Source organism: Narcine bancroftii, chromosome 4 (assembly GCF_036971445.1).
Source record: "Narcine bancroftii isolate sNarBan1 chromosome 4, sNarBan1.hap1, whole genome shotgun sequence".
Taxonomy (NCBI): Eukaryota; Metazoa; Chordata; class Chondrichthyes; order Torpediniformes; family Narcinidae; genus Narcine; species Narcine bancroftii.
The window spans coordinates 43,025,868-43,602,583 of NC_091472.1; the positions used below are offsets into that span (position 1 = coordinate 43,025,868).

At 41.3% G+C, this 576,716-nt stretch overlaps 2 protein-coding genes, 5 long non-coding RNA genes and 1 other non-coding gene across 16 annotated transcripts; 4 read left to right on the forward strand and 4 right to left on the reverse strand.

Annotated features, from left to right (window-relative positions):
- Positions 1–22,617: 22,617 nt before the first annotated feature.
- Positions 22,618–62,467, reverse strand: LOC138759822 (uncharacterized). Of its 2 annotated transcripts, XM_069930376.1 has the most exons (3): positions 61,647–62,467; positions 28,353–28,603; positions 22,618–22,965 (listed from the first exon to the last, which is right to left on the reverse strand). In XM_069930376.1, exons 1-3 carry the CDS (start codon positions 62,199–62,201, stop codon positions 22,953–22,955), a joined length of 819 nt encoding a protein of 272 aa, XP_069786477.1. In that variant the 5' UTR covers positions 62,202–62,467; the 3' UTR covers positions 22,618–22,952. The 2 variants fall into 2 exon arrangements, 1 of the variants encoding a protein (XP_069786477.1); XR_011355121.1 differs by lacking the exons at positions 28,353–28,603; positions 61,647–62,467 and adding an exon at positions 23,191–23,432.
- LOC138759821 (uncharacterized) lies at positions 45,885–46,641 on the forward strand. The gene is made up of 2 exons (XR_011355120.1): positions 45,885–46,066; positions 46,461–46,641. It is a non-coding gene; the product is annotated as an uncharacterized lncRNA (long non-coding RNA).
- Positions 62,468–87,836: 25,369 nt separating the features above from the next.
- Positions 87,837–112,010, forward strand: LOC138760499 (uncharacterized). 2 transcript variants are annotated; one of them, XR_011355662.1, is made up of 3 exons: positions 87,837–87,937; positions 106,473–106,558; positions 108,049–112,010. It is a non-coding gene; the product is annotated as an uncharacterized lncRNA (long non-coding RNA). The 2 variants fall into 2 exon arrangements; XR_011355661.1 differs by lacking the exon at positions 87,837–87,937 and adding an exon at positions 102,614–102,755.
- A 17,742-nt stretch (positions 112,011–129,752) lies between these two features.
- LOC138760500 (uncharacterized) lies at positions 129,753–210,820 on the reverse strand. Of its 5 annotated transcripts, none has more exons than XR_011355665.1 (6): positions 210,527–210,820; positions 209,906–210,151; positions 135,477–135,793; positions 132,545–133,188; positions 131,434–131,609; positions 129,753–131,356 (listed from the first exon to the last, which is right to left on the reverse strand). It is a non-coding gene; the product is annotated as an uncharacterized lncRNA (long non-coding RNA). The 5 variants fall into 5 exon arrangements; XR_011355666.1 differs by having other exon boundaries at positions 129,753–129,998; positions 131,281–131,609; XR_011355663.1 differs by having other exon boundaries at positions 129,753–131,609; positions 210,527–210,819.
- Positions 210,821–221,018: 10,198 nt separating this feature from the next.
- LOC138760502 (uncharacterized) lies at positions 221,019–277,941 on the forward strand. The gene is made up of 6 exons (XR_011355668.1): positions 221,019–221,067; positions 221,338–221,486; positions 239,497–239,647; positions 240,956–240,998; positions 241,981–242,015; positions 275,970–277,941. It is a non-coding gene; the product is annotated as an uncharacterized lncRNA (long non-coding RNA).
- Positions 277,942–372,075: 94,134 nt separating this feature from the next.
- Positions 372,076–380,567, reverse strand: LOC138759823 (uncharacterized). The gene is made up of 3 exons (XR_011355122.1): positions 380,428–380,567; positions 372,733–372,839; positions 372,076–372,448 (listed from the first exon to the last, which is right to left on the reverse strand). It is a non-coding gene; the product is annotated as an uncharacterized lncRNA (long non-coding RNA).
- A 51,324-nt stretch (positions 380,568–431,891) lies between these two features.
- trnai-uau (transfer RNA isoleucine (anticodon UAU)) lies at positions 431,892–431,984 on the reverse strand. Its single transcript is given in 2 exon segments — positions 431,892–431,927; positions 431,947–431,984. It is a non-coding gene; the product is annotated as a tRNA-Ile (tRNA).
- A 6,880-nt stretch (positions 431,985–438,864) lies between these two features.
- On the forward strand, positions 438,865–519,023 carry haao (3-hydroxyanthranilate 3,4-dioxygenase). Of its 3 annotated transcripts, none has more exons than XM_069931133.1 (11): positions 438,865–439,069; positions 439,411–439,489; positions 450,097–450,180; positions 452,536–452,642; positions 460,662–460,751; positions 468,664–468,707; positions 469,157–469,305; positions 469,436–469,501; positions 473,978–474,010; positions 479,718–479,800; positions 518,975–519,023. In XM_069931133.1, the coding sequence occupies exons 1-11, from the start codon at positions 438,990–438,992 to the stop codon at positions 519,006–519,008; spliced, it is 849 nt and encodes a 282-aa protein (XP_069787234.1). In that variant the 5' UTR covers positions 438,865–438,989; the 3' UTR covers positions 519,009–519,023. The 3 variants fall into 3 exon arrangements, with proteins under 3 accessions (XP_069787234.1, XP_069787232.1, XP_069787233.1); XM_069931131.1 differs by lacking the exon at positions 518,975–519,023 and adding an exon at positions 496,473–496,869 and having other exon boundaries at positions 438,867–439,069; XM_069931132.1 differs by lacking the exons at positions 473,978–474,010; positions 518,975–519,023 and adding an exon at positions 496,473–496,869 and having other exon boundaries at positions 438,868–439,069.
- Positions 519,024–576,716: the final 57,693 nt, after the last annotated feature.

Genomic DNA, 576,716 nt, shown 5'->3' on the forward strand with positions numbered 1-576,716 from the left:
GGAAGCACATGAAAATATTTGGCTGGAATTGCAATACATCCTAACCCTAACTCCACTGTTAACCAAAAAGTAAAACAATTAAGTTAGGAACATAAAAGAGCAGAGAAGTAAACAAAACAAAAATTAGCCTTAAGTTGTTCTGATGTGGAATGCTCAGCCAAAGAGGCTGGCACAAAAATTCAATAATAACTTTGAAGGGGAAATATTGAATTAAGGGAAAAATGCAGAGCTATGGAAAAAAAAAATCAGGGGAGTGGGAATTAATTAATTGACAAATGTGGGCAAGATAACCTCTTTCAATAGTTTGATGTTTTTCTCAGATTCTTAATATTTCTATAATCCCAATGCTTTTTCTGTTTAATCAATGCCATTGCAGCATTTTATATCCCGACACACAATTGAACTTTGGCAGGCAGACATAAGATGCAAAATACGAGGAAGTATTGTCCAAATTTAACTTAAAACAAGTGGAATGAAATGTCATAATTCCATCTAATCATAGTGAAGAAACTTGAGAAGACATCAATGAGTTAAACATTGAGTTGCTCCAGATTCTTGTGACAAGCAGCACAGAAAGAAACTTGAGGAAGGTAGTAAAGTAATCCAAAGCACGGATATCCACAGGCTGACCATGCGAACATAATGGAAAGGAATGCTGTTGAGAGCATTATAATTGGGTCACATTGGGAATAGATGTTTTATTGCATCTAATTTAACAGTCTTCAGACAATGCTGGCCAGAATGAAGATGTTCAATGTCTGATTTTGGTTAGTTCTAGCCTTTTTTTTCTTGCATGGAATTTGCTTGATATCTGCATCTGTAACTTAACCCTGTTTAAAGCCTTTATTAACTTTCTCATTAATTTCCTCATCTTAGATGTGACTTTTAGCATGCAACATTTGCAGGCCTGTCATTTCTCCCTCATTTGTCTATTTGCATTTAAAGCTATGAACTACTTTTGTATATATCGTTTAAAAAAATAAACACAGTTCTGATAGGTTTCTGACCCATCCCACTCCTTTACATCATAAATCTCACTCTTACTATTTCCCTTATGTCAACAACCCAGCAAACGTAGCATTTTGTCTTCAAAATTTGACTTATAACTGGTCTGATGGGAGTGAAATTCTATATTTATCTGTGCTAGCAACGTACAGCAATGGAATTTGTAACAAAAATGAAAACCAGATTTGCTGAGGACATTCTTGAGGTCTTAGGAGTTGCAAAATGGGTTGATGGCACTCCATGGAACGATGAACAGTTGCCTCATATCTTTTTTTTTTGACATTCTCTCATTTCAAATTGAATGGCATTTAAAGTTGTGTTGGGGCAAAGTGAATTGTAAAGTTTAGGTTAATGAATCAGTTCTAAACCGGTGGGCTGATGCTGCTAGTCACACAATGTTCGGTGTTTATCATCAGTAATCACATTAGAATCAGTGAAGTGGAATCTCTCCTCGATGATTCTCAGACACGGTGCAAGGTTATTGATAAAAGAGAACCAAAGGTCTTGGTTCTCGATCATATTAAAAAAAATAGAAAGATCATCTCAATCTGTATTGTATTGAGAACTGGTTTTTTTCAAAGGGCACTGTGAAAGAATTTGGAAACATTATTAAAAAAATATTGGCTTATATTTAGAATTGTTTTGACAGTTTTATCATATTGAAAACATGCTGTGGAGTTAAAATTATTCCAAAATGATCTACGTAACATTTCAGTTTACGTGCCAATAATTCATGACAAGTAGATCTGGATATGCAAAAATATTTGTTTAATGCTGCACTTCTCACTTGTTATAATAGCACAAAGGATACAGATGAAACCATATCAGATTGAATTCCAGAGTTGATCACCGCTCTGTTCTTGGCTAACTGATCGGCTGAGGCAGTACACATAAAAACAGAACTGGCCATCAGTATATGCGGTTAAAGAAGGAAAAATCCAGCTTGGATTGGTGCTTCTGATTAAGACTGAGAGATGGGAGGAAAATATGCACATCCAAACATTGGTTGAAAATAAATAGAGCCCAAGCTATATTAGCTTCATTATCATACGTACAGAGACACAAGCAAATAGGAGCATGAACAACTCACAAGTTCCCTGAAGCTTGACCCAACATTCAACATGATCATGGCTGATCTAAACTGGCATTAACTCTTCAATCCGAATTCCCCATAATCCTCTATTCCTCAATCTTTTAAATATGCATTTATCTGCACCTTAAATATATATAATAATCAGACCTCCATCAATCTTTCTTTCTTTTAAAAATATTTTTATTGAATTTAACATATTAATCCTACATACAAAGTCTGCTATTATAGCAAAAAAGCATGTCATACATACATGCCACAAATTAATATGAATAGAATTCAAATTCATACATATTTGTTGATTAAAAATTATTTCTTAAAAATAATTCTTGATAGAAACTGAATGAGTTGCAATATAACAAGCCTTGGTCTGTCTTAAAGGCAGAGAATTTCAAAGATATAATCTGCTGTCCTGCACTGTAAAAGTCAACTTATTTAGACATTGGAAGTTGCAACAGCAGGATCATGGATCTCTTTCATTCTTTTTCAATCTTTTTATTAAACATATTGTAACAAACAATGCAGAATTGAATAGTAAAAGTAGAAACATCAATATATTGCAGAACACAAAACTACATATAACATTATAACATATTGAACACTAATGTCCCTTTTTCCTCAATTTGGAATATTCAAAAAGGAGGAAAAGAATTGTTAAAACCCCATCTAACCTACCAAGATTTTAAAAAAGCCAAAAAAAAAAGGCTGGGCAGCCTAAACTAAGAGTTCATTACAACAAATCAATACAAAATTTTTATCTGGTCTTTGCCAATTAAAAAAAAGTCTGAATTCCAGAACAGACTGGAAGGTAAGGTCAAAATATAAATTAACTCATACAAAAATAGTTTATAAAAGTATGCCAAGTCTCTTCAAACTTTAACAGAGGTATCAAAAATGCAGCTTCAATTTTTTTCTAAGCTTAAACATAACATAACTTGAGAGAGCCATTGCATCAAAGTAGGTGAATCATGGCTCTCAATTTGAAATACAAGTTCAACACTTTTGGAGAGAAAGAAGAAAACCATAAAAATTGCAAGTAAGAAAGAAATACCTATTACCTTAAGCAAAAACACAACGCAGGAGAAACACAATGATGGTCAAACAATAACTATACACAGCAAGGATACAGATACCGAACCAACAAATCGGGCTTGAGCATACAAGGCGTGAGCAAAATGTAGGCAGGCATCAAAACGAAATGGTGTAAGGAAGGGACAGAGGAAGGAACAGAGCCCTAGAGGCGGGAGGTAATAGGTGGATAAGCATGGGAGGGGACAACAGCATAGATGGGGAGGGGGAATGGCTCTGTGAATGGAGAAGGAAGGGGGTGGAAAGCTGGATGAAAGAAGACAGAGGGAAGAAGAAGAGAGGGAGAATGGGGAGTGGATTAGCAGACACCAGAGAGGTCAATATTCATGATTGGAGAGTTTCCAGGTGGAAAATTAAGTGTTGCTCCTCCAATTTACTGTTGGCCTTGGATTGACAGTACATGAGGGCATGGATAGATAGATATGTTAGCATGGGCATAGGGTGCATAATTAAAATAGTTTACCACTGGGAGATCCCTGTCATTGATGTGGACAGAGTGAAGGTTCTTAGTGAAGTGATCTCCCAGTCTGCGTCCATTCTCTTCGATGTACGGGAGCACCAGCTGCAGTAGATGATTTCTGCAGATTCACAAGTGAAGTGTTGCTTTTTCCTTGGTGTACAAGGAATCGAGATTAGCAAGTAAATATTCTAATATCCCAGGTTAAGGAACTAGAATAAGCCAAGAAAAATGAGAGTAAAACAATCTTTTATTTTGTCATGGCTGTCTGTAAATGCCTTTATATTTCTAATTTTTTCTCTCTTGTATTTTGGACTTGAGGAAGGAGCTTTTTATCATCCAAAGAGTGAAGACATTGCCAGTGAAGAGAGCTGAAGGCAAAGACATTGACAGTATTTTAAAAATGTCTAGATAAGCATTTAAATCACCTTAGCTTCAGTTAATTATGGAATCTGGTCCTCATATTGGGATTCTAAATTAGAGAAAGGCAATTTTTGTGAAAATGAGAAATTATCTAGGAAGAGTGGATTGGCATGTTGTTTCCTGGCAAAGGTGTAGTTAGGTAAGTGCAAGGCCTTCAAAGGCAAAATCTTGAGAGTCCAGAGTCTGCATGTTTCTGTTAGGATTAAAGGCAAAGTTACCAGACATAGGGAACCCTGGTTTTCAAGGGATATTGGTTAAGAAAAAGAGGGAGATGTATAGCAACTATAAACAACAAGGAGCTAATGAGGTACTGAAGAGTACAGATAATGCAAGAAAATAGGAAGGAAATCAGGAAGGCAAAAAGAAGACATGAGGTTGCTCTGGCTGATAATGTGAAGGTAAACTTGAATGGTTTCTATAAGTATATTAAGAGTAAAAGGAGAGTAAGGGACAAAATTGGTCCCTTCGAGGATCAGAGTAGTCAACCATGTGTCGAGCCTTATGTTGTGGGGAGATCTTTGCACCAGCATTTACTCAGGAAACTGACATAGTGCATAAGGAATGAAGGGAAACAATCAGAAGGGTCATGGAACAGATGGAGATTAAGGAGGAGGTGGTGCTTGCTGCCTTACAGTGAATAAAGTTAGATAAATCACCCAGGCCAGATATGATATTCCCTTGTACCTTGAAGGGGACTAATGTAGAAATTGCAAGGGCCTTGGCTGATATATTCAAAGTGTCCTTAGCTACGGGTGAGGTGCCAGAGGATTGAAGGGTGGCTCATGTTGTCCCATGTAAACTGTCCACCACCACTCTCTGTTTTCTTCCACGAAGCCAATTTCAAATCTAGTTTGCAACCTCTCTATGTGTCCTAACCTTCTGAACCAACCTCTCATGTCGAACCTTGTCAAACGCTTTATTAAAGTCTATATAGACTACATCCAAGGCCTTTCCCTCATCAATCTTCCTGGTAACTTGCTCAAAAAAACTCTACAAGATTTGTTAAACATGACCTACCATGCACAAATCCATGCTGACTTGTCCTTAATCAGCTGATGATGGTCCAAATAACTATACATCCTAACTCTCAGAAATCCTTCAAATAATTTATATACTATTGATGTCAGGCTCACTGGCCTATAATTGCCTGGTTTACTCTTAGAACCCTTCTTATACAGCGGGATAACACGAGCCATCCTCCAATCCTCCGGCACCTCCCCCGTGACTCAGGACATTTTGAATATATCCATCAGGGGCCCTGTAATTTCAGCACTTGTCTCCCTCAAGGTGCAGTGGAATATAATATCTGGTCCAGGAGATTTGTCTACCTTTATTCATTGCAAGGCAGCAAGTACCTCCTTCTCCTTAAACTCCATATATTTTATAACACTTCTATTTGTTTCCCTTCCATCCTTATTCACTATGTCATTTTTCTGCATAAATACCAATGCAACCCTAAGGTTCCATACTGATTGACCACTCTGATTTTCTAGGGGTCTACTTTTGTCCCTATCTATCCTTTTACGTTTAATATGCTTGAAGAAATCCTTTGGATTTTCCTTCACATTATCTGCCAAAGCATCATCATGTCTTCTTTTTGGTATACTAATTTTCCTTCTTAAGTATTTTCTTACCTTTCCTATTCTTTGAAAGCAGCACATTTCCTCTTTTTCTTAATCAGCTCTCCAATATCCCTTGAAAACCAAGATTCCCTATGTCCGTTAACTCTCCCGTTATTCCTGGTAGGAACATGTAATTTCTGTTCTCTCAAAATTTTGTCCCTGAAGGCTTTTTGCCTGCTGGATGCATCCTTGCCAGAAAATAACTTGTTCCAATGGGCTCTTCCAAGATCCTTCCTCATTTCCTCAAAATTGGGCTTTCTCCAACTCAGTACCTCAACTCCAGGACCAGATCTATCCTTCTCTGTAATTAACTTGAAACTAATGATATTATGGTCACTGGACCCAAAATGCTCACCTACACATACTTCTGCTACCTGACCTGCCTGACTCCCTAAAAGAAGATCAAGTATTGCATCTTCTCTTGTTGGTACCTCTACATCTGATTTTATAACTCTTTGATTCTATGTCTCTAAGTGTGTACTCTGTGTAATAGCTCTTTTAATTTTCCCAGCATTTCTTTTTATTTGCTATTTACATATCCAGTCATTCCTTAAGTCTGTATCTGAAAGCCAACATCAATAGAAGAATTAAAATTATTTTACTCCTGTCCTCACCTGATATCCACATCAACAATATCCAAAGGCATCAATGGAAAGGGAACAAAAGTAGAAACATTGGTGGCTTCATTTTGTCATCTTCTTTAGCATCCCCCACAGAAAACCAAACTGAAATCAGTTAATTTAGCACAAGTTATGACCAAACCTTAGAGTATTATGATATTTTTGAAATTTATTATTAAATAAAATATATTATTAATAAATTCATGCTCCTTCCAGAAAACTTCAAGACCATTCTTTTGGAAGTGGTGGAAATTAGACCAAGCTATAGGTACCTTACCTAACACTAAGATTCTGGTGCCTGTTCCACTGGGATTTCTCCTCTCTACAGTATCCCAGGGGAGATAGGTGTCAAGTCAACTGCAAAACGAATACAACATAGACTAGAAAGTAAACGTGTAACAGATTAATTATGAACCAGTACTAAGTAGTACTTTAATTTATACTTATTGTTTGTTTGTGTATTTTATGTTTCTCTGTAAAATTTTGCTTATGTACAATAAAGAGGATAAGGAATTTATTGTCATACTCATAATTACGGTGTACATATGCACCAAAATTCTTACTTGCTGAAGCCAAACAAGTACTTCTGTAGAACTCTAATCACATACATTAAATCATTAATATACCAAAGTATGGAAAGAGACAATAAATATAAAAGATAAATGGATAATAAATATTCACAGTAGAAACAATAGTGAAATAATTCTTTGTGGTGCTGGGATAGTTTATGATTAGGGTAGTAAGAGAAGGTTCAAAAGCCTTTGAAAAAAAAAAGTTCTTATAACCATATAATTATATAACAATTTACAGTACGGAAACAGGACATACCGGCCCTTCTAGTCCACTCCGATTTATGTGAAACTCCACTAGTTCCACCTACCCACTCCCTGCCCATAACCCTCCAACACCCTCACATCCACGTACTCATCCAACCTCCTCTTAAATTACAGAACTGACCCTGAAGCAACTACCTCTTGAACCTAGAGGAGCCAGATTTCAAGTTTCTCAAACTTCTTGGAAGTAGCAATGAGAAGTTGTGACAATGGTGATGGGGGCCCTTTATGATGTTTACATAAGATGCTCAGAGAGATGTCTTCAATGGATGAGAGATCGGAGCCCGTGATGAACTTGGGCATGTTAGCCACTTTCTGTAGCTTTCTGGACTTCTGGGCACTCGAATGACCAAGCCAGGTCATAATCCAACCAGGTAGTATTCTTACCACAATGCACCTGTAGAAGTTTGATAGAGCATGCAACAACTTGCTAAAACTCCTCAGACTTCTCAGAAAGTAGAGACGTTGGTGTACCTTACTCATAGTTGCCTCGATGTGCTGACTCTGGGAGATGTTCTCTGATATGTGGAGTCTCAGGAACTTGAAGGTACTAACTCCTGTCATGACAAGTATTCATTCTCACATCAGTTCATACATTGATTAAATTGGCATTAAGCTGCATTAGTGATAACTGAGCCTTCTTTATTGGCTTTGTACAAAGCCACAGCTCATTTTATTAACAATAGACTTCCATGATGTTCAGTAGGATTATAAACATAGAATTCATCAGAAAGTACACATGGAAATAGGTGGGAAATGTGATAAATATATACTTAACTTAGAAATAAAACAGGCAAAGTGCTGAAATGAATAAGGGAGGATGCTTAAGATTAGTAACAATCAGAACAAGGGCACATTAATATCATGATTTAATTTAATTTAATTCAGAGATAGAATACAGTAATAAGCCCTTCTGGCCATGAGACCATGCTGCCCAAACATACACATGTGACCAATTAACTTACTAACTCTGTTCATCTTTGGAATATAAGAGGAAATCAGGTCACCTGGAGGTAACCCAGGTGGTCACAGGGAGAACACACGAAGTTCTGAAAGACAGCACCAGATTCAAATGTGTGTCGCTGGCTTGACAAAGAGTGATCTGTAGACATGATTTCAAATCCTACTATGCTGACCAGTTGAATTAAGTTCAGTTAACTAGAAAATTAACAGCAGATCATGAACTTCCAAACTGTTGATTGTTGTATTTTAGGGAAGAAAATTGTGAATTTAGAATCACAGCAATGTAACTTAGACTCAGCTGCCTCTGAGTGAACCAAGCTTGTCATATAGTTCAGAGACAATTAGGAATGGAAGGTAAAAATTGATCTTGAAAGTGACTAAATGAATATAATATAAAAGCAGAAATGTGTGTGTGTGTGTGTGTGTGTGTGTGTGTGTGTGTGTGTGTGTGTGTGTGTGTGTGTGTGTGTGTGTGTGTGTGTGTGTGTGTGTGTGTGTGTGTGTGTGTGTGTGTGTGTGTGTGTGTGTGAGTGATAAAATCACAGAGCTATACAACAGAAACAAGCCCTTCAAACCAACTCCTCCATGCCAACCATGGTTCCTTCCTGAGCTAGTTCTATTTGCCTGCTTTTGGCCTTTATTCCTCTAAACCTTTCCTATCCACGAACTTGTCCAAATGTCCTTTAAATATTGTAATCATGCCCACCTCTACAATGGCATCTGGCATTTCGTTCCACAAACCATCAATGCTTTGTAAATCTTTTCCCTCACCTTAAACAAGCCTTCTGGTTCTATGCCTCATGATTGTTGCTTAGTCTTGTAGGAAAGGATATATGTTTTCTTCAGTAAGAGATTATTGGAGCCAGAAATCTTTTTTGTTGTTGATAGATGTTATATAAAAACAGGATTGTGTTTGTCAGTGATGAGTCCCATGATGAAATTGCTTATCAATGCTCATTTCCTTGGGTCACGTGTAATTAGTAGGCAATAGAACCAAAGACATGTCAGGCTGGAGCTTATGAAACTATACCCTAGCAGAAGTACTTATGCCCAGGAGAGGAAAAAAAGTAAAGCTAAGAAAATAATTGTAACCCCATACGTACTCCCATGAAGAACTACATGCCAAAAGAGATGGAGGAATGATTCTGACAAACATCACTGACAAACTCAAAACTGACATCACACGATTCCAAACACTGTTGTAGAAGCTTTTGAGTGGAGACAAGTTCCTGAGCACTTTTATTTATCTTTCTTTTTTCTTTGGCTTGGCTTCGCGGACGAAGATTTATGGAGGGGTAAAGGTCCACGTCAGCTGCAGGCTCGTTTGTGGCTGACAAGTCCGATGCGGGACAGGCAGACACGGATGCAGCGGTTGCAGGGGAAATTTGTTGGTTGGGGTTGGGTGTTGGGTTTTTCCAGGAGTAAATAAATATTAGCCACAGGTTGTATTATTTGCTTTTTGAAATTTGTTTTTGAATGACAATTAAATTACAAGTTACAAGTTACCATGGCAGTGCAATACAAATGGAAAACTTTATTAACCTCTAAAGCCCATTGGTACAGGTATGGTCTGTAGATTATCAGGGTTTAGGAACCTTCACATACAAAGAGAAATGTTTTTGTTACAGAAGATTAATCATTGCTTCAAGTCTCCTGAAGCATAACATGGCATGCCACAACTCAAGGTCCATCAACTCCTGTCAAGAAAGAATAGCCCATTGTTCTGAGGTAACCCAAGGCAATTCATGTTGAAGGGTGTGAAAGGAAACTTCTGCTGACTCAGGTATGAGGTAATCAAAACCTGGATGTTTTTCTGCTATAATCACTTAACACTGAATCACCAGTCATCCACAAAAAAAAACAGAATTAAGAACTTTGTTGTGAGACATTTTTTCAATTTCCTGATGCAAGTATCTGGGAATAACTAATATGTCAATGGAGTGAAATTGTTTAATTTTTAAAAATTCTTAAATTTAGACATACAACATTGCTACAGGCCAATTTTCCCCTATGAATCTGTGCCACCCGATTTACACCCCATTAACCTACACCCCAGTACTTTTTTTTGAAGGGTGGGAAGAAACTGGAGCCCCTGGAGAAAACCCACGCAGACATGGGGAGAAAATATAAACTCCTTGCAGACAGTGTGGGATTTGAAGGCCGGTCCGGTCTCGATCGTTGGTGCTGTATTGTTGTTGCACTAACCGCTACGCCAACCGTGCTGCCCACTGAGATAATAAAAAAATGAAATTCTTGTGAGATGTAACACTGTTTAAAAAAACATGGGCTTTATGCTGATGTTAATGACAATGAGATAGACAACAGACTCGCCAAGGCAAATAGCGCCTTTGGAAGACTACACAAAAGAGTCTGGAAAAACAACCAACTGAAAAACCTCACAAAGATAAGCGTATACAGAGCCGTTGTCATACCCAAACTCCTGTTCGGCTCCGAATCATGGGTCCTCTACCGGCACCACCTACGGCTCCTAGAACGCTTCCACCAGCGTTGTCTCCGCTCCATCCTCAACATCCATTGGAGCGCTTACATCCCTAACGTCGAAGTACTCGAGATGGCAGAGGTCGACAGCATCGAGTCCACGCTGCTGAAGATCCAGCTGCGCTGGATGGGTCACGTCTCCAGAATGGAGGACCATCGCCTTCCCAAGATCGTGTTATATGGCGAGCTCTCCACTGGCCACCGTGACAGAGGTGCACCAAAGAAAAGGTACAAGGATTGCCTAAAGAAATCTCTTGGTGCCTGCCACATTGACCACCGCCAGTGGGCTGATAACGCCTCAAACCGTGCATCTTGGCGCCTCACAGTTTGGCGGGCAGCAACCTCCTTTGAAGAAGACCGCAGAGCCCACCTCACTGACAAAAGGCAAAGGAGGAAAAACCCAACACCCAACCCCAACCAACCAATTTTCCCCTGCAACCGCTGCAATCGTGTCTGCCTCTCCCGCATCGGACTTGTCAGCCACAAACGAGCCTGCAGCTGACGTGGACTTTTTACCCCCTCCATAAATCTTCGTCCGCGAAGCCAAGCCAAAGAAGATACATGGATATACTTTCTGCATCTGTCAAAGTATTTACTTGTATTTTTCCCATCCGTTCTCAAGTGTGGGGAAGCAGGAATTTTCTGTCAAAATAATAAAAGCAATTAACTGTACTCACAGAGATTAGGTTTTTCTGGAACCATGTTGTGCTATTTGGACTGAAAGAAAACTGCAGATGCTGAAAGTCCAAAACAAAAACAGAAGAAGCGTTCAGCAGGTCTTACAGCATCAGTGGGGAGAGAAACTGAGTCAATGGTGAAGGACAAGACTCTTCATCCAAATAGGAAAAATAGAAAAAAAAACTAGTATGGAAAACTTGAAGCAGAACAGGAAAAGTGTAAAGCAAAGTGAGAGGGAAAGGTAAAGAGAATAGAGGCAGTGTCTGTAAAAATGCCATTCAAATATGTCAGGATAACATTTTCTCTTTAAAACAGAATTCTTGTCACTTTAATGCTTTGTTCCTCTCTCCTTCTGAGTTTTCAGCTTTTGATCTCCTACTAGGGTCCAATGATGCCCAAGCTTACGTCTTGAAGAACAGCTTTTGGCAGAGTACATAATAATCCTTGGGACACAATGTAGAAGTTGATCATTTTAAGAAACCTTGCTTTTTTTTTGGTACCTTCTTTTATTCCATTTGTTTCATATTTCTTTTGTGTCTCCAATTGCAGATTGTTAGGTGGTTGTTACTTGGGAAACTTTGGACCACAGTCTATTGCAGGTATCTCTTTCATTCTATTCACCACTCTCCTCTTCAACTTAAAACAGGCATGCTTCTCTGTTTTCCATTTCTAGTGAAGGGCCTTTGACCTGAAACATACATTCAGTTTCTCTCCCCATTGATGTTGCCTTGTCCTGCTGAGTGACACAGCGGTTATTATTACTTTCTAGATTATGCAGTGATTACTTCCTGGTGAAGTCACACCCAACACAGTGTTGTATTGTGTGCTATTCATATGAGTATGTCTAACACGCATCCAATGTCAGATACACCTGAAAATGTCATTACTCCTCTTATGAACTTGAATCACAATTTTCAAGCGCACTCTATGGCCGTCAGGGTACAATTACTGTGGGGCTCCATTGTTTTTTGTTTAAGAGGATACTTTACTAATGTTGGCAGACCTCAAGAACTCAAAGCAAATGGCTTAAAGTTGGATTGAAAATGCTAAAGATATCAGAAAATGTTTTTTTTACAGGATTGAACGATTGAAATACCAACTCAAATATCTTTGAAAATAATATAAGTGTCAGGGTTCCTCATCAGTGTGCCCTTGAATGGCTCATTGGTGTTGGTGGAGGTCCTTTAGCCAATAGAGAAAGACATGCTTTTTCAACATTTTGATAAACAGAGAGAATGTGGCCTGTACTTTGAGCTGCCTGAAAGTGGTGACATGGGTGATTAGAGTAGTGAGAAAGGCATTTAGTATGCTTGCCTTCATAGGCTGAGGCTTTGAATATAAGACCTGGGATGTCTTGTTGCAATTGTTGCAAATCAGGAGAACATGAACCAGTCCTCATTAAGGAGTCAGCAGTGGAAAGGGTTAAGTGCTTCAAGTACCTGGGTGTCAACATCTCTGAAGATCTGTCCTGCGGCCTCCATGATGATGCAATCACAAAGAAGGTCACCATTGGCTATACTTCATCAGGAGTTTGAGGAGATTTGGTATGTCACCAAAAACTCTTGAAAACTTCTACAGCTTTACTGTGGAGAGCATTCTGGCTGGTTGTATCACAGTCTGGTATGGAGGTGTCAATGCATAGGGTAAGAAAAAAAAAACTACAGAGTTGTGAACTCTCCCAGCACCATCAAAGGCATCAGTCTTCACTCCACCGAGGACATCAACAAGAGGCAGTGTCCCTAGAAAGCAGCCTTTATCCTCAAGGATCTTTCCCCACCCAGGCAATGCCCTCTTCACACTGCTACCATCGGGAAGGAGGTACAGGAGCCTGAAGACAAATACCCGGTGCCAGCTTTGTAAAAAATATTTAAATTTAAATTTAATTTTTTTAAATTTTAAATTTAGACATACAGGCCCTTTTGGCCCATGAGCCCATGCCGCCTAATTACACTCAATTGATCTACAGCCCCCGGTATGTTTTGAATGGTGGGAAGGAACCCAAGCAGCTGGTGGAAATCCATGGGGAGAACACACACACTCCTTTCTGACAGTGTGGGATTTGAACCCCACCCCCAGTTGCTCGCGCTGTCACAGCATTGTGCCAACTGCTATGCTATCCGTGCTGCCCTCTTTCCCCTCTGCCATCAGATTTCTAAATGGACAATGCACTAATTGATTTATTGTTAAATGGAATTTTATAGTAATATTTGCACTGAGATACTGCTGAGAAGCAACAAGTTTTGTGACATGTTCATGACAATAAATTCTGATTCTATTTATTGGTTAGACTGTATTTGGAAAAATATTGTGTACAGTTCTGGTTGCCACAAGAATGTTATCGCCATAGAAAGAGTGCAAAGGCGATTCACTAGGATGCGGCTTGGAATGGAGGATGGAGAACTGTAGTTATGAGGAGAGATTGATTAGGCAAGGTTTATTGTCACTGGAACAAAGGAGGCTGGGATGTGACCCGAGAGAGGTGTTTAAAAGTATGACAGGCAGAGATAGGAGAGAAAGTCAGACTGTTTCCCCCCCCCCCCCCCCCCCCACTTCAAGGTAGAGTAGTGTAAAACTAAAGGGCTTAGGTTTAAGGTGAGAGGGGAGAAATTTAAAGGATGTCTTAAGGGTAAGTTTTTCATACAAAGGATGGTGAATATTTAGAGGGAGCTGCCAGAGGAAGAAGTATAGGCATATACCATTACAAAGTTTAAAAGCAACTTGGACAGGTACTTGGATTGGAAAGATGTTCAAAGATCACCCAGTGCAGACACCTGGGATTAGCATAGATAGACATCCAACTCACCGAGTTTAAATGCCAAAATCCAGATACCTCCGCAAGTCTCTTTATGAACCATGTCCTCACCACTGAACTAATTGTCTCCCAGTCAGGAACTAACCTTAACTCCACTGGATATCACTCCTCATGCCTACCTTGTTCTACTCTCTCTTCAAGGTCTATTCACAAGAATCTACTGGTACATAGAACATGAAATATGGAATTATATAGCCCTGGTACAGGCCCTTTAGTCTGTGATGTATGCACTGAATACAAAATTAAATTAAATCTCTTCTGCCTGCCAATAATCCACATTCCTTCATCCCTGCACATTCATGCATCAATCTAAAAGCCTCTTGCTTAAATGATAAACCCATTGCCTCAGTCTGATCTTGCCGCAAAGAAAATATTCCTTTCTTGCTTGATTCTATTCTTTTCCTGCACTTCTGCAACACTACAAATCGCAAAATGTTGGTTTGAAGGAGCAGGCTGTAATGAAGGCAAATGGAATATTCAGAGGGATTGAATTTAGAAGCAGAGAGGTTATGCTGCAACTGTACAAGGTACGGGTGAGGCCACATTTGAAGAACTGCATGCAGTTCTGGTCTCCTTGCTTCAGGAAAGATGTACTGGCTTTAGAGGCGGTGCAGAGGAGGTTCACCAGGTTGATTCCAGAGGTTGAGTCATCTGTAATAGTGCTCGCTGCAAATTAGAAGAATGAGAGGAGATCATAGAGAATAAATTATGAACGGCATAGATAAGATAGAGGTAGATAAAATGTTTCCATTGGTAGAACTAGGGGTCATAGCCTGAAGATTCAGGGTAGTAGATTTAGCACTGCTTTTCCCAGAGGATGATGAATCTATGGAATTTGTTGCCCATTGAAGCAGTGGAGGTGACTTCAGTAAACATATTTAAGACAAGGTTGGATAGATGTTTACATAGTAGGGGAATTAAGGGATATGGGGAAGAAAAAGGGCAGGTAGCTGGAGATGAGCCTATAATCTCATCAGCTATGATCTCATTGAATTAAATAGTAGGCTCGACAGGCCACTCCTGCCACTCCTGCTCCCATTTTTTAATGTTCTTATGCTCTTACTTCTGCTGCCTTTCACCATTCAGTCAGTTTCCAGGTTTCAACCTGAATTCATGGGCATCCAAGTTGTATCCTGCACCAGGATGGCCTGAGGGTCCTTTCATGTGGCCCATTTCTGATACCTCCCTTCCCTTTCTTGACTTCTCTATATCCCAAGGGATGGATCAGACACCAATATTCATTGTTTTAATTACATTGCTTTCTATCCTGCTTCCTGCGAGAACTCCATTCCACTCTCTTAGTTTCTCATCTCCAGCGTTGATGATGGTGTTGTCTATACAAATCCTTGTGATGTTTTTATCCCTTTTACTTTATTAATTATTTTACCTCCATCGTTTTTGGCAGGGGTCCTGAAATTCTGCCCACTTCCCAAATCTCTACCCTCACCCTCTGTCCTCCTAGTTAGATCAAAAATAATCGAGTTTATTGTCATCTGATTGTACAAGTACAACCCGACAAAACAGTGTTCTTTGGTCCTTTGTGCAAAAAATATGCAGACACACAACCAGACTTAACACACACACACAGACAAGTATTATATCTATAAAAATAAGTAAATAAATATTTCTTTGTACAAATGAACATCTGAGATGTTTAGAGTGAGCAGTCCCTTTGGTTGTTCAGCATATTCAATGCACATAGAAAGAAGCTAATCCTCAGCCTGGTGGTGCTGACTCTAATACTCCTGTATCCCTTCCCCAAAAGGAGCAGCTGAAAGATGTTATGTTCAGGGTGGAAGGGGTCCTCAATGATTTTGCGCATTCTCTTTAGGCAATAATCCCAGTAGATCACATCAATGGGAGGGTGGAGGGAGGGGATGGAGACTCCATTGATCCTCTCTCCCACTCATGTTCATGTGGATTGACCTCTGATCCATTTCTCTGCATCAACTGTACCGTATTGTGATGCAGCCAGCCAGGACACTCTCGATAGTGCTCCTATAGAAAGTTAACATAATGGTGGCTGGTAGCCTTGTCCGTTTCAGTTTCTCAGGAAATGCAGTCGCTGTTGCACCTTCCTGACAAGTGAGGAGATGTTGAGTGACCATTATAAGTCACTAGTTAAGTGAACTCCAAGGAATAGAGTTGTTGATGTGTAGTGGAGGGTGGTCATTCCGAGTCCTCAATCACCTCCTTCATCTTGTCCTCGTTGAGACTCAGGTGGTTACTCTTGCACCATTTCATGAGATTTTCCATCTCTTCTCTATAATGCAACTCATCATTGAGTAAGCCCAATGAGGCTTACTGCCAATGCAATTGTTAGTCAGTAGCGTAACAGGAGCAGGCTGAGCACACAGTCCTGAGGAGTACCAGTTCTCAGCGAGATGTTGCTTGATGTTCTGCTATCATCACTTAACTACATTACTTCCAATAATCTTTGTTGGGTGGGTGTTTCACGAACTGGTTTATTTTTACCCTCTGTAAAATTTGGCACAGAAACAGTCCTGACTCCCAATGACTCCACAAAGGTAGCACACCTTGGCATTGTGGTGCACCTAGTTCACTCTGCACCAGTCCAAGCAATCAATAGGAATGCAAGCAGGAACAGCATGCTGGCATGTGAAGCCCAACCGTCCACAGCCAAGCAATAGGGTGCTCCTACGAGAATTACTAGTTCACCCATGATGTGTGCTTGCCATATCTATAAATGGCTTCCCAGGGGATGGTATGGTGGCAGCCATCTGGTATGTTTGCCTTAAAATGATGGAGGATTACCTGGATGAATGGCCATCATGATGGAAACATTGGCTAAAGAAAGGGCTGTGGTACTTCAGAGTAAGGGAAGGCCGGATGGATGACCTTGCACTACCTGCTTGCAGATGAAGGTGCTACCAGTGCTGTTGTCAGAGAGACGCGCTACACATACATTCTGAGCAAGCTGGCGAGTTCACATATGAGAATCAGTGACTGACAAAAAACAGATAGGAGGCCAGTTTCCAGAACACGATACTCTATGGGGAGAACAATGACTCTTTCGGTCTGTGGTGAGTTGGTAGGCCATTGTCATTTTCTGAAAACATACCTTCACCCTTCTATTGTTCTTATCCATTTACTTACCAGGTACTGTAACAATGAATTTACCTTTTATAATAATATATTAATTTATTTTTTTGTAATAATGTTTTTACTTATTTTAATGATTGGCATCAATAAGAGTGCAATAACCTGCCTTAATAACTATCGACCAGTAGTGATGAAGCAGATCAACTCCTCTCTGAGCAGTGACATGGATACATTCAAGTTCACCTATTGTAGAAACAGGTCTACAATAGATGCATCTCACTGGCTCTACACAATGCCCTGAAACACCTGGACAGCAAAGGATCATAGAATCAGGATGCTGTCTATTGACTACAGTTCGACATTTAACATCATCATCCCCTCAAAACTGATCAGCAAACTCCAAGATCTGGGAGTTAGCACCCAACTGTATAATTAGGTCATGGATTTCCTTACCTCAAGACCACAATCAGTGAAGATTGGTAAGAACTTCTCCTCCATAATCTCCATCAGTATCGGAGAACCACAGGGCTGTATTCTTAGCCCCCTGCTCTTCTCACTTTACACCTATGACTATGTAGCTTGGAATGACATTGACACCATCTACAAATTTGCCGATGATACCAAGGTAATGGGATGTATAAAGGAAGGCAATGGATCAGCACACAGGATGGAGATTAAAAAAGTGACTGAATGGTACCCCAACAACAATGGTGCACTCAATGTCACTAAAACTAAGGAGCTGATTGTTGACTTCAGGAAGGGAAAGCCAGTGATCACTGGGGGATCAGAAATGGAGATGGTGAGCAAATTTAGGTTCTTGGGAGTCACTATCTCGGAAGATCTTTCCTGGACCCACACGGCAATGGCATTGTGAAGGAAGTACATCCGCACCTCTACTTCCCCAGGTTTGGTATGACACCAGAAACCCTAACAAATTTCCACAGAGATGTGGTGGAAAGTATGTTGACCAGCTGTATCATGGTCTGCATAAAGTCCTCGAAAGGCAATGGACACAGCCCAGGGCATGATAAGCAAAACCCTCCCCACAATTAAGTACATCTACAGGGAATGGTGCTGTCAGAGGGCAGCAGCAATCATCAAAGACCCACACCACCCAGTTCTCACTGCTGCCATCAGGAAAGAGGTATAGATGCCACAAGACACACACCAGCAGGTTCAGGAACAGCTTCTACCCCTCCACTATCAGAATCTTCAATGATAAACTCAATCAGAGACTCATTTAAGGAGTCTTGCTTGTGTTCTTTATTGATTTTCTTTGTTCTCTCTTTATTGTACAGTCAGTTGGTTTACATTTATTATTTGTTTACTTGTTTACTCTGAGCACAGTTATTTTTTACACTACCAATTAGTGCTAATTCTGCTGTGCCTAAAGGAAAATTAATCTCAGGGTTGTAAGTGATGTCAAATATGTTAATGGTAAGAGGAAAGCTAGAGACAAAATTGGTCCCTTAGAAAATCAGAGCGGAAAACTGTGTGTGGAGCCTAGAGAAATGGGGGAGATATTGAACAGTTTCTTTTCTTCAGTATTCACTAAGGAGAAGGATATTGGGAGATGTGAGATAAAAAAAAGCAAATTGGGTAAATATGGGGAATATAGAGATTACAAAAGGTGTAGTTTTAAGGCTTTTGAAGAATATAAAGGTGGATAAGTCTCCGGGACCAGACGGGATCTTCCCCAGGACATTGAGAGAAGTGAAGGAGGAAATAGCAGAGGCTCTGGTGGTAATTTTTCAAATGTCATTAGATATGGGGATAGTGCCGGAGGATTGGCGCATTGCGCATGTGGTTCCGTTATTTAAAAAGGGTTCAAGGAGGAAGCCTGGCAACTATCGGCCTGTAAGTTTGACGTCTGTGGTAGGTAAATTAATGGAGAAAATTCTTAGAGATAGTACTTATAAACATCTGGATAGACAGGGTCTGATCAGGAGCACTCAACATGGATTTGTGGGAGGAAGGTCATGTTTGACCAATCTGATTGAATTTTTTGAAGAGGTGACTAGGAATGTGGATGAGGGTAGTGCAGTGGATGTTGTCTATATGGACTTCAGTAAGGCCTTCGATAAGGTACCACATGGAAGGTTAGTTAGGAAGGTGCAGTCTTTAGGTATAAATTTTGAGATAGTCAAATGGATTGAACATTGGCTGAAAGGGAGAGGCCAGAGAGTGGTAGTGGATAATTGTCTGTCAGGTTGGAGGCCGGCAACCAGTGGTGTGCCTCAAGGATCTGTAATGGGCCCATTGTTGTTCGTTATTTACATTAATGATCTAGATGATGGGGTGGTGAATTGGATTAGTAAATATGCAAACGATACTAAGATAGGTGGAATAGTGGATAATGAAGAAGGTTTTCAAGGATTGCAGAGGGATTTGGGCTGCTTAGAAAAGTGGGCTGAAAAATGGCAGATGGAATTTAATGCTGATAAGTGTGAGGTGCTTCATTTTGGTAAGAAGAATCAGAATAGGACATACGTGGTAAATGGGAGAGCATTGATGAATACAGAAGAGCAGAAAGATTTAGGAGTAACAGTACATCGTTCCCTGAAGGTAGAAACTCACGTGAATAGGGTGGTGAAGAAGGCTTTTAGTATGCTGGCCTTTATCAATCATTGCATGGAATATAGGAGTTGGGAGGTGATGTTGAGATTGTATAAGACGTTGGTGCGGCCTAATTTGGAGTTCTGTGTGCAGTTCTGGTCGCCTAATTATAGGAAGGATATAAACAGAGTGGAGAGAGTGCAGAGAAGGTTTACCAGAATGTTACCTGGGTTTAAGCATCTAGAGTATAGGGAGAGATTGGACAGATTAGGTCTTTATTCTTTGGAGCGTAGAAGGTTGAGAGGGGATTTGATAGAAGTATTTAAGATTATGAAAGGGATAGACAGAGTGGATGTGGATAGACTATTTCCGTTAAGAGGAGGAAAGATTAAAACAAGAGGACATGAGTTAAGAATTAAGGGGCAGAGGTTTAGAGGTAACATGAGGGGGAACTTCTTTACTCAGAGAGTGGTAGCCATGTGGAATGAGTTTCCGGGAGAAATAGTGGCGGCGGAGTCAATTGTATTATTTAAGAAAAGGTTGGACAGGTATATGGATGAGAAGAAGATGGAGGGTTATGGGCATTGTGCAGGGAGGTGGGACTAGAAAGGGGTGTTTGGTTCGGTGCGGAATAGAAAGGCCTAATGGCCTGTTTCCGTGCTGTAATTGTTATGTTATTATATGTTATGTATATTCTCTGACAATAAATCTGAAATCTGAAATGTGATTGGCGAGTGGTGTGACTTCTGATGGGTTGAATGTAGTGTTGATTGTGGAGGATCATGTGACCTCTCCATCTGGAACCTGGTAAGGAGTGTGGATTGTGGAGGGGCATGTGACCTCTCTGTCTGGAACCTGGTCGAAAGTTGCATCACCTGCCAATCAAAGTTGTACTCTGCCCACCCATTAGTGCACACCTGACCATTGGCCCCTTTACATCACCCAGTGATGATGAGGGCCAGATCCTTGAGCTCGCTGTATTATAAAGTCCACTACATGCTTTAGCTCTTCCTCTGTTGTTCTTTGGTCCTGAGATGAACCCTGCTTCACATCAGATCACAAAGTATGAGCAATGCTGAAGGAGTCGTTTATGTGTGCACTATATAAGGGATCGGGGCTGTTAGCATTGGACAAAGAATGGCGGGTAGCAGATTGTTAATCCTTAGTTGTTATAAGACTGTACACAGTTGCTATTATCGGTAATGTTAAGTCTGATGTGACTGGGTTTTACTGTGTTTGAGTGTAAGCAGTTGCTAGTATCGGTAATGTTAAGTCTGATGTGACTGGGTTTTACTGTGTTTGAGTGTAAGCGGTTGCTAGTATCGGTAATGTTAAGTCTGATGTGACTGGGTTTTACTGTGTTTGAGTGTAAGCAGTTGCTAGTATCGGTAATGTTAAGTCTGATGTGACTGGGTTTTACTGTGTTTGAGTGTAAGCAGTTGCTAGTATCGGTAATGTTAAGTCTGATGTGAGTGATGTGACTGGGTTTTGTGATTGAGAGTATTAGTGTATATTATGCCTGTTGCAATCCCCTTACACGTGTTTTAATAAAGATCCTTCCTGTGTTCAGTCTGTGTCCAGACTCATTGCTTTTTGAGCCCACCAAATTTTTCCCTTCCCATATAACAGACATACAACATGATAGCAGGCTCTTCCAGCTCATGACCCCATGCCACCCAAATGGTCCTTGTACATTTGGAAAGGAGGGAGGAAACCGGAGCAACTGGAGGAAACCCACACAGACATGGGGAGCAAGTACAAACTCCTACAGACATCACCGTTGTGCTATCCTCTATGCTAACCATGCAACCCTATTTCTGATTCTGATATAATAAGAAAGAATTCTCCTACATACACGTTGGCAACAAAATGATCAAATCCTTCAAATGTTAACCTGTGGCTCCATTGCATACATTGTTCCTTCATTGCATGCCTTTTTCCAGCTGGTCTGCATTGTCTAAAAAGGTGTTGCTAAAAAATCTCAATCAATGGAGAATAAATGTTGTCAGTCCTTTGTTAACCGAGCCCCTGTTCATTGATTTTTGGGGGAGCTTTCATTGAAAGTTGTGGCCAATTAATGAATGAAGATCACAGCATCCTCCTAAAAATTCTGGATTCAGCTCACATGCAGCAACACAACGATCTAATGACCATTAAAGAATCATTAATCAGCTGGAAAAGTAATGAGAGTCAAATCAGATACAAAGTAATTATTTTTTTAAAAATCTCACTTAAAAAAGTGGGTCAAAATAATTTGTGCAAAGCAAATTTTGACAATAATATAAAGATGAAGGGATAAGATTCTACATTTTCAGTGCCAGAAGATCACTGCAGAGTAAATAAATGTTCTCTCTCTCTCTTTGGCTTGGCTTCGCGGATGAAGATTTATGGAGGGGGTAAAAGTCCACGTCAGCTGCAGGCTCGTTTGTGGCTGACAAGTCCGATGCGGGACAGGCAGATGTATCACCCTGTGAAAAGGGCGAGGCTAAGCTTCAACATTTTTGATGTGGTTACTATGTGTTTACCAGGGATTTACCAGTGTTTACGGAAACTTGATGCCAACCTCATAGATTTTAGCAAAGATTCCCCAATATTATCAAGAAGATTCTGAGAGAGTAGAGTGAATCAGACGCTAGTTTTCTTCAGATGCTGTTAATTTGCACTTTAATAACAGTGCATGTTATCAATCTCAAGAATTATTTTAACCAGCTCAGTATCAAGGCTATTTAATTACAAATCTCAGTGGCAAATGTTTTTGTGGTACTCTTCTGTGAAATATGAGAGTTCCAGTACCAGAAGAAGATAACATTCAAGAATATGTTAAACTAGTCTGGCACAGTTATAAAGCAGAATTTCATCCTCATAACCATGAAATAAAGTAAGACAAGATAACTCAAGCTCCTGGTAATAATATTGAACAATCGTTTATTTTTTGGTATATTAGATAAATGCAACTTCAATAGAAAATTATTAATTACAGCAATTATTCATCAATCCATCATTTATAAGTAGAATTCCTCCTTTTCATTCCCACCACACAACCTCTGACATTAATTGAAAATTAATGTAATATAATAATTAATTTGACTGTATAGCTTAAAGTCCACACCAGATCTTTCAGTGGGACATCTCTTGTCCAAAGGGAACTGAAGTATTCCTTGAGTATTATGAATCAGTGGAAAAGTTTGTTGTCGTTTTCATTTGAAATCTTCCTTTGTGGTTCCCATCAATGTTACATATGTTCATGTTAATAGTCTGAAAAATAGGAAATAAAACAATCCAAAAATAGTCAGTGTGGTAATTTAATTTTAAATATTTATTTGCTGCAGTTGAGCAGACGTCATCAGCTTCTCATTCACCCAAACCTTATGCATGAGTTTACCCAGTGATTGTGAGGATGCTATGCTATTTTATGATGGGTTTACTGTATTTAACCTTGCCATCATCTGTTCACTCCCACTTCTCAGTAAAGAACCTTACCTCACAGTAGATTCTGTATTTGCTTGTGATTCCATGATCTTATCCACTGAAAAACTAGTCAAATATTATCAGGAAGCATTTTACTTAAGTGCTGGTCAACAAGCTCCAAAACTTGGGCCTCTGTACCTCTCTCTGAAGCTGGATCCTTGACTTCCTCATTGGAAGGCCACAGTCGTACAAATTGGAAACAATGTCTCCTCCTCACCAATGATCAGCACTTAAAGGATGTGTGCTTAGCTCACTGCTCTACACCCATGACTGTGTGGTTAGGCACAATTCAAATGCTATCTACAAATGTGCTAATGACACCACAGTTATTGGCAGAATCACAAACGGCAATAAAGAAGTGTAAAGGAGGGAGATAGATCAGCTCGTTGAGTGGTGTCACAACAACCCTGCACTCAACATCAGCAAAATCAAGGAGATGATTGTGGACCAGGAGGAAATCAGGAAACATGAACCAGTCCTCATCGAAGAGTCAACTGTTGAGAAGGCCAAGAACCTCAAATTCCTGGGTGTCAAGATTTGTGACCTTTATGTCAATGCAATCATGAAGAAAACTCCCCTGTGGCTATACTTTGTCAGGAGTTTGAGGAGATTTGTTATATCTCCGAAGACTCTCATAAAGTTATACAGGTGTACCGGGAAGAGCATTCTGGCTGGTTACATCACTGTATGGTATGGAAGTGCCAATGCTCAGGTCAAGAATAAACTCCATAGGGTTGTTAACACCATGGGCACCAGTCTTCACTCCATCAAGGATATCAATGGTAGGGTGGTATCTTAAGAAAGCAGCATCTATCCTCAGTGACCCCCACCACCCAGGCCATGCCCTCTTCACTTTTCTACCATCAGGAAAAAAGATACAGGAGCCTGAAGATGATCACTCAGTGACACAACTGCTTCTCCACCTCTGCCATCAGATTCCCAAATGAGCAATGAGCTACAGACACTATCGTACTTCAAATTTTTCTTTTTCTTGCACTATTTAAATTATTTTGTAAAGTGTTTCATAGAAATGCTTGCATTTTTATGCTGCCACAAAATAATAAATTTTGTGACATGTTCATGACAATAAATTCAGATTCTAAGTTCTGTTAACTGACCTCAGTTGGTGTGATGGTGCAACCTAATAATTCCTGTCAAGCATACCTACTTAGATGACAGGTGAAGGCAGAGCTGCAATTATTTATGGTCTTCTGTCACAGCATTTCCTAATCCCACGTCATTTGCAGCCCAGAAGAATAAAAGTGATATGTATCACTGTCGATGGGTTTGGGACTCCATTACTTTCAGAGCCTAAAGACAAGCAGTCAATAGCACAAGTGCAGCTTCTTCCCCGCTGCCATCAGATTCCTGAATAATCAAGGACCCAAAGACACTGCCTTATTTTTTGTGCTCTATTATTTTTACTTTTTTATAGTAATGTTGTAAGGAGGTTATAATATGAATGTTTGCTCTATGATGCTGCCCCAAAACACCAAATTTCATGACTTGTTCATGACAATAAATTCTGATTCTGATTCTGATTCTGAATCTGATTCTGATTCTGAATCTGACTCTTAATCTGATTCTAAATCTGATACTGACTCTAATTCTGATTCTGATTATGATTCTGATTCTGAATCTGACTCTGAATCTGATTCTAAATCTGATACTGACTCTAATTCTGATTCTGATTCTGAATCTGATTCCGATTCTGATTCTGATTCTGATTCTGATTCTGATTCTGAATCTGACTCTGAATCTGATTCTGAATCTGATTCTGAATCTGATACTGACTCTAATTCTGATTCTGCTTCTGATTCTGATTCTGATTCTGATTCTGATTCTGATTCTGAATCTGAATCTGATTCTGATTCTGATTCTGCTTCTGCTTCTGCTTCTGATTCTGATTCTGATTCTGATTCTGAATCTGATTCTGATTCTGATTCAGATTCTGAATCTGATTCTGCTTCTGATTCTGTTTCTGATTCTGATTCTGAATCTGATTCTGAATCTGATTCTGATTCTGATTCTGAATCTGATTCTGATTCTGATTCTGATTCTGAATCTGATTCTGATTCTGATTCTGAATCTGCTTCTGCTTCTGATTCTGATTCTGATTCTGAATCTGATTCTGATTCTGATTCTGATTCTGATTCTGATTCTGATTCTGAATCTGATTCTGCTTCTGATTCTGATTCTGAATCTGATTCTGAATCTTATTCTGCTTCTGCTTCTGATTCTGATTCTGATTCTGATTCTGATTCTGAATCTGATTTTGATTCTGATTCTGATTCTAAATCTGATTCTGCTTCTGATTCTGATTCTGATTCTGATTCTGAATCTGATTTTGATTCTGATTCTGATTCTGATTCTGATTCTGATTCTGCTTCTGATTCTGATTCTGATTCTGAATCTGATTCTGATTCTGAGTCTGATTCTGATTCTGATTCTGATTCTGATTCTGATTCTGATTCTGAATTTGATTCTGCTTCTGCTTCTGATTCTGATTCTGATTCTGATTCTGATTCTGATTCTGAATCTGATTCTGATTCTGATTCTGATTCTGAATCTGATTCTGCTTCTGCTTCTGATTCTGATTATGATTCTGAATCTGATTCTGATTCTGTTTCTGATTCTGATTCTGATTCTGATTCTGAATCTGATTCTGCTTCTGATTCAGATTCTGATTCTGATTCTGAATCTGATTCTGCTTCTGATTCTGATTCTGATTCTGATTCTGAATCTGATTCTGAATCTGAATCTGATTCTGATTCTGATTCTGATTCTGATTCTGATTCTGATTCTGATTCTGAATCTGATTCTGCTTCTGATTCTGATTCTGATTCTGATTCTGAATATGATTCTGCTTCTGATTCTGATTCTGATTCTGATTCTGAATCTGATTCTGCTTCTGATTCTGCTTCTGATTCTGATTCTGATTCTGATTCTGAATCTGATTCTGATTCTGATTCTGATTCTGAATCTGATTCTGATTCTGATTCTGATTCTGAATCTGATTCTGCTTCTGATTCTGATTCTGATTCTGATTCTGATTCTGATTCTGAATCTGATTCTGATTCTGATTCTGATTCTGAATCTGATTCTGATTCTGATTCTGATTCTGAATCTGATTCTGCTTCTGATTCTGATTCTGATTCTGTTTCTGCATACTCTGCAGAGGTTCAGCAAGGGCAACACAAGGGCAACTAGAGACAAATGACTAATATTGGCCTTGGTCATGATAAACATATAGTGATAATGATTTAAAAAAAAATGAACTATGTTCAGATATGGACGACAGACACCAGTGAAATACAGGAAGTTGAGTAAAGCATGGAAGTCTACAGACACCATGATTGAAGTAAAACCTCAATGCTGGAGAAAGCCAGCAGGTCAAACAGTGTACTTTATATAGCAATGATAAAGATGCACAACCAATGTTTCAGACTTGAGCCCTTCATCAAAGTTGCTTGTGCACCCAGGAACTGTCAAGGACCTTCATGTGGTCATTACAACGGCGTCCTGTGAACATCTCTGCTCAGGAATACAAAAAGGAAATCCTTGAGTTCAGGCAGAATGTATGAAGTTGTAGGCCCATGCCAGGTGGCCGGGATAGGTGCCAGTGTACCCACCTTCTTTCTTAAGCAAGTGAGTACCAAAGTCGGAGATTCTTGCTGCCCACGCGCTGCTGGAATTAAATCCCCTGGGACCATTAGCGGGACTCCACAAACCAATTCTGTGGAGGATGTAGCTAGATCATCCTTCAGTGCAGTACAGATATCTAAAAGTACGCAAGGCAGTTCATCTATCCAATCTGGTCGCTTAAGACATACCATGAGAGCCGTTTTCATATGACTGTGAAAATGTTCCACTAAGCCATTAGACTGGGGATGATAGGCCATTGAACGATGCAGTTGCATGCCCAGCAGCTGTGCGATGGTGGACCATAACCCAGACAGTGGAGATATGCACGGGTAGTCCGAAATGCACTATCCAATTGGCGATGAGGGCTCTCACACAAGCTGAGACAGAAGTGTCAGAGAGTGGGACAACATCTGGCCATTTTACAAACCTGTCTAATATTGTGAAGAAGTGAGTAGCGCCATTAGACAGGGGTAACAGGCCAATGATGTATATGTGGATGTGATCAAGTTTGTGCTGTGTGGGTGCAAAAACCTGCAGTGGAGCTTGGGTGTGGCACTGAACTTTTGCGGTCTGGCATTGGATGTGTGTCCTTCCCCAAGCACCAACTTGCTTGCACAGACTGTGCCACATGAATTTTCCCACCAGGAGACATGGTGTCTAATTGAAGGGTGAGCCAAACTGTGTATGGCATCAAACACCTAATGTCACCACGCAGCGGGTACAGTGGGCCTCGGTTGGCCGGTGGATACATCACAAAGTAGGAAAGTATTTGCTGGACCAAAATGTATGTCCTCCAGTTTCAGTCCCAATATGGGAGTGCGATACACGGCCATCTCTTCATCTCCCTCCTGAGCTGCTGCCAAAGCCGTGAACTCTATAATGGGAGCAGGCGAATGGAGGGAACCTATGATGATGCAGGATAACTTGTTGGCAACTAGATTTTTTTTTTCTCTCAGCGACATGTTTTATTGTAGTCCTAAACTCTGAAATGTAGGAGAGATGTCATTGTTGTCGTATAGACCATGGATCCGACATCTTGGTAAAAACGAAAGTCAAAGACTTGTGATCCCTGTTGACCATGAACCCGCTGCCCTCTAGCGAAATAGCGAAAGTGCCGTGTATCGCACTGCCATATTGGGACTGAAACTGGAGGACATACATTTTGGTCCAGCAAATACTTTCCTACTTTGTGACGTATCCACCGGCCAACCGAGGCCCACTGTACCCGCTGCGTGATGACATTAGGTGTTTGATGCCATACACAGTTTGGCTCACCCTTCGATTATGATGACACCAAGTCTCCTGGTGGAATCCTAGTGGAATTCCCCAGCATTGTCTTCTGGCATTTGTTTGAGAAAAAGTTCCTCAAAAAGCAGACAGGGCTTGTGTCTGTCTATGAGCACCAGCATCTCGTTCATTAATTGGGAGGAGTGCAGTCACACAGACCATCCATATGAAGAAGTCATGCTGCCCTGTTGCATCGGGCAAGGCAGAAAATATGTATAAGCAGGACTTTGATGGCTTCATACCTGTCGTTGGATGGAGGCTGGGGTAAGAAATCGACACTACGCCCTGTGGAGTCTTGGTCCAGTGATGCAACGACACAGTAGTACTTAGTTGCATCAGCAGTAATCTGGTGAAGATGGAACTGGGCCTGAGCCTGCTTGAACCAGTTCTGTGGCTGTGAGGTCCGAAGTACTGGAAGTTTGAGCGCAGTGGTGTTCTGTGCATCCTTAGTGAGGTCCAAAGTGTTGTTTGAACTGAAGCCATTGTCTGTGAGCTGAACAGACAAGTTATTTTATTTTAGAACTGTTTAATGGAATCTTCACAGAAGTTTAAACATTTAGCGCACAAACACAATCAGCCAATCTCTGAAGTCATGCAACTCCCAGAGTTCCTTGTGCCCCCCCCCCCACCCCCTGCCCACTGGGAACTCCCAAAGCTGTGGGGTCCCACAACTACGTACATTTGTTAATGGAGTGGTCCGCTTCACCATAATAACTTTGATTGTTTTTTTAGATAGAGATGGAGTGAGTCACACAGTATGGAAATAAGGCCTCTGGCTGACTGAGCTCATGCATTCACTCTTCCAAAGCAACTCTCCCAGACTGGAGCACTCATCTACATACAAAGCAATGTTTTAAGGCAATCATTCAACTGACCAACCTGCACACCTGAAGTCCTGGAGGGGACCTGCACAGTAAAAGGGAGAAAATGCAATGTTACTGAGCTGTAACCGGGGATCAGAGTTGAACCAGGATGCTGAAGTTGCATGGCAGCAGCCCCACCAGTTGCACCACTGTTTCCCTCTTCCAACTCAGGGGACTGTTGTACTCCCACAGCTTGGATATGATCAGCTAAACATGACTTGGATTTTAATTTAATTAACATTTTTTTGTATTTTATTTTAATTTAATTTAGAGCTAAGTCCCATCCAAATACACCAATTAACCTACAAACCCCATACATTCTTGGAGGTGGGAGGAAACCAGATCTTCCAGAGGAAACCCATGTGGACACGGGAGAATGTACTGACTCCTTACAGACAGTGCCGGGCATTGCTACAGCTTTGTGTTCACTGTTTTTGTAACAGTACTGTCTGATTGGTATGATTGTTTTGCATTGGTTCTTATTTAATTCAAACATTAGAAATTCAATATATATAAGAAAAAGTGACCTACAACTAAGCCACTGGAATAAGAAAATGTTACTTAGCAACATAAGCATGGCAAGTTTATGGAAAAAAAACATTTGTCTCCCATTGCTCAACATGAAACTGCTTAACTCAGCACAGACCTGGGATCAAATCTGAGATTTTCGATTCACTGGGCTCAGCTCAGAGCTGCCTTCACGACTAAGTCATGGGGGCAATTTCTTGTAAGGGTGATTATTTTAATAGCTTATATTTGATGTCCAGGTTATGAAACTTTCAACCGCACTAGTCTGCACTAATATCGAAGGATCCACCTCAAAGAATTGCTCTTGCCAGCAGCGGCAATTTGGAGGTAGTTAACATTAACCCTTTTCATGTGTTGGAAAACATTTTCCCACTGAGTTGTTTGGGACTTTTTGGGAAAAGTCATGTGTGCCTGGCATCCGCCTAATATTAGAGCTTTTAATTGCATACTTTCCAAAGCACATCATTAAATATTTGTGCACTATTTTATCAGACTTAAACATGCAAAAGGAACTGTCAAACCAAATGGAAGGGGTGTAGTGATTAAAGTTGATGAATAGCTATTGGGTGTAAGGAATATAAAGTATGTAGCATGAATTAGCTATCGGGTTACCTGATGCATACATTCCTATATATTATTCCAGAGAAAACAACTTCCTGCAGTCCTGCTGAACAAGTAACAAACAACAAATTCTGCATTTAAGTTGAGGTGCCGTGACCAGATGCAGTCCAGACAACAGCACAAGAATGAAAAAAGATGAGGCAACATTTGGTCCTGAAAGCAGCATGGAGTACGCCACAAAGGTTGTTTTCTTGAGCTGTCAATAGTAAAAGGATTGGTAATAGTGTAGATTACCACACTAACTTGATTCCTGGCAGCTTTAAGAGGTTCAGTGAAAAGCATGGCGTCATTTTGCTGAGCTGCCTGAATGTTTTGCAGCAATCAGAAAAGTCTGCCAGAGTTTTCTAAACAATCTCGCAGTATTTTAGGTGTCTCTGCTTGCGGTCTGAAACTTCTTCCCATGTTGAAGGTTAGAAGGTGTCTGATGCAGAAGACTGACAATAATTTTGTTGATTACAAATGTATCAAAAATTGAATGACATTTATCTGTTGATAATTACTGCATCATTCATTTTTTAAATGGTTCAACATGGACAAAAGGAATAATCCTTATAGGAACAGGGGTGGCTTGCGGCAAAAGTGTTTTAAATGGTTTCCTTTCCATGATGTAGTATTGCTGCCTGCAACTTCTCTTTGATCACATATTTCACCAGGGGTCATAAGATGAACAGAGGTTTTTACATAATTTTTACATTAAGAGCTAAAAAAAATTCATTTTCAAAAACATGAAATGTGATTTGCTTCCACCATTTGTTCTCTACTTCCTTCCTAGTGTTCGGCCACGTCACTGTTATTTCCCCATATTATTAAACCCAGCAGACAAAAGCGCCCCCATCATGGATACTGCCAATGTTTGAGTTCTGCTTGACAAGTGGCTCAGTCTCTGCAATACCCATGGGATGCACTCCCCAATCTGAATTGAGTTAGTGCATCTCAGCCAACAAAAGCTTCAATCGATGTAAGATTTTTCTTCTCAGTAACTCATTTTTAAAAATATTTAGGCATGCAACATGGTAACAGGGCCTATCCAGCCCACAAAGCCCATGTTGCTCAAATACACCCATTAAACTATACGCCCTGTACCATTTTGGAGAGTGTAAGGAAACCCCCACAAGTCAGAGGGAAAAGGTACAAACTCCTTAGGGACTTGCACCTGGATCACTGACGCCATTCCAGCATGGCGCTAATCATGCTGGAATTAAATCTTGGATGAGTAACTGAGAAGAAAATCCATAAATTGATCTCTTTCTTGATGGTTTCTCATTGGCCTCTACTGGAGAGTACAACTCAGGAAACTCTGATGACCCTGACTCAGTTGGACTCCAATGCCACCCACATAAAAAAAATGACATGACTCTTTCCAACCTGTCCTTGTGCAATGGTGCAATGAATGCAAATCAAATCTATTTTCTCCTAAATTTTATTTAACTGACTTCATGATTCATCTGATAAAAAAATTGAAATATGAAAAATTGCTGCATATTATCAGCCCATTTATCTCTCTTTGGCTTGGCTTCGCAGACGAAGATTTATGGAGGGGGTAAATGTCCATGTCAGCTGCAGGCTCGTTTGTGGCTGACAAGTCCGATGCCACACAAATAGACAATGATGAAGTGCTATGAAGAAAACAATAAGCATTGAATATGGACCAGCACATGATTGAAAGAAATTACCATTCTGTGCTTAAAAAACATTGAATGGGCCTTATGAGAAATTCAGCTGGGAAGGATTGACGGCCTAGAACAGTCAATGAGGTAAATGCTGCCTCTTTTGCCATTGTGTGTTATAAAATTGCCTGTCTCAAACATGTGGAAGCACACTGGTCAGTATTTCCCATCATGTTTTTATCCACTTCAAATTAATGGGTTGAAATTTCAGATACATCTGTAATTAATTTCTCATCCCTTCTATCCAGTTTTCTTCTTTCTTCAGCTGCTTTGAATAAACAAATAAAAAAAATACTGTACTATCGTTGACGAGGATCCCTGAAGGCGGAGAATTTTGAGCTGAGTGCCAATACTGCAAGCTTTATCCTTCGTGTCTTTACACAATCTTCAACTTGTGCACCTGTTGGCCAGGTTAGGAATTCAAGTTTAATCCAAAGAAACACCATCTCCTGGAAATCTGATCACTCGGTTATTATTTACAGTGAAATGATTGTTTGGCAACTCCACATTAAGCCTATATTTTCTGCATGAGTACAGCAACTAATGTATAGCCCACAATAACTAAAACATCAATTAAGCAATAATTATAATGCAGACTGGCAGTGTTTTAGATGCTAAATATGTGGGTCATATGTCACATTTCATAAAAGGTTTCATTCCTCACATCACTAAAGGAAATAGTTAGTCACACATCTGCCACATGCACAGTACCAAGAGAGTAACTGACGAGACTAAAAAAAGGATTTTTTTTAATGCAGCTTTCCAGAAACAATTGCTCTTAATATGGAAACAGCAAGGTTTTAAATAAAAGATTCAAGAAGACAAGGGGAGCAAAGTAGGAAAAACAGGAAGAATGGGTTTTAATAGATAACGTTAGTAAAGAACTGGTTTCAGTATAATGTTCATATTGCCTTGTAACTGTTGGAGTACGTGTCTATGGTGATAGTTAGAACTACTGTGGCTTTATTTGACCTCCCTATTAGAATGTCATCATTAGTTGTAGTACATGTCAGAGAACACAATTAAATTTAGATCACAATGGGTTATTAAATAATTGTAATTCTTATGAATAATTATTGGAGTGTAGTGGTGCTACCATTAAACGAACTAGGCAGTCACCTAGGGCACAGACCACAGAGGGGTGCTTAGGGTGATCAAGCTGTCCGGTGAGTGAGGATCTCATGGATGGCAATAGGGTAGTGGTTCCCCAAGGGAGGGGGTGGGGGGCACAAATACCCTCACTCGCCCCTGGCCACATTAGCTCAGTGCTGGGTCACTGCAGCCTAGCATGTCCTTCCCTCTCTCCCAACTCCCTCCACCTCCACAGTCTCTGCTCCCCACTCAAGGTCCCCGTTCTCCCTCCCCCATCCCAGTGTCCATTCCCTTTCCCACTTCCCACCTTGCTTATTCTCCCCCTCCCTCGCTTCTCCCTCGCTCGCCCCCGCTACCCCTCCCCCCCCAGAGCACTTGTTCAATGCTAAACCCTGGGAGATGAGGTATTATTCTGTCTTGACTACTCTCTATTAACTCTTAACATGGCTTCTTTTATCAGTGTAAAAGATAAGCCAGGGTTCTCAATCTAGGCCCAGTGATATATCTCTTCTATCTTTATAGAATTATATTGAAGTTACTGCAAAGATAGGGGGTATTCAGCCAAAATGCTTGGCAGCAAAGTTTCTGCACAAATCAAGTCCCTTACTGCTCTCTTAATTTCATTTTAACATCACCACCCTTCCTCGTTTCTTTTCTCGTTAACATGTTTTGCTAATTGATTCAACAAATTCATCTAGAACCAAGTTCTCTATTTTCATCACTGGAAAGGTGTGTGAAGTAAAAGGTTTTAATGTCGTGTTGCCCTCGGCAGAGGTATGTATTCTACTGAGTGCCCTTTAGTTCAAAATGATTTGTTTGCCAAAATACTTTCTTTTGTATTTGAGAAAGATAATCAAAGATCGATGTTTTACTTATTCTTGCAATTTAAAATAAATTCACCAGTTTTATGTTTTGTGCCTTTCATTTTTCTCCACAAAACATCTATTTTTTTGAAAATGGCATTTTTTTTGGGGGGGTGTGGGGTGCAAGTAGTTGGCCTTGCCTCGGGCACAAAATAGCTTGGCACCGGCCCTGGGTGTACTCCAACGCTTGCTGAAAATGACAATTGCCAGAGCTTGAATGGAAATTTCATTTTATCCAACCTTTATAGTGAGTGCTGTATTTTAAAGTTTGCCACAGGATGTAAATGTCACTTGGAATTTATTGTCCTTTGAAAATTTGAAGTCTTTGGAGAATAAAGTTGGATAAGATGTATAAACTGTCGTTAGAACTGAACATGGGCCCTCAATTGCAATTGAATGGACCAAGATTAAAATTGAGGCCTGAACTTTCTAAAGTCTCTTGATTCAAAATGTTAAAGCCCTGGAATGTGAGGGTCACCATTTTTGATCTAACCATGATGTCACTGTTTGTTGATTGCATAAAAAATGATAGACTCTTTGAAAATTCTCAACTTTCTTTTCAAATCCCCTTCATGGTCTCCCCCTCAGTAAATCCAACTCACTTAACTTCCAGGACAATAGTTACCTATCAAATTCTGGCCTCCTCTGGAACTCCCAATGCTAACTACTCCTTGACAGGACTCTAAACTTCGAAATTAGCCTAATCACCTCTACCATCCTCTTTCCAGTTTTTAAGAGGCCCCTTACAACCTTTCATGCTGACCAAACTTTTAGGCCTAATTTGTCCTTAAGTGATTTGCTTTCAAATTGTCTTTGATAATGTTACTGTGAAACATCTTGGGCAGGTTTTATAATGTTTATGGTGCAATATCAATTCAAACTGTCAATGCTGTGAACTAAATATCAGAATTGGCTACTCTTTAAAGTCAAACACAGAAATTCTGGAGGAACTCAGCCAGTTTTGAAGTGTCCATAGGAGGTAAAGATATAAACCAGTGTTTTGAGCCTGAACCCTTCCTCATTGTGAGTGAAATAGACAGGAGTCTGAATTCAAGGCTGGGGAAAGAAGGGGGGAAGAATAGGATGGGGAGGAGTACAGACCAACAGACTAAAGGTGCTATTTGAATATGATAGGAGGAAAGGTGAGAATTGATTTTTGTTTTGTGGAAGGTGACAGAGGGAATAGTGAAGAAAGAGCTTGAGGAAAGGAGGTATGGGGAATAAGATGGGGGTGGTGGTGGTGGGGGGGACAGGAAACCAGAGAAGTCAATGTTAATGCTATCTGGTTAGAGAGTGCCTAAATAGGTGTCGTTCCTCTCATTTGTAGGTGGTCTCAATTTGGTAGTACATGAGACCATGGACAGGAATATCTGAAAGGAAATGAGGCAGGAATTGAAATAGGCGACCAGTGGGAGATCCAACTATTGTGGGGAACAGAGCTGAGGTACTCAACAAAGCAATCTGCTAGTCTGCGTCCAGTCTCTTCGATGTAGTGGAGACCACAATAGCAGCACTAGATAACCACCTCTGACTCACAAGTTGTGTTGTTTCACTTGGAAGGACAATATGGGGCCTTGAATGGTGGAGAAGGAGGAGGTGTGGTCATATTTGGTGCATCTCCAGTGGTCACAGGGGTAGGTCCCAATGAGGCAGTTGGTGGGAAGCGAGGAGCAGATGAGGGTGTCATGGAGGGCACAGTCCCTATGGAAAGTGGAGAGGGAAATATGTGTTGTGATGGAATAATGTAGTAGGTGACAGAAATGGCAGAGGAGGATACGTTGAGTGTGGAGCCTGGTGGGGCGGTTGGCGAAGACAAGGGGAATCCTGTCATTGTTGCGTGTGAGAGTGGAGGGGGCCAGGGCTCATGTGCAGATAGTAGAGGATACTTAGGTGAGGGTAGAGTTGATGGTGGTAGATGAAGATGGAAAGCAATGTAGTTTGAAGAAAGAGGATATCGCTAATGAGTTGGTGTTGAAGACCTTGTCCTGGGAGCAGATGCGACAGACACGGCGGAATCGAGGGAAAGAAATTAAATCCTTACGGGGGACAGGGTTGCAGTGGGAGTTGGTGGGTTTGCAGAAGATGTCTGTCAAGAGTTAATCTCCTGAGATGGAAATAGAGAGAGATTGAGAATAAGGAGAATGTTGCTTGAGGTGGACTGAGTGAATTTGAGGTCAGGGAGGAAGTTGGCTCTTTAAGGTCAAAATTTAGTATTGTTTTAGTGCATACGACCCACTTTGGAAGCATGCATTAGGTTCATTTAATAATTTCCACAGAATTAATTGATTGCAGCCATAGATTGCAGTACAGTTGCTAGAGTTACCAGTCAGCCAAGATTCTCAGTTGACATCCCTCTCTAATAATCCATTCTGTGCTTGGATCCAGACTGAGGTCAGTCTTGAGTCATATCACATATAGGCGAACAGCTAATCACAGCTCATTGCCTAGATCATATGAAGAATGAGTCAGTAGTGGTGCTTTGCATAGCTGTAATGTGCACCTATCACAAGTAATGGGGTCATCACTGGAACAAAAAGAATGTCTGAGTAATGGCCACTGGACTTATTAACCTCCAAAGATTTGGATCTGTTGAAGTCAATGGAACCAGACAAATGGATGTGAATATCATAATTAACCTATACTTGCAGATGCTAAAATTGCTAGCGGCCAAGGTTTTCCCTTATGGTGGGCATAGGGGGTTCAAAGGGTACCGAGGTACACTGGGTGCAATGGATAAAGGGGTAGAAAAGTACAGAGGACATTGTCAGTATAGAGGTACACTTGAGTAAAGGGGGTACAGGGGTACAGTGGAAAATATAAGGGCATGGCATAAAGAGTACAATGTGTTAACTACTGGATTTTTTTAAATTGAGGTCTTAAACTTGCCAGGCCACCCCAGGTCTCCCGACTGGACGGCAGAGAAAGAAATTAGCATTGACTACTGTTCTCAGGCATTGCCTTGTGGTTACTTCAGAACAACACCAGCTGTGCCTGAAATACAAAAAAAATGTTTGCCCTCTCCACTTTAAATCAAAGAGTGACCTGTGGACTGAAATAGAAAAATATATAGTTCACAAAATGGAGGAGAGGAATTACAAAAATGGAAACGAGGCCAAGAATGAAATCACAGCAAAAAGTGCATCTATTGTAAGCTGGAATATGAAAAACATATGAAGGTCCCCATGGTCTGTAACATTTCCACTGAAGAATAGTATCTTTTCTTAGTGTGATCTATTTCCTCTTTAGTCCTGCCAAAAAAAAAGGAATTTACCCTTGAGCATTTACATTCTGCTCTGAAAATCTGACCAGACATCTGATTCATAAAAAAAAGGTTTAGGATATAGCAAAGATCACATTGCTGTAATTAAAACAAGACTGAAAACAGAGCATCAGATTTGTGGAAACCTTTGAGCATTAAGGCCTTGAATTTTAACCCTTTGTGTTTTACATTTTGCTATTCCATCTGTCTCACTGAGTCAAAAAGACAAAAACTGTGAGGGAGGATGTCTCAATGACCCATTGTAGCGCGAATAAAAGCTCTCACGACTGGAGGGATAACAAATGCTTTTATTAGCTTATAACTATGGGTAGGGTCTCACAGTAGTCTTCAGAAGGGTTCTGTGTTTATATGTGGGCTGATGGGAGCGGAGCTGGGAGGAGGCGCCATCAGCACAACACCCTACCAGTGAATCACAGTTCACTGCATTCACCCCTTCCTGCAGAATTTAGGGTCTGCGAATAAGACTGAGAAAATGGGTTCAGAAAGAAAAGTTGAAAAATATACAGTTATTTACAAATTTACAGATTTAAGTGGTCCGGGGTCTGGAGATCCTGGTGGAGCGCCTTAGCACTGGGGGACCTTGAACTCCTTGGATCGCCTGGTCCTCTTGTGAGGGACGAGAGGCGGGCTGGGTCACTGGCTCATTGATGGAGGGGGGGATGCACTTTCTTCCTGAACCGGATCCCCCGGGGCCCTGACTGGGGGGTGGCGAGAATGAGCTTTGTGGCTCGCTGGGCACTTGAGGTGATGGACCCTCTATTCCGGTGGGTGCCAGGTCTCTGAGAGAGACAGTGTCCTCTCTGCCATCCATGTACTCCACATAGATGCACTTGGGATTGGCGTGGAGCAGTTTCACTCTTTCCACGTGCTTCCTGAGAAGGACTGGATTAGGAATGGTGAGCCAGATTGGAAGTGTAGTTTCCGGTGCCAACCTTCTTTCGAAATTGAATAGGAGCTTATGAGGAGCAGCGTTGGTTGCGGTACATAGTAGTGATCAGATGGAATGGAGCACAATAAGGAGGACTTCCTGCCAGAGTGAGTCTGGAAGGCCTTTTGACTTCAGGGCCAGTTTGACAGCCTTCCAGACCGTGGTGTTCTACTTTTCAACCTGCCCATTCACCCAGGGGTTGTAGTCCTGCTGGACTACCCCGCACCAACAGGTACTGACGTCACTCATAAAGAACGAACTGTGGTCACTTTGAATATAGCTGGGATACCCGGAAAGAGTGAAAATGGAATCTAGGGCCTTTATGATTGATGAAATAGACATATCTGGGCATGGAATAGCGAATGGGAAGGGGCAGTACTTATCAATGACAGAGGGGAGAATGTGTTCCTGTTCATGGAGGGGAGGGGTCCCTTAAAATCGACGCTGATCCATTTGAAGGGGCTGGATGACTTGATCAGGTGCACCTTTGCGGGGTGGTAGAAGTGCACTCTGCGCAGACCTGGTAAGACCCGGTCATTTTCCTGACGTATTCCATGGTGTAGGGCAGATTGCACACCTTGACAAAATGAGCCATGGGGTTAACCCCTGGATGGCAGAGCTCATTATGTAGAGACCACAGTTGGCTGGTTGGTGTGTGCAGAGGCACAGTTTCCTCTGGATAAGGTATCTGGAGGGTCATTAAGGGCTCCTGGCCAATAAACAATGTCATAATTGTAGATGGGGAGCTCGATCCTCCACCTAGCAGTCTTGTCATTTTTGATTTTTCCCCTCTTAACATTATTAAACATGAATGCGGCAGAGCGCTGGTCAGTGAGGTGCATAAATTTCCTACCAGCCAGGTGTCTCCAGAGCCTCATGGCTTCTACAATGGCTTGAGTCTCCTTTTCCACAGATGGGTTCCGGAGCTTGCGGCCTTGCAATGTCCATGAAAAAAAATGCAATCTGCCTGCCCGTCTGGTTGAGGGTAGCGGCCAAGGCTATGTCTGAAGCATCATTTTCCACTTGGAAAGGTACATTTTCGTCCGTTGTGTGCATGGCAGCTTTCACAATGCAATTTCGGAGGTAGTTAAAAGCCGTTTGGGCTTCAGCTGAGAGGGGGAAAATGATGGCTTTTAAGAGAGGGTGAACCTTATCAGCGTATTGAGGGTGTAATATGAGAAAAGCCCCAGGCATCTCCTCAAAGCCTTTGTGGTCCTGGGAATGGGGAGCTCTAACAGGGGGTGCATCCTATCAGGATCTGGGCAAATGAAACCATTCTCCACCACGTAGCCAAGGATAGCCAGATGTTTAGTCCTGAACATGCACTTGTTCAGTACCTTCTACTCCATATAACTGTTTCATTTAAATTGGAATCTGAAATTGAGGTGCCACGATTGGTGTAACAATTAGCGCAATGCCTTCACTGCGCCAGCGATTTGGACTGGTGTTCGAATCCCATGCTGTCTGTAAGGAGTTTGTACATTCTCCCTGTGCCTGTGTGGGTTTTCTCCTGGGGCACCAGTTTCCTCTCACCATCTGAAACGTACTGCGGTTGGGGGGGGGGGGGGGGGTGTAGCTTATTTGGGTGTAATTTGCACGACACAGTCTCATGGGTCGAATTGGCCTGTTACCATGCTGTATGTCTAAATTTCAATTTAAAAATTTGAAAACTTGCCAGATCACCATCATTCCTCACTTTTCTTTGTTAATTTAAACTATAATTAGTTGACTCATTCATACTAGCCTGAAACCCCCCATCCTGCTGCCAAAACCTAATTCTGCCCTGCAGATTTAATGAGAGGTTCTGTAATTGTGGGAGAGTGGGGATGCAAAGCAAGGTGGTAGTGGTATCTAGATGTTCCTTGCAGTGTCCAGCACTTAGTTTGGCAGAAATTTCCATGGGGTTTTGGAAAAATGCCATAATCTATCTTGGGGGTCTCTTTACACAGAATTCAGCAACTCCATGCAATTCTAGCCCACAATAGCTTAGAAGTGTTTTGCCCTGTCTCCTCATGGTGGGAATTGGCCCTTGAGACTTGCCCGGATGGAATGGATGACAGCTTAGCAGTCTCCATGTTTTGTTCCGAATCCTGTCCTGCCATGATACCATCTACCCCTTAACACGTGAGGACTCTTCCTCCTGTAAAATGTGCATGTGTTTGTGAACATATGCTCACTGGGTCCCCAACAGTTAAAAAGGCCCATTCCAGAAGGTACAGAACCATTGAAGAAGGTACAAAACATGCTGAGCTAAAACAGTGTGAATGTTTACTCGAGAGCTCTTCACGGGCGACATTTCTGGAAATTTCAACAAATTACCGTTGCACCAGAGAGTAGTTAACCATATGACATAACCTTTAAAGGGATTACATCCTTGAAGTAACAATCTTTGCACACAACCAATATGATTCATGCTATTCCTCCGTTAACAAAAATGCTTCTGAAAGTTTATCTTCCTGTGTCAAATGCAGCCTGACATTATCGATGGAGCCTGGTCCAATCTTGATAAATACAATGAACCTCATCAAAAGAAATCTCATGTCTTTTGCATTCATTTTTAATAGTATTTGGAGGTTTTTTTTTCCCAAATAAGATATTTCTCTGCAAACAACTTTAGTATTGATCATAATTTTACTGTATTTACAACATAAACACAGTCAATGGATTTCCTGATACCTCAGGGAATTGTGGTCATTTTAAGAATGTGTCCAATGTGTCCAGTATTACCTAATGTTTAATGTCCCATGGGAAATAAATGGGAACATTCAGCCTACAACATGATGAGATGGTAAAGATTGGAACCACATGTCTTCACATTACACATTTGGTTTGTGTGTATTACTAGTAAGTAAATACAACCAGTAAGTCCAAGACTTTAATGTTCTTTTACACAAATATTGCCATTTCAAGGTATGCCAAGTGAAACATTATTCCCTCCATCAATAAAAGCATAAGAGCTGCTTGTCAAATGGATTTTTGATATTGAAAAACAAATTGGCTATTGCATTTCCATTTCAGTCAAAGAGAAAATTGCTCGAATATTTTAGAGACGTTCACTTACAGGTTATGGATCTGCAAAGAGCTTGAAATAGCAAACTCAAAACGGGTTCCCACTGATGGAAAGATTTGTATAACAATAAAATGGTAACATGAGTTTTCAAGTTGAAATATTTTTCAAAAATAAATTGCTTGTTCAGGCCATTTATGATGTTACTTTTGATGTTTCAAATTAATGTTGCAGGGAGAACGCATTTCAAATCGCATTAGCCCAATTATCCCATTGTTAACATGATTTCTTCTTTGGCTTGGCTTCGCGGACGAAGATTTATGGAGGGGGTAAGAAGTCCACGTCAGCTGCAGGCTCGTTTGTGGCTGACAAGTCCGATGCGGGACAGGCAGACACGGTTGCAGCGGTTGCAGGGGAAAATTGGTTGGTTGGGTTTTTCCTCCTTTGCCTTTTGTCAGTGAGGTGGGCTCTGCGGTCTTCTTCAAAGGAGGTTGCTGCCCGCCAAACTGTGAGGCGCCAAGATGCACGGTTTGAGGCGTTATCAGCCCACTGGCGGTGGTCAATGTGGCAGGCACCAAGAGATTTCTTTAGGCAGTCCTTGTACCTTTTCTTTGGTGCACCTCTGTCACGGTGGCCAGTGGAGAGCTCGCCATATAACACGATCTTGGGAAGGCGATGGTCCTCCATTCTGGAGACGAGACCCATCCAGCGCAGCTGGATCTTCAGCAGCGTGGACTCGATGCTGTCGACCTCTGCCATCTCGAGTACTTCGACGTTAGGGATGAAAGCGCTCCAATGGATGTTGAGGATGGAGCGGAGACAACGCTGGTGGAAGCGTTCTAGGAGCCGTAGGTGGTGCCGGTAGAGGACCCATGATTCGGAGCCGAACAGGAGTGTGGGTATGACAACGGCTCTGTATACGCTTATCTTTGTGAGGTTTTTCAGTTGGTTGTTTTTCCAGACTCTTTTGTGTAGTCTTCCAAAGGCGCTATTTGCCTTGGCGAGTCTGTTGTCTATCTCATTGTCGATCCTGCTCAGCTACAGGTTGAATTTATCAGCCTCGAGTAACAATAAGATAGTTTGTCGCTGATGTCAGTTGTTCTCTGATTCATCTAACCAACCATCGCGTTTTGGCTTTGTTAATGACTTGTCCCATATGGCCACCATCTTTTGACAGCACATCAGTCCAGTAGAGCCTGGTTGTGCCTCCCTATAATGTCTCTTTTCCTTGGAAAGTTAATCAAATATTTTTGTGTGGAAGAATATCTTGCTGACAAGAATCAACATTCTTGTTATTCCTTGGAAATTAGTTGCAGTAGCATCACGCAACATTCTGATTTAGATAATGGTCATCTTCCCTATATCTTCTTAGCCACTGCCTTTGGTCTTTACATCTGTTGGGGAAATATGAGATTACAATTTACCACAAGTACTATAGATACCAAATTAAAACAAGATGAAAATTTAATTATACTCAAGAATATAAATTCCCAAGATTTCTTGCATAGATGATACTGCAAATAAAAACCGAATGCCATCGGCGACAACTTCATGCTGGAGGATTCACAGTATGAAACATCCAGGGGCTTGAAATTTGTTCATTCTCAGCTGCAGGAACATGACAAGTACTTGAGACGAACACAGATGATATGAGGCCAAGGCATCATGATTAAAGAAAGAGAAAGGAAATTAATTTTCAAGCATAAATAGACAGACATTGCATTGTTGTCAGTTTGGTTACATCTCCACTCCCCCACTAAAATTGAAGGCCATTTCAAAGCAATCAATGCCTGAAATCTGAGAACATGTTGGACTCTGAAAACTGATATGATAAGAAAGGATACGAACTCACATCAGAAGAGGACGTTTGCTAAAACCTAGTTTGTGATGCAACATTCAAAACCCAGGCCAAGAGCAAAGGGAGGGAAACAAAGCCATAAAAAAAACCTGCTTGTACAGCTTCCTAAAGGCAATGTTTTTTTTGTGTGTAGGATTAATGATTTCAGATTCCTTCCTAGGTTTCACCCCACAATATTCTGCTCCTTGGAATATTCAATAAACATGTCACAGAGGTTGTGGAGCTATTTGGCATTTCTCACCATAAATTTGTCCGACTATTGATGAAGTTTCGTTGACGTTATAACACTGAAAGTTTGAAAAAAATAAAGTTTGCAGAGAATAAAGAAACCAGCTTCGGCATTTAATTGTTTACAAGCATTATGTCAGAAAAACATTCATGCTGTGGTCTTCCTCATGATATTATTGCAGTGAAAATGGTTCATAAATACTTTTTTTCTGCATAAACAGTGACAAGTATATTCCTAAGAAGACGACTCTGGTTACAACAGCCTCCTCAAATTCAGAAAGTTTAGCAAGTCACCCTTTTAATTAATCTCATGCCACACAGCACAAAATGGAGTCAAGCACAAGCATTTCAATGAAGTTGTTTTTGGCCTTCAGCTATTGATTTCTGCAGAACTGATCTTCTAGAAATGAAGATAATCTTAGGTGTACATTTTTTAGAGGTTGACAGCTCAAAGGAATGTTTGTCATGTATGATCCTCAGGCCAGTAATCGTGGATGACAATTTGAGGAGGCCAGTGACACAGCTAGTAAGACCATTGTTTCACACCGCTGGAGGCTCAGTTCAATCCTGACCTTCCATCTCATCTGTGAACAGTTTCCCTGCAATCAAAAGTTACTGAGACCTCCACATTTCAATGATAAACAGGTTGGATGGTAAATTGCCCCTGGTATGTAGGTGAATGATAGAATATGGGGAAAGTTGACTTAAATGTAGGAACCGTTTTAAAAAAAAAGGATTAATTAGGATTAGTGTTGATGCAAACTTGGCGTTTCTGTTCTGCGTCTCTCTACGACTCCACATCAGTAAGCACCTTCTGTCGCAAATTTATTTGGGGGTCAAGCAAAAGTATTCCACATCACTTCACATGTGCACTTTCAAAGGTCGACTTCAAATGGTACAAGGAGCCATTTCCACAAGAAGCTTTTTGGATAATTTCCAGCCCTTTACTCCAACTCTATGTAAGTTACAGCTTCCAATCGAAAGACAAAGGAAACTGAGGTCACTTAGAAGGTCAGAATCACTGGAATGTAAAGTCCTTGTAGGGCTGAAGAGGGTGAAAGGGGTAGGGAGACCATGAAGGAATTTAAATCAAATAAAAACTGTCAAAAATGTAGGTGATGAAATTTTGAGGTTATGAATGAATATGATGCCTCAAGTTTTGAAAGAAGTAGAAGAATTAAAACATGAAAATAAGCATTCTGCTCAAGTGATAAAAATATACTTATTGGCAGATTGGCAGTGATGCCACATCTCGATATCATCACATCTTCAGACACTTATTAGGTCTGTAAGGATGTCATGGTGCTACATTATGAAACCAATATTGCCCAAATTGTAATGGCTGGGTCTGCACACATGCAGAAATTTGAGTCAGCCTGCAGAGAGATATGTTGCGTTATCTGCTGGTTAATATGGAAAAGAATGCAACTGAGATGTGATCAAAATGTTTAGAAACATAATTTATAGCGGCATGAATGCATTTATACATAATGTTCATAATTTGAATTGCATCTCTGATTAACACAATATCCAAAAGACATCCCAGTATTTTACATTTGTAGTTGGTGCAAAGCAGAGGGGAATTCTACTGACAGAGTGGAGAGAGTGCAGAGAAGGTTTACCAGAATGTTACCTGGGTTTAAGCATCTAGAGTATAGGGAGAGATTGGACAGATTAGGTCTTTATTCTTTGGAGCGTAGAAGGTTGAGAGGGGATTTGATAGAAGTATTTAAGATTATGAAAGGGATAGACAGAGTGGATGTGGATAGACTATTTCCGTTAAGAGGAGGAAAGATTAAAACAAGAGGACATGAGTTAAGAATTAAGGGGCAGAGGTTTAGAGGTAACATGAGGGGGAACTTCTTTACTCAGAGAGTGGTAGCCGTGTGGAATGATCTTCCGGGAGAAATAGTGGCGGCGGAGTCAATTGTTTTATTTAAGAAAAGGTTGGACAGGTATATGGATGAGAAGAAGATGGAGGATTATGGGCATTGTGCAGGGAGGTGGGACTAGAAAGGGGTGTTTGGTTCGGTGCGGACTAGAAGGGCCTAATGGCCTGTTTCCGTGCTGTAATTGTTATGTTATGTTATATGTTATGTTATGAGAAATAGCTCACTAATCTGACCCTGAAACTGAAGACACACCCTGCATTGGCTTTGTATATTTTAAGGCTTTCATTTAACTCCTTGCTAGCAAGTCCACCTTCACCTCTGACTCACCGAGTATGTGACTGAGGAATACTTGGTCCCGACCCTGACCGAAAAATGAGAGAAAACTCATTTTTTTCTGCATTCCTTCCTTACGTAACAGCACTGTGTATATTTCAACCATCTGCCGAAAAGATTGCCATTTGGTTTTGCAGATAGTCTTGCATTTGAAGGTCAAAAGCAGGTCAAATTCTCACAGCATCTTTACTGGATATGAAATTAGCTTCATGGCAAGGTTATAAAAGTGTGAGGAATAAAACAGACTGTGTAGAGTTGTTTGACATGTTTAAAATAAAAATGGATTGAAATGCTTGAAGAGAAGGTAAAAAGTGAGATGTTGCGCGGAATATTAATACATTTCAGCTGTTAGGCAGTCCTTTGTCCAAGGGATGGACTGGGTCTGTAAGCATGTGGAAAACCATTCAGATGATGTTGGGCCTCACTTCATTTTGCAGATTAGCAGGAAATGGTTCAATCCTCATGGGAGTATTTGTAACCTTGGCCTTTGGAAATATAAATCACATTGCTTGTAAACCTATAATACTATATTGCTAATTTTAATGCAGCTGACTGCAATGTCAAACATCATAATCAACTGACAATGCTTCATTTGTGATGAGGATAAATCACAAGTCAGTACTGTGAGGAAATCAAGTTTTTTTTATGCTTGTGGGGGAAGAGATTGGGGAATACGAAGGGATAGTGGAGTGCAGTGATTATGGAAAAGGCATATTGAGATGTGGAACTCTTCCCAGATATGTGAACATCTCGAAGCTGCCACTTTGATCATCTTAAAACACAAATAACTAAAGCTGTAATTATCTTTCTTTTCTATTTCTTGTCAGTCGTAAGTCTATGGTTTTGCATGAAATACAAACTGATGTGCAATTGCAAGCAGATATTATGGTCTTGGCCACAATGACTCAGATATACAAACTTTGAAATCCAAAGAGCAGATTAAAGATAATTGATTTTGATCAGAATCAGGAAATGGGAAAACCCAAACTGTACAGTCTTTTACACAAACATAGAAAGAAGCAAAAATTCACATTCAAGCCTTGCTGACCTTCATTGGTGAAGGGATTATATTTAAAGAGCTACAATATTCTGCAATCTCTGGTGAGGCTACACCTGGAGTACTGCATGCAGTTGCTAAAGGCAATGGTTTTTTTTGTGTGTGGGATTAATGATTTCAGATTCCTTCCTAGGTTTCACCCCACAATATTCTGCTCCTTGGAATATTCAATAAACATGTCACAGAGGTTGTGGAGCTATTTGGCATTTCTCACCGTAAATTCGTCCGACTATTGATTCATCCGACTATTGATGAAGTTTAGTTGACATTAAAACACTGAAAGTTTGCAGAGAATAAAAAAACCAGCTTCGGCATTTAATTGTTTACAAGCATTATGTCAGAAAAACATTCATGCTATGGTCTTCCTCACGATATTATTGCAGTGAAAATGGTTCATAAATACTTTTTTTCTGCATAAACAGTGACAAGTACATTCCTAAGAAGACGACTCTGGTTACAACAGCCTCCTCAAATTCAGAGAGTTTAGCAAGTCACCCTTTTAATTAATCTCATGCCACACAGCACAAAATGGAGTCAAGCACAAGCATTTCAATGAAGTTGTCTTTGGCCTTCAGCTATTGATTTCTGCAGAACTGATCTAGAAATGAAGATAATCTTAGGTGTACATTTACTTGAGAAAGGATTATTGGTTTCAGAGGAAATGCAGAGGAGGTTCACTGGGCTGATGTTGGAAATGGGGTTTAATTTATAAGAAAAGTTTGAGCAGTCTGGGACTACACTCATTGGAGTTTAGAAGGGTATGGGGGGATCTTATAGAAATGTCTAAAATTATGAAAGGAGTAGATAAGATAGGAGCTAGGAAGGACTCTTTTTTCCCCACTGGCAGGTAAGACAAGAACAAGGTAACACAGCCTCAAGATTTGGAAAAGAAGATTTAGGACAGAGACAAGGGGACCTGCTTCTCCCAGAGCAGTGATCTGTGGAATTCTCTGCTCAAGGAAGCAACAGACTCTGCCTCGCGGAATGTGAATAAGACACAGATAGAGGGATATTTGAAGAGTAGGGGAATTAAGAATTATGGGATTGGGCAGGAATGTGAAGCCATCTACGAATTTGCCAATAACACTATGCAAAATCACAGACAGGAACATGAGGAAACATACAGGAGTGAGTTAGATTAGCTATTTAAGTGGAGTCACGACATCAACTTTATACTCAACTTTAGCAAAATGAAGGAACTGATTGGGGACTTCAGGAAGGGCAAACCAGGAGAATATAAACCAATCCTCATTGAGGGGTCAACAGTAGATAAGATAAAGAACTTCAAATTCCTGGGTGTCAATATCTCTGAAAATCTATGGCCTTCATGTTGATGCAATCATGAAGACGGCTTGACAGTGGCTATATTTCATTAGAATTTTGAGGAGATTTGGTTTGTCTCCAAAGACACTTGCACATTTCTACAGGTGTGGTGGAAATAATGTAATGGGAAAGCTGCTTCTGGTTGTACTGTTATTTACTACACAAAAGGTCTGCATGCACTTTTGTAACATCACTATTTTTCTCTTGCACTGGGGTAACTATGAATAATTATTATTATCTCTTTTGCGGCACTACCACTGTGTATAGATGTATGTCTGTGCTGTATGGGCTGGCCCACCTCCCTGAACCTGTGACTCCTCCCTCCCAGATATCCCCATAAAGGCTGTCATGCCCAAGCCCCTCCTTCAGTACCTGGCTTGGAACCGGGCCAGCAACATGCAAGCTGTGCTGACACTTTAAGGTGATTAAAGCCTATTAATCACGATTCTCTCTCTCTTTTTAATTAGTTTAATGCATACTATTGTGATTGTTTATTTTCTTTATAAAATATTTGTTCTGCTGCAGCAAGTAAAAAATTTGGTTCTGTACAATATATTCAGGATTCAATTTATTGTCCTTGTAATAAAACAGTGTCACATTACATGAAATTGCTTCTGCTTGCTGTAAGGCAGACAGATTCACCATTGGCAGAAATTGCCTGAAGCGCCTCTTACAGTCAGAGAAAGAGAAGCAAAAGGGAGTTCTCCCTCCCCCCCCCCCCCCCAACTCCCCGAGTCACCAAGTGTCCGTAGATTCGCATGGTTCTGTTTGGGCAATAAGGGATCCCTTGTTGTGAACTCAGCCAGTGCCATCATGGCAATTAGTCTTCACTCTATTAAGGACATCCACAAGAGGTGGAGTGTCAAGAAAGCAACCTTTATCATCAAGAACCCTCATCACCTTGGTCATGCCCTCACTCTTACCATCAGGAAGGAGGTATAGGAGCTGGAAGACAAGCACACAACATTACAAAAACAGTTTCTTCCCCTTTGGCATCAGATTTCTGATTGGACAATGAACCATAAGTGCTACCTCACACTTTTTTGTTCTTTTGCACTAATTTATTTACTTTTTAATATGGTATATTTACAGAAATGTATTTTACAGCAATTTTTGCCAATGGTGAATCTGTCTGCCTTACAGCAGGCAAAAGCAATTTCATGTAATATGACGCTATTTTATTACAATGACAATAAATTGAATCCTGAATATATTGTACAGAACCAAATTTTTAATTTGCTGCAGCAGAACAGATATTTTATAAAGAAAATAAACAACCACAATAGTATACATTAAATTAATTAAAAAGAGAGAGAGAATCGTGATTAATAGGCTTTAATCACCTTAAAGTGTCAACACAGCTTGCATGTTGCTGGCCCGGTTCCAAGCCAGGTACTGAAGGAGGCTTTTTTGGGATATCTGGGAGGGAGGAGTCACAGGTTCAGGGAGGTGAGCCAGCCCATACAGCACAGACATACATCTATACACTTAATGGTAGCGCCACAAAGGAGATAATAATTATTATTCATAGTTACCATAGTGCAAGAAAAAAATAGCGATGTTACAAAAGTGCACGCAGACCTTTTGTGTAGTCAATAACAGTACAACCAGAAGCAGCTTTCCCATTACATAAGTTTCAGTTACTCCCTCTAAATTATTTTGGCTTTGTCCTACTTTCACCATATCCTGACATGCCATTGCTTTCTATCCTCTGAGGTTCTGTTGTCTAACCCTTTCCTCTGTCATTGCCCACATCTTACCAAAAACGTTCAGGCATTTTCCCCCCTTTTCCACTCTTCTCCTGTAAATCCTCTACTTCCTTCTTTTTTTCTTCACTTGGAAGGTTCAATCCCTACAAACTCTGGTTAACTCATATGATTTATGATTATGTGTGGTAGTTCCCTGCCAAAACTGTTGCACCTCTCAATCAGTCCAGGACAATTTCTAACATTTTTTTCCTCAGTTTTTTTGCCGGTTGTTTGAGGATGCCGGTTGCTTAAATTTTGGATACCAGGATCTATATTGTGCATACCCACTGTTGTGACCACCACAGGGGTCTGTAACAATGAATTCCACAGATTCCACCTACTGGCTGAAGAAATTTATACATATCTATTCTAAAGGCAGATCCTGTTATTCTAAGGCTGTGTCCTCTGGCCCTTTTATATTATTGGCTCGCTTATCTCCATATGTCATTTTCTCCCCTTATTTTTTTTTTGGTTTTTAAAAGTTTCTTAATGCTCTGATTTTTACAAACCAATATGCCTGGTATGGAGGTACCAATTCTCAGAACTAGAATAAATTCCAGAGGGTTGTAAACTTGGCCTGCGACATCACAGGCACCAGACTTCACTCCATTAAGGATATCCTCATGAGGCGGTGTCTTTAAAAAGTGGCTTCTAGCCTCAAAGACCCCAACCACCTAGACCATGCCCTCTGCGCTCTGCTACCATCAGAAAAAAGATAAAGGAGCCTAAAGACGAGCACTCAGCAGCAAAAGGACAGCTTCTTCCCCGCTGCCATCAGATTCCTGAATAATCAATGAACCAAAGACCCTGCCTTACTTTTTGTGCACTTTTTGGATATAGTAATGTTGTAAGATGGTTATAATATGAATGATTGCACCATGATGCTGCCCCAAAACTCCGAATTTCTTGGTGTGCTCATGACAATAAATTCTGATTCTGATGCCTTTCTTTTGCTTTTGTGCTCTTTTGACTTCCCCTTGTCAGCCATGGTTGCCTCACCCTCTCTTTAAAATGCCTCTTCATTTTTGGCATGAAACGTTCCTGTGTCCTGTGAATTATTCCCAGATGGGGTCCCCTTCTAATTTTGATTAGAAAGGGCCCCATCATCCCTGTTGGGGGCCCCTTTCGAATAAAGATTGGCCAGCTCCTCTCTCACACCTTTGTAGTTACCTTTACTCATTGCAACACCAATACACCCAACTCTTAGTTCTCCTTGTCAAACTACAGAGTAAACTCTATCATAATGTGGTCATTTCCTCTTAAGGATTCCTTTACCTTAAGCTCCCTAATCAAATCCAGAATTTTTAATTTCTCAGTACTCTCCAACAAATATCATTTCACTAAGTACAATAAATGGATGAAATGATCAGAGCTTGGTTTGGAGATCCTTCTTCATGGTATTTTTGGTTTGTAATTGGAGATAAATGGATATAGACCCCGGTATGGTGATATCCTGATCAAATTCAATTGGTTGCTATGAATGCAGGATTACATTGACACAGGGACAGGAACTGTTGGTCATGATTTTCCCTGGCCCTTCTATACTGACTCTCGTTTGTGAGATTGATGTCTGTGCTTGTTTTCACAAAAGCTTATGAGAGGAAAAACTGAAGCAAATAAAAATGTCAGGCATAGCAATTTAAAAGAATCCGAAATTAAAATCTAGATATAAATATCATGCAAACAATATTAAGTGGAAATGTTGACACAACTCGCAAAGTGCAACTTACTCATAATGAACCATTGCTCCATTCTTGATTAAACTGTCCGTGAAGGGGTCTCGTGATTTGTCCACTCCCAAATGACTCAACTGAGTAGAAAGAATGAAGTGGAGTGAAAGTTTACATGAATGTTCCCTTGTAAGTTCATGGAGATTTGGATGACAATGAAAATTGTGGTTTGGATCAACGTGTTTCACTTTGAGCTGTCCCTGGTGTTCACAGCAGAACTTTGAATCCTATTCCAGATCTGAACACTCTGCCACTTATGGAAAGGGTAGAGCTCGCCGAGTGAGCAGATGGGTAGAGTGTAGGCTTGCTTGTTCTCCACGTGCTCTTGCCACAGAGACTATGGGTACTTGGTGCTTCATCGAGTGTTCCTTTTTCAGCTTTAGCATGTTTAGTCAAGGGTCTCCAGTCCTCATCAAAGTTATTAAAACATCCTAAAAGTTCTATCCCTGTTGTATCAGCAATCTCTTGTTATAATATAGCCCAGAACTAAAAGCTTGCTTCTAGAGGTTGGTATTGGTAATGCAGGAAGGACTGACTGCCCACGAACAATAGTTCAACATGATCAGACCCTCAATGTTCAGTGTGTTGATCTGGCTCCAATCTTGTCATTAACTGAAAGATTTTGAGGAACCGGCATCAAAGGTATACCTAAGGTGACTACTATAAGTTACCCCCCCCATGACTACATAGGAGGATGAGTATGAGTGTTTCTTGGTAGTCTTTGAAGTTGGTGCTGGCACTTTGGAGGAAGTGACTTCAATAACTGGATTTACTGAAAAATGACTCCTCAGATATGGAACATGATCCTCATCAACTTGGGTCTCGATGGATCTTGATTATCATGGGGCAATGGTATGAATGAAGTTAGTATTTTTGTCTTATTGATGCTTAAGCCAAACTCTCCTAGACTTGGATAAGGAATTAAAAACAGATATGATTTTGACCTCCCAGTGTACACATGAACCAATTTCATCAGTTCACTGTAACTTGATGACAGTGGTTGGTGTGGCCTTGTTTCTGGAATGGCTGTAATTAAATTTCCAATTCATCATGCAAATTAATTCCTCTTCTGCAGGGAACTTGCTGTAGGTAAGGTGCAGTGCTGCAGCAGAGATAATTGTGGTGCCAAGGTTAAGTCTGGCCACAAGTTGCCAATTGTGGTGAAATCTGTGGTCACAACATACACAACAAATGTACTAATTTAGCATCAGGGCAAAGGCATTTACACCATAGTGTCCTTAGCATGTCATGCTTTTCTATCCAAAAGGTTATGGGTCTAATTTTGCAAACCTGGTATTATTACATTTTACTTTCACAAGTTGCATCAGCAAACTGAACTCCAGTTGAAATGCTTTTGTTTTGGACATGAAAAACATTATTAGTGGAAATGGTGCACTGGCTTGAAGATGAAGATGCCAAAATCAGCATTAAGGAGCTTCAAGTTTAATTCTACAATTTAGCCTTCCAATGAACAAAAGTCAAAATGGAATCTTATAACTTCTGACTGGAGTTTTGTTGCAAAACTTTGGCCTGCCATTTCAATTGTACCATCTTTACAAGGCAAAACTTGTTTCTGACATAACACAAAGGTTGGAGGAGTTGGAGATAGTGTAGAAGGTTGTCATTACTTGCCACAGGATTGAGACAAGATGCAAATTTGGGTTCAGAAATGGCCGATGGATTTCAACTTGGATAAGTGTGAAGCGATGCATTTTTGAAGGTCAAACTTGAAAGCAGAGTACATGGTTAAGGGAAAGATTCTTAACAGTCTAGAAGAATAGAGGGATCTTGGGGTTCAAATCTATAGCTCTCTCAAGGTCACTGCACAGGTTGATAGGGTAGTAAGAAAGCTTATAGTTTGTGGGCCTTCATTAGTCGAGGGTTTGAGATCAAGAGTCATGAGGTAATGTTGCACCTCTATAAAACTCTGGTTTGGAATATTGTATTCATTTCTGGCTGCCTCATTACAGGAACGATGTGGAAGCTATATGCAGAAGAGATTTATCAGGATGCTGCCTGGATTGGAGAATCTATCTTATGAGGCAATGTTAACAGAGCTAAGGCTTTTATCTTTGAAGTGAATAAGGATGAGAAGTGACTTAATAGAAGTCTAAAAGATTATGAGAGGCATAGATAGGGTAGACAGCCAGCACCTTTTCCCCCAGGGCAAGAGTAACAAACACAAGAGGCCATTTGTACAAGGTGAGGGGAGGAAAGTTGAAGTGAGACATCAGGGATCTGTTTTTACACAGAGAGTAGTGGGTGTCTGGAATGCATTGCCAGAGGTGGTGGTGGATCCTGGCATAATAGGTAAATTGAAAAGATTCTTAGACAGGCACATGGATGTAAGAAAGATAGAGGGTTATGGGTGAGGTAGGAAAGGTTTTGTTTGTTCAGTAGGTTATATAGGGCGGCACACATTATGGGCCAAAGGGCCTATACTGTAATGTTCTATATCCAATGTAACACTAACACAGGCACTTTATTTTAAGGATATACATTATACTCCAACACCACAAAAAAAAACACCATCTGCACTATTGTGTAATACATTTTTATTTCTTGCTGTACGGTAACTTCCTGCAGCTTATTTTTCCCCCCATTACATAGCACTTATGGCTGCAACAAGAATTAATTTTGGTGCATTTATATATTGTACATGAGAATACATTCATTTTTTACTATTTTTGATTGATAGCAGCTCACAAATTTCTTCTATTCCCCTCTCCATCAAGAAAATGACAGCCTCCCCTACTTTGAAGCTGATTGATGAAGTGTTTAAAATCCCAAGACATTACTGTTACATGCTGAGAGACCTCCAATCACAGATTATAATACATATTAGCCATTTTAAACCCAAGTCTATAGCAAATAGAGGAGACACTGTTGAACTCTGTTTATTGTCCCCACTGGTCAGATGCCATAGTAATTAACAGCAACAAATGAAGCAGTAAATTTCTTGCTTCACTAATATGGAATCAGTACTTCTGCAGTGACCATGAGCTCCCAACACAACCCAATTCCTCTGAAGACTGAAAACACAGATTGACCTCTTGAGTTGAACTTTAAAGCAATCATTCTTGACAAGCCCTAATTTAAAAGAAAATCTCTAATAATAACACTAAAGAATTTGCTAATCTGATATTTGCTTCAATGGTTTAATTGAGGTCAGTCTTTGATCATTAACAGAAACAATGACCAGTTAATTAAACCAATCAACAGTAATTAATTACAAGAACAATGGTGAATGCCCTGTTGGGGAAGAAAGCTTGAAAAGATAATTGGAGTGGTATTTAGGCACATATTGGTTTGGTTTGTGATTCTAAATTTTAGCTCTACAATATGACATCACACCAAAGCAGAGCAGAATGAATGTAGCAAGGCTATTCTCGACCATCTGTGGGACTTCACTTAATCTGCTCTTCCATCAGCAGGCCAACAGTAGAGTAATGTCTGTTTTATATTGGGAAACTTAATTGATGACCCAGGCCTATTCTACTTGGCAGCTGGATGTTTAGAAAGTTGAGATAAATCAGTAGTAATGGTGAGTCCAAGTGATTGATTGTGAGAGTTTAAGAGTAACTTTTTAAAAACTTTTGTTTAAGAGCCTGAAAAAAATAGGTTTTTTTTTTAAAATATAATCTTTGAATATGTTATCCCAGAGTTGATTCCAATCAGTAATTTAGAGGTGCAAATGCAACTTCTGAATGTGAGAAACGAGTAAGAATAACTATTTAGTAGCTAACTTCTTTTTGTAGGACTTTCAGGCTCATGAGGGGTTACAGAGGATTGGCTATCATTTCTTTTATTTTTAAAATATTTTTATTGAGTTTAACATAATCCCATATACAAGATATATTGATAATGCAATGTGATTTTATAATATAAACAATACAACAAATTTCAACTTTTGTTCATATTTGTAAAATGTAATTGTTAGTTAAAATGATTGTGTACATATCAGTTAAATAATATTCCAATCCTCACTATACCTTTATATAATATCTAAAAAAATTAAATCTAGGAGCATTATAATTTGACCCCATGAATCCTAGAAATTAATATTCAGATTCATGCTTCACACATACAGTTTAATCTGCAAAGGTGCAAGACCTGAAACAATGCAAAATGATGCAATGCTCCCTCCCTTTGTGCACAACATTTTTGGTTATTGCAATTTAAAGTGGCCCATAGAGTACATAGATCTAAAATTAAATTATCTCATTTTTGTCTGATATAAATCATCTATGTAGCAAATGTAAAATTGCTTTGATTCACATGTTTTGGATCTGCCCTAGTTTAGAAACCTTTTGGAAAGAGGTTTTTCAAATGTTATTGGTGATTCTTAAGATTAAATTGGAACCTTGCCCTTTAATTGCTCTATCTGGATCATTTCAAGATACTGATGTTTTACTGACTTCAGCTCAAAACTGAATTTTATCTTTTACTTCACTATTAGCCAGACATGCGATTTTGATTAAATGGTAAGACAATACTCCACCTACACATACACAATGGTTAAGTGATGTCTTGTTTTAAAAAAAATAGATATGCCATTAAAGATTCAAATGCTAACTTCTTACAGCTATGGGGGCCATTTTATGGACCATTATCACAATCTAAAGTTTTAGGTTGTTATAAGCTTTGATGCTGCGTTGTCTATTTCCAAGTTGTCATCACTTTGTCCCCATGTTAGTTTTTTTTTTAACCCAAACTTGTATAGGGGTAGGGGTTTTGCATTAGTAGCAATTTTTTTTCTTGTATTGTTTAATTTTTGTATTATTGCAAACTTAATAAAAATACAGTTTAAAAAAATAACAAAAGGTTAAATTTATGAAAGCCAATTCATGAGAGGAGCTCATAAAAGTAGCTAAACTGAAGAGGTCATTCAGTTGCAACTGTGTTTTGGAGTAGACCTTTGAGGGTTTAAGGCCCTTGGTGCAATAGATTTTCCATCTCATTCACACTGTCTGAGCCAGACAAAAAAAAAAACCTATTCTCAATGGCTTACATTTGTTTCTCATTTGGAAATGCATTGGCACTTTGGGCCAACAATTTATATCCCATTTGTTAGGCAAGTTTATAAACAGATGGATCACATACTCTTTTATTTACTCCAAAAAAAAGATCAGGGTCCTGAGTTTGTTGCAGCCAGGACTACAGTCCACTAGAATGTCCAAATCAACTCCATTAAATTTAGGTCAAAAAACCTTATGCCCCATTTTGCTGATTTTGGAACATCATAATTACAGAAAAAAAATCTTTCAGTCTACTGATCATGATGTTGCCCAGCAGTGTACAAACACTTGGTCTAGGAGCCCCCCACATTACATCAAAGTCTAGTTACATCTAATCAGGCAATGTCTGACTGCATATACATCCATGGTCCCATAATTATTCAGTTGCCACCAGCAAGTATGCAACAATTTAGAAAAATTGATCGCTAGCTATAGGAAATTGGATACTGTATACCCAACCGATCCCATTACTCTGCTCTCTACACAGAGCCCTGTATCAGTCCCCACACTGATCCCACTGCTCCGCTCTCTCCCCACTGTCCTGTGTCAGCCCCCACACTAATCCCACTGCCCTGCTCTCTCCCCACAGCCCCATATTGACCCCGCACTGATCCCTAATTACAAATAAAATGTTTACAGACCTACAGGTACTACAGTATCCCATATAGCTTTGCTATGTACATAATATAGTGTTCACATAATGTCCAAATCGCATAACATCCTATTTCACAGAACATATTATGGATGTATATTTATAGTGATATTTCAGGAGGTGTTTCCAAAGGCTATGCTATTTATTCTGCAGTAAATGACTGACATTTTCAACCTCACTTTTCTTTTAAAATTGTTACTTTCTCTGGACATGGAAACTTTTAAGTGAGGTCTCTCTCACTGCTTAAAATATTATCTATTAGTTAAGGGGTTTGCTTACATTTATAAAGTATCAAGGAAATTTTCAATCTAATTGTCATTGTCAATCAGTCAAAGTGAGTAGCTTTCATAAACAGCAGGACTTCTTGATTTTCTATTCTATTTGAAAGTTTGTTGCATTTGAAAACTGATTTTAGGGAGAAACCTTTCATTAACTTAGAATTTAGATGTTAAACTCATTTTGTTCTCAGATAGCATTTTCCACTGAAAGGTAATTGAAACCAAAAACATTTACCATCTGCTGTAGGCTGTTGAAAAAAATTCCGATCAACAGGATTTGATCATGAAAATTTTATTCAAGATTCAAGAAGAATCAATTTATTATCATAGTAATAAAACAGTAATCTATTACATGAAATTCCTTTTTGCCTGCTGCAGACCAGATAGATTCACCACTGGCAGAAATCGCCTAAGCGCCTCCAACATTTCTTACAGTCAGAGAAAAAGAAGCAAAAGAGAATCCCCCAGAATCGCAGTGTCCATAGATTTGTTTCCCGTGCTTCCGCAGCTCGGCAGTCCAGACAAAGCCATTGGCAACCTGAGCTCCCGATCCGAACCTCCGACACCGTCAGGAAACCTTCAGCACCCTTGGCACCCCCTTGCATCCTGGTTCCAATACCTGTACTCTTCCAGCCAGTTCAAGCCAGTCTCAAGCAGTCCACAGGCCAGCACACATCTCCCGACAGCAGTCTCCATCAGCCCACGGCTTCCGTGGGTTCCTTGCCTCGAGTTGCCAGCAACCCACTGCCTGCACTGGTCCCTCAGCCTCAGAGCCCCCCCATTGATCTGCTGCTGTGGTCACCATCCTGTGGGTCGTCTCCTTCACTTCTTCTCAAATGGGGTGGGGGGGGGTGATCTTTCCATCTTCCAGTGCCTTGCTCCAGTCCTCTGCTTCCTCGGAGTCTCCATCACCTCGTGGCTGCTGCCGATTAATAGGCACCACCATTTTGGGTGCAGACGTTGTGGTTGCGGGATCTCAAATAAAGCTCAAAACCCGTGTGCAGCTGACGGCAGTCGATTGGGTGGCTGGCCCCACAGGAGTGCAGCACCTCTGCTCTCTTGCTCCCCATGGGTCTGCACCAGTGGCAGCACTACTGCTACAGCAGTCCCGGCAGTGCCACCTTTTTCTTTGTGAGCAGCTCTGTCTCATTATGTATCAAGATTCAAGATTCCTTAATTGTTATGTAATAAAGACAATGCAATATTACATGAATTTGCTTTTGTCTGCTGTCAGGAGGAGAAATTTGCCATTGGCAGAAATTGTCTGAAGTGCCTCTTACAATCAAAGAGAAGCAAAAGAGAGTTCCCCTGGATATAAGCAAGTTATAAAGACTTGAATCCAAAGAATTCATATTTACCAACTGTGTCATGAAGTGTAGACTGGCTTTGCAAAGTGAAACCTACTGTTGTGAACATATGTAAATATGGAGATCAGAATAACCAACAGTCTCAGATTATATATTTGACAAAAATTAAAATGTTGTTCATTGAACACTTTGGCTGATTCTCCTTCTTGTGATTCTCATTTGCTTTCATATAATTCTTCCATATTCCTTTATTTGTTTCTCTTCCTCTTCCAGCTCCTGGTAGGTGCAAGGGGCAACAAAAGATTGTGACGTAGGTCATTTTAAATGGGTCAGAATCAGGAAGGAGCTAAATCACTACTTCAAGATGCTGCAGCTATAAAATTGGAATACAAAGCCACCTTGACCATCCCTGATCAGCTTTGTTTTTGCAAAAGAATTTTAATCCTACCCCTCGGGTTTTCTCCAATAATTTTTGTTGCCCTGACAAAAGGCTCACCAACCTAAGTTGATCTATAGGACTAAGTGCTACAATCCCTGAAGTTTCAGTATTGGTTAGATTGATCCTCTCTCATAGAGCTAAGTACAGTCAGTTGCATCAATTACAATAATTGACAATGACCACTAGAGAATAATATTCAGTATCAGACACATCTTCAGTTTTATTCCTTGGTATTTCTGTCTTTTAAACTCAAGACACCCTCTGTCAAGGCAGGCTGACCACAGGCTGATCAGACTTGAGTGTGTGTTCAATATCCATTTCTTCTCGTAGTAATTTGGAGCCCAGATAGGATTCCTCCTTTACAGGCAGGGGCAGGGAAGGATTTAACTGGTGGTGGGATAAGTATGCCAACAAGAAGAAGCAACCGGTAATATCTCAACCAAAACAAGGACAATGGGCAAGATGGGAAGTCATTGAAAGGAGGAGACTAACCTGGAAGGACCTGTGGAATAAGGAGTCAAATAGAACAAGCTTTATCATCCGAGCCACATATGATTCCTGCCCTCCCCCACAAAACAAATCTGTGGTTGGGAGAGGACCCAGCATGTTCCCTCTGTACAGCTCTTGCTACTCTCAAGCACAACTTGGTTGGGTGCAAGTATTCTCTGTGTAAAAAAACTGACTCCTGATGTCTCTCCTAAACTTTCCTCCCTTCACTCATGTCCTCTGGAGTTTACTATCCCTGCCCTGGGAAACAGGCACTGCCGTCCAGCCTATCTATTCCTCTCATAATCTTGTCGACCTCTATTAAGTCTCCTCTCATCCTTCTAAGCTTCAAAGAAAAAGTCCCAGTTCTGCTAAACTTTCCACATATGACTTATTTTACAATCCAGGTAACATTCTGGTAAATCTCCTCTGCAACTTCTCCATAGCTCCCACATCCTTCCTGTAATGAGGTGACCAGAACTGAACACAATTCTCTAAGTATGGTCTCACCAGAGATTTGTTGAGTTGCAACATGACCTCGCTACTCTTGAACTCAATCCCCTATTAATGAAGCCCAGCACTGCATAGGTCTTCTTACTATCCTATTGTAGAGCTCGTCGAAAGAACCAAAGACTTGTTGATCCAAACCAAGGCTTTTATTAGCAAAACACCGGAGCTCTTCACAGGTGGCCGACCAGTCCGGAATGATCCGACCTGGCTAGGGACACAACCCTTTAAGGCCCAGACAATAGGAGTGGCTTAGCTCTCAGCCAATCGCTGTAAGCACAGTCTAGGTACAGTAACTATATACACTATGTACATTGGTGATAGACCTGTACTATCACATTCACCCCTTCTTGGAGAATTGACCCTGGAAAAAAAAAACAAAAACGAGGGAGAGAATGAAAGGAAGGGGTAGGTCAAGGACTGTAGCGGTCAGGGGGTCTGAACATCCGGCGTGACCGCCGTGGTGCCGGGATTGGGGTCACTGGAGTGGTGTTGCCAGCGGGCTCGTCGGGAGCGACTGCTCCGTCGCTCAATTCCCCAGTCGTTTTGTCGGCAGGGTGGCTCGGGTCATTGGGATGCTGTTGGTCCTTCTGTTGCGGCACGGGGCCTGGAGAAGGAGTTGGGGGGTTTGCTGGGTCTACCGCGTCCTGAGCTAGGTCCCGCACCGAAACAGTGTCCTCCCGCCCGTCTGGGAACTCCACGTATGCGTAATGTGGGTTCGCATGGAGTAGAGTCACTCGGTCGACCAAGGGGTCATTCTTTGAGTGCCGGACGTGACGTCGCAAAAGGACGGGGCCAGGGACGGTGAGCCATGCCGGTACAGTGGTTCCCGATTCGGATTTCCTCGGGAAAAGGAACATCCTTTCGTGGGGGCTGGCATTTGTTGCAGTACATAGGAGGGAGCGGATGGAGTGTAAAGCACTAGTGAGAACCTCCTGCCAGTGAGAGGTGGGGAGACCTTTAGACCGGAGAGCCAGTGTAACCGCTCTCCATATGGTGGCATTCTCCCTCTCGACCTGGCCATTACCGCGTGGGTTATAGCTCGTGGTCCTGCTTGAAGCAATACCACACTCCAGAAGGTACTGTTGCAGCTCTGCACTCATGAATGAGGACCCCCTATTACTGTGGATGGAATTGGGGTTTGTAGTTGCTCGCGATTGGCGGTGGGTAGGTCGTTGGTCACGGCGGTCGGGCCCTGGCGGTCGTCAGCGATGGACGCTAGGGCGAGCACCTGGTTGGCCGCGGGGGTGGCTGTGGCGGCGGCAGCAGCGGCGGTAGCGTCGGCCCCGGGGGTGGCTGTGGCGGCGGTAGCGTCGGCCCCGGGGGTGGCTGTGGCGGCGGCAGCAGCGGCGGTAGCGTTGGCCCCGGGGGTGGCTGTGGCGGCGGCAGCAGCAGCGGTAGCGTCGGCCCCGGGGGTGGCTGTGGCGGCGGCAGTGTCAAGTGTTCCGCACGGGGGCGAGAGACGGGCCATCACCATGGTTGCGACGGTGGGTTGCCCCTTCCGGGTTCGGCGTCTCCGTGACGTCAGGCGTTGCCGTGCAGGGGAGCCCTCGCTCTCATTGGACGAGAGCTCTGGGGAAGAAGAGTTTGAAAGGGAAAGCGGCGATTGGGCTTCACACGAGGCACTGTGTTTGCTGGCGGCCATTTTAGACCTACAGACTGCAGCAAAGTGGCCCTTTTTAAGGCACTTCTGGCACCTGGCTTTTCTTGCTGGGCACTGGGACCTGCTGTGCTTGTCCCTCCCGCAGAAATAACATTTCGGGTTCGCACGGGGCAGGGTAGCAGCAGCCGACAGGCCGTCAGGGGTAGGGTAGAAGGGCACTCTACTCACATCAGAATGTGGGGTCCAGTCCCTAGAGAGCTCGGTGGACTTTAAGGCTGCATCCTCCATTGTGATTGCAATCCGGGCCACGTCCTCTAGTTTTTCTACCCCTTGTTCGAGCAAGCGCAGCCTCACTTCATTCGATCGGAGCCCGGCAACATAGGCATCCCGGACAAGATCATTTGTGATCTCGACAGCAGTTTTGTCCACACAGTTACAGTCCTTGCCCAATGCCTTTAATACTTGTAAATATGCCCTGCTGGACTCACCGGGCTGTTGCTTCCTCGACGCAAGCACGAGCCGGGCATGAACTCTGTTCACCGGTTGATCATACAGTCCTTTCAGTACCTTTATGGCTGCGGTGTAAGTGGTCTCATCCTGGATGTTCTCGTAGACTCTCAAGGACACCATAGACAGCAATGCTGTTAGACGCTGGTTATCCTCCTCTACCTGAATGAATCTCAGGAAGTTTTCAAAGTTCAGCAGCCAGAAGTTAAAGGCTTTGAAGGCTGTAGCTGACTGTGGGTCGATATCAAGTTTTTCTGGCCGAGTTAAACGCTCCATCCCTTTCAAAAAAATTCTTTTGCTAATAAAATTGTAGAGCTCGTCGAAAGAACCAAAGACTTGTTGATCCAAACCAAGGCTTTTATTAGCAAAACACCGGAGCTCTTCACAGGTGGCCGACCAGTCCGGAATGATCCGACCTGGCTAGGGACACAACCCTTTAAGGCCCAGACAATAGGAGTGGCTTAGCTCTCAGCCAATCGCTGTAAGCACAGTCTAGGTACAGTAACTATATACACTATGTACATTGGTGATAGACCTGTACTATCACACCTATCAACGTGTGGCAACCTTGAAGGATGGATGGATCTAATCCCAAGGTCCCTCTGTTTCTTCATACTCTTAAGTACTCAGTCTTCTGGTTCGTCCTTTCAAAATGCGTCACCTCACATTTATCCATACTAAAATTCATCGGCCACTTTTCCATCCAACTCTGCATCCCGTCTCTACTCTTTTGTAACATTTGACAACCTTCAGCTCCATTCACAACTCCTCTAACCTTCGTATCATCTGCAAACTTACTAACCCATCCTTCTGCCTCTTCATCCAGTTAATTTATAAAAATCACAAAGAGCAGGGGTCCCAGAACAGATCCTTGAGGCACTCCACTATTCACTGACCTCCAGGCAGAATACTTTCCTTCCACTACTACTCTCTGCTTTCTATCTGCAAGTGAATTTGTTTTCCACACAGCCAAGGTTCCATGGATCCCATCCCTCAAGACTTTCTGAACAAGTCTCTCATAGGGGACCTTGACCAATGCCTTACTAAAATTCATGTCGACTACATCTACCACCCTACTCTCTCCAATTTCTTTTGTTAACTTTTCAAAAAACTCAATTAGGCCCTTGAGGCATGGCCTTCCCTTCACAAAGCCATGCTGACTATCCTTGAGTAGACTGTACTTGTCCACATGATCATAGATCTTATTCTTAAGAATCCTTTCCAATAGTTTGCACACCACAGATGTAAGACTCGCTGGTTTGTAAGTCTAAGGATTCTCCCTATTAGCTTTTTTATACAAGGGGACTATAGTCACCATTCTCCAATCCTCCAACCCTACCCTGCAGTCAAAAAGGACTCAAAGTTGGCGTAAATCTTGGAGTAAGGAGGAGTGGGTCCTGTGATCTATTCCATCCCAGGTATCTGGCATGGGAGGGTCTGGGTTTTTGATGACAGGGCATTTGAAGTTCTTCTCTTTTCTTCAAGATCAACTGCTAGACATCTCAGCACTTGATTGTGTCACCAGGTATATCGGCCTTGGGTGAGATTGACATTGCACCCAACCAAGTTGTGCTTGAGAGTAGCAAGAGCTGTACAGAGGGAACATGCTGGGTCCTCTCCCAACCACAGATTTTGTTTTGTGGGGGAGGGCAGGCATCATATGTGGCTCGGATGATAAAGCTTGTTCTATTTGACTCCTTATTCCACAGGTCCTTCCAGGTTAGCCTCCTCCTTTCAATGACTTCCCATCTTGCCCATTGTCCTTGTTTTGATTGAGGTATTACCGGTTACTTCTTCTTGTTGGCATACTTACCCCACCACCAGTTACCAGAATTCAGATGGAATTGCTTTCTACCAGGTGGGTTTCTTTGCTTATACGCCTAAGCCCCCTCCACCTTATTGCACATAGCCCACAATGAGTTGGAGTGCAGATTTTGCATTCTGTTCTGCTGCAGCTGGCATTCATTTTCTGCCTGTTGATAAGGCTGGGGCAGCACTGCTTACGCACAGGTCTCATGATTTTGAGGGTCATCTCCAGCCTAACTTTGGTACACTTGTATTCCTCCACTAGGCTACACAATGGCAATGACAAGATTCCATCCCCATAAAGCCTTCTTATACGCTGTACTAAGACATCTGGGTAGTCCAAGCCACTTCCTCTTTCGTGAACGAATCAGTCTCTCCAATTTCTCAACATACACTTGAGCCGCTTCATTTATTGTTTTTTTTTAAACTTTATTTATTCATTCAAAAAACAAATAATATATGACATATACAGCAATTAAACATGAACATGAATTTTTTTATATATATATAGAAAAAAAGAAAAAAGTAAAGAACCTCCCCCCTCAGCCAACTCTCCTAAGGAGAGCCATAAAAAAAGAAAAAAGAAAGAATAGTAAAGAAAAAGTTAAATATACATATTAAAATCTAATCAATATAAATTGAAATGTAAATATTCCAAGTATAACAGCCACTTATTAATAAAAAAATATAATTATCATGCAAAACATACATAATTTTTTCCATTATTAAACAATATTTCATCTCATTATGCCATCTATTAATATCAATCATATTTGTATCTTTCCACATACTAGCAATACATTTTTTCACTATGGATAAAGCTAAATATACAAAAGCAAGCTGGAACTTATCTAATCCCAAACCTTTCAGAGGTTGCAAACTACCCAATAAAAATACTGTTGGATTTCATTTATTGTTAATGGCCACATGAGTAGCAAGCTGATCTTGAGACACCACACCTTTAGATTCCTTGGGAGAGCAGTATTGTTAATTTGCTTAAGCTCTCTGAGTTGTTCAACCTGCTGAGGGTTGCATTATACCAATGTCCAAAGCTTTCGATTGGTTTTTCTAGGACATCTACAAGCCTGCCCTTGACTATGGAAATGCTACAAGGCTTGCTTGGTTTGATTTTCATTCATACAAATTTGTTGTCTCTGAGAAGCTTATAGAGGAGACTCTTAGTGCAAGCCTTTGTTGTTGTTAATGTGGTCATGTCATCCATATATGCTCTAATTGGAGGAAGATGTATTCCACTCTTCAGGCACTCCCCTCCTACCATCCAACGTGATACATAGATGATGAGTACGATTGGCATGTTGAAAGTAATACAAGAGATGGGGCACGCTATTATTATATTTATTTCCAGGTGCTGCCAAGCAGTGGTGTTTTGTAATGGAGAACTGGAGATCCTGAAAATACTCCTGGGTGAGATGTGTGATGGCCTCTGGAACCCTGAAGAAGTTGAAGGCTGTCCAGAGCATCTTATCCAAAGGTATTGGCTAGATCTAAAAATGTTACGTGCATGTCTTTGTTTTCCCACTTGGCTGTTTGTATCTAGTGTCAGATGATGGTAATGTGTTCTAAGCATCTTGAGAATCCCCACACTCCTGCCTTCTGCCCTAATGTATAAACAAACTTATTGCTCACCATATATGTATAAAGTTGTTGAGCCACGACACTGAAGAAAATCTTTCCTTCCAATTGGAATTGGCTGAAGGCTGAGGAGCTATTTTCATTAGAAAACGAGATCTCTCCTGCTCTCCTGCTCTCTGCCATGCCTTAGGTATGATTCCTTTCTCCCGTGCCACTCTCATCAGGTTCCAAAGGAACTTCAGGACACCAGGGGTGCTCTTATTGACCTGTATGAAATTCTGCAGGGCCCTGGGGCTTATGCTATTCTTGCCCACTGATCCGTGTTCTTCCTCTCTTTCCATGTACTAGGCCTCTCGTCCAGCTGATTTTCTGGTGGCTAAATGGGTGGCATGCCTGGTTAATTCCTCAGGCTGTCTGCATGTGTTTTCCTCAAGTGTTTTTCATATCTGGCATATCCTTGATATTTTCTTAAATTAAAGAATAACATTAACTGTCATCCTATCTTCTGTTACCTCTCTGACAAGGCTGCAGCTATCTCCTTCTTTATTTCCCATTGCAACTTAGGATAGATTTTTGAAAAAATTACGTACAATATGGTAGAAGCCGATTCATTCCTTTGAAACCCATGCACCTAATTACAGCTCTGAACATTTTGAAGGGTGTGAGAAAAGTGGAACACCCAGGGTCATGGGAAAATGTACCCACTCGTTACAGAGAGGTTCAGATTTGAACACGGATTGCTGTCGCAGAAATATCATTGCACTAATCCTAATGCTAATTGTGCCTACCTAATCTGGTCCTGGGATTTGCCAAATCTAATGTGGTCCATAACATCTAAAAACTCTTTTATCATAATACTGACCTACTACAAATTTTCCATATTCCTCTCAGGTTATCTAGATTCCGACATCTGCAGTTTCTCATGTGTATCGATATACCTCTCTTTGACCACATCCTTCTCATTGGTGAATAGAGATGAGAAGCATTCACTTCACATCACCTGCCTCCACACAGATTGTCTCTTCAGTCTCTAAAAATGACCAATCCTTTCCCTGATCACCCTCTTGCACCTGGCTTAGAATATCTTGGCATTCTCATTAATCTTACTTCCCACAGATATTTCATAGCTCTTTTGTACCTCTGAATTCCTTTCTTAAATTCACTCCTACATATTCTATATTCTTCAACCAACTACATGTACTTTGATTCCAGTTATACCTGCTGTTTCGGGCCCAGAGGACCCAAAAACCCAGCAGCAATAGAAATTCACCAAGATAAATGGTTACTTAAACAAAAGTTGCTCTTAATTTTCTTTAAACATATAAACAGGATCAAACTTTAACTTATTACTATTAACTTAACCTGACTTAACCCCCTTCTAATTCTAAGCACACATGTATATAATGTGTATAAGTTCAAAAAGGTTCTTTGATTCACAGTCCAATCTCACTTCTCACTCCTCCAAGTTCACCGGTATCAGGTAATCTTAATACCATGCAAAAAAAGTTAACTTTTATGAATTTTCACCAAGCTCTGGTGCTTAAAGGTAATTGGTTACCACTCAGGAAGGTTCTTGTTGGTTTCAGAGAGAGATTTGTTGCTCATTGTACACACACAAACTGATTCCTTCTGATCAGCTACTTCAGTGCCTCTAGCTAGCCATTTCCTCGTGTAGGGTTTTCAACAGGCTGAAATCAGAACTCACAACCCATCTTGAGTTTTAACAAGCTGCCAGCTTGCCATAACTGCAGAAACCAGTTCTCTCCCTCTCTCTTAGAGAAAGCCTGTTTGGTCTCCTCTCTCTCTCTCTCTCTCTCTTTCTGCTCGCAAAACCACATGACCTTCTTAGAACAGCAAACTTCAACCAGACAGATTGCGGCATCGGACCCAAACTTCTGAGCCTGTTCATTTGTTTCTTTCATTCCATTACTCCACAGGAGGTCTAATTAACACCAACTTGTGAAGTCTCTTGAGCTCAGGTTCTTCTATTTGCACCTCCTTAGGAAAACCTCTCACAAAGCAGTTTCCATTGTCCCTACAAAAGCCCTGGGCCCGGACTGTCTGGTTTAGGCAAAGCTCTGATATTTTAAATGAGATCAATTTTGTGAAATGCTTGAGTTTGTTTATGACCTATACTACTCCCACAATCTATCTCCTCCAAAATCATCTCTATATACAAAATAAAATATGATATAATCTGTCACACTGCCTTGTGCATCTTTTTATTTTACTGGTTAAATCTTATTTTGTGTCTTGTGCCCTAGCAGCCAGGGGTTTTGAAAAGGTTGAGAGGTGGTGGAGGGATTTATCAGGCCTAAGACAGATACTTTTATGAATCAATTGCATCAGTTTAACATGGAGTTCCAAATGTTTCCACACAGCTCAGTCCACCAGCAGGCTCCTGGATGGATTATTGCAGGAAATGTGTGCTATGCAGTTACTAGTTGACCACTGATGGAGTTGAAATCTTTTCCTGTTCCCATGTTCTCAATGACAGCATGGGGTGGGGGTTTACTGATGTTTATTGGTGCCCTGGCCACTACATTGGGCTGCTCTGCACAAGTGAATCTGTCTCGAACACCCTCAACCATCAGTTGATCATTTTGTGGACTCTCTCCTTTCTGGTGATTTTAGCATCTGTTGGCACAACTCAGGTGATTGGGATAGACAACGTCTTGCTTAAAGAGCCAGCAATCAGTCAGTAACAGTATGCTTATATGCACTGATCTCAAACCTATCCAAGATTCTGGTTTATACCCTATCGACCCACTCACCTGTATTGGTCTCTCAGTGGGTAAAGCATATATTGCTCCTCATTGACAGTGCCTGAACAACCCCATCATTTCTTGATTAGTTGGCCTGCTGTTAGTTCTCTTCCTCTTTCTGCTGATCAATGCAAAGAAAGAGCATCATCTGCTACAACCAATGAATGAAGTAAAGGAGAGGAGAAAACTCAGAACGGTGAAAGCTAGAAACTATGAGCAGGTCTCTGAGTTAAAAGGTTCCACATTCAAGCCATACCCCAGAAACCTCAGTAGAGACATCTAATCTGACACTCCAGAGCAGTTTTGAGGGAGAGCTGCATTGTTACAGCCACCATGTTTCAAAATGAGAGGCGAGCCTAAGATTTTGGTGTTATCTCCGGTGAACATCCAAGATCTGAAGGTTGTCAAGTCATCTGCAGGGGATTTCCCCTTTCCATCAGCTTTCAGTTCGATCAGTGGGAATCAGATCCAATCATGTTTGCTTCAGCTCAGCAAATTCCCTAACCACAAAGATGTTGGGGTCCAAATCAATGATAAGGATATTAGTTACATTTATATGCAATGTATTTGCCTTTCTCGAAGGGGTACACTTTGTCAACTGATTCACACCAGGGTCAAAAATGACATTCAACAGCATTCTGGTAGGAACTTGCTGAACGAGATTTTGCAATTTTAACCATTCACTCCCTCTGATCCTACCAGACGGGTTGAGTTAAAATCAAGGCCCCAGAATCTTTGATCTGTGAATAGTGGCTTACATTAAAACCAGCTGTGGGAATTCTGAGTCCATCGCAATTGATGGCAACAAGAGGATTACAGCTTCAGTGGCATGTCTGTGCTGACTAAGCTGATAGAGTCATAGAGTCATGGAAACTCATCCTTCAGCCCAACTTGCCAACACTGACCGAAATGTCCCACCCACTCTAGTCCTACATGTCTATGTTTGGACAGTATCACTATACCTATCATATGCATACATCTGTTAATTTATTTTCTTAAATATTGCAATAGTACCTGCCTCAACCACTTTCTCCAGCAGCCCATTTCATACACACACTCTATGTAAAAAGTTACTCCTCAGGTTCCTGTTACATCTCTCCCCTTCCATCTCAAACCTATCTTCTCTGGTTATTGATTTCGCTCCACTGGGTAAAAGACTGTGCATTCACCCAATCTATACCTCTCATGATTTTGTATGCCTCTATTAAATCACCCCTCATCTCCTGTGCTCCAAGGAATAAAGCCCTCGCCTGCTTAACCTCACCTTGTAGATCTCTGTTTGCATGGCAGTGGAGTCACTGTCAGTGGCTTTTTTGCTCCTGGTCTAGAAGAAGAAAAAAAACACCAAAATGCTGGAGGAACTCATTTGATCTATTCAGCATCTATAGAAAACAAAGAACATTTTGGGCCTGAGCCCTTCTTCAAGGAAAATTCAGAAAAGGCAGAATCAGAATATATCAGAAAGCCTCGGAATTCAAACAATGGGGAGGAATCCAGACCAACAAAAGGGTGTTAATTGGATGTGATAAAGGACTAGGTAGAATTTATCATGTCTGTGTGAAAGGAGACGAGGGAAGCAAGGGGCGGGGGCAGGGTTAACGAAAGAAGTTGACATTAATTCTACCCAGTCAGTGGGTGCCCAGTCAGAAGATGAGGTGCTGTTCTTCCAATTTATGGGGGTCTCAGTCTGGTAGCACATGAGACCATAGACAGACATGTCGACAAGGGAATGGGATGAAGAATTAAAATGGGTGGCCATTGGGAGATCCCCACTAATGCAGCGGACAGAGCCGAGTTGCTCAACAAAGCGATCTCCAAGTCTACGTCCAGTCTTTCCAATGTAGAGGAGTTCACAGTGGGAACACTGGATACTGTAGATAAACCCTACAGATTCACACGTGAAATGTTGATTCACATGGAAGGACTGTTTGGTGCCCTGAGGTGTTGGCGTAATTGGAACATCTCCTACAGTCACAGGGGGAGGTCCCAAAAGGATGATTGGTGGGGAGGGATGAGTGGACAAGGGCGTAACAGAGGGAGCGATCCCTGCAGAAAGTGGAAAGGGGAGGAGAGGGGAATATGTATTTAGTAGTGGGATCATGTAGTATTTGGCAGAAATAGTGGAGAAAGATGTGATGGATGTGAAGGCTGGTGGGGTGGTAGGTGAGGACAAGAAGGTATGGGGGTGGTGTTGGTGGGGGCCAGGGCAGATGTGTAGGTATTGGAGGTGTTATGAGCACAGAGGACCCCAAAACACAGCAGAAATAGATATTCACCAAGACAAATGGTTACTTAAACAAAAGTTACTTTTAATTATCTTTAAACATGAAAATAGAATTAAAATTTAACTTATCACTATTGACTTACTTAACCTAACTTAACCCCCTTCTAATTTTAAGCTCACATGTATATAATGTGTGTATAAGTTCAGAAAAGTTCTTTGGTTCACAATCCAATCTCACTTCTCATTTCTCCAAGTTCACTGCTTGCAGGCAATTCTTATACTGTGCACAGAATTTAACATTTATAAAGTTCACCAGGCTTTGGTGCTTGAAACGTAAATGGTTACCACTCAGGAAGGTTCTTTTTGGTTTTCAGAAAGAGATGTGTTGTTCCAAGTCATCCACAACTGATGTACTTCTTAATCAGCCACTCCAGTGTCTTGCTGACAAAACTTGCTCCTTCAGGGTTCTTGAGATGATAACCTCTTTCTTTTTCTTTCTCTTATTCTAAGTGAAATATTAGACAGCCAGCTCTCTTCTTGCATGAACCACAAGGGCTTTGACCAGGCCATCTTCTAAAATGGGGCTTTCCACAAGCTTGCTAGCTTGTTGTATTCCAGTCCAAGCTGCCTCTTCTGGCTGTAACACTGTAGAATGATTTCTCTCTTTCTCTCTGAGAGAAAACCTGTTTGACTCTCTCTGCTTGTAAAACCACATGACCTTCTTAGAACAGCAAGCTCTACTCCAGACAAATGGCGGCTCCAACAAGATCTTTCATCTGTTGCCTTTTGTAAACAACAATCCATTGGGGAAGCGTCTTGCCGAGTTGATGATGGGAGAGGGACACCATGTTGTTTGAAGAAGGAGGACATCTCTGATGATCTGGCATGGAAGTCCTTGTCCTGGGTGCAGATGTGACAGAGACTAAGGAATTGAGAGAATAGAATTGAATCCTTACAGGACACAGGATGGGAAGAGGTGTAGTTGAGGTAGTTGTGGGAATTGGTGGGTTTAAAGATGATGTCTGTCGAGAGTTTGTCTCCTGAGATGGAGACAGTGAGATCAAGGAAAGTGAGAGTGTTGCTAGAGTGTTGAATGTGAGGTTGGGTTGGAAATTGGCAGTAATGTGAATGCAGTCAACAAGCTCATACATGAGGCAGCACCAAAGTAGTCATCAATGTAGTGAAGGAAGAGTTGAGGGGCCTTAACTTTGTAGGCTTGTAGCATGGATTGCTCCACGTAGCTAAAAAAGGCATGCATACTGGGGGCTCATGGCTACCCCTTTAATCTGGCAAAAGAAAAATCACTGAGGGTGAGGACAAGTTCTACTAGCCAGAGGAGGGTGGTGGACTGGTTGGTTCTATTGTCCAGAAAGAAATGAAGGGCTTTGAGGCTTTCAGTATGGAGCATGGAGGTGTATAGGAATTGGATATCCATGGCAAATATTAAGTGATTGAGTTCAAGGAACTGGAATTTGTTGACATCACAGAGGGTGTGTGAAGTGTCCTGGATGTAGGCGGGAGGGACTGGACCCGTAAGGATAAAACAGAGTCAAGATAAGTGGAGACCATTTTGGTGGGGCAGGAGCACATGGACATGATGGGTCTGCTGGGACAATTGAGTAGGAGGTAGAAATGGGTGTTACAGGGTTGGGAAACAATAAGGTTGGAGGCTGTGCCAGGGAGGTGACTGGAAGTGGTGAGTTCAGAGGTGGTGTGTGATACAGTGATTTGAGGAGTCAACCAAGATCTCCAATCATGATAACAGTCCAATAGCTCGTTCTGAAAGGTGAGATTACTGAATGACAGGACTCATCTGTAGACAGTTGAATGGCTTGCTGACATTCACCATCTCGGCTCACACTTGAAGACTGCCACATATTCGTATCCCAGAAACTGTCCACGTCATCATAAAGGAAGGGAGGAGAAAGATCGGTGAGAGAAAAATGACATTTTATTGTCAAAGCATTTTATAATTTACATAACTTGATAAATCACTGTGGCATTCATGTCCAATTGGGATTACAGTTTTTTGATGCAAAGAAGATGCTTTAAACTTGATACTGACAGCCATGGCACGTAAACACTTAAATTGAATACATCTGTTTCCACTGGAACTCTTGTATGATTCCAGGATCGCTAAAAATAAATCTCTTTTTTTCCTTATAAATCATAGTGATCCTTGCCTGCTGTTTTTATTTTAAGTTGGGGTAATTTATATACACAATGATACATGCCTCTGACCTTCTAGAATTGATAACTCAACATGGAATTGGGCTTTTTAATATTCTGTCAAGGCATAAAATGGATCACGAATCAATTCCATCCACTGATATCCAGGTCAATTTTAACCCTGTCTGCTTTCTTAATGAGAAGAAATGTGCTTAAATTTGAGGTGGTGCACATCCGACAGTTGCTTGCCAGAAAAAAAGCAGGAAGCACTAGCTGGCACCTGGAGAGAATGGGAATATGAGATTCATACAATATTGGACAGCAGTCAGGAGAGTCAGGAGGTATTTTGTTAAGTTCATTAAGGAACCAAAGGGTTAAGGAGGGGAAACCTCAACATTCATAACAAGGCCTAGGGACAAACCTGCTCTTCCTTGCCTCACAAGGAAAGTTTCACACTTACCTTAAAGGGTCTCTTCAACTTTTGAGTAGTTGCTGATGTGCCCTCTCTTGACAAGAAAGCCACATGAGTATTTCTTTTCTCAGGCTTGAACTAAAATGTATTTCTTCCTCACATTATCCTGTGGTCCTCAACCATGCACAGCATTTATTTTAGCATTTACCCAGAATTTCTTTTTATTCTTTTGTTTAAAATAATACATGAGTCTGTGTTCAAAACAATTTGGAATTCTTAACCAATTAATATTGGAAAAAAAAATGAAAGAAAAAGCAAGCAACTTTAGGAGGGAATACTCATCCCTGTGTAGCTGAAAATGGGGCTATTAGTTTACTTGGAAATAATAGAAAAATGCACAAGGACTGGAGTCAGTGTACATAGAGAGGTCTGTGGATCTAGGAGAGGTTACATAGGAAGATAGGAAGAGAAAGAAAATGGAATTTTAAATTTGAAGGTTACAGGGTAGAGGAGGAAAGTTAGAGTTGAAGGAGATGTGGTACAGAAGACTAGTTGAAGGGAAGAATGGGATATCTTATGAGAGAACGTGGGACTATCTGAATCTGGAAGAGAAAAAAATGGTAAAAGATCTTTGTATCTATTGTTACAGAGTTCTGTGTTGTGTATTGGTATATGTGTTGTGTGGTTTTGTGTTGGAAAGTGACAGTTTGCCTTTAAGAGCCAAGGTGAAGGTGGACTGCTGAGAGAGTGGAAGATGGACTGGGCATGTGCAGAAAATGATCTAAAAATTTCTGGACTTGGAAGACAAACCACCAATGGGGGTGCTGTGGAGAGGAAGAAGGCCCAGAACATGAGTCATGGTCTGGAAGACAGTTTAGAATGTTGGGATTTCAAAAAGGATGAACATTCCGAAGGCAGCTAGAAGGATCCGGTCTAAGCCAGTTGTTCTTCTCTCTGCAAGTAACGCAAGACAACTTCGAATTTTGTGCTCTCTCTCTCTCTCTCTCTCTCTCTCTCTCTCTCTCTCTCTCTCTCTCTCTCTCTCTCTCTCTCTCTCTCTCTCTCTCTATCATTCTTAAAGATCTTTTGGCTTCAGTTTACCAAACAAACTGAATTTTGTTTATGATCTTTGCTTTGGTTGAGATCGAAGTTTTGTGAGTCTTGTGTGTTTTGTGTTTGTTTTGTGTCTAAGTTTTTCTGTGGGCTGGTTGGAAATATAACTTAGACTTTAATTGGATATGTTATATTTAGGCTGGGAAATTTATTAGTTTTACACTGTTATAGAAATTTGCATAGTAACCAGTGCGCATTGTTATAAAAGGGGGGATTTTGAATTAAAGTTTGAAGGTAAATTTTTGTTAATAAAGTAATTGTTCATCTTTACCCCTGTGTGATATGCCTACTTTGATCTATGCTTAAGGTTACATGTTCTGAGTACTATTCTAATTGATTGCAAAAAGGTTCATCATAACCTCATCTCTATTACTGCTGTTGGTTCGATGGGCCAAATGGCCTGCTCCTGCTCTTAGATCTTATCTATTGCAAAATAAGAAGCCCAAAAGTGACAAAAATAATGCTTCGATTCAAAGTTATGTTTTTCTTCATTTGATGGTATCCCATCAGCAGATTATCCTTGACTTGTAAGTTTAACATAGTCAATTGGAAGGATTAATGAAAACCAAACTATGTTGTCTTTACTGCAATATCCAAACTAAATATAGAAGATAGGACATTACAGAACAGTACAGGTCCTTTGGCCCGCAATGTTGAACAGACCGATAGAAGCCCTCTCTACAAGATAAACCTCCCCTATCTTACACTCATAACCTTCCATTTTATTTATCATATGCCTGTCCAAGACTCTTTTAAATATCCCTATTGTACCAGCCTCCACCACCAACCCTGGCAATGCATACCAAGCACCCACTACTCTCTCTGTAAAAACCGTACCTTTGATGTCACCCCTAAACTTTCCTCCCCTCACCTTGTCCTGATGTCCTCTGGTGTTTTCTACTCACCCCAGAAAGAATGTGCTGCCTATCCACCCTCATGTGCCTCTCATAACCTTGCAGACCTCAAGTAAGTCATATCTCATCATTCTTCATTCAAAAGAGAAAACCCCAAGTGTGATTGCTTGTGATAATGCATTTAACAAATGAATTCATTCTGATTACATTACTTCAAGATTTGTGATTCAATTGAAGCAAGTCCCACTTTCAGTTGATGTGGAGACACTTGGACAAAGCAAAAATGGAATAAAACAATATCTTAAATGGCTTAATATAATTGACATTTAGCTCAGCAAGAGAATTTGTCACTCATAAACTAGTTCTCTCCGACTCTCTCCACTCAAGAGTTACCACTGATATTCAACACAGCCATGCTGAATGTAACTGTAAATAGAGGAACTGAACGAACAATTAGCTAAAAGTATTTTAAGTTTACATTGGCAATAGCAAAGGGAAAAGTTCAACTATGATAGGAATGAGGATGCATTTTGTAAATACTAAAAGAATTTTGTCTAGTTAACATTTATTTTCATTCCAACTACTAAACAGAATATATTGAGATTAATTAAGAAGAAGTAACTGATCACTTACACTGGGCCTTTCAGAGATATTGATTTGAAGCTGGAGTGTAAACTAGATGATGAGCAGGTCAGCCTTACTAAAATTAGGGGGAGATGTTTTATACCATGGTTCCAAATCAAGATCTCAATGCAATAACATCTGGGGCTGCATGTAATTTTCTGCAGTGAATCCTAGACTTGACAATCGTGAGTTGACTGGTTATTCTGGTGATCAGAACATGAATCGAGATAAAGATAGAAAATTAGCTGCACAGGTATACAAGATATACCAACAATAATTGCATAAATTAATTACCACTACATGACTTATGTTGCATTTTCCCATTCCAAGGTGTCCTTCATGCACCCTTTTCAGCACGTCAGTGAATGAGGAATGACAAATCTGCTCTGTCTGAGTAGAAGCCCATTGACAACACTCAGCTCTGATGTTGGAGTATGGCTGACATTCGCCTCTTGGCCATCCTTGCTTCATATTCTTGATGAACTTCTGTGGAACTGTGCCCTTTTCTGTTTCAGCTGTGATCTGCTTGCATTTCATGTCAGATATAGGAAGAGATTCAGTGTTCAGTTTCACATGGAGATTCACATCTATCTCAGTGGAATTCTCATTGCGTGCTTCATTCTGCATTGTTGCCCTGGACAGCGCATCAGCCAACACAATAAGTTTCCCTGCAGTGTGCACCAATTCAAAGTCATAATGTTGTACCTTTATCATCAGTCTTTGGATTCTTGGCAACATTTTACTGAGATTTTTCTTGATTATCACTATTAATAGCTTATGGTCTGTCTCTGACACAAATATTGGTAGACCATACACATAACTATGGAATTTCTCAAGTCCATAGACCAGATCTAGACCTTTATCTATCTGCGCACATTGATATTGTTACAAGATCAAGCCAGCAACCAGAAAGAAGGCATATCACACAGGGGTAAATATGAACAATTACTTTATTAAAAAAAAATTCACCTTCAAACTTTAATTCAAAATCCCCCCTTTTATAACAATGCCCACTGGTTACTATGCAAATCTCTATAACAGTGTAAAACTAATAAATTCCCCAGCCTAAATATAACATACGTAATCAAAGTCTAAGCTACACTTCCAACCAACCCACAGAAAAACTTGGACACAAAACAAGCACAAAACACACAAGACTCACACAAAACTTCGATCTCAACTGAATCAAAGTTCATAAACAAAATTCAGTTTGTTTGGTAAACTGAAGCCAAAGATCTTTGAGAGAGAGCACAAAATTCGAAGTTGTCTTGTGTTGCTTGTAGAGAGAGGAACAACTGGCTTGGTCCTGATCCTTCTGGCTGCCTTTGGAATGTTCATCCTTTTTGGAATCCCAACATTCTAAACTGTCTTCCAGATCATGACTCATGCTCTGGGCCTTCTTCCATTCCACAGCACCCCCAGTGGTGGTTTATCATCCAAGTCCAGAAATTTTTAGATCATTTTCTGCACATGCTTAGTCCATCTCCCACTCTCTCAGTAGTCACCTTGGTTCTCTAAGACAAACTGTCACTTTTTAACATAAAACCACACAACACATAGGCCAATACACAACACAAAACTCTGTAACAATATTCAGATGTGATCAAGGTCCTTGATGCCTATGCAACTGGCCTCCAATCTTCTCCCACAGCCTGAAGTAATACAGTTCCTATTCCATCTTTTGAAGCATCTGTAGGTATTTTCGTCTTTATGGATGGGTCAATGAATGTCAAAAACACTGGTTCTGTCATTAGAATAGTCTTCAGTCATCTCCATTCTTCCTCAAGGTTGGCCGTCCACTTTAATTCACATTTTTCAGGTACGTTGTTTTAGAAGAGGCGTTTGGAATGAATTTACCAGTGAAATTGATCATTCCCAGCACTCTCAATATGCTCTTTTTGTCAAAGGGCCAGGGCATCTCTAGCATTGCTTTCACCTTGCTCTTGTTTGGCTCTACACCTGCCTCTGACAGCTTATTTACCAGAAAGGTGATTTCTTTCACACCAAACAGACATTTTGCTCTGTTAAGCTTTAATCCATACTTCTGGATGCATTGTAGCACTTTGATGAGCCTCTTGCTGTGTTGCTCCTGTATGGATCCCCATAGGATCATGTCATCCACGTACCTCAATTATGCCTTCTATAATGTACTCCATTGTCCTGCAGAATACTGAAGGAGCTGAGGAACTTCCAAAACACATCCTCAAACAGGAGTATCGGCTGAACATGCATTGAATGTATCGTATTTTGTGCTGTCTTCATTCAGTTTTAATTGCCAGAAGCCCTGGGATGCATCCAATTTAGTGAAAAACTTTGCACTTGTAATTTCATTCCTGGTGAAATCTGATAATGTTCGGTCTTTATATTGGCATTTAAGCCTTTTGGACCCATGCGCATGCATAGGTCACTCTTCTTCTTTTTGACACACACCATTGAAATCACCCATTCTGTGAGCTATGCCATTTTCTTTATGACCCCTAGTGACATTATTGGGTTGAGTTCCTGCTTGAGCTTTTCTTTTAGCGGTGCTGAAACCCACCTTGGCTGTATGTCCTCCTTTAATGTATCTTGTAGGTATATGGCAGAAATCCAAACCCTTTGATGAAGTCAGGAAATTGATCCAGTACAATCTTCTGTGCATCCAGTTTGGTATTGAGTCCAATGGCTTGCAGATACAGTGTCAATTGTTTGAACAACTGCCATGTGGTTGACATTCCCAGTCCAATTCACAGTATCAGGAACTTTCACACTCTCCATGTTTCTTGCTGATACCAACTGATACACACTCCTGATACCATGTGATGTTTCTATTAAATAATAAAAGTGGTTTCTTTCATATTAACAATATTTTATTAATAACTCAAGACCTTGTGGTGCAGCTTTTTTTGTATCTAACCCAAGGTGCAACATTCATCTCTGACTCCCTCTAGTGGTCAGGAGTATCACACACACTCTATCACCACAGGTACTTCTGGAGTAAATCACAAAATTCTATACACAGTGGTTGAAGTAAAAACACACAAAATGCTGGAAAAGTTCAGCAGGTCTGGATCTTTATTCCATAGAGTGTAGACCTGTTCCATACTAGGACTCTCATAGTAATTGGAGTCTCTTACATGGGAAAGGAGAACTAATAGGGCCAATTTGTAAGTGTAAACATCACATTATTCTCAGCAGTGTCCTTTATGTAGCAAAGGTAAAGATACATAACCGATGTTTTGGGCTTGAGCCCTTCATCGAAGTATGAGAAAATGCCGGCAAGCATCCAAACAAAAGAATGGGGAGGGAGAGGGATGGCAAAGGCAAGAGATGATAGGTGGAGAAAGGAAGGAGGTGACAGCAACATGAGGGGGAGGATGAATGGCTGGGTGGCTAGAGGAACTGCAAAGGCAGGAAAAGGGGGAGGGGAAAGAAAAGGCAAGCAGGTTTAGTGAAAGGCAGTAAAGTCATTATTAATGCCATCTGCTAGAGAATGCCCAGACGGAAAATAAGATGTTGTTTATCCAATCTGTGGGTGGTCAGGGTGGGATAGTACAGAAGGCCATGGACAGACATGTGAGTGTGGGAGTGTGACTCAGAATTGAAATGGGCTAATGGAAGGCTATTTTTCTGATAGGAGGCCTGTGACCAGAGGTCTACCTCAGGGGTCAGTGCTAGATCCACTGTTGTTTGTTATCTATGTTCATTGATTTGGATTGCAATATAGTTAACACAATCAGTATATTTTCAGATGACACTTAAATCGGTGGTGCTAAATATAGTGAACAGTGATCTATGTTTACAACAGGATCAGGATCTGCTGGGAAGGTGGGCCAAAGAGATGCAAATAGAATTTAACTCCAACAAGTGTGAGGTGCTACATTTTAGTAAGTCAAAACAGGGTAGGACTTGCACAGTAAGTAGCATGGCCCTGGGGAGTGTTATAAAACAAAGAGATCTAGGAATACAGATGCATAATTCCATGAAGTGGTGACTCAGATGAACAAAGTGATGAAGTAGGCTTTTGGTATGGTTCCTTTCATTGGACGGGGTATTGAATTCAAAATTTGGACTTCACGATACAGCTGTAATAGACATTGATGAGACTACATTTGGAATATTGAGTGCAGATCTGGTTTCTCAGCAGTAGGAGGAATACCAATACACTGAAAGGGGTGCAAAGGAGATTCACCAGCCTGCAGCTGGGACTGGAAGACTTTATAAGGAGACATTGGAGAGGCTGGATCTTCATTCCATAGAGTGTAGGCCTGTTCCATACTAGGACTCTTGTAGTAATTGGAGTCTCTTACATGGGAAAGGAGAACTAATAGGGCCAATTTGTAAGTGTAAACATCACATTATTCCACTATGTTCCTGATGCAAGTAAAAACATGTGGTCATGATAGAATGCTCCAGTTTTTAGACCATAGGTAGATATGGCTACTTGCCATATGTTTTTTTTGTGAAATCCAGATCACACAGCTATAGGAAATAAATGTTTTAATCTAATGATTGGACCATTTATTTAATGCTCTTTCATTGCTGAAAATGGAGACTTTGCAAATGATTAATGGAATGAATGTTACCACTGTTCTTTTCAAGGGTGAGTGTACAGTCAACAGCTTTCTATTTTGTGGTCACTTAACTTGGATGATGTACCTATTCGCACATGAAAACGTTTCTATTGTGCACTCAATTCAATACATTTAAGCACAGAGAATGATACTTTAATAGTTCACCACAAAAACTTCTTATGTTGCAACAGAGACCACACTTCTAAAATGTTAATAGCTATGAAGCACTTAATTACATCCTGAGGTCAAGAAATGTAGTCTATAAAATGGAAACCTTTTTTTCATGCGGTAGAAATAAAATAATTAAAATTATTATTGCCATGATGAAGATTCAACATCAAAAAAGGAAGAATGACTACAAACATCATCTACATTTTTTTAAAGTGCAGTTTCGTCCCCGACATCTGCCCCTGTCACTCTAAGGCAACCACTAGGAATAACACAATTGCAGACTGGGGCTGAGTCTGTCAAATTCCTCCTCCCATCTTTCATGCAGGATGGAGCCTGACTTTAGTTAAGCAAAGTCAAGATCAGGAATTCATCCACTGTGGCCTAAGTCTGCTGTGTCTCAGCTTGTTGGTATTCAAACATGCCATAACTTCTGAATATTGCTATTTTTAAACACAGGCTGAGAAAGAAAGCTCTGGCTAAAAGTTTGAACATGGGAGTCAATTCAAATTCAAATTCAAATCTGCAACAATTTCCCCATTTCAGAAGTTCAATCTGAAACAAATTTTAAAACAGGCCAGAAAATCAATCGTTGCCTTAATAGTTCCACCACTCACTATAGAGACTCTTGTCTGGTATCAGAAATAATCCTTTCATCACAGCTGTCAATATTTGTCTTGTGAGGTACTCTTGCACAATTAACAAAGCCTTCTTTAAAGTACGATGATCTTTCTATTTTCAGCTCCTGGGTCAACAGCAAGTGAACCCGTGGAACTGACCTGCTCTGCACTCATCTCCCATGAGTAGAAATGCTGGCATGTCTGTACCTGATTTTGCATAATACATGTTTACCCTGCACTGAATGGATGAATGAGAGGTGGTTACACTTTGAAATAGGCTTCATGTTTCAACAAGATTTTAACGTGCACTTTTTGATTAGCTATACTTTTAGAACAATGGTTCTCAACCTTTTTATTTCCACTCACATACCACTTTAGGTATTCACTATGCCATAGATGCTCTGTGATGAGTAAGGGATTGCTTAAGGTGGTATGTGGCTGGAACGAAAAAGTTTGAAAACACCTGTTTTAATCATACCTAATTGACTCGTTATGTGCATGGTTTCATAACTCCAAAGGAAATGGGCCAATGACAATTTTTCTCAAGCAAAATATTTCAGTAACATTTGGGCCTAGAGCATTGATTCTCAACCTTCTCTTCCCACTCACTTACCACCTTAAGCAATCCCTTACTCTCACAGAGCACCGACGTCATAGGAATTACTTAAAGTGAGTGGAAAGAAAAAGGTTGAGAACCACTGATTTAGAAGTAAAATAGTATGGCCCTGGAGCTGAAGCTTGTTTCTTTACACATTATTCGCTGGTGACCATGTTTTGTGAGAGGGGTAGGATTAGAATGTTTTATTTATTTTTCTTTTTTTTTCTATTTTCCTTTATAAGCATAAGAGATTAGTCCAATTAGATAACCAACAATGAATATGTCATAATATATGTATCCATATGAGGTGAAGTTTCAAACAGGAATTTTTATTTTATTCGACCACTGTGTACAAGACAATGTACAAATCACTTATGATCATATTCTGTATTGCATTTATATGAAAGTTTATATGACTAATATGTAGAAAATATATAACATAATATTTCTCTCTACCAAATCAATAAAAATATTTTAGAAAGAAAAGAAGTGAAATAGTGGTACCCAACATTGCATTTTCATTACCTTTAAAGTTATGAAGTTTATCAAGAAAGCAAAAATAAACCTTTCAGAAGGCTCTTTCAGGTGGCTCGAATACCCTGATGTAGAGCTGCATAGGGGTAGAATATGCGGGTACCCACCTGAAAGAGCAGGAGGCACCTCCGAGTCGCACTTTCTAAGCCTCCACCGGGAGGGATAATCGCCAGGGCACCGAAGTCCCCCTAGGCACCTGAATGCAGCTGCCTGAAAGCGGATGCTAAGGGGCGGGCTGATGACACTATCAGTTAGTCACCCAACTCCCCGCTGCCTGACAGCCCACCTCCCCGCCGCCACTGCCCTGATGTACCGCCGATCTCCCCTCCCCAGTAAGGCAGGGTCTGTCAGGCAGCAGGGCAGGGGGCTTCAGGCAGAGGGGAGGGGGGGCGGCTGTCAGGCAGTGGGGTGGGGGCAGCTATCGGGGAGGAGGGGCTTCAGGCAGCGTGGTTGGGGCAGCCAGCGGAGGATGTCGGGGAAGGGGCAGCCGGCGGGGATTCTTACAGCCCGGCTGGCTACTCCTGCACTGGGGCCGCTCTCTGTTGCTCAAAATGCAGCATAGTAATGGCGGTCTTCCCTACCCATAAACCCTCATGCAGCTGAAACTGTGTGGGAAACACAGAGTGCTTCCACCTGCATGGGGGATTATGGGTAGGGAAGACGGCCATTGCTATGCCACATATTTATGATGGGTGGCACCAGTTCCCCCGCCTCCTTCAGATGCGGAGGTGGTACGAGGTGCCTCTGGAAAAGCATGCCCTTTCAGGTGGGCTGTAGCAGCCTTTTAGGGCTGCCACCTGAAAGGTGAATCTTCAGGTTGGGATCTGCTCCCGCAGCCACGCTCAATGTGGAGGATACACCTGAAAGCGGCTAGAGTGATGACATTTCTTCAACTTTGGCTATTAAATGAACTGTGTCATTTGGCTATGTAATCCCGCAACATGAATATAGAGTGAATTTGGATTGCTCATTTACAGCTCACCTTCGAGAAAAGATACCAACATTGAAGTTGATTAAAGCTGACCCATTTAGGCCTCTTGAAGTTTGCATTCGGCATAATGATTCAGTTCTCACCCATTTAAATGCTTGAGTCTTTTGCTCATACAAGGGGGCAGCCAAAATGCACTGAACCACACCAGTTGGCCATGATGTCTGTGTGTTTTCCATTCTTTGCACTGCATTTTTTGAAAAGGTATCCACTGCTGACATACAATCACACTAGCAAGAAAGAGCTTAGAGGTATTGCAATTTGCAACTGGGGCTTTCTCTATTTGTGGAAGCTTGCATGGACATACATGAAGGATCAGAGAAAAGTAGTGGTGATATGCTAGCACCCTTGGGCAATTAGTAATTGGTTATAACTGGAAGTCAGCCTGAAGAAAACTGAGGTCCTCCATCAGCCAGCTCCCCACCATGACTACCAGCCCCCCCACATCTCCATCGGGCACACAAAACTCAAAACGGTCAACCAGTTTACCTATCTCGGCTGCACCATTTCATCGGATGCAAGGATCGACAACGAGATAGACAACAGACTCGCCAAGGCAAATAGCGCCTTTGAAAGACTACACAAAAGAGTCTGGAAAAACAACCAACTGAAAAACCTCACAAAGATAAGCGTATACAGAGCCGTTGTCATACCCACACTCCTGTTCGGCTCCGAATCATGGGTCCTCTACCGGCACCACCTACGGCTCCTAGAACGCTTCCACCAGCGTTGTCTCCGCTCCATCCTCAACATCCATTGGAGCGCTCACACCCCTAACGTCGAGGTACTCGAGATGGCAGAGGTCGACAGCATCGAGTCCACGCTGCTGAAGATCCAGCTGCGCTGGATGGGTCACGTCTCCAGAATGGAGGACCATCGCCTTCCCAAGATCGTATTATATGGCGAGCTCTCCACTGGCCACCGTGACAGAGGTGCACCAAAGAAAAGGTACAAGGACTGCCTAAAGAAATCTCTTGGTGCCTGCCACATTGACCACCGCCAGTGGGCTGATAACGCCTCAAACCGTGCATCTTGGCGCCTCACAGTTTGGCGGGCAGCAGCCTCCTTTGAAGAAGACCGCAGAGCCCACCTCACTGACAAAAGGCAAAGGAGGAAAAACCCAACACCCAACCCCAACCAACCAATTTTCCCTTGCAACCACTGCAATCGTGTCTGCCTGTCCCGCATCGGACTGGTCAGCCACAAACGAGCCTGCAGCTGACGTGGACTTTTTACCCCCTCCATAAATCTTCGTCCGCGAAGCCAAGCCAAAGAGAGAGAGATAACTGACTTGTTCAGTCATGGCTAAAGGAACTGATGGCATCAAGAGCTTGTTCGAACTGAATGGGGAAATATGGCAGAGAGCCTGGAATAACTCGCCAAGTGGAAAAAGCCTTTCTCACATTGACAGTATTTTTTTGGCTTAAGTGAGAATAACAATTTTTTGGGTGTAGTCAACAAAAAAAATCTCAAGTACATCGTGTCTTTTTATTCTTATTCCAAATCGATATACGCAGATAATTTCACTCCAGTGTAATTTATGAATCAATTCCTGAAAATTTTAACAGTATTGTCACATTTTAAATGAAGTCCAGATTGAGAAGATAGATTGTATGTTGGGAATTTGTCAGTGGACTAAATTGTCTTTTTTTAAATCAAATATGTGGTATTTGAAAAAGTTAACGACCTACACCATTTTTTTCCCCTACTGCCTACACATGGTGGGATGTTCCTTATTCTTACAACTAATCTAACCAGCACAAATCATATGATTAGCTATACAAGGCACAAGCATGCAATTTATAAAAGGTGCATGCCCCTTTAAGAGGGTTTCACCTCAATCTGCACACTGTTCCTGCAGTCCACTGTGCATATTTAGGGTTCCCCCATGTGGGCATCTTAAGCATTTTTAATGAGAAGAACAAGCAGGTAAAGTATTTCAATCTGTTTTTGTAGGGACGTGGCTTGTGCAGAAATAGAGCATTTTTTAAACGATTTAATAGAATAAATATTGTGAATGAATAATCCAGAAATTAAGCCTCAACTGTGGATTGTAGTTGCAGAGGAAACATCCTTTTAACTAATTTTAATAACCTTTCTTGTTTTTAAGACTAATGTCTTTCACTCTCATTCTCTAGTGGGAACTGCCATTTCATCCTCATGGGATTTATAAAATGTCCAGGTCAAACTTTTCTAAATTGTCAGATCTAAAATTTGTTCTGAGTTGCAAGTAATATTAAGCTAATAAGGAGTATTTCAATGCTAATTTTCACTGTTCAAAGCATTCAGAAGCCGCGTGGTTTTCAATAATCTAATCTGCTGGGAACAATGGAAAATATAATTGGCCAACATGTGAAGGCAATATAAAACCTCATCATGTCATTTTATGGAGCACAGTGGAGATGAATATTGGTCCCAATATTTTAGTACCCCTGTCGATGCAGCATCAAATTCAGATCATGCTGTCTGACTTCGATCTTTTTTTTTCTCCACAAAATACTGAAATAAGAAGTCACTGTGGCATTAAATAAAGTCATGAAAATAAACAAAAAACTGCAGATGTTGGAAGCTGAGAATGTTGGAAATAATTAACAAGGCAAGTGACGTCTGCAGAAAGAGAAAAAGAGAGTTAACATTTTCAATAGCATATTTTCTGTTTGTATTGCAACTGATCTTGAAAAACCATGCTTAATTCTCTATAAAATGTTTAATATGTTTAATAGTCTAAGGATAGAAGAATCCAGTAATGTAACTCGCCTCATACTTGGATTCAATGCTGCTCCTGTGGTCTTCCATATCACTCTGCTTACCCAATACCCCCAAAATAAATGGCTCCTATTCTTCTGTTCTCAATGGTCTGAGAGGATATCTCTTTAGGAAGATAACCAATTATCTCTGAATGAATTACTCTGCTGTATTGTGGTAATTACTTTTCACTTGTCAAGGCTTTGGACTCTGAACAGAGATGAGTGCTTATGTCTACAGTAGGCCTGAAAATCAGAAACCCTTCTTACTATTTCCCATCTCCACTGCCCACCTGACAATCCCTTTGACAGAAGAAAAAGATTGAAGGTGCATTCATGCCGTTCCTCCTCCCCAGCCCCCCCCCCCCCCCCCCACCACACTCGTCCACTTCTCTAAAGTAGCTATATGAAGATAGCTGGTCTGTACTCGTTGGACTTTAGGAGAATTAGAGAAAATCTCATTGAAACATTTCAAATGTTTGAAAGGCATGGGCAGAGTAGATGTAAAAATATTGTTTCCCATGGTGGGAGAGTTTCGAACAAGAGGGCACAAATTCAGGATCGAAGGGTGTCTGCTGAGAACAGAGATACAGAGGAATTTCTTAGCCAGAAGGTGGTGAATCAGTGGAATTTGTTGCTAAAGGCAGTTGTTGATATTTTTAAGGCAGAGATTGATATGTTATTGATTAGCCAGGCCATCAAAGGTTATGGGAAGAAGGCTGGGCACTGGGTCTGATTGGGAAAAAGGATCAGCTCATGATTGAATGGTGTGGCAGACTCAATGGGCTGAATAGCCTATTTTCACTCCACAATCTCATGGTCTTATTGACTCATTCCAGTCGGATCATTGAGATTCTTTTATTCCAATTTTTTCTTTGGACCTAAATTTCAAAGAAAAATATAGTTTTTTGCTAATTTTTTTAATTCAGAATTGTAATTGATTGGATAAGTGATGTTCTTTATATTTTCATGCTCAATTAACTGCAATAATCAGATTGTCAAGGAAAAGTATATTTTATTTGTTTGGATAAAGTCCAGTAAAAGCAGAATTTAAATAATATTTAATTGCCTTTGAAATGTCTTGAATTTCAAATTTGGCACAACATCCATAATTTTCACCTTCTGTAAATGCCTTCTTCACTCAAAGTAATTATGACCCCCATGCAAGTCTTTTGAAATCTCCTCTTTTAAAATTTGTAGAATGAGAATTCATTTAACTCGCTTTTCCAAGAATATTTAATGGAGAAGCATTTGCAAAACTGACTGTCAAATGGTTCTGAAGTAGTTTGCCAATGCAATCAGTATCAAAAAATGCAATACTGAAATAGTTGGGTAGAAGAGTAAGGTGGTCAATACCAAACAAAACCTAATTGGCAAGCGATTCTTTAAAGATATTTATGATGGAGGCTCTGGATTACTCTAGATCAGTGGTTTCCAAACTACCTCCTAAACTCACATTCCACCTTAAGCAATCCTTATGCCATCGATGCTCTGTGATTAGTAAGGGATTGCTTAAGGTGGTATGTGAGTGGGAAGGGAAGGTTGAGAATCACTGCCCAATTGTTACTGAAATATTTTGCTTGAGAAAAATTGTGACTGGCCCATTTCCTTTGGAGTTATGAAACGGTCCACATAATAAGTCACTTAGGTACAATTAGACCAGTGGTTTTAACCTTTTTCTTTCCACTCACACACCACCTTAAGCAATCCCTTACTAATCACAGAGCACTATAGCATAAAGATTGCTTAAGGTGGAAGGTAATGTGATAAACCACTGTTATGCTATGATTTGCTGCTGCTGGCTGGACACGCCTCCTGAGACCGATTCTACCCCTTGCATGCTACTCTTCCACTCTGCCTCAATCAGTCAATGAGGGTGACAGCTGTTCCAGTCTATAGTTAATAAAAGCTGGATAATTTCATAATTCTTGTCTTTTGTGATTATTGATGGTGCATCAGTGAGTTTAGGGTGTAGTTTGAAAACCATTGCTCTAGAACATAGTGCAATAGATCATTGGATGAGTTGGCAGGTATTGTACAAATACACCCTGGTGCAAATTGCAGAAGATATTACCTCAGCATGACATTTGCAATGTTTGTGCAAGATTGAGCAATGGTCCAGGCCCTGTTCAAATGAACATGATAATGGATTCAAGCTTACAGAAAATTTATCCCAGCATATGAGAAAAATACTGAGGCCAGCAAGTCATGAGCAGTAGACAAGCAAGCCTGCTGCTTGCTTGTGAGGTAAATATTGAAAACAGATCTTCGATCTTTGACTCACTTCGATCAGATATTCAATATCCTTTATAGAAAGAGAAATCATAGGAAAACTCAGCAGGTCTGGCAGCAAGGGCCAAAAGAAAACAGTCAACGCTTTGAGTCTGCAAGCCTTTAATTGAACAAGTCTGATCATTATCTCTCTCCTTCCATTACTACCCAGCAAAGTGCAGGAATCTAATGTTTCTGCTCCTTGACTCTCCCCAATATAACAAGGCAGTGCTCCCTTCTTCCAACCTAATTCCCCACCACAGCACAGTACAAGAAATTCACCCTCCTCCTCCTCCCTTCCTCCACCACCACTCTTGCTTTCCCCAGTGAATGTAGACCACAGCTTTTCAACTAACCCCTCCTCATCATATGACCAGCTGATTGGGCCTGTTGGCCACGCTTATTCCCAGCATGGCCTCAGGCCTATATTGGGTGGAACATTTTCAATTCTTTTCAGCTGTGTCTGAGTCTTTTCTAGGAATTTATAGGCCTTTGAATTAACACAGTGTGTTATGCTTACTGAATCCCTGAGACAGAGAGGGATTGACGTGTAATGACATAGCTCTCCTCATTGTTGTTTATGATGATCAGGCCTATTACTCCTTCTTCTTTCTTTGGCTTGGCTTCGCGGACGAAGATTTATGGAGGGGGTAAAAGCCCACGTCAGCTGCAGGCTCGATTGTGGCTGACAAGTCCGAGGCGGGACAGGCAGACACGGTTGCAGCGGTTGCAGGGGAAAATTACTCCAACTGCCTAATAATACCACTGTCCAAGTTAAGGGAGGTACTTTCTATTCATAAGATGTTTGTGATAATTTACATTCAAAGGAAATAGTGAGTGATGACGTGGCATGAGGTTTGATTAACAGATTACCAGTAATTTTTCAGTTGGATAAGGAGCTTAAGGTTCTGTTGTTCCAATTCTATTTAATATTTAGTGTTCTTAGGAACAGAAGGGCACCCAGCCCAATCGCAGAATGCAGAATGTACAAAATGCACGAACATCATATATGTTAAAACAAAGTACAAGTTATTCAAATAAAAATGATCGTGCTGCTAAGGCTCTATGCCCAATATGGCAACACTTGTGCTGAGCAGTGTACCACAATGGATTGCAGACTCTAGGGAACAGCAGACTGGTGGAGGGCACCAGAAATGGTGATGACGCCCATTGTTGAGAAGAAGTCTGGGATACAACCCTACAGGATGCATCAGACCATCTGAAAGACTCAGAGAGGCTGTGGGCTGCTGGAGACAGTCTCATGGGAACCAGGTATCTGAACCGGGCACTGAGGGCAAGAAGGGTCCTGAGAGCTTTGGGCACTGAAGGCTTCCTGATCGTATTGGAGGGTTGGATCTGGAGCTCAGGTTGCCAATGGTTTGAACTGGAGTCTGTGTGGCTGCAGAGGCTGTGGGAGCACTGGAGGCAAATCCACATGACACTCAATAGCCTCTTTTAAACTGTAGCACCTGGGTAGCTCTCCTGTGCTATAGGTGTGACTACTGTGGCAAAGGTGCTAGAAGGACCTTTTAAGTTGCGGGGGGATCTACCTATTAAATCACCAACCGGCAATTTAAGGGGGATCCCGACCCCACAATGATGCATCACGTACTCACTGGAAGTACCGCCGGATGTTTGGATGCATGCATGCAAGCACTGACGTCACCGGAAGAAGCAGGTCAGCCATTTTTATTTTCAAATCTCCTGTGGACGCGACCTAGGTAAGTTTAACTGGGTTCCCTGACTATCTCTGAGGTAGGTCAGGGACCTGGTTGGATTCGGACAGGGTTAACCAGGTCAGACCCTTTCTAACTGCCATATAACTGGGGTTCTAACCAGGAAACAGTTTGTAAGGGCCTATTGTCTCTGAAGGGACTCTCTTTTGCTTCTTTTTCTCCTGCTGTTAGTGATGCTAGGCAATGCTAGTGGCAACTCTTTTCTTGCCTTACGACAGACAAAAGTTAAAGTATATCAAGTAGATTACCTTTTTAATGAATTATTACACAACAATAAAATTCTCCCTGTAAAGTCCCTTTAGATGTTTTGCCCTGCCACAGGAAGCATTTAAAAATAGGTTGCTGTTGTCATTATTGTAAGGTACCTTTCTGCTACCTATAATTTATTCATGAGGAAGAAATTAAAGGTAATGGATTATCAGCAATTTTCTTCAATAGAAAATGACAAATGAAACAAGTAGCTTCAAGCATGAAGAAAGGGGTGGGCTCCCTCAGCTCACCACGCAGCTCCCTGACAAAGTCTGTCAATATCATTGCCATGCAGGATATCACAACTCCTATGTGGCATTCCATAAAACTCTCCACACTCTCCTTCCAAATATCGTAATACAGCTTTAAAATCTCAAAGAACTAATGAATTGTGTTTCCTGATCCTGCTATGAGATGAGGCATGAGTAGTGTCTGCTGAGGTACAAATATCTTTGCCGCTGTCCATTTCTTGGGGTTCTTCAAAGAGCAGAAATAAACATGATTATGTCAGAATTAAACCAACCCCTCCAAAAAAAAACTATACATTGTGGTGCAGTATCCATTAAGTAGCATTTGGTAATTTTTGGAAAAAAAATTCCCCTATTATATATGGCATGGAATTAATAATAGTGGCTCTTGAACCATCCCATACTACTTAACATTTAGAAAGTACTCCAAGGCCATCAAAGACCTGCCTGCACCACTAACACACCACATTTTCCATCACTGGCCAACAGTGAATGTCTATTATTGACTTTTCCTCTTTTGTTATCATATTTTTTTTCTCTTACTGTTTTAATTATGCATTAGTTGTTAGTGTGTTTTATGTACCTGGGAAGCTACGGCAAGTAAGACTATCATTGAATATGTACTTTGAACTTACTTAGGATGTCAATAAATCCTTCATTCACTCATTTAAGTCACCAATACCATGGGTCTCTTCAAAAATGTAGCTGCTTCCATTTGCCAATGGCCAGTGTAGGTTAATGTATCCATCCAGCGGTGTGGCAACACAATTTTTCACCCCCCCCCCCCTTAATGAAGTGTTGCAAAGTTATTCCCTGTCGGTGTCCAGAATGATCCAGTGTTACAAAACCAAAAGACTTAATCTTTATTTCCCTGCAGTCCATAAGGAATGATAAATTGTTCATGGGGATTTTTATCAATTGTAAGGTACAAATCATTCACAACTTCTTTTCTGAAGCTAAAACTATCCTTCATCATGCCTTGGTTAATTATGCTGTTCCTGCAAGCTGGAAGGATCACAAAAATGCTCCAGGAACTCAGCAGATGTTGCAGTGTGATTGTTCAGGCCTGAAACGTTGGTGATATGTTCAACCTCCACTCAAGTGCCCATTTTCAATTTTCGTGGCATAGTTTAGCATAGGACACTTGTGTTTTGAATTGAATGTTAAAATTTGTTTTTACTCAACATCCCAGCAATCGCAAAAGCAGTCTTTAACACAGTTGGTAGCTTCTACCAAAATTCACAAATATTGATCCCAGTGGCAAGAAATTATTACAAACATGTCAATGGATGGACTGCAGCTCCCTGAATAGTTTTCAACAATAATGAAAAAAGAGTGGATTTAAGACTGTTCATTTGATAACAAGATCATTCTGCTTATTTCCTGAACAGGCTATTGAGTAGAGCTTCTGCTTTTGTCCAAAGAATTTGGCAATAACATAGTTGAGAAATGTCTCATGGTATCTCTCTTTTATTCTAGATTTATTCATCAACAAATTAAAAGACAGCTTAATAGTACTTAAAGTGATATGGAATTCAGATTCTGCATTGGGTAGAAATTTAAGACACAATCTGTTTAGTTCTCTTTGACAAATAATATACATATTCTTCAGTGACAAGATTAATACCTCGATGCTTGAAATATTTTTGATGCATGAAACTAATTGCACATTTTACATGAACAATGTGAATATAACTCTCAGTGCTGCTCTCAAAGCAGTGCTGTTTTGAACTTTATTTGCCTTCAGAAAGGTTCTCAACTGATAGAGGTGACAAGCTCACAGCATATTATTTTGGTGTGTGTTGCCAAACTGCTTTAAACTTGGTGTGAGTCATTTCCAAACAAAATTCAGTCAGCATTTCCTACATGAAGTTTTAACCTAGTGCAGAGTAATCAACAAAATGAGAAATACAATCAACCTCACTTGATCTTAGACTTCGGAGACTGATTCTGATGCATCTAAGCTATATGAAAAAGTGAGCTCTGGGGATTTAAACAGGCTGACAATTTAGTTAAGTGAATGAGCAAGAATATGTCAAATGGATTATATTATGGATAAATATAGATTTATCCACTTGGGTGAGAAAAATGGAGAAGCAGAATATTCATTAAAAGATGGGATATTAGGGCATGTTGGATGGAGCCAAACTGCCCTTGTGCACAAAGGACAAAAAGTGAACAGTCAGATGCAGAAAATAATTAAGAAAGCAACTGGAATTTTTGACCTTTATGAGATAAAGATCACAGATGGTTCACCTCATGTGATGGTTCAAAATTTGAGTTACTTTTCCGCTGCTCCCAGCATTCCATTCTATGATTGCAATTACTTGAAAATAGTCACTTGATACATAATGCAGCACACTAACTTCAAATGTGGTGTAAATTATAGATTTGCTGTTATAAAACTAATTCAGGGTGTTTAAAATGTCAAAAATTAAGAAACCGCTGATGTGGGAAATAGGAAATGGTGGTTAGTTCAGATTAATCAATCAAATCAGTTTTGGTTGAAGATCATTTGTCAGAATTGAGGAAAAGAGAAAACAAAGTAATTTTGAGCTGCACAGAGGTTTGTGGGGGGTGGGGAGGAGGCAGAATGGATAGGATGAATGGAATATCTTGATAGTGTGAAGCCAGTGTGACCAATGGAATAAGATGTAGAAGTAATTTGTTTCATGCATTAATGGGAGGGGGAGGTAGTCCGTTAAAGAGGAAAAATGAATGAACAATATGAAATAAAGGCAGTTAGAGCATAAGATCTCAACAAAGAAATGTAGAAGATACAAAATGCAGGGCTACAGGACATACTGTGTGAATTAAACTGTGCTAATGCAGATAGAACAACCTCACTGCAAGTTAAACACTTCTCTCTGCCCAATTCTGATAAAGAGACTTCAATATGACATGTTAACATTTTTTACTCTTTTCGTAGTTGTTGGTTAACATGCGCTGAATATTTCCAACATTTTCTACTTTTATTTGAACATTATTTATTTGGGGCAGCACAGCTAGTGTACTGGTTAATGCAATGTTGTCACCACGCCAGCTATTGGGATCTGGGTTTGAATCTGGCACTGCCTGTAAGAAATGTGTACCTTCTCTCCATGTCTGTGTGGGTTTTCCCCGAGGGTTCGGGTTTCCTCCCACCATTTAAAATGTACTAGGGGTTGTAGTTTGATTGGGTGTAATTGGACAGCATGGGCTCGTGGGTCAAAATGGCCTGATACTGTGCTGTATGTCTAAAAAAGATATCAATAGCTTGATTTTTCAAGGTTTCCAAAGTCGATATATTGACCAGAGATAAATGTTGCAATATCAGTCAATACAGTATGAAGTTTAATGTGGCATATTTTCTCAGTGATACTCTATTCTGTTTCCACAACTTGTGTAAATGTTGAATTTTAAGTTGTTTACATATCAAATATTACTAAATTTAAAATTGTTCTTATTAAAATTAATCAAAAAGAAATATCAATACCAGAGTGGAGAGAGTGCAGAGAAGATTTACCAGAATGTTGCCTGGGTTTAAGCATCTGGAGTATGGGGAGAGATTGGACAGATTGGGTCTTTATTCTTTGGAGCGTAGAAGGTTGAGAGAGGACTTGATAGAAGTATTTAAGATTATGAAAGGGATAGACAGAATGGATGTGGATAGACTATTTCCATTAAGAGGAGGAAAGTTTAAAACAAGAGGACATGAGTTAAGAATTAAGGGGCAGAGGTTTAGAGGTAACATGAGGGGGAACTTCTTTACTCAGAGAGTGGTAGCTGTGTGGAATGATCTTCCGGGAGAAATAGTGGCGGCGGAGTCAATTGTATTATTTAAGAAAAGGTTGGACAGGTATATGGATGAGAAGAAGATGGAGGGTTATGGGCATTGTGCAGGGAGGTGGGACTAGAAAGGGGTGTTTGGTTCGGTGCGGACTAGAAGGGCTTAATGGCCTGTTTCCGTGCCGTAATTGTTATGTTATGTTTATGTTATGTTATTTGTCCCACCATTAATGGTGCTTGATCTGCTGAGTAGTTCCAGCAATTAGAGATTTATTTCAAATTCCCATCACCTGCAGTATACTCCTTCTGCACCATGGCCCTTGATGCTGAGTAAAAATGATGCCAACCTTCTTTTATTTGAGGTAACAAAATGCTTTGACTTTACACTCCTCAAGGAGTAGCGAGCCAGGCACATGCATAAAAAACAGCACAAGGAATTGAAGAAGTAAATAAGGAGTAATTGATCTCAATGGGACAAGGATTCTTTGAGGTCTGAAGTGCCATTTTGACGGAAGAGTAACAGAGATGGAGTGATGGCATGGCTTTGTTACTCTGCATGAAACCATTGCTCTGCAGCTCACTGTTTAAGTCAGCCTATCAATGTTTTTCTTAGTACCCCTAATCTTTACACTATGAAGATCAAAATTCAAATTTATATGACATCACATGCAACCCTGAGATTCTTTTATCTAGGCATAATTTCTAATTATTAAATGCAACAAAGAAAAACTGAGTGGAAAAGGTGACTAAAATCTTGCCCTGAAATCATGTCCCTGTAATGAGCTTCTCTTTGGAAAGTAGAATGCCTTATGCAAAAACATCACTCAGACTGCCATTAAGACCTTCATCTCATACTTTGGAAGCATTCCTCATTTTTGAAGGGTGGGGAATGAGGAGGAGAATATTATTTTCTCTCTCCTCTTCCAGTTAATGTCATAAACCTTCTGAGTGATTTGTAATATTTATGCCAGACCATATCAATTATTGTTTGGTTTGCTCAATCCGCTCCTTTCAACAGATAGGACGTTAGTTGAAAAGTGGGTGAGGCAAACTGCCAAATCTCTGCATTGCGTCCAAGTTGGCCCTCCCTCAGTCGCAGAGTGAATGAATGAGACGACAGGAGGGAAAGAAGAAAACAGTGTAGGGTTTCCATGAAGATGAATGAACAATGTAAATCAACCAAACTGGATCTATCATCAATCTTGAAAGGACCCAAAGAATCTGAAGAAAGAAAAAAATGCCTCTAGGTGATGTTGGCTATTGTCTAGATATAGACAAGGTAGTGAATGATCAGGAACAACATTGGTGGTGGAGCAAAAGGCTTTTTTCCCAAGCACACTCTTCATAAGTATGTCTGCCACAGTGATTGGAAAAGGACAATAATTTCCTTTACAATGCCCTGTTTAAATCTAAAGCAAAAAATCTCATGGTATTTAACAAAGGAGCCCACCTCACTGACTAAAGGCAAAGGAGGAAAAACCCAACACCCAACCCCAACCAACCAACTTTCCCCTGCAACCGCTGCAACCGTGTCTGCCTGTCCCGCATCGGACTTGTCAGCCACAAACGAGCCTGCAGCTGACGTGGACATTTACCTCCTCCATAAATCTTCGTCCGCGAAGCCAAGCCAAAGAAAGAAAGGGACAGAGGGAATAGTTAATTCAGATAAATAAAAACCTGATGGGCAGATGTTGAAACAAGTTTAGGAGGTAAGAAAAAAAGTTAAGAAGCCAAGGCATTTGATGAAAGAATTCCAAAGCATGGAGTCAAAGTGCTTGTCGATTCTGCAGTAGACCTGGGGATGGCTGTTGGAGAGAATGGATAGGAAACCAGAGTTAGAGGACAGGAGGTAACAAGCTCTCTGTACTACCCCGAACCCTAACTTGATTAAGTGAGAAATAGCTGCTGAGGTCATCTCAGAAAATGAAAGATTCAACACTTGTTGGAGGACAGGGAACTGATACATGATAATGACAGCAGACTGATGGGGGAAGCAAAGTGCAATGAGAGAGAGAATGTGGGCACCACAATTTGCTTTGAAGTCTCAAGAAAATGTCCAAAAGGGAGTTGGACAAATCAAATCTCGAATGGTCAATGTTGCTGGTTGCAGTTTTGAAGACAAGGCATGTAATTGTGTAGAAGTGGATATAGACATGTGAGATGCATGCTCATCCATAGATTGAACAGAATATCACAACTGTGTTCAATTTATTTTAAGCTTTGAGTGAGTAACCGTAAACCAAAATGGAGACAAGTACTAAAGAGGGCCATTTCAGAAAATGAAATTTAATGGAAGGACATCCACAATGGAATCTCAGTCTGATATCATAGAAAAACATGGGAGTCTGATGAGATGACGGAAAGATCCATGAAGGTCCTATCAAAATAAGCATGGATGCTGAATTCCTCCATGCTTAAAGAAGATGTCATTACTTGTGATTAGCATCAATTAAAAGGACAGAGTTTAAAAAAAAATATCCCAAGGGTGACTCTGGTGAAGAATCAAGTCTGGAGGTGAACAAGCCAAATGGGAACAGGCAAGTTTGGCAGCAATTGAAAGGGAATACATCTGTTGAGGAGAGTTGATCGGGAGGGCTGTCACAGACGTTATCAAAATACCTGTGGATGAGTGTGTCACCATCAAATCATTCAATATTTTCCCAAACCAGAAGCCGTGGATATACAATGAAATCCGAAACCTGCTGAGAGCCAGATCTCAGGATTTGAGGATCAAGATCAGTGCAGAAGGAGCAAGTATGATCTGAAAAAATCTATCTCCCAGGTGAAGTGGAGGTTCTGGATGAAAATAGAAACAACAAGAGACACCTGGCAGCTGTGGCAGGGCCTACATGCCATAACCTGCTACAAAACCAAAACCGGTGAAATAGCAGATGGAAAAGCTTCACTTCCTGAAGACCTTAATGCCTTCTATGCCAGATTTGATGACAGTAACAGCGAAGAACAACCCTTCGCACACTCATGTACCCTGATGATCCCATCCTGTCCGTATCTGAGGATGACGTGTGTTGTCTTCATGAGAGTGAATCCGAAGAAAGCATCCAGCCCGGACGGAGTACCTGGCCGAGAATTAAAAATTTGTACTGACTAATTTACCAATGTATTCACAGATATCTTCAATATCTCACTCCAGAAGGGTGCATATCTTCAATGTCTCACTCCAGCTCGTGTGGTAGCCATTTGTTTCAAATAGGCATCAATCATACCAGTGCCCTAGAAGAGTGTGATAACCTGCCTTAATGACTATCGACCAGTAGATCTTAGATCAAGTACTTTGGCAAGGCTGGGGTTAAAGCATATCAGTTTCTGTCTGAGCTGTGACATGGATATTTTCCAATTCACCTATTGTAGAAACAGGTCTATGGCAGATGCCATCTCATTGGCTCTACCCAAAGCCTTGAACACCAGGATGCTCTTTATTAGAATCAGAATTTTATTTTCATGAACAAATGATGAAATTTGGTATTTTCAGTGTTATTGATGAGAGTTCAGCATTTAATACCATTATCCCCTCAAAATTGATCAGCAAATTCCAAGACCTGGTACTCAACATCTCACTGTGTAATTGGATCATGGACTTCCTCACTTCCAGACCACAATCAGTGAAGATTGGTAAGAACATCTCTTTCACAATCTCCATCAGTACTGGAGCACCACAAGGCTGTGTTCTTAGCCCTCTGCTCTACTCACTTTACATATTCAACTATGTGGCTCAGTACAACACTAACACCAGCTACATATTTGCTGACGATACTATGGTAATGGTTTGTATAAAGAAAGGTGATGTGTCAACATACAGGATGGAGTTTTAAATCTTGGCTGAATGGTGCCCCAACAACAACCTTGCATTCAATGTCACCAAAACTAAGGAGCTGATTGTTGACTTCAGGAGGGGAAAGCCAGAGGTAGACAATGCAGTGATCATTGTGGGATCAGAGGTGGAGAGGGTGAGCAAGTTCAGGTTCTTTGGAGTCACTATCTTGGAGGATCATTCCTGGACCCAAGACCCTAATGGCATCATGAAGAAAACACATCAGCGCCTCTGTTTCCTCAGGAGTTTGTATGGCACCATAAATCCTGGCAGATGTGTGCTGGAGTGTACTGACTGGCTGCACCATGGTCTAATATGAGGACACTGATACCCTTGAGTATAAAGCCCTCCAAAAGATAGTGGACACACCCCAGGACATCACAGGCAAAACCCTCCCACTATTGAGAACGCTGCCCTTAGAGCACAGCAGCAATCATCAAGGATCCACCCCACTCAGCACACATTCTGTTCTCACTGCTATCATCAGGGAAGAGGTATAGGTGCCACAAGACTCACACCACCAGCTGCTACCCCTCCAACATCAGACTCCTTAATAACAAACTCAATCAGGGACTAAATAAGGACTCGTGCACTTTATTGATTTAAAAAAAAAATTCTCTCTGTATTGCAGTCATTTTGTTTACATTCATTTACATTAATTATCTGTTAGCAATTCTCTATTTATTTACATGTGTGCACCGTATATACTTTTTTTTGCATGACCAATATGTGGTAATTCTACCTTCACTGCAGAAAAAAGAATCTCAGGGTTGTATGTAATGTCATGTATGTACTCTGACAATAAATAAATCTGAAATCTGAAGATGAGCAATCACCTGTGTAATACTACAAAAAAAAAAGGTTAAGGTGGCATAAAGCATCGTGCTTTTGGTCATTAGTATCGCTGGTGACTTTGACGGAGTGTGATATGGTGAAAATCAGATGGAAACATATGATCCAGAAGGGAGCATGCAATTGGGAAGTAGTGGCCCATCACAGTACAAGGGTAAGATTGGATAATATAGAATACAGATGAATCAAGAGAAGGCATTTTGTAGATGATGTTTCTTGTTTTCTCTGATTAAAGTAATCCTTCATAATAAAACAAATGTTTATTTGGAATTGGCATTTCCTTTTACAGGATGTGGGCACCATTGTTAAGGCTCACATTTTCTACCCCTCTCTAGTTCCATTTGAGATACTGGTCATATGCCACTGTCTTAAGTTGTGCAGTCCTTCTACTGAAGGTGCTCCTGCAGAGCTGTTGACTGAGGAGTTCTATAATTTGAACACAGTGACAAAGAAGGGAAAGTGATATATTTCCAAATCAATACAATAACACAAAAGGAGGACATTTTGCTAATTTATTTCCCTGTAAGCTGCAACTTCTCTGTCACATGCCCACCAATTTTTCCTTGGTTCTTTCGCGACATACTAACAGTAGGCAATTGACCTACTAGTTCATTTTGGCATTATACAAGGGAAGCAAAACACCATCACCAATTGGCACGTTGATATAATCCAAAATCAGAATTGAATCTGGGTTCTTGGGCTTTGGGGTCAACTGCAGGTGGAAGTATTTACATTGATCGAGGTTGTGGGATGGGAAGGTGTGGTCATAAAAGTCTAAGCAAGTAACTGCAGTGCATTTTATAAATGGCACACACTGCAGTCATCATGCAGCCAGTGGTGGATGAAATTAATACTTAGTGTAATGAGTGGGGTGTGACTATAGTGGGATACTTTGTCTTAGATGGTCTTCTTTAAGGCTGTTGGAGTTGCATTCATCCAAGAAAGTGTATTACACTCTTGATGTGTTAATGTAGATAGTAGAAGGACATTGGGATGTCAAAAAGTGAACCATTCATCCTGGAATTCCTGCTCTGACTGCTCTTGCAGTGATTTTATTATCAGGACAGTCCATCTGAGCTTCTGGCCAATAGTGGCATCTCAGGATGTTGATTGTTGGAGACTCAATAACAGTAATGCCATTGAATGACAGGTGTAGGTCATTGGATCTTCTCTCTTTTGGAGAGTTGTTTCATCTCTCTCTTCAGAAGAAAGCCATTGTCAGGCACTTTTGAGGAACAAGGGTGACCTGCAACTGTAAAACAGGATGGCCAAACTATGGCCCATGGGCCAACTGCAGCCCATTGACCATTTAAAAGTGGCTCGTATGAAGAAGAAAGAAATGTCGGTTTTGCTGGAACTGCTGTAATGGCAACGCTGCTGCTAGTTTAGACCCTGGAGAGTGGGAAGCGAAGTCTCAGCACTCCTTCATGGGGTCCAACCACCCAGTCCAACTCCCATCTGCTCCATACAGACTTAAACAACCTGTTAAAGGAGCTGACAGTGGTTGAAAACTGCTGGGATTCATCTCCTTTGGCCTGTTACTCCTTATATTTTTCCGCATGTGGCCAACAACCAAAAAGATTTAGCCACCTTTGCTTAAGAATATTGTCTAGAGCTCATGGCATGCAGGCGTGGACTGCTTTATTTTGTGAGTTCTTGCAAACAGACTTAAACATGAGATCATTCCTAATTCTGACCCTGTGATGGAATTGGTGACATGATTGAAAATGGTTGGACTGAAGACCATATCCTGAGGAATTCTGCGGTGATACCTTAGGCTGTTCGACCTCCAAGAACCAAAACATCCTCCTTTGTGCAAGATGTGGTGGCAGCCTGTGAAGTGTTTTCCCCTGATGCCCATTGGTTTCAGTTTTGAAAGCAAAAATAGTAAGACTTTCTTTTGGATCCTCTGCTTTCTGCAGATTGGCCTTGAAGAGGGTCAGGAAATTTATTTTGCTTTGCTTATTTAAGTATTTTGCCAAACAGGAAGCATCTGTTTATAGGACAACTTGTTGATTCTGAGAGAATCAGTTCTTTAAAGACATCTAGACTCTGTCCAAATGAAATATGTGGGTTTTCCATGGAGGCTATGCTAAAGCCAAAGGTCTTTACCCCATCTATTCCCTAGATATGTTCCTCCACAGAAAAAAAATGACATCTGTTGTCAATGTGAAGAAATAAAATGGTTTATGGTGTAATATCCAGCAAAAAAGATTGGTTTTCCACGGTCTGAGGAATTTGTTGTGGTGGTTTGAAGTCATGCTAAACAAAATATATTATTATGTTTCTGGCAAAAAATGTTCACCACCTCATGTGCCTTGTGAGGGATTTAACTTTGCTTTGGAGGAATTATACCAGATGAAAGGCGTTCCCAAAGGAAGACAGTCAGAAAGTCTTGCAGCATGGAACAGGCCCTTCATCCCAACTTGTCCATATATAAAACTTTCTTTGAAACTTCAGGATGTCTACAGCTGATGGGATTCTGAAATGTGAGATGTGTAGAAAATCTTCTCATAAGCAGGAATACCCTATTTTAATGGTAGAAGTAATGGACTGAAAGAGTTCCAAACCCTTTTACCTTCTTTCTTCGATTTAAATGCAGGCAGAGAATAATTTCAAAATAAGTTTTTAAAAAAAGCTTCCATCCTTCTATGGCCTCACAATTGAATTCTTGAAGCTGAGTTAGCAATTGGGGCAGTCTTTGAAACTTTCGTTGCCTCCAAATGATGAAGATCAGTACAGTTGTGATGCACAGCAAATAACTCGAGAGGCTAAGAATGAGTCACTGATCTACAGGCTTTTATTCACATTGGACAGGGACTTCATCCTGTGCCATGACCAGCGGCTTTCTGGGGAAGGGGGTCAAGGTGTTAGACGCTTTATACAAGGTCAAAAGAGGGAGGAGCCACAGGTACAGTCACAAGATGGGGTAGAACCAGGTAATCAGTAAATCAGGAATACAACAATTTGCCACATTCACCCCTTTTTTTATTGTCTGGTGGAGTGACATGGGGCACAAAGTCTTACAGGTTAAGCCGGTCCAGTGGCTTGATCTTCCGTACTGACTGGCGGAACACTGGTTGTTGGGTTGCGGCCTGGGGCTGTCTTGTCCCAGACTTCCAGCGCTGTGTCAATCTGCTGGGGACATGATGGCTCGGCCAGAGTGACTGGGGTAGGGGGAAGGATGCAGCAGTACATATTATGTATCCGTGTAAGGAGGTGGGGTTGCTGCTTGGTGGGTATGCTCCTCAGGGGCCCCCGTATGCGTGGGGTCCCAGATGGAGTCTCCTTCCTCACGCCCATCTGGGTAGGCCATGTACGTGTGGAGGAGCTATACCCTTTCAACCGGGGGGGGGGGGTGGTCATTATTATGGCCCCTCACGTTTACATAGCAGGACTGGCCCTGGAGAAATCAGCTAGGAGGTGAGTTGGTGAGGGCTGTTCTGGTCCAGCACCACTGAGGCCAGGATCCATCCTTGGTCTGACCCACAATGACTTTCATCTGGGGACATTATTTCAGTGTCCACGCAGTAGCGTGGGTCTCCACGGAAGTTGGCAGCATCCAAGATGGCGGCCCCCATGTCACAGAGTGGTCATCCCCGAAAGATGCCGGCGCCCAAGATGGCAGCTGTTACACCATGCATTCGGCAGTGCTGGGGCTAGAGGGCTGTGATTGGCATACTCTTTCATAGTGGCCCTTCTTCCTGCACTTGGAGCATATCGCATCACTCGCCAAGCAGTGTTTTTGGGAGTGTTTTGCCTGACCACAAAAGCAGCACTTTTGGTGTTCCTGGCACACAGCAGCTGTGGTGGGCTCATTAATCAGGAGCAGTAATGGACTGGTGCCATGTAAACTGTGTCACAGGATGGTGAACCCTGTGTAGCCCCGTTCGCCGAGTCTGCTTCCGCGTTGCAGAGGGCGATTTCCTGCAATTGTCCCTTTTATTTCTAATTTACTCTGCTAGAGAAACCTCTGGCACAAATGCTCGGACCTGATGCCTGCAACATAGGTGTCCCGGATCATGTCCTCCGTATTTTGAGCAGCTGATACTGCCTGGTAGTTGCTCGCAAGGCCTGGAGGAACTGATCGACCGATTCGACCAATTTGTCAGGTCAGTATTGATGGGTGGCCAGCCTGTGCCTGGTGTTTACTTTGTTAACTTTCTCCAAGTATTGTCCCTTGAGTATATCCATTGTTTCCACGTATGTGGTGGCGTCACTGATCACTGGGAACACTCGGGGTCTGACCCGGGAGAAGAGTAGATGCAGACTGTTTGCGTCGGTGGCCACGATGCGGCTGAGTTTTGTAGGAAGACCTCGAAACAACGTAGCCAGAGTCTGAGGCATCAGGCAAGTGTGGGTCGATCTCCAGTTTGTCAGGTTTCAGGAGTTGGTCCATTATTGCCGATGAAATCAAAAGAAATTGTGAATAAAATTGACGCGCAGTAAATAACTCGAGAGGCTGAGATTGTCACCGATCTACAGGCTTTTATTCACAATGGACAAGAAACTCATCCTGTGCCGCGACCCAGGCTTTCTGGGGAAGGGTCAAGGTGTTAGAGGCTTTATACAAGGTCAAAAAAGGGAGGGGCCACAGGTACAGTCACAGGATGGAACAGAGCCAGGGAATTAGGAATTCAGCAGTTTATCACATGTTGCATATCACCCTGTGGTACCTCAGCAACGAAACTATGACAGGTTGAAAAGTTGTGGGAGTCATTACTGAATTCCTCCTACCAATTCAACTGGACCTATATCTCAGTAGGGAATGTACACTTACACAATAAGGAAAAAATTTAGGTTAATGGAATTATTCCTTTATCATTGCCATTCTGCATATATGATTGTATGTATTGTGTCTATATGTGTGAATTATATGTTAAAAATTCCCTCTTCTAGCCTTCTCTGATTCTCAAGTTCAAATTTAAGTTCAAGTTTATTATAATCTGATTACACAAGTACAACCTGACGAAACATTGTTTTCCAGTTCTTGGGCAAGGCACAACCAGATATAGCACACATACAGACAAGCAATACATATGCAGGACAAATATACAGCTATTCCCCGACATACGTCCAAGTTCCGTTTTGATCGACCGGTTATATCTCGAAATGGATGCAAGTCAAAAGTATGTTAGCATGGCACGTAGTAGTCATAAATCAAGTCATTTTCAATTCCAAATCAACTGTCTCCTTCAGCTTCTTACCAGATCTTTCGGAGTTTTTCCTCTTGCTCGCCATCTTCTTTGTTGGGCATATCACGCTTGCTAAATGGAAACTGAGAGACGGTCACAATCGTACACATGCAGCCATTAATTTTTTTTGGTTGTATGTACAGATACACGGTCATAAATCACATAGGTCATAGGTCGGGACACATATTAAAATGAATAAATAAATCTTCTTTAGTAAATATTAGAGTCCTGGATGGCTAGTGTAGATAATTTGAGAAGTAACTTGACAAGTAATCCTTGGATTTTTGAGACCATGGAGATATTTGTAATTCAAGCCATAGTTATTGATTTGAAGGTTTAGATTTGCGTTTTCAGCTATTGTTACCATAAAATCTAAAGGGTAATATGAGAAGTAACATCAATTATTCTGCAATTAATGTTATTCAGAGAGCAACATGTCCTCATTAGAGGATTTTTTTTTCTCCAGAATTATGACACACTGGTATATTAGGATTATGGTCATATTTCTATGCCGATTTCAATATTGTGGCAAAATGATTTCAGCTGCTGAGATCAAGACACGAGACCAAGAGTTCAGCAGATATGGCAGCAAGCTCAGCCTGGTCTCACATGGCTAAGTTGGAAGTCCTAGAATCTGAAGGCCTCAGACCTGAATTATTGGTACGAGACTGCATTTTGTGGGTTAACCGGAGACAATAACACAGTTATCGTTCTACTGACAAACCAGTAAGAGCTGAACAAAATCTCTAAACCATTGATCATCACATCCAGAGCTAATGGAGGAATTCCTCATTTTGCTTGCAAACATAACCAATTGACATTTTGTGGGTGTGTATGTTGTGGTGGTGATTCACCTATACCATGATTAAATATGTGAGGAGTTTCCACATCTAATTTCAGAGACTGAATTTATGGTCCTAAAGTTTACATGAAGGCAGAAAGATGTCAAGGTTGAAGTTAGTTAATGGGCTGCTGGAACACGTCAGATACAGCGACATGCATTGATCCTGAGTGATTCACCATCAGGATGACCTGCTGGCACCGATTTCTTCTATCATATTGCAGGTGGGCTTCCATCTGAGCAGTAATCAGGCCAATGTGTGCTTAGTTCCGAGATCAGACATGATTAAGAATTTCCAGGCTTATGCTGGAGCTCAGCTGGGTGCGCATGGGGAGGCTGAATGAGGCCACGTTAATCAGATGAGGTCTGGGATATGGAGGTCCTGATGAGTTTACCGGCAGGACTTTGTTATTGGTTTATTCTTTCATTCTCCACTCAGCAGCCAGCTGAGCTGACAGGTCGGCTCTCTGCCAGGTGAAAAAATCCAGCCTCATGTCAAACATCTGGGAGAAGAAGAAGAAGACAGAATGAAGCTCTTGAGCACTTTGCACAATATACACGAAGCTCCGTTTTTAAGATTGATTCTGGCCATAAGGACAATTTTCAGTGCTAGTGGCCATGCGTTCCTGTCTCATGTTGTTGAATTCAATGATATAACAGAACACCTCTATCTCCAGAACAGCTGCCTCAGCTGTGAGTGGTGTCAGAAGGTGAATCCCATCCTGCCTTGAGGAACCACTGACTGTGTTGTAGCTTCATGATGGAAGAAGCAGTTCTTGGCAATGGAACAGTGAACAGGCTGCAGGTCAGAACCTCAGCTGTGATCGTGGCAGTCAGCAGAAGGGAGGCTGAAGGAATGCCAAGCCAAGTGGACCACCTCTGCTCCTCCTAGCCAAGGAGGAGAATGTTAAAAGGTGTTAATCTTTCGGGGTTGGCTTGTCCTTCCTCCACTTCTCTGCTAGTTTCTTGAAGCTAAAGGACTGAGACATATTGAGGTAAATTTTAAAGCAGTCATGGAAACAGGACAGAGGCACTTTGTGAATACTAGGCAGTGTTATTAAGGCTAACCTCCCAACACCATATGCCCATAAATTGGCAGCTTACCCAAGATAGGTGGTAAGTCTGATGAATGTGTAACTTTTCGTCTAATAGCATTTATCCAAAAGGTAAATTTTCAATAATTTCCAAGGGGCAAAGAGGTTTTGGAATGCTCAGTTGTTTTCACTGATGTGAACTAATTAGCTGCACTGGACTCTGGGTTCATGTTCATGGGGTTCTGATCTCAGAATGCATGATGGGGCAATCTGTGATGGTCTGCTGGTTGGTCACTCCAGCTCTATTGGAGTGAGGAGAGTCAATGGGGGAAGCTTGAAAAACACAATTTCCTTCTGATGTGGCACTGTCTCAGTTCATGGCACTAGGGAACAGTGAGACTAAATTGCGGATCAGCCCAAGCTGATCATTTTTAGTTGAAGACATCACTCCCTTCTTGTTTGGGAACTAATGATTTGAAATGTTCTATAATTCACAGAAGACTGAAACTGCTTTCCAGCACCCATCCCTGTACATTACTTTACACAGAGCTTTGCCAGAGGTCGTCTCACTAAGTTGATTGTGGCCAATGCCTGGAATCTACACATAGTTCTCATAAAACCTTCACGGTCTCTCAGACTTATTAATTTCATGCACTGAGATGATATCAGCCCATTTGAAACACAGGAGGCCTCTGTTATAGATGTCTAAATTTGAAACATTCCCAGGATAGCAATGAACAAAGCTCTCCTTCCTTTCAGGAAAATCCTGGACACTCACTCCCAAAGGCCTGTTGCAGCACAGAACTCGCTGGAAAAACAGGAAACACATGTGAATGCCAGATACAGTTAAGTAATGTTAACTCTTGGAGATCACCGAGGATCTTAAATTCAAAAGAAAACAGGCGACTCATTTCCCTCCACACAAGGTGAATGAATCACAGGTGGCAAAAATCACTTTGCCTTTAGACAGTAAAAGTGAAAAGTAATTCTCAAATATATTATCTAAAATAATAAGAGAGAAAATGGCTATTTCAATCAATTATGATAAATCTCTCAAGCTATTTTGGCCTTTAAAGTCTCCAAACCTATGCGACTTCTGATGAGCGCAATAGGTCTGTAGTGAATCTTTCGGAAGATTCGACTGCAGTCCTTTGCCCAAGTTCAGCAACAGGAAAATGGAATTGAGCTCAGCATCACCAGTCAGCACCATTAACACTTGAGCAGATGCAAAGACCATCAAATGCTCTGGCTTCACAATTCCCAATTGCCATTAGAATTCAGCTGGAGAGTCCTCACAGGACTATAGGGTTGGGCTCCATAGGCACTCACTGACCAGCCAACAGAGGCTGAATGCCTGTGGCTCGGCAAAGATCAAATGCATGGGACAAGACTGCCGAACTGTTATGAAGTCATATTCTGACATGAATCAGTACCATGTGAAGAGAAAAGGGATAAAGTAACTTTATATTCCTTCTTATTAGTGTAATTTTATTCCTACATAAAATTTTTCATAGTCTCTGAGGAACTGTTTTTAGATTTACTGATGCTCGTAAAACACAATTAAACCAGCTTATGTTGAGAACTAAAATATGGATTTGATTTTCAATTAATCTTTCAAAAACTTAAATAAAACTCCTGGAAGAAATATGTACTAAATATTTCAATGCTAAATGGTAATGATAAAGGCTTCTGTGTAGCAGTCAGCTCTCAGCTGCACACAGGGGTTAAGTCTATGCCTCATTGTGACCTTGCATAGACCTCAGTCATAAGACCAAGGTCTTGGCAGTGCTGTGAATCCCATGCTGGGAATGCACAGAGGAGCTGCTGGAATTAGAATGATATGAGTTGGAATGCAGCATCAGCAGCTGGCGAGCCATTTTTCTGAAAGGCGCAGTTATCCCAAACACTATAAAAACATACAGTGATCTTGGGAATTTTTTTCCTTCTCTCCCACTCTTTAAACGCTTTTGTAATTAAACTAAACTCCGAGACACTGTTGTAATTTTTATGGAACCAATGTTTACAGCCAGTCTTGTTTTTTTTTAAGTTCTGAGAAAGGCTAAACAGGCACTCAGCAACCTTTGCCTCATGAAGATTAAAAATATAAATTATTAACAAATCTGAAACATAGTTTTTCAGGAGGGAATGTACAGAGTTACGCAAGTCTTTAAAGAAAAATCTTGGCATTGAATAAAAGTTGTTTTTCTGTTAATTATATCTTAAAATGAATGGGAGGATATTCTCTCCAGATTGTGATACAAATCCTGTCTCAATGAATGACTTGTGAATGATTAATTTTTACAATTAGATTATTATTTTTCTTCTGTTCTCCTAGTTGGCAATGAACTGATAACCACGGCGGTATTCAGGCTAAAGCACGAAGGAAATGTGGCCGAAACCAATGAATGATTTTTCAGTAGGTGTTTGAAAACATCCAATACCCTTGTGACACTGGAAATGAGCAAATATCTTCTCATCCTTTTGACTTTGCAGGCACAATCCTGAGGACATCACAACCAATGGTGTCCATTAATTTTGTTTTCATCCTGCTTCCTCTTGCAGTTTACAGGTCTTGCAAAATGCAGTAATTTCCCAAGCTGCATTAAAACATAAGAAAACTGTAAAGAAGGAAGTACTTCCAATTTCACTCATATTGCATTATGTCACAAAGTGCAGCTGCTCTTCACAACATTGAGTAAATTCATAGAGGAGTAAAAAAAAGTCGCTGTCGAATCCATGTAAAACTTCCCTTCCAATTTCCAGTGACCCTTCAGTTTCCAACATCAAATCTTTGGTTCTCTCAGTGAGGAAGGTGATGCAGAATCAATAAGCAAGCCTCTCGTGGGGCCTCTCCTAGACCAGACCATCTCACCATTAATGCATCCTGGTAGTGAATGGTGGAAGGGTTCTTTCAGCCTGACTTTCAATGTACAAGACCACCTGAAAATAGTGGCAAAAAAAAGGCACCTGCCCTCCTCAAGCCTGCCATAATATCTGACCCAGCATTGCCTTCCTCCATAACCAATCCCAATAGTCCCTCATCCCCCAATTGTTCAAAAACATACTTGGCCTTCAATCCTTCATGGCTTACTTGCAACCGTTCTCGCTCATAGGGGTTCGGGAGAAGGTATATGTAGTTGTCCACCAGCAAACTCAGGGAGCACTGGTAAAAGTGGTGTAAGATCATCAACCTCATCCCATCCACTGTACCTTCACCAGCCTGCTATCTCCTTCCCCCAAAAAACATTTCATTTGATTTGTTTTTTTAGATAAAGTTCATTCTTAAAAAATGACATTCCCTTAGATAAATAAAAGGGAAAAACATGGTTTCAATCGAGATTATAAGCATCCAGAACCAATCATCTTCTGATTATTCTCCAGTGACCCCTGCTGGGTTTTAAATGTATGTGTACATGTCCAACAAGTCCATGTCTCTGAGAGAAAAGTTTGAGTGTACATGTTCAAAGCATTGTTGAAAATGTGTAGCATCCACATTGACTCCCAGGAATCTCCAGCCCTTTGATGAAACAAAATGGAGAGAAACATTGGGGATGGCATTGAGACACTCAAGTCAGGGGTGCACAGAGACCTTCCGATTGCCATGAAGAGACTACACCACCTCACAGTATCCACCTGCCTGTCCTTCTATCCAGAGTCAGTGCCGAGGGGATGGGGTTTCCGAAGGGCCCCATATGCTCACGGCTATCGCTTGCCATCAGACCTGCCCCCACCTGCATCACTAGCACACATGAAGCAGCATCTAGCTTGATGTCCACTAGTGACTCTCCCAGCAATAAATGCAATGCTACATCAGAGGGACAGAGGTCTATAGCGTACATCAGCAGGTGTACCCTCCCGCACCCTCTGCCCACCCTGAGCGACTTTATGAGTGTTGCACTGTTCCGACCCCAGTCATGCTAATGCCCCCCTCTAGTACTCGTTCTGGCACCAACCCTGCTCCTATCCCATCCAGTTCTGCCTTCCCCATCTATAGTAGGGTTCCTACACCAACCTTTTTTTTACCTACCCCAAAACCCACAAAACTGAGGGACTGCCTGTGAAGAAGGAAGAAAATCAGATAAGGCCAGGTTACAAAATCAACCCTCAATGTCCAGTCTCAACTAGACCTAAATTATCGGAAAAAAAAAAGACCCACGCTTGGGTATCAATAAAAAAATAGAATAGTTCAAGCAAAATACTTACTGGATTCTAAAAGAGAGAGCAAAGCATATTTTGGACCAAAGAATGGGTGCCTAAGGTCTTCTTTTGTAGTTACTGTACCATATGGAGCTTCAGCATTCTTCATCTGTCCTGGGGGACCACATGTGTGTAAAGCATCTCCGGCTTCTTTGAGTTGGCAGCTGAGGTCACTGCAGAAGATCAGGGAGGATGAAAGTTTCCTGGATCACTTGTGTCCAAAGATTGCCATCAAAGAGAGTTCAGGGGAGTATATAGGGGTCACCCAGAAGTGTAGTCATAGGTTAGAAGTGCAGGACTCAACAGGTTTCGAATGAAAATTGTGGAGAAACTGTGGGAAGAGGCTATTTAGATAATTCATTCTACCACCTCCAGCACTCGCTCTGGGCTCATTCAGTTAAGATACTACACAGGGTTCACTTATCAAATTCCAGACCATCAGCCATTTATCCTGAAATAGAGGACAAATGTAATAGGTGCAATGGCTCTCCTTCTACCTAAGCCACATGCTCGATCAGTGCCCCAAAATACAAGGGTTCTGGAGTTGTATCTCAGCACACTATCCAAAATATTTAAAGTCAACTTGCAACCCTGCTCGTTGACTGGAATATTTGGAATCTCTGACAACTCCCTAAATTCCCTGCAGAAAGACGCAATAGCATTTATGTCCCTATTAATCAAGCATCCAATCTTGCTACACTGGAAGTCTGACAGGGGTTCTTCAATTACACAATGGATTAAGATTTCTTTATTAAACTGGAGAAAATCAAATACACATTAAGAGGGTCCACTGAAAAACTTTTCTACAAATGGCAACCTTTTATGCATTTTTTTTCTCTGAATTATGAGTGCTTATGGAGTAAAAGACTAACAATGAAATGGTTGTACTAGTACAATCAGCAATATATCGATGATACTGTCAACAAAGGGGCCAAGGTGGTTAGGGGGTGGTTTGTCCGGGCATGTATCTGAGGATGTATACCATTTTTCTGTTTTTTTTAAAAAAGGAAATAAGAGCACAATATACATCTGTATAATACACACAAAGTTATTTCTGATGCTCAATAAATATATTTTGATAAACAAGTGTGGGAATGCATAGTGTGTTGGCCACTCTCAGACAGCTGAATGTGGCTATACTTTGCAAGCGCAAGTCCAAACCGTGGGGACTGATGACAAGGGACTACACAAAGAGAACTGCTTGGATCTACAGTACTGCCCAAAGCAGATTTGGCAGCTCAAAACAAGGAATCCATGAACATCTGTGGACATCAGTGGCAGCTGAATCATAGATCACCACAACTGGTAACCTCAGAGTCCAGCATGACAGTTAACCCATGGGGAGAATGGTCTACTTCAATGAGAAGTGCTAAAAGGCAGGCTAAAAACAACAGCAGCCATACATAATAATGAAGTGGCAATCCAGAACAACATGGATGTTAAACAAAAACCATGCAAAACTAACTGGTCTCTGTACCGACAATAACCACATCAGCAGTGCGAGTATAATTTAATAAACTAATATGTACACTAAGAGGTCTTGTCTCTCTGCGAGACGAACCTGGAAGGCTAGACTGTAGCTCTGGACTGCTTTAAAGACAAGGTCACTGGGATGACCTCTGGTGGTCTAGTGGTGTCATTACATATCACCACAATCTCAGAGCCAAGTGCTCAGAGCAAAACACTGAACCATGATTATGAGCAATTAAACACTGATAGGCGGAAGAGGTTTCAAGATATCCCCACCTCCAGTGATGCCATGCCTGAGGATGAATGGCTGACGCCTGGGCAACTTGGTTTCACCAGAAATGCAGAACAAATCATCAACCTCACTTTCTTCCTGAGATCCCATTGACCAAAGGGCTTCACCATTCACAACCTGGATCAGATATCAGACTCTGGCAAAGAGAGATGGGGCAGTCTGTGCTTTTTAGTTAATACAGGCTGATGCATGGATGTTGGGGTTGTCAACAACCAAAAAAAGACTTTTGTTTGAGTGCCTGTCTACATTTTGTCATATCTCGATGAAGGGCTGAAGCCCAAAATGTTGGTTATGTATCTTTATCTTTGCTATATAAAGTACACTGTTTGACCTGCTGAGTTTCTCCAGCATTGTGTTTTTATTTTAACCTCTCACTCAATGTCACCAAAACCAAATAGCTGATGGTAGAATTTAGGAAGGCAAAACTAGAGGTGTATGATTCAGTGATCATTGAGGGATCAGAGGTGGAGACGATGATCAAATTTAAATTCCTGGGAGTCACTATCTTGGAGGATCTTTCCTAGACCCAGCATACTTATGTCATTGTGAAAATAGCACATCATTGTCTTTAATTCCTCAGGAATTTGCGGAGGTTTGGTACGATATCAGAATCTGTGAAGAGTGTGCTGACTGGCTGCATCATCGTCTCGTATGTGGGCATCAATACCTCTGAGCAGTGCTGTTAGAAAAGACTTCCAGGACCTAACCTGATGAAAACATGGATAGTATGTGATGGAAGAGTACTTCTTTCCACAGAAAAGGTAGTGAACATAACCCAGTCTTTCTTTGGCTTGGCTTCGCGGACGAAGATTTATGGAGGGGGTAAAAAGTCCACGTCAGCTGCAGACTCGTTTGTGGCTGACAAGTCCGATGCGGGACAGGCAGACACGATTGCAGCGGTTGCAGGGGAAAATTGGTTGGTTGGGGATGGGTGTTGGGTTTTTCCTCCTTTGCCTTTTGTCAGTGAGGTAGGCTCTGCGGTCTTCTTCAAAGGAGGTTGCTGCCCGCCAAACTGTGAGGCGCCAAGATGCACGGTTGAGGCGATATCAGCCCACTGGCGGTGGTCAATGTGCCAGTACATTGCAGGCAAAACTCTCACCAACATTGAGAAACTTTAAATGGAACACTGAGGTCAGAGAGCAGTAGCAATCAAGGATCCACACAACCCAGGACATGAACTGTCTCGCTGCTGCCATCAGGAAAGAGGTATAGGTGCCACAAGACTCACATCACCAGATTCAGGAACAGTTGCTACCCCTCCACCATCAGACTCCCCAACAATAAATTCAATCAGATATGGTTTTTAGACTGCAAGCATATAACAGCAAAATCAATTAAATTTGCCATTACTTGGGCAGTCTAAAAAGGAAAGTGCAGGAATTTTTAGTCAATTCCTGTATTGCGATTTATCCTGCAGGACCCCTACTACTTTTGGGGGAAGCCTGCAGTCTAAATCGCATTGCAAAACTCACTTCATAAATTTGACATCCAGCTGATGACTCAGGCCACGTTGCTCCATATTAAAACACCAGGACTAACGCACACAGGAACTTAAAGTGTGCAGTGTAATCGACAAGGTGAGTAATTATATTAATTTATGTTAAAATTTTCCAAGATCTTTCCAACATTGCTGACTAAAAAACACAAGAGAATAATTTTTAAACACTCTTCATTTGTGCATTGTTTATTTCTGAACATTTATATTTCTGTATTTGCAGAGTTTGTTTACATTTCCCTCTTTTGTATGCATATCTTTTTTCTTGAGTACAGCTTACACCACAGATAAGTAGAAATTTTGCCTGGCCCACAGCAAAAAGAATCTCAGGGATGTCTTGTATGTTCTCTGAAAATAAATTTGAACTTGACTTGAACCTGATGATCCCCATTGGCTCAGACATTAGTTTTCAATCAATTAAGTTCACTCTTTTGGTATCAACAAAAGCCTGAGAGCATGATTCACAGGATTAGCTTTGGGACATGATAACATCCCACCTGCAGAATTGAGGACCTGCACTCAAGAGCTGTTGAACTTCCAGTCAAGCTATCCCAGGACCATTGCAACACTGACATCTTTCCAGCAATGTGAACAATTGCCCAGGAGTACCCTGTTCACAGAAAGCAAGACGCATTCAATCTATCTAATTACCATGAAATCGATGTATCTTCAGTTTAATTGAAGATAGATTGATTTAGACCAAGTGATTGAAGGCATGGTCAACAGTGCAGTCAATTGAATTTATTCTTCATTAGCCTGCTCACTATTGCCCAGTTGTAGTTGCAACAGGACTATCTGGCTCCAAATCTCACTGAAGCCTCAGATCAAATGTGAAATGAAGAACTGAATTCTAGAAGAGATGGGAGAAATATTGTTCTTGACATCAAGGCAACGTTTGCACAGCAGTGACATCAATGAGCTCTGATACATAAAATCAATAGGCATCAAGGAGAAAAATGACTCCAATCAATGAAATGCATTTTGAACAGTGGTTGAGGTCAATCCTCCCAGCCCCATGATATCTCTGCAAGAGACACAAAGGAGATTATAGATGCTAGAATGTGAATCTAAACCAATGCTTCTCAACCTTTCTCTTTCCACTCATATACCACTATGCCATCGGTGCTCTGTGATTAAGGTGGGATGTGAGTGGGAAGGGAAGGATGAGAATCACTGCTCTCGACCCAATTGTTACTGAAATGTTTTGCTTGAGAAAAAATGTCATTGGGCCATTTCCTTTGGAGTTATGAAACAGTTTACCTACCTCGACTGCACCATTTCATCTGATGCAAGGATCGACAAAGAGATAGACAACAGACTCGCCAAGGCCTTTGCAAGACTACACAAAAGAGTCTGGAAAAACAACCACCTGAAGAAACACACAAGGATCAGCGTGTACAGAGCCATTGTCATACCCACACTCCTGTTTGGCTCCAAATCATGGGTCCTCTACCGGCATCACCTACGGCTCCTAGAACGCTTCCACCAGCGTTGTCTCCGCTCCATCCTCAACATTCATTGGAATGACTTCATCACCAACATCGAAGTACTCAAGCTGGCAGAGTCCGCAAGCATCGAATCCACGCTGCTGAAGACCCAACTGCGCTGGGTGGGTCACGTTTCCAGAATGGAGGACCATCGCCTTCCCAAGATCGTGTTATATGGCGAGCTCTACACTGACCACCGAGACAGAGGTGCACCAAAGAAGAGGTACAAGGATTGCTTAAAGAAATCTCTTGGTGTCTGCCACATTGACCACCGCCAGTGGGCTGATATCGCCTCCAACCGTGCATCTTGGCGCCTCACAGTTCAGCAGGCAGCAACCTCCTTTGAAGAAGACCACAGAGCCCACTTCACTGACAAAAGACAAAGGAGGAAAAACCTAACACCCAAACCTAACCAACCAATTTTCCCTTGCAACCGCTGCAACTGTGCCTTCCTGTCCCGCATCGGACTTGTCAGTCACCAACGAGCCTGCAGCAGACGTGGACATACCCCTCCATAAATCTTCGTCCGTGAAACCAAGCCAAAGAAAGAAGATGAAACTGTGCACATAACGGGTCAATTAGGTAAGATTAAAGCAGTGGTTTTCATCCTTTTTCTTTCCATTCACATACCACCTTAAACAATCTCTTATTAATCACAGAGCACCTATGGCATATGAAACACTTAAAGTGGTATGTGAGTGCAAAGAAAAAGGTTGAGAACCACTGAGCTAAACATAATCTGCTGGACAGGTTGAGCAGCTTTCATTTATAATACTCTGACGGCACCTCCCATATCCAGAACTCCACACTCAAGAAAGACATGTACCAATCTCTGCATGTTCTCTTCCATCACACACCTACCTCCTTTGGAAATACATCTCCAATTTTTCATCAGGCTAGGTCTAAGTTCTGGAAATCTTTCCCAACCACATTGCATGACCACCTTCTCCAGAAGTATTGCAGTAGTTTAAACTTTCTCACACCAACATTTCAAGGACTGGTCAATCAATATTGGCCTTTTCAATAAAGCCCATGTGTCAAATATGAACATGTTTAAAGAAAAACATGGACATGGTAAGCAAAGAGGTTAAAAGAGACCTGTCTAAGAATAAAGAAGAGAATGGTGGTTAAGCGGCCGCATTAAAATTCTGTGTGAGAATTTTGAATCAGTACTTGCTAAGGAAGAGGATGGCGATAAACATGTTAGTGAAACACAAATTTCAGAGGTAATGGAAGGGCTGATAATCATTAGATTGATGGTGCTTAAAATGATGTGTATTCAAGGTTGCTGAAGGAACTGAAGATCTTGCCATAATCTTTCAATAGTTCCTTGATACAGGGGAGGTGAAGCAGGACTAGAAAGTGAAAATGTACCAGCTCGGTACAAAAAAACATGCAAAGACATTTCTCAGAACATTGATCAATCATTTCAGCATTGGTAAGGGATAATGTTTTAGAAATGAACAGCAAAAGACTAAAAATCACTCAGAAGGACCATGAATTAATAAAAGAGTGACAGCATGGATTTGTAAAATGCAGATAATCTTTGATTTTTTAAAAATATGAAAACAGTGAAGATTGATGAAGTCATGCAGCGCATGTTGTCTCTGTGGATTCTGAGAAAATGTTTGATAAAGTTCCACATTAGAGGCAGGTTAACAAAATGGACGGTCATGGAATAGGGCAGTTCAAGTTCAGGGAAAATCGGCCTAAGTATTGGAAACAGCAAATTATAGTAAATTGTTGTTTCCCAGACTGGAGGACAGAAGGCAGTGATGATTCCCATGAACTAAACCTAGAACTACTGCTATGGTTTATTTGAATGATTTTGGAATGAAGAATAAAATTGCAAATTATTCTCATTATGCCACATTTGGAGATGTGATGAATTGAGAGGCTAATACCAAATGACTGTAATGGGACAAAGAGAGGTGATGTGACACGTTGAATTTAATGCAGAGAAGTGTGAACTGATGCAGTTAGGCGGAAGCCATAGGGGGAAAAATATAGATCTAATGGCACAGTTCTGAAGAATGTGTATGGGCAGGGATGTCCAAGATATTGTCTGCATAAATCTTTGAAGGTTGTGGGACATGGAGTCATAGACTTCTATAACATGGAAATAAATTGTCCATGCCAACAAGACTAATCCCATCAGAGATATGTTTTTAAAAATATAAATATATATCTGGTGAAACAATTTTCTCCACAGGATAACTAAAATCAAAATCAAGGCTTTTAATTAATTGCTTTAAGGAGGAGAGAGAGATGTTGATAGAAGTATAAACAAAATAATTCCAGAGAATGGGAACTATGCAGTTTGTGGCTAAATAGTGATGTAAAAGGGAAGGGGGATGGATGCACAAGAGATCCAATCTGCACCAATGGAGAATTCAACATAGTAATAATCATGAATTTATTGTCATACAATGCACTGAAAGTGCAGTCAAACAGGTACTTTGTAATCAAGAGTTAATACTGGAACTATACAAGGTACTGGTGAGGCCATACCTTGAGTACTTGTGTTCAGTTCTGGTTTCCACACTTGAGGAAGAATATACTGGCCTTGGAGGCAATCCAGAGGAGGTTCATCAGGTTGATCCCGGAGCAGTTGAGGCTACTTCATTAAACATATTTAAGGTTCAGTTAGATAGATTTTTACATAAGAAAGGAATTCGGGGATATGTGGAAAAGGCAGGTAGGTGGAGTTGAATCAATGATCTTATTGAATGGTGGAGCAGGCTCGATGGGCCGGATGGCCTACTCCTGCTCCTATTTCTTATGTTCTTATATTAAAAAAACCATAAGAAAAGGATACATAATATGAAAGATAGAAAATAAGTATTCACAGTTACAGTAGTGAAAGAAAAACTAACAGTGTTTCAATACAACAGACAGGTCTTCTTGTGTTGCTGGAGTAGTTTATGATAGGGTAGTAAGTGGAGGTTCAAGAACCTCAGCCATTTGAAATAAAACTCAGGTTTTTGTATCTTCTTCCAAAAGGGAGTAACCGAGGAGGTTGTCACCAGGGTGATGCACGGCCTGCATGATGTTGGCTGCCTTCTGTATACAGGGCATCATATTGATGTCTTCAGTGGAGAGGAGGTCAGAGCCTTTGATGAACCTGGACATGTTTGCTACCTTCTGCCACCTTTTGCATTCCTGAGCACTTGAATTACCAAACTAGGTTGTGATACAACCAGTCAATGTACTTGCCACATTGAACCTGTAGAAGTTTGATGGAGTATTCAATGACATGCCAAATCTCCTCTAACTTTTTATAGAGGATTGTGTGACCAAAAAAGTTACAGAAATAGAAAGCAAACATAATTCTTGGAATTATGAGGAATAACATTTTTTTTTCTGATATCATACACTACCTGAAAAATTATCACTAACTAGGGCAAGGCTTCATTTCTCTTCTGAAATAACTCTGTTTTCTTCTTTATTCATTTTCTTTCCCTTTTTATTTATCTATAAATAACTCTTCCCCTTAGCCTTTTGCCATCTTGTTTCCCCCCCGCCCCTTCTCAGCATTTTTCACCTTTGCCCTCCCTACCCCCATCCCCAAACCCAGCTCTCATTTCTCAATTTTACCTTTGAGGCTGCCTTCTAACTTGTATTCCATCTGAAGTATCCTTGAATGGGAATTACAGGGATAAAAATAAAATGGAGAACAACAATTGTAAATTATTCTTCTGTAAAAGGGGAGTGACCTGACTAGTTAAGTACTGGTAAAAGGCCTGTTAGGATTGTCCCAGGTAACCTTCCTCCTTGTTTGACTCTTCATTATAATTGAATCTTCTAAACTTTTACAGATTTTTGGTCAAGTGGAGCTGAACTGGCTTAATGGGCATCGCAGCAGTTGTTCTTCCTGAAATTCCCCACTCTGCTTCTTATTATGAGCTGAGATAACTGCAACCATGTGGTTGTAATCAGGCTTGTTTCCGTCTAGCCTTACAAATGCTTTGTCACCTATATTCCAAACACATTTTGTTGCAGGGACTGACTTACAAGTAATTGCCCATTTTTGCCAGTTTTCCACCAAAGGCCTTCATCATCTTATATAAATACTTATTGAATCTTAATTGGGCACATTGAGAAAATTGTGAAAAAGGCACACCAATGCCTCTTCTTTCTAACTCATCCAAGAAGATTTGTCATGTTCTTGAACACTCCAACAAACATCCATTTGTGTACGTGAAAAATATGCTGGATGATTGTATCACAGCTTGGTTTGCCAACTCAAGTGCACAGGAATGTAGAAGACTGTAGAAGGTATTAAACATAGCCAGGTCCATCACAGGCTCCAACCTCCCATCCATGGCAGACATCGATGTGAGGCATTGCTACAAGGAGGCAGCCATCATATAAAGGACACCCCCACCCCCCCCATCACCCTAGTCACAAACTCTTCTCATTGATATCTTTGAGCAGAAGGTCCAGGCCCTCTAGTTCAAGAACTGTACCCTCCCTTTGGTACACTAATCATATTCTACTCTGGCTGTGCAAAAGGATTGTTTCTGTGATTGCAAATTACTCTTGTTTTGTATTAGGAATACTATGCACCAAGGACTGGAGAATGCAGTTTCATTGGGTTGTACTTGTGCAATCAGATGACAATAAACTTGACTTGGTGATGTATATTTATTATCTCTCTTATGTACTTATTATCTTTTTTAATTTAATTCAATTAGTTTGCCATTATAGTTTTTCTTAAGTTCCTGTTTGGCTGCAGCAAGTAAGAATATTGGTTCATATGCACATTGCACAATGTGTATGACAATAAATTCATTATCATTATGAATAGATTAAAGATGGTTGCACTACTGGAACTACTGTAATGGCAGCGCTGCCACTGATCCCTGAGAGTGTGGAGGGGATACACAGCGCTCCTCCATGTCGTTCTACTGCCCAGTTGTGGTGCTGATGGCCCCATACAGGCTTTAAACAGCCTGTCAAAGTGGATGATGGTGTTTTACTGAAACATCTTTAAGCCATGGAGCTGCATGCCCATCAATGAGAAGGAGAAGCCTGAGAGACAAGGAAGAGGACCACAGTAGTAGGCCAGTAAAGGGCTCAGTAGGTGAAGGACACACCTTGTCTGTTGGACACACCTGCACCTGTTGGAGACCACTTCGTGGGAATCAGGTGTCAGAAACAGGATTCAAGAGGGTGGGCTCCCAAATGGCCTCTGGCACTGAAAGATTCCTGATTTTATTGGAGGTTCAATTTAGGAGGTTTGCTTTTCCAAAGGATTGAACAGGAAACCATGTGGCTGCAGCTGCTGTGGGAATGCAGGAAGCAAATCCACAGGAGGCACTTGTTGTCTCAGAAGGGACCCTTGTTTGTATTTTTTTTCTTATTGTTGTGATGCTCTTTATATGCCTTTATAGCAGGCAAAAGGTGACATATTACATCCTTGAAGTGGAGAGGATGGTAGATGGGCAGGTAATGGCATTGTGCCAACAGCATGAATTCCAACTCCTAATCATTGATCCCCATGATCCCAATATTTTGTGGTGTCCAAAAATTCTGTGAATTTATAGTTGTTTTTCTCATTAGTTATGTTTAAGTGATTTCCTCACACCACTGAGTCTTCTTGACTACATTGGAATTGCAGTAGAGACCAGTCTCAATGCCAATCTGGTAAGGAAAAGTTCAGAGGTTGGGGAGGGTTGGGGTGGGGAATTCCTGTTTTTATAATTTAATATTTAAGTGCTGAGGCCACAGCCAAGCTTTCAGCGCAAATATTCAAATTGTGGCCATTGTGTATAGTCTCACCAACCTTCCAGAGCTGTCTGTGAATTTAACTTAATGTCCTGGGCACCAGTGTATGCAACACAAGAGAGAACCACCAAGGAATAGTGTGCACATGCATTTACTTCAATTTTTTAAATCCATGTTGCAAATATTTTGGAGAGGAGAAAAAATATGTTGTCTATTTGACCAGATGGGTGATTGAAGGAGGGAGAGGATGTAGCCGCTGGGTTAAGAGATGAAGAATAACAGAAACATTTGGAAATACCTCCTACCAGGGATAGGATGTCCAGTTGAGGGACAAGTCATCTAATACAATAAAAAGATACAAAAAACTTCTCAGAAGTTAAGAACATTACATATTATTTTGCATTGAAATGGCTACCATATATCACCAGGAGCAAGAAACCACCAGCAAATCAAACTGGAAGAGGCCATGTCCTCCACCCCATGTGTCACACTCTCAAAGTTACATGCAAAAATGCTGTTACGAATCTACCGTATAGACAGGATAAATATTTTCCCAAAAATAAAAAAAATAACATGCTTTACAACTCATCCAGTCAGGCAGCATCTCTGGAAAGAGAAACTGAATTAATATTTCAAGTTGAAGATCCTTCATCAGAACAGGAAAAATTAGAAAAAAAATGGTTTCAGAGAGTGTAGGGGAGAGATGTAGAATTCTTTTCCTTACTGAGGGCTTGGGGGGACCACGCTCTGCTGACCATTGATGGCTCCACCATTGAGGTCGGCAAGAGTATCAAGTTAATTGGTGTACACTTGGCAGAAATCTCACCAGCTCCATTGCCAAGAAAGCCCAGCAGCGGCTTTACTTCCTGCGAAGGCTGAGGAAAGTTCATCTCCCACCCTCCATCCTCACTACATTCTACAGAGGATGTATTGAGAGCATCCTGTTCAACTGTATCACTGCCTGGTTTGGAAGTTGTACCTCCTCAGACTGCAAGACCCGGCAGAGGATAGTGAAATCAGCGGATGCAGGAGAAAGGCAATAAACATTGTGAAGGACTCCACACACCCCTCATGTAAATTGTTCTCCCTTCTGCCATCTGGTAAGAGGTACCATAGCACTCAGGTCATTATGTACAGATTAGGCAACATTTTTCCCCCAAGCATCAGGGTCTTGAATTCCCAGAACATATGTGGATTGTGTACCATGGACTTCTACTGTATACGTCTTAATATTTTATTATTTCAATGTGTTTAACTTCTTTCTATTCTAACATATATTTATGTAAATATGTTCTGTGGTTCCAGAGAAATTTTATCTCTTCTTTACTATGCGAACATTGTATGAACGATAAATAAATGTGACTTGACTTGACTTGGATATCCTAAAAGGAGTGATTCCAACAGTACAGCTCACTTTAAATTTGTTTAATAGAAGCTAAAACTATTTTTCTACAAGAAGCTCATGGTGGAATGCATTTCCTTCATTAGTGTTAGGAAACTAATTAGCACATTTTATTAAATTTCTTTTAAATACAGGCAGTCTCCAGGTTATGAACGAGATCCACTCCTAAGTCTGTCTTTAAGTTGAATTTGTAGGTAAGTCAGAACAGGTACATACAATTCTTATTTAGTGTCAGATAGTTAAATGTTTGTCTTAGTATATAATATATATTTTACCTATGCATGCATATAAAATTACTGGATTCAATTTCTTGAAGTAGGCATCAAGGGAGGTTTGTACAGAGGTTTTATTTTACTCGTTATAAATGGCCTTGTAGCAGCTGAGGCTCTCAGTAACTGTACATACAGTAAACTTTAATGAACCTTTCCATATTTGGATCTTCCTCCTCTACCTTTGCCATCACTTCTTTACACAGGCTATACAACACACCACAAAAGTTAAATAAATGGGACCAACAGTATCAGACAGATGTTTTTGCTGTAAAAAGGAAACGGGAACAAGAATACATGCAATTTGGGAATGAGAGAAAGTGAAAAAATTTTGGGAAGATCTAAACCAGATATTAAATAAAACCACAAAAAGCAATATACCAAAAAACCCAGAGATCTTCCTTCTAAGTAATATAAGAAATAAAGAATTTGGACTCGATTTGGATGGAGCACAAAAAATATTTATTATGATAGCCCTAGATATAGCAAAAAAATGTATTATGTCAACCTGGAAATTAGAAGACAACTTGAGAATACAACAATGGTACATAGAAATAAATAAATGTATTCCATTAGAAAAAATAACATATAATTTAAGAAATAACATCACAATATTCGAACAAATATGGGAACCGTACATGAAACACAATAGAGAAATCCTACCATGGACCTCCACCACCTAAAATGACCGAAGGAGAAGACAACGAAATGAACTGACTCAGTTTGTAAAAGTAAAAGACAAAAATTCATTGTTTATTTTTATTAAGTGACGACATTGTTTAATGGGTTTAATGTATCATATAGATTGAACTTTGAATAAATGGGAAGGGGGGTGGGGGAGGGAGGGAAAGGAGGGGGGAAAAAGGGGAGAAAATGACACTATATATTCAAGAGAAAAATGTCTGTATGTATTTTGGTCAGTATGGTTCATAGTGTGAAAAATTAAAAAAATTTTAAAAAATGAGAGGTTTCAGTTCTGGAGTTTTTAAGTCCCAGTCTTCTTCTTCAAATGTTATCATCTGCTGTTCTAGTTTCATTGGACACTACTTCGGCATGGGAGTCGAGTAACTCTGCAACATCAATTTCACTGATGTCTAACTGCAGTTGATTACCAATATCAACCACAACTTGCCTGGCTTCGGCTATGGCATCAGCTGTAAACCCCTGAAAAGCATGAGCGAATAGAGGGGCAAAATCCTTTCATATCTGACTGCTTCACTTCATCCCAAGAATCAGCAATATTTTTGATGACATCTTAGAAGTTATAATTCCTCCAGACCTCTACCTTAAGCTCATCACATCATCTTGGGTAGCCCTGACTGCTTGTGAGAAGGTCTGCCATAAATGATAGGCCTTAAAGGATCCCTGATCCATTGGCTGATGAAGTGTTGAGGGGTAAACATACAACCTTTACATTGGGGTGAAGGTCTGGGTGCGTTGTCAAGCTCAAGAAGAATCTTGAAAGGAATTTTCTTGGCCAAGCAATAACGTTCAACATCAGGGACAAAATGGTTCAAGAACCAATCTTCAAAGATGGCAATTGTAACCCAAGCTTTCGCATTTGCCTTGCAAATAATGGGAAGAGATGCCTTAAGTCCTCGGATTTAGGGAGCGATACGCAAGAAAAGGCTTGACCTTGAAATCCCCGGATGCGTTTTACTCCCAAGCAAAAACATTCGATGCCTTATGCCCTGGTGCTCTTTTTTCCTCTTTTGAAGTGCAAGTCCTTTCATGCATTTTTTTTTTCCCAAAGTAAACCAATCTCATCTACATTAAATATTTGGTCTGGCAAATAACCTTTCTCCTCAATAATTTTTTTCAACATTTCAGGAAAATCACTCTCCACACTTACGTCGACACTTGCTGCTTCACCTTGCAATTTAATATTATGTAAATTTGCCCTCACTTTGAAACGATTGAACCAACCCCGACTCGCAACAAATTCTTCATCACAATGACCTTCACTTGCTGCATGTTCAGCTTTTAAATCATTGAAAAGGCTTCAAGCCATTAACAGGCATATTACGTTGATTTTGGTAGTCTAACCAAATTATCAATAGCCGTTCCATTTCAACAATTAAACCACTGCATTGCTTAGTAATAACTGTAGCTTTCATCGGGGAAGGGCCTTTCACATGCTCCATTATTCTCAGTTTATCCTTTAAATTGTTCCGATCATTGACTGACTGCAGCCTAACACTTTTCCAGTGACCGATGACATTTCACCTCTTTCCGATTGCTTTATTATTTCCACTTTATTTTCAACCATCAGCACTTGCATTGGTTTTACGCTTTGGAGGCATGATTACAAGTGTAAATAAGAGAACATTTAAAGCCAAATACAAAGTTACACACTCAACACATAATCCGAGTTAAAATGGGAGAAGGTATTCTCTTTCCTCTAGACGACGAACTGCTGAAGTCGCACGCGATCCATCCATAAGTACGAGTTATCCATAAGTCGGACATTTTTAACCCGGGGACTTAGTGTACACAATTAACCAGTTGTTTCTAAGTTCAAGCAAGAAAACCAAGGGTTCATTTAGTGATTACATTTAACTATTTTGGACTGCAGCATTATATAATCTGTTCTTCATCATTTGTCTGAGGGACAAAAATGAATGTGATCTTATTTTAAATTAAGCTGCATTATTTGGGAAGAGAAAACCAAAATCAAGATGGTATTCATTAGAAAACTGAAACATATCCATTACAAGACAAAGACCGCTGTCTTGAAAAAATTAAAGCCAATCAAAAAACACGTTTGCTCCTTAGCCGGGATTCAGAAAGGAAGGGGTGAGAGCAAAGACACATGTGTTTCCAATGCCCTGCAGTACCAATGATTACGTGCAAAGGACCTGAGCTTCTTATTTGCTTCCCAAGTCATTAATTCCTGCCTCCCAAAAAGTGTCTGAAATTTCACTACTTCATTGGGCACCCTGTATTAACATTACTCAAAGAATTATGTTCAGGTGACTGTAACCAAGTGTAGAAAATTAATATCTTTTGTTTGGGTCTTTAAATATTTTTGTGACTTTATACAATCAGGAAAAAACTTGGTGAAAAAAATTGAATTGAAGTGATGCCATTTTAAGTTCTATGTATTTATTGAATTTATTTCTGTAATGTAAGAGTCTCTTACATAAGAGATAGGACTGGCATATCAGATTTGCTATGATACTAATGGAGTCACCTGTGCCTGCTTTATATCAGTCAACTAAAGGGCAATGAGGGACTACAATCACGGTGAACATTTTTGGTCATCTGCCTATTTGGTTAGTAAACAGTGAAGGGACTTTTTTTTCCCGAAGTTGATTGTTTTATTGTGAGAAGAGAATGTTAATCTGATTGGAGATCTGAATAATGTCTCATAACAAATGAAATACATTTCAGAGTTTATAGTATTTTAAGAATTTTTGGGCACTCTTCAGATTTCAGAATGTGGTATAGCTCACCCACCAAGATGTGTTCTTATGATAGTTTTGCCCGGTGTAAAAATTTGCTTAGATTCCAATACTGGAAAAAAAAGCATTTCCAAAATAGTGATTTATTTTCTTATGTTGTCTTATTATTCTTACAGATGCTATAGTTGGTTGTGATACTACTCCACACGGGTCAGGACGGACCAATTGTGCAATAGGATACCGTGATTTTTTTTAAAAGCCCTGGAGTGAGAAAAAGGCCCTTGACTTTATCAGACCATGGAAGGCTTATGGCCTTCCATTCAAATAGTGGAGAAAGTAATTTGATATAGAGCAATAAACATTTGCACAGATAATATTACAGTATCACCAAACTAATTCTTGTAAGCTCTACTTTAGTAGAGAACTCGTATCATTTGAGAAAACTGAGAGGTATTTGCTAACTTTAAGATCCCTAGATTTATTGCAGATTTTTGTTATGCATATGTTACCACTTCATCTTAAAATTAGGTTGTAAAAGAGCAAGCAAGGATGATGCAAAGCAGCTGCATAACTACTTTGACCACATTTGGTAAACACTTGGAGACACAACTGTGTGAAAGGTTTCACATCAAAAGTTGCCGGAGCATTAGAGAGCTCCATACTGGAAATGGATGCATGCTTATTACCACAGCGTGTGGTAATGAATAAGGATGAATTGCACTGTGGGTGAATGAATGATGAATTTTCAACCTTTCATGGTGTAGATATTATATATTTTTAAACATTGCTGCATGAATTAAATTTTGTTGAGTCATTTAAAATCTAGTAGAATCCAAACCACAGCCACTTGACTTTGTATAAGACATGCCATCTCAAAATTGGAGAAAAATGTGGACCGGGGGTCTACTTTAACTAAAGGGGTACTCTTTTCAAGAAGTTCTATTTTTTACTAATCTACCAGATGCAAGTTATTAGCGTGAATGTGAAGTGAACAAATCTAGATAATATAAATGGTGAATGAGATAAATCACTGCAGAAAGACATGGTATAGAAGTCAGAAATCACCAAGAAATGGAATCAGATTTATGAATTTTAGATAGATAAAAGTTAACAAAGTAGAAGACCATTAAAATGAGCTGGGTACAATGATATGATGCTAATAATGCCGCCACGGACAGAAAGCAGTGTAGCTCTGAACAACGTACGTGAAAAAAATGTCCGTGACTGCAGGAGATGCTCTACTTGCACCCACACCTCCTCCCTCACCATCATGTGGGGGCCCAAACAGTTCTTCCAAGTGAAGCGATGTTTCACTTCTGATTCAGCAGGGCTCATCTACTGCATCTGGTGTTTCCGATGTGGTCCCCTCTATATTAGACAGACTGAGAAATTGCCTAGTTGATCACCTCAGCTCTGTCCGCCATAATAGCATGGATCTTCCAGTTCAATTCTCCACCCCATTCCTTTTTGACATGTCTGTCCATCGTCTCATGTACTGCCAGACTGAGACCACCCGCAAATTGGAGGAACGGCACCTCATCTTCTGACTGGGCACCCTCCAATCTGATGGCATTAATATTAAATTCTTACCTTTAACACCTTTTGTTGGACTGGATTCCTCCACCATTGTTTGAATTCTGAGATTTCCTGCTTCTGGCTTATTCCGCTTACTCCTTAAGAAAGGCTCAGGCCCAAAACATCAGCAATAAATCTTTGTCTCTACAGATGTTGAAAAGACCGGCTGAGTTCCTCCAGCATCTCGGTGTGTTTTTACTACAATCACAGCATCTGCAGACTTCTATGTTTCACAACATATGTGAAAAGACAATAAATTCAGACTAAACCAAAGTTTAAATGAAAGCAAAATAAAAAAAGACAATTTTGCATGTTGCAATGAGTAAAGAAACAGGGATGAATAAGCACTTAAGAAAAAGAGCATGGGTAGAACATTCAACCCTTCAATTAACCATATAACCATATAACCATATATAGCACGGAACAGGCCAGTTTGGCCCTACTAGTCCATGCCGGAACCATAGAATATTACAGCACAGAAAAAGGCTCCTTCGGCCCTTCTCGTCTGTGCCAAACCATTTTCCTGCCTAATTCCACTGACTTGCACCCTATCCATAGTCCTCCATACCTCTCCCATTCATGTACCTGTTCAAATACTTCTTAAATAGCAAAACTGAGCCCGCATTCACCATTTCAGTTGGCAGCTCTTTCCACACTCCCACCACTCTCTGGGTGAAGAAGTTCACTCTAATGTTCCCCCTAAACCTTTAACCTTTGGCCCTTCTCGTCTGTGCTGTAATATTCTATGGTTCCATTTGCATACATACACATACATACACAGGGTAGATTCTGGGAAGGTATTTCCTTTGACCGAGGTGTCTGAAATAAAGGGTCACAGACCCACCCAATAACCTGAGATGAAGAGAAATTTCTTCTCCCAGAAGATGGTGAATCTTTGGAATTCTCTACCCTGAAGGGCTCTGAAGGTTCAATCGTGAGTTGCACTCAACACTAAAATCAATTCGGTTTTGTATATTAGAAGAATCAAGTGATAGAAGAAAAAGGGTGGAAAGTGGTGTTGATATGGAGATCAGCTATAATCTGATAGTTTCTTTCTTTGGCTTGGCTTCGCGGACGAAGATTTATGGAGGGGGTAAAAAGTCCACGTCAGCTGCAGGCTCGTTTGTGGCTGACAAGTCCGATGCGGGACAGGCAGACACGATTGCAGCGGTTGCAGGGGAAAATTGGTTGGTTGGGGTTGGGTGTTGGGTTTTTCCTCCTTTGCCTTTTGTCAGTGAGGTGGGCTCTGTGGTCTTCTTCAAAGGAGGTTGCTGCCCGCCAAACTGTGAGGCGCCAAGATGCACGGTTTGAGGCGTTATCAGCCCACTGGCGGTGGTCAATGTGGCAGGCACCAAGAGATTTCTTTAGGCAGTCCTTGTACGTTTTCTTTGGTGCACCTCTGTCACGGTGGCCAGTGGAGAGCTCGCCATATAACACGATCTTGGGAAGGCGATGGTCCTCCATTCTGGAGACGTGACCCATCCAGCGCAGCTGGATCTTCAGCAGCGTGGACTCGATGCTGTCGACCTCTGCCATCTCGAGTACTTCGACGTTAGGGATGTAAGCGCTCCAATGGATGTTGAGGATGGAGCGGAGACAACGCTGGTGGAAGCGTTCTAGGAGCCGTAGGTGGTGCTGGTAGAGGACCCATGATTCGGAGCCGAACAGGAGTGTGGGTATGACAACGGCTCTGTATACGCTTATCTTTGTGAGGTTTTTCAGTTGGTTGTTTTTCCAGACTCTTTTGTGTAGTCTTCCAAAGGTGCTATTTGCCTTGGCGAGTCTGTTGTCTATCTCATTGTCGATCCTTGCATCTGATGAAATGGTGCAGCCGAGATAGGTAAACTGGTTGACCGTTTTGAGTTTTGTGTGCCCGATGGAGATGTGGGGGGGCTGGTAGTCATGGTGGGGAGCTGGCTGATGGAGGACCTCAGTTTTCTTCAGGCTGACTTCCAGGCCAAACATTTTGGCAGTTTCCGCAAAGCAGGACGTCAAGCGCTGAAGAGCTGGCTCTGAATGGGCAACTAAAGCGGCATCGTCTGCAAAGAGTAGTTCACGGACAAGTTTCTCTTGTGTCTTGGTGTGAGCTTGCAGGCTTGAAGGGCTAAATGTTCTACCAATGCTCTTTTTCTTAAGTGCTTATTCATCCCTATTTTCTTTCTCATTGCAGCACACAAAATTGTCTTTTTTTTATTTTGCTTTCATTTAAACTTTGGTTTAGTCTAAATTTATTGTCTTTTCACATATATTGTGAAACACAGAGGTCTAATGTCCTCTGGTTTGTATCTCACCTACACTCAGTGGAAAAAGCCTACCTATATTTACTCTGTCTATCCCCCTCATAATTTTAAATGTATCCATCAAATCTCCCCTCATTCTTCTACACTCCAGGGAATAAAATTCTAAACTGTTTAACCTTTCCCTGTAATTCAGTTCCTGAAGTCTGGGCATCATCCTAAAATCTTCTCTGCACTCTTTCTACCTTATTGATATATTTCCTGCAGTTAGGAGACCAAAACTGCACATAATACTCCAAATATGGCCTTATACAACTTTACAACAACATCCCAACTCCTATATTCAATACTCTAATTTATGAAAGCTAAATGCCAAAAGTTCCCTTTACAACAATATCTACCTATGACACCACTTTCAGGGAATTGTGTATCTGTATTCCCAGGTATATATCAGCTAATTAAGATATACATTTACAGAACATAGAGGAAAGGAGACTTTATTTTAAGAAATAAAGAAGAGCAGAATTAGACATATCAATAAAATACATTCTCTCTTTTAACTTTTACTTGTATTTAAGACATACCCTTCACAAAGAAAAGCTCAAATGTTTTCAAACAAAGTTTGACACTGAGGCACATGAGAAGATGTAAAGGAATGTTACCCTTTCACTCTCTGGCCCCAGTGTGTTCAGTTCGCTTCGCCACTCACATCCATGACCTTCATCACCTGGTAAGACAATGTAGCAGATGGATGGGTAAATAGTTGCTATCAAATTCCCCTTCATATTGTACACAAACATGACACAGAAGTAAATGATGCATCAAGGCACTTTGCACAAGTTTTTGAAGTACTTGTTCCCATTTACAACAAAAGGCCCACCCAATGGGAAATTTGACCAGACATCTCCTGTTGTGATTTATGGAAAATAGAATGATACAGAGCAGGAACAAACACTTCAGCCCAAAAGTGAGCACCAATCATAATGTAAACATAATTTACACTAAAACATTGCGACTTGCACCTGATACAGATACCTCTATTCCCTTCATATGCCTAACATAGTCGCCATTTAATATTGCACGTGATAACATTATCAATGTGCATGCCCCACATTTCTGACTTATAGATCAAAGGATCATAGTCTACCACCTTCATGACCATTTACAGCAAACCAAGCGTACATTGAGGAGCATTTTGGAAACCAAACAGGACTGTAAGGATACCTGCTGGTGTATCATTTTATGTTCATTGACTCTCCCTCTTTCCTTTATAAGTGAAAGGCAGCTCTGAAGGGTCACAGGCATGAGATGTTGTGATCCAAGGTGCTGACGGTAGAATGAAGTCGAGCTGCTTGTGGCATGGTGTGGGAGGCCTTGATAACCAACGCTTCACTGTTCAACTATTTCCTCACCCAGGGATCCCTGCACCACCATTTAATTTTGCCCGCTCAATTAATTTTCTCTCCCCACCCCATTCCTCCATCCTTATTTCTTTCCATATCCGTGGCATCCTGTGTAGTTCCCAGAGGTTAACATGACAATGAGACGACAGCTGTGAGTGTGAGAAGTAGCTGCTGTCTGTGAATGCGTTGGTTGATTCATGGTGTTTTAAATGGGAGAAAGCCAAAATAAAGATTTCTTTAAAAAGGATGTATTAGGTTGTTTGTTGTACCCAATATCAACTATTGAGAGCACCCACATGGAATGAAATTCAATTTCTGGACCATTACCTTTACTTCCTGTATCAAAGGTAAATTACAGTTGCTTCTGAAAGATGGGCAGCATGCTACCCCTAGAATTTATCCCAATGCTATTACAGCACCGTCGACCGGGGTTCGAAAGGAACTGTAAGTTTTCACTGTGACCTGCATGGGTTTTATCTGGGTGCTCTGGTTTCCTCCCACCCTCTAAAATATATGGGGCTGGTAGGGTAATTGTGTGAAATAGGGTGGCAGAGGTTCCATTGACTGGAAGGACCTTCTATCAAGCTGTATCATTGAAACACCTACCATGAAAATGAGATAATCTTCATGACGTGGATAGCAGCATTTCAAGGAATGGCTTTACAGCGTCCTCTCAGTGCTTCTGAGGGCAGAAAAAATGTGGTGCTTTCACCCATCTCACAATAAAGCTTCCAAAAGGATACTTCTTCAAACTCTTACTTTTTGTTTGAAATGACATCTTTACATGATGCTTTTCCCACAATAGGATGCATACAAAGACAGTGATTATTTCATGCAGGCCTGCTTCACAGTGGCATCCTCGCCGTCAAGTCAGATCTTGGGACTGCAGAACCTGGTGGCATATCCTCATCCAGAAACAAATTCTGAAAGCACACCTGGAGGGAGAGAAACCCTTAATTCTGATTGGCGATCACAGTGAACAAATGTGGTGGCAATAACTGCCTCACTTTGTTAAGTATTTTCAGGAAACAATGGTAAGAAAAGCTAATGGATAGAAAATGGTGGTACACCATCTCCGCCAGCAGAGCCAAAGGAAGACGGGTCAATGATTTTCTCAAAAGAGACCATAAGACATAGGAGCAGAAATAGGTTATTCAGCCCATTCAAGTCTGCTCCACCATTCAATCATGAGCTGATCCATTTTCCCACTCAGCCCCATTCCCTGGCCTTCTCCCCATAACCTTTGACATCCTGGGTAATCAAGAAACTATCAATCTCTGCTTAAATACACCCAATGACCTGGTCTCTCCAACTGCCTGTGGCAACAAATTCCACAGATTTGCCAGTCACTGACTGAAGAAATTCTTATGCATCTCTGTTCTAAGCAGACACCCTTCAATCCTAAAGTTGTGTCCTCTTGCCCTAGACTCCCCCACCATGGGAAACAACCTTTCAGCATCTACCCTTCATTCAAAATGTTTCAATGAGATCCCCCCTCATTCTCCTAAATTCCAATGAATATAGGTCAAGAGCTGTCAAACACTCTTCATATGATAATCTTGAATTATCTTGGAGAACCTCTTTTGTAGCCTCTCCAATGTCAGCACATCATATCTTAAATGAGGAGCCTAAAACTCCTCAGAATATTCCAAATGAGGTCCCACCAGTGCCTTATAAAGCTTCAACATCACATCCCTGCTCTTGCATTCAACAAGGAAAGGAAATAAAATAGAAATGGAGATAACACGATGCTGGATTTCAGGGTCAATGTCAGAACGTCTAATCAAGGGGCATTAGGATAACCACAGGGGGCCAAACTGACATTCAAATACTCGCTCAATATGGGGGAGGGAGAGGTGGTGGTACCTACCTGCCATGAACTTTCTCCATGCGCCGCCACCATCACATTTCCCCCTCCCTCTGACATAACATACAAACGCACTGCTTATATCGTGTGGAGACTAGTGACACTGGTGATGCCAGTGATGCGAGTGCTGCAGGTGGGTGGGAGGTCACAATACCTCATTTAGGGAGGCAATGCCCGCAATGCCCCTCTTGGCACCAGTTCTGATGTATTTAACATTCAATTTTGTTATGTCTCTTCCCTTGCCAGAATAGCAGTGAGGATCCAGCATCCAGTTCGTAAATGGTAGCTCCATAAAACTATAGCATCAGATTGTCTCAGGTTGGCATTTTGTTCAGTGAAGACTTTATGGGCTTGGGAACAGTTTCTGTGCTGTTCTGCTCTCTGTTCTTGAAGTTGGTTACTGCAACAGTGATTACAATGAGGAATATAGCTCATTGGTTGTGAAAGATTTTGTACTCATGAGAATGGCTCTTTCACTCCAGGTCAGGAAAAACACTGAAATGCAGGAGGAACTCAGCAGATGTCACAGCATCCATTGGTGCATCAGCTACAACCTGCACTGGAACAGAAGCCAGGTTCCCAGTTCCAATGGCATCCTTTCTTTTCCAGGCACATTGGTAACTCAAGATTCCATGTGGTACGACAACCTGGAAAAAAAATACATGCATTCTGATGAAGGCAGCGACAGCATTTTCCAAGGCAATTGCACCCATTTTGTTTTGAGCCTTAATATCAATTCTTGGATGCTAATGAACCGGGGGCCTTAGTCTCTGGAACAAGATGAGTGATATCTCTGGAGCAGGAAGTAGTTACATTTCATGGAACAGCACATCACAATGCCAACTAGTAACTCTTTAGATCAAATCATTATGCTCTATGTACCAACAAGAGATTATATGAATGGACACTCAGTGACTCTGGGGGGACTCTCTTTTGCTTCTCTTTCTCTGACTGTAAGAGGCGCTTCAGGCAATTTCTACCAATGGTGAATCTGTCTGCCTTACAGCAGGCAAAAGCAATTTCATATAATGTGACACTGTTTTATTACAAGGACAATAAATTGAATCTTCAATCTTGAATATATCTAAAGTTTTGACCAAGTTCAATGTGGTTAGATCCAATATAATCCTTAAGTAAATCATATAAATTTTGCAAAGCTCTTCCATGTGAAATCCCTACTTTAATGCATCTTTCCAAATTCCCAATTTATTTATTTAAATACCTGCAACTGCGGGGTCTGGGCCCAAGATGGAACCCCATACATTCGACAGGACATTGAGGAGTGTCAGACTCCAGGAGAGCAACGAACTGGCGCAAGGTGCCAGTAAAGGGAAATTCCCTCCTCCACCCTGCCATCGTAATGTTGAGAAGGAGACGCAGAGGAGATAACCCTAGTGACGGTTACTACAGTGGCGTACTGATAGGCTCTAACAATAACCACAGAGTCATAGGCTGCAGGAACAATAGGCTTTAATGCACACAAGAATTTGCCTGGCCCGGATCCAGGTACAGGACTGCCAGAAAGGGAGAGGTAACATGACCTTTATGGCCTGGGCAAAAGGGGAGGAGACTTAAGGATGAACATTAGTGGAGGAGGGTGCAGCCTCATATAAAGGCTATACAATGGAGGAAAACATATCAGTACACGGACCATCAAGGGGGACTGCAGAGCTGAAGAAAACAGAGGCAGTGAGCTGTTAGGAATGTGGGAATGGAACACACACAGGCTGTTGGTCACTCAAGGTCAAAGGACACTAGTCTGCAGGGTGCTTGAGACTAGCTCCTGAGAGACCAGGTATCAGAGCACGATTCAAGAGGATACTGAGGGCAAGAAAGGGCTATGGACGCTGAAGGCTTCCTCATCATGTCAGAGGTTTAGATCTGGGCTTGGGTTGCTGATAGTTTGAACTGATCTAAAATCCTTTGCGGCTGCAGAAGCTGCGAGAACAGTGAAGGCGAATCCACAGACGCACAGTGACTATTGAGGTCTCACCTTTGCTTTTCTTTCTCTGACTTTAAGGGACACGGGGTAATGCTAATGCTAAAGGCGAGTCTTTGTGTGCCTTAAGGCAGACCAAATGCAAATTTGTGTAATATTACATTTTTGTTTAATTACAATAAATAGTATCTGGAATCAAATCTTTTCCTTGTACCTGTATATCCTTTAACAATGAAAGGCACATAATTAGACACCCGCATCTTTTCCTCTCCTTTGCAGTTGTATGTTATCAGATCCTTTAAATCCCATGTTATATTCAAACTATTACAGTAATTCAGGTTGACTGGTAATTGACTAAAATAAAATTCCTCTCATTGTTCAGCTATAAGGCTCTACAATGATCCAGTACAATCTTTTACAAAACAAAGCCATGCAAAACAGGGCAGATGAACAGGAAATAAACAATTTATATCTTATAATGATGGGTTTACTTTAAAAACATCGCCGACCTTTGCTTATGTCTGAAACACTGAAGAGAGATTTAATCAATGTGTACAAAATCATGAGACACCTGGCAGTGTGAACAGAATTTCATTTGGCAGAAACCTCGTAGGCCGTGGTTAATTGGCAAATCGAGAGGAAAAAAATCACTTAAAGAGTAGTGAAGATAACATTTAAGAGGTTTTGAGAACTTTTAACCTATGAGGCAAATATAAACAGGTGGGAAATGAGAATATCCAAAGATGAGCGCTATGTTTTTTTCTCTCTGCTATAAACTCCTCCATCCAATTATTGCACAATGTTTACACTTCAGGAGGTTTGCCATTTCCTTAGGGGTCTTAAGGGGATGCACACCCTTCCCTAAGGATGTTGACAATTGTATGTCTCCATTTCCCATTCATAATTTGCCCTAAAGATATTATCTCTCTTGGGAATTTTTACAATATATTTGCAAAATAAGATGATCGAAAACAAAGCACTTTTAAGTTGAGTTACCTTAGTTTAAAGGTGTTTTGAGAAATGTGTTCTGCAGAAAATCATGTGTTCATTGCTTGTCAAATGCCCACAACGAGGTGATCTGCAGATGTGGGGTCAGTGTCTCCAGGCTGGAAAACTGCTGAATCAGAATTGGATTGTGAAGTGTCCTTTGGAAAAAAAGTTACAGTAGTATCATTTTATTCTGGGAAATTGAATTCAATATAATTTTGATGAGATAGACTTATCTGATTGTTGATTTGTGATCAGCCGGTTCTAGGATATCACACGTTTCGGTCAACTGCAAGTGCCAGGTTCATTTTCAGGTTTTCACAGAGCTACGGGGATTTTGACACCAGGAAACAAAAAGAGTAATAAATGTTTGGGGATCATAAGATTTCAAATCTGGCAGCGCCTGCCATGTCTGTTTCTTATTATTATTTCAGTCCAGTTAAGAAAACATTTTAGTTTACGTTAACCACAAATTTCACATGGACCAAATTGTTTTCAAAATTTATAGTGATATAAAATTCTGCTGACACAGTGGGGTTGGAATTTGACGTCAACAAAGGCACACAACAGGAGGTGTTGAATTAGCTGCCCCTATAACAGACTGACTGAGCTTCTGCCAATTCATTGCAAATGACAGTCTATTTTGTCAGTCTCCCAGAATAGAATAATTGTCCTTCAAACCCCTCCAGAATGTTAAAAGAATGCTTAAATGCTCCACTATGGGAGAATTCAATTTTTGTGATGGCCCCAAAGACTTTGACATACAAGATCAAGGCTAGAATTTGGTTGGTTCCTATGGAAATGCATTGAGTGGCCACTGGGCAAAGAGGCAATTGGTGCTGTGTTCACAAGCTTAGGACTTTCAAATTCAGTAGCACAGGAAGCTCATGTCAGAACGTGTGAAGGAAATAGGAAATGTCTGGGTCCAGCTTTGGGGAGTCAAGTAGCATTAGTAAAATGTGTGCAGTTAGCGTCAACTACCTGGGAAAAGTGGTTTCTCTGATAAGTAAAGTGGAAATTGTCAGCCTGGGGAGGAAGACAATGATCACTGGTTGGGTGTTGAGAGTATGTGCTGAGGAGGGAGTTGGAATTCAGCATTTCGGAATGGGCGTCATGGGTGGGGAGTTGGGGTGGAGACTGTATGGTGTAGTCATTGGTTGGAGATGGAATCAGGTCAAGGGATTGTGGATATGATCATCAAGGTGTTGGGAAGGCAGGTGCATCATTGGCCAGTGTTGAGGCAGTTGTTAGAGTAGGATTTTGCAATTAGAGGTGGTTTATTGGAGAGATGTGATCAATAATTGGGTGTTGGCACATGGGTTCCAACACCCAACGACAGTTGTTGGAAGAATCAGAAACGACAATGAGGAAATGTTCAGGAGGGAGATAGATCAGCTCATTAATGGGTGTAATGACATCAACCTTGCGCTCAACATCAGAAAAATGAAGGAGATGATTGTGGACTTCAGAGGAAGTCAGGGAAACATGACCCAGTCCTCATTGAGGGCTCAGTAGTGGAGAGAGTCAAGAACTTCAAATTTCTGGGTGCCAACATCTCAAGGATCTATCCTCCATGTCGATGCAATCATGAAGAAGGCTGGCCAGTGCCTATACTTTATGAGGTGTTTAAGGAGATTCAGATTAAGGAGACTCTCATAAACTTCTACAGGTGAACCATGGAGAGCATTCTGGCTGATTGCATCATTTTCTGGTATGGAGGCACCAACACTCAGGACAAGAATAAACCCCAAAGGGTTGTTAACTCGGCCTGTGATATCACAAGCACCACCCAGGTATGCCCTCTTCATTCTGCTACTATCAGGAAAAAGGTACAGGAGCCTAAAGACGAGCATCAATGGGACAAGGAGACAGCTTCTTCCCCACTGCCATCAGATTCCTGAATAATCAATGAACCAAAGACACTGCCTTACTTTTCATGCAGTATTCTTTTTATATTTTATAGTATTGTTAAAAGATGGTTATGTTTGCACTATGACCCTGCCACAAAACACCGAATTTCATGATTTGTTCATGACAATAAATTCTGATTCTGATTCTGAGGATTCTGGCACATTTAGCATAATGGTTTAGTGTGGCACTATTACAGCACCCGTGACCCAGGTTTGAATCCGGCACTGTCTGCATGTTTCCCTGTATGGGTTTACCCCAAATGCTCTGATTTCCTCTCACCCTTTAAAATATATGGGATTGTAGGTTAATTTGGATATAATTAGGCAGCATGGGTTTAAATGGCTGGAATTGGCTTCTACCTTGCTGTAAAAAAAATGATCATTGGGAGGGGGAGGGATGAGGAAGGGAAGGTTTGGAGAGTTGGTTGATACAGAGTCAAATCCGAGGAGAAGGGTTACAATTCATGGCTGGAAGTGGTGTAGGGAATTGGGAAGGAGGCTTTGATTATTTGTTACAAATTGAATTGGATGACATGGCAGAGAGATATATTTTGGGTTTAAAATGGAGTTGAGCGATGGGGTTCAGGGGTTTGAAGCATAGGTTGTGTGTGGGGTCAAGTGTTGAACAATATATTATGATTGTTGTTTGAAAGAAAAGTCAGGTGTTTGGAGAGAGGAGTGCGAGTATTCCTTCGGGTGGAGTGGTTATTAGAGAATGGATGGAGTCATCTGTTGGGGATGTGGTCTACCTTTGGAGAATTGATGGATTCATCTGTCAGGGATGTAGTTCACTATTGGAGAATGGATGGCATCATCTCTCAGGGATGTGGTCTGCTATTGGATAATAGATGGAATCATCTGGAAGTGACATGGTTTACTATTGGAGTGAGGTGGCATACCGAATCTCCTTAAACACCTCTTTCCTGATGGTAGCAGTGAGAACAGAGCATGTTCTGGGTGATTTGGATCCTTGATTATTGTTGCTACTCGCCGAAGGGAGTGTTCCTTGTAGATGTTCTCGACGCTGGGGAGGGTTTTTCCTGTAACGTCTTGGGCTGTGTCCAATACTTTTTGCAGGCTTTTCACTCAGGGGCATTGGTGTCCACATAGCAGACCATGATGCAGCTGACCTACACACTTTCCACCACACATCTGTAGAAATTTGCCAGAGTTTCTTATGTCATACCAAACCTCCACAAACTCCCGAGGAAGACAAAGTGTTGATGTGCATCCTTCATTATGCCATTTTATGTATTGGGTCCAGGAAAGATCTTCTGAGATAGTGACTCCCAAGAATTTAAATTTGTTCACTGTCTCCACCTCTGATTCCCCCAGTGATCACTGGAGTGTACACCTCTGGCTTTCCCTTCCTGAAGTCAACAATCAGCTCCTTGGTTTTGGTGACACTGAGTGTGAGATTGTTGTTAATGCACTATTCAGCCAAGTTTTCAATCTCCCTCCTGTATGCTGATTCAACACCACTTTTTATAAAACTCACTACTGTAATGGCCTATGAGATGACACTACCTTACGCAAGTGGCAATAAGGCAATAAATGACACTGGAGATAGTATAGTCAGGAATCAGCTACTTTATTGTGCTTAACCACAGCTTTTATAGTTCTCTCTGTGCATTTCATGCTGAGCCTTCTGGGATGCAGAAGTGACGTCATTTTCCAGCCTCGGGTGTCGGGTGCCATAAAAAGCATGGGCTCTTATTCGCATGCTTTTCCTAATTGCTGGTGCCTGGTTTGTAGCTGGAGGACTGGGACATCGTTGGAGGTTATGCACTCTGGCAATGCGCTTGCTAAACTGCTGTGGCTGTGCACGATTCTGTTGTTCACGTGGGGCTCCCGCTACACCCCCCCCCCCCCAGAATCATGGCTGCCTGATGCAGGTTCCTGCTGGTAGTTCAGCCTGGGGTGACCTCTGGGACGTTTCAATGGTGACAAGATCGGTCTTAAAAGGTCAGTTTTTGCCGGTTTCATGTCGTTCAATTGTGAACATATACTCTTTGCCCCCTACGTCTAATGTAAATACTATACCTTCTCGCCTGATTACCCTAAAGGGCCCCTCATATGGGCATTGAAATGCTGAGCCTTTTTGACCTTTCCTAACCATCATGAATTCTACAGTCAGTAGGTTGTGCAGAACCTGATATTTGGAACTCCCGTGAAAAACCGTGGGATAGGGTTGTTTTGCCCTATTGCTATCTCTCACAAGACGTAAAATATCCAAGTCAGCTGTCTGATTTATGTCACTACTGAAATGTATGTCACCTGGAATGGATAGTGAAGTTCCATAGATCATCTCAGCAGTTGAAACTGACAATCCTTCCTTTGGTGCTGTACATATTCCCAATAGCACCCATGGTAATTCATCCCATCCAGTTCGGCCCCTGCAGTCTTGCCTTAAAGTGCCGACTTTAAATGTCTATGGAACCGTTCCACAAGTCTATTTGACTGAGAGTGATAGGCGGTTGTGTGGTGTAATTTACTTCCACAGAAATTTGAAATCTGTGTCCACAAGTGGGAAGTGAACTGCATACCTCTATCTGAAGTGATGTGACTAGGTACACCAAATCGTGCAACCTAATTAAAAATAAAGGTTCGTGCACACGTCTCCATGTCGGCTGCCTGCATAGGGATTGCTTCCGGCCAACGACTAAAACGGTCAATAACAGTAAATAAATATCTCATCCCCTGACAGACTGGCAAAGGTCCAATTACATCCACGTGGACGTGCTGAAATTTTGCATCCACCATGGAGAATCTTTCAGGCAGTACACGCGTGTGTCTGTGAATTTTAGCCTTTTGGCACTGAAGGCAAGTTTTGGCCCACAGGGTGACATCTCTCTTTAGACCGTGCCACACATAACGATTTGACACTAGTTTAACAGAAGATCTAATGGAAGGATGTGAAAAATTATGTATATCATCAAAGATCTTCCTGCGCCAGCTAACCAGTAGAATGGGTCTAGGGTGTCCTGTGGAAATGTCGCAAAGGAGTGTGGGACCGCTTGCCTCAGTAGTGATTTCCTCAACCTGGAGACTTTTAATGGCGGTTTTGTAGGCTTGTACCTCCTCATCCCGCTGCTAGTCTTTCGCCAATTGTGCCATGTCGATTCCACCCTGGACTGCAGAGACAGGTGGTCTCGATAGGGCATCTGCCACTGGATTGGAAAAACCGGCGACATACCGAATGTCAGTAGTGAACTCAGAGATTAATGACAATTGGCGTTGCTGTCTCGCGGACCATGGGTCAGATATCATACTCATGGCCTGCACAAGGGGTTAATGATTAGTAAAGGACATAAACACGTGACCCTCCACATGTATCTAAAATGGCACAACAACAGTAATTCTCCATTTAATGTGCTATATCTCATCTCTGTAGATTGAAGATGTCTGCTATAAAATGCAAGTGGCATCCATTGTCCTTCTACGTGTTGTTGCAACACTGCACCAATTGCATGCTCAGATGCATCTGTAGTTAGCGAGAGGGGCGGTTCGTGATCTGGGTGGGTAAGACTTGCTGCAGATTCCAAAGAATCCTTAGTTCTTTTGAAAGCCATGTCCGCTTCCTCATCCCAAAGCAATATATTTGATCTTTTTCTATTTAATAGGTCAAACAGTGGGCGCATCACAGCTGCTGCTCCTCTAATAAAAAGATGGTAAAAGGTAACCATTCCTATGAATCGTTGCAAATCCTTCCGAGTAAGAGGCCAGGGAAATTTGCATATGGCAATCACTTTGTCCGGCAACGGTCTAGTTCCAGTATGAGAAATCTGTGGCCGAGAAAATCAATTGCAGCCGTACCAAATTGGCATTTTGCAGGGTTGACTGTCAGGCCAAAATCCTGTAATCTAGCAAACAGGAGACGGAGGTGTCGTTTATGCGATTTCTCATCGGGGCTCACTATGAGGATGTCATCCAAATACACGAAGGTTCCTTCTAAGTCCCTAGTGACAATGTCCATCAATCTTTGAAACATCTGGACTGCGTTCTTCAAACCAAACGGCATTCTGATAAATTCAAAGAGACCAAAGGGGGTTAAAATAGCCGTCTTTGGAACATCCTCAGGGTGAACTGGAATCTGATAGTATCCCTTCACTAAATCTACTTTGGAAAATATATTAGCGTTAGCCAACCATGCTGAGAAATCCTGAATATGAGGGATTGGATAGCGGTCAGGGATGGTTATATCGTTAACCACCTGTAGTCCCCACAAGGCCACAAACCAGCGCAGCTTTTAGGCACCATGTGAAGGGGTGAAGCCCATGGACATTTGGACCTGCATACCATCCCTAATTCCTCCATTACTACAAATTCTGCTCTTGCAATTGTAAGCTTGTCTTTTGGAAGCCTACAGGCCCTAGAATAAACAGGTGGACCAGTTGTATCAATGTAATGATATACACCATGCCACGGCTTATTATCCTTAAAATTAGTCGTCAACAGTCCCGGGAACTCTTTAAGTATCGAGGCGTATGCATTCTGCTGAATCGCCTGAATTCTTACCGGTTGGAAAGAACGACACATTCTTTTAAGGGGCAAACTTTGGAAGTTAGCCGTGTTTAACAGACGGCATTTATGTATATCAACCAGGAGACCATGCTGTCTCAAAAAATCTGCATCTAACAGGGGAAAACCTACTGAGGCCACTGCGCACTTCCAGTAGAATACCGCTGAACCCATAGGTATCGTGACCTTCCTCATTACAAAAGTAGGAATCGTGGTACCATTAACTGATGGAAGCGGTGGAGTACGTGCACCTTGTGCCAACTCAAATTATGTCGGGGGAACAATACTGAACTCAGCCCCTGTATCTATCAAGTTATCCGCCCCCAAAATCATGTCATGTAAATAAAGTAGACCTTGTTCTGTACCATCCGTCGAGGCCACTAACGGCAGTTGGCAGGTCCGTTTCCCTGACATGGTGGTGGACCTGGGTAAGTGCAAGGATTCTTAGGCAGAGCGACCCCACCGGCGATGATAAAAACAGTATCTGGAACTTTTGTCTCCTTGATCGGGACATGGTCACTATACTGCCGCACATGGTGGAGGTCTTGGTATTTCGGGGGGCTCGGACAACTCAGCCACACAGATGGGCTGCATCTGCAATCTGTTAGCCTGTGGAAGGCCATAAAGTCGGTCAGCTTTTTTTGCTACCAAATGCGGCTCTGCAAAACTCATGTGTGCCACTCCCGCCGCCACATGCATTGGTAATTTCGATAAAAACAGTGCCTCGAAAAGAAAGCAATCTGTATGGCCTGTGGCTAGTGATACCAGCTCTTGCATTAACTGGGATGGACTACGATCCCCCAGTTCTTGCATATTCAAAATCCATATAGCCCAATCATGATGAGAGAGCTCAAATGTTTCCAGCAAAATATTCCAGAATTTAGTGTACTTCTGGTCCACCAGCGGGTTATTGATGAATGAACTCACCCTTGTGGCAGTCGTAGTGTCTAATGTACTCACAATGTACCAATATCTTGTGTCCTCAAATGTAACATTCCGAAGCACAAATTGCACTTTGGCCAATTACAGCCAGCTACGTGGCTGATCCAACCAGAATGGAGGCAGGCGAACTGCTACTGCATTAATCACCACCGGTGCTGCAGCCAGAGAGGCTGCATCGACCTCCACCTTCGAAGTCGTCAGTTGCTCATCCATATCAGACATTTGGGACTCAGTGTAGCTGAGGCCCGTTGGGGTCATCAAAATATGTAGTGGCCTATCTGACGGCACTACCTTATGCAAGTGGCAATAAACGACACTGGAGACATTAGAGTCAAGAATCAGTTCTTTTAGTGTGCTTAACCACAGCTTTTATAGTTCCCTCTGCGCGTTTCACGCTGAGCCTTCTGGGATGTGGTAGTAACATCACTTTCCAGTCTCGGGTGTCGGATGCCATAAAAAGCGTGGGCTCTTATTCGCGCGCTTTTCCTAATTGCTGGTGCCTGGCTTGTAGCTGGAGAACTGGGACATCGTTGGAGGGTATGAGCTCTAGTAATGCACTTGCTAAACTGCTGTGGCTGTGCGTGATTCTGTTGTTCACGTGGTGCTCCCGCTACACTACCATGGTATCATCAGTGAATTATTAGATGGTGTTATTGTTGTACCATGCCACACGGCCATAGGTGCATAGCGAGTAGAGCAGGGGGCTAAGAGCACAGCCCTGTGGTGCTCCAGTACTGATGGATCTAGTCCTGTATTTTCAAAGTGCAGGGTTTGGAAATTGTCAAATTAGGGTGTGGCTGGAGGTCAAGCAAGAGACCTGAGATATGGCTGTGTAGTCTACTGTTAGAGTGTATGAGGAATGTGGGGTCTGAGTTGAAAGTAAATGACCACCTAATTTAGATTTCCATGGTTAGCCTGTGTTCTGCTCATGCTGGTGTTCAGAATGGCACAGAGGCAAAACTGCATAGGCGTGATGTCAGACTATTTTTTATTCAAAGGGCAGATAACAGAAATGGCATCCAATGATACATTGAGTGACTTTAGAATTCTGGAGTTCTTCATGCATTGGTGCTGTAAAGTATGATTATGTGTGTTTCAATTTCTTGGCCTGTATCTTTCATCTGTTCACCACAGAAGTAATATGCTTCAAGCTGAAATTGTTTTGGCATTTAACCAGAGAAAAGTTTGTCCTGTATTTTGAAAATGAGCTAATGTCTATCTGAACTCTTCAGTGTAAAGTATTTTAATTTTATGTAGTCAATTAAAATTTGTCATGAGCTAAGAAATTTGGCCATATATTGCAAGAGATTTAGCACCATCTCCTGGCAGAAAAATTGTCAGCATCAAATATTTCTACGTAGAAGACAACCACATTGCATGCTTATAAGTGGCTCAAAGTTCTCTAAAAATAAGACTCTGCGTGAACTCAGAATACCTCCCAATGAGGATTTATTTAAAGGAAGTGCACAACATGCAATTCAACAGCAATACACAAATGTGCTGGAGAATCTCATCAGGACATGCAGGCAATCAGGAATTAAAGGGTAACCAACTTTACAGCCCTGGGCATTCCATCAGCTCTGAGAAGAACATCTTCAAGGTAGGTGTGGTGGAACACTATTACAATCATTGTATAAGTTGGCTGTCCCAATACTGTAACTCCTCCCCCCCTAATAAAGGCAGCATCACCCAATCCCCTCTTTCAGTACTACCTTGGAATCGGGCCAATGTCATTGTTATGAGTCCAGAGGACCCCAAAACCCAGCAGCAATAGACATTCACCAAGACAAATGGTTACTTAAACAAAAGTTGCTTTTAATTTTCTTTAAACATAAAAACAGGATCAAACTTTAATTTATTACTATTAACTTAACCTAAATTAACCCCAGAATTCTAATTCTAAGTGCACGTGTATGTAATTATCTATATGTTCAGGAAAGTTCTTTGATTCACAATCCAATCTCACTTCTCACTCCTCCAAGTTCACCGGTATCATGCAATCCTTATGCTATGCACAGAATTTAACATTTATGAATTTTCACAAAGCTCTGGTGCTTAAAGGTAAATGGTTACCGCTCAGGAAGGTTCTTGTTGGTTTCAGAGAGAGATTTGTTGCTTGTTGGACACACACAAACTGATTCCTTCTGATCAGCCACTTCAGTGTCTTGCCGAAGAAACGCCCCATCATTCGTTTTCCAAATGATAACTTCTTCTTCCAGGTCACCACAGAGTTCCTCTCATTTCCCTTATTTCAGGAGAAACACTCTAGCCAGCCATTTCCTCTTGTAAGGACTACAAGAGTTTTCAAGAGGCTGAACTCAGAACTCACAACCCGTCTTCAACTTGGGGTTTTAACAAGCTTGCCATTTTGCCAAGTTGCCAAGTTGCCAAGTTGCAGCCTCCCAAAAGCCACTACAGAACTCTCTGTCCCTGTCTCAAAAAGAGAAATCCTATTTAGTCCTCTCTCTCTCTCTCTCTCTCTCTGTTTGCAAAACTACACGACCCCTCTTAGAACAACAAACTGCAACCAGACAGATTGCTGGCATTGGAATCAGTTTCTGCCTGGGTATCCGTTGCTTTAAAGAGAATAGTCCATTTACTTCACAGCATCAGTCCAATTAGCACCTACTTGTGAAGTCTCCATAGGCGTTCTTCAAAGTTTCTGTAAATGAGATGTCTTTTGTGAAATTATAATATTCTTACATGCCATGGACAAAGCAATTCGAGTGGAGAAGCTAGACACTTATCCCAAGGATCCAGAGGCCTCCGTAAAATTTGATCAGTGGCTGCACTGCCTGAACGCATTTAGGAGGTGACGCGGTATTCTGAAAGAGATGGACAAGAGAGTCCTGAAGTTTGCACAGGCCAGCCATTGTGTCTTCCACATGATTAGAGATTGTGAGACTTACTCAGATGCTATGGGGCTTCGTAATTTATGACAGATATCTCCTGGGCAGCCATTAACAAGTTCCTGGTGGGCCCATTGACAAATACATTTTGTCTTTACAGGAGTTAAGCCAAGCTTGTGGCTGCACTGTCATTACAACAGCTGTCTACCGGGGGGATGGGGGGGGGGGGGACGCCTATGTGGCTGGCCTCAGGTCTGATCATATCAGACAAAGGCTCCTGGAGAAGGACAATCAGACCCTGCAGGATGTGGATTATCTCGCAAAGGCACTAGAGACAGCCCAACAAAATGCGACCGCCACGTGGAGAGTTTTGGCGCTACCATCTTGGGACATGGGGTTCCAAATTGCAGCCGTTAACACTGAGCACCCAAAATGCTATCATTGCGACCAGATAAAACACCCACAGAAGAACGGCCCTGCCAGAAGCGCGACCTGCTCCAGCTGCGGAAGAAAAGGACACTATGCAAGAGTTTGTAGGTCCAGACCTTCCCCTTGCAGCACCATGTGCGAAAGTGATCATTGCTATCTTGGACTGTGTCACTTACGGTCCCACTTCTGGTCGTGTAAAATAGCACGGTGGGGCCCGAGCACAATGGCCAGAGTCAACGTCACTTCCGGCTGTAACCGTGTGCAATCCATGGGGGCAACCATCTTTGGGGCAGACATCTTGGAGGCCACTGACGTGCACATACAGTAACAGCGAGTCAGATAACAAATTGACACTGGCGTTCATTGTTCAGGATCAGAGCAGCCTACATCAATTAAAAAGATCTACCATGGACATTGAGGTAAATGGCTGCATAACACACTGCTTATTTGACACTGGAAGCATGGAAAGCTTCATATGCCTGGGTACTGTACAGTCCATTCCCTCATAGTGACCCCAGTCCAACATAAAATATTGTTTGCCTCCAAGTCCCACTCGGCCGAAATCTGAGGGAGCTGCAGAGTAACACTAAACCGTGGATGGCACCAAGTAAAAGAATTTTAAATTGTTCATGATGCCACAACTCTGTGTACCAGTCATACTGGGGCTTGACTTCCAGTGCCAACTTAAAAGTGTTCTGATGGAATATGATGGGCCTCACCCCGCCCTCACTGTCCGTAATAACCATCTGCCGAAACACCCGCTCATCTCCCTGACCACAGCTAATCAGTGACCCGAACACTGCCCACTGCTCATGACCTGTGTTCTGTCCACCCTCGAGGTCCCACCGTCCCCACTGTTTGAAGACTGAGTGTAAGCCTGTAGCAGCTAAGAGCAGGCAATACAGTCCCTGGGTCAAAACCTTTATCAAGACTGAAGTTAAGCGAATCCTGACAGAGGGCATCATAGAGTCCAGCACCAGCACTTGGAGAGCACAGGCAGGTTTGGTAAAGAGAAGAGAGAAGCACAGAATGGTCATAGACTATAGCCAGACAATCAACCAGTTCACCCTTTTGGACACCTACCCTCACCTATGCAAAACCGACATGGTGAACGAGATTGCCTAATTCCGGATCTTCTCCACCATTGACTTCAAGTCAGCCAATCACCAGCTCCCCATCCACCCGGAGGACAGATGGCTGCCTCTACCATTTTTTCGGGCTCCCCTTTGGAGTCATGAACAGAGTTTCAGTCTTCCAGAGGGAGACCTCCAACTGAAAGCCAGGTTCCCCTACCTGGACAACGTGACCATGACCTACAGGACCATGACGCTAACCTGCAAAAATTCTTCCAGTCAGAAAAAGCTCTAAATCTCACATATAACCAGAAGAAATGCATGTTCTGCACTTCACATCTGGCTATACTAGGGTGCGTGGTGGAAATGAAGTCATTGGACCCGACCCTGAGCGTATGCGGCCCCTGCTGGAGCTCCCACTCCCCCAAAACCTTAAGGCCCTGAAAAAGTGGCTGGGGTTCCTTTCATATTATGCACAATGGGTCCCAAATTATGCAGACAAAGTCCACCCCCGGTAAAAATGACTACATGTCCCCCGTCAGCAAAAGCCTAAGTGATCTTCACTTGCATCAAAGGAGACATTGCCAAGATAGCCATAGATGAACACTGTAGATGAATCCATCCCATTCCAGGTTGAGAGTGATGCATCCAACTTCACCTTGGCTGCCATGATGCACCAGGTGGGCAGGCCGGTGGCAATTTTCTCACGTACACTCCAGGGCCCCGTACTCTGGCACTCAGCCATTGAGAAAGCGGTCCAGGCCATAGTGGAAGCTGTATGCCACTAGAGACATTACCTAGCCAGCAAACTGTTCACCCTACTGACTGACCAACAAGCAGTCACATTTATGTTTAACAAGAAACAGCAGGAAAAAATTAAGAATGACAAGATTCTGAGGTGGAGAATTGAACTGTCGACCTACAACTACGAGATCTTGTACCAACCCGGGAAGTCAATGAGACTCCCGATGCCTTATCCCAGGGTACCTGTGCCAAATCGCAGGCAGATCACTTCCAAGCCCTACATAACAGCATCTGCCACCCTGGAGTCACCAGACTCTATCACATTGTGAGAGCCTGCCACCTCCCGTACTTGATAGAGGACATCAGAGAGCTGATCCGCAGCTGCACGGACTGCGAGGAGTGCAAGCCACACTTCTACTGGCTGGAGAAAGCTCATCTGATCAAGGCCATTCGCCCCTTCGAACATCTAAGTATGGACTTTAAGGTCTCTCTTCCCTCCACAAACCAGAACATGTTTTCTCAGCATTGTTGACAAATATTCACGATTCTCGTTTACCATCCCCTGCCCAGATGTGACTACAGACACTGTCACTAAGTCCCTGTGTAACCTCTTCTTGCTCTTTGGATACCAAAGTTACATTCACAGTGACTGGGGGTCCTCATTTATGACTGAGGAGTTGCACAGTTGCACCAATACCTGCTGGCTAAAGCCATAGCCTCGAGCTATAACCCCCGAGGGAATGACCAGGTGGAAAGGGAGAACAGCACCATCTGGAGGGCAGTGCTCCTGGCCCTCAACTCAAAAGGGGTGCCTGTCTCCTGGTGGAAAGAGATCCTACCAGAGGTGTTCCTCACCACCCAGTCCCTCCTCTGTACAGCAACAAATACAACCCTGCATGAAAAATTATTTTCCTTCCCCAGTCTGGTTGACAACCCCAGGACCTGTGCTACTTCGAAGATACACCAGAACCCACAAGTCAGATCCCCTGGTCGAGAAGGTCCACCTCCTCTATGCAAACCCCCAGTATGTCCAGTACCAGGATGGGCAGAGAGACACTGTCTCTGTCTGGGACCTGGCATATGAAGAGGTCCCTGCAACTCAGGCACTCACTGAACTGACGATTGTCGATCAAGCAGCACCTCCCCCCTCCCCATGACTAGCCGAGACACGGCCGAGGATTTGACCTCACCATTGGCACTAGCTCCATTGTCCCAACCTTAACCCATATTCCACCCCCCACCAATCCAACCCCACATGATTCTGTTCAGCCATTCGAATCGCAGCCCATCACACAAAGCACTGCCCAGGAGCCTACAGCAACACCAAAGCAGTTCCACTGACAGAACCACCAGATAGACAGAACCTGTAAACAGACTCTGAATAGACCCTGACACTTCATCTACCAGACTTTGTTTCAAAAGAAGGGGGTGAATGTGGTGGAATGTATTACAGTTATTGTTCTGGTTGGCTCGCTCCTGATACTGTAACTCCTTCCCTTCCAGGATTCTTAATAAACATAGTATTACCCAATCCCCTCCCTCAGGAATCAGGCCAACAGCATGTAAGATATGACTGAGTATATAGTGATAAAATCCTATTAATCTCAACGGGTCTAATTGATGGAGATATTTCAGGTACCCATCAAAGAGTTTACAGTAGTATGAGGATAAACAAGAAAGTCTGATATGATGAAGGGCCCAGACCTGAAACACTGGGCATCCTTTGCGTTCCATGGATGGTGAGTGACCTGTTGAGCTTTTCCAGCATGTTTGGGTATTGCACTTGAACCCCAGCATCTGCAGACTTTCTTGTTCAAATGCAATATCAACTTTAGGCTGCTCTCATTTCTCCTGAACCTTAACATGTCGGAGGAATGGGTTTATAATTATGCAAAAGGGTTCTAGCTCGAATATTGATACATTTGTAACCACGTAACAACATCTTGCGTGAAAAATAACCTGAGGTGACCTTATATCTAAATGGAAAGTTGAGAGGAGCAGATTCAACATTCAAAGATCATTTCAAACCGATGAATGCAATGAATGCTCTCTGCAAAGCAATCACTGCATTGAGGAATTCAGCTAGTTGTTTGAGCAAATTCTTATTCTTTGCACATCCCTTGTGCAAGAAAATATTGATTCATTGGCCCAGAGTATTTACTGGGTTGTCAGTAAGTTTTCAATAAATAAATTCTGGATTTATTATTGATGGACTCTCCAGAAAGTCCATTCAGACATTGCCCACATCAAATTATGTCCAGAATTCATTAACATTTCAGTAGAATCAGTTATTGACAGCTGATGCCATCCGATAAATCCCACAGTTTTAAGGAACAAACTACTCTCCATCCCTGCATCATTTCATTCTTTGAGTTAATCAATGGTGAGAAAAGGGGTTTAGTCACACATTTGTTAAAATGAAATTAGCTAATTCTCAATAACTATCTACTCCATGACTATCATGTACGTGAAGACCTACCCAGAAGTGAATACACTTTGCTTTTTATTTTCAGTGTTTCTCTACAATTATGGGTGGGAACCCTGGCTAACTAACAGAAAGAAAAACTAGACAATTGTGCCTCCTTCCTCAATATGTAGCTAGTACCAGAGTGAATATGCTGTTGTCATATGGGTTCCATAAGAAAAGTAAATTACACCGTTCCAGGTTTTGGAGTTTCATAACTTTCTTAAATGTTGCAGGCTTTCACTTTAGACCTGTTCTTTCCTGTCATATGTACCATATTTCCATCTCATTTTATTCAATCATGTAGTGATATAACTAGTATTGGAGGCAGTGTGGCAGCTCACCATTAGGCAGGTGAACCAGCCCTGCTTGTAAGCCATGCGGCAGGGCAGCCGACCAAAATGACGCCATCGGGGGGGTTTCCCTTCCAGCTTGGGGCTCAGAAACCCGCGCTGGGGGACCACATGATGCTTGGGTGACGTCAGCGCCCTCCAGCGCAGTTCTCAGCCAGGTCCGGGCTGGGTGTACAAATGCAGCCCGGCAGCCTGCAATAAACCAGTAAGCTCACTGAGCTCAACCCATCTGGTTGCGTTGTTATTGCAGGAGCAGTGTAGCCGCCGCGACAGCATACCACTTTCTTGACACTGAGGAAATCCAGAAGTCTGTACTGAGTGCCTGCCCATGTAGGATACATGACAATTTCGCACCACTAGGCCTCCTCCACACTTGTATCAGCTTCCATTTATAGTCCATAAATCTCTTTTAGTTCTTTGAGTGACTGAAACCTATTTTATAACTTCAAGAAAGCTGTTACTGTAAAAAATATTTATGCAGTTCCACCAAAATATTATCTGCCTTAACATTAAAGGTTTCACATAAATTACAGCCTCATTCTCATACTCTTTTCACAACTTTTGCTCACCGTGATTCATAACTTTGGATTACTCACTAGCTTGGAATAAAATGAACTTCCTTCAATCTGTCTTTTGAATAAAATACTAAACTAAAATGTTAGTTATCTCCCAGTTATTAATCCTCAATAGTTCCTTCTTCATCACTTTATCTTTTTCAGTCATTTTTATTGGTTTCATCAAGTAAATATTACATAGGAACATGATAATAAAGTAAAGTACTAGCAAATCACAGACAATAAAAATGGTTATAAGATCTCTGTTACATTGAAAAGAAAATCACTGAAAAAACATTTTGTGGCCACTGGAATCACAGTGGACGTGATGAAATAACCACACAAGGCATTTTCATAACCCGCTCAGCCTTTTAAGAGCCTGAATCACACACCCAGCACATGCTGCTGTCATCACCCAACTGATGCCACACAGCTGGTTTGATGCCTTCTGGGAGTTGTAGTGCCGCCATAGCACCGCTGCAACTATACTAATTGTCAATCTGCTCCCTTCAGAGGCTATTAGGTAAACATAAACAGTCCACTATTTTATAATAAAAGGGAAGGTAATCAATGGGGGTAAAAAAAAACCCACCATAAGTAAGCAAAACCTTTAAAAATTTGAAAATAATTAATTAAGAACTCCATAAGGAAACAAAATTAAGATTAATTTCAGTAGAGGAGCATCTATTTTTTTTCTGAAGTCAGATGTGTCATCATATCAGACAGCCATTGAGTATGTGTGGGAGGGACAGCATCTTTTCACCTCATTAATATGGTCCTTCTGGTGATAAGAGAGGCAAGGGCAACTACCTGGGGTTGTGAAGCAGTCACTATCAGACCCGTTGGCCCACTTATTCCAAAAAGAGCAAGAAAAGGATTTAGAGTCACTGTGATGTTAAGAACTAAAGACAAGGTATGAAATACACCTTCCCAAAAATTGGCCGAACATGATTTTATTTTGCCCAGTTAAATCTACCCTCAAATGCTTTATTCCAAAGGAAAATGCACTGCTCTGTCACTCACTCATCATGACTATAATTTTCCATCCATGGCAACATCCTCTTAATTCCCATATCCATCCTTCCTGGTGACATGGTGTGATGGTCAGCACTGTTTGGCTCTTTCTTGTGAAGCATGCAAGTCATGAAATTTATCAGCAGAAACGATCTCAGTGAGATCCAGTGTCGGACAGGGTGATATCAATGTCCCGACACTTTCCTCCAGTGTTTTACTGCAGAGCTGCTCCTCACTCCCAATTAACCTCCGCTAGCAACTGGGCTAACCTTTAGGGAAGCTGCAGCAGTTAATTCCAGAACCAAAGACAGCCAACCTCCAGTTACCAAGCTGCAGTGCACAGAAAATGCTTGTATTTGCACATGCTTGGAGGCCGGCCTCCAAGACATTGTCAACTCATTGATTGGAGTATAGGATAGGAAAGATCTCAACTAAATATCCATAAGACCAGGAGCCTCTTCCTACCTTCTCCTGCTGCACCACATTGTTCTCTGACTATAATGATTCAGGATAAGATCCTGTAAATATGGGCCATTCCCTGTCTCCTAGGAGCCACGTTGATGGCAAGCAACTATAAGAGGCATATACAGTTCCGCACCTGCAACCTCCATCCCCACTCTCCTCACTGCTCTCTCATCTCCTCCACTCCCAATCTTCAGATCCATGTGGTCTCTTTTTTTAGCTATCATTATCATCTACTCTACTTATCAGATTCCAACATTGGCACCCTTTGTATTCTAATAACCCACTCCACCATGTATGACCCATCTTCTTCCACTTGACCCCTTTGTTTCTCTTCCCCTGTCTCTATCTTTGTCTGGCATCAGCCAGTCTGACTATGCCCATCATGCTTCACCTCCGACTGGTTCACCAATCCTGTGTGGTGTCTGTCTCACCCCTCCCATTCTCTCCTTTGTACATCAATTTCTGTGCTAACATCGCTCAGCGCTGATGAAGAATTTCAGCTCAAAGCATCAACAATTCTTTTTTCTCTCACCAGCTTGACCGATTGTGTTTAGTTCTTTCTTCAACCCCACAGTCATTATTTCAGTAATGTATAACTTACTTTAAACTAAGGTCCCCAAAATTGAATTAAGTCAGGAAATAAACTTAAATACACAAATAAGTGAAAAGGATTGGATGGAGTTGTGAAAGAATAATTACTAAAATTATAAATGTAAGAGATAGGTTAGTTCAATATAATTTTTTCATCAATTTTCATCAATTTTTTTTTTCAAAAGGTTTGTTTCTTGAAAAAAAGGATGACAATTATAGACAACTTCAAGCTGAACACAAGTATAATTTCAGATTTGCAGTAGTACATAGGAAACTGGAGAAACATTATTTTTTTATTGAATTTAGCATGTTTAATCACATAATGATGCTGAGACATTGTGTTAGTTCAACTGACATAAAAACGTTTTGCTGCTGATTTTCATTTGTACTCAGCATCTGATGCCTCTCATGTCAGTGTCCAACGATAGTCAACTAGCATTGATGGATTCCAGTTGCCCTGATAACGCTTTTCCATGGTTGCAATGTCCTGGTGAAACCTTTCACCATATTCATCACTGACTGCACCAAGATCAGCAGTGAGAAAGTTCAAGTGTGAATGCTGAAAATTAATTTTCTTTTGCAATTCTTGGTTTTATATGCTTGAAGTAGGTTTAAAATATGATGATGTAGCGGCTGTGAAGCGGGCCGAGGAGCACTCAGTGCGGTAATGCGAACCGCCACCATCAGTGCAGTACATGGACTTACCTAAGGGCTGGCATGCTAGTGGTACTGAGTGCCAAGGGACGGCACGTTGATCAGCTGGATCCCCTGCTGAAAGGCATGGGATGTTAACAAGTCTCAATTTAAACCTGCTGGTCCCGTAGACCAGCAGCCATCCCTTAACAAGATCCCACCTTGTCCTGTGGAGCCCGGGATAGACAGGGAATAAAAGACACTTGTAAAGCTTCAATAAACCAGTCCTCAGTTGATTACTCTGGCGTGTGTTTGTATTTCTTTAGTAGCTCTACCGTAGTAGCTGCTACAATTGGTGACCCCGACTGCAAGATTCAACTGAAACTTGAATCGCCAGTCATAACAGATGCAGCTATAGCAGCAGCGTCAGCTGCCGCCATGGTGGCAGTTAACGGAGTTGGAGTTTATTTGCCTCCTTTTTGGACACATCAACCTTGGGTTTGGCTTATTCAGGCTGAAACCCAGTTTCGTCTTCGGGGCATAATGGCGGAGGACACAATGTTCTGGCATGTCGTAGGTGCGTTGGACACTGCTACTGCATCTCGACTGAGCAAATTTATTGACAATCCTCCGGCAGAGAACCAGTACACCAGGTTCCGCCAGTTTCTTCTGGATACATTGGAATTGACAAGGCATAAACGCAGCATGTGTGTTTTTAACATGGAAGGCCTGGGTGACAGGAATCCATCAGACCTAATGAAGGAGATGCTGGCATTGGCAGATGGTCATTCTCATTGCCTGCTTTTGGAAACCTTATTCCTATCAAAGCTGCCAGCTCGCGTCACCATACCCATTGCTAACATGGATTTCTGCCATCCCCATGACATAGCACGGGAGGCTGACAGGCTCTATAGTACTCCTACACAAGAGTTTGCTCAAATACAGCCTGTTTTGGCAGCAGATACATCTCCCACATCCTACAAGCCTCCTGTATCTGCAGTCCAATCAAAGAAGGAGGAATGTGCTGACGTACGTTGAGAGTGGTGTTTTTACCATCACCATTGGGGACAAATGCCCATAAATGCATCCAGTCATGTACCTATTACAGGAAAAAGGCAGGAAATGAAAGAGCCGGCTTGCCAGTAGTGGCTTCGGCAGCTGACGCAAATACAGGCCTATTGTATCTTCAAGACGATGCGAGTAAGCGCAAGTTTCTTGTAGACACGGGTGCTAAGCTTAGTTTACTCCCGCCGAACTATTTTGAAAGGACGCATAAACAACAACAGCTGGCTCTTCAAGCGGCGGAAGAACAACCATTCGCAGCTTTGGCACGCGACAGATCACAATTAGAAACATAGAAACATAGAAGATAGGAGCAGGAGTAGGTAATTCGACCCTTCGAGCCTGCTCCGCCATCCAACGAGATCATGGCTGATCTTAAAGTTCAGTACCCCATCCCCGCCTTCTCTCCGTAACCTTTAATACCCTTATACTGAAGAAATATATCTAATTCCCTCTTAAATATATTTAATGAACCTGCCTCCACTGCCCTCTGTGGCAATGAATTCCACAGATTCACCACCCTCTGGGTCAAGAAATTTCTCCTCATCTTGGTCCTAAATGGTTTGCCTATTATCCTCAAACCATGGCCCCGGGTTCTGGATTTTCCCATCATTGGAAACATCCCATCTGCATCCACTCTGTCCAGTTCTGCCAGAATTTTATATGTCTCTATGAGATCCCTTCTCAATCTTCTAAACTCCAGCGAGTACAATCCCAATTTGCACAATCTTTCCTCATAAGTCATTCCTGCCATTCCAGCTATCAGCCTGGTGAATCGCCTCTGCACTCCCTCCATTGCAAGAACATCCTTCCTTAGATCAGGTGACCAAAACTGCACACAATACTCCAGGTGTGGTCTCACCAAGGCCCTGTACAGCTGCAGTAAGGTATCCTTGTTCCTATACTCAAACCCTCTTATTATGAAGGCCAACATACCATTTGCCTGCTGTACCTGCATGCTCGCCTTCAGAGACTGATGTACAAGTACCCCTAGGTCTCTCTGCACTTCCCCATCTCTTAATCTATTGCCATTCAAATAGTAATCTGCCCTCCGGTTTGTATTACCAAAGTGGATAACCTCACATTTATCCACATTGTAGTGCATTTGCCATGTATCTGCCCAGTCCCTCAATTTATCCAAATTGGAATAGGACTGATCACATTCCATTGGAATTGCATCTTAACTTCTGTTTCTCAACCTATTTTGGATGCAAACTTTTTACAATCCCATGACTTACTGGTAGACGTGAAATGGAGGAAATTGGTTCATGCCACCACCTCTCAGACATACCCACTGGCATGCATCAAAGGGAGAGTTTCCCAGCTCGGGGTGCATACATTGCACAAGGATTCTTATGCTGCCCTGCTCAACGAATTTCCCTATTTTTCACACCTAATTTCAATGCCTCGAAAACAGCCCATGATGTGTCTCATTACAAAGACACTCCAGGCCTACTGATTCATGCCAGGGCTCGTCATCTTGCACCTGATAAACTGCTGCAAGCAAAGACAGAGTTTACAGCAATGGAAGAGCTGAGTATCATTCGATGCTCCAACAGTCCTTGGATATCACCATTGCACATGGAACCCAAGAAGACAGGTGGTTGGAGACTCTGCGGCGATTACCGTAGGCTTAATAATGTCACCACATCAAACAGGTACCCAATTCCTTGTAATCAATATTTCACCACCCATCCACATCATTGCCGCATATTCTCCAAGATTGTACTGGTAAAGGGATATCATCAGATACCAATCCATGAGGATGATGTTCCCAAAATGGCAATTATTACCCCTCGGAATTTTTGAATTTCTTAGAATGCCGTTTGGATTATAGAACGTCGCGCAAACTTTCCAGCGGCTCTAGGCAGGGATATGGACTTTGCATACATTTATTTGGATGACATCCTTGTAGCAAGTCGAAATGAACAAGATCACTGCCTGCATTTGCGCCACCTTTTCCAACGGCTCCAAGACTTTGGTCTAACAATCAACCCCGACAAATGTCAATTTGGCAGATCACCATGGAGTTCTTCTTTTTTAAAATTTTTATTTTTATTTTTCACACTATGAACCATACTGACCAAAATACACACAAACATTTCCCTCTTGAATATATACAGTGTCATTTTCTCCTCTTTTCCCCCTCCCTTCCCTCCCTCCCCACCCACTCAACGTTCAACCTACATGATACATCAAACCCATTAAACAATGTCATCACACAATGAAAATAAACAAGAAATTTGTGTCTTCTACTTTTACATACCGGGTCAGTTCATTTCATCTTCTTCTCCTTCTGTCATTTTAGGTGGTGGAGGTCTGCAGTAGGACTTCTCTGTTGTGTTCATGTACGGTTCCCAAATTTGTTTGAATACTGTGATGTTATTTCTTAAATTATATGTTATTTTTCCAGTGGAATACATTTATTCATTTCTATGTACCATTGTTGTATTCTCAGGCTATCTTCTAATTTCCAGGTTGACATAATAGATTTTTTTGCTACAGCTAAGGCTATCATAATAAATCTTTTTTTGTGCTCCATCCAAATTGTGTCCAAGTTCTTTACTTCTTATATTACTTAGAAGAAAGATCTCTGGATTTTTTGGTATGTTGCTTTTTGTGATTTTATTTAATACCTGGTTTAGATCTTCCCAAAACTTTTCCACTTTCTCACATGCCCAAATTGCATGTATTGTTGTTCCCGTTTCCTTCTTACTGCGAAAATATCTGTCTGATACTGTTGGGTCCCATTTATTTAACTTTTGGGGCGTGGTGTATAGCCTGTGTAACCAATTATATTGTATCATGCGTAACCTCATGTTTATTGTATTTCTCATAGTTCCGGAGCATAGCTTTTCCCATGTTTCATTCTTTATCTATATGTTTAGATCTTGTTCCCATTTTTGTTTGGGTTTACAGCTTGTTTCCTCATTCTCTTTCTCTTGCAGTTTGATGTACATGTTTGTTAAAAATCTTTTAATTATCATTGTGTCTGTAATCACATATTCAAAATTGCTTCCTTCTGGTAACCTCAGCCTGCTTCCCAATTTGTCCTTCAAGTAGGTTTTCAGTTGGTGGTATGCAAACATTGTACCATGAGTTATACCATATTTGTCCTTCATTTGTTCAAAAGATAATAATTTATTTCCAGAAAAACAATTTTCTATTCTTTTGATCCCTTTTCTCTCCCATTCTCGAAAGGAAAAGTTATCTATTGTGAAAGGGATTAGTTGATTTTGCGTCAATATTAATTTTGGTAGTTGATAATTTGTTTTATTCCTTTCTACATGAATCTTCTTCCAAATGTTGAGCAGATTGTGCAGTACTGTTGAATTCCTATGTTGCACCAGCTTTTCATCCCACTTATATAGTATATGTTCAGGTACCTTCTCCCCTATTTTATCTAGCTCTAGACTGGTCACCATGGAGTTCTTAGGGCACAAAATCACAGCAGGTGGTATATTCTCAAACAAGGTAGACGCCGTCCGTACCTTTAGCAACCTACCACCGTTAAAAGTCTGCAGAAATTTTTGGGAATGATAAACTTTTATCACAGGTTTATTCCCGGAGTTGCTGACATCCTGCAACCGCTGTGTAACATCGTCTCCACCAAACACAAGAACATTATCTGGACCTTGGAGGCAGAGGTCACATTTATGTCTGCCAAAGAAACATTGGCCAAAGCAGCAATGCTTGCACATCCCAACCCTGAAGCTACTTTGACGCTTAGCTCCAACACCTCAGGTACAGCTGTGGGTGCAGTTCTTGAACAGTGTATCAATGGCCATTATCAACCCCTTGCCTTCTTCAGTCACCATTTAAGACAAGCAGAAGTAAAATATAGCACCTTTGATCGGGAACTGTTGGCATTATATTTTGCCACACGACACTTCCATTATATCTTTGAAGGTCGACATTTCACTGCATTTACAGACCATAAACCACTCATTTTTGCCTTTAGCAAAATGACAAATCCATGGTCGGCAAGACAGCAACGCCATTTGTCCTACAGTTCAGAATTCACTACGGACGTACGCCACATTTCAGGAAAAGATGACCTAGTCGCGGATATGCTGTCTAGGCCAAGTGTGCACCATATTCAAGGTGGAACCAACATTGCTGAACTGGTTGCAGCGCAAGTCATGATCCTGACGTACAGGCATACAGTACAGCCATTACTGGACTGGACATTCAGCAGGCAGCACCTCAGCATGGTGGAACAGAACTCCTTTGTGATGTATCATTAGGCTATCCTAGACCATTGGTCCCATTGTCATGGAGGCGACATCTTTTTGACGACAGTTCACAGTTTGTTACATCTGTCCATCAGGACATCAATCAAGATCATGTCAAATAAGTACATATGGCATGGACTGAAGAAAAACGTCACTCAATGGGCACGAACGTGCATCTCCTGCCAGTCTGTAAAGATTCAGCTCCAAACCAAGGCACTGCTTCACCCTTTCCTGACAGTACGCAGGAGGTTTCAGCACGTATACGTGGATCTGGTGGGACCATTACCAGTGTCACAGGGCATGAGGTATATTCTAACAGTGGTAGACCACTTCATGTGCTGGCCAGAGGCCATCCCATTAGCAGCCAGTGATACTGAAACATGGGTTAGAGCGTTCATCCTGAATTGATCGCTAGATTCGATGTGTCTACACACTTCAGACCGGGGGCCATAGTTCACTTCAGCATTATGGTCTACCTTTGCACGTTTTGGTGGTACACAGCTGCACCACACCACGGCATACCATCTGCAGTCTAATGGCCTGGTGGAATGTTTCCACTGACAGCTTAAATCTGCGCTTAAGGCCCCAACTGGGTTGATGAGCAACCATGGGTTCTGCTGGGTGTACGCATGGCTCCAAAAGAAGACTTGTCTGCATCATCTGCAGACTTGGTGTATGATGTGGCCCTTACGGTTCTGGGAGATGTTCATTTCACAGCCAACTCTGACCTGGATGTCCTTCAACAACTCCGCAGTGGTATTGTTAACAGCAAGCCAACTTCTACCCACTGGCACAGCAACCCTAGACAAGTATCCCATCACTCCTGAACGCTGACTTCGTATTCATTCATAGACGGGTCCCGGGGCACCGTTACAAAAAACTATACGAAGGACCATTCCACGTCATTAAGAGAGATGGAGTCGTGTATTCCTTGGACATTGGGGGACATTCACAACTATTCAGCATAGACAGACTTAAGCCTGCCCATACGCATCCTACTACACCCATTCAGTGCCCTCAGCCCAGACGACATGGTTGTCTGCCTAAGATGTGTGTGTCTGGTGTTTTAGTTTATGGTGACCTTTTTCTTTCCATTCACATACCTCTTTGGTCCATTCATGTCGAAACACTGGGCAAGAAAATGCACTAGTGCCTCGGCTTCCTGAGGAAATTTAACATTTCAAGTATGTCCATCAACAACCTCTCCAGATCCACCAGCAGAAATATCCTGTGAGTACATCTCAGTAATGCACATGGATCTGCCCTGTGGAATATGGGCCTCAGTTAAAAAGTTAAGAATAGCATAAAGTTTTTTTTTATATCTGACAATGCTAGCAGAACCTTTGCTGCACAACTGTGAGACTTCAAAATGCTCAGATCTGCCCAATGGTGCATGAACGCTGTCAAACAGTTGATGCTTGAAACTATTTATTAGACAAGTAAGGATTAGACAAGTAAGGATCCTCCTCAAGTGAAAAGTCAAGACGATCCTCAATTTAAAATCGACAGAGGGAAGATACAGACTGAAAACTGTAGTGCACAAGTTCAGGGACCTGCATTTGGGTAACAAAAATATTTGAGGATGAAGGGTGATATTGGATGAATTGGAAGCAAAACACATTTTTGTTTGAAATTGAAATGTGAAATCATGAAAAATAAACACTAACCATCTCTCCATGATTAAAATTTCTAATTCCTTAAATTCTTTTTTTTTAAATTTGAGGGTAAAACTCTCTGATTCATCCAGTTAAGCTCATTGTGAGCTTTAGTTCATAGCTGAGGCATGAAGCTGCAAGTATTTTGAAACCCAATCCCCTTCCTACACACCCAGTTTCAATCTGCACCATTACTACTCAAATGCACTTGAAACAAACCATGTGCCAAAACAGATATCTCAACAAAAGCACATAAAACAGTTATTCTTATCTCCTGAACAGTCACTCTAATCTTTATATCAATCATGCCTGATGGACAGAGTAGTGTTCATACCATGACGACTCCTTTGGGTACTCTCTACTTCATTTTACCCCATGATATGCAAATGGACACTTTAAAAAAAATATAGCTGTCTGATATACAGTATCTGATTTACACAACCTCTTCTGACATGTCTGAGGAGAACAGATGTCACATACTCATTGGGCCAAAAGTAATTGAAGTTGTTAATCTCATTAAAATTCTGACTACTGCTGAACTGCACTGCTGCATCAACTTTCAAACTTTTGAGATTTTTGAAACGTACTTGGCAATCATTTTAATATTTAATTGTTTGGTTTTCTGACTGAAGGTGAAACATTGAATTTTCATCAACAAATTCCACGGAGATTACTTCTAATCAAGGGCCCACCAGTTATTGTGGACAGGCTAGATCAGTGGATTTCAACCTTTCTTCTTTCCACTCACATACCACTTTAAGTATTCCCTTTGCCATAGGCACTGTGTGATTAGTAAGGGTTTGCTTAAGGTGGTATGTGGATGCAAAGAAAAAAACTTGAAAACCATTGTTTTAATTGACTCGTTATGTGCACGGTTTCATAACTCCAAAGGAAATAGGCCAATGACAATTTTTCTCAAGCAAAATATTTCAGTAACAATTGGGTCTAGAGCAGTGATTCTCAACCTTCCCTTCCTACTCACATACCATCTTAAGTAATCCCTTACTAATCACAGAACACCAATGGCATAGGGATTACTTAAAGAAGTATGTAAGTGGAAAGAAAAGGTTGAGAACCACTGCTCAAAGCACAAGGCCAGGAATACCAGCTGCCTTCCACTACTCAGCATGGCCCAAACATCAGAGGTGGAAAGTGAGAGAGGCAGTCCATCAGGTGGAAGATCCACTTTGAAGGTGACCTCCTTGTTCTCTCGATCAAAGCGAGCATAGAAATAATTAAGCTCCTCAGAGAAGGAGCCACAGCTTGAAGGGAGCACAGTACTAGATGGTTTATAGCCTGTAATTATCTGTATGCCATGCCACATATGCTGGGAGTTCATCTGTATGAACTCCCATCTGCCTTTTCCCCATATCCCTTAATTCCTCTATTATATAATCTATCCAACCTTATCTTAAATATATTTACTGAGATAACTGCCACTGCTTCAATGGCCAGCAAATTCTATAGATCAGTGGTTCTCAACCTTTTTCGTTCCACTCACATTCCACTTTAAGTATTCCTTATGCCATAGGTGCTCTGTGATTAGTAAAGGATTGCTTAAGGTGGTATGTGGATGGAAAGAAAAAGGTTGAAAACTGTTTTAATCATACCTAATTGACTCGTTATGTGCAGTTTCATAACTCCAAAGGAAATGGGCCAATGACAATTTTTCTCAAGCAAAATATTTCAGCAACAATTGGGTCTAGAGCAGTGATTCTCAACCTTCCCTTCCCACTCACTCCCACCTTAAGTAATCCCTTACTCATCACAGAGCACCAATGACATCGGGATTACTTAAAGTGGGATGTGAGTGGAAAGAAAAAGGTTGAGAACCACTGGGTTAGGCTTTTAAATAATGCAATGTAATGTTTTAGAAGTTAGCATAAAAGACTGTTTGTGAAGAATTGAATTAAAATGCTGTAATGATTCATGCTACATTTAACAAATAAATGTTCCTAAACAAAAATTCAGCGCAACTGTGGAGAAACACTGTTTAATGATATCTAATAAGGATAAACAATGAGGAAGAATTCCCACATTCACCTTGAAACATATCTCTTGGGTCCAGGGAAAACAACTCAAGTCCATTTCAAATTCTATGATGGTGTCTTCATACAGCAGCTCAGACTTCAAGGGCTGTGAGCTCCAAGGAGGTAAGGGAGTGGTGCAGGGTGCCAGAGAGGGAGGACCTCCCCACCCCAAGAAGGAGAAGCCTTGGAGAAGACCCAATAGTGTGGGAAGCCACAGTGGTGGGCCAGGCTCCAGTCAAGACCCTCACAGCAGGCCACAGGCTGCCTGGCAGTCAGCTTCTGGGAGCCATTTGTCAGGTCCAGGATTCATGAGGGTGCAATGGTGAGCAGTGCTCCTGACAGGACTTGGGGACTCATGAGGTGCAGATTAGATATCTTGACCTTGGGTTTACTGGGACCGTGGGACTGTGCACCTGCAGAGGTGGCATGGGCGCAGGAGGCAATGACATCAAAGGAGGTGGTGGGATCCACAGTCACTCAAAGTCTCTTTTTTGCTTCTCTTTCTTGACTTGACAGAAGGACTGGATTATGTGGCCCTTTGAGTGCCTTTGTGTATTTTGTGGACATTACAATAAATGGAATCCAGATCTTGGAAAGGTCTGACTCACTGACTCACCTAAGAACCCAGGTTAAATGCATAAACTTCATGTTGTGGGACATGAGCAACTAAACGTTTGATCAGAAGTAAGCATATGATCAGAAAGAAAAATTGCTACTCATCTATTTACCTTTTACTTAAGAGAAAAGTTTGTGAATTGTATTTAATGAGATTTGGACAATTTTTTCGCAAAGATTCTGCAAACATTCTAGCTTTGGTGTGTTGAGTTCTGTTTCATCATTATTTTTGTTTTGAAGTGCAGAACACAAATTTCAATCTGATATTTGAAGTGAAGGAAAGAGAACAATGAAAGGGAGGAACCACAAACAAAATATTTTAGTTAATTGCTGATTATTTTGTTTCACAGTCATCAAACTGAAGCTAAAATTGTCTCAGGTCTAGTTTCCTGCAACTTCTTCCACAGTTTTCGAGAATGTTGAGGATACATTAGACCCCAGGGATGTATATTTGTGCATCTTTTGTAATAGATATGTTGCAAAATATTAGAATTATTTTCCCTAAACATCTTGGATTTTGACCATCTCAACTGTAAATGCCAATGAGAAATATTCATTTAGAACCTAATGTTGAGGATGTGATGTTGAGGCTTTAAAGGCACTGGTGAGACCTCACTTGAAGTACTGTGAAGTTTTGGGCTCCTCATTTAAGAAAGGATTTGCTGACATTGGAGAAGGCTCAGAGGAGTTCCACAAGGATGATTCCAGGAAATTAAAGGGTTATCATTATGAGGAGCATTTGACAGCTCTTGGCCTGAACTCATTAGAATTTAGGAGAATGAGGGGGGATCTCATTGAAACATTTCAAATGTTAAAAGGCATGGAAAGAGTAGATGCAGAAAGATTATTTTCCATGGTGGGACGAGGGCACAACTTCAGGATTGAAGGGCATCCATTTAGAACAGAGATGCTGAGGAATTTCTTCAGCCAGAGGGTGGCAAATCTGTGGAATTTATTGCCACAGGTAGTTGTGGAGGCAGGGTCATTAGGTGTATTTAAGGCAGAGATTGAGAGATTCTTGATTTGCAAGGGCATCAAAAGTTATAGGGTGAAGTCTAGGCAGTGGGGCCGAGTGGGAAAATAATTTAGCTCATGATTAAATGGCTGGGCAGACACGATGGGCTGAATAGCTATTTCTGCCCCTATGTTTTATGGTCTTATCGACCTTACTGTCTCCTGTGGCCCTAACACACAGGATGACCACATTTTCATCTTACGGGGACTTGCTATTTTCTCACGGTAAGCCTTTTTTCTTCCTGTTACCCTTTATCTCTTAAATGAGCAGGTATATCAGAATCAAATCATTTATATTTAACTATTTTTTAAAAGTCCTAAAACAAATTCCTGGGAAAAATGTAGTTGGGTGTCCCCAAGCAGAGTTGGTTATTGGCATTAGACAAGGGCTCCTGGATCCATCTACCCAATTGTCTTTTCTTATCACCCCACCAGTGTGTCTCCTCACTGGTCCCTCCCCCTCCTGGCTACATATGCCCATCAACCTCCACCATCTAGTTCTACCTTTCACCTACCAGCCTCTGTCACACTTCTCCCTCTCACTTCAATAGACTGGTTATCTTCCCTCTTCACACTCAGTCCTGATGCAGGTCTTCACCTGAAACATCAACCATTTCCTTGCTTCCACTGATGTGGCTTCACCTGCCGAGTTCCTCCAGCAGTTTTTCTTTGCTCTAGATATCGGTATTTCTGCAGTCATTTGTGTCTGAAAAAGCTCAATTTGTTATCTTGTTTTCTCATTTTGGATTGCTGAAAGCTTCCTCCCCACTCCATTAGCTGTCCTGCATCACCTAAGATTTACTGTCATTGTCTTGCTCTGCCTTTTTGATTACAAATGTTAAAAAAACGTTACATTTAAAATGTTTGTTCATTTGAGGATTTACAAGTTCCTTCCACCTTGATGACAACAAGCAATACAATTATCTGTTTATTCAATTCACCTACACAGGTTTTAAATATTGGGCTGGATTTCATCTTGGGCTTCATAATATAACTAAATTATGTGATTTAAAACAGAACTTCCATGATGTTGGGTTGTGTACAGAGATGTTTCCTCCTCAGAAAAGATAGACCTGACAGCATTGACCTTGTCATTGACCACAGGCTGGCTTTCTGATGGTTCAGTTGGTTAAACCTTGCAGCCTGATTAAGTTAGCTGCCATCAAAAGAAGAAGCAAAGTGTTTTTCAGAGAGCTGACCTCCATAGATCTCAGCCATAATAACATGACTATAACAAATCTGGCCTTGATACTCCCGGGCGTAGAGGGTGGAAAAAATTAGCTGGAGCTTCTACGACGGTCTCTGCTGCACATTGCTTGTGTTAGATACCAGACGGGGATGGGCATGGGGATAAACTTACAAGCTAGATTTGCATGTAAAGAATAGTCATGTGACTGATGGAATCCCTGTGCAATGCATTCCCTCCTGACGGAGAGGACTAAAGAAGAAAAATCTACGTTTCAGAATGTTGGCTCACATTCAAAGTGATCCTGGCCCTTCTCACTATTCCTTATTCATTAAAAGGCTTCAGATCTGGTATGCACCTTTTAAATTATAATTGCCCAGTGTTTATATATGATTCAAGACTCTCATGACTGCCCTAAATGAATTAGAATTCCCACCTTCCCATTAATAAAGCCCTGTATTTTGGTAACATGAGACCCTTAGTTCCAAATGTTTAATCCAGAAAATAAATATATTATCAAGAGTATTAATAAAGCAATCAATTGTTTAGAGAATGTTTTTTCACCTGCTTCTGCCTAATCAGAGCTCCAAAATTTTCCTCAAAGTATATCACGCCCTTGAAAATCTAGCTTCATCTTTTAAAAAAAAACTTTCAAGAATCTTTTTATACATTAAAGTTGAGATGATCGATCTTGATTTATTGCAATCACTGTTACCAAAGCAGGCATAATCATGGAATGTCAAAGAAAAATACAAGGGAAAACTAACACCATAACAAGTTAAAATGAAACCATTTGGCCAAGGATATTTTCATTCGTGCTGTAGGAGACATCTGGGTTTCATTATTGTAATTACTGAGACTGGGGCAAAATGTCACATTTTGATTTTACTACCTCGATCAGGGAAAGGGTCGGAAGCATTAGGCATTCTCCAAGATACTATCAAATGAATTCAAATAGCAGTGGGCTGGTAAATTCCATTGCCAATAATAAAACATGAAATCAGAGCATGTTTGATGGAAGCCACATGCTCTTCTGGCTTTACTTGGATTTTTCCAGCATCTAAAAATGTCCTTACCCATTCCATTCAGAAAGTTTGGCGATAATCTCATGGAGAAAAATTCTATTGAATAATGAAGAAAATCAAACATGTTGGTTAAAGTGTCTATTAACCAGTAGATTATATTATATGTGTACTTTGTTAGGTTGTTACAAATGTAAATGACTAATGCTTCACACAACCAATGCTACAATTCCTGATAGGTCTGCTGGTAAATGTATAGGAGTTATCAAAATAGACTAATTGAATCTAAACAGTAGTAAAACTATTATAATTAAAATCAGACAAATAAAGATATGGTCAGACTTTCAACAATCAAATAGACTGGCAAAACCCTTTGTCAGAATTATACAAGAAAAAAAATCTGGTCACTGAAACGTTCCAGCAAACAAGCAACTTTACATCAAACCTATCAAGCCGAAGGAAAGATTACTATCTGAATAAACTGGTCTAACCACTGTTGGAAATGTCCCATGATTATTTATTTTTAGTTTGATTCAGATTCTCAACAAACCACAGTCTACACTAATCATTTCTAGTGTTGTTCTCTCCCTGGCCTCCACACAAAAATGTGACCCAGATTTTTCCCGACTGCAAATTCAACCTAGATAATTACCTACTTATCGGACTTGCCCCAATCAGCAAAGCAATCAAATAAGTGAACAATCACTATCTGCTCACCAATAATCTGCTCAGTTCGTCTTTTGATTATACCTTCAATAAGAGCTCAGGCCTGAAAAGTCACTAATATATCTTTACCTCCTATGGACATTGTGAGACCGGCTGAGTTCCTCCAGCAATTCTGTATGTTTTTACTACAATCTCAGCATCTGCAGACTTCCATGTTTCACTTCCATCTGCTCAACGATGATAGTTTTCATCGGAACTATTCAATTCCTTATTCCATTAGAGCCTTCGATGAAACATAAGTGCAAGACCTGATTTCTTCAGGTTAGATGAAAGCACATGGCCTTTACACCCAGAAAACACGTGGTACAAAGGAATCCCTACAAATCTTTTTTTTAAATTTATGGATGTCTATGTAAAAACAAGTTGATTTTGTATGTTTTTAATTTTGCATTCTGTATTTTCAGCACATAAATTGCAGAAATTCTTCAGAACATTGTCCAAAATCAAAATAATGTAATCATTATTTCAGCTAAGCCTCTGTCATTAGTAGAGACCCTTGATAATGATTTTGCATTGTTCAGCAGCTTCACATTTCCTCCAGATAATGAAACAGTCCATCTCCAAATTCACCAGCACATGAACAGTATTCAGAATTGAGCTGATGTACTTCTATTGAGATTGACAGTCTCCTTAATTAGCATCCAACCTCCATCCTTAATTTTAATTTAGACATATAGCAGAGTAACAGGTCCTTTTCACTCACAAGACCATGCCACCCAATTGACTTGCAAGGATTTGAACAGTGAGAGGAAACCGTAACACCTTAAGGAAACACACACAGACACAGGGAGAATGTACAAACTCATTACAGATTCGAACCACAGTCACTGGGGCTGTAACAGCATTACACTATGTTAGGTCTGCTTTGTTCATGAATGAGTGAGTCAGACACCAGACTGAGTCGAAATCAAGGTTCTTTATTACTGGATTGTAACACTTACAACTAACAGTGTTAGTTGGAGAAGGCGCATTCTCCCGATATCAGCAAGTGGTGTTTTTTTAAACCCCAGGACACGCACTTAGTAAATGATCATACCATGACATTGTCCAATGAATTAGCTGTTGCTACCCTTCTCTGTTAGTCGGCTGCACATCATTCTTGTTAGTGCAAAGCTTATCTTGAGTGTACAAGGTCACATCTGCATTCTGTTACTCCTTAGTACTGGGTGACTCCTTCTCCGATCCCATCTCATGATGTTTTTACCTCACAACTAAAAGCTACGCTAGATCTTTGATCAGAAATTTACAAGCCATATAAATACTGTGGCCAGCAGGCAAGGTTTGAGATTTGGTATTCTGTGGCCAATCACTTTACTTCTCAATCTCCAAAGCTGTTCCAGTATCTACAAAACCCACGTGGATTCTAATAAAAACATGAAAAGTATATAATGTCTGTCTATTTCTACCATTCAAGTCAAGTCAAGTTTATTGTCATCTGATTGCACAAGTGCAACCTGACGAAACAGCATTCTCTGGTCCTCAGTACAAAACATGCAGACACACATCCAGTCATAACACACATAGCCAGTACATCCTTACTTAAAGAAGGATACACTTCAAATTAGGAGAATGTATCGGAACATTTTATGGGATGGCAGGACTTTATTGTTACAAGAGTTTGAATAAATAATAAATATTGTTTCGAAAATATGAGAGTTTCAGATGGTAAATGTAAGCAGTTCCTTTAGTCATTCAGCATTCTCACAGCTTGTGGGAAGAAACTGTTCCTCAACATGGAGCTGGCTCTGATATACCTGTATCTCTTCCCCAATGTATCTCTTCCCCAATGGGAGCAGCTGTGTGCAGGGTGGAAAGAGTCCTCAATGATTTTGCATGCGCTCTTCAAACAACGATCCCACTAGATCATGTCGATGGGGGACAGGGAGACTCCAATAATCCTCTCTGCCACTCTCATGGTCCTGTGGATTGACCTCCAATCCATTTCTTTCCAGCAACCATATCAATAAGATCATGACTGATCTACCTCAATGCCAGTTTCCTCTATCCCTCAGTTACTCTAATACTAGAAATTGATCAAGAACTATTTTGAAAGCAATCAACAATTGAGCCTCCATTGCCTCTTAGATAGAGAATTTCAAAGAATCGGCACCTTTCAAATAAAGAAAATACCCCTCTTTGCAGTACTAATTAGCCTGTCCATTATTTTAGTCATGTGACCCCACATACTTCCCATGTCTAGCCTTCCAAGCTCTCTGTTTTTCTCGACAAGGTCCCATCTCATTTTCCTAAATTCTAGAGCATGGAGACCCTCTTATTCAAACTCTTGTCACAATAAAGTCCTGCCATCCCAGAAAACATTCCAATACATTCTCCTAATTTGAAGAGCATTCTTCTTTAAATAAGGATGTACTGGTTATGGGACTTGCTATTGTCCTGCATGCTTGCTGTTTAATAAAGTATTCTCCACTTCCCTGGACAAGCGCAGTTGCAACAGAAAAGAAACGCAAAATTGTCTAGGACAAAAGAGCCTGAATAAGTATATATCCACCTTCCTAGGTCAATGAAAAAGTTAAAGATAGCGTCAAATGTACAAGAAAAAAGCAACATATCATTATTCAAAGGCAGATGGTAGATGAGAATGTTAAATGGTATATGGAACAGCAAGAGAGGAATAAACACAATGCAACATCTCCAAGCAGTGATGAAGAGGTGAACTGTAGAGCACTTCCTTCATTTGCACTGCAGAATTATAAGAAGAAGAACCAGACCATAACTTGGTCAAGGGCAATCAAGAATGGACAATAAATGCAACTAGGGAGAACACTTTTTAAACATAAACTGCTCATGTCTTTTATCCCGCATGTTTCCCTTCAATATTGCTGATTTGTGCAGACATTTGAACAAACACAAAGTCACAATATCATAGGTTCAAAAGTTCAAAGGTACATTTCACTGTCATGCAATAGTACATTAAAAATGTGATATATATGATATACTTCCACTTTTGTCTGCAGTAAGGCAAACAATGAGACACCATGAGCCTTGTCCAGCATCATTAATAGTAGGAGAAAGAGAAGCAAAGTCCCTTCAGAGAAACTGTGGATTCACCTCCAGCACTTTCACATCCTCTGTAGCCACACAGACTCCAGTTCAAACCATCAGCAACCTAAGCTCCAGGAGTCCTCAGCGCCCTCTCAAATCCCAGATCTGATACCTGGTTCCCATGAGTCAGTCTCAGCAGCCTGCAGACTGCAAGAATCCTTCCACTGCAAGTTGCCAACAGCCTGCAGCTTGTGTGGGTCCTTCAACTGCTGAGCCCTTCATTGGTCTGCTGCGTAGTCATCGACCTGTAGGGTTGTTTCCTATGCTTCTCTCCTTACCTTGAGTCTACACTCTTTGTGGTATGCAGCTCAGCACAGGCGCTGCAAACTTGCCCACAATCCCCATGGTTTCATGATTTAAAAAATACCGTCAGCTCCTTTTACAGGCCGTTTAAAGCCTGAACAAAGCAGTCAGTATCAGGGCCAGTCAGTAGGACCCGGTGGAGCAGCCCTGTGTCTCCACTCCCTGCTCTTCTGGGCCTACATTTGAGGCAGCACTTTTGTTAAAGCAGCTCCGGCAGTGCTGCAATTTTTCATTTCTTCGCAACTTTGAAATAAAGTACAAATGAGGAGTTTCCCTTTGCAAGTCTGTCTTGAAAAATAAAGAGAATAAATGCAAGCACACTGGAAACAATAATGGAAAATGTAAGCCATGGCCTTTTGCCGACAGTCCTATGCTCCTCCCCCTGCCCCCAGCTTTTTATTCAGTTGCCTGCCTGCTTTTTGCTCATACCTTGACAAAGAGTTCAGAACCAAAACATTGGTTATATATCTTTGCTTCCTATGGATGCTGCGTGACCTGCTGGGTTTCTCCAGCAGTTTTGTGTATTGCACCACAGTTACAGCATCTTCAAGACTCTAAAACACGGAATTTAAGGTTGCCCAATTAGTTTTGTTGAACCATGATCAACTTTTCGCTTTGGGATAATATTTATTGCAAAACAAATTACAATTAATTAAACTCATTGTCCTTGCCATGTCTTGGAAGAGCCTTTCAGTTGATGTAAGCTTGAAGTAAATGTAAGTGCCAAGAGCAAATGGAGAGTTTCCAAATCAATTACAGCAAGCATACTTTATTTTTCATTCTCACTCAGTAAAAGCAGAGCCTTAAACAATTACACTAATTTTAATTCTATTGCACTTTCATTACATTAGCTGGTCTTTAGCTAAACATTACAGGACTTGAAAGCTTTTAAAAGCTTAGAGAAGACAACTAAGAAGATCATTAGGAAGGAAAAGATTAACTTTAAAAGGCAGCAAATAAATAATATCAAAAAGGACAACAAAAGCGTTTTCAAGTATATTGAGTAAAAAGAAGGTGGGCGGAATATAGGACTGATAGAAAATTGTATTGGGAGACAAGGAGATGGCAGAGGAACTGAACGTGTATTTTGCATCAGTCTTCACTGTGGAAGACATTAGCCTTTCAAGGGTGTCAGGGAAGAGAAATGAATGCAGTCATGATCACCAGAAAGAAGTTGTTTGGGGTGCTGAATGGCCTAAGGGTAGATCAGTCTCCTCAGAGGAAGGTACCAGCAAGGAAATTGTAGATCTGTTAGTCTAGCAGGTCCTGTCAGGAAGTTTTAAAAGCTTAGATTGTCAAGGATGAGGCTGCAGAGAACCTGGAGGTGCATGACAAGATAAGCTAATGTAAGCATGATGGTTTCCTGAAGGGAAAATCTTGCCTGACCAACCTACTGCAATCGTTTGAGGAAACCACGAGCAGGTATATTTGGATTGTCAAAAGGCCTTCAACAAGGTGCCGCACATGAGGCTGCTCAACAATCTTGCTTAATGAGTTGGGAGCCCAAGGAATTTCAGAAAAGATAGTAGTGTGAGTAGAACATACCTGATCAGCGGGTAAGAGAGAGAAGGAATAAAAGGATCCTATTCTGGTTGGCAACTGGTTACCAGTAATGTTTCGCAAGGGATCAGAGTTGGGGCCATTTTATTTTACATAGTATGTTGATGATTTGGATTGTGGAATAAATGGTTTTGTGGATAAGTTTGCAGGTAATACAAATATAGATGGAGGGGCAGGTAGTGAAGAGAAAACTGGGAGGTTGCAGAAAGACAGATAGATTAGGAGAATGGGCAAAAAAAGACAAATGAAATACAATGTTGGAAAGTATATCATCATACACTTTGGTGGAAGGAATAAAAGGGTAGATTATTATTATTTGAATGGGGAGACAAATTTTAGATTTATTGTCACAGTACATACATGACATCACATACAACCCTGAGATTCCTTTTTCCTGTGGGCATGGAGGAATTGCCACTAATTGGTAGTGCAAAAACTAACTGCACACAGTGTGAACATGTAAACAATCAAAAGAACTGTAAACAGATACCAAATGCAAACAAACTGACTGTGCGATACATGGAGAGCAAAGAAAATCAATGAAGTGCACAAGTAAAAGTCCTTAAATTAGGCCCAGATTGAGTTTGTTGTTGAGGAGTCTGATGATGGAGGGGTAATAGCTGTTCCTGAACCTGGTGGTGTTTGCTTTGTGGCACCTATATCTCTTTCCTGATGGCAGCAGTGAGAACAGGTCATGTGCTGGGTGGTGTGGGTCTTTGATGATTGCTGCTGCCCTCCAATAGCAGCATTCCCTGTAGATGCACTTAATAGTCAGCAGGGTTTTGCCTGTGATGTCCTGGGCTGTGCCCACTACCTTTCTGAGGGCTTTACACTCAGGTGTATTGGTGATCCCATACCAGACCATGAATCAGCAAGTTAGAACCTTTACACCACACATGTGTAGAAATTTGCCAGGGTTTCTGGTGTTATACCAAAACTCCACAGACTCCTGAGGAAGTAGATGTGCTGCCGTGCTTTCTTCATGATGCCATTGGCATGTTGGGTCCAGGAAAGATCCTCTGAGATAGTAATTCCCAAGAACCTAAATTTGCTCACCCTCTCCACTTCTGATCCCACAATGATCACTGGATTGTATATTTCTGGCTTTCCTTTCCTGAAGTCAGCAATCACCTCCTTAGTTTTGGTGACATTGAGTGCAAGGTTGTTGCTGGTGCACCATTCAGCCATATTTTCAATCTCCATCCTGTATACTGATCCATCCCCTTCCTTTATACAACCCATTACATTGGCAAATGTGTAGATGGTGTTACTGTCATACCAAGCTACACAGTTGTAGGTGTAAAGTCAGTAGACCGTGGGGGGGGGGCTGCTAAGAACACAGCCCTGTGGTGCTCCTACTTACGGAGATTGTGGAAAAGAAGTTCTTACCGATCTTCACTGATTGTGGTTTGGAGGTGATGAAATCCATGATACAATTATGCAGTGGGGTGTTAACTCCCAAATCTTGGAGTTTGCTAATTAGTTTTGAGGGGATGATGGTGTTAAATGTCAAACTGTAGTCGATAAAGAGCATCCTGATATATGCATCTTTGCTGTCCAAGTGTTCCAAGGCTTTGAGCTGGGCTAGTGAGATGTCATCTGCCGTAGACCTGTTGCTGCGATTAGGAGAACTGGAATGGATCTATGTCACTGCTCAGCTTGATATGCTTCATTACCAGTCTTTCAAAACACTTCATCACTGTTGATGCAAGTGCTATTGGTCAACAGTCATTAAGGCAGGTTACTGCATTCTTCTTGGGCACAGGTATGATTTATGCCTGTTTGAAACAGGTGAGTACCACGCCCAGCTGGAGTGAGATACTGAAGATATCCATGAGTACCTCTGTCTGTTGGTCAGCATATTCGGCCAGAAACTCCATCCAGGCTAAATGCTTTTTCAGATTCACTCTCTGGAAGGCAGCACGCAGGTCATCCTCAGATATGGAACGGTGGGATCATCATGGGATGTGGCGGCGTGGAGGATTGGTTCTTTGCTGTTGCTATAATCAAATCAGATGTAAAAGGCGCTGACCTCCTCTGGGAGTGAAGCTTTGTTGTCAGCTACTTTACCGGACTTAGGTTTGTAACAGGTTATGGTGTTCAGGCCTTGCCACAGCTGCTAGGTGCCCCTTGTTGTTTCCATTTTCATCCAACATAATTAGCATCTACAAATTTGTTGAAGGGGCAACGAGTCAGCATATAGGAGGGAGATTGAAAACTTGGTGAATGGTGTATTAACAACAACTTCTCACTCAATGTCACCTAAACCAATCAGCTGATTGTGGACTTTAGGAAGGGAAAATTGGAGGTGTATGGGGATATCAGAGGAAATTTAAATTCCTGGAAATCACTATCCTGGATCCACACATGAATGTCATTTTGAAGAGAGCAGGTCAGCACCATGACTTTCTCAGAAGTCTGCAGATGATATCAAAAACCTTGGTAAACTTCTACAGATGTGTGGTGGAAAGTGTGCTGACTGGCTGCACCATGGCCTGGTATGGAGGACCTATACCTCTGAGAGGAAAGTCCTGTATAAGGTAATGGAGGCAGCCCAGTACATCACAGGCAAAACTCTCCCCGTTGTTAGAGAGCAGCAGCGATCATCAAGGGTCCACACCACTCAGGCCCTACTCTGTTCTCACTGCTGCCATCAGGAAAGAGATATAGATGCAACAAGACTTGTACCAGCATGTTCAGGAACAATTGCTACCCCTCCATCATCAGATGCCTAAGCAGTAATCTCAATCAGAGACTCACTTAAGGACTTTGTACATTACTTATTATTAAATATTTATTTTCTGTACTGCCCAGTCAGTGTGTTTGCACTTTCTTTTTGTTTACATTTCTCACAGGGAAGAACAGGGAGCAAAGGCACAGTGCTCCCTTGTGGGGTCCTTCCGCCCAGTTCCACAGACAATGGCTCTGTACAGGGTCAGAATGGCCTGTTAAAGGAGCCGATGGTGTTTTATTTAAAATCCTGGGCCCAAGATGGCTGCACTTGTCTTCAGCAGCAGTCTCAAGGGCAAGGTTCCCACTTATTTTTAGTAGTCAGTGTGTGCAAAAATCTTACATTGTGCAAGTTTTTTTTTCCTGTGACAAAGGTATATGCACACTGATTGTGCAAATGTAATCTTGAAAACGTTTCAAGATAATTTTGGCACAGCCTACCTCTCATGGCTAATAAAACACTAGTGGCATGTCTTAATATAATACAATATGATTGCATTCAATAAGTATAATTATTAATTACTGCATTCTTTTAGGCAGCGAACCTTTTGTGCGCACATGGATTGCCTTTGTGCGCCGGTTGCAGAACCTGTGAGGGCACACACCTGCACACAGCTTAGAGGGAACAGTGTTCAAGAGGCTGCAGACTCCAGGGGGAGCAGAGGACTGGCACAGGGCACCACGATGGCAGACCATCAAGGGACTCTGAGGCAAAAGGACACACACAGGCGGCGAGCTGTTGGGAAATGGGAGGCGGGGAACCCACATAGGCTGTGGGCTGCTGGAGATTCGAGGTCAAAGAACTCGCACTAGGCTGTGGGCAGCTGGAGACTGGCTCATGAAAACCAGGTATTAGAACCAGCATGCGAGAGGATGCTAAGGACAAGAAGGACTCTCGAAGGGCCCTGGGCGATGAAAGTTTCCTCATCATGCCTGAGGTTTGGATCTTGGCTCAGGGTGCTGATGGTTTGAACTGAACTGGAGTCATGTGTGGCTGCAGAGTCTGCAGGAATGCAGGAAATAAATCAAGGACACTTGGTGACCCTAGGAGGATTCCCTTTGGCTTCTCTATCTCTGACTGTAAGGGGCATCGGGCAAAGCTAATGACAATCTTTGTCTGTCTCATGGCAGACTAAATGCAATTCCGTGTAATAGTTCATTTCTGTTTTATTACATGACAATAAATAAATAGTATCTGACCAGAATGTCTGGAAGTAGAGACATAGAAAAGATGGAAGAAAAGATTATAAGAAAAACTATATATTTAATTAAATACAGATGCAAGTTTGCAATTTTAGATTTATTTAAGACACAGCTGGATTCTGTGTGTAGTTTTGGCACAGCTACTGTTTAACTTTTAACATTATTAGTCAAAAGAATTTTAAAACGTGAAATATCTGACACACCTTTCCCCTTAAACAGGAGTCTTTCATCTCCATTTCTGAGTATTCTTACCCTCTCTATAATTATTTTAAATATGTTAATGCTCAAAAATCATTGCAGCTTCCATGATTGAATGGAAATGTTTTCATATTCCTCTTTAATATTCCTCTTTAACGCTGGGACCTGAAGCTTCCATTCCCAACCATCCTTCTGGTCACCATACAGTCCTTGGAGTACAAACTTGAGGAACTTCAAGCCAGACTTCAACATCAGAGATATGTGATGCGCTTTACAGAAATATGGCTAAACGTGGACATTCCTGTGTGACAGATTATGTTATATTTTATATTATGTATAGATATGTTTTTAGAAGATAGATTGTGGGAGTAGTGAAGGTCACAAACAGATACAAACACCTCACAACACAGATGTCAGTTGAAATGCCAGAGCTCTGATCAAGCCAGACATTCTAGGCTCCCAGTGCCTTTGTAAAGAAAATGGAAATTGTTTTGCTGAAGGATTTCACAAGTAGGTGTTAATTGGACGTGCTGTGGAGTAATGGATTATGGTTTTGGAAAGCAACAGATGAACAGACTCAGAAGATTGGGTCTGGTTCCGCAATCCGTCTGAATGCAGTTTGCTGTTCTAAGAAGGACATGTGGTTTTGCAAGCTGAGAGAGTGAAACAGTTTTTTTTCTCTAAGAGTAAGAGAGAGAGAGAGAGAGAGAGAGAGAATTGGTTTCTGCTGCATGGCAAGCTGGCAGCTTGTTTGAAACCCCATTTTGAAGACAGGATGTGAGCTGTGAATTCAGCATGTGCAAAGCCCTTGTGGTCCTTACAAGAGGAGATGGCTGGCTGTATAATGTATCGTTTGAGATAAAGGAAACAGAAAAAGAAATCTGTGGTGACCTGAAAAAAAGAGGATAACATCTGGAAAACCCTGATGGGGCAAGTTTCTTCGGCAAGACACTGAAGTGGCTGATTGGAAGGAATCAGCTTGTGCATGCCCAACGAGCAACATATCTCTCTCTGAAAACCAATGAGAGCCTTCCTGAGTGGTAACCATTCTCCTTTCTAGCACCAAAGGCCTGGTGAGGATTCATAAATATTAAATTCTGTGCAGAGTATAAAAATTGCCTGATATTGGTGAAATTGGAGGAGTGAGAAGTGAGATTGGACTGTGAATCAAAGAACTTTTCTGAACTTATACAATCATTACATACACGTGCGCTGAGAATTAGAAGGAGGTTAAGTTAGGTTACATTAAGTTAATAGTAATAAGTTAAAGTTTGATCCTGTTTTTATGTTTAAAGATAATTAAAAGTAACTTTTGTTTAAGTAACCATTTGTCTTGGTGAATGTCTATTGCTGCTGGGTTTTGGAGTCCTCTGGGCCTGTAACACCTGATATGGCGCTGCAACCAAAATTTTTAACTTTTCATTGCTGCAGTCAAAGGTTCCCATCTGCTTCAAAGGGGCATCAATCACCCCGGTACCCAAGAAGAGTAGAGTGGGCTGCCACAATGACTATCGCTCAGTAGCACTAACTTCTACTGTGATGAAATACTTTGAGAGACTGGTCATGGCCAGAATTAGCATGTATCTAAGCAAAGATCTGAACCCACGGCAATTCAATCTCTCCACTACAGATGCAATATCGTTGGCTCTCCCCTCAGCTCTGGGTCACCTTGAAAACAGCAATTCATACATACGGCTACTTTCCTTTGACTACAGCTCAGCCTTCAATACTATTATTCCCTCAGTACTGGTCAAGAAGCTACAAACATTAAGCCTCTGTACCCCACTCTGCAACTGGATTCTTGACTTTCTCATTAGAAGTCCACAGTCAATTCGAATTGGAAAAACGTCTCCTCTTCACTGATCATTAACACAAGCTCACCCCAAGGATGTGTGCTTAGCCCACTGCTCTACTCATTATACATCCATCACTGTGTGACCGAGCACAACTCCAATGCCATCCACAAGTTTGCCAATGACACCACGGTTGTCGGCAGAATCACAAACAGCAATTAGGAAGCGAACCGAATGGTGTAAAGTTAAAGGTTCCATTAAAGTCATGTAATACTACATTTAGAAGGTAACATGCATGAAATCTTTAACTTTGTCTACCATAAGGAAGACAGAGAGTCACCACTTTGTCCAGTACCCCGCATAGAAATGAGGCCCAAGTGAGGAATGAATTCATGACCCTGGTTTACAAGACCAATGCTATTGGAGCCTAACGATAACAACCCTGCGCTCAACATCAGCAAAACCAAGGAGATGATTGAGGACTTCAGGAGGAAGTCAGGTAAACACGATCCAGTCCTCATTGAGGGCTCAGTAGTGGAGAGGGTCAAGAACTACAAATTCCTGGGTTTCAAATTCTCCATGGATCTATACTGGAGCCTCCACATTGATGCAATCACAAAGAAGGTTCACAGGCAGCTATAATTTGTGAGATGTCGAAGGAGATTCGGTAGGTCACTGAGGACTCGCGTAAACTTCTGCGGGTGTACGGTGGGGAGCATTCTGGCTGGTTGCATCACTGCCTGGTATGAGGTGCCAACTCTCAGGACAAGAATAAATTCCAGAGGGTTGTTAACTCAGCCTGAGACATCACAGGCCCCAGAATTCACTCCATCGAGGACATCTACATGTGGTGGTGTCTTAAAAAAAAACAGTCTCAGTCCCCAAAGATCCTACCACCCAGGCCTTGCCCTCTTCACTCTGCTACCATCAGGGAAACAAGTTTTATTTTTTCTAAACAATGAAGGAGGAAAGGTAAGGCTGGAAGTGGCTAATTGGCAGATTTGACTGGCCAAACAGATATGAAGATAAGACAAAGTGCAGGATCTGCAGTTCAGGCAGGATCCATGGGAAAAAAAATATCGATAACCTATAAGATTGGTGATCTTAAACTTTAAGAAATAGTTGGGGTGGCACGGTTGGCAAAGCAGTTAGCGCAATGCCTTTACACTCCAGCGATCGGGACCGTGGTTCGAATCCTGTGCTGTCTGTAAGGAATTTGTATGTTCTCCCCGTGTCCATATGGGCTTTCCTGGGGAATCTTGTTTCTCCCATTGTTTGAAAAGTATGAGGGGTATAGGTTAATTGGCTGAAAATTAGGTAGCATGGACGCGTTAGCTGAAATGACCTGTTACCATGCCGTAGGTCTAAATTTTTAAAACGATTAAAGTTACATTAAAAAAAAATTAAATTGAACCCCTCAGAGAGAAGAGTAGAACATCTATAAACCTTGGTCTCATGGATAAGCAGTGAGTTAAACAACAAACTGCGGTCTTCTTCAAAGGAGGTTGCTGCCTGCCGAACTGTGAGGCGCCAAGATGCACGGTTTGAGGCGATATCAACCCACTGGCGGTGGTCAATGGGGCAGGCACCAAGAGATTTCTTTAGGCAGTCCTTGTACCTCTTCTTTGGTGCACCTCTGACACAATGGCCAGTGGAGAGTTCGCCATATAACACGATCTTCACGATCTTTGTGCATCTTCATTGTTGAGGTACCGCACGAAGATGCTGCTTTCATACGGTACCGCACGGATGGCAGTCTCTTCAATCTGAGGCGCCTGAAAGCTCACACCAAGACACAAGAGCAACTTGTCCGTGAACTACTCTTTGCAGACGATGCCGCTTTAGTTGCCCATTCAGAGCCAGCTCTTCAGCGCTTGACGTCCTGTTTTGCGGAAACTGCCAAAATGTTTGGCCTGGAAGTCAGCCTGAAGAAAACTGAGGTCCTCCATCAGCCAGCTCCCCACCATGACTACCAGCCCCCCCCCCACATCTCCATCGGGCACACAAAACTCAAAACGGTCAACCAGTTTACCTATCTCGGCTGCACCATTTCATCAGATGCAAGGATCGACAACGAGATAGACAACAGACTCGCCAAGGCAAATAGCGCCTTTGGAAGACTACACAAAAGAGTCTGGAAAAACAACCAACTGAAAAACCGCACAAAGATAAGCGTATACAGAGCCGTTGTCATACCACACTCCTGTTCGGCTCCGAATCATGGGTCCTCTACCGGCATCACCTATAGCTCCAAGAACACTTCCACCAGCATTCCACCAGTTCCTCCATCCTCAACATTCATTGGAGTGACTTCATCCCTAACATGAAGTACTCAAGATGGCAGAGGCCGACAGCATTGAATCCACGCTGTTGAAGATCCAACTGCGCTGGGTAGGTCACGTCTCCAGAATGGAGGACCATCGCCTTCCCAAGATCGTGTTATATGGTGAGCTCTCCACTGGCCATCGTGTCAGAGGTGCACCAAAGAAGAGGTACAAGGACTGCCTAAAGAAATCTCTTGGTGCCTGCCACATTGACCACCACCAGTGGGCTGATATCGCCTCAAACCGTGCATCTTGGCGCCTTGCAGTTCGGCGGGCAGCAACCTCCTTTGAAGAAGACCGCAGAGCCCCCCTCACTGACAAAAGACAAAGGAGGAAAAACCCAACACCCAACCCCAACCAACCAATTTTCCCCTGCCACCGCTTCAACCGTGTCTGCCTGTCCTGCATCGGACTTGTCAGCCACAAACGAGCCTGCAGCTGACGTGGACATTTACCCCTCCATAAATCTTCGTCCGCGAAGCCAAGCCAAAGAAACAACAAAATAACAACTGAGTTAATAATGCCTTAACATGTCATAACCTTATGAAATGAAGTATATCATATCCAATGGTTCACCTCTAAATACCTGGTAAGTATTTCAAAAATCTCTCAGAAACTATTTCCCTATCAAGAAAGCATCTTGAGTTTGATTAATGTTATTCAATTTATCAATGTGTCCTATTACTTAACAATAACAATTGATTCAAAATATTTTCCAATTTGAAGCCGCCATTTTACCTATTGCAAGTTTTCCCCATGAAAAATTTTGTATTTATATTTGAACTGGAAAGAATGATCACAGACACTCAAGAACATTTTGAACTTCACATGGAAAAGGAAATCAATTTACAGTTGCTTTCCTGATTCATTTCTGGTGCAGAATCTCTCCATCACCAAAATTTTTAGACATTTTTGACATTTTCATTCAAACCAACAGCACTTTAGGTAAGAAGTAAAACACAAAACTCTGTAGACACCGTGGCTGAAGCAAAAATACAATGCTGGATCCTTTATGTAGCAAAGGTGAAAATACATAACTGACATTTCAGGCTTGAGCCCTTCATCAAGGTCACTTATGTAGAACTAGATGTTAATATCCCTTATTGCATTCCTGAGACTTGCTGCCTAGACTCTGCAGGGTAGACAAGTGAGTGGTGGTATCTTCCGGGTTATCAAGTGGGCGCCCTCCTTCCTCAGTGGCCTTGATGTCGATGTCGCTCTGCAGCCTACTTCAGTTGATCAGACCCTTGCCTTACAACCAGGTTGCTGCACATCAGCTGCAAGCTCAGCACACCTCTGATTCTTGCGCTCGTAGGCCTCCTCCACTGCATCTGCCCAGGGCACTGTAAGCTCAATGATGTAAATTAAATGGAGTGACGCCAACCACAGCACAAGGTCTGGTCTGAAGTTGGTTCCGCGATATCTTTGGGAAGCAGAGCATCTGGAACTAAGTCTGCTGCCATCTTCCAATCACATTCTCTACCTATGCGCCCAGAGATTGGTCTTGATGTGGTGATTCCAGCTTGACCTTTACCTTCCTGGACAAATGCTGTTAACAGCCAGCAGGGTGGAGGGGAGGTAGAGCTTCGAAACTTGTCCGTGGACTTTACAGCACTGCTGCAAGACCCCGTAGCATTTGGTTGTGACACCAGGTGTATCGGCCTTGAATGAGGTTTGTCTTGCAGCCCACCAAAATATGTTTCAGTGTTGTTGAAGTCGGGCAGAGGGAGCATGTAGGGTTCCCTCCATATATCAAACCAGTAGCACATGTTCATTGCAACAAAATCATGTACAAAGTGGACACTAATTCTTGTCAAGGGCCTCAACTCACTTCCTGAAATTTAGGAACTGAAATATAAGCCTGTGGGTGTGCAGTACAGATAGAAATCAAATACATTTCCTTTATTTTAATTTGGTTATAATATGCAGGCAACAATCCAACAAGAAGGCTGTGGCCACCTGTATCCACCCAGTGAAGGATTAGCAATCTCTAAGGTACACAGATCAACCGCAGAGTAAGTTTCTGTTTTTATTGATTGAACCATCAGAGAATTTAAAATCACCAGCAGGAGAGATCTTGTATTAAGCAACAGCTTAATCTATATTCATTTACTTTGCTTTAAGAATAAAATGTGAAAGGATTTACTGATGCACCAAAGGATCCTTTCCCCTCTTTATGTTTGATTGTATACTCTACTCATACTGCAACATGACTGTAAAGAATTTCAGGACATATGACATAGTCCCGAGATTCATCTTACCACCACTGATACATAAAAAGCAAAAAATATTCTCTGAACGTCTATGAGCTGAGTCAATAACTTTTAAAACTACAACACCTTTACTCAGAAATATAATGTTGTGGAAATGAAAACAACCAGTGCAGAGATAAGAGGAGTAAAACGTGCAAGTCTGCAGACACCAAGATTGGAGTAAAAACACAATGCTGGAGAAACTCAGCAGGTCAAACAGTGTCCTTTATCTTTGGCTTGGCTTCGTGGACGAAGATTTATGGAGGGGTAAATGTCCACGTCAGCTGCAGGCTCGTTTGTGGCTGACAAGTCCGATGCGGGACAGACAGACATGGTTGCAGCGGTTGGAGGGGAAAATTTGTTGGTTGGGGTTGGGTGTTGGGTTTTTCCTCCTTTGTCTTTTGTCAGTGAGGTGGGCTCTGCGGTCTTCTTCAAAGGAGGTTGCTGCCCGCCGAACTGTGAGGCGCCAAGATGCACGGTTTGAGGTGATATCAGCCCACTGGTGGTGGTCAATGGGGCAGGCACCAAGTGATTTCTTTAGGCAGTCCTTGTACTTCTTCTTTGGTGCACCTCTGACACGATGGCCAGTGGAGAGCTCGCCATATAACATGATCTTGGGAAGGCGATGGTCCTCCATTCTGGAGACGTGACCTACCCAGCGCAGTTGGATCTTCAACAGCGTGGATTTGATGCTGTCGGCCTCTGCCATCTCGAGTACTTCGATGTTAGGGATGAAGTCGCTCCAATGAATGTTGAGGATGGAGCGGGGACAACGCTGGTGGAAGCGTTCTAGGAGCCGTAGGTGATGCAGGTAGAGGACCCATGATTCGGAGCCAAACAGGAGTGTGGGTATGACAACGGCTCTGTATACGATTATCTTTGTGAGGTTTTTCAGTTGGTTGTTTTTCCAGACTCTTTTGTGTAGTCTTCCAAAGGCGCTATTTGCCTTGGCGAGTCTGTTGTCTATCTCATTGTCGATCCTTGCATCTGATGAAATGGTGCAGCCGAGATAGGTAAACTGGTTGACCGTTTTGAGTTTTGTGTGCCCGATGGAGATGTGGGGGGGCTGGTAGTCATGGTGGGGAGCTGGCTGATGGAGGACCTCAGTTTTCTTCAGGCTGACTTCCAGGCCAAACATTTTGGCAGTTTCCGCAAAGCAGGACGTCAAGCGCTGAAGAGCTGGCTCTGAATGGGCAACTAAAGCGGTATTATCTGCAAAGAGTAGTTCACGGAGAAGTTGCTCTTGTGTCTTGGTGTGAGCTTGCAGGTGCCTCAGATTGAAGAGACTGCCATCTGTGCGGTACTAGATGTAAACACCGTCTTCATTATTGAGGTCTTTCATGGCTTGGTTCAGCATCATGCTGAAGAAGATTGAAAAGAGGGTTGGTGCTAGAACGCAGCCTTGCTTCACGCCATTGTTAATGGAGAAGGGTTCAGAGAGCTCATTGCCGTATCTGACCCGACCTTGTTGGTTTTCGTGCAGTTGGATGACCATGTTGAGGAACTTTGGGGGGCATCCGATGCGCTCTAGTATTTGCCAAAGCCCTTTCCTGCTCACGGTGTCGAAGGCTTTGGTGAGGTCAACAAAGGTGATGTAGAGTCCTTTGTTTTGTTTTCTGCACTTTTCTTGGAGCTGTCTGAGGGCAAAGACCATGTCAGTAGTTCCTCTGTTTGTGCGAAAGCCGCACTGTGATTCTGGGAGAACATTCTCGGCGACACTAGGTATTATTCTATTTAGGAGAATCCTAGCGAAGGTTTTGCCTGCAATGGAGAGCAGCGTGATTCCCCTGTAGTTTGAGCAGTCTGATTTCTCGCCTTTGTTTTTGTACAGGGTGACGATGATGGCATCACGAAGGTCCTGAGGCAGTTTTCCTTGGTCCCAACAAAGCTTGAAAAACTCATGCAGTTTGGCATGCAGAGTTTTGCCGCCAGCCTTCCAGACCTCTGGAGGATTCCATCCATACCTGCTGCTTTGCCACTTTTCAGTTGTTCAATTGCCTTATATGTCTCTTCCCGGGTGAGGACCTCATCCAGCTCTAGCCTTAGGGGCTGTTGAGGGAGCTGGAGCAGGGCGGAAACTTGGACTGAGCGGTTGGCATTGAAAAGAGATTGGAAGTGTTCTGACCATCGGTTGAGGATGGAGATCTTGTCGTTTGGCGAGGCTAGTCCACCGCTCATTTTGGATCTCCCGGAATTTGCGCTGAAGATGGCTGCATGCGCGACGGAAGGCTTGTTTCTTCTCTGGCCGGGACGGCTTTGTAAGGTGAGCCTGGTGGGCAGCTCGCTTCTTTGCCAGCAGCTCCTGGATTTCCTGGCTGTTTTCGTCGAACCAGTCCTTGTTTTTCCTGGAGGAGAAGCCCAGTACCTCTTCAGTGGATTGCAGTATGGCCATTTTCAGCTGATCGCAGAGGGTTTCAGGAGATGTGTCCATGAGGCGGATTGCATCCTCGAGCTTAGCTTTGAGGTTTGCCTGGAAGTTTCCTCTCACTTCGTCTGACTGCAGGTTTCCAACATTGAACCTCTTTCTGGGGGCTTTACTGTTCCTGGGCTTTGGCTTGAAGTGAAGGTTGAGCTTGCAGTGAACTAGCCGGTGGTCAGTGTGGCATTCCGCGCTGGGCAACACCAATGTTTTGAGCTATAATGCAGTGATGAACTGATTGCACATCACTCGCTGGAGATGCTTCTAACAGCAATGCAAGAGACTGAGAACAGTTTGGTGATTTGGGCCAAGTACAGCGTGCTGATACCCTCCCTCTTGATGGTATCATCACCTGAACCCATGTACAACCTCTTCATTACTTGCTGAAAGAAAGAGAAAGAGAATGCAGAGTCTTCAGTTGGTTCCACTCTTCACTGGCATTGGAACTAATTTACTTTTGTAAAATACTACTGGCCTTCTACTCATGGAAAATAGTTATTAACACGGCTGCAGTTATTTTATTGTACTGCTCATGAGGCCATCATTTGATATTTAAATCTTCCTACAAGGCAAAGAGAGGAAGACATAGGGATGACCTAGGGTATTAAAGTCTTACTCTCTATAAATCGTTTTCCTCCTTTTTCTAAAAATTAGAAGTGATACCACTAAATAAAAGCTGCACCTATAAGGGACAAATCCACTATTTTTAAATGGTGTAATCAAAATACGTATTAAAATGTTGCTGCAGATTTGTTGGACTTCTTTGCATTAATTAACTGAAGCACATTTTTTTGGTGAGTGTGCCAACCCAGGTGTTAAAAAAAAACACTTAATACTTTGATATGTCTGCTTTTCAGAATCTATTATTTTAATTTCCTTGAACACATTCAGGAATATTAGATGTTAAGGAATAGAATGGTTTTTCTATTTTAAATATTCAATCACAGATTCAAGTCACCAATGCCCAGATTTCCTGAATTTGTACCAAAGTAGCTTGCTGAAGCTAATCTACTCCCATGAATAAGTATTGATTTAGCTTGCCTCCACAATGGGAAATTTCTTGGGCGTTGCTGGAAAGTGGGTGATAAAGTCATGCGGATTACTTGACAGTCTTCTCATTGATCCAAGGAGAAAGGTGGTGAGACAATTAAGTTTGGGGAGGTGGTAAAATTAGGGAGATAGCCTAGATGGTGAAGCAAAAGAAGTGGGAAATGAGAGTTGGAAGAAATGTTGGAGGTTTGTTGAGATGGGAGGAGGGAAAAATCAGAAATGTCCAAATGGATTGAAGTATTTAAAAAAACAGATGTTGGTAATCTGAAACAAAACAGAACATGGAGTAAACACTCAATAGGTCAAGCAGAATTTGTTGAAGTCGAAAGAGGATAAATTTTCAGGTCAACAACCTTCCAGAGATTCAGATTCAAGCTTCCTTTAATTGTCTCATAATAATACATTAAAAATGTACTATACATGATATCCTTCAACTATTGTCTACCGTAAGGTTGGCATTCAATTCCATTAGACTGAATGTAATTGGATACACAAAAGTCAAAATCTTAAACTGGAACCATTGGAGAAATGGAAACCATAACAGACCAAGTCTTAGCACAGAAAGAGAGCAACCACGTGACTGATTCAACATAACAATTACAGATCCATTTAAGTTAGGTAACTAGGGAAATTATCACCTGATGCCATGAGAAAAATTGCTCTGCTGGGAAAATAAGAAAGGTAAATTTATTCACACTCAATGAAGGTCTCTAGTTATTGAATACAGCTCTCTGTATTATTCTGTAAGAGCTGTTTTTTTTAAGTTTAATCTGGAACCAGTTGAACATCATTCACTAAAACTTGGGAGAATCCGCTGAGAATTTAATAGTGTCATTGAGTTATCTGAGAAGAAATCATGGCATTAGATGAAGCTATGAGTTTATCTATATAGGATGGTCCTTATTGATAAACTGATGCCAAGTCAAGTTTATTGTCATCTGATTGCACAAGTACAACTCAACAAAAGAGTGTTGTTTGATCCTCAGTGCAAAACACATAGACACGCAGACACACAGTCAGACATAACACACATACAGACAAACAATACACATGCAGAACAAGTATTCAGAGATACAAATAAATAGATATAATTTTGTAAATAGAAGTGTCTCGGTGGTTCATATGAGCATTTCCTTTGGTCGTCCAGCATTCTCACTGCTCGTGCGATGAAGCTGTTTCTCAGCCTGGCGGTGCTGGCTCTGATGCTCCTTGATCTCTTTCCCAATGGGAGCAGCAGAAATATGCTGTGTGCAGGGTAGAAGCAGTCCTCAATGATTTTATGTGTCCTCTTCAGATAACGATCTTAAGTCGATCACATAGATGGGGGGAAGGGAGACTCCAGTGATCCTCTCTACCACACTTATGGTCCTGCAGATTGACCTCTGATATATTTCTCTGCAGCAACCATACCACACTGTGATGCAGCCAGCCAGGGTGCCCTTGATAGAATGCCTGTAGGAAGTTGACATGATGGTGCCTCATACCTTTTCCTGCTTCAATCTTGTCAGGAAGTGCAGTCGCTGTTGCAACTTCCTGACAAATGAGGAAATGTTGTGGGTCCTTGATAGGTCTTTAGACAAGGAACTTGGTGCTCTCTACTCTTTCCATTACAGAGCTATTAGTGTGTCGTGGAGGATGGTTGTTCTTCATTCTCCTGAAGTCCACAATCATTTCCTTTGTCTTAACCACTTTGAAACTCAGGTTGAGACTGTTGAATGATATATCAACATATCACATACACACACCTAGTCTCGTGCACACAGAGAAACTTGCTCTGGAAACAGGCAGAGCAAGAGTACTGTAGCATAGAGGGAAGGTCATGATTATCAGAGCAGAGGCTTGGAATATCAGTGCAGAGGCGAGACCAAATCTACTGTGCCACCTTTTGGAATTTAAAGTAAAGATAGCAAATAAATGTATTATTTCTAATGTTCAGAATGGTGGCCAAGTAACAGCAGGACTGTCCTTAAAAACCAGATCTTGCTCAGCATCCCCCTTCAAAGAAGAAGACCGAGCTCCCTTACCTGGCTTATGCATGATATCAAAGCCACAAATAGGTTTGACCCTTAACCTCTCTTCAAAATTATCCAAGAAATCACTTTTCAATTGGAGAGAGGCAATAGATGGCAACCTGGCTAACAACACCCACAATCTACAAACGAATAAAAAGAAACAAAGCAAATCCAAGAAAAGGAGTCAATGATGTGGCAAAGTTTTAAGAACTATGACATTGAGAAAGAGAAGAATCAATTTGATTTTGTATCTTGTCTGATCAAAAATGGTGAGCATAAAATGAAACAATGCAATCTGAGTTGACTTGCTGGATAGCATGCACAATAAAACATTTCACCTATCCTTTTGCATGTGACAATAAACAAATAATTTCAAATTAAATTTCGGAATTTCCAAGACAAAATATAATGTCGATAAATAATGATTCCACTTGTACAGTGATGAAGAAATGATTTGAGAATTTGGTGTACTGGAGGATTTAATCTGCAAGGCCATGATGTTAGTCCTTGATATCAGATAAAGCTTGCTCGTTAGGTAAAGCAGATTATGGGAAAATGGTTCAAAGTGATAAGCAATTCCCCAGTCCACCTGAGATGATTGTTAACTTTAAAAGATTACTCTTTACAGTGCTGCAGATAATAAACAAATGAATGTCACTGAACAAGGTTTTTCAATTTATAAGTGACTAGCTTATATTTGTCATCATCTTTGCTTTTTCATGCAAATCATAACACTCTTGGCATATCCCTGAGTTTTTCAGTAAGTTGGTACTTGTTTGAATTCCCTCTGAAAACACTGAAGCTTGACATTGCTAAACGAACCTAGCCCTACCTGAGGGCAATGTGTTAAATGTATTAAGTATACATGTGGGAATGAAGTAAAGCAGAAAAACATTCCGCCACTCCCTTCAACGAAAGGGAGATAATGACTTCACCTGAGGTAATAGTGCAGGTTACATCTCGTTCTTAATCTTGACAGGAGAAATCTGAGCTGGGCTACACATCTTCAAACGATGCTTGTCATCACTCGGCTCTCAGACAACTCGACCTGTTGGTCTTGCCCAGTAGAAAGAAACAGATTGATGCTCTTCTGATGGGAAGTCAGTTAACTCTTTATTCCCCATCTTCACTGAAAAATACATTACTTCTCCTACTTCCGTTTCTGTTCATGAATTCACTGCCACATGTATCATTGAGATCAGCAGACTCATAAAGTCCCATCTTCCACCTCTGGCATGGGTGGAGTGAGTTGATCTTATCTGGCGTGGTTAAAAAGGAGAAGGCATATAATTGGGATCATAAGTGGACAAAATCAGACAACATTCTGAGATTGCTATCTGTTATTCCTGCAGCAAAGTGTGGATTATTTGAAAACAAAGACAAGGGTGGTTGTTCTACTTGTCGCATCACAGCTTGGTGGCAGCTGTTCTCCAGCCCTTTTGATGGTTATTCAGGAGGGTTATAGAATTGAAAGCTGATGTCTGTGGTGATGGCGCAATTGTACACTGCACAGAAAATTTTTGCCAGAGTGAAAACGAAGTATATGAGGAAATTCTTCCTCTTCCATCATCATGTCATGTGGGCAAATTTCACTCACAAGTGTTTCTGGTGAACCTCTGCTGTAGTTTCACAGACAGTAATAGGCTAAAAGGAACCCTCTTGCAGAAGTGCTACCAGGAGAGGACTGGAAGGGCAAATAAATGTGGAGTCATTTTGAATGTGCTAATGTCCTTTGAATATTCCATTCGCAAAGTATATGTATTTGGATTTGCATGTCATTGAGAAAGCTGAATATTTTCACACTCAAACACTTGTGTGCCTGCACGGTCATTTGCCCACTTTGGAAGGGGCAGATGAGCAAATACTACACATTTCCCAGCAAATCACTAACTGTTTCCATTTTATGAATCTTTTGCTGAGATTGCAAGCAGCTGCGTTTGGAGCAGTGGCAGCCAAGAAATGCAGAATGTGGTGGATTGCAAATCTTCCTGCTTTCTGCTGGTATCTGCGGTGTAATAACATTTATTTTATCACTTACGTTAGAAAATGAGATCTTGCAATTGAGTCCTAATTGCATTTTCAACCTAAATATTCACACAGTGAAAAAAGAAACCCAAAGTGTCAACAATTCGTTTGCTTCCTTGGATGTTGCCCAGCCCATTGAAGTTCTCTGGCAGTTTCTTTTTCAAGCTTCCAGTAATCTGCAGTCGCTTTTGTCTCAATTTTCTGCTAGGCTGGATTAGCATTGAAAATGAAAACAAGCACAGTTTTAATGAAGTATATTAAAGTGAATCAGGCTCATGACTTCTCATACAGTGAGTTTTCAACCTCTGATATATATTTGCAAGGAAACCCCAACCCCAAGGCTGCAATTTACACACAGTAGACCTAAACTATGCACCAACTGCTATGGATACCTCTGTTGAAGACATTTTCATCTATCATATTGTACTCATTATATTACAAAGGCATCCAAAAACAGATTTCTTCCAGTTGATTGAGAAATGAGTAGGTGACCCTGCGAGGTGGGACTGTCGGAAAATCTCGTCATTTGCTGAGCGGTCTGTCCACTTAGCATTATGGCAATTTTCCATGGATGTCAAGGTCAAAGGACAATTTGATCAAGTGTGTCGCACTGCACAGTTGAAGAAAGCACAGCCACCACGGTGATGGTTGTTAACGACTGCTTATTTGAATTTAGCACACGCCCCTTTAATAGCAGCACTGGCTCAGTCACCACGTGCATGGTGACATCATAATCGCTGCTCGAGGCACGCAGTGAGAGGGAGGTTTGAGTCAGGAAGAACCCCTGACAGCGCCATCTTCTTATGGCTGCCCCGCCACGTGGCGTTACATGTGGGGCCGGTTCACCATGAGAGAGTGAGGCGCCGCACAAACAATCAAATAGCATCTCCACAACCATTAAATATCAGGGCAAAAATGAACTCAAATAACAGCAAACTATTGGCAAGAGGTGAGTATGTGGAAGTTGCTCTATTTTTCTGTGCAGGGTTTGCAATATTTTAGTGAACATATTTAAAAAGAAACTTCTCCATTGCACAAAACTTCATACCACCCCTTCTGAAAGTCTCTTCATAAATAAACGGGATGGAAAATTCTACTCGTTAAGCAGCCTTGGGCAAATGCTTTCCGGTTTTGGGGAGATCAAAAAGAAAACACTTCAATGGCAAGCGAGTTTCCCTCTATCTATAATTCTTCTGTCTTTGCTTTTCTACCTTTTCTGAACTGCCTGGGCATGTTTCTGTTTCTCCTCAACTCTGCTCACACCTTATACTTCTGCAAGTTTATTTTATTTTTTCTGATGATTGATTTCCTGTAGTTAAAGTTCAAGTTTTAGCTTTAGGTGAGTGATAAGTTAATATAGACATCCTTGAAAAAAAAGAAACAAACATTCAGCCTCACTACCTTTGAATTTTCTTCAGCACACTTTTGGTGTAGGAAAGCAGAACCAAAATATTTCACTTGTTCATGCCGGAATGTTATTTTATTACATTCCTTCAACGTTACTTTTGTGAAAAACAGCAAAGCTAGAGGGATCTTTTTGTTTGAGTCTCACTTCAGCTGTGGATACAACAGGTCAAGAGTTTTGAAAACATTTCCAAAAGTTGAATGATACGCATTGTTTTAACTGTACTAATATATCCATGGAGCTTTCCAATATGGCTTGCAGCCTTATTGAGGTCTTACCAAGCTAATTCCTTTTCCTTCCCCTGCTGCTAAATGCATTGGGATTAAGTTCTAACAGCTTTTAAATAATTTTACGTTGACAGAGGCTGTGTGTGTCAGTATGAGGCACAGTGCCAGGGTTAACCTGTCTCACCTGATGTTCACAAACAAAAACTTTTTCACAGCATCACCAGATTGCAATCAGAAGTGGAAACCTTAGTTTGTTAATCTTTCCTCCTCCTTTAGCTGAAGGGTGAAGGTCAATTGCTCCAATTATAGCTGTTCCCCATTATGGTAGGACCGTCATTAGGGCCATAGGGACAGAAGGAGGCCATTAAGTCCCTTGAGCCATTTTCATTCATTAAGCAGTGCACCCCTCCTTCTACCACGACTCAGTTCATTAAGCAGCGCATCCCTCCTTCTACCACGACTCAGTTCATTAAGCAGCGCATCCCTCCTTCTACCACGACTCAGTTCATTAAGCAGCGCACTTCTCCTTCTACCACGACTCAGTTGTTCATAAATGCTAAAAAAAAGTGCGCATCTTTAACATGTTTATTGAGTATCACACAATCCTGATGGCATTCGCACTCTGTGCACCCACCCAACAGAAGTAAACATTTTCTATAAAGGATATCTCATTTTAGAAAGCCCTTGATAAAAACCTTCAGCTTATTGGAAAATAATGGGTGAACTGTAATAATTTCTTTTCCAATCATTATTGGATTTGCTACACGCCCGCGCGCGCGCGCGCGCGCACACACACACACACACACACACACACACACACACACACACACACACACACACACACACACACACACACACACACACACACGCACACGCACGCACACACACACACACACACAAAATAGCAGCTACCTGGAAAACAACAGCAACTACATTTCCAAAGTAATTCATTGAGAGTGTGGTGCATTGGGACAAACTCATGACACAAAAGATAAATAACAACCTATATTTACAAAGCGCCTCTTACAAAAAGTCCCAAAATGCATTAGTGGAACATTTATGTATTTTTAGGGCAGATGGTGAAAAGCTTGGTTAAAAACATAGGTTTAATAGACCTTCTTAAAAAAAGGGAAAAGAGGTAGAGAAAAGTGTCAGGAAATTCTGGATTGTAGGATTATCATCGCCACAGGCAGAATCATAAAGTCTGGCCCTTTTAAATCCTAAAAAGTGAACAGAAGGCCAGAATTTTAAGAGGATAGATGTTTCCAAGAATTCTAAGACAGAGGTGCACCAAATAAGAGGTACAAGGACTGCCTAAAGAAATCTCTTGATGCCTGCCACATTGACCACCGCCAGTGGGCTGATATCGCTTCAAACCGTGCATCTTGGCGCCTCACAGTTCGGCGGGCAGCAACCTCCTTTGAAGAAGACCGCAGTGCCCACCTCACTGACAAAAGACAAAGGAGAAAAAACCCAACACCCAACCCCAACCCACCAATTTTCGCTTGCAACCGCTGCAACCGTGTCTGCCTGTCCCGCATCAGATTTGTCAGCCACAAACGAGCCTGCAGCTGACGTGGACATAAATCTTCGTCCACGAAGCCAAGCCAAAGAAAAGAATACTGTCAAATGCGGAGAAAGGAAGAGAAAGTTGGGCAGCACGATTAGCGTAATGGTTAGAATTACAGAGCCATTAACTTGGGTTTGAATCTCGCACTGACTTTAAGGAGTTTGTACCCTTTCCCCATGTCTGTGTGAGTTTCCTCCATATGTTCCAGTTCCCTCCCACATACCAAAGATGTACAGAGTTAGTGCAATTTATAATTATGTACAGAAATTATGAACCCTGTACCACATTAAAAAATATTCAGGGTTGTATGTGATATCATGTATGTATTCTGACAATAAATATGAACTTTGATTTTGTACCAGTGTAGCCGACCGCTACAAAGAAACACACACACCTACTCAGTATGTGTGGCAGGTTAAGCTAACTTCTTTATTAGGGCTGGAAAGGCGGCTTTTATACTGTTCAAGTTCCCGCCATTTTTGCTGATTGAATAACATATGAATAACAATAGCGGGTGGGAACATCCATGCATAAGAATGTCCTTCTTCCCCAGCCTGTTTCTGCTGAGTTAACTGGGCAGCTTAACCAACGCCATTTTAAGGCTGTTTTTTTGATGCAGCCCCAGCTTCTACGCCCACCAGTTCGTTGTCCTGGGATTCGCTTTAGCGATCTCTGCCCGTGTCTGCTGCCGCGCGATGTGCCAGCCCGATCTCCACAATTGTGGGCTGCCACATTAGTAAATCAATTGGGTGTAGTGCAGGACCATGGGCTGGAAGGGACTCCCTTCTTTGGCTTGGATTCGTGGACGAAGATTTATGGAGGGGTATGTCCACATCTGCTGCAGGCTCGTTGGTGACTGACAAGTCCAATGCGGGACAGGCAGGCACAGTTGCAGCGGTTGCAAGGGAAAATTGGTTGGTTGGGGTTGGGTGTTGGGTTTTTCCTCCTTTGTCTTTTGTCAGTGAGATGGGCTCTGCGGTCTTCTTCAAAGGAGGTTGCTGCCTGCGGAACTGTGAGGCGCCAAGATGCACGGTTGGAGGCAATATCAGCCCACTGGTGGTGGTCAATGTGGCAGGCACCAAGAGATTTCTTTAAGCAGTCCTTGCACCTCTTCTTTGGTACACCTCTGTCTCGGTGGCTAGTGGAGAGATCGCCATAGTACACGATCTTGGGAAGGCGATGGTCCTCCATTCTGGAGACGTGACCCACCCAGCGCAGTTGGGTCTTCAGCAGCATGGATTCGATGCTTGCGGACTCTGCCAGCTCGAGTACTTCGATGTTGGTGATGAAGTCATTCAAATGAATGTTGAGGATGGAGTGGAAACCGCGCTGATTGAAGCGTTCTAAGAGCCGTAGGTGATGCCGGTAGAGGACCCATGATTCGGAGCCGAACAGGAGTGTGGGTATGACAACGGCTCTGTATACGCTTATCTTTGTGCGATTTTTCAGTTGGTTGTTTTTCCAGATGCTTTTGTGTAGTCTTCCAAAGGCTCTATTTGCCTTGGCGAGTCTGTTGTCTATCTCGTTGTCGATCCGATGAAATGGTGCAGCCGAGATAGGTAGCTGGCTCTGAATGGGCAATTAAAGCGGTATCGTCTGCAAAGAGTAGTTCACGGACAAGTTGCTCTTGTGTCTTGGTGTGAGCTTGCAGGCGCCTCAGATTGAAGAGACTGCCATCCGTGCGGTACCGGATATAAACACCGTCTTCATTGTTGAGGTCTTTATTGGCTTGTTTCAGCATCATGCTGAAGAAGATAGTAAAGAGGGTTGGTGCGAGGACGCAGCCTTGCTTCACGCCGTTGTCAATGGAGAAGGGTTCGGAGAGCTCATTGCTGCATCTGACCCGACCTTGTTGGTTTTCGTGCAGTTGGATAACCATGTTGAGGAACTTGGGGGGCTATCCGAGGCACTCTAGTATTTGCCAAAGCCCTTTCCTGCTCACGGTATCAAAGGCTTTGGTGAGGTCAACAAAGGTGATGTAGAGTCCTTTGTTTTGTTCTCTGCACTTTTCTTGGAGCTGTCTGAGGGCAAAGACCATGTCAGTAGTTCCTCTGTTTGCGCGAAAGCCACACTGTGATTCTGGGAGGACATTTTCGGCGATACTAGGTAATAGTCTATTAAGGAGAATCCTAGCGAAGATTTTGCCTGCAATGGAGAGCAGCGTGATTCCCCTGTAGTTTGAGCAGTCTGATTTCTCGCCTTTGTTTTTGTACAGGATGATGATGATGGCATCACGAAGGTCCTGAGGCAGCTTTCCTTGGTCCCAGCAGAGCATGAAAAACTCATGCAGTTTGCTATGCAGAGCTTTGCCGCCAGCCTTCCAGACCTCTGGGGGATTCCATCCATACCTGCTGCTTTGCCACTTTTCAGTTGTTCAATTACCTTATATGTCTCTTCCCGGGTAAGAACCTCATCCAGCTCTAGCCTCAAGGGTTGTTGAGGGAGCTGGAGCAGGGCGGATTCTTGGACTGAGCAGTTGGCACTGAAAAGGGATTGGAAGTGTTCTGACCATCGATTGAGGATGGAGATCTTGTCGCTGAGGAGGACTTCACCGTCTGAGCTGCGCAGAGGGCTTTGGACTTGGGGTGAGGGGCCGTACACAGCCTTTAGTGTCTCATAAAAACCCCTGAAGTCGCCAATGTCAGCGCTAAGCTGGGTTCGTTTGGCAAGGCTAGTCCACCGCTCATTTTGGATCTCCCGGAGTTTGCGCTGAAGGTGGCTGCATGCGAGACGGGAGACTCATTTTTTCTCTGGCCAGGAAGGCTTTACAAGGTGAACCTGGTCGGCAGATCGCTTCTTTGCCAGCTGCTCCTGAATTTCCTGGTTGTTTTCGTCAAACCAGTCCTTGTTTTTTCCTGGAGGAGAAGCCCAGTACCTCTTCAGTGGATTGCAGTATGGCCATTTTCAGCTGATCCCAGAGGGTTTCAGGAGATGTGTCCATGAGGCAGTTTGCATCCTCGAGCCTTGCTTGAAGGTTTGCCTAGAAGTTTCCTCTCACTACGTCTGACTGCAAGTTTCCAACATTGAACCTCTTTCTGGGGGCACCACTGTTCTTGAACTTTGGCTTGAAGTGAAGTTTGAACTTGCAGCGAACAAGCCGGTGGTCAGTGTGGCATTCCGCGCCTGGCATGACCCTGGTGTGGAGCACATCTCGTTTGTCTCTTCCTCGCACCAGAACGTAGTCCATGAGGTGCCAGTGTTTGGATCGTGGATGCATCCAGGTAGTCTTCAGGCTGTCTCTCTGCTGGAAAAGGGTGTTAGTAATGACAAGTCGCTGTTCTGCGCAGAGTTTTCACAGGAGGCGCCCGTTGTCATTGCACTTGCCGACACCATGCTTGCCAAGGATTCCTGGCCAGGTTTCTGAGTCTTTGCCGATGTGAGCGTTGATGTTGCCAAGAATGACAATCTTGTCGGCTATAGGGGTGCGTTGGATGAGTTTGCGCAGATCAATGTAGAACTTGTCCTTTTCTGCTGGTTCCGCCTGAAGGGTTGGAGCATAGACACTGATGAGAGTGATACGTCGCTTGTTTTGAAGGGAGAGTCGCATGGACACGATCCGGTCAGAGTGGCCTGTCGGGAGATTTTCGAGTTTGGAGGCAATGGAGTTCTTGACCATGAAGCCAACACCAGATAGGCTTCGTTCAGCCTGAGGCTTGCCAGACCAGTAGAGTGTGAAGCCCGTGCCGTGTTCTTGGAGGCTGCCTACATCAGCAAGGCGGACTTCGCTGAGAGTGGCTATGTCGATGTCGAGTCTGAGGAGTTCATGTGCGATGAGGGCGGACCGACGTTCAGGTCGGTGGCTGTCAGCCTTATCTAGCATGGTTCTGATGTTCCAACATGCTAGCTTGAGTTTGTGTGCATCTTTTGAGGGGGAGGATGTGGACCTGTCCTCGGGCCTGCGCAAAGGAGCTTTTAGGTGGAGTGCAGTGTGCGCAGTACTGGCCCCACCCTTTACACTCATGGTTCGTGTGCCATGGCCAAGCAAGCTGGGACGTGGCAGCGAGGTCCTTGGGTCGTAGGTTTTATATCGGAGTGACCTTCTCCTATGCAGGTTGCTTAACCGGGCTGAAGAGGCCTGCCTCCCCTTTTAGGTCGAACCATATCTGGAGATCTACGACCGATGTCCACAGTTATGGAGTGGTGCGCCTTGGAATCGGCCTGCGTGCGTTTACTCCTGCCGCGGCCAAGTAAAGGGGATGCAGCATTGGTTGAGGATCAGAAAGAAAAGTTCTAGTAGAAAATATTTTAAGACTGGAGAGAACTCTGCAATGGAGTTAACAGTTTAGACTAGAGTGGAAAGAGACTGGTCGTGTTATGTAGACATAGTATTGTGCTTGTTCTCATTGATGGCTCCCGGCCCGGGGCTCGGCTGCCAACGGTCGGGCTGTGCGGGTTGCTGGGGTTTGTCTGGCCTCCGGCGGTGGCAGCAACAGGACCTCGGGCCTATTACTGTGCTATATCTCTAACATATATTAAAAAAATTTACGTTGAAGGGAGGATTTTAAAATCAACATTATCAATTGTAAATCAATATGAATCAGTGAGCTCAGAGTTGATAGATAAATGAGTCTTGGGGTTAATTAGTACAGTACAACAGATTTTGAGTGACATGAGTTTTGTGGAGAGTTCAATGAGCAGTTCAGTCTTGAGGGCATTAGAATAGTCAAGTCTCAATGCAGGTTAGGCGGTTCCTCTTGAGGGAAGTAGAACATCTATATTGCCAGTCTGATTCCGTTTCAGAGTTAGTTGGGAGAGGGAGCCATTCAGGTGTCATGGGGTTAACAGTTGTTAGAGAAACCATAGAGCTGGTGTTGGTCTTCCCCGTCTCAAGTTGAAGGAAGTTGCTAGTACTAGATATTGGACAATTCAGAGATAGTGGAGGACTCAGCAGAGGTAGAGCTTTGTGCATGTAGAAACTGACAAGGTGTGTACTGGTTACGCTGCTTAGAGTCCACACGAGATAAGACGTAGAAAGGATTAATGATTAACCCTTCAATGGGTCAAGATTCTGGCTCCTCTTTTGTTTTGTCCCGCATCGGACTTGTCAGCCACAAACGAGCCTGCAACTGACGTGGACTTTTTACCCCCTCCATAAATCTTCGTCCGCGAAGCCAAGCCAAAGAAAAGAATGTTCAAAAGCAAAGATAGTTTGTGTTCTCAATGCCAGGATGAATGTCTGTAGCTTCACAGTGAAGGTGTGGGGAGTGGGTTCTTTATAATGTTCAAAAGCAAAGATAGTTTGTGTTCTCAATGCCAGGATGAATGTCTGTAGCTTCACAGTGAAGGTGTGGGGAGTGGGTGGGAGGAAGTCAAAACAAAGCTATTAGTCCTGATCATTGTTTGGCAATGCCAGCTGGAAAAGGCCTTGCTTGTTCATCAGTATATATTTGTCAATCACTTATTGTCAGCTTTGTGCCTCTGTTCCAGAACTGTGAAAGCAGCAAATGTGTTTGGAGTGTTACATTGCCTTATTTTCTTCTCTCTTTCTTTCTTTCTTTCTTTCTTTGGCTTGGCTTCGCGGACGAAGATTTATGGAGGGGGTAAAAAGTCCACGTCAGCTGCAGGCTCGTTTGTGGCTGACCAGTCCGATGCGGGACAGGCAGACACGATTGCAGCGGTTGCAAGGGAAAATTGGTTGGTTGGGGTTGGGTGTTGGGTTTTTCCTCCTTTGCCTTTTGTCAGTGAGGTGGGCTCTGCGGTCTTCTTCAAAGGAGGCTGCTGCCCGCCAAACTGTGAGGCGCCAAGATGCACGGTTTGAGGCGTTATCAGCCCACTGGCGGTGGTCAATGTGGCAGGCACCAAGAGATTTCTTTAGGCAGTCCTTGTACCTTTTCTTTGGTGCACCTCTGTCACGGTGGCCAGTGGAGAGCTCGCCATATAATACGATCTTGGGAAGGCGATGGTCCTCCATTCTGGAGACGTGACCCATCCAGCGCAGCTGGATCTTCAGCAGCGTGGACTCGATGCATCACCCTGAATTCCCACACAAGAATGAGATCAAGTTCACTCCAGAGACTTCAAAACAAAATCAGTACCTCAAGGATGAGCCATTTATCTAATGTGCCATCTTCTTGGGTGGATATCAAAAAACCCATGGCAATATTTCAAAGAAGAGTAGGCAAGTTTACCCCTAGTGCCCAAGAGCAAGAATTCCTTCTCAATTAACGTCGGCTATAGAATCTTTGCACTGTTAATGTAGCAGTTAGTGCAACATATTTCCAGCACTTGTAACCTGGGTTCAAATCCACCACTATCTATAAAGAATTTGTTTGCTCTGCCTGTGACCTGCATGGGTTTTTTTTTCTGGGTGCTCCGGATTTCTCCCACCTTCCAGAATAAACAGGGTTGGCTGTAATTGGATGGCATGGGTTTCAATGGCAAGAATCAGCTTCTCTTGTGTTGTAAATCAATTTAAATTTACTCCAGTAAAGCCGATGGGGTCTGGAATTCAAGCAACTGGCAGTTTCAAGCAATAGGCAAAAAAAAATTTTAAAATAAGAATTAAATAATAGGTAAAAAAATATGTAATTTTAAAATAGGCGAACCTCACTGTCAGTTTGCCAATCTACCACTCACGCGCCAGGCGACACCTGCAACCTTTTCCTGCCTTGTGACCAATGTAAACAGAGATTCCATTTTGCAGGACATTATTTTGGACACATTTACCCCTGACCATTACCATGCTGAAAGAAAATCAACCAGGCAGTCATTAAATTGTGGTGTTTATCTTTTTTTTTGAAACTTTATTTAAAGATTTTATTACATGAATAAAACAAAGAAATTACATTTAAAGAAAAAATAAAAATGAAGTAATTATTGCAACACAACATTAATAACCTAACTTAAATCAATCTAACCCCCCCCAATTTATACGACCACTAAAAAAAAACTATATATACAAAAACCCACCCTTCCCCCCCCAAAATAAAGAGTGAAGAATTAATAAAGTTAGTAATATTATATATAAGAAAAAACACTGTGGTGTTTATCTTTAAGCAGAAGATGGAGATATGTAAGAGACTGGAAAATGGTGCAAGTCGTGCAGTGCTTATGGAAGAATTTAATGTTGGCTCAACAATCACCAAAACATTAAAACCCAGTCTCAGAAAATTAAGCAGTTTTATATGAAGTTCGACACTGGTAAAACCGACGTCACACTCGTCATACCTCCCGGCTAGGTTCCTTTTGAATGGTTTTGTTTGAAAAAGTCAGAAGGTGGCTGCATATAAAGACCCATTTTGCAAGAGAAACTAAAGGAGTTCCACGAGAAGATGAATATTGATACTCAGTGCTCTTTATTAGATGGCTGGTTTAGCTGATTCAAGATCCATCACATTATCCATAAATTAGATTTGCCTGGTGATCATAAATTAATGGATCATGAGGCTGCAGATGGGTTTTAGGTAGGCCTTGTAAGAGTAAGTCTCAAGCAACCAGAAAATACACTTATCCGGTATCAACTAATCCCCATAGGTGCAGGATACAAGGGGTTTTACTGTACCACAATGTTCTGCACAGAATGTCATTAAATGCAAATTTTATGCTGCATTTTTTACATTATCAACTTTAAAATGGATTTTAGGTTGCTTGGTGATTGTAAGAAGTGCCTGATAAATATTAACCTTCTTTGTCTAATGTACATGGGATTGAATGCATGCGTAGACTCCTGACAAAAAATAGCCTCCAGTGTATTCCTATCATTCGTGCTTTGGCATTGCTACTTCCACAATTTCCTGAATTGTTTTTATTCTTATCTTGTTACTGAGCATCAATTCTTGTCCAATAACACTCCCCTGTTGCTATCGAGCTCCATCTAAGCAAAGAATAGAGTTCTACACTTACATTTAATTTAATGCCTGTCCAAAATGGCAGCACCCATTCTTGGCAGCAGACTACAAGAGTTATGGGCTCTGGGAGATCAGCGAATCAGCACAGGTCACTAGTGGGAGAACATCCCCTCTCTGTCTTGGAGGAGAAGTTTGGGAGGACATAGGAAGAAATCACAGGAGTGGACCAATACATGGGTCAGAAGCTGAAGGACTTGCATCAGGCTGTGGGCTGCTGGAGTTCGGTTCATGGGAATCAGGTATCAGGATCAGAATTCAAGGGGATGCCGAGGGTAATGATGGTGAGCAGGGCTCCCAGAAGGCCTCAGGTGCCCACAGCTTTCTGATAATTTTGGAGCTCAGAGCTAGGAACAGGCAAGAGGCCATGTGGCTCCAGAACTTGTAGGATTGCAGACAGCGAATCCACGGACACTCAGCATTACTGAGGGGACTCTATTTTGCTCCCCTCTCTCCTCTCAGAGGGGTTGATGGGCTAGTGGCATCTATTGTGAGCTTTTAAAAAAACAAACTTTAACAAATTTTGTATATCTATGTACATGATTACAAAATAATCTTGAATCTTTATTCATGAATGTTCCTCTGACAATCCCAGCAAATATTGTTCAACCCACAAATATTCTCAAACAGGGGTTTGATGCTCACTTCTTGAAATGTTATAGTCCATCCTATGAAATCTTGGGAATCCTTGCCTTATGGACACAAAGGGAATATAACAATAGAAAAGACACAGGATGCAAATTGGAGGGGGAACAAACTCTCACAATTTAGATTATCATTGTGTGCTATGGGTGGTGTGACCGTTGTTTGCTGAGTGCTATCCAAGACAAGTTGCATGCAGCCATGATCTGTTTCCTGACATGAAACACAAATGGACCAAATTTTACCACTGTCGGCTAACAACCGGGATTAACTTTCTTCTCCATTTGAAAGGTGGCTAGATTGACTGTGTCTCAGAAATGACTGAACCATCAAACTCAAGATCAAGTTTATTGTTCCATCAAGTGATAGGCAGTGAGAAATTCATTTTCTGCGAGCAGTCTAGCTGGTCATAAGACATAGTCTAGCAGTTAAAGAGAAAAAAGTTCCCCTAAAACAGAGGAACGGCAACATAATTTTCCCAGTGTGAGGCTCATTCAAGAATGATAGGCTCTATCAATACCACAGAGTCATAAGCTGCAGGTTTTAATGCACATAAGACTTTGGCTGGCCCAGATCCGAGTACAGGACTACCGGAAAGGGGAAGGTAATGCGACCTTTATGGTCAAGGCAAAAGGGGAGGAGACTTAAGGAATGAGTCATTAGTGGGTAGTCCAGCCTCATATATACATAACTGGTAAGGCCAGTAATGGAGGAAAACATATCGGTACATTCACCCTTTTTTAAAACAGAACCCCCCCATCCCCACAAACACTCAATGCTAGACGTCCAGCTGCGCTGGTGTCCTCCTCCACCTGTGGGACCAGCGAGGAGCAGGCATGGTGATGGTCTACTGTGCTGCTGGACAGGTGTCTGGAGGTGGAGTGGCCATCTGTGTGTGTGGAGAAGAGACTGTCTGTGCCGGGATGCTGACTGAAAAAGTATGAGAAGGGGAAGGATTCAGTACCTTGTCAGGGGTTGGCACATTTGGAGTGTGTTCTAGGTAGGGTGTGGCGTGCAACTTGGTCTCTAACAACGAATCCCAATGGGGTGAGATGTGAAAAATAGGATGGACCGGTTTGGATGAGGTAGTTTTTGGGCTCTTCGGCACATGCCAGGTCCCGGATGGGTACTGTGTCCTCATGGCCATCGGGATATCGCACGAAAGCATTCTGTGGGTTTGCATGTATGAGGTGCACCTCTTCCACCAGTGGGTCTGTTTTATGGCCCCTCACATGTTTCTGGAGCAGGACCGGTCCTCTGGTCGCCAACAAGGGGGTAATCAAGGACCCATTCACCGGCTTCCTGGTAAAGGCAAATATACATTCATGTGGGGTAGTATTCGTGGTGGTGAATAGGAGCGATCGGATGGCATGCAGAGCTTCTGACAACACGTCTTGCCAGCGTGATACTGAAATGGAACAATATCGTAACTCTGGGGTGACAGAGGTCACTATGGAGGGCTTGGAAGCATTTGAGAGGTACACTGGCGCCTTCCCCTGGAAAAGGGCACCTGGAGGGTCGTTGAGCTTACCTGGCTTGTACAAGATGTCATAGTTGTAGGTGGAAAGCTCAATTTTCCACCAAAGGATCTTGTCTTTTTTTTAAATTTTACCCCTCAGTGTTGTGTTGAACATAAAGGTGACGGTTCGTTGGTCCATCAACAGGGTAAACCTTTTTACCAGTTAGGTAGTGGTGCCAATGGTGCACTGCCTCAATGATTGCCTGCGCCTCCCTCTCGACAGAGGAGTGCCGCATCTCACGGGCGTGAAGGGTTTGGGGAAAAAATGTTACTGGTCTGCCTGTCTGGTTGAGTGTGGCGGCCAGTGGGAAGTCAGAAACATTGCTCTCTAGCTGGAAGGAGATGGATTCATCCACAGCATGCATCATGGCTTTTGCAATGTCCTCTCTGATGTCATGAAAAGCAGCCTGAGCTTCTGCCCATAATGGGAACATAGTGGACTTTATCAGGAGGTGGGCACCCATTGTGCATAGTATGAAAACAGTCCCAGGTACCCCTTTAGTCCCTCCAGGGTGCTTGGGACCAGGAGCCCCATCAGGGGTCGCATGCGGTCGGGGTCCAGGGCAATGATGCCATGCGCCACAATGCATCTAAGTAAGGCCAGGCGATTCATGTTAAAGGTACATTTGTCCTTATTACAGGTCAGATTCAGGGACTTGGCTGTATCCAAAAATGTTGCGATGTCTGCATCGTAATCCTGCTGGCTATGACCGCAGATGGTAACATTATATAAATAAGGGAACATTGCTGCCAGGTTGTGCTCATCTACTATCCAATCCATCACCCGTTGGAATGAGGAGACACCATTTGTGACACCAAAAGGGACCCTGGGGAAGTGTAAGAGCTTGTTGTCGGCCTCGAAGCCCGCATGCATACGATCTCCCGGGCAGAGGGAGAGCTGGTGATATGCCAACTTGAGGTTAATGGTTGAAAAAACACGGTATTAGGCATCCTTATTGACCATGTCAGTTATCCTGGGAATGGGATATGCGTCCAACTGTGTGAATCGGTTGATGGTTAAACTGTAATCTATAACCATCCGGGGCTTGCTTACACCCCTGACCCCTGGAGCTAAGGGTGATGATCCCCTCCGACAGGAGTCACCAAACCTCAGCCCAGATGAATGCCATATCCTTGGTGCTGTAGCACCTACATTTGGTAGCTATGGGTCTGCAGTCTAGGGTTAAGTTAGCGAATAGTGACAGAGGGGACACCCGAAGGGTGGAAGGGCCACAGGCTGGCACTGGAGAGCTGTGGGAGGGGGGGTGTCAGTGATCTGTGGGTAGTACACTGTGAGTGGCAGTTATGGGCCCCCAGACGCCATCGTCACACTCCTGAACTGACTTTGAAAGTCGAGGTCCAAGAGGATCGGCGCACAGAGCTGGGACATGAATAACAGGGAAAAGTCATTGTAATGTTCCTTCCCCACTGTCAGAGATCCAACAAAGTACCCACTGATGTTAGTTTGGTGGCCCTTGGCAACATTGATATGGAGCTGCTCATCGGCCAGATAGGGAGCGAGAGTCCGTGGTCCAAGTCAGGGTGGGACAAAGCTCTCCGTACTGCCACTGTCGAAGAGGCAGTTAATTTTGTGCTCATTCACCTCTATCTCCATCAGATGAGGGTTGGCCTGGTTCAGCGTAATCAAAGCCAAGAGTGGAACTTTGTCATCATCGATATCAACATCAGTGGAGAGGCCCGAAGTACAATATGGTATCCTCCCTGTTGACCACGTGGTAATCACTTCCAAGGCTGAGGGAGAATATAGAAGTGGCGCCTTCCACGGGGGTGGAGTCACAGAGCCAGATGGAAGTGACGTCAACGAGGCGGGCAGCCGCGGTGTTGTCCATGCGGAGAGCGGGGGTGGTAGCAGGTAAGATGGTGTTCCTCTCACCATGCATCCAGTCAGCACCAGAAGTGAAGGTGAAATCCACTTGTCAGTCATGCACACCGTGCTGCTTCTAGGGGAGGGCCTGGCTTTACAGACCCACTAATAGTGTCCCCTCTTACTGCAGCCAGAGCAGGTAGCGCCTTTTGTGGGGCAGATTCATCGAGGGTGCTTTGCTTGCCCGCAGAAGTAACACTTGGAGTGTTCGACTGCCATGGCCACAGAGGTTGGGTCTGCAGTTCCAGTTGCCATCACCTAAGATGGCAGCATCAGCTGTGCCCATATGATGGACCTGGTTTTTCCTGCTATCGATTCTGCATGGCACTGGACTGAGCCCAGGGTTCTGGTCAACTGCACCTCCCATTTCAGCAGTAGTTGGTCCACTTCAAGCAGACGCTGCTTGATGCAATCGTACCTCAACCCCGACAGACAAGCATCCTGGACCAGGTCTTCGACACACTGGGCCATCGGCACAGGAGCTGCAAGACTACCCCAACAGTCTTTTCCTAGCACAAACAGGTCACGAAGGAAATCTTCTACCGACTCACCGAGTTGCTGTTTTCAGGATGCCAGAAGGTAGAGCAAGTACACCTCATTGAGCTTCGGTTTTGTAGAGGGTCTGAAGTTTGGCCATCACTTCCATGTAAGTAGGACAGCTCTTTATGTCCTGAAAGACTCTCTGGCCGTCTCTTGCTTGTAGGACCTTCAGCTTTTTCTCGTCGGAGTTCACCAATTTGGCCGCGGCCTCGAGAAATTTGTTGAAGCAGCTGAACCACTGCTCATAGTACACTGACGCTCCTGGGAGATGGGCGTCCACTTCCAACCGATCAGGGCGCAGCGGTTTCTCCATTGCTGGAGAGGCGTTGTTGTTTGCATTAAATTGACGGGCTCCATCAATAACCACAGAGTCACAGGCTGCAGGAACAATAACCTTTAATGCACACAAGACTTTGGTTGGCCCAGATCCAGGTACAGGACTGCCAGAAAGGGGGAGGTAACATGACCTTTATGGCCAGGGCAAAAGGGGAGGAGACTTAAAGGATGAGTCATGAGCCAGCCTCATATATTCAGGAAATGGAGGAAAACATATCAGTACAAGGAGTCTGATAATGGTGGGAATGAAATTGTCCTTGAATCATGTGGTGTATGATCTCAAGCTCATGAACCTTCTTCCTGATGCGATGTGTGTCCAGGGTGCAGTGGCTCTTACAATATGTTGGCTGCTTTTCCAAGGCAGCAGGAAGTTTTGACAGAAATGATAGCAGGGAGGGGAATGTGCTTGATGAATCAAGCTGCAGTCACAACTCTCTGTAATTTTTTTGCAGACATAAACAGAACTTCTTACTCTCTGGTGAGTGATGTCCTTCATCGGCCTTGTTGTATCCCAACCTGTAAGTCAGTGAGTTACCTTCCCTTTCAGCAATACAGGCTTTGCTGTGATGTTTCCACACAGAGTCAATACAATAGTAAAAGCTAGCTTTTTCCAGCTCCATACTATTGCCAAAATCAAATCATTCGTGTCACTGAAAGACCTCGAGAAAGTTATCCACCCCCTTATTGTCTCCCATTTAGACTACTCTAACTCTCTTTACATAGGATTTATTCAGTCATCATTATCCCATCTGCAACTGGTTCAGAATACGGCAGCAAGGCTCCTGGCAGGAGCCAAGAAAAGGGACCACATCACCCCTATTCTCGCCTCCCTTCACTGATTGACACTGTGGTTCGGGATAGATTATAAAGTTTTCCAGTTTGTTTACAAATCCATCGATGGACTAGCCCTCTCCTACATCACCGATCTCCTAATTAACTATTTCATTTTGAGACCCCTCAGATCAGCCAATTTGAGGCGCTAGGTTGTTCCGCACTCAAATCACAAACTCAGGGGAGATTGCGTCTTTACAATACCAGCCCCCAAACTGTGGAACAACGTTCCTCCCTCCATCAAATCAGCCCCTTCCTTTAACTCTTTTAAATGCAGGCTGAAGTTGAATTTTTACTCGCAAGTGTTTTGAAGTGATTGTCGATTGTTACCATGTTGTATGTACAATTCTAAACCTCAGAGACCTGTTTTATACTGCGCTTTAAATAGCTGCTTAAGTTAAGAAGTAATTTATGATCTGTAGAGCACTTTGTTCAATGTGAATTGTTTTAAATGTGCAATATAAATAAACTAAACTAAAGCACACTATAAGATTAAGTGAACACTCTAACTAGAACATGAACATATTCACTAGGAGTAGAAGTAGGCCAGTTAATCATCTCACACTTGTTCTGCCAGTTAATGAGTCCAAGGCTGATCTAATTCTTACAGCTGGGAAGGAATGGTGTATCTCAGATAGTCTGGGACTCTGCATAGGGAGGGAGGGTGGAATGTAAAGTTGAGCTATGCTTTCATAATGGGGGCGATGTGAGTGGTGATACTTTTAAAAAGAGAGTTAAGTGAGTGTCAGGGGATTTTTTAAAAAATATACACTTTTAAATGAGCCCTCTCACCTTAATTTTTTTTTAGACATACAGCAAGGTAACAGGGCATCTCGGCCCTTGAGTCCGTGCTGTCCAATTTACATCCAATTAACCTACACCCTCAGTCTTCTTTCTTTGGCTTGGCTTCGCGGACGAAGATTTATGGAGGGGGTAAAAAAGTCCACGTCAGCTGCAGGCTCGTTTGTGGCTGACCAGTCCGATGCGGGACAGGCAGACACGATTGCAGCGGTTGCAAGGGAAAATTGGTTGGTTGGGGTTGGGTGTTGAGTTTTTCCTCCTTTGCCTTTTGTCAGTGAGGTGGGCTCTGCGGTCTTCTTCAAAGGAGGCTGCTGCCCGCCAAACTGTGAGGCGCCAAGATGCACGGTTTGAGGCGTTATCAGCCCACTGGCGGTGGTCAATGTGGCAGGCACCAAGAGATTTCTTTAGGCAGTCCTTGTACCTTTTCTTTGGTGCACCTCTGTCACGGTGGCCAGTGGAGAGCTCGCCATATAATACGATCTTGGGAAGGCGATGGTCCTCCATTCTGGAGACGTGACCCATCCAGCGCAGCTGGATCTTCAGCAGCGTGGACTCGATGCTGTCGACCTCTGCCATCTCGAGTACCTCGACGTTAGGGGTGTGAGCGCTCCAATGGATGTTGAGGATGGAGCGGAGACAACGCTGGTGGAAGCGTTCTAGGAGCCGTAGGTGGTGCCGGTAGAGGACCCATGATTCGGAGCCGAACAGGAGTGTGGGTATGACAACGGCTCTGTATACGCTTATCTTTGTGAGGTTTTTCAGTTGGTTGTTTTTCCAGACTCTTTTGTGTAGTCTTCCAAAGGCGCTATTTGCCTTGGCGAGTCTGTTGTCTATCTCATTGTCTCATTGTCGATCCTTGCATCTGATGAAATAAAATCACAGCAGTTCTCAGTGGACACTGCTAGACCTGCTGAGTTCTTTCATCATTTCTGTGTGTTTTTATGACAATCACAGCTTTCTTTTATGCTTTATTCTTAATGTTCATCATAAAGGGAAAATTTTGGCAGTGACACCAGAGCATAATGTTTGAGAAAGAAGCAGGATTTGGCCACTTGAGCCCTCATGTCTGTTCAGTGTTCATGTCTGACCTTTTACCTCAGCACCACTTTAATGTTTAAAATTGCATCAATCTTGATATTGAATATACACGTCAATGGAGCCTTCATGATATTCTTCCAAAGATTCTTTCCTTTCTGGATGAAGACATTTTTTCATGATCTCTACAGAATGAGGCTCACTTACTTTGAGATTTTTATCCCTGGTTTTAGGGACCCAGGCATCAATCATCCCTGTATCCACTATCTCACACCTCAAGCACAATGAGATTGTTGGGCAAAATACAATCTGCTGGACAAACTCAGCGGCTCAAGCAGTTTCAGTGAGAGAGAACAAATTGATGACATTCTAACAAGACCAGGTGGGTGGGGGTGGGGGGGAGTGGAAATCATCTCATCACATGATTCAACTCTGTGAACCTTCTTGGTGTTCTCCTTAGAATATAGAAATCTACAGCACAGTACAAGTCTTTTGGCCCACAGTGTTATGCGGACATAACAACCTACTTTACCAACTGCTTAGAATTTCCTTACTGCATAGCTCTCCATTTTTCTCAGTTCCATCTACCAATCTAATAGTTCCATTGGATCCTATTGTACCTGCCACCATCACCATGGCCGGCAGCACATTCCATATATCCACCACTGTGTGGAAATCCTACCTCTTACATTCCCCTGTACTTTCTCCCAAGCACCTTAAAGCTGTCCCCTCATATTATCCATTTTAGATAAGCCCACTTCGCCGAAACTCTGTGACTCATTACCTGATTGTACTTCTCTGAGGCATTTAGATGCAATGGCAGTGTGTACTTGGTAAGGCCCTCATTCTGGGGAGATACTTTCAGCGTCAATATCCGATGGGCCTTCGGTAGAACAAAACCAATGTTTGGCTTAATTCTAATGATGGTTTTGTGTGGTGAATGCAGGGAAAACGTCATGGGAGTATCACCTGAATTTTTGAGCAGAAGTGTCCTATAGGCTGTACCTTTCTCATACATGGCTGACAACATCTGTAAGGGAAACATTTGACTGGATTAGAAATCACAAGCACATCACAAACACATCATCAAAGAACCCTGTTGATATCACTGCAAACATATGTAGCATCTTTACAAACCCAGTTGGGGTATGGTGACATAACATTTCAATACCAGACTGCAAATCTTTGAATCCTATTCTAATTAAAGCAGGGACCAGATTAAAGAGACTAAAGAGGTGACTTAATAGAGATATGTACCTTAACAGACTTAATAGAGGTCTGCCAAGGAGACTTGATCGACCAAATGGCCTACTTCTGCTCCTATATCTTTTGGTCTTATGGAAGGCATAATAACGGTATTATTTTATCTCTATAATTGAAACTGGGATTTAGAAGTAGTGCTTACCTCAATCTTTTGTTTTCTAAATGTGGGCAATGAAATTTCAATATGGCATAAATGGACAACAAGATTTCAGAGCTTAACCAGAGAATCACTATATTCCCTTCTGGAAGCTCATTGGCTGATGAGTTTCCCAACACCAAGACATCTTCCAGGAATAGAAGGCAGTTTGGCAGCGAACCAGCTCAGAGAAATGCGGGCAAGTCTGTGGTGATCTGACTGTGAGAGCTCTGGGTGCAAGGAAAGCCCACAGCCTGGCAGCTGATGTCATAAAGATCCTGGGAGTCACAAGCGTCATCGAGTTCCGAGGGATTCTATTAAAGTCATTCGGTTCAACTCACTTTCGACTCTTTGTGGTTCTTTCACTCGTTACGTGCCTAGTGTGACTACATTGTGACTCTGATGGTTCAAATGGCATTTGGACCAAATGATGACCAACCCAAGTATGCCGAATGCAGTTTAATTGAAACTGCTGATTTCCTGGACCTCGCAGCTACAGGTCTTGTTTGAACAGGCAAAACATTCCAGGTCAGGCAAATGGTCTTGGATGCCACAAAAGTACTACTATATGGTCGGTTCACTCATCCAGGAAACAGCAAGTCACATCATCGATTTCCTATAACAGCCACTGATTGTGGACAGGTATGAAATAATCAAGGTGCCCCTGATCCATACTTTTGGCCTCTCCTGCCATGAGGGCACAGTGCAGTTGCTCCACATGGATGGCCTGGTGACTGTGCATCATCGGCCTTAATGAACGAGACGCTGGCACTAGCAGATGGCCATAAGTCATGTTTACTGTTCAAACAAGTCTTTCTTAAGCAGATGCCAGTAGATGTCTGCCTCCTCATCACAGATGACAATTTCAGTGACCCATGCAAAGTAGAGCCCACACAGACATCCTGTGGGATATCAAGCAGCATGGCAGGGCCTCCATCGACCAAGTTGCTGCATCACACGCTAAGGCCCAGGCCTTCCCCACAACATCAACAAAGCCAGTGACGCCCACAGCAAGGAGTGATCCCAGTTCAGACCGTTGTTGTTTTTACCACCAAAAGTGAGGTTCAGGACCCCACCATTGCCGCCCACCCTGTACTTTTCTGGGAAATGCGGGGGATAGCCATTGCTAATGGTGACGGTGGCTGGCCACCATGATAGCCTCCTTTACTTATGGGACCGACATTCCGGGTGAAAGTTCCTCATATACGCAGGGCTGAGGTTAGTGTGTTGACCCCTCGAGCCATGACACCCTCAAGCTCACCACTGCCAACAACAGCATTATTTGCATATACGGAATGTGGAACATCCCACGACAGTTTGGTTCCAGCCATTTCACCTGGTCATTTACGCTGGCAGCAGTGTCACGGCCTTTATTGGGTGCAGATTTACACCAGGCACACTGCCTCCTAGTGAACCTCAAGGGACGGCGCCTAGTGAATGCCAGGACCTTCCAGACCTTCTCACTCGGTGAAGCCAGGTTACCAGCTCCACACTTGGACTCTGTGACTTTGTCAGGCAACAAATTTGCCAGATTACTAATGAAGTTCCCGACCATTATCACGCTGCAGTTCTCCACATTCCCACTCAAAGGCCACTGCTACACACCCTGGCACACAAGCTCCTGCCTGACAAACTCCACCTCATCAAGGAGGAATTCAAGAAAATGGAGGAGTTGGAGATTGTCTGGCACTCAGACAACCTGTGGGCTTCTCCGCTGCACATGGTGCCCAAGTTGGCTGGAGGATGGAGGCCATGTGGCGACTACAGAAGGGTAAATGATGTCACCATGGCCGACCACTACCCAGTTCCCCACATTCAGAACTTCATGGCCAACTTGCATGGGACACGCATCTTCTCCAACATTTGCTGGTCTGCAGGTATTACCAGATTCCAACCACCCCAGTAATGCCCCCAAGACAGCCCTCATTACCCGGTTTGGTCTATTCGAGTTCCTGCCAATGCCTTTTGGACTCAAGAACGTTCCAGCGGCTCATGGACTCAGTGGGCCGCGGCTTGGATTTTGTCTTCATCCTCTAAGATGATCCTGATCATCAGCTGCTTGGACCAAGAACATTTGACACAACTGTGCCAACTCTACTGCTGTCTGAGTGTATACGGCCTGGCCATCAACCTCATGAAGTGCCAGTTCAGGCCGTCGGGCATTGATTTCCTTAGGCACTGCATTGTCCGGCATGGAACAATTCCCTTGCCAGCACAAGTCGAGGCCATCTGCCTGTTTGCCAGGTGCAGCACAAGAGTTTGTGGGCATGATCAACTTTTACCATTTTTATTGTCAGCAGCCCAAGTCATGTGACCTGTGTTCAGTCTGATGTCTGGTAAGGCCAAAGAAATCACCTGGGACATGGAGACAGCAACGGCTTTCAAGCAGCTCAAGTACACCCTTGCTAACACCACCCTCCTTGTACACCAGCAGGTGGATGTTCCCACAGCCTTCACTGTTGATGCTTCCAACTCAGTAGTCAGCGGCATGCTGGAACAACTAATTGAAGGTCAGTGGAAACCACTCGTGTTCTTCAGCCAGCACCTGTGGCCCCTAGAGCCTTTGACAGGGAGCTGCTAGCCCTCTACCTCAACATCCGGCACTTCTGGTATTTCTTGAAGGGCCAGAATTTCACAGTCTTCATGGACCACAAACCCCTCACTGTCACATTCACCAAAGAGCCGAATCCATGGTCGGCACGGCAGCAACACTGTCATACATCTTGGAGTATTCCACCACCGTTAAACGCATCTCCAGGAAAAACAATGTTATGGTCGACACACTGTCTCACACCTCCATCCACTCGATGCATTCCCTGTCCCCAGGGTTGGACTACATGGTGCTTGCCGAGGCACAGCAGCTGGATGAAGAAATGCTGGCCTATTGCACCGCAGTCTCCAGCCTGCAACTTGAGGACAACCCCATCGCCCCATCAGGCAGCAAGCTCCACTGTGACGTGTCCACTGGCCAACCCCAGCCCATCATTCCAGCCGCTTGGAGGCATCATGTTTTTGACGCACTATATGGTTTGGCCCACCCATCCATTTGGGCAACCATCCAAATGGTGGCAGATGGATTTGCTTGGCACTGGGCCAGGACATGCATACATTACTAGACCTCTAAAGTCCAAAGGCATGTGAAGGCGTCCGTTCAACCCTTCCAGCCGATGCACAGGAGGTTTGAGCATGTCCATTTCAATATCATCAGTCAACTGCTAGTTTCCCAGGGGGCATGATAACTGTTCACCATAGTCAACAGGTTCACCAGGTGGCCAGAAGACATACTACTCACCAACATGTCTACAGAGTCCTGTGCCAGAGCCCTTGTGCAAAATGGGTTGCACATTTCAGCCTGCCTGCCAACATTACCTCAGACAGGGGGTTACAATTCATGTCCAGCCTATAGTCGGCACTGGCACAGCTTCTTGGGACCCAGCTGCACCACACCACAACCTACCATTCGCAGTCCAATGGCCTAGTGGAGCATTTCCACCGGCAACTGAATTTGGCTCTGATGATGCACCTCTAAGTCCCAATTGGGTCGATGAGCTCCCATGGGTGCTTCTTGTCATCTGCATGGCTCCAAAGAAGACTTAGACACATCTTCTAGAGAAGAGTTACTAAATAGCAACCCACTGACAGTTCCAGGCAAGTTTGCGCCAGTGGCCAGTGGCAAAGAGGAGAAACCCATGGCAGTGCTCGCAAGACTCTGAGAGAACGTAGGAACACTAGGTCCTGTCCCAACCTCGTGCCAGGGCCCAACGCCTTCCTTTGTCCCCAAGGACCTCTGGGACTGCAACTACATCTTCGTCCACACCGGACTGCACTCCACCAGTCATACGTGGTCCAGTAGAAGGTGGTGAATCAGAACAGAACCACGAGAGGTCTCGACATGAGTGGTCACGAGGAGACCTTCACTATTGACCGCTTCAAGCCAATGCACCTAGACCAGGAACACACTGTGACTGTGCCACTCCCATGCCAACGAGGTTAGCCACCAAAACAGATAAAAGAGGTGTTGGCAACAGACTCCACACCTCTTAATATTGGTTTGGGGTGGGGGGAAGGTCATGTGGTAGCTCACCCATGCCACAGGGGAACCAGCTCACAGTCCATGGCAGATCTGACTATTGTTAGGTCTGCTTTGTTCATGAATGAGTGAGACAAACACCAGGCTGAGTCGAAATCAGGGTTCTTTGTTCTTTATTACCGGATTGTAACACTTGCAACTAACCATGTTAGTCGGAGAATGCATTCTGCCGTTATCAGCAAAATGGTGATTTTTTATACCCTTGGATACATGCTTAGAACATCATCATATCATTACTTGTCCAATGACTAAAACTGTTGCTATCCTTTCCCTGCTAGCTTCCTGCCTCTCAATCCATCAATGTCTCTCTTATCTTGTAAGTACAAGGATGCATTCACATCTTGTTACAGCCCTGTACAGGGTAACTCCTTACACATTCCCATCTCATGATGTTTTACCTTACACTATGAGGGCTCCCAGAGCGGGGCAAGTCTGGAGGCTGACATCGTAAAGGTCCTAGGAGTTGCAAGCATCATTGGGTTCCAAGGGATTTAAATGCATGTAAGAGTTCTATTAAAGTAAGTTTCTTCAACTCACTTATGACTCTGTGTCGTTCTTTCGCTCAATGCATGTCTCGTGCGACTATAACAGAATGGTTTTGGAACATTGACACTTATTATTTAGCTAAACACCCCAAGGGGGCTATATAGGAACATCATCATGTGAAATCTAACACATTTACCTACTGAGCCATCAAAACAAATATATGATCCTAAACATTGTGGAAAACCATCATACTTTTCAAACAATAAATATTAATAATGATACCCCTGGATGATGAATGGCAAATCATTTTGAAAATTATAATTAAATTGAACATAAATCATGAACTCTTGCAGGCCTGATATGCAGTAGATCAATTTCTGTCTCCCTTTCCATCATCTATTCACTCCCACAAACCTTGTCAGCTCGCTGCCCTCCTCCATCAGGATAATAGACATGAACAATAAGGGTTTTACAGATGCTGTTTTTTTTTATATATGCCAGCAGTACTACTGTAATCACGAGCTTTTGTTATGTGTGGCTTTAACCATGGGATGATCATTATGCTGGCAGCATGTGGAATTACGATGGTTGCATGGGAGTATATTGTGATGTAGGAACAATTGCTGGATGATGATGAATGCTGGGGCGTACAACTGAAACATGTCCATACAGTTATTTATTCCCGTTTAGAAAATGAAATGTATTGTGGTTCAACCTTTATTGTTATCCCAACATTAAGCATTAACCTTCAGTTCAGTGCGCAAACAGTTCTCCCATAGAGAAATGGCTATGGCTTTTGTAATGTCCTCCCACTCTCAAACAGCCTGCCAAAATTTCCTAACTTGTGTTCACAGAAGGGATATCTCTTAGAATTTTATTGGATGCTTATCAGCTGCAGAAAGGAGATGAGGTTTGGGAATTAGAAAACACATGGGGATTATTAAATAGTTCACAATACAACCAACATTCAACTGTAACAATTTTTTTCTTTCCTCTTCTGAACATTTGAACAATTTCCAATCAGGATGATACAGAATAACAGTTTACCTCAGAGAGCATTGCTGCCCCCTTCAGAAGAGGTTCAGAGCAATCATTCAGTTGCAGTTGAATGGGTGGGTTAATTTATAGGTAAGGACCAGCATAATTCAACCAAAATCTATCAAACAGTATCAGCCTTTTACTCACCCAGCATTGAAAAAGCATTTAAGTTAGATAAGCATAGTTGAATAACAAGTCCAGATGCAAGGCCTTTGACAAGATCCCACAAAGCAGGTTGGTGTGGAAGGTTGGATCACATGAGGTAACCAACTAGATACAAACTTGTCATGGTGACAGGAGTTACAGAGTGGTGGTGGTGGTGGTGGAAGATAACTTTTCACATTGGAGGCCTGTGACCAGGGATCAATGTTGGGTTCTCCAGTTCCATTTGTATGAGAATGTAATTAACATAGTTAGTAAGTTTGCAGATGCCACTGCAATTGGTGATATAATGGATGGTGAGAAAGTTTATCTAAGGCTACCCCAGGATCTAGACTAGAACAACTGATAAAGTAGATAAGGAATAGTTGATGGAATTTAATTAGGACAAGTGCAATTGATGTATTTTAGTAAATTAAGCCAGGATTGGACTTAAATGGCAGGAGTGTAGTCCAACAGAAAGACCAAGGAGTACAAGTTCATAGTTCTCTGAAATGTGCTACATAGGTAGACAGTGTGGTGAAGAAGGCAATTGGCATGTTTCTTTGTTCTGGCCATTGAGTACAAGAGTTGGGATGTCATGTTATAACTGTACTAGATGTTGCTGAGGCCATTCTTGGATTTTTTTTGTGCATTTCTGGTCACCTAGCTTGAGGAAAGATGTCATTTACCCAGAAAGGATGTAGAAAAGATTCACAAGATGTCACCAGGACTGGAGGGATTGCTATAATGAAAGACTAGATAGACTGGAGCTTTTATTCCTAGAGTGCAGGAGATTGAGCAGTAAACTTATACAAGAGGTGGATAGCCACAGTCATTTCCTCAAGGTAGGAAGTTGAAGGCAATTTAAAATTAGAGGGAAAGGATGTAAAAAGGACCTGAGGGAGAATTTTTCCACACAGATGGTGGTTAGTATCTGGAACAAACTGCCAGAGGAAGTGGTAGTGGTGTGTACAAATACCATGTTTGAATATATTCTGACTATCCACTCTATCACTGCCTTTCATGATGTTATAAACCTCCATTAGATCTCCATTTGACCTTGTACACTCTGGAGAAAACAATCTAAGTTTGTCCAAACTCTCACCGTAACTCATACCCTCTGGGCAGCACATCTGGCATAGTGGTTAGTGCTACGCCTTTACAGCGCCAGCAATCTGGACCAGGGTTCGAATCCCGTGCTATCTGTATGAAGTTTGTATGTTCTCTTCATGTCTGCATGGGTTTTCCCCAGGGGCTCTATTTTCTTCCCACTGTTTGAAACCTACTGGAGGTGTAGATTCATTGGATATAAATTGGGGGGCATGGACTCATGGGCTGAAATGGCCTGCAATATCCTGGTAAACCTCCTCTGTATCTATTTCCAAGCCTTCACATCCTTCCTTTAATGGGCAACCACAATGACATACTATGTTCCAAATACAGCTTAACCAAAGTTTTATACAGCTGCAACACCACCTCCTTACAATTTTACTCAATTCCCCACCCAATTAAACCAAGCATATGGTACACTCTCTTTACCACCCTCTCTACTTGCATGGCCACTTTCAATGAGCCATCTTGAGCTAAATTCCACCTTTGCTCTCTTCAGCCCAAATTTGTCATCATTTTGTTGGGTTCTCCGTGTTTGAGTTGAGTGATTTGCATATTTCCCCACGTTAAATAAAACTATAATCATATATCAATTACAGCACAGAAACAGGCCATCTCAACCCTTCTAGTCCACACTGAACCAAGTCTTCTTCTCTAGCCCCACCTACTGCACCTTGCACATAACCCTCCATTCTCCTCCCATCCATATATCTATCCAATTTGGACCCTGCTACCTCTACTTCTCCCTGAAGCTCATTCCATACAGCCACTACTCTGAGTGAAGAAGTTCCCGCTCATGTTACTTCTAAACTTTTGTTCGTGATTTCCAATGTAACAGCAATATACTTGTTCGTATGCTTGTTTGAGGAGTGCTTCTGAGGGCATGAAATGAAGTAGGCTCACTTTAGTATTTCATTCCCCTCTTATCAGAAGCAAGGAGACAGAATTTTTTGCTGTGAGAGAGATTCAAATTCTAGTCAGGTATTGAGGTGACAATTGGATCCCACTCTGATAGAAGTGAAAGAGGCATTAGTGGGGCAAAACTAGCTGAAAAGATCAATTTGGACTTGGAAAAAAATCTTCAGCTTACAAAGCAAAAAAAGGTTCCACAACATACACTGCCAGAAGTGGGATAGATAAGTTTCTATCTTTAAGAAGAGGAACTGGGAGATAAAAGAACTTAAAGCAAAGATCCAACTGGAAGCAAAACTACTCCCATCTACAATAAGCTTTGATCTGAGCCCAATGCCTTCATAGAAGAGATTAAAGAAAAACTGGATCAAGCCACGCAGAGATTGGCAACTCTTAATGTAGCAGTATCAAAACAAAACAGGAAGCCAATGCAGTGATGACAAGGTCAAGGTTAAGTCATTGCCTAAAAGCTGAAATATATTCATTACCTAACATGGATGATTTATTCATTACCTGGGTAGGCCAAAGGTATCCTGTCCTTTCATGAGTTTAACTCTGATTAACTCTCGGAGATGTCTTTTCTTTGGTGTTAAGGACCAGCTATACACAGAGCAAAGCTTTAGCCATGCCACAACTCCCCTATTTTGTCCTGTTCTCCACCTTTTATATTGGACTTCCCATTTGCTCTTTTCTCCCCACTGTCCACCAAAACTCCCCATCTTTCTAAGCAATGAAAGTGGCAGGTAGGTATTTTCCAAATTTTGGTACAAAGTGATCAGTCTGAATTTGTAAGGCTGTTTCTCCATACGTTGGAGAAACACGAGAGACTTTGGATGCATGCGTGTGGAGCCACAATCAGCTGGAGGAACTCAACGGGTCGACCAGCATAACTAGGAGAAAAAGAATAGTTAATATTTTGGCCAGAAGCCTTCATCAGGACTGAGAGGGTGAAAGAGAGATAGCTGGTATAATGTGGACAGGTGGGAAAGGGGATGGGTGAATGAGGGAGAAATGAATGATGAGGGACAGAGGCAGGTGCCAGACAAAGGGAGAGAAGAAAAAGGGATCATATGGAAGATAAGACATATAAGGTGATATGGAGATATATTGACTCCAATATCCAGCATTTCATGTTTTTTTCTTTATTAAGGAAGCTCAGACCTTTTTTCTATCCAAATGGATTGGATTTACCTTTTGAGACCAAGTTTCCAATCAAATTTGATTTTCTGCTTGGAAAATAGAAGTAGTCTATCAAACTAAAGATTGTCTGTCCAGCTCCCAAAGAATCCTACTGGTGCATTATGATTGGCAGTTGGTAATGGTGAGGCATCATCCAGTGAAGCCACTATCACACACTGCTGATCGGGAGGGAGATCCAGTGATGGTGAAGATACAGCAATATATTTCTAGGTGCATCTTGAAGTGCCCATGCAGCCATTTCTCTTGCCATCTTGGAATAAGAGGTCACAGGGTGAGAAAAACTACAGAAGGGTATGGCACTGTTGGGGTCATTTGGCCCAATTTTTTTATTTTAAATTTTAAATTTTAATTTTAAATTGAGACATACAGCCTAGTAACAGGCCCTCCTGTGCTGCCCAATCACACCCATTGACCCATACATTTTGAATGGTGGGAGGAAACCAGGGCACCTGGAGGAAAACCACACAGACACAGAGTGAGCGCACAAACTCCTTGCCGACATCGCCTGATTTGAACCCGGGATGCTGGTGCTGTAACAGCTTTATGCTAACTGCTACACTAACCGTGCCACCCTATGTCTCTCTTAACTGAAAAGTACCTGCCAATCTAATCCCACCTTCCAGCACTAGATTCAAGCATACATTTAAATACCATGCTTTGAAGCAATGAGTTCCAGATTCTTATCATTCTCTTGGTGAAATAATTTTCCTTATTTATCCTTTACCTATGCTCTGTAGTTTGTTTTTCATCTCTGCTAAAGGATGTGGGCCCTTCCTATTTATTCTGTCTGGACTGCTCATGACCTTACATAGCTCAATTCAGTCCAACCCCACTCCTCTTCTTCTCTGAAGAAAACAACCAAACCTTTTATGGATTTTTCCTTGTAACTCACAGTATCTAGTCTGGATAACATAAATCTCTTCTTCACTCTCTCCAGCACAATCATCTCATTCAAATAATATGATGACCAGCAGTGTATGCAATGTTCAGACAGTGGCCTAACCTGGTATTGAGCAGGGTTAAAGCCTAACCTTCCTATTCTAACATCCTGTGGCCTGGCTAATAAGAGTTAACCATCTTATTGACCTATCTTGCTAACCTTTAAAGGTTTGTGAACATACATTCCAATTTTCCTTTGTTCCTCCACACCACTCAATCTCTTCCCACATTTTGCATATGATACAGTTGGCGATGACTTCATCCAATTTCAATTAAAAAGAAGAAACCTCTGAAAGATGCTTTCAGATGGTGCATTGAGTACCTCACCGCTGAAGGGCTGGTTGAAATAAAGGTAATATTGTTCCTATGGAAACCACAGCATCTACTAGAAAGTGGCCTGACTAATTGAAAGATTGCCGGATGTCTTCAGTATTCTATTTATTTATTTTGCTTGGTTTGATGAGGATGTGTGCCAACTGGAGTAAGCCACAAGCTGCTTTCTGAGAGGTGTAAACAAGCCTTGCCAAGATGATATCAGGCAGCAGTGTTGACAAGCTGTCTGTTTACACATGCATGCAGTCATGATCAGAAGCCCTAGATTCTATGAAATAACAGAGTCACCAACAATAAGGTATTCAGTGAAAATTTCAGTGTGTTTTGTCATTTCTTTTTTAGTGTCATTTACTAGAAGGAGGTACTGATAAATTCATTTGGATTTGTCTTACATGAAATCATAAACTTTGTTTGCATGTTCCAAATATAATGCAAGAAATGTCCATATTACTTTGCTAAATTGATTTTCCTCCCAAATTGTACAAATCCTAATTATGTTTATAAAATATTTCCACTCCAAACTAATTTTAATTAAAAGTTGTTGCTATTTCTGCTTCTTTCTCTATAGGTGCTGTCAAGCCATCTGAGATTTTCAAACTTTTGCCTGTTTTTAAGGAACACGCCTATCTGCTCAGTGTTGAATAACAGCTTACAACTGAAAATAATGGCAAGGAGAGAAATTTAACATAAATCAACACCCCGATCATGGTCAGAAAGGTCAGCTAAACTGGATTGGATTGGATAATATAAAATATTTGACTTTGTGCCTCCTTAGATATTCAGAAAGACCCTGGCTGATTTTCTTTTGCCTTAGCATTCCTTTTCTACACCAGCCCCATAACCCTTGATTTCTTTAATATCCTAAAAGCAATTGATTTTGAAATTATACTTGTATATACCCGGGAACTCATTCTCCACAACTCTCTTATAATCATATAACAATTACAGTATGGAAACAGGCCATATCGGCCCTTCTGATCCACACCGATTTAAGTGAAACTCCACTAGTTCCACCTACTTGCTCACTGCCCATATCCATGTACTCATCTAACCTCCTCTTAAATGACAAAATTGACCTTACTGAAACCATCTCTTCTGGAAGGTCATTCCACTCAGCCACCACTCTTTGAGTGAAGAAGCTTTCTCTTATATTACTTCTAAGTTTTGCCTCCTAACCCTTAACCTATAACCCCTTTTTATAAACTCTCCAAAGACCCTGTGGATAAAGATTTTTTTTTCTCATCTCTTTCTTCAATGTCTGACTCTCTTCTTCTGAGACTCTGACTTGCAGGTTCCCCTTCAAGTCATGCACCTTTCATGGAAATATATCACTGCTTCTTCATCTTTACTGGGTCTAAATCCTGGTACTCTCTCCCCAATAGCACTGTGAAAAAAAACCCTTTCCTAAAAAAGATGGAAACAGATCAAGGAGGCTGATAATTATCACCATCTAAAATGTTATTGACAATGCATAATAAATGTTAGTATTTTTAACAATGCCAGATCCAAAAAAGGTGGGTGTTCAATGTCGTGATCGGCTGCATGGGTGATATGTTATGAAGAGTACATCTGAGAGAACACTGCAGTGAAGTAGGTGTGATGGCAGCAAAGAGTAGGAGGAAATCTTACAGAGTGCATCATCCCTGAACATAGACCCATTCAATTAACAGGCGCTTCCTAAAAATTCTTCAACTGCACAATCACCAGTGTCTCAAACTCACACTTCCCAATGGCACAAAATACTTCTGGGAACATGTTTCAAACCACATCCTGTTGGGTATATCCATACTTCCTATTAACACAAAAGGAGCATTCAACTCACCAAGATTATGCCAACCTGCAGAATAATTCCTTTCCACCTCTAATTTTCTCCTTCATATTGCTCACGCTTTAAAAAGGCAGAAACAAAAAAAAAACTGCTAAATAAAAGCAAAAGATGGTCAACATTAATTACTTTGTCAGGCTTACTCTATTCTGTGTAGATCGCACCGTGCTAATTTATACATATTAATTGCATTATTTTGTGGACTTTTCTTTTTCATGTGACTTTGAAGATCAAAGTATTTGATCAGTACGGAGGAGAACCTTTAGCTTTCATAGACAAGTGATGCATGAATCATTCCACTTTCCTCACTGTGGTGTAAGGCTGTGAGCAATTTCTTGGGGCACAGTAAATATGGTGTTTGTAAGGAAAGGGAAAGGTCAAGTTCATGACCTGGTTAAAGGATAAATCATGATTGTTAATCAGCGTTCCTTAAGTAAAAGGCAGAAATATGACTTCCTCTATCTTTTTCTTTTTAAAATATTTTTATTGAGTTTAACATATAAATTTACTTACAAAATTTTAAGGAAAACACAAGACAAGTTATCTCATACACATACAAGTTCCAAAAAAACTGGATGGAACTACAGTACATTAGACAGTTCCTTAATCCACATGAGAAACAAATTATTGAATTAATTTATTTCAACCATGTTGAAACCCATATTTTTTGACTTCCTCTATCAAGAAGTATCTCTGCAAGCCCTTAATATAAACACAGAGTCAGCAGAAGGATTGCAATGTTTAAAAATAGCTATATCCTGTTTAGCCTGAATACCTCTGTGCTTTTGTGATAATTATCTCCAGTTAATAGATGTTATGCTATAAAAAAAATCTGCTAATCATACTACATCTTTAAAAGCATTTAGTCTCAATAGCACATAATCTGAAAATAGAAAGGCCAAGATCTTTAAGAAGTACATTTCACATTTCTGCCAGAAAAATACAGAAATAAAGGGGCAAAAAGTGTTATCTTGTTGTTTGAGACCATTTATGTGACAGAATTTAATCATATCTTTTTCTTTAAATATTTCATTTCCTGATCAGTCACCTTAGAACCTCTATTTATAATTAATTGTGCTGTTAGGTTTTAACTTATAACTGCTGAAGCCTTTGGCACTCAAGCAAGTAAAGGCAGGGACCTTCTAAATAATGTCATAGAGTTATATAGCAAGGAACCAGGCCCTTCCAACCAACTTATCATGGCAACTAAGTTGCCTAATTGAGCTAGTCCCATTTGTTCGTGTTTGGCCCTCTACCTTTCTGATCTACATCCCTGTCTCAGTGTCTTTCAATCGTTTGTCATTGTATCCACCTCTAACATTTCCTCTGGCAGACCATTGCAATTACCAACCATGCTTTGTGTCAAAATGTTGTCCCTCAGATCATTTTTAAATCTTTCCCCTCCTACCTTAAATCTTGTTTTAGATTCCCTATCTTGGGGGGAAAAAAAACTGTGACCATTCACCTTATCTATGCATCTTAAGATGTTACTGTGTTGCAGTAAAAATAGCCCAACCATTCTAATCTCTCCTTATAACACAAATCCAGTGACGTCATTCTGCACGCTGCCCAGCTTAATTATAGCCTTTTTTTCAATGGGCAATCACAATTGCACTCCAAATGTGGATTTATTAATACCTTTTACAGCTGTAATATTACGTCCCAGCTCTTATCTCATTGCTCAGACCAATGAAGGTGAGCCAAATGCCTTCTTCATTATTCTGTCCACCCTGAGTCACTTCTTTGAAAAAAACTGTATACTTGTAGACCTAGGGCATTCTCCAAAGCCCTGTCATTTATTGTGTAAGCCCTACTCTGGTTTAACTTCCCAAAATGCATCATTTAACACATGTCTGAGTTAAATTCTACTCACTATTAACTTTGCCCACTTTTCCTGCTTCTTTAAATCCTGTTATACTCTCAGATAACTTTTTTTATTGTCTATTATACCACACATTTTTTGCCATCCACAAGCTTACTAACCGTGCCAACTATATTCTCATCCAAATCCTTAATATAGACAACAAAAATAATGAACCCAGCACCAATCCCTGTGGCACATGACTGGTCATTGGCGCGCCCCCCCCCCACCCCACAAGGTGAAATCAAATCATCCACTACCATTTTCTGGCTCTTACCACTGAGCAAATGTTGTACTCAATTGGCCACTTCACCCTGGACCCATGTGATGTAACTGTCCAAAGCAGCCTACCAAGCAGGATCTTGTCAAAGGCTTTGTTAAAATTCTGGCAGACAATATTTCCTGCCCTCCCTTCATCAATTTTCTTGGTCACCTCGTCAAAAATTCAATCAAATTTGTAAGGTTAATGTGGATGATGCAGCTTCTGCTCTTATGAGAAGGAAGCTTTTAGAGCAGGAAACATATGCTCAGGCACTGTGGTTAGCACCCAAGAACAGACAAAAAGATCACTGGAGAAACCTGCTAACCAGACATGGAGCATTACAATACATGGCTAAATAATACCTGCCTATAGTGCAGTGTGAGATGAATTGAGAGCAATTGAAGGTTTATCATCCATAACAAATGCCTTGGGGATGTTTTATCTTTGCTGTGTATGCTCAGATAGGCACCATAAAGAGACTGGGTATCTGAGGGATGTCTGCACTTCCTGTATTTATAAGTTATAGGCAGGCAACTTGAGACTTTGATCTGCTAAAGTTCTGGTTGTTCTTCGACCAATTAGTGTAATTGTAGAATTAGTGTTCATAAAAACCATACAATTCTCTGATTTACCATCTCTCACCATATGTTGGGCCTCTTGTTGGATTATACTTACTGAACACAAGAGACATTTGCAATGTCTCTATTTTAGGTTTAGGTTACCTCTAAGTATGTTAGATAAATGTTGTGCATTTGAGGAAATAATTGAGCCAATAACAATGGAAAATGGCTGAAAGACATTGTTGTTTCATTCATACATGATCACCTCCAGGAGGATACTGCCAATGTCCGACAAGGATGCTGAGACATAAAAATGGGTCAAGACAAATCTGAGGGGTCCCTGTCTCATTTATCACCCCAGTCAGTCTCAAACCCATCTCGTAACCAGTGTCTGCTGGTAACATTTCCATTTGGTCTATCTATTTCTCCGATGTTTCCTTGAATACTCCTAAATTAATACCAGAGAAATCTTACGATCATATTATCCATCTATGTAAACAATTAAATGAGGAAACATTCATGTCTCTGGAGCACAAACCCAAGCTAAATTTTCACCCACCCAATTCAGGAACTTTTTTTTGGGGGGGGGGGGTCAATTAATGCACATTCAAATGTTATGCTATTCTTTGTTGACTATATATTTCAGCTCATATTTGGCCCAAATCCAGAAGCATTAACAGTCTTACAAAATCATCCATCATAGAGTTAGATATTAAATAGATTATTAGGAATTGTGCTGCAGTCGATCTAGGAATTTATTAAGGCAATGACAATTTCTCAGGAAGCTTTTTTGGAAGTCTTGAAAGCTGAATTGTGAGATAGCATCAAATAATTTCATCACTAGCCATATTTTGGTTCCATAGTTTCTGTATTATCCTGGTTGCTGTTTAATTGTAAATGGCTAGAATGGAAATATAATGCTGATTTGTCAGAAAGTTTTATTCATACAAGTTGAAATATTCTGGCACACACAGATCTTGAGTATGAAATACTGCTGATTGACACATTGGTTCAGGGAATTGAGTTGGACTAATTTTATGCAAGTAACAATGTCCTTTTTATAAAACTGATGTCTGGCTGTCTTGTTCTAAACTCCCTCAGCAACAGAATGAATCCCCTGGAATTTAAGGTAGCAAAATATGCTGAGACACTTCACAGGAGAGTTACCAAATAGAATTTGACACTACATCTCATCAGGAGATTTTAGAACATGTCTCAAAGGAGGAATAGGGAAGGAATTAAGATCCTTGAAGATTTGGCAGCTAAAAGCATGGCTAGCCATGACTGAACAATTCTAACGTGGAACTATCACACTTCTAGAAAGAAAGGAAATAAAATATACCCAGATCTTGTTTGGTTGCAGATATGGAGGGCCAAGGAATGAAGGGATTTTAACTCAAGCAGGTGATTTTTTTTCTTAATTGAAATCATTGCCATGATGAAAGATTAAACCTTGAGATTTTTCAGGACCAATGGGGGCCTGCAATTAGGAGGTACTACTTATAGAACTAATGCATAAAGCATCTTTCAGTTACTCCCATTGGGAAAGAGATTCAGGAGTATCAGAGCCAGGCTGAGAAACAACTTCTTCCCATGGGCAGTGAGAATACTAAACAACCAAAGGAACTATTCACACAAAACATCCGAGACTCTCATATTTATGAAACAATATATATTCATTTATTTGAATATATGAATACTTGTCCTGCATATGTATTGTTTGTTTGTATGTCTGTTATGTTTGGTTGTGTGTCTGCCTGGTTTGCACCAAGGACTGGAGAATGCTGTTTCATCGGATTGTACTTTTGCATTCAGATGATAATAAACATGTCTTGACCTCGCTTGACTTGACTTGAAACTGCATATTCCAATATTTCTAATACTCAGTATGACATTTCTCCCATGAACAGGGGAGAGCTAAATTACTTTTTTTTCAAGATAAAGGCACGTGCATGCATTTCTGAAAGAGCACTGCCTTGAGTGAAGTGCTGGATGGACAATTGAGGTTTTTGGATTTGCCTCTGCCTAGGTTACCTGGAATGCTTTAGTCAAGATGTGTATGTCACCAGCAATTCAGGAAGTATTTAAATGGCCCCCTGTTTACCATGATCTGGGTGACTGCCCAATGAAGTGGCAAATGTCAAATACAACACTCAAAGAGCAAATAATAAAGATTCCACACGACTATTCATGCAAAAGTGAATTCTCCTGCTGCCATTGACAACATACTTTTTTTTACAAAGAATTTGATTAGAAAACAAATTAAGTTATCCTTCAACAAATTGCTATTCAGGAAGACCTTACCAGCACTGAGTGGTTGTTAAATTTGTATATTTATCTCCAATTTGCTGCCTCAAAAATAATTCACTTAGTAAAGTCATTTGACATTCTTTAACAACATAAGATGTCTTGCTCTCTCTCTCTTTGTAAAGCAAGGAATGTGCAAAACTGCTGCGATCTTCAGCATTTTCCTGATCAATTTTCTTCCAGTACCAGCATTAAAGAAAATGAAACACTCATCCTATTTTTGGAATCAATTGATTTGAATTGAGGGCAAATGCCCTAAGAAATACAGATTCTGGAAGATCAATGTGATAACCAATTTTATCAAAATAGGATGAACAATGATTTTGTTTTGTTCGTTCCGGAAGAATATTGGCCAGGCTACAGAGTGAGATACCTTCTTCGATGTCATAGCTCACTTTGCCTTCACTTGATCAGGTATATCAGGCATCATTTTCATCCTTCCATACTGGGTTATTAGAGGTAAACATACATCTACTTTAGGGATGCATGTCGCACCTTGATCCTGAAATTCATCTCCATTAACTTCTAGTGACCTTGAAGGAATAGTTTTGTTGATCAAATACAAAAATGCAGCCTTTCTACATACGCGCAATTGACCCAAATGGGCAAGGCCAAATTTCCGCAGGGTAGCACTAACCCTGTGCAGTGTCAGCAAAAGTTATATTCCCAGATCCAAGAAATGGTTTCCTTGGAGGTTTTATCAACTTTATTACTTTATTACTGCTGAAGATCCAGCTGCGCTGGATGGGTCACGTCTCCAGAATGGAGGACCATCGCCTTCCCAAGATCGTGTTCTATGGCGAGCTCTCCACTGGCCACCGTGACAGAGGTGCACCAAAGAAAAGGTACAAGGACTGCCTAAAGAAATCTCTTGGTGCCTGCCACACCGCCAGTGGGCTGATATCGCCTCAAACCGTGCATCTTGGCACCTCACAGTTTGGCGGGCAGCAACCTCCTTTGAAGAAGACCGCAGAGCCCACCTCACTGACAAAAGGCAAAGGAGGAAAAACCCAACACCCAACCCCAACCAACCAATTTTCCCCTGCAACCGCTGCAACCGTGTCTGCCTGTCCCGCATCGGACTTGTCAGCCACAAACAAGCCTGCAGCTGACGTGGACTTTTTACCCCCTCCATAAATCTTCGTCCGCGAAGCCAAGCCAAAGATTACTGGTACAAAACAGGATTGGCGCATCTTGTCTATGTCATTTAATTTATCAAAAATTAATAGAAGTTGTGGAACTCCATTGCAGTGAAGTAATTTTATTTATGCAAGCATTTGAAAGTGGTCAATTCATATCTAAGCTAATATTGTGTAAGTGGTCTGAAGAGACATATTCATGTGAATTAAAGCCATACACTCTGGTGCAGTTGATCAGTCGTAAAATAAAATAGGCCCAAAGCTACAGTGAACTCTGTGAAATTGTAGTTTGAGATAACGTCCAATGATAACCTGAAAGGCTGAATTTGTATTTCAAAGACAATTCAGGAAATATTTAAATAGCTACCTGATTGCCATGATTCAGATAACTGCAATATTGAAAGGCAAATATCAAAGACAAAACTCAAAAAGAACCTTTTTTCCAATGTGCTGCCACTGACATCAACAGGAGCCAATTGCAATATTAACCTAAGGCCTGAGTTGGGAAGTGGGAATGGTTTGCTTTCCAAGTTAAAATGCTGAGAATGAATCAGAGGACTGAATAAGTCTGTTAAGATAAGTTTTGACATATGGAGAAAATCCAGCATGAAAAATTAAAAAATGTATAACGCCTATAGATATGTAAAAAAAAGCAAAAGTAGTAGCAGAATTTGATGTGAGCCACTTACAAATTGAGAAAGAAGAAATTATATTGGGGAATAAGGAAATGGAAATTTAACTAAATAAATTAAACCACTCATAAAGCTTAGAATGAACAAAGAATTCCAAGATATTAGCCTTAATAGAAAAGTAAGTATTGCAGAAAATATTGGACCAATAATTCTCCCAATGACCTGATGACCTGGATACAAAATTATGAAAGGCCCTGTTGTGGAGATTATGCATATATATTGTCATCTACTAAGACGGTAAATGTTATCTCATTTTATAAGAAAAGAGAGAGCAAGAAGATGGGGAACTGCAAGACCGGTAAGATTGAGATTAGTGGCAAGAGAGATGCTGAATTAAATTTTAATTTTAAATTTAGGCATACAGCATGGTAACAGGCCCTCTGGCCCATGAGTCCGTGCCACCCAATTCCACCCAATGAATCTACAACACCCAGTACGTTTCGAGCGATGGGAGGAAACTGGAGCCCTCCCCTGGAGGAAACCTATGCAGACGTAGGGAGAACGTACAAACTTCTTACAGACAGTGTGGGATTCGAAACCCAGTCTCGCTGGCATTGTAATAGTGTTGCGCTAACCGCCACACTAACCTTGCTGCCCCTCCCCTGTTATAATTTTTTAAAGAAATGATACCAGGGCACTTGGAAAATAAGTGGCATTAAGTTCAACTTCAAGTTTACTTAATCATCTGATTGGACGAGTACAACTCAATGAAACGGCACTCTCCAGTCTTCTGTGTAAAACATACATACACAGAACCAGATGTACTGCACATACAGACAAGCAATATATATGCAGGACAAATATCCATATATAAAATTAAATAAATATTGTTAATAAATAGTATGGTCTCTGATGGTTAGTGTGAGCAGTTCCTTTGGACATTCAACATTCTCACTGCCCGTGAGAAGAAGCTGTTTCTCAGCCTGGTGGTGCAGGTTCTGATATTCCTGTATCTCTTTCCCAATGAGATGGGGAGTCAGGGGTCCTTCATGAATTAGTGTACCCTCTTCAGACAACAATCCTGGTAGATCACGTCGATGGGGTGAGGGAGACTCCAGTGATCCTCTCTGCTGCTCTTATAGTACTGTGGATTGACCTCTGATCCACTTTTCTACGGCATCCAGTGAGATGCAGCCAGCCAAGATGGTCAAGTGAGAGCTCCTGCAGAAGTTGACATGATGGTGGCTGGTAACCTCACCCGCTTCAGTCTTCTCAGGAATTGCATTCGATGTGTACCTTCTTGACATGTGAGGAGATGTTGTGTGTCTATGGTAGGTCACTTGTTGAGTGTATTCTGAGGAACTTGGTGGTCTCTACTCTCTCCACAACCAGGCTATTGTTGTGTAGTTAAAGATGGTCATTCCTGGTCCTCCTGAAGTCCACAATCATTATCTCTGCCTTGTCCACATTGAGACTCAAGTTGTTGTTCATACGCCTCTTCTCTATAGTGTGACTTATCATTGTTGTTGATGAGGCCAAACATTGTTATGTCATCTCCAAACTTGACAATAAGATGTGGCATTAAAGACTTGTTCGTAAGGTTGGCATGCATAGCATTGGAGAATGATGCATTAGCATGGATAGAGGATTGGTTAATCAATAGAAGGCAGAGAGTTGGGATATAGGGGAGTTTTTCTGGTTGGCAATCAGTGGTGAGCAGGGTGCCGCAGATATCGGTGCTGGGACTGCAATTGTTCATGATATACGTTAATGATCTGGAAGAGGGAACAGAGAGTAGGTCATCTATGGTTTTCTGATTACACTAAATTGAGTGGAAAAGCGAATTGTCCAGACGATACGGAGAGTCTACAGAGATATAGATAGGTGAAATAAGTGGGAAAGAGTCTGGCAGATGGAGTAAATGTGAGATTATCCACTTTGAAAGGAAAAATGGAAGGTCAGATTATTATTTAAATGGCAAGTGATTGAAGCCTGCTGCCATGCCGAAGGACTTGTGAAGGTTGGTTTGGAGGTGTAGCAGGCTATCATGGAAGAAAGTGGGATGTTGGCCTTCATTGCTGGAGGGATTGAATTTAGAAGCAGGGTAGTCATGCTGCAACTGTACATGGTACTGGCAAGGCCGCATCTGGAGTTCCAATAGTACTTGAGGAAGGATATACTGGCAATACAGAGGAGGTTCACCAGTTTGATTCCAGAGATGAGGGGGTTAGCCTATGAGGAGAGATTGAGTCATCTGGGACTGTACCTCTGGAATTTCGATGAATGACAGGGGATCTTATGAAACTATATAAAATTATGAAAAACATATATAAGATAGAGGAAGGTAAGTTGTTTCCATTGGTGGAGGAGACTAGAACTAGGGAACATAACCTCAAGATTCAGGGTAGTAGATTTAGGATGGAGGAACTGCATTTCCCGGAGGGTGATGTATCTATGGAATTCACTACCCATTGAAGCAGTGGAGGCTACCTCAGTAAATATATATTTAAGATTGGATAGAGTTTTACTAGGGGAATTAAGGGATATGAGGAAAAGGTAGATGGAGATGAGCTAAATGAAATTGAATGGCAGAGCAGGCTTGACCTGCACCTGCATAATGCCCAGTTTCACAGAACATATCAAGGACGTTAAGCAGTGCAAACCTTCTATTTGTACTTTCAGAAAGCTTTTAAGAGTTTGTAATTAGCGATAATGTGCGGGTGTAGTCTAAGCATTGGACAAGAAACAGAAAAACTGAGTAATTTTCATATTGGGGAGTTGAGATTAGTTGTCTGCCTTGGGGATTGGTGCAAGAGCCACATCTGTTCTCAATCTACATTTCTGATTTGAATGAGGAGACAAAGTCTAATATATAAATAATTTATGATAACAAGATGAGTGGCAGTTCAGATTGTAGAGAGGTTTCCAGAGATGTAGATTGTGTAAATGTGTATTGGAAGACATGGCAGATGAAATATAATGTGGAAAATATGACCTCAAATACTTTGGCAGGACAAAATTGAAAGGCGGGGTTATTTTTATAAATGGTTGGAGCTCAAAGGATGCATTGAGAGGGACCAGAACATATAGACACACCAACCAACTACTACATCGCAAACATTATATTAGACTTTATTGCAAGGGGATTTAAGTACATGAGTACAAAACATCCATTGCATGTACATAGGATCCAGGTTTGGTGTTCCTGTCTAGGAAGAATATACTTGCAAGAAAAGTTTTATGAAACTTTAGCAGATTGAAATCAAGTTGGGGGAGGGAAATGTTCTTTGAAGATATTTTAAGCAGGTTAGGCCCATTCTTCACAAAGGTCAGAAGAATGAGAGGTGATCTCAATGATCTTATGGCAGCTGCCAGTGTGAAAAGAGGAATAACATTTCTCCCAGATGTATGCCAAAAATCAAAGTCAGTTCAGGGTAGAGTTGAAAAGAAGCTTCTTCATGCAGAAAGTGGGGAGTATTTGTTATTCTCTACCTTCCTCAGAGCTGTGGATGCTGAGATGCTGAAGTTAATCAAGGCAGACATTGATAGGATTTATTAAGATATTACTGTATCTGTGGGACTCGCCAATAACAGTGGAAATGAAATTTAAAAAACAACCATAGAGTCTTAGGGCCATGCAGTAAGGACCACTACCATCATTAAGGAGGTACAGGAGCATCAAAATTAAGACTGCCAGGCTGGGTAATAGCTTCTTGTTACAGGCTGTGAGACTGATAAACAGTATTCAGTAACTGTGTAAATCATCCTAAATATTTATACAGTAAAACTTCTAGTATCTGGCACCTGGGGAATTGATAGATGCCAGATAAATGTATTTTCAAATTGGTTGAGACTTACAATGCCTAACTAATTTATACACCTGCATTAAGAATAAACAGTTTAAAGGACTATACTTACACTGAACAGATGTCACTTGGATGAACAGACTTCGCTTGCTTGAAGCATTTTAGTTTATTTTCAGTCACAATATTTGAAAACATTTAACCGTCACTGCATCTGCAGGTTCCTCCCCCTCGGTGGAGCTGCCTGAAAGAAACACAAAAACATTATAAATAATTGACTCCCACTCCAAATTTACAGATAAAGCATCTGACCAGGGTGAATCTTATAAAGCAGGGACAAGGAGACATTTTAAGAGACACCGTGATAGCAAGCAGCATGAAACAACTCTTCACCCTGGGCGATACCATTGCTGTTTCACAAAACTTTATTCAAATAGCTGCTATGGCTGATTAGGATTTAGATTTCAGATTTATTGGCAGAGTACATACATGACATCACATACAACCCTGAGATTCCTTTCTCCTGCGGGCGTGGCAGAATTACCACTAATTCATCATGTAAAAAGTAAACTGTACACAGTGAAAACATGTGAACAAAGAAAGAACTGTAAACAGATAACAAATGTAAACTAACTGACTGAGCAATACAGAGCGAACCAAAACAAAATCAATAAACTGCACAAGTAATAGCCCTTAAATGACTCTCTGATTGAGTTTGTCATTGAGTTGGAGGGGTGACAGCTGTTTCTGAAGCTCGTGGCACCTATACCTCTTTACTGATGGCAGCAGTGAGAACAGAGCGTGTGGTGGGTGGTGTGGATCCTTAATGATTGCTGCTGTTATCTGATGGCAGTGTTCCCAGTCGATGTACTCAATAGTGGGAAGGGTTTTGCCTGTGATGTCCTGGACTGTGCCAACTACCTTTAGGAGGGCTTTACGCTCAGGGCTATTGGTCTTTCCATACCAGACCGTGATGCAGCTGGTCAGCACATTTTCCAACACACATGTGTAGAAATTTGCCAGGATTTCTGGTGTCGTACCAAACTTCTGCAAACTCCTGAGGAAATAGAGGCACTGATGTGCTTTCTTTAAAATGCCATTGGTGTGTTTTTTTGGTTTTTTTTTCCTGCAGGCAAGGCAGAATTACCACTAATTTGTAGTGCAAAAATACTATACTCAAAATGATACATACACATTAAACATATAAAGTAATATAAACAATCTGACAGAGCAATTCGGAGAGACAAAAAAAATCAATAAAGTGCCAAATGAGTCTCTGATTGAGTTTCTTGCTGAGGAGTCTAATGGCAGAATGGTAGCAGCTGTTCCTGAACCTGATGGTGTGAGTCTTCGAGTACCTATATCTCTTTCCTCATGGTAGCAGCAAGGACGGAGCGTGTTCTGGGTGCTGTGGATCCTTGATGATTGCTGCTGCTCTCTGATGGCAGCGTTCCCTGTAGATGTTCTAGATGGTGGAGAAGGTTTTGTCTGTGATGTCCTGGGCTGTGTTCACTACCTTTTGCAAGGCTTTACACTCTGAGGTATTGGTGACCCCATACCAGACCGTGATGCAGCCGGTCAGCACACTTTCCATAAAAACATCTGTAGAAATTGATCAGGATTTCCGACGTTATACCAAACGTCCGCAAACACTTGAGGAAGTAGAGGTGCAGATGTGCTTTCTTCACTATGCCATTAGTGTGTTAGGATCCTTCTAGATAGCAACTCCCAATCACCGGATCTTCTTCTGCATCCTTTCAAACAATGGCATCGTCTTATTGGATTGAACTGGCATGAGGGGCTGAATGTCCTATTTCTGTTTCTATTTCTTACCTTCTTTTGTTGAATTTTTTGAAATGTAAATGCTTGTCTAGACCTCACAAGTAATCCTTCCTCCTGAAGTTCTCCTTCCCTCAACTATTATTTCTGCTAGAGTCTGCAATTTCTTTCTCAATTATCTCAGTGTCTGGGACAGTTCTTCAGTAATATAAAGTGAAGTAAAAGCATTAACGTTAAAAGAGATGGAAGTCAAAAGCCAAAGTAAAATAGTAAATCACGAAAATCTGTCGAAACCGTGGTTGAAGTAAAAACACAAAATGCTGGAGAAACTCAGCTGGTCAAACAACTTCTTTTATGTAGCAAAGGTAAAAACACAGAACCGACGATTCCAAACCAAAGTAAAATAACCCAGCTGTTACATAAGCCTACACTCCTGGATGTTTACAATCTAACTTGATTTTGCCCGATGCATACATAGACTGATTTATTGGAATTTTTACAGCTAACTTGTTTGACATTGTTTTCCTCATATCAGATTGAAGCCATGTTGTTTAATTTCCTGTTTACTGCCCATTTTTGACAGGAACTAACAAATTTAAAGTGTGGCCCGAGGAATACATTGTAGGTTAAATGCAATAGCTCTTGAAAGGAGGCATAGAGATAGTGATGTGTGATTCACACATGGCTAGGCACTGCCTTGCTGAGAAGGTATTAATTTTGTTCAGACCACAGATTGCAATAAACTCAGCATCTGGCCAATGCAACTCACCTTTGAGATTGATCAGATGGATGAAAGAGGGACCAGAGAGTGATTCACTTTGGTAAGTCTGTGGAACTTGTTGCCACATGTGGCTTTGGAAGTGAAGTCATTAAGCGTATTTAAGGCAGAGATTGACAGACATTTGATTAGTCAAGGCATCAAGGGTTATGGGGAGAAAGCCGGGGAGTGGGACTGAGTGGCAAAGTTGATCAGCTCATGATTAGAATGGTGGAGCAGACTAGATGGGCCAATAAGCTTCTGCTCCTATTCCTTGTGAAAATCCAGCCTATGCTGTTTAAAGTTAGCTAATACCTCTTAAAAAGGAGGTGCTCTATGGGCAGAGTAAGTGTTACTGGATGATATAAGAACATGAGAACCGAAGCAGGAGTAAAACTCATGTTCTTTCAAAGCTGCAGTGCACTTCAATAGCTGATCTAATCTGTGATTTAGCTCCATTTTTCCACCTGCCCCCCCCCCCCCCCCCCCATGAACCTTCATTCCTTTTTAGTCCAATACTGACACAGTCTTCATGCTTTTTGGTGGCAGTGTTCCAAAGATTTGCAACCATCCGATCGAAGAAATTCCTCATTATGAATCCGAGGTGGAAATCATCTTCTCAGCATCTTCCCAGCCAGGCTCAATTGGAATCCTATGGTTTTCAGTTAGGCCATCCCTCACTTTTTCTGAAATTTAATGAGAAAATGTGAAACCATTGAATGACACCGCAGGATTGCAAAGTTTTCACAAACACCTCAGGCCTCAGTGGATGAGTTACAAAAAAGGAGAGATGTCTTACAGGAGGGAGAGACCAGGCATTCATTTGGAAGGCAAAGGGAGAAGACAATGCCAAAATTCCATGGATCTTGCAGTGCTCCTGGTAGTGTATTGATGATCACAGCATACATCTTCAAATACCAAATTTGGACATTAACCTCAGACACTGCTCAATTCATCACCTCTAATTAGTGCCTGCATTTCTGTGCTTCATAAAATCCTCATATCATTTCTTTAATTATATTCTTAGGGCATGGAAGGTAGTCCTCCAAATCTATGTCAGCCACAAAATGATTGTAACAATCCCGTCACCCACCTTATTTCCTTGTAACTTACTCCCTCCCATGTGCCATCAATTCCTCTCCGTCCCGCACATCCCCCTTCACATTTCTCCAACCAGCCATGTGCACCAGGAGTAATGCCCAGCTTTCAATGAGCCTACCAGCATGTTGTTGGAATTTGGGAATAAACCAGGGGGAGGATCTGGGAGAAATCCAAAAGGCAGTCACAGGGAGAATGTACAAACTCCACACAAGAGCATGAGAGTTCAGAATGGACACCGGAGTTGTGGTTCTGCGGAGTGACCTGCAACAACACTGGGTTGCCCATCAGTATTGGCGTGAGTCCTACACTCATACCTTCCACAAACTGTGAGCTATTGAACCATCATCCAAACACTCACTTCCAGTCTCCTGTAAGGATGCCATCCCTTTCTCCTAATTTCTCTGACTTCACTGTATCTTCTCTCAATTTGAGGCCTTCCATTCCAGAAATACAGTAAAAAAAAAACCCTGTTAACTGGAATTCAAGCAACTGGCAGCCTCAAACAACCAGAAAAAAAGAATTTGCAGAAAATAGAGGTAACAACGTTTAAAATTAGTGTGCCTCACCCTTAGTTCACCAATCATGCTACAAGCAATCTCAAGCATCCAGAAAGTTCACTTGTCCAGTATCTAACAAACACCACAGGTGCTGGATACCAGGGGTTTTACTGTAATCTCCCTCTTCAATGAATCCAGCTTCCCCTTACTGGGGTCAACGGAGCCATCTACTGCATTTCCTCTCTCTATGCAAGTTCTGCACTTATTCACCTCCCCCACCACACTCCAAACAGAGCAGGGTGTAGGGCTCCACTTTTCCTCACATTTCACCCCTCTGTAATTTCCGCAAGTTGCAACTTGACCCCACCAACAGACACATCCGCCCCTCCCTACTTCGTTCCACCTTCTCCAGATGTCCAAATACTTAAGTATAAATTTTATTTTCCAGATTTACCTCAGACCCAAGGGGGCCAAATTCCGGAGCTGTCAAGGAAGCTTTGGACTTCTCTTATGTTAGTCTCTTCCCAACAAATTCTTTGCCTGCCTTGCTCACACCCAAACAAACTCTTAGACAAAGGCCTCAGATTTTAGATTTATTGTCAGAGTACATACATGACATCACATACAACCCTGAGATTCCTTTTTCCTGTGGGCACAGCAGAATCATCATTAATTGGTAGTGCAAAAATAAACTGTACATCATATAAACATGTAAACAATCAAAAAAACTGTAAACAGATAATGAATGTAAACAAACTGCAATACAGAGATAACAAAAGAAAATCAATAAAGAACACAAGTAAGAGTCTTTAAATGAGCACCTGATTTAGTTTATTGTGAGGAGTCTGATGGTGGAGGGGTAGCAGCTGTTCCTGAACCTGGTGGTGCGAGTCTTGTGGCACCTACACCTCTTTCCTGATGGGAGCAGTGAGAACAGAGCATGTGCTGGGAGGTGTGGGTCTTTGATGATCGCTGCAGCCCTCTGACAGCAGTGTTGCCTGTAAATGTACTCAAAGGTGGGGAGAGTCTTGCCTGTGATGTCCTGGGCTGTGTCCATTACCTTTTGGAGGCCTTTACACTCAGGGGTATGGGTGTCCCCAAACCAGATGCTGATGCAGCCAGTCAGCAGACTTTCCACCACACCTCTGTAGAAATTTGCCAGGGTTTTTGGTGTCATACCAAACCTTTGCAAACTCCTGAGGAAGTAGAGGCTTTCTTCATGATGCCATTGGTGTGTTGGGTCCAGGAAAGATCCTCTGAGATAGTGACTCCCAAGAACCTATATTTGCTCACTCTCTCCACCCCTGATCCCCCAACGATCACTGGATTGTATATTCTGGCTTTCCTTTCCTGAAGCCCACAATCAGCTCTTTAGTTTTGGTGACATTTGTGCAAGATTGGTACTGTTGCACCATTCACCAAGTTTTCAATCTCCAACCTGTTTACTGACTCATCCCCTTCCTTTTTTTGAAAATTTTATTTTTCATTTACATCATTGACAAACATAATCATACAGAGTAATAAAACAATGCAAAAAGAATACATTATTTTATATTTTCTCCCCCCTTCCCTTCCCCTCCCTGCCCAAAATAGTAGGGAAAAAAAAAGGAAAAAAGCCTTCCTGGATTTATCATATATCATTCATTGATTAATTACATTTCAAATTTACAAATATAATCTTAAACCTCTAAATTAACAAGGGTGAGTTGGAGCGGGAGTAGTGGATGCTGTAGATGAACTCTTACCAATGAAATCCATATATGGTTTCCAAATGTTATAACATTTTTCTGATTGATTCCATAAATTATACATTATTTTCTCTAACGGTATACAGTTTTGTAATTCCATTTGCCATCTATTCAATCCCATATTATTGTCTAATTTCCATGATACCAACATACCCCATTACACCCATTACTGTGTTACTGTTGATGCCAATGTTGTACTGCACCACACAGTCGTAGGTGTAAAGCAGGGGGTTAAGAACACAGCCCTGTGGTGCTCCGGTCCTGATGGAGATTGTAGAGGAGGAGTTCTTACCCATCTTCACTGATTGTGGTCTACCGGTGAGGAAGTCCATGATCCAATTACACAGTGGGGTGTTAACTCCCAGGTCTTAGAGTTTGCTAATCAGTTTTGATGGTGCTAAATGATGAACTGTAGTCAATAAAGAGCATCCTGATGTATGCATCTTTACTGTCCAGGTATTCCAGGGCTTTGTGTAGACCCAGTGAGATGTTATCTGCCATAAACCTGTTTCTATGATAGATGAACTGGAATGGATCCACGTCACTGCATAGACAACAGCTGAGATGCTTCATCACCAGCCTTTCAAAACATTTCATCACTATTGATGTAAGTGCTACTTGCCGATAGTTGATAGGGTACTAGCCTATTTCTCCACTTCCCTCCATCCTCCCCGTATGGCCTCATTATTGCCCAGTTGTCTATGGCATGTACTGTTAGCCCAATGCAATAAACTGAGTAATGACACCAACCTCAACTCATAGTAGTGAATGTCGGGAAATCAGATTTCTCTATCTCAAGGCATGCTAAAACTTTGATACAAATAGCAATGCAATTGGGCAAAAAGCATGTTAAAACAGCACTGAGACAGTCAGGACACAGAATCATGTATTGAAACTGGACTGCTCAGTTCCCACTGGCAGCTGCATGAAGAACTCACAGCTGTCATTTCATGGCCATACTGATTGATAGAAAAATCATCAGGGTGTAAAGAAGATTCCTTCACAGAAACGTAGAGCAGCTGCATTCAAGTCTACCGCAGAGATGAAGGGATATGTAAGAGAGGGGCATAGATCAATAACCTCTGCTGAGGCACAAGTTCATGCAATGGTGCATCTCATCTGAGTGGTCTCTCCTCACCATGCAGCATACGCTGGTGAAGGGGGCAGAGCTTATGGTGCACACCTGTGCTATGATTTGTATAATAAGGCTACAAATGGGGAATGGGGAACATTTCCATCATCCTGAGATTTAAAAACAAAGCCTGGCAGATCCTGTGTGCAAGAGAGCAATATCATAGTACTGGCATTTTAACCAATGCCTCATTACCAATCTGATGCTCTAATTTATGTTAGTAAGGGAGGATCCATACAGTGTATCATTAGATGCATGACAGATTCCAGGAAAATGTCAGTCTGCTTAAGGGATTCCAGGTGCATGGATCCATTTCCTGATGGGTACAATTTCACCCAGAGATCAGTTCACACAATCAATCTTTTAAACCACTTTCTTGTGCCATTTATGCAGGAAAAATGTGTGCAAAATGATCCAATTTCTAGCCTTATATTGGCTTATTTTTCTTTTTGAATCAATATTATTACATCAAGCAAATATTATGTTTTAATTTTGGAAAATTGATATTACATTTAATAGGATGAATTATCTAAAATCACAATGGATTAATGCACTTTATAATCCAAAATGGAGCACGATGCCCTATAAATTCTATCACGCAGAGTAATCTTTCTGTACACCTTACAACTGAATTTCTGTGAGAAGGTTATTACTGATGAAAGCTAGAGAAATGTAATGTGCATTGAGGTCTCTGCGCATCTGGCACTAATGCAGAAAAGCAACCAGATATGCTCTGTGGCAATAAATGTGTCAATGCTGTGTTTTTTACCCACACGTGCATAGATCCCTTGTGGGACAATCCCTTCAAGCAGAAGATGTTCTTCGGGTAAGTTCTGTTTCACTTTAGTTAAAGCATACATAGCTGAGCAATTTCCCTGAGTCTAGGTTTGTGTATTGGCCTTTGGTAAATTGTCTTTAAGTTGGATATCACTTGCAACAATCTCACTTGGACAAACCAAACCTAACTACTCATGACGTGGATCTGCAAGCTACATATTTTTTCTTTCCATATTAGAACCAAGGAACCATAGAATACTATAGCACAGGAAACAGGCCCTCCAGCCAATCTAGTCCATGGAGAACTATTATTCTACCTCATCCTATTGATCTACACCCAGATCACAGCCCTCCACATCCCTTTCATGTACCTATCCAAATTTTTCTTAAATGTCAAAATCAAGCCCGCATTTATCACTTCCATTGGCAACTCATTCCGCCACTCTGTACATAACGAAATTCCCCTGAAACTTTTCACCTTTCACCTTAATCAGTGTCCTAGAGTTCTTGTCTCACCTCACCTCAGTGGAAAAAAAAGCCTGGTTGCATTGATATGCCCTCATACTTCCATCAAATCTCCCCTCATTCTCCGATGCTCCAGGAAATAAAGTTCTAGCCTGTTTAACCTTTCTCTGTTTCTTATTCCCTCAACATCCTTATAATGCTTCAGACCAAATGTCAGTTATTTTCTCTTTACTTCGTATGGACACTGTGTGACCTGCTGAGCTCCTCCAGCACTTTGTGTTTTTAGTACAATCACAGCATCTGCAGACCTTCATGTTTCACTGCTCTCTTTCAATCTTACTTCTATCTTTCAGGTAGTTAGGTGTCCAAAGCTGCACAGAGTACTCCAAATTTAGCCTCACCAATGTCTTATACAACTTCACCATGGCATCCCAATTCCTATACTCAATACTTCGATTTATGAAGGCCAACATGGCAAATGCTCTCTTTATGACCCTATCTGCCTGTGAAATGTCTTTCAGAAAATGATGTATCCACATTCAAGATTCAATTTTTTTATCATACAGGTACACGATCCTTTATCCGGAACCCTTGGGAGACAGTGAGTTCTGAATTTCAGATTTTTCCGGATTTCGGAAAGCCCACCGAATTGTGCTGCCTATCCATCCCCACCCGCTTCCAGTTGCCTAGCAATCTCACCCAATGGCCGTCTCCCCTGACCACGGTCCTTCAGCCGCCCGGACATCTTCCCTGACCGCGGTTCCTTGGCTGACTCCCACGACTGCCAGTCCCTCGGCCGCCTCCCCCGACTGCTCATCCCTTGGCTGCCTGGCCACCTCCCCCAACCACTCATCCCTTGGCCACCCAGCCACCTCCCCCAACCGCTTGTCCCTTGGCCACCCAGCCACCTCCCCCGACCGCCGGTCCCCCGGTCCCCCAGTTGCCTCCCCCGACCGCCGGTCCCTCAGCTGCCCATAGGTTATTGGCCCTCAGGAAATCTGTCCCCAGGATCGGTTGGCGTATGGCCATGATAGTGAAATCCCACCTGTAAACTGAGTCTCCTAGTAGCAAACGGACTAACCCAGTGTCGTAGCTGGGTATAGATGTCCTGTTTTTCCGCGATTAGGTTGGACTGCTTACTCTGGGCTTCTCGTTCAAAGGTGTTTGGTGGCAGGATGCTACATTCAGCTCTCGTGTTGACTAAAAACCTTCATCCGGTGATTCAGTCAACAGCACAGAAGAGGCCTGCATGTTTGCCAACCACCACAGCCATTACTGATGGCTGGCGGTGCCATTTCCCTGGCTGCCAGCTGAGTAAACGCACAGTGGGATGCATTGGAAGGTGCTACCCCACCACCATCTCCTGTGGTAGAAACACCACCCGTTCCACTGCTCAGGGTTGCGGCTGTTGTCAAAATGGACCGTTGTGACAGAATTTTTGAGAATTCTGTATAGTCTGTCTGCTTCTTTTGCCACAGCCTGAGGGTCAGAGAAGACTGTGTCAGATAGGAACAAGGTGATATTGCGGGGGAGGCGTTCTAAGAAGTGGCCTTGAACATTAGGCACTTGGAGTGTCCATCAGCTAGCACGAGCATTTCAGTCATTAGCTCGGAGGGGGACCTGTCCCCAAGTTCATCTAGATGTAGGAGATGCGTGCCTCTCTCCAGCTCAGTCATGGTGAAAGTTTGTAGGAGGTGGGCCTTAAAAGCCTCATACTGACCTTCTGCCAGAGGATTGCTTGGGAAAAGTTCAACTTTAGTGGCCAACTCCTCGTCTAGCGATGCAACGACATGCCAAAAATTTGGAGCCTCACTGGTGATATTGTAGAGGTTGAATTGTGCCTCCACCTGAATGAACCACGCATGTAGTCTAAGTGGCCAGAATACTGGTAGCTAATGCCCACCACGACTGGAGGGAGAACAAAAGCTTTTATTAGCTTATAATTATGGGTAGGGTTTCACAGTAGTCTTCGGAAGGGTTCTGGGTTTAGGCAGGAAACAAGAGTTATATGTGAGTAGATGGGGGCAGAGCTGGGAGGCGGAGCCAGCCATCAGAACAACACACTACCAGTGAATCCCAGTTCACTGCAGTTGGATTTAGAGACATCTGAACCGTCTGGGTCACCATTGTGGTGCCTTTTAAGGGAGAACTGCAAAGGAAAACACTGACTCACTTTGTAACCAGCAAAGGACTGTTTTACTATCTCTTTAGACTACTTTTTAAGTCACTTCCAGTTCAGCCATTCTGAAACTGGAAGTGACATCATAACACTCCCAATGTGTTTCTCAGCCTGCGGACTTCGTCCCCAAGTTGATGGGGGTCCAGCGCCATCTCAACACTGGCCCCTGGGACTCATGGTAGGCCAGCATTACAGGTGAAGCCCCACCCCCCCCCCCCCCCCAGCTGCCGCTACACTTCCTATAATTTGGCGACTAAAACTGCACACAATATTCCAAATTTGGCCTCGTCAATGCCTTTTACAACTTCAACATGACATCCCAATTCTGATTTATGAAGGCCATATGTGATGCAACTTTCATGGAATTATGTACCAGAATTCCTACATCCCTTTGTTCTTCCACACTTCTCAATTGTCTACCATTTAACATGTATGACCTTTGCCAATTAGTCCTAATGTAGCATCTCACATTTATCAGTATTAAACTCCATCTACCATCTTTCAACCCACTCATCTCACTGTCCCATATCCCACTGCAAGCTTTGGTAACCTTCTTCACTGTCCACAATAACATCAATCTTCGTATCATCTACATACTTATTAATCCAATTTACCACCCTTTCATTTAGGTTATATATGACAAACAACAATGGACCCAGTACTGAGACACTCCACTGGTCACTGGCCTCCAATTTGACAAACAATTTTCCACTACTACTCTCTGGCATCTCCCATCCAAACATTGTTGAACCCATTTCACTACTTCAACATTAATACCTAATGCTTGAACCTTCCTAACTAACTTCTTATGTCTAACCTTGTCAAAGGTCCATGTAGACAACATCCGCAGCCTTCACCTCCTCGAAAAACTCTATAAGATTTATTCTTCATTGGCAAAAAAATCAGAAGTTACATGAGTAATTTGCTTTAAGCTGTGAGTCATGAGGTCATAGAGTATTTAGGATCTGGAATGCATTGTCAAGTATATTAATGGAGGCAGATTAAATGATTGAATACAAAATGGAGCTGGATACATAACCAAAAAGTAAGAATGGCAGGTCTATGTGGAGAGGGCATGTGGGTGAGAGTATCTAGGTTTCTCTTACATAAAAGATAAATAGATTTCAAATTTCAGCTTTCTTTTTATTAATTAAATTTTAAAATTTATACCTCCAGCAGGATAACAGACTCTTTCAACCCATGAGCCCATGCCACTCAATTACACTTGGGATGAAACCAGAGCACCTAGGGAAAACCCACACAGACATGGGGAGAACATGAAAACTCCATATAGGCAGCACAGGATTCAAATTTCTGGCATTGTAACAGCATTGTGCTAAATGCTATGCCAACCATGTGACTCAAGACTTATTGTCAGAGTTCATGATGACATCACGTGTAACCCTGAGATTCTTTTCCCTGCAAATGAGCAGAATTACCATTTATTGGCAGTGCAAACTAAAACTGACTCCACATACACATGTAAACAAACTGATCATGCAATACAGATAGAGAAAAAAAAAATCAATAAAGTGCAAAAGTAAGAAGTCATTAAATAAGTCTCTGATAGAGTTTGTCATTGAGGAGTCTGATGGTGGAGGGGTAGGAGCTGTTCCTGAACCTGGTGGTGAGAGTCTTGTGGCACTTAAACTTCTTTCTTTCTGGTAGCAGCAAGAACTGACCATGTGCTTGGTGGTGTAGATCCTAGATGATTGTTGCTGCAGCATTCCCTGCAGATGTTAGCAATGGAGGGGAGGGTTTTACTCGTGATGTCCTGGGCTGTGTCCATAACCTTTTGCAGGGCTTTATGCTCAGGGGCATTGGTGAACCCATACCAGACCATGATGCAGCCAGTCAGCACACTTTCCACCACTGTAGAAATTGGCTAGAGTTTGCAAACCTTTGCAAACTCCTGAGGAAATAGAGGTGCTGATGTGCTTTGTTCATGGTGCCATTTGCGTATTGCGTCCAGGAAAAAAATCCTCTGAGATAGTGACTTCCAAAAACTTAAATTTGCTCACCTTCTCCACCTCTGATACCCCAACGATCACTAGATTGTTGACTTTAGGAAGGGAAAACCAGAGGTGTACAATCAGCTTCTTGGTTTTGGTGACATTGAATGTAAGGTTGTTGTTGGTGCACCATTCATTCAAGTTTTCAATCTTCCTCCTGTATGCTGACTCAACACCTTTCTTCATCCAATCCACTACAGGTTGAATAAACTGCTTCTGCGCTAAAGCCAATCTGTGAATTCTCTGATACATAGTAAATTATGGGTATTTTCCCATCCAGTGCTTGCTGTGCTTATTTATTGACCCATCGTCACTTGCCATAATATTTTTGTCTTACTTGAAAGTTTTGGTGTGGGCTTATGCCTATTAAACATAAAGAAAGAATGAAATAGTTGTTCAAGGGATTAGCTTTGAACACAAACCGAATAATCAGTTATGTCATTTTCTCCATGATTCCTAGTAGGCAAAGATAATCTCATCAAATTAGCAGTGATTTTCCCAGAAAAATTAAAATGGAAGTGTACTTTTAATCATATGGTTGTGTTATGTAGTCAACATTAGGAGGCATGAAGATAGTGGAATGATCATTTTTTTTAAAAATTTGGAGTTCAGGTGAGACAAGAACTAGTGGATATAGGTTAAAGCTGAAAGGAGAAATGTTTAAGGGGAACATTTAGGGGAAACATCTTCGCTCAGAGGCTGGTGGGAGTGTGGGATGAGTTGCTAGCAGAAATGGGGGATGTGGGTTCAATTACAACATTTAAGAGACATGATATTGGAGGGTTACAGTCTGGGTCTAGGTCAATGGGGCTTGGCAGTAAAATAGTTTGGCATGAACTAGATGAGGTGAAGGGCCTGGTTTTGTTTTGCATTGTGGTGTTCTCTGGTACCGTGACTCATCTTTTAATCATTCTCAATAGACCACATATCAAGCTTGTCAGATCTGAAATATATGCATAATCTTTTATTAATTTTCAAGGGTTTGGGAATGCTTAGCAAGTGTTGCAAAAACGTTAGGTTTGAATTCAATTAACAAGTTTCCATTTAACCCATAAGTATGTGTGATAGCTGATATCCGGGATTAATCCACCTTACAGCAGAATAAATTGACAATATTTGGAATGCCGTTTATGGTCAAGGTAAATGCAAAAGATAATTGTGTATTAGGTTTTAGATATTGGAACATTTTAGAATCCCAATAAAAGGATAAAAATTCAAGAAAATATCAAAGAATACTTAAGTGACTAATGTTCACTGATCATACTAGAAATTTATATGAATTACCTACCACTTACTATTCAACCACTCTCAGATATCAATGCACGCTTTGACTTTGTATTAAAATGACTTCTTATTTACTCACATCACTTTCTATTCAAGCAGAAAATTAAATAACTGAAAAATCTTAATAGAGAGAGTAAAGTGAATGAGAATCAGATTGCTTGGCTCCAAACAACAATCCCACAAAGATAGCCGACCATGATATTGTGAGATCCGAGTTATTCTTGACTGCAGATATTCTCCATCATATTAATCACAGCAGTGCTGTGTAATGCTGCCATGCACAAGATTATTGCCCTGAGCAAGACATTTAGAGCATCAAGTCTCCATATATGCTTAACAGACTGCGATCTCAGGTTAGATCAAGGGCTCAATCTAAAAATGGAAACTAAATCATTCAGAAATTATGAAGTATGAAAAGGTTCATGAAGTTGAATTTCACTTTGGCTAAATAATTTGAACTTTCAAGACTGAATTCAATGGATTTTTGTTGAGAAGAATATCACTTGGGGAGAGTTGAGGTCCAACTTCAACATGAGTTATTTGAATGACAGACAGATTTGACAGACTTTCCAGCTTATTCCTGTTCCTTTATATTTACATGGGCTGTGAATAAGAGTAGCAATATCATTCTCAACCTTGGATAAACAACTCAGTGTCACACCAAGGATAGTCATCCCTGCCATCTCATATCTATTCTCTCTTTAATCAATTTAACCAAGTACACAATCACATTTGTCTAGAATTGGAAATTACATAGCTTAATGATTTTTTTAAATGAAATGTGAAACCAGAAATATTGGTAACACTTTGTTTTCCTCTTAATGAGCACTTCCAGCATTTTTCTGTTTTTATTTTAGATACTCAGAATCTGTAGGTTTTTATTCCATAAAATTTAAAAAAAATGTAAACACAAGGCACCAAGTCCACAATGCTGCTGTTGTTTGGACAAGTAGAGACTTCTTCCAACATGCAAGTACCTACTTGAATGCCATTTCCAGGACTGTGGGCCAGGTTTGTGTGATTGGCAGACACCATTTTAGCAAAACTGGGGTAGATGAGGAAGAAACCAGGGGGAGGATTTAAAATTCTCAGGAAGAAGGGAGAAGGTTTTATCAAGTGGTTCTGGCAATTGAAGATCACAGCTCTAAGCTGGTGAGGTGAGGAGATTAGGGGAGAGAAGAAGGGGAATAAGTAACCACAGAATTACCAATTCAACCACAACATTTTTGATTTAAACAAGAAAAGAAATTTAACAGGAAATTAACATGTCAATTACTTTAATAAATATATTTTCAACCTGTTTGTGGTTCAGAGTTTATTTGTATCTCTGCCACAAATCAATGACTCCTTTGATGTTTTAAGCATACGCTGTTGATTTCAGGTAGGACGAGTGAATTAGATAAAGCAATAGCTTTTAGCAGGAGCACTCAGTGTGAGATGAGCAATGAGCCGTGAGTTAATGGAATTGGGCTCGACAGAAGGAAGTACTAGTGGAAAATTCAGCATTCTGTACTGACTGAAATCAGCCATTCTTTTCAAGTTGGGGGCATTGTTACTCCTGCATAACTGATGCAAAGTACCATAATTAAAAAAACAAGTCTGCAGGAACATGAGGTTTTAAATTGTCTCAATGTCAGCATGAGCAAAAATACAATGGGATTTGAACCAATGCCAAGTGCAGAAAACTCCTTTTGAATGTAAAAGGAACTGCAAAAGTAGCCATTAATTTTAAAGGCTATTTTTTGGCACCAGCAAGTGCACTTAGCAAATCAATTCACTTTGAAGTCAAATCGCTTCTCCAGTGCATTTCAAGTTTCAGTAATTGATGGGAAAAGAGGCTGATTTGGCAACAGCTTCACCATTCATGTGAAAACTAAATCCGAAAATGAAAAACATCGCCAACCTTGCATTATTTCTTCATCCTTTTATTGTTACCTGTTCAGCATGGTGTAACGTTTGTTTAACTTTGATTGAAGTTCACAGAGGTGATTAGCACAAAGACAATTACCCCAACTTGCTGGCTGCACTCATTCTTTGTCCATTTTATGGACATATAATTTATGAAGCTGACACTAACTTCTCCAAACCTCCATGCATGGTAGATCATGATTATCGACGATTAAAAATTGAACCACCTATCAATTTCTCAGAGTTAAATAAACACATTTTAAAATAAAATGCCATCATGTAATCCACGTTTTTTGTGGGATAATTTCTAAGTGCACGTGTGACAGTCTTTTCTAAGTTTGTATAGAACCTGTTTCCAATGCTCCTTCAGGTCAAATATTCCAGGCCTTACCCATCCTCAATGTGTAAAAAAAAACAACACACACACCTTTCTCCCTCTTTCGTAAGATAGTACCTGACAGCAAAGTACAGGCCCTTTGGCCCACAATATTGTGCCCAACAATATAAATTTACCTAACAATCTAAACTTTCTCTAACTCACATTCATAATCCTCTACTTTTCTTGTATCCATGTGCCTCTCTCAGAGACTTTTAAATGCATCTATTGTACCAGCCTCCACCACTATCCCTGGTAATGCATTCCAGGTACCTGCTACTCTCTGTGTGAACAATTTACCCCGAACTTGTCCCCAGAACTTTCCTTCCCTCACCTTGTAAAGATGTTCTCTGGTATTCGTGTCTACTGTATTCTGGCCAGCATAGAACTTTCTGACATGACATTACAGTAGATGTGAGTGGGCGATACTGAGGCAGCTCACCCTCGACTTGGGCACCGGTATGATTGATGCCCTTTTGAAACAGGAGGGAACCTCCGACTGCAGGGGCGAGAGATTGAAATTGGTGAGTGCATGGAATGGGCTGCCAAAGGCGGTGGTTGAGGGAGGTACTATTGCAATGTTCAAGAAAAAAAATGGACAGATACATAGATGGGATAGAATCCGAAGGATATGGGGCCAAACACAGGTGGGGGGGGGGGTTAGTGTGGGTGGGACATGTTGGTAGGCATGGGCAAGTTGAGCTGCAAGGGCACTTTTCACGCTGTATGACTGACTCTATGGTGGGGGCATATGGTGTTTCAATTCAAAATCTATTACAGATGGGCTTTTGGAAAATGTTTCCATTCCTTCATTCAGGCCTTCAAGTGTTTAATGAATTTATAGCAATGAGCCAGACTATTTGGTCTTGTGCTTATCATGAGCCTCAGGCAGAACTTCCAATCCCATTGTCCCTCATGTTCCTATCTCACTTCTTTTCAAATGTACTGTCCTTTTGCTTCAACCCTCTGTATCACAGTGTACTCCACAATCTTACCACTCTCAGAACAAAGAATTTTCTTCTGAGATTTTACTATATTTCTAATGAATTACAGTTTCTGCCATACCAGTAGCATTAAATAAGAAAAGCCACTCAAATTAATGACAAAAATAGGTAGCTGCATGAAATATGTTATTTTCAATAAGAGCTATTTATCATGGAAAGCCATTATTCATGCCAAGAATAGCAATATTCCAATATAAATAGATCTGTCTTTATAGCAAGTTTGCCATTCTTTCTGCTATTTGTTGCATGACTCAACAGTGGCCCTCATGAGAAGGTTCTCAATTTTTTCATGTGTCTACGATTGGTATTTTATCAAACGTCATTTGAAAGTCAAAGTATATTGTATCTAGAATGCCATTCTTGTGTAATCTTTCTTGTTAGTTCTGAAAAAAAAAGATACAGCTATTGTATCTTGACTTGATAAACCACTTGATGCCTGTACTTATTGCCACATCAGGAATATGCATGCATGGTATGGCACTAACAGATTTTGCCAACAGACAGTCGATCAGTCAATCTTTCTTGTTATTTTTGAGACCCTAGTTGATCGCTCTTACTAATAATTTGGCTTCCACGTACTTTTCAATTCTACTTTTGAATAGGGAATCCTTGATCTTTTCAAACACAGGAGCTAAGAAAATTTGTCTAATCTTCCAATGTTCTACATCCTCTTCTAAACACAGAAATCACATAACCTATCGTCAAGTCTCTGGCAAATTTCATTTCAATAATGTGTAATTGTGTAAGAAATAGAACATCTGCTGCTTTTTCTCCTAACATTATTTAATGTGAGAGTAGGCATCCTATTCTGACCAGTGGTTTTATTTTTACGAGGTGTTTTCAGTTTGTTAATTATCTCCAAGGAATTGGTCATTATTTTTCTCTAAGCCTATGGTCAACATTCAATATTTCTGCTGTTTTGCTGCCATTGATTATCTTTACTTTAGATTAACTCGACATCCTAAATCTTGATCAGAAGCACAGCCAATTAATTCTGTACAGCCTATCAAGTTTAAGAAATAAAAATTAATTTCTACTGAATTTATTCATTTATCAAACCATGAATATTAACACCTGGAGGAAAGAATAGTTTTGGTCCTTTAAGTGCAGTATCTTCAGACATCACAAGCAGTGTCTTTTATTTTTTAGTGTGCCAAATGTACTTGATTGCATCAGGAAGCTAAGCCACCAAGTATTTGATTCCAGCACGTTTCACCCATTCAATTACTATTTTGAAAGCAAGCCTTCTGAAGAAGGAGATACAGTCAATTATCTCTATTTTAAAGAAGACAATATATATACTACTGCACCCTTTGGTACAAGGGCTTTGTAGCAGACACCAGGAATTCAAATGATATGGAATAAAGAATGAGCATGCAAGTTTGCAACACGGAGAATATAGAATTCTTCCCATGTGAAGCATGAAAACTCTCTAAAACAAATTGCAAGTCATTGTGTCTCTGTGCGCCAAACAATGCCACATTATGGTAATTCCATTGTTGCATTTGAAAACAACCATGCCTGAAAACTTTGAGATGTGGTTGAAATAATGCAACTAGCCAAACTTGAACAGATTTTAAACATCTGCCTTTTCCCACTGGTAACATACGTTGGAGAAAAGTTTCTGACATTTGCAGTAAACCTTCACGCAATCAAAACAAGTTTGCATCCTTCATGGCAGGACAGAGTCCAATTTGGTGGTGTGATTTGTCAAAGCCAAGCTCATCAATGCCAGCACATGTGAAACATTCACTCAATGTTTCAGACACACACAAAAAAGCCGGAAAAAGGCAATTTGTCATATGGTTTTGTGTACTCTCAATGGATGTAATTATGCTGGAGGGTTTGCATCGTTTCAATTAAGTTAGGAAACCACATCACTTAGTAGTCCCAATGTAAATAATTAACAAATTTTCAAAAAAATCTGAAATTTCATAATAATTGAAGGAGCACATATGAGGTCAACATTGTGTGAGCAGCAGAGACCAACAGCCCTTCCAGGCAATCTTGTAACTGTTTTCGAAAAGAGATCATTTGGATAAGCCTCTGACTGAAACCATCCTTTGGAAAAATAAATCAAGTGAGGTCAGGAGCAAAATCAATAAATGCTGCCTTTAAATCTTCTTGTCAGTCATTTGGATTTGGTTGCAAATATTTATAAAACTGAGCCTTATGGAGTTTAACAGAACATAAATCCCTTTTATATACATTTCTTCCATGGTTGGTCTGCGGTTCATGTTCATCAGAAATCAGGAAAACCTAGCATTTCACAAGAATTTGTTCCAAAATAATGTCAGTTGAACTGGAGCATTCAGGCCTTTGTTAATTTTAGCCAGCTATTGTATTTTGACTTGATAAACCTTTTGATGCCTGTACTTATTGCCACAGCAGGAATATTCATGCATGGTATGGCACTAACAGATTTTGCCAACACAGTCAATCAGTCAAAATGTCCATTCGCAGGCTAAACTATTTTCCCATATTAGGTCAACGTTTTCCCTCGAGCTGTGTTTACTGGAAAGAATGCAAATCCTTGGGCTGTGTTTGAAATTATGGACAGAAGTCAAGTGTATGGCATAACTTGAACAGTTGGTCATTCCTGATGTGAAAGATTGCATTGGAGAGGAGCAAAGTTTGAATTAACAGATAAACTAAAAAAAATTAATCCCCATACTTTGTTCTTTCTTGTTTCCTTTCTCTTCATGTCTTTCACCTTCTCTCATTCGTTATCTTTTTCTCTTACTTATATTTATTTTGCGATACTTCTGCTTTTGTTTGTAGTTGCAGAAAATATGATTTGATATGAAAAGGAAAAATATACAGGAAGAGCAGGGAGTAGGGCTAATTTAGGTAGGGTACTTACCAACAGGTGTCAACCTGATGTCATCATTGTTCCTGACTGCCAGTGTTGTAAGGCACAAATAATCTCTTGGGTGAACAAAGCAAATCTATTTTATTACCATGAGCCCTTTGTGCCCAAAGCCAGAGTACACTGTAGCGGTGACTGAAAGAAAATGATTCTGTGCCCCAGCTCAGTTCAAAATAAGTCCCTGAGGTGAATGGACAATTTACTAATCACTACACCATTAAAATTCATTGTTTAAACAAATATGTCAGTGGACAGTTCCAGAAATTGAACAATTCTCTGTAAGCACTTAATTTACTGGTAATTACTTTCACCTTTGAAATATTTGATTTCTACAGTACATCAAGTTTCTTTTACATGGACATTTTTTGAATAGATTAAAGTGTTGTTGAGGATATTAGGCAATAGTTTCAAAGATGGATTTAAAATTAAGTTGTTTCCAGAATGGAAGCAAATTATTTCACAGCATAAAAAGTGATCATTATGTGAGGTAAATAGATATAACAATTGACCATATTACACTGTAGCATGAAGTTAAGAGAGTAGAAATTTGACCTCTGTCGTATGGCTACACATGTAAACCACACAATGTGATTAACATTCCATTCAATTTCAAAGTTACTTTCAGAAAAAAGAACCTGAATCTGCTACATGCAACAGAGGATTATTTATTACCCTAATGGATGGTCAGTGCACGTAATTGACCCTAGAAAAAGGAACAAACACTGAACAGTTGTGATTATTATGTAAAAAGATGCAACAATAAGGAGGAATTTGTTGGGCAGAAAGTATAGCGATATCCTAGATAAATGAGTTGAGATGGACAAAAAGGTCCTGCTTAGACAACCGAGTCAGAACCCTACCTTAATGAAGGGCTCAAGCCTGAAAGACTGGTTATGTATTTTTTACCTTTGCTATATAAAGGACACTGCTTGATCTGTTTTTACTTCAACCATGGTGTCTACAGATTTTTGTGTTTTACTTTTCAATTGAGTCAAAGAGTTACATGGCATGGAATGAGACCCGTCAGTCTAACATATCCACGTCAACCAAGATGCCCATTTGAATTAGTCTTATTTGCCTGTATTTGGCCCATATTCCACAAACCTTTCTTAACCATGTATCTCATCCATCTCTAACACAGGAAGCTCATTCCAAATACCACCACCCTCTCCGTGGAATAACGCCTCTCTCACCTTCAATCTATGCCCTTTAGTTTTAGACTCCCTACCCTTATTTCTCAGCTCTACAACATTCTCCAAGGCATTATTATTTACTGTGTATGTCCTGTCTGGCTTTAACTTCCCAAAATGCATCACCATACTTGTCTAAGTTAAATCCACCTGCCATTTCTTTGCCCACGTTCCCAGTTGATCTAAATCCTTTGTAGCCTTGGACGAACTTCTTCAGTGTCATCCACAAATTTATGAATCATACCACTTCCAATCCCATACAAATTGTTAATATGTGCAACCAGCCCAGCCCTGATTCCTGCAGCATACTTTCTTGTCATGTTGTGAATCACCACTTTTGATCTACATCCAGGTAATATTCTCTTGCTGGTAATCTCCAAATTATATACTTTTGAAGTAAGGCCCCACATAGGCTTAAGCTGAGCTGTTTTCCCAATGACTCTATTCTCTGCCTAAGCTTCATGTTATACAGCAAATCCTTGGTATGTGGCACCTACGGCGATTGGCAGATTCTGGATAAGTAAATTTTCCAGTTGTTTGAGGTTATGTGTTGCATGATTGGTGAACTAAAAGTGAATGTGTGGTCATTTTAATCTTGGATATATTTTACCTATTTATTCTCTGTGATTTATTTTTACCAGTTGCTTGAATTCCAGATAATAGGCATTCCTTGTACATAAAAGCCACTTACATGAGATACGCAAGGTCATTAACATCTGTAAATCCATTACCAAAGATATTGGAGGTATGGTCAGGACAGGAAGCAAAAAAGTTATATTCACTGTGCCTTGATGCAGTAGATATCGGCAATCCGTCACTGTGTAAGTGAATGCTGCCATTGAGTATTAAGCAAACATCAGATTAGTTTCTTCCTAAATGTTGTAGTAAGTTCACCCATTAGTCCCTGGACAACAACAAGAACTCACAGGAGACACACAAGGCTAGAATCTGGAGCAAAAGCACTGTTGGAAGAACTCAGTGGGTTAAACAGGATCTGTGAAGGCAAAGGGTGGTCAAAGTATCAAGTAAGGACACTGCATCAGGACTTGATAGTGTAAAGGGAAGGTTCCCAGGATATAGAATGAGAGGCAGGGTGATTAGTGGAACAAGATGAAGTGAGGGGGTTGGGGTGAAAAAATGATGGGCAGATGGAGCTGGGGAGAGTGGGGGGGGGGGTGGGGGGACACAGAATGTCGAGCCAGAGACTGGTAATTGAAAGATGGAAGCAGAAGTTAAAAAAATGCCTCAAGGAGCCATGTTAAGAATAAACAATGTCCTACATCGCTGATTCCCTGAGGTCACACATACTGTCAATTTAATGAAGATAAGAACGATTCTTCATCTTGCTTTCTGATAATTCCCTAGAGTTCACCTATCCAAACAAGTGAGTCTTAATTATTGGTACTAAATGGATAGTCTTCCAGAGTTCATTCTAGCAAGGCTATTATAGCCTCAGCAACCCAGGTTTGAATCCAGTGCTGTCTATAAGGAGTTTATCCATTGTTTCCATGTCTGTCTATGTTTCCTCTGAGTGCCCCAACTTTCTCCTACCTTTAAAAAAATGTACAGAAGTTGTAGTTTGATTGGGATATTTGAGTGGGAAGGGTTTGTAGGCTGTATGTCTAAATTTAAACAAAAATAGACAGACAATAAATCTGATTTGCTAGTTAAAGGGGAAAAGGAAAGAAATTCAGCCAAGGCATTGTCAATAGGGTGATTCCTCATGTGCCAGACCATGTTGATTCTCAGATTCGAGAAAGCCTTCACCACCAGGTTCTGTTCAATAGAAGCTACAAACAGCAGAGCATTAAATATGCAAAGTAAAGACACATATCAAGAAGTCTGAACATTAGCACCTGGCCAAGATTTGATTGAATTGTGGAAGAGGCTCAAGGTGCAAAATGCAAAACACCCCCCCCCCCCACCCCGCCCATCAGAGTGCTCCTGGAAAGCGCGTCCTTATCAGAAGGAATGAAAGCTGAGGCAGAGACAGCAATGAGCTCACTGTGGTCCTGCTCCTCCTCACCACACAGGGGGTCCACCATAAAGTTCTGTGCTTTCCCATTGAGCCATCAAGGAATCATGTGCACCCAGAGTTATAAGGCAAGGTCAGCAATCCATTTGAAGGCAGTGGGACACAAAGTTTCAATCGTTGTTATTTTCCAAGAAACAGTGGTCAAGGAAAAGATTTATATTGTTGTCAACTGCCTAGGTTGCTTGCCAAAGTTCAAAAATCTGAGTGAAGAGGGCCCTCAATCTGCCATTTGCTTAGCAGGTGGCAATCTCTTGGAAGACTTTTGAGCTCAGAGATTTGGCTCCAAGTTTGGCCCATAATCAGTTAAAACTAATGCCCTAATGACAGTGAGCTGCATTAGTTGCGACTGGCCTTACTCCAGCAGCTGAAGTTTAACCTGGGAGGTCAAAAAGGGGGTCTAGTTTGAAATTCAAAAATGGCAAAGACAGGAAAACTAAAATTTAAAAGTAGTAAATGCTGAAAACACTCAGCAGGTCAGTCTTCATCTGTTGAACAAGATGCTTCATTAGAACCAGGAATGGCTGTGGAAGAGCATTTTGGATAACTTCTCAACGACAAGGGTTACTGAAAAGTTCTGAAGAAGGTTGATGCACGACAATGGTGGAGGAACTCAGCATTGAGAGGCAAAGGTATATAGCCAACATTTTAAACCTGAGCTCTTGTCGAGGAGTTATCTTTTTTTTATGGTATGTTGGATGCAGATGCTGGTGTTCTGATGAAGGACCTCTTTTTATTCTCTTTTCACAGATGCTTTCAGACCTGCTGAGTTATTCCCACCATTTTCTGATTTTGCTTGTTTTTGTTTTGTTGGATCATGGAGAAGATTTCTCTTTCTCTTTTTCTTTGGCTTGGCTTCGCGGACGAAGATTTATGGAGGGGTATGTCCACGTCTGCTGCAGGCTTGTTGGTGACTGACAAGTCTGATGTGGGACAGGCAGGCACGGTTGCAGAGGTTGCAAGGGAAAATTGGTTGGTTGGGGTTGGGTGTTGGGTTTTTCCTCCTTTGTCTTTTGTCAGTGAGGTGGGCTCTGCGGTCTTCTTCAAAGGAGGTTGCTGCCCGCCGAACTGTGAGGCGCCAAGATGCACGGTTGGAGGTGATATCAGCCCACTGGCGGTGGTCAATGTGACAGGCACCAAGAGATTTCTTTAAGCAGTCCTTGTACCTCTTCTTTGGTGCACCTCTGTCTTGGTGGCTAGTGGAGAGCTCACCATAGAACATGATCTTGGGAAGGTGATGGTCCACCATTCTGGAGACGTGACCCACCCAGTGCAGTTGGGTCTTCAGCAGAATGGATTCGATGATTGCGGACTCTGCCAGGTCGAGAACTTCGATGTTGGTGATGAAGTCATTCCAATGAATGTTGAGGATGGAGCGGAGACAGCGCTGATGGAAGTGTTCTAGGAGCCGTAGGTGATGCCAGTAGAGGACCCATGATTCGGAGCCAAACAGGAGCGTGGGTATGACAACAGCTCTGTACACGCTGATCTTTGTGTGTTTCTTCAGGTGGTTGTTTTTCCAGACTCTTTTGTGTAGTCTTCCAAAGTCGCTCTTTGCCTTGGCGAGTCTGTTGTCTATCCTTTGTCGATCCTTGCATCAGATGAAATGGTGCAGTCGAGGTAGGTAAATTGGTTGACCGTTTTGAGTTCAGTGTGCACGATGGAGATGTTGGGGGGCTGGTGGTCATGGTGGGGAGCTGGCTGATGGAGGACCTCAGTTTTCTTCAGGCTGACTTCCAGGCCAAACATCTCTTTCTAGTGCTGCTACATTTGCACAAGACTTTCCAATAAGTTATCAAAAATTATCTTCATGATGTTGGAGGAGACCAGGAGGGTAGACTGGATTTGTGCTGGGTGGCAGGAAGATTCTGTAAATTACCTGGGCTTACAATGTTGGCTATGACTCATTGAATAAGATTAATTTATGCTTCTGGTGAGAAAGGAATTGGGAATGCTATGAGAAAGTTCTAAATCAAAACATATGGAGTAATTAGACCTGATAGGCTTATTTTTGCTGTTTTTTTCTGAGAATCAATATGTTACACTGTAAATTTACTAAATTTAGGGATTACTTACATTATATTAATATAATCCCTACTAATAACAACTGTAACATGGTCATTTTAACAATAGAACAATTCACTCTGAGTGAAAAGTTCTGTGATGACTGTTATCGGTTATATTATATATTATATTATATATAAATATGTTTTTAAAAGAGATAGATTGTGGAGGGTTTAGTGTAGGCCACTTCACAAACAGATACTTACTCTTTACATCTCATTAAAAATCCAGGAGCTTTGCTGAAGCCAGATATTCAGGCACCAGTGGCTTTGCAAAAGACAATGGAATTGCTTTGGAAAGAACTTCAGAAGTTGGTGCAAATGGAACAAAGTCCAGGCACAAGTGCTGATAAAGATCTTTCAAGGATTGGATTCGGAGCCTTAGGAGGGGTTCTGGTTTTTACAAGCAGAGAGAGGAAAGAAAACAGGATTCTTCTCTTAGAGAGAGAGAGAAGTCAGTTCCGTAGTAGCTTTTGGAGGCTGCAACTTGGTAAGCTGGCAGGGTTGGTGAAAACCCCATTTTGAAGACAGGTTGTGAGTTCTGAGTTCAGCCTGTTGAAAACCCTTGTAGTCTTTACAAGAGGAAATGGCTACTTTGATCATGGTTTTCTTATTCAAAATTCATATGCTTTCTGATTTCCAAATTTTGAATGTCTGACTGAAAAGGATACCATTTTCATTGTGTTTAAATAAAATTCTGGTGCTAACAAAGGAAACGCTGCGATTCCCGGTAGCTTAATTGGGGAGAATAATTTGCTTATATTGCACAAAGCACACTGCTAATATTTTTGATTAGATACAAAGCATATGATGTGAAAAAGCACAATGTTTATTCAGAACAATTGTTTCTAAACAATTGAGAAATATTAAAACAGATGCAGGGGTGAGTGACATAAGATAACACAGTGCTGGGGAAGGATTTGAAACAGACAGATCCATAAGCTAAAAATGTCTGATATATGTCTTAAATTTAAAAAAAACTGAAGCTCTATGTAAGTGATCAAAATAACCCTCCTGAAAATATTACAAGCAATAGAGGAACCAACCTTTGACTCATTCCATCCACTATATCTTTATGTTTAACTAACCAGATTGAAATTTTTGAAGCAGTATCAATAAGGACAGTGCAGTGGATGTATTAAATTTTAAATGTAGATGTATTAAATTTAGATGTATTAAATTTTAAATTTAAATCTAGATTTTAAATTTAGACATACAGCACTGCAACAGGCCATTTCAGCTCATGACCCTGTGCCCCACAATATACCTCATTAACCTACAATCCCTATACATTTCAAACGGTGTGAGGAAACCAGAGCCCACAAGGAAACCCATGCAATCACAGGGAGAACATACTTACAGACAGCGCAGGATTCTAACCCCAGTGGTGATCGCTGACGTGTAACAGTGTTGTGCTAACCGCTACATTAACTGGGGACCCTAATGTCCATGGCATAATTTACATGGATTTCAGTGAGGCTTTCAACAAGGTCCCACAATGGACACTTTTGCAAAGGGTTGGGGTCCATAAGCTTAATAGCAAACTGGATGAAAAATTGACTTGGCAACAACGGAAAGATAGTGATTGTAGAGGTTTCGTTTTGTGATTGGAGCCCTGTGACTGATTATGCTCCAGAGAGATAAGTGCTAAAGCCCTTGCTATTTTCAATACACTTGAATGATTTGTACACATGTGCAGGTGGAGTGATCTTCAAATTCACAGATGACACTAAAATTTGTGGAGTTTTTGACAACATGGAGGGTAGTCTTAGGCTACAAGGCGATATTGATATGTTAATGAAATGGGCTGAGAAATGGCAGATGGCATACAATACTGATAAGTGTAAGGTAATGCATTTTAGGAGTACTAATGAGGCTAGGACATAACATCATAATAGGTCATATGGCACAGTTAGCATAGCAGTTACACAACACTGTTACAGCGCCAGCAACAGGGCTTTGAATACAGTGCTGTCTGTAAGGAGCTTGTATATTATCCCTGTGTCTGCGTTGGTTTCTTCTGGGTGCTCCGGTTTCCTCCCACCCTTCGAAACATACAGGGTTAAGGGTCAATTGGGTGTAAGTGGGCAGAATGAGTTCATGGGCCAGAAGGGCCTGTTGCCATGCTATATGTCTAATTCTAAAATAATGGTCAGGTGCTTGGGAGCATTAAGAAACAGAAGGATCTTGCTGTGCAAGAACAAATTATTGAACTTGGCTGTGCTAATAGGTAATGTGATTAGCAAAGAATATTGAGGTGCTGGGACATTGAACACCAAAGAAGAAAGATTATACTCAAAATTTGTAAGATATTTGTCATATCTCAGGTGAAATACTGCATGCAGTTCTGGTACCACACTGTAGGAAGGATGTGACAGCACCGGACAGGGTCCAGAAGAGAATCCCCAGAATATTGCCTGGAACAGAGTGTTTTAACTTTGAGGGAACACTGTAGAAGCTAGGTCTATTTTCCTTGGAGCGGAGAAGGGGAGACATGATTGAGATATATAAAATTATGAGAAGCATAGATAGGAAAGACTGCACTAATCATTTCCCCTGTCATAAACAAATAAAGCTTGAGCACACAGATTTAAGATAAGGGATGAGAAAATTTGAAGGTGTTTCAGGAGGACATTTTCACTTAGAGCGTATTGAAAACTTGGAATGTGCAACAGAAGAGAAAGGTGGAACCTGAGTTCCTGACAGCATTTGAATGAGAACCTGAATCATGACTTTATGACTCTATTATGTCTGTGTTACAATTAATAAAAATAAGTACAAAAGCAATATGCCACAGAACCTATAAATGTGAAATATAACTAAAAAATATGGAACTGCTCAGCTGTGGAGAGAGAAAAAATAAAGTTAATTTATTGTCAGCCACATTCTAATAGAGATGCCATCTTCTCAACAAAATATTGAGGCAATTTTCCCAGTTTGACATAGAATTTGGAAAAAAGAACCAAATGATGTCCTGAGCAACATTTATCATGTCAATTAACATCACAACTTATTAACTTGTCATAAAATTAGTGTTTGTCGGAAGTTTTACACAAAGAAGTTATGTTTTACCTCAGTAAACCTCAGTAAAAGAGCTTATTTGGCAGCAAAGCACTTGGGAGTAAAAGGCACCATCTAAATGCAAGTCTTTATAAACAGACTTTTTCTGGTTTCAATCAATTTGTTTTATTCTTGACATGAAATAGCATTTCTGTTCCAATTTTTTATTTTTCTTCCACGAGCAATGCCAAGAATTAGGACAGGACAGTGACTGAACTCTTGTCCTTCAGCAGCACAGCTTGTTTACACAGCATCTAAAAGAAAACTACGCCAATAAGCCAGAGAACAGGACAAACAATGGAAACATTTTGCTCATTTTGAAAAGGCCCATGGAAACAATTTATCAGGTTATGTGGAATTGAAGCTCCGACAAAAGACCCACTGCCCTTTTTGTTTTAAATCTACAATCTGTTCATTCCTTGGCCATCTTAAAATGCTGTTGAAATCTCAGACATTATTACATGTTCTTTCATGTAAAACTGATATCCAAATCATATCCAAAGCTCTGGAAAGGGTGTGTGAATGGTAGAGGAGTAAGTACGAGTGAAGAAATCCAAAGCATGTTATAATATGACAACATACGTTACCAATTATTGGTTAAAATGCTTCTTTCTGAGAGACCAGGAACAGCAAGCTTAAATAGATTAGAGTTAAAATAAGAAAAGAACTTCATAATTTATGTTGTTCTATGATATATTGCATTTACTGTACAAGCTCCCTAACCATCAAACAAATTCTGCCATAATATCAAAAAAGACAATGTTCAAATGGAACACCTATAACATGCTATGGCAAGGGCAATATTTTTCTTCAACACCATGCCAGCAGTTTACATATTCATGTACACCAAAATAAATTGGGTGTAATGGAAACTTTGTAAAGCGACAAATAAAATAAAGCTGCATATATTTCAAAAACCTGGCCTGTCCCTCAATTTAATTCTTCGCTACCATTAATCTCCAGGTCATCAGCTCAAGAATTTCAAATCCCTGTCCTGGAGCCTCCACGATGATGCAATCTCAAAGAAGGCTCGCAAGCGGCTATACTTTTGAGGTGTCTGAGGAGATTCTGTATGCCACAGACCACTCTCATAAACTTCTACAGGTGTAGTGGGGACAGCATTTTGGCTGGTTGTATCACTCCCTGTTATAGAGGTGCCAAATGTCAGGACAAGAATAAACTCCAGATGGTTGTTAACTCGGCCTGTGACATCACAGGCACCAGACTTCACTCCATCAAGGACATCTACATGAGGCAGTGTCTTAATAAAGCAGCCCGTATCCTCAAAGACCCCAATCCCCCAGGCCATACCCTCTTTACTTTGCTACCATTGGGCAAAAGTTACAGGAGCCTAAAGATGAGCACTCAATGGCACAAAGACAGCTTCTTCCCTGCTGCCATCAGATTCCTGAGTAGTTAATGAACCAAAGACACTGCCTTACTTTTCATGCACTAGTATTGTTTATTGTTTTTTTTATATATAGTAATGTTGTAAGAAGGTTATAATCTGAATGTTTGCTCTATGATGCAGCCGGAAAACACAGAATTGTTCATGACAATAAATTCTGATTCTGAACAGAGTAGGTTGAAGGGTTTAGACCATGAAAATTAAATTGTTCCTGGAAATCTACTGTGTTCAACATACCATGCCATCCTTGACACAACTTTAATGGTGGTGAATCAAGCTTTGAATGAAAACATTCACTTTACTTCAGCATCTTAACCAGTATTATACTTTCCACATGGAGTAGCTTGCTATTGGTTAACATCGCTCATTATTTGCACTTTGTGGTAATGTTCCTTATTTGAAGTATTGTCTTCCCACCTAAAGGTTTTGGTTCGTTGATGTATCAAGTCAGAAAGGATTCTTTACTTTGGTTGTTCGATTTTTGACTGTTTTTAATATATGTAGCCTGGAGATTACAGAAATGTGTTTTCTAGGGCTTTCAGTAAGAGACTGCTTTAGACCAACTAAAGCATTTTAATTACTCTTCTTTATAGAGCAGCTGCAATCTCAAAGTTCAAGTTTATTGTCAGACTACATACATGGAATCACATATAGGTACTCCCTGTGACGGGTCCTGAGGACCCCAAAACCCAGCAGCAATAGAAATTCACCAAGACATGGTTATTCACACAAAAGTTAATTTTGTGAGGTGTTGAAGAGGCTCTATGGGGCACTGGTGAGACCTCATTTGGCGGACTGTGTGCAGTTTTGGGTCCCTTATCTTAGAAAGGATGTAATGATGTTGGAAAGAGTACAGAGAAGATTTACCAGAATGATTCCTGGAATGCAAGGGCTAACATATGAGGAACATTTAACGGCTCTTGGACTGTATTCATTGGAGTATAGAAGAATGAGAGGGGATCTCGTAGAAACATTTTGAATGCTGAAAGGATTGGACAGAGTAGATGTGAATAAGTTGTTTCCCCTGGTGGGTGAATCTAGGACAAGAGGGCACAATCTTAGAAGGTACCCATTGAAAACAGAGATGAGAAGAAACTTCTTTAGCCAGAGGGTCATGGATTTAGGGAATTTTTTGCCACATACAGCTGTGGAGGCCTGATCATTGGAGGAGTTTAAGGGAGAGATTGATAGGTATCTAATTAATCAGGATATCAAGGGATATGGAGAAAAGGCTGGAAATTGGAACTAGATGTAAGAAAGGTTTAGCTCAGGGTGGATATTCAGAGCAGACTCAATGGGCTGAATGGCCTACTTCTGTTCCTTTCTCTTGTGATTTTGAGATCCTGTTATATGGACCTTTTCTGTCCAGGTGTTCCAGGGCTTTGTGTTGAGCTAGTGAGATGGTATCCACCGTAGTCCTGTTGCTATGATAGGCAAATTGGAATGGATCCATGTTGGCATTCAAATGCTGGTTCAACACCAGCATTTCAAAACACTTCATCACTGTTGATGTGAATACCAGTGGTTGATAGTCATTTAGGCTGAATACCACTCTCTTCTCGGGCACAGGTATGATTGATGCCTGTTTGAAACAGATGGGTACTATGCCCTAGTGGAGTGAGATGCTGAAGATAACCATGAATTCACTGGCAAATTGGTCAGCACAGAGTTTTAATACATGGTCAGGTACTCTGTTCAGATTGGATGCTTTCCTCAGATTCATTCCCCTGAAGGCAGCCTGCACGTCATCATCAGAGTTACCCTGGAGTTACCGTAAATATTCGAGTATAATGCAAAAAATTTTCCCCCCTTTTTCCCCTCAAAAATAGGAGGGGGGGGATCGCATTATACTCGAGAGTAAAATTTTAAAAAAATTTTGCAAGCGAGTGGTAGACGGCAGCGCGACTCGGGCGGACAGGTGGGCGAGCAGTAGACGGCAGCGCGACTCGGGCAAGCGAGCAGCAGGGCAGCCTGGCGGATCAGTTAAGGAGCATCTCAAAGGAAGGGAAAAAAAGTAAAAGAGATGGAAAGTTTATGGAGGAATTTCTGGAGCTTAAGCTCTTAGCTACTTAGTTCCTGATGTTGGGGTAATTAAATATGCAAAGGAGCAGAATTTGAGAAGTGCTGATATGTCAGGTAGTTACACAGCTTAAAGAATTCTAGAAACAAGGAGAGTGAAAGGTCGTGAGAGACAGCAGCGTGACTCAGGCAGGTGAGGGGAGGGGGTCATATTATACACGGGGTAAAATTTTTCACCCTTTTTCCCCTCAAAAATGGGGGGGGTCTTGTTATACATGGAATGCATTATACATGAATATTTATGGTAGATGGATGTAATAGGCACACTCCAAATAATGGGGGAGTTGGCACTAGTTTCTCAGATATTGGAACCAGGAGGGGAAGGAGAAGTCAAGAAGAATGGGAAGGGGATTATTTGGGGGTATTTTTTTTGTTTTTTTAGGATTTGTTGATTTTAGTTTTTTTTAAAGTTTGTTTGGGTTTTATTTGGAACGTGGTCATCTGAGTTTGGGTTCCATGGAAGATAAGCTGAAAAGAGGATAAGTATCATGGAAAAAGATGAAAGTGATGGAGTGCTCTGGGGTAATGGATAAGATAATCAAATTTGTGAGTAAATGGGCTGAATGGGTCGATAAAGAGAAAAATAAAAGCGGATATAGTGTTTTTACTAGAGACCCACCTCACAAATTAAGAACACAGAGTTAATAGGCGTTGAGTGGGTCAGGTGGTGGCATCCTCCTTTAGCTCCAGAGCTAGGGGAGTGGCCATCTTCATAGGAAAGTGTATTGGTCTGGGATGTGGTCATTGATCTGGCTGGGAGATTTGTGATATTCATTGTCAGATATACTAAGTATTATGGACATTCATGAAAATATATGCCCCGAATTTGGAAGATAAATAATTTATACAAAATATATGTTTTGAAAGTAACAGAGGAGTGTGGGAATGTTTTGATTGGAGGAGATTTCAACTTTTGTCTGGATCCAGTCTTGGACAAGTCAGCAAGGAAAGTGTAATGAGAACCAGGACAACCAAAACTACCTTGGCCTTTATGAAAGAGTTGAATTTTATAGATGTCTGGAGAAGGCAACATCCGGGAAAGAGGGATTATTTATTTAACTTGGGAAAACACGATTCCTACTCTAGAATTGATTTATTTTTGGCATTGGGCTAATTGGAGGGTAGGAAAGTGGAGACTGAATACACGGCTTGGTTATTGCCTGACCATTCACCCATGGCTCTGTCAATTGTCATGGCAGATAAACAATCCACAACATATAGATGGTGTTTTAATTCACTGCAGTTGGGGAAACCAGAATTATGATGCTTTATTAGAGCTCAGGTAGAGTTGTTCTGTGAGACAAACTGTCCCTCTACTGCCAATAGTATCCTATTATAGGAAACACTGAAGGCTTATTTAAGGGGCCAGATAATTGGATACAATAAAAAAGGAGCATATGAAAGAGATAAATTATTTGAACAGGAAATTATCCAATTGGAAAAAGATGATCAAAGACTGGGCTCTGAGGATAAATATAGGAATTTAATCAATTAAAAAGCACAAATACAATACAATGCAAACATATAGGATAAAAAAAGATGATCCTAAGATCGAAACAACAGTATTATGAAATGGGGGAAAGGGCCCACAGGACTCACTTGTCTTGGCAGGTGAGGACAGAAAGGTGTCAAGAACAATTGATGCAATCCAAATGGGAGAAAACAAAATTTTATACAAACCTAAAGATATAAATGAAACATTTAGAATTTTTGACATAGAGCTGTATAAATCAGAATCAGCTAAAATAGATGACTCTTTCTTGCATTGGAATTACCAAATTTGGATCAGGATGAAAGAGAGGGGCTGGGGGAGGATAGATTCCCGGTTGAATTTTATAGAGTTTAAAGATTTTTTAATGCTACTTATTATGGGGGTGGTGAACCAGGCGGCAGAGACGCAGACCCTCCTAGAGTCTTTCTCAACAGCAATTTTTATGGAGATCCCAAAAAAGATAGGGATCCTTTGAATCCTGTCTCTTCTCGGCCCATTTCATTTATGAATATAGATTATAAAATTATAGCAAAACTAATAGCCAACTGGTAATGCTCAATATTTACCCATAACTAACAAACTCAGACTAAGCAGAATTTGTAAAATAGAGTCAATTAGCAGATAACATATGTAGATTACTTAATATAGTGCATCTGTCACAGTTGGGGGTGGACCCAGGCATGGCCGTAGCTCTGGACACAGAATGACTGGAATAGGACTTTTTATTTAAAGTATTGGAGAGATTTGGATCGGGACAACCATTCATAAATTGGGTAAATATGGTATATGATAAATTATAATGAATGGGCAAATATCTCCAGTGTTCCAGATGGTCAGGTCCAGTAGGCATGGCTGCCCACAGTACCCAGCATTGTTTATATTGACTATTGAACCGCTGGCAGAATCCATTTGGCACAATCCAAATATAAAAGGGTTCAGAGTGGGCCAGGAGGAGCATAAAATCAATTTATTTACTGATGACATACTAGTATATTTGGCGAATCTGGGGTTTGGGGGTGGGGTGGGTTCATTGGCCAGGCTGAGGACCACACTGGAAGATTATTGTAAAATCTCAGGATACAAGGTGAATCTGGAGAAGAGAAAAATCATGCCCTTGACAAAGGGGCGCTACAGACAATATCAACAAGGGAGCCAATTTAAATAGCCATAAGAGGGCATGAAATATTTGGGGATAAAAGTGGATAAGGATTTACATAATTTATATAAACACAATTATCCCCCTTTGCTCTGGAAGTTTGAAGACGACCTTGGTAAATGGAGAATCCTGCCCATAACTTTGGTGGGCAGGGTTAAAATGAAAGTGATACCAGGACTACAATATTTATTTCAGTCCTTGCCCATTCCATTGCCCCAGAGCTTCTTTAAGACTTTCAGCAGATGTGTTAGGAGGCTCTTGTGGAACGGTAAGCTGGCTAGGGTGTCCATGTAAAAATTGGACAAAATTGGGGTTATGAATTAGGTCTGAAATTACCAGACTTCAAAAAAATTCTATTGGGCTGCCTCATCGAGGTTTATCACTTCTCTCTATGAGAAAGGTAAGTATCCCCTTCTGGACACAAATTGGACTGGGAGAAAATATAGCAGGAGAGTTAATATACAAGTGGGTCACTAAATTAATATCAAGGGACATGGATAGCCCCATATTAAAACATGTACACGGCAAAAAAAATCAATGTATCAAGCTGAAGGTGGGGTTATCTCCTAAGTGGCCTTGTCCTTAAACAAATTTATACCTATGATATTAAGATCCTGGACACCTGGTGTTGGAAGGGGAGCAGGTGTATCAAGGATTGTTATGAACAGGGGCAGCGCATATTGTTTGAACAGCTGAGTAATAGGTATGATTTGTCGAATAAAATCTTCTTCAACAATCTTCAGTTAAGATCTCTCTTAAGAGATAATTTAGGATCGTCTATATGGTTAGCGACATGAGATTCTAATTCAGAAGGGGAATATGTGTAATTTTATCTCTATGATGTATCTCCTATTCCAAATTGAGGGCCCAAAGCCAGGCTTACATAAGGCGAGGGAAAGGTGGGAGTCATACCTAGGCACAAAAATCTACGAGTTGTGCTGGTCAATCCTGTATCGGGACAGCAATGACAGTAGTCATTAATGCCAGGTACAAGTTGGTGTAATACAATTTCTTGCATCAACTGTACCTCACACCACAAAATATTTACATAAATCCAAACCAGAAATTTCAGAAATGTGCTTTAGGTGTGGTGTTGAGATTGGAACATGTATCTATTCAACCTGCGAAGACTTGGGGGGGATTCTGAAAAAAAATTACAAAGGTGGATCTGGAATTGTACCTTCTGGGAAACATTATGGACTTGTGTTTTAAACTGTCTATGTACCAAATTCATTTTGTGAAGGTTGCTTAGGCGGTAGCCAGGAAATGTATAGCGGTCATGTAGAAGTCCAGCACCCAACTAAGTATTCCACAATGGAATACGAAGATACAGAGTTGTATTTCCTGGAGAAAATCACATACAATTTAAGGAGGAAATATGACACATTCGTTAGAGTATGACGACCTTATCTGTAACACGTTGGTACGCAGATATAATTATACCCCTTCTGAATAAAAGAAAGGCAATAATCCATGCCAGTAGTTAAGGGACTGAGATAAATGAAGTGGGGGTAGATGGCTCTTGTATTTTGTTCCTTATCTTTTTTATTTTAGGTTACTTTGAGTTTTTTTTTAAAGTTCCTTTAAGGGTCTGTGATTTTACCAATAATTTTTTTTAAATGTTTGTTTAATTTGTATAAACTTTTTATTGTGGTATTAGGGTATGGTGGGGGTGCGGAGAGAAGGGTAGGGGAAAAAATAGACTCCATATGTTACATATCATTGTTGAGAGAGCTTGTGTTGTTTGTTTTGATGTTGTATTAGGGTATGGGCAGAGGCTGTGTAGGAGAGGGGTAGGGGAAAAAAATAGACTACATTTGTTATATACTATTGTTGAGAGAGATTGTGTTGTTTGGATTTGTGTGAGTCTTCGAAAATCAAAAATAAAATATTCAAAAAAAAGTTTAGTGACTTTTTTAGAAATCTGGTGATATTCACATTGCCTGTATAACGTCAAAAATGTACACATGAATATCAACTGATCACTCCACACACAACAATATTGTTCAACACAGCCCCATGCCTACCATATGTACATTGCAAAGCATCTTTCATATCCTCAAGTCATCCAAAAATGAATATAAAAAAAACTATTTTAGTGACAATCAATTTTTCCATTACGAGTTTCCTCAGACATCCCGACATAGTTAGTGGGTAAATGATTTGTGATGGCATAACTTAACAAATAAATGCTGTGAAGACCACTTGGAAGAAGTTGTTGCTTTACTTCAAGTAGTGTCATGGCATCATTCATGCGGGCTGGCAGATGAAACTGGTAGTTTAACACATCATCTAAAATTCTATGCAACACTTGAGCAATGGTTTCTAGACTACTTCAAACAGAATAAAATACAGATTTGCAACAAAATTTGGCTGAATGAATGAATGAATAAGAGACAGATAAACTATCAGACAATATTCACCCCAATTATCTCTTTCCCTACCTTCTTTATGCAGAATTCTACACTGTCTTGGCTCTTCCCTACCCTATTTTATGATTAATATCTCCTCTTCCCAAACTAATCTTGAAAAAGACTCCAAACCTGAAATGTTGACAGACCATTTCTCTCCATGGATGATGCTTGACCTGCTGAGTTTCTCCAGCTTCTCATTTTTTACATTTACTTGTATCTCCCCCCCCCCCCCCACCTCGCCACCCCAAGTCGTACAAGCAAAGTTCAGAATCAGAACTGATACATTCCCAGCGTTTCAGAACAGAACAGAAAACTGATCCCTGAAAAAAATGTGGCTTACTTCTGTCTTAGGTAACTCTGGTTAAATCTTCCCATCCAGGCACTCAGCAAGAATTCAGCCAGATGGAGCTTTAGATTATTTGAACAGTTTACCAAGAATTTTCCTCAACACCAGGGATCAAAGTTGCAACCTAAACTATAAGATTTGAAGCTTTTTAATGCTTCAAAATCCACCCATGGTTGTTCTTTTTAGTTTGCTAGTACAGGAGATATCAACAACCAACTGAGACTCCAACACCCATATGATAGAGGCCAATAAGAATTAATTTCTAATTCTAAGCATCTTTTAATAATTTTCCAATGTATTTTTCTTTTCCTTTTGAAATATTTGAGAGTTGTTTAGGACATCTTGATTTCATTTAAAGCACTTTTTTTTAATGTGCTTAGAAGGCAAAGCTAAGGAAATGTCCATTGTAGGACAGGGGTATTGATGCATTTATTAACGAGTGGAAGAGCAGCCACATAATGTAGCCAGATACCATGTAAACACAGCCAGGTCTGATGGAATTTAGTGTGATTTGATCCATCATTTTGTTTCCACTATTGACTGTCTGCTTTGCACTTAAAGGATGTACCACAATAAAGACGTCTTCTTTTAGCCAAAAATGTGATCACCTTTTGACCTGAAGACCCTGTCAATAACAATAGCTTCATTAATCAACAATGACACAGTGCCTGAGCTATTTCCTTGAGACTTAACACCCATCCTATTGACATCAGCTATTTCCTGCTCACTGAGGTTAAATGACGTTCTTTATTATTCTGCTTGCCTCTGACCACTTTATGGTGCACTCTTGTGCTTTTGTGACTTTTATAAGTGCTCCACTAACACAACACTTTCATAAGTGGACAATCTTTCTCAAAATAGCCAGTTTCCTCTGCAATTGGTCACCGATCTAACATTTCACAGTCAGAATGCCATGCTTTATGTAATCACCAACAAGATGGAAACTTGTTTTTGGGAGACAGGTTTATGAATGATAGCATCCATTAGATACTCCAGGAGTTAGAAAGCTAATGCTGTATCAGGCATGTATGACTATGGGTTATTTTCAGCATCGGAAGCTTCAAGTGCAGCTATATTTCAGCTTTCACCATCTGTGCCAATGCTATCAGAAGAAGATTCTGCTAAGTTCTTTGAATAAATACTGCAATTTAAAGATAACCAGCATTTCTACAATATTTACCCGGTCATAAAATACATATTGTAAAGTTTTAAAGAATGGTATTTAAAATCATTATCAATTGTTATATGCACATATGGTATATTCGTTGTTATGAGTTATACAACTCCAGCCTTTTAATAACACCAGAACTATCAAAATTAGTGACTCTATTAACAGGATAATTTTCTTTGTAACAAGTGACCTAAATTTTAAAACACGTATAAGTACTTTTTCTGTTTGGTAGCTGGACAGAATTTTATATTTTTTGCTAAACCATTCCAGGGCAATGTTCAATTCAGTCCAGTTAACCTGAGGATGATATACAGGACTTGAAAAAATTGCAACAGAAATTGTACAGCAATGAAAGCTTTCAGTTATGCAGTGTCTAAAACATCTGGAGTTGTTCTCCATGGAGCAGAGAACATTAGCAAGGAAGCCCCACCATCTTGACATTCAAATGTCATTTGAACAGAGATATATATATATACCTTATGGTATAGTGGTACAATGTATTGATGAGACCACTCTTAGAGTACAGTGCGCCATTCTAATCCTCCAGACATAAAAAGGATATCAACAAATTGTAAGGGGCATAGATGAGATTCATCATAATGTTGCCAGGATTGGATAGCTTGAATCATAAGGAAAGTTTGGACAGGCTGGTTCTTTATTCCTTTGAGTGTAGAGGGCTGACGTATGACCTAATAGAGGTTTATAAAAGGATGAGGGGCATTGGTAAATGCTCACCCTAGTGAATTACAAGGATAGATGATTCTCAAACTAGAGGGTATAGGTTTAAGATGAAATGGGAAAGATTTAAGGATAACCTTAGGCAACTTTTTTCATGTAGATCATATCTGTAATAAGAATCCTAAAAGGTCAGACCTTTGCTGGGAAGGTTGACCTGGGTCCTGGGTTATCAAGTATTGACTCTGCAGACTCTGCAGGCAAATAGGACTAACCCAGAATGCCAACTTGGTCAGCACAGATGAGCTGGGCTGAACAGCCTGCTTCATGCTGCATGACTCTATAACAATGAATTGGGAATAGCCCAAAATGCCAACTTAGACAGCAAGGAGCAATTTTCCCAATGGGCCATTTCTATGCTGTATGACTCCATAAGTTTTATTAGAAATAATCACATTTTGAGGCTGTTTGAAAACTATTAAACAAAAGGAGGCTGTTTCTACTGGCAGGAGAATCAGTTACTGAAAGACACTTATTAAACATACTATAATTGTCAAAGAACAAGAGGATAAATGAGGGTTTTAAGTATTTTTTTTAAGTTTCTTGATCCAGAACAAAATGGATCATTGGATGGTGAAAGCAGTTTCAATAGTAACTTTTTAAAAAGGGAATTGGATATATGCCAAAAAAATTGCAAACTTTTTAGGAAAGAAATGATAATTGGGACGAGGTGGATGTCAGCAAAGACCAACATGATGAGCCAATTGGTCTTCCTTTGGGCTGGGACATTATGATTCATAATGTTCGAATGCACAAAGGCATTCCTAGTCTGTGCTGAGAACTAGTTTCTCCATGGTGATGGATGTGTGTGATAAAAGAACAGCATCTCATGTTATTCTAAATGTCTAGCCAGAATTATCACTTCAATTTGCTACTGATCCGAAGCTTTCACATTTTAAAGCTGAAGAGATATTTTGTCTTTTCAATTCCAAATTTGCTTTGATTCCAATAGATTTTTTTTGAAATTATAAATAGTGAGTTGTCAGTGAAAGGAAACTCATCTACATGGAAAAACAGCCACTCATACTTCAATGTACATAGCTCTGCCAACACCATTCATTTTTGGCTATACCTCTTTTGATCAAACATTAAGTTTAACAGCCCTCTTTCCTCTTTGAGCCTTAGTACAGGTTGTACCTCTTTTATCCAGGGCTCTGTGGTCCGGCAACTCCCATAGTCCGGCACATTGTATCTGCCACTGTTAGTACAAACTCCAAACAGACAGTGCAGGACTCAAACCTTGGTCCCGATCACTGTAAAGGTTGAATCTGCTGCGATCATGACTGCGGTTCAAGTCCTGCACTGTCTGTAAGAAGTTTGTACTAACAGTGGCAGATAAACCTTTACAGTGCCACCCACGACTGAGATTCAAATCCCAAACTGTCTGTAAGGAGTTTGTACTAACGCCCCGATTGCTGGCGCTGTAAAGGTGTTGCATTAATTGCTACACTAACCGTGCCACACCACAGTATTATTTCCTCCTTTAAGATTTGTTTTACCTTTGATATGTTTAAATAGGGGGTTCCCTTAGGGGATAATTTCTGTTTACCGACATTTTCAGTGGTCTGGCAATGACCAGGTCCCAACATCGCCGGAACATGAAAAAAAATAGAAAATCTAAAATGAAAACAGAAAATGCTGGAGATATCTACCAGGTTAGGTCATAATCGTATTTTCTGCATTTTATGCTTACCTATGACAAAATAGGAGGTAATTTGATTCTTTGGGTCTACGCCTGCCATTCTCAACCATTTTTTTTGGTTATGGATCCCTTAGGACTTTGCACAAAGTTAATGAGCCCCTTTCCTTCTGAAGCAGTTACAATTAATTAGTTTCTTCCTGTACATGTTAAACATGAAAATCTGCAGATGCTGTGATTGAGGTAAAAACATAAGATGCTGGAGGAACTCGGCCAGTCTTGCACCATCTGTAGGAGGTAAAGATATATAACTGACATTTCGGGCCTGAGACCTTCCTCAGGTATTTTACACTTGAATGTCGAAAGGTATCGACACAGTAAATATAGAGAGGTTGTTTCCATTTATGGGAGAGTCTAGGACAAGAGGGCACAACTTCAGGATTGAAGGGTGTCTATATAGAACTGAAATGCATAGGAATTTCTTCATGCAGATGGTGGTAAGTTTGTGGAATTTGTTGCCACAGGTGGTTGTGGAAGCCAGGACATTGGGAGTATTTAAGACCGAGATTGATAGGTTCTTGATTAGCCAGGGGATCAAAGGTCCAAGCAGTGAGTCTGAGTTGGAAAAAGGATTAAATAGTGGGGAAGACTCGATGGGCTGAATAGCCTATTTCTGCTCCTATGTCTACTTCCATACTTCTCTCCTACTGACTCCATGTAAAACCTAAACAATATTTAGGATTTCAGTCCATGCCCCCATTTAATTGTGCTAAGGCCACCATTGAGAATGGCTGAGCAACACATTCCCCCAGCAGTCTGACCTAATAAATTTGATTTCCTCCCCACCCCCATTACTTCCCTGAGTCACTGCAACTCACTTCCTCTTCAAGACCAATCTTGATTCTTTTGTATTTTACCTTTCATTAATAGGGGATTTACAGCAGGAAATTAACCTATCAATACAGCTTAGGTACTTGGAAGGAAACCAAAGCACATGGGAGAATATGTAAAATCCATACAATGGCACTCAACCTGTGTCTTGTGAACTATGAGGCAGTAGGACTATTATCTGTTATCAGACACAATGGTATTCCCACCTGCAGCCTCTATTTATTTATCGAGTTGAAGCACTTCAGATTTTCTCTTCAACCCACTTTCTAACTATGGAGATTTCAATAACATGTTTACAATTATACAAATAAAGAGCTGAAAGAGACCACCATTTAATAAGATCCAGTTGAACTGAATGTCACCACTGCTCTCCATTCTTGTCCACCCAGGGTAACTCTTCACAACCTAATATTAAAGTTATGACATATCCAAGTTAGAATAAAAGGATAAATATCAAAGCAATCTCAAACTTTACAAAAACTGCTTATTTAACAAAATAACTAATTATGATTTTTTAAAGTTATTGATAAAATTACAAGCTTATTTTTTCAGAATGAGAAGAATTTGGATTCCAGCAATTTATTCAACCACATTCATGGAATGGAACTTGCAAGTGCCATGACAGTAATCAATTTGTACACTCTTTGCTCAGTTATACCTGGTTTTATTTGCAAGTTTCTTTAATCAATGGATGCAAATGACCCCTGGAGGAGATCCTGTGTCACAAACCATATGGTGTCTGAATCAACAAACCATATAATTACAGTGCAAGGTTAATGAGTATATTTACTGATGTTAACTTTGTTTGCATGCACTGTCTAAGCATTCGCTGATTACACAGAAGAATATTAACAAAAAAACTGCTGACCTCGATGCATATTCTAGCCATGAAACTGGAGATGTCTATAAAACTGGCTTGAACAGGTCACATCTGAACATTTTCTACAATGGAAACAATATCAGTGCAGAAACCAGTTAGGGAAGATGGAACCAGGGAACCTTTCTCTGACTGCCGATTCTGTAGGTCTAGCAAGTTCTTCAGAATTATCAGTATAAAAATAGATTCTGCATGCAGTGTCACCAAATTGTGGAAGCTTTTGTCGATAATTCTGTAAGTCAACAAGTTTTTCTTCCTCAAATATGTAACCAACTCCTTCTCATTGAATCAGTTTCTACTCTCTTTTTAGGCTGAGTGCTCCAGATTTGAAAATTCTTAAGTGAATAACTTTCTCCTCATTTCTCCTCAGATCCAATAACTCATGACTGATGAAAATATTGTTGATGGCCAAGGAATGGGAAATGATGATTCAGGATGCAAGATGGAGAATCTTGTTGGGTAGTTCAAGAATAACAATCTTGCTCTCAACTACACCAAAACCAAAAAGCATATTGTTGATTTTAGGAAGGGGAGGCTGAGGAACCAAACACTTGTCTGAATTGATGAGATGGAGGTGGAGAGCGTTAGTACCTTTGAGCTCCTGCGAATTCATAGGTTAGAAGATCTCTCCTTGAGCTAGAATATCAAGCCAATAATGAAGAAGGCACACCAACACCTCTGCTTTCTAAGATGTCTGAGAACATATGGGGGTATTTAATTAAATCTCTTTTGATGCATGGTAGAAAGTAGACCAATTAGTTGCATCATAGTCTGGTTTGTTAATTCGATTGCCCAAGGACATAGATGGCAGCAGAAGGAAGCAAAAAGCCAACTCCATCACAGGCTCTGATCTCCTATCCAAGGCATATAAGTATATGAGATGTTGCCTAAATAATGAAGCCAAACAGGTACACAAATGTATAATCTACAATAGATAAAAATTAAATTGACAAAAAATTGACAGAAAACAAGATAATAACAATAAATAAATATCCACAGTTGCAGTTAGTGCAAGCAAAAAATGTGATACTTCAGTGGGTGGTCCTGGGATAGTTTATGGTTAGGATTAGGGTAGTACCTGGAGGTTGAAGAGCTTGATAGCTTTTGGATTACAATTGTTCTTGAACCTGAACTTCAGACTTCTGTACCCTCCTCAGAAATATCCCCTATATCCTCTCTACCTTGAACTTGTCCAACAATAATCAAGGAACAGAAAATAAACTACTGAAAGAGCTCAACAAATCAGCGATATCTGAGGTGGGAAAGAGCTGATCAACATTGCAGGCCGGGACCATACATCATGGCAAGGTCGTGTCCTAAAATGCAACGATTCAAGGCAGCTCAACACCATCTTCTCAAGGGCAATTAGGGTGAACAATGAAAAAGTGGCTCAGCCTGCAAAGCCCACATCCCTTGAACAGAAAAAAAGTGTGAATTTCAGAAATTATTATTCACAGAAATAATAAATGATTCTTGAGGCCAACTTCAAGAATCCTGTGGCAGAAGCCAATAGTTTAATTGTGGCATGAATTTGTTATTGTCAGATCTACCTTTTGACAATACTTCTTGCTTTCTGATATGCTGTGGCTCATAACTATGGCAAAATGGTTTCATCCTACTATGTTGTCATGTTTTGAAAAGTATGTTTGGCTCTCTAATTCATTCATGCCAGTTAAGTACACTGCACTCAAACAGTCAGTATTTCTGAAGCCGTGTTAAAATAAACTGTTTCAATCTCCTTCAAAGATATATATAACTACATGAAACTTAAACAAAGGTTAGCAAGGTATGCTGGATAGAAAACTTAGCAATTATTCTTTGAGCAACCATTGATCCTCTGACCGACTCTTCCCTGTAAGAAAGCAGGACTGATAACAATCAACTTTTTTTTTAAAAAAAGGGTTTTCTTTCATACAAAAAATTGGGGATTATAATAGACAGCTGCAAGCTGAACACAAAGATAATTTAAGATTTGCTGTAACATCTAGGGAGTTGGAGAAATAATATTGAATTTTTCTTTAGCATTAAGAAACTTTTATTGAATTTAGCAAATTTATTCACATAATCTACCTTTGATTCAAGCTCTCAGATTGACTGCATATGTTGCCCAACAAATTCAAGGACTCCAGAGTTTGCCATGGTCACCAGATTTTACAACAGAAGTTGAGCTCATAGGCTTTCTTAATAAGTGCAGTCATGCTGCTTCGTTGAGCATTAAGCATAAACTCACCACAAATTTAACAGGATGTATTGCATCTGTTGTGACATCGATGAAACATTTCTGCTGTATTAAATCTTCCTGAAGACAATAAATGCGACTACTGAGTGCACTCACTATGCAATTGCCTGAAGAACATGTGCATCAAAATGCATTCAATCTATACTCAATGTAATGCACAACATTTTTATATGTGAGCTGTTTTATAGCCTCCTTGCATCTATCTTGACTAAGCCTGCCCAGGCCTAAGACAACATTCGCATAGCACCTGCACTGACCAAAACAGCTTGCTTTGTGGGCAATATAGTGGGAGACAAAATATGACACGAAATCACAAAAATAAGTTATATCTAAAATAATGGTACATGATAGTGTAGCGGCGGCTACACCTGCTCCTGAAAGAACACACACTCAACCAGACGGGTTGAGATCAGTGAGTAGACTGGTTTATTGCAGGCTGCTGGGCTGTGCTTAGACTCCCAGCCTGGACCTGGCTTAGAACCACTCTGGAGGGCGTTGACATTACCTGGGCGTCACGTGGTCCCCCAGCGCGGGCTTCTGAGCCCCGTACTGGGAGGAAGGGAACACCCCCGATGGTGCCATTTTGGCCAGCTGCCCCACCGTCTGGCTTACAAGCGGCGTCAGTTGCCTGCCTAGTGGTGAGCAGCCACACAGCTCTCCCCACTCCAAAACCGGCACCATGTCCTTTTTCGCTGGGCGGCCTCACTTCTTGGGTTGGGCTATGACCACTGGGTCAGTGAGATCGAGATGAACTGTATTCAGCATGTCCATGGTAAACAGCTCCCGCCTGCCACCAATGTCCAGCGTGAATGTGGAGCTGGAACGCTGTACAACCCTGTATGGCCCTTTGTACGGTCGCTGCAGACATCCCACGGTCGGGCCCCGCCGAACGAAAATGTACTCTGTGGAAAGCAGTTCGCCGAGAACATGAGACTGGCAGGTGCCATGCCTGGGCAGAAGTGGGGGTTTGAACGAGACCAAGCATACCCTGAGGTGAGGAAGTAGTTAGTGCGGCGACCGCTGGGGATTGTGAGGTGCATCGACTAACTCACCAGGTAGTACCAATGGCGCACCGTAGACCAGCTCAGCAGATGACGCCTGCAGATCTTCCTTTGGAGTGGAACAGATGCCCGGGAGCACTCAAGGCAGTTCGTCCGCTCAGTCGGGATCGGTGAGGCAGGCCATGAGTGCCGACTTAAAGTGGCGGTGCAGATGTTCGACCAGTCCATTGTCCTGAGGGTGGTAGGCCATGGTGAAGTGTAGCTGGATCCCCAACCTGTTGGTGAGATGTGCCCAGAGCACAGATGTGAACTGGGCGCCCCGATCGCTGGTGAGATGACCCATGATGCCAAACCGGGTGACCCAACCATGCAACAGTGCTTGGGAGCAGGAGTTGGTGGAGGCATCTGGCATCAGGATCGCCTCAGGCCAGCGAGTGATGTGGTCTACCATTGTAAATAGGTAACAGTTGCCCCGGGAAATGGGTAAGGGCCCGACGATGTCCATGTGAATGTGGCTGATCCGTTCCCGGACGTGCTCGAACTCCTGTATGGGCACCCTGGTGTGCCTGTGCACCTTGGTCATCTGGCATTGGGTGCAGGTCCTGGCCCAGCCCGCGATTGGCTTCTACAGCCCATGCCATACGAACTGTTCAGCCACCATCCAGACCGTGGTCCTGACGGACATATGTGAAAGACCATGGATATGACGGAAGACCTGCCTGACCACTGCTGGGGAACCACTGGTTGTGGAGTGCCCATGGAGATATTGCACAGGATGGTACCTTTGCCACTCAGAGTCGGGAGGTCTCGAAACTGCAGGCCCGTGATGGCAGGCTTGAAGGCCCTCGTCTCATCAGACTTCTGGTCCCGGGCGAGCTGGTCGAAGTCGAGGCCGGGCGTCAGCGTGCAGCTGGCCGGTTGCAAGAGTGCATCGGCAACCACATTGTCCTTTCCCGCCTTGTGCCAAATGTCAGTGGTAAACTCCGACACGAAGGAGAGGAGACGCTGCTGGCAGGCCGACCAGGGATCCTTTGCTATCGCGAGTGCCTGGGTGAGGGATTTGTGGTTGGTGAAGATGGTAAAAGTCCTCCCCTCCAAAAAATAGTGGAAATGCCGCACCGCCGAGTACATGCCCAGTAACTCATGGTCGAAGGCACTATACTTGCGTTCCGGCGGGCAGAGTGGGCGGCTGAAGAATGCAAGCGGCTTCTAATGTCCATTCACCTGCTGCTCCAGGATGGCACCGACGTCTATGGAAGAGACATCGACAGAGAGGGCCATATGCAGGTCGGTGTGCAGGTGGGCGAGCATGGTGGCCTTCGCGATGGCGTCCTTGGAGGCCTCGAATGTGGTGCAGGCTTCTGGGTTCCAAGTGAGTGTTTTGTGCTTTGCTGAGATGAGGGCAAATAGCGGCTGCATGATGCGTGCAGCTCCCGGGATGAAGCAATTGTGAAAGTTGACCATACCCACGAACTCCTGCAGCCCCTTGAGGCTGTCTGGGTGTTGGAACTCCCTGATAGTGGTGACTTTCGCAGCGGCGGGCGTGGCTCCTTCAGCCGTGATGGTATGACCCAGGAACTGCATGAACTCTTCCCCGAACTGGCACTTAGCCGGGTTGATGGTAAGGCCGAAATCGGCCAGCCGGGAGAAAAGGGCACATGGGTGGGACTTGTGTTGCGCCTGGTCCTTGCTGGTGATGAGGATGTCATCCAAATAAATAAAGACAAAATCCAAGTCCCTGCCCACAGAGTCCATGAGGTGCTGGAAGGTCTGAGCGGCATTCTTGAGCCCGAACAGCATGAGCAGGAATTTGAACAAGCCAAAGGGGGTGATGATGGCCGTCTTGGGTATGTCCTCAGGGTGCACTGCGATCTGGTGATATTTTCAACCTTGGAGAAAACTCTCACACCTTGCAGGTTGACCGTAAAGTATTGGATGTGAGGGATGGGGTAATGGTCAGAAACTGTTGCCTTGTTGAGCCGTCGATAGTCTCTGCAGGGACGCCAGCCGCTGGAGGTGTTTGGGAGCAGGTGGAGTGGCGAGACCCACGGGCTGTCGGACTGCTGAATGATCCCCTGTTCCAACAGGTGCGAAAACTCCTCTTTCACCACCTGGAGCTTGTCAGGCGGGAGCCGGCGTGCCTTGTCGTGAACCGATGGGCCCTGGGTGGGGATGTGGTTGAACACCCCATGGCGCAGCGAGGCAGCGGAGAACTGTGGCTTAAGGAGTGTCGGGAACTTGTCCAGGATTCGCTGGAACTCGTCTCTGGGTGTGCTGATCATGGCCATCTGCAGTTGCTCAGAGCGGGAGGTGTCGAGGCAAACGCCTGGAAGGTATGGGCATCCACCAGGCACCTACCTCGAATGTCCACCAGAAGCCCGTGTGCGAGGAGGAAGTCTACACCCAGGATGGCAGTTGGGAGGGACGAGACGGAGAACCTCCACGCGAAATTTAATTAGCTGATCTGTAAGTGTCCGGATCTCTAATCTGTCCGGATTGCTGTTGCGTTGGCCGCACGAAGGGCGCCATTTTGGCCGGCTGCTCCGCCGCGTGGCTTACAAGCGGGGCCGGTTCGCCTCCCTAGTGGTGAGCCGCCACAATAGGATATTTTGAAGGTGATTTTCGTGATTAGCAGCCCAACATCCATTAAAGCACACCGAAAAGTGTTCAAGAATCAAATTCTTCATTGTTAAGTAAAATAAAATATATTTTAAATGCCTCCCCATTGCAAGTGCAGAGCTAGTAAATTTGCCCTCTTGAAGTAAAACAGGGAAAATATTGTTTGGTCTTGTATCTTAACCTACATTCTGGTGACTTTACCTTCTCACTATCATCTGTTATTTCCTGACTACGTTACATATTTTCCTCTTTTTTTCCCCTCCCTGCACCAGTGAAACAAGACTGAAAAAATAAACTTGAAAGAGCAACATTGGTTTGTTCTTATGCACCTTAGTGTGACTTCAATCAATCCGATAATAGATTTCATCAGTTTATTATTTCCAGGTGGTAACCAAGATTTTCCTGTTGACATTGCACTTTGGTCTAAATTTCAGCGATAATTTTTAGTATCTCTTTTGTTTCACTGGCAATCATCAGTTGGTTTATTTTCTTATCTTTTTCCCCTCATAAAGTAAAGACATTTTGACCATTATATTGTAGCAACATTGGCCATTCTTTCTCTCACCTTTGCCAGTTTTTAATTAAATGATAGATAGGATAGTAATTTGGTGGTATTACTATACTTTAAAATTCACTCAAAAAGCTTGACAGAACTCTTATCAAATGAAACAAGGCATACTAAATGATTTTTAAAAAATGAGGCCCAGAAATTCAATTTTTGGCTTTTTTAAAAAGAATTGGGCATTACCTGAATTAAAAGAAAACATTAGGGATTGGGTTCAGAATCAGTAAAAATGTCCACATTATTAATGCCATTGCCCACAACTCAGCATTTAGCCACTGGGGGGCATAAGCAAGGAAAGTGTGCATGCTGCACAGATGGGAAGAGAGAGGAAGAGCATTTCTGGGGGCTGCTGTGGACCTTCTGAAGTCTGGCGAGAACAGCACAGGCAGGTGGCAGCCTCTCTGTGCAAAGAATAGGATCTTGCAATGAGGTACTTCAAAGGTCATGAGTGTTCGCTCCCAGATCCAAAATTGCATCTCCCTTCCTGGAGAGAATGCAAAGGTTGTTCTGCCCAAAAATCATGGGTTGTTCTCTTTATTATTTTTTTTTTAAATTCTACAGTGAGCCAATGAGTAGCAGAAAACCACGTGTGATATATTTCTGCAGAAACCCCTTCCCAAGATCTTAAGGCAAAGCTCTGAGAGTAACATGACTTTGACCTTGAGATGAGAGCAATGCATTTGTGCTTGTTTGCTATTTATCTATAACTTTTGAACACTGTAAGTACAAACACAAAGGATGAACTTCCAGGCCTTTGAGTATTAATCATTGTGTTACATCTGCTAGTCAGCTGGAAGAAGTTTGTTGAAACACAATAGAATCTTTGTTGAATGTCTCTTCATGAAACAACAGCAGGAAGAAAGGGCCACGTGGATATATGAAAGGCATATGGAGTGCATGACACAGAAAACAAGCTACTTTGTGAAATGAATCCATTCAAAATTATTTACCTAGAATGATGGAAGAGGCTCTTAAGTAATGCATTCGAGCTTTGATGCTCAATTCATAATCAACTTGCATCTGACCTCTATTATTTCTTAAGGGGCATGATAATAATAGTATATTTGTTAGCTATTTCAATTTACAAAAAGTTGCATCTGTTCAGTTAAACTAATTTCTGAATAAATGACCTCAACAATAAATGAGTGACATTGTGAACCAAATTTAAGTGAAATACATCTAAGCATGGCTTAACAGCATTATGTTTCCCAGTCTCTTTATTTTTTCCCAAAATATTGTGTAGCAAGAGAATTTAAAAAAAACAAGTAGCTTCTTTCCTCAGATATCAGCTTGCATGGGCCATAAGCATTTAATGTCAAACTCGATATTTGTCCAACACCAGGCTCTCTACTCCAAGTTCAATCATGGGAAGAGACAAAGGGAAAGGCTAAAGGATGTATTCAAAGCCTTCCTGAAATAAAAAAAAATGTATGTATCTGTTCCAACTCTTGGATTATTTAACTGTGGGATATCAAAACCAAACATTATCCTAATCTCCTGTTTGAATTTGAAAACACTAATGAGGTAAATCTGGATGCTGCAAAATGATGATATTCCCACGCCTTTTCTTCCAGAAGAGCTCCACCATATATCTGAATGAATGCACTGCTGACCAACCCACTTGCAACAAGCCATAGTATCCCCTATTGTCAGAAAAACTCAGACCAATTGGTGAAAAGCATAATGATGAACAAGCTGGGATCTTCCCAGCAAGTATGGCTCAGATTTACCTTGTTCCAACCTATGTCATACCTTCTGTCAGGTATTCTAATAACCAGAAGATCAAGCCAAGGTATCAGAGGACTTACACACATCTTAATCTTCAAAATTAATTGGTTACAGGTTCAAGGAGCTAACCGAAAATATTTCCATACTTCTTTGTGAAATTATTGAAGTAAATGACTCGGAATTGTTTTAGAAAAATAAATATATGCCATTGATTTTTTTAACTTCAAAATCTTGTTCTGGTTATCTTTACACCCATGTGCAGCAATTGAATCAACCCCTTCCTACCACATTTGACCCTAAGCACCACATGTTGAGATGATGTTAATGGGGGTAGGGTTCAGAAATAGGAAAGGAGCAGTCACCATGATTACGTTACTGCAAGGCACTACCACCTCACCCACTACCCTGCCATAACCAGCAGGAGGCAGAAAAATCAGAGAAGGAGACTGATCATGGAAAGATGCAAGAACAGCAGAGTATTCGTTGTAGGTGATTTTAGTTTCCCCATCACTCACTGGGATTAGGCCAGAGGTTTAGTTAGAGCAGAACTTGTTGGGTGCATCCGGGAAAGTTTCTTAAAACAGTGAAGGAGCAACCAGGGAAGAGGCCATGTTAGACTTTGTATGGGGAAATAAGCCTGGCCAGATGATTGGAATTTCAGTGGGGGGGGGGGGGGGGAAAAAGCATATTGTGAACAATGATTATAATGGCACAAGTTTTAAGATAGTTACATAGGGATAATACTGGAACTTAAGAATAAGTGCTGAATTGGGAGAAGGCTATAACATTAACATTAAGAGGCAGGAAGTGGGGAGAATAGATTGGGAGCAGTTGTTATTGGATAAGTCTACATCTGACTTCTAGAAGTGGTTTTAAATCCAACTGATCAGAATATGTTCCTGTACAAAGTTTGGGAAACTTGGATGGCAAGGAACTTTGTAATTTTGTCAAAAACCAAAAAAAAGGAACCTAATATAAAATTTAGGACAATGAAAAAGAGACCTTAAGGTTTATAAAAGAAGCAGGAAGGAACTTAAATTGATAATCAGGAGGGATTAAAGAATGTAGAATAAAAAACTAATTAATTGTGAATTTCCTACTCACTGTTGCATGTACAATGTGGAACTCCAGTCAATAGTTCCATCTCCAGACTGCTGAGTTGAAGTGAATGAATTACCACCCTGCATCACAAGATCATGAAAAAACCCAACTCAAATCCCCTGGATCACTTGATCACTATTACCCAATCAGCTTCCTGCTTTTCAAATCTAACTGCCTGAGTCACCCGACCCCAATTGTCAGGTGCAGCTTTCAGATAAAATCCCTGCTGAAGTCTGCTATAAGGGTTTATGATATGTTCTTGGTGAGTAGGATTGAGGAAAATTCCCAAGGCAAGTTATACATATATTAACAACAAGATGGTTGTAAGGACAAAGGAGGGAATTTACATTTGGAGCCAGAGGGAGTGGGAAAAGTGTTAAATAACCATTTTGCCTCAGAATTAACCAAGGAAAAGGTCATGAAGAATTGTGTGATTAGGCAGGGATATGGTGATATTCTGGGGCTATTGATATTAAGCAGAGAAGGTGCTTGGTCTCCTGAAAATTATTATGTTCGATCTTTCCCCAGGGCCCATGGCATCTATCTCAGGTTATTAAGGAAAGCAGATATCTTTGAACTCACTTGAGAAGACTGGTAAAAAAAAATTGATCCATTGTTCAAGAAAGACAACATAATGAAAGACATTGGGTCAAAATATCACAATGTATAACCGCCATTGTTCACTCAGCCTAATTAAGGAGTTCATCACATGGAAATTCTGTTTCCATTCTCAAAGGGCTGCTGGTGGGATACGGAATTATTATCACAGGTTCCCTCTCATTGATCTACTAATGCTGCCCTTTTGCAGATAGGTGGAATTGTGAGAGATCACAGAAACTGCACAATATTTCTGAGACAGATAACTGGAGCACGATACTGATTGTGGCAAGCCATCTTATAACACGGGGTGTAGTCATGCTGCTCTGTTAGCCAACTTTGTGCATGTAATTCCCACACATTTCTTTCATCTTTTTATCTCCTCCCTATCACCATTTCACTCTGCTTGCATCCTCTTCCCTCATTTTCATGGCATCCTTCATGACACCATAATCAGAACCTTTTAACAATAGTGGCCTTCTTCCCAGTATGCAGTGTGTGAATGGGCAAGCAGCTCTGAGCCCAGCAGCTGCTGCTATCTGTAAACATTTAAGTTGCTTCTAACACTTTAAAGGAAGCTAAAACAATAAGGGCAAGGATATTCCAGTAGGTGATTCCTTTTTCTTGACTCAAAATTTTCCATTTATTTGACCAAAAAATGATTGAAAGTCATTATCTCAGAGGTTTAACCTCTCACTTAGTATTGCAATAATCTAGGATCTGATTTTAGAATTTAAGAAGGGAAAACCAGAGGTGTAAAATCCAGTGATCAACCGGGGATCAGAGCTGGAAAAGGTGAGCAAGTTTAAATTCCAGGGGTTCATACTCTCTGAGGGCCTTTCCTGGACCCAGCATGCTAACGTCGTCATGAAGAAACCCTATACTTCCTCATGGGTTTGTGGAAGTTTGGCATAACATCGGAAACACTCACAAATTTTTCCAAATGTATTGTGGAACGTGCGCGGACTAGCCTCATCACGGTCTGGTATAGGGGCGTCAATTACTCTTGAGCTGAAAGCCCTCTAAAAGGTAGAGGGCACAGTCCAGTACAACACAGGAAAAACTCTCCCCACCATTGAGAACATCTACAGGGAACGCTGCCATTGGAGAGCAGCAGTAATCATCAAGGATCCATACCACCCAGGACATGCACCATTCTCGCTGTTGCCATCAAGAAAGAGGTATAGGTGCCACAAGACATACCAACAGGTTCAGGAACACTTGGTACCTCTCCACCGTCAGACAACAGGCTTAATCGTAGACATTTAAAGACTTCATTTGCACATTATTATTAATGATTTTTTTTGGTATTGCACTGTTTGTTTTTTTTTTCATTCTTTACATTGCTCTCTTTTCTATTTGTATCTTTTTTTTTCTTGAGTACTGTTTACAGTTGGGATAAGTGGTAATTCTGCCTGGCCTGCAGGGGAAAAAAAAAATCTCAGGGTTGTATGTGATGTCAAGTATGTTCTCGGTCAATCGTTTTGTACTTTGTATTGCCGAAGGATTCATCAGATTTGGTTTGTGATTCCAGCTAACCTTTCTGTTTTACTGCAAAAGCCAATGAGACAATTTCAGGAGTGGAGTGGAGTTCACCCACCAGGTGAGTTTTGGGTGTGCAGGCAATCACTGTGCACATCACATTCAGTTTCAATGGTCAGAAACCCTGTTTAATGCTTGTGCATATTTCCAGCATGCATTGCCACTGAAGTCAGAAAATTATCTCCGAGACACTAGAATTTTCAAAAATAGCGATCAGCCCTGGACAGGTCATACTAAAAGCAGGTTAACAAAGCATATAATCCAGGCAAAATAACAACTTCATCTCTTTTAATGTGGATTCTGCGGCACCTAATGTTCATTCTGCCTTATATTTTCACATAAATAATATTTCAGTTCCAAATATTAATTTTTGTTTAAAAATCAATAGTGCCAATAGTGTAAAATATTTCAAATTTGCCTCCAGTGATAAATCCATCACTCTATGAAAAGTCTCATTTAGCCACACTGCGAAATATTGTTTTAGGTGATATTTAAAACATGCCAACTTTTAGAAACTGGACAACAAAAATTTTACTTCCTGAACACTTTTGGGTGTATTTTATGGATTTTGGACTGCTGATCACGGAAATCACTAAAATATTCCTATCATGTACCATATTTTTAATTAGAACCTATTTTTGTCATTTCCTGTCATATTTCAAATCTACTTTAAGCAGATAAAACCATGAAGTACAACATTTCGTTGAAAATTCACTTTCTGAATTCACGTTTGAACTTCTTCCTTGCTCATTGTAGTGCAGTCAATGATGAACACGGTAAAAGGTTTCACCATGACATTGTGACCATGGAAAAGTGGTATCAGGGCAATGCTGACTGGCTATTGTTTGACACTGACCTGATCTGGTAACATCAGTTGCTGAGTACAAACGAAAATCAGCGGCAAAACATTTATTGGTCAGTTGAAATAACGCAATGTGTCAGTATCATTATGCGATTAAACCTGCTAAATTCAATTAAAGTTAATTTAATGGTTCTCCAACTTCCTACGTGATACAGTAAATCTGAAATTATCTTTGTGTTCAGCTTGAAGTTGTCTCTCATAATCCTTTTCTTTTTGGAAGCAAACATTTTGGAAAAAAAAATGTGGTCCAGTGTTACTTCTACACATTGAATTCACAGCTGCCACATGAACATTTCACTTTAGTTTAGCAAAGCATTCAGCAGGTTTTGAAGATGAAGTATCTGGACAGGATTAATGCATCGTGCTGCCTGAATCCTGAAAGAATTACTCAGATAAACTCATAAATTTGTCCAAGTGTAATGTAAACAAGATACACTGCTGAACTCGACTTGGCAGAAAATAAACAAGTGAGTCAAACCAGTTCCACTTCCTCTTTGTCTTCATGAGTTACTGAGCTCCCAATACCACTGGCTGGTTTATTTCTCAGCAGACCACTGAGCCCTGTCATGTTTCATCTATCTTACTAATAAATCCATCACTCTATGAAAAGTCTCATTTAGCCACACTGCGAAATATTGTTTTAGGTGATATTTAAAACATGCCATTTCAATAACTCTTGTCTATAAGTGAAATGCAGTTTGCAGTTCAAGCTGATCTTTGCAGTGATTGAGCAATGAAATCTAAACTGCATAAATCATGGAAATATCCAAAGTCCTTCTGAAAACAATCCTTGCAGCTGGGTGTCTTTTCAATTGCTTCAAAAATTCACTGGCTGATTTTATGAGCTACTTTTTGTCAGAACTTGAAGACCATCCTCCATAAACTGACATTGTGTAATAATTTCTTGGTATTCACGTCCCAATAACATCACATAATGTTTCACTTTGTAACTAACAAGCAAGAAATGAAAAACGACTTGGATTTATTGAGAGGTTTTTTTTAATGTGTTCAGAGCTTCTTTACTGTGAATGAAGTGATTTGTTAGTGGAATGTGGGGAAAATTGCCAACCAGTTTGCACACAATGGTCACACAAATAGCAATGTAACACTGGACAACAATTGTTTTTGAAAGATTTACTTTCTGGAAAAAATAATTGGGGATTATGAAAGTCGACTTCAAGCTGAACATAAAGATAATTTCAGATTTACTGTATCACGTAGGAAGTTGGAGAAATATTAAATTAGCTATTATTGAATTTAGCATGTTTAATTGCATATTAAAGCAGACACATTGCATTAGTTCAACTGACATAAAAATGTTTTGCCGCTGATCTTCATTTGTACTCAACATATGATGTATTTCGTGTCTAACAATAGTCGGCCAGCATTGATGGATTCCAGTTGCCTTGATATCACTTTTCCATGGTTGCAATCTCCTGGTGAAATCTTTCACTGTGTTCGTCACTGACTGCTCCAAGGTCAGCAGGGAAGAAGTCCAAGAGCGAATGCAGAAAATGAATTTTCAGTGACATGCTGCACTTCATTGCTTTGGATGCTTGAAGTAGACTTGAAATATGACAAGCAGGACTGGCGCTGTGGGAGCATTCATGGGCATCGTGAAGTATTATGACCCCCCCTCCCCCCACGCAACCCAGTGTATTTGTAGGCTGTTATCTTATTTTTATTCTAGGGACATGGCCGATCTCCCCATTTATCTCTGGCTGGCGATATCCTTTGATGGTGCTAATAAGGAACCTATCTCAGCACATGTCTGCCACCAATGCCTTCACATGTATGGTCACTTTGCAGGGGTTGTAGCAAGCTTTAATCTTGAGCTGCACTCTTCAGCTTTACACCTCTCCAGTTCAGAGATCCCGCGTCGTGCTCAGATGCAGGTGGAAATTCTCGGGGTTATCCCTGACAGCATCTGTGGATACTTCTCTGGATTCCTCCCAGAGCTGCCTCCCTCCTTAATATTTTCTTGATCTGGTTAACCTCAGAACAAAGCCTGGATCTTCCCTGCAGCCCTCACCTGGCCAGCGATTTTTCACTGACCTTGGTGACCTCTCCAAGCCACTTGAATGATGTGGCAGCTCTGGTTCTCTTCTGATGCAGCTGCCTGGTTCGAAGGCAGTGTTGAACCCAGTGGTCGATGAGATTTGGATGACCATCCCTGCAGCCAGGGGTTCTGGAAACTGCTGGGCCGTACACTGGGACTCCAATGCTGCAGAGCGGCTCAAGGATAGGCGCCGCCTGTTTGAATACTCCTGCGGCGGGGGAAACTGGTTGATGCTACCCATCCTCTCCCACTACCTCACTGCTTTGATAACCTTGGGACTGGGTGGAGATGTGCAGAGCATGTCCAACACAGAGATATTGTAACCCCCTGTCCCGTTTCCTTCCCCCCCACCCCCAGCCGGTTACCCTAATGCCCCCCGTGAAGATTTGTTTACTGACCCTGATGATAGGAAATCACAAAAAAATAGGTTCTATCCAAAAAATGGTATGTTGTAGAAAGTTTTGAGGTGATTTTCATGATCAGCAGCCCTACACCCAAAAAAAATACACCCAAAAGAGTTCAGGAAGCATAATTTCTATTGTCCAGTGAAACCAGATAGCATGACATTTCCTCAATATTATTACCATGCCTGCAGAAACCCTGAAACTTCATTTGGTTTTCAAATGTTTTATTTGCAGAGTATCAAGAAATCAAATGCTAGCTAGCACCACTTAATTAGTTTCTGCAATATTAATAAGCTAGATTCTGCAACATACCACAGGTAATGGATGTTAGTTAGTGACTGAAGTCTGGGGCTGAGTTTGCAGCAAGATGAACCAGATTCTCTCTATTAGAGTGGTTGGGAAGCTGGCTTCTCCTGCAATTGAGAGGGAATATTGAATTGAATTGTTTATTGTCACATGTACAATGTAAAATATATCATGAGAAACTTTGCTATTCAGGTAAATCAACCGTTCCCTGAATACAACAAGTGATCCTAAATTTAAAAAAAGTGCAGAGTGTTAGAGAGAAAATGTAAAAGAGTGAAACTGCAGCATCATTTTACAACTGAGAGGTATATTCAATAGTCCAATCATAGCAGAGAAGAAACCATCCTTGAATCCAGTGGTGTGTGTTTTCGAACTCATGCCCAACAGAATGGGGGAGAAGAGAGGGTGACAGGTTGAGATGGCTCATTTATTTTGCTGGCTGCTTTCCCAAGGCAGTGGGAAGTGAAGACAGCGTCGATGGAGGAGAGATTGGTTTATGTGGAAGCCTGAGTTGTACTCACAGCTCTCGACAATTTCTTATGATCTCAGGTAGCTTGTATCAAGCTGTGATGTTTCCAGGCAGGATATGTTCCGTGATGTATTTCTAAAAATTGGTAATGGATATTAGGGATATGCCTAATTTCTTTAGACTTTTAAAGAAGTAGGAGCAAGGTTCTTCCAGAGACAGATATCACAAGGGTCTTCAGGGATTCTAGTAGGCACTTCTATAGTGTTCACCCTCGCTTTGTAGGCTGTAATGGCCTGTACTCGCTGCCATTGCTGATGTGTATCTGTCTCTGTTGAAGCTGCAAATGCTAGAATTTTGAACAAAGAGAAACCAGGGGGACGCAATGAGTCGGGAAGCATCCACGTGTAGAAATGGTCAGTCACTGTTTCAGGTTGGGGCCTTTAATCGAAACTTGGAATTTTGCGTACAATTTTGGTCTCCCGACCCGATAAAGAATGCACCTGCCATCAGAGCGAATGCAGAGGACTGCTTCCCGGTATGGTGGGTTGGCTGACATTAGGTAGACTAGGGCTGTATCATCTTATGTTTCAAAAACAGGTGGGAAGCAGGGAAAAGGTTTCCCCCAGGAGAGGAGTCAAGGACCCAATTTCAGCACATAGTATATTCAAACTATAATATCATCAGACACTGATGAAACTTTAGATGGCCTGTGGAATCATTGTGCGAATGCTGTATATTCCCATGGTTCTATATAGAGTGATTATATTATTCATAAAATTGTAGATTAAATCTATGAATTCATGTTCACAGCCCACGGGCACAATGAATAAAAATTAATAGCTATTCATACCTCCCCATAGAGACAGTCACAAAGCGTGAAAATGCCATTAAGTCCACAGAATGGCTATTGACCATCAAGCACACTTTGTACTAATCTTGCACTAATTTCATTTTATTCTCCCTACATTCCCATCAACTCTCCCCAGATTCTACCAGCCACCTACACACTAGAGATAATTTACAGTGGCTGATTAGCCTACCATCTCAAGAGGTCTATGTGATTCAGAAGCTGGAGCACCCTTGGGAAACCCACCCAGTCACAGGGAGAATGTGTAAACCCCAAACTGCAAAATCTAGAGGTCATAATCAAAACCCTGGTCACTAGAGTTGTGAGATAACAGCTCTGTTAGTTGCTCCACTGACTCCACTGCATTATTTGGGTGATGCATGCTCCCAACAAGAAAACTGCTTAAAAAAAAATAAGGCAAACATCATGATAACAGGCCTTTTTGGCCCATGAGCCCATGCCACCCACTTATACCTAATTGGCTTACAGCCTGGTCCATTTTGAAGGATGCTAGGGAGCAGGAGCACCCAAAGGAAACTCTCACAGACATGGGTAGAATGTACAAACACCTTACAGACAGCACAAGGATCGAACCCAGGTCTCTGGGGTTTTAACAACGTGGCAATAACCGTGCCATGCCATGAATGTTTGGAGAACATTCATTAATACCTAAATACTGCAGTTAGATATACTGTAGTTACATTAACTACAGCTCTGTCTGTGATGATCACATTTCAACATTAAATTGTCGGAACAACAGAGGTATTTGCAATACTAGGTCAGGTCTTGTGTTTTCAACTGCAATGTGATCCAAAGTGGAATATTTCCCAAAAATAGGCATCAGCCCAGAACAAAGATGAGTAATGCTGCCTGCCTTCAGATATGAAGTGCATCAATTTCAGGCAAGTTATGGGCCTTCTGGCTGTGGTGGAAAATTACTTAAAGTTCCAATCAATTGCTAGTAGTTCCTTTATTTTGAAATACCACCTTGGCAGATTTTAGCACCAAATTACCTTGTATCTTTCTCTTCCAATGAATTTTGTGTAGAATAGAAAGAACACCATGCAAGGGGCATTATGAACCCTAGAACATTACAGCACAGAAACAAGCCCCATCGGCCCTTTTAGTTGGTGCCAAACCATTTTTATTGCCAAGTCTCATTGACCTGCACCCAGTTCATAGCCCTTCATGCCCCTCCCATCCAAATTCTTCTTAAATGTTAAAAATGAGCCCGCACTCACCACTTCAGCTGGCAGCTCATTCCATGCTCCCACCACTGTCAGTGTGAAGAAGATCTCCCTCATGTTTCCCCTAAGCGTTTCCCTTTCACTCAGGTGAGGTTTTGTACCTCACCTATCCTCAGTGGAAAAAGCCAGCGAGGACAGCTTCTCCTCCAGCCTTTGGGGAATGATTGTATTAAACACCAAGCTGAGGTGTCATTCAGTAGGTGGGTCAGGACGGAGTGAAGGGACAAAGCATCATTAGTGGTATCATCGTCCATAGACAAATTGAAGTGATTCCAGGGTCTCTCAGAGGTTTTATTATCAGACACTCAAAACATTTCACAATAGTGGAGATCTGTGCCATATTCATAATGGGATGCCTATTGAAGACAAAGATGAGCCAGGGCATTTTTTTCACTCATATGGTTGATGATAAGAAGGCTTTGGAGACTTTTAAATTCACCTTGGCATGCAAGGTGGTAGAAGGTTGTCACGGATCATTTTAATTTTAATTTAAACAAACAGCGCAGTTAACAGGCTCTTCTGGCCCACGAGCCCGTGTCACCCAAATACACCAATTAACCCACAAACCCCATACCTCTTGGAGGGTTGAGGGAAATCAGAGAAAATGTACAAACTCCTTTCTGAAAGCATTGGATTCAAACCCAGTTTACTTGTGCTGTAAAAGCATTGTACTAACCGTAGATAGGAATATAAATTTGAGGTGTAAATCGAATCAGTGATGATCTTATGGAAGGACTGAAAGGGCTTTAGGGCTTGAGTGGCAACTTCTCCTCTGAATTCATTGGTCCAAGATGCTATTTGTTAATTAAATTTCCAGACTCAAACTTAACAAGCCAGTTGTTCATCTAACTGAAAGCTTTTCACACTGGTGTCCAAGTTAATTGGCCGTTCAGTGTCCTGGTTAAGGAAGCAGGGAATGCCTTTCACACTGGACACCAGTTAATCGATTATAAGTGTCCTTTCACATTCACCATAAGTCATCCACGGGGATATAGGCTTCTTTGGACCCGTGCCAAGTGACATAGAACACACTAGGTGGAAGTGACATCATCTCCCTTGCTGCAATGTCAGGGTGGTCGCTATTTCCACTATGAAATGTGCGAATTTGTCACCAGACAGGCCTTATCATCATTCTTCTATGCAAAGTGGTGCAAACAATAACGGAGCCTTCTGGAGAGAATACAGCAGCTCGTAGGTCTGATAATCTCAAGGATGCATTGCGGATAATGTTGGAGGGACTTGAGGAGGACTGAGCTGAATAGCCGCCGGAGAAGACGCCTGCCAATTTTGCATTATGTTGAAAGGATGGAAGGTAACAGAAGAATGTGGAGGAGGGGGAGAGCTCAGGAGCCCATGTTCTGGGCTCAGATGCTCAAGAAATACAATGGATGTTTAGAGTGGGTCAGGGTACCTTTGAGTTTATTGTGGGGATACTGGAGCCGGAGTTGAAGTGCAGGAGGACCAACTGCTGGAAGCATTCAGAGTCTCGGAATCGTTTTGTGGTGGTATGGCACTCCGTGTATGTATCGATCAGTCAGTGCTCTCTTTGGTGTGGATGTTTCCACTGTGAGCATGGTAGTGCACCAAGTGACTGTCACATTGAGGGAGACATTCATGAAATATTTCATTGATCTGCCAAGTGGAGATTGTCTTCAGGAGATTACAGATGCATTCCCAAGAAGGGGGCCTATCCAATGAGTGCTGGTGCCATCGATGGAACACATATACCCATCTTTCCCCCATGTAACAAACCATCAGCCTACTTCAATCATTAAGGGAGACACTCCATTATTCTTCAAGCTGTTGTGGACCACAACTACTGGCAAGGAACATCCTTGATTCCTATTTTTTGGTCTTAACTACCTATGGTTTTCCATATGTCAGTGCATTGTGTGTTTGTGTTCCCAGCTTCACAGATGTGTATGTGGGTTGGCCTGGGTGCACCCACAATTCTCGAGTTCTACAGAACTCATCCATTTACAGAAAGGCTGAGGGTGCAGGTGGGTATTTATTCCCCTGTGAGATAAGTGAAAGTGATTCTTGCTCCATTTGCTCGGGAAATTTCTGGAGGGAGGGTAAAACTCTCAGTTGCATTTGTGATGTGCATGCATGTACATGGGTCTGCGTATGTCAACATACACCTTACAATGGGAACCATTCACCCATATGTGTGTTTCCTGTACATAGGAAGTCATTGACAACTGGAACAGATGCTTTGGGTTCAGGGTTCAGGATGTTGTAATTCCATGGAGGAATGAGAGCATGTGTTATTTGAGCTGCATGGTTATATGAGAGACCTTAACCTCTGCATTTCTTTGCCCTCAGGTTTCCATTGCATTTGACGGCGTGGAGATCCCAGCACATTTGATCAGTGACCCGGCCTTCCCACTGAAGCAGTGGCTGTTGAAGGGTTTCACACAACACCATGTTCTCAATCCCTGCAAGTGCTAATTCAATCCTGAGCTGAGCTCAGCTTGGATGGTCGCGGAGAATGCTTTTGGATGTCTTGAAGGCCGCTGGAGCTCGCTAGCCAAACAACTAGATATTAGCACCACTTTTGTGTCTGAAGTCATCATTGCCTGTTGTGTTCTACACAACGTATGTGTGATTAACAAGGAGAATTTCCTGGAGGAGTGGAGGATGGAGGAGGTAGATTTACCTCCGCCAGAAAGTGTCCCCTATCAGGGGGAAACAGACAAGGGTCAAATCGTTATATATGAGGCTATCATGTCCATTTTGAGTGGATGTGAGGCAGACATCTGAGACTTTTCATGGAAATGTAAATAAACAGTTTATTCCATTTGACAAAACATTGCCTTAAATTTTTAAACATTTTGTCTTGAACATTCTTTGGTCATTTGGAACATCACAGTAACCTTACAACAAATAAAGTGGAAGTGCAAAAATATACAATATGTTAAACTTGGTAAACCCATAACATGAAAAATAAAACTTGATTAACAACTGAAGACAATGTATATACATCTCCCCACCTTTCCTTTAGTCCTCCTCTTCCTCCAACAAGCGAATTTAAGAGGTGATGAGAGAGGAACTGAATGAATCCCCGGCAGGGGTGACACCTGCCCTGGTACTGAGAGGACTACATGGCTGGGTGTGTAAAGTAGGATTGTGTGGGAACAGGTGGAGGATGTTGGAATGAGGAGGGAGGGGGGCTGGCGACTGCAGGGAGGAAGTTGTAGGAAGGTGGTGGGAGAGAGGAGAATTGAAGGGGGAAGGCTGATGGTTGAAGGAGGATGGAGGAGTGCAGTACGAGGATGGCTGCACAGATGTGTATGTGGAGGGGTGAGTATTGCTGCTGGTCAGAGGAGAGACCAGGATGTGGGCAGGATCGAGGGAGACTTCTGGGAGGAGGACCATGGCTAGAAAGCTGAAGCTGGAGTTGTAATGCTTTCTAGCTGCACCATGGATGAGGCGAGGTCCTTCATAATCACTGTCTGTAGCATGATTTCTTGGTGTATGTCAGCTATGAGCTGTGACAGACCATCCACATTTGTCTGGCACTTCCACTGTACTCCAATAAACAGCTATATCATTTCAGCATGCCTTTCTCAGTGCAGGCAGTCTCGTTCCTGGTCCTCCTCCTTGAAATTTTGCATCAATTCACAGATTTCCACTATTACCATCTGTGATTTGGTCGGCTTCCTCCAGTTTGCCCTCTCTCTGACTCCTGCAGAGTAGCACATAGAAGATGGCACAGTACAGACGGGAACTCAAGGATGATAAATACAGTTCCTACCTTGTTCTGGCATCACAGCAGATGAAGAGCTTGGTTCACTGCCCCCTCTGCTCACTGTGGACTCCCTCCATCCGGCTGGGCCACTGGTGGTGGTACGAAAGGTTGTCGGGGTGGATGCAGCAGCAGAATTGGTCATGTGACTGAATGAGATCGGGGGGCGGAATAAGGCACATGGGGCAGATGAGGGACCTGGGTTGGCTGGGAGATCTGCAGCAGATGAGGAAGAGGCAATCCACCCCACCCTCCCTGCCCTGTGATGCAAAATGGTTTCAGTTGCATGCACAGTGATCCTATTACTGGTATCCATGTTTGCCAACAAATACAGGGGCTCTGCTGACTTGCCGGGCCCCAAGATGTTGTATGCCTGGTCATAGTAGGACCAGTCCACCTTCTCTCTGCCACTCCTCCTGTTGTGAACCTTAATGTGAAGGAACTTCCTCTGAAGAGTCTTCAACTTATTGGTCACCCTGGCGAACCCCATCCCCCAGAGTTTAGCTGCAATTTTTTCATAGAATGGGCCATCCTTAATGGTGCCTGTCAGATTGAACGACTCAGCTTCTTCCTGCCTCAGTGAGAGGAGCACCTGCACCTCTCATTTTCCAAACCACCCCACCCCCCACTTTGCAGTCATTGTTTTTAATAGATTTTTTTTAGTTTAAACTGTAAAACTCAATTAAAAGCAATGGATCCACCCTGTACATTCTGTGAAGACGCTACAGACTGGTTAAGCACTTGGTTGGACTCACTCACGCAAATAACGTCATCAGCACATCACCAGTTCGCCCCAGGACACATGGTTCCCTTTTCACACTGGGCTACTCTTCAGACACTGGTGTCAGTGTGAAAGGGGATTTAAACACATTGATGCGACAGTCAAGAAAGTGTATTAACGCCTTATTTTCTTAGAAGACGCAAGAAGTTCCGCAAGTCGCCTTGTCCCTCATCAACTTCTATAAGGTGCACGTTTGAAAGCTGAATGTGGTATGGGAGTTTCTTTGCTCAGAGTTAGTAGCTGCTGCAAAAGATAATGAGAATAGCTTGGGATATTATGCAAATGCCCTTCCCTTCCATGGACTCCATCTACAATTTGCGATGCCTCAGAAATGCAGACACGTTACTAAAGGTCCCTTCACTCCTCAGGCAAATTCTCTTCTTCCTCTCCCCATTAGGGAGAAGACTGAAGAGCATGATATCACACACCAACAGTCTTAAAGACAGTTTCATATTGCAGGCATCAAGTTTATGAATGGTCCCCACAGCCGTGCTATCTTGCTGCCTTTAAATGATACGAATTGACCTTCCTTCTCATTGTAGCCCATGCTCCGTAAATTGTGCTCTTCACATGACTGCGTGTATGTTAGGGATAATAATGCTTTCAACTAACAACATAATTCCTCAATAAGTCTTACAATAATAGTCATGTAACATTAATAAATCATTTGAAATAAAGTAACAATTAAAGTGATGCAACATCTCTTTAATCTTTTTATTTAATTAAGATGATGATTTATCTGAAACTTACTTTCCAACATTTCCGATATGATTTAGATGGTAATATATTATACAGGGCATCTCCGTTTACATGTCTCTTGGTCTTTCCATCTTAACTATTGCTGTAAGATTTTCTGGGCTTGGCTACATTCCATAAGGTATCATTCCTCTTGCCAACATAGAGCTTGAGCTCAGCTTTTCTCTGTTCATTGTACCTACAGTTGACATTCATGTGCGTTGTATCCATTCCACAGATCTGGATATCATGTTTTCACCCATTGCTCTATTGACATTCTTGCCTATTTTATATAGAAACATGTCTTAGCTTAACCTCATGCCTAAAAAAAGATCAAAAGGCAAATGGCTGGAGGGGTTTGAGACACTCAGATGTAGAATCTGAATCTAAACATAATCTGCAGGACAAGTGGCATCAGTATGGAGTTCACTTAACTAGTGATCCATTGTGGACACACAAATTCTGCTAACTTGTCAGGAAGGCACAACTGTGATAGCACTTCCTGAGAAGATTGAAGTGAGCAAGGCTACTGGGCATCATTATGTCAACCTTCTACAGGAGCTCTATCGAGAGTGTCCTTGCCAGCTGCATCACATTGTGGTATAGTTGCTGCGGAGAAATGGATCAGAGGTCAATCCACAGAGTGGCAGAGAGAATCCTGGAGACTCCCTCCCCCATTGACATGACATGATCGACTGGGATCGTTGTCTGAAGAGGGTGTGCAAAATCATTGAGAACCCCTGAGCACAACATTTTTCAGCTTCTCCCATCAGGGAAGAGATACAAGAGGCAGGCACCACCAGGCTGAGGAACAGTTTCTTCCCACGGTCAGTGAGAATGTGAACGACCAAAGGAACTGCTCACATTAACCAAATGAGACTTTCATATTTATGAAGCAACGTTTATTCAATTATTTGTACATATGAATTTTAGCCTTGCACATGTATTGTTTGTCTGTGTGATGTGTCTGGTTGTACGTCTGCATGTTTTGCACCAAGGACCGGAAAATGCTCTTTGTCAGGTTGTACTTGTATAATCAGATGACATTTGACTTGATTTGACAGTTGGAGAAAAAAAATAGTCAGTTTTGATAAAAGGTTTCAGCTCGAAATGTTGACCATTCCACTGATCCTGCTTTGACCCTCTGATTAATTCCAGCAGGTTGTGTTCAGCTTCAGATTCTGGAGGAACAGTGGCTCAGGCACAATCTAAGGAGGCGCAAACAATATCTTGGGTTGACCCTGCGTCAAAATGGGCCTCAGAATCTAATTGTCATCGAGTCATCGAGTTCTACGACATGAAGACAGGCCTTTTGACCCAACTTTCTCACACTGACCAAGTTATCTGCCGAAGCTCATCCCACTTTCCTGTATTTGGCCCTTATCACTCTATCCTATCCAGAGGCCAGTCTAAATGTCTTTTAATCATTGTATTTATACCCCCTTCCATCACTTCCTCTGGCATCTTGTTTCACATACCTACCACCCACTTTGTGGAATAAAACAAAATGCCTCAGTTCTCTTTTAAATGTTTCCTCTCTCACATTAAATCAATGCCCCTTACTTAAGACACTCTTATCCCTGGGCAAGAGATTGTGACTATTTACTTTATCAATGCCCAATGATCATCCTTCAGCTTCTTAAATTCCAGGGGAAAAAGTCCCAGCCTAACCAACCTCTCATTATAACTCAAGCTCCACAGACCTGGGAGCATACCCATGAATCTTTTCTGCATGCTTTCCAGCTGTATAATATCTTTCCTAATCACTGGGTGACCAGAATTGTACACAATATTGAGTTCCTCCAAAGTTTATTTTTTTTGCTCCATATTAATGGTTTTCCAGTCTCATGTGTCAAGTAAAAGTCGATGTTTGAAGATATATCATTCATATCATGTGATGTTATTTTCCTGATGAAACCTCACATTCAAGTACCTGTTCCTTCCATTCGTCTTTTCGAAAATGATGGCATGGTTCCCTCCAGTTAGGGTGTGGGCAGTGGTAGGTGGAATATTAGCTTTTAATTATGCGATTCAAGGTTGACATAACTTTGTTCATCAAGGTTGTCTCTTGCCAGTCTAGCATTGTCCAATTTATAGGCCAGTAACTGTCTGCTACCTCCTCCTATACCTCTTGGAACTCCAGCTCAAGCTTCATTCAGCTGACTTGTTACCGTGATAGAGAAGGTATGCAGTGAGGCGGGGAGGAGGAAGAGGAAGAAGGCAGTTATGTTATTTGTTTTACTTGAACATAAATGATGATGTGATATTTAGCACCTCCAAGTTATTGGACTATTACCTTCAAACATTTCACTACCATTGGGTTGAGCTCATTTCAGTTTGATGCTTATCATGAAAACAAGTAAACTTAGAAATCTGATCTATGAGTTTGCAGAGAAGAGAAAGAAGTGGAAAGAAGAAAACGCCTCTGATCATGTGCACTTCTCTTTCACTCTCCCTTGGTCCTATCTTTCTTTTCTCTTTTCTTTCTTTGGCTTGGCTTCGCGGACGAAGATTTATGGAGGGGGTAAAAAGTCCACGTCAGCTGCAGGCTCGTTTGTGGCTGACAAGTCCGATGCGTGACAGGCAGACACGGTTGCAGTGGTTGCAGGGGAAAATTGGTTGGTTGGGGTTGGGTGTTGGGTTTTTCCTCCTTTGCCTTTTGTCAGTGAGGTGGGCTCTGCGGTCTTCTTCAAAGGAGGTTGCTGCCCGCCGAACTGTGAGGCGCCAAGATGCACGGTTTGAGGCGTTATCAGCCCACTGGCGGTGGTCAATGGGGCAGGCACCAAGAGATTTCTTTAGGCAGTCCTTGTACCTTTTCTTTGGTGCACCTCTGTCACGGTGGCCAGTGGAGAGCTCGCCATATAACACGATCTTGGGAAGGCGATGGTCCTCCATTCTGGAGACGTGACCCATCCAGCGCAGCTGGATCTTCAGCAGCGTGGACTCGATGCTGTCGACCTCTGCCATCTCGAGTACTTCGACGTTAGGGATGAAAGCGCTCCAATGGATGTTGAGGATGGAGCGGAGACAACGCTGGTGGAAGCGTTCTAGGAGCCGTAGGTGGTGCCGGTAGAGGACCCATGATTCGGAGCCGAACAGGAGTGTGGGTATGACAACGGCTCTGTATACGTTTATCTTTGTGAGGTTTTTCAGTTGGTTGTTTTTCCAGACTCTTTTGTGTAGTCTTCCAAAGGCGCTATTTGCCTTGGCGAGTCTGTTGTCTATCTCATTGTCAATCCTTGCATCTGATGAAATGGTGCAGCCGAGATAGGTAAACTGGTTGACCGTTTTGAGTTTTGTGTGCCCAATGGAGATGTGGGGGTCCTATCTAATCTGCTGAATATTCACAGCATTTTCTACCTTTAGTTTAGATTCCAAGCAAGTGCATTTAAAAAAAAAACTTTCCAAATATTTCTTTATTCAATCCTACAATCGTTTAAACATGTGGAATGGCATATTTATAATACAACAGAACAAGTCTGTTTTCTTAGATGTCACACATCTTTTACTGTTTGGCAACAATGAACATTGCCCTTTTAAGTCCCAACTGCAACCATTACCATCTGCAGAGATTCTTCTTGAAGTCCAGCCTGAAGCTAATTGGTGTGGTTTAGATCTGGAAGAGCTTAGGAGCAAGAGAAATGGTGTTTGGAAACAAGTTAGACTCCCTTCACATTCAGGAGTGACTGGAAACATCAAGGGAGCACTTCTGCTAATTTTGCTCAGGCTGGAGGGTAAGTGGAATCTGGGATTGCAAATGAAGAGCATCTGGGAGATCACATATTGGAAATGAGGAAACACAAGACCTGAATTTCACAGACAATGTGGACTGGCCAGAGATCATAGAAATGAATGAAAAATACAGAGAAATTAAGGTATAACTGGAGCATTTTCCAATTTGTCTCCATATGTGATAAACACAATCAAGGCTTCATTTCCTTCTGAGTTGGAGTAAAATAATGCTTCAATGCTGCAGCAACAGGCTGGTGTAAAAATGTCCGAAGGCAAGGTTGAACCCACAGAACAATAGAGCACAGAAACAGGCCCTCCAGTTCGTTGAGGCTTGACCTGCACCAGACCAAAGTTAGAATCGAACTCGCATCCATCACCTCCACTGCCAGTTTGTTCCACATCTCATCACCCTTTAAGTGAAGATGTTTCCCCAGTATTCCCCTTAAACATTTCCTCAGTCATCCTAAATTCATGTCCTTGCTTCTTGTCTCAGCCTCAGAGGAAAATACCCATTTGTGTTTACCCTATGTATAGCCCTCATAATTATGTATACTCCTCTCAAATCTCCTTTCATTCTATGAAACCCCAGAGAGTTAAGTACCAACCCAATGAACTTTTCCCTGTAATTCAGCTCTTCAAGAGCTTATAAATTTTCTCTACTCTCTTCAATCTAATTATTTTCTTTCCTGTAGGTAGGTAACCAAAATGCACACAATACTCTATATTGGACCTCAATAATGTTGTGTACAAAGTCAGCTTAACATCCCACTCCTGTACTCAGTACCATGATTTATGGCCAGTGTGCCAAAATCTCTCTTTTCAACTCTACCCACCTGTGATGCAATTTTCAGGAAATTAAGTATCTATATTTCCAGATCCCTCTATCCCACTGTATTCCACAGTGCCCTACTGTTTACAATGCAAGTCCAACCCTGGTTTCTCCTTCCAAAATGCAACACCTCACACTTGTCTACATTAAATTCCATCTGTCATTTTGCAGCCCATATTTCCAGCTGATCTGTATCCTGCTGCAAGCTTTGAAAACCTTCCTCGCTGTCCACTCCAACCCCAGTCCTAGTGTCATCTGCACATTTGATGATTCAGCATACTACATTATGATCCAGAACAATGGGCCCATCAATAATCCCTGAGTCACAGTACTAGTCATAGGCCTACAGTCATCTACTACCATTCTGCGGCTTTCCCCCACAAAGCCAATATCTAATCCACTTTACTACCTCATCCTGAATACCAAGCGATTGAACCTTCTTCCACGTAGGACATTGTCAAAGGCCTTATTAAACTCCATGTAGACAAAATCCACTGACTTTCCTTCATCAACTTTCCTGGTAACCTCCATGATTGCCTGTATATGACCTACTATGCACAAAGCCCTGTTCATCATCTCTAATCAGTCCCTCCCTATCTGAGTAGTTATACATCTGGTCTCTTGGAGAGCCTTCAGCAACTTATTCAGGACTGATTTCAGACTCACTGGCCTATAGTTTCCTAGATTATTTCTACAGCCTTTCTTAAACAATGGAACAACATAGCTCTCTTCCAATCTTCTGTCACCTTACCTGTGGCTGAGAATATTTTAAATAATTCTGCTAGGGCTGCTACAATTTCTGCTTTAGCCTCCCTCATAGTCCAAGGAATTATTTTGTCAGGGACTGGGGATTTATCCACTCTTATTTGCCTCTCCCTCTATAATCTATAATAGTCCATGGTCTACCTGATCATTTGCCTCATTCTGTGTCTATCTCCCAAGTAAACACAGATACAAAAACATCCATTTCTTTTGACTCGATGTGAAGATGACCACTGATCTTCAAGGGGACCAATTTTGTCCTTTGGTGTCATTTTCCTTCACCTTGAATACCTTGTCTTCTTTTAGACTTCTTGATTTCCTTCTTAAATGCTTTCTTGCCTTTCTTATGTTCCTTAAGTATCTCATTTGTTCCTTGCTGCCAATATTTGCTGTGCATCACCTTCTTCTTTGTAACCATGGCCTCAATATCTTCTGAAAAAACAATGCCTCATATACCTGTTCGTCTGACAGAAACATACAAACTTTGTACTCTCAAAATGTAATCTTTGAAGGCTTCCCACATACTAAGCTCAACTTTGCCCCAATCCACACTTGCCAGATCCTTCTCCAATTTAGAATCTCAACCCGAGGACCAGACATTTCCTTTTCCATAACTTATCTTGAAACTCTTGGCATTATGATCACTAGATACAATGGTCCTAATGAAACTGGGGAGGAACCTGAAAAAAAACAGATGGATAATCAAAATGATTACTTGTGCAATGCACAAATGCACCCAAATTCTTACTTGCTGTAGCTGAAAAGTACAGGTACTGTAAAAATAATCTATAAAATCACATTAAAAATATCACTTAATATACTTATTTTTTTAAAGCCAATAAATACAAAATATAGATAAATGATAAATATTTAGAGCCTAGCACAAAAAAAGGGTGATTTTAAGATCATAAGACAGGAGCAGAAATAGACTAGAGAGTTAGATAAGACTCTAGTGGGCAAAGGAGTTAAGGGTTATGGGGATAAGGCTGGAAAGGGGTACTGATGGTAGTGATCAGCCATGATCTGTAAAATGGCGGTGCTGCCTCGACGGGCCGAAGGGCCTACTCCAGCTCCTATTGTCTATTGTCTATTGTCTATTGTCTATTGTCTATTGTCTATTGTCTATTCAGCCCATAGAGTCTGCCCTGCCGTTCAATCATGAGCTGATCTGTTTTCCCACTCAGGCCCACTGCCCGGCTTTCTCCACATAACTAATCAAGAACTTCACAATCTCTTCCTTAAATACTTGGCCACTGACTTGGCCTTCCATAACTGCTTGTGGCAACAATTTCCACAGATATACTATTCTCTGGCTAAAGACATTGTTCCATATATCTGTACTAAGTGGACATCCTTCCATCCTGCAGTAGTCCACACAATCCTTTTGTGGTGTTGAAGCAGTTCCTGATTAGTTTATCAGGAGGAGATTCAAGAACCTGAGATCTGTTGGAAAGAAACTGTTCTTAAACCAAGAGGTGATAGTTGTCAGGCTTCTGAACATTTTTCCCAAAGTTAGCAGTGAAAAGAATGATGATGGGGGTCCTTTATGATGTTGGCTGCCTTCTTGAGGCAAATAAAAATAGGAGCATCATTTGTGGAACTTTACCTCCCCATCATCAGAAATAACAAGTTCCAGCCTGGTTTCAATTTATGCATAATTTTGAGATTTTAATATGCAACTGCTGGATGAAACATGCTGTGAATCATAATAAACATAAACTTCAAGCTATTGATCAAAACCAGGCCATCAATCCTTCTTTAATTGCATCCACTAATGAGCCTGCCTTGAACATGATTTCGCACAAAGACTGTTCTCCTCAGAACAACGGGAAGGTTTAGCCTTCCACAACAGAAATGAAGATTTTCTTTATTCAAGGGGTAGTGAATCTTTGGAATGTTCAACCCAAGAGACTGGATGCTCTAACAAGTCTGAAATCATAGACTTTTGAACATGGATTTAGGAATTTGGCAGTGAAGTAGATTTGATATACTTACTGACTGACAGAGAAGGTTTAAGGGCTTGTATGGTCTATTCCTGCTTCCAGTTCTTGCATTTTAATCTTCTTTGATCCCTAGGCCACTCAATACACAGCTCAAAATCTCTTTACGATAAAGAACAAAGATGTAAGAGTTATAACAAGGTCAGGCAATTGCTCACAGGGAAAAAAAAAGGAAAAAGGAAACTGGAGAATTGGGAATTCTTGGCCACCTGGTGCAGATCTTAATAAAAAAAGTTACTCATTGAAAAAGAGAAGTGCACGTTGGGTGATGGCAAAAGCACTAATGAGGAATTCAAGCAGCAGGCATTGTGTTGAATGAATGGTGTCACTAACTGAAGTATTTTGTCAGTCATGTTGCCCTTCTGTTTTCACTGCTTGCAGTAGAGTTCACATTTCAGGAAAGAGGAAAAAAAATGATGAGCTTCATTATTAAGTTAAAGAAAAAGCAGTGTGTATTCGATCACAAGGTTAGAAAGTAATAATCACGCTATTCCAGTCATCCTGTAACCAGTAATGCAAACAATGCAGAGCATGCCACTCCTTCTGAGCCCAAAGTCAAAGGAAAAAAAAACTTTGACCTGTATTGTAAACAGTCACAACCAAAGTATACTACGTTCTACAAAGTCGAAAGGAAAGCAATGGGAACAGTTTAATCAGTAAATTACAAACAACTGTAAAAATATGTTTTAAAAGTAAACAACTGAACCACAGTTTAACCCTGATTAAGGAGGTTTTTTTTTGCATCTGGTCTCAGAGCAATGGAAAATTCCATTCCTGGTCCCAGTTTATGTGCTGCTTTATCTTGCCATCTTTAGTGTTCTCATGCATTTCAAGCACAAAATACATATGCACAGATGAGAAGGATCCTCAATGGAATTCATTCGAATGCTACATTTGCTTTTAAATAATGTTATTGCAAGCTCAAATCTGTCTATCCTGAGGACTCTATGTTTCTCAATATGGATTTATTGTGAAACCTAGTTAGGTGTGTTAACCATTTTAAAGCTATGCTGCTCTATGTTTTATCTTGAAAGTAATAAATCTTACTTTTGCCCTGGCTATCAGCCATCTTGCCCTTTGGCGTTTCTCCCATTCCAGCTAACAAAGCACATTGTAATTGTTGCCAAATTGGCTAATTTAACAAAATGAATCATTATGCACATATGCAGAAATGATAGCTTGTTTGGAATAATGTTTATAGAGTCTGAAATGTTGCATAACTAAAGTTTGGCTACTTCTTGGCTAGAAATGTTCAAACTTCCAAAAGAGATCTGCAGTAGAGATTCATCCATAAAGCACAAACAATGGTTTGCCTGTTGAAACCTGAGTGTATGCATCAGACTTTAAATTGCCTGAAACATGATTGCCTTTTATTCAACTATTTGTCAACTGGAATATCACTTGAATTTGATATCCAGTGAAGGACCCTTAGAATGAGGAGAAGCAGAAATGAAAAAACAAATCTACTTCTTGACTTAAAATGAAGTCAAATGAAGTAGAAAAATAATTTGAGGAAGGATTGGACTTGCACAGATTTTTTCTAAACAATATCTCCAGCTTTTAACTCAATCCAATGTTAGCTCCCAAACTCAGTCCAATTAAATTTTATTGATCACATTAAAAGAAACAAATGCAAATTTTGAGAGTGAAGTGCTCTCTGCATCTCACTCTATATTTTCAGGAAGAAAACATTGCAATAAAGCAGATAACAGACCAGTATTTACACAATTAATCTACAGTAAACAAAGGATGGTGCATCATTCAAACATAGAACAGTACAAGCCCAATGTTGTGCTGACCTATGATAAACCTATCAACCATCAATCTAAACCATCCCAGCCTCTATGTTTCTCATGTTCATGCGCCGATCAAACGGTTTTTAAAATGTCCCTATTGTACAAGCCTCCACCACCAAAGTTAGCAGTGAAAAGAATGATGATGGGGGTCCTTTATGATGTTGGCTGCCTTCTTGAGGCAAATAAAAATAGGAGCATCATTTGTGGAACTTTACCTCCCCATCATCAGAAATAACAAGTTCCAGCCTGGTTTCAATTTATGCATAATTGTGAGATTTTAATATGCAACTGCTGGATGAAACATGCTGTGAATCATAATAAACATAAACTTCAAGCATTCCAGGAACTCACGATTCTCTGTGTAAATAAACTTACCTATGATATCTCCCCTATACTTTCCTCCACTCACCTTGAACAAATGTCCTCTGGTATTGGCTATTGCCCCACTGGGGGTAAAAAAAAAGATGCTGGCTGTCCACCCCATCTATTTTCTCTCATAGTCCTATACACCTCTATTGTACACTCCATGCCAGACATTCCCTGTCTTACAAGCCAGATCAAAACTAAAGCTGCTTCTCTTTGTGTTCTTTACTATATTGATGTTTGTGAAGAGAAACCGAGGTCGAAATCCCTCTTTGGGATTCATGCACTGGGGGCTTTTTTTCAGCATAGACTCTCAAGGAAGTAGAAACCTACTGACCACCACTCCATAGAGAGTCTTCATTGGCACCAGTTAGTTTCTAAACAATGATCTGTCATTCTAAGCAATGATTTGTCAATGATCAAAACAATGGGATTTCCATTCCCCTCACTGACAAAAGGCAAAGGAGGAAAAACCCAACACCCAACCCCAACCAACCAATTTTCCCTTGCAACCGCTGCAATCGTGTCTGCCTGTCCCGCATCGGACTTGTCAGCCACAAACGAGCCTGCAGCTGACGTGGACATTTACCCCCTCCATAAATCTTCGTCCGCGAAGCCAAGCCAAAGAAGAAGAGTTACAGCATGACAATTCTTCATGAATTATAAAATACCAAGAGCACTTCTGATATAGCCTCTTGACAAAATCTTTCTGGACTTTAATTTTTAATATGGTTGCAATTCTCATTTTTTTCCCAGTTAGTTCATTTAGTATATTATTTTTATAAAGCCTGAAAAATTTCTTGACAACTCGTGTGTTTTCCTTCACTCTAACACATTGTTAATCTTGAACTATCAATCAGAGAGAACTTAAACACATATTGATTGAGAGTGATTGTGGAAAGTGGGCAAATGAAAGCAGAACACCTCCTTGTTTTTCATACACCATGCAGACACTGAGTATCTGCTCACTAACTAAGCCTTTGCAAAAATGATTGAGACAGCTACCAACAGCCACTTCAGTTAACGTATTTTTTGTATCAGAACCAGTCTGATCTATAGTGGGAGAATTAGCATTGTGGTTAGCACAACACTGCTACTGTGCCGGGTGACTGGGGTTCGAGGCCTGAAATGTCAATAAAGAATTTGTCCACTATCCCCTTGTCAGTGTGGGTTTCCTCCAGATGCTTCGATTTCTCCCATCATTCAAAACGTTGTATGTAAGTTAGGTGTAATTGGGCGGCACGGGCTCGTGGCTCAGAAGGGCCTGTTACCTTGCCATATGTCTAAATTTAAATAATCTGCAACATTGACTCAATTTTCTCTTTCCACTTTTATTTTAACCAAAAAATTATTTCAACAAACATGACAAAACACAAACTATACACAGAACTACATACGTTAACAGAGAGAGAAAAAATAGTGATCAGCGGTAAATGAAAACTTGCTCTTTCCATTAGCACAGCCTGATCTTTCCAGAGTTCCATATTCCACATTTGTTTATGTTTTCTCTAACTTACCTCATTAGCCTGTCAACCAGCTAACTTCACAACAACTTATCTTTACTGCAGCTGCAGCCTCCTCTTGGTCCTATCTACCCTTCCCCACCATGTTACCAACTTGAAATTAGCACGCTTACTCTTTTTACCAGTTTTGAGGAGAGGTGTGAGGAGTGAGATATTAACTGTTTATATTTGCATGAATGCTGCCTGACCAGTTGAGGACTCTTAGCATTTTCTGTTTCCTATCACAAATAGTCTTTCTTTATCCGACTTCTTTGCATGTACCTCTCCATGCACATGTCATTTTTTTAGAAATTGCCATCAATTTAGGGTCAATATTAAGGTCTCTACTGCTAGACAAAACAAAATTAATTACTTCAGTACTTGGCAATAAAATATGGGCCTCATGGTGTGCACAATTTTATTCTACTCTGTTGTTCTGCGTTGAGAGCAACAGATGGTGTAAATGAAGGAATACATTTTATTTTTCAGTTTAAAAATAGCACCATCAGCTAACCTAAGTTGCATTATTTTGAACTCTCCCTGATTTATTTTGTTGCTTTTTTCTAAAAAAAAGGACAGGTTGGTGTGGAGGTTGTTAACGTAGATAAGGTTCTGAAACAAAACATTGTCCAGGGCTTTTGAAGACAATAGAGACATATACATGGAATATCAATTTAACATTAGGATCTATGTTATTCATGCATTCTATACATGGTGTTACCATGCAACTAGATGTATTCTGTGACCGTTGATCAATTTTTAACCTGACTTTTGTGTTTAGCTGATTTCCCTGTTATTGCCAAGCCAATAATCAATTAGCTAGGCAATTTATCATTAATTCTGTTTGTATTTTTTAGTTCTTTGGAGACCTCTTAAATCATAAACCAAATGAATTGTATCCAGTAGATCCACCATTAAATTCATTTATCAGGCAAAAACAAATTCCAGTAGTTTCAAGCAGTGTGAATCATTCCTTCAAATCGCTTTCAGACTGCTTTCATTTTCCTTTTTTTTAACCCTTTATATGCTGCAATTGATTGTTGATACATTACACAAAATAAATTTGATTGGCTTCTGGGCTACAATTTGCCATGAACTCCCTCACACCATTTTTGCAGAACAGATTCTAGTCCTTTTCTCTCTCCGATTTCTGAAACTTTAACAAAACTATATCAAGGATTGTGGCTTTTTCCCTCAGGGTTGTCAGATAATTTGCATCTGGCTTGTGTGCATCTTGCAAGATTAATGGTCCAAGAACATTGTAAGACTTCAGTGCCTTGAACTTCTGCACAATAAATAATTTAAAGACCAGTGAAAATGCATGTTCATTTGAAATGAGATTGAGCAACATTCATTTCTTGGGTACATTATCCATCAGCCAATGGCTCTTGAAGCACATTCTTTGTGAGCTAATAGCCAATCATCTGCGTTATGGATCACAATTGGTGGTGCTCATGCAATTTTGAATGTTCATGCACTGAAATAATTATGTATACCTAAATTAAATGGCCACTAACCCATTTAAAATTAATCAAATCAGAGAGGATTCATTAGAATTAGCATATTTGGCACCGTTTATGCTGAAATAACTCAAAGTATTTACCAAGTAGATCATTTTTGAATCATTCAAATCATTTTATGCTTATGAAACTTGGGAAATGCCTTGAATCTATCCAGTGCATCTGACCCCTCCATGTCCACTATGCAGTCCTTAGAGTTGTACCAATTGCATCAGCTGTAGTAATATAACAAGACTTCTTCAAAGGTACTTCTCATTCCTGTGACCTTCATTGAACAGAGGCATGAAGGCAGACAGGGACACCACCGAGGTTCCCTTCAAATCACAATAGCTCAAAACCACAAACCTACAAAACAGGAAATCAAGGGAAGGTGTGTATAACATCAAGACTATTGCTTCATACGACATTGTTTAATGGATTTAATGTATCTTAAAGATTGAACTTTGAATAAATGGGAAGGGGGGAGAGGGAGGGTGGGAAGAGAGGGGGGGGAAATGGGAGAAAATGACACTGTATATATTCAAGAGAAAAATGTCTGCATGTATTTTGGTCAATATGGTTTATTGTGTAAAAAATAAAAAAAATTAAAAAAAAGACTATTGCTTCATAACTTCGTATTTTGTCCTATTATTCGTGTGGCTAATTATTTTAATGTAATCCTACAAATTCCACAATTAAAAAAAAGAGAGTTTAATTTGTTTTAGTCAATGTCAAGCAGCGTAAATATTTAATTATATTGCGTGAATTGTAAAGAATAACCTCTGAGTAACAATATGTTGGTTTGCTGGTTCTGTAACTAGATTAGCTATTCTCAGTTGAAAACTCGCCATTAAACAAGGCATGTCCAAATCTTGTCAAGCCAACTATATATTTGGATTGATTTGATACCACGCCTACTGACCATTAACTTGTTTCTGACGAATCACTCTTCTAACAAGTTACACAATTATCAGAACACAAAGATAGCCATTTTCTTCAATATGCTGGTAGACCCTGAATGCCTGAGGCTAGATCCCCAAAGAACGCACTTCTGGAATGCACACGAGATGGCTTTTTTTTTAGAGCAGATTGTGGTTGAGCTAAGGAAAAGGCAAATGAACTGGACTTGATCAGGGAGCTTAAGGTAAAAGAGCCTGTGGTGGTACACCACCGGCCTACTGCAGGGGGAAACCTCTGTACCTGCAGGAGTGTACCGCTGGCCTACTGCAGGGGGAAACTCTGTACCTGCAGGAGAGTAAAGGGGACAGGACTACACCTGGCCAGCTGTTAATCAGTTAACCTGAATGGATCAAGCTGCAACCAGTCGGGTGTCAATCACCCTCCGGAATATAAGCATGCACCGGCCTCCGAAGTCTCTCAGAGTTACTGCAGCTACAGCCAGCCTGGCTCTGTGGAAGTCTTTGTGGATTAAAGCCTGTCGTACAGTCTTTACCTTGTGTGTGTCTGATTCTGTCTAACAATGCACCACAGAGCCATTAGGAAGCATGGTGACAATATGATAGAATTCAAGCTGTAATTTGAGAGGGAGAAGCTAAAATCCACTGTGACAGTATTATAGTTCAGTTAGAAGGCATGAAAGAGGAGCTGGTCAAAGTCGATTGGAAGGGGAACCTAGCAGGGAACACAGCAGAGCAGCAAAGGGAAGAGTTTCTGGGAATAATTCAAAAGAAGCAGGAACATTTCATCCCAAAAAAGAAGAGGCATTGTCAAGTGAGGGGGAGGCAATCGTGCCTGACCAGGGAAGTGAAAGAGAGCATCAAACCAAAAGACAGGACATAAGGTATTTCAAACATGGATGATTGAGTAGCTTTTAAAAACCAACAGAATGCAACAAAAAAAGCCATAAGGGGTAAAAAGATGAAATATAAAAGTAACCTTGCAAATAATGTAAAAGAGGACACTTAAAAAAATTCAGATACATAAAGAATAAAAGAGAGGCAAAAGTGGACAATGGACATCTGGACAATTATTCTGGAGAAGTGGTAACGGGGGACAAAAAATGGATGAGTTGAATAGGTATTTTGCATCAGCCTTCACTATGGAAAACACCAGTGCTGTGCCATAAATTCAAGAGAACCTGAGGGCAGAAGTAAGCATTGCCGCTATTACTATCACTTGGGAAGCTGAACGGACTGAAGGTGGATAAGTCACTTGGATATGATGGATTTCATCCCAGGGTTCTGAAAGAGGTAGATGAAGAGATTATGAACACAATAGTAGTGATTCTTCAGGAATGGCTAGAGTTAGAAACAGTTTAAGTCAGAGGACTGAAAAATTGCAAATGTTACTCTACTCTTTAAGAAGAAGGAAAGGCAAATGACAGGAAATTATTGGCCAGTTAGCCTAACCTCAGTGGCTGGAAAGATTCTAGAATCCACTTTATAAGGATGAAGTTTTGGAGTATTTGAAAGCACAAGGTAAAGTCGGCCTAGTCAGTGTGTTTTCTTTCAGAAGAAATTGTGTCTGATAAAGCTGTTGTATTTCTTTGAGGAAGTAACAAGCAGGACAGATAAAGGAGAGTTAGTGGATGTTGTTTACTAGGATTTTCAGAAGGCCTTGCATGAGGCTGCGAAACACGATAGGAGCCCAATGTATTACAGAAAGGGTACATGCATTAATAGAAGATTAGCTGCTTGGTAGAAGCCAAAGCAGGCCTTATATGGCTGGTTCCTGGTGATTGTTCTGCATCAGTCCATGTTAGGACCATTACTTTTCACATTGCATGTCATTGATTTCAATCAGCCATTCTGAACCTTTTGTTAGCTATGGGCCCTTTAGGACTCTACTCAAAATTTATGGGCCCCCTTCCCTGTAAATCAGTCAAGTTTAGTTGGCTTCTTCCGTACTTCACTCCTACCAACGACATAATAAAAAAACCAAAAAATATATTTTATGATTTCAGTCTGCAGCCCCCATCCATTAAATGTTCTGTGGCCCCCACTCCCACCCCGGTGACAGGGCCGTAAGGCCCCAGTTGAGAATGGCTCTGGGCCTGTACTCATGGATTTAGGAGGGGGGAGAGGAGGGAAATGCATTGAAACATTCTGAATATTGAAAGAGCGAGATAGAGTGGATGTGGAGAAGATGTTTCCAGTACTGGAATTTAGGACCAGAAGGCACAGCCTCAGAATAAAAGGATGTCCCTTCAAAACAGAGAATGTGGAGACATTTTGTCAGTCAGGGGCTGTGAATCTGTGGAATTCATTCCCACAGATGGCTATGGAAGCAAAGTCTTTAGGGCATATTTAAAACCAAGATTGATAGATTCTTGATTGGTAAGGACGTCAAAAGTTGTGGAGAGATGGCAAGAGAATGGGGTTGAGGGGAAAATTACAACAGCCACAATTTGAATGGTGGAGCACACTTGAATGGGCTGAAAAGCTTAATTCTGCTCCCATCTTGTGGTCTTATCATCAGGAAGGTGAGGAGAAAGCAAAGTAGGCCACAGAAAATGTAGATTTTGATACTGAATAATTACCGAGACCAAATACACAAATGGTTACTTGGGTGGTAACCACATTTCAATAATTTATCTGAACAACAAAACAGCATACTGAACAGATGTCGGTAAGTCAAATATAGCCTGATTTTAAAGAAACATGCATTTATATCATAGATTTCACAACATATGATGATGCAAAACTGGATGGCAGAGTAGGTCTTGTGTGCACTCAATGCTTCTGGTTAACAAAAAATGTATCAGTCTCAGACAATTAATGCAGCAGCTGCTGCTCTTTGCAGAAGAGAATTCTTTATATGTGAAAGCGATTATTAAACCACATTTAGTTCTATTTGGGCGGGTGGGAGAATCACTCCTGAGAAGCATGTTTCTTTTTATCTAAGGACATTGCCTTTTAAAAGGAAATGCATTTACGGAACATAGTAAATATGTAGGTTTAATTGGGAATTGAGAAGGATAATGGGGAAGGTGGTGACTCAAGTAAATGAACAACTTGGAACTAAATGTATTGTGTTTTGAAAATGCTGTTACCAGCAGCTGTAACTTCCTGTGTTCTGCAATGTAGTATTTACTTCAGATTGTATCAGAGCTTATTCTGTACAACATGGTGTTGTGTCTTGTATTCAGCAAGCTCTTGTTTCCTGTTATGGTAAGCTACTCCAAGCTTGACACACCCTGCCTTTGCATAGAGCGCTCAATCTTTAACTACATTATGCTTTTCTGTTTTATTGTAATCCTCCTCCCTCCTGGGAAGAAAAAAAACAAATATTTCATCTGAAACTAAAAGAGTTTGCAATTCTCAGACTTGTGGTTCTTCATGAGAGAAAAACAGTTCCCGTGCTTTTACAATTATGCAATTGAAAAAATGCAGTTCAAGACATGGTGTTGAAAATCTGAATGTATTCGCTTGTGCACTCCAAGCTGACAGCCCAAATCAAATGCATTCAACTGAATCTGGAAAATAATCAGGAAGATTTGGATTGATATAGAGCAAATGATAGTTTTGATACCTGTTTAGCTCCTTTATTATTTCAAACTCTGATTCTTTTTTCGGAACAGCTTGAAAACTTGTTCTCCAACTTAATATATCAAGTAAGATTGTCACAAGAGTAGACAAGGGCAAAGTTAGTCATATCAGTCATGCACAGTAGATAACAGAGAACCCTGCAGAATGTTTTGCACCCTGTTTGATTTCCTGCTCGACTGATGGCGATGAAAACAGTTGGGTGTGGTGTGAAATGGGGTTTCAACATAATATTAGCCTATTTTGCATAGCTGGTTTAAATTAATTTCACCCTGATAAATACATTAATAGGTGTTCTTCTATAGAACTATGAATCATTCTCAATTTGCGAGTTTATGGCTTGAGTAGTTCAGACGGTTAAAGCATGGTGATGCGACTTTTGAGCACTGGTTGGTATTTGCCTCCTGATACAGTGACGCAGAGAGAGTCCTACTGAAACCTCAAGATCAATTAATTCAGCTAATATTCCATGGTGAATTCAACAGCATAGAGATAGAAACGTAGATGGAACTATTGATGATAGTGGGTGCAGATCATTCGGCCTGATCACATGAACATCTTACTCTATTTATTCCATTTCACTCATCGACAATCATCTTGCTTTATGGTGCATCTACCCATACTTTACATTTTATGATCACATCTGGCATGTCTTTCTCAAGGGAACAGGATATTTAATGCATTTCTAACAACCCTTAATCTCTTTATCACGAACATCAAGCAAGAGGCGATGGTGCTGTCTGTGAGCTAAGTCGAAGTCTACTCACCTTTATGTGCAGGCACCAAGCTCTGTGCAATGCCACACTTGGCTTGCTGTTTGTTACATGGAGATTTAATCTTCCAAATTTTCTCTGTAAGTTGAAGACAGCACTTTCAAAAAGTGTATAACAAAAGGACTTTTAAAAAAAAAACATTGTTTATAAACAATAAATCAATTCCTGCTGACAAAGTATTCCTCGGATTGAGTATTTAATCAATTGTATCCCAATGATTACCAACATTCCCCAGTGATACATTTCCAAAAAAATAGTGCAACTTAGTCAGGAAACTTCCCATAGAGAATACAAGAAAAAAAGTTTGTTGTGGTGTTTTTTTTCTCAAATAATGAGGGGTTGTGACAGAGTTTAGAAGACTGAGGTCTATTGTAAAAATAATTCCAAAAATTCTTGAAAAAAACTTTCTTCTGGACTTCTTTGCCAACCCTGGAAAATATGGAATATAATAGCAATTTTTTGTAATTTAGTAGGAATATTTTATAGCTTTTAATAAATGATTGATATAGTGCATTGCACATAAGTTGGAAGTAATTAATTTCAATGATTTCCTACACAATTCCTGATGTCAGTCTCCACAAAATGGTCAGCAAAACAAATAACTGCAGAATCCAGAAATAATAAGAAAAAAAGAGACAGCACCTATAAAGAGAAAAACAAGGTTAATGTTGCAGGCCAATCATTCTATCATTCAAAATTTGGAAATCAATCATGTTGACAGTCACAGAGAAGGGAGAAGGGTGGGGAGAACAATGGCACAGGAAGTTGCATGAAGGACAGGCATTTTTCTCCAGGGACAGGTTGGGGATTTCAAAACTTAAGGTCCTATCATGAAACATTGTATGTACTGATTATAATTAAAAAATTGCAATTACTTTAGACACATCATCCAGTGCTTGCTTTTGAGACAAGGAGACCACAGAAGAAGGAGACAAAATAAACATATTTTTAAAAGTGCATGAAAAATGCACAAAGGATAGCAGGGTATAAAGTTCATTTAGTTTCAGTGAACTGGAGAACCTATTAATTCAATTGTCATTTCAAATAGTGAATCCCCCAAATCAAGGGATTTGTGAAATTAAGACATTTATTGATAAATGACTTTAGCGCAATACTGGTTTAAACCCCATGACTGAAATATAAATCTGATGGATCCAATTGCTAATTAGTCTGATGCCATTTGATCAGTTATATAATTGAAGCTCTAGCCTGAGGTCGTCAGCCCCTCTACTTCCACAGGAGTTTTCTGAGGTTTGGTATGACAACAGAAACCCTGGCAATTTTCTACGGATGTGTGGTGGAAAGTGTGCTGACCAGCTGCATCATGATCTGGTATGGAAACACCAATACCCCTGAACGTAATGCCCTCCAAAAGGTAGTGGACACAGCCCAGGGCATCACAGGCAAAACTTTCCCCACTATTGAGAGTTGGAAAGCAGCATCAATCATCAGACCTACGCCACCCACCACATGCTCTGTTCTCGCTGCTGCGATCAGGAAAGAGGTATAGGTGCCACAGACACATACCACCAAGGTTCAGGGACAGGTGCTACCCCAACAGAATCCTTAATGACCAACTCAATGAGAGACTCATTTAAGGACTCTTACTTGTCCACTTTATTGATTTTTCTTTGCTCTCTCTGTATTCCACAGTCAGTTGTTTATCTTTGTTACCTGTTAATAGTTCTTTTATTTGTTTACATGTTTACACTGTGTGCAATTTACTTTTTGCACTAACACTTAATGGCATTTCTGCCACGACTGCAAAAAAAACGGAATCTCAGGGTTGTATGTGATGTCATGTATGTACTCTGACAATAAATCTGAATCTGAAATCTCAGTGTGTAATAAAAATCAACTCTTTGGGTTATAAATTTCATTATGTCATCAGGAAAAAAATACTTCGAACATAGTAACCATTTGTAAAATGTTATCACCAAAATTTTATACATACTTCCAAATACATACTTCAATTAATTTTAAGCAGGCTAGCACATGTTTTATTCTGGTCTTGAAGCACGCTGGAATTTCTGAAAGAGTCATTGATATCTTTGCTGTTACTTTTCAATGACCTTAGGTCATTGTTCCCATAGACCTCATTTTTCTTCAGCATTTCTTCATTGGATTCCTGCCTAGCCACAAAAGTCAAAACACACCTGGAAATTAAAGGGAGTTGGCAGTGAATGTTCTGCATTGTAATAAAGCAGTGTGATTGCTACGTTTTGTCCCTTTGCACAGAATGATATAACTTCAATTCCCATCAGATAAACTAACAAAGACAGTGCTTACCAGAAACACTAGAAGTGAAAATGATGCAGAGTTTTTCATGAGGTTGTCAATAAATTTCCAACAACCTGATGTAACCCTGCTCCAAAGGGCAGTGTTTTAATAAACAAATGCTGTGTAAAAAGGGAAATTATATTTATACAGTAAAAACCCCTGTTATCTGGAATTCAAACAACTGGTAGCCTCAAGCAACTGGCAAAAAAACAAGAAGTTAAAATAAACGGGTTTAGAATTGGTGCGGCTCACCGTTAAATTCACCAATTTTGCAACATGCAGTCTCAAGCAAATGGACTGTTCTCGCTGCTGTGATCAGGAAACTGTGACTTATCCGGCATCTGCCAATCCCCATAGGTGCTAGATACCAGGGGTTTTGCTGTGCCATTTAAAACCTATGGAGATCATAAAGTGCTAATCAACCTGCTGTCAGGAAGGAATATGCAAAACACTCTTTAAAAAAATAAAAGAAATAATCATCAGGTTTTAAAAATATTTGTTCTTTAATTCCTAGTTCAATTTGTGATCAGAATTCCTCATAGACACTTCTTTTATTCTCGTGTAACTCGATTGTGTCTCATCTCATTCGTTCGCACAAATTTACGAATTTAAACATTTGAAATTGCAAAATCTGTTGCCATTCTATCACATACATTCTACCACCCTTTTTTTATGCCAATAAATTGCTTCCTGTGTCCATCTGCTGATCCATTAATAATCCACTCATCCACGGTGCATTTGGAAATGATCATTGCTGCTGCCTGAGTCAAGCAGAGTTTGGAGAACCCAACTATGAAAATGGGCACCATTTTGGTATTTTGTACAGGATTCCTTGTGGTCCAGAAGTTGCTGCCACTGACCTACAGGTTCCTCACTGCTGCAATTAGTCAGCTCCTCCCAAGCCTACCTGAAGGTTATGAATTCATAGAATCACATAGCATGGAAAAAGAGCCATTGACCCAAATTGCCCATCCTGATCAAGTTGTCTATATTAAGCTATTCCCATTTGCCTCTATTTGGCACATATGTGAGTGGGAAGGGTAGGTTGAGAGCCACTGTTTAAGACCCAATTGCTACTGAAATATTTTGGTTGATAAAAATTGTTTTTGGCCCATTTCCTTTGGAGTTATGAAACCATGCACATAACAAGTCAATTGGGTATGATTAAAACGAAGGTTTTCAAACTTTTTTCTGTCCACTCACATACCACCTTAAGCTATCCCTTACTAATCACAGAGCACTTATGTCATAGGGATGGCTTAAGGTGGAATGTGAGTTTAGGGGAGGGGTGCAGTTTGAAAACCACTGATCTAAAGTTTTCCTATCCATGCATTTGTCCAAATGCCTTTTAAACATTGAAATTGTACCCACCTCTACAACATCACATGGCAAATCACTCCATAGACCCACCACCCTCTATGTGAAAACTTTCCCCTCAGATCACCTTTACACATTTTTCTCCTCTTGCCTTAAATATATGGCCTTTAATTTTTGACTTTGCTATCCTGGGAGAAAGCACCTTTCTCCAACCTTAATTATGCCACACATGGTTTTAAATACCAGCTCTTTATCATTCCTTTTGATGGCTCCTGACTTACTTCTTCCAAACAAGCATAGATACTTCCATTCAACCCATTGCTAGCCTCTGATTCCCACTTCCAAACACTAATTACTGAAGTTATCGCCAGCTACCTCTTATTGGTCCACTTGACCAGCATATACTGTATAATCAAGCAGTATAACAGTCATGAAGGCTGGTTTAACTGGGTGTTACATCCCTCACTACTGCAAAACACTTTTCCCATAAATACTGTAGGTTCGCTGTTTCTTCAAGATAGGTGATAGAAGGCAGGACACAATGTAAAAACAACACTCAATGACAGACAAGTTTAATAGGGAAGGATAAAATGGAGTACAGAATAAAGCTGATTAGAAACATAAAAATAGAAAGAAAAAGATTCAACAGATAGATTTTTTAAAGTTTAACAAAGTGAACACTGGTTCTGCAAAAAGTGAGTATGGAGAATTAAACAAGTAAATTGCATTAATCTGCTCCATGCTGAATATAAGTAACATCTCAGAAATAATTGTAGTTTAGGAATTGGAAGGGTCAGAGGGAATCATAAAAATTATAATCAGCATGGAACAAATTGCTGGAGTTGTGGGCTGACCCGTCTCTGAGTCCTGATAGACTTCATCCTGCAGTTTAGTGAGATAATTGAAGCATTGACTTTTAATTTTCTAACATTCCCTGGATTCAGGGAATGTTTTATTTAATTGGAAGACATTGGAAATGTATGTCCACAAATCATAAAGGGAAGGACAAAGAAAACAAGGGACTACAGGCTGAAAGATTATCAAAGATGCCACAGCAGAACTCAAAGAAGTTGAAGGTAGTAAAGCAAAGCCCACATAGTTATGTAAAAAATAAATCATGTTTTGATCAATTTGTTGGAGCTCTTTGAAGAAAAAAAGCACATCTGATGGATAAAGGGAAATCTTATGCATAAGATATCCATAAAACATCTGACAAGATGCTACTTCAAAGGCCACTGCAGAAAATAAAGGATTATACCAAAAGTTGTAACATCATGGAATGACTAGAAGATTGGCTGAAAACAGATAGTGAGTGTAAGTGGGTCTACTGGTTGGCAAGATGAAATAAACGGAGTACAACACGGATTGGTGTTGACCTTAAATGTTTACAACCTACGTAGTGTATATAAATAACTTGAATGAGGGCAGCAAAGGTGTGATTGTTAAATATGCTTATGACACAAAGCTACAGAGGGAAATAAGTTGTGCAGGGGACATAAGGATTTAAACACCCTTGAACTTTTTTCAAGATGTTAAGAAAAAAATAAAAAGAAGCAACATCAAAGTGGTAAGAGATTATAGAGCTCTGAGTTGTCCTATAGCAGACATTCTCAACCCTTTTCGCTATGGACCCCTTAGAAATGTCATTAACATTTATGGGCCCTCGTCCTGTGAAGCAGTCAAGTTTAGGTTCCCCCCCCCCCCCCACCCCGCTCCATACTTCTCTCCTACTGGCTACATTAAAAAATGGGGGATTGAAGAATAATTGGGTGTATTTTATGAAGCATAGACTCATGGGCCAGTTACTGTGCTGTATGTCCATGTTCTAAATTCTATATTTAGCTGGTAAGTTCATAACAATATTTCCTGTATTTTCTGCTTACTTCTTGCATTATGACAAATTAGGAGGTAATTTTGTTCTTTGGGTCTACACCAGCCATTCTCAAATGATTTTGACTATTATGACAAATTAGGAGGTAATTTTGTTCTTTGGGTCTACACCAGCCATTCTCAAATGTTTTTGACTATAGCTCCCTGAAGACTCTACTCAAAGTTTATGGGCCTCCTTCCCTGTGAAGCAGTCAAATTTAGTTAGTTTCTTCTGTACTTCTCTCCTACAGAAAAACCATATAAAATATTTTATGATGTCTGCCTGTTCCCCCCCCCCCCTTAAATATCCTGTAACTCCTGGGGGGACGGCTGTATGTCCCCATTGAGAATGACTGTCCAAGAGCATGACTGGCAAAAGAGTAGAATGAGTGGACTACAAGTAGCTGAGAATGATCACTTATTGCTAGAAAAATGTATGCAAAAGAAAGAAAGTTATGCTTCAGTTATTTAGGATATTGGCAAGACCACATCTACAGTACAAGTAGTCTAAGTGTTCCTGTTAAGGAAGCATTTTAACAGATTGGAAGTAGATCAGAGAAGATTTACCTGACCAAGATTTAATTTGGGTGAATTAACCTGGGAAAAGGTTGAACAAACCAGGGGGTCTGTATCTTCTAGATTTCAGGATGGTGAGAGAGCAGCCTGTTGGAAACATTAAATTGTAAGGGGGTTTGACAGGGTGAATAACATGTTTCTCCTGTGGAAGCATCTAAGACTAGATGTGACTATTTAAAAAAGAGATCACCCATCTAAGACAGAGATACAATGAATAATTTTCTTCTAAAGGCCATGAATCTTTAAAACTCTCTTCCTTAAAATATAGGAATTTGGACTTTAAGATTTTAAAGACCGACCCAGATGAATTCTTGGTAAGTAAGGGGAGGGATATTAAAGGATACTGGGGAAAGCATACGTGTGGAATTAAGGTTACACTTAGATTGGCTGTAACTTTATTAAATCACAGAGGAGGCTTGTGGGACTAAGTAGCATACTCTAGCTCTGAATTCACATGATCAGATGAGGGATTTTCAGTCCAGTTTGCAATATTACAACCAACATATGTTCACTTCCTTGAAATTACAAATATTAATCAAAAATTGAAGATCATGCTTGGTACATTTTGATTAGATAAGGATGCTAAAGCACGTGAAAGCAAGGTGGATGTTAAGCAGATATACAGTAAACTAAATAAATGTGTTGAGGGGCTGAATGTTCCACTATTTCCTTTTGTATCCCTAAAACAGAAACTTTCTAGATCAAGACACAGGTACTAATGTTGCTCAGGAAATTGAATTAAGATGTGACACATGTCTCGATGAATCATTGTTCTCATAAATGAGCTATCACAATTCCAGTTCTATTCCCTTAGGTCTGCAAATATTTTCCCTTCAAATATTTCTTGAATTCCTCTCTGAAGGTTACCATTTGCTTTGCAACTGGTCTCTCCAGATCATAAGAATTGAACACAACGGCAAGAGAATATCTCTCATTCTCTGCTCATCAGCTGGTATAGACTCCTTCGCCACTGAAAGCATGTTGTCGGTGGAGCATCAGAACACACAACCATATGGTATCTCAGGAGATTTCCTGGCTTTCCTTCCCAAATCTACATGCAAGTGTATCTCACTGCAAAACAGAGTTATTTTGGCTGATGTGGGAATACTGGATTAGGTCATCTAGGCAGAGTTGGGGCATGTTTAGTTGCAGCTGTGCAAGATCACTGCCAAGAAATGTTAAAGTACATAATCTTTTGTAATTAGCCTGAACAATGATGGGATTATTCTCAAAACGTATGCAGCACAAGGACGGGAAATTGCTGCTGCTCCAATGGTGATGGAGTACCTATAATGGTGTCAGGTGATGGATCCCAAGGCACCACCACACGATGGAAAAGGAAACATTAGCATATATACACATCAGGATGGAGTATATCTTGGAGGATAATTTGGAGCTGCTTATGTTCTCACTGTAGTGACTTTTTCTTTGACTGACTGGGAACATTTGTGGGGGGGGGGGGTGGGTGTCAGGTATTTTCTGAGTAAACTTGATAAGTTTAAAATTTAAAAAAACCTGGAAATAAAAACAGAAAATGGTGAAGCTCTCAGCTGTTCAACCTGAAATGTTGAATCCATTTCTTCATCCATAGGTGCCGCCTCAGTGTTTCTAGCATTTTCTATTATACTCTCAGTGAGTGGATGTAGCATATCTGTAGATAATAAATCCTGCAATTGGATCACGTCAGGGCTGAAAAACAGTAACACCAGGAACAATGGCACCAACATTATTTGCTTGGCCTACAAATCCACAAAGAAAGTAAATCAAGCGGAATGCCTGCTCCTGAATGATTCAGTCACTAGGCTGAGAATTCAGAGAGAGCTGCATTGAGTTCATTTTTGACTCTTTGCAATTGAGTAGCCTCCAAAAATATACCGATGCTGACAAAGTAAAAGTTGGACAAAGTATTATCTGTGGAATTGTGTCCCGGGACAATAGTTTCAGGAGGGATGGCAAAGCTGAAATAAAAATACACAGACACTTGTAAGTTCAGATCATTGCAGTACTGGAAGGCGGCACCTCCATCCTGCAGCCACCCTTCCTTCACCCCAATTCAACCCTTTCATCCCAACCCACAGCTCAATGAACATCATCCGATGTTAAGTTCTGACTTTACTGTGAAACATTGGGAATTGGACGTCAATCAATGAAACAAGGAGCTTGGTGCAACATTAAAGCCACAATCTGAAACAAGAAGGTACAAAGACATCCTCAGAAAAACAAAAAAAAATGTATTATTATTCAGAAGGCAATATTTAATGAAATTATCATATATTTTAAGGTTTTGAGAGCATTCACACTATTGTTTAAAAAATATGGGGCTGCACACTTGTCACAATGCTATTGCAGCACTGGCGCGGTCTGTAAGAACCTTGTATGTCCTCCACATGTCTGCGTGGGTTTCCTCCAGATGCTCCAGTCTCCTCCCACCCTTCAAAATGTATGGGGGATTGTAAGTTTAATTTGGAGTATTCGGTCAGCACAGGCTCATGGGCCGGAAGGGCCTGTTTCTGTTTTGTGTGTAAAAATTTAAAATACTGTTAGCATATCAAGTTAAAAATGTTGGCAGCACACAAAAACTCCTCCTATTCTTTGATAAGGCAGTATCAAGAGAAAGCTAAAGTAACTACAACCATTGCAAATAAAATATTTACCATTCCATTTATATTTTATAGCTCTTGCTGTGGCTCTCAGATAAATGGTTCACTCTTGACAAAGGATCATTTATCCACAGACAAGTCCTTGAGAAAGAAATATTTTACCATGGGCACACCTTAAACTTTATGTAAGAAAAGCCTTTGGGGTGTTATAATGAATTAATCAACGTTAACTACAACTAGACATTTGGAAGACAAAAAAAAGAAAGGATATAAAAAGGCAAATGAATAATGCATTTATATTCATTCAAAAATCACTGCCATTGAAAATCAGAAATAATTTTAAGTGGATAAAAGTTCGAAAACTGCATATCAGTGTTGTTTAATTGTACTACATATTTTTGCACAATATTGAAAAGCTTTAACAGTGAACTAGAGCCAGGGCTTGATAACAAGCCCAATGCATGACATTCTCCACATTGCCTGAAGCAGTAAATATCATGAAGAAACTTATTATTTTTGACAGCTGCCTACTCCCACATCACTAAAATCTTTGTCAATGGAAATTATTTTTCTGATATAAAAATCATGTCTCAAAATGCACTAAAATTTTACTAGGCATTTAGAATGAGTGCATATTTGTATGTTATTGCTCACAGTAATTGGGGTCATATGATTTAAGTTTAAGTATTCAATTTTGCTCGTCTTTTCAAAATACCAAAAGATTAGTTAATGGTCAAAAACATCATAATTTAGAAGTATACTCTTATTTGTATGTTCCATATCCAATTTTCTGAAATTATATTTCACTCATTTCAGTGAAGACATGAAAATAGCCATCAGAAATTACAATGTTTCCAGAATCTTTTTACTAATTTTTTTTCATAAGTGCTCCTTTCATAGTTTGATGTAACATAATTGCATGATTGTTGTAAATTTGGGCCTTATACGATCTGCGGAAACATATGATAGTTTCCTGGCTGAAGTATTCAACAGGATTGCAAAAGTTTGATGATCTCAAACAACAAGGAGGGTGATGTCAGGATCTCGTTCTCAAAGAAGGATCAAGTAATAGATGCATCCTCACCTTATTCCATTTAACTTGCAAGATTGATCCGTGATGTTCCATACTTCCAGCAATGGAATTGTACCAATAATATTATTGCTGTCGGGTTGAGTTGCTGCCATCACCAAGTAGGGTACTGTTATTAATTTTTTCTCCTTGGCATGTTAAATGGTTCGATTTGGGAAGGTTGTGTGAGAGAAGGAATCATATGAGATGCCCTATGCTCAGGTACCTTTAACCTACTTACATATCTATTTTCAATTACAAATTCATACTTAGGACTGCATTGGCCAATGAGCATTGTATGAAACTGCCAGTGACCCAGCACTATAGCCATTCATGTTACAGAAATGCATCTTACAAAATTCACAAATCAGCTCCCAAAAATTTGAGATACACAATAAATTTGATCCTCAGAATTATTTTGAAAATTTGGTGAATAAATCAACACATGTGCTTTGTGCTGTGGAAACTGGGGACATGACCCATTTTCTAGAACCATAACTCCCCCAATGCAGGAATCAACCCATTTAGATCATGACAATAAAAATATCAATAATTGTTGGACTTTTAAAACCATTTTTAACCCATTTTAAAATATTCGTTAACACACTTTAATTGCTGCATAATAATGGTAGATGCATCAAAAGCACTGTGAGGGGTATTATGCATTTTGTAACAAATATTAAATGATAAATGCATTGCTGACTTCTGCTGAATATTTTCTTCCAAGCCATTGTAATGACAATTACAATATTTATTTACTTATTCATGGAAAATTCTCCCTGAAAAATATCTGCTGTAAAATTGCTACAGATGCATAAAACACAGATTTTTATTTGATGCATCTGAAGAAATATAGATTTATTTTTTTCTCTTCTCCTTACTTTTCCAAATATGGCCATGGGCATCAGTTAAATTACAGAACTAACAAACAAAGGCCTGGATGATAGAGGTTAATGGTATCGAGATGGAAAAACAGCCCAATGGTTTGAGTCATACCTTGCACAAACAAAGATGGATATGGTTGTTAGAGGTCAATTGTTTCAGATTCAGGAATTCCTCAGATCAATATCCTGGACCCAATTATGCTTAGGTATGTCAATCAATATCTTTCCTTCAATTAATCATTGCAGAATGTTCAGTTCTATTGGCGGCAACAAATGAAGACTGCATGAAGCAATATTCAGATACAATGGCTTGATTAGTGGCAAATAACATTCAAATCCTAAAAGTGCCAGGACTTAACCATCAATTTGAGAGAACCTGAATCTCTGCCCTTAATATTCATTGAGTCCCCCATCATCAATATCCTGGAGGATTAATTTTTGTACCAATATTCAACCAGAACTGTTTTGGATTTCCTGATTACTTACCTCTGACACAAATTCCATAAAGCATAAGACAGTATTCTGGTAGAATATTCTTTGCTTGTTTAGATGAATGCAGTTCAAGAAATACTCATATCTTGGCAACATCCAAGATGATGCAACCTGATTGATTGAAACCCCAATCACTGCCATTGATATTCATTTCCTCAATTACCAGAATGTACCATCCACAAAACCCATTGGAGTTACTCATCCAGGTTATTCCAACAGCACTTCTCAAACTCATGATCTCGACAGCTAAGGGCAGCAAATGCATAGGAAAACCCCTGCCTGGAGTTTCACTCCAAATCACAGATCATCCCAACTTTAAAATGTTTATAAATTACACCCAAATTAACTTACAACCCCGTACATTTTGGATGGTGAGAGGAAACCTAGCACCCAGAGGAAACCCATGCAGGCATGGGGAAGATGTAAAAATCCTCACCGACCGCACTGGATTCGAACCCAGGTGGTTGGTGCTGGAATAGCATTGTGCTAAATGTTGCACTAACTGTGCTGCCCATTCTTATATATCATGTTTCTTGAGTATCACTGAACTCAAATCCTGGAAATCTACACCCTACAGTATTGTGGAAATGATTTTATCAGGTGCAGAACTGCAGTTTAAGAAGATAGCTCACCACCAATTGTTGGACATTAAATGCTGGCATCACTAAAAAAATACACAAAAACTTAAAACATAAATGAATAAATAAAAAGCTTCCTCCTGCTCCTATCTCACACGCATTGCCAATTATCCTGGGAGAAACAACACACAGAATTCTTGTTTGAAGTACAACAGTAAAGGAGATATGGCAGAGGAAGAGGACTCATTTAATGAGTCCCACAAGGGGACTGAGCAGAGTGCACTGCCTTTCTTTGTGGGTTGGAGAACTTTACTACTCGTATTCTCTGTGGTTCATCTGAGCAGACTTTGCAGTTGAGGAACCACGAAAATTTGCACCTTGTTTCAATTTCCCATCCAGCAACAAAAGACACCATGGCAGACCCTAATTTTGTTATAATTACATTTACACATACTTCAGGGGTTCCTGGAGATCAATTAATAAGCCCCAGTCAGATGAGCTGAGGCAAATTAATTTCTAGCCAGGGAAGATGTACTCTTGTGCATCAAGTACAGTTGGACTTTGTAACTCTTCTAACAGGGTTAGCTGAGCTTCACAAGAAATTTAAAAAGTGATTTTTTTTTTGTCATGTGCACTTATATACAGTGAAAAATTTGCCTATCCAGGCAAGTCAACCCATACTTAGCTACAACAGAGAGTGTAAAATAAATCAAAAGTGCAGAGTATAATGCCTCAGAGAAAAGATTCAGTTAAAGCAGGTGAAGGGCATCATCAGGTTACTGATGAAAGTCCATTCAATAGCTTAATAACAGTGGTGAGTAAAAGAGGACACAGTTTCAAAACTAGGTAGATTATATCTGCTGCTTTATAAGAGAAAAGAACAATTAAAATGAAGGCAGAAGACTGAATACTACTTTGAATTCATGTTTTCTTTATCTTTTAGGTCATGACTTTGTCCTCATTGAATGAAATTCTCTCTCTCTCTCTCTCTCTCTCTCTCTCTCTCTCTCTCTCTCTCTCCACACCCCCCCCCTTATCCCTCTTCATCTCCCTCTCTCTCCCTTCATTCCCTTGCTTAATCTTTACTCACAATCTCATCAAGAACAAACTAGCAATGGTTCAACGTTTGCATACCTCCAACTGAAAACCTATTTGAAGGACAAATTGGGAAGCCGGCTGAGGTTACCAGAAGGAAGCAGTTTTGAATATGTGATTACAGACACAACGATAATTAAAAGATTTATAACAAACATGTACATCAAACTGCAAGAGAAGGAGAATGATGAAATAAGCTGGAAACCCAAACAAAAGTGGGAACAAGATCTAAACATAAAGATAAAGAATGAAACATGGGAAAAGCTATGCTCCGGAACTAAGAGAAATACAATAAACACGAGGTTACGCATGATACAATATAATTAATTACACAGGCTATACGCCACGCCCCAAAAGTTAAATAAATGGGACCAAACAGTATCAGATAGAGGTTTTTGCTGTAAGAAGGAAACGGGAACAAGAGTACATGCAATTTGGGCATGTGAGAAAGTGGAAAAGTTTTGGGAAGATCTAAATCAGGTATTAAATAAAATAACAAAAAGCAACATACCAAAAAATCCAGAGATCTTTCTTCTAAGTAATATAAGAAGTAAAGAACTTGGCCTCGATTTGGATGAAGCACAAAAAGATTTATTATGATAGCTGTAGCAAAACAAATGTATAATGTCAACCTGGAAATCAGAAGATAGCCTGAGAATACAGCAATGGTACATGGAAATGAATAAATGTATTCCATTGGAAAAAGTAACATATAATTTAAAAAATAACATCACAGTATTCGAACAAATTTGGGAACCGTACATGGAACACAACAGAGAAGTCCTACCGCGGACCTCCACCGCCTAAAATGACAGAAGGAGAAGAATACGAAATGAACTGACCCAGTGTGTAAAAGAAGATGACACAATTTCCTTGTTTATTTTCGTTGTGTGATGACATTGTTTAATGGGTTTAATGTATCGTATATGTTGAATGTTTAGTGGGTGGGGAGGGGGAGTGGAAAGGAGGGAGGGAAGGGAGGGGGGAAAAGAGGAGAAAATGACACTGTGTATAATCAAGAGGGAAATGTTTATGTGTATTTTGGTCCGTATGGTTCATAGTGTGAAAAATTTAAAAAATTAAAAATAAAGAACAAACTAGCATTAGTGGTAGGAAAATATTTATGAAGTTTTGATAAAGATGAAACAATCAAACATTTAGATCAAAACAAACAATTAGTACTTAATGTAAACTTTGGAAAGAAAGATCACACTACCCATGCCTTGACTTTAATAAAAATCAGAACAGATATTGGGAGTAGAAAATAAGTAGAAAGTATTCAGTAAACATTTTATAAATAAAAAAAGAACTTCACTATCCTAAAGTGCCCATAGGAACTCAGACCAGTGCCTCCCACTTTTGTCCCACATATCTTTATTAGATGAAAGATTGTAAGAACATGCCCTGAATTTTCTATTTATGCTCCTAGATTGCAAAACCTTTTGCTTTGTCATGATTGGTTTATTTCCGAGCACGAGAGCTCCTCACTGAGGTGTGTGGATAAATAAAACATTTTAAAAAAGAAAGCAGAGGTTACCATTGGTTACTCTCATCTCTACTTTATTCTATGATATTGTCAGTAGTATTCTGGACACACTATGTTAAACCCAGATCACTTGCAAAGGAATGTTTGGGTTGGATCAGAAATTCTGTATCTTGCTTATTATAGAATGGACAATCTGAAATATGTATATGCAGCCCACTAAATCCCACAAGCTCGAACTGAAGCTGAAGTAAAGCATTCAAATTATGATCCTTTCAAAATTATATTTTGTTAGTAAAAGATTATTGAAGAAAGTGCTTGGAAAATGGTCGCCATGAAGAAGTCTTTTTTTTATTATTTGCTTCCTTTCCCATCAGTATTCTCTCGGTACCGCACCGAACCTTACTCAACAAAATATGCAGGTCACCTGCCTCTCGGTTGTTTTAATACTAATCCATCATTAATCAGAAGCAGCTTTGCATGTCCTTCAATGCTTCTCCTTTGATTGTTCTTGCTCTTCTCTGCTTTAACTCTGTCCATCATACAGGAGGAAAGAAGATGCTCACATTTCTCTAATCTTGTGATGTTCTAAAGCATTCAAACGTGTTTTTTTTTGTTTCATAGTTGATGACCAAAACTATGAAGTATGAAATACACATCATGGGATATTCCTTTTGCTCATTTCTTAATAGCTTTTGTTAACAAAAAAGACAATCACAGAATAAAAATTAATGATTTAACAAGAAGCCTGGTTTGAAATGTTACCAATTTCAGTTGTCATGTGTGGAAAGTATCTGATACCCTCATATGTTCATCTCATTAAGTTGTTCAGACAGAATGCTGCTCTCCAATTGTTTAATGGCATGCAAACTCTTGCTTTAAACTGCAGATCCAAGAGGCCACAGGGAACTCTTAAACTTATTTCTGAGCCACTAGCCATACAAAAGTTTTATTGTAAAAGGCTGCAATCTCCATAAGGCAGTAGAGAGAGTAATTTCAAATACACATTGTATCCTACTATCTCCTCAATTCAAATCGGTGTCAAGCAATGAAAATTATCGCATTAAAAAGCTAGCCAATAAGAATCATTGTAACTTTTTCCAATAAAAACATGTTAAATAATCAAGGGTTTACAAAATCTGAAACCAACCATTAATTGTCCAGACCTACATGGAAATAACAAAAATATCAGTCCTTGAGATTAAAAAGCTTGAACAAACAGTCCAAATTTGCCACTTTACGGGATCCATGAGATCTTACAGTCACACATATTTTATTAGATACAGTACATTTTAAGTTTCAGAGAACCTTACCGTTGAAATTGTGAAATTAGAAAGTTTAGCAAAATTCAGTTCTATTAACTCACAAGACAGTGTTGTTAAACACATCAGCATTAGGAAAGGAGCAGGTCTCATTAAAATGATGCACTTCTGTAGGGAGTTGTCGCATGATGATTGATTCTTGCCTTAATGGAAAATCTAGAAAATGTAGGGAATATCTCAGAACAGAGTCATAGATGTAGGACTGAGGACAGGAGGACTTCTTTTGAATCTTTTGATTATTCCATCCCAGAGAGGTACAGGGCTCAACCATTATGTCTGTTCAAGACTGAGATGGAAATGTTTTTTTTAATCCAGGGGAATCAAAGAATAAGGAGGTCAGCTACAACAGTGGAACTTAAAAAGATTATGCAAGATCTGTTTAAGTTGTTTCTTATGCAATTTTGTTCTCACATTCTAAAACAGTTGACAGGCAAATCAACAGAACAGGGAAACAGGAGAATTGCATAATTTAAAAAGATCAGTAATATGCAGTCTGGTTTTTTTTCTCGAGAATTATTTTGAAGCACACACTCAATTTTCCATTAATTAAGCAACAAAAACATTCATGCTGCCAGGCTCAGACATCATTTTAGATTAGTATGATAGATCAAAGCTCCTTTTCACCCCCAACCTCTTTCTCCTTAAGTCGACCTGCCTTGAACAAATTCTAGTTGTGTGCAATGATATGTTTATCCAAAGCTCAAATGTCAAGGAAAATTGCCTCTTTTAGCATGCCTTAGCTCCCTTTAATTCTGTAACCAAACAAAATTAGGAAGATAGGCTGATTAAGCAGACACTTTCCAAATTTTATCTGACTCAAGGGTGTGTTGAAAGTTCCTGTTTTGTTAAGTAGATCAAAAACACTGGCATGGTAGGTTGGAACAGAAATTCAGCAAGAAAACCCAATGCATACATAAAAAACCGCATTCAGGCTGCAAAGCTAACCACGAGACACATGTCAGACTGAGCCAATTTGTACATGCTGTGTAGTTCAAAAGCTCTGTGGCTCCTCTTTCGTCAATCATAACCTGGGAAATGGAACTTCTTTTAGAAATGCATTTCTGAACCAACATCTCATAATTGCATCATTCCATTGGAAAAAGGATCTTACCTCTATTTTGAGAAACACTAGATAAGCAGCGGAAGACAAAAAACTAAGAATAAACTTAAAATATATTGGCAAAAAGTCCTGCTGTTTCAGCAGATTTTCAACAAACATAATTACTGCTGAATGAATCTAAATGCATATTTAATTCTCAATTGGCCACATATTTATAGAGCAAACTGAGGGTGACATGGTTAGTGTAATGCTTTTACAAGACCAGTGATAGGGGTTCAGCATGATGCTGAACCAAGCCATGAAAGACCCCAACAATGAAGACGCTGTTTACATCCGGTACCGCACGGATGGCAGTCTCTTCAATCTGAGGCGCCTGCAAGCTCACACCAAGACACAAGAGAAACTTGTCCGTGAACTACTCTTTGCAGATGATGCCGCTTTAGTTGCCCATTCAGAGCCAGCTCTTCAGCGCTTGACGTCCTGCTTTGCGGAAACTGCCAAAATGTTTGGCCTGGAAGTCAGCCTGAAGAAAACTGAGGTCCTCCATCAGCCAGCTCCCCACCATGACTACCAGCCCCCCCACATCTCCATCGGGCACACAAAACTCAAAACGGTCAACCAGTTTACCTATCTCGGCTGCACCATTTCATCAGATGCAAGGATCGACAATGAGATAGACAACAGACTCGCCAAGGCAAATAGCGCCTTTGGAAGACTACACAAAAGAGTCTGGAAAAACAACCAACTGAAATACCTCACAAAGATAAGCGTATACAGAGCCGTTGTCATACCCACACTCCTGTTCGGCTCCGAATCATGGGTCCTCTACCGGCACCACCTACGGCTCCTAGAACGCTTCCACCAGCGTTGTCTCCGCTCCATCCTCAACATCCATTGGAGCGCTCACACCCCTAACGTCGAGGTACTCGAGATGGCAGAGGTCGACAGCATCGAGTCCACGCTGCTGAAGATCCAGCTGCGCTGGATGGGTCACGTCTCCAGAATGGAGGACCATCGCCTTCCCAAGATCGTATTATATGGCGAGCTCTCCACTGGCCACCGTGACAGAGGTGCACCAAAGAAAAGGTACAAGGACTGCCTAAAGAAATCTCTTGGTGCCTGCCACATTGACCACCGCCAGTGGGCTGATAACGCCTCAAACCGTGCATCTTGGCGCCTCACAGTTTGGCGGGCAGCAGCCTCCTTTGAAGAAGACCGCAGAGCCCACCTCACTGACAAAAGGCAAAGGAGGAAAAACCCAACACCCAACCCCAACCAACCAATTTTCCCTTGCAACCGCTGCAATCGTGTCTGCCTGTCCCGCATCGGACTGGTCAGCCACAAACGAGCCTGCAGCTGACGTGGACTTTTTTACCCCCTCCATAAATCTTCGTCCGCGAAGCCAAGCCAAAGAAAGAAAGAAAGATAGGGGTTCAAATCTGGCACTGACTATAAGGAGATTGTACGTTCTCTCTGGGTCCGTGTGGGTTTCCTCAGGGTGCTCTTGTTTCCTCCCACCATTCAAAAAATGTACCGGGATGTAGGTCAATTGGGTGTAATTGGGTGGCATGGAGTTGTGAGTCAAAAAGACCTGTTACTGTGTTGTATGTCTAAATTTAAATTTAACATTTAAATTGTATATCTCATACCTTTATGGTAAGGACAACCCATGACAGTCACACATATTGTCCTAAAAATCCTTCTATCCACAAAAGGACTATTGAAAAGCCCTTCTGCATAACTAATAAAATAGATACTAGGTAGAAATTTCACATTGCTTGTTAGCTCTAACCAGGTATTGGAGCTTGACTCTGCACTTACTTTGTGCTCACAACCCACAGCCATTAAAGGTATTCTTAAAGATGCCCATGAATGAACTGCAAATTCCCTGTTGACCTATTGTAGCAGAACTGTTTTGGATCTGTTCTTTGGCTTTGATTTTAACTTGGGGAAGAATCAGTAAGTACGTTTTAGGGTACAGTAGGACAGCTGGGCTCGTGCACATTAAAAGTCAGAGGGAATTACCTGCTAGACCATTTGCTTATGCATGACTGGAGTCCACACTGAACCAGGCAAGATTCATTATTTGGCGAGATCAAAAATGTAACATGTTGCATTAAACTTTTCATTGATCCAGCCTTGCCCGACAATGCATCCATCCTAGCTTCCATCTGCCTCGTCATACCACAACATTTGCCTTGGTGGTAGTACAAATAAGACTAACTGTTATTTCTGGGTGAATCTTTTTATACTGACCAGAACTTTTGTTTTCTGTGACCCACTGAATTTTTGCTAACCATCCTTGGAAGTGCACGCCATGGTAATCACAAAGTGTATATATTTGCATAACTTAACCTACCAGTGCATTGAAAATATAGAGCTCTGACTATGACATTAATGTTTTCTAAAGCTAACCTACATCTAACATTTAATGGAAGCAGCCCTATCATATTTCTACCAAGCAATGATTTTGCCAACAAGATAAGCAAATTTTCAATGACCTTTTAGCCATGAAAATAGTATTCCATAACTGCTTCCCATTACATTTTGGGCAATCAAGTTCAACAGTTGAAGACAGAGGAGCAGTTGATTGAGCAATCGAGTTCAAATTCAAGACAAAAGGGTTGAAAAAAAGGAGGGACTCAGCAGATAGCAATTGATTGGGGAATCGTGTTCAACAAATGAAGGGCAATTGAGGTCAGGTGGCCTAAACATCACTGTAAAAGTAGTGAGTGTCCATGTAGCAGAGTGGACATTGAGGGAGTGGGCTGAGTCAGAGTGGAAAGGTTTTATAAAAAAAACAAAAATCCTCAAGGGACTTTAGTGAATAGGGGCTGAGGTGGTGATGCTGAAGTGGAAGTCAGAAATGGTCACTCTATTTGAGGATCAAAAATATTTCAGCAGGTAGGCATTGGTAAAGGAAGTTTCTTTTTAGATACATATATTTTGTTCATCTAGTCATAGGTAGTGGGAATGGTGGCCAAGGTAGGGGAATACTTCTCTTGCAGAATGTAGGTCATCAGGGAAGCCAGCAGTATCCCTTAATGGCTTCATCTGTGAGAAGTGCATCCAGCTGCAGCTCCTGACAAGATGAGTTAAGGAACTGGAGCCAGAGTTGGATGAATTCTGGATCATTTGGGAGGCAGAGGGGTTGATAAGCCCAGGGACACTATCACATCTAGGAGGTAGGAGGAAGATAGATAGATGACAGTCAGGAGAGAGAAAGGAAGCAGCAGTGACCAGCTCCCTCAATAATGTATCCCAGTTTGGATAATGTTTTGGGGGACGACCTACCAGGGACAAACCATGGAGATCAGGTCTCTGGCAGAGAGTCTGGTCCTTTGGCCAAGAAGGTAAGGAGGAGAATAAGTGAGCTGTAGTGATAGGGGACCTGTAGTTTGGGGGACAGATGATAGGTTCTGTGGAAGAGATTGAGTATCCTAGATGGTTTGTTGCCTCCCAAATGCCAGTGTCTGAGATGTCTCAGACTGAGTTCATGGCATTTTCAGCAGGGAGGGCAAGCAGCCAGATGTCATGGTCTATATAGTGAGCAATGATATGGGTATGAAGGGTGAGGAGGTCCTGCAAGGAGAGTTCATGGAGTTGGGTGTTAGGTTGAAGGACAGGACCTTCATCATAGGATTGCTACCCATGCTGTCTGCTGTTGAGTTTAGAAATAGGAGGATAATGCAGCTTAACATGTGGCTAAAGACGTGGTGCAGGATGGTGGGCTTCAGGTTTCTGGTCTATTGGGCACTCCTACAGGGAAGGTGAAACCTGTTCTGATTGGGGCAGATTGCATCTGAACTGGAAGGGTGGGGTGGGGGGGGGGCAATATCCTTATAGGAAAGTCTGCTATTACTGCTCTGGTGTTTAAACTAGATTTGCAGGGGGTGGAGAACCAGAATGCCAGAGCAGATAGAGGAGTGGAGGAGGAAAAGGATAATATGAAAACTGCATGCACTGTGAGAAGTCAATGGATTGAACACGGTGGAAATCTTCTCAGGTGCATCTATTTCAATCCAAAGAATAGTGTATGAAAGGGAGATGAGCTTAGACTGTGGATTGGCACATTGAATTATGACATCGTGGCCATTAGTAAAACTTGTATGGAGGTGGGGCAGGACTAGCAGCTGAATCTTCTGGGTTTCTATTGCTTTAGATGTGATAGAATGGGGAGGGGTGTGTTAGGTCTGCTTTGTTCATGAATGAGTGAGACAAACACCAGGCTGAGTCGAAATCAGGGTTCTTTGTTCTTTATTACCGGATTGTAACACTTGCGACTAACCATGTTAGTCGGAGAATGCATTCTGCCGTTATCAGCAAAATGGTGATTTTTTATACCCTTGGATATGTGCTTAGAACATCATCATATCATTACTTGTCCAATGACTAAAACTGTTGCTATCCTTTCCCTGCTAGCTTCCTGCCTCTCAATCCATCAATGTCTCTCTTATCTTGTAAGTACAAGGATGCATTCACATCTTGTTACAGCCCTGTACATTCCCATCTCATGATGTTTTACCTAACAGGAGTACAAGGACACCTCCCCTTCTTGTTACTGCCCTGTACAGGGTAACTCCCTACACATTCCCATCTCATGATGTTTTACCTTACAGGTGATGGAGGGAATGAAAGGCATTGCTTGTCGGGGAAAATATCACATCTGTGCTCAGTTAGGATAGACCAGAAGGCTCATCTACTAAGACTTTAGGAGTGGAGCTGAGGAAAGGAAAAGGTCTGACACACACATTAGGTTGTATTATAGACTGCCCAATAATCAACACGAATTGGAGGAGCAAATCTGTAGAGATAGCAGATAGTTGCAGGAAATAGGGTTGTGATGGAAGGAGGTTTTAATTTTCCACATATTGACTGGAATTCCATGCTGTAAATGGGCTGGATGGATTGGAGTTTGTCAAATTTGTTTCGGAAAGTTTTCTAACTTAATATATAGGGGTATCAATTAGAAAGACTGCCATACTGGATCTCCTATTGGGGAATGAGACAGGACAGGTGACAGAAGTATGTGTAGGGAAATTTTGGGTCCAGTGATCAGAATGTCATTAGTTTCAAGTTAATTATTGTCAGGAATAAGTCTGAGCCTCAGGTTGAGATTCTGAATTGGAGAAAGGTCAATTTTGAGGAAATGAGAAAGGATTTAGAATGTGTGGATTGGGATATGTTGTTTTTGGGCAAGGATGTTTGAGATAAGTGAAGGACCTTCAAATGTGAAATTTTGAGAGTCCAGATTTTTAAATTAGTGTCAGGATTAAAGGCAAGGTTAGAAGGCAGAGGGAACCTTGGTTTTCGAGAGTTATTGGGGATTTGGCTTGAAGGAGGAGGGTTGCATGGTAGGTATAGGCCACAGAGCAAAAGAAGTACTTAAGGATTAAAAATTGCAAGGAAAACCTCAAGAGAGAAATCAGGAAGGTTAAAAGAAGATGTGGTTGCTTTGAAGGAAATCCTAAGGGTTTTTACAGGTGTATTAAGAGCAAAAGGATAATAAAGGACAAAATTGGTCCCCTTGAAGATCAGAGTGATCGGCTTTGTGTGGAGCCAAAAGAGATAAGGGAGTTTTTATTTTTTTCATCAGTATTCACTTGGGATCTGGGCACAGGATTGTGGGAAATAAGAAATATAAGCAGTGAGGTAATGGAATCTATGCAGATTAAAGAGGAGCAGGTGCTTTCTGTCTTAAATTAAATGAGGGTTGATAAATCCCCAATGCCTGACAAGATATTTCCTTGAGGGAGGCTAATGCAGAAATTACAGAGGCTCTGGCAGAAATATTTAAAATGCTCTTAATCACAGATGAGGTGCAGGAGGATTGGAGAGTAGCTCATGTTGTTCCATTGTTTAAAAAGGCTCCAAAGGTAACCCTGGAAATTATAGACCTGTAAGCCTGGTGTCAGTAGTAGGTAAATTATTGGAAGGTGTTCTAAGAAATTAGATATACAATTATTTGGATAGCCAGAAACTGATTAGTGAAAGACAACATGGTTTTGTGTGTTGTAGGTCATGTTTAACCAATCTTGTAGAGTTTTTTTTGAGGAGGTTAGCAGGAAAGTTGACAAAGGAATGGTTCTAGATGTTTCCAACCTGTAATGTTCTATCGTACAGAAGCCACCTCCCTTTCTATTGCTTAATAGAAGACTATAACGTGGCTCACAGAGATATAATCAGATGAAATTGTAACCAAAAATTGAGGCTTGAGGATAATTGGGGGAAAAAAATTTGTTCAAAGATTTGGCTTCTATTAGAAACTCTGAATGTGAGAGGCAGACACACCCAGAGAGGCCTATGTTGTGGCCTAATGAGCTGGTGATGGCAAAGGTAGGAAAGGGAAAAATTAAAGGAATGGCCATTTCTGCAGGATGGTTGTGGGTCAAGTGAACAGACTCTTGTTGAAGAGATTGGGCAAGTGTGACAATGTGATTTTAAAAAAATTGTTGAATATCCAGACAGGAAAAGTGCTTGATAAATAGCAAAAGCAAAGTTGTTTAGGGAAAAGAGGAAATTTCAGGATGGACCAATTCTCTACAATTCAGGTGTATGTATGTCTCAAAAGAAACATTGAGAGGTCAAACACATCCTGATTTTTTTTGGTTTGTGTCTTAAACTTACCTAGCTTTGATCCGCCAAGGTAGGTAGCATCAGGTGGAGCATACTGATGCGGGACCAGTCTAAAGGGTGAGACATGTTGCTGTGCTACATACCCTGCCTCTTGTTTTGGAAAGCTGGCTTGTTGTGTCAAAGGACATGTGAACCCAGCTTTTCTTCAGTTCTCTGTGAACAAGCAAGCCGGCTCCAGAGATGGGTTGTGTATGTGTCAATAATACGTTTTTTTTTCAGGGTAATAGGAGCTCTGTCTGCCTGTGTCTATCTCTTGCTCCATCAGTCATCTAACAGCCCCAACCTCAGCTGTCTCCCTCTCCTCTTTATTCCAACTCTCCATTAATGGCGGATGCAGGAACTTGATCTAAAACATTGACAATTCTTTTCCTAGGTGTGGCTCAAATCACCGGGCCTTCTAGCAATTTGTTTTTGCTCTGAATCCTGAATACTTCAAGAGAAAGTGAAACTGAACAACAAAGTTAAAAGATTAAAAAAAGGAAAGTGTATGTTTAAAATAATTAATTCTATCCTGCCCATATAGTGCAGCAAAATATCTAGACATAGAGCACAGTAACGGGCCACTCTAGCCCATTACCCCGTGCCACAGTAACGGGCCACTCTAGCCCATTAGCCCGTGTTGCCCAAATACACCAATTAATCTACAATCGTCATATTATGAAGGATGGGAGGAAATTGCAACACCCAGGGGAAACTCACGCAGACACAGGGAGAATGTACAAACTCCTAGAGACAGCACGAGATTTAAACCTGAGTTACTGGTGCTGCAGTGTTGAGCTAACTACTATGTTAAATGTGCCACTAATGAATTAGTGACAGAGGTGCACCAAAGAAAAGGTACAAGGACTGCCTAAAGAAATCTCTTGGTGCCTGCCACATTGACCACCGCCAGTGGGCTGATAACGCCTCAAACCGTGCATCTTGGCGCCTCACAGTTTGGCGGGCAGCAGCCTCCTTTGAAGAAGACCGCAGAGCCCACCTCACTGACAAAAGGCAAAGGAGGAAAAACCCAACACCCAACCCCAACCAACCAATTTTCCCTTGCAACCGCTGCAATCGTGTCTGCCTGTCCCGCATCGGACTGGTCAGCCACAAACGAGCCTGCAGCTGACGTGGACTTTTTTACCCCCTCCATAAATCTTCGTCCGCGAAGCCAAGCCAAAGAATGAATTAGATAAGTATTGCAGTCAGACATTGAGGTTTTGTGTGAAATAAGTGTCACAAAATGAACAGAAGCATGACTCACTGCATAACAGCATGAAGACCTGAAAGTATTTTGGTTTTAACTCTGCTTAACATATCAACCACATTTCTTTTGCGTCTTTCTTCAGACTCAATACCATTGAGGTTCTACAAATAAGAATTTTTGAGGATATAATATGATCAAAATGAATTGATTTTGGGATAATTAAATTTGACCCTTTTCAGCCTTTTATAACAGATGTGGAATTAACTCACTCATGAAATCTCAAACCATATTGGATGGTGGATCTTCATTCAACAGTTGATAACTTTCAAGTACTGCTGGTCAATCTTTTTATGGATTTATTAAGAAAAGATAATCTGAGTGTATTTTCCTCTTTAAGGATTCAGGTCATTTATCTGGCCATTAGGATTCTTCAGCAGCTTCTGAAATCAATCAACCAACCAAATGCATATAGTTAATTATAGTTCCAAAGTAGCAGAAACCTCCGGTGCTATTTTAACCACACGATCTCCTTCCTAACTTTCCCTCTACATCATAGATTCTCAAGGTGGGTTGTACACCCCAACGGTGGGGCATGGAGATATTTTAGTGGGGCATAGGAATATTTTGGGAAATAATTAAAAAGTTGGTTTGAGAAAAGTAAACTCTGTATTGATGTGACAGATGTGACTTGTACAACACATTTGTGGTAACTTCCATGTAAAATCACTTTGGTCTTTTTATTTTTGTAATGTGTTTTTGCTCTTCTGATGTTTCTTTTATTTTAACTGTTGTTATCCTTGGTTAACATTATAATTATATTTTTTCGGACCAGTCTTATAATCCATTCCAAATTATCTCATTGGTGACAAAGATTCCAAATTAACTCAACAATCATGTTTCCATCCATACTCTTTCACTTTTTTCAGTTCCGTCGTGAGTGATACCTGTATCTTTGTGTACGAGCATTTTGATTGTGGGGGAGGGGTGTCTGCCCCATGTGCCAGCCTGAGGGGGACACTAAAATCAGAAAAAAAGGGACCCCAGGAAGTAAAGCATGAAGCAAGTGCAGTTTTGATGCCCTCTCCGTGAGGAAAAAAATTATCAGAAACCATGCTCGTGTTTTTTTTCTTTTTTTAGGGTCAGTATTCTTCCTTTGATTCAATCATTACTTTCATTACATTTTTAAATTCTAAGATGCAATAAAATAGCGATTAATCTGTTTCAGGGAGCTCGCGCTGTTGTATGAATCTGTTTCAGGGAGCTCGCACTGTTGTATATTTAAAATGAGCAGACCAGGCAAGCAAAAGGTTCGTCAATATTCAGAGGAGTTCTTGACTTTTTGGTTTATACCTGCTGTACACGATGAACGTGCATCTTTTTGGCTATTATGCCAACAGACTTTGACAAATGAAACAATGGAACTCATGTCTTGAAACTCATTTGAGGGTAAAACCTCCTAACCATGTCAATTCGAAATTGGAATATTTTAAGTCACTAAGAAGTTCGAAAATAGATCAAAAATCATTTCATTGTTCACTATGCAAACTACTGCCCTGAATCATACCCTTGAAGCTAGCTATGAAATTTCTCTGCTGAGAGCAAAACATGGGAAGAATCAAATGATTGGGGAGGAAATGATTAAACCCACAATATCATTGTTTCTCAAAACAGTTCTGCAAAAGGATGATAAAGATGTCCGAGCAATGCCATTGAGTAATAGTACAGTCTGCAACAGAATAGATGACATGGGTCAAGATGTTGAAAAACAGGTTATTGAGAAAGTGAAATCACAAAAGTTCTCAATACAACTGGATGAATCCACCATATGGGAGAGTGAGGCTCTGTTATTGGCAAATGTGAGATATATTGATCAGGAAGAGTTTCAAGAAGAGATGTTGTTTTGTGTATCATTAGAAACAACCACTACTGCAGTTGATATCTACAGCAAGCTCAAAAGTTGTTCGGATGAAAATGAAATACCAAAAGGAAACATCATATCTTGTGCAGCAGATGATGTACCTGCTTTGAAGGGTAAAAAAAAAACCCAGAATGTTTAAAATTAATGAAGGATGAAAATCCAAACATGTTGGCTGTGCATTGTGTTATCCACCGAGAAAGCTTAGTTTCCAAGAAAGTTTCCCCTGTTTTACACGACATACTTCATTCTTTGATCAAATGTATCAATGGCATCAAAGCTAATGCCAAATGTGAATGTCTGTTTAAGCAGTTTTGTGCTGATAAAAATGCAGAACATGTGAGATTATTGCTTCACACTGAAGTAAGGTGGTTGTCAAAGGGAAACTGCTTCAAAAGGTTTATGGATCTGTTTGATCTCCTCAGTGAGTTTTTGAAAGACAAACCTGAAATGAAGCTCTTGCTAACGACAGATGGCAAAGCTTATGTGAGTTACTTGACAAACATTTTTGAGAAATTAAATACATTGAACAAGCAACCCCAGGTAGCAAATGTGATGTTTATTGGTGCAAAAACAAAGATATTTGGATTCATGACACTTCTTGAATTATGCCAAAGGAATATTTCTTCAAGAAATTTCAGTTAATGGGGGGCGTGGTAAGATGCCGTAGAGACTAGACGTGTAATCCCTGCCCTCTCTGGTCAGACTTTTAAGTACCTGTTTTTTAACCCTTTATTTTTAATTTTAAAACTTTAATTTTTAGTTTGATATTTTGGTGAGCCATTATGGCTGCTAATGTAAAAAAAACTAAGTCTCAGTTACAAAAGAAAATACAGTTTCGAAGTGCAGAAGAATTGGCACCTAAACGACTTGAAACAGCCTTGGATCCATTTTCAGCAATCCCCAAGCTTCAACAATTGCAGGTGGGGACAAAAGTTAAGGTAACAGCTACTCACCAGTATCAAGATGGTGCTGGTTCAACTTATTTTGCGGAGGAAGGAGCGCACTCCCGAGAAGTTGGGCATGAGCCTGGAGGCTTGTTACAAAGAATAACCCCGTTGGAAGAGACAGGAGCGCGGAGGAAGAGGACTGTGATGGTAGACACGCAGTCTATAGTGACTGTGGGCTTGGGTAGCGCTGTTAATTACGGAGGACTCCGTAATTTTATGAAAAAATGGTCTGCGGGGGGAGGGCAGCGATGACCCCCTGAGGAAGTCGAGGGCTCATCGTTGGGTGTTCAAACTCACAGCAAAACGACTAGAATGCTGCCTTTTGAAGAACAACTAGAAGAGGACTTGCCTTACTCTACCACTGCACAGGAAATGGAAGAAGAGCTGGAAGAAAGTGAGTTACAACTTATGGAATCGGATTCTGCATTTCAAACTGCACCTCAGCCTGTTTATATCATGTTTGAAGGTATTGCTTCTTATTTGGATGTCATTACTGGTCAATTGAACCAGTTGGTTCAAATGAATACTGATACAAGTTCAGACCTAACTGTGGTTAAGGCAGAAGCTAAAGAAAATTGGGAAAACTTTAAAAAATATGAAGCTTCTTTTTCTGAATGTAAACAACAGGTACAATCCAATACAGAAACAATAATAAAGGTGGAAAAATAAGTTAAGGATTTAGGAGACCAAGAAAGAGAGTTAACAGAAAAAATAGACTATTTGGAAAATCAAAGCAGAAGAAACAATGTGAAAATTGTGGGTTTGCCAAAAGAGCCCACCTCACTGACAAAAGGCAAAGGAGGAAAAACCCAACACCCAACCCCAACCAACCAATTTTCCCCTGCAACCGCTGCAACCGTGTCTGCCTGTCCCGCATCGGACTTGTCAGCCACAAACGAGCCTGCAGCTGACGTGGACTTTTTACCCCCTCCATAAATCTTCGTCCGCGAAGCCAAGCCAAAGATAGAAGGTCAAGATTCTGTCAATTTTTTAAAAAAGTGGATTCCCCAGATGTTAGGAGAAGAGTCTTTTCCTGATGGATTGGTACTGGAAAAAGCACATAGAGCTTTAAAAAGAACACCCTTACCTGGTCAACCTCCAAGAGCTGTGATCGTTCGTTGTTTGAACTGTTTGGATAGAGAGATAATTCTTTGACTTGCAGTTCTAAATGCAAGACAAAGGCAAGCTCCAATGATGGTTCAGAATAGTAGAGTTTTCTTCTACCCTGATTGAGTCAAGATGTCATCGAACGCCGACGTGAATTTAATCCAGTTAAAGATGTTTTATGGCATAAAGTTTACAAATTTGCTTTTCGTTATCCTGCTATGTTGAAAGTGTTTTATGGAAACTATCAGTCTCAATTCTTTGAGAGTGAGCATGAAGCAATGGTTTTTGCTAATTCATTACCAGATATCAGTGGACAAAGAAGAAGTCCACCATTATCTCCTAAAAGAAAATCTGATGGTCTTGGAAATGGGAAAAATGGCAGAAGTGGAAAAAACGGGAATGGAAAGAGTTCACCTACTCTTAAAATGAGTTCACCATTTGGACTGGAATCTCAAGGCTGATTTTTTTGGTAATATGTTAATATTTTTGATTTGGAAGGAGGGGATTGCACTAACTTCTTTGTTAGTCATCAGTCACTAGTGGGTAATCCACACCCAGTTTTTTTAGAGTTACTAACTTTTGGTAGTTTTTTTTGTTTTTCATTTTTCTTATTAATGAATATTATTTTTAATTGGAGGGCCTATATATTTTAATTTGAGGGTCCTATATATAATTTTTTTCTCTTTTTGTTATTATTAATTTTGTTATTATTTTTGGTATTTAGTAATTGTATTAGATATGTCAAATTTGAAATTTGCTACTTTTAATGTTCAGGGATTGTAGAGCTCGTCAAAAGAACCAAAGACTTGTTGATCCAAACCAAGGCTTTTATTAGCAAAAGACCGGAGCTCTTCACAGGTGGCCGACCAGTCCGGAATGATCCGACCTGGCTAGGGACACAACCCTTTAAGGCCCAAACAATAGGTGTGGCTTAGCTCTCAGCCAATCGCTGTAAGCACAGTCTAGATACAGTAACTATATACACTATGTACATTGGTGATAGATCTGTACTATCACAGGGATTAAACAACCCGATCAAGTGTAAGCAAGTTCTGGCATATATCAAAAAGATGAAGATTGGTATTGCTTTTTTTACAGGAGACACATTTGAATGAAAAAGAAAGTATGAAATTGAAGAGGGATTGGGTTGGACATGTTTTTTTTCTTCTTCATTTAACTCCAAAGCTAAGGGAGTAGCAATTTTGATACATAAAAATTTATCTTTTGAATTACAATCAATGGAAATGAATGCAGGATGTATTCTTAAATTGAATTGTAAGATTTTTTAAAATGAATTTTGGACTTTATTCAACATTTATGCACTGAATGTGGATGATGAAGCATTTATTTCAGATGCATTTTTGCTTCTGAGACAAGCTAATGAAAATGTTCTGGTTGGAGGAGATTTTAACTGTGTTTTGGAACCTTTATTAGATAAATCTCCAAAAAATGTTAAAAAATCCAAAATGGCAATTTAAATTTGAGCTTTGATGAAAGATTTTAATTTAGTGGACATTTGGCAACGTCTGAACCCAACAGAGAAGGATTTCTCTTTTTATTCATTTAGACACGAATCTTTTTCCAGAATTGAGTTTTTTTTTAGTATCGGCACATTTACAGGGGAAAATATTGCAAGCAGAATATAAAAGTAGGGTAATTTCAGATCATTTTTGTTGCATTTTACTCATGAGAGTTCTGAAAACGTTCGTGCACCTTATCGTTGGAGATTCAATACGATGTTGTTAAAAAAAGCGGAATTTATTGAATTTTTAAAAATACAATTTGATTTCTTTTTGGAAGAAAATGTTAACTCCTTTCAGAGTAAATTTATATTGTGGGATGCTATGAAAGCTTACTTGAGAGGTCAAATAATTAGTTATACTTCTAAGGTTAAAAAGAATTATTTGACCGAGAGCCTTGAATTAGAAAAAACAGATTAATGAATTAGAAAAGGAATTTCAGAGATATGTGACAGAAAATCAGAAGATAGAGTTGTCTAGATAGAAATTAAAATATAATACGTTGCAATCTTATCAATTTGAATGCTTGATTAATAGATCTAAACAACGGTATTATGAATGGGGTGAGAAAGTGCATAAGGTACTTGCATGGCAGTTAAAGAAAGAACAGGTATCAAGGGTTATTAATGCAGTCAGATGAAATTCGACTCTTACTTACAAACCTTGTGAGATTAATGATGAGCTTCATTCATTTTATAAGAAATTATATACTTCTGAGGAAAAACAGGAGAGCGGATTGATTGACTCCTTTTTATTGATGTTGAAATTACCGGTACTAGGAGAAGAAGATATATTGGAGCTGGAGGCTCCTTTTACTGATTTAGAAATTAAATTGGCTCTGTTGGAAATGCCAAATGGAAAATCACCTGGTGATGATGGGTTTTTGGTTGAATTTTATAAGGTATTTTATGACGATTTATCTGCAGTGTTTGGACACAAGAGAAACTTGTCTGTGAACTACTCTTTGCAGACGATGCCGCTTTAGTTGCCCATTCAGAGCCAGCTCTTCAGCGCTTGACATCCTGCTTTGCGGAAACTGCCAAAATGTTTGGCCTGGAAGTCAGCCTGAAGAAAACTGAGGTCCTCCATCAGCCAGCTCCCCACCATGATTACCAGCCCCCCCACATCTCCATCGGGCACACAAAACTCAAAACGGTCAACCAGTTTACCTATCTCGGCTGCACCATTTCATCAGATGCAAGGATCGACAATGAGATAGACAACAGACTCGCCAAGGCAAATAGCGCCTTTGGAAGACTACACAAAAGAGTCTGGAAAAACAACCAACTGAAAAACCTCACAAAGATAAGCGTATACAGAGCCATTGTCATACCCACACTCCTGTTCGGCTCCGAATCATGGGTCCTCTACCGGCACCACCTACGGCTCCTAGAACGCTTCCACCAGCGTTGTCTCCGCTCCATCCTCAACATCCATTGGAGCGCTTACATCCCTAACGTCGAAGTACTCGAGATGGCAGAGGTCGACAGCATCGAGTCCACGCTGCTGAAGATCCAGCTGCGCTGGATGGGTCACGTTTCCAGAATGGAGGACCATCGCCTTCCCAAGATCGTGTTATATGGCGAGCTCTCCACTGGCCACCGTGACAGAGGTGCACCAAAGAAAAGGTACAAGGACTGCCTAAAGAAATCTCTTGGTGCCTGCCACATTGACCACCGCCAGTGGGCTGATATCGCCTCAAATCGTGCATCTTGGCGCCTCACAGTTTGGCGGGCAGCAACCTCCTTTGAAGAAGACCGCAGAGCCTACCTCACTGACAAAAGGCAAAGGAGGAAAAACCCAACACCCATCCCCAACCAACCAATTTTCCCCTGCAACCGCTGCAATCGTGTCTGCCTGTCCCGCATCGGACTTGTCAGCCACAAACGAGTCTGCAGCTGACGTGGACTTTTTACCCCCTCCATAAATCTTCGTCCGCGAAGCCAAGCCAAAGATCTGCAGTGTTTGGAGATGTGTTATGACAGATTAATGAACATTATGATTTACCTGAATCATGCTCTAGTGCCTTAATTACTGTAATTCCTAAGAAGTATAGAGATCTGTTGAAGGTGTCTTCATATAGACCAATTTCTTTGTTAAATGTAGACTACAAAATAATAGCTAAAGTATTAGCGAATCGATTGGCTAAATTTTTACCTAAGTTGATACATGTTGATTAAACAGGTTTCATAAAGAATAGATATGCTTCAGATAATATTCTTCGAGTGATTAGTTTGATTAATAAATATTGACAGTGTCCTGACCATCCGATGGTGATATCTCTCGATGCAGAAAAGGCTTTTGATAGAGTTGAGTGGAACTTTTAATTTAAAGTTTTAGAGAAATTTTAAGTTTGGTCCTTCTTTTATTGGTTGGATTAAAGCTTTATACAATAAACCAATAGCCAGGGTATTGAAAAATGGTCAGATCTCGGAACCTTTTAAATTAACACATTCAACTCAACAAGGTTGTCCTTTGTCTCCAGCTTTGTTTGCGTTAGTAATTGAACCTTTAGCACAGTAGATACGACAAAATACACAGATACAAGTATTGAGAGTTTCAGATGAGGTGTATAAAATTAATCTATTTGTTGATGATGTACTGGTGTATTTAACAAACCCAGCTCAATCACTTTTATACTTGAAGGAGTGTTTAACATAATATGGATCTTTGTCAGGATATAAAGTTAATTGGGAAAAAAGTGAAATTTTACCGATAGGTGAAGGAGATTATTCAGTTTATAAGAATATTATTAATTTGAAGTGGACTGATTGAATTAAATATTTGGGTATAAATGTGGATGTTGATCATCAATCTTTATATAAATTAAATTATGTACCATTAATGAAAAAGATCAAAGCTGATTAGATTAAGTGGAAGGATCTTCCTATAAATTTAATTGGAAGAATAAATGCAATTAAAATGAATATCTTTCCACGTATACAATATTTGTTTCAGTCAATTCCGTGTTTACTTAATAAGAATTTTTTTCGAGATTTAAATAAAATGGTTAGGGTATTTTTATGGAAGGGTAAATTTCCGAGAGTAGCTTTGAATAAGTTAACTTGGAAATATGCATTAGGGGGATTACATTTACCACATTTTCAAAATTATTATGAGGCAGCTCAACTTAAATTTATTAGTTCATTAATGGATTTGGAATGGCCCCCTAGTTGGGCTAAAATTGAGATGGCGAATATTTTTGAATTTGTATTACATCAATTTTTGTTTTGGTGGAATTTAAATTTATTACAACAATATAATGTGCCTCTATACTAAAACATTTAATGAAGTTATGGATGAGGAAAAATAGAATGATAGGTTCTAAGGGTAAATTATTGACTTTAACACCATTATATAATAATCAACTTATTCCTTTTTCAATGTATAATCAACGTTTATTACATTAGAAATCTAAAGGTATAAAAAATTTGGGAGATTGTTTTAAAGAAGGTAAATTTTTATCCTTTAATCAAATGAGGAAGATTTTGGTATTAATGAGAATTCTTTATTCTTTTATTATCAACTTCAATCCTTAGTAAAACAAATATTTGGTAGAGATATGATTTTACCTAAATTGACTAAATTTGAATCTTTTCTTGTGATTGTACCAAAGAAGGGATATATTTCATTGATGTACCAAACATTACAGGAGAGTGTGGAAAAAAAGGGATGGGATAGATCAAAGATTAGATGGGAAAAGGATATTAATCTTATTTTTTCCGAGGATGACTGGTTAGATATTTGTCATAATAGTGTTACTAGATTGATAAATGTTCGTTATGCAATAGTTAATTACAATTTTTTACATCAATTGTATTTAACACCTGAAAAATTTTAAAAAAAATGTTTTAGTGAATTAGACTCTTGTTTTAGATGTGGTAATTCGGTTGGAACTTTTTTTCATGCTGTTTGGTTATGTGTACATAGACAATCTTTTTGGAAAGCAATTCAATTGTTTGTGGAACATTTGTACAAGATTAAAATACTTCTAGACCTGACAATATTTTTGTTGAGTAAGTTGAACCCTTTGAAAGATTTGGGATTAGATAAATTTCAGATTGCTTTTGTATATTTAGCTTTATCTGTAGCAAAAAAATGTATAGCAAGTACATGGAAAAATGTTAATGTGATCGATATTAATAGATGGCATAATGAGATGAAAACTTGTTTGGTAATGGAAAAAATCATGTATGTTTTACATGATAATAATTATTTTTTTCTTAATAAGTGGTCTTTATATTCAGAATATTTGCATTTAAATTTACCTTGATTAGATTTTAGTAAATATATTTCAAGTTTTTTTTTCTCTTTGGCTCTCCTAAAGAGAGCTGGCTGAGAGGGGGAGGGGGATATTAAAAAAAAGACATTTCAGTTAATTGAATAAGTGTGAGGTAACTAGTGATGCTACAAACGTCATTGTTGATCATTTGAAAATGTTAGTTATCGACTTCAATGATAGATTTGGTGATTTAAAGGCAATGGATTTTCCCTCTTGGTTAACTCAGCCATTGCTGGTGGACTTATCTGAAGTTTCAGTGCAATACCAAGAGGAGTTATCTGAGTTGCAACATGATGAATCTGAAAAACTCTGTTCAAAGTGAAAGGAAGCATAATGAGATCGAAAATAAATACCCAAACTCGACTACTTTAGCAAGGGAACTAATGATACATTTTCCATTGTCTTATTTAGTAAAACGTGGCTTCAGTGTTGTTAATGATTTGCTACAAGCTAAGAGAAACTGACTGGAAATTATAAAATGTGGAGACATAAGGTTGAAATTAACAAAATTAGTCCCTCAAATAAAAAATAATCTGCAGTCAGTGTCAGGGGCAAAGTTCCTGCTAAAGTGATGACGATTGTTGAACGTGTGTTTGAGATGGTTGACGTATTGAAGTAGTAGTTGAATGTGAAATATGTGTTCCAGTGTATTCCTGACCTTAATTGCACTGAAATACACTTGCAGTAAATGATTTAATTAAAACTTATTTTGCATATATAACTTTTTTTCTGCTAATGGTGGGGCATATGTTTTTTAAGAGCTAAGGAAAGCATTTAGCCCATGACACCTCCCTGAAAGCAAGTTGCTAGTGTAGACCAAATTACCTGTGGCAACTAGCCCAGTTTGTTCTGATACTTGCTCACAACCTACTTTCATCTTCTTTTATTGGGCAGCCTAGCTTTAGGTCTCGGCTTGGTTTCAAGCCTTGACTTCCTTTTATTTTTTAAATAAATTTCCTTTATTCCTTTCTCATTCCTATCAGATAATGTGATTCTTATCATTAATTATTAATAAAAATTAATAAAAGAAAAATAAAATTATATTGACAGCTTTTGATAAAATAACAAGTTTGAAATGCACATCTGCTGGTAACATTACATGAAGCATTACTTTCTAACAAAATGACAAATTTGTTAATCATGCTGGATAATTTAAATTATTTGCTTAAATGATCAAAAATATTGTGCATATACAAAATTTTCACATGCAATGCTTTATTCCAATGAAAGCACCACCAAGTCATAGCGTCATTAAGAATGGTTATGCAATCGTCAGTTAATATCATTAAAATGTCGTGTATGGTGCTTATTGCAATGCTCTTTGTATGAGATTCCTGTCTGTGAATTCGCTGCTGCATATTCTACATTGGAGCAATTAATGAGGCTTGGCATAGCCAATGCAAGGGCATGGTGGAGAAGAACCACAGTCTGGTCTTCCATTACCAGGCATTGAGGGTCTGAGGTCAAGGGCAGCCCTTCAAACATAAGAGGAGAGAATAATGATAAGGTGCCACAGTAGTAATAATGCTATTAAATAGAAAATGAATGCAATAATAAACAGTGATGTAAATGTATGAATATAACACTCCGAGTGCAAAGAGATTTTGAACCGTTTTCTTTTTGTATATATAATTCATTGTGAATAAAGTCTATTTTTGGTTAAAAATAACACATTTTAAAACCTTTCAGATGAACAGTGACATAGTCTTCAGTTTTGACCTGATCAAAACCAATTGCATTTAGAGATCTGGTTTTTTTGTGGCCCAAGTATAAGGAGCATTTTCCTTTCTCTCAGATTCTGGATGAATGTGATGCAATTTGAACTTGTGTCCTCAATCTTTGTATCATAATAGATTTGTTGTTAAGGAAGACTTTGCCTGTGATTCAAGATGTTTATCCCACCATTAGGAAGCCCTAATTACAGTCAACACAGGAATTCACGAAATAAAATGTTCTATCTTTACAGCCTGGGTAATTGCATCAAATGAGCCTTCACATCAATAGTGAAGTGTCGCAATCTGCACTCCTTAATCTATTGCAAAACAGATACAATCATTCAGGGTTGATCATTGATTGATCTGTGTTATTCAACAATTTTACCCAGAACAATATTTGACAGCATGTAACGAACTGGGTCAGGAAAACTTGTTGTTTCCTGAACAGTAAAAGGGCTTCCTAGTGTTCAAGAACATGACCAACACTGGCCAATTGAACAAAATATTGGAGTTCTGTTTATGCCAATGAAACTCATGATGTTCAGAGTCTGAATTTTACTTTGGAGAGCTAACATTAAAAAATGGAGGGAAGACAAAAGAAACAAGAAACTTTTCTACTGGAATATTTATTTGAGGAAATTTCAAAAGACATAATGTTAGTATTTAGGCCAGAGCAGTGATTTTTGACTTTATGATCTATTAAAAACTGATGCACATCCCATGCCAAAAAAAAAAGATTTTCAAGACATTTCACAGTAAAAACAGTTCACAAGAATATTAATCAGATGATTAATTTACCACAATTACATAGGAGAAACCAACAAAGCAACACAGCCTGTGAAGGAGCATGAAACCATTGACTACCACTTCAGGATTTCCAAGCTTAACATACAACAGAGAGTAGGCTCAGCTTCATTGCGTGACGATGGTAAAAATTGATAATTTCATCATTATTGCAGCTGCAGAATTAAACACTATAATCTCAGAATGTAAAGCTCTTCACAAGCAATGAATTATCTTTTAAGTTGCTGGAACCTAGTAATCATTTTCTATGTACCAGTTGAGATATTTGGGCAACTGTTTTTCATGGCACGAGTTGAGAGTGGAATGTTGGCCAGAAGACCACAGGTATGTTTCTGTTCTTCAAATAAATTCCATTACTCATAGACTCATTGTAGTGAAGTGGGATTCACGAGAAGTGTCCTGGACTGATGACTGGTCCCGCCCCCCAGCTCCTCCCCCGGGGACCCGTATATAACCTTGGTTTCCCCCCTGAACCCCTCTGAAGCCTGTTTGTGAACCCTACCTGTGTTGTAAGCTAATAAAAATGTTAGTTCTCCCTCCAATCGAGTGTGAGCTTTTATCTACGCTACATCATAGAGCACTCATTCTATTTGTCCTTGCTAATCAAATTGTAATTTGCTGTCCAAATCCAGATGTCTATCCAAACGCGTTTTGAACATCTTCATTGCACCCCACTTCCACAGTTTCCTCTACCTGCTTATTCCAATATGAACTTCCCACTGAATTTCCCATTTCTCACCTTAAACCTATGCCCCCTAATTCTAGAGTTACCTACCCTGGGCAAAATTAACTTTCACTTTATCTTTGCCCCTTATAATTTTGTATTAAGTCACTCCTCAACTTTCTACACACCATAAATAAAGATGCAGCCCATCCAGCCTGTCCCTGTAACTCCTCATAATCTCATAACATCCTGGTAAATCTCTTCTGCACTCTTTCCACTTTAGTTGAGCAAGTGTAATTGCACGCGGTACTCTTCTCAGTGTAGTCTCACCAAGGTCTTGTACAGCTGCATGATGATGTCCTGTTGTATTCAGAAGTTCTTTTATGTCCTACAGAATAAAGATGTCCTTTTGCATTAGGATGAAACTTAAAAGCAACAGTTGGTTGTTTTAAACAAAAAAATAAATACTAGTGAAACGGACAACTTCTGTCCACTGCAAGGCCTTGAGAATGTTGTGGACTGATTAGAAGGGCCCACAGGTATCAATTACATTATAAAGTGACAGTGCCAAGTGTACTAGAATTGGAAAACACCTAACAAATATGTTCCTCATTAAATTAGACCTCATCAAGGATACATTATTGCAGGACTACTCAGCAGTGTGGTAACAGCCAGAATTATGACAGGATCTTTCATTGCACGACAGGCTGATTTTCCCATTTTTGTACAGTCAAAAATGATTGGCAAAGGAAAGGCTGATGAGAACTCATATTATTTTCACCACAGCAAGTGAGACGCTTCTCCTGTCTGGTTTTGTTTTTGGCTACTGCATAGATTTTGGAAGAAAACAAAAGGCCAATTGACTCTTGAATTGAAAAAACACCTGTGGAGTTGTATGGCCACTACAATACAGAAAAACCATTGGGCAGATGTGTACGCTTTAAGATGTGTGTATTGGCACTATCAGGGTTAGACCCAGTGCTCCCAGTTGAAATAAGGGAAAAAACAGGTAATTTATCTAATTTCATTGTGCTTCTTAGTCCTTGTCTTACAGTCCAAAAATGTGAAAGCTTTACTATATAGAAAACACCTTCAAAACTGGAAAAGAAATTGTAAAAATTGGATTCCACCTTCACCTTTTTGCATTTCCAAATCCACTACCCTGAAATTCTTGGCATCAAAGAACCTTGTGTAGTAGGTAGATAGAATTTTATACAGCTGAAAGGATTTTAAATCAACAAAGATGGATCTACTTTTGATTAATAAACTTTCTTGCAACATCAATAAACCTTCTTTGTTTGGCTGCACAGTTCAGCAGCAAGCACATTTTTTTTAAAATTGAGTATTAACTGTTCATTAACTAAATGTTCTTCACACAAGACTCCACAAATACAATTGGAGACATACATGCCTGGATATTCTTCATCTCCTGACTGGGGCAATTAATCCTGCAATCCACAGTTCATCCTGTGATTCATGCTGATATTGTGGAGGCACGGTTTTAGATGACCATCTAAAAATACAGGCCTGTGCTGGCATGTATGTTTGGCAGTGTGGGTCCCAACAAGAAAGCAATTATGTAATTGAGCTATGTCAATTCTAAGTTCCAGCCTTACAGTAAATCACAGCATTCTTGCAAGTACAGTGTTCTAGGGAGTTCCAGTGTCATAGTAACAGATGGAGAGGCAGGGAGAGTGGAGTTTTCCACTTCTTTATTTAGAGGAAATGGGCAATGAATGAACCCAGGCATGCATAGATTAATGACTCAGAAGAAGTCCAATCCTTCTAGTATGTGGGTTCCTTTAGGGCCTTCATCATTTATCACTCCTTTTTTGGTTAGTATCTGTCTTTACCTGTATATTGGCAGGCTATCTTGCTAACAACACCATACATTCACAGGTTTATCTTCATCCACTGTTGTTGTTCCAGATCCCACAAGAGCCTCAACTTTTCAATTCAGTGAGAATATAGGAAATCCTTTTTAAATATGTTTGCATCTAAATTTCTTTACAATGGGTCTACTTCAGTCAGGATTACAGGACAGACAAGGATCAAATGAAGCTTGTTCCACTAAACCAATCCTCTTTTCAGTTTTCCTCTCTGAAAAATTTAATTTAATTTGGGTCCTACCGACCTTCCGACCTAACGACACTCAATTAACCTACCAATCGCATACATCTTGGAGGGTTGGAGGAAATGGGAGCACCCAGGGAAAATCCACACAGGTGATGGTGAGAGCATACAAACTCCTGACAGACAGACAGCACCGGATTCGAACCTGAGTTGCTGGCACAATCAGAGCATTGCGTTAACCCTGCCGCTATCTAACAAGCATCAAGTGGAGTTAATCGACCGGAGGAGGGGAAACTGAACATCCATTGTCATCTCAACTCCAAAACCAAAATCAGTCAATGATTCAGAGCATATATGTGAACTTGCTCCATGTCTTCACCAACTCCTTCACTGGCTTATGCACTAAACAGTTGAGGAAACAGGTTTTCCACCAACCAACTCTCACAGTATAAAACCACTACAGTCGAGATTTGGAATCAAAATCCAAGAGTCTGAAAAATGTTGATCACTTTCCATATCTCAGGAGCCAATCCTTAGTGAAGCGAGACTTAATATCAAATTTACTCATATCTTCAGTGCACTAGCCAACAGAGAAAAGGGTTTTAGAATCATTATTTTATCATGATGTTGGTGTATGAATAATGTATGAAAATATCAGGAAGCAGTGGTGTCTCTAGGGTTGGTGTCACCTGGTGTGGAAACTCATGGTGTCACGCCCCCCCACCCCCCACCCACATCCCCCATGGACATGCTCATGTACCCCAGCTCATACAGAATCCTCAGTAATGTTTTTTGTACTAATGTTACTTGTAAATCGTAATTCCGGTATATCACTGAATGTAATGGCAATAGTCGTGTGATCAAAAACTAGAAAAATTAAAATTCTACCTTTAAATTACAATATCATAGCACAGCCTAAATGTATTTATATTTTCATAGTTTCATGTGGTTAATGTGAAAATTCGGTAAGCAAACAAAGACTAATTATCACAATATTGTAGCTAAAACACCAGAAAATTAGACAAAATCAATGATTATAACAACACCAGCAGCAACGAAAACAACAGGGCGTGTTTGTAGTGCGTGCAGACGAAACTACAGGATTCGAAGCGTCATTGTAATATAATGACGGCTCTGACTGAACCACATTAGAAGGTGCAAAAAGTAAATTAGCATAGAATTTTAACCTTGTAGGTATATTGACACATGTAAGTTGGGCTTACGAAAAATGTTTTTGTTGCTATAAATAGCTACAGGGGTATTTTTATTTAAAAAATAATACATTTCTGGCAAAACGCAGCACAAAAATTTTATAGACAATTATTTTGGTGTCACCCCCTCTGATGGTGTCACCCAGTGCAGTCGGCAACCCCCCCCCCCCCCCTCACCCCAGTGACAACAGTGTCAGGGAGACATCGAGTCTCTTGGCATCTGAACGAAACATCCCACAGGCCCCAATGAGATTTCATTTTAATCTGCCTTCGAAGTAGTAATTACTAATCAGCACAAAACGGGAAAAGGACTTCACTTTAACTGCCATTCAAAGAAGCAGAATAATTTGGACAACATCTTCTTATTTATTTGCAATGGAAGCATAGGATCACAAGAAATATGTTGAAACCTCTGGAAGAAACTGAAGCTATGATCAGGAATTTATATCCAATTTCACCCATTCCACTGCCATAACTCCATTTTGAGTGCTAAAGCAAGATTTCTGCCAACTTAATGACAGCAAAAGATAAGGATGATAAAAAAAAAAGCTGATGAATTAATTTGGAAAGGAGTGGAAATCAGAGTGCTTGTAACTGCACTTGCTGATATATCTTGTTTCATCCTATATGATCATGCTTTAACATTAAATCATGCCGGAGCCTTCAATAGTCTGGACAGCTGAGTGAAATGCTTGCTGGCATGTATTAATATTGATGTGTGACATGACAACAACACAGTTTGTCCATAGAACTGTAGAACATGCAGCACAGAAAACAGGGCCTTTAGCCCTTCTGGTCTGTGCTGAACTATTATTCTACCTTGTCGCACTGACCTACACCCAATCCAGATCCCTCCATTCTCCTCCCATCCATGAACCTGTCCAATTTTTTCCTATATGTTAAAATTGAACCCACATTCACCACTTCCACTGGCAATTCGTTCCACACTTCCTCCAATCTCTGTGTGAAGAAGTTTCCCCTAACGCTCCCCTTAATCTTTTCCCCTTTCATCTTTAACTCATGTTCTCTGGTATGTATCTCATCTACCCTCAGTGGAAAAAGCCTATCTACATGTACTCTGTCCCCCTTATAATTTTAAATACCTCTATCAAATCTCCCCTCATTCTTCTATGCTTCAGACAATAAACTCCTAACCTGTTTAACCTTTCCCCATAACTCAATTCCTCAAGTCCCAGCAACATCCTAGTAAATCTTCTCTGCACTCTTTCAATTTTAGTGATATCTTTACTATAATTAGGTGACCAAAACTTCACACAATACTCCAAATTTTGCCTCACCAATGTCTTTTACAACTTTGCCATAACATCACAATTCCTATATTCAATACTTTGATTTATGAAAGAGAGTTCAGGATGTTGGGCATAAGTTGAAGGACAGGACCTCCAGGGTTATAAATTTAGGATTGCAAACCCAAAATTTTGTTTATTCTATCATTAGCCAAATGCTCAATTTCTTTGTGTACCTTCCACCTCATGGATTTGTTTACATCAGCTACACAGCAGAAAGCCAAGGTGCTGCCATGGTGAGGCTGCACAGTGCTATCCCAGCCTATTTGTATTTCCCATCAAATAACTATGAGGTTGGAAAATATTTTTCAGCTAAAATTAGACCACTGGCAAAAAAAGCAAGGCAAGTTCGCAGGAAGATCAAGCCGTGACCAGGGTGGGGTCGCGTAGATTTGAGACCATGGTCTGAGCATTTTGAGGAAGGCAGCCACCTACAATGTCCATATATAGATTGAAGAGTGCATGAGCTCAATGACTGGCTCCATTAGCAAGTGCATCATGGATGTCTTGATACTACATGACCAGGGATAACCAGAAACTGCGATTGGATGCAGAAGTCTGGGCACTTCTCAAAGCTCATGATGCTGCCTTCAGGACAGGTGACACATTGACACAAAGATCAGTCAGGGCTTGACCCTCCCTTGCAATCCAGTAGGCAAGTGTGAGAACCCACAGAAGATCCATAGTCAGATGTGTGACATCAGCGACACAAGATCCATGTGGCAAGGGTTCAAGACTCTCAAGACAACCTTGCGAGTCAAACACAATCACACCAGAGAGGATGAACATTATCTACGCACAATTCAATGAGAAGAGCAGGCTGAAGCCAACAAAAGTTCTATCTCCCACTAATGAACGGGACCCGCAGCCAAGATGAGGTGAACCTTATCCAAGATGAACCTACACAAGGCAGCAAGACCAAAGAACGTACCTGGCCGGTACTGAAGGGCTGTGCAGACCAACTGAAGGAGGTTCTTTCAGCTATCTACAACATGTTACTGCAGGAGTCCATCATCTCTGAGGGTTTCAAGACAGCCACCATTATTCTGGTACCAAAGAGGGCAACAGTAACAAGCCTCAATTATATCTGCCCAGTGGCACTGACCTCCACTATTATGAAATTCTTTGAATGTCTGGTGATAGAACACATCAAGGCATGCTTCCCAGATACAGTGGACCCATTTCAATTCATCTGCAGATAGAACCATTCCACTGATGATGCTATAATCTTGTCCCACCAATCTGTCTTTCCCCACCTGAGAATGATGCCTCAAACCTAGGCTGCCGTTCATTGATTTTAGCTCAGCATTTAATATAATTATACATCAGAGGCTGGTGGAGAAGCTGTCCTTGCTGGGACTCAGCACCCCTCTCTTCCTAGCGAAAAGACCACACTCTGTCCTGGTTGGCTAAAGAACATCAAGCACCATCAAACTGAGCACTGAGCACTCTGCTCAGCCTGCTCCTGTTCATGCCACTGACCCAGGGCTGCAACACCAAATCCAGCTCTAACGGTGTCATCAGGTTTGCACGTGACACGACAACAACGAGCCGTGCTGTAGAGAAAATTGTGCAAGAATAACAACCTGAGTCTCAAGGTGGTCAAAACCAATTAGATGATTGTGGACTTCAGGTGGAGCAGGGTCAATCACCCTCCACTACACATTGATAGCTTGTTAGTGGAAAAGGGTAAGAGCACCAAGTTATTCAGAGCCCACTTAACGGGTAACCACTGCTGGACACAAAGCATAACCTCACTTGCCAGGAAAGCCCAACAACTGCACTTCCCGAGAAAACTGAGGAGAGCAAGGCAACCGGCCACCATCATACCAACTTTCTATTTGAGTTCTATAATTAGCATCGTGGCCGCATCACAATCTGGTGGTACGGTTGCTGTTGAGCATCAGATTAGGGGTCAATCCACAGGACCATAAGAGTGGCAGAGAGGACCACTGGGGTCAATCCCCTCCATCGACGTGATCTAGTAGAATCGTTGTCTGAGGCGGGCTCACAAAATCAGTAAGGACCCGTACCACCCCACACACAGCATCCTTCAAATATTCCCATTGGAAAAAAGACACAGGAGTATCAGAGGTATAACTGCCAGGCTGAAAAGCAGCTTCTTCCCACGAGCAGTGAGACTACTGAATGACTGATGAAATGCTCCTACAACATTTGCGTGACGTAACTATTTATTTAACAATAATATTTATTTATTTTAATATTTGTATATAAGTACTGTGCATATATTTCATATCATTTGTCTCTCTGTGTGTGTGTGTGTGTTGTTGTGTCTGCATACATGGTTCCAGCCCACAAGCCCGTGCCATCTTTTTCTTTGGCATATGAGTTTGTGGTGTATTGCTCCAAGGATCGGAGAACGCAGTTTCCTTGGGTTGCACTCGCACAATCAGATGATAAATAAACTTGAACTTGAAACGTAGCTGACCCCTTGGCTTATCTCTCTTAGGTTTAGGATCCATTTTTGGCCAGAGCACTCAACTTCAATAAAATAGTAAGTGAAGTTTGTCATCAGAAAGTAATGCAGATTATGAACTGTTTGCATTCCATAGGATATCTTTTCTAAGAGAAGCCAAATTCAAGTTTAAATAAACTCACTCATTGATCTGAATTAGAATTTATAGCTCTAAAATGACAGTCAAGGCATGCATCGTAAATTCTAGAAATAATGGAATTGGCTAATCAGTTAGCTTTATTACTGAACTGAAATAGGACAACTTACTCTAAATGAGTAAGAATTGACAAGTCTGAATTGAGCAATATTAAAAAAACAGAAAGGTTTTTCATTAGTCATTTTGAGTCATGGTCTGCCCCAGTTTGCAAAAACATTTTGGGCGATAGAGAATGAATGTAAATTTATTTGAACTTAGCCATACAAACATAGAGGATGGTAACACACGGTTCCAGCCCACAAGCCCATGCCATCTTTTTCTTTGGCTTGGCTTCGCGGACGCAGATTATGGGGTGCCATCTAAATCCCCAATTAACCTACAATTCCCATACATTTTGGAGGGTAGCCAATGTACCCAGCAGCAAGAACGTACCAACTCCTTTCGGACTGCGCACTATTCAAACTTGGGTTGCTGCCACTGGAATAGCCTTGCACTCGCCGTGCTGCCCATAACTTCACACCTGTTTTTGAAGTTCCACACACTTAAACTCTGTTTTTCTCTGTTGTCTCATTTAGGAACAGAGGAAATCTGGGACTCTGCTCAACTCATCATGACAAAGAAGTTCTGCAATGCAAATTGTGCAAATGCTTGCAGCATATTTGATGAAACTAAACTTGGCAGGGAGAATCAAACGAGGAAGCACTTGATCTTGGCTTCTTTTGTTTTTAATGATTATTACTTTGGATCTTGCAGACATATAATAAGTAAAAGCATAGCTGTTTTATAGGGAGGGGAGGGGAAATAATACCGCGGTCCAGAAAAATAATTGCAGATGCAAGTATACCTCTGGTAAATTGAATTTACATCCAATTAATTACATCAATTTGGAATAACAATTTGGTTTTTAAAGTGGTGACAATGAAATTGGCAAATTATGATAAACATTCATGATGGTCACTTAAATTGTTCAAGAAATTCATTGCTTGGGCCTTATATAATCCAGATCTTTAGAATTGTGGCTTAATCTTAACTCCCCTTGAAACTGAGTGCCCTGGCCTCCAGCCCACTCTGGCAATAATGACACCACATGATTAAAACTGGCACAAGGACGAAACTGAATCAAGAAAATGGCTCACTGCCAACTTTTTTGAGGCTGGAACGAAATGAGAAGTATATGTGAGCCGTCTCAAATCCTAGATATGAGAAAAATTGCTCACAAAATCTGTCAGAGGATTTTTGCCCAGAAACATTCACATCTATTTTTCTTTCCACAGGTGTTGCCTGAACGGCTGAGTGATCCCACCATTTTCTGTTTTTCTTTCACCCAACAGAAATTGTAAGAGCAAATCCTAACAATGACTATGTCAGAAAATCTGCAGCAAGTCATTTGATCCCAGAATATCTTAAATTCCCTAATTCCTTCAATGTCCCTTTTTGCCAGCTTTTAACATGGCTGATACTGAATAAAAGATAAATGTAAAATAACTAAAATAATCATGTAAGCAAACCACATATTTTGATTGTTATTGTCAAGCAATTGGTACAGAAGTGTCAGCAGGCTTCACTCATGTTTGGAAAGTTGAGTATATCAAACATTAAAGACTATTGCTGTGAAGGTGAATTTCTCCCCGGTAAATGATGAAACGATTTTGCCTTACTTAGAATAAAAGAAGAAAGTCTGCAGGCTGTCATTGAAGTAAAAACACAAAGCTGGGCAATCTTAGCAGGTCAAAGATTCCATTTTATATAATTAAAAAAACATAACCAATGCTTCAGGTTTGAGCCCTTCAGCAAGGCTCCTAGAACGCTTCCACCAGCGTTGTCTTCGCTCCATCCTCAACATTCATTGGAGCGCCTTCATCCCTAACATCGAAGTACTCGAGATGGCAGAGGCCGACAGCATCGAGTCCACGCTGCTGAAGATCCAGCTGCACTGGGTGGGTCATGTCTCCAGAATGGAGGACCATCGCCTTCCCAAGATCGTGTTATATGGTGAGCTCTCCACTGGCCACCGGGACAGAGGTGCACCAAAGAAGAGGTACAAGGACTGCCTAAAGAAACCTCTTGGTGCCTGCCACATTGACCACCGCCAGTGGTGGGGGGGGGGGGGTGGTGGAGAGGAGGGGAAGGCAGAGGGGTATAGTCTCACAGGCAGGAGATAATAGGTAGATAAGGGAAGGAGGGCACACCAGCAAACAGGGGGGTGGGGGGGGTGTGGCTCTGTGACTGGAGAGGGAATGGGGTGGAGATCTGGAGGAAAAAAGAGAGAAGGATGGGGAAGAGAGGGATAACAGAGAGTGGGCTAGAAGAAACCAGAAAAGTCAATGTTAATGCCATCAAGTTGCAGAGTGTCCAGATGAAATATTAGGTGTTGCTCCTCGAACTTACGGGTGGCCTTGGTTTGGCAGTTTTTAATGAAATTGAATTGAATTATTAAATATAAAGAGGAAATAGAGTAATTAAGCAGGAAGCAGTAACAGTGCTGAGAGTATCAAAGTTAATGTCTCGGATCAATAATCTTTCATAATCTTAAACACAACTGTATACAGAGAGTGCCTGATCTACTCATTATTTCCACCATGTCTGTTTGTATTTCAGGTTTCCAACCTCTGCAGCAGTTTGTTTGTGTATTCTTTGGCTTGAACTAACGAGACCAAATCTGATTTGGCATTTAGTTGTGGAAATTCAAAGAGAGGATGTCACATCATAAAAGCAACATGTCGGAGTGCATCTGGAACAATGTGTAACATGCTGCAAGCCAACATTTTAAAAAACGCTGAGATGAATTTTGTTTAAGTAAAGCAGCATCAACACAAAGGAATGTAATCATCACTGCTAATACCAAATTACAGTAGAAAATTTGAGTATTTGCTGCTAACATCTGATAATCACAATAAATTGAGAATTGCAATTTAGTTGATGAATGGTCAACCAAAGACATTTAAAATCGAAGTTGTCCTTTGCAGGATGAATTAAAGAGTCTGTGTCTATCAAGAGTTAATTCCTACTAATCATTTCTCAGCCCTGTTGTTTAGCTGGTCATGAGCATTCCTCACACTGATGCAAAAAGTATTCACCAATCATAAAAGGCGAAGCAAGTGGTTAAAATATGTGAAAGGTCCTTTATTATAAGAACATTGTGACTTGTATTTAAAGTAATTTTCCAGCTATGACATTTAAGCACACAAAAAATTGTCAGAGAATCATAGCTGTTTATCACATTGGTTTGAAACTTTTAGTTTCTAAAATATTCTACGCAATGCATCCACTCTTCGTGAAATGACTCATTTGCATTTGTGCAAAAACACCGGAAAGCTGGAGGAATTCAGCTGGTCTTGCAGCAAAGATAGATAAAGAAGAATTGTGGCCCTGCCAGAGCTGCTGTAACAGCCACGCTGCTGGTGGTGATGCAGACCTGGGAGAGCAGAGACACAGCGCTGAAGGGTTCAACCACCCAGTCCTAAAGCTGCTGGCTCTGTACAGGCTTCAAAAGGCCTGTTTAAGAAGCCGACTGTGTTTTTACGTAAAATCCTGCAACGGCGGAAGTCTGTGCCCAAGATGGGGGTGTGAGGGGGGTTACAGAATCTGCGGAGTAGCAAAGCCATGCAGAGCACCAGAAACAGGGGGAAACACTCCCCAATGAGAAGAAGCAGAGGATACAACCCTATAGGATGAGCATAGCAGCAGATCAGCAAGGAGCTCAGTGGCTGAGGGACCCACTCAGGCTGCGGGCAATTTGCAGTCGTTTGGACCTGCATGGGCGGTGGGCTGCTGGTGACTGGCTCGTGAGAACCAGGTCTCAGAGCCAGGATTCAGGAGTGTGCTGAGGGTAAGAAGGCCCTCAGTCACTGAAGGCTTCCAGATTATGACCGAGCTTGGATCTGGGTGGCTGATGGATTGAAACAGGAGTCTCTGTGGGTGCAGAGGCTGCAGGAGATCTGGTGGTGAATCCACGGGACACTCAGTGATTCTGAAGGGAGTCTCTTTTGCTTCTCATTCTCTATTACTGTAATGGGCACTGAGCATTAGTAATAGGATCACTTTGTCTGCCCTGCGGCAGGCAGGAGACAATTTTGTGCAATATTACATGTTCTGTACTATTACATGACAATAAAGGAATATTGAAATAACCAACATTTCTGGCCTGAGCCCAAAAAGTTGGTTATATATCTTTACATCGTATGGTCACTCCAAGACCTGTTGAGTTCCTCAAGCATTCCTCAAGCTTTTACTTAAATCACCGCAATTGCAGACTTTTGTGTTTCATTCCTTCACATTTGTGTCAAACTTTGAATGGATTATGCTTTTAACAGCCCTCTATAAAACTATAAATGCTATTGTAGCTCTTGAAATCCAGGTTCAAAACCGGCACTGTCTGTAAGGAGTTGTATATTCTCCCTGTGACCTGCATGGTATTTCCCCAGCTGCTCTAGTTTCCCCCCCCCACCCTGCATAAATATATGGGATCAGTAGGTTAATTGGGTATAATTGACTAGAATCAGCTTGTACTATGTTGTAAATAAATAAAATATTAAAATAAATATAACCCCTGAGATATGGCACTTAATCTATCATATTTGACCCAAACTAATAGATTCATTTTAAAATATGAACAAGCCCTTGAGAAGCGTTCACTTTGTCAATCTTTTTCTATCCAAGATATAGGTTATGAAAATTCTCCTTTCTATAAGAAAGTTCTTTAAAGAGTAACTTTATCTTACAGTGGGAATTTTCTAAAATGTTAATCATCCATAAGTTTGCTGTTCTATCACATTGCAAAAGGTTATCACTGGTGTTAGCCAGTTAGCAAATATTTAACTGGACACATTCTCACCACATGACTTCATCGTTCATTCTGAATTACTGCCTCTTTTCACGTAATTAAATCCAAAATCCATGGAATGATCCCATTTGCACAATATGTCCACTAAAGGGATCCTTGATATTACTTAGTGTGTTCAATTGTGCAAAGGAATATTATTGCACCACTATAAATATAATCGAGTAAATGATGTTTCCACAGTAATAATGAAGCTTTATAATTTAACCAAGTATACATCTATTTTTTTTCTCTCCTTTCAGAAAACTATCTGGTAAGATTTAGGCTTCCAAGTTAGGATGACTTTGGAGCAGCGAAATCACCCGCTGTATCATTTGCCATAGACTCATTCCAGTGAAAATGGACCATTTAAGGCTTGTGATATATATACAGTGTTTTGATATATATGTATAGAATAGTATATAAAGTGTGGAAAAAGACAAACAGGTCAGTAAACGTATATTTTTCTTGACATTGCCTTGTCATACTGAACTGAATCATCGACATTGATCCAATGAAACTTTCAGGAGGCTATTATCTGCATAAGGTATTACATTACTTATTCATGCACTTTCCATCAATTCACGATGGGCTAAAGTATTTTTAAAATAAAGGCACAACATTAGCCACCCTCCTGTCATCTTTCACTTCACCATGCCTAATGATGATGCAAATATTTATGCCATGGTTCCTGCACTTTCTTCCCTAACATTCCAAAACATCCAAGATCAGGCCTTAAAGATTTATCTACCTTTATGTGCTTTAAGATCCCCAGCACCCCCTCCTCTTTAATGTGGACTCTCTTAAAGACCTTGCTATTTACTTCCTTGAGTTCCCTCGTCCCCATGTCTTTATCCATGGTAAATGCACATTAATTTAGGACCTCACCCATCTCCTTTGGTTCCACACGTTGATGACCTTGTTGATCTTTAAGGGGCTCTATTCATTCCATAGTTACTCTTGCCTTTGGTATATTTGCACAATCTCTTGGGATTCCACTAAACCTTGTCTGTCAGATCCATCTTAAACCCCTACTTTCCCTCCTGATTTATCTCTTAGATGAATTCTTACATCATCTCTGCCACTCAAATAACTCACTTAATTTCAACAGTCTATAATTGACATATGCCTCTTCTTCTTTCTTTGACCCTATCCTCTCTATCGCTGGGTTCCAAAATTTTGCCAGCCTTGCTCTTCACTCTAACAAGAGCCATGGGGAATTAACCATGTCAAGGATTTCTTCTTTCAAAGAACTATGAGTCATGGCAATCCTCAACCCAAAATGAAGATAGATTGATTTTGGGGTTAAATATACTGCGGAAGCAGGTAGGAAAGTGAAAGTGTGGTCACAATTAAATTAGCCATGATCTTATGGAAAGCAGGCCAGCCTCCTTTTGCTCGAATTATATTTATTTGCCTCGCTGTCAAGTGCAATTCGCATTAATCAAGACATCAGATGATATAACATGTTTACAGCCCTGCCCTCCTTATCATCTTTATTAAAAACTGAGACAAATTCTTGAGCCACAATTTCCCATTCACAAAGCCATGCTGATTACACTTGATCAGTCCCTTCCCTCCAAATGCTGCTAGATCTCATCCCTCAGAATCCCCTCCAATACCTTTCCCACCACTGATATTGGGCCCCTGGCTTAGCTTTGTATATCTTTTTAAATAACCTTTCAGTTTTGATCTTGAAACAAATTATTTAATGAGAGATTTTCCTTTGGAAATCATATCTACTTGAAGAGAAACAACTGCATATTCAACCCTGCTGGCAGGCTAGGAAGGATGGCAGCAATCTGCTTTAAGCACATGACATATGTATAACATAGTAAATAAATATTAACAAAGCTATGCTTGTGGGTTAGAAAAAAAAGGAGAAAGGTCATCAGTCAATTTGAAATTCTTCCTCCCAATTCAGATTGTGCAATAGAAACAAAAACTATCAATTTATTACCTCTTTGAAGCATCATCTAAAATTAGATTTACATGCAAAGGATTTATTTTTATTGGAGGTGGTCTGAGCATTCAGAGAAAGGAAATCCGGATTATTTATTACAAAAATATAAGTGAATGTTTGCGGTAGATGGCTTGTTCATGGTATTCCCACATCATTCTTCATCAGTCCAAACTGCAAATGATTTAATCTCTTTGGACTGTTCTAGGTAAAGTTACCGATAACATTAATTTGTGCTGTTCAGGAAGGAAAAACAATTCCAGAAAGGAACATTTTTGTCTTTGTGATTTTATTTTCATAATTAAGTTTCAGCGCAAGCATATTTGTTGGTGTAGAAATATGTTTTGTTCCTGAGTGGGACAAAGAGAAAAGCCATGAATGTCTGGGGTCTGATGTTTGTCAATGGTTTAGAAATATATGAAGCCCTGGAAAAGTACCACATTCATCTTTCATTGAGTTTCATTTGAAAAAGACCTCATGAATCTGCAAAACCTGGCCCCAAGATAGACTTCATAAATTATTTATCTGACAGATACAATAGGTGCATTAGTGCTGGCTGTTGGAAATTTCATCCGGAAATAATCCAAAATGAGATACAAGTGTGGAAGTAGAGAATAAATCAGACCATGTTTATCTGTATCTAACAAAATTTCCTCTATGAAATATATAGATGACCCTCACAATGCTGGAGGGGAAGGTTGTGTTCCAAGAAAATGGTCCATATCTTAATTTTCCACAACACAAAGCCAAGTCAACTGTATAAGTCCCAAGAAACAAATTGAAAAAGAAAGTGTGGTGTTGATTTATTTACTTTTATCTCAGATAAATTATGCGAGAGTGAATTTTATCCCATGTCTCAAGTTTTGGACAGTGGTTTGTGAATGTTGTCAGTAGGGAAATTCCATTGCTACAATCACGGTCTATATATAGGATTTATTTCTGATCTCAGTCTTGGGGGGTACATCCTGCCGCTACACACCTGGGTAAGCATACACGAGTAAGAAACCAATGATTAAGTAAGGCAGTTCATCCCAAATTATTTCTTGAAGTCTCTTTGCTCTCAGGCCTGTTTAAAATGTTAACCTTTATAACAGCAAGATGTTCTCTCAGTCTGTAACTTCACAAGGACATAGATGCAAACCAGGCACACTAAATTCAGTTAAAGACTTTTATGAACAGAAAGCATAGTAAATTCTGCAGAGAACTTATTTTTCCTGAAAATTAGGAAATTCCTTAATCTTTGTCATACATGAAATCAACAAGCATCAACAAAACAAATCAATGGTATTGATGTTGACCGAGGGCACCCAGAATGAATAAAGAGTGAGGTGCAGCTAGTGAGGTAAAACATGATACAACAGGAATAAAACCCACAGCATAACAGGATCCTATAAATGAAACTTGTAAATATATTTCAAAGAAAATTGTTGAAAATGTTTGTACTAATTCTCAGTGAGAACAATTTGTGCAGTTTTCAGCTTTATTTTGTATGTAGTTTAATGAATGGCAAGGTATAATAAACAAAAATCTACACAGTCAGTTAATTTTACCTCAGGCACCTTAAAATTAAATTTAAACATATAGCACAGTAATAAGCCATTTCGGCCCATGAGTTCATACTGCCCAATTTACACCCCATTAAGCTACACCCCCGGTACGTTTTGAATGGTGGTAGGAAACTGGAGCCACTGGGAAAACCCACACGGACATGGGGAGAACATACAAACTCCTTAAAGACAGTATGGGACTCGAACCCCGATCCCGATCGCTGGCACTGTAAAGAGGTTATGTCAACTGTCCTTGCCTGAAAGTCATAGCCGAAATGTCAGAACTGGTTCTGTCCATAGATAGGAACTACACAGGGATGTACACAACTGGCTTCAATAACTGTGCATTAAGAAAGGAATCATTAAGATTTTTGCTGCCAAATTTGTGTGTGTGTGTGTGTGTGTGTGTGTGTGTGTGTGTGTGTGTGTGTGTGTGTGTGTGTGTGTGTGTGTGTGTGTGTGTGTGTGGTGACAGATTATGTTGTGTTTGTATTGTATATAGGTATGTTTTGGGGAGATAAATTGGGGCAGGGTTTTTAGTGTAGGTCACATACAAACACTTTTAAGTGAATATTATTTAAAATACTGAAGCTCTGTTCATGCTAGACATGTTGGCACCAAGAGCCTTTGCAAAAGCTTTGGAGAGTGCCCAAGAGACTTCACTAATGGATTGATGTTTACAAAAAGGCAACGGATGAAAGAACTTGTCAGTGCCGCAGACTGTCTGGAATGGAACTTGCTATTCTAAGAGGGTCATGTGGTTTTGCAAGCAGAGAGAGTCAAACAGGTTTAATCTCTGAGAGAGAGTGAGAGGGAATTTAGTTCTGTAGTTTTACAGTCAGCAGCAGCAGCTGGGACTGGAACAGATCAAGCTGGCAAGCTTGTGGCAAACCCCATTTGGAAGATGGGTTGTGAATGCTTAATTTAGCCTGGTCAAAGCCCTTGTGGTTCATGCAAGAGGAGAGGACTAGCTGTCTAATGTTTCACTTGAAATAAGAGAAACAAAAAGGAACTCTGTGGTGACCTGAAAGAAAGAGGTTATCATCTGGAGAACCCTGAGGGGGCAAGTTTCGTCAGCAAGACACTGAAGTGGTTGATTTGTGAACAACAAATCTCTCTCTGAAGACTGACAAGAACTTTCCTGAGCAGAAACCATTTACCTTTCAAGCACCAAAGCCTGGTGAACTTTATAAATGTTAAATTCTGTGCACAGTATAAGAATTGCCTGCAACCAGTGAACTTGGAGGAATGAGAAGTGAGATTGGACTGTGAATCAAAGAGCTTTTCTGAACTTACACACACATTACATACACGTGTGCTCTGAATTAGAAGGGGGTTAAGTTAGGTTAGTTGAGTCAGTAGTGATAAATTAAAGTATGATTCTGTTTTCATGTTTAAAGATAATTAAAAGCAACTTTTGCCTTGGTGAATACCTATTGCTGCTGGGCTTTGGGGTCTTCTGGGTTCGTAACAGTGTGTGTGTGTGTGTGTGTGTGTGTGTGTGTGTGTGTGTGTGTGTGTGTGTGTGTGTGTGTGTGTGTGTGTGTGTGTGTGTGTGTGTGTGTGTGTGTGTGTGTGTGTGTGTGTGTGTGTGCGCGCGCGAGCTCTGATTCTTTTCTGAACTCACACCTGCAGGAAGTAGGTCTGTGTTCAGAAGATGGATGAAAAGAGAAGAAACCCCTAAAGTTGAGTTATTAATCCAATAAGATATAATGATTTTGCTGTTATAAGATTTTAATTATAGCTAAACACTACGGTAACAGGCCATTTCAGCCCACGAGTCCATGCTTCCCAATTTATACCCAATTAACCTTTGCCCCAGGTACTTTTCAAACAATGGGAGGAAACTGGAGCCCCTGCAGAAAACCCATGCAAACACGGGGAAATGTACAGACAGCACGGGACTTCAACCCCAGTCCCGGTCGTGGGTGCTGCACCATCTGTGCCGGCCTTAATTATTATGATTATTATGACTGGTTATTGGTGATGGCTGTTTATAACAATCTGATAGTTTAATTTTGGAAAAATACAGACTTTAACAAATTGCGTTAATCTTAATTTCCCAGCTACATGGTGGGATTTCAACTCAAGACCAGTAGTTAAGTATGCTCATCAAGTGGTTTAACCACCATGCTGTCAAAACAAATTATTTAAACAAGAGCATACATTAACATCCTTTTGCTCCACAAGGTTAGATTTATATCATTAATGCTTTCATAACTTAGGTTATAATAGACTTAATGATTGAAACATATTAATTTCAAACCTTTTATGATTTTTTTTCTCATAATTCTTAAAATGTACAATAACCAAGATATTAGGCTGCCTGTTTTCAGCAGAGGGAGGCACTGATAGACAAAGTGTCCTCATGTTACATGGTCACATAGACACTAAATCAATGGGCTTGATAATTGTGTCTCAGTGTGATCTGGTATCAATGGGAAAAAGAGCTATTTAATAACTGTTGGAGGAGAAAATATTTGAGGGCTTATCAGTCTCCGTGATCAACTTCCATGCAGAACCTGAACAACAGGAATATGGAGGAGGGCCAGAGGAAAAGGTACGTAACTCATTTGCATCTTTGCATGAAGTACCCATTGATATTGGCCTTTGATACAGTTGCTGGAGACGCATGACAGAAGGTTGTAGGATGGTGAAGGCCACTGTTTAAATTAAAATCCAAGGTCTTGGTAAGCGGTCTGCAAGGGTCTTCAAGGGTCTACGTTAGATAGTTTTGTACTTTGCACCTATTATCCAATACATCATTTAGACATCAAAGAATTCATCAGCTGCAACCACTTGATAGCCACATGTAAACCTAGGTTTTCTCAAAGATATTGTGTCGGGAGAGATAATAACCCAACAAGTATCAGAGACTGAAGTTGGTATCTTTTGTGCCCCACATAGCTTGAATTTATACTGAATTTTATTTTATCAATCAAAACATTACGTATTTAAATAGACACAATGCACCCTTTCACCACTGTTTTCCTTTCCAGTCCTGAAGACAATGATGTATCTAACAGCAGTTCTTCACTTGCACATTTTGCAAAAAGAGAGAAGACGAGATACAGCGAGACAGGAGACCTTTGGCTGGGGACATTTTCACATTCCCAATTTTAGTGCCTTCCTCCATTCATTCAGGACACCTGACAGGATTGACCAAGCTTCTCTACTGGGAAAGAGTCATGCCTCAGGGTTGTGCATTCTTCCATGTGAATTGTGGTGGTAAAATATGTCCATCTGACAGCAGACGTCTGGAGATCTTCAACAGATTAAGCCTGCTTAAACGGAAAAAAAATACAGCACTTTGAATTTTTTGAGGCGCTGAGGCTTTTTAAGCAATCAATGTTGCCCCCTACTGCCTGCTGTACAATACTGCTGAATAAATCCCAACACTATCACCAGAGAGGGAGTGAACATGCATACTAGAGCCATCTGAACTTAAGCAATGGTATGAATAATGGGATAAATACCTCTGAAATTTTTGTGGAAATTCAGAATTAAGAGGCAGACATAATAGAACTGTGAACCAAACTACAAATTAACCCCTCCAAATCTTTACCTTCATTATTGTCAGAGATGAGGTCATTGAGAGATCTGAAATGCTGCTTGGGCAAACTTCTTGCTGTTGAGGACTGGAGCTTTACCACAGATTCACAAATAAGGCGCCTACGAAGAGTTAAGATGTTTTATTGGGCCTGGTATAAACCAATATCCAATAAGACATGAGGGTTATTTATATATTAGATCCCTGATTTGGTAACACTTACTCCTCTGCTCCCATTCCCTTCTTAACATTTGTCTATAGAGACATTAACAGTTGGGATATTGAATGAAGGGACAAATGTAAAAAACTAGAGGGATAAGCTTAGGTTGAGGGGGGGAAATCAAAAGGTGATTACAAGGTTTATTTTCAACATGGTAGCTGTCTGAGGACGCACCACCAAGGGAAGTGATTTAGAAGCAGATACAATAGCAGTGTTCAAGAAACTCAGACAGACACAAGAACAGGCAGGGAAGGTAGGGATGTGGACCACGTGCAGATACATGGGATTAGTTTAGATTGGCAACATGATCAGTGTAGACACAGAGGGCTGAAGGGCCTGTTCCTGTGCTTTACTGTTCCATTTTCCATCCAATTTAGCAGCACTAAATACTAGAGTTTTATTCACCTGACTCCACATTTTTATGTAACTCGTTCCTTTTTCCCTTCTCAAATAGAATGTTGGCCTTCATTGTTAGAAGGATTGAATGTAGGCGCAGGGAGGTTATGCTGCACTGTACAAGGTACTGACTGGTGAGGCAGCATCTGGAGTACCACATACAGTTCTGGTCTCTTTAATTGAGGAAGGATTTACAGACAAGGTTCACCAGGATGATTCCAGAGATGAGGGGGTTAGCCTATGAAGAGAGATTGAGTCGCCTTGGACTGGACTCAGCAGAATTTAGAGGAGTAAGAGGGGATCTTATAGAAGCATATAAAATTATGAAAGGCATAGATAAGATAGCGGTAAGTAAGTTGTTTCCATTGTAGGGGAGACCAGAACTAGGGGACAGAGCCTCAAGATTCATGGTAGTAGATTTAGGATGGAAATGAGGAGGAACCGCTTTTCCCAGAGGGTGGTGAATCCATGGAGCTCACTGCCCATTGAAGCAATGAAGGCTACCTCAGTAAATATATTTAAGACAAGGTTGGATAGATTTTTACATAATAGGAGAATTAAGGGATATGGGGAAAAGGCAGATAGGTGGAGTTGAGCCTATAATCAGATCAGCCTTGATTTCATTTAAGGTGGACCAGGCTTGATAGGCCGGATGGCCTACTCCTGCTCCTATTTCTTATGTTTTATGTTCTTCTGTTATTGTCAAGGCAGAGCCATCAGGTCCCCATTCTCTGGAGCTCCATGTCTGATCCCATCTGATTACCTCTGTTTACATTTGAAGTAACATCAGAGTGCATTCCTTTAACCTATTTTTTTGGTCCCCTTTGACTATCTTCTCAGATTGTCATCACTTGCCTCCAACCACATTCATGCCCCCACCACAAACAAATGACCACAAGCTGATTTTTCTCCCTTATTATTAACCCTTTTTATAGGATTCAAGATGATTGTCTGAGATATTAATCCACCACTCTTCAAGGCAACTCAAAAAGGAAGGCATTCATGTTATTGCTCAGAGCCTCTTCTTCTTTTGTCCCAAGTGCTCTGTTGAATGAAAATACCAATGCAAGTTGCCGCTGTCCATTTGAGATCCAGAAGCCATCCATTCCCATCATTACCCACCAAAGGCTGATGGAAAAGACTGAAGTCAAGTTACAGTGTCTTACAGAAATGAAGGACTCACCAATACTTATCGCAAAGCCTTTCACTAATTTACTTTTCAGACAGAGGTTATTCACCCCACTAGTTCATGCTAGCTAACAAAGTGCCTGCTACCCTGATTCTCCTTCCCAATCTCCCAAATCCTAATCCTTGGCCATTAAATTGAGGTAACTGCAATGTGTGCATTCACCACACTTTTGCTACCCTCTGGATGAGAAAAATATTTATTCAAATCCTCTCTTTTCTTCCACCTTAAATTTATGCCTTTTTGCCAAGCGAATATTGTGGACAAAAATTAATATTCTTCTCATTTTTAAAAATCATGATGAAAACATGATTTTGTTCCAAAAATTAATAAATATATGGTAGAGTCTTGACCAACTCAAAGGAATGATTGTCAGTGTCCATGCAAAAGAAATAACCATGACTTTCCAAGAGAATGAAGAACATTGCCAAACAAAATAGCAAAGAGTAACTTGAAACAAAGCATGCCCTCTTTCGTCTTTTTATGAAACTTTCTGATAGCAAATAATGTCATGCCTATTTAATTGACTAGTGAAGTAATTCTTTCCTTGAGGTAATCCAGTTGGTGACACCAAGTATTATGAACTGCAACAATGAATCTGACTTCAGTTTCCATTCCCTCCACCCCCACCACCACCTCCCCACCAATTCTCACAGTTGCAGGTAACTCCCACACTCTGCAATTTCTATCTCTGCAACCTCTCTTTGAAACCATGCCCCAACCCGGGAAATTCATTATGTATCTTATTGGGACATGGTCCATTGCGATGTAAAAGCAGAAAACAGTGCCAAGCAACAGAAAAATGCTCACATAACTAAAGGCATGAAAAGGTAAGCCCAGATTACCGTCAATTGTCTTTCAGTTGTCCAAATGCACATCAATCATGGATTACAACACATTGATAAGGGAGTTTTTCGAGAATCAACTAATTAATTCAAGGGTCACAGAATTAAACAATCATGATCTGTCTTTTTGAACTAATTAAAAGGGTGCACATCCTTTTGCACAAGCAAACTATGATTAATTTTTTTTGTAGTTCCAACCACAACAGACCTGAAGAGCAGCGGCTCACCGCAGAGGAACCTTTACCATTGTAACAGGCCTGGTGCTTGATATTGTACCCCCTTCTACATTGAAATCTTTAAAACATTCAGTGGAGGTGTGGAGGTCAACCTTCTAACTGGCTGAAAGCTTCTGCTACGCACCATTTTTTGTCTTTTGTTTTAGAAATCTAGTTGAAATACAGTAAAAGGAAATTCACAATTACATAGCGTCAAGAAACCTGTTCCAATGAGGTGCAATCTCAAAAAGGATGTTACAACATCCCAAAGGCTTCATGCAGACTGCTACAACTTGAAGATCAAGCTCCTTAAATTCAGAAAGAATGACAACTAGGGGATCCCATTAAATAGTAATTCTTCCAGGGTACCAGACACCAGCCTCATTGAATACTGGAAGATCCATTTACAATTGCAATCACCTATATTGGTTACAAATGTCATGCAGGCCATGGAGAGTATTAAAGCAGCTGTGGTGAGCGTTGAAATAACACCATCTCACACCTTGCAGAAGAGACCTGACCTAATTTCTTCACTTTTAATTAGCTTAATGCCTACTAAAGCAAGGAAACATGTGGTGGTGGAGAAGGGCAGTCATTGCCAGTAGAAGCATCCCTTCACATATATACACTCCGAGCTCTGGGGTGAGGCTGAGTTCCCATTCCTCTGCCCAATTATCATACAGCAGCCCTGGGACACCACAAATGAGTTCTTCCCCCCCACCCACCCCTCTCCATCCCTCACCACCATTCTCCCCAGGAATGCTCCACTTCCTTCTTTGTTCCCCATCGCATCAATCCCCTCTCTTTGCATCATATTTTATTCACTTTACCATCAAAAATCTCCCAAAGAAATTGTTTTCATAGAATGTGACTTTTAATTACCTTCGGTCCCTCCTTCCGTTCAGATAGAATTCACCAGAACTACGGAAAGGTAGAGTGAGAGTAATAGAAGAAATAGGAGCAGGAGTAGACCATCTAGCCACAATGAGCCTTCTCTGCCATTCAACAGGATCTTGACTGATCTTATCATGGACCACTTACCCACCTTTTCCACAAAATAACCCTTAATTCCCCTACTATGCTACAATCTACCTATCTGAGTCTGAAATATATTTAATGAGGAAGCTTCTACTGCTGTAACATAAGGGTACACATCTGTAGGCAGAAAGACAATTCATCGTCTTGAGAATTAGATTTCTCTCTGAATGGTTTTTGAGAGATAGTCTTTCCACTGATGGGGGGAAAAAACTATCAATCCACGGTTGTCAGCAAGAAATAGAACAGGAGTGATTCCTTAAACTGATGACTGCTGAGAATGTCAACATTTCTTTTACATGGAGTAGAGTGGCTGAAACTATAATCACAGATAAGTTATGGGAATTTAGATAAGCATATGAAAGAGAAAGAATTAAAGAGTATTTTAGTGGAGATAGATAAAAAAAAGGGGAGGAATTTTGAGCAGAGCGTAAGTTCTCGCATGAATTAGTTGGGACAAAGGGTTTGTTTTTAAGCTGTATTTTCAGTGGAATTCTCTGTTGCTTTGCACACTGCTCACCATCATTGAATGTACATTTATTTTTCCTATACTTATAAATGGATATGTCTATCCACACTGTGATACAATTTTTAAATTAGTCCCTGCTGGCCTTATTTTGTAGGGCACTGGGCTAAAATTTCTCAAGCTCGTATTTAAAGTCAACAAATAAGGAAACTTTACCCTCTTTAACCTGCATGAGTCCTCAGGAGTGAGAGAATGCTGATTTCCTGCAGCACCCAGACACCAACAACTAATATTTTAGGGGAGAATTGAACCATACCTTCATGCAAAGTGGCAGACAATTCATTTTTTAATATGCTACGTTTTAATTTAGACATGCAGCACAGTTACAGGCCCTTTCACCCCATGGGCCTATGCAGCCCAGTTACACCCAATTGACCTACAAACTGCTATGTTTTGAACAGAGGGAGGAAACTAGAGCCTACGAAGGAAACCCACACAGACACAGGGAGAATGTACAAACCCCTTACAGACAGAGTTGGATTGGAGCCCTATTCACTGCCATTGTAGCAACGTCACACTGACTGTGATGCCTAGTTATGAACTGGAGGCATGCATTTCCACTGCTGTGTTGACTGCAGTATTCAATTGGAGGCAGCTTTATGATATGCTGGCCCTTCAGAAAAATATATTTCAAATGCCTCCTTACAGTGAGCTTTTTGTCCACATAACAAGCCATTCTGCTTGATGCACTAGAATAGTTAAGGCTCTGAGTCAATAATCTCTTGGGTACTCAACAAAGATTATAAATTGTAGTTATCATTCTGGGACTGTGTTCCTGGCAAGTTCATTAGAAACAAATAAAACTGGTTACTAAAATGAGATTTTAGTTTGAAGTCTCCCCTGGGAAAAGAAAAAGCAAATGAAGTGGAAAGATTTGAATTGTTTGCACTGTGTTAAGATCTTGTGTAATAGAGTCAGACAGTACTATCAGATTTACAACATGTGTGTAATAACTGAGACATGCTTTGAAATGTTGCCATATGACACTACAATAGGCTGTTGTCTCACCTGGCTGATTCATTTCCAAGTCATGCAGGAACCCTCATTGTGATCACTCTAGTTTAAGGGAAAAGCTTTGAAATTGGGTGGCGGGGGGTGGGGGGAGGGGGGGTGGTGGAGGGTGTTTAGTTGGAGATGGGGACTGGGTATGCTTCCATGCTTGTGAAAAGGCTAAAATGTAAACAATACAGTCAGAGACAAACAAGAGAGATCTGTTGGCTGCCAGTGTCCTTTGCCGACATATTTAGAATTTAACATTTTATACTTGTCAGTTTATTATTGAGGACACCTGGGTACAAGCTCATCGTTAAAAGCACAAACTCAATTTTATTATATCCAATAAAATTCAAAGCAATCTGGAGAGCTGCTGGGGATTTTTCAGTAATCTTTACTTTTCAAATAAATTCACTTGCAAAAATTGGTGTTAATTAATAATATTCCTGGTCATTTTCCAATAATAGTTTACTGTTTTATTCTAATGGCTCATTGCATTAATAAAAAAATCTACCGAAATATATTCCTTAGCCAGCAATCTACATCCTATCAATGTTACCATTTGCATTGCCTCGCCTTCCTTTCCTGACTCACGCCACAGGTCACAGCAGCCATTGCTGATCTTATCCGAGTGACCCCAGCTGCAGGGCTCGGTATCTTGCCCCACCTTCATCATGCAAGCCCAGGTTCAGCAAGAACCTCTTCCTAGCCAAACGATCATGTCTTTTTTAAATAGCTTCGCTCAGATCACGCAAAACAAAACAACCAACACGAGACTTGCTCACCTGCATGGATTACTTTCAAGCACTATTGATATCAGCACAAGAGTTTGCTTTTTTTTCCCATCCAATTCTACTTCCCCTCTCCTCCCAGAATCCTCTAACACTGTGTTTCCCAGTAAAAATGATTCCCTATCTCACACATTATCCTTGTACCGGAAGGATACTTCTGACATAATTCTTCTTGTTAATTCCCTCTCCCTCTTATCATTAATAGCGTGGGTGGAGATGAGGTGAAAATATATGCCGGTGTTGTGATTGTAGTAAAAACACAGAAATGCTGGGGGGTCTCAGCCGGTCTTACAATGTCCATAGGAGGTAAAGGTATATTACCAATGTTTTGGGCCTGAGCCCTTCTTCAAGATGGAGAAGAAATTGGCAGAGAAATAGGGGAGGCACTTGGTTTTTGCTGAGTTTTCAACATAATTGGTGATGGGCAATATTGATATTGCTGTGCAGCTGTGAGTGCGGTCTTGTAGGTCACTGAGTCACCAAATTATACTTTCAACCCATGTCCATGGTAACCACTAAGTAACCATCTATATTAATGACCAGCAGACATTTCACAATGTTTTCTGAATTTTCATTATCGTCAATTCTTAGATGTATTCGCGGTCACTGGGAAGAAATTATTTAGATCTTGCTCCAGAGTCACACTAATTTAGTGTGGAGAATTTGTTCTTTATGTGTGGCATAAATGTTCACTAATTCAAGAGTACAGAGAGTGAACAAGTTCAAGAGAAATAATTGCTCATTATTTTCATGAAATTATTATTTTTTATGTATATTTATGATTTTAATAAAAATGGTGAACAGAAGAAATGTCTATAAGTATTTTTGTACTCTGAATCCAGAGGAAATTATTTTGCAATCTGTTCATTTCACATCCTTCTTCCTCCATTCCTCTCATTTCAATTTATTTCTTGTATCTTTTGAACTGAAATATTAATAACTGAGAAATGTTCATTATGGGATTGCTGGAGCTAAAATCCTTTCCTTCCTATGTCCAAGCTTACACTGGCAATAACAGCAACATGTTCCCAGCACCAGCTGAGATAAGCTACCTCAGCACTGACTGAGGATCGAATCTGCAGCCTTCCTTATCCTCCTTGGCTTAAGCATTAACCCTGCAAGGCTATTAGAGCTCATGTTCATTAACCTTCCCACAGTCAGCAATCATTAAACACATCCATAAGGCATTTAATATGCCTTATGTGTCATGCCGAATCACAAAAGTTCAAATAAACAGAGCAAAATGGCTGTGCCTGGTTTAAAATGGGTCAGTTGATTATTTACTACAACACAAAGGATATTAGAATTATACCAAGTTAAACAATTAATGTCTCTGTTACCATGTTACAATCATGAGACCTGATAAATCCAGGATTATTTCTCAGAACAAATGATAAACAAGAACTGTACAGGTTCTTCTTTCAGTACTGAGATATTGATCATAAAATAAAATCTAAATTTGTTAATATACTACATGTGCACTATAAGATAAATCAAGCATACTTATCTTCAGGCAGCGAGATAAGTGTTAGATAGGGCTCTGATTGCAAAGATGAAAAGAAATAAGTACAATTTTGTTTGTTTGCTCTGTGTGAAGATTGCCACATTTACAATTAACTTTGACTCCTTCTCCAGCAGTCTTGACTCTATACCACACAAAAGTCGTGTGAAGGTTGGCTGCAGAACCTGATCAGATAATTGAGGCTAACATTCCACCACAACACTGTATTGTCAGAGGCACTGTTCTTTGGTGCAATAAGGTCCCACCTTGTGGCCTTCTCTTCATTGGAGAGACCAGACGCAGATTGGGAGATCACTTCACTCAGCACCTCAACTCTGTCTGTCACCACAGAGACGTCCCAGTAGCCATCCATTTCAATTCTGAGTCACACTCCCACACTCACATGGCCTTATGTAGTATCCCACCCTGACCATCTGCAGATTGTTAGAACAGCCCTTATTTTTCATCTGGGCACTCTCCAGCCAAATGGCATTAACATTGACTTCTCTGCTTTCTGCTAAACTTACTTGCCTTTTCTTTCCCTTCCCTCTTTCCAGTCTTTCCAGTTCTCCCCCTTCCCCCTCTACCTACCCAGCTATCCTTCCTCTCCCAATCGCTGCTGCCCCTCCCTCCCTTCTCCATTTATCATCTCCTGCCTTTGCCTCCCCCCTTCCCCCTCCATCTTTTTGCTCAGACGCCTGCCAACATTCTCTCATACCTTGATGAAGGCCTCAAGCCTGAAATGTCAGTTATGTATCTTTACCTTTGCTGCATTAAGGTTGATCTGCCGAGTTTCTCCAGTTTTTTGTGATTTTACTTCAACCACAGTGTCTACAGATTTTCATGATTTGCCTTTCAGTTCAAGTTGGATGTAAGTGAATTCACAGCTTTACTTAAAAGAAATCAGAAAATTCCTCCTGCTGTGCTCTGGCCAATGGTCTTTTATGAGGAAATCTCACCGAAAACTCTCTGGATTAGCTCTGTGCGTGGGATTTTTGGGATACCTCTTGTGGCTGAATATAATGTGGTCTGGATATCAAAGGAATTCATAACCACATAATGGTAGACTATGTGGCCTCCTGCAAATGCCCCATTATTGAATCAAGTCATGGCTGATCTGATCTTTGCTCTTAACTTGACTTTCTTGCGCCATTCCTCATTACCTTTATTTCTTTGCGCATACTCAGTGAGTCAGCATCCAACGCTCCATCGTCAAGAAGTCCACAGATGGGAGAAGATATTTCTTCTCACCTCAACCTTAAATGGATGTCCCTTTAGCATGAGACTTGGGCCCTGGTTAAGTCAGTGCTCACTGGGACTGATCACTGGATAACAAACAGAAGCAGCATGAACTCTTCTCTTCATCCTCTCCTTTTCATCCAAAGGGCAGGCACTTTGTTGGAGAACCACATACAAGTACAATATCAGGTGAAGAATTCAACAGTGTAGTCTTGTCTCTGGTTCATGCTCCACTTAGTGAATTAAGTTTACTCCTGTACATGAAGAACTATGAAACTTTAAAAAAAAATGTAATGGAGTCTTTCGGATTGCACTGAAAAAACATTCCAAAGATCTGCACTCCTATACTTTGGACTAATGTTCAATATCAGGTAGTTAATGAAGGTGTTATATGGTGAGCTCTCCACTGGCCACCGTGACAGAGGTGCACCAAAGAAGAGGTACAAGGACTGCCTAAAGAAATCTCTTGGTGCCTGCCACATTGACCACCGCCAGTGGGCTGATATCGCCTCAAACCGTGCATCTTGGCGCCTCACAGTTTGGCGGGCAGCAACCTCCTTTGAAGAAGACTGCAGAGCCCACCTCACTGACAAAAGGCAAAGGAGGAAAAACCCAACACCCAACCCCAACCCACCAATTTTCCCCTGCAACTGCTGCAACTGTGTCTGCCTGTCCCGCATCGGACTTGTCAGCCAAAATCGAGCCTGCAGCTGACGTGGACATTTACCCCCTCCATCAATCTTCGTCCGCGAAGCCAAGCCAAAGAAAGAAAGACAAGAACTGCATTCATTGCCATGAATTTCAGTGACCAATCTGAGAAAGGATCTCACAAAAGTGAGGATCCCAGACTCTGCTCCCTAGACTGTGGTAAGGAAGGGCAACAATAACGGGCAACAGATGTTAGAGGAATTGCTTACACTAATCATCCGAGACTTTCATAGATCAGTGGTTCTCAACCTGAAGGAATCCCTATGCCATTGGAGCTCTATGATTAGTAAGGGATTCCTTCAGGTGGTATGTGTGTGGGAAGGGAAGGTTGAGAATCATTGCCCTAGACCCAATTGTTACTGAAATATTTTGCTTGAGAAAAATTGTCATTCAGCGTTATGAAACTGTGCACATAATGAGTCAATTGGGTATGATTGGTTTTAGAACTTTTTCTTTCCACTCACATACCACCTTAAGCAACCCCTTAGGAGCACCTATGGCATAGGGAATACTTAAAGTGGTATGTGAGTGAAAATAAAAAAAGGTTGGGTACTACTGGTCTAGATGAAATACTTGTCTGCGTATGTATTGTTTGTCTGAATGCAAGTCATGTCTGGTTGTACGTCTGCGTGTTTTGCCCTGAGGACCAAAGAATGCTGCTTTGTGGGTTGTACTTGTGCAATCAGATGACAATAACTTGACTCGATTTGAATAAGCTTAAGATAGGTCAATGAATTGGAGGGGAGTCAAAGTGATGACAAATAGGAATGGGATGGAGAAGGGAGGATGGAAACAGCACCATTCACCACTCAATCGAAGTATGCACTGATGTTTTGTTAAGATAGGATCAGGCTCAGCAATACTTTGTCCTGCCAACAGTAATTGTGAAGGCCAGGAAAGATAAGGGTGGTCATTTAGATGAGACATCAGAACCCACTAATAACAGATGAAGAGTACAGTATAGAAGCATCCATTGGCTCCTTCGGGGAAGAAAACAAGAACATTACAGGAAAAATAAATCCAGAAACCTCCACCTGGTTAAAACTTTCACGTGCACTGTGATACAAAATAGAAATGTTATATTCTGTGTTCAACTACTGATGAAGTCAAATAAATTTGTCTCATTAATATTTGAGCAAAAGATGTTGCTTAACAGATGCAAGTCATTCTGCGGGGTTTAATGTCTTCCTGCTTTATTGTAAGCAGGGAGAAAAAAAAGTTCATTTCACTTCCTCAATGGATTTTCCAATTGAATTTCTTCTTTTCCTAACTATATCCAAACTCTGACCTTGGCACAAATATGTATCCATGTAGCCGCGAAACTCAGTCCACCCAAGCCCTGACCCAGGGAGGAGAGGCATGTGCGTGCATGCATGTAATTGCTCTTAGGTCAATGTTCCACTGTTATACTCACAGCTGGGACAAGGTGTCAAGTGCAGACCACTTCTGAAAGGAAGGAAGGAAGGAAATCAGAAGGGGAAACCCCCCCCCAATCGCTTCCATATCACCTGGTACCTAAATAGAAGGCAACATTAGTAGAAATCTGGCAGCAGGCCAACTCGCGGTCCTTGATTGCAGGTGGAACAAGACTTTGGAAGATACAAAAGGAGGAAAATGTAAGATAAATGACTGCTTTTGAAAGAAGTTTCATGCCAGTGTAACAATTTTTTTTCAAAATGAATGCTAATGTTTCCAGAATTGTCCAAAAAAAGATGCAAATAAAAAATGCTGAAAACATTCAGTAACCAAAAAAATTCTGTCACTGTTTAAGGTGCTGGACAATCACACACACACACACACACACACACACACACACACACACACACACACACACACACACACACACACACACACACACACACACACACACACACACACACACACACACACACACACACACACACACACACACACACACACAGTGACCAAAGGCCCTGATCAAAAGCCTAAATTCAGAAAATTACCCCGATCATGTCCTTCCAGCTCTGGAAGAGCAAATCAACAAATCAGGGCTCTGTCTCTCTACAATCACTGCCCATCCGCACAGTGTTTCCACATCGCATTATAGCTCAATGCTGCTGAGTATTGCATCTGCTACTAAGTGTCCTATTAGTGATCCACAGCTTCCTGTGGAGTAGGTCAAATAAAGAAAACAAACAAGTGCCCGGTAAACGATGGTTATGTCTTGGAGTTGAGTGGAGAAAGTCACCAGGCAGCACCCTGCTTGGAGATTGCACATTTAATTTCCACCAGGTTCCACACCCTAAGACATTGGCTGAAACTCTATTGTCCCTGATACCCAAAGCTGAGCAGATGTGTGAATTAGGGGTTTGGAATTTAAATATTCTCCTGACTGCAAAATCTCCTCACTGATCCCTTCTGGGAAGTGCAAAAGTGCAGCTGTCAAAGAAGGATGAGTCAGAAATGGTTATCTGCTCTCCCTGTCTGGGCTTGAAACACTGGTTGGCATAGTTGCCAAGAAAGGTGCCACTCCCAGCCATGGAAATTACAGACCTAAAAACTCAGGTTCTCTATCCACTAACAATAACAAGCATAGAACTTGCATTGTCTTCTGGAGCAGCTTTCCACCAAATTCCAACTCTCGCTGCCCCTGGCAAGGGAGAGCAAGAGTCCTGAGGGGTAGTGAGCCTCAGCAGGGGGTGCAAGTTCAGGAAAAGAGGAAAACAAGAAGAAAACTCGAGGCAATAACTTTTCACATGCTGCAGTAATATTGAATGAAAGCCATAGAGTTTAAATATAGGAGTGACCATCAAACTTCTGGGATTATTTCAGGGAAATGTTCTGAATTTGATATGGACCCTCTATAACACTGGATGACAATTGTTTTTCAAAAGGTTTGCTTCCTAAAACAAGTTTAGGGATCTTTGCTGTATCATGTAGGAAGCTGAAGAAACATCAAATTAATTTTTATTGAAATTTATCATGTTTAATCACATAATGATACTTAGTTCAACTGACCTAAATATGTTTTGGTGCTAATTTTCGTTTGTACTCAGCATCTGATGCCTCTCATGACACTGTCCAACAATAGTCGGCTTGCATTGATGGATTCCAGTTGCCCTGATACCGCCTTTCCATGGTTGCAATGTCCTGGTGAAACCTTTCACCATGCTTGTCACTGACTGCCCCAAGATCAGCAGGGAAGAAGTCCAAATGTGAATGCAGAAAGTGAATTTTCAATAACATTTCACATGCTTGAAATATAGGTTCTATATAAAAAAGGTACATGGTAGGAAAATGTTGAGGTGATTTTCATGATCAGCAGTTCAAAATCCATGAAATACACCCAAAAGTGTTCAGGAAGCAAAATACACTGTCCAGTGTATTTGATGTAAGTCTTTGGGTTCTGAGACTGGAATCACATCCTCATCCAAAGAAAGATCCATGTAATAGGTTCCCAGTCCATACCAAGTATTCCAGATATTGACACACCAGCTACTGATGGTGCAGATCCACGGGGAGTGAGGAGTGGAGATACAGCGCTCCTGCGGGATCCAACCACCCAGTCAACTGCCATCAGTGCCGCACAGGCTTTGAATGGCCCATTAAAGGAGCTGACGGTAGTTTTATTTAAAATCCTGCGACCACAGACTCTGTGCCCAAGATGGCAGTGGTTATGATCGGAGGCAGCCATGAGGGGTTGCAGTCTCCAGGGGAGTGGAGGACTGGCGCAGGACACCAGAAAATGGAGAAACCATCCCCCAACTGAAAAGGAGAAGCAGGAGAGACGACCCAAGGGACAGTGACCATGGCGGTGAACCAGTGTGGGGGCTCTGTGGCTGAAAGACTCACACGTGCGGCGGGCTGCTGGCGACTCGAGGCAAGGAACCCACAGAGGCTGGAGACTGCTGTGAGGGGACTCACGCCAGGCTGCAGACTACTGGAGACTGGCTCAAATCTGACTGAAGGGGTACCATGTATCAGAACCAGGATGCGAAAGGGTGTCATAGGCATTGCAGGGTTCCTGATCGTGTCGGAGAATCAGATCTGGAACTTGTGTTGCCAATGGTTTGGACTGGACACTGTGTGGCTGCGGAGGCTGCGGGAATGCTGGAGGTGTTTCCATGAACACTCAGTGACTCTGAGGGGACCCTTCTTTGCTTTTCTTTCTCTAACTGTAAGAGGCCCTTCAGGAAATTTCTGCCGATGTCAAATCTGTCTGCCTTACAGCAGGCAGAATCAATTCCTTGTAATATGACACTGTTTTATTACAATGACAATAAATTGAATCTTGAATCTTGAAAGATGAAGCTTGTGGTCCCAAAGTCCCCAGACTTTGCATCACTTCATGTGTTCTGATTATGGAGCATCCCTCAGCTCAACTGAACGCGATATATTAAGTAAGAGCGCCCTCTGGTGCTTGCTCCCTGTATTTCATGTTCAATTCATTAACATCTTCTTCTTTGGCTTGGCTTCGCGGACGAAGATTTATGGAGGGGGTAAAAAGTCCACGTCAGCTGCAGGCTCGTTTGTGGCTGACAAGTCCGATGCGGGACAGGCAGACACGATTCCAGCGGTTGCAAGGGAAAATTGGTTGGTTGGGGTTGGGTGTTGGGTTTTTCCTCCTTTGCCTTTTGTCAGTGAGGTGGGCTCTGCGGTCTTCTTCAAAGGAGGTTGCTGCCCGCCAAACTGTGAGGCGCCAAGATGCACGGTTTGAGGCGTTATCAGCCCACTGGCGGTGGTCAATGTGGCAGGCACCAAGAGATTTCTTTAGGCAGTCCTTGTACCTTTTCTTTGGTGCACCTCTGTCACGGTGGCCAGTGGAGAGCTCACCATATAATACGATCTTGGGAAGGCGATGGTCCTCCATTCTGGAGACGTGACCCATCCAGCGCAGCTGGATCTTCAGCAGCGTGGACTCGATGCTGTCGACCTCTGCCATCTCGAGTACTTCGACGTTAGGGGTGTAAGCGCTCCAATGGATGTTGAGGATGGAGCGGAGACAACGCTGGTGGAAGCGTTCTAGGAGCCGTAGGTGGTGCCGGTAGAGGACCCATGATTCGGAGCCGAACAGGAGTGTGGGTATGACAACGGCTCTGTATATGCTTATCTTTGTGAGGTTTTTCAATTGGTTGTTTTTCCAGACTCTTTTGTGTAGTCTTCCAAAGGCGCTATTTGCCTTGGCGAGTCTGTTGTCTATCTCATTGTCGATCCTTGCATCTGATGAAATGGTGCAGCCGAGATAGGTAAACTGGTTGACCGTTTTGAGTTTTGTGTGCCCGATGGAGATGTGGGGAGGCTGGTAGTCATGGTGGGGAGCTGGCTGATGGAGGACCTCAGTTTTCTTCAGGCTGACTTCCAGGTCAAACATTTTGGCAGTTTCCGCAAAGCAGGACGTCAAGCGCTGAAGAGCTGGCTCTGAATGGGCAACTAAAGCGGCATCATCTGCAAAGAGTAGTTCACGGACAAGTTTCTCTTGTGTCTTGGTGTGAGCTTGCAGGCGCCTCAGATTGAAGAGACTGCCATCCGTGCGGTACCGGATGTAAACAGCGTCTTCATTGTTGGGGTCTTTCATGGCTTGGTTCAGCATCATGCTGAAGAAGATTGAAAAGAGGGTTGGTGCGAGAACATCAATCCCCCCCCATACACACAGTCACCTGCACCTGAGTCTGGACCCAAGCAGGAAAGATGGAGATAAGATTGAGACTCAGGGGTGGATCCTCTGCTTTCATGACATTTAGATGGCTGATTAGGAGGCCTTGGAGCTCTCAGCCTGATCCATCCTGTCGCTGCCCTTATTCAACGGAGAAATATCACTTGAATATAGCTTGATCCTTTATAATGGACTCCTTGCAGGACAATTGAGGTTCCTGGGTAACCAGGAATCAAAGCAAAGGGTGTGAAGGATAGGAAAGGACACTCACTGAAGATATTGGACGAACATGTTGATGGAAATTGCAAAATGACTGGAAAAGTGGTTCGTTTGTTATTTGTGCAGTTAAACAAGAAGATTTGCGAATACTGGTGTCAAGTGCAATACACAAAAGTGTTGGGTCAGCTCAGCTCATCAGGTAGCATCCACAGGAAGTAAAAGGCAATCAGCATTTCAGGCCTGAGCCCTTCATCAGGAATTGGAAAAAAAAACAGGAAGACACCTGAATGAAAAGGTGGGGGGGGGGGGGGAGGAGGAAGAGAGGAGGGAGGAAGAGGCAGGGGAGGAGTACTGGATAACAGGTAAGAGGTGGATCCAGATGAGAGGGTAGAAGTGGAAGAAGCTGAGATGTTATGGAGGAGATGGCAAAGGGCCAAGAAGTATTATTAGTGCCTTGATGTAATTGAAGATGTTTCATCTGTGAAAGAAGTTCAGCATTTACTAGCATCTGAGATTAAATTTGTAGTGGAGACATAGAATGCAGCAGGTGTATCTTTAGAGGTGGTTACACTTTGAGAAGATATGATTAAGGGCCATAAATAATAAACATAGATTTTTCTTCCACTTGGCAGGCCAACGTGAGCTGATAGGTCAGAAAAATATGGTGATATTAACAAAGGCCTCACAACAATGAACAGGCTAAATTATTTTTACAGGATTGTTAGCCTCTGGACTAAATCAACACCACGCACTCCAAATTAAAATTTTACAACCCTTAAAAGGCAGCTAACTGGATTAGATAATGCCTTCCAATGATGGATGAATCACTGACTTCACTCAGATCTCCAAGAGCTTGTATGATCTCCTTGGATGAGGAAACCTGGAGGTAACATTCCCACAAGTTATCCTAATTTCCAGAAACCATTTTCCCAGGGTGCTGTTAACCCTGGTACACACACATTTTCCTGCCTTTAGTTTGGATGCTCACTTCCCGAGGAGTGCAAGGAACATGAGAATTTGCAAAGGGTCTGTCTGATTATCCTGATGAAGGGCTCAGTCCCAAAATGTCGACTGCCTTTTGCTTTCTATGGAAGTGGAGTGTCCCCGACACTTTTGAGTACTGCACATTGGTTGTTTATCTCCCTTAGTTACCTTTCAAATCTCGCCCCTCTCACTTTAAATCTGTGCCTTCTAATTCTAGAATCATCAACCAGTAGGAAAAGACTGTGAGCTTTAATTTTATCCAAGCACCTCATAATTTTGGATAGCTTCATTTCAGGATACCCCTCAGCCTCCTGTGCTCCAGGGAAATATTGCAAAGGTTGCCCAACTTCGAGCAGCAGAATTATAGGCATCTCTAGATCAGAAAACGCCCATTGGAGGAGCTCGTGAAATTGTTCCTCCTTGATTCCCTGCTCCAATCTCAGATTAAAGAACCAGCCACATGTGGTTTGTCCTTCTTAGAATCGAATTGACAGAGATGAATGCCACCAACATGTGACAGGCAATCTCAAATTTATTGCCAACAGTCGAACACAAACGATTCCTTCAATATTTTCCAATTTAAAAAAAATCAACATTGCCAGTTTACGAACCAATATTCTGTCACCTCTGAAATAGATAATTTCCACTGAAATGTCATATACAGTCTTTGTCATCCCTTGACAGAAATTCAGTATTGGGCGCACACAACGTTAACAAAGCAAAGAAAGTTCAACCAAGATTCTATCACTCATTCTTCGAATGAGTTGCATTATCTTCTATTTGTATTTATGACAAAGAGCCTTGTATTTTTATTTCTCTCTTCCTTTTTGTCAGTACCCTCCATTAGTGGAGCACATCTACGACAGATTTGCGTTCTTTTGGCAGGCTGAAAATCTTGCAAATTTTGTTGTGTGGCTCAGACCATGATCAGAGGTAAATAATTTCTTGCTGGAATTTTGGCATCATCACACCATGTCACAGAGTTGGTGGCCAATTCACCACTTGTCCGTTCCTGCACTGGTGGCAAAGATAAAACACACTCTCTCCCTCAACAATGCCCACTGTGTTCCTTATGAGAATATCAGTTTTAATATTCCAAAAATCTCAGTAAATTGGCTAAATCTCCCACCACGTTCTTGCGGACTGTTGGGGGTCAACAAATACCGAAACTTGAGCAAAAGCGCTGGGGAAATTCACAGGTCAAGCAGCAGTCACAGGAAGTAAAGAGTAACCAACGTTTTAGGCCTGGGCTATTCATAGGATGCAAAGGATAACCAGGGGCCAAAAAATATTGGTTACCCTTTACTTGCCCCCCCAGAGGGAGAGGTGTATTACCATTGCACATTACAAATCATGAGTAGCAGTTAGAGAATGCTGTTCCAGTGGCAGTGACTTAGTTTGAATGCTGAGCTGTCTGCAAGGAGCCTGTACATTCTCTCCGCGTCTCCATGGGCTTCCTCTGGGTGCTCCAGTTTCATTCCACCCTTCAAAATGTGTAGAGGTTGTAGATTAGTTGGGTGTAATTGGGCGGCACAGGCTAGTGGGTCGGAAGGGCTGTTACCCTGCTGAATGTCTAGATTTTAAAAATTAAAAAAATTACATTTAAACTCACACCATAAAGAATGGCTGAAGTTAGATGAGTGACAAAATAGTATTGAAGTTGCCTTATAGTAAGCAGTCCAGTACAGATCCATAATAAAGCAATCCTGATTCTGGTCATTCACTGCCATCTGCTGGTTACTGTTGTGCACTTTCTCAGTTAATTGCTGCCTGTCTCAGAACACAAATCAATCACAAGCAATTGGTTGAGGCCTCTAAACACATGGAAAGTCACGAGGTCTGTTTGAGGCAGCCACTGGCAAATTCAGTGAAGCTTAAGGCCTTGACAGGGGTGCACTACTGAACAGGCCTTAAATAGAGAACACTATGCTTTCTGTGCTCTGTAGGTGAGTTCAGAGACAGATCCAGGGAAGGTGATTTCTGGGGGGAGGTAGCAGGAGAAGAGGAAATGAGTAAAGTGGCTTTGTGGTAGTAGATAGGTAGAGGGCCTGGTCAAAGGTTAGATACTAGGGAATATTGGGTTTGGGATTGTTGGAGAGTAAGCTTTGTATTCAGATTAGGAATGCTGCGTAGCGTGTCCTAGTGGTTGTCAGTGCGTGACAATAGTGGTCTTGTGGGGCTTGGCTGTGTGGAATAATATTGTTAACTATGATGGATTTAAGAAACTGATATTGGCATTTGAGAGTGCCATTGTTCATCAGAATGGTGTTCAGTAACCAGATGGTAAAACTGAATGCCTGGAGGGAAAGTTAGGTGAAAGACAGTAAAATCTCTGTTATCCGGAAGTCAAGCAACTGGCAGCCCCAAGCACCTGGCAAAAAAAAAATGTGGAAAATAAATGTGTAAAAACTACAGAAGTTTAAAATTGGTGCCCCTTTCCATTAGTTCTCCATTCACACAAAAGGCAGACTAAAGCAACCAAGAAATTCAAATATACGGCATTAATCAATCCACATAGGAGCTGCTTACCAGGGATTTTTCTGTTGGCATTAAGAGGTGGTGCCTGCTATCAGTGGCTTAGTGATGAGTGGGAGCTAGTGGTTTGTCAGTGGGGAGTAAGCACATTGGTCAATGATCATTGATTCAATTGGAGGTTTTGGACCTCTGGGCAAGGGGGTGAGGTTAGGATTGGCCTGGTCAATGACAAAGGCAAAGCAGCCCAAAACAGAGCCAATAAATCTCCGATGTAGTGGATTTTACATCACTCTGTGATGCATCAAATACCTGGAAAAATAAAAGAATAAAATTAAAGGCTTTTGAAATCCCTGATTTTCCTTCATATTTCAATTCACCTTGAGATTGAATTGTGAGCACATATGGTGAGAAGCTATGCAAAATCAAGATAAGGTTTTTTTTAAAAAAATGAACACAAATGTCACGATTGAGTGCTAGTGATCCTCTTGGCCACTAGACGGAGATGGAGACTAGTTTCTTGCAGCTCTCGGTTGGATTCAAGATGGATGCATCCACACAGTCTTGTGTTCTTTAGCTAAAAGAAATCCACGTTTCTTTATTACAATAAAAGAAACATCACTTATGGTACAAGAAATGTACATGGTACCAGGAATGGAAAAAATGTGCAAAGTGAATATCAGTCATTATCAGCAGAGATATGAAGAGTGTAATGTCTCCTGATGCAGTATATTGGACTAGAAACATCCCCCACGAATGGAGGTTATTCAAACAAAGATTTTTGATCTTCCTCCAAGCCATTGGACTTGATATCAAACTGGATGGACAGAAGATTCCACTGCTACTTACAGGACCTCAAGCACTAGAGGCTTTCAATACATTTGTTTTTGCTGAGGCAGAGGACCAGAGAAAGTTTGACAAGGAAAATTGAAACGTTCAAGAGGTACGTGTTTTGCTTACGCACGAGACCCTTGATACCTTTTTAACGGACTTGAAATTAAAAGCAAGAATATGCAATTTTGGATCACTGCATGATTCAATGATCAGTGATTAAATTGTGTTTGGTATTATTGATAAGAAAGTGAGAGAGAGATTGCTGGCAGAGACAGAGCTTACCTTAGCTAGAGGTGTGAAGATGAACCACACCAGTGCTGCTCTGCAGCATGCAAAAAAGTTTAGTGAGAGTGCAAAATCCAGTGAAAACGAAAGCATTCCCATAGCCACAGTGTCTGTCTACACACAAAAAACAAATAGAGAGACATTCAACTGCAAACAATGTGGCACTCAAGATGCACCAAAACAATGCCCTGCCAATGGAAATGGATGTAACAAGTGCAAAAGGCAAAATCATTATGCAAAGCAATGTTTTTCCAAAGGGAAACAAAACAGAAGTGAAAGTGTGCACACTGTACACACTATAGAAGAAAATGCCCTCAGTGAGACACTTTTCATTGGCATGTTAGTGCAGGAAGATTATAAACCAACAGACACAGAGCAGTCAAGTGTGAACAGAGTCGAGCAGGACAGTGGGCTGTGTCATTGATTACAAATGGAACAAATATTCCTTTCAAGCTGGACACAGGGGCAAAAGGCCATTTGATCAGTGAGTGCGACATCAGGGCAATACATCATGCAAAATCTGTACAGCTGAAAGCCTACAATGGACAGAGCATCGACATGAAAGGTACATGTAAACTCAAGATGAAAGTTAAAGAGCACCATTTCAGGTTCGCTGTAGTCCCAGATGGACATGAATCACCGTTTGTTGACAAGAGGTGTACACACCATGGAAAGTTATTGTGTTAGCTGATGCATTAAACAGGGCAATGACGCAGAGTAAAGCACACAATGAGAGTTCCACAGAGACAGATGTGAATCTCCACGTGAATCTGATCACTGATCTTCCTGTATCTGATATGAACTCCAAGCACTTCTCAGCTGAAACAGAAAAGGACACAGTTCTATAGAAGGTCATCAAAAATCTGAATGGAGGATGGTCTAGAGGTGAATGTCAGCCATATTACCACATCAGAGCTGAGCTGAGTGTTGTCAATCGGCTCTATTCAGACAGAGCAGAATTTTCATTCCTCAATCACTGCAACAAGAGATGTTGAAAAGGGTGCATGAGGGGCACCTTGGAATGGAAAAATGCAAGAGGAGGGCCAAAACTGCTGTTTATTGGCCAGGGATTGTCGTACACTGAGGTAGCAGCAAACAAGCACAAAACTCAAAACACTGCACAACAGTCTGAACTCCAGTTCATGCCTTGGTGGCTCTCCGTGTGACTGGCTCAGGAGGGGCTGGCTCAGGTCTATATTCAGGTTAGCTGATTGAGAGCCGGTCAGGTGGAGTCAGCCCCTTGGATGGTCTTCCTGCAGGTACAGAGATCGCCCCCTGCAGTATCACCATAGAGATTAATGCTGATATTGACAGGATGGTTTCAAGCTGTGAGACCTATTTGAAATATTATGCAAAGCAGACAAAGAAACCCATGATAATAACTGGCATACTAGCAGAACCATGGCAGAAAGTTGGGACTAATCTGTCCCATATTGATGGAAATGATTACTTGCTGGTTATTGATTATCTATTGAACTATATGAAATTGAGCTGCTTCCTAATATGTCTGCTGCTTGTGTGATGAAATACATAAAAACGATCTTTGCAAGACATCAAATTCCTCAAATTGTCTACTGTGACAATGGACCATGCTACAGTTGTAGAGAATTCTAGAACTTTGCAGAAGAGTATGATTTTTGACATTTGACTTCAAGTCCTCTGCATCAAGAGTCAAACAATAAAGCAGAAAAGGAGTTCACATCATTAAAAGTTCCTCAAAAAAGCACTAGACGTGGCTCAGATCTGTATCTAGCTCAATTGAGTTACAGAGCTTTGCCACTTGATCATGGCATGGTACCCAATGATCTTCTGTTGGGACATAGACTATGCACCACACTTCCCTACGCTGCAAACACAAACAAGAACAGAGATGTCAAAGATGTTGAGCAAAAACAAAAGTGTCTGCAATGGAGACAAAAAGCAAACTATGACAAGTCAACAAGCAGCTTAGGGCCAATGGCACAACTTGACACAGTGAGACTCAGAGATTCCAACACTTGGGACAAAAAGGCCACTGTTCTGGAGGAAGTAAATCCAAGATCCTCTACTGTCAGAACAGAGGAGGGTCAAATACTCAGAGGGAATCGAAAGAGCCTGCTGAAAATGCAAGAGAACTGCAGGAACAGACAAATGCAGAGGATCCAGCCTGCACAGCAACAGAGGTAACACCACGTGTGAGACAGTAGTGGACCAGCAGAGCCAATGAAAGCACCTGTGTTGAGAAGATCTGCACGTGTTATTAAAGGACCTGACAGACCGAGTCTCTGAAAGAAAAAGAACTGCACAATTAAAACATTTGTGCTGCTGGTGTTGTGTTTACATTTGTATTGAAGTTTAAATTGAAATGAATATTGTATTAGAGTCAAGGAAAGGGGATATAATGATAGAGTGCTAGTGATTCTCCTAACCACTAGAGGGAGCTGAAGACTAGTTTTTGCAGATCTCCCATTAGATTCAAGAAGGATGCCTCCATTCAGTCTTTAGATAATAAAGTATAGTTGTTTTAAAAGAACCCAAGTTTCTTTATTACAATAAAAGAAACATCACAATAAATTGATGTGAATTTTAAAAAGCAGCACCAATAATGTCCCTGTGTATATCCAGGGTTCCGTGTGAACCAGATCTAACTATGGGCCCAAAATTAAATTAGTGAATTTTGTTCAACTTGAAATGAGGAAGCGTACAGGAGGGAGTTAAATCAATTTGTTGAATGGCATAACAACAAACACCTTGCGCTCAACATCACCAAAACCAAGGAGATGATTGTGAACTTCAGGAGGAAGTCAGGGGAACACAATCCAGTCCTCATCGAGGGCTCAGTAGTGGAGAGAATCAAGAATTTCAAATTCCTGGGTGTAAACCTCTCTGAGGATCTGTCCTGGAGCCTCCATGTTGATGCAATGATGCAATCACAAAGAAGGCTCGCCAGCGGCTATACTTTGTGAGCTGTCTGAGGAGATTCAGTATCTCACCGAAGAGTCTTATAAACTTCTACAGGTGTACCATGGAGAGCATTCTGGCTGGTTGCATCACTGCCTGGTATGGAGGTACCAACTCTCAAGACAAGAATAAACTCCAGAGGGTTGATAACTCGGCCCGCAACTTCACAGGCACCAGACTTCACTCCATCGAGGACATCTACATAAGGGTGGTGTCTTAAAAAAGCAGCCTCTATCCTCAAAGACTCCAACCACCCAGGCCAAGCCCTCTTCACTTTGCTACCATTGGGGAAAAGTTACAGGAGCCTAATGACAACCACTCAGCGGCACAAAGACAGCATCTTCCCCTCTGCCATCAGATTCCTGATTAATCAATGAACCAAAGGCACTGCCTTACTTTTCGTGTAATTTTTTTTTTATATAGTGATGTTGTAAGATGGTTATAATATAATTGTTTGCACATGATGCTGCCAAAAAAACTGAATTTCATGACTTGTTCATAACAATAAATCCTGATTCTGATTCTTATTCTGGAGTTCTCAGTTTCATTTGCACTTCACTTTGTTTGTTGAAATTGGATTGTGCCACTTCCAAAAACAGTTGAGTCTCCGGGCACAGGAATGTTTACATGTATAGTGAGCATCATTCTCTTCCAATAGAAGGCAAATCGAATTGACTTAAGTTAGAAGCTGGCAACAAATCTTCCAGCATTGCTACCCCTGATGACAATCAGAGATACCTGCTGCCTGTCTGTGAGAGTCAAAGACAGCAGTGAAGTTAAGTACAGTAAAATCCCCAGTATCCAGCACCTATGGGGATTCAGATGCTGGATGTGCAAAATTTCCAACTGACTGAGATTCACTCTTACAATACCTAATACATCTGCATTAAGAAGGCACCATTTAAAAGATAAAATACAGTGGAAAATGTAAAATTGAAAAAAAAACTCAGTATTGTAGTCTTTAAGTATGCAAAGTTCACTTTAATCAAGTTATTCCTGCAACTTACAAAATTTAAGTTTGAACCCCAGCCACTGGAGCTGTAACAGCATTGGCTAACCACTACACTAACCATGCCGCTGTCGTAAGCCGCTTTCAGGTGGTCAGAATACCCAAATGTAAAGCCGCCTAAAATACCCAAATGTGGTTGTCGGGAGGCCACCTGAAAGCAGAAAACCTGTCCCCGAGAAGCACTTACTCAACCCACCTCGGGGAGGTATATTCTCTGCTTCCGAGCGCTCCCCCTAGGCACCTGAAAGCAGCAAGGCAAAGCGGCTAGCAGCTTTCAGGTGCCTAGCAGGGGGCAGGCTGAATGACAGTCAGCTGGCGACCCAACTCCCCGTGCTTGACAGCCCCCTCCCCGCTGCCGACAGTCCCCCTCTCTGCTGCCTGACAGCCCCCCTCTCTGCTGCCTGACAGCCCCCCGGCATGGGGGCTGACAACCTGACTCATCACTCAGCTCACTTTCCTCGCACTGATAACCTGACTCACCTCGACACAAGTGGTGAAAGCAAAAAGAATGTACATTGAGGGGCTTTACTAGTTCATCAGGGTAAACCTATGCATGTCCAGTGAAGTCTCACCACTCCCCCGTGGGGACCAACCATCCAATCTTATTTATTTATTTATTTTAAAATGTATTTATTTCCTCAATTTTTTTTCTGGTTGTTTGAATTTCCAGTTGATTGAATTCCAAATAATTGTGATTTTACTGTACTCAAATTCCAGGACCAAAAAGTGGCTTTAATAAAGTAATAAGTTGTTCAATGCATTGATGAAATATGCTCAAGAAGGTGGGCAAAATCTCACAATACTGTAATTCACATCAAATGTTTTCAGTATCAATTTATACCTGAGATGGCTTTGATTTTCCACAAGGACACTGTCCTTTTTTTAATGTTTGTATTTGAGGTGAAAAGCAGCAAGTGGGATCTGCAGCAACATAAAAAATGCTGAGGAAACTCAACCGATCAGGCAGCATCCATGGAAAGCAATAGATGCTCAACATTTCAGGGTATGGTTTGGGAGAGAAGGTCAGAATTAGGCACAGCCTTGTTTCAGTGCATGGAGAATACAGAATAGAGGGTGAACTCTGATGGTAAAAGGACAGAGATTGAAGACATTGGACCACAGGTTGCAAAGTATAGTACAGGAGTGTAGTGTAGGGTTATAGGTACATATTTCTATGAAAATGCATTCATAAGTATAAAAGTTGTATAAAAGGGGGTGATGAATCAGCATACAGGAGCAAGATTGAAAACTTGCCAGAATGGTGTTCTGACAACAACCTCGCACTCAGTGACACCAAAGCCAAAGAATTGATTGTGGACTTCATGAGGGGAAAACAGAGCTGTACGATCCAGTGATCAATGGGGGTTCAGAGCCGGAGTGGGTGAATATACTTAAATTCTTGAGAGTCACTATTTCGGAGGATCTTCCCTAGACCCAACGCACAAATGTCATCATGAAGAAAGGACCACAACGCTTCTACTTCCTCTAATGTTTGAGGAGGTTTGGTTTGACTTTGAAAAATTGGCAAACTTCTACAGATGTGTAGCGTAAAGTGTGTTGATCAGCTGCATCATGGCCTGGAGTGGGGGCACCAATGAGCGTAAAGCCCAGCACAAGGTAGTGGACACAGCCCAGAATATCACCAGCAAAACTCTCCCGACCACTGAGAAAATGTTAGAATGCTGCCATCAGAGACTAGCAGCAATCATCAAGGATCCACTCCCCACAGGACATGCTCTGTTCTTGCTGGAAAGAGGTATAGGTGCCACAAAACTCATATCACCCGGTTCAGGAACAATGGCTACCCCTCCACCATCAGGCTTCTAAACAACAACTGAAATCAGAATAAAAACACACCGAAATGCTGGAGGATCTTTGCTTTTTATGGATACTGAACGACCGGCTGAGATCCTCCAGCATTTTAGTGTGTTTTTACTACAATTGCAGTATCTACAGACTTTTGTATTTCAAACTAAATCAGAGACTAATTTACCCTCTTACTTTTACACATTATTTAATCATTGAATATTCATTTTCTGCATTGCACAGTTTGTTTGCACTTCCTTCTTGTTTACATTTCTCTCTTTTGTGTATGTAAAGAAAAGATACAGTTTTTGTTTGCATTACCGATAAGTAGAAATTCTGCTTAGCCCGCAGGAAAAAGATTCTCAGGTTTGTATGTGATATCATGAATGTACTCTTTGAACGTTGAAGTAGACAGGATGGTGAAGAAAGTTTGCTTGGTTTATGGGTCAGGGCATTTACTGCAGAAGCTTCACATCATGTTACTGATTAAAATTGAATGTATTGTCATATACATTCTACAATGTTTATATGCACCAAAATTCTTACTTGCTGCAGCTAAGCCAGTACTTTAACAAAAAAACAAATGAACAACTATAATAGCATTCTTCATTAAATTAAAATTAGACAATTAATAGAAATATATAAATCGATAATAAATATTCACAGTATGCAGTGAACTGGAATTCACTGTCTTTGTATTGTTCAGATGGCTGGCTCCTCCCCTGGCTCCACCCTCACCTACCCCAATATAAACCCTGGTTATCCCACCTTACCTCAGATTAACCTGAGGACTATTGTGTCTACTGGTCATTGACTCTAAGCTATTAAAAGTGTGTTTATACTCCCCTCTTGTCTCCGAGTGCAATTAGTCACGCTACAATTTTAATAGCTTAACTTTGAAATGGGATGCAAGCCCTGCTGAAGCCAGGCATGCTCCAGATCGACCCTCTGTTCCCTGAGGAATTTGCCTACTGGCTGGAGTATTTCCAGTCCTACCTGATGCCACACAAGATGTCTTCAACTCAGATGGTCTCCAGACATCGGCACTTCTCTCTCAAGTCGGCCCTAAAGGGTACGCTGTCATCAGAGACTGTGCTACCTATGAGTTAGCCACAGAAGGCTTGAAGGACCGCTACATGAGGCCCCAGAATGATGCGCTGGAGAGGCACCAACTCTCGCAATGTCGGCAGCGTCCGGGTGAGTTGCTGGACAACCATATTCTTGAACTGTGGGCCCTGACCAGAAAATGCCACCAAAGAGCGGCCACAGCCTGGATGAGAGAGGAGAAACAAATCTGTGACACCCTTGAGGCAGGAGTAAGTTCGAGGTACATGAGGCAGTGACTGCTGAAGTTGTGGAAGAAGGACTTGGCCATCACCCTGGAGCTGGCGAAAGCACTCGAGCAGGCCTAACTGGGAGCTGATGACCTCACGGGCGAAAGGGGCACCTTTTCAGAGGACCAGGTCATTGGAGCATCTATGACCCCCGCAGCCCCAGCCCCAACCACTGCAGCCATGCGCGACCAGGTATGTTACTTCTGTGGACAGACACAGCACCCCCGCGCCCGATACCCTGCAAAGGACTCCGTTTGTGCAGGATGCTGTAAGAGATGATATTGGGTGAAAGTCTGCCAGGCTAAAGGGAACCCAAAGAGGGCGACCGCATGTGCAAATCCCAAATCATCGCTCGACCTGTGCCCAAATCCTGAAGGACCAGCCTCTGCCTCTCCGTGCTGTTCGCCGCCAGCTTCTTGTTGCGCCTCGTGACAGGACATGCCACCGGAAGAGAAGCATTGTGGAAACCCATGGCAGCCATCTTGCTGCACCTCAAGGTCAGAGCCATCTAGATCAAGATGGAGGGCAGCCATCTTTCTGCACCTCTTGGTCCGCACCATCTTGCCTGCCCGTGGGCCAAGAGGAGAGAGTCGACATCAGCGTGGGGAGTGACAGGGGTTTGCAGAGCACTGGCATCAGTCAATACCTCACCAATTGAATAATTCGACGATGGGGATGAGAGTAAATGGACATTTGACTGATTGCTTAGTAGACACTGGCTCCACGGAGAGCTTTAAAAACTCTGCAACAGCTCTGTGGTACAAATTAAGAGTGTACCCGATGGACGATCATATTTTCCTAGCTTTGCACTAGCATTCAGCGACCATCCAGGTGTATTGTATAGTACATCTAACTGTAAAAGGGGGGCGGGGGGGGAATTTAGTAAGTTCCGACTGTATGTACTGAAGGATTTATGTGCTTCTGTGTTGCTGGGCCTGGACTTTCTGTCACCTTAAAAGCATGACCATGGTGTACCCTGGCTCACTCCCTCCAATCAAGACCCAAAAGTCGGACACCACATGCGGTCTCTCCAACCTAAATATTGATCCCCACCCCAGTTGTTTCTGAATCTGACTGCCAATTGCAAAACAATAGCTACAAAGAGCAGGTGATACAATGCGGGGGATTGGGAGCTTTTCAGAGCTGCGGAACACAGCGGCTGCTCAAAGAAAACATCATTGAACCTAGCAACAGCCCATGGAGAACCTAGGTGGTAGTCATGAAAGGATAAGTAGAGTCCAGGTGAGTGATTGACTATAGCCAAACAATTAATCATTTCACACTCCTGGACATGTACCCCACCCCCCCACGAATTTTGGACATGGTAAATGAAATTGTGCAGTACCGGAGGTGCATACCATCAATTACCGATCCGTTCCGAGGACTGCCCCTACACAGCACTTGAGGCAGATGGACGGCTGTATCAATTCCACAGGTCCTTTTTGGTATTAGCATTGGGGTCTTGGTCTTCCAGAGACAGATGGACAAAATGATCTCTGAGTACGGATTGAAGGCCAACTTCCCTTATCTTGACAACATTACCATTTGTGGACACTCTCTGGATAACCAAGACACCAACCTCCAAAGGTTTCTCCACATGCCCAAGGCCCTGAGTCATATTACAAGGAACTGCTTTTGCCTGCTGTAAGGAAGACAGATTTGCCATCAGCAGAAATTTCCTGAAGCACCTCTTACAGTTATAGAAAGAGAGGCAAAAGTGAGTCCCCTCAGTGTTACTGAGTGTCCATGGATTTGCCTCCAGTGTTCCCACAGCCTCTGCAGCCCCACAGAGTCCAGTCCAATCCATTGGCAGCCTGAACTCCAGGTCTGAACCTCTGACATGCTCAGGAACCCTTTAGTGCCTTTGGCACCCCCTCGCATCCCAGTCCTGATAACTTTAACCAGTTTCAAACCAGTCTCCAATAATCTGCAGCTCAGCGCATGTCCCCCAACAGCAGTCTTCAGCAGCCCACATCCCAGATGGTATGTTGCCTCGTTGATACTAGGGTCCAAAATATCTCAGATTGAGTTCACAGCATTCTCAGCAGGGAGGTTGAGCAGCCAGATGTCATAGTCCATGTAGGGACCAATGACGAGGGTAGGAAGGGTGAGGAGGTCCTGCAAGGAGAGTTCAGGGAGTTAGACGCTTGGTTGAAGGACAGGACCTCTAGGATTGCTACCCATGCCATGTGCTGGTGAGGTTAGAAATAGGAGGATAATGCAGCTTAACTTGATCTGTGGTCTCTCTTCCAATTAGAGAGAGTGCAATACCTGATCTCCTATTAGGGAACGAGACAGGACAGGTGTCAGAGGTAGGGGAACATTTTGGGTTCAATGATCATAATGCCATTAGTTTCAAGTTAATTATGGAGAAAGATAGATTTGGGCCTCAGGTTGAGATTCTAAATTGGAGAAAGACCAATTTTGAGGAAATGAGAAAGGATCGAGAATGAGTGGTTTGGGTAAGTTGTTTTTGGGCAAGGATGTATGAGGTAAGTGGAGGACCTTCAAAGGTGAAATTTTGAGAGTGCAGTTTGTATGTTCCTGTCAGGATCAAAGGCAAGGTTAGAAGGCATCAGGAAACTTGGTTTTTGGAGATCTAGTTCAGAAGAGAGAGGTGTATAACAGATATAGGCAACATGTAGCAAATGAGGTACTTGAGGAGAATTAAAAATATGTAAAAAAAACCTCAAGAAAGAAATCAGGAAGGCTAAAAAAAGGCATGAGGTTGCTTTGGCAAACAATGTGAAGGAAAATCCTAAAGCTTTCTACAGGAATATTAAGAGTAAAAGAATAGTAAGGGACAAAATTGGTCGCCTTGAAGATCAAAGTGGTTGACTTTGTATGGAGCCAAAAGAGATGGGAGGGAAAGTCAATCTCTTCCACAGAATCTCCTATCTGTCCCCCTTACTACGGAATCCCCAATCACTATAGCCTACCTCTTCTTCTCTCTTCCTTTCTTAGCCACAGGACCAGACTCCATGCCAGAGAGCTGATCTTCATGGCTTGTCCCTGGTTAGTCATTTTTCTCTCCACCCACCCCCCAACAATATTCAAGATGGTATACTTGCTATTGAGGGGACAGTCACAGGGATGCCCTGTACTGCCTGCCTATTCCCTTTCCCTCTCCTGTCTGTTACCCATCTATCCTTCTCCTGCTTCCTTAGTGTGATAGTATCCCTGTAACTCCTGTCTATCAGCACTTCTGCTTCCTGAATGATCCGAAGTTCATCCAACTTCAGCCCAATTCCTTAACTCAGCTTGTCAGGAGCTGCAGCTGGATGCATTTCTCGCAGATGAAGTCAACAGGGATACTGTTGGTTTCCTTGACAACCTGCATTTTGAAAAGGAGCATTCCCCTACTTTGGCTGCCATTCCCACTGTCCATGACTAGATGAACAAAATATCTGATCTAAAAAACCTGCCCCTGCTGAATCCTTGATGTTCCTCAAATAGATTGGCCCTTTCTGACTTCAACTCCAAATATAGATTGCCGAAGCCTGTTGAGCCAAAGCCTTAGCATGCTAACTCAGCCCATTCTAATGATGAATACTTTTCCCTTTGCTTGAACTGTTGAACTTGATCGCCCAACCAACTGCTATCTGCTGAGACTCTCCTTTTTCAACCTGTTTATCTTCAACTGTTGAACTCGATTGCCCAATTGAGTCAAGCAATATTTTTCCTTTAGGTAATCATGCTGACTTTGGCTGATCTCCATATCCTTGACAATTGACTCCAACAACATTCCAACCACTGATTTTAGGGTAACAGGTCTAAAATTTCCTTTCTGCTGCCTCCCTCACTTTTTAAATAGTGGATTGTCCTTGACAATTTTCCAGTCCCCAGGAACTATGCCAGAATCTATTGATTCTTAGACAATTATTACTAATGCCTCCACAATCTCTGCAGTTACTTCTTTCAGAACCCGAGGGTGCATTCCATCGCATCTGGAAGGGTTACCTACCCTTAGACTATTCAGCTTTCCAAGCACCTTCTTTCTGGTGATCATTACTGCACTCACCTCTCTTCGCTGACATCCTTGGAAGTCAGGTATATTGCTAATATCTTCCACAATGAAGACTGATGCAAAATACACATTCAGGTCCTCTGTCATATCCTTGACTCCCTTTACAATTTTTCAAGCATCATTTTCTCTCACTCCTACATCTACTTGCACTTTTTAAAAAACTCAATATACTTTAAAAAAAGCTTTTGGAATCCATTTTGTTATTATTTGCTAGCTCCCTACAAAGTCCATCTTTTCCTTCCTAATGACCTTCTTACTTGAATTCTGTAATATTTTAAACACTTTCCCATCCTGTCTCTTCCCACTAATTTTTGCTTCCTTGTCTGCCCTTCCTTTTGCTTTGACTTTGGTTTTGACCTCTCTTGTCAGCCACAGTTGTGTCATTTTTCCATTCCAAAAAATTTTTTTTGGATATAATTGACCTACACCTTCCTTATTTCCAGGGGTGCAGTGTTATTTTTTAGGTGCAGAAGCTCACCAAAAACGGTGACAAAGAGGTGCAGGAGCTGCCCCACGAGGGGCTTGGTGCAGCCCCCTGAGGTGCCGGAGTGGCGTTCCTGCAAGCTCCTGCAGCACTGCACCCCTGCTTATTTCTTGCAGAAACTCCAGCCATTACTGTTCTGCCATCCTCTCTACTAGTGTGCCTTGCCAAACAACTTTTTACAGTTCCTCTTTCGTAACTCTGTAATTCCTTTTAATCTAATAATATACTGACACATCTGATTTTAGTTTCTCCCTCTCAAACTGCAGGGTGAATTCTATTATAATCACTGCCTCCTAAGGGTTCCCTTCCCTTCAGCTCCCTTATGATATTACACAATATCCTATACAAAATTGCCATTTCCCTGTTCTCAGAAGCCATCCTGTAGGCATTCATTAAATTCCTTCACTTGGGATCCAGCATCAACCTGGTTTTCCCAATCAATATGCACATTGAAATCTCCCATGACGATTGTAACATTGTCCTTTTTGCATGCATTCTCTATCTCCCTTTATAGATTGCACACCACATCTTGGCTACTGTTTGGAGGCCTGTATACAACTCACATCAGGGTATTTTTACCCTTGCAGTTTCTTAATTCTACCCACATTTTTTTATATTATCTGATCCAATGAATATCATTTTAACCAGAACCACGGTACCCCCTCTGCCTACCTTTCTTCCTTCTGATACACTGCATATCCACAGATACATAGCACCCAGCTGTGGTCTTCTCTTACAGCCATGACTCAGTGATGGCCAAAATATTATTCCTACCAACTTCCAGCTGTGCTACTGGATCGTCAACCTCATTTCTTATACTGCAGGCATTTAAATACAAGACATTCAGTGCTGTATTCGTCAGCCTATTCAATTTTAATAGAACATAGTACAGGCACTTCAGCCCTCGATGTTGAGCCGACCCATATATTCCTTAAAAAAAAGTACTAAACGCTTCCTACTCCATAAACCTCTATTTTTATTCCATTCATGTACCTGTTTCTTAAATGGCCCTAAAGTTTCAGCCTCCACCACCATCCCTGGCAAAGTACCTGAAGTTAAATCCTTGCAATTTTTCCCTATTAACTGCCCATCCTTTCCTCACAATCTTTCTGCACACTGTATCTACGGTGTATCTTCTGCCCTATTCACTGTCCTCTTATTCTGGTTCCCAGCCTCGTGCCAAACTAGGATATTAGCTCTCCCCATCCCCCTTCCGTTCAGGAGTAACCCATCATTTTTGTACGGATTGTCCCTTCACCAGATAAAAATCTCAATGATCCATGAATCTGAACCTTTGCACTCTGCACCAACACTTCAGCCACGCATTCATCTGTCATAACTTTCTCTTCCTGCCCTCTCTGGGGCATGGCATAGGCAACAATCCACAGACTACCCTCCACCTTTCAGGTCCCGCCTTTTAGCTTCCTTCCTCTATTCCCTCTCCAGGACCTCATCCCTTTTTTCCTCTCATTGGTACTGACAAGGACCACAACATCTGGCTGCTCACCCTCCTGCTTCAGAATGCTGTGGATGATCTGCGATATCTCTGATCCTGGCACCAGGAAGGAAACATACCAGGACCAGAAATTATTGTCATGACATGTCACAAAATTTGTTGTTTTCCCTACATTTATATAAACCGCTTTACAAAATAAATAAAAATAGTGAAAGATAAAAAAATCAAAATGAGTCAGTGGCTGAGTTCATTATTTATTCAGGAATCTGATGGCATCTGGGAAGAAGCTGTCTCCTTGTGCCATTGAGTGCTTGTCTTCAGGCTCCTGTACCTTTTTCCTGATGGTAGCAGAGTGAAGAGGGCATGGCTTGGGTGGTGGGGGTTTTTGAGGATAGAGGCTGCTTTCTTAAGATACCATTTCTTGTAGATGTCCTCGATGGAGTGAAGAATGCTGCCCACGATGTCACAAGCCGATTTAACAACCCTATCGAGATTTTTCTTAACCTGAGAATTGGCATCTCCGTACCAGACAGTAATGCAAACAGCCAGAATGCTTGTCAAGGTACATCTGTTAAAAGTTTTCGAGACTCTTCAGTGATGTACCAAATCTTCTCAGATTCCTCACAAAGAATAGCCACTGGCAAGCTTTCTTCATGATTGCATTGACGTGGAAGCTCCAGGACAGATCTTTGGAGACGTTGACACCAAGGAATTTGAAGTATTAACCCTCTCCACTGCTGTCCCCTCAATGAGGACTGGTTCATGTTCTCCTTATTTCTTCCTGAAGTCCACAATAATCTCCTTGGTCTTGCTAATGGTGAGTCCAAGGTTATTGTTGTGACACTTCTCAACCAGTTGATCTATCCTTCCTCATTGCAGTCTGTGATTTTGTTGACAACCGTAGTGCCATCAGCAAAATTGGAGATAGCATTTGAATTGTGACTAGCCACACATCCCACCATCTGGGACTCTCGATCTTTTCCACAGAATCACCCATTTTGTTCCCTAACTATCAAAACGCCAATCACAGTAGCTTTCCTCTTCTCCCCATTCCCTTCTGAGCTGAAGAGCCAGACTCTGTGCCAGAGACCTGACCACTACAACTTGTCCCGGGTAGATCATCCCCCTGGACAAGATCTAAAACACTACATATTGTTGAGAGGAAAGGTCATAGGGGTTCTCTGACTGCCTATTCCCCTTCCCTCTCCTAACGGTAACCCAGTTACCTGGTTCTTGCCTCTGAGGTGTGATTGTCTCCTTATGGCTTCTGTCTGTCACCCCATCTGCCTCCCTAATGATCCAGAGTTCATCCAGCTCCAGCTCTAGTTCCCTAACACAGTCTGTAAAGAGCTGTAGTTGGATTTACTTCTTGCAGGTCTGGTCATCAGAGACACTTATGCAGTCCCATATTTCCTATATTCTGCAATTGCCTGAGCTGCCATCTCTGGGTTACGATGAAAAGATCTCACCTGACCTTACTTGTAGCATTTCCTCAGCCTCTGTTCACTGAGGCCTCTCGAGCCAATGCCTCTAACTCCCTACTCCTACACTGGGCCACTCACACACTGGTCGGTCCAACAACAGCCACTCCATTTTCCCCCGCTTTACTTTTATCTGTTCCTGATAATGAATCGCGATTTGATTGGTTTGCCAACTCATCAAGCCCCACAAAAGCTCCTTTATAAACACTTTTCCCTGACCTATGTGTAACTCTCTCTCCTTTCGATTTGATTGGTCCACTCAGATTGTCATCAGTTTGTCTTTCTAAACGAGGCTGGTACTTGTCTAAAACTTCTATGTGGGGACCTGTTTGTTTTGGAAAACCCAGAGCAAAAGCAATGCTGAATAAGAAGTGAGCAGATTTCAAGACAAGGTCATAAAACAGGTGCAATGTGGAAGTACTCAGTATATATGACAGAAGGCAAAAGATGTAGCACGTTTTTATGAGCCCAGTTTCAGAATATAGAGGTGAAAATCAGAAGGGGTGAGCCACCAAGGTGATAGTACTTGTTGCCTTTCTCTAGCTGCCCTTGAGAAGTTGACAATGAACCACCTACATGAACTTCTGCAATTTAACATTACACATTGCAAATACTGAACGTTTGCGTCCATTCATGCTTTGCCTACATGGAAGTAAATATACAGAGCTACTCAAACGGGGACACTTGAACGCAATAGAGGCATTTGAAGTTATGGAAAATTAACCTGATAAATGGGATTTATGCCAAGGATAATGTTGCAGAAGACCACAGTGATTTTAAAATGATTATTTAGATAAAAAAGGCTAGAGTTATGATGAATATTGATATTGCAGCAGATTGATCAATGATTGGGTGAGTTGACCTCAAGCTTAACAGAAAAGTAGAACATGTAAGCAAGAGAGGCAAGAGGACGGCGTGGTCAGTGTAGCTGTTAGTGCAATTCTATTGCAGTGCCAGCGATTGGGACAAGTGTTCGAATTCCACGCTGTCTGTAAGGAGTTTGTATGCACTCCCCACGTTTGCATGGGTTTCCCCTGGGTGCTCTGGTTTCCTCCCACCATTCAAAACCTACTGAGAGTTGTAGGTCAATTGGTTGTAATTGGGTGGCATTGGCTTGTGGGCCAAAAGAGCCTGTTACCATGGTGTATGTCTAATTAAGAGAAGGCCAGTGGCCTTTCAGACTTGCATCATCTTTTTGACTAAGGTACCCAGTTCCCATCTTCTCCTTAAGCATACAATTTTCAGCTGTGTCTGCTGGGCAGGAAAAATGCCTTCCTGAGCAAGTCATTAGAATAATTGCTGCAAATAGCAGGATGAATCAGTTGCCCAAAATAATGAGTATATCAAGTTGCCTAAACCTGATACTACAGCAGAGAGCATTAATGACTCACAGCTAAACAGGTGAACCAACCACACCTGCACCTGGCAGCTTCAGACAGAGACAGAATCACACCACTTGGGTCAATGACTGTATACCTTGTGAAGCACCACAACCTGTGTGAAAGAAGACAGAGGTAAACCTGTGGAACTCTTTTCTTCCCAGATTCGGCAGAGAGAGATAAGGGACAGCCATCCACTGTAATGCAGAACGTGTTGAAAGGTATATGTGAGATTCTAAACATATGAAAATGTTTTTTTGAGGTTGTAGACTTTTTTTAGTTTTGAAATGCTGGGCAATGCTATGCGGTAGACAGACAAATGGAAGCTGAGTTTGAAAAATAAATAGCATTGAGCACTACTTCAGAGCCAATGGAAACAGCAGTCACTGCAGAATTTGGAAGTTACAATGAACCAGTCAATAATGCTATCTATCTTAAAGCATTGAGTTCCAAAAGGACACATGGTTTGGTGAGAAGCACTGAGTCTGATGGAAAGACTGGTGATATATGTATATTTTAAGACCTATGATCAATTATTGAAGGTGTCAGTTTATTGGCATCAAAATAAAATTACGATGAGCTTGACATGAGATTGAACCGAGAACAGATGAGTGAAGGCCTTGAAACAAGATCTAAGTTAATTCATCCATGACTTCAAAAAGGTACTTGTCCAAAAATTTCATGTGGGGACTTGTTTGTTTTGGAAAATCCAGAGCAAAAGCGAAAAAACCACCTTTAGTTAACCTCATTCATCTAGAATGAACGCTGCCAGAACCCTGCTGGAGCCTAGGGCTTGAGTCTGTGGCAGAGTTAATTGTGTTAACTGTGACCAGTTAGCTTGACATCAATAGTAGAGAAAATGGTAGAACCTATGAAGAACATTGATCAATTTTTTTTTTTAAAGTGGTGACAGTGCTTTTAGAAAATAGGCTAAGTTGTCACATGGAGTTAAGAAAGAAAATTTAACAATCATGTTTGATAATCTGTTCAAGTATTTTTAAGGTTGCACTGATCTGACAGCTCAGGGCTGTTTTGAATTCCAGATGTCACATACAAGGTTAAAAAAGAAAATTAGATCAAATAGTATGACCTTACAGCATAGAAGGCGGCCAATTTGGGGAACCAAGTGAATGCAAGCTTATAGACAGACTCATTCCCTATTAAATTTTCTCTGTGGCCTATTCATCCCATGTTCCTTTCACTTGGCCCCTGATTTAACCAGAAGCAATTTACAGTGACCAATTAATTTATCAACTTGCATGTCATACATGTCTTGGAGGAACAGCATCCTGGCAGTCTGAAACCTGATAGCATCAATATTTATTTCTCCAATTTCCAGTAACCTTACCCTTATTTATTACACCCTTCCCTTGTTTTCCCTAATCACTATGGCATCATTCCTCCTTCACTTTCTCCTTCTCCATCCTCTCTCTCTCTACCTGCCCATCACCTGCATTTTCCTTCCTCCATCTCCCCACTCCCTTCCTGTCATTCCAAGGCCTACTTCCCCCCTCTTGGAGTGCACCTTCCTTAGCCCTTTGACTCTTCTTCCCATCACCTAGTTTCTTAATTTTTTCATTTCTTCCCTCTCTGTAGTGTGATCAATAACCACAAGCAGACACAAAGCAAGTGATTAAAGGCTTTCATATCTGAAGCATTGCCCTCCAGATCATGCCATTCTCCTTTTTCACCTGCCCGTTCCCGTGGGGGTTGTAACTGGTGATTCTGCTTGCGGCTATGCCCTTGGACAGGAAATTCTGAACCAATTCCTCATTCATGAATGAGGACCCCTGATCACTGTGAATGTAACTGGGGTATCTGAACAAGGTGTAGAGGTTGTGAAGGGCTTTAATGACCGTGGGCATGGACATGTCTGGGCAGGGGATTGCAAATGGGAAGCGTGAGTACTCATCCACGATATTCAGGAAGTACACGTTCATATTCGTGGCCAGAAACCTTTGTAGGTACTAGTCATGTTTCTCTTGGGTATAGTCGTAGATTATGTCATTATCCAAAGAAGGATGTGTGGTTTTTAATTTATTGTCATCTATCATGCTGTCCATTTCCCTTTAGAACAGTGACCCTCCATTCATGAGGCTGAATGGAACCCACAGAAAGTGGTAGAGGTGGCTGTTAGCCTCGATTCCCATATATGGATGATCATCTGGGCGGATGAGGATCAGTGGTGTTATGCTGACTTGAGATCTATGATGGAGAAGACCCAGAATTGGACAATCCCATTCACCATGTCAGCTATGCAGGGGAGGGAGTAGGTGTCCAGAAATATGAACTTATTGATGGTCTGGCTGTAATCAATGACCATTCAGTGCTTCTCCCCACTTCATCTGGGGCTGTTACTAGGTTCTATGATGCCCTCCACCACCACTTTAGCTTTTATGAACTTCCTGTCCCTGGCGCTGTATTGTCTGCTTTTTGTGGCTACAGGTTTGCAGTCAGGGGTCAGGTTCTGGAACGGGGAGCTGGGGTAGGGGCGGAGAGACCCATAGGGTGGCCAGCCTGCAGGTCGGTTGCCCCAGACGGCATTTTGGTATATGATTGGCTGTGTTAGGAGGGGAGAGTGGGGCCTGTGAAACTTCATCAGCACGCTCTTAGGCTGACACTGGAAATAGAGCCCCAGTATGACTGTCACACAAAGATGTGCCATTACTAGCAATTTGAAGTTTCTATAATTCGTGCCCCTAACGCTCAGGGTCACGGTGCCACACCCGCAGATTTCCATGGAATGGGACTTGGACGCTGATGCTACCTTACATTTGGCAGGAGTCAATGGCAGGACAACTTTGGACCATGCCCGGATGGATAAAGCTCTCAGTACTGCCTGTGTTGAATAGACCACCCGTGGTGTGACCATTTACCTTGATGTCCATCATCGATCTTGCCAGTTGGTGTGGCCTACAATGGAGGCAGAGTCAACTCGTTGTTAGAGTCACTGCTGCTGTAGCATTGGGATGGCTGCCGCTAAGATGTCTGCCCTGGAGGTCCCGAAGATGGCCACCCCCATGGATCGCATGTGGTAGGATCCGGAAGAGACACAAGACATGATGTCACCCATGTCATCTTCCTCCCATTCCTGCTGTTCGGTTCTCGGTTACCAGAAGTAACGCCGGAAGGGTGTTGACCCAAGATGGCGACGTGAATGGTGGTCCTGCGAAGGCTGAGGAAAGTTCATCTCCCACCCTCCATTCTCAATACATTTTACAGAAGATGTATTGAGAGTATGCTGTGCAACTACATCATCTCCTCAGACCACAAGACCCTGCAGAGGTTAGTGTAGTCGGCAGAAAAGATCATTGGGGGCTCTCTTCCTACCATCAAGGACATCTACAACACTCAGTGCAAGCGAACAGCAATAAACATTGTGAAGGACTCAACACACACCCCTCAAGTAAACTGTTCAACCTTCATCCATCTGGTAGGAGGTACTGCAGCACAAGGGCTCATACATCCAGATTGGGCAACAGTTTTTTTTTCTCCCAGGCCATCAGACTCCTGAATTCCCAGAAGATATGTGCATAGAGTGCCTTGTTATGAGGGGCTCTTACAGTGGACCTTAATATTTAATATTTTATGTGTTTAACCTATTTTAACTTATATTTATAACCATATAACCATTTACATCACAGAAACAGGCCAGTTTGGCCCTACTCATCCGTGCTGAATAATTTCTCCCACCTAGTCCCACTGACCCACATTCAGCCCATAACCTTCCACACCTCTCCTGTTCATATACCTATCCAACTTTTCCTTGAATATTAAAATCGATATTGCTTCTACCACCTCTGCAGAAGTTCTTCGTTTCACACTCCCATCACCTGCATTAAAAAATTCCCCCTCATGTTTCCCCTAAATTTCTCCCCTTTTTACTTTCAATCTATGTCCTCTTGTTTGAATCTCCCCCACTCTCAATGGAAAAAGACTATCCACATTGACTCTATCTATCCCCCTTATAATTTTGAATACCTCTATCAAATCACCCCTCAACCTTCTACGCTCCAGGGAATAAAGTCCCAGCCTGCTCAACTGTTCCCTGTAACTTAAACCCTGAAACCCCAGCAACATTCTTGTAAACCTCCTCTGTACTCTATTCTGTTTATATCCTTCCTGTAATTTGGCGACCAAAATTACACACAGCAGTCCAAATTTGGCCTCAACAATGCCTTATACAACTTCAACATAACATCCCAACTCACATATTCAGTACTCTGATTTATGAAAGCCGACATATTAAATGCCTTCTTCACTACCCTGTCCACGTGATTCAACTTTCAGGGAATTATGTACCATGACTACTAAATCCCTTTGTTTCACCTCACTCCTCAATTGTCAACATTTAACGTGTATGTCCTATTTTGATTAGTCCTACCAAAATGTAGCACCTCACACTTATCAGTATTAAACTCCATCTGCCATCTTTCATCCCATCTTCTAACTGTCCAATATCACCCTGTAAAGCTTTGATAATCTTTCTTGCTATAAATATGTTCTGTGGAGCTGGAGAAATGTTATATCGTCTTTACCGTGTGAGCATGGTATGAATGATAAATAAAGGTGATGACTTGACTAATGTAGTTACATATATTGGGTTGCAATTGATGCAGAAACTACTCCTTTAAGGTTGGCTATTGCTACATTGTGCAGGGGGCAGCTGAGCACCACCATTCTGGAGACATTGGTCGAATCATAATAAATCTGAATCCAGATTTATCAAGGCACCAGGAGCACACCTTTAGCTTGCTGATGGGTGATATTCTGGATGTACAGGAAGGATCTGACTGGGAGGGCTCCTCTCATTGCCAGCCAAGCCATGTGCTGGTGTTTATTTGTGAACCCAAGCGATGAGACATTTCACCAGATGACCTGGAGAGTCTGCTCAGGAAACAATCCCACTGGGTCTATCGAATCTTCATCTCTGTTTCTGCAGGACATTCCAAGTTGACCGCTGACTGATGGTCTTGTGGTCGAAGGTGTTGTTCTGGAAAAAACTTTTCCACTATCGGTGGTATGGCCAGGCCTATCCACAACACCTGAGACAGGTGGAACCAGAGCACATAGCTGACTTGCCGCCCACGCTCAACCTGACGCAGCCACACACAAAGATGGTCATCAGGATGAGGGCTATATTGGGTACACCCTTGCCCCCATAGTCTGTCAGATTTCAGATTACCCTGAGATTCCTTTTTCCTGCAGGCACAGTAGATTTATCACTAATTGGTAGTGCAAAAAATAAACTGAACACAGTGTAAAACATGTAAACAAATAAAGAACTATAAACAAACTGACTGTGCAATGCAGAGAGAACAAAAAGAAAATCAATAAAGTACACAAGTAAGATTCCTTAAATGAGTCTCTGATTGAGTTTGCCATTGAGCAGTCTGATGGTGAAGGGGTAGCAGCTGTTCCTGAACCTGGTGGTGCGAATCTTGTGCCACCTATACCTCTTTCCTGATGGCAGCAGCAAGAATAGAGCATGTACTGGATTGTGTGGGTCTTTGATGATTGCTGCTGCTCTCTGACAGCAGTGTTCCCTATAGGTGTACTCAATAGTGGGGAGGGTTTTGCCTGTGGTATCCTGGGCTGTGTCCACTACCTTTTGGAGGGCTTTACGCTCAGGGATATTAGTGTTCCCATACAAGCACTTTCTACCACACCTCTGTAAAAATTTGCCAGGGGTTCTGATGTCATACCAAACCTCCGCAAACTCTTGAGGAAGTAGAGGCGCTGATGTGCTTTCTTCATGATACCATTGGTGTGTTGGGTCTAGGAAAGATCCTCCAAGACATAACTCCTAAGAACTTAAATTTGCTCACCCTCTTCTCAGATCCCCTGAATGATCACTGGATTGTATACCTCTGGCTTTCCTTTCTTGAAGTCAACAATCAGCTTCTTAGTTTGCATTGAGTGCAGGTTGGTCGTTGTTGCACCATTCAGCCAAATTTTCAATCTCCGCACTACATGTTGACTCATCCCCTTCCTTTATGGGACCCATGGCATCATTGGCAAATTTGTAAATGGTGTTATTGTTGTACTGAGCTACACGGTCGAAGACGTAAAGTGAGTAAAGCAGGGGGCTAAGAACACAGCCTTTTGGTGGTCTGGTACTGATAAAGAAAGTAAACGAAATCTATGCCAGGCACTTCTTGACCACCAGAAAGCAGTGACCCGGTGAGTCAACCTGTGGGCCCTCTGGAACCTATGCAGAGCGTGCGACTTTAAGGTTGTGTTGGCCACCCAGAAAGCTGAGGACCTCATCCAGGACGCTTACATAGCCAGTATCTACTCCGGGTACATAAGACTCCTGGAACAAAAGATTCTTGATCTACAGAGGGCAGTTGAACTGACTGACGCTGGAGGTGGCCCTTCAAAACTTGGACGATTACTCTGGAGCCTCTTGGTCATCACAGACGCCACTACCTTGCGAAGGGGATATTTTCCTCCTCCGTGAGTGACTGGTCACTGACACCATCCCACTCTTCTAGTGACCTGACCTCAGCCGTTGTTGCAGGTGAGCCCACCCCAATTGCTACTTCTGTGGGCAGGGTAAGCACACGTAGAATGCTGCCCTGCCAAAGAGACAGTATGGGCTAGGGGCAGGAAAAAGTGACATTATGTCATGGTTTGCCGGTCAAAACATTCTGCGGAACCTAGCAGTGCCGCATGAGGACAGTCACTGCTCCTGACAGCACGATCGGAACCATCTACTCTACGAGCCAGCAATACCATGGGGGCTGCCATCTTGGACTGCACAACAAACATCATCTTCTCAGTCATACGACACCATGAGGGAACAGCAAGGGTGTTAGGATGGTGAGCCCCCATCAGACTCAGACAGCAAGTCTATAATGGCTTCCATCACCTTGAACCAAGAGGCACCATACAAACTTGCCAGGTCCATGATGGATATCCAGGTAAATGGGCTCGTTACCAACTGCTTATTCGATAGCAGGAGTACAGAAAGTTTTACTCACCCCAATATCACTATGCGCCTATCCCTTAAATTATGACCCTATCCCTTAGATTATGGCCCACCAAGCACAAGATATCACTCACGTCCAAATCACACATGGCAGTCATCCATAGGTCCTAAGTAGTGACCTTGACTATTGGATACATCGCTTACAAACATTTCAGGCTTCTCATCATGCCACATCTCTGTGCCCCCTTGCTACTGGGGCTGGACTTCCAATGCCAACTTCAGAAAGTTACATTAAAATTCGACGGTCCCCATCTTCCCGCCCACCCTCCACACCATCTGCAACGAACAATTCAGACGGTCTCAGACGGCATGTGACCTGTGGCCTCTTAACTCTCAAGGTCAATCCCCCCCCCACTGTTCACCAATCTCACTTCCGACTGCAAGCCAGTAGCAACCAAGAGCTGTGCCGCAGACAAAATATTCATTAAGTCGGAGATTCAGCTTTTGTTGGATGAAACCATCATCGAGGCCAGCACAGTCTTAGAGGCCCCAGGTGGTGGTGATTAAGTATGGGGAAAAGAATAGGATGGTCATGGATTACAGCCAGACTATCAACTGGTATATGCAGCTCGACGCATACCACCTTCCCCACATATCTGATATATGGTCAAGGAGATTGCACTATATCGGGTATTCTCCATGATTGACCTGAAGTCGGCATATCACCAGCTCCCGATCTGCCCAGAGAACCGCCAGTATATGGCATTTGAGGCAGATGGCCGCCTCTACCACTTCCTCGCGGTCCCTTTTAGTGTCACTAAAGGGATCTCCATCTTCCAGAGGGACCATGGTGGACCACTATAATCTTTAGGCCACCTTCCCATACCTAGAAAATGTAACCATCTGCAAGTACATGATGTAAATCTCCTTAAATTCCTCTGGGCACCAAAATGCCTGAATCTTAGTTATAACGAGGATAAATGCATGTCCAGATAGCACGACTAGTCATCCTCAGCTGTGTGGTCGAGAACAGCATCATTGGTCCCGACCCTCACCACATGCATCCGCTGCTGGAGCTACCTCCACCACATACCCTCAAAGCATTGAAGAAATGCCTCTTGTTCTTCTCATATTACGCTCAATGGGACCCCAACTATGTGGACAAGATTCGTCCAGTGGTCAAAACCACCACGTTTCCCCTGCTGGCAAAGGGCCAAGCTGCATTTGACCATATCAAGGATAACATCGCTAAGCCAAATATGCATGCCATAGATGAATCAACACCATTCCAAGTGAAAAGTGATGCGTCTGACTTTGCCTTGGCTGCCACACGTAACCAAGTGGGCAGACCCATCGCCCTTTTCTCACGCACCCTCCAGGGCCCTAAAATTCACAACTCCTCCCTCGAGAAGGAGGCCTAGCCCATCATGGAGGCAGTACACCACTGGAGGCACTACCTTCCGGAAAATGATTCAATCTCCTCAAGGATCAGCGAGCAGTAGCATTCATGTTTAATAATAGTAGAGGGGTAAAATCAAGAATGATAAGATCCTCAGATGGAGAATCAAACTCTCTACTTAAAAGTATGACATCTTCTACTGGCTTGTCAAGTCCCATGGGACTTGTACCAGTGTCCAAATGGACAGACTGCAGGTTCTCCATAATAACATTTGTCACCCCAGAGTAACTAGATTTTTTCCATTTTATTGAAGCTTGGAACTTACCATACTCCGTTGAGGAAGTCCAGACAATGACTAAAAGCTGCCAGGTCTGCGCCGAATGCAAACCACATTTCTATTGACTGGACAACCGCGTCTGATCAAGGTTACGTGTCCCTTCCGAGTGCCTAAGCATTGATTTCAAGGGACCGCTCCCCTCCTCCAACCGGAATTTCTACTTCCTTACAATCATCGACAAATACTCCTGTTTCCCTTTCACCATCCCCTGCCCGGACATGACCACGGCCACAGTTATCAAGGCCCTTTGCAATATCTTCAAACTCTTTGGGTACACTGGCTTCATCCACAGCAACTGGGGACCTCTTTCTTGAGTGATGAGATGCAGCAGTACCTGCTGGCCAGGGGCATCTCCACAAGCAGGACCATCAGCAACAACCCTAGAGGGAACGGGAAAGGGAAAATGTCACGGTATGGAAAACCGTCGTCCTCCCTATCTCCCAGTGGCAACAAATCATCCTTGACGCACTCCACTTTATCCGGTCATTTTTATGTTTGGCCACTAACAACACGCCTCATGAACTGATGTTTCCTTTCCCTGGGAACTCTAAGTCAGGGACTTCACTGCCCACCTGAGTTACTTCCCCAGGACCAGCCCTGCTTTGGAATCTAAGACTGATCCACTGATCGAGAGGATCTGCCTCCTCCATGCTAACCCCTGTTATGCCTACGTTGTCTTCCTTGACGGGTGCAAGGACACGGTCTCGATCCCAGGATCTTCTCGGGCTAGCGAGTGGTGCAGTCCCCCACCGTAAACAGGTAACGGTTGTCCCGGGAAATGGGTAAAGGCCCGACGATGTCCACATGAATATGGCTGAACCATTCCCGGACATGCTCGAACTCCTGTATAGGCACCCTTGTGTGCCTGTGCACCTTGGACATCTGGCAATGGGTGCATGTTCTGGCCCAGCCCACGATCTGCTTCCTCAGCCCATGCCATACGAACAGTTCTGCCACCATCCAGACCGTGGACTTGATGGATGGATGTGAAAAGTCGTGGATGTGATGGAAGTCCTGCCTGAGGCACTGCTGGGGAACCACTGGCCGTGGGGTGCCCAACGTGATATCGCACAGGGTGGTGCCTTTGCCGCTCGGAGTCGGGAGGTCTCAGAACCGCAGGCAGTCTTGAAGGCCATCTTCTCCTCATCAGATTCCTGGTCCGGGGCAAGCTGGTCGAAGTCGAGGCCGGGCATCAGCGCATAGATGGCTGGTCACGAGAGTGCATCGGCAACCACATTGTCCTTCCCCACCTTGTGCCAAATGTCGGTGGTAAACTCCGACACGAAGGAGAGGTGACGCTGCAGGCGGGCTGACCAGGGATCCTTTGCCGTTGCAAGTGCCTGGGTGAGGGGTTTGTGGTTGATGAAGATGGTAAAAGTCCTCCCCTCCAAAAAATTGTGGAAATGCCACACCACCATGTACATGCCCAGTAACTCACGGTTGAAGGCACTATACTTGCGTTTTGGCAGGCGGAGCAGGCGGCTGAAGAATGCCAGCAGCTTCCAATGTCCATTCACCTTCTGCTCCAGGACGGCACCAATGGCGGTGGCAGAGGCATTGACAGAGAGTGCCATATGCAGGTTGGTGAGAGGGTGGGCGAGCATGGCGGCCTTCATGAGAGCAGCCTTGGTGCCTTCGAATGTAGTGCAGGCTTCTGCGTCTTGTGTTTGGCCACGATGAGGGTGAATAGCGGCTGCATGATGCATGCAGCTCCCAGGATTAAGCGGTTGTAAAAGTTGACCATACCCACAAACTCCTGAAGCCCCTTGAGGCTATCAGGGTGTGGGAACTCCCTGATAGCGGCAACCTTTGCAGCGGTAGGCTTGGTTTGTCGGCTGTGATGGTATGACCCAGGAACTGCATGAATTCTTTCCCAAATGGGCACTTGGCTGGGTTGATGGTAAGATCGAAGTTGGCCAGCCGGGAGAAAAGGGCAGTTTTGTGGGCCTTGTGTTGTGCCTGGTCCTTGCTGGCGATGAGGATGTCATCCAAATAAATAAAGACAAAATCCAAGTCCCTGCTCAGAGTCCGTGAGGCGCTGGAAGGTCTGAGCAGCATTCTTAAGCCCGAACAGCATGCACTGGAATTCGAACAAGCCAAAGGGGGTGATGATGGCCATCTTGGATATGTCCTCAGGGTGCACCGGGATCTGGTAATATCTGTGCACCAGGTCAACCTTGGAAAAAACCCTCGCACCGTGCAGGTTGGCCGTAAAGTCTTGGATGTGAGGGATGGGGTAATGGTCAGGAACAGTTGCCTCGTTGAGCCGTCGATAGACTCCACAGGGATGCCAGCCGCCGGAGGCTTTTGGGTCCAGGTGGAGCGGTGAGGCCCATGGGCTGTCGGACCACCGGATGATCCCCAGCTCCAACAGGTGCAAAAACCCCTCCTTCGCTACCTGGAACTTGTCAGGCAGGAACCAGCATGCCTTGGCATGAACCAGCGGGCCTCTTGGTGGGGATGTGGCAGAACACCCTGTGGCATGGCAAGGCAGGGGAAAACTGTGGCTTGGGGAGTTTTGGAAACTCATCCAGGATTCTCTGGAACTTGTCTCTGGGCGTGCTGATCATGGCCATCTGCGGTTGCTCCGAGCGGGAGGTGTTGAGGCGAATGGCCTGGAAGGTACAGGCATCCACCAGGCGCCTACCTCGAATGTCCACCAGAAGCCCCTGTGCAAGGAGGAAGTCTGGACCCAGGATAGCAGTTGGGAGGGACGAGACGGTGAACCTCCATGTGAAATTCCATTGGCCGATCTGGAAGTCAACTGTCTTGTCTCCATACATCCAGATTGCCAATGTGTTGTCCGCATGGAGGGGAGATCCACGAGGTCGGTTCCTGGACTCAACAGCCGTGGCTGGGATGACACTGATCTGGGCTCCAGTGTCAATGAGGAACCGCTGGTCGCTGACTGAGTCCTGCAGGTAGAGGAGGCTGTGTCGTTGGCCAGTCACCGCAGCCATTAACAGCAGCCAGCCTGGTCATTTCCCTGGAACAAGCAGGGCTGACAAAACTTCCGAGCCTTGGCTCCCCAGCGCTGGTGGAAGAAGCAGGAGCCTGGAGTGGATGCTGTGGCCTTGGTTATGCTCTTGGGGGCCCCTGCAGTGGCCGGGTTCTCTACCGCAGTGCTAGGGCTAGGCTAGGCGTGGTCGTGCCCATACCTCATGACCTGCTGGACCATTGAGCCCTCCAGGAATCGTGTGAAGCATAGCTCTTGGGCGACCTTCCTCGGGTCGGTGAAGCTCTCCTGGACTAGCAGCATCCAGATGTCCCCGGGCATATGGTCGAGGAAGATGCGCTCGAAGAGTGGGCATTTGGTGTGCTCACCCATGAGCGCGAGCATCTCGTCCATCAGCTCCATCAGGGATCTGTCCCCCAGGGCGTTGAGGTGCAGCATCCGAGCGGCACACTGGTGTCTGGATAGTCCAAGGGACCCGGTAAGCACTCGCTTAATGGTCTCGTATTTGTCCTTGGCGGGTGGGTGCTGAACAAGGTGCAGCACGCGTCTGGCGGTGGCATGGTCCAGGGCAGCGAGCACATGGTAGAATTTGGTCGTGTCAGACGAAATGTGGCGGAGGTGGAACTGAGCCTCCGTGTGGCCGAACCAGGTCTCCGCTTCTGAACCCAGAACTTAAGGCAGTTTTATGGCTATAGCACTGATCCCAGGCTCGCTCATGATGGGTTCAAAGACATTTGAACCACTCAGGGTCACCAATTGTAGTGACAGCTACACTATTCCTGCAATAACACACACACAACCGGACAGGTTGAGCTCAGTAAGCAGACTAGTTTATTGCAGGCTGCTGGGTTGTACTTATACTCACAGCCCGGACCTGGCTGAGAACCGCGCTGGAGGGCGCTGAGGTCACCTGGGCATCATGTGGTCCCTCAGCGCGGGCTTCTGAACCCTGTGCTGTGAGGAAGGGAACACCCCCGATGACACCATTTTGGCCAGCTGCCCCGTCGCGTCAGTTACAAGCGAGGCCGGTTCGCCTGCCAAGTGGTGAGCCACCACAGCTTCATCTTTTTTTAACTCACCTCACAGGTCTCTTCTTAAATAGGAGGGGTGAATGTGATATACCACTATTATGCTTTGATCAGCTGCTGTTGGCTGGATACGCCAACTGAGACCAATCCTACCCATCTTCCTTTCCATGCTCTCCATTCCACTCTGCCTTGATCAGTCAATGAGGTTGACGGCTGTAGTTAATAAAAGCCTAGAAAAGGCCTTTGATAGAGTGGAGTGGAGTTTTATTTATTTAAAGTTTTGGAGAAATTTAAATTTGCCCCAATATTCATTGGTTGGATTAAGGCTTTATACAGAAGTCCTACTGCTAGAGTTATGACAAATGGACAGTTATCTTTATCTTTTATGTTGGCTAGATTGACTAGACAAGGCTATCCTTTGTCGCTGGTGCTATTTGCATTAATTATTGTACATTTGGCTCAGATGATTAGACAAGATGGTAATATTAAAGGAATTAAGGTGAAATCCAATGAATTTAAAATTAATTTATTTGCGGATGATGTTTTAATATATTAACAGAACCTAAGAATTCTTTGAAGTATCTTCTTTTCTTTTCTTTGGCTTGGCTTCGCGGACGAAGATTTATGGAGGGGTATGTCCACGTCTGCTGCAGGCTTGTTGGTGACTGACAAGTCCGATGCGGGACATGATAGATTGTAACAATATGGTGAGATATCAGGTTATAAAATCAATTGGGAAAAGAGTGAGATTATGTATTTAGTGGCAACGGATTATTCTTCTTGTAAGCATATTATGAAGTTCAAATGGTTGGATCAGATTAAGTATTTAGGTGTTAAGGTAGATAGTAATTATAGTCATTTATATGAATCAAATGATTTACCGTTATTGTCTAAAAATAAACATGATTTTAATCGATAGAAAGATTTACCAATTATATTGATAGGAAGAGTTAATTGCAGTAAAATGAATATTTTTCCTCAGATTCAATATTTATTTTAATCTATTCCTTGTAAGATTCCTCAAAACATTTTTAAGGACTTGAATATTTTGGTGAGGAAATTTTTATGGAAGGATAAAATGGCAAGGGTATCTTTACAAAAATTAACTTGGAAATATAAATTAGGAAGTTTGCAACTTATTAATTTTCAAAATTATTATGATGTGGCACAGTTGAAATTTATTAATAGGCTGTTTGAATTTGACAAACCATTGATATGGGCTAATATTGAATTATCTAAAATTGATGAGAAGAAAATGGATCAGTTTATTTATAGATGGTATTCTAAGTTATTAAGTAGTTTGTGGTGGCACACATCCAGAGCTGCGCGCACCTTGCACCCATTGTTTGCGCTCATGGCCACCAAAGAAAAGACTTTATCGTGGTCAGAGGAGGTGGACAGGACTTTCATCGTGACAAAGGAGGCTCTAGCCAGTGCCACGCTGCTGGTGCACCCATGGCCAGAGGCGCACATGGCGCTCTCCGTGGACGCCTCAGCTATGGCAGTGGAGGTGGGGAGGGGGGGGGTTCTGGAACAATGGCACCTGCTGGCCTTTTTCAGCAAGCAGCTGCGCCCACTAGAGCTCAAATACAGTGCCTTTGACCTGGAGCTCCTGGTGCTGTACTTGGCCATCCGCCATTTCCGCTACTTCCTCAAGGGCAGGCTGTTCACAGCCTTCACGGATCACAAGCCCCTCATTTAAGCACTGGTGATGGCCAAGGATCCATGGTCCGCCAGACAGCAGCGCCACCTCTCGTACGTGTCTGAGTTCATGACCGACATCCAACACAGGGCTGGCAAGGACAATGTAGTGGTGGATGCAATCTCCTGTCCACCCATCAACACTCTCGCGCCCGGCCTGGATTACAAGTAACTGGCTCAGGCACAGAGGAATGATGCGGAGACACAGGCATTGCGGACTGCCATCTTGGACCTCAAACTCAAGGATGTATGGGTGCCCAGCAACCCAGACACATTGCTCTGCGACATCTCAACAGGCCGATGATCCCGCCGCACTGGAGGGCGAAGGTCTTCAGTCTGATCGACGACCTCGCTCACTCAGTGGTAAAAACAAATGTGTGGATGGTTGTGGAGCAGTTTGTGTGGCATGGGCTGAAGAAGGAGGTGGTGGAACTGGCCAGGAACTGTACCAGGTGCCAGAGCGACACACATGAGCCCAAATCCAGAACTTAGACCCGGCAGTTTGCAGATTCCAACATATCCATGTTGATGTCATCGGGTCCCTGCTGGTGTCCAAGGAGGTTTGTTACTTCCTCACGGTGGTGGCTTGGGCCACAAGGTAGCCGGAGGCCATCCCGATTAAGGAGGCCTCAGCGGAAAAATGCACCAAGACTCTGGTCAGTCAATGGATCGTCTGTTTTGGAGTTCCACCGCACATCACTAGCGACAGAGGGGCGCAGTTCATGTCTGCCCTGTGGACTCAGATGGCAAAGCTCCTGGGGGTCAAGCTCCACCACACCACAGCATACCACCCGCAGTCCAACGGGTTGGTGGAGAGGTTTTACAGGCACCTGAAGGCATCGCTTATGGCCAGGATCTCTGGACCAGATTGGGCGACAAACTAGCCTGGGTCCTCCTCGGGATTAGGAAAGCACCCAAGGAGGACCTGCAGGTTTCAGCAGCGGAGATGGTCTATGGCACACCGCTTTCCATGCGGGTGAGTTTTTCGGCCCAGACCCTGACACCACGGCCACCGACAAAAACCTGCTGGCGGACCTACACAGGCGCCTGGCCTCCCTAGCTCCCCCACCCCCAGCACACCATGGCACCCGGCCGTTTCATCTCTCCAAAGAGCTCAACTCGGCCCAGTTCGTTTTCGTGTGGAGGGGACCACAAGGTGCACTGCTAGAGTGACCATACGAGGGACCATACAAAGTCATGCACCAGTCTGGTGGAACCTTCACCCTGGACGTTGGGGGGGGAGAGAGGAATATTTTACGGTGAACCGTCTGAAGTTGGCCCATCTGGACTTATCACAGCCGGTGCAGACAGCCGCGCCCAAGCGCTGGGGCCAGCCGCCAAAGTGACAGGATACGTAGCTGGTCCTGGGGGTGGGGGGGGGGGGGGGCGAGTTGTGTGGCAGCGCACATCCTCATGGCGAACCGGCCCCGCTTGTATCACCACGTGGCGGGGCAGCCATGGGGAAATGGTGTCGTCAGAGGTTTCTCTCTGACTCCAGCATCCCTTCCAGTACACACCCTGGACAACAATTATGATATCACAATGCACCAGGTAACTGAGCTCCTGTTGCCCTTAAAGGGCCGCGCTGAATTGGAATAAAAATAGTCGTTAACGACCCTCAACATGGTGGCTGTGTTTCTCCCACTGCTCACACTGCCACAAGTTATAATTTACCTGTTTTGAAACATTTAATGGATTTATAGTATAAAAAAATGAAGGTACTCAAGGTAAGATTTCAGGTAAAACTCATTGTACCAAAATAAGCTCTTCCCCTTCACACTTAATAATCAGCTTTTGAAGTTATGGGATCAAAAGGGCATTCAATTTGTGCAAGATTGTTATGAAGCAGGATATTTTATTTTCAGAGAATGAAAGAGAAATATGATACATCTTCAAATACTCTTTTCTCTTATTATCAAATTAAAGCTTTACTGTTGGATAATTTTGGACAGACTTTACGGTTACCTAGACGACCTAAATTTGAAATTTTACTTACCGCGGGTGGTAAGAAGGGATTTATAACTGAGATGTATGCTTTATTACAGAATAAAATGACTAAATTGGACATATAAAACTAGATTGAAATGGGAGAAAGATTTAGGAATACTTATTTCTCAGGATGATTGGATGAGTTTATGTAGGGACGGTATGACTAAAATTATAAATGTAAGGTATCAATTAGTTCATTATAATTTTATTCATTAATTATATTTAACTCCAGAAAAATTAAGGAGATGTAATTTAATTTCTTCAGATTTATGTTTTAGATGTCACAAGGAAGTAATTTCCTTTTTACATTCTGTTTGGCTGTGTGAAACAGTAAAACCTTTTTAGATTAGACTTAAGGAACTTTTAGAAGCTATTTTGAAAGTGAAACTTTCACTAGATCCTTTGGTATTTTTGTTGGGTAATATTAAGAAGTTGAGTTTAGAATTAAGATTAAATAGATTTCAAATTGCATTTTTGAGATTGTTTAGCAATTACTTGGACAAAAAAAGACTGATCTGAGTATTCAGAGATGGCATACGGAATTGAAGTCTTGTATTCCAATGGAGAAGATAACATTTAATTTGCGTGATAATTATGTTTTTTTATCTTAAAATTTGGAGCCTATAATTGGATTATATGAGACGAATTCCATTGTTATGGTTAATCTTGTAGTGATATTTATATATGTATTGTAGCCGACCGCTACAAAGAAACACATACACTTAGTACGGCAGGTTAAGCTCACTCCTTTATTAGGGCGGGAGAGGTTGCTTTTATATTGTTCAAGTTCCCGCCATTTTTGCTGATTGACTGAGTCATCCATATGAATAACAATAGCGGGCGGGAACATCCATGCATATGAATGTCCTTCTTCCCCAGCCTGTTTCTGCTGAGTTAGTTGGGCAGCTTGACCAATGTCATTTTAGGGCTGTTGGTCTGATACTGCCCCAGCTTCTACCCCCACCGGTTCGTTGTCCTGGGAGTCGCTTTAGTGATCTCTGTCCGCGTCTGCTGCTGCGTGATGTGCCGGCCCGATCTCCGCAATTGTAGGCCATCATAGTATATACTGCTGCTGCTCTGTACGTAAGTGGCTGGCAACACATTAGATTTCAGCTGGCCCAACTCCATGTGCTCGAATGAATGGAAGGGGTCAGGTAGGTCGACTTTGATGGCCAGGTTACAGGGGGAGGGGTTACATGGGGTCGAATCATCTAGCCACTTATGTACAGGGCAGCAGCAGTATTTACATATATACATATTATTACACTCCTCTTCTTTATTTTGTTTGTCTTCGGGATGGGTTAATGGAGGGTGGGGATGGGTGGGTGGGGAGTTGAAGAGAGTTACTTTTTTTGGAAAATATTATGTATGTACTTTTAAAAAAGTTTTGAAGTTTCATTAATTGTATGTTTCGATATATACATCACAATTTCAATAAATAAAATTTTCAAAAAAAAGTTAATAAAAGCCTGTCATCTTCACAACTTTAGTCTTTTCGGATTATTGATGGGACGTCACAGGTGTTCCAGGACTTTGCGTAGACCCAGTGAGATGGCAACTTTAACATTGTGCCCCTTCAGACCCTATCCATTTTAGACCCTCATATGAATCAGAAAACTGCTCTGGTGATTGCCAGGGCAGACGGGCAGCGGATGGGCCACACATTTGTACCTCACACCTGATTACTAGCTTTGTCCCGTTATTGAAAGGGATCACCGCTTCCACAGACCCAATTTTTTGTGAATCTTTGCGATAAATTTTTGTTGCATGCCTCAGTCCCTCCAACCCAGAGCACGTTGTCCTTGAGATGACTGTGGTGGAGTGATGAATGCAGATTCACAAAGAGTGTGTGAAGGATGGAAGGGTCCTTGTCACGGTCCATCCCCAGTGACAGTGGACTCTCTCATCTGCGAGCATTTCCCAGGGACACACTAGGAGTCAGACATCCAGAAATGCTGGAAGACTCTGTGAAAGATGCAATTTGATCTGCTCGAAACCTGTTGGTCTTTCAGCATACAGAGATCTCGGTCAGGAAATGCTACTAGCTGGGGCATTCCAGGATGCAGGAGTACCTGGTGAGGGATGCACTGAGGCCTGATGCAGCCAATACGTGGGCACTCTGGGGAAGGACCACAGTCTTGAATCCTCCCATTGCCGGGCATTGAGGGGCTGAGAACAAGGGGAAGTTTCCCAAGCCAACAGAGGGGGGAGAAAGGTGTACACAGTGTAACAATGTACATGGAGGAGAATGTATAGATATGACTGACATTATGGATGCAAAACAACTTTGAACTGTAAATAATTTCTAAATAATTTATTGTGAATAACTTATTTTTGGTTGAAAAAATCTTTAGCTTGCTGATAGCTTTCATAATTTTAGTTAATTTGGTGATAACATAATAACATAACATAACAATTACAGCACGGAAACAGGCCATTAGGCCCTTCTAGTCCGCACCGAACCAAACACCCCTTTCTAGTCCCACCTCCCTGCACAATGCCCATAACCCTCCATCTTCTTCTCATCCATATACCTGTCCAACCTTCTCTTAAATAATACAATTGACTCCGCCGCCACTATTTCTCCCGGAAGCTCATTCCACACGGCTACCACTCTCTGAGTAAAGAAGTTCCCCCTCATGTTACCTCTAAACCTCTGCCCCTTAATTCTTAACTCATGTCCTCTTGTTTTAATCTTTCCTCCTCTTAACGGAAATAGTCTATCCACATCCACTCTGTCTATCCCTTTCATAATCTTAAATACTTCTATCAAATCCCCTCTCAACCTTCTACGGTCCAAAGAATAAAGACCTAATCTGTCCAATCTCTCCCTATACTCTAGATGCTTAAACCCAGGTAACATTCTGGTAAACCTTCTCTGCACTCTCTCCACTCTGTTTATATCCTTCCTATAATTAGGCAACCAGAACTGCACACAGAACTCCAAATTAGGCCACACCAACGTCTTATACAATCTCAACATCACCTCCCAACTCCTATATTCCATGCAATGATTGATAAAGGCCAGCATACTAAAAGCCTTCTTCACCACCCTATTCACGTGAGTTTCTACCTTCAGGGATTTACTCCTAAATCTTTCTGCTCTTCTGTATTCATCAATGCTCTCCCATTTACCACGTATGTCCTATTCTGATTCTTCTTACCAAAATGAAGCACCTCACACTTATCAGCATTAAATTCCATCTGCCATTTTTCAGCCCACTTTTCTAAGCAGCCCAAATCCCTCTGCAATCCTTGAAAACCTTCTTCATTATCCACTATTCCACCTATGTTAGTATCGTCTGCATATTTACTAATCCAATTCACCACCCCATCATCTAGATCATTAATGTAAATAACGAACAACAATGGGCCCAATACAGATCCTTGAGGCACACCACTGGTCACTGGCCTCCAACCTGACAGACAATTATCCACTACCACTCTCTGGCCTCTCCCTTTCAGCCAATGTTCAATCCATTTGACTATCTCAAAATTTATACCTAAAGACTGCACCTTCCTAACTAACCTTCCATGTGGTACCTTATCGAAGGCCTTATTCCCATATCTAATGACATTTGGAAAATTACCGCCAGAGCCTCTGCTATTTCCTCCTTCACTTCTCTCAATGTCCTGGGGAAGATCCCGTCTGGTCCCGGTGACTTATCCACCTTTATATTCTTCAAAAGCCTTAAAACTACACCTTTTGTAATCTCTATATTCCCCATATTTACCCAATTTGATTTTTTTATCTCACATCTCCCAATATCCTTCTCCTTAGTGAATACCGAAGAAAAAAAACTGTTCAAAATCTCCCCCATTTCTCTAGGCTCCACACACAGTTTTCTGCTCTGATTTTCTAAGGGACCAATTTTGTCTCTAGCTTTCCTCTTACCATTAACATATTTGTAGAACTCTTTTGGATTAGTTTTCACCCTGCTTGCCATAGTTTCCTCGTACCTTCTTTTAGCTTTCCTAATTCCTCTCTTAAAATTCCTCTTACATTCAATGTATCTTTCAAACATCTCCTTAACTCCATGCTTCTTATATCTAATGTATGCCTCCCTTTTTCTTCGAACCAAGTTTCCAATATTCCTTGAAAACCACGGCTCTCTCAAACCTTTTGCCCCTCCTTTTAACCTAACAGGAACATAAAGCTTTTGCACTCTCAAAATCTGATCTTTAAAAGACTTCCATCTCTTTACTACATCCTGCCCATAAAACAAATTGTCCCAATGCACACCCTGCAAGTCCTTTCGCATCTCCTCAAATCTAGCTTTTCCCCAATCAAAAACCTCAACCCTTGGCCCTGACTTCTCTCTTTCCATAATGACATTGAAGCTGATGGCATTATGATCACTGGACCCAAAGTGCTCGCCAACACTAACCTCCGTCACTTGACCCATCCCATTTGCCAACAGTAGATCTAACACTGCTCCTTCTCTGGTCGGCACCTCTACATATTTTTGTAAAAAACTATCTTGCACACATTTCACAAACTCTAACCCATCCAGTCCTTTCACAGAATGTGTTTCCCAATCTATTTGTGGAAAATTAAAATCTCCCATAATTACAACCCTGTGCTTATCACAAATATCTACTATCTCCCTACAGATTTGCTCCTCTAGGTCTCGGTCCCCTCCGGGTGGTCTATAATACACCCCTACAAGTGTAACCTCTCCTTTCCTACTCCTCAGTTCCACCCAAATAGCCTCTGTGGATGTGCCCTCCAATCTATCCTTCCTAGGCACCGCTGTAATACAAGCAATGCAACCCCACCTCCTCTTGCCCCTCCGACTCTATCACACCTAAAACAACGAAACCCAGGGATATTCAGTTGCCAATCACATCCCTCCTGCAACCATATCTCACTAATCGCTACCACATCATACTTCCAAGTATCAATCCACACCTTCAGCTCATCCACCTTTTTTACAATACTCCTGGCATTAAAATATATGAATTTCAGAGATTTCCCAATTTTTAATCCCTGTTTTCCCTCATCTTTAATAACAACATTATTTACTTTTCCTGCCAATTGCCCTTTATCACCTGCCCATCCATATTCAAATAGTTACTACAAACTTTCTGATAACTTGCTGATAAGTCGAAAAGATGCGATTCTTCAAGTTTGGTATCAGACATATTTTAAGAGCATGTCCTTTATCTGCACGTGCTCAGTAATAAACATGTTTTGAGTTGTGAAGAGATCACAACTTTGGTTTCCTCTGGGTGCTCTGATTCTCTCCTAATACCCAAAGATGTGGGTTGGTAGATTAACTGACCATGGTAATTTGCTGCTAGCGTAAATGAGGGGATTTAATGGGAACATGGGGAGAATAAAATGAGTTGGGAGAGCATGATGAGTGTTGACTCGATGGGCTGAAAAGCCTCATTCTACGCTGTATCCCCCAGTGACTCAAATGTATTATGACAGCTCCCTGGAAATTTGCATAAAATTATTTTGTGATAGCATTGATATGTTCTCACAGTGTGATTTGATAAAATATTCTAATTGTTTTTCTTGTGGATCTTTCCCAAGATTGACAAGACAAAGGAACAGAAGCAGTCCACTAGGCCCATCGAGTCTGTTCTGTAAATCTACACCAAGCTACTCTACACTAGTTCCAATTTCCGGCCTTTTCCCCACATCCCTTGATGCCCTCACTAATGAGATACATGTCAATTTCTTGTTTAAATACTCCCAGTGATCTGGCTTCCACTGCTGTATGCAGCAGTGAGTTCCACAGATCCACAACCCTCTGGCTAAAGAAGTTCTTCCTAATCCCTGTTTTATATGGATAACCTCTAATTTTCAGACAATGACCCCTTGTCCTCGATTCACCCACCAAGGGAAACATCTTGCATGCATCCACCCTATCTAAACCTTTCAAAAAACAAAATGTCTCTATGAGATCTTCTCTCATTCTACTATACTCCAATGAATACCATCCAAGAGCTGCCAAACGCTCCTCATACGTTAGTCCTTGCATTCCAGGAATCATCCTAGAAAATCTCCTCTGCACCCGCTCCAACAACATCACATCCTTTCTAAGATAGGAGGCCCAAAACTGCACATAGTACTCCAATTGAGGTTTCATCAGTGCCCCATAGAGCCTCATCAACCCTCTTACGTTCTCAAACTCATTATTTGGCCATTTTAGGACTGCAACCTGTACTGAAACAGTAAAAGGCTAGTATTATTTAGAATGTTGTTGAAGTCACCAATGCAAAATAGCATATTATTCACATTTAAGGCTCAAGGTTCCTTTTATTGTAACATAATAATAGAGACATGATAATTTTCAAATCTGCCTTAAGGCAAACAAAGAATCACCATGTGCATGGCCTGGCGCCCCTGAAAGAGAAGCAAAAGGGAGTCCCTTCAGAGACACTGAGTGTCCGTGGATTTCTCTCCAGCATTCCTGCAGCCTCTGCATCCACACAGACTCCTGTTTGAACCATTATTAACCTGAGCTTCAGGTCCAAACCTCCAATTGAATCAGCACCCAAAGCCCAGTCTCCAGCAGCCCGCAGGTCCTTCAACCGCAGTATTTCAGTGTATTTTGTACTTTTAAGAGCAAAGTGCTTCAGGAATTTTTAAAAAAAATCATTCATAAAGGGTTATATTTAAAAAAAAATCTAGTTCACACTGGTATTTATTAATGAAGTTTTGCAAAATGCAAAAATTTATTTTGAAAGCAAGCTGGAATGGATGGTTTAAAATGGTGCCTTGCTTATAAAACGACATTCCCCCACCCCCAAAACGGAGAGGGGGGTGGGTGTGCAGCGTTAGGATTCCTAGGTGCGAGTGGTCTGCAAATGACCCTTCGGGGTGCCCGTAAAACATGTGCTCCAGGTGAGGCTCGAACTCACAACCTCGGCATTGCTCACTCTGTACTGCTGTATAAGTACCGCGCGCTAACCGATTGCGCCACTGGAGCTCTGACATCAACGGCTGACAAACCTCCCATATGCCGGCGACCCGCCCATTGCCGCCCTCTCCTCTCGCTGGTTCTTCTCCGGCCTCTGCCACCGTGGGCTCCGGAACCCCGCGGGCCACCCGGCGCGTGCGATCTGGGCGCGAGCGGAAGGACGCCCGCAGACCAGTTCGGCGATGGGAGAGGCGGGCGGGGGGAATGACCCACTGCATGACGGGAAGGTGTGGGGGAGAGAGGTAGCAGCCTGATCTGGGGAGAAAGTTGCAGGCCGCTTCAGAGCGAGCATGACGCTCCCCGGGCAAGGCTGATGACACACAGTCCGGAAGTAGAGCTCCAGTGTGGTCTGGAGGGACAAAGCAAGTGTGTGCTTGAGAAGGAGAGAGTGTGGCAACCTGCACTGGAGAAAGAGATGAGATACATTCGAGGAAGTCTAAACAGAAGGGAGATCAGCACCTGCAGAGAGAGAGAGGGAGAACTTGGAGGAACTCTGCCCACCCAGACCAATAACTCTGTGGCCCACCCAGACCAATAAGAAGTTGATGTGCCTCTGGAGGGATGGGTCAGTGCCCCTGCTTGAGACCCTCAGGCATGTCAAAGGGGAACTTCAGTCACTTGGACTCGGGGGGGGGGGGGGGGGGGGGGAAGAACATTTTAGGAATGCCACAATCTGTACCTTCAAGGAAGGAGAGGAGTCCAATTGGGGAACGTCATGGCCGGTTGTGCTCTCCGGAAGGTGATCCTGAATTTGTCTGTCCAGCAAGTGAAGAGTAATGCGAGTCAACTCCCCCAAGAACCACGCAGGGCTCAAGATCAGTCAATCCCGGCCCGCTTTTCTTGATCTCACAAAAGTCTTTTAGGCTGTGAATTGAGAAGGACTGTGGACCACTCTCCTCAAACTTGGCTGATGGCAGAAATTTATCTCCGACTTATTGCTGCTACATATGTCATATAGGTAGGATCTTAATCAATGGGTCTCCCAAAACCCAATCCCAGTACAAACTCTTGTAACAAAGGCTGTGCCGTCACTCCTGCTCCAACCAAGGTGGTCCCATTTGGCACATATCCAAAGATCTTTTCAGAGTCTCTGAATGCAAATAATGTCCCCACTGACCTGTTACAATTAATCAAAGTGGAGATAGAGCACTGAGAATGTCAACACATTTTGTCAGGAGCACCCAGAATCTCAGAAAGAGCATGCCAACTCACAAAGTACCCATTTCCTTACCTGGTCAGTCACCTTGTGAATCAGGCTTGTGAGAGATGGGAAAATTGATCTAAAATTATGAACATGGAAGAAACTAAAGTTCATCAGTTAATGGCTGTAACCAGTACAAACAGGATAAGCTTGGGGGTTAGGATGCAGGAAAGCAGAGTCAGCACGATTAACATAAGAATCTTCTAGTCTTTGTGACAAGACCATAAGACTAAGATAAGGAGTGGTTTTCTTTGGCTTGGCTTCGCGGACGAAGATTTATGGAGGGGTTAAAAAGTCCACGTCAGCTGCAGGCTCGTTTGTGCTGACAAGTCCGATGCGGGACAGGCAGACACGATTGCAGTGGTTGCAAGGGAAAATTGGTTGGTTGGGGTTGGGTGTTGGGAGTGGTAAGGAACAATAGAATGTAGGAAGTTGAGGTAGTCTGGATCAGATAAGGGTCTCCTAGCCCTGGACAGAAGTACCAAGTCCTACATTTCTAATTAGCTAACCTTACACAGATTTATACATATTAAATTAGCCAACCCTAGACAGGATGAGCCAACTCTGCATATCAAGAGACTGTAGCCCTGAGAATCAGGAAGGTGTGAATAAGGACAATAACATGAAGGGACACCGACAGGATACCCCCCCCCCCCCCCCCCCCCCCCGGTCCTCCAAGTATTCTGAAATTGCACGTAGGCAGGCAGGATTGCCTAATGCCAAACCTCTCCAGCAGGAGGCAGAAGAATGTAAGGGGGAGGGTATTCCTATACTGAAATCAACTGTATAAAAGTTGGGTGAGCCCCAGTATATGTGTGTATTCCCAGGGTAAGGGGAAGCACCCAACTTTGCATTGTTGTAGTAATAAATGTTCTTTGTTCTCAATTTTTGTCTCGAGCAATTTCTTTAAAGGTACTTTAATTTCTAACAGGCTTAACAGGCTAAAAACAATAAATAGAATCTTGAACACGAGGGCTTCCAACAGAAAATGAGCAGCTGAAAGAACTCAACAGACCAGGCAGCATCCATGGTCTATTTCTACTCATTAGTGTCAGCTGACCCATCAAGATGCCCACACTGATGCAGCAACATTAACAGCAGGGCTGTAGATGATGCAGATCTGGGAGGAGCAGGAGAGGGGATAAGCTTTTTTCAGCGCTCCACAGGGTCATACTGCCTGACCCATTGGCCTCATATGTTTAAATTGGCTATAGGAAAGGGGACACAGCTGCATTTGTTTAATATTGATCCATGAAAATAACAAATTTTGTGATTATGTACACGTAGTTTGACATTTCAAACTCTCAGTTGGTTAATTCTAAACAGTAAATCAGGAAAGCTGCAGTTGCCAATGAATTGATCTGGTGCTCCCTTGTGATTCATGTCACTATCTCGGAAGATCTTTCCTGGAACCAACGCACCGGTGGCATCATGAAGAGAGCCTCTGCTTCCTCAGGAGTTTGCGGAGGATCTAGTGGAGTTGTTCAAGTGAACCGGAACGGACTTGAAGGGCCGACATGGCCTGTTTCCGTGCTGTAAACGGCTATATGGTTATATGTCAATAAATTCTGATGATGGATGTACTTCCTCAAAATGGCAGTCCAGTCCATTAGGATTGTAGGCTCCAGGGACAGGAGCAGGAGTAATCCTCCCATTCCCTGCCCCCCCGCCTGTGAAGGAGCAGCTTTGGAGAGGTCTGAGGGAAGCCACAATAGTGAACCATTGTGGGCTTCGAGGGACTGCTGTGGACTGCTGCCCCAACTAGCTTTGGGGATGAAAGTATCAGGACCGGAACTCGTGAGGGTGCCAAAAGCAAGCAGAGCTCCCAAAGGGCCTCGGGCACTGGCAGCTTTGAACCACATCAGGGGCCAAGGAGAGTGACTTGGATGCCTCATGCTGAAAGAACAGAAGACCATGTGGTATCGGAGGTTATGGGGGTGCAGAAGACAGCGGCATTGAGACTAATGGTGGGAAAAACATGGTGGCGCTGCTGCTGGTACAGACCCAGGAATGCAGGCTGCTCCTTCACACAGGCCTACTGCCCAGGTGTTACATCAACAGTCCCACACAGCTTCTAAATGGCTGTAGAAGGGGCCTGCAGTGTTTTATAAAATATTGGCAAAACCACAGAGCTCAAGATACCAGCACCCATGCTTGGTACTGGACCATGAGAAGTTGTAGACTTTGGGGGATCAGTGGATCAACGCAGGGCACCAAAGGCAGGAGTGCACCCACATCCCCCACACCCCGGCCCAGCTGAGAGTGCACAGGGAAGGTGACTACAGCATTGGCCCAGTGAGGGACTCAGAAGCTAAAGGACTCACGTGGGAACCAGGTATTAGGACCAGGAATCGCGAGGGTGTCGGCGGTGAGATGGTCTGCCAAATGGCCTTAAATGTTAGCAGCCTGCTGATCATTTTGGAGGTTTGGAACCAGGAGCTTCAGTTGACCATTGGAATGGACAGGAGGCCGTGCGGCTACAGAGGTTATGGGAGCGCAGGAGGCAAAACCATGGACACTCATTATTTCTGAAGGGACTCTGCTCTTTCTCAGTTTCATAGTGATGTTGGACTATTAGTACACCTTTGTGTGTCATTATAGACCAAACAAAGGAAAACAAATTTTGTGTGAAAGGAACCTTATCTAGACGTTCTTCATTGTTTGCTCAAGATTCAGAACTCACAAAATGGGAGAGGAAATTAGCCAGCCCAAACCCTGAGGGTCTGCCTGAGAAAGGAGTACAGAGACAGGTACGACATTTCCAAAGTATTTTCATGTGACGCTCTGTAGAAAAATAAATCTTTTGGCCCAGAACAGTCTTAAAGCACTGCACAAATGTGCTGGAGGAGCTCAGCAAGTCACACTCATTAGCCACCTTTTACTTCCTATGGATGATGCATAACCAGCTGAGTTTCTCCAGCACATTTGTGTATAGCACGTGACCCCAGCATCTGCAGACTTTCTTGTTCAGCTCTTCAAAACAATTGATGAAGACAGATTATTTCAACAGAGCATAGTAGATTGTAACATTCTGTTTGTAACAAAGTATTATTTTCTGTTACCATAACATGTTTCAGTCTGAAGCCTCTTTCACACTTGCATCCCACTAAATTGGCCATTCAGTGTCCCGGGATAGGAATGGGGGTTTGGCTTTTCACATATGACCACTCCTAACTGGGACACTGAATGCTTTTTCACTTGCAAGGACCGATGACATCACGATGCATTGAGCGATGGTGGACCTGCCCTAAATCCTGATCAATGTATCTTGATCTTATATTTGAATAAAATTAATCATGCCTAATTATGTTAGGCATAGTATGAGCCCTTCAGCCCCTGTTGTTGTGGTGCTGACCTTTATAAACCTTTATAAGGGACTGTGGGAAAGTGCTGGCAATAAATAGCAATAGCGGACAATTTTTAAACAGGTTAGGAAAGTTGGTAGCGCTATAGCACACAATTTATACAGCGCGGGAAAGTTGGTAGAACTATTGTGTACATTTACAAATACCTTGGGAAAAATCAATGGCAGACTTGCTCTCCCAGAATGCCATGCAGCAGAGAAAGGGCTGTATGCCTGGCTACAGGCACTGAGCATTCATGGAAAGGTTTCTCTGCTGCATAGCATTCTGGGAAGTAGGGTCCACCATTACATTTTCCCACAGTCTATAAATTGTGTGCTATCCCACGCTGTTTAAAAATTGTCCACTATTGCTATTTATTTCTCTCTCTCTCTCTCCTGTAGTGACTTTCCCATGGCAAAGTTTATACCTTCATTTTAATCTTTTCTTCCTTCACGTTCCTGCACTCACACCAAAACTTGGGTCATTTAAATCCCACAATACAATTACCCATTTCATACTTGCCTGATTGCAATGCCAGTGTCTGCATATGCCGGAGATTGTACTAGGTTTTGAGGCAGTCAATCCCAGGCGTGAGATGATGTCATCTGACACCCGCGTTGAGCTGATTTTGCTTTCACACCAGCCACTTTAAAGGCCGATTGGTGGCTAATTCTTGGAATCACTTGCAAGTGAGAAAGCTTGCAATGAACAGCTATCCTGTTTGTTGCTTGTTAGTGGAAAACAACTGATGTTAGAAATTGTTACTGTATATTGCTTGGGGTTTTGAATTAATGGGGGTGTTTTTTTCTTGTAATTTGTATTGTTTAATTTTTGTATTATTGAAAACTTCAATAAAAATACCTTAAAAAGAAATTGTCACAAGCACCAAATCACCTGTATGGGAAGTTTGGACTCAACTTTGGACGTTTTACGAGTTTCGCAAAATTAATTTTGACTGTTTGTCTGCAAATCTGATCTGAACCAAAATGGAGATGGTTTTCACCCCAATGTGACTTATTCTACTTAAAGTTTTAGTAAATCGGAGCATCAGATCAGAGATCATTCCACAGGACCATAAGAGCAGCAGACACTGGGGATTCACTTTCCACCCCCCTCAAATCGACGTGATCTACCAGGATCGTTGTTGAAGAGAGCTCACAAAATCATTAAGGACGCCTGCCACCCTGTACACAGCATGTACCATCTGCTCCCATCGGGAAAGAGAGACAGGAGTATCAGAGCCAGAACCAACAGGCTGAGAAATTGCTTCTTCCCACAGGGAGTGAGACTGCTGAACGACCGAAATGAAAACTGTTCATGCAACATCCACCCCACTGAGATTCTACTATTTATTAAATGATATTTTTTTTTAATTTGTCTCTACATACTGCATCTGTAATGTTTGTCTGTATGTGTGTTATGTCTGGATGTGTTTTGCATGAGGACCGGAGAATGCTGTTTTGTCGGGTTGTACTTGTACAATGATACTGTAATAAACTTGAATTTAAACTTAAAATATGCTGAAGGCCAAACTACAATTTCCATACGACGCAGACACCAGGCTTCAAACCTGCAGTATTTCTTTATGTCCTTGATACTCAGAAACATTTGTTTAAAACATGTAAATTATTAAACATCTTTACATTTGTTAATTTTTAAAATTGTAACATTTTAAAGTGAAAATATATTGCCTGATATTTGCCCATGCCCTACACAACCACATTGACCACCGCCAGTGGGCTGATAACGCCTCAAACCGTGCATCTTGGCGCCTCACAGTTTGGCGGGCAGCAACCTCCTTTGAAGAAGACCGCAGAGCCCACCTCACTGACAAAAGACAAAGGAGGAAAAACCCAACACCCAACCCCAACCCACCAATTTTCCCTTGCAACCGCTGCAATCGTGTCTGCCTGTCCCGCATCGGACTTGTCAGCCACAAACGAGCCTGCAGCTGACGTGGACTTTTTACCCCCTCCATAAATCTTCGTCCGCGAAGCCAAGCCAAAGAAAGAACACAACCTTTACTCTTCATTGTCTGAGTGGACTTTTTCCACCTGATCCAATCAGGTACTAGTTTTGCAGGCAGATTCCCCATTTAACAGGTCGATGAGTAACCCCAAGGTTGAAGTTTTCAAGCAATTCATATTAAAACAGGAACCGATATCGACCATGCTAAATATTATACAGGTTAAAAAAAATTATGCCTGATATATCCTTTGATATTTATGAGCATTATTTCCGATGCAGAATAAAGACCTTCTGAAAGTGGGCGTGTGGAGTGTGAGCTGGGGTGGGTACGACCACGACATGCACACACAGCAAGTCAACATGCGGCTCCCACCAATCGCACTTTGCTCTGCGTTGCCCAACTCCGTGGCGTCTTTCAGACATGCTGGACGTTGTCACACTTGGACACGGGCTCTGTGATTGACAAGGCGAGCACTTTACAAGACGGCCTGGGGCAAAGTCATGGCGCTATTTCATAACGTGCACCAATGGATTGAAGAGAACCAACCCAATTTTAAGCCCCCCGTTTGCAACAAACTCATGTAAGCTTCTCAGAGCAGGGATGGAAGCCCCTCTGGAAAATGCAGGGAAGATCGTCTGGCAGGGAGTCAACTCGGCGGAGCAGTTTACGGCACTTGGGTTGATGGGAATGAATCACTGCGTTGCTTTAAACTTTAAAGCAACACAGTGATTCATTAAAGTGTTGGGGTTTTGCGTTGAAGGCAATTGTATTAATTTGTTCTGTTCTTTTAAAAACAAACATGCTGGAGGAATTCAGCAAGTGTTGCAGCGGCTCTCTAGGGAAACGTTATTGATTTTATTTGCCTCTTCTAATTTATAAAACTTTTGGTTCACACTTTTAACTCAAAATGATATTTTACAGGCACAATGGCCAGCTTAAGGTTATGTTTGTTGGAGGACCCAATGAAAGAAAAGACTATCATATTGAAGAAGGCGAAGAGGTAAAATGCAATTACTTGGTTGTGTGCATTCAAGAGTGTGGTGACATGTAAAAAGGGCATTTGTTCCAACTGTTTCTTTTTGCTTTTGTTTGTTCCTGTTCAGTTCCCCATTGAAGATTTTCTAGGTATCTTGTATTATCTCTTTGCTTTGAGTACTTGACGACTTTTATTTGAAAGTATCAAGGATTCATTTCTAAGTTTAAAAAAATAACTGGCATGGAGGTTAATGCAGTTTTTTTTTGTGTGTGCAGTCCCTAAAAAGATCTTTGTACATCACCTCAACAGTGTTTTGGGGAAAACTTCCACAAACGTTACAATCTTCAATTGCAAGTTCCTGCGAACAGACTGATTGGTTCTCTCTGTTAATTTCAGAGCAGCATTGCTCAATTACTAACTGCAAGGACCCTGCAATTTACTGACATTTAACCCAGCAGCAGGGTGAAGCTTTGGGAATGAGGGCCAAAGAGGGAGAGAGAAATCATAGTACAATGTGTGGTGCACTGTTAGCCAGAATCAGACACACACAAGGTAAAGGCTTTAATCCTCAAAGATTTCCACAGAGCCAGGCTGTCTGTGGCTGCAACAACTCTGAGTGAGGCCTCGGGAGGCCGGCGCAGGCTTATATCCCTGAGGGTGATTGACACCCAACCGGGTGGGGCTTGATCCATTCAGGCCGACTGATTGACAGCCAGCCAGCTGATGTCCTGTCCCCTTACACTCCTGCAGGTAAAGAGGTTGCCCCCTGCAGTAGGCCAGTGGTGTACCACCACAACCATCAACTCTTGCAGTACAGGGAGAGTGTTAAGCTCTAAAGTTTGTATTTGTGCTTTGGCTGGGCACTGGTGAAAGGGGAACTTGGACAGACATGTGAAGAAATCTGCAGCTCAGCTTTCTAGGGGTACTGCCAGCTGTTCTAGAGGAGATTTCAGTTCCAGTTTCTGACTGAATAATACTTCTCTCAAGATTATTACAATACCTGTATTCTAAACTGTGGTGATCACTTTTCTCCAGTGGATGTCAACTAGCTTTTTACCTCCACAGATGCTGCACAACAAGCTGAGCTCCTCCAGCAGCTTGTTTTTTTGATACAGTTGGTGACAATATTGGTCCCGTTTTTATTGATGAGTTGCAGAAGTGTGTCTTGCATACTGATGATATTATGTATGTGAAACATATCTCAAAATCGTCAGCTACCCGAAGGTGAATTATGGCACAGGCTGAAGGGCCTATTCCTGGCTGTACAGCTCTATGTTTAGATCAATTTCCCGATGGGTTTAATTCAACAAGCAATGGTTACAATCCTGTCAGTGTGTAAAATGGTATCTGCAGGGCTTTTTTTTTTGCTATTCATACATAAGCCTGTTGGTTGATTTTAATGTGAAAATGAGCCTGGTAATGTGCTTTTACAAAGCCCAATTATTAACATTTCTTATGGAACTCATGATGACACGAATGCCCTTTCATCTATTCAAGGGACAGTGAATTTTGTAACACTGTCCGCCACCTGAGTTTAATCAACTTTTATTAAGGGTCAAACTGAAACTTTTCTCTTCTGTACACAGGGCAATGTACATGTGGATATGACTATTACCGATCAACCGTCAATAGCAAAAGTAAATCTGGTCATTGAAGGGGAATATTTTCTTTTGTTTACAAAAATTTTGTTTTTAAAATTCCATGATTTTCTCCAATTTTGAAATTCCATTCTGTATGGGAAATATCAGTCTTTAAAAATTATCCTTTTGATGAAAGATCATTAACTTGAAACTGAATTCACTCTCCACATATTATGCTTCCCTGCTGTGTGTTTGAAGCATTGTTTTTGTTTCAGATTTCCACGATCCACTATTTTTTCTTACTTTACATTCACATACAAGGCTGTTGGTTGATATGACTTTAAATCACTTTTTCCTTTGATTAGTTTCTTTTTCAATCGGCTTGTCATTACAAACACCCTTTTTCAGCAGAGGGACAGCCTTAAGACCACCTGGATGCATCCCCGATCCAAACACTGGCACCTCCTGGACTACATCCTGGTGCGAGAAAGTGACAAACAAGATGTGCTCCACACCATGGTCATGCCTAGCGCGGAATGCCACACTGACCACCGGCTGGTTCGCTGCAAGCTCAACCTTCACTTCAAGCCAAAGCCCAGGAACAATAAAGCCCCCAGAAAGAGGTTCAATGTTGGAAAACTGCAGTCAGACAAAGCGAGAGGAAACTTCCAGGCAAACCTCAAAGCAAAGCTCGACGTTGCAACCCGCCTCACGGACCCGTCCCCTGAAACCCTCTGGGATCAGTTGAAGACTACCATACTGCAATCCACTGAAGAGGTACTGGGCTTCTCCTCCAGGAAAAACAAGGACTGGTTTGACGAAAACAGCCAGGAAATCCAGGAGCTGCTGGCAAAGAAGCGAGCTGCCCACCAGGCTCACCTTACAAAGCCGTCCTGTCCAGAGAAGAAACAAGCCTTCCGTCGCGCATGCAGCCATCTTCAGCGCAAACTCCGGGCGATCCAAAATGAGTGGTGGACTAGCCTTGCCAAACGAACACAGCTCAGCGCGGACATTGGCGACTTCAGGGGTTTCTACGAGGCTCTAAAGGCTGTGTACGGCCCCTCACCCCAAGTCCAAAGCCCGCTGCGCAGCTCAGACGGCAAAGTCCTCCTCAGCGACAAGATCTCCATCCTCAACCGATGGTCAGAACACTTCCAATCTCTTTTCAGTACCAACCGCTCAGTCCAAGATTCCGCCCTGCTCCAGCTCCCTCAACAGCCCCTAAGGCTAGAGCTGGATGAGGTTCCCACCCTGGATGAGACATATAAGGCAATCGAACAACTGAAAAGTGGCAAAGCAGCAGGTATGGATGGAATCCCCCCAGAAGTCTGGAAGGCTGGCGGCAAAACTCTGCATGCCAAACTGCATGAGTTTTTCAAGCTTTGTTGGGACCAAGGTAAACTGCCTCAGGATCTTCGTGATGCCACCATCATCACCCTGTACAAAAACAAAGGCGAGAAATCAGACTGCTCAAACTACAGGGGAATCACGTTGCTCTCCATTGCAGGCAAAATCTTTGCTAGGATTCTACTAAATAGAATAATACCTAGTGTCGCTGAGAATATTCTCCCAGAATCACAGTGCGGCTTTCGCGCTAACAGAGGAACCACTGACATGGTCTTTGCCCTCAGACAGCTCCAAGAAAAGTGTAGAGAACAAAACAAAGGACTCTACATCACCTTTGTTGACCTCACCAAAGCCTTCGACACCGTGAGCAGGAAAGGGCTTTGGCAAATACTAGAGCGCATCGGATGTCCCCCAAAGTTCCTCAACATGATTATCCAACTGCACGAAAACCAACAAGGTCGGGTCAGATACAGCAATGAGCTCTCTGAACCCTTCTCCATTAACAATGGCGTGAAGCAAGGCTGTGTATTGGCACCAACCCTCTTTTCAATCTTCTTCAGCATGATGCTGAACCAAGCCATGAAAGACCCCAACAATGAAGACGCTGTTTACATCCGGTACCGCACGGATGGCAGTCTCTTCAATCTGAGGCGCCTGCAAGCTCACACCAAGACACAAGAGAAACTTGTCCGTGAACTACTCTTTGCAGATGATGCCGCTTTAGTTGCCCATTCAGAGCCAGCTCTTCAGCGCTTGACGTCCTGCTTTGCGGAAACTGCCAAAATGTTTGGCCTGGAAGTCAGCCTGAAGAAAACTGAGGTCCTCCATCAGCCAGCTCCCCACCATGACTACCAGCCCCCCCACATCTCCATCGGGCACACAAAACTCAAAACGGTCAACCAGTTTACCTATCTCGGCTGCACCATTTCATCAGATGCAAGGATCGACAATGAGATAGACAACAGACTCGCCAAGGCAAATAGCGCCTTTGGAAGACTACACAAAAGAGTCTGGAAAAACAACCAACTGAAAAACCTCACAAAGATAAGCGTATACAGAGCCGTTGTCATACCCACACTCCTGTTCGGCTCCGAATCATGGGTCCTCTACCGGCACCACCTACGGCTCCTAGAACGCTTCCACCAGCGTTGTCTCCGCTCCATCCTCAACATCCATTGGAGCGCTCACACCCCTAACGTCGAGGTACTCGAGATGGCAGAGGTCGACAGCATCGAGTCCACGCTGCTGAAGATCCAGCTGCGCTGGATGGGTCACGTTTCCAGAATGGAGGACCATCGCCTTCCCAAGATCGTATTATATGGCGAGCTCTCCACTGGCCACCGTGACAGAGGTGCACCAAAGAAAAGGTACAAGGACTGCCTAAAGAAATCTCTTGGTGCCTGCCACATTGACCACCGCCAGTGGGCTGATAACGCCTCAAACCGTGCATCTTGGCGCCTCACAGTTTGGCGGGCAGCAGCCTCCTTTGAAGAAGACCGCAGAGCCCACCTCACTGACAAAAGGCAAAGGAGGAAAAACCCAACACCCAACCCCAACCAACCAATTTTCCCTTGCAACCGCTGCAATCGTGTCTGCCTGTCCCGCATCGGACTGGTCAGCCACAAACGAGCCTGCAGCTGACGTGGACTTTTTACCCCCTCCATAAATCTTCGTCCGCGAAGCCAAGCCAAAGAAAGACATTGGTACACATGTTATTAAATGGGGCAAAAAGTAAAAGGGAAAAAATATATTTCTAAACTAATAATTAAACCCCACCCTATGAGGGTTGCTGGCCAAGTTAAGGAGTCCACTATTAATAATAACTATGGGGGTAATTTTAAAAAGATAATTAATTGCAAATTTTGAATGTAATTGAGAAAAGGACCCCAAAATTAAGATCCATTGCAGTAGTAGAACATCATTTTTTTTTCTAGAGACAGACATGCCATCTCATCTAACAACCATGGAGTATGAATGGGAGGGACAGCATCTTTCCAACTCAGCAAAATGGCCCTTCTTGCAATGAGGGAAGCAAAAGCCATTATGTGGGATTGTGAAACAGTCAGTATTAAATCCATTGGCCCACTCACTCCAAAATTAGCAATGAAAGGGCTAGGACTCAAATTAAAATTAAGAACTGAAGATAAGGTGCAAAATACCCCATGCCAAAATTAAAGTGAGAAGGACATAACCAAAATGCATTTTTCATATTTAGAGGAAATATTAGGATAAAATTTAGCTAACTGAACCTTAGTGTGCTTGGTGGACTACTTCGAATTAATGAATGCCCAACACAAAGAGAAGATGCGTGAACACGTTTCAAAATAGAATCCCATATAGTTTAATTCTCTTTTACTATCGGACCCCGAGTTTTTGAAACATGTCGAACTTTTTTTTTCCACTGAAAACTCCTCTCCAGAGGTTTCTGATTTGATAGTCTGGGATGCCTTCATTAGAGGTCAAATTATGGCTAATGTTAAAAAGAAGGTGAATTCTGAGAGAAACAACTTGGCTACTCAATTTAAGGTTATTGATCAATAAAAACCTGAGCTTTTTAGAAGGGTTGAGCTCCAAACTAAATTTGACCTCCTTCTTACTTGACCTATACAAACCCAACTCCTTAAGACTAAATCTAAATATTATGTGCACGCGAATAAAGCCTGTAAACTCTTAGTTTGCTAAATTTAAAAAAAAGCAGATATCCAAACAGCTTTTGATTTAATGTAAAATTATTTTCTTAATTTACCTTTTCACTTCTAAAAGTATCTAGTGTATATGTATAAATGTTGAAGTGTTATAAGCACAATTTCTGAAATCTGTTTCACAGTCTGGATTTTTTTTTGGATACAGAGTAAGGATAATAACTCTTTTCCAAACTGTCTTATGCTTAAATATCTTTCTTTTGGACCAAAGTTGAATGCATTGTTTAATGTTTGACTTTGGCAGAATATTGTACAATTTGTCTACCTTGACGCGTCTTTTGGTATGCTTGCTTGTTGCTGCACGGAGGAATTTGATAGGTTTTGTATCTTCGAGATTTTCCCTGTAGGATTTGTGTAAAATGTTTTTTTTTAATTTAATTCCTATATGCTATTCTTCACACTGAGCCATACATCAGCCGTTGATTCGTATATGTTGTTCTATAATCTTCAAGTTTCTTTTGGTATCCATTGTTGGGCAAACTGTTCGGAAAGGGTTTTTTGGGAACAAGGTTTAAGAGCATTTAGAGAAGTCGTCTCCTCGGGGATAGTCAGCAGGGCTTTGTGGGGGGTAGGCCATGCCTCACAAGCCTAATTGAGTTTTTTGAGGATGTAACAACAGAAGTTGATGAAGGTAGGGAGATAGATGTGACGTATATGGATTTTAGTAGCATTTGACAAGGTTTCCCATGGTAAACTCATTCAGAAAGTCATGACGCACTGGATCTTTGGTGATGTAGATTCAGAATTTGCTTGCCTGCAGATCAGTGACTAGTAGAGTTCTGCACGGAGCAGTTCTGGGACCCCTGCTCTTTGTGATTTTTTTTTTTTCTTCTTTTCTAAATAACCTGGATGAATAAATAGAGGGATGGACCAATATGTTATGAAGGTCAGAAGTGTTAATTGTGTAGAAGGTTAATGCAGATTACAACAGGATATGGGGTTGGATAGAAGAGTGGCAGATGGCATTCAATCTGGATACATGCATTTTTTGGAAGGTCAAACTTAGAAGGCAGAGTACAAAGTTAACAGTATGGAAGATGGCCTTGGGGTCCAAATCCATAGATCTTTCAAGGTTGCCATGCAGGTTGATAGGATAGTTGAGAAAGCTTATGGTATGCAGGCCTTCATTATTCAAGAGATTGAGTTCAAGAGTCATGAGATATTGGAATTTTGTGTTCTGTTCTGGTCACCTTGTTCAAGGAAGGATGTGGAAGCTATGGAGAAGACTCGGAGGAGATTTACCAAAATATTGCCCCTGAATTGGAGAATGTGTCTTATGAAGCAAGGTTAATAGAACTAGGGCCTTTCTCTTTGGCGTGAAGAAGAATGAGAAGAGACTTAATAGAGGTCTACAATATTTTGAGAGGAATAGACAGGTTGGACAGCCAGTACCTGTTTCCCAGAGTAGGAACAGCAAATACAAAGTGAACAAAGTGAAGGGATGGAAGTTTAAGGGAGACATCAGGGCTAAGTTTTTTATGCAGAGAATTGTGGATGCCTAGAATACCTTGCCAGGTGTTGGGGTTCTTCACTGGGTGAGAGTAATAAACACAAGAAGACCTCAATACAAGGTGAGGAGAGGAAAGTTTAGGGGAGATGTCCAGGGTATTTTTAAAATAAAACAGCAAGAATAGTGGGTGCTGGAATGTGTTGCCAGGTGTGGTAGTGAAGGATGGTACAATAGGGACATTTAAAATACTTTTTGATTGACACATCAATGCAAGAAAAATAGAGGTTATGGGTGTGAGGTAGGAAAGGTTTCATTTGTTAAGTAGTTTGTATGGGTTAACATTCTAACATTCACAAGACAAAGGAACAGAAGGCGGCCACTAGGCCCATCGAGTCTGTTCCGTAAATCTACACTAAGCTACTCTACACTAGTTCCAATTTCCGGCCTTTTCCCCACATCCCTTGATGCCCTCACTAATGAGATACATGTCTATTTCTTGTTTAAATACTCCCAGTGATCTGACTTCCACTGGTGTGTGCAGCAGTGAGTTCCACAGACCCACAACCTTCTGGCTAAAGAAGTTCTTCCTAATCCCTGTTTTATACGGATAACTTCTAATTTTCAGACAATGACCCCTTGTCCTCGATTCACCCACCAAGGGAAACATCTTACCCGGATCCACCCTATCTAATAAACCTTTCAAAATAGGAAATGCCTCTATGAGATCTTCTCTCATTCTCCTACTCTCCAATGAATGCAACCCAAGATCTGCCAAACGCTCCTTGTTCGTTAGCCCTTGCATTCCGGGAATCATCCTAGTAAATCTCCACACCGTCTCCAACAACATCACATCCTTTCTAAGATAGGGGACCCAAAGCTGCATACAGTACTCCAAATGAGGTCTAGCCAATGCCCCATAGAGCCTCATCAACACCTCTTTACTCTTATACATATTCCTCTTGAAATGAATGCCAACATTCACTTTCTTCACTACCAATTTCACTTGGTCATTAACTTTTAGGTTTCCCTGCATGAGGACACCCAGGTCCTTTTGCACATCCGAGGTCTGATTTTTTTCATTCCATCCACATAGTATTCTGCCTGTTTATTTCCACACCAAAATGTTAAATCTCATCTGCCATAATTTTGCCCAATCTCCTAATCTGTCTATAATCCTTCTGCATCTTTATGGTTTCGACTACACTTCCTACTCCGCCACTTATCTTGGTGTCATCAGTGGCCCTGATACCGACCCCTGCGGAACACCACTAGCAACAGGCAGCCATCCAGAACGGGAACCCTTAATTTCAACCCTTTGCTTCCTGCCTATCAGCCACTTTTCTATCCAGTTTAATAACTTCCCTGTAATTCCATGGGCCCTCATCTTATTTAGCAGCCTAATATGCGGGCACCTTATCAAAAGCCTTTTGAAAATCTAAATAGATAACATCCACAGCCTCCTTTGTCTATTCCTATTTGAGATTTCTTCAAAAAACTCTCATAGGTTGGTCAGCCAAGATCTACCCTTTAAAAATCCATGCTGACTTGGACCTATCCTGTCATGCATCTCTAGATATTTTATCACCTCATCCTTGAGGATTGACTCTAATATCTTCCCAACCACTGACATCAGACTAATTGGCCTATAGTGTCCCTAACGACCTTAGGTTTATTGCACATGACCCAGTCCAGAATTGCAGATCCCCTGGTGGGCTTCTCAACAAACTGTTCAAAAAAGCTATCTCTTTGGTTTTCTACAAACTCACTGGCTTCCAGTATTTTCCTGTCTTTCTCAATCCCCTGCCATGTTAAAATCCCCCATAATTATTTTGATATATTTGTGACATTTCTGCTGTATTTTCTGCTGAAGCTTATTATCCACTTCCCGGCTACTGTTTGGGGGTCTGCATACAACTGCTAATTTGGTCTTTTTACCCTTGACATTTCTTAATTCAACCCATAATGATTCTATCTTTTTTGACCCTATTATGGTGTAATGTTCTATTGCTCGTGACTGACAATGGCATGCATCAATTTTAACTTTTCAGTTACATTGGACCTGTCCAGGTTACCTACCATCCAAACCAGTCCACGGATCATGTTGCAGAGTTGATCCTCCACTCTGTCCTGTCTCACTGACAGAATAATGCCTCGTTGCACATTGATCAGCTCTGTGTTGAACATAATTGTACCTCCAAAGCTGGTGAATAAACTATCCTTGCTGGGACTCAATGCCTCTCTCTGCCAATAGATTCTGGATTTTTTGGCTCAAAGAGCACACTCAGTCTGGGTTGGTAGCAAAACCTCATCCCATCATGCCGTGCACTGGGATACCTTGGGTCTGTGTGCTCAGATCACTATTGTTCACAGTGCTGACCCATGACTGTATTGCCAGGTTCACTTCAAACAGAATCATCAAGATGTCAAATGATAGAACAGTGATGAATTGGCTTACAGAGAGGAGGTTGGGAGACTTGTAAAATGGTGCGAAAACAACCTAAGTCTCAACAAGGACAAGACAAAGGGGATGATTGTGGACTTGAGGTTGACCATTTTCCATTACATGTCAATGGTTCCATCGTGGAGAGCGGAGAGCACAAAGTACCTTGGTGAGCATATAAAGGATGACCTATTCTGGACCCACAACATCTCATTCATCAGGAAGGTGCAGCAGTGCTCACATTTCCTAAGATGGTTGAGGAAAGCAAGGCTACCGGCCTCCATCATGACAACATTTTACAGGAGCACATTTGAAAGCGTCCTTTCTGGCTGCATCATTGAGTGGTATTCTAGCTGCAGAACATCAGAGTGGGGAAGTCCATACAGAGGACCATCAAAATGGCTGAACAGATCACTGGGTTCTCCCTTTTCTCTGTTGACAACTTTCATAGGGAGCATTGCTTAAATAGGGCTTAAAACAATTATAGAAGGCCCTTTCCATCCAGTACTCGGTATCTTTGATCCACTACTATCGAGGAGGAGGAGCATCAAAATCAGGCTGGGAAATAGGTTCTTCTTGCAAACAGTAAGATTGATGAGCTGTATTCTGTAACTGATAAAATGATCCAAATATTATCTATCTCTCTCTCTCTCTCTCTCTCTCTCTCTCTCTCTCTCTCTCTCTCTCCCTGTGATTATCATGTAAAAACACAATGCTGAGTTTCTTCAGCACAGTGATTTTACTTCAATCATTGTGTCTGTTGACTTTCGTGTTTCACTTTGATTATTATGTACTGTGTATGCACCATGGTCCAGTAAACGTTGTTTGGTTGTATATTTATAGGTGATAATAAACTTAAAACTGTAAATTTAGTTTCTGAGTCAATACTGTGATCTAAAATAGCAAGTCATGGCCCAGTTCCAAGCCTTGAGTTGACCCTTCTAGTACATTTTACATAATAAATGCCAATCCTCTTATAAGCGCCTTTTTTCTGGTTTTTATCCTTGTTCACTTTTACCTCAATTCCTGCAATGTTGAGATAAGAGAATTTTAGTTTCAAGATATTTCCTTACTGAGTGTGTATATATTTTATTTATTTTGATTTTTTTCAGTTGTTTTACCAGTTGAAAGGTGACATGTGCCTGAAGATCATAGAAAAGGGAAAACATAAAGATGTACACATTCGAGAAGGGGAGGTTAGTAGAGCTTTCAAGATATTAGATTTAACAAAATTAAATGCATTTATTGTGAATTTTCAGTATTTCTGTTACGATGAAACATAGGCATCTCAACTACCATTGTTGTATTTAAGGTAACGATGAGTGCATAGATTGTGCTATATAATGAACCTAATCTTTTACACATCAGCCAATTACAGTGCCCTCCATAATCTTTGTGGCAATTTTTTTTCCTTTATATGTCCGTGCTCCATTGTTTTAAATTTGTTCTTTAAACAGCTATTTTGTATCTGTCAGCTTTGGGAACAGAAGATAATAATCCATCTCCTAATTACATCTGCAAACAATCAACTGTAATTGACAAATGTTCACCATTCTGCCTCAGTCAACAACACCACCCCTTGTTTCATTTGTTTCTCCTGTCACCACATTTGTCCTATCCAACTTCTTCCCATTTTCTGCAGCTTAAAAACTTTGCTGTTTCCAAACTTTTCCTTATTCTGATTTTTAAAAAAAATCATCTACCTGAATGTAAACAATGTTCCACTGCACCCACCCCTCTCCACCACCCCCCCCCCCCCCCCCAACCATCCCTCCTCCCAGTAAAAGTAGGAATGATGCATCCCCTGATAAGGGTGTCTGGAACCAGGAGTCTGTCTCAAAAATGGCATCAAGAGTTCAGTTGTCATAAAAGAGAGCTCCAGAAACTCATTTGCTGTGTATATTAGAGACCAGGAGCTAAAGTTTTGTTTATTAAAAATAATTGAGGAATTGGAGGTTATCACAAGAAAATGATGAGGTTAAAAATCACTCTTGATCTTCCTAAATGGTAAAACAGGCCATATGGATTTAAAACAAAATCTTTTGCTTTTCTGCAGTTGCAATTTCCATGTTCAACAACGGACATTGACTTTGCTCAAGGTGCAGCCTATGGATTTCAGTTTTCTGTCAGTAAAGTGACAAGCATTCCTACACTAAATTAGCAAAGGGGCCCAAGTTAAAAGGTCCCTACAGGGATGATGATTTTAAAAAAGAAAAAAAAAGGACGTTGATGTTTTGTGAATCACATTTTCCAAGTTCCACTTTTTTTCCCGTCAGCATCAGTAACAAAGACTGTATTCATTACTCAGGTAGAGCTAAATTGGATTGTAGAATCCCAGTATTTTGATACAAATCTTCTAGTGACCACAGAATTTTTAAAGTTGTTTTCAGCGAAGTGCAGTAACTAATGTCGGTAGTGGAGTTGAAGAGTCTGGGTGTTGAAGAAGCAGTACACAAGATCTTGAGCATGGTTTGCTTTTTTTTAAGTTTCTGGCTATATATTAATTTTCAAAGGATCCTCATTTACAAAATGATACTTTACAGTAAAACCCCTGGTATCTGGCACCTATGGGGATTGGTAGATGCCGGATAAGTGAATTTTCCGGTTGCTTGATTGGTGAACTAATGGCGAGGCACGTCAATTTTAAACTTTAGTTTTTTTTAACGTATTTACAGTATAACTGATTATCCAAAATGGTCAGGATCAGGCCTATTTTGGATAAATGATATTTCAAATTATTTTATTCAAATAATTTTAAATAAAAACAGCCCTGTAACAATAGCAAATCACTTGTAACAGTGTTTAAACAAAAACAAGGAAAGGCTTTTTAAATGTGAAATAATTTTTAATTCTCACCAAAAAAATACAACCTGAACAAAATAAGATAAATCCAACATTAAGGAAAACTCAAAATACTACTCGAGGTTTTTTCAAAATCAAAAATTTTTTTCAACCTGTGATGTCCGTTCAGCTTGAAAATTTTTTTTGATAACTGAGGATTTCCGATTGTTTCGGATATTTATCGAAAAATTTTCAGAGGCCAAATGATGTCATTTCGACTTCGAAATTTTTCAGATAAATGAGGATTTCGGATTTTTCTGAAATCCTCAATTATCCAAATAAATAGATTTTTGAGCTGAATAGATGTCACTTCTGGGTCCAAAAAAAATTGGATAACTGAGTACTTCAGATAATCAGAGTTGTACTTTTATGACATTTTCTGCCCGTTGCTTGAATTCCAGATAAGGGGTTTTACTGTATATGTTACTTGGCAAGACACATTACATATCCAATTAATGTTGTCATGCTTCAACAGCATAGTTGTGCTTTCAGAACTTGCAGAGTGTGAGGGAGTTCGGAAGTTCAAAGGGAGAAGGATGAGGAAAAATATGAAGGAATTTCATCTTAATCAAGTGAAACTTCCTTGGTGGAAAGCCAAAAGAGGCGAGAGGGTTAAATAGAGAAAATGTTTTGATTGGTTGAGCTCTTAGCACCATTGTGTCAAATGAATTTCCTTTTATTACTTTCCCTCCTCCCCATTTCCAACTCAGATGTTCTTGTTGCCAGCTCGCATTCCTCATTCTCCACAGCGTCAGGCCAAGACTGTTGGACAAGTTTTTGAAAGGACCAGACTGGAAACTGAGCTGGATGGACTCAGGTAAAACAGGAACTGCAAGAATGAAAGATAGTTAGGATCTCAACTTCCTTTTTTGTATTTAAGGTAACAACAAGTGCATCGATTGTTTTGATATAATTAATGTAGTCTTTTACACCAGCCAATTACTGTGTCCTTCATAATGTTTGGGACAAAGACATTTTTTTTTTCCCTTTATATGCTCCATAGTTTTAAATTTGTAAGAAATAATTCACATGATTAAAGTGCACATCCCAGATTTTTTTTCAAGGGTATGTGGCCTCTACATCTAGAACTGGTTGGAATGTGAATTGTGAAGTCTTATGCCCTCGCTCTGAAACCAGATGGGAATGTGGATTGTGGAGGGCCTCGTGACCTCTCCATCTGGAACCTAGTCAGAAATTGTATCACCTGCCAATCAAGGTTGGACTCTGCTCACCCATTAATGCACACCTGACCATTGACCCCTTTAAATCACTCACTGATGACCAATGGCCCCTTTAAGTCACTTACTAGTTTACATGGGCCAGACTCCCCAGCTTACTGTCTCTGATCCTTGGTCCTGACTATGAACGCTGCTCTACACCAGGTTGCGAACTGTGGACATCGCTGGAGGAATTGTTAGTAAGGTGCGCACTACACTTAGAGTGGGACTGTAGAATTGTGTGGGCATACTTAGCATTGAGCTCCCTGTTAATGCAGGAAATCAGGAGTATCTGCTGAAGTCCCCATCTTGTAGGAGTGTGTTAGTAATTGTATATTACTGCATGTGTGTAACAAGGAGTGAGTAGGCAGCCATTGATATCAGAGATCGCTGCGTCCATTGTGAATGCCTATGTAGTTTTTTTTTAGTATCCTGTTGTTTTCTGTCTTCCCCATTACATTTTCCCATGTGTACAATAAAAATTACTCCTTGTTTGTCAGCTTGTGCCTGTGAACCAACTGAACCTGATTTAAAATCTCATGTAACAACCATGTAGAAATTACAGCACCTTTTAAACACAGTCCCCTCATTTCAGGGCACCAAAATATTTGGGACATAGCAATGGTACATATATTAAAGTCATCATATTTAGTACTTTGTTGCATATTCCTTGTATGCAATGATTGCTGTGATTCATAGACATCACCAGGTACAGAGCATCTTCTCTGATGATGCTCTGCCAGGCCTCTACTGCAGCTATCTTCCACTCCTACTTATACCTGAGGCTTGTCCCTTTAAGTTTTTCTTTAGCTTTCAGAAGGCATGCTCAATTGGATTTGGATCAGGTGACTGACTTGGCTTTGAAAAAAAAACTTCTTTGTTGCTTTAGCAGTACGTTTGGGAGCTTTATCTTGCTGTAGGATGAAGTGCAGTCCAGTGTGTTTGGAGGCATTTCCTTGAACTTGAGCAGAAAAGATGTTTCTATGCACTCAGAATTCATTTTCCTACTGCCATCAGCACTTACATCATCAAAGAAGATGAGTGTGCCTGTACCTGTGGCAACCATACATGCCCAGGCCACAACACCCCCACCACACTGTTTCACAGACGAAATAGTATGCTTTGGGAAGTTCCTTTACGCCTCCACACTTTGCTCTTGCCATCACACTGATACAGGTTAATCTTGGTCTCATCTGTCCACAATTTTTCCAGAATTCTGCAGGCTCTGTTTTAAAAAAAATCTTGGCAAACTGTAATATGGCCATCCTGTTTCTGTGGCTTACTAATGGTTTGCATCTTGCTATGTAGCCTCTGTATTGCTTTTCATGAAGTCTTCTGCAGACAGTAGCTGTTGACACATCCACACCTGGCTCCTGAAGAGTGTTTCTGATCTGTCGTGCATTTGGGGATTTTTCTTCATTATGATGAGAATTTTTCTGTTATCAGTAGTGGAGGGTCTTATCTTACAGTCCCCTTGTGAGTAATGAGCTCATCAATACACTCCTTCTCCTTCAGGATGTTCCAAACTGTTGATTTTGGTAATCCTGAGGTTTGGTTGATGTGTCTTGCTGTTTTATTTTTGTTTTTCAGCCTCCTAATGGCTTCTTTAACTTCTTCACCCTAGTGTTAAAAAATGGCAACTACATACTCCAAAAGTGATTAAAAGCTTAGAAGCAAGCCTCACTCTCTTATACCTGCACCAGTGAAGCATTAACCTGAGTAATCACAAACACCTGTGAAGCCAAATATCCCAAATATTATGGCACCCTGAAATGGTGGGGTGGGGGGGGGGGGGGTGGTGGTGGTATTTGTATAAAAAGTGCTGTAATTTTTACATGGTCAAACCAAATTGTAAATAAATAACCTTGAATAAAATCTAGAATGTGTACTTTAATCAAGTGAATTGTTTTATTAAAATTTTAGAATTGTGGAGCCCAGGGGCAAATAAAGGAAAAATGTCTTTGTCCCTGTAGAGCTCGTCGAAAGAACCAAAGACTTGTCGATCCAAACCAAGGCTTTTATTAGCAAAAGACAGGAGCTCTTCACAGGTGGCCGACCAGTCCGGAATGATCCAACCTGGCTAGGGACACAACCCTTTAAGGCCCAGACCATAGGCGTGGCTTAGCTCTCAGCCAATCGCTGTGAGCACAGTCTAGATACAGTAACTATATACACTATGTACATTGGTGATAGATCTGTACTATCACATTCACCCCTTCTTGGAGAACTGACCCTGGAAAAAAAAAAAAAAACGAGGGAGAGAATGAAAGGAAGGGGTAGGTCGAGGACTGTAGTGGTCAGGGGGTCTGACCATCCGGCTTGACCGCCGTGGTGCCGGGATTGGGGTCGCTGGAGTGGTGTTGCCAGCGGGCTCGTCGGGTGCGACTGCTCCGTCGCTCAATTCCCCAGTCGTGTTGTCGGCAGGGTGGCCCGGGTCGTTGGGGTGCTGTTGGTCCTTCTGTTGCGGCACGGGGCCTGGGGAATAAAGAGTTGGGGAAGGTTGGGTTGGGGGGTTTGCTGGGTCTACCGTGTCCTGAGCTAGGTCCCGCACCGAAACAGTGTCCTTCCGCCCGTCTGGGAACTCAACGTAGGCGTAATGTGGGTTCACGTGGAGTAGAGTCACTCGGTCGACCAAGGGGTCATTCTTTGAGTGCCGGACGTGGCGTCGCAAAAGGACGGGGCCAGGGACGGTGAGCCATGCCGGTACAGTGGTTCCTGATTCGGATTTCCTCGGGAAAAGGAACATCCTTTCGTGGGGGGTGGCATTTTTTGCAGTACATAGGAGGGAGCGGATGGAGTGTAAGGCACTAGTGAAAACCTTCTGCCAGTGAGAGGTGGGGAGACCTTCAGACCGGAGAGCCAGTGTAACCGCTCTCCATATAGTGGCATTCTCCCTCTTGACCTGGCCGTAACCGCGTGGGTTATAGCTCGTGGTCCTTCTTGAAGCGATACCACACTCCAGAAGGTACTGTTGCAGCTCTGCACTCATGAATGAGGACCCCTTATCACTGTGGATGGAATTGGGGTATCCGAAGATGGCGAAAATACTGTGAAGGGCCTGTATCACTGAGGTGGCAGTGGTGTCTGGGCAGGGCACAGCAAACGGGAAGCGGGAGTACTCGTCGATGGCTGTAAGGATGTAGGTATTACGGTTGGTCGACGGTAGGGGCCCCTTAAAGTCTATGCTAAGATGCTCGAAGGGGCGGGTGGCTTTGATAACGTGGGAGTTACCCAGACGGAAGAAGTGGGGCTTGCATTCAGCGCACACCGAACAGGCTCGGGTCATGGAGCGGATCTCCTCGACTGTGTAGGGTAGGTTGCGTGCCTTCACAAAGTGGGCAAACCTAGTGACCCCTGGATGACAGAGCGCCTCATGGAGTTTCTGTAGTCTGTCCATCTGTATGCTGGCGCACGTCCCACTGGAGAGCGCGTCAGGCGGGTTGTTGAGCTTACCAGGCTGGTACAGGATGTCATAGTTAAAGGTGGAGAGTTCGATTCTCCATCTGGCGATTTTGTTGTTTTTTATCTTACCACGCTGGGTGTTGCTGAACATGAAGGAGACCACACGTTGATCAGTCAACAGTGTAAAGCACCTCCCAGCGAGGTAATGTCTCCAACGATGCACCGCTTCAACTATGGCCTGGGCCTCCTTCTCGATCGAGGAGTGTCTACTCTCTGGACCCTGGAGGGTTCTGGAGAAGAAGGCTACAGGCCGACCGGCCTGGTTCAAGGTGGCTGCCAGGGCGAAGTCGGATGCATCGCTCTCGACTTGAAACGGGACAGACTCATCAATCGCGTGCAGCGTCGCAGCAGCGATGTCAGATTTTATTCGATCGAAAGCCGCTCTGGCTTCGGTCGAGAGGAGAAAGGAGGTGGTCTTGATAAGAGGACGCGCCTTGACGGCGTAGTGTGGAACCCATTGGGCGTAATACAAGAAAAGGCCCAGGCAGTGTTTGAGCGCTTTCTGGGTATGGGGGGGGGGGGTAAGTCCATTTGGGGATGCATGTGGTCAGGATCTGGCATGACTATACCGTTCTCCACCACGCAACCTAGAATAGCGAGTCGTGTCTTCCAGAAGACACACTTGTCCAAATTGTAAGTCAGGTTCAGCCGACGGGCAGTTTGAAGAAATTTGTCTAGGTTGGCGTCGTGGTTCTGCGAGTCGTGGCCGCAGATGGTGATATTGTCCAGATACGGGAAGGTAGCGGTTAGGCCATTCTGGTCCACCATCCGGTCCATTTCCTGCTGGAAGACCGCGACACCATTCGTGAACCCGAATGGTACCCTAAGAAATTGATATAGCCGCCCATTCGCTTCAAAGGCCATGAATGGTCGATCCTCGCAGCGGATCAGGAGCTGGTGGTAGGCCAAACGTAGGTCAATGGTGGAGAATATGCAGTATTGGGCGATCTGGTTCACCACATCCGTGATGCGTGGCAGGGGGTACGCATCCAGGAGCGTGAAGCGGTTAATGGTCTGGCTATAGTCGACCACCATCCGTAGTCTTTCCCTGTTCTTGACAACCACCACCAGGGTTCGATGATGCCCTCATCCAGCAATTTACGCACCTCACTCCTAATGAATTATCTGTTTTCGTAACTATATTGCCGACTTTTGGTGGTTTGCAAAAAGTGCTGGCGGGGCAATCCGGAGTGTGGAAAGGCCGCAGGATTGGCCCCGGGGCACGGGGGCAGATTGCTCAGGTGCTTCGGGGGTGGGGCGATGGCAGACCGAGAGGAGGACATGGGATCACTGTTCGGAACTGACACTGAAAGTCTAATCCCAGCAACACTGGGGCGCACAATTGGGGAAGGACGAATAATTTGAAGTGGGTGACTGTTACTCCCTGTACTTCCAGCGTGGCGATGCAATACCCCTTTATCTCGGTCGAGTGTGACCTCGTCGCTAATGAGATCCTCTGGGTGGTGGGGATAATGTCAAGTCCCCAACAGAGGGCCAGATCTGGCTGGATAAAACTGTCCCAGTTTTGACCCAGAGTCAAATAAGCAATTGGTGTAGTATCCATGCACTTTAATCAGTTCCATTGCTCTGGTGAGGGGATGAGAGCATTGCTGGTTTAGTGTTATTGAAGCAGTTGACGGGAGTTTTGCGCGATGACGTCATGCAACGGGATGACGTCGTCAACGCTGGAGGAGCAGGTTGGAAGACCTCCCGGAAGTGCTGTTGTGGCGGCGTCGGCGGATGAAAGGTAAGTAGTGGGGTTTGTAGTTGCTCGCGGTTGGCGGTGGGTAGGTCGTTGGTCGCGGCAGTCGGGCCCCGGCGGTCGTCGGCGATGGACGCTAGGGTGAGTACCTGGTTGGCCGCGGAGGTGGCTGTGGCGGCGGCAGCAGCAGCGGTTGCCACAGTCGGGACCGAGGCCGGGTCGAGTGTTCCGCACGGGGGCGAGAGGCAGGCCAACACCATGGTTGCGAGGGTGGACTGCTCCTTCCAGGTTCGACGACTCCGTGATGTCAGGCATTGCCGTGCAGAGGAGCCCTCGCTCTCATTGGACGAGAGCTCTGGGGAAGAAGAGTTTGAATGGGATAGTGGCGATTCGGCTTCACACGAGGCACTGTGTTTGCTGGTGGCCATTTTAGACCTACAGACTGCAGCAAAGTGGCCCTTTTTAAGGCACTTCTGGCACCTGGCTTTTCTTGCTGGGCACTGGGACCTGCTGTGCTTGTCCCTCCCGCATAAATAACATTTTGGGTTCGCACGGGGCAGTGTAGCAGCAGCCGACAGGCCGTCAGTATCTCGGGGGGTGGTAGGGTAGAAGGGCACTCTACTCACATCAGAACGAGGGGTCCAGTCCCTAGAGAGCTCGGTGGACTTTAAGGCTGCATCCTCCATTGTGATTGCAATCCGGACCACGTCCTCTAGTTTTTCTACCCCTTGCTCGAGCAAGCACAGCCTCACTTCGTTCGATCGGAGCCCGGCCACATAGGCATCCCGGACGAGATCGTTTGTGATCTCGGCAGCAGTTTTGTCCACACAGTTACAGTCCTTGCCCAACGCCTTTAATACTTGTAAATATGACCTGCTGGACTCGCCGGGCTGTTGCTTCCTCGAAGCAAGCACGAGCCGGGCATGAACTCTGTTCACCGGTTGATTATACAGTTCTTTCAGTACCTTTATGGCTGCGGTGTAAGTGGTCTCATCCTGGATGTTCTCGTAGACTCTCAAGGACACCATAGACAGCAATGCTGTTAGATGCTGGTTATCCTCCACCTCAATGAATCTCAGGAAGTTTTCAAAGTTCAGCAGCCAGAACTTAAAGGCTTTGAAGGCTGTAGCTGACTGTGGGTCGATATCAAGTTTTTCTGGCCGAGTTAAACGCTCCATCCCTTTCAAAAAAATTCTTTTTGCTAATAAAATTGTAGAGCTCGTCGAAAGAACCAAAGACTTGTTGATCCAAACCAAGGCTTTTATTAGCAAAAGACAGGAGCTCTTCGCAGGTGGCCGACCAGTCTGGAATTATCCGACCTGGCTAGGGACACAACCCTTTAAGGCCCAGACAATAGATGTGGCTAAGCTCTCAGCCAATCGCTGTGAGCACAGTCTAGATACAGTAACTATATACACTATGTACATTGGTGATAGATCTGTACTATCACAGTCCCAAACATGGAGGCCACTGTTGGTGAAGATTTCTTTTAATATTGGTAATATTTCTATTTTAAAATTATTTCTAATTTTTAAACTGCTGCATTGAAATTTGAGCTGATGCTCCATGTTATTACTCGAGGCAACTGGATCAGTGGTAACAAAACTGTTCTAAGACTAACTTTTATTGTTCGTCTCATCCAGAGAGACCCCTTTTTATGACACACCATCACAGTCAGAGATCATTCAAACTGGCAGAGCATGAACTAGAAGCTGAGAGGGGAGTGGTTAATGAGGAACTCAATTTCAATATTGATTTTGAAGATCAAAAGAAGGCAGAAGCTGGGAAGAACATTTGAGAAAAAAAATCTTGCAAATGGCAGGAAACAGGAGAGAAGCCTCTTCCTGAAGGAGTCAAGTGAACGAAATATAGATTTAACAGGCAGAGTATTCAGTTATCCAGACCTGATAGGAAGGATAAGAGCTGCCCTTGTTTTTTTTTAATTTTGTTCTGCACCTGGCTGACTGGAAATGATTTAGATGGAGGCATTATCTGGTTCAAGTTCTTCACAAAGAGTTGAATTACTACAACTTTATTTATTTTTCCACCTTGTAAATTCAAGGTTGCAAGAAAAAAAAACTGGTATAACCTTCCAAAGGAAGTTGAGTATGGATTTAATCATGCACTAACTTTTGGTGACATTTTGATTACTCTTTTTATAAATCGAGTTCCTGAGGCAACCTTCTACCTGAGTGGCCTGTTGAAAGAAATGGTTCAATGAATTAAACGTCACTAGTTCACACCACACATCAGTTTGTCAATTTAGCAGCGTGGCAGCATTTTAAAAAAATTGTAAGGATATTGAGTAAGCCACAAGATAATTTGGATATTGTTCACCCAACTTCCCTATTCTGATCAAGTGTATCTGCCTTGTTTTGGTGGCACTTGTTGGTCACTATGTATAATTTTTTTTAGAAAGGTGCAAATAAAGAATAGATCATATTTCTTTTGACAGATATTATGTGGGAGATTCTTCTGAAGTCCTGTATGAAAAATGGTTCTACTGTATGGACTTGGGCACACAGCTGGCACCAATAATAAAAGAGTAAGATTTTTTTTTGGTTGTTTTTCAGTTATGGGTGTGCATTGTAGCGTGCTGAACTTGGGTCTTGACTGTTATTGCTCTTGGAACATAAACAATAGGAGGAAGTTATCTGGCCTGTAAGCCTGCTTCACCATTCAATAAGGTCGTGGTTAATCTGGCCATGGAATTGGCTTCAGTTGTGGGCACCTCATTAGAGCACTGGTGTTGTCACTGTGGGGTGGGTGGGGGTGGGGGGGTGGTGGTGTGGGTTCAGACTGCACCAGGTGACACCGTCGGAGGAGTTGACACCAAAATGACTGTCTATAAAATTTTTGTGCAGTGTTTCAGCAGAAAATTATTTTTAAAAAAACAATCCTTGTAGTTAATTAGAACAAAAGTGTTTTTTTTTTTGTAAGCCCAGCTAACGTATCAATATGTCTACACGGCTAAAACTCTATGCACATTTACTTTTTGAACCTTCAAAAGTGCTCAGGTCAGAGCTGTCATATTACAATGTGCTTCAAATCATGTGGTTTTGTCTGCACGCGCTACAAGTATACACTGTTGTTTTTGTGCTGTTGGTGTTTATATAGTTGTCAAATTTTTGTGAATCTATAGCAATAACTTTTCTGAGAATGAAGTAGTATGATATTGTAATTTAAAGGTGTAATTTTAATTTTGTAGTTGTTTATCTCACTACTATTGCCATTACATTCAGTGACAGATGAGTAACATTAGTGCAAAAAAACATTACTAAGGATTTTGTATGATCTGGTATGGGGGGAGGGGGTGGGGGGAAGGTGACACTGAGTTTTCACACTGGATGACACCAACCCTTAGTGATGCCATTGTATTATAGGAAGCATATGGAAGCTATGGAGAGGGTGCAGAGGGGATTTACCAGGATGTTTCCTGGATTGGAAAATATAAGGCAAGCTGAGCAGAACTGGGACTTTTCTCTTCGGAGTGAAGAAGGATGAGACATTACTTAACAAAGGCCTACAAGATTTCTAAGGTAGACAGCCAGCACCTTTTCCCAAGGACAGAAATAGCAAGCGCCTTGGGATATCTGGACAAAGTGAAGGGAGGAAAGTTTAGGGACTAAGTCAGGGGTAAGTTTTCCTTTTGTACACAAAGTTGTGGCATCGTGGAATGCCTTGCCAGGGTGGTGATGGAGTCTGAAACATTTGGGGCATTTAAGAGACTCTTAGTCAGGCACATGGATGTAAGAAAAATAGGTTACAAGGTCAGAAGGGTTTAATATTTTATGGTAGTAATATATAGGTTGGCACAACATAGAGGGCCTTAGGGCCTGTACTGTGCTGCATTTGGGACATTTAAGAGACTCTTAGTCAGGCACATGAATGTAAGAAAAATAGGTTACAAGGTCAGAAGGGTTTAGTATTTTTTGGTAGTAATATATAGGTTGGCACAACATCGAGGGCCTTAGGGACTGTACTGTGCTGCATTTGGGACATTTAAGAGACTCTTAGTTAGGCACATGGATGTAAAAAAAAAAAAAAAAAAAAATAGGTTACAAGGTCAGAAGGGTTTAGTATTTTTTTGGTAGTAATATATAGGTTGGCACAACATCGAGGGCCTTAGGGCCTGTACTGTGCTGCATTTGGGACATTTAAGAGACTCTTAGTCAGGCACATGGATGTAAGAAAAATAGGTTACAAGGTCAGAAGGGTTTAGTATTTTTTTGGTAGTAATATATAGGTTGGCACAACATCGAGGGCTTTAGGGCCTGTACTGTGCTGCATTTGGGACATTTAAGAGACTCTTAGTCAGGCACATGGATGTAAGAAAAATAGGTTTCAAGGTCAGAAGGGTTTAGTATGTTTGGTAGTGATATATAGGCTGGCACAATATCGAGGGCCTTAGGGCCTGTACTGTGCTGCATTTGGGACATTTAAGAGACTCTTAGTCAGGCACATGGATGTAAGAAAAATAGGTTACAAGGTCAGAAGGGTTTAGTATTTTTTTGGTAGTAATATATAGGTTGGCACAACATCGAGGGCCTTAGGGCCTGTACTGTGCTGCATTTGGGACATTTAAGAGACTCTTAGTCAGGCACATGGATGTAAGAAAAATAGGTTACAAGGTCAGAAGGGTTTAGTATTATTTTGGTAGTAATATATAGGTTGGCACAACATCGAGGGCCTTAGGGCCTGTACTGTGCTGCATTTGGGACATTTAAGAGACTCTTAATCAAGCACATGGATGTAAGAAAAATAGGTTACAAGGTCAGAAGGGTTTAGTATTTTTTGGTAGTAATATATAGGTTGGCACAACATCGAGGGCCTTAGGGACTGTACTGTGCTGCATTTGGGACATTTAAGAGACTCTTAGTTAGGCACATGGATGTAAAAAAAAAAAAATAGGTTACAAGGTCAGAAGGGTTTAGTATTTTTTTGGTAGTAATATATAGGTTGGCACAACATCGAGGGCTTTAGGGCCTGTACTGTGCTGCATTTGGGACATTTAAGAGACTCTTAGTCAGGCACATGGATGTAAGAAAAATAGGTTACAAGGTCAGAAGGGTTTAGTATTTTTTTGGTAGTAATATATAGGTTGGCACAACATCGAGGGCCTTAGGGCCTGTACTGTGCTGCATTTGGGACATTTAAGAGACTCTTAGTCAGGCACATGGATGTAAGAAAAATAGGTTACAAGGTCAGAAGGGTTTAGTATTTTTTTGGTAGTAATATATAGGTTGGCACAACATCGAGGGCCTTAGGGCCTGTACTGTGCTGCATTTGGGACATTTAAGAGACTCTTAGTCAGGCACATGGATGTAAGAAAAATAGGTTACAAGGTCAGAAGGGTTTAGTATTATTTTGGTAGTAATATATAGGTTGGCACAACATCGAGGGCCTTAGGGCCTGTACTGTGCTGCATTTGGGACATTTAAGAGACTCTTAATCAAGCACATGGATGTAAGAAAAATAGGTTACAAGGTCAGAAGGGTTTAGTATTTTTTGGTAGTAATATATAGGTTGGCACAACATCGAGGGCCTTAGGGACTGTACTGTGCTGCATTTGGGACATTTAAGAGACTCTTAGTTAGGCACATGGATGTAAAAAAAAAAATAGGTTACAAGGTCAGAAGGGTTTAGTATTTTTTTGGTAGTAATATATAGGTTGGCACAACATCGAGGGCTTTAGGGCCTGTACTGTGCTGCATTTGGGACATTTAAGAGACTCTTAGTCAGGCACATGGATGTAAGAAAAATAGGTTACAAGGTCAGAAGGGTTTAGTATTTTTTTGGTAGTAATATATAGGTTGGCACAACATCGAGGGCCTTAGGGCCTGTACTGTGCTGCATTTGGGACATTTAAGAGACTCTTAGTCAGGCACATGGATGTAAGAAAAATAGGTTACAAGGTCAGAAGGGTTTAGTATTTTTTTGGTAGTAATATATAGGTTGGCACAACATCGAGGGCCTTAGGGCCTGTACTGTGCTGCATTTGGGACATTTAAGAGACTCTTAGTCAGGCACATGGATGTAAGAAAAATAGGTTACAAGGTCAGAATGGTTTAGTATTTTTTTGGTAGTAATATATAGGTTGGCACAACATCGAGGGCCTTAGGGCCTGTACTGTGCTGAAATGTTTATGTTCTATCTCCACTTACTCACGTGTTCCCCATAATTCTTAATTCCTCAACTATTCAAATATGTGTCTATTTGTATTTTGGACACATTCTCAAGAGGGTGAGTAGCCAGAGGTCATGGTACACATTGGTACCAACAGCAAGACATGAAAAGGGATGAGTTGCTAAAGAGTGAATATAGGGAGTTAGGAAGGAAGATTTTTAAAAAAAAAAGCATGACCTCTAGGTCTAATCCCTGGATTGCTACCTGTGCGACATGTCAGTGAGAATTATGATGGCAGATGAACACATGGCTGAAGGGGCCAGGTGTTTAGGTTTGTGAATCATTGGGATCTCTTCTGGGAAGGAGTGACAAAAAGAACAAGTTGCACTTAGGCTTGAGAGGGCAGGTTAGCAAGAGCTGCTGGAGAGGGTTTAAGATGGCTAAGCAGATGGATGGGAGCCAGAGTGTTAGGTAAGATGATGGAGAATTTGGTGGAGAGGTGCATGCATTGAGACTGTGAGGAAGGACTGGCAGTGGATAGGGCATAAATGCAGTCAGTGGGATGGTTTTAAAATATGTTTAGTTTAATGCAGGAAGTAAAGCATGGATCAGTACTTTGGATTATGATGTTGTGGCCATTATGGAAACTTGGCTGTCGCAAGGCCAGGATTGGCTGATGTTCTAAGGTTTAGAGATTTCAAAAAGGAGAGGGGGGGGGGAGTAAAAGTCAATGTGTGGCATTGCTAATCAGGAAGGGAGGATGTGGTGGAGGGATTGTCTGTTGAGTCATTGTGGGTGGAAGTCAGAAGCAGGAGGGGAGTGATCGCTGGGTAGTATTCTATAGGCCCCTCAATAGCTGCCGATGAGCAAAAAAGTAGGCAAATTCTGGAAATGTGCAAAAATAACAGGATTATTGTCATGGGAGACTTCATTTTCCCTAATATTGACTGTCATTTTCTTCATGCAAAAGGATTTGATGGGGCAGGTGTTTCCAAGAAAGATTCCTGAAGTACTTGAACAAACAACTAGAGGAGATGCCATACTGGATCTAGATAGATAGATAGGATGGCACAGTTAGCATAGTGATTAGCGTAATGCTGTTACAGTGCCAGTGATCTGGACCGGGGTTTCCCGCAGGGGCTCCAGTTTCCTCCCACCCTTCAAAACGTACTGGGGAGTAGGTCAATCATCAGCTGTCTTGGGGCAGCATGGGCTTGTAGGCCAAAAGGGCCTGTTACTGTGCTACAAGTCTAAATTTAAATTTTTTTTTGATCCATACTGCATCTATATATAATCCTATTCCATAATCAATCTTTACTCTTTCCAATCTTGGGGCCCATAACCCTCTTTTTTTTCTTCCCTACATTGGTGTGCCTATCCAGGGTTTTTAAAACATGTTCCTATTGTACCAGGCTCCACCAACTCCGCTAGTAATAAACCTGGTCAGGTGACAGACCTCTTGATGGGCGAGCATTTCAGAGACCATGACCACAACTCACTGACCTTTAATATTACTCTGGACATGGATAAGGGCATACAAGATGGAACAGTGGTTAATTGGGGGAGGGCTAATTATGATTGTACAGTGGAACCCCAATTTAACATGCCTTGATTTAACACAAATTCGGATATAACAAAGAGTTATTGAATCCTGTAACATCCACGTTCCATTCTTTGAGATCGAACGTTAAGCAAGCTCATTTTAAAAGATTCAGTACCACAGATGACCACCCTGTGGCCCAGAGGATGTTTAGAAGTTGCCCGGCTAAATGTTTATCTTAGTGAGGAATTCATTGCATTAATAAAGGGGAGGGGTGGTGAGTGATGCTGGGAACGAGGAGGGTGTGGAAGGCGGGGTGAGTGCTGCCGTAAATGGGGGGGGGGCGTGATGAGTGTTGCTACGATCGGAGGGGGAAGTGGTGGGGTTGCTGCCATGAATGGGGTGTGTATATATGGTACACAGTAGTGAAACTCTGATTTAGCACAACCCTGCTTTGTTTGCGATGATTTTGTAAAAAAATCAAAATTTTGCGTGAAAATGGAGTTCCACTATATTAAGGAGGAACATGGGAGAGTAAATTGGGAGCAGATGTTCTTGTGGAACTGTATGGTAAAAATGAGGAGGATGTTTCAAGATGTGTGTGGGATTCTGGATAGGTTTGTCCCACGGAGGCAGGGTTAGGATGTGAGTGGGAAGAAAAAGGTTTGAAAACCACTGTTTAATTGTACCTAATTGACTCGTTATGTGCATAGTTTCATAATTCTAAAGGAAATGGGTCAGTGACAATTTTTCTCAAGCAGAATATGTCAATAACAATCTGGTCTCTAGCAGTGGTTCCCAACCTTCCCTTCCCACTCGCATACTACCTTAAGCAATCCCTTACCAATCATAGAGCACTTATGACATGGAGATTGCTTAAGATAGAATGTGAGTTTAGGGGGCAGTTTGAAAACCATTAGGTTAGATTGATGGTGGAATAGGTTTATATAAGTCAGCACAACATTTGTGGGCCAAAAAACCCATATTGTGATCTAGTGTTGTATGTTCTAAAAACAAAAGGTCAATTGATAGGTTTTTAATTCAAAATGTGTATGCTGAATCACCTCAATATTGCAGCTTAATTAGCTACTAAATTCTGCCATTGACACTGCAGATTAATGTTCTTTGCAAAGATAGAGTGTAGTTATGTTATTAATGTGCTCCCACAGTAAACTTTCCAGATTTTGCTTCTGTTCCATTGTTACGCCTCACCAGCAGCAATAGAGAGATGCATAAACAGATGAGTTAAGTCAACTCAAAATTTATTAACAATTGTCAGTAAGAGATTTAATTCAATAAACTTAACATCCAAACATAAGCCTTTATGGCAACTCTACACTAACAACAGATATTTATGAGGTGTGTGTGGGCGGGAAACCCAAACTATTAGTCCAGGCTCAAAATGCCCCAAAAGAAAACTCTCAAAACAAAATCTCAAGTCAGTCACGCCAAGTCCATCAGTCAAAAAGGAGCAGCTCAGAGTCTGGTCTCCAGGCTTGGAATTCTTAGTTTAGTCGCACACTGGTCTTTTAGTTGAACGTGGAGACAAATGGCCATGATCACTGTAGGGTTAAAACTTTCTTGAGTTTCGAATGTGGCAACAAGCACCCTTTAATTTCTTTACACTCAAAGTTTTACCCAGTAACCTCCTTGTCATTACATAAAGTTCACGCCTCGAAAGCCCACTTTAGGGTTAACAAGTGACCTTGAGTCACACAAGTCTTCCCCTCAAAACACCCTGTCATGGGTCGTCAAGTGATATTGTGGACAAAATGGCTCAGTCTCCTTTCTCCCACTGAAACTACTGGATGAGCACACTGACAGTTACGGACAGCAGTGCTAGCACCTGTGAATGAATCAACCCAGCCTCTTGTTTGCTGAGGGTGCTGGGTGAACATTCATACACAGACCGACCAACCGACTGACTAATGTGTTCAAAACTCAGCGCACTGGGCTCTTCAACTGCCCCAGCCCATGCTTTCCCCTCTCCTGATTGGTGACGAGAGGTTGACACCAGCGGGCGTGCTCTCAGCGAGCCCATCGGCTTCCAGGATGTGACTCTTGTGCTTCTGACAGCTTTCAGTTTTCCCAACACTGTTTGAGCGCTTCCCACACATCTGTCAGTTTTCCCAGTGTTACTTCAGTGTTTCACAGCAGTGCATAATCCTCTCTCTTGCCATAGTGGGTTCAGTCTTGTTCCTGGTCCAAAAATAACATTATCCACGGTCCAAACATCTATTATTGGCTCCATCACATTTGTTGTTGCCCTGTGTATAATTGGGCCATTTATCTTTTACACTGATTTCAAACCAATTTTCCCCAAGATGATGAACTTCATAGCATAGACCACACAGGAAAAGGCCAATAACCCAATGGTTACCATGCTGATATTTATTTTGCCAAACGTTATTTATCAAATTTGAAAATATCATGCTGTAAATTTGTGGGCAATCACAAGACAGATCATTTTATTTTCTTTCAAGATTTAGGTCCCTATCATCATATCAATTTCTTTTTGTGTACATTAGAAGAGCAACAAGGTCGAGAAGATTTTAGGTTTCAGTCTCTGTAACTCATGGCAGGAGAGTCCTTTCCCATAATCCTTGCAGTGTGTGCTGCAAGCTCCAGTATGTCCTTAGTGGGGTGTCCTGGACCTTGCAATGTACCAAGCTCATGAGGAGACGCACTCAAACCACCCCTCTCTGCAGAATAATGCCGAATGTTCTGAGCACATTAACCCGACAAGTGGTCATGGCAACAAAACACCTAAAAAATAATCTTTCTATTTCAGATTTTTCAACTCTGAGGAATACAAAACTGGGAAACCAAATCCAGGTACAGAAAATGTGCATAATTCAAATCTAAACTGCTAATTTAAAAAAAAACATGACTTGTTGAAAACTACGGTTGGTATATTATCATTAAAGAAAAATCGAGGACAACAGCATTTCTACATGCTCCTCATTAAAGGCGTGACCTGAAATTTCTTGTGTTCTATATTGAAATAGTAGATTTATTTATTTATACCATGGTAGAAGCTGATTCCAGCTATTGAAACCCATGCAGCTCAATTACACCAATGCTTGTGGAGGGTAATTGGAGCACCTACACAGGTCATGAGGAGTGTACAAACTCCTTGAAGACGGTGGTGGATTGGATCTCTGGTCGCTAACTCTGTAATAGCATTGCTCTAACTTCTACAATAACCATGTCATTTGGTAGTTAACAATATGTAGGATAATAGAAGGAATGCCACTCATACTGCTTTTGTATTTCATTCCCAGACAAATTACAGAAAGAACTTCCATTTTGCATTAATGATGTCAGTACTGTTATGGAGCCCTTTTTGTTAAAAGACTGGCTCCACAGTCATAGTCAAGCAATTAAAACGAAGCAGGTTGTGGACATGTTTGGTGACCATTTTGAGACACAGGTGAAAGAATTTAATTAAACTTGTTTCCAACTAACATTCCCTTTTTTTTTAAATGAAGGGAAACAACATTTTAAATTAAAGTGACGACTTGCGACTGTCATTAACTAAGTGTCTTTGTGGTGTCTGACAGACAGCAGTGTATGGGTCTGGAGAGAGTGAAGGCAAGGAAAGTGCAGACATTTGGCTCTGGCAGGTGGTAAGCAGTTACTGTTATCTTTACTATTTAGCCAATGCATGCAAATTTAACCAGATCTAACTTCCTCCATCATATTTTACCTGCAGTAGATTTTGTGGTAGATAAGGGAATAAGTTCTGTACCAAAAGTAATTTCTGATACTGCTGAAATAAACAGTTTACAGGCACCAGATGGCCTGACACAATATAATGTCTATTGTACAGATCATGTCTCTGTAAAAATTGAAGCCAAGTTTTCTCTGTTTTTAAACACTGCTGAGAGAGAGGAATGGAAAAAATTATTTAAGCCTTAGGCATTTTTTTTGCCCAATTTTCTGTACTCCCAATCTCTCATTTTGTAGGCTCCCCATGATCAAACACTCATGTCAGCCCCTGAACACTTAGATAAACATTTGGCACAAATGTTCCCCTAACCCCCAGCCCTCTGACATCCTCCATTTTGCCTCCTCCCCATTTCAGATGGTCTCTGAAGGAAAATGCCACATTCAGAGAAATGTATTAAAGTTGGATGGGCTTTGCACATATTTATTTATATTTGTGATTTTTTTTTTTAAATCAGACATTTGGGATATTTTGTTTTTTTTTGTGGAATACGTTTTACAAAGAGTAACTTTTTGTCAACTCATTTCATTAAAGTTCTTTTAAAACATAATTGCAAATAAAATAATCCAGGTTTGGCTGGTGTGGCATATGAAGAGTCACCGAGCACAAACCCTGCCATTGATACCATGGTGAGGATGGACAGAAGGTCCTGCCAGATGATCGCATTCATTGGATTTCCCACAAGTCCCTGGCATCACTCCTCACAGGCATCACTCCTCACAGGCATCACTCCTCACAGGCATCACTCCTCACAGGCATCACTCCTCACAGGCATCACTCCTCACAGGCATCACTCCTCACAGGCATCACTCCTCACAGGCATCACTCCTCACAGGCATCACTCCTCACAGGCATCACTCCTCACAGGCATCACTCCTCACAGGCATCACTCCTCACAGGCATCACTCCTCACAGGCATCACTCCTCACAGGCATCACTCCTCACAGGCATCACTCCTCACAGGCATCACTCCTCACAGGCATCACTCCTCACAGGCATCACTCCTCACAGGCATCACTCCTCACAGGCATCACTCCTCACAGGCATCACTCCTCACAGGCATCACTCCTCACAGGCATCACTCCTCACAGGCATCACTCCTCACAGGCATCACTCCTCACAGGCATCACTCCTCACAGGCATCACTCCTCACAGGCATCACTCCTCACAGGCATCACTCCTCACAGGCATCACTCCTCACAGGCATCACTCCTCACAGGCATCACTCCTCACAGGCATCACTCCTCACAGGCATCACTCCTCACAGGCATCACTCCTCACAGGCATCACTCCTCACAGGCATCACTCCTCACAGGCATCACTCCTCACAGGCATCACTCCTCACAGGCATCACTCCTCACAGGCAGCTGAGGGCAGTAAAACAATGCCCAAATGATCAACACAAACTAGTGCCTTTTGGGTTATTTATTTTCATAATAATTAAAGTCACGGTGTAAACTAATGTATGGACTATGAAATCTGAGGAAATTGTCAAGATGGCAGCACTGCTGGAAATGGTAGGGCTGCTTCTGTTGCAGACCTTGGAGAAGTTAGGGGGAAAAGAGTTTCAGTGGCCTGTGTGGGGTTCTTCTACATGGCTGTCCTGCTCGATAGCCCTGTGCAGGTTTAAACAATCTGTAGGGCAGAACCAGTGGGTTTTTTTTCACATTGAAAATCCACATGGTCCAACGCCCAAGATGGAGGCAGCCTGCCTTTAAGGGTGCAGTCTTCAATGAAGCAGTGGGGCACCAGAGCAGGAGAACATCCCTCCCCATCCCATCAAGAAGGAGAAGCCTGGGAGAAGATCCTGCAGGGTAGGAGACTACATTAGAAGACCAGGCTCCAGTGCAGGGCTCAACGACCAGGGTCCTCACATCAGGCCGCATGCTGCCATTTCCTGGAAACCAGATGTGGTGAACGATTTGAGAGGGTGCTGACAGCAAGCAGCACCAGGGGCCGATGAGAGTAACTTGGATGCCTTAAGCTTGGGTTCACCACTGGACTGAAGAGGAGGCTATGGAGTTATGGCAGAGGAGAAGGTGGAGGGATTCACAGACTCTTTGCCTCTCTTCCTCCTATTGTTAGTGGCACTGGTATAGTAATACCTCCTTGTGTGCTTTTATGGGGAAACAAAGGAAAACAAATCTTGTGTACCTGACAATAAATTGAATGCTGAAATAAGGAAGTAGTAAGAGGAGATCCAAACGGAAATCCAATCCATGAGAATGGAAGTGAGGTGATCACCAGGGTTACTATGTTTTTTCAGAGAATTTAAATGGAAGGAAAATTGGACAGATGGGCAGTGGAACAGTGAGATGGTGGGATGGGCAAGGAAAGTGGATTATATGCTTTAGTACTGGGTTTGTTTTTTTTGCATTATTAATTTAGTATCTCATTTGTAAATAATTTCTCTTGCTATCTCCTTCCAACCATGTGTAAACCAATTTGTGCCCAGGAGCGCAAACGATCTCCCTCAAAGAATGAGGCGATATACCTGACCTGGGCTGCCCAATATAGTCCAGTAGCTTTATTCCTCCCAGACTATAGTCCCACGTCAATTTTTCCATAGAGACTCTAGCTACTTTACTCTTCCATAGGAATTAACTGACACATCCGTTAAGTGTCTTGAAATTACTCCGGGGCAGTGGTATGGGCAAAGATTGAAAGAGGTATTGTAGCCTTCGCATCACATTCATTTTAATGCAGTTAACATTGCCCATCAATGTTATAGGCAGGTGCATCCAGCTGTGTAGGCCTTTCTCAGTATCTCTAAGGGGAGATGATATAATTTATATAAATTTTGTAAATTCTTATCTATCCATATTCCCAAATACTTCATCCCCTTTAGTAGCCACTTAAGTTTAATCTCTGTTGGTATTTCTCATACTCCCCTTTCGTTAGCACTGTTATTTCACTATTATTGTAATTAATTTTATATCTAGAGATTTTGCCATAGTCTTCTAGTATAGTCTGCAATCTTGTCAATGACAATACTGGTTCTGAAAAATATATTAAAACAAATGAATTTTTGTTCTTTTTGGCCCGCTCTAAACCCTTTGATGCCTGGATCCCAGTGAATGGTTTCCTCTTATGGTTCAATAGCCAATATGAATAGAGCAGAGGATAGTGGACAACCCTGTCTACTAGATTTGGTCCATGGGAAGGCCTTGGGTTTGGGTACAATGCTTTAACCCAATTTATAAATGACTGACTGATCCCAAATTTTTCCAGCACTTTCACCAAAAAAATCCCACTCCAGTCTATCAAAGGCTTTCTCAGTGTCAAGTGACATGGCTATACTTAGATCCACTCTTGACTGTGCCAGATGTATTATATTAAGTAACCTACTTGTATTGTGTGGCAATTGTCTTTTCTGCACTAACCCCACCTGATATGGATTTATTAATTTTGGTAGGTACCAACTATTTGCCAAAGCTTTAGCTATTATTTTATTCAAAACTGAGACTGGTCTATAAGAGGACGGCTTTAGTGGGTCCCTATCCTTTTTAGGAATTACTGTAATTATTGCCATCGAAAAGGACTCTGGGAGGGTGTGAGCCTCTGCTGCTTTTCCCACCCTATCCATAAATAGTGGCATTAACAGATCCTTGAATTCTAACTAAAACTCAGGAGGGACCCCATCCTCCCCTGGAGACCTGTTAGTCTGTAGCTACCTCAAAGCTTTTACTATTTCTTCTGAGAAGGAAGTATCTAATTCTTCTCGCTCCTCAGATTCTAAATTTGACAATTCCCAGTTGTCCAAATCCCCCCCTCGACTCAGATTTATATAATTGCATATAGAACTGCCTAAATTCTTCATTTCTTTCTTTCCATTTATGTCTGGCCATGTTTGGATTACATTGATTGTCCTTGCAGTTTGCTCTAACCTGAGCTGCCAGGACAGTACCTTGTGGGCTCATTCCCCTAGCTTTGCTTAGATCTTAATATTGCTTTTCCATTTTGTATGTTTGCAAAATATTGTTCTTGAGGTTTTTATTAGTGTTCTGTACTTTCTGTCAGAGACTGATCTTTGGTAGTCCTTTTCCAATTGTGTTATCTCTTATTCCAATTCCTTGACCTCCCTCATGTGCTCTCTTAAAAATTTTAGTATATCCAATTATTTGTCCTCTCAGATAAGCTTTTAATGCATCCCATAGCAGAAATTTATTGGCAGTGGAGGCATAGTTTGTTTCTCAAAACATTTGTATTTGAGCTCTAACATAACTGCAAAACTCTTTTTTCAATAGCAATGGGTTAAGGCACCATCTATATGCCATGGCTTGTTTATCTGGCATGACAATAGTTAAAGTCAAAGGTGAATTATCTAATAATAGCCTTTCTGTATATTCAACTTCTACAATATTCTGTCCTCTAGCTGGGCCGAGGCAAGAAACAAGTCAATTCTGGGGTAAGAGTCCAACTGTTTTGAGTAGAAGGAATAATCCCTCTCCCTCAGATGCCATAGTCTCCAAGCATCCACCAGATTTAACTCTTTCATGAAGGCCAGGGTTTTTTTGCTGCCCTGGATCTTGTCACTTTCTTGGCTGCTTTGTCCATTACCACACATTAAAGTCCTCTCCAGTGAAGACATTTTCCCACCCTTCTGCCAATTGCAAAATGACATTTTGTATAAATATTTCATCATCAAAATTAGGTGCATATATATTCCTGATTGTCCAGGGTTCAGAATATAGTTGATAATGTACAAATCTACCTGCTGGGACTATGACTGCTTTCAACCTTTACGGGGACATTTTTCCCTCTTAAAATAGCTACTCCCTTTGCCTTGGAGCTAACGGAGAATGCTATCATTTGTCCCACCCAAGTTCCTTTAAGTTTTTGATGTTCATTATTCATAAGGTGGGTCTCCTGTAAAAAGGACACATCTGCCTTCATTATTTTTTTTTAAGGTGTTCCAAGACTAACTTCCTCTTCACTGTTCCATTTAAGCCATTAACATTGAAGCTCAAAATTTTAATTGTTTCGTCCATTGCCCCAGCTCTTTTTCCTTTGATTCCTTCCCTTTACCTCACACAAAATATTTTCCTTTTACCCAGTCTATTCTTCTAATCTTCTATTAGGTCCTGCTGGCCATGTATAAAATAAATCCTGGGAAATTAAGACAGAGTTTAAAAAAAACAAATCAGTGTGCCTTCCCCACCCCACCAAAACCAAATCCTTCCTTTCCCCATGACACCAACTGTAAACCTCTTGGCGCCACTGCTTTTCTCATCCCAGGGCGTGCCCATTGCACCCAACGTCGCTACTCACCACCTTCTTAGTAGCTCTGAGGCTCACATTGAATATGTTTTCTTCCCCCCCCCCCCCCCTTTTACTTTTGCTAAACCAAGTTTCATATTTGCTTCAGTTGTAGTCACATTATATACAGCTAACTGTATTCACAGGCTTTAGTCTAGAATCTCTTCTCTCCCCATCTCCCTTGGAGTTTTTTGGGTGGGAGACAAAGTATTTTATTTTAATGTCTCTCTGGCCTCAGTAAAACATGTCCTCCCTCCCACTGCCAGGAATATTTTCAGGGTTGCTGGATATAGTAAAGTTGACGCAATTCCCTTGTTTCTTGGCATTTTCTTGACTGGATCAAATTCTTTATGGTTTTTTTTAAGGAGGATCGTGGTGACGTCTGATAGAAGAGGACTTTTCCCCCATTGTATTCTACAGGGCCGCCCCTCTCCCTTTCTCCCAGAACTGCTGCCTGTAAGATTTTTTTCCCTATCCAGGAATTTGACCAACCTGATCAGGTCAGATTTGGGCTTCTGTCACGGACCTGGCTTTGGAAGAGGAGAGCGATTAGCCTTTTCTATTTGGAAGGTCCCCCTATTCTCTCCCTCACCAATATTTTTGGGATCCATTCCCTAAAGAATGCTATTGGATCCCTCCCTTCTATCTCCTCTTTCACCCCTACAATTTTTGTTATTTCTTTTGCTAAGGTTCTCAAGAGTATCTAGTCTATCCCATGTATTTTCTTTATCAGTTGCCCAGGTTTCCCTGTCATTTTCTAATCTCTCCACCTTTTCCTCTACTGTAGTCACCCTTCCTGATAATTCTCCCACAGCTTTCCTAACTTCTCCCAGATCCATTGACAAATCTCTTAAAACCTTTTCTTATTCGGTTTTCTGAAGTCTCTATTATTGTTTCCATCATCATTTTAAAGTTTTTCATGAAAGGATCCAGTCCTTTTCCTCTCTTCTGTTTTTCTCCTTCTGTCTACGAAGTCGGGTTGTAGATTTCATCCACGCTGCTTCCCATGCCGTAACTTCCCAATGCCATCACCATTGGGTTGGAGTCATCCCCACTGTTGCTGGAGTATCGCTTGGGACTCTCCCCTCTCCACAGGTAAGGGTAAGTCTGTGGTGATAATTGCAGTTTTTCTTGCTCTTTTGGCACTGAGCCTTGAATGCTTGCACCTCCCTTCGCCCCTCCGTCGATCCCTGTGCCAGTGGCATCCTTGGCTCTCCCTCCTCCGCATGTGGTGCTCACCTCGTAGCGCGGGTGTCGTTTCTTCTGCCGTGGTGCCTGCATTTTCCACCAGGCCTGCCCGCCCACTTAGCTTTGCTTCTTCGGGACCTCGGAGGATGATTTCAGTGGCCCATCTGTCTGTGGAGTGGGCTGTGACTCCATGATCTTCTTCTCCTCCCGAGTGATTCAGACAGGCTCTGCCATTTTCGCCACCATGGGGCCATCGTGCAGGACCATCTTGGGGTATTGAGGCAATAATTTCTTTACCATTCTTCGTCCTTGTCTCCTTCCCCATCACTTTGGCGATTATTTTTTTCTGTATTTTAATTTTAGTCTTCTTGGCTTTTTTTAAAAATGAATTTGCTAGGTTTTCCTTGGAGCTCTGTTTTTCTACTCTTACTTCAACATCACATGACCCTCCGCCCCCAAAAGAAGGCTTCTTGACCTGAACTATCGACTGTTTCTTTCCCTTGGGTGATGCTTGCTCTATTTTGGCATTTTATTTTTGTTCTGATTCTGACATCTAGCTCTGAGTGACTTAGGAAAGAAACCTCTATCCTCCAGAATCGTTACCACCTAGGACATTCCCTCTTCTCACTGCTACCATCAGGAAGGAGGTTCAGGAGCCTGAAAACACCCAGTGGCACAAAAACAGCTTCTTCCTCTCTGCCATCAGATTTCTGAATGGGCAATGAAACACAGACTTTGTACTAATTTATTTATTTTTAAGTGCAATTTATAGTAATGTTTGCACTTGTAATTCATCAAATTTCATGATTTGTTCATGACAATAAATTTGGGTTATGACAGACAGCACGATGTATACCACAAAGTATTCACCCACAGTCAAATGTGACAGCTGCTGGAGTCACGCTGCTCAGATTTATTGTCAGAGTACATACATAACATTCACTTGAGATTCTTTTTTCCTATGTGTGCGGCAGAATTAACACTAATTGGTAGTGCAAAAAATAAACTATACACAGCATGAACATGTAAAAAAAAATCAAAAGAACTGTAAACAAACTGTGCAATACAGGGAGAGCAAAGAAAATCAATTAAGTGCACAAGTACGGGTCCTTAAATTAGTCTCTGATTCAGCTTGTTGAGGAGTCTGATGGTAGATGGGGTAGCAACTGTTCCTGAACCTGTGTTGGTGCAAGTTTGATGGCACCAACGAGACCAGAGCATGTGCTGGGTGGCAAGGGTCTTTGATGCTCTGCTCTTCATTCCCTTAAAGGCTGATGTCTGAGGCAACTCAGCAAGACCCCACCACTAAACTCAGCAGCTCGGGCACCCAAGTCTGAGATTCCTCTGATTGCAGCCCAATAAAACTGGCTGTAATGCTCCCTTTGGTCATCTGAGGGCAGTCTTGGCCTTCTACACTCTTGTGTATTTTGAGAAGGACTGGGCAATTTCAGCAGAAGAAAATGACAAGATTTTAATCAATTCCAAATTATTTCTGTGTTCTGGAGACAATTAATTTATGTAGCAGAGGTTATATTGTGAGTTAACAATCACTTGGATTCATAAATGGTGATGTGTAAGGCGCTTACCTGATCACTCTGTAACAAGTAATAATTCAAGATGCTTTTATTGTCAGGAAATGTAATATAGGTACTTCCTAACTTGTGACCTATGTGACATCAGCACATTATCAATTTTTAAAAATAAATATAAAAGTTGCTTGCTGTGTTGTATTTGATAAACTATAACAGGGATACAGGGCATGTAAGAGCCAAAATGTGCGTATTTACCTTGTTAGTTGGTGTTCCAGGGTACGTCAGTGAGTGTGGCCATCTTGATTCCTGTGCACATGCACAAGTCTTTGGGTGGTGTATTGGAGTTCGGTTGGCACATGTGCGAGAGTTAATCACCCTAATGATATTGAATTTGCGCCCTTAACTCTCGTGCATACTCCAATACGCAAACCCACTGCACATTGTCTTGGGTAAACTTATACCTCTCATTTTGTTCGTTTTAGATTGGTCACAGTGTTTGAGCTACCGAAAGAAAATAGACACACACACCGAGAGCAGTTCAGTTTATACAAATGTTTATTACAAATGCAAAAGCTGATTTCAAACTGCAATATGCTAGCCCTTCCCAACTATACTTATCAACGCCTGGACTGGTCCCAACTGCCGAAGCGAGGCAACGACTGCACACTTGTAGTAGGTTGTCAGGGCACCGGTAGGACCTTCTCCACCTCCCCCGACCGGGACGTTGGCTGGACTCTAGAAGTTCTTCTTCTTGCTGAGAGATGTTGCCACCTCTCGGAGAGTCTCTAACTTCAGCAGTGGGACCATGGCTTATATTACCCAAAAACTGCTTACCCAAGCACCTATTCCCAGCACAGCAAGAAAGATAAGCGAGCAAGCTAGCATGCTAGGCTTCTATCGAATAACATAATTTTCAGCTTATCACTTTGAATACAATGGTTTATTTTGCATCAAGGCTAGGCCTCTGACAGTCTGTGACCAAAACAAGCAGGAAGACTAAATGTTCTTGGTACACAGATGTCCCTTTGTCAGATAACAGCATCTCTGCCCCCTCGGTGGAATTCAGCTTATGTCTGGTGATTCTAAAAAACAAGCAGGTTCTCAGCCCTGCAGAAGCAAAGGCTGCAAAAGTAAAAAACACCATTTAAATCTTCTATTACATTACACTACACACATACATGCAGGTATCTAGATGGCTGCACCCAACCTGCACACTCTGGGATCCCAACCTACAAGGTAAGTATGCAATTCCGACCATTCCAAGATACGACCTGTTTTCCAGAATGGATCATGGACGTATGTCAGGGTGTACCTGTATTACATGAAATTTCATTTGGTCTACCATAAGGCAGACAAAGATTTGTCTCGAGCACAAATTTCCCAACACCTCTTGCAGTCAGAGAAAGAGAAGCACAAGATTGCCCCTTTCAGAGATGCTGGATGTGCATGGATTCACCTCCAGTGTTCCTGCAGCCACACAGCCTTCTGTTCTAGCCATCAGCATCCCAAGCTCCAGATCCAAACTTCTGACATGATCAGGAAACCCTCAGCACCTGGTTCCCTTCAGTCAGTCTTTAGCCAGTCTCCAACAGTCCACAGCCTGGTGCAGTTCCCTTGACTGCAGTTGCCTGAAACCTGCATGGGGTCATCACCTTGAGTCACCAACAGTCTGTCGCCTGTCTGTCCTTCAGCCTCCGAACCCCTCGCTGGTCTGCCACTGTGGACACCGTCCCGTGGGTCATCTCCTCTGCTTCTCCTTCTCAAGCAGGGAATGGTTTCCTGTTTTCTGCTGCCTTTTGCCAGTCCTCTGCTTCCCCAGAATCTGCAACTCCTCATGGCTGCTGCCAATCCTAAGTGCTGCCATCTTGGACCTAGACCCCACAGTGTGCAGGAATTTGAAATAAACCATAATCCACTCCTTTAACAGGCCATTTAAAGCTTATATGGTGCCAACAGCAGTCAGACTGGGCAGTTGCACTCCACGGGGGAGTGCTATGTCTTGGCTCTCCACTGGTCAAATGGAGAGTTACAGGGCAGTTAGAGCAACCCTGGCAGGACCACCATTTAAAAAAAAATTTGCTTGGATCACTATTGTCCATAATCTTTTGTTCAAACTTTTAATGTATTCTCTTTCAGGAAGGTAAGTCCGTGGTGGTAATGGATGGGAAAACTATCAATCTAACACCAGGAGACAGTCTTCTTGTACCATTAAAAACTAAGTAAGTATAAATTACAACATGGAAAAGATCATTTGTCCATCAAGTCTCAACTTCCTTTTATGTCAGAGCAAATCCAGCTCATCTTCATTTTCACCACTTCTTCCTCAAAAGTTATTTCAGATAGAACAATACAACTCAGTACAGGCTCTTCAGCCCTCAATGTGTCGACCCAAATATTCCTTACAAAAGTACTAAACCCTCCCTAACCCATAACCCTCTATTTCTCTTCTATGTCTGTCCAAGAGACTCTTAAATTCCCCCAATGTTTCAGCTTCCACCACCATCCCTAGCAAGGCATTCCAGGCAATTTAAAAAAAAAAGTCTCCCCTAAACTTGCCTCCCTTAACTTTGTACATATGTCCTCTGATGTTTGCTGATCATGCCATGGGAAAAAGGTGCTGGCTGTTGTTAGGTCTGCTTTGTTCATGAATGAGTGAGACAAACACCAGGCTGAGTCGAAATCAGGGTTCTTTGTTCTTTATTACCGGATTGTAACACTTGCGACCAACCAGGTTAGTCGGAGAATGCATTCTGCCGTTATCAGCAAAATGGTGATTTTTTATACCCTTGGATATGTGCTTAGAACATCATCATATCATTACTTGTCCAATGACTAAAACTGGTGCTATCCTTTCCCTGCTAGCTTCCTGCCTCTCAATCCATCAATGTCTCTCTTATCTTGTAAGTACAAGGATGCATTCATATCTTGTTACAGCCCTGTACATTCCCATCTCATGATGTTTTACCTAACAGGAGTACAAGGACACCTCCCCTTCTTGTTACTGCCCTGTACAGGGTAACTCCCTACACATTCCCATCTCATGATGTTTTACCTTACACTGTTCACCCTATCTATACCTCTCATAATATTGTAGTCTTCTATCAAATCTCCTCTCATCCTTCTGCGCTCTGCTAACCTTGTCTCATAAGACTTGTTTGACAATCCAGGCAACATCCTGGTAAATCTCTGCACTCTCTCCATAGCTTCCACATCCTTTCTATGAGGTGTACACAATAGTGGTCTTGCCAGAGATTTGTAGAGTTGCAATATGACCTCTAATCTTGAACTCAATCACCCTATTAATGAAGCCCAGCATCACCTAGGCCTTCTTAGTTATCCTATCAACCTTGAGGGATGTATGGATTTGAACTCCAAGGTCTCTCTGTTCATCCACACTTTTAAGTAACTGACCATTAACCCTGTACTTGGCCTTCTGGTTAATCCTTTCAAAATGAATTACCTCACACTTATCTGGTTTGAACTCCACCTTCCACTTCTCTGCATCTTGTCTATATCCTCTTTGTGATCTTTGACAACCTTCAAGTCCATCTACAACTCCTCCAACCTTCGTGTCATCCGCAAACTTACTGACTCATCCGCCACTTCATCCAGGTCATTTATAAAAATCACAAAGAGTGGGGATCCCAGAAAAGATCCTTGCGGCACTCCACTAGTCACCGATCTCCAGGCAGAATAACCATATATCTGTTTATGGCATAGGCCATCTCAGCCCTTCAAGTCCACGCAGGTTCACTCAAACAACTCCGCTAGATCCTTCTGCCTATTTCCCCCATGACCCTCCAACCTCCTCCTATCCATGTATATACCTAGCCTCCTCTTAAATGAAAGAATTGACTCTGTCTCAACTATTTACTCCGGAGGAGTCATGTGATGGAGTAGTGGCCAGTCGGGAAAACCAGCCCTCTCCAGGAAAATAGGAAAAAGTTAGGAAAAAGCAAAGCATAACAAAAATAAAATATAAATAGAAGATAAAGTTACAGAGAAGAGAAAGAAGATGGCTTCCAAGAAGGAGAAAGTAAAAACAACTGGAAAAAAAAGCAGAAAAGTCACAGGAGAAGAAAGAAGAAGGCCTTACCTGCACGAAGGAACGGCGCTGTGGTGGTGAGGAGCGCCTGACCCTCAAGGTCAGTGCCTGCCCTGCGGACTCGCGACTCACCAGCCGGTGGACTATAAAAATGGCTCTCAGAGCCAAACAAAAATGCACAACTGCGCAATCAAAGGAGAAAGAGGACAACAGCGAGAGTGGGGCTCAGCAGAGGAGTGGTCTGGCACAGAGCAAACAGCTGAGGGACACCCAACAACACCAGGGCGCTCAGCTGGAGGATGAGGAAGGCAGTTATGAAACAGATGCGGGAGATAGACGGAGGGATGACCGACAAGAAGATCGATGTCAGGAAGCACAACAGACGAGCAGCCCAGGAGGGGAGAACCAGCAACAAGAGGCCCAGCAAAGAGATACAAGCAGCTCATCAGGAAAAACAGAAGTGACACAGACACAAAGAAGAGAAGAAGAAGACACAAACACAGAAGAAGAGGAGCAAGATCTTCACAGAGAAATAGAAGGTAAAACTGATGGACAACGAGAAATAGAAGGTAAAACTGATGAACAGAATATAGATAAAGTTTTTTTGAAGAACAAATGAGATCACTAAAAGAATGGTTGACATTAGAGTTTAATGCAATTAAAAGAAAACTGAAAATAAAATAAAATGCAAAGGTTAGAACTGGTAATGACAGAAATAGGGAAAAGAGTAGAGAATGTGGAAGAGCGGGAAACGGCTGTAGAAATAGAAGTAAATGACTTAAGAGAAAAATTGGAAGAAAGTGACAAAAAATTTAAAGAGACACAAGAGTTGTTATCTCAGTAAATTGATATGTTGGAAAATTATAGTAGGCGAAACAACATAAAAATAGTGGGCCTGAAGGAGGGTGAAGAAGGCACAGACATGAAGGAATTTATAAAAGGATGGATCCCGAAGGTCCTGAGAATGACTGAAATGCAGGAAGAAATGGAAATAGAAAGGGCACAAAGAGCATTAGCTCCCAAACCACAGACACATCAAAAACCAAGATCCTTCTTAGTAAAATTTTTGAGATACACGACAAGAGAAAATGTACCGGAATGGACAAAGAATAAAGTTAGAGAAGATAATAAACCATTGGAATACAAGGGTCAAAAAATATTTTTTACCCAGATATAAGTTTTGAACTCTTAAAGAGGAGGAAGGAGTTTAATACAGCAAAATCGATTTTATGGAAAAAAGGTTACAAATTCATGTTAAGTCATCCAGCCGTGCTTAAAATTTTTATACCTGGGGAGCAAAATAGACTATTCTCGGATCCAGAGAAAGTGCAAGAATTTGCAGAATGTTTATAGGACAGGAGAAGAGATGTAACAAGAATGAAGAACAGTGATAAAGTAAATATAAAGATGTAAAATTATGTATATGTAAAGAAGGGAAAAGAGAAGGGAAGGAAGGGAGGTAAGGGGGAACAAATTAAGAGAGAGAGCTTTGTTATATGTGGGTTTTTTTAAAGTGTTTTCTGGAGAGGGCTGGGTAGAGGGGGAATAGCCGTCACTGCAACATCAGTTGACGCTGCAAACAAGATCGCAATCCAAATGAAAAGGGGAGTTGTGGTTGCCCGGAAAGGGATATTTGGCAACTCAGGGAGGGGGGGGGGGTGGGGGAGGGAACTTTTGGGGTTAAGGTATTAGTGGATGTGGGAACTGCAGGGGTACTTTGTCTTAAATATGTTGTTGTACATTAAGTGTAATAAGAGAAAACTAAGAGATGAAAATGGGGAAAAGGGGGATGGAAGTAGAAAAGAGGTGTATACAAGATATAAGATGGCCATGTTGAACTATATAACTATAAACATTAATGGAATACATAACATGGAGGTTAAATTCCATACTACTTAAAAGACAGGAATTTAGAGAGTTTATTGAAAGCCAAATTAAAACATATTTTGAAGTAAACACAGGATCAGTGAAAGACGTATTTATATTATGGGACGCAATGAAAGCCTTCATTAGAGGGCAGATAATAAGTTATGTGACTAAGATGAAAAAGGATTACAATCGGGAAATAGAACAGTTGGAAAGGGAGATAGTAAGTACAGAAAAGGAATTAGTAAAAGGAGAGTATTGGCAGACAAAAAAATTAAATACCAAACATTACAAATGTACAAGGTGTAAAAGAACATGATGAAAACAAAGCAAAAGTATTACGAACTGGGAGAAAAAACACATAAAATATTAGCCTGGCAACTTAAAAGAGAACAAGCTAAAAGAACGATACTGGCAAAGGAAAAAGGACAAACAAATTGCATATACCCCAACAGAGATTAATAAAAATTTTAAGGAATTTTATGTACTATTGTATCAAACTGAGAACGAGGGGAAAGATGCTAAAATTGAACTGATGAAATTTTAAGAAGAGGAACAAAACAAATTAATAAAACCATTTGAAATAGAGTAAATAGAGGATATATTAAAAAAACTGCCGAACAATAAAACACCAGGAGAGGATGGATTGCCAATAGAATTTTATAAAACATTTAAAGAGTTATTATTTCCTCCTCTCCTGGAAGTAATGAACCAGATAGAAGAAACACAAAACTTGCCAGATTCATGTAAGACAGGAATAATTGCAGTAATACCAAAGACGGGGAAGGATCCATTAACACCAGCATCATGTAGACCAATATCTCTACTTAACTCAGACTATAAGATAATAGCGAAATTATTAGCAAACAAATTGGCCGATTGTGTACCTAAAATAGTAAAACAAGATCAAACTGGATTTATTAAGAAAAGATGAACAGCGGACAATGTCTGTAAACTTATTAATCTAATCCACACAGTTCAAGGAAATAAGAAACCAACAGTGGCTGTTGCTCTAGATGCAGAAAAAGCCTTTGGCGGAGTAGAGTGGAACTACTTATTTAAAATATTACAAAAGTTCAATCTACCAGAAAAATATATAAATTGGATTTAAGCATTGTGTGATGGACTGTTGGCGAAGATAGCAGTAAATGGATATGTATTGAGTCACTTTAAATTAAGTAGGTCAACTAGACATGGATGTCCACTATCCCCCCCTTATTGTTTGACTTAGCAATAGAATCTTTGGCAGAACTGATAAGAATAGAAAATAAAATAAAAGGGATAAAAAATAAAGGAGAAAGAGTATAAAATCAGCTTATTTGCAGATGACATCATAGTATACCTAACAGATCCAGAGGTATCAGTAAAAGAATTACATAAGAAATTGAAGGAATATGGAGAAATATCGGGGTACAAGATCAACACAAATAAAAATGAAATGATGTCAATGAGTAATGCAGACTATACAGAATTTAAAAAAAGAATCACCATTTAAATGGCAAACACAAGCAATCCGATACCTAGGGATCAGGTTATATAATAACTTAAGCCACTTGTACAAACTAAATTATCAGCCACTAATAAAGAAATTGCAGGAAGACTTAGAACATTGGAAAGAATTACTGATAATGTTGATAGGGAGGGTAAACTGCATTAAAATGAATGTGTTCCCAAGGATACAATACTTACTTCAAATGTTAACAATTCCTTTAACAGAAAAATTATTTAATGAACTAAAGAGAATAATAAGGAAATTCTTGTGGAAAGGGAGGAAACCAAAGGTAACATTAGATAAATTAGCAGAGAGATATATTCAAGGTGGTTTGCAGTTACCAAATTTTAGAAATTATTATAGAGCCACACAATTGAGGTATTTATCAGATTTTACCAGACAAGGGAAAAACCAGACTAAGATAGAACTAGATAAAAGGGGGGAGAAGGTACTGGAACATATACTTTATAAGTGGGATGAAAAGCTGGTGCAATATAAAAACTCAACAGTACTGCATCATTTACTTAATATATGGAAGATGATCCACTTAGAAAGGAAAAAAACGAATGATCAAATACCAAAATTATTATTGACGCAAAATCCGCTAATCCCTTTTACAATAGACAACCTTTCCTTTAGAGAATGGGAGAGAAAAGGAATCAAAAGAATAGAAAACTGTTTTTTGGGAAATAATTTATTAACGTTTGAACAGTTGAAGTACAAATATGGAATAACTCATGGTAGAATGTTTGCATATCATCAACTGTAAGCTTATTTAAAGGATAAATTGGGAAACAGCTTGAGATTACCTGAAGGAAGCAGCTTTGAATATGTGATTACAGACACAATGATAATTAAAAGATTTATAACTAACATGTACATTAAGCTGCAAGATAAGGAAAATGAAATAAACTGTAAACCTAAGCAGAGTGGGAAAAGGATCTAAACATAAAGATAAAAAATGAAGTATGGGAAAAGTTATGTTCTGGAAGTATGAAGAATACAGTAAACACAAGGTTATGCATGATACAGTATAATTGGTTACACAGGGTATATATTACTCCTCAAAATTTTAAAAAATGGGATTAAACATTATTGGATGGATGTTTTCACTGTAAGGAAATGGGAACAACATTACATGCAACTTGGGCATGTACGAAAGTGAATACGTTTTGGGAAGAACTAAATCAGATACTAAATAAAATTACAAAAAATAACATACCAAAAAAAACAGAGATATTTCTTTTAAGTAACATAAGAAGTTACTTTTAAGTAACATAAGAATTAGGCCTCAAATTAGATAAAGTGCAAAAAAAATTCATTATGATAGCCTTGGCAATAGCAAAAAAAATGTACAATGTCAACTTGGAAAATGAAAGAGAGCATGAGTATACAGCAATGGTACATGGAAATGAATAAATGTGTTCCATTGGAAAAAAATAACATATAATTAAAAAAATAAAGTCACAATGTTTGAATAAATTTGAGAACCATACATGGAACATATCAGAGAGAGCTTGCCTACGACCTCCATCCCCTAAAATGAGAATGAAAATGATGATGAGACAAAACGACTAGATTCAGTGTGTAATAAATAGATGACACATTTTTCTTGTTTATTTTCCTTTGTGTGAAGATATTGTTTTATGATTTTATTGTATTGTATATGTTGAATATTTATGGGTTTTGGAGGGGGGTGGGTAGAGGGGAGGGAGGGAAAGGGGGAAAATAAGGGAGTAAAGACCACTGTGTAAATTTAATGAGAAACGTTTGTACATATTTTGGTTGATATTGTGAAAAAAATTAAAAAAAAACTATTTCCTCCGGAAGATTATTCCATTCAGCCACCACTCTCAGAGTGAAGAAGCACCTCTAATGTTTCTCCTAAAATTTTGCCTCCTTACCCTCAACTTGTGTTACCCTCTTGTTTCAACCTCCCCTGCTCTCAGGGCGAAGTCTACTTGCATCTAGTTTATCTATTCCCTTCATAATTTTTAAACACCTTGATCAAATCCCCTCTCAACTATCTTCGTTCCAATGAATAAAGTCGTAACCTCGTCAATCTTTCTCTGTATTCTAGGTATTTTAAGCCAGGCAACATCCTTGTAAATCTTTTCTGCACCCTCTCCAGCTTATCTATATCCTTCCTATAATTTAGAGACCAGAACTGAACACAATACTCCAAACCTGGCCTCATCAATGCCTTAAACAGACGTAGCTCCACTTCCCAGCTCCTGTACTCTATGCTATGATTTATGAAGGCTAACATACCAAATGCCTTCTTAACTAACCTGTCAACATAGGAATCCACCTTCAAGGAACGCTGCACCATAACTCCAAAATCTTTGTTCTTGTGCATTCCCCAATGTCCTCCCCTTTACTACATCTGTCCTATTTTGATTATTTTTTTCCAAAATGAAGCACTTCACAATTCTCTACATTAAATTCCATCTGCCATCTTTTAGCCCAACTATCCAGACAAACCAAGTCCCTCTGTAATCCCTGAAAAACTTCCTCGCTATCCACCACTACCCCTATTTTCATATCGTCTGCGTATTTACTTACCCAGTTAACCACCCCATCATCCAAATCATTAATATAAATTATGAACAACAGGGCACCTAGCACCGATCCTTGAGGCACACTTCTCATTACAGGCTTCCATCCTGACAGGCAGTAGTCCACCATGACCTTGTGCTGTCTATCCTCCAGCCACATCTTACTACTTCTCTATTAATCCCTAGTGACTGAACCTTCCTTACTAACCTTTCATGTGGAACCTTATCAAAAACTTTGCTAAAATCCAGATAGACTACATCAACTGCCCTACTTTCTTGTCACTTTTTCGAAAAACTCAACAAGGTTCGTCAAACATGACTTCCCCTTCACAAACCCATGCTGGGTGCTCCTGATCAATGCCTGCCTATCCAGATATTTATACAGACCATCTCTAAGAATATCCTCCATAACTTTCCCTTCCACCGAAGTCAAGCTTTCAGGCCTATAATTACTTGGCCGACACCTCATGCCTTTTTTAAACAATGGAACTACATTAGCAACCCTCCAATCTCGCGGCACCACACCCTCCTCCTGTGATTGTTGAAAAATCACTGACAGTTCCTTCACTATTTGCTCCCTGACCTCCCTTAAAGTCCTGGGGAAAATCCCATCAGGACCAGGAGACTTATCCACTTTTACTGACCCTAGAAGCTCCAAATAGGGATTAATAAAGAGAGGGTTTTGGAGCTTCTAGGGTACTTTTCCTTCGTGACCACAGATGAGAAAAATTGTTTAATATCTCTCCCATCTGATATGGTTCCTTGCACAGTTCACCGCTCCCATTTTCCAGTGGTCCTATTCGATCCTTAACCCTCCTTTTACTATTCACATATCTGTTAAAAACCCTTAGGATTCACTTTTACCTTATCAGCTATTGACACCTCATACCTTTTTGCCTTTCTAAGGTTTCTAAAACCTTCTTAAGGTTTTTTTTTCTGCAGTCTATGTAATATTCATACATCTTATCCATTTTTTGCTTCTTAAATTTAGTATGTCCCCCTCTTATCCCGAACCAACTTCCTAATTTTTCCAGAAAACCACGGCTCCCTTGAACTTTTGGCCTTGCCTTTTGATCTGACTGACACGTAAAGATCCTGTACTCTCAATATCTCTTCTTTAAATACCCTCCAAATCTCCTCTACATCCTTTCCAGAAAAAAGATCGGCCCATACAATTTTCTGCAAATCCTTTCTCATTTCTTCAAATCTAGCCTTCCCCCACTCGAAGACCTTCCCCCACTCGAAGACCTTCAACCTCGGACCTGACATATCCCTTTCCATATTTAAGTTGAAGCTAATGGACCCACGATCACTGGATCCAAAGTTCTCACCAATGCACACTTCTGTCATCTCCCCTATTCTGTTCCCTAACAATAGATCTAACACTGCCTCCTCTCTAGTCGGCACCTCAACATACTGCTGTAAAAAGCAATCCTGAACACAGACTAAGCCATCCTGCCCTCTCAGTGATTGTGTTTCTCAGTCACTGTTAGGAAAATTGAAATCCCCAATTATCACAACCCTATTTCTACTACACATCTCAGCTATTTCCCTGCACATTTGCTCTTCCAGTTCCCTATCCTCTTTTGGCGGCCTATAATATACCCCTATATTTCTAGTCTCAACTTTCTTATTTTTTAGTTCCACCCACAGAGCCTCCTGTGATGACTCCTCCAATCTATTTTGCCTCAGCACCGCTGTAATATCTTCCCTGACAAGCAATGCCACACCTCCTCCTTGCACCCCGCCAATTCTGTCACGTCTAAAGCAGCAAAATCCCGGAATATTTAACTGCCAGTCACAACCTTCCTTCAACCATGTCTCACAAATAGCTACCACGTGTCAATCCACACCATTAGTTCATCCACTTTGTTTACCACACTCCTTGCATTGAAATAAATGCATCTTGGAGATCTTGCACACTTTCTGCCTCTTACCCTCTCTACAATTGTTACTATGGCCACTATTTATTACCTGCTGTTGCTCCACCTGCAGAATACTTTCCTTCCACTGCCATTCTGCTTTTTTCCTACGAGCCAATTGTTTTATCCACACTAGCGACCTAGTTCCTCTTAAATGTTGCAATTGAATCTGCCTCCACTACTAACTCAAGTAGTATATTCCATAATGCTTAATTTGAGTCTCCTTTGTAATATATTGCTACTGCATTCCCATAGTGGGGCAACCAGACTATACACAATTCTGCAGGTGCATTCAAACCAATGTTTTATACAACTACAATGTGATGTTACAGATTGTATAATCAGTGCCTCATCCTGTGATGGCAAGCCTTCTTCACTATGTCACCACTTTCAGGAAGCAATGGTTATACACCCCAAGGTCTCTCTATGCATCGGATCACCTAAAGTCCCCACAATTTACTTTGTTTCCTTCTCTGATTTGACCTTCCAACCTGCATTACCTCACTAGACTGAATTAAATTCTATCTGCCATCATTCCACCCAAATGTCCAGCTGACCCAACTCCCATTTTATTTTTGGAGAATCTTCTTCACTATCTACAACTCCACTAATTTTGATGTTGTCTTCAAGTTTGTAAATCGTGCACATTTTGGGTGAGAATGTATGGACTACATCTACACCACATTCCATGCACTGTCCTTAACTGCATTGCCTCTCTTTTCTTCCCTTTCTGTCCTGAACACTTGTGACCATGATTTTCATGTTACCTAGTCTTCATTTTTTATTGTACAGTTGTCTCCTTTATTGTCTTATCATAATCCTATTTGGTTAGCTACAGACACAATTAACCATTTTCATAGAAATGCATTTATATGTATAAACGTGCCTTGGACCTTCCTGTACTTAGAGGGCATAGCACAGAAACTGGTCCTTCAGCCCACACTAACCATACTGACTAAGTCCTGACTGTACCAGCACTTGGTGATAGCTTACTATGTCTAGGTGAGTCAAATGCTCATCCAGATATTCCTTGTGCATTGTGAAGGTGCCTGCTTTCACCATACCTTCAGGCATCGCATTCCAGACCGCCCAAATATTTGTGTGCAATCATCTTTCCTTCGATCCCCTCAAGTTTCGTGCTGTTTACCTTTGAGAATTTTGAATATCTTATCAGACAGCCCTCAGCCTCCTGTTCTCTGGGGAAGGCATATCTACTGTTTCCAGTCCCTCCTCATGTTTGAAACATTCAACTCCAGGGAACATCCAGTTAATCTCTTCTGCACCCTCTCCAGTTCTATAATTCCTTCCTATATTGTGGCAAACCGGACTAAACCCAGTGCTCCACTTGTAACCTAACTCATGTTTTATAAAATTGTGCTAAGATCTTCTTGTTCTCCTGCACTAAGATCCAGCTCATGAAAGTGAACATCCCAGAATTTCTTTTCCCATGTGATCCCCACCTGTATTTCCATAATTAGGGATCTTTGTACTTGAACACTGATGTCCCTTTGTTCCTCAAATATTCCCTAACTACTGTGGTACTGTATTATTTCCTCCAAAAATAGAGTGCTACCTGCTTATCGAGATTAAATTTCACATGCCACCATTCTGTCTAGAAGTATACCAGATGATCAATATCACCCTTCTCACTAACAACACCAATTTTCACCTAAAATAAAAAATGCACTCCTGGAGAAACTCAGCAGGTCAGACTGTACTTTATATAGCAAAGATAAAGGTGCATAGCCAGTATTTCGGGCATGAGCCCTTCATCAAGGTATCCAATTTTCACCCATCTAAAAAGACTCTTCTGCTTGTTGTGGTTCAATATCGACATCAACTGTTTCCAAAATCTTCCCAAACTAGTTTGTCTCTCAACATGACAGTAATGAGCCTTCCAGTATTGCTCCAGGAATCTAAACTCCTCTCTCCTGCACAGTCTCTTTGGCCACACATTTATCCTCCTCTTTCAATACTAATTGGCACATGGCATTTGGAAGAATCAGGTGTTAATTCTTGATCTTTACTTGCTCTTCAAATTCTGCCTGCTGAACATATCCTGGTAAGCCTTTGTCATTGCAAAAGAGTGTTGACCAAGACATTTTTATTGTTCACTTGTACCCCCCCCCCCCCAACTGAATTTTCTGCAGTTCCCATCAGGGAAGCCACAAAGATCCTGGAACCACTGTTGCCCTCCAAAAAACACAGATCTGTGCTCCTTACTCTTAACACAGGTCTGTGCCCTTTACTACGTTTCCTGTTGCTCTCTTGATCATTCTCCTGCCTTATCCAATCTTGTTTCTGTACTCATACCGTCCAGGAGAAACCCCCTTTCTCCTGACAGAACTCAAGATGCAGAGAAATGTGCCTTGAGGTGGGTGAGAGAGGGGGGTGGCCTCCTGAACCTTGTGTGTAATCATTGCTTTTGCTGGCAGTCACCCGGTCCCTTGGTTTGCACTGTTCAGCTGCAGGATGACCAGCTCCTGAAAACTGGATCTGCATAATATACCCCATCTCAATAATGGAGAATAAGCGATAAGTAGACCAACCATCTCATTGCTCCAACAACCCAGGTTCAGTCTCTTCTCTGATGCAGTCTGTGTAGTTAGCAGTTTCTCCCTACATCCTTCCTGGATAAAAAGCCCAGGCCAGAAATATTGGCTACCCTTTATTTCCTATAATGCTGCCTGACCTGCTGAGTTTGCATTACAGATTCTGGGGTCGAGTGCAGACTTTCTTGTCTAGCTCCCAAAATCATGTGGGGTTGATGGGTTCATTGACCCATTAATTAAGCCTAGTGTGTGGGTGAGAGATAGAACTTGGGGAGAGTTCATGGGGATGAGAGGGAAATGGTACTTGATTGCTGTTGCAGAGTCAGTGGGCAATGCCTGAAACAGCCCCTGTAAACTGCCACTTGGATATATATACCTGTATTTGGATAACCAAGGACTGATTAGGGATAGTCAACATGGTTTTGTGCAAGGTAAGTCCGTTTAACCAAGCTTACAGTTTTTCCAAGGAAATTTGATGAACATAAAGCTGTGGATGTTGTCTACATGGACTTTAGTAAGGTCTTTGGCATGGTCTCACATGGGAGATTAGTCAAGAAATTTCAGATGCTCGGTATGCATTGTAAAGTAGTAAACTGGATTTGACGATGGCTGGATAGGAGAAGTCAGAGAGTCGTGATGGATGATTGCTTCTCAGACTGGAGACCTGAGACTAGTGGTGTGCCTCAGGGATCATCTATATCAGTGATCTGGATGACAATGTGGTAAATTGGATCAGAAAGTTGCAGGTGAAATGAAGATTGGAGGCATTGTGGACAACAAAGAAGGTTTTCAAAGCTTGCTGAGAGATCTGGACCAGCTGGAAAAAAAAATGGGCTGAAAAATGGCAGATGGAATTTAATGCAGACAAGTGTGAGGTATTTTGGAAGGACAAACCAAGAAAAGACATACACGGTTAAATGGTAGAGCACAGAGGTGAGTGATAAAACATAGGGATCTGGGAAGACTGATACATCATTCCTTGAGTGAGGTATCACAGGTAGATGGGGTTGTAAAGAGGTTTTGGCCTTCATAAATCTGAAGTATTGAGTATAGGAGCTGGGATGTTATGGTAAAGTTGTATAAGACATTGGTGAGGCCAAATTTGGAGTATTGTGTGCAATTTTGGTCATCTAGCTACAGTAAAGATACTAATAAGATAGTCCTGAAGTCCGGGCAACATTCTAGTAAATCTCTGCACTCTTTGAGTTGCAGGGAATTGTTAAACAGGTTAGAACTTTATTCCCTGCAGTGTAGAAGAATGAGGGAAGATTTGATAGAGGTATTTAAAATTATGAGGGGGATAGACAGTAAATGTAGGTAAGCTTTTTTCACTGAGGGTAGATGAGATGCAAACCAGAGGATATGGGTTAAGAGTGAAAGGGAGAAAAGTTTAAGGGGAACATGAGGGGGAAACTTCTTCACACAGAGAGTGGTGGGTGTGTGGAACGAGCCTGCAGCTGAAATGGTAAGTGCAGACTCAGTGTTAACATTTAAGAAGAATTTGGACAGGTACATGGATCCGAGAGGTATGGAGGGCTGTGGACTGGGTGGAGGTCAGTGGGACTCAGCAAAAAAAAATGGTTCAGCTCAAACTAGGAGGGCCAAAGGGGTCTGTTTCTGTGCTATAATGTTCTATGGTTCTAAGCACCTGCAGTAGATTGATGCTTCCTGTACCTCTAGCAGCTGAAATTCCAACTTGATGTATGAAGTGAGTTTCCAGGCTCTGAGGTTCCCTGTTCTGCCTTCATTTATTTATATAAACAGTTATCCTTAAAACGCCACCACTGTTAGATTGAATACTATTACTTCATCCAAAGGAACTTTTTAATTCTACATTTCTTTGTTTAAACCAAATGATTGGTGAAAGTGACTAGATTCTGAAGGTAATTAGTGTTTCAATGTTAGTACCACAGAATTACCTGGAGTAAATGGAGGTTCACAGTTGGATTTTTGATTTACTATCTCCTTATTTTTAGTGGATTAAATAATGGCTCAATGTTCGTGTGTAAACACTGTGGGAAACCAAAGTAATATCTATATTAAATGAAGTGCAAATGATCTGTCTTTAAAAACAGGAACAAATTGGGTTTCTATCATTCCAAGGTTGAAACATAAGACTCCAGGTTGTGAGAGAACTCATGAGATTATTCTGTAATATTAGTGCTTGTATGCAGCAGGTGTGAAACGGTGCTGTTTGTGTACATATCAAAGCAGACCACTTACCCGCCATCAGTAGTTCCATCTGTTCTTGCGAATGAAGTTGTGTCAGCATGGGATGTTGCTCAGATGTGAGCAGAGACCACCTAATATTTAACAGCAGCATGACTTGAGTTCAACCATATTCCCCTCTGATGGTGGAGCATGGGAGCAGTGGGCCAGACTTGTTTACAACTTCACAGCTCCTATGTGGTAATTGAATAATCAATTTTTTTTTAAAAAGAGGTTAACATTGAACACTACAGCACAGAAAACAGGCTATTTTGGCCCGTGCCAAAACATCATTCCACTAGTCCCATTAACCTTCACCCATTCCATAACCCTCCAGACCTCTCCCATCCAATTTATTATTAAAACCTAAGACTGAGCCTGCATTTACCATGTCACATAGCAGTTTGTTTCACACTCCCCCTAATGTTCCCCCTAAACCTTTCCCCTTTCACCCTAAAGCCATGTTCTCTCATATTTATTTCTCCTAATCTAAGTGGAAAGAGCCTACTTGCATTTACTCTGTCCATACCCCTCGTAAACTTGTAAACCTCTATCAAATCACCCCTCATTCTTCTATGCTCCAAGGAATAAAGTCTTAACGTATTTAATATTTTCCTGAAACTCAACTCCTGAAGACTCGGAAACATCCTAGTAAATCTCTGCACTCTTTTGATCTTACTGACATCTTTCCTGTCGCGTGGTGACCAGAACTGCACACAATACTCCAAATTTGGCCTCACCACTGTCTTGTTCAACCTCGCCTGTACTCAATACTTTGATTTATGAAGGCCAAGATGCCAAAAGCTTTCTTTACAACCCTCTCTCCCTGTGACGCCATTTTCAGGGAATTATGTATCTGTATTCCCAGATCCCTTTGTTCCTCTGCCCTCCTCGGTGCCCTACTATTTATTGTATATGTCTTATCCTGGTTTGTCCTTCAGTAATGGTGACCACGGAAATCTAAAAACACAAATCTTATTTAACAACCTCTTAACCTGTACGCCTCCCCCATTAGGTGTCTACCTGATTTTTCCAGATTCCCGATGAAGGGGTCAGGCCCGAAACATTGATTGCCTTTTACTTTTATGGATGCTTCTCGACCTTCACTTATTTCCTTTTGAACCCACCTGATGCACAAGCAACTAAAAAAAAATACACAGCAATGTGGTTAGCTCTTATTTGCCCTCTGAAATAAACACATAAGCCAGATGGTTCAAGGGCATAAGAGACTGCAGATGCTGGAATCTGGAGCAACACACTAGCTACTGGAGGAACTCTGGATTGGGCAGTGTCTAAGAGAAAAAGAAGTTTCAGATCACATTCTAGTCTGCAGTGTTCCTCCCACTAACATGGCTCGACTGCTTGAGTTCCTCCAGTAGATTGCGTGCAAGTTCAAAGTCACTTGGAGGCAGCTGTCAGCTCTGGAAGTTGCCCTTTGTGGTTTCCTGCGCAGGGAACTGCCCATAACTGATTAGGCCTCTTCAAACCCTAGGACTACTTTTTTGGGCGAAAATACTTAAGCTTGTAACTATCCAAAGGGTCTCTGGGAAAGGTCACAGTTTAAAGCCCTCATAGGGTCGAATGTGAAGACTTCTCAGATAATTGTAAAAATGCCTCCTGGAAATGAAAAAAAACCATGCTCAAAACCTGAAATAAAAATGAGAAAATGTTAGGAACACTCAACTGGACAGAAAATATCTGGGAAAGAGGAACAAAGTTAATATTTCAGGATTCTCACATGAGGGCTTTTTACCCCCGAGCATGTTTTTTTTTTCCCACAGTTGCTGCTAGACTTTGAGTGCTTTAATAGTTTAACCCAAAGTAACAATGGAAAAAGAATTAATACTACATTGATAGCGTGAGAGTCTTTTATGACTGTATCGCATATTTGCAAATGTTATGAAGTACATTTTTGGAATTAAAAATTATGGGCAGGTAACAAATTCTACCATTGCTGGCAACATCTGCACTAAGGAGAGAATTAAAACAAAAACAACTTTCTAGTTGGATGTCAATGCACTCTAATTAGGTACTGAAAACTTGCCTGTTTTTTCACCTGTTTCCCATGTCAGCTTGAAGTTAACTGTGACACCCCAACAATGGGCATGACTTTAGGTGAATGCATTTAGCTCACATGATTGAGGAGGATACCAGGTTTGATTCATGCTCTTACCAGAAATAACACATAAATAGTGTTTGAAGTGTGTATATTAAGTTCAAGCCTGCTACCCTTTCATTTATATTCTAGGTACACTTGGAAAAGGGCTCAAGGAACTATTGCTCTTTGTGTCATTCAGGATCCCTCAAGGAAAACATCCTATGATAAATAAGACCTTAAAGGGCAGAATGATCTTCATTGGTTTTACTTAAATAATTTGAAATTAATTCTCAGTGTTGCAAACACAAATTTTGTTTAGATAAATTCATTAATATACAACAGTTCAAAATCCTGAAAGAGACTTGAAAAAAAAACACTTGATTGAGTTCTTAATCAAGTAGCAAAGGAATGTATCAATTCTGATTATTTAAATCATTCTTTGTTGTAATAATTTGTACTATTTAATTTGTCATTGTTAATTGTATCATATGCCATCTATGCAAATGAAAATCGCAATTGTTAAATAAAAACTAAAAGAAATCTGAAAGCTTGCATGCTGGAATCTGACCAAATATAAGCAGTCTGCTGGAGGAACTCAGCATTTAAAGCAGTATCACTGGGAGAAAAAAGAACTGTCAACTTTTTGGATCTGAACCCTTCATCAAGACTGAGAGTGCAGAGGGAAGATAAGTAGTATATCGAGGACAGGGTGAGAGATGTTACCCAAGCCAATAAGGGATTGGTAAACCAGGGAGGGGTGAAGAATGATGAGATGGAGGCAGTTGATTGGCAGGTGCCAAAGAGGGGGAGAGGCAAGTAAAATGTCAGGTGACAGATGACAACAAAGTGTGGAGGTGGTGGTGATCAGAAGAGACAAAGGCGACTGGTGCTGGAATCTTAAGTAGACATGGTGACAATGGTAATGGAAGCTGTTGGGGGAGAGGTGAAGGAGAAGGGAATTCTGTTGGTGACATGGGTGGAAGATACAGCGGGTAGAACCTTAATGGGTTCCAGTCCGTCATGCTGTTGATCTCTTATTGCAGCACCACGCCTGCTTCTTTGGCAAGAAGTTTTTGCCCCATACTGACGATTCCTCTCATCTCCACTACTCTTCCTCTTGGATATCTCCTTCAGGTCGTTACCCTCGCTTGATCTTTTCATTTCTAATTGCTGATGCAACATCAGCTAGCTCACCTCCTATCCCCTCACCAACTCTAACCTTGCACACTTCGAAACATGCAGCATTCCACTCTCCTCACACTAACCCCAGCCTCGTGAGTAGACAATATAGCAGCACTTCCTCCATCCTCACCTGCTGGATTCAATGCTCTTAATATGGCCTCCTCTACATTGTTATGGCCAAGTGCTGAATTAGATGATGCTATTTCTGCTCTCTTCCCATTCCCACACCGACCTGTCTATCCTTGGTCTTCTTCACTGCTAGCACAAGGCCCAATGAAATCTAGAGAATCAACACCCCATACTGCAACAGCCAAAGGGTTTGAACATTGAAAGATCACTGGAAAATTCAATCAGTGGTTGGGAGAAAGGTGTGGGGAATATAATATGACAAGGAGAAAGAGCAGGCAAGGTGGTGGGGGGCTAGTTGTATTTCTCTAATAGCAAGTAAAATCGCAAGCTAAGCCCCTTTCATGCTGCCAAATAATGTGGGTTGAACCAGGCAATTTAGTGGGTATTTAGCAGGTCACCTGGCAGTGTGAAAGAGCGGAAAGGAGAGATTGGAACAGATGTTGGGGGGGGGGGGGGGGGGTAAGGGTTTTAAAAGAAACCAGTGAAATCGATGCTAATGCCATTTGGTGGGAGGGTACCCAGGCATAATATGAGATGCTGTTCCTCTAGTTTGCGGGTGGTCTCAGTCTGTCCTTGCATGAGACCATGAACATACTTGTCCACAAGTGAATTGGGTGGGGAATTGAAATGAATGACCACTGAGATCTATGTTATTGTAGCGGACAGAGCTGGGGTGCTCAATGAAGCCATGTTTCTAGTCTCTCTGATGTAGAGGAAGCCACAACAGGAGCATTGAATGCAGTAGATGACCCCTTCAGATTCACAAGAGAAACGTTGCTTCACTTAGAAGGACCAAGAATAGCCCCAAATAGTCCTTGGCTGCCTGTTGCAATCCATTTCTGCCTGTAATGCATTTGTATGTTTTCCTCCTGACCTGCATGGGTTTCCCCAGGTGCTCAGCTTTCCTCCATCCTCCAAAAATGTACAGGGGGTCACATGATGCAGTGGAGATAGAAGGACGCGAGTCCCAGGGCCCCTCAGAAGAATTCAGTTAAACACTGTTAAAAATGCTCAAAATTGCCTTTAAACAAGCTGAGCAGCTAAACTAAAAGCAAGAAACAAAGAAGCAAGCAAAGAAATACAGGTACCGACCAGAATTCAACCTTAATAGTGAATTTCATCCCAGCAACAGCATGTTGGAAAAATGACAAGATGGTGGCCGTTTAAAACCATTAAAAACACTTAAAATTGCCTTTAAACTAGTTACATACCTAAAGCATGAGCAAAAAAAAGAGAGAAATTAAACAAAGAAGTACAATTACTGACCAGAATACAGCCTTGAGAGTGGAATCCATCTCAGCAAAAGGACATCAGCAATGCAATAAGATGACCACAGCAAAAACCTCGAGGTCTGGAGAGAGATCCATCCCTAGCACAGGGCCAACCACTGAAGGAAAGGGATATACATGGGCCAACTCAGGAACAACTACTGAAGGAGCGGGATTTACATATCCTCCTTCAAGAGATTCAAAGAGGTAACGAAGCCCTCCATAATAAATTAGATGCTGATAGTGTAACTAGATTGATAAATGCACGTTATGCAATGATTAACTATAATTTTTTACAACAATTATACTTAACCCCTGAAAAATTTAAAAAGTATGGTTTTCATGAATCAGATTTGTGTTTTAGATGTGGTAATACAGTTGGAACTTTTTTCATGCTGTTTGGTCATGTATACATATACAATCTTTTTGGAAGAAAATTCAATCGTTTTTAGAATACCTGTATAAGATTAAAATACTTTTAGATCCGACAGTATTTTTATTGGGTAGTTTGCAACCTCTGAAAGGCTTGGGATTAGATAAGTTTCAGCTTGCTTTTTTATATTTAGCTTTATCGGTAGCGAAAAAAATGTATTGCTAGTATGTGGAAAGATACAAATATGATTGATATTAATAGATGGCATAATGAGATGAAATATTGTTTAATAATGGAAAAAATTACGTATGTTTCGTGTGATAATTATAATTTTTTTATTAATAAGTGGTTGTTATATTCAGAATATTTACATTTCAATTTACATTGATTAGATCTTAATATGTATATTTAATTTTTCTTTCATTTTTTTTATTTCTTTATTGGCTCTCCTTAGGAGAGTTGGCTGAAGGGGGGGGGGTTTAATATAAAAAATAACATTCATGTTTATGGTTAATTGTTGTATATGTCATATTATTTGTTTTTTGAACGAATAAATAAAGTTTTTTAAAAAATAAATAAATAAATTAGATGCCAAAACAGAGGGGATTAACTGATTCATCCCAGAGCTTAAAGTCGCATTCATCCAGTTGATCACCTAAGTAACTCCCACAGAAGAGCATGTCAGGACGGTAGAGGGCCAAATAACAGAGACGGACTCCTCCCTTGAGATGCTAAGAAAGGAAATGACTTTCTGCTGGGAAAAATGGACCAGCTAGAAAATTACAGCAGGTAAAATAATGTCCATATCATTAGTCTGAAGGAAGGGTCTGAGGGAAAGGATCCCATAGGAATTTTTCTAAAGGCTGGATCCCAGATTTTATGGGATGAGAACATTTTATTGAACCAATAATGATTGAAAGAGCCCATCGGGTCTCTGTGCCTGGCACGTCAGCAGGCCAGAGACCAAGACACATCCTGATACATCTGTTGAGATATCAGCACACGGATAAAACCCTATGCACTACCATGCAGCCAGTTATTTTTTTCCTGACCTGAGTCTAGGTCTAATGAAGCGAAGGAGGGAGTTCGACTAGGTAAAGAAGGAGCTCCGGTCTAAAAATATCCCATTTGCTTTGTTTCACCTAGCAACACTAAGGGCTGTACTCCCTGTTAGAAGGACAGATTCTTCAAGGCCACTCTTGTGTAATTGGCCAGGAGGAAAATTGAAATAGCGAGCAAGAGCAGGTGGAGGAAAATTTGATAGGCATTCATGGCCTGCGTGAACTGCCAAGGATATGTGCTTTAAAGTGTGCCATGGATATGTGTCTTAAGCTGTAGTCACTTTTTCCACCTATAATAAATGTGAGATCCAATTTAAACTGACTAGTTTTTAATGGCGACTCATTTCACAGTAACTTTCTGAGTTGGGCATTTAAAAAAAAACTTCACGAATAATCTTATATAATTGTTTATATATAGGAGCCCTGGGTGAAGCAAAATGTTTAAGAGTTAGATATGCTGCACTTAGTAAGTGCAGAATACACATCCCAGTTTTATGAGGGAGGTATGTTCATTGGGAGGGGGGAGGGAGGGCTTTTTTATATTTATTTTTATTCTTAGTCTTATTTTTAAATTTGTCAACCAGGAGACACCTTTTTACTTGTATGGAGATTTTACTGGAGGTCCTAACAATCTGGTGAACATATTAATAATGTGATTATTATTAATTGAATAAGGTAGTGAAATATGTTAGCTTTAATGTGAATGGGCTGAATGGATTGGTTAAATGAAAACAAGTCTTGGCACACTTGAAAAAAAAATGAAAATTGATATTGCCTTTATACAAGAAACCCACCTTACTACACAAAAAAAAGACATTAAGGAGAGAGTGGATAGGTCATGTAATAGTCGGGGTGAGGGTGGTGGGGGGGTAACTATGTTGATCAACAAAAACACGTCAGTATCAATTGGAGAAACTATCATTGACCAATCAGGCCAATATTTAGTACTTAATTGTCAGCTTTACTCAGAGTCCTGGATATTTTTAAACCTATACTCACCTAACTATGATGATAAATCCTTTTTTCAAGATATTTTCCTTGAGGTATCAGGGGAACAACAAAATATACTTACTGGGGATGACTTCAGTTTTTATTTGGACCCTATCCTGGACAAATCAACGCAAACAGTATCCAAAATAAAAGCAGGCAAAACCACTTTGGATTTTATGAAAGATCTAAATCTGACAGATATGTGGAGGCAAACATACCCTCGAACCAGGGACTACTCCTTTTATTCTGCATCTAATGACTCCCATACTAGGATTAACCTATTTTTGTTATCAACACAGTTAAACCACAGAACATGAGAATCTGAATGTCTATCTACAACCTTGGTTTGATCACTCACCTCTGACTCTCTCTATTCTGATGCCAGAAAAATCAACTAACTTATCCAAATGACATCTGAATTCTACCCTTCTCCAAAAGTCAGAATTTTCAAAATTCATTAGAGACCAGATAAAGTTGTTCTGTGACATACCCTGTCCCTCTGCTCCCAATGGGACACACCAAAAGCCTATCTTTAGGGACAGATAATCTCATTTACAAAAGGTATTAAGAAGAAATACATGGCAGACATAGAAGAACTGGAAACAGAAATTCGGCAATTGGAAAAGGTGTTTCAACAGTCCAGCTCCAAAGAAACATTAAAAGCTTATAAACCAAAAATTTAAGTACATCACACTGCATACTTACAAAATTCAAAAAAAAACATCCTAAGAACTATACAAAGATATGAAAAAAAAAGCACGTAAAGTTTTATCCTGGCAATTGAGGGGAGAGGAGAATTCAAGAACAATAAATTCGATCCAGACTGAAATGGGTTCAGTTTCACATGATCCAACAGAAATCAATGATACATTTAAACAGTTTTATACAAACCTACATAAATCAGAGTCTCCAGAAGACCTGACTAAGAATTATGATTTTTTATCCACTGTTCAACTACCAAAACTTGGCTAAGAAGATTAAGTAAATTTGGACCTTCCCTTTACTTCAAAAGAAATTGAAAAAGCATTGGGCTCACTGCAGTCAAATAAATTACCAGGACAATTTCCCACCAGAATTTTGCAGAGAATTTAAGGATTTACTTATATCCCTTATCATGAATGTAATTAACTAACCATCTAAAACCCAAATTCTCCCTGAATTATTTTCTACTACCATAATTACTGGGAATCATGAACAGAACATAGACCCATTGAAATGCTCCAGATTTTGACACATTTCATTACTAAACTCAGATTACAAATTGATTTCTAAGGCCCTGGTTAATAGGCTTGGCCAATACCTGCTGAAATTAATAAATCCAGATCAGAGCAGCTTTTTCTTTGAAAAGTCAGTCAGCCAATAACCTATGTAGGCTCTTCAATGTTATCCACTATGCAAAGGCTGAACTGAGTGTCGCTGTGGCTCTGGATGCTGAGAAAGCCTATGACAGGCTGGAATGGCCATATGTATTTAGAGTTTTAGCCAACTGTTCATTAATTGAGTTAAAACTCTTTATTATATACAAAATCTAGGGTCACCACAAATGGACAGATCTCAGGAGCGTTTCCTTTGAGAGATCGAACTGATGGGGTTTCCCCTTGACTCCAGGACATTTTGTTTTGGCTATTGAGCCCTTAGCAGAGGCAATGTGACAAGACCCAGAGATAAAGGGTTTTATGGTGGGTCAGACAAGCCACAAAATTAATCTTGTGGCCGATGATCTAATCCTATATTTAACAGATCAATCGATTCCCTTTCTAAATTACAGGTTCTAATAAAAGCTGATGATGAAGTTTCAGGATAAAAGGTGAACTGGGGAAAAGGTGAAATTGTCCCACTATCAAATGTTGATCACGCTGAGTATCAGTCAACAAGTCCATTCAAATGGCCCCTGGGTGGGATCCGATACCTTGGAATAATAGTGGACGATGATCTCCAGAATTCATACAAAGTCAATGACCTCCCACTACTTAGTAAAATTGAAGAAGACTTGAGTAGGTGGATGAACTTGCCCATCACTCTAATTGGCAGAGTCAGCTGTGTAAAGATGTATATATTGTCAAGATTGCAGTACCTTTTTCAGTCCTTGCCCATTCCACTACCTCAAGCCTTTTTTAAAACCCTTAATAAGCATGTTGGGCAATTTATCTGGAACTGTAAGGTACCTAGAATATCCATGGAAAAGTTAATATGGGATTACAGACTAGGAGGCATCTGGTTGCCTAATTTGAAAAAGTATTATTTAGTGGCCAAAATGAGATTCTTCATTTTTTGAGAGGGATGATACCCCTTCCTGGGTAAAGATTGGATTGCACTCTCTGAAAATGAAGGGCTATAATGATTTTTTGTATAAATTGAATTCCAGGATTATGGACAGCAGAACAGACAACCCCATTTTAAAACACTTGGTTAAAGTATGACGTGAGACTTGTGGAGGTTCTGGACTGTAAAAAGAATAGTCATCAAAGACAGCTTTAGGACAAAATGAACTTATACCCATGACTTTGAAAAATATAATTTTGTAAACCTGGTTTCATAAGGGGATAAAAGTGTTTGGAGGATTGCTATGAAAAAGGACCTTTCATGTCATTTAAACAGCTGAAGAAGAAATATGACTTGTCCAATAAGACCTTCTTTTGTTAACTTTAGTTGCGATTCTTCCTTAGGGCCAATTTGGGCCCTGAAATGACCGACAGGACTCACTAAAAAGGAGCAACTACTCCATGAAGGAAATGCATATGTTTATTTATAGAATAAATATAGCCCAAAGCCAGATTTGGATAAGTCCAGGGTGAGATGAGAGTCAGACCTAGACACAATAATTGACAAACAACTCTGGTCAGATCTGAGTCAGGGAAGTTTGATGGCTATTATCAATGCCAGGTAAAGATTGGTCAATTATAATTTTCTCCATCAACTGTACTTCACCCCACAGAAATTGCACCCATGTAAACCTGAATTATCAGAGATGTGTTTTAGGTGTGGTGTAGAGGCTGTTCCTTTCTACATTCTACCAGGCTTTGCATGAAGGTGAGGCCCTTCTGGTATAACCTCTGTGACACCCTAACCAAGATCAGAATCAAGATTTATTGACATGAACAAGTCATCAAATTTGACATTTCTATATATAAAAAAATTATAACTGTACTAGTGCACAAAAAGTAAGGCAGTGTCTTTGGTTCATTGATTATTCAAGAACCTGATGGCAGCGGGGAAAAAGCTGTCCTTGTGCTGCTGAGTGCTCGTCTTTAGGTCCTGTAATTTTTCTACGATGGTAGCAGAGTGAAGAGGGTGTGGCCTGGATGGCGGGGTCTTTGAGGATAGAGGCTGCTTTTTTTAAGACACTGCCTCATGCAGATGTCCTCGATGGAGTGAAGTCTGGTGCCCATGGTGTCACAGACTGAGTTAACAATCCTCTGGAGTTGTGACGATATGTATATACTGTTCTGTGTATAAGTGGCTGGCCCGCCCACTGATGGGAAATGTGGGGACAGAGGAACTTTGACAACCCCAAACTGACTTTATTTTGTTGTTTTTTGGATCTTTCCCCTTGCCCACTACACAGACAACAGACTTTACTGGTGCAGAGTGGCGGTAAAGATTCCTCTTTTTCAAGCCTCTGAGATGTTTAGTACTGAAGTGGGTCACCATCAAAAACTTGGGCATGGAAGAGAGACGCTGTAGCTGGATTGATTTCATTTTAGTAGCTGTTGTCATTTAAAACCAGGGCACAGTACACAGTTAAAAAAAAAGTTACATCCTCCGGAAAACACAATGCTACCCACATAATCGCCCTTACACATCAGATAACACAAGACACCATTTCTACTCCAGACAAAACAAAAGACTAAAACACACCTTCACAATACTACACAATGAGTAAAAAATAACAGTGGTAACAATACAGTAAAAGATACTAGGCAATAAGCACAGTGGAGACAATCACATTTCAGAGACTTAAGATTTTTAGAAGTCCGGTGACTTGAAAAGAAGAACCACCACACAGTTCACAAGTCCATACAGGCCCATCAGCTTCGACGCCATAATGGTAGAGAGACCCCGTCCCCCACAGCCTCCTCTCTGACCCACCATCTGTCGTTGGGCCCCACGCTGCCAGATGGCATAGCCTCCCATACCTCCAGGTCAGGCACATGACACGACCCTTTCAGAGTCCTCAGTAAAACTGGATGACACAAAATCTCTGCAGGCATATCCCCTCTTTCTAAGGGGATGTATTGACATGGAAGATATCAACTACATGCATGAGCTTGACATGTCTGCTGATATGCTAATCATCATAAGGAAGTTGCCCTACCAGCTGAGGGATATATGGAGAACTGTGGCCTGTGATTTCTGGGAAAATCACAGTGAGAGAGCTACCTTTAAGGATATGGTGGATTTCCTTGAAAGCTAAGTGAAAATTACAACAGAGCAAGTATTTGGAGATATCAAAGACACTCCAACAGTGAGGAAAGATGTAAGGATATCCAAATCACAGCCCCATTCAAGAATAAAAGGATGTATCTTTGCCACCACTGTGACAGTTGAAGATAAGGAAAATGGTAAAGGAACTAAGGAAAAGGAGAATTTGCCTGGTGTGGAAAGCTGTTTGTTCTGTAAAGGTGGATTTGGGTTGTCAGATATCTGGTTTTAGGCTGGGCAGTCCTGCTTTTGAGCCCTCTATCCTCCGACAAGCAACTTAAGGGGCAGAAACCATAGAAAAGGCAAGGGAGGGGGGGGCACTTACCTGTTAATGTGGCGTCCCAGGATCAGTAGGCCGTGCGCATCGATAATTCTTCTTGGGCGCATGCACGAGCGCCAGCTGGCGCATGCGCAATGGATTGGAATACCAGGGCCGGCGCATGTGCATTGGTTAGTTTACTGGGGTCAGTTGGCACATGCACAGTGAGCCCACAGACGAGGGAGCTGGCGTGATAGGCAGCGCTTCGACAACGAGTGGAGTTGTGGTGGGCTTTGAGGGTGAGTGAGGCTGCATGTTCATTTCTTTCAGTTCTTTATTTTGTTATGGGCCCAGAGGACCCCCAAAGTGAGCAGCAATAGAAATTCACCAAGACAAATGGTAACTTAAACAAAAGTAGTTTTAATTTTTTTTTAAGATCAAACTTTAACTTATTACAATTACCTTAACCTCTTTTTAATTCTAAGCACACATGTATGTAATGTGTGTATAAGTTCAGAAAAGTTATTCATTCACAGTTTAATCTCACTTCTCACTCCTCCAAGTTCACTGGTATCAGGCAATTCTTATACTGTGCACAGAATTTAACATTTATGAATTTTCACCAAGGTCTGGAGTGTTTTTTTGGAAAATTTTATTTATTGATCATGATAAATCAAACAATGAAAAATATAACTTAGGAAAAACCAAAATACATACATGATATTTTTTATGTAAATGATAACCCCCTATAACCCCCCACTCCCTACCCTAACCCACACACCCCTCCTCATCCCCTCTGAACTTCTCCCAAAGAAAAGAGAAAGAAACAAAAGGAAAGAAAGAGGAAATCACAACATAAAAATCATCAATTAGTTGCTATGGTTCAGAACAACACCATTAATGTGTGGAAATAAGATTAATAATTCAACCACATACAATTCAAATATGAGCTCCAAGTTTTAAGAAAAAAAAGAATAATTATTACATAAATTATGTTATCTTTTCCAATGGAATACAAGATCTCATTTCCAAATGCCATCTCTGAATACTCAAATTAGTCTCATTTTTCCAAGTAATTGCCAAACATTTTCTAGCCACAGCTAAAGCCAATCTCAAAAAAAAGCAATTTGAAATTTATTTAATTTTAACTCTAAACTCAATCTCTTAATGTAACCCAATAAAAATACTAAAAGATCAAGTGGAGCCTTCAATTTAAAAATAGCTTCTAAAAGTTCCTTAAATCTATTCCAAAAAGGTTTCACCGTCTCACATAACTAGGTACAATGTAAGAAGGAGCTGACTTCCTTATGACATCTAAAACATAAATCTGAAGGAATAAACTTATATTTCCTTAATTTCTCTGGAATTGAATATAATTGATGAAGAAAATTATTAATGAACCAATCAATACTTTACATTAACAATTTTAGTCATTCTGTCCTCACATAAATTCATCCAATCATGCTGAGAAAGAGATGCAGCCAAAGCTTTCTCCCATTTTAATCTAGATTTATGAACATCTATCTTAGGCATTTTATTCTGTAATAAAGTATACATCTCAGATATAAATCCTTTATTGCCACCTTCAGTAAGTAAAATTTCAAATTTAGACCATCTAGATAATTATAAAGTATGCCCCAAATTATCCGACAATAGGGTTTTATTTTGATAATAAGAAAAAAGAATGTTTGAAGATGTATCATATTTCTCTTTCATTCTTTGAAAAGAAACAAAATATCCAGCTTCATCGCAATCTTCTACTAATTTAATACCCTTTTGATCCCAAAACTTCAAAAGTTGATTATTAAATGTAAAAGGAAAAAGCTTGTTTTGATACAAAGGAGTTTGACCCAAAATTTTACCAATAGGTTCATTTTTCTTTATGCCATAAATCCATTAAGTGTTTCAACACAGGTAAATTATAGTTCCTCAATAATTGAGGATTTCATTTATTAATAAACTGATCCATATTCTTCTCACCAATCAGAGATAATTCAATATTAGCCTATATTAAATGTTTATTCACTTCAAACATCCTATTAACAAATTTCAATTGTGCTGATTCATAATAATTTTGAAAATTAGTGAGTTGCAAACCTCATAATGCATACTTCCAAGTTAATTTCTGTAATGATACCCTGTCCATTTTATCTTCCCATAAAAATTTCCTCACCAAAGCATTTAAGTGTTTAAAAAATTTGAAGAACCTTACAAAGGATAAACTGAAAAAGTATTGAATTCGAGGAAAAATATTCATTTTAATACAATTAACTCATCCTATTAATGTAATAAGTAAATCTTTCCCCAATTCAAATCATGTTTAATTTTAGACAATAAGAGCAATTTATATAAGTGATTATAATTACTATATATCTTAACATCTAAATACTTAATCCAAGCTGACCATTTCAATTTCACAATATGAATAATCCAAAGAATAATCATTGTTGGTAAAAGGCATGATCTCACTCTTTTCCCAATTAATTTTATAATCCGATATTTCACCATACTGCTCTAGTCTATCATGCAAATTCCTCAAAGAATTCAAAGGTTAAGTGTTGTCTTGGGTAAACTTGTACCTCTCACTTTGTTCGTTTTAGATTGGTCACAGTGTTTGAGCTACCGAAAGAAAATAGACACACACACCGAGAGCAGTTCAGTTTATACAAATGTTTATTACAAATTCAAAAGCTGATTTCATACTACAATATGCAAGCCCTTCCCAACTATACTTATGAACGCTTGGACTGGTCCCAACTGCTGAAGCGAGGCAACGACTGAATACTTGTAGTAGGTTGTCAAGGCGCCGGTAGCAGCTTCTCCACCTCCCCTGACCAGGATGTTGGCTGGACTCCAGAAGTTCTTCTTCTTCTTGCTGAGAGATGTTGCCACCTCTCGGAGAGTCTCAAACTTCAGCAGCGGAACCATGGCTTATATTACCCAAAAACTGCTTACCCAAGCACCTATTCCCAGCACAGCAAGAAAGATAAGCAAGCAAGCTAGTATGCTAGGCTACTAACGAATAAGGTAATTTTCAGTTTATCACTTTGAATACAATGGTTTACTTTGCATCAAGGCTAGGCCTCTGACAGTCTCTGATCAAAACAAGCAGGATGATTAAATGTTCTTGGTACACAGATGACCTTTCTTCAGATAACAGCATCTCTGGCCCCTCGGTGGAATTTAGCTTATGTCTGCTGATTCTAAAAACAATTAGATTCTCAGCCCTGCAGAACCAAGAGCTGCAAATTAAGAAAAAACAGGTTAAAAAATAGGTTAGAATCTTCCATTGCATTCCACCCCTTGGTCACGGGCTGTCAGACACGAGACTTGACAAGCATAAGAGTACAAAAAGAGCATAAAAGAGAAATCAAAACTACAATAATCACAAAAATAAGCAATAATGAAGCAACCAACGGAGAATATTGTGGCCCAACCCCCCAAATGTACCAGCTAACCATGAAAAAGGATTCCAACCAAGGCTCAAACTAAACTTGTAGGCCACAATACCCAGACGCTGGAGCTCACGAACAGAATTCGAAACATGCTGAATAATAACAGAAATATTAGTGGTTACATTAGGAATATACGAGCAACATTCAGGACCGACAATGGCACACATGCCACCTTGTTTTGCTAACAGAAAATCCAAGGCCATACGGTTCTGTAAAGCCACTGTCCTGATGACAGAGAGTTCATCATTAAGGTCACTAAGGCCCTGATTGATAGACAAAAGGGCAAAAGATGTCTCATTGGCAATAGAATTCATAAGATCATATAACTTGTGAACCTCTAGGGAAATGCGAATATCGCCATAACCAGGCATCAAGGCGCCAAGGAAAATCTAGACACCTGAAAGGTGACGCCTATGCCGAAGGACAGGGGACCTATGCATAAGTGAGGGATAGTCCTGTAAACAGGAAATACGGTGCAGGTAGTGGACGGCATATGCTAAATAGCAGCAACCACCCCAGGTAAGGGGCAGCCGGGCATAGGCGCGAGACCCACAAACCCAATAAGTCCCGTTCACAGGGGGCTTGGAAATAAAAAGAGAATATGTCAAACAATCACTGAATCCCAGTGAATCGGCAGGTTTGGCAGGGAATTTACAAAAACAGACAGAGCCCTTCATATATTGGGAAACAATAAAATAGGGGGGGGGGCAGTGTGATATTATAAGGGGAGGTAGAAATATGCCATCCTTGGAAAATACCCAAAATATCACTCAGATTAAAGAAACAAGCCTCCTCAGGCACAGGCTGATCAACATCAATGTAAACTCTGCCTTTGGAGGGGTCAAAATATTTCCAGGCAGCAACTTCCTTCCGGGTGAAAGGAATGGGGATCATGGGAATGTCTGCACCAGCATGCAAAGGACCTATAGTACAAACCCAGCAATCAGAAACATTTAATCAGTGAGTGTATGCATAGGAAACATGAAGAAAGGAATTGTCGGACAAATCTGAAGGAATGTTTGATGGGTGAGGCAGACCACCAATCCTCGACAGAACTGGAATCCTTCTGCCACTTAGCAACAGGTGGAGCAGAGTTATTACAAGATACAAAGTGAGTACAAAAACGACCATCACAGAAGTAGGGGGCAACCTCTTCAGTTGGTCCATCTACAAACAAAATATAAGAACCGACACTGGCAATAACATATCGATATAAGCTGCACTTGAGGTGGGTGACCGAGGACTTCCTTGATGTAATACACCAGACCGTGTCTCCCACGGACAACTCCCTCGGAATGTCCTCATTATTACAAATCCAATTGTTGGCACCAAAGCAGGTGTTAAGCCAGATCACCAGCAAGATAAAACGGAGAACCTAGAACAAAGAAGCCTGACACATGTCACTCACGATACCGTAAGCATTCAGTGTTTAAACAGACTAAATCATCTTGTCCCTCAATAGCTACCCATCGAGTGTTACCCTGGGCAGGTGTCACTATTTCTTCTTTTACAGGAGGGCCACTACCTGGTGGTGCCACCCATACCTTTTGTCCGGCATTCTCTAGTTCAGGAGTGGGGGGCAATGATTGTTTTTCCTCTGGAGTAGGCTGTAGTTCAGAAGCGTGAAGAAGTCGGTGGAAAGGTGTACCTGCTTTTAAAGGGTGATGATTTAAATAGTCGACTGCCTGCTGCAGCACATGACACCACCCCTTCAGGGTTCCCAGTGGTGTTAACAAACGAATTTGTTCCTTCAGTAAGCCATTCATTTGTTCAACTAACCCAGCAGCCTGCAGGTAATAAGGAATATGGTGAACCGTTGTCATTTGCCCAATCACAGATTGCATTCCCGGAGAAGTGTGAGCCATTATCAGACTGAATCTCCTCTGGAACATCATAACAAGAAATTAAATGGTTTAGTCCTTGGATAGTGCTAGTTTGGTCAGCCGTCTTGGTGGGAAAAGCAAAAACCAGGCCCGAAAAGATGTCAACCATTACTAGGACGTAACGTTTACCCATAGAGTCTGGCATAGGGCCTATGTAATCAATTTGCCAAACCGCAGCTGGGCGAGCACCCCATTTTATTTGGCCATGCGGACCAGGAGGAATGACACGGGACTTCACAAGTTGACATTCTGGGCATGTACGCACGACCATGCGGACATCATCCTGATGTACGGGTAAAGCATGTGTATGGGCCCACTTAGCTGATCCCTTCTCCCCCAAATGACCACTCTGTTCATGTGCCCATCGAGCCAGGGGGACATAACGTGCTCAGCCTCTGGACCCCAGGATGTCGCCATCACCCGCAACCATGTCTGCAACAATAAACAACGTGATCAGGTGAATTCTGGCTTCTATAGCGTTATTGATGGGAGCCTTTAACATTCTATGTCCCACATGCTGCAATGGCCTCTGTGACCTCTCCACCACCTTCTCACAGGAGAAGATGATAGTGCAAGAAAGGGGACAATCATGGCAGATAATCAGAAAGATGTGGCAGAGCAGGTTCAATAGATCAATTCCAGCTGTTATTTCTGTACGTTCTTTTCAAGATTCATTTTGTGAACACATAATAATAAAAAAAAATGTAATTACACAAAATTCAGAATTGCCTGCCACAAGTCAAACAATAATTCATCATTAGAATTTCCCAACACTACAAACAATGAGAAAGAAAAGCAAAAGAGAGTCCCTTCAGGGACACTTGAGTGTCCATAGATTCAGTTCCAGCCTCACAGAATCCTGATCAATCCATTGGTAACCCGAGCTCCAGATCCAAACCTCCAATATAATCAGGAGGCTCTCAGTGCCTGAAGCTCTTCAGGAACCCTTCTTGGCCTCAGCACTCTCTCAAATCCCAGTTCCGATTTCTGGTTCCCATGAGCCAGTTTCCAGCAGCCTGAAGATCGGCATGAGTCCTTCGATCACAAGTCGCCAGCAGCACACAGCCCCCTCGCCATGTTCGCCTTCCCTGTCAGGTCATCTCCTAGGCTGCTTATGCACTCTTACATGCCATTACAGTGCCATTGACCTGGGTTCAAATCTAGCACCGTCTGAAAGGGGTTTGTAAGTTCTTCCTGTGACCTCTGTGGGTTTTCCCTGGATGCTCCAGTTTCTTCCCAGACTCCAAAAATATACAGTATTAGAAGGTTAATGGGTGTAATTTGACAGCACTGGTTTCATAGGCTAGAAAAGCCTTCTAACATGTTGTATCTATACATATTTAAATACTAATAGATTTGGTTGATTGAAGTAGACACAGAATTACTGAGTAAAATATCGAATCGGCTACCTATCAAATTTATTTCTCTCTCAGGCAGTTCCTGGGATCAAGGATGATGTGCTTCCACTCCTGCCCAGTGGGTAAGATGACTGATGGGGCTAGTACAGAACCTGCAGCTTGCAGGAGGTAGATATTTGCCCGATAGCTCTCTCCCTCTGCCCTTTACAATTCTGCACCCTAGCAGTCCATGGCCTTGAGGTTTCCAGTGCCCTCCCAAATGTTTCTTCTCCAGTTTGGGAAGTCACAGGCCAGAAATTTCTACAAACTTAAGGAATATGGCACATCTTCAAAGAAAGGCCAAGGATGCCATTTTGCTTGGTATTTGTTTTCTGAGGAGGGTGAGCTCAGAAGAAAGTGTCAATTTTGGAAACCTAGTGTTGAGTATGAGCGCAAGTTTACATTATCACATAAAGATGCACCAAAATTTTTACTTGTTGCTGCCACACAGGTACATGAAAATACACCAAATGTAATAGTATAAATAATAGCAGGCAAACAATGTCCATCATTGCTGACTGAATGTGACTTGAGCTCAATAGTTGGGACCTTAAACCAAGAGAGAATGCTGACGTTGTTTAGTTTATCCTGTCAGTGGATGGGGGGGGGGGGGGGGGGGAAATTGATGGAATTATTCCACTATTGTGAGGTGCTTGTCATGGGTAGTCTCTGCTGCCCAGCAGACCACAAGCTTTGTGCTAGTTGAGGTCTTGATTTTCCACCACTCTTTTCCTGAAACATCAAAGGGTCTCTTGGCTCATTGAATGCGATGGTGAATTTCATCACCTTCTCCAACAGATGTCTTCCAGGATACGAGGCAGCTTGTGTCATGAATGTTTATTGACAAATGATGATGCTGTACATCAGGGACAGGTTGATGGAGGACATTTGCTTAGCAAACATTAGCTTATTTTGGAACTTGCCTTCCAAATATGCCCATTGCAAGTTTCATCTGCATACTGCAACTTCACAACCTCGGGTTAAAGTGGAAATTATATAGATTAAGTTAATTAGTCCATAACTGGACTAATTCCCTTATTCTTTTTGATTTACATTTTAATAACTCTACTGTGGTTTTAATCACATTTAATGCAAATGTTACCACGTTACCACGGTGATGTTTCTATTTGTTGTTTTATTAATCCATGCAAGAGTGTTCATGCATAATCAGTAAATAAGAGTTCAATCATAAAACACAAGTATCTTTCAAGACGCACTCGGACAAAAAAATCTGAAGAATGGTAAGTACATTTTCTGCATACATAACTGCTGTACTAAAGTAAACTAGTGGAGTGCATTGTTCATCTATTCCCTGTTCCAGCATTTGAGTTCAGCTCTAAAAAAGATCTTACTTCCCGCTTTACCAGAATGTTGCCTGGGTTTAAGCATCTGGAGTATGGGGAGAGATTGGACAGATTGGGTCTTTATTCTTTGGAGCGTAGAAGGTTGAGAGGGGATTTGATAGAAGTATTTAAGTTATGAAAGGGATAGACAGAATGGATGTGGATAGACTATTTCCGTTAAGAGGAGGAAAGTTTAAAACAAGAGGACATGAGTTAAGAATTAAGGGGCAGAGGTTTAGAGGTAACATGAGGGGGAACTTCTTTACTCAGAGAGTGGTAGCTGTGTGGAATGATCTTCCGGGAGAAATAGTGGCGGCGGAGTCAATTGTATTATTTAAGAAAAGGTTGGACAGGTATATGGATGAGAAGAAGATGGAGGGTCATGGGCATTGTGCAGGGAGGTGGGATTAGAAAGGGGTGTTTGGTTCGGTGTGGACTAGAAGGGCCTAATGGCCTGTTTCCATGCTGTAATTGTTGCGTTATGCTATGCTTATAAAGATCTTAAATGTGACAGGTTTAAGTGGAATTATCCCAGATTGGGAACAGGAAACCAGCATTTATCAACTGGTTGTTCCTGTACTCAAAAAGGTGAGTTTAATCAGATACTTTGGCCTTTGTTTGAAGGTCATTAGAAAGGATAAGGTGACATAGATAAACCTTTCATTGAGTTGGGTACGTCTCGCAGCAACATTATTTGATGAATAGTTTCATTCAATGCAACAAGGTGCTATTATAGATGCAAATATAATTCTTGAATATCTATGGATAGATAGCAATGCCTGAAGTTGATATTTAAACTGGTTGGGGTCTGCGCACTAGTTGGATACAAGTTAAGGCTTTGTTTCTCACAGTTTTAAAAGGCATAAACAACTCCAGGAACCATTGTTAGCTCAGCACATCTGGTCAATATATGGAATGGCCCACACCTCAAACACAAACATGACGGTATTCCAAAGGAATGGTGCCTAAGAGGCAAGATACAAATATAGTGTCACAGGTTTTATTTAAGCAGCTATTGTAATTCAAATACATAGTAAGTTGTGCAGTTAAACAGTGAAAAAAAATCAACTATTTATTTTATTTACTTTTAGTCACATTTTCCATTCCATTAATTTTGGTTAATGTTATTGGTACAATAACGGGCATTCTTAGTTCACAAAGGACTTTGTAAAGGTGGGAAATGCACGCAATGTACTAAGAGCAACCGAGAGTAGAAATAAGTTAAATTCAAGAGTTTGGTTGATTACTTAGGAATCTGGAGAGTTTCTGAGATGCAAGAATATATTTGCGTTCAAGTTCCTTTGGGGGAAAGGTAAATTGACTATTGATAATAAATTTCACTTTACCATAAATTATAGGATTGGAGAAATATGCTCAAAATTAAAAGAGGTGAAATAAAGAGATAATTTAAATCTGTCCATGTTGTGCAGAAAGCAGTGAATGCTTTGCAAAGGCAATCCTGTCTATGAAAAAATGGGATGCATATTTGAGGGCGAGTTTAGGGATCACAGAGAATTATTGCAGAGGGCTTCTGGGTTCAAGAAGTGGAGGACAAATCTGGTGTGCATAAAAAAATATTTGTAACATCTACTGAGTTAATATGTCTCATCCAAATGAGGAATTGTCATGTAGTGTTACATAAGGATGGGCTAATAACTACAATCATTACCACTGCTGGTTTGTTACTGCTGCTGAGAAAGTAAATATGTGGGCAGCAGGTTAAGGTGGAATTAGACTCATTTGTGATAGCTTCCAAAGGGTAGAAGAGAAAGATGAAAGGTTTATACACACAAAATTCTCTTTGAGCACCATTGATATCGAACTGGACAGTAACAAGAGTTGGTAATTTCAAGAGCAAAGGTTAAAACTGGAATAAAAACAGAAAATAAATTCAATTCATTATAGGTCTTTCCATCCATTCTGATTTGAAGCTGGGTCTCCCTGTCTGTCAAGACGTAACCGCAAAATGTTCTTAATCACTACCTGTTCTGCAATTATTGAAGCGAGGAACCAGAGCATTGCATATTCAAGAGTAATTAGTCCCATAAAGTTCCCCCGGAATGATGAATAATCCCAGGGGCAAGCATTAAATCGTCGCAGAACAAAGCCTGTTGAAAACTCCCAGATATAAGTCCAGAGTGTATAAATAAAGCCCCTTATTAGAATGTTGCATTTAGTTCGAAGGCGAAGGTACATCTTTTCCACAATGAGGATTGATATGCCATAGATGAGAAAGGACCACACACTGGTGACCCCTTGGAATTTCCAGTTCACGTTTTCTACAAAATCCCATCCAGCTGTGAACATTACCTCACAAAAGTAGCCGTGTATGGCATACAAGTACCATCTGGAAAATGTAGTGAGGGCCTCCATGAAGTTCAATAGCTTTCAGATGATAGAACTCTTCTGGAACTGTTTCATCTGTCAGACTGCAAGAGAACATTATCATGTTGAATCCAACCTGAACAGGGTATGCTTGATCTCCAAGAGCAAATGAGTCAAAATTACAAATACACTGACAATTGAGCAGAAACATTGCAAAGGAAGGCAAGCTGCCTTGAAATTGGAATCTGCAAATGGAGCTAAGGAGGCACGAGAGGCAGTGGAGAGCTTTAGAAGTCTGAGGTAGAATGGGACGGGGCAGGTTACCCCAGTCACACCTATCCTGCGATAATGTGAATGCAACAACAATTGTTTTACAGTTATCTATATTAGATCTCCTTCATAGTCCAATTACTTTTGAATTCATTTCTCTTTTAAGATTGTGTTTAAAAATCGAGGAATGGGTTAAATTTAAAATGTAATTTGTAAAATGTTTTCTTGGTTAATATGTGTAGAATTTACTGAAAGAGGTCCAATAAATTTAATTGTTTCTTCTTGTTTTGTACTTAATTACTTTCCTACAGGGTACTGACACATTGTGGGCATTTATGGCTCATTCATTATTTTTGTCTCTCTATGTAATGGCCACATTCATTGGTTTAATTCCAGTCAAAAATTGACCACTGTACCAAATGTGAGATAGTTCCGAAACATTTTCTTGTGCTTTTGTAAATCCAAGACAAAAAGAAAATCCCACTTGAATAATACTCCATCCTTCATTCTAAGTATGCAATCCCTGCACCAGAAGGTGCCCCATGGTTACAGTGCGTAGCAGCCACCAGATGCACAGCAGTTGGTCCCAAAACCTATTCAAACAGCGTCTTGCAAATCTGTACTATCACCAAGAACATTAAGGGAGCAGTTTCTAGTAAACTTTAGTTCCTGCAGTTTTTCTCCTTCACACCACATTGTGATCTGGGAATTTATCACCATTCCTTCAACTTTACTGGGTTTATATCGAGGAACTCCCTACCTGACCCCATGAAGGAGCAAGTTCATCATTTTGACTGCAATAGGTCAAGAAGCTGAGTCACCTTCTCAATTGCCAGTCCAGTTAGGAATGAGGGTGGCAACAAAAATCATAAGCCAAAAATACATTTAAAAAGCAGCATTTCAAATCCCAGTCCAATCCAAGAATATTATTAGCCCAGGAGAAAGCCACCTAGTGTTTCACTGTGCATTTGTGCTGTGAGAAAGAGCTTTATGTATTAATTTACTTTTTAAAAAAAAGTACCAATGTGGATATTTCTACCCTATTATTTATAAAAGAAATCATACTGTTAACTTTTCCCTATGTTCCTCCATTGGAGATGTCCAAGTTACTGAGTTTTTGAGTTATAGACTATGTGATAGTACAGGTTCTATCACCAATGTGTCTATGTACAGATTGTGAGTTGGATGACTGTGATTGGCTGAGAGTGTAGCCACACCTACTGGCAGGTCTTAAAGGGTTGCTCCTAGCCAGACCAGGTCATTCTGGACTGGTCGACCTACATGTGATATGCTCCAGTCTTCTAGTTAATAAAAGCCTTGGTTTGGATCAACAAGCCTTTGATTCATTCGACGCGCTCTAAGCCCAAAGAAATAGGAACATAAATAGGCAATTCAGCCCATCGAGTCTGCCCTACCATTTAATAATGATCTGATCCATTTCCCCACTGAGCCCAACTGCTTGACCTCGACCTTTGATGCCTTGGCTAATCAAGAACCTATCAACCTCTGCCTTAAATACACCCAAAGACCTGGCCTCCACAGCTGTCTGTAGCAAGAAATTCCACAGATTTACCATCCTCTGGCTGAAGAAATTCTTCTGCATCTCTGTTCCAAGTGGATGCCTGTTATTGAGTTAATAAGTTTTCTTAATTTATTTCAGAAAAGAGAAATTTTGGATCCCTCTTTAAACCTCTTTCTCATAGAAGGATGCTTGTTATTTGGAGATTTGCTGGGGAATAATATGAAAACCCAAGCTGACCACAGTCAATACAAATCCAACCTGACCCTAAAGGAATTATAATAATTGTGATAACCCAGTGCTGGGCATGGGGCAGGGAACTGTGCTCTACACAAAACCCTTTAAGACCTGCCAGGAGGCGTGGTCTCAGCCAATCACAGACATCCTACTCTACAATCTGTACATAGACACATTGGTGCACTCCTTTACAATGAGCAAGCCTGGCCCATCCAATACAGACTCAGTAGTTACAAGCCACCTTTGAAATACAATCTAGTTGAAACCTCACATGGACGTTGCACTCACATTAATTTGACTGGTTCTATCAGTTTTACTGGCCTCAGGTTATACTTATTTCTTGTCAGAATCAGTCCTAGAAGCTGCCACATACTAGCTGCATCAATTAAAAAGTTTTTTTTTAAAATAGAACAACTTCTCATTTTTATCTGAAGTTGCTGTTCAAAAAGTATACAATGTTTAGGTTATAATTATCTCATCTATTTTATTCTATCAGATGGTATTTAATTTAAAAGGTCTCTTTATTTTGTCCTTTGCAGGTTACCACAAGCTTACAACATGCCTGGTCAATAGAGGAGATGTACAGTCTGGAAACAGGTCATTCAGACTACTGAACCAACACTGATCATCAACCACAAATTTACACCCAAGCTGCGATAGTTGCATTTTATTCTCCTCACATTCACATTAACTGCCCCTTCCCCCCAGCCAACTCTTACTCACCTACATACTGGAGGTAATTAACAGCAGCCAATTCCCTGGAAAGTGAGAGGAATCTCGAGCATCTGATGATTTGTGCGAACCATTATGGTCACAGGAAGAAGATACACGCCACCCCCCCCCCCCCCCCCACCAGAGCACTCAAAATCAGGTTTGAACATTTCTACGAGTCCTCAGAGGCATTTACGATCAGAATCTTATCTCTTGTGATATCCAGCAGAGGACAGACTGAATGGTCTAGTGGGTAGCTACAATCAGACATTTTGGTACAACTAATTGGGTGGTATGGTTCGTGGAACACTATTACAGAGCCAGCGACCTGGGTTAGAATTTGGCGCTGTCTGTAAGGAGTTTCTCTGTTCCTCCCATGTCTGCATGGGTTTCCTCTGGGTGTTCCGGTTTCCTTCCACCCTTTAAAAACATACGGTATAGGTAATTAGTGTATTTGGGGGTCACGGGATGTGGGCCAGAATGACCTATTACCGTGCTGTATGTCTAAATTTAAAAAAATGTCAGTCTTCATCACATAAGCAGCCTTTGCTCCTCTTATCCCCAGCATGAGCCCACAGACGAGATAACCCCCGTCACCACAGACCTTTCACATTTCTATCCTGCAGTTTTGCACACAGATAATAGGCAACAAACGCACAATTCGATGGTATTCTTTGATGCCGCCTTCTCTAACACTGGCTCCCACAGAATTCAGATCCACCATGCAGGTGTTCTTTTCATAGCACCACATTCAACGTATTATTCAAGTAATACTGTCACCTTTTCTTTTTAAGGGATGGGTTACCTCCGTCAATTATTAACGTGATGTTTATTAACATTGACTTCCCTTTAGCAAACATCAGGTCCCATCACGAGATTACACCAGTCCCAGTGTAAAAGAAGAAAGTCAAACATGCAGTCAAACAATAGACTGTTCATCGGATTTTCACTTTTTTAAAGTTTCATTTTTTAACTGTACCATATTTTAAATAATTGATCAAAATAAATGTTCACAGATTGTGGGGGTTACAAATAGGCAGAAAGTATTTTGGATACAGTATCAATTTTCATTTCCCTTTTCTGTCAGTCCTGACTGATTCTGGGGTGTAGCTGATGCAAGTCATTTGCTATCCTTCATATTCTACAAATGTGAGCCAAGGAAGTGAAGTAGTTCAACTGATTCTCTTCTTTGGCTTGGCTTCGCGGACGAAGATTTATGGAGGAGGTAAAAGTCCATGTCAGCTGCAGGCTCGTTTGTGGCTGACAAGTCCGATGCGGGACAGGCAGACTCATGACAAACAGTCTGATCTTTCCCAAACTCAAAAAGTTCACATCTTTTCAAAAGGAATCTCTGGAAGAAGCGAACATGGCGGAGTATCTGACTCCCTCAGGATTTCTGGAAACTCCAGCCAGTTGTTGTCCATGTTGAAGTGAACTAATTCAGCGCAGATCAGTGGCAGGAGTCATAGAGTCATACAGCGTGGAAACAGGCCCTTCGGCTCACCTTGTCCATGCTGACCAATATATCCTACCTTCCTGTATCTGTCCATATCCCTCTGACTCTACCCTATCCTTGTATCTGTCCACATGTTTCTTAAACACTGCAATAGTGTTCTAGCCTCATCCCAAGCTTTTTACTCAGAATTATTCAGTAATAGCCAAAGCGTTCAAAGTACTAATTTAATCATGCAAGGAGTTCAAACAAACCAATATAACAAAATCCTAATGTTCATTGTCTCGCTGTTGTTGTAAAGGACAAAAAGTCCTTTTTAAACTTGAGAATTCTTGTCACACAACTTTCAAAATAATGCATTTGAAGAAATATTCCTAACAATATAGCTGACATTCCTGTTAACATCTTTGCTTCTAAAATAATAATTTCCATAATTCAACATGTTTAACTTGTTGGATTTATTTCAGTTTTTTTCAGCCTTGGATTAATGCTACGCTTGAGAAATTGGACGGAACATTATTTGTGCCTGAAGTATTGTCACAGGAAAAAGGAAACAGTGCCTCATAGTGTGCCACTAATCCCCAAAGAAAAACTGAATCTGAACAAGCCTGCTCTAAGGAGGCAAATTTGTAATAGAGGACTACTGCTCAGAAACAAGTCCTTTGGCGCATCTGGTCTGTGCCAAACTATCTTTCCGCTTCATCCTATCGACCTCCACCAGAACACAAACCTCCATACCTATCCAACTTCCTCCTAAATGTTGTAATCAAATCCACATCCACCACTTCTGCTGGCAGCGCATACCACACTCGCTTGTGTATGAGTGAAGCAAAAAACACAAAGCTGGAGAAACTCAGAAGGTCAACAGTGTTCTTTATATAGCAAAGGTAAAAATACATTACCGATGTTTTGGGCTTGAGCCCTTCATTAAGGTATGTGAAAATGTCAGTAGGCGTCTGAACAAAAGAGTAGGGGTGTCACAAGGAGAGGAGGTGATAGGTGGAGAGGGAGGGTGGGTATAGCAGTGATCAAGAGGAGGAGGGATGGCTAGGTGAAGGGATGGAGGAGAACTGGAAAAGGGAAGGGAGGAGGGGGAAGTGGAGAGCAGATTAGCAGAAACCGGAAAAGACAATGTTAAATCCATCTGGCTGGAGATGCCCAGACAGAGGTGTTGTTCCTCCAATTTACAGGTGGTCTTGGTGGGACAGTACATAAGGCCATGGACAGACATGTGAGTGTGGCAGAGTGACACAGACCTGAGACGCAGAAATGAGTGAAGCATTTCCCTCAAATTCTTCCCTTGAAACTTTTACCCTTAACCCAGTGTGTTGATGTGATAGAATCAAGGCAAATTTGATGAGAATGTAGGAGAAACAAAAAAAAAACTTAGATAAATGTCCGATTATTGGTAATAGGTAATTGATGATGAGTGCAGAACCCTTCTGTCCCAGTGACTCTTTGTCCACAGAAGTCAACACATTTAAAATGGGAAAGCATCAGAAAGACAAATACAGCTTTTAGATTAATACTAATGGAGAAATATTTTGGAAGTAGTCTGAATTTTGCTGTCACCTGTATTACGCCAGGAGCTTCATAGGGCATGCGAGTACTGATTTCCCAAAATTACAAAAGTATGTCTTGAAGTACAAATTGAGAGATTCCTCAGCTCCAACCTAATTTATAATTCACTCGTATAAATTAAATTCTGTACTGCATTCTCTAAATGAAATAAGGTGCGACCTGTGGCCTACTCTAGAAATAGCTGTCAAACATGCCATCTTTATTGTTTCTCATCTTGTTCATTGTTTTGGGTCAATAAAAGTGACTGTTAATGAAATCATCTATTTTTGAAATTATAGAGGTAACGTGGTTGATTCCTTGACTCGTTACAAAAAATTTTATAACTAATCTTTGAGGATAATATAATTACTGCTTTCCCAATTACCAACAGGCAATGAATGATATTAATTTCTTGCGCTGTCAAATTTGTTGGCCTTATATCATGGATTCAATAAAATTGTTTTTCATGTGCCCATATATCTGCACAAACTAGGGTGCACTTTAATTATTAGGGAAATATAGTGCAAGGATAATGAATAAATTAGTATAGTTCCAGTTATACAGCAGAGTAGCATGGTTGGCGCAATGGTTACTGCAATGTCTTTACAGAACTAGCAATAGGGAGCAGGGTTTGAATACCATTCTGTCTGTAAGGAGTTTGTACATCCTCCTCGTCTGCATGGGTTTTCCCTGGGGGGGGGGTCTGGTTTCCTCCCACCATTTAAAACGTACTGGAGGCGATGGTTAATTTGGGTGTAAATTGGGCGGCATGGACTCGTGGGTCAAAATGGCCTGTTATACCATGCTGTTTGTCTAAACTTAATTTAAAAAAAAATATTGTGTCCATGAATGCACTGACACAGCATATTGACAATGGTTTCTTGTTCTGACTCGATAATTGAATGCAGGCTTAATTTTGACATTTAAGAAAAAAAATGGGCAGGTACATGGATGGGAGGGGTAGGGAGGGATATGGTCTGGGTGCAGATCAGTGGGACTAGAGAAAATTATAGTTTGGCACAGAGTGGAAAAAACAAAGGGCTTATTTCTGTGCTGTCATGTTCTATAGTTATATGGTAAGACAATGGATGGAGAAAGGGAAAGGGAGTATTAGGGGATAGAGAATTCCAGGACACTGTAATCATGGAACATTGTTAATCCAACCATTGGGATGAACTTGAATGTCTTCCAATTGGTAGCAAGGATGACAATAAGACAGTTAGGACAGCTACGTAATAGCAACATCCATTTTTAAATCTCTACCACAATTGCAGTTGTTTGTTTATTGCTTTTACTAGGTTTCCATTCTCCCATTTGTAATATAATTTTTTTTGCATCATCCTTGCTCCACCTATAATTAAACAATCTGTGAAGTTTTCATATTATCTTGTCAGACCAGTTTGTTAACCTAGTTGTTGAATGCTGTATTTGAATGAATTAAATGCCTCCCCGACACTGCTTCTGCGATTAACTCTTTCAATGTTTAAAACTGTCCAATAACTTTGTCTTCGAATGGGAACCTAAATACCAAACATATGTCTCTGGAAGTGGAGATACAAGCCAAGTTCCCACCAAACTCCAGACACTGAATTCCATTGGGCTAAAGGAGTGCTTAATGCAGCTTACTGGTAGCTTTCTCTGCCAAAATTGTGTGACAAATCCATTGTGGTCTGCGTCAACATGAGGCTACATCACATGTTAGCCTCCATTTCTACATGGTGAAGGTGGCAGCTAAAAGGAAGCAAATGATTGGTTTAATCCAGAAACTGGGATTCTCAAGCTGGAGAGCATCAATGCCAAATGAATCAACTTGGATACTTTGCTGAGTGCTGCACGAGGAAACCTCAGCTAATGCTCGGCTGCCATCACATTCTGAAGATATACATCTTAAGGATCTTCAAAAGACCATGCACATTAGCAAGATAAAGATATATAACCATTGTTTAGGGCTTGAACCGTTCATCAAGATATAAACAAAATACAGGCAGGCGCCCAACCAAAATGGTGGGGGAGAGGGCCAGGGGGAGGAAAGGGCAAAGTTCCACAGGCAGGAAGTAAACGATGGAGGGCACACCAGCAAACATGGGGAGGGGGAATGACTTTGTGAATGGAGAGGGAAGGGGGGGGTGGAGAGATGCTGGAAAGAAGACAAAGGGATGGGGACGAGAGGGAGAACGTGGAGAAGGCTAGCGGAAGCCAGAGAAGTCAATGTTAATTCTATCTGGTTGGAGAATGCCCAGATGGAATATTGTGTTTTGCTCTTGTCCTTGAGTGGTCGAGACCTTGTGGTGATATGTAATTACACCACTAGGTCACCAGGGGTCATCCCGGTGACCTTGTACATAAAGCAGTCCAGAGCTACAGTCTAGCCTTCCAGGTTTGTCTTGCAGAGAGACAAGACCTCTTAGTGTACATATTAGTTTATTAAAGCTGTCTTATACTCGCACTGCTGTTGTGGTTATTGTCAGTACAAACCTCTCCTTAGATCTCTGCTTGTTTTTAATGGAACTATGAAGTGCCTTGGGATTCCTTTTGATGATATTCACCCAGAAGATATCAAGACTATTTTTTTGCCTTGACTTCCTGAAACTTTGATATTCCTCAGGGCCCCTGCCCGATGTTAGCTTCCTAAACCTTACATGTTTTCTTTTTCACTTTGACTAAATGCATGACTTCTCTCATCATCCAAGATTCCCTTACACTGCCATCCCAGTCCTTCCTTCTTTCTGGAACATATTGGTACTGTACTCTAATTTGCTTGTCCTTTCACACCTCCCGCACACCATTTGTGAATTTGCACAATAGCAGCTGCAGAAAGAGGGCTTTAATCTTCTAGACATTTGTGGCAACTTTTAATTGCAGGTGCACAAGCTGATTCTTGATGCCCACATGGAAAGTATAAAACTTTCCAATCTGCAACTAACTAAAATGGACCACCACACATTTAAAAGTTTAGAGTCCAAAGCACAAAAGAGATGAGCTGTAATGATATGCTCTATGAGTGCTAACACAATTGTCTGGTTCATCCATGAGAAAATAAAGTGATAGTTGCTATTTGCATTTATACCATCCATGTGAATATCTAAGACGGTGATATTTTCATAGAATCCAGCAATGATTAAGAGGTTGTTTGGTCAGAGAATTGCTATTGCAGCTTATACTGTTCACAGGAGTAAATTTGAAAATATGAAGATAATAAAATGGCAGCACGTATTTCAGCATGTATTTCAGTTATTGCAACTTCTTAATTTTTTTAAATTTTTCACACTATGAACCATATTGACCAAAATACACATAAACATTTCCCTCTTTGATATACGCAGTGTCATTTTCTCCCCTTTTCCCCCCTCCCTTCCCTCCCTCCTTCAGCCCCCCCTCCCCACCCACTCAACGTTCAACATATATGATACATTAAACCCATTAAACAATGTCATCACACAATGAAAATAAACAAGAAAATTGTGTCATCTAGTTTTACACACTGGGTCAGTTCATTTAGTCTTCTTCTCATTCTGTCATTTTAGGCAACTTTGAGGAATAATTATTGTTGGGCAGGTGAACATCAGAACATAAGAAATAGGAGAAGAATAGGCCATCTGGCCCGTCAAGCAGGCCCTGCTGTTCAGATTAGATTAGATTCAATTTTATTGTCATTGTGCCAGTAAAATACAAAGCCAATGAAACACAATTAGCATCCAGCCAGAAGTTTAAAAAAATAGTGCTATATCCAAGAAACTATGTGCAAATAAAAACAAGTGCATTCAGCAAGCAAACAAGTATGAGTACTGACAGTACACAGTGAGTGCAGCACTTAATGTTCAGCAGGGTCACAGCCTTGGGGGGAATAAAAGCTCCTCTTGAGCCTGCTCGTTCAAGAGTGAAGGCTCCTGTAGCATCTACCAGATGGGAGAAGAGTAAAAATGTCCATAGTTAGGGTGAGATGCATCTTCATTCTGCCGAGACAGGGTTCCTGATAGAGGTTCTCAATGGTGGGCAATTGCATGATGATACACTGCTGGGCAGTTTTCACCACCCACCGAAGTGCTTTATGGTCTAATACAAGACAATTGCCACACCACACTGAGATGCCAATAGGTAAGTATCCTCTCAATGGTACAGCAATAAAAATCCATCAATATTCTTGGACAGAGATGTACCTTCTTCATTCTCCACAGAAATTAAAGGCATATTGTTGTGCCTTTTAGATCAGGATTGAGGAGTTCAGGGACCAGGTGAGATAATCGGAAATGTGGATACCAAGAAAGTTAAAGCTTGATACACGTTCCACCACAAACCCATTGATGAAAGTAGGGACATGACTGTGGCTTCCAGCATACCTGAAATCCACAATGATCTCCTTGACCTTGAGTGTTAAGTGCTAAGTTGTTGTTGGCACACCACATGGCCAGGTGCTGGACCACATCATTATAAGACGTCTCATCATCCCCTCTGATCAGACCAACCACCGTGTTGTCATCTGTGAACTTGATTATGGAATTAGAACCATATACAGGAACACAGTCATAGATGAAAAGGGAATACAGGAGAGGGCTCAGGGCACAGCCTTGGGGAACATCAGTGTTCAAGGTGAGAATGGAAGAGAAGAGATAGCCTAACTTCATGGATTGGGGTCTGTTAGTCAAAAAGTCCAAGGTCCAATTATAGAGGGACGAGCTCTGTACCAAGCCAATGAAATTTGGCGATCAGTATGGAGGGAATCACAGTATTGAATGCCAAACTAAGGTCAATGAACAGCATTCTGACATAAGAGTTGGAGCTGTCCAAGTGGGTCAAAGCAGAGTGAAGTTCTGTGGAAATGGCATCCTCAGTCGACCTGTTGACATGATAGGCAACTTGATGAGAATCCAGGGTGATGGGCAAACAGAATTTCAAATGTTATAAAACCAGTCTCTCAAAGCACTTTGCAATGATGGGGGATGAATGCAACTGGACAGAAGTCATTCAGACTCGTGGCGGTGGCCTTGGCACTGGAACAATGGTGGAAATCTTGAAGCTCATAAGAACAACTGCCTGGGCCAGGGACAGATTGAAAATGTTCATGAAGACCCCGGCCAACCGTTCTGCACAGACTCTAAGCACAAGGCCAGCTGCTAATCAGGGTGGCCCAAACATCAGAGATGGAAAGTGAGAGAGGCAGTTCATCAGCTGTAAGATCCACTTTGAAGGTGACCTCCTTGTTCTCTCAATCAAAGTTAGCATAGAAATAATTAAGCCAATCAGAGAGGGAGCCACAGCTGGAAGGTAGCACAGTAATAGATGTATTATAGTCTGTAAGGATCTGTATGCTATGCCACATATCCTGGGGGTCCAAGGAGTTAAAATGCTCTTCGACCAATGAGATCATGGCTGATCTGATAATAGGCTCATCATCTCCCATCTGCCTTTTCCCCATATCCCTTAATTTGTCTATAAAAATCTATCTGACCTTGTCTTAAATATATTTACTGAGATAACTGCCACTGCTTCAATGGGAAGCAAATTCCATAGATCAGTGGTTCTAAACCTTTTTCCTTTCCATTCACATACCACTTTAAGTATTCCCTATGCCATAGGTGTTCTGTGATTAGTAAGGGATTGCTTAAGGTGATATGTGGGTGAAAAGAAAAAGGTTGAAAACCACTTGTTTTAATCTACCTAATTGACTCGTTATGTGCACGGCTTCATAACTCCAATGAAAATCAGCCAATGACAATTTTTCTCAACCAAAATATTTCAGTAATTGGTTCTAGAACAGTGGTTCTCAACCTTCCCTTCCCACTCACATATCACCTTAAGCAATCCTTTACCAAGCACAGAGCACTTGTGGCATAGGGATAAGTTAAAGTGGTATGTGAATGGAGTAAAAAAGGTTGAGAACCATTGCCATGGATTCACCACCCTCTAGGAAAAGCAGATCCTCCTCATCTCCATCCTAAATCTACTACCCTGAATCTTGAGGCTATGACACCTAATTCTAATCTCCCCCAGCAATGGAAACATCCTACCTATCTTATGCCTTTCATAATTTTATATGTGTCTATAAGATCCCTTCTCATTCTTCTAAATCCCAGCAAGTGTAGCCCCAGCAACTCAATCTCTCCTCATCGTCTATCCTTTTCATCTCTGGCGTTAACCTGGTGAACCTTCTCTGCATTGCCTCCAAAGCCAGTAGGGTATATCCTTCCTCAAGTAAGGAGTCCAGAACTGCATGCAGTACTCCAGATGCGGCCTCACCAGTACCTTGTACAGTTGCAGCATAACTTCCCTCCTCCTAAATTTAATTCCTCTATCAATGAAAGTCAACATTCCAATTGCCTTTTTGATAGCTTGTGTGATAGTACAGATCTATCACCAATGTACATAGTGTATATAGTTACTGTATCTAGACTGTGCTTACAGCGATTGGCTGAGAGCTAAGCCACGCCTATTGTCTGGGCCTTAAAGGGTTGTGTCCCTAGCCAGGTCGGATCATTCCGGACTGGTCAGCCACCTGTGAAGAGCTCCTGTCTTTTGCTAATAAAAGCCTTGGTTTGGATCAACAAGTCTTTAATTCTTTCGACGAGCTCTACAATTTTTTTTGAAAGGGATGGAGCATTTAACTCGGCCAGAAAAACTTGATATCGACCCACAGTCAGTTACAGCCTTCAAAGCCTTTAACTTCTGGCTGCTGAACTTTGAAAACTTCCTGAGATTCATTGAGGTGGAGGTGGATAACCAGCATCTAACAGCATTGCTGTCTATGGTGTCCTTGAGAGTCTACGAGAACATCCAGGATGAGACCACTTACACCGCAGTCATAAAGGTACTGAAAGAACTGTATGATCAACCGGTGAACAGAGTTCATGCCCGGCTCGTGCTTGCGTCGAGGAAGCAACAGCCCGGCGAGTCCAGCAGGGCATATTTACAAGTATTAAAGGCGTTGGGCAAGGACTGTAACTGTGTGGACAAAACTGCTGCCGAGATCACAAACGATCTCGTCCGGGATGCCTATGTGGCCGGGCTCCGATCGAACGAAGTGAGGCTGCGCTTGCTCGAGCAAGGGGTAGAAAAACTAGAGGACGTGGCCCGGATTGCAATCACATTGGAGGATGCAGCCTTAAAGTCCAACGAGTTCTCTAGGGACTGGACCCCTCGTTCTGATGTGAGTAGAGTGCCCTTCTACCCTACCACCCCCCGAGATACTGACGGCCTGTCGGCTGCTGCTGCACTGCCCTAGCCAGGTCGGATCATTCCGGACTGGTCGGCCACCTGTGAAGAGCTCCTGTCTTTTGCTAATAAAAGCCTTGGTTTGGATCAACAAGTCTTTGATTCTTTCGACGAGCTCTACAGCCTGCTGTGCCTGCAAACCAACCTTTTGTAATTCATGCTCAAGCACTCTCAAGTTCTTCTGCAAGGCCGCGTGCTGCAATCACTTGAAGTGCCTGTTTGCTTCAGATGGCAGCTGTCTTTTAAATTGAAAAGTTGGGTCCTTTGATACATATAGAGTGTAAATGTCATTATTGGAGGGATTTAATCAATGATATTATTTCATACCTATGAATACTCATCCTAGGAATATTCTTCCAAGCCCTCATGGCTGTTTTAGGACCCATCTTTCTGCAATCCCTGATCTGACACATCTACATTGATGCCACATGGGAATAACTAATATTTACCAACATTTATCTCAAGTACTTCTTCTGTACAACAGTCTGACCTCCAGTTAGCTTAATGTCTTTAAACAGGGCTCTGTTCTTGCTGGAATGGTCATCTAATGGGCATGTTTGGCCAATCCAGATGCAAAATTGATCCCATAATGAATCAGTGCTCAAGCACCCAAAACCTAAAAAATTAAGTCCTTTATGTCTTTAAGTTCTCCCTTTGTTTATTATCTTTAAGTTCCAAAGACACCATTTTATATCTGGGCAAAATGAGACAGACACGGGAAATCAGAAGTTAAAAGAAGATCGGTTCAGAACTGATAGAAACATACAACTGGTAGAGAGAGAAAAGTGGTTAATTTTTCAGATCAATGATAGTGTTCTGTCTGAAGAGGCTGTCTGCCAACAGCTATTCCCACCATTCTATGTATTTATTCCATTCTTCCCACTCTGTACAACTATACTGCATTGAGACCCTCCTCGGAAGTTATCTCCATCAGTCTTTGCCACCTCCTATAGCTTTTTAAAGATCTCTCAAATAAGAAACAACAAAACAACAAAGATTATGGTAGTGTTCCTTAACCGCTATAACAATTCAATTGTGACATGGTAAATTACAACAGTAGGCTACCTGAAAGTATATCCCCTTTGGTTAGATAACAACTTTTACATCTGCGACCTTGATCATTGAATGTCAGCAAGAGGCTCAGTTACTGGGATATTCAACCTGAAAATAATTATTTTCATCATCCACAATGATCAGAAACTCCAGTTAACATCAGTTATCTATTTTTACTTTATCTAAGGTTAATGTCAAGTTCTAAGTTTTCCAGTTTGAATTTGGCAATATTGCCAAAACCCATACGAACCTGAGTAAAAGGACGAGTAGGCCATCTGGCCCAATGAGCCTACTCTGCTATTCAAGAATATCTTGGCTGATCTGGCCATGGACTCGGCTCCACTTATCTGCCTGTGCTCTATAACCCTTAATTTCCAAGTTATTCAAAAATCTACCTTTCTATCTTTCTGTATTTTTAATAATGAGGAAGCCTCCACTGCTTCATTGGGAAGAGAATTAAATAGATTCACCTCTCTGGGGAAAGCTGTACTTCCTTATCTGTTTTAAATTTACTCTCTTGAATCTCGAGGCTCTTTCCCATGGCTTAGTATTACCTGGCAGTGGAAACAACCCACCTGCTTTGATTTTGTCCATTCCTTTCATAATTATGCATGTTTCTATAAGAACCCCCTCATCCGACTGAACTCCAATGAGTATTGTCCCAGGCTACTCTATTTCTCCTCGGAAACTGAGACCCTCAATTACAGAATCAAGTCGGTGAACCTATTGGGCAAAGCCAGTATATACTTTTTCAAGTAGGAAACTAGAACTACACACAGTACTCCAGTACTGTGTTTAGTCACAGCAGAACTCTACTCTTGTCAAGTTCAATCCCTCTTGCAATGAAGGCCATCATCCTACTGATCTCCTTAATTAGCTGAAACACCTGAAAACTAACCCTCTTATGACTGATGTCCAAATACTCGCAAGGTCTCTCTGAACAATACAAGCCATTCTTGACTATTTAAAGAAATTTGCTACATTTCAATCCAAAGTATTTAACCCTACATTTACCAACAGTTAACTCCATCTGTCAGATCTTTGACCATCCACTTAACCTATCAATATCTCTGCTGACTCTTTGTGTTCCCTACGCAAATTGTTTTTCCACTCCATACAAAGGCTTTTTATTTAATATGATATTTCTTATACAATTGAAAATAACTATTTACCTTTATCTTTATCACACTCTTTACCTTGGAGGCTTGAAGGTCCACAAAGGATACAAGGGTTTAGTTATGACTGACTTACTGGGGAAAAAAAAAGCATAATTTATAGTCAGAATGTTTACTCATACAAAGTAAGTCATTATAATACAATAGACTCAGCATACTTACAGAACTAAGATGATTTTGAGTCAAAGTGTGTAAGTTTAAGGTAATATTTATACAATTGATCAGAACAATGACACAATCAACTTTCATACAGTTAACATAGATGATAGGGGCTTCCCTATGTTCCACTTAGAATTGTAATAGACAATGTCGAGCACATAACAAAGAGCTATAATCCAATTTAATAATTGTGTCCCAATCCACATCCTTTATAGTCAAATTTAAATCTTGTTCCCAAGCATTTTTGATTTTAACTAACAAAGTCTGATTTAAACCTAACAATTTCTCATAAATAATAGATATAAAACCTTTATATAAAACCTTTTATGAGAAGATATTAAACTAAAAAATCCATCTACAAAATTTGATTCAGGTTCTCTTGGGAAACTAGAAATTTGTGATTCAAGAAAATGCCAGACTTGCAAATATTTAAAGAATTGAGATTTGGGCAAGTTAAATTTAGCAGTAAGCTGTTCAGAGATGCAAAATATCCATCAATGAACAAATCCTTAAAGCTTCGAATATCTTTTCTATATCATCTCTGAAAAATATCATCAAGTAAAGGGGGTTGAAAAAAGTGATTGGATACAATAAGACTTGAGAGAAAAAATTAAGAAATGCAAAATGTTTTTAAAATTGTGCCCAAATTCTCATAGATTATTTAACAATTAGATTATTTATTAACTTAGTTAAGACTGGAAGTGAAGAGCTCAGAGGTGCTGAATTAGAAAAATTTGGGGGTGGGGGAGGAGAATTCAGCTCCATTAATATCCATAATGGGTGGTCAGAATGATTATGAAAGAAGGACCAATTCCTAAGTCTTTGTATACTGACCGTCTAATAGTAGAATCTAAAGTTAGGTAGAGCAAATCCACCATCTTTCTTAGATCTCTGAAGAAGAACTTTATTCAGGTGAAGATGCTTCCATATACAAGATGCCACTGAGTCAAGTAGTCAAAAACAGATTAGGAACAAATACTGGAACAGATTGAAAAAGATACAAAAATTTAGGCAAAATATTCATTTTAATAGAATTTATATGACTGACTAAAGTTGTAGACAAAGGTGTCCATTGGGTCAGGGAATGTTTCACTTGTTTAACCATGGCTAGATAATTATCCTTAAAAAGATGCCTATAATTCTTTGTCATTATAATACCAAGGTAAATAAACCAATTTTTAACAACTTTAAAAGGTGAATCACCACATACTGCTGCAGAAAAATTCAATGAAAGAAGTTCTATTACAATTCAAAGTGGTACATACTGCACATTTGCCTAAGGTTAAGTTATCTCACTGGTGTGACAGGTATAAGAATGGAGAAGTGTCATTAATTTATATGTTCTGGACGTCCTAGTCTAGAAAAAAATACTTTATCAAGTTTTCAATATAGATTGAACAACGAACACTTTGGTGGCCCTGTTCTTCACAACAGGAGGGAATGGTTCTTCTTTGTCTCTGGTTCAGAGTCATGCTATTTCTCTTGCCTCTTTTTGGTAAGGCATGAGATTTTACTTAAATGGAAGGATATACCCTGCCTACTCTGGATCAGTGGTTGCGTGACATCATGCCCTGTTTGAATATGGAAATGATTCACAATTCAATTAATAATTCAGATACAAGATTCCAAAAGTTATATAACCATTTAACAGTTTATGGCATGGAAACAGGCCATCTTGGCCTTTCAAGTCCATGCTGATTCACTCAAACAACTCCGCTAGATCCCCTGCCTATTCTCCACCCATAACCCTCTAACCCCCTCTTATCCATGTATATATCCAGCCTTCTCTTAAATGAAAGAATTGACTGCCTCAATTATTTCCTCCGGAAGATTATTCCATTCAGCCACCACTCTCTGAGTGAAGAAGCATCCTCTAATGTTTCTCCTAACATTTTGCCCCCTTACCCTCAACTTGTGTTACCCTCTTGTTTCAACCTCCCCTGCTCTCAGGGGGAAGAGTCTACTTGCATCTAGTCTATCTATTCACTATCAAATCCCCTCTCAATCATCTACATTCCAATGAATAAAGACCTAACCTCTTCAATCTTTCTCTGTACTCTAGGTATTTTAAGCCAGACAACATCCTTGTAAATCTTTTCTGCACCCTCTCTAACTTATCTATATCCTTCCTATAATTTGGAGACCAGAACTGAACACAATACTCCAAACCTGGCCTCATCAATGCCTTAAACAGTCACAGCATCACTTCCCAGCTCCTATACTCGATGCTATGAGGGCTAGCATACCAAATGCCATTTTAACCAACCTGTCAACATGGGAATCGACCTTCAAGGATCGCTGCATCATAACTCCAAGATCTCTTTGTTCTTGTGCATTCCCCAATGTCCTCCACTTTACTACATATGTCCTATTTTGATTATTTTTTTCCAAAATGCAGCACCTCACACTTCTCTACATTAAATTCCATCTGCCATCTTTCAGCCCAACTCTCCGGACAAACCAAATCCCTCTGTAATTCCTGTCTACCACTCCCCCTATTTTCATATCATCTGCGTATTTATTTACCCAGTTAACCACCCCATCATCCAAATCATTAATATAAATTATGAACAACAGGGCACCTAGCACCGATCCTTGAGGTACTCTGCTCATCGCATGCTTCCATCTTGACAGACAGTTGTCCACCTTAACCCTTTGCTGTCTATCCTCCTCCCACCTCTGAACCCATCTTACTATTTCTCTATTAATCCCTAGTGACTGAACCTTCCTTACAAACCTTTCATGTGGAACCTTATCAAAAACTTTGCTAAAATCCAGATACACTACATCAACTGCCCTACCTTCATCCACCTTTCTTGTCACTTCTTCGAAAAACTTAACAAGGTTCGTCAAAAATGACTTCCCCTTCACAAACCCATGCTCGGTGCTCCTGATCAATCCCTGCTTATATAGATATTTATACATACCATCTCTAAGAATACCCTCCATAACTTTCCCTACCAGTGAAGTCAAGCTTAAAGGCCTATAATCATTTGGCCGACACCTTGTGCCGTTTTTAAACAATGGAACTACATTAGCAACCCTCCAATCCTGTGGCACCTCACCCTCCTCCAGTGATCACTGACAGTGCCTCCGTTATTTGCTCCCTGACTTCCCTTAACATCCTGTGGAAAATCCCATCAGGACCAGGAGACATCCACTTTTATTGACCCAAGAAGCTCCAAAGCCCTCTCTTTACTAATCCCTATCTTTTTCATAACTAAGCCATTTTCCTCACTTATCTCACATAGTCCAATGTCCTTTTCCTTTGTGAACACAGATGAGAAAAAAATCATTTAATATCTCTCCCATCTGATATGGTTCCTTGCACAGTTCACCGTTCTCATTTTCCAGCGGTCCTATTCTATCCTTAACCCTCCTTTTAGTATTCACATATCTGTAAAAACCCTTACCTTACCTTATCAGCTATTGACACCTCATACTTTCTTTTTGCCTTTCTAATTTCCTCCATTTTTCTGCAATCTATGTAATATTCATACATCTTATCCATTTTTTGCTTCTTAAATTTAGTAAATGCCCGAACCTACTTCCTAATTTTTCTAGAAAACCACAGCTCCCTTAGACTTTTGGGCTTGCCTTTCAATCTGACCGGCACGTAAAGATTCTGTACTCCCAATATCTCTCTTTAAACACCCTCCAAATCTCCTCTACATCCTTTCCAGAAAAAAAGATCAGCCCAAGTAATTTCTGCAATCCCTTCTCATTTCTTCAAATCTAGCCTTCCCTCACTCGAGGACCTTCAACCTCGGACCTGACCTATCCCTTTCCATATTTAAGTTGAAGCTAATGGACCCATGATCACTGGATCCAAAGTTCTCACCAACACACACTTCTCTCATCTGCCCTATTCCGTTCCCTAACAATAGTAGGCACCTCAACATACTGCTGAAAAGGCAATCCTGAACACACTGTACAAAGTCTAAGCCATCCTGCCCTCTCAGTGATTGTGTTTCCCAATCAATGTTAGGAGAATTGAAATCTTCAACTATCACAACCCTATTTCTACTACACATCTCAGCTATTTCCCTGCACATTTGCTCTTCCAGTTCCCTATCCTCTTTTGGCGGCCTATAATATACCCCTATATGTGTAGCCTCAACTTTCTTATTTTTTAGTTCAACCCACAGAGCCTCCCACAATGAGTCCTCCAGTTTATCTTGCCTCAGCACTGCTGTAATATCTTATGGGGGTAATTTATGACTAACTACCTTACTTTATAATTTTACTCCAATTTACTTAAATTGTCTGGCTTGTATCTTTCCCATGCTCATTATATTAATTTATTTTAATCCTTTATTTTTCTTTTAATGGCAATCATATATAGCATCTGGCAATATGGTTAGGTAAGGAGTTTGAGTTTTTCTCCTCTACTATTTTCCATTTCTTTTTTTGTATTTTTAGTTTTTTTCTAAATATATATACTATTTAAAATATGAATTACGGATATGTTTAAAAATGTATGCATGTTAGTGATATACAAAATATCTTATTTAGTTTATGTAACTGTTCATACTATCTTATTGAATTGTACCCTTTTTGTTTGTACAAGTTATTTATTAAAATCAATAAAAATATTTTAAAAAGATCGTGACTTCCCTGTACCAAGTACAAGTAATATAATGATTAAAGGAGGTCATAAAATATAACATCTAGGGCACCCAGATACACTTTAACTCATTCACAACTCACTGCTCAGCATATTAAGCATCAACATTATGTTAATGTCTACAATTCTTTCCAGAATTACCTTGTGGAAAAAAAATCAGTGGAATTACAATGAACCACTGAAGTGGTGGATTATATATTTTATATTGTACATAGATAAGTTTTTGAAGGAGATAGATTGTGGGGGTAGTGTAGGTCACAAGCAAACACAAACACTTCACAAAACAGATCTCATTTAAAATGCCAGAGCTCTGCTCAAGCCAGACAGTCCAGGCTCTGAGCACCTTCGAAAAAATTTGAAGAATACCTATGGAGACTTCACAAGTATTCATTTACTGTTATTTGCAGCAAGAGAGGCTGTGCAGGATTCATTAGGTTTCATCCCTTTCGAAAATGAGTTTGGACGTTAGGTTAGAAGACCTTTAATGTTGTTAAAAGAACAGTGGCTTAATGAGGATATACAGTTAGATGCAGGATTATGTTTCCAAATTTAAAGATAGCTTACAAAAGGTATGGACTCATGAGAATTTAGAAATGGCTCAGGGCAAATGAAGCGTTTATTTGACAGGAAAGCTCAAATTAGGAATTTTAATACAGGAAGTATTAATTTAGTTCCCAACATATGACAATCCTTTGGCAGCTAAATTTTCTTGTCCATATGAAGCGAAATCAAAACTCAATGATATTAATTATGTGATTAAACAAAGGAACTATTCCACTATGGAAAAGGAACTGTTAGCTATAATACTTGTCTGCAGCATTTTGATGAGTATCTGGGTACCACTCATGAACCAGATGTGATATTTACTGACCACAATCCTCTGGTGTTTTTGAATAAAAATAGAAGATTGTTAAACTGGAGTTTAATATTGCAAGAATATAATCTGCAAATTTATCATATCATTGGCACAAATAATGTAATAGCGGATTGTTTGCCAAGATGTTAAAATTGAACATGTAAAGGAATAAAAACTCTCAACTTTGGGTTACACTATTCTAATATGTTATATATGATGTTAACCATGGCAGTGATTGCAAAGTTAATTTAGTTATAACTGAATTTTAACTCAAGAGTTAAAATTACTTTGTCGGGGAGAGTGTGACAGATTATATAATATTTTATATTATAGATATGCTTTTGAAGGAGATAGATTGTGGGGGTAGTGTAGGTCACAAACAAATACAAACACTTCACAAAACAGGTCTCATTTAAAATGCCAGAGCTCTGCTCAAGCCAGATAGTCCAGGCTCCGAGTGCCTTTGCAAAAACTTTGAAGAATGACTATAGAGACTTCACATGTAGGTGTTAATTGGACAGGCTGTGGGGTAATGGATTATTGCTTTGAAAGCAACAGATAAATGGTTGGCCAGAATCTTTCACCTGAAATAAGAGAAACACAAGGAACTCTGTGGTGACCTACAAAAGAAGAGGTTATCATTTGGAAAACCCTGATGGGGCAAGTTTATTCAGCAAGACACTGAAATGGCTGATTGAAGGAAATCAGTTTGTGTGTGTCCAACAAGCAACAAATCTCTCTCTGAAACCAACAAAAACCTTCCTGAGAGGTAACCAATTACTTTTAAGCACCAAAGCATAGTGAAAATTCATAAATATTAAATTCTGTCCACAGTATAAGAATTGCCTGATATCAGTGAACTTGGAGGAGTGAGAAGTGAGATTGGGCTGTGAATCAAATAACTTTTCTGAACTTATACACATTACATACACGTACACTTAGAATTAGAAGGGGGTTAAGTTAGGTTAAGCTAAGTTAATAGTAAAAAATTAAAGTTTGATCCTGTTTTCATGTTTTCATGTTTTGATAGAATACATTTAAATGAATTAATTTTGTACTATCTAAACTTGCAGTGGTTCTCAACCTTTTTCCTTCCACTCACATACCACTTTAAGTATTCTCTGTGTCATTGGTGCTCTGTAAGGGATTGATTAAGGTGGTATGTGGGTGGAAAGAAAAAGTTAGAAAACCACTGTACCCAATTGACTCACTATATGCATGGTTTCATTACTCCAAAGGAAATGAGTCAATAACAATTTTTCTCAAGCAAATTATTTCAATATCAATTGGTTGGAGAGCAGTGATTCTTAACCATCCACTGATCTAAAGCACTCAGTATCAGGTAACACATAAAACAGGCACTGACTATAATGTTCACCTAAACTCCCATGTCACATTTTGCTTCCATTTTTTATTCTATTGGTTATTGTTGAATAGATTCTGTCAAATTCTTCTGTTTTATTTTCTCTTTTTCTTATCCCAGACTCTTTTAGAAAATTTCAGTTGCCCTTATTACTTGAGCTTATTACTAAAATTAAATAATCAAAACAGACATTCTGATCATTTGTTTTTAGTTCAATCCTAATTCACACAACAAAAATTGTATAAAAAACATTAGTGATCTCCTTGTGCAATAAAAGGTAATAAAATAAAATATTGGCATTTATACCTTCTATGGTACAGATTACCAACGAGTGTCCAATTATTCCCACCAAGTTTCCTTCCAGCATATAGATCAACTCTGTTGTTCAACCAATGGTCATTATTGCAGGGCAAAAGTAATTACTCATTCATTCAGATAACCATCTGCAACTAATAAACATGTTTATTAGCTTAAAAATGCTTAATTCATAATTATTTTAAAAATATTATTTAAAAATTAAAATTTTGCAGCATTGCAATGGGACTTCAGTTGGGTTATGGCATCATGAATAATGTTTCTATTTGTGTGAAATCTAATGTCTAAAGCCATGTCAGAAAAGTGATGATACATATAGGATGGATTTAGTCAAAAGGGTGGAAAGAGTCTCAAATTCATGAAATGGAACAGTTAGTCCAATTAACATTAAGCAATTTCATGAGGAGGTAATCGTCCTGTAGTTCACTATCTCAGAAGATCTTTCCTGGAACCAACACACCAATGCCATCATGAAGAAAGCCCCTACTTCCTCAGGAGTTTGCGGAGGAGCTAGTGGAGTTGTTCAAGTGATCTGGTACGGATTTGAAGGGCCAACATGGCCTGTTTCCATGCTGTAAACGGTTATATGGTTATATGATACTAGTATCATGTTTGACACAGACATTGTGGGTTCAAGGGCCTGTTCCTGTCCTAAGATCTTGGCATATTGAGACAAATTTAAAAGGGAGAGGGCATGAGAGGTGTTTCATCTTGCATGTGTGAGTTCTTAAGATAACACATGGATGAAGGTAAAGGTTCTTTATTAAAGTTGTTTTGAACAGCACATGAGGCATGTCATGAGGCTGCAAGCCTCTATTACAGATCCAGCATTCTGTGTGTCAGCCCCCTGCTGGCAGCCAAGTATAATCAAAAGTCAGGCATTGCTAGGTGCCATGCAAACTATCATTATAAGAGGAGCATAAGCCACTGGCAATGAGTTGCTGTACCAAACATTCTGCTTTGAAGCTTAAAAACTGTATCTCTATTAGCAGGAAATTTGGCATCAAAAAAGCTTCTGTGCCCCAAATGTTGTTTTTGTCCCCTACCCCCCACCAAGCTACTGCACTACTTGAGGATTCATTAATTTTCCATTCCAGGACATCTGAATCGTCCTCCTTCTTCAGATAATGTGGTTTCTCTTCTACTGCCATCAACTCGTCCCTCACCCAGATCTCCTCTATTTCCCACACCTCCCCCCCCAGATGCAACAAGGACATGATTCCTTTCGTTCTTACCTCATATCCCAGCCACATTCACATCCAACAAATAATTTTCCACAATTTCTGCAACAGGATACATCCCACCACCAGATATATCTTCCTCTGCCCTCCCCTTTCTACTTTCCACAGGAGTCACTTTCTCTGCAACTTTTCCCTCTCCTTCATTTGCCTCCCTGTTACCTACCCCTGTAATAGGTAGAAGTGGTACACTTGCACTTACACCTTGTCCTTCACCACCATTCAGGGCCTCAAACAGTCCTTCCAAGTGAAGCAACATTTCACCTGTGAATTTGTAGGGGTCATCTACTGCATCTGGTTCCCCAGGGAGACTGGATCAGACAGGGAGATTGTTTTGTTGATCACCTTCAACATGAAGGACCATCCAGAGGTCACTCACTTCAATTCCACACCCCATTGACATGCTGATATGTCTGACCATGGCCTCGTGCACAGGCAGGTTGAGGCCACCCACCAATTGGAGAAACAATTTATTCATTCTCCATCCATTTGGCATCAATATTGATTTATCTTTATCTCCTTCCAGGTCACTCTCTTCAGCTCATCCCTTTGTCTTCCTTCTCCAGCTCTCCACCTCTCGTTTCCCTACAAATGAGCTATCTTTCTTCACTCTCTGTTCTCTTCTCTCATCACTCTTTCTCTTCTGCATTCCAACCTGCATCCACCTTTTTTCTGTTACCCTGTGGCCCCTCCTGTTCCTCTGGTTTCCTAGCTTTTTATTCAAGCATGCCTTATTTTTAGCACTCCTCAAGAAGGCCTCAGTCCCAAAATCTCAACTGCTTTTTGTTGCATGACCTGCTGTGTTTCTCCAGCATATTTTCTGTAGTGGACCTGACCTCAGCATCTTCAGATGTTGTTTACCTCCCTTTCCACAGATGTTGCCTGATTTGTTTTGTGTTTCATTATTTACTGTATTTAGTTTATATTTCCAGTCTTTGATTTTCATTCTTCTGAGATGAACTGATTGACAGTGTTCAGTATATTCTGGATAGTGGTGGAGAATCAATTGAAGGGAGAAGATAATTAAAATGAATACATCCAAAATGTTGTTTATGACCGAAATCAATTCTTATAGAGACATGCTGTGGACTTTTAAAATAATGAGATTAATCTCTGGAACCAAGTTTACAAAACTGTTGACAAATAATTAGACATGAGTGTTCCACTTTTGTGTATTAACTAACATCATAGCATTTGCTAACATTTTGTTTCACACAAATAATTGGATTTTAGTCTTTTTTCTTTCTTTCTTTCTTTGGCTTGGCTTCGCGGACGAAGATTTATGGAGGGGGTAAAAAGTCCACGTCAGCTGCAGGCTCGTTTGTGGCTGACAAGTCCGATGCGGGACAGGCAGACACGATTGCAGCGGTTGCAAGGGAAAATTGGTTGGTTGGGGTTGGGTGTTGGGTTTTTCCTCCTTTGCCTTTTGTCAGTGAGGTGGGCTCTGCAGTCTTCTTCAAAGGAGGCTGCTGCCCGCCAAACTGTGAGGTGCCAAGATGCACGGTTTGAGGTGTTATCAGCCCACTGGCGGTGGTCAATGTGGCAGGCAACAAGAGATTTCTTTAGGCAGTCCTTGTACCTTTAGGCAATCTTACCCAATCAATATTTCACTGACATTTGGTTTTAATGGTTAACTTAAAAATATCTTACAGACTAAATCATTCATCTTCCTGTAGCCTGGAGATTCTGAAAATCTGTCATTAATTCAGCACTAGTAAACAGAGGAAAAGTCTTTACAGCATTCAGAAAGAAATTGGTGTTTGTTCTCTGGTGCTAAATGCCAATTGGGTTCTAATGTAGTTTAATCACATGCTTGGAGACTACAGCAGACTTCTCCCCAGCCCATCTGCAGAACGTTAGGAAAGAGTGAAGAATATCAATGTGCTTTCATAAATTTTGTTCAATTCATTTCTTCACTATAATATTTTTAACTTTCTCAACTGAACTAATTTTCAATGAACTGGAATTTAGGGATGAATCACTGAAGCAGAGCAAACAGTTAGAAAAATGTCACAACCATCCCTGACTATAATAGGCTGGAATCTCTGGTGAAAGGTTACTGCACAATAAACCTGATGTTGCAGTAAATTATTTAGGTAACATAGAAAAAGATAGGTTGAACAACTTCTTGGAGTGATGCTCTGTGATATATACCATACTTTCACTCATATAACATGCACATGCATATAACGTGCAGAAAAATCATAAATTGTGGAAAAAATATTTTCGTATAATATGCACACGCATATACAGTGTGCGTGTAGTAGTCTAAATGGAGAGCAACGTGATTCCCCTGTAGTTTGAGCAGTCTGATTTCTCGCCTTTGTTTTTGTACAGGGTGATGATGGTGGCATCACGAAGATCCTGAGGCAGTTTACCTTGGTCCCAACAAAGCTTGAAAAACTCATGCAGTTTGGCAAAATCTTCGCTAGGATTCTACTAAATAGAATAATACCTAGTGTCGCTGAGAATATTCTCCCAGAATCACAGTGCGGCTTTCGCGCAAACAGAGGAACCACTGACATGGTCTTTGCCCTCAGACAGCTCCAAGAAAAGTGCAGAGAACAAAACAAAGGACTCTACATCACCTTTGTTGACCTCACCAAAGCCTTCGACACCGTGAGCAGGAAAGGGCTTTGGCAAATACTAGAGCGCATCGGATGTCCCCCAAAGTTCCTCAACATGATTATCCAACTGCACGAAAACCAACAAGGTCGGGTCAGATACAGCAATGAGCTCTCTGAACCCTTCTCCATTAACAATGGCGTGAAGCAAGGCTGTGTTCTCGCACCAACCCTCTTTTCAATCTTCTTCAGCATGATGCTGAACCAAGCCATGAAAGACCCCAACAATGAAGACGCTGTTTACATCCGGTACCGCACGGATGGCAGTCTCTTCAATCTGAGGCGCCTGCAAGCTCACACCAAGACACAAGAGCAACTTGTCCGTGAACTACTCTTTGCAGATGATGCCGCTTTAGTTGCCCATTCAGAGCCAGCTCTTCAGCGCTTGACGTCCTGCTTTGCGGAAACTGCCAAAATGTTTGGCCTGGAAGTCAGCCTGAAGAAAACTGAGGTCCTCCATCAGCCAGCTCCCCACCATGACTACCAGCCCCCCCACATCTCCATCGGGCACACAAAACTCAAAACGGTCAACCAGTTTACCTATCTCGGCTGCACCATTTCATCAGATGCAAGGATCGACAATGAGATAGACAACAGACTCGCCAAGGCAAATAGCGCCTTTGGAAGACTACACAAAAAGAGTCTGGAAAAACAACCAACTGAAAAACCTCACAAAGATAAGCGTATACAGAGCCGTTGTCATACCCACACTCCTGTTCGGCTCCGAATCATGGGTCCTCTACCGGCACCACCTACGGCTCCTAGAACGCTTCCACCAGCGTTGTCTCCGCTCCATCCTCAACATCCATTGGAGCGCTCACACCCCTAACGTCGAGGTACTCGAGATGGCAGAGGTCGACAGCATCGAGTCCACGCTGCTGAAGATCCAGCTGCGCTGGATGGGTCACGTCTCCAGAATGGAGGACCATCGCCTTCCCAAGATCGTATTATATGGCGAGCTCTCCACTGGCCACCGTGACAGAGGTGCACCAAAGAAAAGGTACAAGGACTGCCTAAAGAAATCTCTTGGTGCTTGCCACATTGACCACCGCCAGTGGGCTGATAACGCCTCAAACCGTGCATCTTGGCGCCTCACAGTTTGGCGGGCAGCAGCCTCCTTTGAAGAAGACCGCAGAGCCTACCTCACTGACAAAAGGCAAAGGAGGAAAAACCCAACACCCAACCCCAACCAACCAATTTTCCCTTGCAACCGCTGCAATCGTGTCTGCCTGTCCCGCATCGGACTGGTCAGCCACAAACGAGCCTGCAGCTGACGTGGACTTTTTACCCCCTCCATAAATCTTCGTCCGCGAAGCCAAGCCAAAGAGTAGTCTAAATACTGACTGTCACAAGCAATTTGCATTTAAATGGGGCAGGAGACAAAGTACATGCCAGTACCTGCCACAGTTAATCTCCCACAATCAACACACAATCAACTTACCTCAGAGATGTCAATCGCCCATTGAATAGATGATATCCTGCTGCCACACATTAACAAGCTTTGGAGAGGAATCAATTAAATAGATTGAAGACAGGGTTCAGAGTTGAGCAGGATTTTAATTCTAATACTGTCTCAAATCAGAGGCACTTGATATGTTAATCTTCTCTCTCAGGGACGGGTCTGAGCAATTAACATTGATAAGATGCATTGCCCTAGCCAGTCCTATTCCCAAAATCAACATTTCTTATGGTTGCTATAAATTGTGCTATTACATTCGCCTGCTTGCTATAACATTCCCATACTCACTATAAATTATGCACGTTCTTTTGTTGCTGCTATTGCATTCGCCTGCCCACTATAACATTCCTATGCTCGCTATAAATTGCCAGTGCATCTTTCCCACAGCCGCTATAAATTGTTTGCATTCTTTCATTGCTACTATTATATTCTCATGCTTGCAATAACATTCCCCTGCTCACCATAAATTGCCTGTGCGTCTTTCCCTTGGCCACGATTAATTGTGCATGTTCTTTTTTAATATTTTATTTAAAATCAACACATATATAACAATTAATAAATCATGAATAACAATAATATAGAGTATACAAATATATGCTGATTAATATATAATAAGAAAAAAAGAAAACATGATCCTAAAAAATCCTAATTAATCACTCCCCCATCTCCATAACCTTTACTAACCCTATTAAACTAAAACCTAAATCTAAAATACCTAATTAAATCACTATATATTGATTTGGATTGCTTCAGAGGACACTTCAGGGTTGTAAAAAAGAATTCTAATAATACCTTTACTGGCTGGAGGATTCAAAAAAACTATTTATAATTTTATTTGCATTCTTCAAGCATACGGGCTCCAAACTTGTAAAAATACAGAATATTTACCCCTCAAATTATATGTATTTTTTTCAAAAGGGATACAACTTTGAACCTGTGTATGCCATCTTCATAATGTTAATAAAATATTTGATTTCCAGGTAACAGCAATACATTTCCTTGCTATCACCAAAACTAATAGAACAAATTTCAATTGAAAATCTGATAAAGATAATTTAGGAGTTATATTCACAAAATTTCCCATCAATAACAATTCAGGATTTAACAGAAAAACCACACCTGTAATTTGTTGTAAGAACTTATTCATAGAAATCCAAAATTGTTTCACCTTTGAATAAGCCCTTGTAGAATGAACAAAAGTTCCAACATCCTTTCCACATTTAAAACATTGATCTGATGTATCTGATTTCCATCTTTTCAGTTTCTGAGGTGTAATGTATAATTGATGAAAAAGTTATAATGAAATAATCTATGTCTTACATTAATTGTATTGTTCATAACTTCTTGACATAAATCCTGTCAAACCCGTTGATCTATGGATATACTTAGATCTTGTTCCCATCTTTCCTTTGATTTAAGAAAACCTAATTCAGGTGTTTTTCCTTGTACTATCATATATGCTATATATGATATCATATATGCTTGTACTATCATATATGCTATATATGCTATAGAATTATCTGTTCTAAATCTGTATGATTTTTAAATTTTTCTCTTAAATAAGGTTTTAATTGAAAATAACAAAAAAGTGAATTGCGAGGAATATCATACTTAATTTTTAATTGATCCAATTACATCAGCCTACCATTGTTATAACAATCTCCTAAGTTAAAAATTATTTTATTATTCCAAATATTTAATATTTTATAAACTATTAAGTGCATTATAGACTTCTTGTTCAGTAAAAAAGACTATCTAAATCATCTTTACATGTCTCAGTAACATTGGTAATATTGTTTGTGACAAATAATCATCCTTAGTTACATCATCATGTAACAATTTGATGTATATAATTTTTCATAAAATTACTTAAAAGTTTCAGTTATTTCTGTGGTTTTGTCACTTAATTATTATTCTGTTGTATTGCATTAATTTTTCTAGAAGTATGATTTGCTTTTAATTGCCAAGCTAAAACTTCATGAGATCTTTCTTCTAATTCATAATATTTGTTTAGATTGTAATATCATTTTATATGTTAGCATCGTATTATATTATAATTTCTTATTAGTTAAACTTCTATATTTATTCTCTGAAGGTAATTTTTGAATTTCTTTTTCTAACACTGATATTTTATTTTCTAATTTATTTATATCTTTGGTATATTCCTTTTTTATTTTTGAAATACAATTTATAATTTGTCTTCATAAATAAGCTTTTAGCACATTCCAAATAATACTCATCTTCCGTTGATTGTAAATTTATGTCGCAGAACAATTCTATATGTTGTCTTATAAAAAAACAAATATATTCCCTTTTCAATAAAGAATATAATCTCCATCTCTATTCTGAATGTTGTTTTTCAGCAAATTCCATTTCAATCAACAATGAAGAATGATCAGATAATATTCTTGTTTCATACGCAATGTTCAAAACTTTTAAGCCGAGAGCAAAAAAATCAATTCTAGAATATGTATCAAATTGATTAGAATCAGAAGAATTGTCTCTATCTTTAGGATGTATCCTTCTCCATATATAAATCAAGATTAAATCCTTCATTAAATATAAAAATACTTTATCTGCTTTAGATTTTACTGTTGTCCTCAACGATCTATTCAATAAAGTATTTAAACAAAAATTAAAATCTCCCCCTACTAAAATATTTTCGTGAATATCTGCTAAATTTAAAAAAAAGTATCTTGCATAAATTTCTCATCATCTATGTTTAGGTGCATATATATTTAAAAGAGTCCATTCTTCTGAGAATATTTGACAATTTACCATTATATATCTACTAGCCAAATCTGTGACCACATTTTAAATTTAAACTGGTAATTGTTTCTTAAATAAAATTACCACTCCTCTAGATTTAGAATTAAATGAAGAAAAAACTACTTGATCTAACCAATCTCTAATTTTAAATGCTCTTTTTCAGTTAAAAGGGTCTCTTGTGGAAAAAACATTATCTACTCCCAATTTCTCAATATAAGACAAAAGTTTCTTTCTTTTTATTGTTCCGTTAATATTAAAACTCATAATCTTAATTGCTTTATTCATTTTCCTTATTTATACATTTTACAAAGTTCCTTTCCTTCACTCCTAACCAGGAAAAATCCCCACAAATAAATTTGGTCTTGAGTGTCATCGCCTTCAATCCAAAATCATCACAAGTATTCAGAATGATTACATCATAATTAATTAATAAAAAGAAAGAAAGAGAAAAGAAAAATAAAATAAAAATCCCTCTCTAAGTGCTTGAAGAACTAACACTACCACCCTCCATTTCATGGCTAGTGGACAAACCACAAAAACACATGTAGCTGAGAAATCAACAAACACATCCCCCGACCCCCACAGGAAAAAAAAAACCTTTTATCTAACCAAAAATTCTATCCAATATATGAATTCTTCACCCATCAAAAAAAAAGGAAAAGGGGGATGACACCCCCTCTCTTTATACATCAAATTTATTGCAACAAATCAGTGGCCTCTGTTACTTGAACTTTAGGCAAATTCTCAGCATACTCTGCGGCTTGTATATAATTTGTAAAGAACACATTCTGTTGATCTGGTACAAATATTTTCAAACTACCTGTATACCATAAAACAAATCTATAACCTTTATTATATAGAACTCTCTTAACTGGATTAAATTCTCTCTTTTTCTTCAATAAATTTTGACCCAAATCTGGATTTTAAAAAATCTTATCTCCAAAGGTCCATGTTCTCTAACTCTTCTCATCACTAAACCAAGAAGCTTCTTTCTATTCTGGTAGTTCAAAAATCTAACCAGGATAGATTGGGGTCTCTGGGTTGGACCCGGTTTTGGTGCTCTCTCAATTAAAATCTTATCCTCAAAATGTTCTTCTCCAAATATCTTCAGTAACCATTCTTGAAAAAAATGAATCACATCTTGTCCTTCTTTACTTTCTGACAATCCCACAATTTAAACGTTATTTCTTCTACTATAATTTTCCAGTATATCAAATTTCTCCAACAGTTTTTTATTCATAGAGATCAAACTAGTTGTCATATCTTAGTTCACATTAGACCTCTCTTTAATACGTTGTACTTCTTCATTAATATCTTGAATTTTATTTTCCAATTTATCAACTCTCTGTGAAAGAGAGTCTTTGCCAAATCTGTTTCAGTTCCGCAGTTAACAGTTTAAAATTTTTCTGCAAAGCTTCAGAAAGTCCATCTATTTCAATTTCACTCATTTCTCTCTTAAAAATGTTTTTCTTGCCTTTAATCATTCCTCTTCTGAACTTGGCATTTCTTCTTCACTATCATACTCTTCTGAATCCTCCTTGACTGGAGACGTGTTACCTTCTTGCTCTGAAGCAGAGAAGCTGTACTGCCCCTTTAAGAGATTCAGTTTTTTTTTTCTCCTGTAGTGCACATGCTCAACTTATCGCCCATGCATAGTAGTTTTAACTTCTCCTCCGGTGCCATCTTTACAGGGCACTGCTAAGAGGGCTCCAGTGGAAGGTCCCTCACTGGAATTTTCGGTGGCGGATGTGGAGAAGTCTTCAGTGGCCTGCTTCATCGACAAGGTAGGCCCAATTTCTCTCTCTTCTTTTCTTTCAATTTCTTCCCGGGTGTTGTTTTTGCAGTCTTTTTTTGGCAACATTTCTTTTTCTTCTCTTGATTACTTTGAAGTGGTTTTTATTAAATTAACTTTTCTTAATATGAACTTTTTAAAATAAATCCAGCGGGAGTTGACAGGTTGTGTGATGTCTCCTACTGTGATGTCTCCTACTGCAACACGTGATGACCCCTTTCATGTTCTTTCAATGCTGCCATTATATTGCTACGCTCGCTATAAATTGCTGGCACATCTTTCCCATGCCCCCTATAAATTATGCACATTCTTTCATTGCTGCTATTATAGTCCCACTGTATAAATTACCGGTTCAACTTTCCCACACCCGTTATTAATTGTGTGCATAAATATATTCTTGTATAGTGCACACACGCATCTAATGAGCAGTGGGTGGGGTGGGGTCCCTGGATTTCAAAATTCAAATATAGAATGTATGTTATATGTGTAAAAATACAGTAATTCCCCTTTGACACTGAATAAATGTCTCAATGGTATGCACAAGTTCGAATAAATCAGAATTCTTTTATACTTGAATCATAATCCTGCTTAAAAATAACATTAAATTAATGTAGAATTTGAATTTACATACAACTTTCATTGAATAACATCTTTGCTATCTTGGGGACATCCAAGATTACTTCATTAAAACTGAAGTAGTCAGTGCCTTGCAAGAATTCCAAAGACATGACATACATCATGGACTGAAACCAGCACCGGGGAAATAACCACTTAACCTGTTTTAGCATTTGTTGAAAATTAAATAATAGGCTGCTTTACAGGGGAACTCTTGTGAAAAGATATCACCAAATCTCTTAATATAGCCTCAATAGACTGTTGAAATTTATTAGGGTCTCCAAGACAATGAAAGAATTTTGCCAAAGATGCACTAAGATAAAAGCTGAGGGAAAGGTGAGGAAGCAACAAGTCAAGAATGCATATGTAGTTTCTGACTTCTTGCCTTCCAAGGTGAAGGCATCTGACTGATAAAGCATCCTCAGAACCTATACATTTCGGCTTGAACTACAGATGATTTTCCAATGACTTTAACTGCGCTCCAACTACTTTCGAAAATTTGATCCAAAAAAGACCAGTTTTACACCCATCTCAATTTTTGAAGGGTAATTTCGATGAACTAAGGTTCCTTTCTCACTGGAGGTGGTCAGGAATATGTTTAACCATGTGGTACAAATGCAAACATGTTGTGTATTTAGAGACTTGATGTGGGCTGTGAAGCAATTCTTTATTCTTTGGGGGTTTAGAAGAATGAGGGGGTGACCTTATTTAAAGATCCTGACAGGATTAACGTTGAAATGTTTTCACAAGTGGGAGTCATGAATAATCAGATACAAATACAAAATCAAGCTAAGAAGCTGGTTATTTAAAGCTGAGGGATGTAGAAATGTCTTCTCTTATCTCTGGAATTCTGTATCCTGCCACGTGGTGGAAGCTGGATATATTAGAAGCATTCAAAGTGGAGGTGAATAAATGTGATAGATTGTGGAACAGATGGGCATGGAGAAGTGACACAGAAGAATTAACATCAGAATGATCATATTAAATGGAAGGGCAGACTTGAAAGATCCAATATCCTACCCCTGTTCCTATTTTCTTAATGTTAGTGCGATTGATGTGTACACGTTGTACTGGACTAAAATCAATAACACTTTTAATTTCAAATAACCTAAGATGGAGTGAAATTATTTTCCAGGGTGAGACAATGCATTAAGCTAATAGTACCATACCTGCTTTTATTTAATTTTCAGCATTTAGCTGACCTAGATTGAATATACTTGATAGAGAAATAGTGCATGGTGAAGCAGTGAGCACGGCAGCAATCGGGCTGACGCTCCAGATGGCGAGCCCAACTTGGGTCCAGCAGACCATGCAGCAGCACTGGCCCCAGCAAGTGAATCGGCAGTTGGGAGGCTAAGGCAGCATATGGGCCAGCATCCCCAACAGGGGGCTGGCCCTGCTGCACAGCCAACAGAGAGGGATCAGCGCACAAGGAAGAAGGCATTGTCGTGTAAGAATGTACCCACATGCAGGAGACACCGTACTGTTATGCGAGTGGTGATGTTAGGAAACAGGGGAAAATGGAGGGAACACAAATGATATAAAAATCGGGCTTTTAGCCCCAATAAAGCAAAGCAAGACCTGACTACTCTCATGTGTGTGTCTTTCATCTGAGTAGCACACTAGCTTCAAAAGTCTGGAATTACATTTATTTCATGAGAATAAGATTGGTTCCAAAATACCATCTTCAGCTTGGAGATGCACATACTTACGATCAATTAAGAATTGCAATTACTATTGTCCGTTTCAATATTTTTATTAAAGTTTACAATAATAATAATACAAAAAGTATAAGCCATATTTATCAAAATATAAAGAGGTAAATATAAAAAAGAAAATATACAGAAGAAAATTTGTTACATATAAACTAGATATAATAACAATCAAGCAAAAGCAGAAGGGAATAATCAAGTAATTATTTAATCAGTTATAAAATGTGGCTAACTGAAAAAGATGAAACAAAATATATTGATACGAAACAGGTGCCTAACCTTTTATCCAAGATTCCAAACACCGGCACCTCCAAAAATGGAACTTTTTTCTGTAATGAAAATGCCTTGCTCCTAGCCCCCTGCCCTCAATCATTACCCCCTGCCTCCAGCTGTCCATCAGTCACCATCACCCCAGCTTTATGCCCATCATGCCCGCCCCACTATCCATCCTCTTCCCCCGGGCGTCCATCCATCACCACTCCCTGGCCACCTGCCCGTCACCATCCCCCCCCCCCCCCCCCCTTTTGACTCCCAATGCAGCAGCACAGTTGCAGTGCTGCCGGGCTCCGGAGTTCCCTCATGGTGGTGGATGGTAATGGCTCAGTGTAGGAGCCATGGGCATTTTTGTTACCCGTAATCCCCCATGCAGCTGGAACTGCTCTGTCAGCACCAGAGCTGTTCCAACTGCATGGGATATTAAGAGGAAGGAAGACGGCCAGCTGGAACTTGGTTCTCTCCCACCAGGTGCTTGCGGCCAAGAGTCACCTTTCCACTGAAGGTAAGAGAGGGCAGGGATGTGGATGGGATAGCGGGCCTGGGGAGAGCAAGGATGCAAATGGTGGGGACAGGGGTCTGAACCAGTTTTTTTTTGAAGTTTTACTTTAAAATAAAAGAAATGGTAGTGATATTATGATCTTTTATTGTCTTTATTTATTTTAATTCATTTAACACCCCATGCCTCCTGTTTTGTGCGATTTTGAAACATCTCATTTGCCTAACCAATCCTCAATACATGCCAATATACTTCCCAGACTCTATTCATCTGTAACTTATTGATAAGATTGATGGTTCTCTTATGCGGCACCCTATCAAATGCCTTTTGGATATCCAAATATACAACATCAACCTTTTCCCCTCTCTCTCTCTCTACTGCACCCATTATATCCTCAAAGAACTCCAGCAAGATTGCTAAACAAGACCTGTCCTTTCTGAATCTATGCTGCATCTGCCCGATGGAACACCTTCAATCTAAAGGTCTCACTATTTCATCCTTAATGACAGCTTCAAGCTTTTTCCCAACTACAGCCGTTAAGAAGGTACATTGTATCATATGTTCTGGTTATGTCCTTCTCTGCCTAATTTTTGGGAAGGGGTATTTCATACCTTGCCTTTAGTTCTTAATATTAATTTGAATCCAAATCTTTGGAATAAGTGGGCCATTGGGTTTGATATTGATTGCTTCACAATCCCATGCAGTTGCCCTTTGCCTCCCTTATTGCTTGAAGGGCCATATTGATGAGATGGAAAGATGCTGTCCCTCCTATTCATTCTCAATGGTTGTCCGATATGATGGCATAATAGATTTTGGAAAAAAAAATAGTTGTACCACTACTGAAATGAATCTTTATAGGGTTCTTTATTATTTTGAAAATTTGTAAGATTAATCAGTTTCTGGTTTTTGACCCCATTGTTTACCTTCCTTTTTTAATTCTTAGTAGTGTACTGTTTGTGTAAGAGAGTAGCCTCCGAAGGGATATCATTATGTAGTGGAACTTAAACCATCCATGAAAAAGCAGAATCTTGCACAGAAGCTGGAAAAAAAGAATTATTTAATATAGGGCCAGTTGGTAAAAATCTATGAAATCCAAAATTAATGACTATTGTCAAACAGTTTTCATAATTAGATCACTGTGTGTGTGTGTGAAGAATACATGAGACCACATTAAATTCTGTAACCATCAGTTCAAAGGACAGATTCTCCTCAGTACAAAAATATTAATTATACTTAACTGTTCAAAAGTCTGTTATCTGAGCCTCTACAGATTCAATACTGTAGCTGAGTGTAGACCAGTAATGGTGTGAACTTAATTCAGTTCCTTGCAATTCTAATATCAAGAGGTGATACTTCTTCCTTGATATAAAAAATGGAAACAATTCAAATACAGTGTTCACACTCAAAATGCTTATGTTTATCATCTTTCAATTAGCTGCTCAAAGTTGCATCAGTTTTATTGATATTCAAGTAATTTCGCTACGTTAAAGCCCAAAGAGTTTTATAGTTATCGTATAAGTAACTGAATGTGCAAATATTAAGCCTACCGCTGGTCGGTGCTGTGGTGATCCCACAGCCTACCGTGGGTAGATGGTGTGGAGACCCCGTGGCCTTCCGCGGGTCTGTTGGGTGATGGCCTAGCAGCCTATCCCGGATCGGTGGCGCATTCGGAGCAGTCAACAGAGTGAGAGGGTAGAAAAGTGTTAGTGCTCAACGGGTTTAGGCAGTATTGAAGAGAGTAGGTTTACAAGTGTTAATTTGGGGACTGGAAGTATGAATGTGAGGCTGGATGTTCTGGGCAGGATGTCAGATGTGGGAGGACCTGGGGTCTCCCGGATGACCATATCTGCAGCCAGCTATACTTGCAGCTCTTAAGGGACCGCGTTAGGGAAATGGAGTCGCAGCTCGATGACCTTCATCTGGTCAAAGAGAGTGAGGAGGTGATAGAGAGGAGTTATAGGAAGGTGATCACACCAGGGCCATGGGAGACAGACAAGTGAATAACAGTCAGGAGGGATAAGGGAAACAGACAGGGACTAGAGAGCACCATTGTGGCTGTGCCCCTTGACAATAAGTACTCCTGTTTGAGTACTGTTGGGCGGACAGCCTACCTCTGGGAAGCAACAGTGGCAGTACCTCTGGCAGAGTCTGGTCCTGTGCCTCAGAAGGGTAGGGAAAGGAAGAGGAGGGAGGTAGTGTTAGGAGCTTAGACAAGTGATTCTGTGGACACAGGAAGGAAATTCAAATGATGGCTTGCCTTGCAGATGCCAGGGTCAGATTGTATCCAGGATATCCTGTAAATAGAGAAAGCTTGGAGACAGTGTTTAAGGGAGAACAGGCAGGTGATAGAGAAGGGAAGCACTCAGACAGAAGGTTTGAGATATGTCTATTTTAACACAAGGAGCCTAGAGCATGAATAGAATGGCCATTATGGAGACTTGGATAGCTCTGAGTAAGGATTGGTTACTTCAACTTCCCAGTTATAGATGTTTCAGAAATGGCAGGGAGAGAGGTAAAAGAGGTGGGGACAGAGATAGTGTCACGCCTGCAGTAAAGGTAGACATCATGGAGGGAATGTCTACGGAGTCTATGTGGGTGGAGGTTAGGAACAGGAAGGGTGTTTTTTATAGGCTGCCCAATGGGAACAGGGATATCAAGGAGCAGATAGGGAAACAGATCGTGGAAAGGTGTAGTAATAACAGAGTTATCGTGATGGGAGATTTTAATTTCCAATTTATCAATTGGCATCTCCCTTGAGCAAGGGGTTTAGATGGTGTGCTCAGGAAGGTTTCTTGATACATTATGTAGATAATCCTACAAGAGGAGAGACTGTACTTAATTTTGGTATTGGAAAATGAACCAGGTGTCAGATCTCTCAGTGGGAGAGCATTTCGGAGATAGTGATTATAATTCTATCTCCTTTACGATAGCATTGGAGAGAGATAGGAACAGACAAGTAAGAAAAACGTTTAATTGGAGTAAGGGGAATTAGAAGGCTATCAGGCTAGAAATTGGAAGCTTAAATTGGGAACAGATGTTCTCAGAGGGAAGTACAGGAGAAATAAGACAATTGTTCAGGGGATATTTGTGTGAAGTTCTTCATAGGTACATTGCAATGAATTCATGGTAGGCTACAGCAATTTTGATTTACTGAAGCTGCAAAAAAATCTAGTCAAGAAGAAAAGAAAAGCTTACAAAAGGTTCAGAGAGTGAGGTAATGTTAGAGATCGAGAAGATTATAAGGGGTAAACAGGAAGGATCTTAAAAAGAAAATTAGGAGAGTCAGAAGGGGCCATGAGAAGGCCTTGGCGGGCAGGACTAGGGAAAATCCAGAGGCATTTAACATGTTAAGAGCAAGAGGATAAGACACGAAAGAATAGGACCTATCAAGTGTGACAGTGGGAAAGTGTGTACGAAACCGAAGGAAATAGCGAGGGTACTTAATGAATACTTTACTTCAGTTTTCACAATGGAATAGGATCTCGGTGATTGTAGTCATGACTTGCAACAGACTGAAAAGCTTGAGCATGTAGATATTATGAGAGGGGATGTGATGAAGCTTTTGAAAAGCATTAATTTGGATAAGTCATCAGGACTAGTTGAGATGTACCCCAGACTACTGTGGGAGGTGAGGGAGGAGATTGCTGAGCCTCTAGGTTGATAATTGAATCATCAATGGGGATGGGAGAGGTTCCGGAGGTTTGGATGTTGTTCCATTATTCAAGAAAGGGAGTTGAGATCGACCAGGAAGTTATAGAGCAATGAGTCTTACTTCAGTGGTTGGTAAGTTGATGAGAAGATCCTGAGAGGCAGGATTTATGAACATTTGGAGAGGTATGATATGATTAGGAATAGTCAACATGGCTTTGTCAAGGGCAGGTCGTGCCTTAAAAGTCTGATTGAATTTTTTGAGGATGTGACTAAACACATTGATGGAGGAAGAGCAGTAGATGTAATATATATGGATTTCAGCAAGGCATTTGATAAGGTACCCCATGCAAGGCTAATTGAGAAAGTAAGGAGGATCGGGATCCAAGGCGACATTGCTTTGTGGATCCAGAATTGGCTTGCCCACAGAAGGCAAAGAGTGGATGTAGACAGGTGATAATCCGCATGGAGGTTGGTGACCAGTGGAGTGCCTCGGGGATCTGTTCTGGGACCCTTACTCTTCATAATTTTTATAAATTACCTGGATGAGGAAATGGAGGGATGATGACACAAAGGTTGGGGGTCTTGTGGATAGTGTGGAGGGTCAATCAGAGGTTACAGCGGAACATTGATAGGATGAAAAACTGGGCTGAGAAGTGGCAGATGGAGTTCAACCCAGATAAGTGTGAAGTGGTTGATTTTAGTAGGTCAAATATAATGGCAGAATATAAAATTAATAGTAAGACTCTGGCAGTGTGGAAGATCAGAGGGATCTTGGGGTCCAAGTCCTTAGGATGTCAAAGCAGCTGTACAGGTTGACTCTGAGGTTAAGAAGGCATATGGTGTATTGGTGTTCATTAATTGTGGAATTGAATTTAGGAGTCGAGAGGTAATGTTGCAGCTGTATAGGACCCTGGTCAGACCCCACTTGGAGTACTGTGGGCAGTTCCAGTCACCTCACTACCAGAAGGATGTGGAAGCCATCGAAAGGGTGCAGAGAAGATTTACAAAGATGTTGCCTGGTTAACGGAGCATTCCTTATGAAAACAGGTTGAGAGAACTCTGCCTGTTCTCCTTGCACCAATGGAGGATGAAAGATGACCTGATAGAGGTGTTTCAGATGATGAGAGGCATTGATCATGTAAATATTCAGAGGTTTTTTTCTCAGGGCTGAAATGGTTTCCACAAGAAGACATGAGTTTAAGGTACAGAGGAGATGCAGATGCAGTGGGTGGTCAGATCAAATTAAATATTTAGGTATTAAAATTGATAATCAGTTAGACCATTTATATAAACTTAATTATTTCCCTTTATTTAATAAAATTAAAGAAGATTTAACTAGATGGAAAGATTTGACTATAACATTAATAGGTTGGGTTAATTGTATTAAGATGAATGTTTTTTCCTAGAATTCAATATCTTTTTCAATCTATTCTTTGTAAGGTTTCTTTAAAATTTTTTAAAGATTTAAATTCTATAATTAAAAAGTTTTTGGAGAGGTAAAATGGCTAGGGTTTCTTTACAAAAATTAACTTGGAAATATAAACTGGGAGGTTTGCAACTTCCAAATTTTCAAAATTATTATAAAGCAACACAATTGAAGTTTATTAATAGAATGTTTGATTTGTATAATTCATTAGTATGGGCTAATATTGAATTAACTAATATTGGTGAGAAAATTTGGTGCAATTTATTTATAAATGGAACTGTAAGCTATTAATAATTAATAAATTATCCACTAATTTTGAGATATTTAATTGAATTATGGAATAAAATAAATGATGCGAAAGGTAACCAGGGGAAATTTTCCACTAAAATACCTTTATATCAGAATAAACATTTTCCTTTATGTAAATATGGAATCAGAAAGGAATTAAAACTGTACAAAAATATTATGAAGCTGGTTATTTTATTTCTTTTCAAAGAATGAAAATAATACCTTTTTTTGTAATCATCAGGTTGTTATTCGAGAATTTTGGGCATACTTTGAGATTAGCAAGCCAATTAAGTTTCAAAATTTTACTTACAGAAGATGGTAAAAAGAAATTTATTTCTGAAATGTATAAATTGTTAACAAGTAAGATGTTTAAATTATATATTCATAAATCGAGATTGAAATGGGGAAAAGATTTGGGAATTACAATTGATGAAGATGATTGGAGATCCATTGGTAAGGTTAGTATGTCTAAGATTGTATGTCTAATGTTATAAACATTTTCCTTTATGTAAATATGGAATCAGAAAGGAATTAAAACTGTACAAAAATATTATGAAGCTGGTTATATTTTAGTGGAAAATTTCCCCTGGTTACCTATCACATCATTATAATTAGTTCATTATAATTTTTTGCATCAATTGTATTTAACTCCTCAGATACTAAGGAAGTATAATTTAATTTCTTCAGACTTATGTTTTATATGTTTTAAAGAAGTAGGCTCTTTTTTACATTTGACTTGGTTATGTTATATGGTTAAATTTTGTTTGGAGACGTTTTCAAGAATTTTTGGAGAAAATTTTAAAGATTCAATTACCAATGGACCTAACATTGGTTTTATTAGGTAATGTTAAAAGGTTGAGTTTGATGTTAAGATTGGCTAAGTATCAAATTGTCTTTTTAAGGTTGGCAATGGTGATAGTAAGGAAATGTATAGTTATTACTTGGAAAAATGAAATTGATTTAGGTTTGCAGAGGTGGCATATGGAATTGAGGTCATGTATTTCTGTGGAAAAAATAATGTATAATTTACGTGATAATCATCTTTTTTCCCAAACTGTTGAGCCCTTATTTGGACTATATTGGTTTAAAATGTTGAATTCCCTGAAGCTCGTCGTTTGATCTATGGTGGTTTACTGTATTTTTGATGTTAAATCTCCATCTTCTTTCTTTCTTTGGGGTCGTTAGGGATGGGATGAGGGTGGGTTATGGGGGTTGGATGGAGGGAGGTTATTATTCTTTGTATATTCAAAATTTTAAATAAAGTATTCAAAAAAAAAGTGTGGTGGGTGCATGGAATGGGCTGCCGGTAATGGTAGTGGAGGTGGATTTGTTAGGCTCCTTAAAGAGACTCTTAGATAGGTGCATGGAGCTTTGAAAAATAGAGGGCTAAGGGAAAGTAGAGTAATTTCTAAGGTAGGGAGATGTTTGGTATAATTTTGTGAGCTGAAGTGCCTGTATTGTGCCTGTATTGTGCTGTATTGCCTGTATTGTGCTGTAAAGTTTTCTCTTTCTATGTTCGTCAGTACAATATAAAGCAAACTCAAAACAATTGTTCAAATAACAAGTTTAACCTGGGCTGCCATGATTGGCCTGATATTTCAGTGGTTATATGAATAATTATTATAATAATGGGTTTTTTTCTCATGCACATTGCAGAATGTTCATGTGCCCTAAATTTGGGTCCATATGTTTATTGAGTGGGATATAGGAACACAGATATGCACTTTCTTGCTAAAACCTAATGCACCACTGGATTTCAGCCTTGGGGTTCATTTCATCAACCTAAAGGCAAACAGATGCTGTCTGACCCACTGAGATCATCCAGCAGTTTTTTTTTTCTCTCCAGATTTCTACACCTTCAGTTCTTTTTATATCCAAAGATCAAGAAACTGCACATGCTGGAATTTGGAGCTCCCCCCACAAAAAAAACTAATACTAGAGGATCTCATTTCAAGAGTGGGGCATCAGTGGGGCTTCAGCAGCTGTCAGGTAGAAGAACGCTCAGCATCTGGGCAGGGGTGAATTGGCTGGGGCTGCTAAAGTGGTATTGGGAAACTAGGAAAAGGTGATGAGGCAGGAAGAAGGGCAGCAGGGAATGTAGGTGACTGGGAAGGTGCGAGAGTTTGGATGGAGGTGAGAATGGGAAGTAGGGCTGAGAAGGTGAGAGGTGACTTGAAAAGTGGGTGAATGGGCCATGGGGTGAAACTGTGAAGGATGTGTGACTGAGAAGGGGATTGAATGTGATAGAGAAAAGGGACAGCAAATAAAGTGGGTGAAAGATCAAGAAGGATGCAACTTTATTCTTTTATTGTCATGTAATAAAACAGAAAGTGTAATATTACACAAAATTTAATTTATCTACTATAAGCCAAAGATATACAATCAGCAGAAATTGCCCCGAGTCCCTTACAGTCAGAGAAAGAGAAGCAAAAGAGAGTTCACTCAGGGTTTATGGATTCACCTCCAGTACTCCCACCACCTTCACGTTACACAGACTGTAGTCCAAACCATCAGCAATCTAAACCTCTGACACCATCAGTAAGCCTTCAGCTCGGCATCCTTTCACATCACAGTTCTGATACCTGGTACCCCTTCAGCCAATCTCCAGCCAGTCTCCAGCAGTCCACAGACAGATGTGAGTCCCTTGACCACAACCTGCATGGATTCCTTGCCTCGAGTCACCAACAGCTCGCTATCTGTCCATTCTTCAGTCTCAGAACCCTTGCTGGTCCGTCGCTGTGGTCACTGTCCTGAGGGTCATCTCCTCTGCTTCTTTTCAATTGGGGGGAGGTATGTTCTATATTCTATGTTCTAGATAAAGTTGGGATGTAAGACAAATGGGATAGTTATTTCTAAAATGTCAATACATAGATGATAAATTCACTTGAATTATTCTATAATTGGTTTGCCATAGTGGTCAGGTTGACCTTTACTTAATTTTCACCGATTAGCTAGGCTAGATCACTAAATGATGAAATGGCGAAACAGTGAATCGAATAGACCAGCTTCAAGAGTCTCGATTAACATCCACTACTTTGCAAATGTTGCCTCAATAACTTCTCTTTGAGAAACTCAGATTTAAAAAAAAACATTAAAAACATTACCAAAACCTTTTTTAAAATAACTAGATTGCTCTATGAATGAAGATATATTTAATGCTGTGGCCAGGTGTCTCATACTAAGGAAAGACAAACAAAAGTCATCTTTTCAATACGTTTGAGGTAGGTGTTGGACCTTTCTATGCAAAGATAAGTGCTTATGATCATTGCTCTAATACTGGTTACGATTTTTGCTCTAACACAGGTTTACACTGGGAACTGGTCCTATTGTAGGTTGGACAAAAGATTTTGACTGTTTGAATATCAATTTGGAAAGTACAGCAATCCTGGCTGTACAGAAAAGAGAAATGGATAAAGGCAGGTAAATCTCCAGGTTCTGATCAAGTTCTGTACAAGTACATCTAACAAAACAATGTTCTCTGGTCCTCAGTGCAAAACACTTTTTTCTTTGGCTTGGCTTTGCGGACGAAGATTTATGGAGGGGTAATGTCCACGTCAGCTGCAGGCTCGTTTGTGGCTGACAAGTCCGATGCGGGACAGGCAGACACGGTTGCAGCGGTTGCAAGGGAAAATTGGTTGGTTGGGGTTGGGTGTTGGGTTTTTCCTTCTTTGTCATTTGTCAGTGAGGTGGGCTCTGTGGTCTTCTTCAAAGGAGGTTGCTGCCCGCCGAACTGTGAGGCGCCAAGATGTATGGTTTGAGGTGATATCAGCCCACTGGTGGTGGTCAATGGGGCAGGCACCAAGAGATTTCTTTAGGCAGTCCTTGTACCTCTTCTTTGGTGCACCTCTGTCACGGTGGCCAGTGGAGAGCTCGCCATATAATACGATCTTGGGAAGGCGATGGTCCTCCATTCTGGAGACGTGACCCATCCAGCGCAGCTGGATCTTCAGCAGCGTGGACTCGATGCTGTCGGCCTCTGCCATCTCAAGTACTTCGATGTTGGAGATGAAGTCTACAACACACACAGACATAACTCATATACAAACAAACAATACATATATATGCTCAGTACGTATATACAAATACTAAAATAAATAAATATTATTATTAAATAAATAGTTGAATCATGGAGGGGTTGTATGAGCAGTTCATCAATCATTCAGCAGTATCACTGCCTGTGGGAAGAAGGTGCTTCTCAGGCTAGTTGCATTGGCTCTGTTACTCTTGTATCTCTTTCCCGATGGGAGTAGGTGGAAGATGCTGTGCATATGGAGGTAGTAGCCTTCGCTGATTTTTAGGCAATGATCCTGATTAAGTCAGGTCGATGGGTGGGAGACAGGCTCCAGTGATCCTCTCTGGTGCTCTTACTGTCCTGTGGATTGACCTCCAATCTGATACACTGTGATACAGCCAGCCAAGATGCTCTCGCTAGAGCTCCTGCAGAAAGATGACAGGTTGGTGGCTGGTGGCCTTGCCCATCTCAGTCTTCTAAGGAAGTAGAGTCACTGTTGTGCCTTTCTGACAAGTGAGGAAATGTTGTGTGTCCAGGATAGGTCACTTCTTAAGTGGATTCTGAGGAAGTTGATGCTCTCTACGCTACTAAACTAATAATGTGTAGTGGAGGGTGGTCTTCCCTGGTCCTCCTGAAGTTCACAATCATCTCCTTTGTCCTGCCAACATTGTGACTCAGGTTGTTCCTCTCGCACCATTTCACGAGATTTTCCACTGCTTCTCTGTAGTTTGACTCATCATTGTTGCTGATGAGGCTGACTACTGTCTTATCATCTGCAAACTTGAGGACTCTGTTAGAGCTGGATCTGGCATTTCAGTTGGGGGTCAATGAACAAGAGCGCACTTAGCATACAGCCCGGAGATCCACCAGTGGTCAGAGTGATGGTGCTTGACATTGTGCTGTCAACCCAAACAGACTGTGGTTTCTCCATTAGGAAGTCCAGAATCCAGTTTCAGAGAGGCGTGCTGAGTCCCAATGAGGGCAATTTTTCCATGAGCCTCTAAGGTATGTTTGTACTAAATGCCGAGGTGAAGTCAATGAAGAGCAGCTTGGGGAATGAGGTGTTGTTCTCCAGGTGGGACAGGACGGAGTGGAGGGACAAGGCTATAGCATCGTGAGTGGAACTATTTCACCTGTAGTCAAATTGAAATGGGTCCAGTGTCTCTGGGAGGTGCACTTGATGCGCTCCATCACCAGATGGAGAGGTGCTGGAAGACTGCAGGGAGGCCAATGTTTAAAAAAAAAGATATTTTCCCTCTAATTTTTAGTTGTCAATGTACACAAAAATCTTATGTTGTGTAATTTTTTTTGCCTGTGACAGAAGTATGTGCACAATGAACAAAGGTAATTATTTCAAGATAATCTTGGCACAGCCTCTCTCTCATGACTAACAAAATTGTATCGGCATGTGTCAATGTAATACAATTATGATTGCATTCTAAAAAGTAACAAATTTATTCAAGATTTTATTCTATACTTTGAACTAGGTAACTAACCGTTTGAGCACACATTAATTCCCTATATGCGCTGGCTGCAAAATGCGTGTGCACACGCACGTGTACAGTTTAGAGGGACCGGCAGCTGCAAGGATAAACTGGAAAAATATAGGCTGGTTAGCTTAATGTTAGTTATGGACAATTTATTGGATGGGGTTTTGACAGATAGAATCAATTTGCTTTTGGAAAGGCAGGCATTGATTAGGGATAAATCGACATGAAATTGTGCAGGGGAAATCATGTCTCATGGACTACACTGTATTTTTTGAAGAAGTGACCAAGATTGAGATGTGTAGGGTGGCAAATGTTGTCTACATGAATTTGGAAAGGTCTGGAAGGCCAGATTGTATGAGATTTGGGGGAAACTGGCGAATTGAATCCAAAATTAGTTTAATGATAGGAGAAAGAGAGAAGGTGGTAGTTGAGGGTTGCTGTTCAGATTGGAGCCCTGAGAACAGTTGTATGTGTCACAGGGATCAGTGCTGATCCACTGTTGTTTGTCATCTTGTGAGAGTACAGGTTCTATCACCAAAGTGTCTATGTACAGATGGTAGTGTAGGATGACTGTGATTGGCTGAGAGTGTAGCCACGCCTACTGGCAGGTCTTAAAGGATTGCTCCTAGCCAGACCAAGTCATTCTGGACCGGTCGACCTACTTGAGATAGGCTCTAGTCTTCTAGTTAATAAAAGCCTTGGTTTGGATCAACAAGTCTTTGGTTCTTTCGACGCGCACTACACATCTATAATAAAGTCTTGGATGACAATATAGTCCACAAAGTTGAGGGTATAATGGAGAGTGAAGAAGATGATCTGGAATTGAACTGGGAAAGTGGGCCAAGGAATAGCAGAGGAATTTAAAATCTGACAGTGCAAAGCATTGCACTTTGGTTGGTTAAGCAAGGGTAGGATTTGCACAGTGAATAGTTTCCAGGAAAGTGATAACATAGGTGGACAGGGCGAGGAAGGCATTTACCACACACACTTAAATTAGTCACGGCATTGAATACAAGAGTAGGGATATCATGTTCAAGACATTGATGAGACCACACCTGGAGTTTTCATTACCTAGCTATAGGAAAAATAATCATTAAGATGAATAAAATGCTGAAAATATTCTCAGGAAGCTGTTACTAGGATTAGTAGGTTTGAATTATGAACAGAGGAGCAAATGAGGCTTAAGGGAATGCCTTATAGAGAAAAATTTGATCATGGGAGGCAGTAGATATGGTAAATAGTCATAGCCTTTTCCCCCTGCATAAATGAATCCAAAACTAAAGGGCATAGATTTAAGGTAAGAAAAAGAAAGTTGCAAATAGCACCTGAATGGCAATTCCTTTACACAGAGGATGTTGGGTATATGGAATACGCTGCCAGAAAGAGTGGTGGAAGTGATGACCACTGCCACATTCAAAAGACATTTAGGCGGGTACATGGATATGAAAGGTTTAGCGGGATATAGGCTGAACATGGGCCAATGAGACTAGCTTGATCATTGTGGCTAGGTTGAGCTGAAGAGCCTGTTTCAATGCTGTATAACTTTGACTCCAAAGTGTTTGATTCTCCAATTCCTCTGCCAGCTATATCCCTCCTCACTCAACCCCACATTGCTCTATCCCAGAAGCCTCAGATCTCACCAGACTGTCGTACCCCCCCAACCCGCCCCAACACCACCCCCACCCCCCACTCCTACGAAACATCCACAAGGCAATGTCAGTCAATTAATAAAATGAAAAACAGTTGCTGCTTCAAAATTTTCTGTCCTCATAATTATTGGGAAATGTAAGATGATTCTGTGGTAAGGAATGACTGAGAGAAAGTAAGTAGAATGAGATCTTTGCCTGCCAATAAATAGTGAAAATGGTTGAACAATGTGCACAGTATTGATTTTTTCATTCAAGGAACATTGAGGTTGTAAAGAGCAGCAAGAATGAAACAAGAAAATAAGTTAAATCTGTAATATTACTTTAATTTATGGGGCTTCATATATAGTAAAGCCAGTTTTGCTGATAGCACCCTTTGGAAAAGTGGAAGAAGGCATGATTCCCTTACCCTTCTCCTTTACAGTTAATATAGGAGCAAGCAAGTTTAAAACAAATTTATAAAGAATGCATTATAACGCTGTAATAGAGCTGCTGTTACAACAGCACTGCTGCTGACCTGCGGAGAGCTGGGAGCAGGGACACAGCGCTCTCTCACAGGATCCTACCACCCAGTCCAACTGCAGTCTTTAAACAGCCTGTTAAAGGGGGCATTGGCTATTTATTTTTAAAAAAAACCTGGTATCACAGACCCATATATGGACAGGAAGGCTTGTTTTTGACAGTTGCCGCAAGGGGCTGCAGACCAGGAAAGAAGAGGACTTGTGCAGGGCAGCAGAAAACAGGGAGACCGCTCCCCGCTTGAGAAGAAGTAGAAGAGATAGCCCACAGGACGGTGACCACGGTGGCGGACCAGTGAGGGGTTTTGCGGCTAAAGAACACACAGGCAGTGATGTCACGATAATGAATATGTATGAGATGTATCGGAAGTCACGTGGTATGAGGGAGAGATAAGAACACAAGCAAGAGAACAAAGGGAAACTGGAAAATAAAAAGAGACACTGAGAAGTTTACCTGATAAAACTTATGTTTAATGTTTTATTAACTTCACATTTCGGGCCACAAATGTGACAAGTGGGCTGCTGGCAGCAGACACCTATGCAGTGTATGGGCTGCTGGCAACAGGGGTCAAGAGACACACACCAAGCTGCAGATTTCTGGAGGTTAGCTAAAGGGATACCAGGTATTGGAACCGAGAGCCAAGAGAGTGCCTAGGACTCTGATGGTGTCGGATGTTTGAATCTCAAGGACAGATTGGCCGATGGTTTGGACTAAAGTCTATGTGGCTGCAGAGCCTAGGGGAGCAGTGGAGGCAAATCCATGGACACTCAATGACTCGGGTGGGGGGGGGGGGGAACTCTCTTTGCTTCTCTTTCTTGGACTGTAAAGGGTGTGGGCAATTCCTTGCTAACAGTAAATCTTTGTCTGCCTTAAGGTAGACTAAAGGAAATTTTGTGTTATATTAGATTTTCTGATTTATTACATGACAATAAAATAATCATGAAACCAGAATAAATTGTATATGGTACAGAAGCAATTCACCAGGATGTTACCGAGGCGAGAAGGCTTGAGTTATAGGGAGAGTGGATCATCTAGGTCTTTATTCTCGAAAGCTTAGGTCACTGAAGGGCGTGGGGGGGGGGGTGCGCAACTTAATAGAAGTGCATAACATCATGAGGGGCATGGATAAAGTGAATTCTGGCAGTTTTTTGTAATTTTGGAAAATAAGGGCAGAGGTTTAGGGTGAAAGATTTAAGAGGGACTTGAGGGATCACTTTTTCACTCAGTGGACAGTTCATCTCTGGAACACCAGAGGGTGCTATAGAAGCAGTACAATTACAACATTCAAAAGACATTTGGATTGATATATGGACAGGAAGGGTTTCAATTAAGAATTTTGGTGCATATGATAATTATTGTTATATGCATTGTACTTTGAAGAGTTTAAATAAACGTGTATTAAATGGAGGCAAACTGATGCAGAATGCCAATTTGTTCAGCCTACATGGGTTGGGCAGTAGGGACTGTTCTGGACTGTCAGCTTTGCTAAAATCCCCTCCAGTTCCTACACCCCTCCTTGTCTCTGAATGCCTTGGGTGAAGTGAAGTCTTGGTATGCATGGACTGAGATGACTAAATGTTGTTCTGAAATTATGCTGCTTGTGCTTGTAGGGCATCTAATCCTGTCAGTGGTGGAAAATCATTCACCACTGAATTGTTGCAGACAGATAAGTATGTTTTAGTTTTGTGTAACTGCCCATGGAATCAGCCTTCACTTAAATGTAATAATATATTCCAGCATATTTCAAAGGAAAGAAATATGTACCAAGCAACCAGAGAAGAATTTTTGTGGGGAGGGATGAGTGCATGAGGGAACTATGGAGGGAGCAGTCCCTGCAGAAGGCTGAGAGGGGAGGAGAGGGGAAAATGTGGCTGGTGATGGGATCCTGTAGTAGGTGCCAGAAATTCTGGACGATAATGTGAGGCTGGAGGGCATGAGGGATTCTATGTTTGTTGTGTCCAAGGGCAGAAGGGGCCAGGCAGATGTGCAGGACATGAAGATGTGGGTGAGGGCTAAGTTGATAGTGTTGGAGGGGAAGCCATGTTTGAGGAAGAAGGCAGACATTTCAGAAGATCTGGACTGGAAGACCTCATCTTGGGAACAAATGCGGTGGAGACAGGAAAATGGAGAGAAGGGCACTCTCCAGCCAGATGGCATAAACATTGACTTCTCTGCTTTCTGCTGACATGCTCGCCTTTTTTCCCTTCCACCTTTCCAGTTCTCCCCCTCCCTTCCTCCTCCATTCACCCAGCCATCCCTCCTCCCCCTGATCACTGCTGTCCCCTCCCTCCCTTCTCCACCTATCACCACCTGCCTTTGCCCTCCCCTTACCCCCATTCTTTTGTTTGGATGCCTGCTGACACTCTTTCATACCTTGATGAAGGGCTCAAGTCTGAAACGTTGGGTATGTGTTTTTATTTTTGCTAATATAAAGGACACTGTTTGACCAGTTGAGTTTCTCCAGAATTTTGTTTTTAGGATTAAAGAGACATTTAAGGACAGCAAGAGAAGAAGGTAAGGGTTTTTCCGTGACAGAGGTGCACCAAAGAAGAGGTACAAGGACTGCCTAAAGAAATCTCTTGGTGCCTGCCACATTGACCACCACCAGTGGGCTGATATCGCCTCAAAACGTGCATCTTGGCGCCTCACAGTTCGGCGGGCAGCATCCTCCTTTGAAGAAGACCGCAGAGCCCACCTCACTGACAAAAGACAAAGGAGGAAAAATCCAACACCCAACCCCAACCAACCAATTTTCTCCTGCAACCGCTGCAACCGTGTCTGCCTGTCCCGGATCGGACTTGTCAGCCATAAACGAGCCTGCAGCTGACGTGGACATTTACCCCCTCCATAAATCTTCGTCCGCGAAGCCAAGCCAAAGAAAATATAGGGAATCAAAACATGTTCAATACAAACACTGATCTCAATGACATCATTCGGGGATTAGTCCAAAGAAAATGTGAAGGTTTCATTACAGATATTTCAAAATGAATGGTGTCAAAGTGGATTAAAAAAAAATCAGGTGGTTCTTGGTCTTTAGCTACACTGGTCAGAAAACCTGTATTCAAAGAAGTCTGACTAATTTCTGTGTGGGTATATTTTAATAAGATGATAAGAGTTAATGTTTCCAAATAACCTCTTGCTCAAAAAGTGAAGAATAACAATTGTGGACCATCATTCCCCAAGGCTGTGAATAATTATTGAATACTTTAAATATGCCGAGGTTTAAATATTCTTTCATGTTTTAATCTCTTTTATTTTGCTTAATCTGATTTATTTTTTCTCTATCTGCACTTGCCTTGACATTACATTTACCCAGTACATAATTCATCTCCCTAATTGTTCCTTCCCATTTATTGCTCAGCCTTTGGCCTAGTTTGTCTGAATGTTTGTCAAAGTCCCAGATGCCTTATTGCTTTCATTTGTGATTCTAGCAGCTTCGTGGGGGGGTGGGGGGGGGGTGGGATTGTTAGTGCCCTACCATGCAGAAATTAACACAGCAAAGTACCCTGCTTCATCCACATCAGAGACATTTAATCCTTGTCCATTAGGTTAAGTTTCCAAGTCATAATTTACTGTTTTGAAATGTATTTGATTAGTAATCTCCCAACACATTTATCACATTTTACCCAACAATCTTCTGGGAATTAAACCAAAAGCAAGCTGCAGTGATTTTGATTTTTAAGAAGCAATAAACAATGGCGCTATTGTGGACACGAGGAGGTGTAGCGAGCAAAGCACACTGCCAGTCGTGAGTGAGCTGAACCAACTGACTTTAATAGAACTCTCTCTGTGCTTAAATCCCTCAGAACCCCATTTCTGGTGGTAGTTGCACCAAGGCTCCTTTTCTGGGTTTTTGTCTGCTGTAACTGTCACTGCCCTCTTCCCTGGGGTGGGGAGCAACCCTGCAACTTGGTCGACAGTCGGCCCACCATGTGGTTTGGTGTGCCAAAGGATGTCAGCGCAGGCCGCCAGCCTACAGGGGTCGCCGAAATCATGGTCTGCCAGAAGTAGGCAAATGTCCTCTGGCATTTACTCCATGAATATTTGCTTGGACAGCAAATATTGTGGCCATCCAAAAGCACCAGCATGTCATTCATAAGGGCGGATGGTGTTCGGTCGCCTAGGTCATCCATGCGTAGCAGCTGCGCTGCTCTTTAACCTTATTCGCTTGCAGCGTGGCTTAGCCCGCCACACTATATTCAACTACATTGGAGGTTTATAGAATTACTAAATAGATTTTGGTGCAAGAGATAGCAATTCAGCCCTTCAAGTCTGTGTCTACACTTTGTCAAGCAGTCCAGTCAACTCCATTCCTCTGTTCTTTCCTTGTAACTCTAAACCAGGGGTGTCAAACTCAAATTCACGGAGGGCCAAAATTAAAAACTTGGACTAAGTCGAGGGCCGAACTAAATATTTATTGAAAATTTTCAACAACATCTGCATGTTTTCTCTTCTTTCAACATATGTAATGTTAAACTTTAGGATATAACTTTAGGAAGATAATGTTACAGGTCAGGAGTAGGTAGCTCAAGTTCACCCTTTGCTTGTCCTGAGGGAAACATATTTGGTCCCTGTGGAGATGTAGTTAGCATTCACAGGCTGTGAATGTGCCTGCATCAGGACTCAGCATTTCCTGCTCACTCCTCAGGCTCTAGGCCTCTATTCACCCTCGACCCACCATCCCTCTACCTGACCAGTCCTTTACCCAACCTCTACTCACCCCTCACTCCACTCGCTCTGCCTCTACCCACCCCATCCTATACATGCCCCTCTACTGCCTCTCCCCTCAACCTGTTCCTCCCTCTACCCGTCTCTCACCCTCTAATCACCCCTCCCCTACTCGCCCTGCCCCTCCCCTTTTACCTCTTCCTTATCCACCCCTCCTTCTACTCATCCCTCCCTCTAACTGCCCCTCGCACCACCATAACTTCCCCTGCCCATTACTCCTCACCTACACCCTCTGCCCACCCCTGCTTACCCACCCACTCAGGCCCAGCACGCTGCCGATCAGCCTTTGTGGAACACCGGGGGCCGTGCGCAGCCTGCCATGTCCGTCTCGCCAACAGGAAATCACAGGCGCTCGCCAATCCGCCGCACCGCTCGACAGGTGGGAGAAGTGACTGGTTGTGCAGGGAGCCTTCCAACTGGCTTGCCGGCTGATGACATCGACAGACTTCTCGTGTTACAACTTTGTTTTCCCCATTCTCAAAGTTTGCACGGTCAACCTGCAACACTCTTGCTCCCTCTGTGTCCCGTGGATCTGATGCCCGGGTGTTGTTAGGATTCCCAGCAGAAGGTTTGTGGAACTTTACCATTCTGGATTCCTTTTTGAGAATATTCTGGCCATCTTTTAAGAGGGGTGGTTTTAGGGGGGAGGGGTTAGTTAGGGGATGGGGAAGGATGTGCAATGAAGGGGGAGGATGGTAGGGGTGACATTACCAAAAAACAGCATCGGCTCTCGCTGCAGGGCGGGCCACCTCTAATACATTTTTGAAATGATCTTGCGGGCCAAATATAATTATATTGCTGGCCAAGTTTGGCCCGCGGGCCAGAGTTTGACATGTGTGCTCTATACTGTGGTTTCCCTTAAGTTCCAAACCAGTTCCCTACTAAAAGTCCTGATGGATTGATCCCACACTCTCACAGGCAGTGAATTCAGATCAAAACCAGCATCTGAGTGAAAAAAAATCCTCACATTCCTCTTCAACCTCTTGTTTTTTTCACTTTAAAACAACATTTCTTTGTCCTTAAACTATCCATCAATGAGAGTAACATCACTGTTTATATCACCTAAACATATGAATTTCATCAATCTTTTTTGCTATAAGGAGAATATCTCCATCTTGTCAAATTTTGGTCATATGTACATTAAACAATGTGTATAACAATTAACCTACAAATTTTCTATTATCTACATGGTAATTTATTTTGTAGATACCTTTTTCTAAACAACAATCCCAGCACCAATCCCCAGCAAGTGCCATTATCTTTCATCTTCTAGTCTGAACATCAATTTCCTACAATTTGTTCTTCAACCACTTTTTTATTCTTATTGTCAATGAAGCCTTTGTTCTTGAGTCCCAAACTTAACAAGCGCGGGGTGGTGGGGGGGGGAGGGCGGCATGTGGCGTGATGGTGTAGGTGGGAGGCGTGAAAGGACACCTCTCCCAACAGAACTGCTAAAAACCCAACTTTAAAAGTTTTGTAAACTTTAAAAGATATTTTTTTAATAAGGTGTTATTAACAGCAATAATGAGAAAGACAAAGGCAGAGACAGCTAAAAAAATTCAGAAGCAACTATCAAGTACTGAATAATTTGGGCCTACATTCAAGATGGAGCCTGGGGACTTGACTTCTTTTCACCCGTGTCTGCAGCGACAATCTTCAGTGAAGGCACAGTTGACTCCAGCACCGACTCCTCGGAGTGCTGGGGAAAATGGCACAGGAGCCCAAAGACAAATTCCTCCAGACTATGAAGAATAACCGTGCATGCGCGACATAGTATCAAGTTTGACCCGTGCAGTGTTGTGTGGGGGAAGCCAACCCCTCGGGGCCCAGCGATGCTGGACCGTTGAGGGAGATCAGAACCTGTTGTCGGGTGGAGATGCAGTTGATTTCTATAGAGGAGGAAGAAGATGTTGTTGGTGGAACTGAGGAAGAAGATGTTTACCCAGGCACAGAGGAAGAAGAAACAGTGATATACAGTGGAAAATATACAATGGTAGGCCCTTATCTAAGTATATTCAAGGGGAGCTTGATAATTCTCATGATGCAGATCCTGCAATTCAATTGGAAACTATGTCAAAGCAGATGAACCAAGGTTTTTTTTAATCTTCGAAAGATGGGGCAAAATGTGTGAAGCTGGTGGCTAAAGTTAAAAAGATTGAAGAGGATTTTCATGAATGTCATGATGATGTAGAGCAACATAAAGAAAGGATGGGACAGATGGAAGAATCTTTGACTGGATGGGAAATTCAACAAAATGATTTATTAAAGAAGATTGATGCTTTGGAGAATCAGAGTTGAAGGAATAATTTTTAAATTGTTGGATTGCCGGAAGATTTTGAAGGTCAGGATCCAGTGCAATATTTTCAGAAATGGAAATGGTTTACAAATGGTTTAGAACTGGACAGAGCTCATAGAGTGATTAGAAAAAAGCCTTTTCCTGAACAACCGCCATGCTCTATATTAATTAGATGTTTGCATTATCAAGATAGAGAATTGATTTTGTGTGTAGCAGTTCAGAATGCAAGAAAAAATCAGGGTCCTTTGAAAGTTAAGAATAGTAGTCTTTTTCTACGCAGATTTGAGTCAAGCTATTATTAAATGTCGTAAAGAGTTTAATTCTGCCAAAGCTGTTTTGTGGAAGAAAGTATAAAAATTTGCTTTTAGATATCCAGCTATTCTTAAAGTTTTTTATGGAGATTTTTAATCCCAGTTTTTTTTTTCATGATGAATTTGAAGCTCTTATATTTGCTAATTCTCTGCCCGATAAATAGAAGAGAAGCCAAGAACGTCTTTCTCAACATCTGAAGCTAACTCAAGAAGAGAAGAAGAATGGTGTACAGGAGAGGGAAACCCATCAATTGGTGGAAATTGACATTGATGATGATCAAGTTAATAGAGACCTGGAGGAAGCTTACTATACCTGAAATGATTTACATTTTTTTTATTGATCTGTTCAGGGGAGGTGATTTTGTCTGCTTTTCCTTCCGAAGTTATTGGTCACTTTGTGGCATTAGTCACTTCCCATATAATAGAGGGAGGTAGTACTGTGGTACAGTATTTTATTTTGGTTGGGTGGGCGTATGGATTTTTTCCTTTTTTATTAGTGTCTATACTTTTCTTTCTATTGAGGAGATATATTATTTTTCACAGATTTATCATGGATTGGTCCCTCTACGTTAAGCATGGAGGTTTATTTATGTTATAAATTAAGATGTTGTCTAATCTTAATTTTGCTACTTTTAATGTTAATGGGGTCAATAATTTGATTAAGAGAAAAAGAGTTTTGGCTTATATTAAAAAGTTGAAAGTTGATATTGCTTTTTTTTTGCATGAGACACATTTAACTGAGAAGCAATATCAGAAATTGAAAAGAGATTGGGATGGTCAGGTTATAGGTTCTTCTTTTAATTCTAAAGGAAGAGGTGTATCCATTTTGATTAATAAGAAATCATCATTTAAGTTGGAATCAGTAAATGAATCAGTTGGTAGACTTTGGTGTAAATTGTAAAATTTATTCAGAATTATTGACATTGATGAATATTTCTGCCCCTAATGTAGAGGATGAGAAATTTATATTAGATTCTTTTCTTAATTTGATGTTGGCATATGAAAAACTTATGATTGGAGGTGACTTTAATCGTTGTTTAGATCCATTATTTAGATAAATCTCCGAAAACAGTAACTAGGACTAAAATGACAAAATAATTATTAATGTTAATGAAAGAAAATAATTTAGTTGATAAATGGAGGAGATTAAATCCTAAGGAGAAAGACTTTTCATTTTACTCATTTTGATATGATTCTTATTCTAGAATAGATTTATTTTTAATATCTGCACAATTACAAGGTTGTGTTATATCTGTTGAATATAAAATTAGAACATTTTCAGATCATTCTCTTTTATTAACAACGTACAGGTTCAGAAATTATAGATACTATATACTCATGGAGATTTAATTATTGTAAAAAATATTGAATTTTGTAATTTTATAAGAGATCAAATACAGCAGTTTTTGAAAATAAATAAAGATTCAGTTAATAGTAAATTTGTTTTATTGGATGCTTTGAAGACATATTTATGAGGGCAAATTATTAGCTTTACATCTAAAATTAAGAAACAGCATTCTTTTGAAGTTAATAAATTGGAAAAGAAGATCGAAATTTTAGAAAAATATTTACAACAAATTTCAACAGAGACTAAAAAGGTACACATGATTAACATGAAATTACAATATAATTCATTACAAACTTAAAAGTTTGAGAAGTTGTTACAGAGAACTGAACAAAGATATTATGAATTAGGGAAAAGTGCTCACAAGGTTTTTAGCTTGGCAATTAAAGACTGAACAGGTTTCAAGAACAATAAATGCTATTAGAAATGATTCAATGATTACTTATAAACCTCAAGAGATAAATGATGCATTTAGGGAATTTTATGTAAAATTATATACTTCTGAATTAGATAAAGATTAAGTTAAAATAGACAATTTTGTATCCGACCTTCATTTACCTTCTTAGAGTAACTGGGAAATTAATGAATTGGAAGTTTTCTTTACTTATAGAGAAAATATTGAAGCACTTCAACCTATGCCGAATGGGAAGTCTCCAGGTGAAGATTGATTTACATCTGAGTTTTATTTAAAAAAATTCAAGATTTATTAATACCTTTATTAATGTAAGTACTTGGACAACTATGGAGGTTCATTCTTTTCTGGATTCTTTTTCTCTGGCAATTATTAGTTATTCTTTAAAAAGATAGAGATCCTTTGAAAACTGGATCTTATAGGCCTATTTCATTGTTAAATGTTGATTATAAAATTGTAACAAAGGTTCCAGCAAATAGACTGCCAAAATATTTAGCAGCTTTGCTTCATTTGGACCAAGTTGGGTTTATTAAAAATCATTATTCTGCAGATAAAACTGTGAAACTGATTTATTTGATTCCTATTTCTCAGGAGGAATCCAACCTGCCAATGGTTATATCATTAGATGCTAAAAAGCCATTCAATAGAGTAGAATGGAGTTTTTTTTTATTAAAAAAATAAGTTTGGACCAATATTTATTGGTTGGATTAAGACTTTATATAAAAATCCTATTGCTCGAGTTGTGATGAATGAGCAGATATCTTTGCTATTTACATTGGAAAGATTTACTAAACAAGGTTGCCCTTTGTCCCCAGCTCTTTTTGCATTAGTTTTTGAACCTTTGGCTCAATTGATAAGACAATAATATTAAGGGTTTTAAAGTGAAATCTGATGAATTTAAAATTAATTTATTTGCAGATGATGTTTTGATATACTTAGCAGAACCTTAGAATTCTTTAAAATGGTTACATGATAGTTTGGAACAGTATGGAGAAATATCTGGTTATAAAATTAATTGAGGAAAAATCTGAGATTATGTCATTGGTTGAAGTGGATTACTTTTTGTAACAATATTGTTAAATTAAATGGTCAGACCAAATTAAACATTTAGATATTAAAGTAGATAGTAATTTTAATCATTTGCATGAATTAAATTATTTAACTTTGTTTTATAAAATTAAAAATCATTTGAATCAATGGAAAGATTTACTGATAACATTAATAGCTAGAATTAATTGTATTAAGTTAAATAATTTTCCTAGAATACAATATCTTTTTCAATCCATTTCCTGTAAAGATTCTCAAACTTTTTAAAGATTTGAATTTTATTGTAAGGAAGTTTTTATGAAAACGTAAAATTGTAAGGGTATCTTTACAAAAACTAACTTGGAAATATGAATTAGGAGGTTTACAGCTTCCGAATTTTCAAAATTACCACAAAGTAGCACAATTAAAATTTATTAATAGAATGTTTGATTTGTAAAAATCATTGGTATGGGCAAAAATTGAATTATCTCAAATTGGTGAGAAGAAGATGGACCAATTTATTTATAAATGGAATTCTAAGTTATTACATAATTAAAATGTGCCTATTTTGATATATTTAATGAAATTATGGAATATGATAAATGAAGCAATAGGTACTCGAGGTAAATTTTCAAGTAAGACACCTTTATATCAGAATAAACTTTTTTTCCTTTTATGCTTAGTGATAAGTTTTTGAAATTATGGGATCAAAAGGGAATTAAATCTGTACAAAATCATTATTTCAACGAAAGAAAAATTTGAAATATTAGCAAATACTCTTTTTTGTTATTATCAAGTTAGATCTTTATTATTGGATAATTTGGACATATTTACAGTTACCAAAACAATCTAAATTTGAAATTCTACTTACAGACGGTGGGAAAGAAAGGGTTTGTATCTGAAATATATTCATTATTACAAAATAAAATGCCTAATTCAGATTTACATAAATTTAGGTTAAAATGGGAAAAAGATTTAGAGATAGTAATTAATCAGGATGATTTGAGAATTTTATGTAAAGACAGTATGACTAAAATTGTTAATGTGAGATATCGATTAGTTCATTATAATTTTATGCATCAATTATATTTAACTCCAGAAAAATTAAAGAGATAAAATTTAATTTCTTCAGATTTATGTTTTCGATATCAGAAGGAAGTAGGTTCTTTTTCTACATTCTATTTGGATCATATGAAATTGTAAAACCTTTTTGGAAGCGACTTGAAGAATTTTTAGAAGTAGTGAAAATTTCATTGGATCCATCAGTACTTTTGTTAGGTTATATTAAGTAGTTGAGTTTAGATTTAAAATTGACTAGATTTCAAATTACATTTTTGAGATTTAGCATTGGCTGCAGCGAGAAAATGTTTAGCGATTTCTTGGAAAAATGAGACTGATTTGAGTATACATAGATGGCATATGGAATTGAGATATTGTATTCCATTGGAAAAAAAATAACATATAATCTACATGATAATTTTTTTTTAATCTGAAAATTTGGAGCCCTTATTTGGATTATATGAACTTAAAACTTTGAATTCTCTGTCTATACTGTGGTGGTGTTACTCTAATCCGTGCCTCAAACCATGCATCTTGGCGCCTCACAGTCGGCGGGCAGCAAGCTCCTTGGAAGAAGACCGGAGAGCCCACCTCACTGACAAAAGAGGAAAAA

Bases quoted from the DNA above. Each gene is read 5' to 3' on its own strand.
- LOC138759822 (XM_069930376.1), bottom strand. From the start codon at position 62,201: ATGGAGCGTTTAACTCGGCCAGAAAAACTTGATATCGACCCACAGTCA. The intron at 28,604-61,646 runs GTGAGTAGAGTG...TTGTCTGTTCAG, and splicing joins ACTGGACCCCACATTCTGAT to CTCACAGACAATGGCTTCAG.
- haao (XM_069931131.1), top strand. From the start codon at position 438,990: ATGGCGCTATTTCATAACGTGCACCAATGGATTGAAGAGAACCAACCC. The intron at 439,490-450,096 runs GTAAAATGCAAT...GATTTTTTTCAG, and splicing joins ATATTGAAGAAGGCGAAGAG to TTGTTTTACCAGTTGAAAGG. The intron at 460,752-468,663 runs GTAAGATTTTTT...TTTCTATTTCAG, and splicing joins CTGGCACCAATAATAAAAGA to ATTTTTCAACTCTGAGGAAT.